Here is a 576716-nt window from a genome sequence, read left to right on the forward strand (position 1 = left end):
GTGGCATCGCAGAATCTTTGGCGTGATGAGCCTTACATTTACGCTTTCCCTGGGGTTTATCTTGCACAGGAGACATGTCCGAATCAGAAGAATCAGAGTCAGAAGGATGCTGACTAGTTTTGATGGAGGGAGTTTTGCGATTTCTGAAAGCCCCATATTCATGATCACTCAGGATCGTGTTAACGGTCTGATTTACAAGGTCATTAGATGACTGACCAGGCTCATTTACTTTGACCTCTACCGGGCTGGGGTTCCCTGAGCCTGCACCAAAACACCTAACAGCAAAATTGAATATAGGTTGTGCAAAAGGACACAGTGCTTTCACCAAAGCTTTATTAACTGAGTCCTGAACGTGGAAGCCTAAGGCATCCACAAGGCACTCTTCCATGTGCTGGTCATAGTGGCCAGCATCATATTCCCCATACTCGTCATCATCCATATATTGTTGGGCCATGATATTCTGTGCACAATAATAATAATATTAGAGGTCCCAGATGCACAGATATCAATATTGGCGAGAAAAACCCAAGTGCCACACATAAAAGGTGAGTTTTTCCGGTAATTTCAAGAGGAGGAAGGCACCAGAAACAATTTTCCCTCGAGAAGGCTCTGTTGTATTATTGCAGCCCCCCCGGGCGTAAATCTGAAGGCACGCTGACTTAATAACTATGCGTGTTGAGCGGGAAAGGTAGAACCGTCTTCACTTGATGAAAAACACGCTCGCACAGAGAAAAACGTCTGTGCGCATGCCCGGGTCCAGCAAGTGAATGCGGACTAACAAAAAGTCGCACGTCCTTCAGAAGCTCCTCACCAGTGGGGCCAAAGCGCAATATGGAACGCGCGCGAGCTTGCCACAAAGTTTTGCTTCACACTAAAATAAATTAATCGTTCCTGCAAGAGTAAGATTAATACCGCTAGAATGTAACCCATTAAAGCGCATGAAGGCACAAGGCTGCGCTGAACTCTATGATCAAAGTTGCATATACCAACACAGATTGTTAGGGAAATGAAAGTACTTAGCTCTGCGATGCAGCAGCAAAGAAAGAGGACAGACTTGGAGGATTATGACACATATATGGGATGGTAGATCCTGATTAGGGGTCATATCGAGGCTGTGGTCTCATGGGAAATGTAGTTAGATTTTTTATTGGCTGCTGTGTGTTGACAGTAAAGAAAGAGATAGCATAATCAGAAGCCTCCGGTCTTGACATAGAATTTTCAATTCTATTAAGGACACAGAGGTGAGGATTATGCTTCTCTTTCTTTACTACTCTTTTTTTACAGCAGCCAATAAAATTAGTTCAAACATATAACATTAACATAAACCATAGTGACTACTTATCCCATCATGCTTTTTCCCCACCCACCAATCCTGTACGAGCTAACCCCTCAAATATCCAATACAATTACATAACTTCCTCTTTCTTTGCAGAGATTCAGGCCATAAATTGCTCAAACAAATGTAAACATTGAATATCCAATGTTGAAATTAGCAAACTTCCGCGGAACAATGGAGATCTTGCTGTAGCGAACGTGAACCAGGACCATCACGTCCATACGAAAACTTGAGGACCCCTTCTCATTCAGATTTTTGGTCAGCACCTAAACCAAAGAAAGGATTTTATTAAGCACGAACAGGCCAAATAACTTCAATCCCATAATCCCATAGGTGGGCAAATTCAGTGATAACAAAATAATCATAAATGTGAAACAGTTCAACGTGATGATACTTAATGTAAACCATCCCAGTTATATCATCTATTATCACTATCAAATCACAGAAAACCTGGGTGGGATAATCATCACCTCTTCTTCCTTAATAGAATTGAAAATTCTTGGCATGTAAGCTTGCAAATTTTTCATTGTGTGTCATGACCGGAGGCTCAGAGTATGCTAGTTTAAAGCTGATTAATTACCACTGATGCTACATCCACCACTGGTTTATAAAAAAACTGTTTAAAAGTTGAATCAGAAGTCCAATTGGCTGTTTTCATTATGACTAAAGAGAAGTACCTAGAGTTAAAAATTTTAAAGCCATCACACCACTTATGGAATGTGCTCCAAACACTTGAATATCAACACCAGTTTCCTTCACAACATCTCTAGACCACCTAGCTATGGTGGCTGATGAAACACGTTTGAAAGGTTTTAGCAAAGCAATCAGTAACTGTCTATCCGGATAATTTCTAACTTATTGAGTACTGGATTCATAAGTTTTTAAACATTTAACCACACATAATTGTTCATTAAATGGAAAAGCAGGATAGTCAATATTCTTGGTAATCATTTTAATATGTCTGGTATTGGAAAAGAAAGCTCCCTCTGGAGTAAATACCATACCTGCAAGATTGAGTACTTTTACATCCGCCATTCTTCTGCAGGACACCAGACAAAGCAACATAGCCAATTTGGCGCAAAGCTGTTTTCTGCTCAACAAATTGTTCTGGGGCTATTTCTCGAAGAGATTTAAAACCATGTTCACATCCCACAAAAAGGTATACTTAGGTTGTGGAGGATTCAAAATTCTGATACCTTTAAGTAATTTACATATCACTGGATGCATACCCACCGAAGTATTACCTAACTGCACATGGCCAGCTGAAATGGCACAACGAAAATTATGTACCAACCTGTAAAATAATCCTTCTGATGCTTTAAGCAACAGGAAATTTACAATATCTGTAATGTCTGCTTCCACAGGATCCACATGCCGTGCCAGGCACCATCGCACCCAGCATCTCCAAGCTGAAGCATATTGTTTCGTGGTGGAGGGGTGCCCATGCTTGCCTAATGAATGTTGCAGCACCCTCTGAAGTTCCTGGCAAGCCTCCAGGCCATCAAGGATGACTGTTCCAATAATACCAGGGGGTGAAGTTCGCCCAGGGGTTCCCGGAGCATGTCCTGACTCCAAGGGAGAAGAAAGGGAGAACAAGAGGGCAATTTCAAGCTAATGCCAACAGAATTGGAACCCAGGGTTGTGCTTTCCAAACTCTTGTGACGAGGACCACTTCTGCTTTCTGACGCTTCACCTGTGTTGCCACCCTTGGAATCATGTCACAGGGGGGAAAGGCGTAAATCAGAACTCCTGACCAATCCTAAAGAAAGTCACCTGTCGCTGTCGCCCACGGATCTGGTCTCCAACTGAAGAAACTCTCCAGTTGACGGTTCAACCGAGACGCAAACAGGTCGATGCTGCAAGGCCCCCCAAGTGTTCTGGATCAGTCTCAACAACCGTGGATGTAACTGGCAATCACTGGGATTACTCAGATACCTGGAATTCCAGTCCCTGATTATGTTAGACTGTCCAGGAATGTATTCAGACATTACAGAGATCCTGCAACCTAGGCAAAAATGCCAAAAGCCCTTGGCCATCTCACCAGGAGTTTGGATTTGGTGTACTCCCAGCTTGTTGATATTGATGTATGAAACTGATGAGATGTTGTCCATCCTCAGCAATATGCAACAAGACACCTTTTTTGGGGACAGAGCTGGAATAGCGAAGGATCCTGCCGGCAGTTCTAGACAATTGATGTGCATATCTAGCGACCATCTGACTCCTGTAGAGACATCTCCACAGCGTGCACCCCAACCCCAGCAGCTGGCATCTGACTCTATGATGACGTCCGGTTGAGATCCGAAAATTGCCTTGCCATTGCACGCATCGACGTGTTCGAGCCATCACTGCAGTTCTGCTTGGACTTCTGCAGATAGAGGAACTTGATCGGTGTAAGCCAAACCTTTCCGTAAATGTTGAATCTTTAGTCTCTGTAAGGCTCTGTAATGCAGACCGGGAAACACTGCTTGAATGGATGGAGCCAGAAGGCCCACCAATCTCACCATCAGACGCAAAGACACTGTCTGATTGGACAGGGCCAGCTTCAATTCCTTCTTGATGTCTTAGAGTTTGGATTTGGGAAGTAAGAGTATCACTCTCTTGGAATCGACTAAGAATCCCAAAAACTATATGGACAGACTGGATTTTTCTTTGTTGATCATGAATCCTAGATCTTACACTTGGTCCACTGTCATTTGGAGGTGGTCGATCACCACCTCGCGAGTCTGCGTCATTATTTAAATGTCATCCAAATAGACAATCATGCATATCCCTTTCTCTCTTAGGTAAGCTGTCACTGGCTTCATGACCTTGGGGAAGCACACCAGGCTGAGGACAGTCCAAAAGGGAGCACTAGATACTCAAACCACTGTTCCCTCCATTAGAACTGTAGGAAGCGTCTGTGTGGAGGGAAGATGGGAATAGTCAGGTAAGTGTCTTTTAGGTCCAAACAAACCATCCAGTCGTCTTCCTGGAGAAGATCCCCCAGAAGATGGATTCCCTCCGTCTGGAAGTGCCTGTAAAAAATTAATAAAATGGAAGTCTCGCATTTTCAACACTAGCCTGTGACCTCCCCCTTTCTTTTGCACTAAGAAAATGTTGCGGCAGAAACCATGAGGATGAGGGTTGCAATGTGCCACTGCACATTTCTGCAGCAACTCTTCTATTTCTGTGTCTACTAAAGTTGCCTCTTGTTGGGGAAAAGCAGTGGATTTGGGGGACACTGTTGGAAAGGAGTCTGATAAAACTCCAGATGACAACCCTGAAGTGTCTGAAGAACCCACACATCAAGTGTCAACAAACTCCAGTTGAGAATAAACAACTTGACTCTGCCCCCCTAAAGGAACTTCTGACAGATCATAGAGTCTTACCTGAGGAGGTGCCAAAATGATAGTTTCCACTCGAACCTCTGCTGGATCTTGGTTTGGTGAATCAGGCTCGACAGGGGAAAAAGGTTCCTACTCTAGTGGAGTCCTGGAATCCTCCCCTTTGACGTCCATATGATCCACTTTGGGTGCTTTGGAAAGATTGGCGGTCTGAGGAGAGGTCCCTACCTAGCCTGGCCCTGAAAAAAAGGTTTGTCTGAAAAAAACTTGTTAAGGGATGTTTGGGCCTTATCCAAGGCCATAAAAGTGTTGACATATTTACCTATGTCCTTTATAAACTTCCCCCCGATGAGGAGACGGTCTGCCAAAGGTCCCAGCTCAGCAGGTGCCAAATCAATGAGTTTTTAAATCTATCCTCATAAGGATGGATTTCCGTCGCTCTGTTGAGATGGCACAGTTGGCATTGCTGAGGAGACAAGTTGCTGCTGGGACCATCCAGCCAGAATATCTGTATCAATAGGTTCTTCTTTTTCTTTGGCGTTTAGGGTCATCTCCAAAATGTTTGCGAGCGGGCCAACTACATCCAGAGGTTTGTCCTGGCATGCTCTCCATGCCCTGTTGATTCCCTTTTTTGGGTCCATGGCATACTTCCTCAAGAAAGTTGTTATGCTGAGTTCAACCTCTAGCGTGAGCGCTCCCTTATCTGGCGAAACCGGGCTGGGGCATTCTGCCCTGAGACGATTGCGTACTTCCTTGTTGACGTCCTTACACAATGTAATGTGAAGATAGTCTGCCACTGCTTGCTCCGTGGCCCAATCTCTGGGTTAAAGATGAATGGGGTGGTAGGAGACCGGGAACGGCTTGAGGAAGTCTGCCTCTTATGTTTATGGCGATGGCAATGTTCTTCTTCGGAACTTCCCAACCTGGCAGAGTCGGAATCAGATTCAGGGCTTGAGGTGTGGTGACTGTGTTTGGACTTGGCCATGCAGTATTCATGAGCCTCTGTGAACCTTTGTGCTAATGAGGCTAAGAACACGTCTTAATGCTGCCAGCCCTTTGATTTATCTTTGTGCTTACAAGGCAATTCCGAAAGCTCTCCTGACGATTTGGAAGAAGAAGGGGTACTGCGGCCATGTCCTTTGGCATATAACTGCAACTGGGAGGTGATGGGTCTCAATGCCACCGCCAAAGCTTTATTTATGGAGTGCTGGAGGGAGGCGTCCCAGGCCTCAAGGACATCCTCTCCTGTATTCCGCTTCTCCTGCGGAAATTCAAGATAAAACTCAGCCTCCTCAAAGGATTCTCTTTGCCATGATACTGGAGGCACAAAGAACCAAGTTGCTCTTGGATTCCGGGGGAAGCTACCCCAAGGTGCAATCAAGAAGGTAGGAAGAGGAATAAATCAGTCTTCAAAAACCAGTGTGATTCTTTATGCTCCTAGGGAGGATCCTGTGGTATGATTATTACAGCCCACACTTACTCTGGGGTCGTGGGCGTCAAGGGGAGCTTGAAAGAGTTCAAATGAGCGTGCATCCTGCTCAAAATATGTAGAATACTGGTCCAATTCCTTCAGCCTCTGCCTAGGCGCCCGTTTCACGCTTCAATGAAATTGACGAGTGCATGTTGCTTAGCGACGGTAACGCTGGCTGTCAAAATTGCTGACGGACTTGCATATAGCCCATTCCTACCACAAAACAAGCCCACGAGGGCTACGAGCATCTTCCTTTGCTTTCAAGCTCGGGCCAGAGCAGAGAAGGCACAGATATGGCCGAAATGGCCAGCATGACCCACAGTCATTGCACGACTGAGTAGGGGAAGAACAGGGTTTGCGTTCTGCACAGTGGCCCAGGGCGCCCGCTCAACGCTCTCGATTTGCACCTGTGAGGAGAGCAGCACTGGTTTCCGGAAAACAGAACAGGGTGACTGCACTCTCTCGCTAACACAAAACATCACCAAAGTCCAAATACAGCGTTATATTCACTAAAACAACATTTCATGTAAACAATAAATCCTACTTATCTCAAAGAAAGAGAAAGTTATGTGATTGCATTGGATATTTGAGGGGTTAACTCATACAGGATTGGTTGGTTGGGGAACAAGAGCATGAAGGGATATGTAGTCATTATGGTTTATGTTAATGTTATATGTTTGAACTAATTTTATTGGCTGCTGTAAAAAAGACTAGTAAAAAAAGAGAAGCATAATCTTAGCCTCCGGTCCTGACATAGAATCTTGCTTGACCCTTCTGCTGAATTCTTACTTCCTCTTGAAGTCCTGCTACAAGCATTCTCTTGGGTCTGTGCTTTGAAGTCACTACATATAGGACAAATTGACCAGTTCACTGCCTTCAAAAGGACTCTTATGACCTTTGTGTTTTGCTAATTTAGTCTAGGCTAGTTCTCGCAGGAGGTATTTAACACTAAGAACCAATTTGGTATATGTGTAGAAGTAACAAAATCATTTCCAATCGCAGACAAATTATATCAGTCTCAAAGTATAAAAATAGACAGAGATAAAAATAGAAAAAGAGGAAAAATTCAAAGCACTAAATTAAGTCGAAGTGTGATTTAACTGGAGGTATAAATTACAGGTTTGAGATGAGCACTGAATTATTTATCCCCCTGTAGTGGACGTTTTCTATTCTATGAGCATAAAAGCATCATGCTGATAGGCTTTTTACGCTGTACAAATTCAGGCCCTTTTCAAGTTTGCTTCTCTGCTAAGACTATTTGTGAGCTCATAGCAGTCAACATGCCTGATGAAATGGAGGTGACTTAAATCTAGACAAAGTAGTGCCTGGATGTAGGCAGCTTGAAACAGTAAGTAAGCGAGGTTCTGTGTGCCCAAACTTAGAGTAGGAAATTGAAACTACAAGGTGCAGCATGGATTTGTTGCTTGGGTTGACAATTACTTAATTGGGGGTATTTATGCAAAAACTAGAAAAGCACGGGGTATGTTAAAAGAGCAATGGGAAGTGTCACAGAATACACTGATGTGTGATGTATTTTGCTGTAGCTGTGTTTCATAGTCAAAGGCCTGGACTATGATTAATAATGTCAAAAATCCAATGATATTTCACAGGCACAGATGAGCCTGTGATGGATAGAACTAGGGATATCTTTAATGGTAGATATTCTATAGCCAACTTCCACATCGGTTGTGCTGTAGTTGGTATCAAATTACCAGGAAACTGCTTTTCAAAGACTAACGGATGCTGTTAAATTGCATGCTTCTTTCGTTGTTAAAGCAGACACCTCTTCCTGTGCAATTGAAGCCATTCTAACTTTAAAAGATCCTGAGACAGGATCAGTGCCTTTTGGGGCTTATTAGGGTTGAGCCTGCAAGAGCACCTGCTAGCCCATGCATCTCACTTGCAAGACTCTGTTGTTAACTAAAAAGGGCTTGGAGCCTGCCTGTTGTTTACCATTTGGTTGCTTGCCTGCACTCTTCTTTACAGCCTTGTAACTAGGAACTGCAGTCCTGGCATAATTTCTGTTCCTGTTTGTGAAGCAGGGACCAAGCACTGATTGATTCAACTTAACCAGTGCTATGAACGTCAGTTCACAGAAATGGCAGGGGTAGTGGAAGTGACATCACATGCCCTGTGACCTTCAGTTTCACTCACCACACATGCTTAAACATACACACACACATGCACACTCTCCCTTTGTCACGTAAAACACACTCACCTGCAAGCACGCACTCAACATACATTTAAAAATAATTTATTTTACTTTCCTTAGCTGCCAGAGAATTTCATACTCCAATTAATTGTTTCCCATTTTTTCATTACACTGTGTAGTGAAAATTCAACCAAAACCGGGATAGCAACCCCGTAATAGAAGGGCTGGGGAGGAAGAAAGGGGCAAATATGAATGGGAAACTGGACAAAGGTCAGGGCATGGACTCCAGTGTTTTCTTGGGTGTGATAGACTCCATGCACAACAAAACCATTATGGCTGGCGACTCTCAAGTGGAGGAAGATATTATTTGACTGATTGCAACAACTGTGAACCTTGCCCGTCTGCAACAAAATCAGGCAGTGGCAGAAAATGTTTTCCTGGTCTTCTGTAAAGTAGGTAAAGCTGCCACAAATGTCAAGCCAGCTGGCTACTTCAGGAAGGATAGTGCAGCAGAAAAGGGTAAGAGTCCAACAGAGGGACCTCAACCAGTCACCATCCACGGTGTCAAGGCTTGGATCTAATGCCTGCTACAATGGAAAGTCCAGAAGGCAGAGAGAACGGTTTAGTAGACCCAAAAATTGAATCCTTATTATTGACTATTTTGGCTGCAATTCAAGAGGTAAAAGCTTGCTAAAACTCTCTGGCTCAAAGCCTCAGTAGAGGAACTGCAGAAATTGAAAAGAAAATAGAGACATTTGGGGTACAGCTGGAAACAATGATTACTAGATTATCGGTTGTCAAGGACAGCCAGAATGAACTATCAAAAAAGAGCTCCATTCTTCAAAAGGAGCATATCTCTGTGAAACAATTGGAGGATCAAGAAAATCGTTCTAGGAAGTCTAACTTCAGATTTGTTGGCATACCAGAAAGGGAGAAGGGAGAAGCTGAGGCGGCTATTGCATATATGGATGATCTGATTCACACTCATCTTTTGAGGGCCATATGGAGCACTTTCTTAGAATATCCGGATAGATCCCAACCTCATATGATGCTAGTGAATTTTGAAGACTACAGGGTGCCTGAGAAGGTGCCAAATAGGTAGGGTGACCAGACGTCCTGGATTTCCCCAGACAGTACAGTTTTTTTAGATGAATGTCCTGGTGTCCCGACGCTTCTCTTAATTTTAAATAAATGTCCCGGTTTTCGGGACAAAGATCAGATCATGAAATAAATGTCCTGGTTTTGGGACTAGGGTCAGATAATTAACGGAAGCATAAGTTAAAGGTATGCTATCCTTTAACAGACGCCTACAAAGTATGAAATAATTAAAATAATTTATCTGTTACTGTCAGGCAACACAGCATAAGTTAAAGATATGCTATCCTTTAACAGATTCCTACAAAGTATGAAATAATTAAAGTAATTTATCTGTTACTGTCAGGCAACACAGCATAAGTTAAAGGTATGCTATCCTTTAACAGATGCCTACAAAGTATGAAATAATTTAAGTAATTTATCTGTTACTGTCAGGCAACACAGTCCCCTGTCTGCTCCCAGCAGAGAGACGGAATGGGGTGCAGAGAGAGGTGGGTGGGGGCAGTTGGGGTGCAGGGTGGGAGGGCAAGCCATCGATAATTTTATATATAGATAGTTGTGTGTGTGTGTGTATATATATAGACATATAGATGTCTATATATATATATATATATATATATACATACATACACACACACACACACACATACACACGTATGGGCACACAGGACAGGCCAGATATGAAAGTGAGAGTAAAGTCCTTCTTATATGTCTGACCTGGCTATAAAACAAATAGGCAACAAATAGAGATGGGTTTGAAATTACAGGTTTTCCCGTATATGTCATATGAGACCTCCAAGTGAAAAAAAGGGGATTTTCCCAAATGTTAACCTTATTCCAAACAAGGATGGACCAGCAAGGATTTTATAACCAGCAAGACTGAGGGCCTCATTTAGAAGCTCTTTGCGCCACTGCTGCGTCATTTTTTTGATGTAGCGGTGGCGCTCTGAGTGCGCTGCACTGCTCCAGATTTACAAGCTGAAGCACTGGGTCCAAAGCGTCAGTTTGTAAAGCCCTGTGTCAGATTATACCTGTGCCAGTTATAATGTATGCAGGGTATGTATTCCCAAGCAAAAAGCCACGCAGAACTGATACAGTGGAATTTACAACATTTCACTGTGTCATTTTGCGAGTTCACTGCATCAGAATTTTACAGCCTGCCGAGAGCAAATGTAAAATTGACACAGGGCTTTTACAATGGGAGCCTTCTCGCATTGCTGGAGTTGCGTCATTTTTACGAGGCTACTCCAGCAATGCGTGAAAACGTACGCCATGGAGCTCTGTATTGTAAATACAGCACATCCATGGCGTCATTAGGGGATCTTAGGGAAGCGCAAGAAATATTACTCATTGATGCCAATGTGTCAGATTCTTGTGAATAAGGCCCCTAGAACTTTGTTTAAGGGAGAGTTTGAAGTGGGAATTGAGAACGTTTTTTAAGGAACAATTTAAACTGCACAGAACTTCTTGCATGGAGTTCAGACTAACAAATTATGATGGGTTATGAAATCTTTTTGTTGAAATAATGAGAATTCCTCTTTTAGTTTGAGTTTTTGATTTAGATCTTTATAAGTACTACGCTCATAAGAAATAAGTATGTATAGGTTTGTTTACTGAAGGGAGAGGTTTGGGCCATTTAGGGTCTCTAGTCAGGTGCAAGCATCACACCCTATGGAGGTCTAGGAGGTGTGATGACTGGGCGACAAGGTCACAATGGGGTTCTTGGTTTTAGGGTTCTGGTTGGGTGGAGGTTTGAATAGAGCAGCTGGGGAGGCAGGAAGGGTAGGAAAGAGGGTGGTGGATGGACATAGGCTTTTTGGGTTGGGGAGGAGGTGGGCTCCAACAGTCCCCAGGTGGGACTGGGGGTTGCATCTATTGGAGCAAAAAATGGTTTCATGCAGGGTTGAGTTAAGTCATCCTAATCAAGCAGCTATAGTGGATTGTGAGGGATTGTTGAAGCATTTTGCTTTAGAACGTGAATACGTCTAGTATGGCACCTGGTTTGAACTGCATGGTTGATTCAGTAAACGTAAATGGGCTGAATAAGCCTGCGGAGGCATCTGGCAATTATCAACTGGCTTGTTGAGCAGAAGGCGACTATTGTATTGTTTAAGGAGACACATTAAAAAATCCAACATATATTTAGTTAATTGGACTCCTTTTCAACTAATGTCACCCTTTAGCTTCTGTCTTTCTGAGAGGTGTAGCAGTTCTTACCAGCAGGAACTTTTTCGGTCGGGTACGACAGGTGGCATTTGACCGGTCTTGGAGATGGGCCATGCAGAAATTCAAATGAAAAGGGAGAGCTATTCAGTAGTTTCTTTCAATGGGTCAACCTTAGATGATTATCAGCCACTATACAACTTATCGCTCCAGCTGGTGAGCCATCCCAAGAAAATAACAATTGGCGGAGATTTCAACTTTGTTAAAAAACAGATGCAGATATATGTAGACAGTCTTCCCCCAAATCAAACCTGAGATTGCAAGGGCAATGCAGAGGATTAAATAGGAGCATAGTTTGTTAGATCCCTGGCGGGGGCCAACCCGATGTAAAGGCAGTACATTTTATTTTCTTACTGTCATTGTTCAGCTTCGAGGATAGATTACTTTCTTACTTCAAAGGATATGCTGATTACCTCCTCTTCATTTATCTCAAATTCCTTATCATATCATGTAGCTATTAGCATAGATGAGTCTGTTCTGACACATTTGTGCTACTAGCAGAAGTGTCTTTTATTGAACAAATGAGGGCTTTGGCTAATTTGTTCTTTGAGGAAAACAAAAATTCCTCATCTATTGAAAAATATTTGGGAAGCATTTAAATTAACCATGCAGGGAGAGATTGTTGCTTATCAAGCCAATTTTAATAAGTTGAGTTCCCTGAAATTTAGTGAGTTGACTAATTATCTCCATTTGGCAGAGTTCAAATTTTCTCAAGCAGCTAATCCCAAATTCTTTAATGAAAGAGAGATTGTTAAACGTAATCTGCAGTATTTTCTGTTAGATAAGCAAGTTATAAATATCAGAACGTATGGGCATCAATTATATGAGGAAGGAGAAGTAAGTGGGAGGCTGTTGGCCTGGAGGTTCACGACAGGCTAACAATGTCATACATAAAATTTGGGACCCATCAACGAGAACTTTCCTGTGTAAATCCTCTCAATTTGAGGAAGTGTTTCAACAGCACTTCACAAGTATTTACACAGCAGATAAACGTCTACGTAAAGATGATATACAGTGTTTCTTGGATGCAATTGGCCTCCTGAAATTGACAAATGAAGCAGTACAAAATCTTGCCCGCCCTATAATACCATTGAAGATAGAGGGTGCGTTAAAGCTTTACTCTGAAGGAAGACTACAGGAGAAGATGGGTTTCCATCAGAGTGGTATCAGATGCTGCTTTTGTAAGTAAACATGTTTATGTTGGCCTTGTTTAATGATACTTTGGGAGGACCCAGCTCCCAATTCATTTTGTTATGGTCTCCTTATCTGCTTTCCTAAGAGAGGTACAATTCTGGAAAACAAACTTATTCCATCCAATACCACTGCTTACCGCAGATTATTGGATTTTTATGAAATGCTTGAACCAAGGGTAGCACAGGTTACACCACTTTTAATAGGGAAAGATCAGACTGGGTTTATTCTAGAGTATCAGATGTATTGCAACACACTTTATCTAACTGAAGCGATTGACTGACGCACCAATCTTGTTTATAGATGCTGAAAAAACTTTTGACCTTGTGAACTGGGATTATTTGTTTCAGGTTGATGAAGGTAATGAGATTTCCAACACAGCTCATGAGATCAGTAGCAATATACGAGGGGTCATCCGCAGCAATAACTCAATTATAAAGTTCTGGGCCCCTTTCAGATTACCAGGGGTACAAGGCAGGGGTGTCCCCTATTACCATCTCTCTTTGCCCTCTTTATTGAGCCCTTGGCTGGTTTTCAGTGGGTTGAAAGCTGCAGTCCTTGTAAGATCAAAACTTAAATTATACACAGATGATGTGGTGTTATTTCTGGCACCTGAGGAGAGGGTGAAATTTGCTTGATATTTTTGATACATTTTCAAAGTTTTCTGAGATCCAGGTAAATATTTCCGAAACAAAGATTCTCTTGTTCAATAAGGATGCAACTATTTTTCTCCAAACTCTGCAGATTACACTTCAATGAAAGACAGTCAGATATCTAGGAATAAGAGTATTCAAGAGATTTGAAGATCTATATGAACTAACATATCCTGTTTTGTTTGTTAAAATTAAAAATATGATGGATAGGTGGTGTAGGGTGTCAATCGCTATAATTGGGAAAGTGGTGCTAGTTAAAATGCATGTTATTTTTTTTTTTTTTACATTAGTCCCTTGTGTATGATACAATAAGTTTTTTCACCGGCTGAATGCATAGATTATCGTTTATCTGAAATAAGAGCAACCTAAGAATAAACATTATGAAGCTGATGTTCCTAGCTGAGCAAGGTGGGCTATTCCTCCCCAGTTGGATAGTGTATTATTTTGCGGCTCATCTAATAAATCATGATAGGAACGGTGACTTTGTCAAATCTAAGGGGGTTATTACAACTTTGGAGGAGGTGTTAATACGTCCCAAAAGTGACGGTAAAGTGACGGATATACCACCAGCCGTATTACGAGTCCATTATATCCTATGGAACTCGTAATACGGCTGGTGGTATATACGTCACATTTGGGACGGATTAACACCTCCTCCAAAGTTGTAATAACCCCCTAAGACTTTTAACAGTTCTTTTTTTTCGTGGCTATATGCACAGAGCTTCTTTTTGCCCTGATCCTATCCTTTCAGAAATGACGAATAAAAAAAAAAGGTTTCGCACAATTTTGGCTCTTAAAACTAAGCAGAGACAATTATCTCAATATCTACGGATTCGAAATATGCATACAGAAACCCCTATTAAAAGTTTACGTCTTGACAAACTGGTAAAAGATGCTATTAGCCTAGAGAAGTGTAAGCTGGGAAAAGTTGAGGACTGGCTGACAAAAGAAGCTCTGATCTCTTGGGAAGCTGCTCAGCCCAGTCTCCCCACACCCTGTGCTCCGAACAAGCTAGTACACATATAAATTACATCCATTTTGCAAAAATACCAACCACTGCAAATTGAACCAACCAGAAGAGCATAGAAGACAGAGACAATGGACAAACTGGTTGTGTTCAGAAGAGACCAATTTTAAGGAACTGTTCCAAACTCATACAAAGTACATGGACACAAGATAAGATGAATTTATACTGAGAGCAGTGGTTGGAAGCTTAATTTTCTTTAGCTCTAAGGCAGCTGGATTCATATTATTTGGGAAGCATTAAAGCATTTTGGGAAGGGTGTTCTGAGATGTTTGTGGGTCTCTCCCTGAATGTATACTCTGCTTATTTAAACACAATTCTTCTAGGTTTCTCTGAACCTCTGAGAATCAGACCAGCTCTGGCACGAAGCTGGCGGTTCATCACAATGTTACTGCCACACTTAGGCCCATATTTATACTTTTTGATGCAAACCAGCGCCTGTGCTGGTTTGCGTACATTTTATTACAGCCGGCTAACACCATTCCTACTCGCCATGCAGGCGCCTTATTTAAGGATCGATGTTAGCCGGCGCTGCGGGCTGGTCAGAGTAAAAGTAAATTACTCAAACCAGGCAGCACCGGCGTAGGGAAAATGGGGGTTGTGCGTCAAAAAATGGTTCAAGTCAAGGTTGAGTCAAAAATCATGGCTCAAGTCGGACTTGCGTCATTTTTTGATGCACAACCCCCATAGAAACGACTCCTGTCTTAGCAAAGACAGGAGTCATGCCCCCCTGCCCAATTGCCATGCCCAGGGGACTTCTGTCCCCTGGGCACAGTGGCATGTAGAGGGGCCCAAATTAGGCCCCCCAATGGCACTTTAAAAAATAAAAAAATATTACTTACTTCAACTTACCTGTACTTACCTGGGATGGGTCCCCCCCATCCATGGGTGTCCTCCTGGGGTGGGCGAGGGTGGCAGGGGGTGTCCCTGGGGGCAGGGAAGGGCACCTCTGGACTGCTTCCATGGTCTGAGACCATGGAAGTGAGCCCACAGGTCCCTTAACGCCTGCCCTCACCCAGGCGTTAAAAAACGGCACCCATCAGGCTGTGCGCCGTTTTTTAAGGCCCGCCCCTTCCTGTGTGTCAAAATGACGCAGGAGTATAAATAAGGAGCACAGGCCTTAAAGTCATTTTTTGGAAGGGAACGCCTACCTTGCATGTCATTAACTCAAGGTGGTTTCCTGCATCCAAAAAATGACACACACAGAGATTTTTTCACGTCCGCGGGGTTGTGCTTCATAGTTTAAATATGGGGCAAGGTTTGCGCCGAATGTGCGTCAACATTTTTGACGCACATTTGGCGCAAACAGAGTATAAATATGCCCCTCAATTACTGTACTTTGGGAAGTCCGCAAAACCATCTAAGCTGCAGTCATGGGTTGAGAAAATCAACAACGTATACTATACGGAGTATGTGTATGCAAAACAAATAGGAAGGGAAGAAGTTTTACTAAAGTCTGGAAGTATGCTGATCCATTCATTAAGAATTGAAATAAAGGGTTAACGAATTAAAATACTCCAGAAGCTAGGAACAGAGGGGAGGGGAAGGATAACTGCCATGCTGTGAGGAATCAGATTTTTATCTCATTATCCGCACTTTAGAATGCACTTCTATGAAATTGTTGTAGGAATTAATTTATAGCACGGTCATTTTTGGTAGTTTATGTAACGTATTTAGAAATGAATTAGGAAATGATGAATTGTATCGCATGTTTAAAATATTAACTAAGTTTTATATCATAAAGAAATTGATGCTGCTTTGTTATATAATTAACGTATACCACTTGGCATTCCAGAACTACACTGTTAGCACTTCGACAGTACATTTATGAACTGAATGTTGGAGTAAGTCTTTTTTTTAAAGATAGAAAAACGCTGAATCTACTCTCCCATTTTTATGGTTGCTTCTGATGTACTACGTTTTTGCAGCAAGAAACCAAAATAAAAAGATTAAAAAAAAGTTCACCCTGTCTCAACCCTCCATTAGCCCAAATCCCCAAGCATGTATGCCAGAACCTATGACAAACATGTAGAGTCAGAAGAATGAGTGTCATACTCACTCAGCTTGAGCAAGTGAATCCTAGGCTTGAATGTTTCATATATTTGTGAGATATGGGTCCTTTTTTTGGGTGAGGGAGGATAAAAAACACAAGTTAGTCTTTCTCTTGAATAATGGGGCGTTTACTGGACAAAATAAAATGCTGCAACAAACCCAACTGTGAGTCGCAAAATGTCACTTTTACTGTTGCAAAATTAGCTAATCCATGCCGTCCCTGCCATCCTGGGGAGTCTGTCTGGGACACTGGAAGCAGTAATTGGAAAGAGCTCATCACCATATCACAATTGAATGGGTTAAGAACTTCTGGCATATTTGAAGTCAATGAAGTGTATAAAACTCAGGTACTCAAAATGTTCTATTTCCATTTCCATGTTTCACCATCAGATCACCTGTAGTCCGGGAAACAGACATGGTAAGGTTGATGCCTTATCTCGGCATGGAGGAGAATTAAAGTTTTTAATTCATGTATATCCCAGGTTGGTTAGCAAAAGACCTTGTACAACAAAATCAAACAAAGAACCTGTTGTGGCACAAACAGAAACTAGTAATTCTAGATAGAGATTTATAGAGAAAAATCATGAAGTAGGGACATGATTCTTCGATAGGTGGTCAGCCTAGCACATGACTCTAATAAACTAGTAGCCACGTATGAGACAAGAAACTGAGAAATATGGTTAGCAGTGTGTCATTTGTGTTTAAGCTAAATTACCTTGCAAGAAAGCTGTAGGATTGTTGCAGCCATTGCCCACCCCACAGCAACAATGGTTGCAAATGCCCATGGATTTCATCTCCCGTGAGGTTAGTAGTTACAGATTACTTTACTAAGACTGCCCATTGTATACCCTTTGGGAAGATTCATGCAGGCCCGGTTTTAACTCCAACCTTTCTAAAATAAATGATCTGCCTTGATAGGTTACCATCTGTAATTATCGTGGATAGGTTTTCACGGTTATAAAGTAAATGTTGGAAATCCTTATTACAACTATGAGGGAGTCAGTCACTATTTATCCACTAATTATCACCCTTAGATGGACATACATACAGAAAAATCAGTCAGGCATTAGCACCCTTTCTAGCTACTTCCTCATGCATCACTTTGATCAGTGAGTCAGACTCGTCCATACAGCTGAGTTTTCATATAACAACACTGTGCCTTTCTCCTTCCAATACCCCTCTTTCTTTTTTTCATGTGTTCACCCTCACATTTCGGTTCCTGTCTTGCCTTGTGCTGTTCCCTCTGAACAATCACTTCTCCAAGAAACTAGTAAAATCCACAATTTCGTCCTTACTGGGTGCCAACATCCTTTGTTCAAAGCTCAAGGCTAATCTCCCTTTCATAAGAAGCATAAGAAGTTTCCATGTAAACCAAAACCCAAAAGGAGAAGGGGTCTTTGGAGAGGCAGGACAGGTACTGTCACGTCACCAGATGTATGAACCCAGAAGAGACCTAAATGACATCATACCTGGAAAACAAGGCAATGTAATCAACAAACATGCACGATGAACACTTCCAGGACATTATACTTCATTATGCTACATCAGCCACAATAAGGCCGGCCATAGCAAAGAGGTTTTCAGGATCACTCAAGGCAGAGCTTTATAAAGGCCTCCCATGCACATAAGCAGATGTGTTTGGCACTAGTGGTTGTTACGACTCCTTTACTTTCACTTGAGTTTCCACCTGGCTTTACACTCCTGCACTTTTGTTGTTTTTCTCCCTCCTCGGTGTGAATCCCTTTGGACCTTTACATTTACTTGCATTGTTGACGCTTTGCTTCCCTACATTGTGACTTCACCCTACTGATGCTATAGAGCCCTTCCATTCTACCTTGGTTCTTAGGCAAGATTCCTCCTTTGCCAGGAGATAGTTACAGTCTGCCTGCACTCTGCACTGGTTAAGTCTGATTTCTGAGTTGTTTGATTTATTCAATGTGCACCTATATTAGATTCTTCTTCTTTATTTTTTGGCAGGGAAGTTGCAGTTCTTCAACCTCTGTTCAGAGTGCTGTGCCATTACCGTTGGTTTTTCTACTCCAGTTCAGATTTTCCAACCCCCTACTACCTGGGATAAATGTTCTTTTCTATCTCTTTCTCCCTCCAAGCCCCTTTTTCTCCTTGCCCATGGGTTCCGGTCACAATCCTGATGTATCAAATTGAAGGCAGGCCAACATATATGGGGAGAAGAAATCATTGTCCTCAATAGCCTGCACTTGATTGTAAATAGATCTTGGGAATTGTTGGACTGCAGGTACGCCTGGAGGCCAGCAGAAAGGCATGATAAGGGCCCCACAAGTAGATTTTGACCCTGACTGATGGCTTCTAAAGGACAACTGGTTTTGGTTGTGTCTAAATGTAAGTTGGAAGGTCTCTTATGACATACTGGGGGATGTTTAGGAACCCATTAAGGGAGCATGAAGGCTATCTGAGGCCACTTGGCTATGGGTTTCTGATAGCAAGCTGTCAGCATCTGAAGGCAAGCCAGGGTCTCTGAGGGCCACTTGGGGTATTTATGTACCAGCTCAGAGTATCTGGAGGATAAATTAGGTCCACTGAAGACCAGAAGGAGCATCTGAAGGTGAGCTGAGGGTAACCAATGGCACACAAATCTTTGCTTAGATTCACTACTAATTTTGGTGTCACAATTACTTCTTCTGGCTTCACAGGGGATATTGTCTTTTTTCTGCCTCTTTTGGCTCTCCTTGTTTTTCTCTTGTTGATCCTAATTGGTTTCGCCTGAAACCAGAACCACGACCCCTGCTCCTGCCCCTTCCTCTTGATAACTTTTGGTCCAAATAAAGCACCTGCATTTCCTCTAAAAAAGTATTACCATTCACCGAGCCTTCTCCCTCACTTGATTCTACTTCTGATTCCATTGAAGTTTCTTCACCATTACGATTCTGTTGTAATTTATTGTGTCTCGACTCTTGTTTCAAATGTTCAAATCTTTTAGCAAACGTATACACTCTGGCAAATTTGTAATCTCTTTCATCCCTTAAATATTTATTTCTTTTTCTCTCTTGAATTTCATCCTCATAATTATTGAGTCGTTTCTCCATAGTTTGTTGTAAAGGGATCTGTTCACTTTTATCCTCATAACTAGTCAGTCTATCTTCTAGTTCTTTAATTTTAGTTTGAACATACTCCACATCCAATTTAGCATGCTTTATAAGAATCCTCATCATGTTTAATGAACATTGTGTGTTATTTTCTGCCCATTCCGTGTATAGTTCAGGTTTCATACCTGAATATGTTGGGATTATGAAAATTCGTGGGCCTCTTGGAATTCTTATATATATATATATATTTATGTTAAATGTATATGTAGATATAAAATTGTACTTTTAACACATATATACTTATACATGTGTCTACATATCTATGCAGCCAATGTTAAAAGCTAAAAAAGGCTCAATTTTCAATAAGTGTTTCTTTAATAAATATCAAACTAGTCTCTAGTATTTCTGTACGTCATAAAAAGAGAGGCATACAGTGCAAAATCTTTCTTAATTGATGAGAAACTGCAATGAAATGCAAAGGCATTGTTAGCCAATAAGCTGCATTTAAACCATAGCAAAGCAAAAACAAGTACCGTGCCTTTAAGACCTCCAGTATTGATGATGCCTGTCACACAAACATGCACTCTGCAACTGTATGCATAGCTAATGCAATGCACCCGACATGCAGGTGAACACATCTCAACACAGTTGTGCATACATTGCATGATGTAAAGGTACACAGCCATGCATTGCAGACAGGAAACCTGCTCTACAGCCTTGTGTGCAAGGGAGGTGTACCAGCTACACTGGAGGGTGCTCACATGCAACACAAATAGGACATCAGCAGTGTTGTGGCTCATACATCAGGGTTTAGGAGCCTCAGTTACCAGGCTCTTGCACCATTTTGTGCCACCAGAGCCACATTTGTATGATGCAATGCTGGCACAGTGTGCCAGGCCATATTTACAAGGCCATGCAAAGCCATCTTGCGTGGCTTATCATGGCCTTCCTAATGTGCACATCACTGTGTGAAAGAGCCGTTCCCATTGGTGTTGTTTGGGTTATACCCATGCAACACACATGGAAGACAAACCTAACTGACATAATCACAGATTTACAAGTCTGGAAATCTATCACAATTTCATGCCATCCCAGAAGCCGCGTAACAGTGATGCAATGGGGAGAAATATCTACATCACTCCACGTATCTTCCTCTTCATATGTCTGCGGCATTATGCAGCACACGTAGAAAAAGGTAAACACCTTGTGTGATATTTTATGTGAGGAAGGTGTCCCTTCCTGCACAAAAACAATCATTCACACAACAGAGGCACCCTTGCACCATGGAGTAAAGACGCCTGTCTTGTGGCAAAGGCAACAATTTGTGCATCAGTGCATGGTAAGAAAGGTGCCACATCTGTAGATATGGTACATGCCTGGCCTTTCCTAGAAATGCATGGCAGTACAGCAACGCACTTGCAGCACTACCCTGTGCCATGAGCTTCATAAATGAGGCCCTAGCTGCTAGATGAAAAGTCAACGCCTATTGCCAGATGACATGTAGCTGTAAAAATGTCTAATGTAATGTTAAATAACTCACATATCACATGTGTGAAGTGTAGTGCTACACACAGACATCAATCGCCACACGACTGAGGCAGCAACCTTGACTGGAAGGTGCACCTGCACACACAAATTCCATCTTGAAAGCTAGGAAGTACACCTATGACCCCTGATGCAAGTGTGAATGTGTATTTGTGAGGCAACATCTGTGTAAGTCCAGTCCTAAGGACCCCAAATTGCCAAGTAATGTGTAAAAGTTCCCCTTCTAAGAGATGTAGTACATCGCAGGAAGTTGTGTAGTTGTCCTACACATGGCGAGACACAAATCTGCTAGATACATGTCACGTGTGTAAAATTGGGTAAAAATCTGTCTCACATGTACACAATGTTACAACACTGTGACATACAAACATAGATTGGGAAATGGCAGATGTCACATCATCTCACTCAGTTGGGATGTGTGAGGGCATACTGTGTTGTTAACTATCATGGACAATGCAGGACAATCAAAGGCATGGGAAAACGTAATGTAGGGCAACAACAACATCTGGTGAGGAGACTGGACCTACACGTGTCTGTGTCAGCCATCTCTGGCAATATCACCACCAACCTGGGCTGGTCATACAAAAACAATTCACAGCCACATTCTGTCCCACCACACATGTAGTGGCAACATAAACTATTGAGTGGACAAGTGTGACAGGAATCAGACACCATGCAACCCTGCTGCACAAATATGCCTGTCAGGAAGTTGATTTGTACGATGTAGCTGCCCAGGCACTGCATTTGACCTCACATGCAGTCAGTGAACAGGTAATACACTGCCATGATGTACATATCATGTGTTTATAATTGGGAGACGTGCAGGACAATACAAATACATATGACACACATGTGCAGGATGAATGCAAATGCAGTAAACCATAGCAATGACATTTCTTTCTGTAACAGGACTGCTGACCAAGGTTATGGCATCCGGCCATGGGTAATGACACCTTTTGCCAATCCAGATACCAACGCAGAGAGGGCCTATGACCAGTAACATTGTGGAGCAGACCTTTGGCTTGCTAAAAGCCCGCTTTAGCTGCTTGGATGCATCTGGTGGGCGACTGTTGTATACCCCAGCCATGGTCTGCACAATGATCCTGGCAGGTGACATTTTGCACAATATCTGTGTCAAAACAAATTTCCCCTGGGATGAGGAGCAGGGGCCCCTTGGGAAAGAGGAGGAGGGTGACATGCCAAATCATCCAGACATTCAGAACACTGCTGCTGGCGCACGGCAACGTGCTCACATTGTTCAGCATTTCTTCAACTAACTACATGTGGAGTTAGGAATGACTGCCAAAGTGAATAAATGTTCATATATAACATATGTTTTGGAGTGTTTGGTATAGTCCTATTTCCTATAACATCTAAGTTCAGGAAACCATGAGTAGGCCCCAAGAGTTGTCAATCTAGTGTGAGCACCGTTGTCATCCCCTAAGTACCAGACATGATGCACTGAGCTCTGAAAAGTGTGTTGCGTAATGTTTGCTTTGCCTGCCAAACAAACAGGTTAAAATGAAATAAGTAATTACTGCCATTGAACTGTAGTTTCTAATGGAAAACAGATAGTTAAGTATCAGTATGTAATGCATCAGCGCAGCACTATATGCCAATGTCTGTAAACAGTAGTCAGGAACTACAACAATTGTTCAGTGGGAGATATGTGTCAAATCAATGGGTGAAAGATTTGTAACACTGATGAAAACTCACAACAATAACATCTTTTGCACTCCCATGTATGACAAATAGTAAGTCTATCACAGAGGTCAGTACATCTGTATGTGTAGCTCAGTGTTCATCTTGCATGTATGCCAATCAGTGTCATAACATGCCCCATACTGTTGGCAACAGGTCTGAGTACATCAGGACATAGAATGACTTGTATATGTATGTTGGAACATTAACTGAAAAAAAAAACATTACCCAGAACCACCTCTACTCACTGTGCAGCTGACAAAGTATAGAGTCTGCTTCATTGTGCAGGGGACTCCCTTTGTATCCCAGTATCACTCCTGGAGTCAGGATAGGATTTGGCACCATTTACCTTACTTCCCAACAATAGCCATTGAACCTATACTACTGTGCTGCATATTGGCAAACACATGTGCAGAACACAATCTCCCATTGCCCATTGACAATGAGGAGAAGGAACAGCTGTACAATGAATATGTGGAAGATGGGGAGCAAGCCCAACATGTAACATCAATAGCAGCAACCTTGCTGCGTCATGGGTATGGGGCATGTGTGAGTGATTCACACAATGTCAGAAGAGCGAGATAAGAAGAAAGAGTGTACCTATGTAAGTTTACACATAGCACCACAACCAGTGTGTGCCCAAATTACCTGCCCAGTCACAGTTTGTGAAAGTCATCCAGTTTCCATATACTACAATTTTCAGTCATTGAAATGGTGTGGACTGACTTTGGCTATACCCTAGGTCTGCCTACCAGGCCTATGGGGCCTGCCTGTGCTTTGCTGGACTAGCTCCACATTTTTTGCGCTAGTCCAGAAAAGCGCAAAAATACCGTACAAAATGTTGACGCTATTGTTCTAACGTACGCCATGGTGCCCTGTATTGTAAATACAGCACTACTGTGATGATGTTAGGGGGAGTCAGGGTAATGCAAGGTAACTGGTGCATCGGAGCCGATGCACCAGTTCCTTGTAAATATGCCCCTAAGTATCACAACACTTGCATGTACCTCACACTGCAGATCCCCCCCCCCCCCTTGCGTGACTGCCTGCTGTCTGCACTTTGGGGTGCAGCACATATTTTGGATATGTGTGCAGTCCTACATGTGGGTGTACGGGTCACATTCTATGGCTAGTAGGGGTAAACTAAGCAATGGACTGAGTTGCCAATACATAGTTGGCACATAAGGTAACCCTCTGAAGGTGTCCATGCATCATCGGAAATGTGGCCTATGCATTGTCTGATCCTTGTTAGGCTTATACTCTAACCCATGTACTCTTACAATATAAACATTGGAAAGAGAGGAGTATGTGGAACACAACTATTCACAGGCAACACAACAATCCACATGACTGTACAAATAATTTCCACATGACATCGTACATGTTTACACATATTACAGTCATTGTGTCAAAAAAATCAACACATTGTCCAAATGCGTGTTTTTAACACATTGCACCTGTCAAAAATGCTGCATCTCATGCCATGTATCGGAACAGCCTCATGGTGCATCGTCATGCAAAGTGAAAAATCCACGCATTGGCGCCTACTGTCAAAAGAAACAATGCATTGACAAAAAAGTGCTGCATCACCACAGGAAGTGAGGTAACAGATCTGCCATGTTGCAAACCAGGAGCTGCAATGTTATTTTCACTGTCTCTTACAGTCACAGTCTTTTTGTCTGTGTTGGAGAGAGGTTGTGTGCGGTTGGAGCTGTGTTGAGGAGTGCTGGTAGAAGTTTCTTTTGTACTGTCTTCTGTTCCTGCAGTGACCCTGACATCTCTGTTGTCCTATTTTTGTATTGTTTATTTTTTGGTAATTGTATTGTTGGGTGTTTTTCTTTGGGGTAGTTTCATCTGTTTGGGTTAGTTAGTTATTTTTCTTTGTTAAGGGTACTGTGGGTTTGGTTTGGGATATGTCGGGGAAGGGCCCGTAAGCTCAGTGTCAATGAGTTGGAAAGATTCATCTGGCTCATCAAACACTACCTCCCTAATATGGTGGCCATGGGGGGAAGAGTCATCCATGGATACCAGACGGAGGCACGCAAGCTGTGGTGGGGGCAGGTCCTGTTCCATATGACCCGTGTCTTTGAGCTCGAGTGCACAGCACACCAATTAAAACATTGATGGCCAGATATCATCACCAGGGAACGGGACCTTCTGGACCACCTGGGAATCGAAGTCAGTGGAACTGTGGGTGAGTACACTATCTGTGTGGCTGACTCCTGGTTGCAATTGCAAGTACATGCCTGTTGGCCTTAGGGCCTTCTTTACCAAGCTAGGACAAACTGCAGGGCTGCGAGTAGTGGTCTTGCGTCAAACAGCATCCATGACAAGGGCAGCAATCAACATTAATTAAACAAATAGCATATTTCTATCCTTCTCCCCTATGTTTAGCCACTAAGTCTGAAGTGCACTAATGCTGACACACCTGTATCATGGTGCAAGGGTACATGGTTACCAGGGACAAGTGTCCATGTCCACTAAGGGCCTGACGACTGTTGTATGTTGCATATTCATGTACATGTGATGATAAAAGTGACACAGGAGAGAAGGGAGTCATGGCTGTTTGTGTCCTGTGAGTCATGTATGTGCAGAGTGCCATTCAATTAGCTATGCTTGAAAAGTGTTGCAGTAGGAAGTCATCTGCAAAATGTGAACAGTGTAACTCAGACATGTATGTATGGTTCCAGCACATATGTGTACATGTCTGCCTGGCCTACCAATGTATGTCACTGAGACATGTCTAATGGCCTAATTGGGAATTCACTAACCTAAGTCTTCTATGTCCATTGTCAAATCATGTGTAATGTGGAATAGTTGTCCATACTGTTCATTGTTCAACATTCACAGTTCTATGCCTCATGTTAGTTCTTGCAGGTAGACCTCAGCCCTTTACCACTGGAGAGGTGGCAAGCTTTGAGGACCGCAGTGCTACCGGTCAGTGTCAATCTGTATGTGTAGTGCAAGTATTGTGTGTAATCTTGTGTGTTGTGTGCAATGCCATGTACCAAGTGCATGTATGCTACTACAGACATCGTATGCAATACACAGATATGGACTGTATGGTTGATGTGTGTAGGATGTGCATCCCAAGAAAACAATTAAATGGTGGAAACGTGCTGCAAAGACCTTGTAAATGTTGGACATTGTGTATGAGTCTAAACACAGTGATGACAGTAAGGACATGTGTCAGAAATACAAGGCCCTACACATATATGCAGGGTGGCAAGATGTTGTTCACTAAACATGTTACTGCTCTGTGTGCCACATGTAGCACACAGTAACTCATGGGGGGTTATGGTGGGATTAATTACCATGTGAGTAGGTCCCTGAGATTAACAGAACAGTGGTTAGCATACCACACTTGAAAATGACGTAGGTTTTCTTTCCCACCCATGTGGTGTAATGTCCCTTACTCTGTGTTGTATGTTCGAACATTTAAAACCCATGACATCCTCACAGATCTTGACGTGAGTTTGACCTAAAGGATGTCTGTACAACACTGTCATATGACATTACATCACTCACAACATCGTCAGATAGTGGTGTTCTTGGTAGTGCCCATGATGTAATGCAAACAGCTTTCCTTCACACAATGTATAGCATTAGCCAGTGCTTTTCCAGTATCCCTGTGCAGACAAGGTGTAGGGCATGCACGCACCCACATATGAGATGGTGGTGCTAAGTGCTGTTGTGCAACACGCTGATCAGATTTTTGGACACATATACAGGCAATGGCAGCATAGTGGGACACCTCAAGTAACTCTCGGACTATGCATGAAGTCATGACATAGCTTACCAGGTAGTGACCGGAATGGATATGAAAGTAGAATAATGCTCCTCTGTGTGACATGGGTGAGTGCTCCACCCTCCATTTTCACATGATAACTGTCACATCCATTTTCCATGTAGCATGGTGTCTTTTCATCTGTCCTTGCCATATCAGGCAGAAACTGTTTGGAGACTACATTTAACCTGCAGTCCTTGCTCAGATGATTTTTGTACATGCCAATGGACCTAAGGGCAATGGTGCATGCAGGAGGGACATTGATGAGAAATCCAACATGATGAGTTTTACCTACTATGGTCACATAACTGATGTGTATGATGAGCATAGTCAAAGGTGACATGGTCTTTTGAAGTTGTTCCAAGATGGTTCAGTGGTATTGTGTGACATTAGCTAGTCTTGATACCTTGGACATAAGCAATATGTAGGTGAAAATCAGTGTGCAGAAGTGTATTAACCTTGCCCTTCAAGATGTCATGGTGATTTCTGCTGGCCAACGTGTGATGACAGCAGATGGTGTTTCCATGTAATGCCTATTGTTCATTTGCCTAATATACATGTGGCTGACATGCCCCTTTCATGATTCAGCTGCCAACATTACCCCATCCCAGAAGCAAGAGTTTGACAAGCGGGTGGAATGCTACTGCTACATCTGTCTGGTGCAGAAGGGCTCCTGGAGGATGGGTTGGCTCTACGAAAGGGAGCGAGCATCAGGCTGCTGGAAGGCATTTCTTCAAGGGGGACCACCCAAGGAACCAGCCGCCTCCACCACCCACACAGCAGGCAGGTCTCAGGCCGCAAACAGGGCAGGGTCTACAGAGGCTGGGCGATCACCTTCAGCTGTAACTATGAGTACCCCAACTACTTCCAGGGCTGTTCCTCCCTTTGTTGAGCCACTCTAAGTGCAGGAATTTCGTACTGAGCTTGCTGATGAAAATACCGGATTGCAAGGCTGGAACATAAAACTGAGCAAATGATGCAGATGCTGAGGGTGATCAAAGCTGCAGTGACAAGGCACCGAAGAGGACAATGGTCCAGATAAACACTACTTCCTTTCCCCTTATACATAGTTTTAAACACAGTTAGAGTATCTAGATAGTTAGAGTTAGATTAGTTAGTGAAGTGTAGATTATTGTTAGTACATAGTGGGTCTTCATGTGGGGGAGGCTTTTTGGCTTTCTCTTTTTCTTCGTTGTTTCTAGGGGGTAGGTATTGTTTTGGGCATGGGTTCTTAATAAAAAAACAAATAAAAATATGTATATTTGTTTAGGCTAAATGTTTAGTAAGTTAATGTTTAGCTGTAATTCTTGTTGTCCTTGTTACAGATATGTTTTCAGTGTGGTGAGGGGTTGATGTTTGTCATGTGGCGATAAATGTATAGAATAGGTTAAGATAAGATAAGTTAGTTGTAGGTATAAATTAGGATAAAATAGTGAGCTTAGGATAGTTTAGGAGGCTTACTTAGTTTAGGTCATTTTAGGCCGATAGTAATAGTTTCCAATAAATCTTGTTACTTACTGTATGGTCTCCATCATGATTCATTGTCCAGGTAGTAGCATGTCTGCACATGTCATGACAGGCATATGCCTTGGGCTCTGCAAGCAGTACTTTGAGGCATGTGTGACTATGTGTTTCCCCTATAGTACCTGTCAGGTAGGCAATGATGTCACATCACCTATCTCCAGACATCATTCAGCAATGTACGTGACAATCTGGATGTGCATTGATACACTTCCCAAAACACGTATTTATACGCAGTTGCTCTGTGTTGGTAAGCCATGGACATGCATTGTTGAAATGTTATTGTTATTGCACTCACCCTAAATCAACGATTTGTTCCTAACAAACTTATGGCTGTCCCTCACAGTTTTGGACATGCATCATTTGTTTGTCACATGATTGTAGACCTATTGCTACTATCCTTGCTTCACCTAGCCACTTGTGTTGTGATTTTAGAACCTGTCACAATTCAGGCATGCTACTTGTAGCATGACATGATTAGAAGCCTCAGGAACTGCTTGCTAGTTAACATAGAAATCAGTCACTTCACTTATGTATCAGTCTGTGTGTGTGTGGCTCTGTGTCTGTCACAAATCCACACATATCCTTTGGTAAACAGTCAGTGTGTTAGCTTCACACAGTGCAATAAGTTCATGTTCTTCATGCTTCTGACACACATGCAATACCAAGGTTGTGTAACATGAATTTATTTACAACTGTGATTTTGCATTCAGAAATTCTGTATATCGCATTTGATAACAACCCCAGCGGGTGTACTTAGCCATTGGATGTCCAGAGAGAGTCCTTGAGGGTGAACATGTCCTGGGACATGTGTAAGAGAGGAGTGCTTCAGTAAGGAGGAGGAGCACATTGCCATTAGGAAAGATTGGGCAGAATGGTAGCCCACATATGTGAGAGGTCAACAGGGGGAGAGTTCAATTGAGGACAGTGCCAGATGTTATGACACTGGCATGATCTTAAGCACAGAGCAAAGGAGAAAGGGGCCATGTGCCACAGAGAAAAGCTACTGGACAGTTTTCCTTGTGAAAGATGTTCCTTTTACGTCTTCATCCTCTGATGTTTGTGATGCCTCCTGTAATAGGGTGTTGTAGGTGCTGCAGTAGAGGGAGGCACACACACACATCAGGGGCTGATGATGTGGGGGCTGTGTCCTTTGCAGCTTTCATCTGTGAGAACACATGAGGCAGCACAGCAACAAGGAGGGCCTGCAGGGTCTGCAACATTGCAGCAACGTCACGGTGGTAGGCACCCAAGTTGGCAATGAGGGAGTCCTGCTTCTGCTCCGTTGACTCCGAGACCTGTTGCATTGCCCCCAGCCTCTTGGCAATCCTGCTGGTGCCTCTTTAGCAGGGCGTTTGCTCCTGCCTCATGACATCAGTGATGTCAGCCAGGGACTGCTGGATCCCATGAAGCGGAGAATAGGTGCCTCGTATGGTCGCCCAATTGTCCTTATTCAGGCGGAGGCACCTCTGGACTGTCTCTAGGATACCCACCACAATCTCCATCCCAACCTGCACTGTATCTGCCAGCTCCCACTGGACTACTACCACAGTTTGTTGGAATGTGACTGTTTTGTCCTGGGAGTCCAGGGCTGGGGTTGAGCTGGCAGGTGGTGTCTGTTGCATTTCGGGGGATCATCTGGAAACCCCACAACGCCGCTTAACCTCCCAGCGACCGGAGATGGTGTCTGTATGGCACCAAGGATTTCCTGGAGGGACTTGTCATTGATGGTTTGCAGCTTATCATCCACATCATCGGAGAAGTCCAGGACAGGCGGCTGGCCAGGAGATATGTTGTCATCCTCTGCAATGAAATTGAGGTAAGTAAATGTTGAGCTCTGCCAGATGTTGACATAAGTGATCATCTTTCCAATCAAGGTTTCCAAGTGAGCGTTGTAGAAGCCTCATTTCCAAGGCCCTAGCACCATACTGCACAACTGAAGTCTCAGTGACTTTGATGCTCCAGTGGCACAGTGTACAGACCGCTACTTTACCAGGCCACATCACAGCAACTTGTGTTATTTGTGATGGCCCTGTAAATGTGTACCCCTTTCACACCTTACACTGCATAACAGTTGTTACCCATGGATGTTTGTGTGCGTGTTCCCCAACAATACCCATGGATTACCTAAGGAATGTTACACATTCACAGATTTAGATATCAAGACATGCATCAGATTCCTAAACCACATCAGGGGTGGCGCTGAAGTGGTGCAACAGTGAGATCTGACATTGTAGCCCACAATTATCCTGTTTCAATGTGTGTTCCATTCAAAGTGGAAGAGGATAAACATGATTGTGCAAGTTGAGGAAAGTGTCCCTTTCAGCACACTGGCAATCATCTCTGCAACGCAGGCACCCCTACACCATGGTGCAAGTGTGCCTGTATTGGTGCTAGGAAGCAGTGAGTAAACCATCACGGAGGGAAGTACAGATATGTGTTGCATTTTGGTATGTGCAACAAATGCCTGCACTTTCTAAATGACACAGTGTAACACAGCAAGCTGAATGTGTGGGCTGCACTGCGTCATTTCCTCATACATGAGGCACTAAGAACATCAATTACATGGCCAGTGGTGCAACAAGTACCTTGCTATGCTGCCCTGTGCCGCCAGGAAAGGGCAGAGGTGCACCATATTTACAAGACCGGGTGCATTTCTATTCTCTCCACCTGCAGTAGAACACAAAATGCTGGTTAGTGCCAACGCAGACACTCATGGACCATGGTGCGAGGATGCCTGCATTGTGGGGTTGTTATTTTAGGTGCATGAAGGGAGACCTTCCTGCACAGGAACTACCCCAAGGGGTGTTATCATCATTTTATGTGTGCTGCATTCTGCAGCACACATAGGAATGGTACCCCTAGAGGAGTATTGAAGACATTTCTCCCCGTATAGTCATTCTTGGTCCACCCCTGGGGTGGCGTAGGAATGTGACACATTCCTTGCCTTGTAGATCTGTGTATGTGTCAGGTTTCTTTGGGTTCCATGGGTGTTGCATGGGTGCACCCCAAGCAACACCCATGGAATGCCCCTTTCACACAGTGTTATGCATGACAGGTGTCCATATTTCCAAGGCCATGACAAGCCATGCAAGGTGACTTTGTGTGACCTTGTAGGTATGGATTGGCACACTGAATCACCAAAGTGTCAATGTGAATAATGCCCCCATGGCACAGTGTGCCTGTAGTGCCCTATACATGAGGCCCAAAGTGGGATACACCTGCAATGATGCTTCTCTTCACACAATGTGGTAAGTGAGGTGCTGGTCCTGGACTGGGATGTGGTACTTGTGGTAGGTCAGTGCACATCACAGAGCTTCTTTCCAAGCTCCTTGCGCCGCCCGTGCCTCCTTTTTCAATGTGAAGAAGTGAGACACCAGCAGCTCAAGAGACTTGTAAGTGAGCCCCTATATCTGTTTGCTGTTTGACCATAAGCATGCCAGCATCTACACTCTAGCCTGCAGACAGTACATTGTTGTGCAGGGACACTGCTGCCTCCCTCTTTTGACCTAACATATTTTCCACATTGCCCCCAGTGCGACTTACCCTGTGATTGTTGTGGATTGTCATATGCTGCACTGTTGTGTCCTTGGACTCCTGTGACTGACTCCCATGGGATGGCAGCTGCCACCATCTCTTCCAGATCATCAAGCTCCTCCTGGGGTGCTGGTCCACAGTGCTGCCTTGCAGTTGCAGGGCAGTTTCTCCTTTGTTCTATGCTTGCAATCGTACCAGCGCTTCTTGCAGTCGACAACTGTGCTCTTGACCTCTGCCACAGTGTTGACTTTGTCAACTGAGGATTGCCATATTGCCTTCTTCTTCCCTAATGGCAATTTGGAGGTGACAAATAGCTGTTTCTGATGCTGCGTCACCTCCCTGATCAAAATGCTGTTCTCCTCCCCACTGAACCTGCATTTCCTCTTCACTTTCTTCTGGGTGTCGGCCTGGAGATTTTGGCTGGTACCTGAGTTGTTGTGGTTGTCCTGGAGACTATTTGGTCCTGGGTTCTCCATTTCCGGGTCTCCTCTGTTTTTTTTTAATAGAATAATGTCTCGCTGCAGTTCTTAAAAAAGTTTTTGGCGCTAAAGTAAAAATATGTGCCACTAATCAGGCTAACGTCACTTTTGCAGCACTAGTGTCATTTTGCTTTACTATACGGCGAAAAGGTTAGCATCATTTTTTATGCTAACCAAATCCAAACGCCATGGTGTGCAGTTTTGTAGATATGGTACACACATATCATTAGGGTCTGACGTTAGCTGGCGTTAAAAAGTTTAACTCACATGTGCATCATTTCGTGTAAATGAGGCCCTAAGTGTTGAAATAAAGAAATATTGAAAACAAGTAGGAACATACAGCCAATTGTGACAATGTTTTGATCTGCAACTTTTTGTCACGATGGCCGATGTACAAAAGCAGTGTACCATTATGTTCGCTAGACCCTCTTGTTTGTGAGGATATACAGAATCAAATCAAGATCAATGCGAGCCCTTGTGCAGGGATTCCTATTGACCTTGGTTTAATCAGTTCCTGTCCCTGGCACTAGGCCCAACCACTCAAGTGGTGCAGTATTTTTATCGGCACAAGGGGGGCAATGTTGGGTTGTAGGAATTTTGCTGATTCTTCCGGATTTCAGAAGTTTCCATCACAGAAATGTAGGGAAATGTGTGATTTCAGGCTGAGATTGAGGTTTGCAGAGAATTGTGGGTATGAAAACCTCATGGAATTCACACAAGGCAAATCACCCTGAACCCCTGGTTGTATACTTTTCAAAATTGTCTGTGGTTGGTAGGTTTCCATGGTTGGCAGCCGAGCATGGCCCCAAATCCCAGAGCTACCCCTATTGCTGATCTCTCCATGTAGCACTTTAGGGCCTTTTGTGTCAAGGTCTCTTGGCCAACCCACACAATTGAGGTACAATTTTTAACTGGAGAGTTGGGGGAATGTTTTGAGTTAGGACATTTGTGGCTTCCTGCAGATTCCAGAAGTTTTCCTCACAGAAATGTGAGGTATGTGTGCTTTTAGTCAACGTTTAAGGTTTGCAGGGCATTTTGGGCAAGAAAATGGTGTCAGATGCTAGCGCAGCACACCGCCCTTGACTCCCAAGTGTTTAGTTTTCAGAATTGTGTGGATCTGGCAGGTTTTTCCAGGTGGCAGCCTACCCAAGCCCAAAAAAGTGCACTGGCTCAACAATGAGAGTGGGATGATACTGGTAGTTAGCCAAACTCTCCTGGCCCATATGTGAGAATAACACCCAAGCAAATCAAATTTCATCTTGCTTGCCATTAGGATGGGATGCTTTATCCTGCAGGGGAGCAAAAAGACTGTTGAGGTTTTGGGGGTGGGGCATGATGTTATGATGAGAAAAACCCACCCCATTATTTTATTAAAAATATATGTTCTGCCGTACAGTAGTCTTTTTGCCCCTGCTGGGAGGCAGATCAGAGGTAATTATCCAGTCTGCTAAGGATGGGGGGTGGGGGAGAGAAACACTGTTGTCTCATTTACTTTAGAGGGCATGGCCATGCTAGGCAGCCCGCCTTCTACATTTCAATAAACAAATCCCTGGCATCTAGGGGCTTTCTGCCCCCTCACCCTGGGTAGGCTGATTGTGGGTAATTATCCCAATCTTCTCTGGGAGAAACAGAAACAGTGTTGCACCGTTTGTTAGGGTGGGGGCATAACCATGCCCATGATGGGCAGCATTCACCCCTATATTTGAAAAAAACTTCCCCTGGAGTATAATAGGGTTTGTGCCCCTCAGGGGGCAGATAAGGAGTAAATACCTCCCTCTGCGCCCTGGGGAGACAGGAACACTATTGTCCCATTTGCCTGGGGTAGGGGCATATGCATGCTGGGCACCCCCACCCCTACATTAAAAATATCCCTTGCTTCTAGTGGGATTTCTGCCCCCCAGGGGGACAAGTCATGGGTAATTACCCCACCCTGTCTCCCAGGAGGGGCAGAAAGACTATTGCCCAGTTTAGTTGTTGGGGTGAGGGCATGGCCATGCCCATGTGGGCAGTCCCTCCCCTATATTTAAAGAAAAAATAGGTATCTAGTGGACTTTTTGCTCCCGGGGCAGATCAGGAGTAATTTCCCAAGGGGGGCAGAGGGACTGACTGTCTTCTTGTTAGGGGTGGGGGAATGGTCATGCCCATGGTGGGCAGCTCTCCTATATTTTTTTTAAAGGACATTCCCTGGGGTCAGGTGAGCTTTCTGCCCTCTGGAGGTAGACTGGGGGCAGTCACCCCCATCTGCCCTCCAGAGGGGGCAGAAAGACTGTCACCTTATTTGTTTTGGGTGGGGACAAAGCCATGCCCATAGTGGGCAGCCCCCACCCCTATATTTATTTTTGTTAATTGACCCTGCTGTCTAGTGGCTTTTCTGGCAGATCAGGTATAATTACCCCATCTGTCTCCTGATGAGGCAGAAAGACTGTCTGTCCACCTGTTGGGATTGGGGACATGGTCATGCTCATGGTCGGCAACCCCCACCCTTATATATATATATATATATATATATATATATATATATATATATATATATATATTTTACAACATTCCCAGGTGTCAAGTAGGCTTTCTGCCACCCGCCTGGGGGGACAGTTTGGGGGTAACTTCCACAATTCCACCCTTCCCCACCCCCTGGGGGCAGAAAGACTAATATTATATCATTTTCCCAAGGTGAGCACGAGCCCTTGCCTAAGTGGCCGCTCCACCATCCCTGGTGCTAGTGGGTGAATCCTTGCTTGGGAATCACTCTCTTATGGCGATCTCCAAGCAGGGATCAACTAGGCAGAAGTACCATTAGAAAGAGGAAATTCTTCAAATGCACCTCAAGGAAATAAAACTGTATTAGATATTTTCAGCATAGGTTGTGTCCAGCACTGTGAGAAAAGGTTGAGTCCTGTGTACTCTTGACCTACAAAACCAAAGCTCACATACTGGAAGATAGATTTACATACAATGTCACTAAAGGCTGAACCTTACAGAATCCCTTATTGGTTTCACACCCACTAATAACAAACACTACATGCTATTTTCATTTGGTGTGCGCTATAATTTTGAATCCAAGACAGGATTGGTTATAGTAAGAATTGGGTGTTTGAAGGTAGCCCTTTTTTTTGTTTTGAGAACTAGAACACTTTATGCTTGCTTCCTTCTATAGCACACTTTCATGCAATCCCTTAATAATCTAGCTCTAATCATAAGCGCTACATTTTATCCTATTATGTGGTTAAACGTCTGTGTATTAGGCATTAAATTAGACCATTATTTGTTTAGTCAATGTATAGTGCCTACATCTATGCTGTTTTCACTACATTTCAGCAAACTCTTCCTGTTTATGCCCCCCAAGAATCATGACCAATCATCCACTTTACAGCAGCAGGACATTTTATACTATTCCCCTTCCTCTCCTCGTGACTCTATTAATGCTGGCTGCACACCAGACTGCAGTGCTGGTCAAGACTGTCATTGGTATAGCTCTCCCAGTCTATTTATGTGCCCTAACACCCAGCCCTTAGGAATCCTTCATAACTGTGAAGAGATGGTCCTGTAACCCTTCACTCTCGAGAGAGTAAAAATACATGAAGACACGGAAAGAGAAAATGCAGACAGAAGACTGGGTTTTGGTGAAATATTTGAGGATGATCAAGACTTGGACAGTGGGGGAAAAGTAAGGTCACCGCTCTGCCTTCCGCGCTCCACCCCGTTTCCCTGCTGCCACCTCCTGATTTTGCCTTTTGCTTTTCCCTGCCGCTGCGTCCCCTGCGGCCCCTCCCGCCTCCCCCCTCCTTCTCACCGCTTTGTTTTTGCTTTTTCCCGCCGCTGCGTCCCCTGCAGCCCCTCCCACCTCCCCTCTCATTGGTCAGGCCCTCCTGCCTCCCAGCTGCCACTCCCACCCTCCCCTCCTCTTATGACAGCCACGGCGCAGCCGCTCCACTTGCGCGCCGAAGGCGCACCAAAGGCAAGCCCGTCTGCGCCTGGACCGTGCCCAGCGCCAGAACCCCTGGCCCCAGCAACAGCCACCCCGCCAGCATCCGCTACGATGCCAACAGCCTCCGCGCACTCAACACCAGCCGAAACACCACCTGTTCCATGCTACTGCAGGCAGGTCGCTCCCCGCTCCGCCTTCCGCGCTCCACCCCGTTTCCCTGCTGCCACCTCCTGATTTTGCCTTTTGCTTTTCCCTGCCGCTGCATCCCCTGCAGCCCCTCCCGCCTCCCCCCTCCTTCTCACCGCTTCGTTTTTGCTCTTTCTAGCCACTGCGTCCCCTGCGGCCCCTCCCGCCTCCCCCCCTCCTTCTCACCGCTTCGTTTTTGTTTTTTCCCGCCACTGCGTCCCCTGCGGCCCCTCCCGACTCTCCCCTCCTTCTCACCGCTTTGTTTTTGCTTTTTCCCGCCGCAGCGTCCCCTGCGGCCCCTCCCGCCTCCCCCCTCCTTCTCAACGCTTTGTTTTTGCTTTTTCCCGCCGCTGCGTCCCCTGTGGCCCCTCCCACCACCCCTCTCATTGGTCAGGCACTCCCAGCTGCTACTCCCACCCTCCCCTCCTCTTATGGCAGCCGTGGCGTGGCCGCGCCGCTGGCGCGCCAAAGGCGCACCAAAGGCAAGCCCGTCTGCGCCCGTCCATGCCGGGACCGCGCCCAGCGCCAGAGCCCCTGGCCCCAGCAATAGCCACCCCGCCAGCATCCGCTACGATGCCAACACCCTCCGCGCACTCAACACCAGCCGAAACACCACCTGCTTCCAGGCCTCTCCAAAGAGCACGCATGGATCCTTCTCCTGCCACAACTGTAGCTTCACTTGCAACAGAGCCCACATATCTCCTAGGATCGAGACCAACCACCTCCGTTGCATACTCCTCAACACCCACTCAGCACGCAAGCACGCCATCGAAGTCTGGGACCTGCTCGACTCCACCTCCCCGGACGTGGCCTTTCTAACCGAAACTTGGTGGAACGACTCCTCAGCACCCGACATCGCCATAGCCATCCCGAACAGATACAAAGTCGCTCGCCGAGACTGCACCAACAAAACCGGAGGAGGCATAGCCATCGTCCACAAAGCCACCCTCGAAGTCAAAACCACCCTGGACGACTCCTTCAACGCCGCCGAACTCCTTCACTTCCAAGTCCGCACAGACCCCAACACCACGCTCAGAGGAACACTCATCTATAGACCCCCAGCACCCAGGGCACCTTTCAGCAAAGCCATCGCCGACTTGGCCAGCAACCACGCACTCGCCTCCACAGACTGCATCCTCCTTGGGGACCTGAACTTCCACCTCAAAAACAACAATGACACCAACTGCACCACCCTCACCGAAAACCTTGCCAATCTCGGCTTCACACAGCTCGTCAACACACCCACCCACACAGCCGGTCACACCCTTGACCCCATCTTCTCCACAAGCAACCACGTCACCTTCAACCATACCACCGAACTCTACTGGACCGACCACCACTGCGTCCACTTCACCTTCAAGAAGCAGACAGAACACCACCTCAACGAACAACCACCCCGCCGACGATGGGATAAAGTCACCGAACTCCAACTGTCCAACGCCCTAGACCAGAAACTGCCCGTCGACCCAACCGACCCTGACATCGCCGCATACAACCTCAATCTATGGATCAACGACTGCACTGACCGCCTTGCTCCGCTCAGAAAACCCTCCAACAACCACATCAACAAAAAAGCCACCTGGTTCACCGACGACCTCCTAGCCTCCAAACGCCTCTGCCGAAAACTCAAGCAAATATGGCTACTCGAACGCACTCCAGACAACCACACGGCACTGAAAGATGCCACACGCAAACACCACCAACTCATCAGGCTAGCAAAAAGATCCTCCTTCAAGACCCGCCTAGAAAACAACGCCCACGACTACAAAGAACTTTCCAGCATCGTAAAAGAACTCTCTAGCCCAAACGCCACCGTCAACGACATCACCCCCTCCCAAGAACTATGCGATGCCCTAGCAACCGCCTTCCACCGAAAAATCACGGACATCCACGACAGCTTCAACTCACCTCACACTCCGGACACTCCCACCCCACCCACCACGAACTCGACCCGCTCCACCCGACTGACCTCCTGGACCATCATCAGTGACGACGAAACCCGCAAGACCATGAACTCCATCCACTCCGGATCGCCATCAGACCCCTGCCCACACCACATCTTTAACAAAGCAGACACAGCCATCGCACCACACCTACGGAAAGCCATCGACATCTCCTTCGAAACTGCAAGATTCCCAGAAAGTTGGAAACACGCCGAAATCAACGCCCTTCTCAAGAAACCAAAGGCGGACCCCAAGGACCTGAAAAACTTCCGGCCCATCTCTCTGCTCCCTTTCCCGGCAAAGGTCATCGAGAAAATCGTCAACATTCAGCTCACCCGGTACCTCGAAGACAACAACATCCTCGACCCCTCCCAGTCCAGCTTCAGACGCAACCACAGCACCGAAACCGCCCTCAGCGACGCCACAGACGACATCAGAAGCCACCTCGACAATGGAGAAACAGCTCTCATCCTCCTGGACCTATCAGCCGCCTTCGACACCGTCTGTCACCACACCCTAAAATCCCACCTCCACGCAGCAGGAATCCAGGACCAGGCCCTCGAATGGACTGCTTCCTTCCTCGCCGGCAGAACCCAAAGTGACCGCCTCCCCCTGTACCAATCCAAAGCCTTCAACATCATCTGCGGCGTACCCCAGGGATCTTCCCTCAGCCCAACGCTGTTCAACATCTACATGGCGCCCCTCGCACAAGTGGCCCATCAGCACAACCTCAACATCATCATCGCCGACGACACCCAACTCATCCTCTCCCTCACCAAGGACCCGCACACCGCTAAAACCAACCTCCACGAGGGACTAAAAGTCATCGCTGACTGGATGAGAGACAGACGGCTAAAACTAAACTCGGACAAAACAGAGGTCCTCATCCTTGGGCGCACCCCCTCCGCCTGGTACAACACATGGTGGCCGACCACACTGGGTCCCCCACCGACAGCGCACGAAACCTCGGCTTCACCCTCGACTCCTCACTCTCCATGACAAAGCAGGTCAGCGCCATCTCCTCCTCCTGCTACAACACCCTCCGCATGCTCCGCAGAGTCTACAAATGGATCCCAACAGAAACAAGAAAAACAGTAACCCAGGCCCTCGTCAGCAGCAGACTCGACTACGGCAACGCCCTCTACACCGGTATCTCAGCCAAACTCCTACAACGCCTCCAACGCATCCAAAACGCCTCCGCCTGACTCATCCTCAACATCCCTCGCCACTGCCACATCACCCCCCACCTAAGAGACCTTCACTGGCTCCCCGTCAACAAGAGGATCACCTTCAAGCTCCTCGCCCACGCACACAAGGCACTCCACAACACCGGACCAACATACCTGAACAACAGACTCAGCTTCTACACCCCCACCCGGCAACTCCGCTCCGCCAACCTCGCCCTTGCCTCCATCCCCCGCATCCGGCACAAATCCTCCGGCGGCAGATCATTCTCGTACCTCACTGCCAAGAGCTGGAACACCCTCCCGTCGGATCTACGACAGACCCAGGACCTTCTTTCCTTCAGAAAACTCCTCAAGACCTGGCTCTTCAAGCAGTACCAGCACCATCCTCCCCTCCCCCCACCCAAGCGCCTTGAAACCCTCAGGGGTATGTAGCGCGCTTTACAAATTGATTGATTGATTGATTATGAATGCATCACTTTGATGCCTGCCCTCAGCAGTCATTAAAAATGACGGAAAACAGGGTGCAGTGAAATCCTGTAAATTTCACAACAACAATTTTTCAGGCCTTCCTGTGTGGGAATGCCCCCCCAGCATACATTATGCCTGATGCAGGCATAATGTGGCACAAGGGGGTGCAAAGTGGGGCAATGCAGGTATTGTGCCACTTTGTAAATATGGCGCAGGGGACTGGCCACCTTAACTCCGGCTTAGTGTCTTAAAAATTACTCTAAGGCGGCGTTAAGGCAACACTAGGGGATTGTAATTCTACCCCTTTGTTTTTCAGAATGCATTTCAGCTGTTTCTAAGTGCTCTCAATGGTACTCTTTTAATGACTTTTACTTACTAATTTGGGGTGTTATATAAAGCTTTCACCCTGAATAGGCCTCTTGGAGCTAAATACATCCAGAGCTTTAGGTGGGATGCGGAAGCCGAGGGGGTTCCTAAAACGGTATTAGCCAAAGAAACATACATATGAATCCTTTCCAAGAGGTGTGTGTCCTGTAGAAGGGTCTGACTAGAATCCTGTGGTACAAACAGTGTGTCACATAATTGGTAAGGGAGCACCCGTCTGTGAGCTTTCTGCATCCAGGCACAACACACAATAAGAGCCATCTGCCTACAACAACCCAGACCTATTGGTTTGCCACTGCTTGTTAGAACTATAAAATAAATGATATTCTAATAAGCACTTAGAATTGAAAGTGGTGAGAGTGAGACTTAAGCATTACTGAGGTCTGTGGAATGTGTGGTGGTCTTCCCTTACTCTACCCTTTACATCACTTTCCTCTGCAGCCTCTCCATGAGACCCCTAACAATCTTTTTCTTCCCACATCTTTCTGAAATCCTCCATCTGCATATTCCACACCTCACCTCTTCACTCTTCTGCACTCTTTTTTACTCTCTCCTTCTGCATGTACTTCCTTGCATCACACCATCCCCACACTCATTCAACTGTAAGCAGTTCAGATGTGTTTACTTTTGCAGTGTAAATACTTCGTCAGCTTTGTTCCCTGTTCACACTCTTTCACATGTATTCACAATTTCAAACGACACGTCACCTTTGCTTTGTGCGCTCTACAGAAGGCCCAAGGATTCGATGGGCATTTATTCTGGAAATCGTTATGACCCACTAAAAGCCACTGTAAGAACCTTGCAGTGACTTCAGTTCCAACTCCAGAGCACTTAACCGTGACCCGTTATAGCCGACCACCTACAATCTGAGCTCGGCAGACACCTGACCCCTGGAGTCATCTTAATTGACAGTATGCATAATAGAGTATTATTGTTCAACATGCAAAAGCTACAGAAAAACAGCATCCTGGAAAAAGCAAATACTCTTAGGGAAGCAATTTAGGTAAAAGTGGAATGTAAACAGGGGCTACCTCACTAACGTGGATATTCTTTGCAGTTTTTACAGTCCTTGATTAGAAATCGACCAGTACTTGTCCCCTGTATAAGGCCATAAACATAGAGCCCAACAGGTATAAGTTTCAGTATCTTTATAGGGTCGAGCGTGAAAAGTGCTCTGTCCCTGGTGTAATCTCTCTATGGTCTTTTAACCATGCCCATGACACACCCATCAGTTTGGTTGGTTTGTAAACTTAAGTTTTAAAATTTGCTTGATTTCATTAGTGAAAGGCATGCATACGTAATGCCTTTTCTTGTGTTTAGCCCTCCACGAGCGCACGGGCCAACTACTGAAAAATATGAGGCTCTATGTTTTCCGTGTGGTTTCTGGACTACTTTTTCTTTTTAATTCGTAGGCAGCACTATCTCGCTGGGCAGTAATCAAGCGCTTTGCATGACATCAACCCTGTTACATGGATAATTGCATTTTTGCTGGTTACGTGGATAATTGCACTTTTGCCGATACGTTTCACTGCGAGCAAACTTCTGTTTCCTTTTGTGTGTCTGCTTCGCGCTCATGGCAGCCGTTGGCTCGCTTATGTGAAACTGTTTTACTTTTCAGTTTATGTGGCAAAAAAAATCTGGTTAGGAGTTTAAAACGCTCAAAGCTTTAACTTGAGCGGTGCTTAATTTGGGCTTGTTGTTTCCAGTGCGGAGCACCGGCACTTATTCTTCTGCCCCAAGCATTTGCTGCGAGCAAAAAACACATATGGGAAAGACGGAGGAAGAGAAAACGGAAAAGCTTCACAATGGGAGAAAGCAGAAATCTGCAAAAGTGATCTGAAGGGGCAGGGAGTGGCTTTAAATGGATTGAAGAGGCCCGAGATGGCTTCACAATCAGTCTGCCTCAGTATTCCGTGTCCCCACATTTATCTGCAGCTTCCGCGTGTTTAAGAGGAGGGCTTTCAGCACCAGCAAGTTTTTATTTACAAATTAAGCACTGAACTCGAGCAAACCCGAGACCCATTGCATTGCAAATGCTTGTTTAATTCCTGCCGGGTCTGAGTACAGGCGGGATCGGTCCCACATAAAGCCCTGTGCACTACTGCCGCCGTAGATTGCACGTGCGTGTGGCGTAATCACTGATACTGGCTAAACACTGTTCAGAATGCTTGACATGTTTGTCAATAACCAGACGTCAAAACGATTTTTCATTGCCTGTTTGTTAAGCTACAGACTTTGGTAGAGGCGGCTCCGAATGGAGCATATACCAGAACCAGGAAGTACAAAAATACTGCACCTCCTGATTATCATTAATTAGTCTCACCAGACTTTGTCCCTTCCCACTTTAAAGAAGCCTGCCTTCCACTATGACGCCCTATTTATTACACGGTGACATATTAACTAGAGCAGCCCTTGTGATGTCTGGGACATAGAAATTCATGTACAGTCCTGTGACTCACTTGTTATTGCAGCACGTGCCCGTCAGGACTGACACATCTACCCTTTCGGGAAAGGCCAACTGTTTTTCAGTCACCAAATATTCTTGTTATTATTTCTGCTTACTACGAAAAGCCGGCCCTGGCTCCTCCGTCTGTGTACCCTTTCAGGTTAGTACAGTCTTGTCAAGAGAAGGCGAAATTAGGCCATCTGACCTCCTGGACGACGTACAGGAAGCTATTATAAGCGCTGACTCACTACAGTGCTTTAAGTGACACAGCCAATACGCACCCGAAAAGAGGAAGAGGCCAGAAAATGACTCAAGTGCGATCCGGTTTTACGTCCATGCCTGTGATGTGGTTGCTGAGGCCTGCTTGGGAATCTCATTGAGGCGCGCCAGGTACAATGTGTGAGGAAGTGTTCTTATTGCGAAATGCGTCACACAGAACTCCTGCAAGGGAAACAGGTCACTGAAGTTATTTTAAATGGCACTATTGTAGCATGTGGTGTTTTTACTGTGAGGAAGATAGCTGTAGTGTATGCCCTTTCAGCCGGTGTGCAACGAGTACACTCGCATTTATTCACACAGCGAAAACAGCTGTTAGATAAGTGCCTGACAGCCATACGTTTGAAGGCATCATGGCACCCCCATTTACCAAGGGGACTAGAAATATTTTCCTGTGTAAGGCTGACTTGGTCGTGTTGCCGTCTAACTAGAATATCAGAACAGGTACGTTTTATGGGGATATTTACTATGTTTCACGCAACGCAGGGTAGCAAGCAAAGTTGCTGCCCTGCGTAAAACGGAGAGCACAGAAATGCTCCATATCACCGAAGATACGGCGCACTTCAGCTCTCTCCTATCGCTGGCGAACTATGGGCCTCGTTTACAATGTTTTGGGGAAGGGCATTGCCGCAAGCCTTCTTGCTGCACTGCCCTGCGCCAAAAGAGAAGGACAGGAATGCACTTTATCTATAAGATAAGGCGCATTTGTGACCTCTTCCACAGCGCTTGCGCACAATTGGCTGCAATGCGCCAATGCAGGCACCCTTGCACCATGGTTCAAGGGTGTCTGCGTTGTAGGAATGATTGTTTTTGTGCAGGAAGGGACACTTTCCTGTACAAAAACAATCAAAGGAGGTGACTTCCTCGTACTATGTGTGCTGCAGGATGCAGCACACATAGTAAGAGGAAGAAATGAGGAGAAATAACCTCATAGTTGCGCATACCTTATGCCTCCCGTGGGGAGACGAAGGTGTTTGACGCATTCTTGGGTTTACAGCATGTTGTAAATCTGGGAATGTGTCTGATGCCATGGGTGCTATGTGGGAACACCCACTGTAACGCCCATGGTATGTCTCCCTATTGCAGTGTGAGGCAACGCAACAACTTGCACTGCGTTGCCTCACACCATATCTACAAGGCAATGAACCAGCATTGCAGGGTGGCTTTATGTGGCCTTGTAGATATGGCTCTGCAGTGTGCGCTGCAAGGCCATCATTAAAAGTGACGTTTCAGTAGCGCACAGGCGCTTGATAATAAGCCCCTATGTGCTGCACAAGATCCTCTAATGGTGTCCCATTTGTTTTATAGTGCCACCCATACCAGTGTAGGATATCAGAGTACATTACATCACTCACACACTACACAGAGACAATAAGTATGTAAATCAGTGTAGAGGAAATGTTGACGTATGTCAAAGAGGACAAAAAAGTGTAGGAGTCTCATGTCATCCATACTGGGAGGCAGTATATTTTTAGGGTGCTTGGTCAGGAGAAGCACAAATTCAGGATTTCAAATGTAACACAGTGACTGAGATTAGTTTTACTAATAAGAATGTATTTCTAACCAAACAAACCCTTTTTAAGCAACATTAGGATAATGAAAGATTGGGGAAAAAATAACATTCTGACCTATACCCTGCATGCAGCTGTTTGATGCCGGTTCATATCTCATTGTGCTATATTGGGATTGTAACTTATGAACTGCTAGTAACAAAATTATCTCTGTGACAAAAACAGTAACCCACTGAGCTATCTACATAAGATACAATTCTGGGATCTACATGGTACACGTTTTTGCAGCAGGAACATTAGCTCTGCGCTATTTTCTGGTGAGTCAAAACTGCCACTAGACAAAAGTCCAATCTCTCTCCTGCAAGTACATAATCTTCAGAGTTAATTGCCGGACACAGATGGAACTCTGCAAAATGTGCTTTTAAACTCAAAAGATATATCATAACACAGAGCTGTAAGAGCTTGGCCCCCAGTGCTGTGGCACCAGTCACCCCTCCCTAAAGTGGGCCCTGAAAAAGTAAATAACAAGGAGAAAAACGTTTTTTTCTCTTTGTGTTACACCATCCACTTGGAGGCAGCAATCACAGGTTTACAAACTTTAATTGTGTCACATCCATGGGTGGATGCTCAGGAACACCCATGCTCCACCCACGGAACACCTACCAGCTCAAAAAGCACTGCAACGCAAGCAGCTGAGCTGCGTTATATTTCTTTTCAACTTGATGCAAGGATGTGCAAATTGCCCTTTGTGTAGCTTTTTAAATCTTACTGAAGCCTTTGTGTTGTCTTTGCATCGCCTGGGGTGGCACAAGTACAACTCAAAGGATTGGTAAGCTTGATCCTAAACTATTTTGTGACTCTGAAATATTTTAGTTGCCAGCTTTCAGGGTCTTGTGCAGCGAACCTTACTTTAAGTACAAACACGCTTTTAATGACTTGGAAGTAGCATGTCAGACAGCATTTGTTAGATAGCTTCAAATTCTGCCTGTGATCGAAAGAGAGAATTAAGTCACAGAGGCCCACATTCATCAAGTTTTAACATGGAGTCCCACTCTTTCAAACACTAGCATTGAATAACTTTCTTGTGCAAAAAGACTTTTGCACCTAAATTTAACACATGCACAGCACTAACTATCCTTGTGTTGGGCAGCGCCTAACCCCAGATAATTTGCTTGAAGTGGTTGTAACTAGGCATGAAAAACCCCTTAAGATTCAATGAAAATTTAGATCAACGAATGACACACAAAGTATTGCACCCTGGGTTTGCTTGGCAAAGTAGCACCAAAACAAAACAAGTGCAAATTGCGGACTCAGAAAATTGTGTGATTTTTTTCAAGCATAATATGTACAATTTGTGTGTTTGTTGCAAAATGTACTTTTGAACAAATGTCTGTTGCCTGAGAGTTGACCTTGAGGTTGAGCCTCCGGTACAGTCCAATACACATCTGAAAAACACCACTGGCTTGCCTTTGCATATTAGTATGGTGCTAAATCATGTTTAGCATCACACAAGCACAGTACTTCTAGCATAGCTTAGTTGATGACATTACTAACGTTTAACACTTAAAATATTATGGCACTGCACAATAATTCCCAGTTCACGCAAAGCAAAGCATCAGATTTCAGCATTCCATGTTGCATCTATGTGAATCTTGGTAAAGCTTGTCTACGGTTTTTGCAGACAGTTTCTCGAACCTAGGAAGTTTGCAGCACAGGGAGATCGCGGGCCGTATTTATACTCTGGTTGCGCCGAATTTGCGTCGTTTTTTTCGACGCAAATTCGACGCTAAACTAACGCCAACTAACGCCATATTTATACTATGGCGTTAGACGCTTCGGGCGCCAAAGTGCCCGGAGTGTGCGTCATTTTTTAGCGTGAACCCCTTCCTTGCGTTAATGATATGCAAGGGAGGCGTTCCCGTCTTAAAAAATGACTCCCAGGCCTTTACGTGGTATTTATACTCCCGGGCAAAAATGACGCCCGGGAGTGGGCGTGGCCAAAAACGGCGCATTTGCGCCGCTTTTTAACGCCTGGGTCAGGCATGGCGTTAAGGGACAAGTGGGCTCAAAATGAGCCCAGAGTGCCCTCCCCTGCCCCCAGGGACCCCCCCTGCCACCCTTGGCCACCCCAGGAGGACACCCAAGGACGGAGGGACCCATCCCATGGACATTAAGGTAAGTTCAGGTAAGTTTTTTTTTTTTTTTTTTTGTGGCATAGGGGGGCCTGATTTGTGCCCCCCTACATGCCACTATGCCCAATGACCATGCCCAGGGGACAGAAGTCCCCTGGGCATGGCCATTGGGCAAGGGGGCATGACTCCTATCTTTACAATGATAGGAGTCATGTTGATGGGGGATGGGCGTCGAAAAAAAATGGCGCAAGTCGGGTTACGACGATTTTTTCGACGTAACCTGACTTGCCCCATTTTAAGACGCCCATACGCCATTTTCCCCCTACGGCGGCGCTGTCTGGTGTACGTGGTTTTTTTCCACGCAAACCAGGCAGCGCCGGTCTGCTTGCGCCGGCTAACGCCATTCCATAAATACGGCGCCCGCATGGCGCTTCAGAATGGCGTTAGACGGCGCTAAATTTTTTGACGCTAAACTGCGTTAGCGCAGTTTAGCGTCAAAAAGTATAAATATGGGCCCGCATGTCTAGCAACATATGCGGATCATCAGCAGAGTCTTTGACTTTGCTTTAATCCTAACTCTAAGCATACATTTCATTTGGTTTCCTTTGCTGCATGCCCTCTTTTCGCCACCATGGCTCCCTTTAAGGACTGACTACTAAGGTACCCACGTGAGCCTTAAGAAGTGGGATCAAACAACATCCCTTCCTGGTGCCTTGGCTTTCGTCAGGAGTTCAGAGTACTTCCCCAGCAGAGGAGGCTATTTGAAGTATTTCCCTCTTATGTTGCGGGTTTGGTGAGCCGTGTGTGGATGTAATTTGGTGCTTCTGCCCCTCGGCCTCGCTCCATCTGCAGAGGCTATTTTTTTGCATCCTGATGCAGAGGTAGAAGGGCTGCTTTCTTGCTCGGGTCTTTTCCTGCAGTCTGGCAGCTTTCATTCCACACTACATAGAGGTGAGGTCATTTCACTCCGCAGCATGGGGCAGATGAGGAGTTCTTCCTTTCTGTGCTGCTCCTGTTGGCAGTTTAATGCTAGCTGCACCTTGAACTGAGGTCAAGTAGGTATTCGTTGGTTTCTTGAGAGGGTTCCGAAGGCCCATACCATCGCTCAGATTGTGTTCTCCTTCTGCTTGAGCTTTTCACTATTAGCAGAGGGTGGATCTTTGAGCTGATTCTCCAGTGTTTCGGGGTACCTGTCACCCCGGTCTTCTCTATGGTTGAGAGGGGGAGCAGAGGTTTTGTTCACTGAGCCCCCTCTTTTTATTTATTTTGGTGCTGTTTCCTATTGGGGTTTGTTGCTGTTGTGTGGTGGGTCTACTCTTCTTTATTATGGGGCACATTCTCACAAGTGGAAGTACATAGCTCCTCAAACTGGGACTGGCACAATCTGTCCTTTGCAAACACTTGCCAAGTCCACCCATAGTCACCAATATAAATGGTGCTGCAACTGGACTACTAGGCCTGATGGAGCTCAGGGGCCTCAGGAAGGAAACCATGAAGTGCCCCTTTTATTCATCTGTCAGAAGACAGAAGGATCAAAAAGTTGCAAGGATTGTCATTCTTCATCTTCATTTTCTTCCTCAGATGAGTAGGCTTTGAATGACTCAAATGGCAAATATTTTGTAAAAAGGAGGACTTGAGCAAAAGTTCTGGCAACCTCAGGGAAAACCCCTAGTTAACTGAGAAAACAGCTATACCCAGCACCGGTGAGGAGCTTTTGAGCATTTCATAAGCATTCAGTTCCTTGCCAGCTGATTAGGGATCTTATAAAGAACTTGGATAGGGTGGAAACCCAGTAATTTCTTTCCTGCCTTAATGAACTGGAGGGTGTTTATGAGGATGTGCCACAGACAAAGTAGATTCTCTTGTGATCAGTCAGCCAGGCAAGTCTTCTACCTTGGGAAAAAATGCTACCCCTTCCTGACCAGTGTGATGCAAGTTGGATGGGATTCTGAAGGAGACCTATGCAGGTTTAAATCCAACCACTGGGGCTTGGACATATGACATTTCCATGTCCCAAACAATTGTCAAGGACTTCCAGAAATGTACTTTGGCCATTCAGAATGGCTCAGACTTTGCTGGTTCCATGGCTGCCATAAAGATACAGCAACGTTTCTATCAGATGCATCATTTGACCTTCTCTAGGCTTCAACTATAACTTCTAGGGATAGAGTTACTGGTTATTGGCTGGTTATAATGAGGAATTGGAAGGTAGAATCGGTTGATAAATCCTCCTTTTCAAGTTTCCTATCTCTGAAAAGCACCCCTTTTGCCCTTGGTTGGAGGAAATAGTGTCAAACGTATTCAGTGTTAGTAATCATCTTCAAGTTACTTCATGTTACTTGCAAGCCAAAAACTGACTCCAGGTGGTTTCCTTCTTTTCATTCTTCAAACAGGGCTTCCGGGTTCTCCAGCTACTCTTAAAAAGGTCCTTAGTAGAACAAACAACAGTTATGTAAAGGGGCCTACATACTTCTGTCTGCTTTCCCCCTCTCTCAAATGCTCCCAGGTCCTGACTGACCAGGGTATAAAGTTATCTGCCTCTGCCAGTGGGGGTAAAACTGACCAGCTTCTATGGCACTTGGGATCGTTCTATCTCCTATCTCTGGGTGCTGAACATCATTACACATAAGCATAAAGTTCTCCACAACACCTGACTTAGGGGTTGAGACTAGATATAATTTGTGTAGGGTGCTGGAACTAGGGATTCATTGTTTGAATTAACAAAGTGGAGGTCATCCCATCTTCCCTTTTCCCCTCTCAGGTCCTCTTTTTGGGAACAGACAGGGATTTGCACCAACAATTTATACCTTCTCGTGGCAGGCATAATGGTGGAGCAAGTTTTAAAACTCTCCACATTTTTCCTATATTACATGTGTGTAGCACTGTACAGCAAACACACAAAATCGGAAAGTGTTAAAGCATATGTTTTGTACTGGAAGGGTGCTCTTCCAGCACAAAAGCTATACTTGACAGAAGGCATACACCTTTGCATTACAGTGCGTGGGTCTGTGTGTTTGTGCAAGGCAGTCAAATACTGTGTGACAGGGAAAGGGCAGGATTGTGCCGTATTTATCATTATATGGTGCATTCCTGTCTCTTCCAAGTGCTGGCGCACAATGTGCTGCCTTGCGCCCACGCAGACAGAAGACCATGGTGCAAGGGTGCCTGCATTGTAAGTAGGATAGTTTTAGTGCAGAAAGAGGCAAGGTCCTGCACAATAACAACCCTCTGAGGCATTTTCCTCTTTCTTTGTCTACTGCACAATGCAGCACACATAGAAAGAGGAAAATAAACAGGTGAAATAACATATTTCTCCCCATTATGCCTCACCTAGGGAGGTATAGCAGTTTTGGCGCATTCCCAGGGCTACCACTTATGGTAAATCAGGGAATGCATCAAAATCCATGGGTGTTGCATGGGAACGCCCACGCACCACCCATGGAATGCCTCCCTGGGGCAGGGTAACGCAACATAGCGATTTGCCCTGAGTTGACTTACTCCAGATTTATCAAGCCACTCAGGACCATGCAATGTGGCTTTGCGTGACTTGATAAATCGCAGTAGTAGTTGAGTTGTACTTGCTTGGTGCAAGTACAACTCAACTACATGATAAATATGGCCTGAAACCTTTAACCTGTTCACTGAGTTCATATCGTTGAATTACTGAACTGCAAAATCAACAATGTTAGAGAAGAGTAAGTAACCATGGGCCAGATGTAGCAAAGGTTTTTCCCCATTCTGTGCCTATGGGAAAAAGTGTTTGTACATATGGCCCCATATACTAAAAAATTGGAATGCGAAAATCACTCTCAACCCAGACTACCACACAAGGACTCTTAGGTTGGGGGAAGTACTGAAACCCCAAAGGTAAGTAGATAGGATTCCCCAGTCACCCATATGCGAGTTGTAACCCTGAGTCAGTGTCCATAGGATAACATGGGGAAGTCACGGCTGGAGTTTTCCTGTTTTAGGACCCTTCCCAGAAGACCCTGAGGAAACCCATTGGGACAAGGAAGGCTGGATAGTGCCCCCACCTGTGGATACCCAGAATAGTTGAGTACCTAAACCAAGGAGCCCAGGTGCATAGGGGTGAAGTCATGTTGGAACCTCCTTTTGAAGTCATTGTGGACCTCGGTTATCCAGCTGCTGTTGTGACCCGTGGACCAGGTCGGTGGAACCCAGGATTGGATTCCTGAAGAAGAGGACCTAAGGAAAGAGGGGGCAGAGTCAAGACTACCTGGAGGTGCCTAGGCGGTGCAGGAGGGCAATGTCCACCCTCCTCAGAAATGCTTTCCTGTTGGACAGTGGACGAAGAAGTGCAGATGTGGAGTACAGGCGATCCAGGAGGATCCCAGAAGTCATCCATAACTGTCCTACGCCGGTTGAATTACAGAGGGGTCAGTGGGACCACCAACAAGCCTTTGCAAATGCAGGGAAGCATTGTAGAGTTTGCAGGTTTTGTGGGGACCAGCAAGGTCCAGGTGACCCAGCCTTGGCAGCTAGGTCAGAGCCAGTCCTCACCAAGCAGGAGAGCCAGAAGGAATCTTTGGTGCCCCAGGTGGCCCTTCTGGCAGCCAGCACTGAGAGTCACAGGGAGGCCTCAGCAGCACAGCAATGAGGAATGCCCACATCGCAGGAGTTGCAGAGAAGATGTTGCTCTTGGACCTGTGTAGTGCTTGAGGCTGGGGCTTCTTAGAGCTAGGAGGTCTCTGGACTGGAGAGCCAACAAGCCTTGACAACAACAAACAGACACAGTGCACAGGGGTTCTGGCCAAGCAGCTCCAGCGAGAGACCACAGACTTCCCACTAAGCAAGGAAGATAGATCAGACCTCTGGAGAGCCATATAACCACCACCTGTGTTGTAGAGCCTTGAAGAGTCCATGGGACAGCAGGATCCACAAACCAGTTGTCGTTGGTGAGGTGCCTGCTGATGCAGGGGAGTGACTCCTTCACTCTAAGGGAGATTCTTTCTTGTTTTCCTAAGTTCAGGAGGAATTCCTGTGACTCTGGAGGATGCACAGCCCTGGGGGTTGCAGAAGACTGTGCAGAAGGTCTTGGTTAATAAGACTACAACACAAAAAGGGCCAAAGGAGATTTTGGAGACCAGTGGGTATCGGCTTACTGCATCAGTGATCAAAAACACAACAGTATACACAGGCCTATAGTATTACATGTGTCCAGTTATTGGATGCAAGAGGCTTTGAAAATTTCCATTGTAAAGATGTAACCCCTCACCCACCAAAGGTGGCATGCTTCATTATCGGGTTCCTCCTCATACCATAGTAAAATAAAACTGTGTAGTGTGGGCTACAACTCTCGACCAAATTAGGAAGGGCTCTTTGGATGTTTTAATACAGGGCCACATGTCACAATGTAGTGTAGGTGAATGCTGAAGTGTGTGTGAAAGGAAAAAAATGCATGAATTAAAACTGACTCCCTCACAGGTGTATTGCTTTATTTTTGCCCATCAGTTACTCTAAACCTTAGGTGTAGGGGCATTGACCTCTAAAAATCAAACACTGAATCTGAATTATGGTAGCCTTCTGCTTCGATCTTTCTGTGTGCTTGGTGTTCCTGAGTCTGCGATCGGGCATACACAGGCTGACCCTGCCCCATGGTCAGAGCAGGAGTCTGCACACTGAGTGTGGCACCATCCGCTACACAGGTAATCTGTTATTCTTCTGCTCTTGCCTTTCAGACACGTAGGATCATCTTCACTTGATCTGCTATCCTGATTCACAACTGACCCCAGGTAATACCATCTTTGCTGACAATTGAGCCTATTCTACAGTTCTCATGGCTGGTCAAATCTAGTTCTTTGATGCATCTTGAAGGGTCAGTATGTAATGGAGATCTGGTATTGCGAACATTTAATTTGTGTTGCACAATTGGTCTGGGCTGTTGGTGAATTTTGCCTCTACCCTAGAGGCCTCATTGGAGCTGAATTTGACAATGTCCTGTCATCTATCTTGCCAGATCATGCCAGTCGCAATGTTATTTTTGAAGAAAGTAAGACGTCAGTACTTTCAGATTGAGTTCCTCATACATCTTAGTAGGAGAAGAAATATTCAGGGGCAATTTAAAGAAAGGACAGGGTAACTAGAGCTAGTGGATATACAAATGGAATGGTTTGGCAAGTCTAACCCAAGGCTCTCCAAGCCCACCAACAACCCTCCAGCTCGGATCCTCTGAACCTTTATAGATCCCGCACTGATGGACCTCCCTCACCACAGACGAGACCCTCTCCATCATGACCAGTATCCATTCCGGAGCCCCTACTGATGCCTGTCCCCACCACATTTTCAACAAAGCCAAAACCTCCATCGCACCGAGCTCCACCACACTCAACTGCTCCATAGAGATGGCTACCTTCCCCGAGGACTAGAAGCATGCCAAAATCCGCCCACTCCTGAAGAAACCCACAGCCGACCCCCAGGATCTCAAGAACTACTGCCCAATCTCTGCTCCACGCAGCTGGCCCTAAAGTGGATATGCTTCTTCCTGACCCGCAGAGTCAGACACCGACCATACTTGTCGGAACCTACTGAAATCAGCTGTGGAATGCCCCAGGGCTCATCCCTGAGCCCCACACTCTTCAACATCTACATGGCCCGCTTGCACCTATCATCAGACTGAACATTGTCTCCTATATCGATGAGACTAAGCTGATCAACTCACTGACCGAAAACCCTACAGCTGCCAAGAAGAACTTCCATCGCCGTCTTGATGCAGGAAAGCTGCCTCAAACTCAATTCAGGCAAGACCGAGGTCCTCATACTGGGACCCTCCACATCTGCCAGGGACTACTCCTGGTGCCTGGGACACTCCACACCCCACCCCAATGAACCATGCACGAAACCTCGGCTTCCTCCTAGATTAATCTCTCGCCAATACCTGCCAGGACAACTCTGTCGCATCCTCCTGTTTCCACACATTTTGGCTTCTCCGGAAAATCTTCAAATGGATCCCAAACGACTGCTGCAAGACTGTAACCCACACCCTGGTCATCCAGAACACCTCTACCAGACTCATCCTGAGCATCACCTGTCGCGAACACATCACCAAACACCTGAACGACCTCCACTGGCTCCCCGTCAAGAAAAGGATCAACTTCAAACTCCTCGTCCACGCATACAAGGCTCTCCATGACCGGGGACCTACCTACCTCAACCAATGCATCACCTTTCACTTCCCTGCCAGACCTCTCCGCTCAGCAGGCACAAGCCACCATACTCCGCCTACGGAAGACCTCGGCTCGAGGTAGATCTTTCACCTACTGCACGGCAAAGAGATGGAAAACCCTGCCTCTTCACCACAGGCAGTCACCTTTGTTACCTCAATTCAGGAAGGACCTTAAGACCTGGCTCTTCGACTAAAGCACAGAGGACTGATGCCCCACAGCGCCTTGAGACCCTTAAGGGTGAGTAGTGCGCTTTATAAATTCTGATTGCCTGATTGAAGTCTTACAGAACTTGGAAACAAAGTTGCTATAGGAGCCCTCCTGCTGGTTACAGCCTTGCCCTGAGTTCCAGCGAAGAACAGCAGTGTTTCGGTGTTCAGGTTGCAGAAGTGTTTTGCAGAGGAGACTTGCAGATGGTCCGTGAAGTCTTGCAGATGAATCTACGGTCCCACCCTCAGGGGAGCCCTTAAGTAACCCAGGATCAAGGTTGGACACTTACTGCAGTGACCCACCTATCGGGGGAGTCAGGGACGTCATCCAGCTGGACTAACTAGTCAGATGCTCCCAGGGGCCTCGGCCCATCTTATTTTCAAGATAGCAGAATCAAGTGGCCACATGGCAGAGCTCTGTGCACCCCCATAGGGGAGGAGCTGAACAGGGGGTGGTCACTCCCCTGTTTGTGCGGTTTTGTGCCAGAGTGGGAGCTAGGGGCTCCCGCACTGGAGTAAACCAGCTTATGCAAGGAGGGCACCAAATGTGACCTTCAAAGCAATCTGGTGGCACTCAGAGGCACCACCACCCTGGCTCAGTGACACCTATTTCTAAAGGAGACGTGGTCACACCTCTCTCTTACAGGAAATCCTTTGTTCTGCCTTCCCCTGCCCGAGTTAAGCTCAGCATCAGAGGGAAGAACAGTGTCGGGTCGGCAACTACACAGGCTGGTATGCAGACCCTGCAAGACTGTACAGGCAGATTTGGGGGACCCCGTAGCGAACCCATGGAGCACATGGGAAAATGCAACTAACACCGGAATTGGTGTAGTTGCATGATTCCAACATGTTTGCTACAAAACATGCCTATGCTTGGAAAAAACATTATGTAGTTAGACATCTTGTGTTGACCAGTGTCCACTACATACCTTAAGATGGCTTCACCACACTTACAAACACCAGAAATTGGAGTCTGGTATTTATAGGGGCACTTCTTCTCATGCAGGGGTGCCCTCATACTGAGAACCATGCACCCTGCTCTTGGGATGAAGTGCCTCCCTTAGGGGTGGCTTAGATGGTCAGAGTGCAGTGACCATGATATAAGGCAAACCTTATATCTGGGGAGAAAAGTGCATGCACAATTTCACACAGGCTGCAGTGGCAGGCCTGTAGTCACAGGTTGCATGGGTCCCCATGGCACAATACATGGGGAGACCCCTGTTGTGCCAATGCCATGGGTACGTAAGACCCGTACACTAGGGACTTACATGGGTGCACCAGTGTGTCACTTAGGTGTACCAGTATGCCAATTATGGGGTGTAAAAGTTACTTACCAACTCAATTTAGGGGAGAGAGCACTGACACTGGGGTCCTGGTTAGCAGGATCCCAGTGTACTACAGTCTAAACATACTGACACCGGGCCAAAAAGTGAGGGTAACTATGCCAGAGAGGTGTGACTTTCCTACAAACGCCACTAACTTTTAGTCATGCAGAACAGAAGCCACGTTACTGTACAACACGGCTAAAAACATTGGCAAAGCCAATAGCTCTCACATAGGTGATACCTATTGGCTTTGCAGTGCTTGTATTGAGAATGCTGTGGACTGGCTTTCAAGGTGCCTTGAAAATATGCAGATCACATTCAAAGCTAACAACCATAAACGTTTGTGTTTGGTTTTAGAATTAAATGGTATAAGCAATATGTGGTAAAAATGAACGACTTGCTCTCCGGTGCTGGTTAAGTATCTTTTAATCGACCTGCTAATCCTGACCTTTTAAACCCTTGCCAGTCTAACTCCAACTGGTCACAGGGATTCAAATCCAACATTATTTTTCGTAGCTTGAAATGCAAGCGCTTCTTAATGTGAAAGTTCCTCCCTTTCATATCAAAACAAGTGCATATTTAAATACAGTGAAAATCCACCTATACTGGAATGTAACTAACTTGGAAGCATGAATAAGAAAAAGACAATAAAATGCAAAATAAAATAAAATAGGATTCAATGGAGGAAAAATGTAAACCTAGATACTTTATGTTAAACACTTGCTATAGTTCACATATTAAGTGAAAATAAACTGGATGGAACTAGCTCACTCTGAAATAATCAAGCTAATTTTCCTTATGAAATATTCAAGCTGGTTCTCTTATGTAATTCTACAAATATGTAGGTGGTCTTCTTTCTCTCATTATCCTGCCTTCCCTTCTACCACCACTGTCTCACGAGACATACTCATCAATCTCACATCTTCTTACATCACTCCCAAGAGGCGAGAAACTTTGTGAGCTATCTATAGGTTCACCTACATCATTCCCAACCAACATGAAACCACTACACCCCTCTTCAACATTATTAGTATTCTTTCTAGACTCACTACATGACCCTCCCTTCTGATACAATGCTACTCTGCTTTTATTTCATTTGGTTCCATTGGTCAACACTACATATAGATCACATACTTGTTTGACCTCAAATGGACCACAGAATGTAAACCATCCACGACCTACACGTCCATCCTTAACCCAATCGCCAATATGTATATTGGAACGTTTGCGCACCTGTGAAGTCTTCCCATAACTACCGACCTTTATCAAATCATCCGTCAACCAGCTTGGAACTAATTTCGTTCTAGCTTTATGCCCTCTCATGATCTCAAAAGGTGTTTTTTCTTTATCCCTAAGCATAGTGGTACAATCAGCCCAAACAGCTTCTTGCACAGCTACATTTATATCCTTATTCCTCCTTATAGTTCCTTTAAATTAAATTCAGCGATTCATACTCTCTGCAACACCACTGGCTTGAGGGTTATATAGTGGTGTACGGTTGTGTTTGAGCCCATGCGCAATCAACAATTCCCTCATTTCAACAGAAGTTATTTGCGTGCCATTGTCTGTAATAATGGTATGGGGACAACCTTCCCTTCTGAAAACATCTTTCAAAATATTAATGGTGTTCCTTGTTGTCACCTCTCTTATAAACACCACCTCCATCCATTTAGAATACACATCTACCAAGACCAAAGCAAATCTTAAGTTGTAACCAACGTCTGGCAGCGGCCCAATAAAGTCCATTCAAACTGTGTGCCATGCTTGCCCTGGGTCCTCAATATGTCCCATTTCGGACTGTGTCCCAAGTTTTAATCTTTTTTCACTCTCCTTACAGTCAATACCCTCTTCCACTCACTGACCAGTTTGCACATCAATACCAGGCCACCAAAAAATGTATTTCACTCTCCTTTGAGTCAACATTTGGCCCAAATGTCCTTCATGTGTCAATTGTATGATTTTCCTTCTTAAGTTCTCTGGCAGCACAAATCTGTCTCCTCTCATCACCACACCTCCGTCACTGACCGACAATTCACCCAACATTTTTACATAAGGTCTTTCAGACAAAGCAACTACACTCTCTCTCCTTCCACCCTCAACAATCATCCTACTCACACTCTGTAGAACAGTGCCCTCTGCCATTTCTCAAACCCACCCTGTTTTAGAAAATACTCCCAAGCCATGTAGCACTATGCCCTCCAGCCATGCCACTGACTCTTCTTTTTCTCTGAGTAAAACTGCCTTTCCATCAACAACCTTCCAATCCACTGCAAGTCGAGAAAGAGCATCAGCTTGGACATTTCGCCACCTTTGAATGTGTTCAACACAATATATGAAATCCTGTGAGAGAGCCGCCAACCTAGCCAATCTTGCGGATCCCTTACCAGCTCCTCCTGCAGATAAAACTTTTACCAATGGCTTGTAATCCATTCTCAATTTGAAATGTATGCCCCACAAAAATGTTCTAAAGTACTCTGCTGACCATGCAGCAGCCAATGCTTCTAGTTCGATAACTGAGTAATTCCTTTCGGTTTCAGTTAGCAAGTGCGAGGTAAAAGCCACCGTCCTTTCAACCCCTTTGTGAAGTTGTGATAACACAGCACCCACACCAGATGCACTGGCAGAATAGTTGGAAATGAGGTACTGAATGGTACCAAAACTTTTGCTGCACACACATCTTGCTTTATGTTATCAAAACATGCCTGTTGAACCTCTGACCATTCACAAATACGTCCTTTGCGCAATAACATTTTCAGCTCTTCTGTTTTGGCTGCAAAGTTCTCAACCAATTTTGAATAGTACTCTATAAGTCCCATAAAAGATATTAGTTCATCTTTGTTCTTTGGACACTGAGACAATTTTATGGCTTCTAAAAGATCTCTCTTTGGCTTGACTCCTTCATCAGAAATTGTGTGGCCCAAGTACTCAATCTCTTTACTTAAAAAGACACACTTCTCTTTATGCATTTACGCAATGTAAGACCATCCTTTAGTAGTTTCCTAAGCACCTTCCTCAAAATCTGATTGTGTTCTACAACAGTAGGTGCAAAAAACAAAATATCGTCTTGAAAGAATATCACGTTGCTAAAGCCCTCGAAAACTTGCGACATCATGTGCTGGAAAACACTTTCTGCAAAAGAGGGGCCAAAAGGCATCCTAATAAAGCAGAATGTGCCATCCATTTTGATGAATGCTGTGACATCTCGTGAACTGTGATGCAATTGGATGTGGTAGTAAGCACTCTTCAGGTCCAACTTCGAAAAGTACTTGCCACCGTTAAACAGCAAGATAAGTTCATAGATGTTTGGCACTGGAAAGTTATCTGTTATTATGCTCTGATTGACACTGCGAAGATCCACACAAAATCTTAGTTGACCATTAGATTTATTTGTTATAACCACAGGTGAAACCCACTTAGAAGCCTCTATGAGTTCAATTATTCCTTCTCTTATCATATGTTTCAATATCCCACTGACTTCTTCTCTGACTAATATAGGAACTTTCCTGCTTTGTGTTTCACAGCAACTGCGCCTGGCTTCATGCGAATCTTGTGCACATACCCTTTTAACTCACCAATCTCCTCTCGAAACACCTCTTTCACTTCCTCAAGAATTTAATTCACATCACAATCTTCTACAATCAATATCTGTTCTTACCCCCTTGGATTCACAATTAAATTAAGATTGTATTAATGAATCCATCCCAAGATTGGTGGCCCACTTTCAGCTACATAGACTTTGCCATGAGTCTCCCTCATTTTGAATCGTATAGAAGTTGTGAAAATCCCCAAAATATCAATCTCCTCTCCTTGATACCCACCAGGACAAATGTCCTTTGCCCTCAAAACTACTTGTGGCCACTTCTAGTAAAACACATCTATGATGATATATCTTGAACCAGTGTCAACCATTAGTTCAACATCTTTGTTCCCACTGCTGAACCAAGTTTTTGGCCTAGTTTTTCTTCCATCACTGTCTCTTTTTCATCACCTAAGCTCAAAATGTGATCAAGAGTTTCACCTCCATCCTCACAGGCCACAGCAACCTTTGACTTAGGTCATTCACAGCACATACATGCAAAGTACCCCGTGTCCACACTTCCTACATTCTCTATTTATAGCATAACATGCCGTGGACTCACTGATGTAAATTGCTCCCACATCTGTTACACTTCTTCCTATTAAACTTACTTTTAGAATTTTACTGTGTTTTCTGTAAATTTGGTATACACTTTCCAACGGCTCCCACACTATCACCACTACTCTCAATTCCTCCTGTTACTTCAGTCACATGTTCTACTCTAATACTAGTATGTTTTCCCATTTCTCTCATGCACAATTCAGATTCCTCCACTACTTTACCATATCAATTGCATCCTTTAAACTGGGATTCTTGGCAGCCCACAGTCTTTCTTGAATCTTCCTACTTTTGCATTGAACCATCAATTGGTCTCTAATAATTTCCTCTCACATCCCACCAAAGTAGCACTTCACCAACATGTCTCTCAACCTTGACATAAACTCATCAACAGACTCACCCACTCTCTGTGGTTGAGTATAAAACTTGTATATCACCATCACCACATTAGACTCCTTTGCAAACCTATTGCTTAATCTCATTTTGGCTTCCCTGTATTCTTCTGTGAGTTGCACTCCATTATCTGTAGCTAGAGGCATACATTTAAACCATCTATGCGCCTCTGATCCTAAGCAATTCAATAAAATTGTTTTTTTCATGCAGAACTGAAATCCCCAGTGTCTAGAGCCAAGAGATAATTATCAAAAATATCTAGTCTGTCCTCCCACTAAATTACCGGCACTCCTTGGTGAGGCAAAAAGAGTGGTGGTGCTGCGATTGATAACTCTTCCATCTTGTATTAGCAAATGGCTAGAATGTATCACATACTTCTAGTGTGGTGTGTATACACAAAATGATGTCTTGGTGTGCGATCACCACGCTCTGAACAGTGATTAATGCTCTCACAAAGTTTTTAAGTGTTCCTTGTTGGTGTGGCGTCACCAAGCCTTTAAACGAGAACCCTAAACGTTGACTTCTTGGTGTGCGCGTCACTGTGCTTTTAAAGGAGATCCCCAAATAGATTTCTTGGTGTGCGCCTCACCACGCTTTTAAAGGAGATCCCCAGATTGATTTCTTGGTGTGCGCATCACATCTCTCTGAACAGGAATAGATGCTGGGCTTTAAAAGTTTGAAATAATTAATCCAGTAAATATCATGTGCTGCCCCTTTAAGAAAAGACTCTCGGTTCCTGCTTCAGTACTCTCCTCTGAATTCCCTGTGACACAGTAAAGCTCAAGTACAGCCGCGCAAAGGATGCATGCAACAAGTCAGTCAGTTGCGCACACACACCAAATCTGCACGGAAAAAGAAAGCCTCTAAACGCACACAGATCTCAATGGGAAAACCCCTCTGCGCTCCAATTGCAACTTAGGCTTCAGTTATGTTACTTGTCGTTTCTTTGTTAGCGCAAGAGGTTGGCCCTCCAAGTCTGATAAGGCGCTGTAACTCACATACCATGCAGGAAAACGTCACAAACCACAGTACCTTCAGTACACTTAGGCCCATATTTATACTTTTTGACGCTAAACTGCGCTAACGCAGTTTAGCGTCAAAAAGTTTTGCGCCGTCTAACGCCATTCTGAAGCGCCATGCGGGCGCCGTATTTATGGAATGGCGTTAGACGGCGCAATCAGACCGGCGCTGCCTGGTTTGCGTGGGAAAAAACCACGTAGACCAGACAGCGCCGGCGTAGGGGGAAAATGGCGCATGGGCGTCTTAAAATGGGGCAAGTCAGGTTACGTCGAAAAAATCGTCTTAACCCGACTTGCGCCATTTTTTAACGACGCCCATCCCCCATCAACATGACTCCTATCATTGTAAAGATAGGAGTCATGCCCCCTTGCCCAATGGCCATGCCCAGGGGACTTCTGTCCCCTGGGCATGGTCATTGGGCATAGTGGCATGTAGGGGGGCACAAATAAGGCCCCCTATGCCACCAAAAAAATATATAAAAAATAAAAAATTATACTTACCTGAACTTACCTGAATGTCCCTGGGGTGGGTCCCTCCATCCTTGGGGGTCCTCCTGGGGTGGGCAAGGGTGGCAGGGGGGGTCCCTGGGGGCATGGGAGGGCACCTGTGGGCTCATTTTGAGCCCACAGGCCCCTTAACGCCTGCCCTGAGCAGGCGTTAAAAAGTGGCGCAAATGCGCCGTTTTTTGCCACGCCAACTCCCGGGCGTCTCTTTTGCCCGGGAGTATAAATACCACGTAAAGGCCTGGGAGTCATTTTTTAGACGGGAACGCCTCCCTTGCATATCATTAACGCAAGGAAGGGGTTCACGCTAAAAAATGACGCACATTCCGGGAACTTTGGCGCTATTCGCCTCTAACGCCATAGTATAAATATGGCGTTAGTTGGCGTTAGTTTTGCGTCGAAATTGCGTCAAAAAAAACGACGCAATTTCGGCGCAAACGGAGTATAAATATGGCCCTTAAATACTTAAGTGTTCGCAGACCTCTGCTCTCACGCGTCAAAGCCTTGAAATGCTGGGTCTTCTCTTGGAGTTGTACACTATATAAACTCCTCCTCACTTAGCAGGCCGACAATTAGACTGGCACGCTTGTCCCAGGAAAAATGTGTAGAAATGTATGACTCGTTCTCCAGTGCTGGTTAAGTATCTTTTAATCGACCTGCTAATCATGACCTTTTCCCTTGCCAGTCTAACTCCAACTGGTCCCTGGGATTCAAATCACAACATTCTTTTTCATTGCTTGGAAAGCGAGCGCTTCTTAATGTGTACGTTCCAAGTATGACACAAAGCTTTGCTTGGTAAGTGATTGGAGAACTGAAAGAGGTATTTACAACCTTGTTGCCAAATATCTAGAGAAGACACACATGAAGTGTTCTTGACAGCTCTTACGGAAACTACAACAGCTATTGCACAGTAATTCTACTGTGATTGGTTTATAATAAGGAAACTAGGCCGGCAATTAATCCATGCAATACGGACAACCACGGAGACGTTTTTGGTGATGACTAAAAAAACACCAGTCTACAATTAAAGATTTGCACATTTTAATTAAAATAATTTAGAAAATAAAATATATTTTCAAAATTCAAACAAAACAATTTTAGGGCTTCAACTTCAGGAGACAATCGAAAAAAGACAGTTCAAATTAAGGCAACCAATATTCTGAGGCCTCCTTCCGAAAAACAAGCTTTGATGCAAAATTGTTTCTTTCAAAACAAAACATCCTCCGCTAAACAAGTTGTATGATCCAAAGTAAAGGACTGCTTTTCCTGTTAGAGACCCAAATCTTATCAGATCAAAGAAGTGCACATTGGTAGTAAGGCACTACATTTTTAAAATACAACCTCCACACAAAAAAAAGAAGTGATTATGTAGTGACGATGGCTCTGGATACCATGCTGTTGGTATCTCTATGACAGTGGTCTCCAAACTTTTTAATGCCACGCCCCCCCAGTTGAAAAAAAAAAAAAATTGGCACCCCTCAGAATTTTTCACAATAATTTAATAAAAATAGCAATGTTTAAATATGTCTAGACGTATGTAAACATTGCAGTTTAGTACTGTTGCCTTTTTAAAAATGCAATAACATGTTTCTGCTTAAAACAAAACACACATCTGTGTAATTATTCTTTTGGACAGAGCCTGGCGCCCCCCCCCCCTGGGATCATTTGAGGCCCCCCTAGGGGATCCCGCCCCCAGTTTGAAGACCTCTGCTCCATGAGAATTCTGCCTATTGTGCCCTTGGGTGCAGAAAAGAAATTCCTGACACTTGTTCAAAAACCTCTAACAAACAAGGATGTGCAAAACCCTCCAGCACGGCATTTATGTGGCAAAGGTAAGAATATTTACCACAAAAGATGTGAAGAAGCAGATTTGAAGGGTTCAGGTATTGTGACTGCTACACAGTATGGTTTAAGGTTAAGTGAGATCTGCTTCTTGAATTTGGTGAAATGGAAAGTTGCTGGTCTGCATGTATGCGTTGCAGCTCCTTGTAGAGGGCTTTATATTGCAGAAAGCATTGCTGGATTTGTCGGTGATGTGAAGCCCAGGAGCTGAGAGCGTTGGGTGAGGGGGTTACAAGAAGAGTGATTTCCAAGGGCTAAAGGGCTTGGAGAAGGCAGGTGGTATCTAGTCCTGAGCAGGAGATACTTGCCCTAATTGGAGGGGTTTGAGACTCGCAGCCAATATGAAGGTCGGTGAGAGTGTCCCATGAAGTGTTCAGCCCAAAGACAAGGAGATGTCTGCCTTTGAGGCCTAGAGTGATTTAGGATGCTAGAATCTGTAATGTTCAATTTACCATCCTTCAAGGGACTCTGTTGAAATAATCATACAGTGCGGTGCAATAGTCCACGCTGTGAGGGTGGACCGCTAAAGCTGATGTAAGCCTGAAATACTTAGGATGGTAAAGATTACCTATCCTCCTCAATATTACTAATATTAAAGGTTCAGGCTTTGGGTGATGGAGTTATCAGACTCCCAGATACTGCCGGGATGCCACTTTCCACACTGCCTGACTGCTCCAGAATACCTATATTACACCACAACCTCTACCTATCCAGGTGCCAAATTGCAATCAAGAGCAGGCTAATCTTTCCAACAGAAACCCATCATTCTAAAATAGGATGTTCGTAGCGTTTTATTAAAGCATCTTAAATCATCTGTCATTTGAGTTCCATAGAACATGTGACCCACAACCAAGCCCCCTTCACCAGGAGCGTCTTGCTGTCGAGAGTACACTTACTCAAGTAGAGCACCACAAGAATGTTTTCGGATGAGGAGCTCAAGATTTTATCAGGAAACTACCCTTTAACCTAAGCCTCCAGCTTTCTGTGCACTCTTGCCGAGTGGATTTGTCGACACCAGTCTGAACTTGTCTCTTTTCATGATAGAAAGACATATGGATTTTTCAAAGTCAGCAATATATGGTCACAGTGACCTACGACTACCTCGCTGTATGATTCTGAATTCTTTGCAGGCACTCCTGGATCTTTTTGGGCACACTCACAAACAACGCCTTGCAGTAATGGGTTTCTATAATGGCAGCTGGTATGGTAGCTCTGTCTTGCTGTCCTTCTGCTGGAACTTGTTGATAGGAAACAAACCACAGAGACATAAACTTCGATAACAGCTCTATGGGGTTTCCCCAATGCACATAAACTCCTAGTAGACCCCCAATTTCCTGACTGGAGGCCCTGAGCTGACCAACATCAGCTCGGTATTACTGGCGTTCATTGATAGCCAACTACCCCTCAACTGAAGCTGGATAGTGATTTTATTGAAATTGTGTCCCAGACATTTGTAAAGCAAATGTGAAAAGGACAAAATACCACATCAGCATCAACTCTGCCAAACTATGAACACACTCTGCCATGCTGGTAACCAAATCACACTGAGTACATACAACATACATTGCTTCACTCAGGGTTTTAATTACAGTTTCAACGCTGCCTCCATAAGGTAAACGACTATCTTCATGCCCATGAGCACATTTTTCCTAATATCTGAAGTACAAACTGCCATGTTAGAATCCACAATTGACCACAATATGTGAATCACCGTTGCCTGTTTGCCAGTGTACACATTGCATTCAGTAGGTAAAGCACTATTACTACAGTATTTCCAGGTAAAACGACCCACGTCTGCAAAGCACGGCTGCCGTGCCTAGGTCCCTTTCCCATGCTAGTGTTCACATTGCCACCAATATGTAAAACTCACACAGATTCTCATTCGTTCTCAGTAAAAGCACCATTGTCATGCAATGTATATATCACCCCCACTGTGAAACAAACCATGCTGACTGCTCACTTACAGATACCTAACAAGACAGATTACAGGCTATTGCACAGGCATGCCTGACCAACTATAGCTTGCTGGGCCCACAAAGTGTGGCCTGGCTTCAGCAACATGTGATTCCTAGGGCTAGGGATTAGAGGTGCCCTGAGTTCCGACAGATGCAGTGGTAGTTCCTTCATGCACTGGCCAAAAGAAACAGAACAAGCCAATCAAAATAAAGGCACGTCATGTGTAGGCATGGTCATGTGCTGCAAAAGGAGTCACATTTTACAAAAAGATTGTTATCCCTGATCACTGGTGATTGATAAGAGATGGCACAATACTTGTGACACCCCGTTGCTCCGTGGAGTGGTAGATAGGAAAAGAGCAGAGCGGGACTGGTATTTAGAAAATGTGCCTGCACCATCCTGTCATGGTATGTAGTGGAGTGTCTCACACAGGGACCTGACGCCACAACATTACTTGGAAAATCCCTTTGCCTCATATGGCCAGTCTACTAGTCAATTTGGGGGCTAGGTGTAGAGTGGGCATATGCTGCCCGCAGCCAGGCTCCTGAGGAGCAACCAGAACAATTAAAAAATGTGCCACCTTTTTATTTCCATGCTGGAAAAACAGAAGTAAGCGCCTCGCACCAAATCAGGTTCTCAGTGACTTGTGAGTTACCTACAAATCCTAGCATTAGAAATCTACCTATTTGTTGAGGCTAAGCATGCAACAGCCTCGACTATATGAAATACACTTCAAACATAAGTATCTGGCACACTTACGTCAGAGAAGAGGCCAATGGTAGAATAGATGTTGAATCAGAACTACCCTCTCAGGCAGGTTGGACTTTCAAAAGTTGGCAGATTCATCTGAATCATGCAGTAGCCTCTTCCATGTGCGTGTAACATGAACCACCAGTCCTCTGTCTTGTAAAACGTGGCAAGGCCCCTCCGGCATTCCTACTACTTTGTCTCTGTCAAATTACCAGCATTCAGCAATCAATGAGGCCACCTCATGGATACACCAAGCTCTTGGCCTGAGATGGGCCCTAACTGAATGGTTGGATCCCATCTGCACCCAAGAACTGCAGGGGGGCCAATATTACACTGCTGTTTTTGGTTCCCGCTACTGATATCTTTTAACCATTCAGGTGCCCTAGATTTTAAGCACAGTTTTAAAAACACCACACTACCACAGTGTATACTCATATGACCAAGTTTTTTCGCTCCAGGCTGCTGCAAAATACCTCAGTGCTTATGTTTGACAGAAACAGTGTGTTCTATTAATTTACGTGATCAGAACAACAAAAACAATGTTTTGTAGAAAGATGAATGCGCCACGTTTCTGGCTTTCACCCCTCAGTGCCTATGTATGGTAATATTGAATACAACATTTTATTTCCCATTGAAGACAATCTACTAAATTCCCATGTAATAAGCACAAAGCTGCATTCGGTTTTAATGCACAGATACAAAAATTCATGGTCCTCTCAATGAGGAAGGCACCGTAAGACAGGCAAATGTAAAACCCAGTAGTTTACATTCATGGTCAAATGTTCCGTTTGCCCGCTCAGTGCAATGCCCAAAATCAGTACTGATTCAAACAAGACAATTTTGTGCACTGCTAAACTTTCACGCCTCCCGCTGTACCTGCTGGCTACCATAGTTTGCACTCTAGCCAATGTATTTGACAATTTTTCGTTACAGTCCTACTTTTACACCTTGTCCACAGTCCTAGTTTTAGACCCCCCTTCTTCAATGGGATGATCTGAGCAAGGCAAGGTGTGTATGTTTCTGCACAGTCCTAATTTCACACATTCCCTTCGCAGTTACAAGCCCTATGCTAGGTTGGTTGTAATAAAAACCGATTTTATTAATTGAATTCATATCACGCTTCCTTCCACAATGAAAGCCCTAGGCCGTGCATTGATTGTGAGTGGAAACTTTGTGCACAGTCCTAATTTTTTTGCCTCACCTCATCTCATGCTTGATGCTCTAGGCTGGGCATGGATGTAAAAGGACAACTTTTCCACACAGCCCTGCTTTCACTCCACCTTCAGGCAGCACATAAGTCTTCCCATCACTGGCTCGCTTCGGATCCAAGTCGAGCAGCTGTAGGTTACTTCCACACACCTGCGTGTAGTTCCAGAGTTGAGACCTTTGACTCTTCCCCTGCTTGGCCAATAAGAAAACCTCTTTCACTTCATGGTCTGGCGGACATGGCGAGTCTGGATAAGGGTGGAAAAATCCTGGCATGTCTGGGTCTTCAAGGAAGAGTTTGCTACCAGTATTGCACAGAAGACCAAGCACTACACCTGCACAGTTGAAAGAGGGAGGAAAACCTAATTAGATGTTGCTTAAAAAAACAAAGACCTGGCTTTTTTCCACAACAATATTGCATGAACTGCTTCTGATCCCTCCTCACATTCCTTTGCTAAGACCTACATTTGTAAGGTGAACGGAGACTCCACCACCACATGTCTGGAGCATACTACTGGGCCTCAAACACTAGTAAAAGTCACTTCGGCCAACACTTTTCTCCTGTCCATGCACTCCCGAAGTAGTAACTACTCAGACCATCTGGAAGGTGCTAGGGTGCCTTGACAAGCGGTATGAAAGCTCTATAGTAATGCTACCACTGATTCAGTAGAAACCTTTACTCATGAGTTTCACTTACAGCATTATAATTCAAGATTTAGGCTGTGGGCTTTAGTGACACTTTACCAACAGGCAAATTAAACAAAATGTTTCAATTTTAACTTTAAAAAAGAGGTGTTAAGCAAAAAAACTGCTCAGCAAAGTGAACACACTTTTATGGTATTTTAGCATGGTCTTGTATAGCGCCTGCTGCTGTCTTTCAGAGGGTTAAGGACACTCTCTGTCATCAACAGTGTAAATCCACTGATGCCATGTACGAAGGCCTAGATGTAAGAGTGACAACCGCTGACGTTAATGGCTTTAGGGAATATGAAGTCAGATATAGCTGACTGTAAATTTCAGGTGCCATTTCATAGTCAGGACCACTGGAATTATGTGGCAGCGGAGTACTAAATCATGCAGCAGGGATGGATAAATTATATGGCAAGAAATAGAATTATGCGGCATACTATGGAACATTTCTTGATATTATTACTTCATCACTCTGTATTTTTTTTTACACATGTTAATACTGTCTGGGAATAGGTTTCATCTCATTAATATCAGTTTAACAATCAAATATGGAAATAAGCATCCAAAAGATGACCAGTTAACTTTTGCAATGGGACTTCTGCTGTGCACAAACATGTTGCCACATTTTTTAGTAACCTTTGAATAGTCTGAGCTAGAAACTTTTTTTTTTAATCTGCAGATTTTGCAGTGCGTAATGGATTATGTGGCAAATCAATAATTATGTGAAAAAAGCTGCAGTACTGCATACATTCAGGTCATAGTTTAGACTTAATATAAAAATATATGCAGAGTATGCAGAGCCTTTGCCCTTATTTGATGGTCTCACCTTTACTTGCCTTTCCCTCTACAGTAATAGCAATGCATTTGCCCAGGTAAGCTTGCTGTGGAACCAACCTAGCGCAAGTGACATGTGAGAATCTGTCAACAAGTCATTTTTAGGTTTGAAATGTACTGTGGATATACCCTTCATGGCAAACATATAGTAATCTATATTTCCTTTAGGGGGGTTTGCGCTAGCCTCCTTCAGCTATTGTCTTTTTCTGCACTTGAGTCTTTAGCCATTGGCTTGAGACATTGACAATCACATCCTGGCTCAGTCTAACCATTTTTCTACTGATTAATTGGGTGTATCTTTTCACATCCATTTTAATGCATTAGGGATTATTTTACAGTAGACGAACAGTCCGGTAGCACTTGGAAGGAAGCACTGACAAAATCATCTGACAACAAACATTGGCAATGTCAATAAATTTGTTCTTGGCAAGCCTGGAATGTTTTTTATTTCTTTTTTTGTAAGCACATGCAACCAAACAAAGTTTAAAAGTAACAAAAGGTAAAAAGCTATTGTCTAAAGTGGGGGCATTTGTTTGGACAGACAAATAAGTGAAAAATGATGCCAAGAAAATATTGCATATAAAAGACAGATTGGCCCATCACCAATAAAAATGAACTGCACTGTTTCGTGTAATGTGCACATGTGATAAGGGAAATGCGATCAGTCACAGTGCAAGAGAGCCAATGGCTGAGTGTATGCTGTGGTGGGAAGATACAAAATATGAATGACAATTTAAGAGACCGATGAATGGAGAGGGCTGAATTAAAGCCCCTCTATGTCTATATACATGCATGTATTATTAATTCTGATTTTATTTACTACACGAGGCTGGTGTGACTGCTAAAGTCTAGACCTAAAATGTGTGTAACAGAAAAAATGGTTGCTTACTTTTCTGTAGCATCAATCTTTCTGATTTTAGAATTGGCAAGGCTGATAGCATGGCGATCGCATGGCGTAAACATCAAACCTACTGGCTGACTCATAAAGTGGTAGGTGTTTGAAAACCTCTCATAGTTTGTCATCGACATACATCTTGTTTCCTTTTAGTTGTATTGTACACAAACACATTTTCAAATCATAAGTTGCTTCAATATAGCCCCCTATCTAAATAGCCAGGCATGTATGCATACAAGAGTTTCTGCAGCAAGCTGTTAACTTACTAAGATCTTACTGGTTGTCTGGAAGTTAGAATTTTGTCTCAAAGAACCTTATTTAAATGTTTTTTTTTAAAGGAAAACGAAGGACAGGAAACAAACGGGTATATTTACAAGCTTCTAGTGCCACCAGAGTGTCACTTTTTGTGATGTTCCATTGGCGCTCTACACTGCGCCGTATTTACACGGCGGCATTAAGCCACTTTTTATGGCTTAACGCCCCCTTGTACATACGACCTCTTAACATGCAGCACGTGTAAGGGCCACAGCAAAACACACTGCATTTTGACTCTGCCCCAGATTTACGAGAGTATGTAAACCTGAGGCGGCGCTAAAATCTAACACCCCCCCCAGGGGTGGTGTTGGCATGGCGCAAAGAGGAGAAATGCTTTCATTTCTCCTCATTTTTTGCTCTTTCTATGTGTGCTGCAGAGTGCAGCACACAGAGAAGGTGCAAATCACCATTAAAGATTATTTTTTGTGCAGGAAGGTGTTCCTTCCTACACAAAACAATCTCGCCTGCAACGCAGCCATCCTTGCACCATGGTGCAAGGGTGGCTGCTTTGGCGCTCAGCAGCTAATTTAGCACTGGTACAGGAAGAAACACAGCGATGCACCATATTCTTTTAAATATGGAGCATCCCTGCGTTATAAAAGTGACGCAGTGTGCCGCTGCCAATTTTGGCCCAGCAGCTGCGCTGCGCACTTCTAGTAAATACGCTCCAAAGTACTTTACGACATGGAGATGTGCCCACTTCAATACTTTATATAGGGTTTAAAATTGAGAGGAGCCAATGCCCTAATTTTTCATGCACTAAACATTGGTAGCTTAATGTCACACAATCAATGGAGTAGCTTTTTTTTTATCTTAAACATGGACACTGTGTAAAAAACATAAACAGTCCACTATGTGAGCTGAGGGCTTGCTGACGACAGAGTTGAAAAAACATAACAAATAAAATGATTAAAAAACACACTGATGCTGTCCCACCCTCACTGATAACCACTGAGCCTAAAAAACAAAATAACAAAACATGAAAGAACAAAACATTCCATACATTCAAAGAAAAAAACAGGCTAGGCTGGCCCTTAAACTTCCCAGCTGCAGGGCTCGGGGTGACTAAATGGAAACCACCCAAGTGTTTCACAAGAAGCAAAACGCAGTCAAGTGTTTGTCTGACAAGACACATACCTCCAAAGCTGCCAAGAGGGCCCATGTCAGGTGTTACTTCTTCAACCAGTTCTGACTTTTTTAAACAAAGGCACTTTGCTTGCTCAGACTTGTAGGCCAATTCTTACAAATGGAAAAACTACACATCCCAAAGTGCAAACTGTTGCAGATTAAAAGGCAAAGACTGGTGAAAATTACCACACATTGGGATTAGCAACGCTGCACTCTGGTGTTTACACAACAGGGCGTGCATACTTGACAGGAGATGTATAAAAGGAAGAGAGCAGTGTTTGTCCAAGGGGGAGATGCAAATACCAGGCCTGAATTGTACCAACTAGAATGCACAAACCAACAGACCCAGATTACTAATTAGGCATATGGCTCAATTGGCTGTTAAAAAATAAAATACAACGCGTCGGGAAGCCCAAAGTCTAAAGTAAATCTAGTGCTAGTGCTCACTGTGCCACTGGATTCAAGCTAGCCTGCCTGATGAAGGGTGATACCCTGAAACCGGTCCCAGGATGCTTGTTTCCAGTCCACGGAGAACCTGGCTTGGCAGTTCGGGCTGGACTGTTCCCATGAGGAACAGGGTCAAGACTGATTGGCATATGGCTGTGTCCAAACTGGGATGGCATGGTGAGCAAAAGAACAATGGATTAAACCCAGATCTGTGACTGGGGGTGAGTGTTTGCATTGTTCAGCAATCCGTTCATCATCCTTTTGTGTTGCATTCAGATGCATTTCAATACACGAAGGGAGCAGTGGTATGTTGGGGTTCGAATTAAGCATGCATGTGCTGTCTAATACATCAATATAGTGCTCTCCTACATAGGAAAATGCTGGATCATGCTTAACTGCCCGTAGTCATTGCTCATTGTGACTGAATGATAGCCATCTCAGGAAGCACGACATTTTGTACTGTCTGCATTATTCTCAAAGGACACTTTAGTGCTCAGCTTAACATATTAAACACAACATAAGAACCACAAGTAACATAGCGCAGGTATACTATATGCCTATCCCTTAGCTCGCAACAGTACTAACCGTTAACAAACAATACACACAAAATGGTGAGATGGACTGACTATGAAAATGTCACTTCACTGGAATGGAAAAAGAGATTACGTGGAAAACCTATTGCCAGTTTGAGAGACAAAGCGACATCTTCATTAGTCTTTGAGCTGGGGTGCAAGGTCTAGCTCCTTTGATAACCTGAGTGGGCATTGAATGAACAATGATGGTTTGGCGGTGTGGAGTCAACACAGTCTCCCCCTCTGCATGTATCCTGTTGCTGCATCGCTCAAGAATATCAGTTGTTTCCACAAATATCTTTACATCGTGGTACTTTAAAACGTGTTTTTTTTTTTTTTTACCAAAAATGTCTCAGACGAAGGATGTATGCCATATAATTGGAAATAACTGAGGGTCTGATTCAGGTGAGGTAAGGTAGACTTACACTTTTGTGTTAGTTTACGGTTGTTTGGTATTCACACAGGGATTTATGAGTAGTATATTTACCACTGCGGCGTCTCCGCACATAATAAGATAGGACGGTCCTCTCTTTTTATGTGCGGAGACTGCACTCTAAAATCTACTACTCGTAAATCCCTTTGTGAATACCAAACAATCCTAAGCTTACACAAAGTGTATGTTAACTTTTGTGAATCAGGCCCACAATATACATCTTGAAGCTAGTGCTGGGGATAGCAGCAGGCCAGCACGGAATGGCAGGTGAAAATGTTGCTCTGTCTTTTGTACCAAGAAGCCTCCCTCAACTCTTAATGAGTGTGGGGGCTGCCACAAACTGCACTCTCCAGTGCTGGCGTCTCCAGGGCCTGTTCAGAGGCTAAAGTAGAGGGTGAGTCTGCAGAAACACTGACAGCGTGGACTGTTTTTTTTTTTGTTTGTTTTGCAAACACACTTTGCCATCCTTTGGAAGGAGTCCAGGAATCACTCTCAGGGAGGTGCCAGGAGTCCCTGAGGCTCTTCAAGCCCTCTATCCAATGAACTCGGGTTGTGTTCTAACCGCAATAAGACCAGTTATTGTGTGCATGTTCTATAACAATTCCGTACTATTTCAACCGTACATTTTAGAAAATACATCCAATTTATGTTTCATGGGCCCTTTTATCTTCTTTAAGGTTCTGTAATTTATGATAATACATTCATATAACAACACATTTTGGGTATATCAGTTATCATTGTTCAGAACTACAAGTGAGAAACTTATTCTGAAATGGATAAAATACTGATGTATAGAAAATCTCACTTGAACACAACCACAATTCATGGGCTTCATTGCAAACAAAAAAAAAACAAAAAAAAACATTTTAAGAGTCATTATTACCTGTAAAAATCCTTTCAAGACCTCAACTTTTTGTTGCGTCTCAGACCACACAAATTCTTCTGCAATTGTCTTCATTTCCTATGCCTACATAATATCAAGCCATCAATTCAAGTTCTTTCACAGTCAGCTCTTGCCAAAGGGTGCCGTCGAGAAGTGCCACACAGCATGTCACTGATAGCCTTTTTGTGCATTAGCCTGCACAGGTAATACTGTGAAAGCACCTGGGCAACGGCACTGCCTCATTTATATGGGGCCATCCTAAAAAGGCACTTCCTACTCACTTTACATAGGTGAAAATGTTCCCAGGCATAAAGCCCATTACAGAAGGAGTCACACAAGCATCTACAGTCCCTTCACCAATGCAGAATTGTCCCGGATGCAAGAAATTAAGGCACCTACACCCACTGCAAACCTGAGGCACTTCAATAATTGGGGCCGGATGGTAACCTGACAACAGGATGCTCTTATAGGCTACCCTTTGTGTTTAGGAGACAGAACACTTAAAGCAGGCTCTGTGTTTATCTGACAAAACACTGACATGCATACACCACACACACACAAATGCACGACACACACAAAGAGGAGAGAGGCCGGAAGAGATACAGTGAGAAAGAGAGAGGGAACGTGCCCTGGTGTTTATTTAGCAACACTTGAGAAGGCGGTTTTTACCTGACAGGCGTGCACAAAGACTTTACCTGAGAGGACAGCCCAATGAGCTCTGTGGCCTCCCCTGGAACAGGGCTCATGATTGCAGTCTTCATCGTATCTGCAGGAGCAGTTGGTTAAAGAAACAACACGTTATTACTTTACTAATTATTACAATGTATATCTCACTTTATAGAGCCAATCTATTGTGCGTGGTCTTATGCAGCTCAGGTTGTGAAATAAAACATAAAATAACTACCACATTCATTGATCGCTGCATTCTGATTGGACAATTACCTGGCTCGATCTGGTTACGAAGGAAAACAAAAACAAATACTCGGTTTTTACAATGATAAAAAAGTCACTTAAAAAGTATGGGCTCAATTGACAAAGTCGCAAATCTACAAACACGACATTGCACGGGCTTAAATGTTTGTTTTCAGTGCAGATGCCCTTACCCCCTCATGCTCACGAAGTGTGGGCATTCTGTTTCCTGTCCCACCCTAGAAAGGGATCTACTCCAGAGTCCAGCCCTTGACTGAAGTTTTAATCCCTGGACCACTACGGAGTGTGGAAGGGGCAGAGAGGATTTTGTGAACGGCCATATACACGAACCTGTGCGTGTTCACCCACTGAAGGCTGACTGTGCCCTGAAACTCCCATGCCCCTCGCCTTACATAGGAATTACTCCTGCATAATATTACTCAAATGTGTGGTATATTATGTAGGAGTGAAATGTTTTGTGAATGCAGGGTCACCTTTTGTGAATTATTTCCTATTGCAAATCAGACTGGCGCGCGTGTAAATGGCTTTGTGAATCGTGGCCAAACTCTTCATATTAGCAACGGTGCCCTTCTTTGAGATCATAATTTCAAATAAGGACACCAGAGTCATCAGTAATTACCTTGTACACTGCCTCCCGCACTAAAGTATACCTGCCTGTCCTTAATGACCCCGTGGGGTGCACTTACTGACTCGCCGCTTAATTATAAGCACGTGACGTTTTCTCAGAAACCGATGCCATTAAAATTGTTAACATGTACACTCCTTAACAGAGTAAACACAGAGATTTGCTATGTTCGGAAGACTTTTTCTCTGCAAGAGCATAACCGCTTCCTGTCCTTCTATGACGTTCATGCCACCCCCCACCCCCCCCCAAATAGACTAAGGGATGAAACGCTGCAGACCTGGAGGTAACAAGACGAATCGAGCAACCGGAAGTAGTCAAAGTCAAGCAGGAAGGACTAAGCGAGGCTGCCGTACCTTCCAACATCTCAGCAGGCCTTACAGTTCACGAAAGACAAACAAGCACTTCTCTTTTTTTTTTAGACCCACTCGCATGCTAGGGCCCTAGAGCTGCAAGAAACTCTGACACCCAGGCAACAACACTGTTATGGTTCGGATTACATTTTGCATCAGAACAGCTGTATCTGATACGGTGACTGTTGGCATTTCTAGCGCACACAGTGGTGCCCCAGTGTCCTTCGATTCCCTAAATTATGACTTTCCAAATGATTCTCTTCAATACAAGGTCTGATTAGGTTTTATGAAGAGGTGTGGTCAGTAGTTTGTAATTTTTAATGAGTTCTGAATGTGTGGTGACTATACCAATCTAGTATACCCAGTCGGTGCTTAATTTGTGCTTGTTGTTTCCGGCGCTTATTTTTGAGGGTCGGGGCTTATTCTTCGGCCTCAAGCATTTGCTGCGTGCAAAAGACAGGTATGGGAAAGACGGAGGAAGGGAAAAACGAAAAAGCGTCTCAAAGGGAGAAAGTAGAAAGTTGCTAGAGTGAGCTGAAGGGGCAGGAAGTGGTTTTAAATGGATTGAAGAGGATCGAGGTGTCTTCAGGATTACGCCGCCTCAGTATTCCCTGCTCGCATAATTAATTGCAGCAGCCGCTGGTTTACGAGGAGGGCTTTGGGCACCGGCACGTCTTTATTTACAAATTAAGCATTGCACCCAGTCCTCCCGACCGTCCCGCCATAGTCCCCTTCCTACCTATCACTGGATCAACAGCGTCTTCCCTCTAAACCATTCTAACTCACTCATCCCTTGCTGTAACCAGGGGCATATCTACCAATTTTTTTGTTTTTGCGGTTTTATATAGCGCAAACTCCACCCAAAGGTATTGGAAACTTTGCATTAGAGCCAGTTACGCTACACAAGGACACATTCATTTTTTTTTTTGGTAGCCACTGGGATGTTGAGCAGACGTTGAGATTTGAACATGGTTCCCCAGCTCCAAAGTTGGCATCTCTAGCATTACACCACATCTTGTCCCCATTGGTGCAGTGGCTCTGGGGCCCATTAGCCCTGACAATGTTGTATTTTACTTCCCCAACAGCTTTAGAAGGGGCCCTTTTTCTTGTTTGCACCAGGATCCATTGTATCCTTGCTGGCTGTAACATACCATGCTGCATCGACCTCCTCTACTGACGCTGAGTGCTATGGCACAGTGCTGCTTTGCAGTTAGATTTGCCCTAAATAAGTCGAATACATACAAATATAACCAACACAGCACCAGACAGTTGCAAATCTGCCTTTAGTCCTTCAAGTTAGCTCTGTGGCTTGTTTATTACAAGTTGCGTGCCAGGGTGTTTCTATACTCATTGTTATTCAGCCCTGCCACACATTCCTTGTACATGGAGGTGCAAAACCACTGTATTGAACACAGTGGTGGCTGCTGCAAATCTCAAGGGGGAGGGGTGGGCAGGGGGGAATAAAATAATGTAAAAAATTTACCTGTTTCTGCCGCAACCGGCGGCTGCCTAGCTCCTCTCCCAATGGTGTTAGTGTCCTAGTAGTCCCTGGGACCCAAGCACAGGCACCCCCACACAATCCTGGCACTGCTCTCATGCTATACTTAGCATGAGAGCAGCACCAAGATTGGTCTGAGCGGCTTGGTCTGCCGCTCAGACAGTTCAATGGAGTCTGTGCAGTTTCTCCAACCTGGCTGTGCAACATAGCCGGGTTGAAGAAACCTAAGTCCGCTTGTCAGTTTGGCCAGCCTAAGACGAACGGTCAAACTGACATGTACACTTGGGCCCATATTTATACTTTTTGTAGCATCGCATTTGCGTCGTTTTTTTTATGCAAAAGCAGCGCAAACTTAAAAAATACAATTGTATTTTGTAAGTTTGCGCTGCTTTTGCGTCAAAAAGCGGCGCAAATTACAGCACTATAAAAATATAAATATGGGCCTTAGTGCCCTCACTCGACTCCACCTCCAACCCCCTCCCATGGCCCAGCCCCGACCCTCCCACCAAACAAAATATTGTTTTATTTTTCAGCTGTTGGCTCTTAGCAGGTGGGGTGACACTCCTTTGCCATTGCGAGCCGGCTTCAGTGTTGCAGGCCCCTTTCCCGCTGGGCCGGCGGGCGCTAACTTGGCTAGCGCCTGCCGGCCCAGCGGGAAAGTTGAAATGGCCCCAGCGGTCTTTTGACCACGGAGCGGCCATATGGCGGTTACCGCATGGTGGGCGGCTACCGCCGCCCGCCGCGGTTAGAATGAGGGCCTTAGTGATGTACGGTCTTGCCTCTCAAGTCTTGTCACAATGAACTCAATTGACCTTCCATCTTTAGTTTATATCCCCTTTGGCGATATTAGCTTTAGATGCAATTGATGCCTTATTTCAGAGGTTGTCTAAAATTGGGAAATAGCTGACTGTAAAATCAATTACTAAACCCTTACTTAGGGAGATATTTTTCATAATTAGTATTAACTTCAAATGCAGAATTGCTGCAGACCTAAAAATATCTCTGTAAGTCATTTACATTTGTTCCAATCCAACACTATTCCATCAACAGTTAAATGTGGGACAGGTGTGCATTCATCATGTCAGTGTATCCTGGGACTTGTTATCTTTGTTTGGTTATATTATACCCACAGAACTATCACACAGGTAAGCACTGATTTGGAAAAGGAAATTCCAGGACTAGAAACATTTTCCTGACGTGGATTGCAACATCTGGAGAGAGAAACTGTGATGATCAAAAAGAACTAAGGGCCAGATGTAGCAACAAAGCAAATTGCGACTTGCAATTTGCGAGTCCGTGCGACTCGCAAATTGCAAGTCGCAATTTGCTATGCAGAAAGGTGTCTCAGACACCTTCTGCAATTCGCAATGGGGTCGCAAAGACCCACCTCATTAATATTAATGAGGTGGGTCGCAGTTTGCGACCCCATTGCGAGCATGGGCACTCACGGGGATGGTGGCCTGCTGGAGTCAGCAGACCACCATGTCCGTGACTGCTTTTTAATAAAGCATTTTTTTTTTCCATCTGCAGCCCATTTTCATTAAAGGAAAACGAGCTGCACTTGGAAAAAAAAACCGAAACCTTTAGTTTCGGTTTTTTTCCATTCACAAAGGGGAAGAGGTCCCATGGGGATCCCTTCCCGTTTGCGACTGGGTTACCATCCACTTCAAGTGGATGGTAACTGCGATTTCATTTGTGACCGCTTTCGCGGTCGCAAATGAAATTGAATAGCATTGCGAGTCGCAAATAGGAAAGGAACACCCCTTCCTATTTGCGAGTCGGAAATGCATTTTGCGAGTCGGATCCGACTCGCAAAATGCATTTCTGCATAGCAGAGAGGCTTTTGCGCCTCGCAAACGGCGTTTTTCGCTGTTTGCAAGGCACAAACCCTTTGCTACATCTGTCCCTTAATGTGGAGATGATCCATTCCCATTCGCACCCTGAAAGGGTGCTGAACTCAACATCTTCACTGAAGTACAAAGCCTACCCTTTGAAGGATGGGAAAGTGTCAGATCGTTGTTCGTGAATGTCCACTAGCTTTCATTTTTGTAGGTGTTCGCAAACTTAGAAGCCTATCCCTGCTTATTTTACCTACTTTCCACCCCCTGTGTAGTATTAACTACTGCAGATTTCTCCTCTGTCGTGATAGAGAAATCTGCAGTAGTAAGTCCATTTACCTCTATCCCAAATTATTTTGTTATTTCCTGACAGGCATAAATGAGGTATTCTTGGGTGTAAGCGTAGGTTTATGGTCAATCATATCTTTGTAAATCAGAATTGAAGAGTTACATTTCAGTTTGATAAAGAAGAGCTACGTGCCCGGCAGCTGATACCACATTGTGAAGGTGCAAGATTGTATACTTCCTGTGGCCCTGTCTGTATTGTAATGGGTGCATCAGACCCCTCAGGAACGAAATATGATATTCCACCTGGTCAATGTCCAACTTACAGCTCGCTGTCTGGAGCCCCAAAACTGAAGCGGGGCATTGTGAAATTAGAGCCTGCTGCTCATGCAGGCTTGCAGTTAATGTGTACATTGGTACAATGGAAGAAGTCTGTGTCCATGTTATATATCGCCTCCTTAGATATCTCTAAATGCTCCCTGAAGGAACCTGGGGCCAGATGTAGGAAAGCTGTAGCGACTCGCAAATGGCGAAAAACGCCGTTTGCGAGTCGCTAAAGCCCATCTGGTATGTAGAAATGCATTTTGCGAGTCGGAACCGACTCGCAAAATGCATTTCAGAGTCGCAAATAGGAAGGGGGTGTTCCCTTCCTATTTGCGAGACGCACTGGTATGCAATTCCATTTGCGACCACGAAAGCGGTCGCAAATGGACTCGCAGTTACCATCCACTTGAAGTGGATGGTAACCCAGTCGCAAACGGGAAGGGGTCCCAATGGGACCCCTTCCCCTTTGTGACTGGACCTAAAAATAATTTTTCAGAGCAGGCAGTGGTCCAATGAACCACTACCTGCCCTGAAAAATACAGAAACAAAAGGTTTCGGTTTATTTTTCAAAGTGCAGCTCGTTTTCCTTTAAGGAAAACGGGTTGCACTTTGAAAAAAAAAAAACAGCTTTATTTAAAGTCAGTCACGGACATGGAGGTCTGCTGTTCCCAGCAGGCCTCCATCCCTGTGAGTGCCCTGAATCGCTATGGGGTCGCAAATTGCGACCCACCTCATTAATATTAATGAGGTGGGTCTTTGTGACCCCATAGCGACTCGCAGAAGGTGTCTGAGACACCTTTCTGCATCCCAAATTGCGACTTGCAATTTGCGAGTCACAGGGACTCGCAAATTGCAAGTCGCAATTTGGGAAGTTGCTACATCTGGCCCCTGGTGTTAAATGGGCTAGCAACCTAGAGAAGAAATCAACAGGTCAGATTAGAATCTTGTACAATGAGGCCTTCCTAAGGGGTCTAGGCTCACGTTAGGGAAGGGGGCAGCAAATGTGGTGGATGTGATACTTTGACAATGTAGCACCACATCAGCATGGCACTTCCAGACCTGGGAACCCACTAGGAAGGTACTGGCTGTATGACACCCCTCCCCCCTTTACGTAGCAGCTAAACTCACACTTTGTACCCTAAAACTGGTGACAGCATCGCAAGTCAAGACTGAGACCCTATGAAGAATACTATCACAGGAGCTAATATAATGTAAACAGTCTCAGCTCAACGAAACCAAACTATAGATGGTGGCTAAGCCACTCATTCTCAACAGGCGCCATGAAATCGTATTATTGACCTTGTGTTTTACGGTTAGGTTATTGTATTGTGAAACTGTGTTAGAGGACAGGGATACAAATTTACATAATTTTAAATTGTTGACTGCTCTTCCAAGACAACTAATGCCTTCCTTTTAAACTAATAAAAATGTTTTTAAAAAATTAATCTTCCTATTTATCCATAAGGTAAATTGTGATTGAAATTTAGCACACTTTTCATTATCAGCACTTTGCTTGTAGCTGTGAGATCTGTGGAGTTTCCAGTGATTGCTTGGTCACGAGAGGGTGATTAGTCATTGAAATGCATTGAAATCCATAGTCAAATCACCACCATACTGTTGCACAAAAAGCATTGATGAAAGGATAAAAGTACCTGACAACTTTGCAGTGTGGCAGTGCATAACACTAACGCCTTGCATCTATCATTCAAGAATGCATTTTCGACAGCTTTAGGGTCAATGCGGAAATAGCAATCAAATAACTCTCAGAACACTAAATATGGATTGTGCAGGTGGCACCAGTGCTAGAATCAAAACATGTACAGTAGTGTAGAAAGAGAGGGATCATGCGCCTCTATGGGTTAGTGCAGATGATCTTAAAAAGATAGCCAGTCCCAGAAGTTGTGCGGATGGACATATAGATACTGCAAGAGCTTCAAAGCAGGTACTACAGGTAGACTAGCATTACTTAAAATATGAATATTAATGAAGTCACCACCAGGAGTGGCGTTTGATATAAAAAGTGGCTGAAGGTGGCACATGCCCTATTCTGTAGCAGACACAATGGGGTCCTTCACAACGAGAGCAGCTGGAGTGCAAAAACCCGAATTTGTAAACTATGGGTTTCTAATTGTGGGGGAGGGGTTTCTCTGGGAGACCTCGATGGGAGAATGTGGCTTTCGGGGACTCAACTTACTCTCCTAGAACATTTTAAAATACTTGATGAAACAGTATAATGTTATAAAGTCCCCTTAGGGAGATTGAAGCATCTATTAGCTTTCACTCTTCAGTGCTCCTTTTTTCTGATTACCGAATAAACAGTACACACCATCTTTCTGCTGTGTGGAAAACCCAGTGCACTTTCCCTTATCTCTCGGTAGCAAAATAGTGCTCATTGTGGGCCAGATGTAGGAAAATTGTAAATTGCGACTTGCAATTTGCAAGTCCTTACGACTCGCAAATTGCAAGTTGCAATTTGCAATGCAGAACGGTGTCTCAGACACCGTCTGCGAGTCGGTATGGGGTCGCAAAGATCCACCTCATTAATATTAATGAGGTGGGTCGCAAATTGCGGCCCCATACCGACTATGGGCACTCGCAAACATGGAGGCCTGCTGTAGTCAGCAGACCTCCATGTTCGTGACTGCTTTTAAATAAAGCAGTTTTTTTTTTTAAGTGTAGCCCGTTTTCCTTAAAGGAAAACGAGCTGCACTTAAAAAAAAATCCGAAACCTTTAGTTTCGGTATTTTTTCAGGGCAGGTAGTGGTCCCTTGGACCACTACCTACCCTGAAAAAATTATTTGTGGTCCATTCACAAAGGGGAACGGGTCCCATTGGGACCCCTTCCAATTTGCGAGTGGGTTACCATCCACTTCAAGTGGATGGTAACTGCGACACCATTTGCGACCACATATGCGGTCGCAAATGGTATTGCATACCACTGCGAATCGCAAATAGGAAGGGAACACCCCTTCCTAATTGCGATTCGGAAATGCATTTTGCGAGTCGGTCCCGACTCGCAAAATGCATTTCTGCATAGGAAAATGCGATTTGCGACTCGCAAACGGCAATTTTTGCTGTTTGCGACTCGCAAATCCTTTCCTACATCTGGCCCTAAGGTGCTAAGTACTCTACACACCGTCTGCATGAAATTCATGACTGAAGCAAAGCCCCCAAACTACACCAATAGCATCGAAATAGCAACCAAAAGAAGCTGAGATCTCTTCAAGACAATGAAGCACTGCATCAACTGCACAACCAGACCCTATCAGAGACCATGCTACAGAGAAGTGGTATATCTTCCACACTCTCTTCTATGAGAAAATGGACACGATCAGGAAGCGTATCAACGATCCTGAAACTTAAGGTATCATGAATTAAATATAACCTCACAGCCTATCAGTCTAGAGTTGCTTCAACATTGTGATCTTTGAAGACCAGATAGTCTCCCATTGTCTAAAGTGAAGTCCATCAACGAAGAGGCACACAGTTGCATACTTAGCACCATCAACGCTTTCTTCACTACAGGCACCCTCCCCAACTTGTTCAAGGCAGGACACGTTCTTGTACTGTTGAAGGACAAACTTGCCTCCAAAGACCTCACAAATTTCCACCCAATCACCTTTCTGGCGTACGCCAGGGAAGTCTGCTGCCATCCAGTTACACGTGGAAATTAAGCCAAATGCTGTCCTTCAGGCTCAGCTCACGATGAAATGCAGACAACAACCATTCACGAGGTTACAGCATCCTTCACATTACCACAAATGGTGACCTGCTGCCCTCTCTTTTTCCTAGGCTTCTCAACAGTGTGTGACAAAATTGACCATCGAGTGTTGCTGCACACCCTATACGTACACTTGGGCTTTACTGTCTTTAAATGATTTACCACCTAACTGAGCACCATGTATTAATTAATGCTAATAAGTTCCTCATGGTCTGAGGACTTGTAAATAACTGTACAAGTATGTTTGACTATTCTGTTTTCTTATCAGACCAATGGAAAACTTATATTTTGTTAAAGGTCTCTATTAAAGTTTTGAAAAGGCAGAAAAGACACAAGGCAACATCATATGCCATCTATCTACAATCCGAAAGGTCTTAACAACCCCAAAATACACTCTGTCTCCCATACCCACAGGCACCGATCTATGTACATTTAGGCACGCAGGCACCTATTCTCAGCAGTGGAGTTGACTCTGACGAGTTCTTAGTGTACCAACTCCGCCTTCAGACATGCATGCTCTAAAATAACTGAAGGGCTGTTAAGAATGTTCGTGCAAAGCAAATTTTCCATTCCCGAAAAATAGTGAGTAACCGGTTTCATAATTTTCCAAATTTGGGCGCTGAGTCTGTAATATTGTGTTTCAGATTCTCAAGGGCCGTCGCATGCAAGTTTGTGAAACCATAGTGCTACGCCTGGCATTGTCTTTCATTACCAGTAATTTGCCAATAGCATTTTTTTCATTTAATAAAATCTGTAACAGAAGCAGTGCTTAATTTGTGCTTGTTGTTTCCGGTGCGGAGCACCTGCACTTATTTCTGAGGGCCGGCGCTTAGTTTTCTGTCTCAAGCATTTGCTGCGAGCAAAAGACACGTGGGAAAGACGGAGGAAGAGAAGAACGAAAAAGCGTCAGGAAGGGGAAAAGCAGGAAGCCACAAGAGTGAGTTGAAGGGGCAGGGAGTGGCTATAAATGGACTGAAGAGGCCCGAGGTGGCTTCAGGATTACGCTGCCTCAGTATTATGTGCTCACACTTTTAATTGCAGCAGCTCGTGTTTAAGAGGAGGGCTTTGAGCACCGGCACCTTTTTATTTACAAATTAAGCACTGAATAGAAGTGCTCTGTGGGTGCTAGGCATACGCTCCAAATGAGCTGAAATGACCCCAAAAATATCAGACTTGGATTGTTGAGAACAGGAGAGTCTACCAGGTCCCCTCTGATATGTCCCAGTACTTTCTTCCAGAATACGTGTGTTAGGTCGCTTATATTCTGATTCAGAGAGACTCTGGCTTGGCAGCTCGGCTGGACTGGTGGGCAGGACCAAGGCTGATTTGCGTTTAGCTGGACCTAATATGAGCTGGAATGGTGAGCAAAAAATCACAATGGGTTAGAATGCTGTCTGAGCAATTGCCAATGGTTGGATTATTTACAAGCATTCATTTTGAAGGTTTGTCATGGCACTCATCTTCAGCTGTAATTAGTATAATTGTGATCGTGTTAATGTTTGTCACATTTTATATGACTTACAAAACATCACACACCTCAATATTGCCCTGATTAAACTTTAAATAACTTATTGATTTGGAAAAACAGAGGATGTAGGCGTAATTCCTTATAGAACTCCTTTAAAAGGTTACTTGAAAATTGCTGCATTTAAACTAAGTCATGAAGCCAATTTAAATTATTGCATGTGTTGCGCCTTAAATAAATAGTTTGGCTGAGTAAATTAGGTCCTTTCATTTTTATTTTTTGGCTAATTTAGTTGTCCACGTGGAACGCTTATTTCAAAATCAAATCAGGAGGCCAGCCTTTAGCGTAGGATAGCACCCCTTAAGGTGCGATTGTGTTAACTTCTGTCAAATGTTCTCATGAGAATATCAACGCTGTTGCCGTGTTAGGTAATTTTTTAGGGAAAGCCTCCATCTAAGCTTCAAATGTTTTCATATAAGGATATACGGCTAAATCGCCTGTGTGTTTTTTTTCTCAATATGTTCTTTAAAATGTTAAATCTATTGTAATTTTATATTTTAAAACAGGCATACAAATAACCAAATATCTGTAGACAGGCAAGTACATTTCTTAAAATTAATAAATAATAAATGAAAAGTTATAACTGTCAACACATTGCCGGAAATTCTAAACATTCTATGTCTTTCTACTTGAAATTATTTTGAGTGTTCGTCCAACATAACCAGCTGCCTTCACCACCTTCAACATTAAATCTGAGAAAGCTTCTTGGGCATAAGTGGGGAAAATTACGCTCTGGGAGGACACCACTCCAATTCTTTACCCTAAGTGGACTGCTGGCATTGGACGTGCACTATCCACTACCCTAAAATAAAAAAATAAAAACATGAAATGATCTTTTAAAGTAACCGTTCTTTCATCCCCAAATCAACACTTTTGTTAAGCTTGTAAACTTGTAAATATTTATTAAACAAAAACAAAATATCTTTATTGGCTTTTTATTCAAGAGAAATGCTAAAGGAGCAATACAAGGCATAAAAACAGAAACAGCATGGGAGAATGCATATCAGTGACTGCAACCGATTCCCAAGCAGAATTCTGGGCAGGATCCAAAAGTCTAGGTATATTTCTGGGAACAGTAATACCAAGGGGTAGCTAAGTAACAGTGTGTGTAATGAAACATAGGATATGCCAATAAAGGAAATAGTAAGCAATATAATGCATCATAACAACAGTACAACACTACAACACTTCTGCAGCTTTCTGGTTGAGTCAGCAAGGCAGCAATGTCTTACCCCTGTATTAATCCAGAGGGGAGGGGAATAAAAGTATTCCTGAGTGTGAGGTGTTGGAAATGGCCCTTTTTGCAGGGTCATCCCCAGTCTTTTTGCCTCCTTCCTCCTATTTTTTCTGACCTGTTTTTGTTGGCTTTAGGACTCTGGGCACTTTACTACTGCTAACCAGTGCTAAAGTGCATATGCTCTCTGTGTAAAGTGTACTGTTGGTTGGTTTATCCATGATTGGCATGCACTGGTTGTGCCACCCACATTAGTAGCCCTGTAAACATGGCTCAGACCTGCCACTGCAGTGTCTGTGTGTGCAGTTTTAAACTGCCAATGCGATTTGGCAAGTGTACCCACTTGCAGGGCCTAAACCTTCCCTTCTACTACATGTCAGGCACCCCTAAGGTAGGCCCTAGGTAGCCCCAGGGTCAGGGTGCAGTGCATGTTTAAGGTAGGACATATACTAGTGTGTTTTATATGTCTTAACAGTGAATACTGCTAAATTCGGTTTTCACTGTGCAAGACCTATCTCCCTCATGAGTTAACATGGGGGCTGCCTTTAAATATCCTTAAAGCACAGATTCCCTTTGAGAGCATATGAAAATGTGGAGCTTAGGGTCTCTGAACTCACAATTTAAAAATACATATTTTAGTAAAGTTGGTTCTTAAACTGTCTGTTTGAAAATGCCACTTTTATAAAGTAGGCATTTTCTTGCTTATACCATTCTGTGACTCTACCTGTTTGTGGATTGTCTGTCTGGGTCAGTTTGACAGTTGCGCTGTTTTGCACCTTTCTAGACAGTGACACAAAAGGAGGTGGGGGTGTAGCCTGCATATCTTGATGAGCCATCTGAGCTAGAGAGGAGGGAGGAGTGGTCGTTCACACCTGAAAGGACTGTGCCTACCCTCGCACAATGCAGTCTCCGACCCCCTGGTGTGCACAGGGGCCTGGCATGGACAATGAAGGATATTGCAAACACTCAAGACTTTGCTTTGAAGTTTGCCAACTTCAAAGGCAGAACTGGGTATAAGAAGAAGCCCCTAAACCCCAGACTTTTAAAATCTTTCTGGAATCAAGAGGAACCTCTGCCCAGGAGAAGAGCTGAAGAACTGAAGGAGGAGTACTGTCCCTTTGCTGTGTTGCTTTGCTGGACTGGCCTGCAATTGCTGCTTCTGCCTGAAAAGAGTACAAAGGGTGAACTTTGCTGTGTGTCCTGCTTGAGAAAGTTCTCCAAGAGCTTGGAGTAGAGCTTGCCTCCTGTTGGAAGTGTCAGGGACACCAAAGACTTCAGTTTCCTCGACCTACAGCACTGGGAACTGGTGTGTTTTGTGCTGCTAAAGAGGAGAAACCACTGCGACGCCGGCAATGACGCCACTGGCCTGCAAGTGACCTGCCTCTGCCGCACGGAGTCGCATTGCCCCGCTTCGCACCGCGACCCTGGTCTCACCGATGCCGTCATCAGATGACTTCACTGAGCCGCTGCTAGCACCGCGACCTGTGGGCCCTGCACTCCTTCATCACATACTCACACCGCAGCCTGGGCATTCCTGACGCTGCCGCTCCTGCTGACATCGGCGCCGCTGCCTGCACCGTGGCCTGTGGACACCGCTCGTGAGGTACACGAAGCACAGTCCCGTCCCACATCGCAGCCCCAGTCCACCGGCGCCAGCATCATCAACTCCTGTGTTGTCACCAGGCATCCTGCCTGCACTGTGGCCTGTGGACACTGCTCGTAAGGGTCACAAAGCACCGTCTCGTCCCGCACTGCTGGCCTGGGCCTACCGACGACAGCGCTTCAGCAACAACGCCGCCACTGCCTGCACCGTGACTTGTGGACACCGCACATCGCAGCCCTGGTCTCACCGACACCACTGGACGCCGTCGCCGAGCAGCTGCCTGCACCGTGACCTGTGGGCACAGCACATCGCATCGTCCTGCTTCGCACTGCAGCCCCGACGCCATCCACGCCTGCGCACCTGACTTCATCAGCCTGGAGTTCGATCTGCAACGCGTGTTAACTTCAAGGGCCCAACAACTCCTGCACCAACTCTGCGACGTCAGTGACGCCGCTCTCCGGAGCTCACTACGAGGATCACGACACCCTGCAAATCCAAGGTACTGTTTGGGGGTCTTCCCGACACCGTAGCTGGCCTGCGACGCCGCAGCCAACCTGAACTGTTGGTTTTGTTGCTCACGACGCCGTGATAGCCCCAGGTGGAGCAATTGACTTCAAGGAACTGTATTTTTGAGTAAACCTTGTAGAATTCAAATTTTTGTTACTGTATGTTGGGTTTTTATCGTATTTGGTCTTGTTTAAAATATATAAATAGTGGCTATTTTTCTAAAACTGGTGTGGTGTCCTTTTGTAGTGTTTTCACTGTGTTACTGTGTGTTATATGCAAATGCTTTACACATTACTTCTGAGATAAGCCTGTCAGCTCGTGCCAAGCTACCAAGGTGGTGAGCAGGGGTTATCTGAGCGGGCACCTCCCTTATCCTGACTAGAGTGAGGGTCCCCACTTGGACAGGGTGCAAACCGACTGCCAACTAGAGACCCCATTTGTAACATTGGTTGTCAGTGGTGAGGATAGGACTTGCATTTGCATTTGACCCACAGTGATTGGTGTACATTACTACCATATCGCAGACCACTACGTACCACATGCTGTGTTTTCCATTTTGTTCTCTGGCGTCCTCCTAGAGATATTGTGATATTTTTGGACTCTGGTTTTTGGTTGTGAGGCCTGTTCAGAATGGAAATCAACTTCTGGGCACCTGGAGTAGTACACATTGAGGGAGCTAAAGGTTTTCTGCAAGAAAAGGGGGGTGGTTGTCGCGAAGTGGGACTTTGAGACAGCCCTGGTTCAGCATGAGATGAAACGCTGGGAAGCAGCCATACCAGATCATTCCGAGGAGGAGGACTATTCTGATGAGGAAAGGGAACCAGAGAGAGAAGATGGCTCCTAGCTCAAGAGCAGTGGATGAGAGCGCTGGACAAACAGCTCGAGAGAGCTGAGGCTAAGAGAGCCTTAGCCAAGGAAAAATAAATGTTGGTAGCTCAAGAGCTGAGCTGTGAAGAGCTGAAGCTGGAAGCCATGAGGGCTGAGTCCAGTTCAGATGGTGGTAGGAAAAATCTTGTATCCAGTGCAGATGAAGAAGTGCACATGCCCAGAGACTTGGTGCCCTGTTTCAAGGAGGCGGTTAACACACATCAGGAGGTTCAGTGATGCTCCAGAGATGCACAGGGTCCCTGAGGTGGATTAGGGAACTGGCACGGGGAGTCATATTCCTAGTGATGGGAGTGTCACTCTACTGGCTCGAGGTGAGAGTGACAGGAAGACGGGTTCCCCCCAGGTAGAAGTCCTGGTTATGGAGTGTGGAGACATCCCAGAAGAGTGTGAGTTGAGTGTCATGGACAGTCAGGTATTGTCTCACCAGTCTCAGGAGGGTGATGTGGGATACTGTTTCAAGGCTGAGTCACTGGATGGTTGGGTGAAGGGTAGTTTGGTCAATTCATGTGAGTGGCTGAGTGATGCAATTGCTGGAGAGCATGTCTAGTCCTTATTTTCCAGAGCTACGCCAACACCAGGAGGAGTGTGAGTTCTCTGACCCCAGGGAACTTACACTGGAGGCAGACCTCTGGTGAGTACCAGAGCGTCTGAAGAGGCATTTGGGGGTGCTCCTGAGGGGAGTGGTCTAGGTATTTCCCAACCAGGTAAGGTGGGAAAGGATTGTAGTGTCCCAGGTAGGTCCCAGTGTAGAGGGATGGGTGAGGGATCCCATGCGCAGTCTCTGAGGAAAGGGAATGGGGTTGGGCTGAGGCCCAGGGTGCCTGAGATCCAGTCCAAGGTCCTGGAGGGTTCCATGAGGGAACACCAGGAGGGGAGCCTAGCCTGTGCCATAGGGTCATCTGCTGAAGGAGACCCCGCAGTGTCAGGAGAATTTCTGTAGCCGGAGACTCACCAGTTCTGGTGTCTGGCAGTACCACTCCCAGTGAGGGGGTGCAGAAATCCAGACAGAGGATTGAGAGGGGGTTGCGGACCCCAGTGGAGAACCTGGAGGGTCAGGGATTGGCTCTAAGGTCAGAGCACCCCAGGAATGACCTTGTGAGACCATTTTTCGGTTGGGGGGAATCCAGACTCTGCCGGATGGCCAGAGGTCAGGAGACCTGCGCCAGCCAGACTCTTGTGTGGCCCTTGGGGAAGGTGTTTCCCTTGTGGGGGATAGGTGTGCCCCCCAGGAAGTCCTGGTGCGGCAGGCAATGGTTCAACCACAGGGTGGTGACTCTGGGTTGGATGACCAGGTTCAGGGGGTAAACCCTGACCTGTTGGGGAGTAGGTGTGCTCCCCAGTAGTACTGGGTTGCCAAACAGTGGTCCAGTCTGAGGGTACAGACCCTAGACTGGTGTATCAGGTACAGGGGGTAAACCCTGACCTGAAGGGGGGGTTTGCCCAATCACCCCCCCCCCCCCCTGGTGTGACCTCCAGGTGTACTCTCCATGGTGGGGGGTGCAGAACCCTGGGAGTAGGGGCAGGGGAGGGAGAGATACACTCCTGACCCCAGTTCAACCTAAGGGTACAGACCCTGGATTGAAAGGCCAGGTTCAGGGTGTCCCCCGTGACCTGGAGGGAGGGGCTACTGCTAACAGTGCCCTTACCGTGTTGTCTTCTGGGGAGGACACTCCTAGTTAAGGGGTGCAGGACCCCAGAAGAGGGGGCGGGGGAGGGAAGCCTCGCCTCTGGCCCTGGTCCAACCTGAAGGTACAGACCCCAGGTTGGAAGACCAGTTGCAGGTTAACATCCCTACACTGGTGGGAGAATTGTGCAGGACTGCTTCTACAAGCACCCTGACAATTGTGGACTCTGGGGGTGCCGCTCCTAAGGGGAGAGTACAGAGCCCCAGAGGGGATGACCAGGGTCAGACTGTCATCCCTGACCTGGTGGAAGGAAGAGTGGTCACAGGGTGCCAGGCACCTGGGGCTACCGCCCCCCACTCTCCACAGTCACAGTGGTTGGAGAGCCTTGAGAGGCCTGGGGCCTGGCTCTCATCCCTGACAGCTGTCAGTGGCCACTGTGGCTTGCTGTCCTGGTGGACACAGTTGCCCCTGAGGGGGGGGGACAAGAGTCACACCCCGGGGGTGTAGTGGGCAACACCATTGTGTTGGCCCTGGTGGTGCTATCTGGCCCCTGAGATACATCTGTGAGCAAAGTAAGGTTAGGTGCTGCACAGATAGTATCTGCAGGTGAGGAGAAAGGTTCCCCATGGGTTAGCTTAGTGGGCCCTGAGAGTATGGACAGAGGGATCCAACTGGAGTCAGGAAGGCGTAGAACTGGAACATGCCCCTGCTGTTGTGGGCCTGGGTCCCTGTTCTATCACCCCAATCAGGGAAGTACATCAAGGTATTGATTGTTCTCCCCTGGCTTTAGGCTGGTGGGGGTTGTGTTGGAAATGTCCCTTTTTGCAGGGTCATCCCCATTCTTTTTGCCTCCTTCCTCCTATTTTTTCTGACCTGTTTTTGTTGGCTTTAGGATCCTGGGCACTTTACTGCTAACCAGTGCTAAATTGCATATGCTCTCTGTGTAAAGTGTACTGTTGATTGGTTTATCCACGATTGGCATATTTGATTTACTGGTAAGTCCCTTGTAAAGTGCACTAGAGGTGCCCAGGGCCTGTAAATCAAATACTACTAGTGGGCCTGCAGCACTGGTTGTGCCACCCACATTAGTAGCCCTGTAAACATGGCTCAGACCTGCCACTGCAGTGTCTGTGTGTACAGTTTTAAAATGCCAATTCGACTTGGCAAGAGTACCCACTTGCCAGGCCTAAACCTTCACTTCTACTGCACGTCAGGCGCCCCTAAGGTAGGCCCTAGGTCGCCCCAGGGGAAGGGTGCAGTGTATGTTTAAGGTAGGACATATACTAGTGTGTTTTATATGTCTTAACAGTGAAATACTGGCAAATTCGGTTTTCACTGTGCAAGGCCTATCTCTCTCATAGGTTAACATGGAGGCTGCCTTCAAATATCCTTAAAGCGCAGATTTCCTTTGAGAACAGATAAAAATGTGGAGTTTAGGGTCTCTGAACTCACAATTTAAAAATACATCTTTTAGTGAAGTTGTTTTTTAAATTGTCTGTTTGAAAATGCCACTTTTAGAAAGTAGGCATTTTCTTGCTTAAACTATTCTGTGACACCGCCTGTTTGTGGATTGTCTGTCTGGGTCAGTTTGACAGTTGGGCTGTTTTGCACCTCTCTAGACAGTGACACAAAAGGGGGCTGGATGTAGCCTGCATATCCTGATGAGCCATCTGAGCTACAGTGGAGGAAGGAGTGGTCGTTCACACCTGAAAGGACTGTGCCTGCCCTCACACAATGCAGTCTCCGACCCCCTGGTGTGCGTCTGGGGCTGGCCTGGACAAGGAAGGATCTTGCAAACACTTGAGACTTTGCTTTGAAGTTTGCTAACTTCAAAGGCAGAACTGGGTATAAGAAGAAGCCCCAAAACCCCAGAATTTTAGAATCCTGGAATCAAGAGGAACCTCTGCCCAGCAGAAGAGCTGAAGGAGGAGTACTGTCCCTTTGCTGTGTTGCTTTGCTGGACTGGCCTGCAGTTGCTGCTTCTGCCTGAAAAGAGTGCAAAGGGTGAACTTTGCTGTGTGTCCTGCTTGAGAAAGTTCTCCAAAGGCTTGGAGTAGAGCTTGCCTCCTGTTGGAAGTCTCAGGGACACTAACGACTTCAGTTTCCTCGACCTGCAGCACTGGGAAATGTGTGTTTTGTGATAGTCAAGAGGAGAAGCCACGCCGCCAACGACGCCGCTGGCCTGCACCGTGACCTGCCGACGCTGCATGGAGTCACATTGCCCCACTTCGCTCCGTGACCCTGGTCTCACCGACGACGTCATCAGAAGACTTCACTGAGCTGCTGCTTGCATCGCTACCTGTGGGCCCGCACTCCGGCTTCACCTGCTCACACCGCAGCCTGGGCATCCCCGAAGATGACGCTCCTGCTGACGCTGGCGCCGCTGCCTGCACCGTGGCATGTGGACACCGCTCGTGTGGTACATGAAGCACTGTCCCGTCCCACACCTTAGCCCCAGTCCACCGGCACCAGCATCATCGACTCCTGTGACGTCACCAGGCATCCTGCCTGCACCGTGGCCTGTGGACACCGCTCGTGTGGGTCACGAAGCACCGTCCCGTCCCACAACGCTGGCCCGGGCCTACCGACGACAGCGCTTCAGCAATGACAACGCCGCTGCCTGCACCGTGACCTGTGGACACCGCACTTCGCATTGTCCCGCTTCGCACCGCAGCCCCGACGCCATCCAGGCCGGCGCACCTGACTTCATCAGCCTGGAGTTCGATCTGCAACGTGTGTGAACTTCAAGGGCCCGACGACTCCCACACCAACTCCGGAATTGAGACCGCGACGTCAGCGACGTCAGCGACGCCGCTCTCCAGAGCTCACGCGAGGATCACAACGCCCTGCAAATCCAAGGCACTGTTTCTGGGTCTTCCCGAAACCGTAGCTGGCCTGCGACGCCGCGGCCAGCCTGAACTGTTGGTTTTGTTGCTCAAAACGCCGTGATAGCCCCAGGTGGAGCTATTGACTTCAAGGAACTGTATTTTTGAGTAAATCTTGTAGAATTCCTATTTTTGTTATTTTTATCGTATTTGGTCTTGTTTTAAATAGATAAATATTGTCTATTTTTCTAAAACTGGTGTGGTGTCCTTTTGTAGTGTTTTCACTGTGTTACTGTGCGTTATGTGCAAAGCTTTACACATTGCTTCTGAGATAAGCCTGACTGCTCGTGTCAAGCCACCAAGGGGGTGAGCAGGGGTTATCTGAGCAGGTATCTTCCTTATCCTGACTAGACTGAGGGTCCCTACTTGGACAGGGTTCAAGCTGACTGCCAACTAGAGACCCTATTTCTAACATGAGGCATCCTCTTCAATAATGGAACAGAGCCTAAGATACATGAGATCATACTTGTCAAAGAGGGGGGTACATAACCAATCAGAATTTCGAGGTATGTCGGGGCAAACATCAGGGGTGGTTGAGACATGTATGGATTTGTCTTCCTGGAGCATCATTCCGTAGGGGGATGCAATTTATTAAACATTTGGAGGACGTATCCGTCCCAGGTCATTATGGAGGTAGTACCCCCACAGGATCTTGCGGTCGTGAGTCAAGGCCTCAGCTTCAGCTAAAGCTTATTTGTGGGTCGTCCGGACAAGTTATTGTGGGGTGATGAGGTGCTTTCCATTGCATAGCAATAAGGCATCTGTACAGAACAGTCGCCAGATCGACAAACTTCAAATAATGTTTATTATGTTTTGTGCATGGGAAAATGCCTAGGAGACAAGCCAGCGGGGTCGGAGAGATCAGGACCTCCACAATTTTGGATATCAGTTCAATTTCTTGGGTCCAGGCATGCAGTAGTGGGGGGGCATTCCCAGACCATATGGACAAAATCTGCGTGCTCCAGGGAGCATCTAGGACAGTGGTTCCCAACCTGTGGGCCGGGGACCCCTGAGAGTCCGCGAAGCCTCCTCAGGGGGTCCGCGAATGCTTAGAAAATTTAATAATATTAGGTTCCAACTATCAGTAATGACTCAGTGGGGGTCCCCGGATTCCAATAATGAGTCAGTGGGGGTCCCCGGGCTCCAGTATTGATAAAATGGGGGTCCACAGAAGTAAAAAGGTTGGGAACCACTGATCTAGGACATCGGGTACGCTTTTCGGAACAAAATTAGATATAGTGTAAGATAAGTCTGGTGTACATACTTAATTTGTGTGTACTTCAGGCGTGCGTTTCAGGAGACTCGGTGTACTTGGTCAAGGGCCATGGACCATTTTCGAAGGGTTAGTTTCATAGAGAGGGATTCATCTCAACGTATTTTGCTCTGAAGTGGAGGGTTACCTTTGCTATGATGTAGCGCTGTGTATAGGATCCATATAGCTCTGCGGCCTATACTATGGGTCAATATACACTGGAGTCCTAAGTGTGTCAGGGGTTTTAAAGGGCCCTTGGGGCCAAGTATCGACGATCCCTGCTCTAATGGCACAGTAAGATAGAAAGAAGCCTCCCTCAATGCTATAGGTCCTGGAAGGAAAGTAAGACACCTTATCTATACAGTTCACCTATATGGGTCAACTTAGCATCACTGCATCGGGCCGGATCATGAAAGTCCAGGAGCTTACTCATGGCCGGTATGCTCCATAAGAGTAGCTGGGGTGTGTAAGGGAGCGGTGTTCTCCTAATGTGTATATAGCGAGTCTATGTGAGCTTGGTTTCCCGCAAGAGCATCCCCGGTTTACAATCCAGTTTATCAGGGGAAATTAGCCCGTACCAAATTGTCTTCTGCTTCTGTGCCTGATTGCCAGAAAGTACAGCTCCAGATCGGGAAACCCTAGACTCCCCTCCAAGTTAGGGCGCTGCAGGATTGATAAGGATGCTCTCTTACGCGCCGGTCCCCATATCAGAGCCGACATCAAATCACGTAAGGTGTGAAAGAAGGATTTGCGCAGAAGTACTGGTAAGGCAGCAAAGAAATAAGTAAGCGCGGCAGGACCAACATGTTAGCTATCGATGCTATGCCCATTTCTGATAAGGGCAGTTGCATCCAGAGTTGCATGGACTGGCGTATAGAGGACAGTGCTTTCCCATGATTGCCATCTAGCAGATCTCTAGGTGAGTGGTAAACCTTTATCCCAAGATACTGAAAGGTATCAAAGGCCCTGGGTAGGTGGCCGCCGTCAAGGAGAACACGTTTCTCACATTCCACCCTCTTTAGTGCATGTATGCAGGATTTGCCCCAGTTTATCCGAAGGCTAGTTAAATCCATAAAATGTGCATGAAGATCATATAGTGGTGATAATGTAGAAGCATAGTCACGTAGGTTGACAAGGACATCATCCGAATGAGACCACGTGCCACACAGGTCCTACCTTGATTCCCCATTCCAGTCCTCTCAATGCAAACAGTATTGATGACAGGGAACATCCCTGGCGGATGCCTCGCTCTACAGCGAAGGCACATTGGCTGGTTGGCCCAAGTGCACTTGGGGCTGTATACAGGGGCTTGATCCACCACAGGAAAACAGGGTCCACCCCAAAGGCTTGTAGAGCTTGGAGTATGTAGGTCCAACTAAGAGTATCAAACTCCTTCTCAAAGACTAACGAGACCACTACCGAAAGCTCTATCTCCATCGCTAGAGCTTCGATGTATGACAGAGGCGCCTTATATTAAAGTGAGTAGCCCTGTCCGCTACGAAGCCATTTTGATCGGAGTGGATAAGGGTATCTAAAATCGGGAGCAGTCTATTGGCCAGGATTTTGCTTAAGATCTTATACTCAATGTTAAGCATTGACAACGACCTGTAGGAGCTGACCTCCATGGTGTCCCTACGGGGCTTGGGTAATACAATGATCAGAGCCTACCAGAGCGAGTCAGGGAGTGTAATGTGCTCATGCGCCTCAGAGTAAACCTCAAGGAGGCGGGGAGCAAGGGCGTCCTTAAAGACTGCATAATATTCAATCGGAAACCCATCTGCACCTGGTGTGTTGCCTCGTGCTATCTGTTGTATTGCTAAAGCAATTTCCTCTATCTGGAGGGGCAGTTCCAATTCCTGTCTTTGCAGCTGGTATAAGGTGGGGAGCACTCTTGTCTGCAAGTAGGTTTGTATTTGATTTAGAGGGGATTCTCCTGGAGAGGAGTATAACTGCTCATAATACCTGGTGAATACCTTGTTGTCTGTCTGGGTGTTGCTAACAATTCCTGTATGATCTCATATGGCCCCTATCAGGGTCTTGGAAAGCTCTGTGTGCAGTAACCATGCTAATAAGTGTCCAGGTTTGTCCCCATCTACATGTTGGTTGGCCACATAGGCTTAATAATCAAAATTTTCCATCCGATGGAGCTCGTCCCAGTTTTGGCCTGTCAGGGCAGCCAACTTCAGGCACGCCGGCAGATGTGTGACCGCCTCAAGCTCTAGTGAGTGAAGGCGCGCCTCCATCTCCAGTAAAGTTTGAGTTAGAGTAGATTAGACAACCGACATCGTAGAGATACAGAGCTCCCGCACAGCAACCTTCATAGCCTCCAATTCTGCCCTCCTGGTGGTCCCAGTGCCTGCATTCTCTGCAAAGTAACTGAAGATATGTGAAGCCAACGTGGCACGGTAGACTGTGTCTTGCAAGGCCTCAGTGCGCAAACACCATGTAAGAATAACTGGTCATGGTCTTCCCCACTGAAATGTGACTTTAAGCGGATTATGATCTGAAAGAGTTCTGCTGAGATATTCAGAGTTACCTATTAACGTCCAGCATTCAGAATTGCGGTGGTGTGCCAGGTGGTGGGGGTTGCCCTGGAGTGCGGTGTGCTAGCTCAATTGAAAAGAACTTAGGAACCCTGCCCTCTAGTACTGTCTCAGTAAGCCAGTTTTTAATAATTAGTTCCACTCTAGGACCTTCAGAATGTTTCTAAAAGCCTAGGAAGCAGACATTGTTACGACTGGAGCGCCCTTATGAATCTTTTGCTGTGAGATGTAGTATGCCAATCTCGGTGTCAACCTGCTTTCGGCGATCTTGTAAGTCCTGCACAGTTGGACGCTCCATTGCGATAGTGGATTCTACATCCTCAACCCAGTCTGCCAGTTTGCGATGATCAGCTCACAGGAGATTAACTTTCAAGGAAATTGTGTCGATCTGAGTCTCAAGGGAGGATTTCATGTCCAAGATAGCCTGGAGGTCCTTATCAAATTGTACTGAATGTGTTTGGAGAGTTGTCTTAAGCTAATGAAGGCTAACAAGTTTCATCTGGAGGACTGGAGGAAGCCGGCCCATTATTTGCACCAGCAGTCAAAGATTTGAGGGATCTTGTCTTCCCCTTATATTCAGGGGTTCTCAAGCAGCGCAAGGATGTCAGAGGAAGATCAAAACTGCAAGGTGCTGCACACTCAGAATGTTTTTAGGACGAATTTTTTAGGGTTGAGGTGCTTTTCCTGTGCATGTATCAGCGCCAGTCACACTGCGATACATGGGGCGGAAGGTTGTGTGGGGCTATTTGTACATTCTTCTGATGAGCATAAATGATTGCCTTCCACCAATGCGCAGTTCTCTGGCACTCCTTGTACATAAGGCCATTGTGACACAATGTAGAGCACCCCTACACAGTGGGCAATACGGCAGTAAGTTGGTGCGAGTCACCTGATTGTAGGGGGGGGACCTGGGCCATCAACCATAGCCGTGTGAATAGGATGCTTCACTTCATATGCAGGCTCAATATGTGGCTCCGAAAAGATCCTGTAATACCAGGCACAGTACTATCTTTCAAGGGGGTGGGTGGGCAGACATACCTATAGTTAAAATTCACAGCAGTAGCCTGGAATCCTGCCAGGACGCGTTGCGACCAGCAGCTGGGGCAGCGATGATTCCCCGCCCACACTGTCAGGTCAAATCCAGCCGGGTCAGGCCAGTACAGCTACCGCAGGTCATTTGCGCCGAAGGGCAGCTCAAAATATAGAAAAAGAAAAGAAAAGAGAGAGCCCAACCTGCCGCTCCCAGTGGCACTGCAGCACTTCCCTTCCGTGACGTGTTCTGCAGCGTCGCTGCTGGCAGGCCACACCTTGGTTCTGGGGTAGGCTGCTGGCAGCAAGAAGGCTTTTCAGCACCAATGTCCAGGACGCACAATTGCACCAGCTCCCCGGATTGGGAAGCGCAGGCGAGAGACAGACGCAGGTCGGCCCAGGCTGATTGCCTTCACACCGGGGGCTGCCCTCTGCTCAGCCCTTCCGTCCATCTCCGCTCATTCGTAGCAGGTCTTTGGTAATGGGTGCGGCCAGGTGTGCTGCAGCGTCAGGGTGTCAAATGTGAGTAGATGTCGCCGATTAATGTAGGATAAATGCAGGGCTCACACAGAGCTTCGGATTCAAATGTCCAGGGTGGTCGCCATCTTGGCCACCCCCCCAACTTGTAAATCTTTATACTGCTGAAAATTCTCTTCAAACCGCCCATGGAATAAATCAAACTAGACCTGGTCATGGGGTGCATGTATTTCTGTAACTGTATCCGTGGAGGCCACCCAAAGAAGCTGATCAAGTCTTCAAAGATTCCAAACCCAAGGTGAGAAGACGTTCCTGAACATAACTAGGTTTCACCAGTCCAAACCAGCCATAAAAGCACTCCACTAGCTCCTAGTTCAAATAAGGATCAAATTCAAGTCATTCAACATTACTCACATGGCATACTAGAGCAGAGGCTCAACATGCCTACTAAAACTGGCCCCACATACATTCCCACCAGGGAACTTCATTCAGGATCTTCACTACACTTGATCCGACATGCCCATTCAAGGCTTTAAAGCATAGCACAAGATCCTTGGAAGCTCTAGGCCCTACATTGAGGGACACTTGGGAACCCCAAGTTGAAGCTGAATCAAACTATCCTCGATTCAGAAAATGTCTTAAAACTGAGAGGCATATTTATACTCTGTTTGAGCCGAATTTGCGTCAAAAATTTTGACAAAAGCTAACACCATATTTATACTATGACGCCCCACCCTGCGAATGTCAAAATTCCTCCGGGTGCGTCATTTTCTGGATGCGGGAAATCGCCTTGCGTTAATGACATGCAAGGTAGGCGCCCCGTCCAAAACATTACTTTAAGGCCTGTGCGCCTTATTTGTACTCCAGCGTCATTTTGACGCACAGGAGGGGGCGGGCCTTAAAAAACGGTGCCCAGCCTGATGTGCGCCGTTTTTTAACGTCTGGGTGATGGCAGGCGTTAAGGGACCTGTGGGCTCATTTCCAGGGTCTCTGACCGTGGCAGCAGTCCACCGGTGCCCTTCCCTGCCCCCAGGGACACCCCCTGCCACCCCCACCCACCCCTGGAGGACACTCATGGATGGAGGGACCCATCCCAGGTAAGTACAGGTAAGTTGAGGTAAGTATTTAAAAAAATAAAAATAATTAGTGGCATAGGGGGGCCTAATTTGGGCCCCCCTACATGCCACTGCGCCCAATGGCCATGCCCAGGGGACAGAAGTCCCCTGGGCATGGCCATTGGGCAGGAGGGCATGCCTCCTGTCTTTGCTAAGACAGGAGTTATTTCCATGGGGGTTGTGCATAAAAAAATGGTGCAAGTCCGGTTAGAGCCATGATTTTTTACTCTAACCCGACTTGCACCATTTTTTGATGCACAACCCCCATCTTCCCCTACACCGGCACTGCCTGGTTAGAGTCATTTTTTTTTTTACTCTGACCAGCCCACAGCGCTGGATAACATCGATCCATAAATAAGGCACCCACCTGGTTTGTTCAAATGGCGTTAGCTGGCGGTAAGTTTTTTGACGCAAACCAGCGCCGGCGCTGGTTTACGTCAAAAAGTATAAATATGGGCCTGAACTTTTCAAGAAATAATCTGGTTGGATAGACTCTGTTGTTGCAAATTCACCCAGAATGCTGGATGAGGATGGTCCCCTTATCTCACTTGAGAGTAACAATCTTCTGTCAACTCTGTATTGCGTTTCAGTATTTGACTCATGTATAAAAGTGCTTTGATGTTATTGCACGATAACAACCAAAGATTTAGAGAATGCCTAGAAAAATAAACAAGTTTTATAGGTTTGTGGGGAACAAACTAAACCTAGACCAAGATTCTCCCAAATTAAACAACTGTACTCATATAGATAAAAAAAATCCAAACAAATGTCTTCATTTCATTTTTTACGGGATCAATTGTAATTGTTCTTCAGAAGCGTATAATTTCCAGTCACATGTTATAATAACCACCAACACAAGTTTTGCATTACACTTTGCTTTGCCAAGGCTGTAAAGTAACATACAAACAATATCATATTTTCACGCAAGGTGAATGAAGTAAGTTATACCCTATGATATTTATTTACAACCTTTAAAACATGAATCTAAACGTTAGGCTACTGTACAAAATATTCTATCAACATTAGTCTTTGGAAACAAGCATGTAATTGGAATGCAGAAAGTGTCTCATAGCAATTACAGCTGAGCTAGCCTAACAAATAATTGAGAATGAGCTGCCCATGCTGTTGTAACACATCTCATACACAGGCCTACAAGACTATGGGGTGAAAGGGGACAATTATGTGACCAGCTACCTATGGACTTCCAAGCAGAGACAGAACTAGGATCCTATCCAAAGTGATAAGATGACTATCCTTTGTGAGGTTATCCACTCTGGTGGATGCAGCTGTGTGACTCAGACAACATTATTTAGACCTGCCTGATCCACAATCCTGAAATTCCAGGCACGCTCAAGCACCCCGAGTCCAAAACAATGACACCTCTCTGAAATATCCTAATTTTCTCTTTCTAGACCTGGAAGAATTGACGGAAAGAAGTCAGTCAAGTTGTATACTGAATTAACTATCAGTAGGTTTCTCACAATCGGAGGACAGGCTGGTTGTGAAGTAATGAGATATGTAACCACCGAATGCGAGGAAACATTTTGGTCTTCATAAAAGGGTAAATTATGTGTGTACTGGGGTGCACAGAAAGTGTGTTGTAAAAGAACATTTGCTCAGTAAGCCAAGTATGTACCTGGTGTATGGCGTACTCTGCACTTTAATGGTGGTCAACATGTTTCCTTATTGATGGTGGCCCGCAGATCCCTTGGCATCTGCATGACCTGAGTAATAGCCCAAGTCTTTCGGTTTTTAAGTGGCCCCCACTAGCAGCACTTATTAACTTTAATGAGTCAGAAAACTATTTGTGGGTTCTCAAAAAGATCCCACAAATATTTTTCCCAAGCATATTCTGACTATTTCATTAGCAGAGTCCCAATCATGCTAACTAAAGGCTGACCACAGATTAAATCTTAGTACTGCAGTCATATTGGGTTAACGAAGAGCTCTTTTTACATAGGTTTTCTCTGGCCCTCCTTTTCTCTTCTCTAAGCCAGGTTCTGCCTACAATACCTAGGTTGTATATTGTCCAATCATTTTAGGCCCTATGACCTTTGATAGGTGTTTGTGTTTAAAGGTATTCATCAGTGGATCGTGTTGCTGTTAGACTAAATTTGCTGCGTGCAGCAGAGGTTCAGAAGTCCAGAACACAATAGACCCAGGGGTCTGGTTTAGAGTTTAGCGAACTGTTTCTTTGTTACAAGCATGATGGATATCCCATCCACCTTCTTATAAGTACACTACAATATAATGCACTTGTAACAAGGTGGACAGGATATCTGTCATGTTTGTGACGGAGTACTCATCCACCAATCTCTAAATCAGGCCTTGGTTCTCTAAACTCAAACATCTCAAGAACTAAGCCAAAAAGACCACCAGCAGAATAATGCATGGCTTCTGCCACAGGGTGCTGAAAAACTGCCATGTCTAGGTTGTGTTCTGATAAGTTAGGAGCTCAATAGATGCTCCCCATTGTGCTTCATGGCATGCTGGATTCTGTTCACAATACTCCCAACACAACAGAAGAGTAACACCTACAACAATAAAATTTCCCTTACTCTCACTGGAGATTTTGAACTCAACCTCCGCAAGAGTCCACTCACACCCTGAATCCACTGATTTGGAAATTGGGTTCCCAGGATGTGGGCAGCTGGGTTAACTATTAACTTCAGACGCCTCTTATGCACAGATTTATACAAGGTGTTAAGTTATCAGCAGTGCCTTCAGAAAGGCACTATTATAATGCCCATTATGGCAGGTGATCTTCAAGGCTGATCAATGTGGCATGCACATGTAATCAATCAAATGGTAAAAGGAGCTTTTTGATGGAATGGATAGAGACACAGAGCAAGTGTTCAGCTGGTGAAGTGCCTTTCAGCTAAGACAGTCATGAGATGTTCCAAATCTGTCTGCCGGCTATGAGATTCTTGGAAATACCAGATGACCAACAGGTGGGACTGGCAGTAGAATCAATGGGCTGGAAGTGGTTTGGCTGATGGAACAAATCTACTGTATGCGTTTACCTCACAATTACACTGTGGCATCAGCAGTCAGGGATGATAAAGAATCCAATACTAAAGCAGAATATGCCTTAAAAAAGTTTCTTAAGGAAGTGTACTCAAAGTAGATTGAGATTGTCAATGGTATCAAGTTAATTTTATTGAGTATTAGGAAGCATCCGAGGAGGTACATATAAATAGTTCAAACTACATTACACCAGCCATGCAGTAATGGGCAGACAAAGTTTCTTACAAGAATGCATGAACTTGGCTATTTCACCTGAAGTGGTAAAGGTGTGAGTGGGTTTAACATGAAAACATATGGCTGTGTCAGACAACCATGAATAATGTGATTTGTTGGCATTGTCCTTTTTGAGATGTTGGCTTTCCACATAGTATCTACTGATGGGTTACAGAGGCACACTTCACTGTAATACAATGAAAGTCATGTGGGTTAAGAATTATCTTCCATTGTGGAAAGAAGATTGTGTTTCAGATATACTGTACACTGGTTCTTTTCTCAGGGAGTGTGAGCCGGCTGTTCATTGCACTGATTTGGACCGGAGATTGCTACTCAGTGAGAGCTCCTCATTTCTTTTACTGCAAGTCTCTCAACTCATCCAGCCTGTGAGACATGTTTCTTGTCTACGGCAGTTGTTTATTCTGTTTCACTCTGCCTTTCCAGATAGTTTTCTGATGTCTCTGGTGAATTGTCCTTCCAGTTACATACTTGAACTCTGACACACTTGCCTCCTGCTTGTTCTACTGCTTGCCTATGACAATCTGCCCCAGCTCTAATGTACTTTCAGGGGTGTCGATGTGCCAGGACATTTCCTAATCTGTCTATCTCCCAGTAAACCTATGGTATGTAGAGACGAGAAATAGGACACAGAACAATTCTCTGGGTGGAAAGCCCATGAGATCCGTAACATGTTAAAAACAGAGCAGCAATAAGTTGTATAATTCTTAGAAACCATAAAAACAATAGTACTGGATTGTCTTACTCACTGTAGTGCTGCGATAGTGCCCATTGTTGTCAGGCTGCTACACTTGCAGGTATTAAGGATATGAACCACAGAACAACACATTCGCATGACAGGTAAACCATCAGGCTCATTCACTACACCCATAGACCCTATACTTGTCTCCCAATTAGCCATGCTTATTACCCATTTTAGATTTCAACAAGCATTGGCAAAGTCAGTAGTTCTGGACTTGGTAAGGTGGCGCAATGGAAGTTAAATTTCCAGATGGGTGCATAATTTTAAGCCATACCTGAAAAGGTGGGGTACTGTTTTTGGGGGGTGAAGAAGGAAGAATACAATTTATTAGGATTCAACTTCAGTGAGAAGGTAGTTTTCCATTCAATTAAGTAGTGTAAGAATTCTTCTAGATTGGTTATATTTGAAGGGTTGACAACTCTGTGGTACAGCAACATAACGTCAGCAGAATAGTGTAGTGTTATGTTCTTGCCTTGTGACATTTCTGTTCCTGGCACCACGTACATGTTAAAGAGTAGAGGAGAGAAGGAGGGACCTTGAAGTACACCAGTTTAGAGAGTGTGTTGACGACTTGAAGGAGTCCGTCATTACGAATTAGAATCTGTTTGTTGGGAAGTACGCAGTTTAAGACAAATCTATAGATGCCCATTTGGGCTGACAGAATATTAGCAATGATGAGTGGTCGATGGTGTCAAATGCTGCTGACTGAAAAGTCCAACAGTACATCAGGTAAGAGTCTCCTTATTTTGATTATGTAATTTATAATACGTGGTGTGGCTGGTTCCATACTATGGCTCGGTGTGATGCCTGATTGTGTTTGAAAATTAACCAGTGCTTATGATTTTAATAGAATAGTACAGATTCTTCCTAGTACACTATTGTACTTAGAAGATGCATCAGAATCCTTTCTAGTTTTAAAATACGTTACAGGAAAATATGATTCTTATTGGGAAAAAGAAAAATTGCTGTTGGATTTGAATAACTGTAACCTGAAGACATGGTTTATACACATACGTATGACCAAGAAAAATAAAAAAGGATAAAGAAGGGAAAGAAATAACCATTAGCAAAGTAATGTTTTGGCCTACTAGCCTTTTCTTTTAGGTGGATGAGCAAATGAGATCAAGCAAAATGCCCTTACTCATAGTGTAAGAGAGCCAATGGGTGAAGTGGGCCTACACAGAGCCCATGTGTATATCGATGTACGCATCTGTTATTTGTGATTTTCTTTTATTGCGTTAGACTGGTGAGAGAGCAGACCTAAAACACACAGTCCACTTCTTTGACCTGCATGTAGCATTTCTACTGTCTTACAGTTGCACACCTTCATTTGTCTCTCTTTGATAACATTTTTCAATATTCAATGTTTTGTGCTCAATGGTGAACACTGTTTTGGAAGCAAATTTGGTCTCTAAATCACTCTTTCATTAATTACATGAAAGCTCTAATAATGTAAATTAATCTAGGCCTCCCTAAAAGTACACATTACACAAGGGAGAGCGGATGGGAGCAAGGGGAAAAAACCAAACCGTACTCGACTCCCACAAGAACACAATCACAAAAAAGGGGAGTACGGGGTTGTTTATAAAGTAGGGGGGTCAGTAGTGTACTAATTGTGACGCTAGACCACTCGTAGTCCTCAACTAGAGGTGAAAATTGGGTGGGCTGTGTAGTGGTGTTCGGTCTGGGGGGAAGGAGAGGAGCTGGGGAAAAAACAAGGAAAGGAAAGTTTCCTTTACGGACTAGGTGGTCTCACACACTATATAGTGTCATGCTTCATCATATGACCACCTAGCCCCACCCAGGTAGGACAGTGCCACCTGGGCGGACTCGACCTCACTGTTAAAAGAACAGGAGGGAGTGCGTAAATTAATCTTATTCCTGGAACTAGGGATCCAGCTATACTAGGGAAATAAAAACACCTACTCAGGTACCCGGGTAACTTTAATGGGGGTCCTGTGTGGTGTGGTTAAAAAGGATGGGGAACCAGTGTGAGAGCAATGACTCACAAGGTCACCTGTCTAAAATGGGGTAGCCGACATGTTTCTGCCCTTATGGTGGAGCTATGGAGAGTCTGTGGGCATTCATCAGGGCATTGGATCCCTGTAGTGATTCCTACTTAAACACTGCGAAAATAATCACATAGGAAAGGGAGGGCCTACCTTAACCAAGAAAATATCTGGGGAGGACCTAAAGAAAAAGGGATGAAAACAGACCAAAACATAGTGAATAATAAAACACAGCAAACCACTCCACACGTGTCAAAATTCATGCATGCCGCAGAAGTGCTGGTTGCAAAATTTAAATCGCAATAGCATCGAGGTAGGTAATGCACGGTACGCATTAGGAGGGGAAGACAATTTCTTACCCTCACAGTTGAGGCTACTAGCCTCTGGTATCCTGGAGAGGGAGCGTCCCCTTATAGTCAGACTCTAAGGTTCCAGGGGAAAAAAAGGGGGAAAGAGCAGAGGAAAAACCGATAATCATAAAGGTAGTTAAAGGAATGCAGGGGAGGGGAAGAGAGGAAAAGAGGAGAGTGAGAAGAAGGGAAAAAAAAGAGGGGGAAGGAGTAGAGAGAGAGGGGATCCAATGACAGAGGAAAAGAGAGAAAAAAATGGAAAATAGAGGCAAAGATTATAGGTCAAGATGGAGAGGAGGAGATAAAAAGGAGAAAGAACAAGAAGAAAAAAGAAAAAAGAAAAAGAAAAAAAGGAAAATAGGAAAAAGGAAGAGAGGAAAAAGGGAAGAGAAAGGGAAGTGGGAAGATAAAATAAGAAAAATAAATTAAAAAATTAAAAAGGGAACAGAGATGTCTTATCTGTGTCTCCCACGCTGACTGACTCACTGCATCAAAGGTGGGCGCTCTCTGTGCGCCTATACCGACCTCTCGTTCAGGACCGCTTGGATACAATGGTCTGGTGGTGAGGGGTAGATATAGTGGCCTTAATTAGGACAAATGGCAGCTGATGTGAATCACCGTCGCGGCCCAGGGGGGCGGGGCCGGAAGTCCGGAGTGATCCCTCCAAATATGGTCATAGCCCGAAGAGGCCCTTAATGGCTTTTAGAGTGCCGGGGGCCGGAACTTATCAAAATCCACTAGGACGTGCGCCGGGGGGAAAAACATTGTCCCCGTAGAAGGAAATGCCGGTATGGGGGCGAGGACGCGTCAGCCAGAACTCTGTTACTGGCGGTGACGCTCGCCCCGCGAGTGCTGTAGGGAAATGTGGTTTCCCGGCAGCACCTGCGGCTGACCAGCGGTGGGAGCCGCCGGGAAACAGAGCTTTCGGGCGGCTCAGTGCGCTTAGGGAGCGCAAACTGAAAAGAGGGGGGGGGGGAAGAGGAAAGGGGTGGAGGGGGGAGAAAAAGAGGGAAGGGGAATGGAGGAAGGGGAGGGGGAACGGGGAGGGAACAAGGGCAGGGGGGGGAGAATGGAAATGAAAAAAGAATTAAGAATGAAGATGAAAAAATAAAATAAAAAAAAAAATAATAATAAAAAAAAAAAAAAAAAGGATAAAAAATATGTAATTTTTTTTTTTATATATAATAAAATAACAAAAATGCAACTGAAAATAAGAAGGGGAGGGAGGTGGGGAACAGAAGAAAGGATGGGGGAGGGAACAGAAAAAGGGGAGGAGAAAGGAACACACAAGAGATGAGAAAGAGAAAGAGAGAAAGAAGAGAGAAGAGAAGAGAAAGTCCGTGGGCAGAAAATTCTAGGCAGAAAAAATTCAAGTGGGTTCTAGGGTTGCAGAGAGAACCACGGTATCTCATCATTTAATCCAACCGTGTCTGTGTGCAACCTCCAAATCCAGCGTTGCTCAGCCCTAAAAAGTTTTTCAGACATGTTGGTGGTCGAGGGGGAAAATTGTTCCAGGACTGTCCATGACATGTCGTCTGGGGAATGATTTTTTTGTAAGAAATGGCTGGTAAGTTTAGTAGCATCTCGTTTGCACCTGATCGTGCTCCTGTGCTCACAGATTCTGATGCTAACTTTTCTTGTGGTCATCCCCACGTACTGAAGTGGGCAAGGGCATTTGATTAAGTAGATTACGTTTTTGCTGTTACAATTGGTAAATGATTTTTGCACCCAAGGGGTTCTAAGGTTGAGGTTGATGGTGGTGGATTTTTGGGTAAAGGGGCAAACACTGCAGTTGCCGCATGGGTGGTGACCAGCAGGGGGGGCCAATTGCCAGAGTGTGGTCTGTGCGGGTCGCCGTTTCTCCTTTGGTCTGGTATGGACCACCATATCACGTATATTACTTGCTCTCTTATACGCGTGTAGTGGTGGATCAAAGGGTAAGCCACCTGAAGTCAGGATTTTCCAATTGTCTTTTATGATCTTTTGAATTTCATTAGATAAAGGATTAAATGTGGTCACACAAACGATCTTGTCCAAATTTGACTTCGGTGCGTGGGGCTGTAGCAGCTGGTCTCTATTATTATTGCGCGCTCTTTTTAAAGCCCTGCTCACTAGGTGTGGGGGATAGTCTTTGGTGTGTAACTTCACAGTTAATTTGTCTGCATGTTTGCGATAGTCAATCACTGAAGAGCAGTTTCGTCTTAACCGTAGGAACTGCCCAACCGGGAGGTTATCTCTTAGAGCTCGAGGGTGGAAGCTCTGATATTGTAACAGATTATTACAGTCCGTTGGTTTGTAGTATACCTCAGTGGCTAACCCTCCATCATGCCCATAGATAAGTAAATCTAGGAAAGGTAACTTGTTGTCGCCTATGTTCATTGTGAATGTGAGGAAAGGGTTTGCTCCGTTAAGCCAAACTGCAAACGCCTGGGCTTCTACCCTACTTCCCGTCCATATTAGCAGTACATCGTCGATGTATCGCTTCCAGAGTTTGATCTGGTCACGGTAGGGGTTCTCCTCATTCAAGACAATTTGTCTTTCAAAATGGTCAACGTATAGACATGCTAGACTAGGGGCGAATGTGCTGCCCATTGATGTACCCTGTGTCTGTAAAAAGAAACTATCCTCAAATTTAAAGTAGTTTCTGGTGAGAGCGAGATGTGCTAAGTCCAGGATAAAACCCGGAGGGGTTTGGGATTCATTCATGTGAGTTTCCAGCAGATCACTTATCACTTCCAAGGTCGCCTCTTGCGGAATATTGGTGTATAGTGACTCCACGTCGAGGGTAATCAGGAGCTCCTTGGTTTTGTCAAAGGTTATAGAATCCAGTAAATGGAGGACATGGGTGGTGTCCTTCAGATAGGTCGGGATTCTTTTAACTAGTGGTTGTAGAAAGAAATCCACGAATTTTGACAAAGGCTCTAGTGCTGAGCCTAGACCGGAAACTATGGGTCGTCCGGGGGGGGGGGAATCTTTTCTTTGTGTACTTTTGGTAAAATATAAAAGTACGGGATTTTCGGATTGGTCTGTATCAGGAATGATGCCTCATGATCTGTAATCCAGTTGTTTTCTTTCCCTTTAGATACTAGGAAAGCGATTTCTTCTTGGACATCAGTAGTAGGATCACGTGCCAAACGTTTATAGTGTCTGGTATTCCCTAGTAGTCGCTCACACTCGTCTCTGTACATTTGTTGTGGGAGAATCACTGTAGCCCCACCCTTATCTGCTGGTTTTATAATGATGGTGGGGTCAGCTGTGAGGCCCTTCAGTGACTCTATTTCGATTTGGCTCATATTGTGGAATATTTTGTTGGGTGCTTCAGTGAGACCATTTATTTTTAGGGATACTGATTTTTCGAAAGCCAGTACCTCCGGGGGCATTTGCCCTGCCGGGGGACAGAAAGTAGACTTGGGACGTAGTCCCGTGTTCTGTGTGGGAGTGTCATATTCCTTCCCAAGGAAGAAGGTCTTTAGGCGGATCTTACGGAACAGGCCCGCTAGTTCTGTTCTAGTTCTGAATAAATCAACCTTCGGGGTAGGTACAAAGTTCAAACCTTTGTTTAATGCTAGAGTTTCGGTATGGCTCAAACTCCGGTTGCTTAGATTGATGATGTTGCTTGTCTTTTCAGGGGCCAGTTTCACTTTGTCTTGCTGGTCCCTGGGACGGAATCCCTGTGTAGTGGATTTTCCAAGGCATCCTCTTTTGGGCGCCACTGTACCTCTTTTCTCCTCCCCTGTCCCTCCCGTGACCTCTGTCTAAAAAAGGCGGCGGGGGTTCGGAAAAGGACCATTGGGCTGGGTGTTGCAGGTAGGGTGCTTGATATTGTTGAGGAGGGCCATATTGATTTGGCCAACCCCATTGTTGGTTAAAATAAGGCGGGTAAACGGGAGGTGCCGGTGGAAAGTTCCATCCTCCTCGACGTTGCCCACGCCGCCCACGGCGATGTCGTATGTTTCCTGAAGAGTTACTGTCACTGTCTGAGCTGATATTGCCCCCGGATGAGGTGTCAGAAGTGTTGGTGGAATTCTTTGCTACATAATCAGGTTTAGTGTAGGGATATATCCTTTCCAGGGAAAAACGATTCAGATCTTTTTGGAATTTGGCTATTTTTTGCTGGGTTAGGTATTCTTTATATTCATTCATGTTTTTGTTTACCTCCTCCAGTTTCTTTTTGAAGGAGAGAATACTCACACCTGACTTCAGGTTGTTCTCACTGGTTTTTATCTGGACCAGTAGGGTTTCAGAAAGCCTAGTGGCTGTTTTTATAATTAATATCAGCCAATCTTGAGTGCATTTCCATGCTATAAGTGACCAATCTTTACGAAACTCAAAGTCGTCAAGGAATATGCGGGGCTCATTAGTGACGAGTAGTCCGTTTGGTGCAGAGTTACTACGGAGGTATTCCGTGAGAACAGCTCCATGTAGTATAGTCTTAACTTGGGAGTGTTTTAATTCCACTAGGGTGTCCCAGTCCCCCAGTTGGGACAAACTTTTTGACAAAGCCGTGTCCCCAAGAAGTGAAGGGGCTGCGAGGATAGCTGATACTTCCTCGTCATTGAAGGAGAGTCCATCTGCCATGGTGTGGGTGGGGGGAAAAGAAGGGAGGAGGTAAAAAGGATCTGATTGTAGAAGACAGACGCGGGAACCGAAGTTCTAAGGGACGCAGACGAGGTAAGGGTGCTCACTGGGAGACAGCAAGCTACGACTCTCACAATCGAGAGATAAGGATAAGAAAGCTCTCGCAGCCGGGCGGCTGCTCTACTATCACATTACACAAGGGAGAGCGGATGGGAGCAAGGGGAAAAAACCAAACCGTACTCGACTCCCACAAGAACACAATCACAAAAAAGGGGAGTACGGGGTTGTTTATAAAGTAGGGGGGTCAGTAGTGTACTAATTGTGACGCTAGACCACTCGTAGTCCTCAACTAGAGGTGAAAATTGGGTGGGCTGTGTAGTGGTGTTCGGTCTGGGTCCCAGGAATAAGATTAATTTACGCACTCCCTCCTGTTCTTTTAACAGTGAGGTCGAGTCCGCCCAGGTGGCACTGTCCTACCTGGGTGGGGCTAGGTGGTCATATGATGAAGCATGACACTATATAGTGTGTGAGACCACCTAGTCCGTAAAGGAAACTTTCCTTTCCTTGTTTTTTCCCCAGCTCCTCTCCTTCCCCCCAGACCGAACACCACTACACAGCCCACCCAATTTTCACCTCTAGTTGAGGACTACGAGTGGTCTAGCGTCACAATTAGTACACTACTGACCCCCCTACTTTATAAACAACCCCGTACTCCCCTTTTTTGTGATTGTCTCCCTAAAAGTACACCAAACATTCCTGCATTACATATTTGACCCTAGCACTGTGAAATGAAAATAAATACAAATATGAGTGAAAAATGTAACGGATTCTGGGTCAAAGAAATTATACTAATTAATAAAAAATAATAAATAATTATAATAAATAAAAAATATTTTGCTTTACAACAGACTGTGAAGTACAATTGTCCAAATCTCTGTTCTCTGTATATATGGATTTTCTTTCTTGAACCCCTCGGGTGCCCAGGATGAGCTGGTCTTGCCCTGGGCTACAGTTGCCCGGTGCCGAGGACAAGACCACCTCGTCCTGCTATGGGCCCTCGAGGGGGAGCGCTAGCGCTCCCCCCTAGGGCCAAGCAACTCCCTCCCCTGGGTAGGGATGGAAGAGAAATTGCTTCCTCTTCCACCTCCGCCCCACCTGTGGCGTCTGATGATGTCAGCGCGAGCATTTCTCCTCTGATCACGTGGAGGGGGCGAGAGAGGCATAAAAGGAGAGGAAAGGCCTTTCATGTCTCTCTCAGCATTTCTGCTGCCCGATCGCAATGCCAGGGAATTTCTTTGTTTTTTTTGTTTATGCATAAGGGGAGCGGACCCGTGGGCAAGGGCTGCTCCCCGGAGGGGAACTGATTTTACGGCTATTTCTGCACCGGGTGGGGGGCAGAAACCCCTAGACACACAGGATCTTTTTTTTTTTTTTTTTATATGTGGGGAGCGACCCCTTAGGCAAACCTAAACATTTCTGAAAAGTAGACAAAATTCTGAATTCAGCAAGGGGTCATTTGTGTAGATCCTACAAGGGTTTCCTACAGAAAATAACAACTGAAAAAGAAAAATATGGAAATTGAGGTGAAAAAAACAGCAATTTTTCTCTAAGTTTTACTCAGTAACTTTTTCCTGCAATGTCAGATTTTCGAAAGCAATATACCGTTACGTCTGCTGGACTCCTCTGGTTGCGGGGATATATAGGGCTTGTAGGTTCATCAAGAACCCTAGGTACCCAGAGCCAATAAATGAGCTGCACCCTGCAGTGCGTTTTCATTCTATACCGGGTATACAGCAATTAATTTGCTGAAATATAAAGAGTGAAAAATAGCTATCAAGAAAACCTTTGTATTTCCAAAATGGGCACAAGATAAGGCGTTGAGGAGCAGTGGTTATTTGCACATCTCTGAATTCCGGGGTGACCATACTAGCATGTGAATTACAGGGTATTTCTCAAATAGACGTCTTCTTTACACACTCTCAAAAATGTAGGGAAAGACAAGGGGCAATAACTTCTATGTTCCCCCAAGTCTCCCGATAAAAATGATACCTCACTTGTGTGGGTAGGCCTAGCGCCCGCGACAGGAAATGCCCCAAAACACAACGTGGACACATCACATTTTTTGAAAGAAAACAGAGGTGTTTTTGGCAAAAAGCCTACCTGTAGATTTTGGCCTCCAGCTCAGCCTGCACCTGGGGAAACCTACCAAACCTGTGCATTTTTTAAAACTAGAGACCTAGGGGAATCCAAGATGGGGTGACTTGTGGGGCTCTGACCAGGTTCTGTTACACAGAATCCTTTGCAAACCTCAAAATTTGGCTAAAAAAACACATTTTCCTCACATTTCGATGACATAAAGTTCTGGAATCTGAGAGGAGCCACAAATTTCCTTCCACCCAGCGTTCCCCCAAGTCTCCCAATAAAAATTATACCTCACTTGTGTGGGTAGGCCTAGCGCCCGTCACAGGAAATGCCCCAAAACACAACATGGACACATCACATTTTTTAAAAGAAAACAGAGGTGTTTTCTGCAAAGTGCCTACCTGTAGCTTTTGGCCTCTAGCTCAGCCGGCACCTAGGGAAACCTACCAAACCTGTGCATTTTTGAAAACTAGAAACCCAGAGGAATCCAAGATGGGGTGACTTGTGGGGCGCTGACCAGGTTCTTTTACCCAGAATCCTTTGCAAACATCAAAATTTGGCCAAAAAAACACTTTTTCCTCTCATTTCGGTGACAGAAAGTTCTGGAATCTGAGAGGAGCCACAAATTTCCTTCCACCCAGCGTTCCCCCAAGTCTACCGATAGAAATGGTACCTCACTTGTGTGGGTAGGCCTAGCGCCCACAAAAGGAAATGGCCCAAAACACAACGTGGACACATCACATTTTTTCACAGAAAACAGAGGTGTTTTTTGCAAAGTGCCTACCTGTGGATTTTGGCCTCTAGCTCAGCCGGCCCCAGGGGGGGCAGAAATGGCCTAAAATAAATTTGCCCCCCAACCCCCTTCCCGGGAACGACCCTTGCTTACGTGGCATTGGCGCAAAAAAAAATAATCCCTGGTGCCTAGTGGTTTCTGCCCCCTTGGGGGCAGATTGACCGAAAATCGCCCAATCTACCCCACAAGGAGGGCAGAAATGGTCTAAATACAATTTGCTCCACAGGGGAGCGACCCTTGCCTAATGGGCCGCTCCCCATCTCTAAAAAAACAAACAAACAAAAAAAAAGCAAAAAAATAAAATTTGCCCTGGTGCCTAGAGGTTTCTGCCCCCCCGCCCCCACCCAGGGCCAGCTCGGCCTAAAAATAGGCCGATCTGCCCCTAGGGGGGGCCGAAATGGCCTAAAATAAATTTGCCCCCCCTCCCAAAGCGACCCTTGCCTACGGGATCGCTCCCCCAGCGTGACATAGGCGCCAAAAAAAATCCCCAGTGTCTAGTGGTTTCTGCTCCCTTGGAGGCAGATTGACCTAAAATCGGCCGATCTGCCTCCAAGGGGGGCAGAAATGGTCTAAATACAATTTGCCCCCCCCAGGGGAGCGACCCTTGCCTAATGGGTCGCTCCCCATCTCTAAAAAAAAAAAAAAAAAAAAAAACACACAAAGCAAATTTGCCCTGGCGTCTAGAGGTTTCTGGCCCCCCGGGGGCAGATCGGCCTAATAATAGGCCGATCCCCACCTAGGGGCAGAAATGGCCTAAAATAAATGTGTCCCCCCCCACGGGAGCGACCCTTGCCTACGGGGTCGCTCCCCCTGCGTGACATTGGCGCAAAAAAAAAAAAATCCCCGGTGCCTAGTGGTTTCTGCCCCCCTTGGGGGCAGATCGGCCTAATCAAAATAGGCTGATCTGCCCCCCACGGGGGGCAGAAATGGCCTAAAATAAATTCCCCCCCCAGGGGAGCGACCCTTGCCTAAGGGGTCGCTCCCCTTGCATTAAATTCACGTAAAAAAAAAAAAACTCCCTGGTGTCTAGTGGTTTCTGTCCCCCTTAGGGGCAGATTGGCCTCATAAAAATAGGCCAATCTGCCCCCAAGGGGCAGAAATGGCCTAAATGTAATTTGTCCCCTAGGGGGGCGACCCTTGCCTAAGGGGTCGCTCCCCACCTCCAAAAAAACAAAACAAAACAAAAAGAAAAAATGATCCCTGGTGCCTAGAGGTTTCTGCCCCCATAGGCCGATCTGCTCCCAGGGGGGGCAGAAAATGCCTTCCAAAAAAATGCCCTTGCCCAAGGGGTCGCTCCCCTATGTCCATTTAAAAAAGAAAAAATCCCTGGTGTCTAGTGGGCGTTTCAAAAGCTGGATTGCAAGCAATCCGGCTTTTGAAACGCTCAGAGAGACTTCAAAGGGAAGGAAATTCCTTTCCTTCCCTTTGAAGCTTCTCTGGGCCTCCCCCACGTGATCGAAAGAGAAATGCTTTGCATTTCTCTGCTATGGTAGGAGGCCCTCTGTGATTGTCATCGCGCTGACGTCACAGGGGGGTGGGGGTGGAAGGGGAAGGGCTTCCCCTTCCATCCCTGCCTTGGGGCGGTGGGTGGGGAGCACGAGTGGGAGCGCTTGCGCTCCCCCCAGTTCCCGGGTGTAGGACGAGGTGACCTCTTCCAAGGCACCCGGGAAATGGTGCCTTGGACGAGGTGACCTCGTCCAAGGCACCCAAGGGGTTAAAGGGGAAGGGCCACACGGTTAACGAGCAGTGAGGAGTGCTCAGCACTCCCCCTCAAAGCGCATGTATGTTTGGCCGGCCGTCTTGGGCCGACCAAACACACATGCGCACAGGGCTCTCTCCAGCTCGGCAATACAGTTGCTGGGCTGGAGAGAGCTTGCACAGGCTCCCAGTCCTGATGCTGCTCTGAGCCTGTAGTCTGCTGCAGCAGAGATGGAGGAGAGGTGCGGCCTGCGTTCAGGTAAGTTTTTTTTTGTTTTTTTAAATTGTATCAAAACCCTCCCGCCACCCATCTTGCTGCCCCCCGCACCCTACGTAAGACCTGTGAGCTGCGACTACCTTCTGCTGTGTTTCCACATACTATCTACGTGTCCATTTAAGGAAGTGCAGATTCTAGTCACAAGTGATGCCCGGCATCATTTCTTGGTCCACTGTTATTTACCCTCTGATATCTCTTCATTCTCACTAGTTTCCTTTATAATTTCAGCCTTTATTTGTATTGCCCCTGCCCCCTGACCTCCTTGAATAGGTGATTTTCTACATCCATGATGCATGCCGCTTCAGTAGGTGTTATTTAAGTACAGGGGTGTAGAATTTATTAAAGTCTCTACTTGTCTATGTGACAGGTTGCTTCATAAATCTACTTGACCTGTAAAAAAATCCACTAGTCCCTTTGGTGCCACGTAGTGCAGCCACCAATTATGGAAGCAATGTTATTATATACACGTGCCCATATTAGCCTTTCTGATCATGCCAACGCTCATACTATAGTAGGGTTTGAATTCTAGCAATGTTCTCATTTTGCCACCTTTCACAGATCTACAGACTGGGGCTGGAAGTAGAGTTAAGCAATAGTTCCTGGGCTGGAATGAACTTTTGAGTCTTTGCAAACCTACCGACTTGCATGTTTTAGGGGTTTTCACCAGCTCTTCTCTAATCTTTTTTCAGATACTAAGAAAGGTTGCAAATTTACTCCTGACAAGAGAAGAAATAAAACTTCTTCCAGGGTTGGGAAAAAAGTGGCTGGTGAGAAACTGAACTTGTAAGACTCAACAGACTTTCGTATGAGCAAATCTATACTAGCTTATTTGCTCATGCTAAAAAAGCAGTTGACAACTATTTTCTAGGAGTGCGATTTCCTGGCCTGCTTCTGGTAATTCTTCTCAATTTATGAAGGCCGTAAAAATGCACTAATGCAAGGACATGTGCCAAGGGTGCAGTTTTGTGACTTTCTTCAAGAATTGGGCTCCTAATTATGTCTGTATTTAACTAAGACCTTTGGTTTTTATTAAAATGTTATCTCTATCTAACCATCAACTGGCTTCTGCACTTTCACAAGGAGCATATCAGCGCAGAAAGTAGTTATGTTCAGTGCCAGGGACTTCTGTGGCAATAAATGCTCTTTGAGACCAAGAATACTATCACTTGGGGTGTGGCCTGGATGGCCAAGATTGTAGGCTGACGTTTATGACTCTGCTTCTGGCCTTTCTGTGAGTGCAGCTGTGCACCAAGAGGATATCCGGCAGGCCTGACTGCCGTGCATGGCGGTGGGAGAAGGCCACACCTCCCTCATTGATCCTGGGCGACCCCCATCAGACGCAACACTGAGCCCCAGTAGACGGACTGCACACCCACTGGGGTCAGCAATTTACTCTGGAGCTGATGAGCCTGCACCACAGTGGTGAATCCCTACTGTAAGAGTGGTGGTAACCAGCCCGGGAGTCAATTTGGAGGCAATGATGGTACCAGGGGATTTCAGCTTCCTGAACCATGAGGCATGCCACAGGCGGGCGAGCGTGTGAAGGTGGCTGGCACAGGGGCCTTGATTCGTGGGGGTGACCGGGTGGACTCTTTAAACCAAGATACCGGGGGTGGTGCTAACTGGACCCAAGGACACATTTCTAGAACGGCACTGGTGGGGCCCATGGACCTGAGATTCCTTCCCTGTGTGCTTGTGGGCCCAGCCCCAAGCCAGGGGCACAGCTTTGTGACACATTGGCATGACGCCTCTCTCCCCCTGAGACACACTACAGCCAGGGAAGCCCTGAATGGGGGGGATCCACCCTTTAATGTGCTTTAACTATTTCCCCATTGAGTTCCGAGGACAGAGGTCCCCACTGATTTACTCCACTTGACCTTACTTATGAAGGACACAGAGGGGGCGACTCCTGGACCAATTCCACATATTTCCACCTCTGCCAGTGTCTACAGGTCCACTCAATAACTGACCATCTCTGCATTTGCCAACTCTTCCAAACATCTGGGGTCCTTTTGACGTGAACTGTGCATGCTGTTGGAGGCCAAAATTGGAGTTGCAGCAGTGAATATTGGTGGATCCGGAATGCAGGGGGGTGGGGTAGGGGGAGCTGACTGCTAATGCTGTTTGGGGGACCCTCCCTATTGACTGACCTAATAATCCGGGGGAGTCACCGCTTTGTCTGCACCATATTGTTTGCACAGGGATAACTGGATGCTCAAAGACTGCACCATTTCAGCCTCAAGAATGGCCATGGTCCACAATAGAGGTCCACGGGGGCAAATCAAAATGGATAAGTACACGGCCCCAGTTGTGGGAGCGCAATGACCCTCAGAAGGTGCCACTGAGGGCGACACCTGGCCCTCATTTTGCAAGCATTGTGCAAGCTATTCACGAGTCCAAGATGGTACTGGAGACCAAAAAAGGGGAAGTGGGGACGGATATAACCCTACTGCACAAAGATTTCAAACAAACAGTGGAATGGGTCGCTGAAGCGGGGGATCGGATATCTACCCTCGAAGTTAAGTTAAAACACCTCTCATCGAAAGTAGCCTGGCTGAATAAAGACACAAAGAGCCCCCAGGACTGTGCAGAAAATGCCAAAAACAGGACCCGGTGCAATAACCTATGTTTTGTTGGATTACCGGAGGGTGTGGAAGGCCTCTCAGCCAAACACTTACTGGAGCTGTGGCTCCGATCCTGGATAGACCTTTCTAACCTTTCCAACTGCTTTGCCATAGAGCGCCCACACTCCTCCCTGGCCCAAAAACCTCCTACTGGGGTGCCTTTGAGACCCCCTAGCACAATTTTTGAATTATAAAGACAGGGATGACATTTTAAAGGGTGCATGCTTTGCCAAAGAACTTCCCTTTCAATTGGAGCGTATCTTGATCTTCCCGGACTATACTTGTATGGTACAAAGCCAGCATAAATCCTTTGACCAAGTTAAAATCAAACTAGGTGCTATGCGGATCCCCTACATGCTCTTGTACCCCACCAAACTATGAGTGGTGCATCAGTCCAAAACTTTGTTTTTGGACCTGACTCACCGAGCAACAACCACTCACTCTTAATTCCCTTGCTCCTTGTGGAAACTTGATTCTCCTACAGGACTCTACCCGGGACACCAAAAGGCCAAAGAATAAGCACCAACGGAGGAACTCGAGATGGCGCCCAGGTGACCTGTGCAATCTTGATCGGACTTCGGACTCGAAGGAGACCTGGATTGCTGACCGATGGAAGATGGCATACAGCCCCGGCCTGACCCAGCAAGCTCATGTACTGACTTTGGGTCAAATTAGCTCTTATACGTTTTTGACACTGTTTGCATGCCAGCACCTCAGTATTCTGATATGATAATGCTCCACTGTATGTAGGAGCGGCAGGGAAGGACCACTGGTCCTGCACTGTAACATTGTCCCCCACCCATTAGTTAGATAGTTTGTTCTACACTATGTTGTTAAAGGGCAACAGATGCCTATTCTAGGTGGTAAGTATAAGGTGGGGATAGCTGGGAGGCCTGTGGATTGTTTTACATGTTTACATTATGTTGATTTTGTTTTGTTGTGCCTTGCTGTATGTGAGATAGGGGCAGGACGGGACGACCTATCTGACATGGGTTTCTTCTGTAAATGCCCTCCTTTTCAACACTGTCCTCCTGCATAATTCAAAACTCCACAGCCTGCCAATTGCCCACTATAGTGCTACCATGACCTCATCTATCCTGGTCCTTCCCTGGAATGTTAACGGTCTGTTAGACCGTATCAAGAGAGGAGCCTTATTCCATTTCCTCCAACGGCTCTCCCCAAAATTAGTATTCCTACAGGAATCACATCTTCAGGACACCAATTTTCACTCCCTCGACCACAAGGGTTATGACCGGGTTTTTCATGCAGGGTACACTAAAGGATCTAGAGGGTGGCCATCCTCCTTCACAAATCCCTACCCATGGCTAAGGTCATGAGTGATACCAACGGCAGATATAGCATTACACAAGGCCTCATAGAAGGTTCTCTATATATTTGTCTAAGTGTTTACATCCCCCCAACACAACATCAGACTACGCTTTGGGACTAGGTGGCCATGCTCCCAAAGGGTGTGATGATTCTGGGGGGCGACTTTAATGACATAATGGGGCAATCCGACTGGCATGGACCCCAGGAACATCTCCGACCATGGTTGAGGGTTGGGGGACTGGGTGGAGGGGCTGCGACTTGGTGATGCGCGGCGAGGGTGACATCCAGGGGATCTCGGCTTTACTCATGCATCAGCTTCACACAGCTCACTCTCCCTCATTCATTACCTGTTCCGGACAGCCACTGACCTCCTCCAGAGAATGAGATCCCAGATTCTAGGGGGCTATCGGCTCATGCACCTATTCTGCTTCGGTTCGATGTGACCCTAGGAGGAGGTCACCCGATTTGGCGCCTAAATGCCTGGTTCCTGCAGGACCACAAGTTCGTAGACAACCTGCAGGGGAAATTCAAAGCCTTTCGAGGGGTATATGAGGGTTCGGTCAACTCTCCTGGGACCCTGTGGGAAACGACAAAGCTTATATTAGGGGCATAGTTCACTCCTATCTCAAGGGAGCAGAACGTGATAAACAAAGCCAGGTGGTAGGGCTTGATCAATCGATAGCACTGCATGATCGCAGGAACCGGGGTCACTTAGCGTGTCAGAAACAAGTTAGCTAGAGACAGATCGCACATCATTACGCCAATTAAGCTTGGATGAAACCCGAAAATGTTGGATGGCGACCACTTGAAAGGTTTATAAATGGAGTGACAAATCTAGTAAATTATTGCAATGGCTGGCCACCAGTCAACGGAAAATAGAGTGATACCCGCCTTCTGGGGTACTCCGCGGAACAGGTGGAGGATTCTCAGGGGATAGCCGCCACCTTCGCCCAATACTATACAGATCTTTATGCAGGGCGTAAGCGCCCGGTCATTGGGTGATAATGCCCGTTGGTGAGGGAGCTCCCTCCAGCCCATATATCTCCCCAGGAAAGGGAGTCCGTCATCCCCAGGGAGGAAATAGGGGATTCCCTGTCGGAGCTTAATCCAGGTAAAATGCTGGGAGCCGATGGAATCCCTTTGGACATATAGCATAAGCCCCGCCCTGACATCATTCTGCCCCTACTTAAATCATATACGGAGGCCGTGGCTAAGGGCCACTTTCCCCCTGAGATATATCAAGCCACAATAGTAGTACTTCCCAAGCCGGGCTTCAGCAACCTACCTGCGCATCGTTCAGACCCATTACCCTCATTAAAAGTAAAGTTAAGCTTTACATCAAGCTACTGGTGAACCGTCTGCTGACAGTTATTTCTAAGCTAGTCCACCGCACCCAATGTGGATTCATCCATCAAAGCAGTACTAGATATTGCATCCACCGAGTACATATAGCACTGTCCCATGCTTGGGCCCTGGGTGGTCTGCAGCCCTTATAATTAATTGACTTTGAAAAAGCATTCGATACAATCAACTTGACTTACCTCGGCGAAGTGTTTGAGGGAGTAACCCCTGGGCCTCAATTTCAGACTTATGTCAGGATACTTTACGCAGGCACCCGAGCCCAGGTGAGGGTTAATGGAGTACTTTTGTAGGCCTTACTGGTGATATAGGGGCACCAGACAGGGGTGCCCACTGTCCCCTCTCCTATTTGCATTTGCCATCGAGCCGCTGGCGGTGTGGGTCCTGTGCGATGCTCATGTTTGGGGCTTGGCTGTGGAGGACAGTACATCGCTTTACGCTAATGACGTCCTTTTATTCCTGTCCAGCCCTGTAGATACAGGGCCCCGTCTTCTTCAGATCCTAGGCATTTTTGGGAAAGCTTTGGGTTAACTGGGGCAAGTCCCTCCTGGTTCCTCTGAGGGGTGTCCGTCAGTATGAGATCTGGCAATCCCAAATTCTGGTGTGGCGGGTTGGCTTTCAACATCACATTTCCTGGGGGCCGGATTTGACATGAAACCTGAATTTGGCTACTGTTCTACGCAGAGCTAGGGAAGATCTTTCGCAATAGACTAATTTATCTCTAAACTCTATAGGTAGAATTGCTTTGTACAAAATTATGATCCTTCCTAAATTCCTGTGTATCCTCAAAATTATTTGTCAGGTATCCCACAGGCCTAGTTTGACTCCATGGAGGCTTTGAGATGCATGTTTATCTGGGCTGGCGGCCCTTCCATGGTATCCTTCAGCAAGTGCACACGGGCTGTGTATGATGGGATCTCACTATGGCAGATGTGCGCCTTTACTTCTGGGCCTCCCAATTACTCCTCATTAATGAATGGTTGCATGGAGGGTGGGAGAATCCTGCCTATAGAGGAGAGCTAGCTATACTGGCTTTAGATAACATTCTGCACATTTTCTATGGTGCTCCCATTCCCTCCGAAATACCAGAGGTCATCCAAAAGGCACCTGGGGTATGGAGGGCTGCCATGCGGTGCCTTGGATGGAGCCGCAGTTGACTGCGGGAACCCCGTTGTGGGTGGGCAAGTGGCTGGAGCAGGAAGGGTTTGGGGATGAGACTCCATTGGAATATCAAGGCTTGGCGACGTATGGAGTGGTAGCACATGAAGGCATTTCAGGAGTTCTAAGCTGAATTTCTTACGCCCACTTCCCAATTTTATCATTATTTATAGCTATGACATGCACTATATACATACCACGATACACTTCAACACATTCCTGAATATACAGCCCCTTGGAAAATAAGATTCTCTTTGGTCACTTAGGTAAAGGTTTTTTTCTCCAAATGTACAAGTCCCTGGTAGTGCACACACCCACATCACTGACCCCTCTGAGGAAGAGGTGGGAGGGTCACATGGGGGCACTGGACGAATCATGTGGGTGACTTTTTACATGCTGTCTGGCAATGTCCTGTACAAATTTACTGGGAAGCTGTTTTTGATGTTATGTCTGCTGTGGTGGGCTCCTAGGGTCATCGTGCTTGGTATACTTGATGACCTAGGAGGACCCAAGGGTGACTGAATTTTGGTAGGGGTGTGCGCATGCTAATAGCTGATAGCTGACAGGGATGTCGCCCGAGGTCGGACCTCCCCAATGGTCCCTTCGATTACAGCATTGTCTTGGGGCATGGACTGGTGCATCAAGATGAAGGAAACCATTTATGAGGCCCGGGTATGCCATAGAGTTTGGAAAAAATGGTCTATCAAACAGATGATACAAGTGGGTCGAAATATAGTAATGTGGGGTTTTTGAGTTTTGGACTTCTTCCACGATTGTGAACTGAACATGATAAATTGCAATGTGGGTGCTGAATTGTGCAAAGCATTTGTTTTCCTGTTGCTATGTAAAATTGCAATAAAATGCTTCTATTAAAAACAGATTATTACTTTTTGGAAGTGCTTGTTATAATGGTGAGTGCCTGGCAAATCCCACAACAATATAGCTTTACAAAAACGATGTCAAAACAAGACATGCATTAACAAAACCAAACGACTGACCACCAATATCAGACCTATTGGCTTTGCCAATGCTTGTTTATTTTTTACTTTTTCCATTATCTTGTTGAAACTGGTTGCATTGATTTTCAATTATGAATATTTTTGGAAATCCTAGCATGCATCAACACATTTTACTAAATGATGCTTCAAAGAAATTGCACCTAAACTTTCAAAGTAGCTTAACAAAATGTGTTTTTCCTAGTTGCATGTTTTGTGAACAATTATTTTGAAAGCAAAGGATCATCAATGTTGCTTTTAAGCTTCTGCAGATATTTTCAATCTAATCGGAGAGCATTCTGGGAACACTGTATGTACCCTCATATTGCTAAACTTTGAAAACATGTGTACATGTTTTTACACTGGAACCACTGCCACAAATGCAGTCCGAGCTTACATTTCCTTAGAGAGCTCATCCCACTAAGAAAGGCTTTGCATTAATGAACCATAAATACAAGAATGAATGGCATTAACGTATGGACACAAATATTACCTTAACTGCAAACAATGACCTTCCCTGATCCATAATGTGGCACTGTAAATTGGTAGCCAAAGGGTTTGTGCTGCAGGGTTTGGGGCCTACAAGTCCCAAGGACAAAATAAACATGCAAACCTGTTGTCCTTGACCTCAAACAATATGTCCTGGGAGTTAGGCTATAGGACTTACACACTCCTGTAATTATTTGTATTTATTTGTGACATATAATTGTAGAACACAGGATCCGTTCAGGAGAGATATTTATACCCACACAAATTCTGTGTCTTATTTCAGCAGTATTGAAATAGTTTTTATCTAAGTGTTTTAATGTATGCATTTTTTGTATAATATTGTCCGCTAGCTAGTTTGGAAGCATGAATATTTGCCTTGTGCACTCTGTTCCACAGGTTGGTGAATGCAGTGATGTAGAGTACATACTGTCTGACTATCACAGCTTAAAACAAGTTTAAATATAGTTTCACATCACTGGTCTCTCAAACCCATGTATTTCATTCTACTTTTGGCAAGACATAAAATGATCCTTATACTAACAGGGTGTTTTGTGGAATGGGTGGGCTGACTGAAAATATTGGTACATTGCTTAGACTGACTGAAGGATTTGGTTGTTGCAGTCATGGACCAGACTGCTGTTTCAGATTTGGAATAGATTAGTCCAGGTTGACTGACAGACTGGGTTGATTGCTGGGCATGGTTAGATGATGGACATGGTTAAATGATGGGGCAATGTGCTGATGCATTGGCTTTATTTATCACAGCCAAATGGTGCACGGCCCTGGTTTATAAGTCGGTATGGATGATGGGTTGAGATGGGTGATGGACATTTATTGCTGAATTTACATGGTTTATGGATCAGCTTAGTTGGGGATTTGGTTGATGGATGCAGTGGACTATTTTGGGGATTTGGTTGAAAGATGGCTTAGGCAGTTTCAATGGTTTGTTGGTGGATGAAATGGTTTGTGTTATGGATTTATACAGAATGTTTAATTAACTGATTTAATTCCTACCCTGGTATTCACTGGCTCAAATGCCATCTGTCTTTGTAGGAAATTTAAAGCTACACATAACACCCAAATGCGAGTAGGTCTTGAGCTGGTAGAAATCCATTGCAGACATCATACACTCGGTCTACGGCTTTTTGTCTTACGTGGCTGCTTCCAATTTATGTAGTCTCTTTTTTATTGATATAGAGGCTCAGCAAAGAGAAAAACAATTAGTCACTCTGCGCTTCATTGTCAGGATTAACATTCATGCACTGGAACTCAAAATGAGACAGATCAAGAGATTAAATGAAATTGCCAACATCTACTTTGATCTTCCCCATTAAATGAAGTTTCATGACTCACCATTCAGAAATAATTAGAGGAGAAGCACATTCCAGAAAAACCTTGCTCTGTTAGGAGAATTAGGACGTGTGAATTTCCCTGAGGCTTTAAGTCTTCCATGTCAGGAATGCCCTGCAATAAATCACAGGCCTGCAGATAGTTATTGGTTTGCAGAAGCATGTTTTAACTCAAGGGCATGCATAAAAACAAGCAATGCCTACAGACAATGGCAAGATCACTTATTCTTATCCAAATCCAATGTAATCCTGAACATTTACAACAATATATGTTAGTACATGTCATGAATCCATGTTCTGCACTTTCCTGGAAAAAGTGAAACAAACCTCAAAAACTCTTAAGAAAGCAAAGCAGACAGCGAATAGTGAGAGACGGCACTTAATACCAAGCAAAAGACCAGGATAAGCTTTCAACCTCATTTCAGTAACCCAAAACCTAGTTATATTCTAGGATTACAGCATGGTGTCCTGGCAGACTCCAAAACTTTTATAAAGAGTAAATAAACCAAGTTCCCAATATGTTGTAGTCTACTTTTTGTCTTATTGCCTGTTTTTGTGTACTTATATTATTGGTTGAAATGGCAGACTCCTTGTTGAGTCCATGGTGCAAGACCGCCCCACAATTCTTTAAGTGGATTGAAAAAAGTGGGGGTCTCTAAAAAGGTAGGGTATGTAATTAAGGGCATGGCTTAAGCATGCAAACTAAATTTCCGTGATTTCCATAGTGTGCCACCCGACCAGTATTTTGTTTTCTCTCTGAGCTTTCTGTTATTGCATCCAGATATATAACACAACAACTGACATACATCAAAAACCAGCCATAACTATTGCCTTTGGCAATGGTTGTTAGCTGTTTAAGATAAACGAATAACAACAATGAATTTTGTTGTAAAAAATGTAAATAATCAATATTTGAAAATGTTTCAATTGTGAGACTGAATTAAATATCGCTGAGCTCTGTGGACGGAGTAGTGGTCTTCAGTGTGTCTCAATAATTCCTGTTATGTTCACTCAATGTTAGGTATGTATGCCCTTTTTCTCTCCACATTTCGTTCATCTGCCTATCTTACACCTCATTTCTTTCCTCTTCCGAACACTCTTGTCACTCTCTCTTGAATGCACTTCTTCACATTTCCTTCACTTCACCAAAGACACAATGCACCCGCTCACTTGTAAGCACTGCATTCAATTACTTTTGCCTTGTCAGTAATTTGACAACTGTGTGCCTCTTTCACACATAATTGCATAGTCCAAGTTGTAATAGGAATATAATATAATTCCTTTGTGCACTCTGCAGAGATGCCATGGACAGAATAACCTTGTATTCTGAATACCCTTTTGACCCACTGACAGTCACAGTGAGACACACACACTGCTGTCAGCTTCATCTCCAGAACAGTTATTTGTGGCCTTATAGACAGATGGAGGTGACTAAGTTCAAAGTAAGCATTATACATGAGTAATATGCTACACACACAAATACAGACACACAACATCCTGGAAATAGCTAATACCCTTAGATGAATGCAAGATTAAGTAAAACATAAACGGGAACTAAATATATGTCATGGATTAATTTACTGTTCTTTTAATTAAATTTTTCAGAAATCAACCAGTATTTTTCGCCATTAGGGACCCGTTTCAATGGCCACTTTTAAATACTACCAGGACTGAGATACAGACTGAAAGCTTTGCCTCCACACCTCAGCAACCTTGGAGTCCGTCAAATGGACCATTTACCAAATAATCCATTTAATTTCTTACAAACGCCTCGGCCTATTCTCTTCATGCTGTTCATAAAAAGACCAACAAGTTAAACCCCTGGATGCATGCTTTTGGAGCTGTTACTTTATCACTCTTCAGTTTTATAATTGACCAAGTCCATGGACGGTCAGATATCTACTACGACATCCAAACTCGACCCTTCTGCAAATAGTGTCAACAAGGATGCTATTGCTGATACAGCTCATCGAGAAATGCAGAGATTTTGATTCTGAACTCTCAGAAATCACATATATGCTTCAGAAATAATTGCTTCTTCTGAAAGCAGTTACAGAAATTACTTTTTGTCCAACAGAATGTGGATATTTTACCAATATTAGTCTCCATTAAAATCACTCTGTAAATAAACAGAATGAGTTAACAACCTGGTTCAACTAGAACTTTAAAATGGAGATCGGGAAAAACGAAGCAGGAAAGAAACTCCTTACACCACTCAACGTATGTTTCAGGTTGTTTGTATGGATCTGCATCCACATTCTTGCAGTTGAGTCAACAAGGATTACTCACCCTAGTTTTATTTTGTACCTTCCTACTGACTTATAGGAGATGGCTGATATTTGTAGGAAAACTCCAGCCCATGTTAGTAGACCCTGGACTAGATCTACCAGCAGGTGGAAACATTTGAAGGTGGCTTACATTGCAACCCATTAACTGGATTGTAAAGGTGAATGCCGATCTCGTTCTAGTTTTCCAACAGAATATCGAGGAACACATATCGTGTCGACAAAATATTGAGAACAGAAATATCGTGAAGGGAAGTATATGTTTACTATACTGAGCATCACATGTATATATCTTAATATATGTATCTTCAAGACATGTAGATGTGGAGTCAAGAATAGTAAAGCTATACTTACCTATATGCACTTATCTTGATGATATTCTGGGTTTCAATATTTAGGCCTCGATATTTTGGTCCCTCGTTATTTTGACATAAATCTCTGATCACTACTCACAGTGAAATATGTTATTTGAGACCTCTCCGGCCAGCATTAGGTTGCTGCGTGTTTGCTGCAAAGGGAACCACTATAAATGTCATGCAGACTATTGCCTACTGGCCTCACTGTGTTAGGAACACAAGTGTTCAGGGTTCACATGTGCAACCATTGAAGAGAGATTTCTGGCACTGCGTGCAGTCAAGAAGGTACATGCAGGAATCAAGGGCCAGGGGACAGCACTCATGGCTTCAGTGGTGCCACTGGCGAATGACAATAGTGGACAATGCACCAACACACTTCCCAGACACCTGGACTATGCATAGGGCAGGCAAACCACATGGTGGTCTGAAGCAGTAAAAATTGCTAGATGCTTATTAATCTGTCAGGACAACTATGATTAATCGCTCAATTCTAAACTGAAACTGTTTGAGGCCCTGAAAGGGATGTGCCTGCTCCAAAAAGAAAGACTGATGCTTGCTTCAGTTATCTACAATCACCAGCTTTATATGATGGTTTGACACGTGGCATATTTGCAATCTGGATATTTCTGGTCCAGAACGAGACGACAGATTCCATCTCAGATGATAAGTGCTTTCCATCAAGGTTCTCTAGGTTTTGTTTTACGTTAAATGAATGGCTCATTTTTGGCAAAAAAGCAAGAGCATGGTTATTAGTAATGCAATTCAGTCCATTTTATTTTAGTGAGAACAGAGGTAAAAATGAACTGGCACAGCCTCAATATGCACAGTCCTGTGAGTCAGGAACTGTGGAAACTAGCGAGAAAGGGCTTGCAATATAGGAAATCTGAGGTGATTGTGTGTTACATCATTTTCCATTCTTGTGGCAGTCTTTATAGCTTAAATTTTTCATGGTCGGTTCATTATTTGTGCTGCTACCCACCACTGGTGGGCTTTCTGCAAGTAGTTCTAGCACAAGCTGGAGGATAACAAGTGCTGGACAAAACACTTCGCCAATCACTGTTTTGCAGTCACCACAGATACTAGAGCCTACTGACAGATGAGCTAATCATGGTTATATCTGAGGAAGAAGCAGTCTCTCTATGTGGCTTTGGGAAAGACGATCTAAATTGTGTAAATATTGTGTGCAAATAGCCCTTACTAGGATCATTGCATAGTCTGCTCTTGTAACATACGTTTCTGGGAATCTGCACGTGAAACTGTATTTGTGTTCTTTGTTACAACTTTTCTTGCATTTTTTGTGCTTGGTTTCAACAGTGATGTGCAGCTTGTATAAAACCCAATCACAAAATAAATGTAGGTACATACCCTCCACTTATAATTATGCAACTCTAAAAATTGGTTCAAATAACATTTGTACTAATTTTTAGAGCTACGTCTACCTATAAATGAGGGTTTGGACATAACGTAATTTAAAGGAGCAGTTTTCTTTACACCTCCCTTCTGGAAGGGGCTTTTGAAGAACGGAACTGTTTGGGATGAGCATAATTTACTACTGCAATTGAACAAATTGTTTCCAATTACAAAAATATAAACCCCACAATCAAAGGATACGGCACAAGGACAGGGTACCCGGAAGTCAAGTGGCAGAGAATCTTGCGTCGGTTTAAGCCAGCCATGCCATCAGAAAGGAGTTCAGCTCCGCAGTGGTAGACTTCTCTAGCAAGAAGAGCCATGCTATCCGCTGGAACAACAGCAAAGAACACAACAGATATTTATACCTTATACTTTTTTTTAATTGAGGTGTCACATAAAGGATTTACAATCAAAACCAAATTAAGAAGTGTCAGCTAATTGCATCCTCACTTGTATAGCCAACCAGACTGCTATTTCTCGTCAATGGGTGCTTACCATAAGGTAGAGGGAAAAGCAGCACACCTACAAATTGCCTGATGGCTGGTACAGAGATATGGCTTGTAACATAACATATGTCATTTTCTTCCACTTGCGCACAGGTAGAAGATCCAGGTGATTTTATCCCATATTTTCCTCGACCCTGTTTATAGGGAGGTTTCTTTTCACCTCCTTCATCAAGACATCACTTTATCTACTCAACATTATCATCCAATTCTTTATAACTGTCCGTGATCACATGCGCACTCTTTAAATGCCACCTCTAATAAGTGTTTCAAATTACAAGTTTCTTAGTTTCAGCTTTTTTAATCACCTCTTCTGCAACTTGCTTTCTTCTTTATGTCGCATCTTGTGAGTTTCTTACATAATCCTTACACACAAACACACACTAATGCCCATATGTATCTCAATTGTTCTTCTTGCGCCATGTGGAAGGTCTGCTTGCATTGCTTAAAGGTCAACAGTGAGGGTCAACTTCTGATGTAGTTTCAACAAAGCACCCTCCTTCCCAAGCCTCAAATCTAGATTTGTGTTCATTACTACAGGTGAAGGCTGCAACAGAATCATGAACTTTCCTTGGGCTATTGAAAATATGGTACTTGCAACAGTGGGCCTTGCAGGAATGAGAGGCTGTCCGTGTGCAATGTATGTATCGTGGGCCACTGCACGCGTGATGGTGCCTGCTTTCACTTAACAGAGTATCCAGCTACTCCGCTGTCCCACAGCTCTCAGTGACACTCGGCGGCATCTTATTATTTTTTTGCCTAAACTGGGCAGGCAGCTGCTCGAACTGAACCTTAGCAGATGAATTCAAGCATTCTATCCCTCACCATGTTGTTTGCTGTAGTGTTCTTTAGGAGACAGCAGGACATTTGGGAAATATCCTAATTCCCCTGTAATCCAGTCCTCCTCTTTGTATACCCATAGATCTACTTTTTATTTAAATAATATTGTTCTCTGCTAAGGGCATTAACAGTGGTTAATTCTTCCGACTTAAAATTATAGGCTTGAAGCGAGATCAAGATGATGGACGGAGTGCTGAAACTTTTCAAACACTCACTCCCAGTCACAGACCTGGGTTAAATCCATTGTTTTTTTGCTCACCATGCCAGCCCAGTTTGGAGCCAGCCATATGCAAATCACTCTTAACCTTGCTCCCATGGGAACAATACAGCCCGAACTAGTAGGCCAGGTCCTCCCTAGACCGGAAAAAAGCATCCTGGGACCAGATTCTGAGAATCACCCCTCATCAGCCAGGCTAGCTTGAATCCAGTGGCAGTGAGCAATGGACCCAAATCTGGGCATACCCTGGCCACTTACGGCTAACATAGCAACCCAACAAGATGATGGACAGGTTCAAGGCTGATTTCCATATGGCTAGGTCGAAAGTGGGGTAACATGGCAAGCAAAATAATGATTAATTAAACCCAGCATTGTGACTGGGTGTGAGGTTGTGGAAAAGTTTCAACACTCCGTCCATCATTTTGTTTTGTGATGTTGCTATGTGTGCCCTAAGTGGCTAGGGTATGCCCATACATGGGTCCCTTTCTCGCTGTACCACTGGATTCAACCTAGCCTAGCTGATGAAGGTGATACCCCGAAACCCGTTGCTTGTTTCCAGTCCAGGGAGGACATGGCTTGGCAGTTCGAGCTGGACTGTCCCATGGGGAGCAGGGTCATGACTGATTTGCATATGACTGGGTCCAAACTGGGGTGATGCGGCAATCAATATAACAATAGATTAAACCCAGATTTGTGAATGGGAGTGAGTGTTTGAAATGTTTCAACACTCCCTCCATCATTTTATTTTGTGATGTTTCTTCAAGTGAAAATGCCTAAAGGGCATAAGAGGAGAGATAAAGCCATTTATAGTTGTTAATACCATACAGCATGCTTGAGACACTTACTGTACATAAAATGAGGGCAAAAAACAGCATTTAATGCTGATCTGATTTTAAGCATTTAATTGATTGAGCCAATCTCAGCATTCCATATAACGTGCTAGTAAAAGTATTATTTCCTCTCCATTGCACCGCTAGCTGTAGCTACATTCAGATGCATTGCACAACACAGAGCACACCTTGTGAACATTATCTGAGCTTTAGGATATTATTTGGTTTCCTTCCACATGCTGTGCCTTACACTGTTGGTGACATGCATATGTACAAAAAGAACATATGGAACCTAGTGCAAGATGGCGGTCTAAAACATACTACTCAAGGGTCATGTAATTACTGTTGCCCGAAAAAAGAACCAGGATCCATGATGATGTATTGCAGTATTAATGTTTTGCTTCTTTGCAACTGCTATATTAGTTGTCCCCTTTCCAGTTCCTATATACTAGCTGTAAAGGTATTTTCCTTGTGTCTCTGCTATCCACCAGATAACCAATAAATTGGCCTGTTTTACTAGCAAACAAATAAACAAATTATCCAACTAGTAAAAAGACATGGGGGACTGGCGTCATCGTAATCTGCCCAGGCTTCCATCACCACTAATGTGGTGATATGTCGAGTTCAGTGATGTGCCACAAAAAGGTGCTGTACAGTTGTTGCTGCCAGTTGTAGTCTTTAAAGTAAAAAACACATCTTTTAATATTCACACATTTCTAGCTACAGAGAAAGCATGATTCCAATTAGCAAAAACACAAGTGTTTCAAAATTAAAATATGTTTTTACATTATTTAATCTCCTTAAGAATACTTTTATCAGGAATGCAAGTTTCAATTGTGCGCTTTAGGAAATCACTTTACTCTCCACTCTGCAAAAGAACTCTGACTTCAAAACCTTATGAAGTGCAGTAGACCCTACCATGAAGGCTTGCCTCTGAACATTCACAACGTTTTTGTCTTTGACAGGGGTGGTTTCTCTTTTACAGTTGAGGGGCTGTGCCCTTCTAAAATTCCTACACATTCATATAAAAATATTAAATAGATTGATTTGTTTAGAGATACGATTGTATCTCTAAACATATCGATGCATTCAAGTCTGGACTGTCTATCCCAGGATGTATGCTGCGCCTCGCTTTGAAGCACGAGACAGAAGCCTGGCAGTAAGTCAATATTGTACATTGTGACGCACCACACAGGGCTGACTGCTCTAAAGCCTTCATTTCCATTGTGATCCATGGCAGTATCCCCTATAAGCAAGTGACGCTTTTAGCATCATGATTTTGGGCATCGGAGTCTTCATCCCTGCATGAGGGCAGCCATCTGTCATTAACAGGCATAGTTCCCACCCTTTCCTCATCCGTCATGCAGTAGGAGTGGATGCAAGCACGTGTGATTTAGTGCCTTGTCTTCGGTAACAGTGTTCTAATGCTAATCTTGTGTTATTGTACTGAGACCCATTGTCATGCTAACCTCCCCCATGTGACATCCCAGGTCCTGGCTGTAGATTGCTGGCTCCTTTAGAAGTGGAGCTGCTGTATTTTTTCCTTGTGAAACTGTTCCAAAAGATGAGCAGGGTTCTTGCTCCCTTGCGAAACGGATCCAAATTTCTGAGTCAAGCGCAAGAGGAGAAATACATGCTTACAGTAAATTCAGTGATCTGCTGTATGGCGTTTAAGCTGTCCCTAACTTCATGGCCTTAACATTGGGTAAGCATTATTTACTGAGACAAAAGCATAACATTTTTTCTCATACCTAGAAAAAATGTATGATGTATACATTATCATAGTATGCTTGTTTGAAAACTAACAATACAATTATGGCAACTTCTGATGAGAGGCTGGCAGGTTACATGTTTTACTGAATAGCTCAAAATATCATCATTTATGCGACTTGGAAGGTATTATTGAATTAGGTTGTTTTATTCCAATCACTAGAGACATTATGGTTAGTAGGGCCATCTACAAAAATATTTATCATTAAACATTTTATCGCCAGTTAATTAGATAGAAGCACATTGTCTTGCCTTATGAACCACATGGCACCAGTTGCAGAGCACCACAGAAACCCATGGGCAGCTTCTGGATATGCCGTCCTCCACATCTACCTCACACACAAACCAACACTCACAAACCTACCTCCTTATAGCATCATCTTGAGGTTTGTTCGAGGAGGTTGTTGGAAGGTTTGTCTATAACTGCTCAAAAAGCCAAGTTTTGAGGTGCTTTCTGAAAGTTAGGAGGTCCTGCGTAGGTTGGTGGGGAGGGAGTTCCAGGTCTTGGCGGCGAGGTGGTAGAAGGATCTGCTGCCGGAGGTGGTGCATTGGATGTGGGGGACTGTTACGAGGTCGGTGGAGCGGAGCTGTCGAGCTGGGTTGTGGAAGTTGATGCGTTCATTGAGGTAGGCCGGTCCGGTGTCGTGGAGAGCTTTGTGAGCGTGGATTAGGATTTTGAAGATGATCCCTTTGTTGATGGGCAGCCAGTGTAGGGATCTGATGTGTTCGTGGCGAGGGAGGTTGAGGGTGAGACGTGCGGCTGCGTTCTGGATGCGCTGGAGTTTTCTCTGAAGTTTGGCTGTGGTCCCTGCGTAGAGGGTGTCGCCGTAGTTAGTCTGCTGCTTATGAGGGCGTGGGTGACCGTTCTTCTTGTTTCTAGGGGAATCCATTTGAAAGTGTTACCTAGCATGCGGAGAGTGTTGAAGCAGGAGGATGATATGGCGTTGATTTGCTGAGTCATGGAGAGAGAGAGAGGAGTCCAGTATGATGCCGAGATTGCGTACGTGAGGGGTGGGTGTTGGGGGTGGTCCTAGGATGGTGGGCAACCATGAGTCGTTCCATGCTGTCTTGTTGGGACCGAAGATGTTGATCTCGTTTTTTTCTGAGTTCAGTTTGAGGTGGCTTGCTGTCATCCAGTTGGCGATGGCGAGGAGTCCGACGTGTAGGTTATTCTTGGCTGTAGATGGGTTCCTCGTGAGGGAGATGATGAGTTGGGTGTCATCAGCGTATGAAATGATGTTGAGGCCGTGGGGGCGGAGGATGCTGGCTAGCGGAGCCATGTAGATATTGAAAAGGGTGGGGCTGAGGGAGGATCCTTGGGGGACCCCACAGATGGTCTTGGTGGCAGTAGACTGGAAAGGAGGGAGGCAAACTCTTTTGGTTCTTTCAGAGAGGAAGGAGGTGAGCCAGTCCAGGGCTTTGTGGCGAATTCCGGCATCAAAGAGGCGTGTGTGAAGGGTTTGGTGGCATACGGTGTCGAATGCTGCAGAGAGGTCTAGGAGGATGAGGGCAACGGTTTCGCCCTTGTCCAATCTGGTCCTGATGTCGTCTGTGCAGGCTATGAGGGCGGTCTCGGTGCTGTGATTTTTGCGGAATCCAGACTGGGAGACATTGAGTATGTTGTTGTCCTCCAGGAATTGAGACAGTTGTTTGTTTACTATCTTCTCTATGACCTTCGCGGGGAAGGGGAGTAGAGAGATAGGATGATATTTGTGAGGTCTTCAGGGGCTGCGTTGGGTTTTTTGAGTAGAGCGTTGACTTCGGCGTGTTTCCAAATATACGGGAAGGTTGAGGTCTTGAAGGAGCTGTTGATTTCGGCCCGGAGCTGGGGAGCGATGGTTTTTGGTTTTGTTGGCTTTGTTGAGGATGTGGTAGGGGCAGGGGTCTGTAGGGGAGCCTGAGTGGATGGAGCTCCTGGTTTTGCTGGTTTCTTCATCGTTGGTGGGGGTCCAGGATTTCAGTACGTTGGTGCTGCACGGAGCTGTGTTGTTGGCTGTGTCGGTGGTGGTGATGGTGGGAGACGCCGATGTGAAGCTTTCGTGTATGTCTACGATCTTGTGGTGGAAGTAGTTGGAGAGGGATTTGCAGAGGTCTTGGGAGAGTGGAGGGTCGGTGGCACAGGATTTGGGTTTGGTGAGTTCTTTAATTTTGGCAAAAGGTTCCTTGCTGTTGTGCGCGTTGTCGTCTATGCGTTCTTTGTAGAAGGATCATTTGGTGGTCCGGATGAGGTGGTGATGTTTGCGCATGGCTGATTTGAGGGCAGAGAAGTTGCTCACTGAATGTTCTTGGCACCAGGCTTTCTCGATTTTCCAGCATTCTCGTTTGGAAGATTGAAGTTCTGCGATGAACCAGGGGGCTGCCTTGTTGGTGCGGGTGATGTTGTTTTTTTTTAGTGGGACGAGGGAGTCTGCGCATGCTTCTAGCCATCGAGTGAGGTTGAGGGCGGCAGTGTTGGGGTCGTTGGTACTGGGAGGTGGAGCTTGTGCGAGGTTGGAGATTAGTTGTTCCTTGGAGATCTTGTTCCACTTGCGGTAGGGGATCAGATGTTGTAGGTGGTGGGCTTCAGGAAGGAAAAGTGGATGCAGTGGTGGACAGGTCAGTGGAGTTCTGTGGTGTGAGTGAAGGTGATGTGGTTGGTGGAGGAAAAAATGGCGTCTACCGTGTGACCGGCTGAGTGGGGGTTATACAATTCTTCTATTCCACCCGGTATTCCCCCTGTGGGAGGAACCCTTGGAGGCAGCTTTTGAAAGCCAAGGCATTTCGAGGCTCATAGTGAAATACAAGTGACTTTAATGTCTGAAATATGCATGGTCTCACTATTAATCCTTACAACAGTTTTACAATTAGTTTTTAGTGCTGCCTGTGTGCAATACTTGTTGCTGTGTTTTGTCACAACTTTTCCTGTTTTGTATTATGCAACGTTATGATGAAATTAAGCTTAAAGCTCTCGTTTTACCTTCCAGAAGTTCCATATGAAGCTGAATATCAGCTTAAGATTTATGCTACGGGTGTAAAGCAGTTTCATTGTTATTTTAATACATCGTCTTCCAAGTGGAATAGAGATCCAAAATGTTATATAGAACAAGTGGCCATGGCTAGGTCTAGGTAATTTGATGCATGAAGGAAGATTCATTTGTAAATGTTACTCTGTATGAAAAGTTGTAGTTTTGGTAACTGATCCCACAAACATGAACTAATATGCGAACAATGAATGTTAAAATGTATGTAATGTGTGTCAGCCATTTAGTTCCTCTTATTTCACAAGTTTTATTTAATGTTGCATTCCCCAAGAGAGTTAGCTGTTTCATCATGCTGTGTTTCTGTGCATTGTATTACTCTTGCATAGTGCATACTTTGACTTTATGGTGTTTATGAGGGGCTTTTATTGAGAGCACTGATGTTGAGGCTGAAGGTAAAGCAAAGTGCCTGACAGTGGGTTAGTCTCTCAGCAGAGTCCACATAATAATGGTCATGCATTCCAGTTGCAATTGAAATTCAGTGTAAATATGTGTGAAGGAGTGGTTTAGCAAAAGGCAAAAGCAAAATTAAATAAAGTGCTTAAATGCGAATGAGTGCAGTATATGTTTGGGGTGGTAAAATGAGGGAGTTCATTCAGGGGAGAGGGAAAAGAGATTGCTGAAGAGGGAAGACAGGAGGTTGACAATGTGTAGATGCCTCACATGTGAAGAGAAAAAGGGCATACATATATAATACATATCATAACTGAAGGTCACACTCCTTCCATAGGCATCATTAATATTTAATTCACAGTCTTACTATTTCAGAATTGAAACATTTCCAATGTTAGTTATTTATAACTAATCATTGTTGTTACTCATTTGTCTTAAAAAGCTAACAACCATTGACAAAACCATAGTACTGATAGGGTTTAGGTGTATGTTAGTTGCTGTGTTATATTTCTGGATGCAATTATATCTTAGAGAGAGACCAAAATGCAGGCCAGGTGGCACACTATGGGAATCACAGAAATGTATTTTACATGTTCCCTTTTAGAGGACCCCCAACTTTTTTCATCCCACCTAAAGATCTATCTGCACATATTTCTGTATGATTGATAGCACCCAGCAGCTGTAGGTGCTTCCTGATGCCCGGTTATAGCATTTTCTCCCAAAGTTGATGCTGCATGAAGTACAAGACAATAGGTAAGCACACACTTTTAAAGGGCTTGAAGTTGTCGCATTGTACAATTTGCACCTTAAAGTAACTGTTGAACGTGTTAAATGTAGTAAGATATAGGGCAGTTTTTAATGTGTTTAGTATTTCAAGACTATACGTTACCACTGCTTTATAAACCTTGCTTTCTCACTAAATTCATTTGCTTTCAAATGCACTATTTGTCAATCTTTTTCTTGAGGACTCACCTTGCACCCCACGTTTGTCCATTAAGCTTGCTCACTTCACTCACTACATAAAAGTCATACCCAGCTTTTACGTCCCCCCACTTTCAAATGTCACCAGCCGCCACTGGTCTTTGCATTTTTAATGTGTCACATTTTGACCTATTTGCAATCCAGTTCCAGTGTGAACTCCTACCTTCTATTTGTTTGTGTGCCTTTCTTTCCTAGAAAAAAAAAAGCCAATAGGTTTCACATTTATATGTTGTGTGGCTAGGGCCTTACAGGCAGTGTATATGTTTAACTTATTGGACTGGTCTTTGCTTATTTACCTGGCACTGGAGAGTAAAAAAAATGTTTTTCTGTATCAGTCATTTTTTAGCTACTTTTGTCACTGCAACTGGTTTCAGAAGTAAAACAGTCTCCTGGGCATCCCAGTCCAGGCAGAAAAGCAAACCCTAACAATTAAAAGAAAAATGGAAAGACTAAAATACTCCTAAGAGCTGATCCACAATGTGATTGAGAATGTCTCAAGCCAGTGACTGGAGGCTTTAGGCAAAAGTGACAATAGCTGAATAGTTGAAGGGGGCTGACTCAAAGTCCCTTGTAAGTAAATATAGATTCAATATGCTCACCATGAACAAAGTAAGGGCCATACACACCAAACGTATAAAAACTGAAGAAAAAAATGAAAACAACTTTTCACAGCAGCCAGCCACTGAGACCTAATGCCACGTAGAATTGCAAGCACTCACGTATTCACAAAGTTCTTAATATAAGGCAAAACCGCTTGTTAATGCACCCTAGCTTGGTGATAAATAAACCGTTAAGAAGGGCGATCAAGATAGCACAATTTGGTCAAGTGACAAAAGCGCGATTACAACTCTGATCTACGATTTCGGCAGTACCCACTAGACACATACTCGAATTTCTGACCTAAAAAGTTATCTTGTTTTATTATGGGTGTGTCATTGCTGTTATTTGAACCATGTTGAGTCTTGTGGTTTGCTGCATGCATTAGGCTCCTTGCTGCACTAGATTTCTGACAGGAAACAGTACAGTGGCAAACTCAAGGAAACATAAATGCGAGGTGATTTCATAAGTTGTGAAGTGCCTTTTCACTCCTGGTACACAAGACACAATCTGCTTCTTAGATAAATGGAATGGCATAGTTGTGATTTAATTAATGTGGCAATTTATATAATCTTATTATCCTTACATTTCTGAAAAAGGGTAAATCAAAAACAAGTTGAAAGCATTTTTCATAAACTGAATTCATTACCTGAACCATGAACCAAAAAAAGAAGTATTCATGTCTTTGGACCGACACATACGAAACATTAAACATATTTATTTAGATGCATATTAAACTGAATCTAAATATTCAGCAGCGGTTAGGATGAAATATCAAACAAAAGAATTCTCAAACAAGTCAAATATGTAAAATACAGTTAGTAATATTTTTGAAGTTATATTTATGTATTTGTCAGTAATAACAAATAGGAAAAATGAATTGCGACACTTGTAACATCACAGTATTATACATCATTAACTGTCACAATATGTACATGTGCGTGAACATCGTTCATTCAGATGTGGTAGCTTCAGTCCTTTGTCTGCCACAACATCAATTCACAAAGCTTTGCAAACAATCTTCTAGGTCATAAGAGAGTTTATCATCCGTGCTGACAATTTCCATTCTAAATTCTTTATCAATGGACCATTTCGAGAGGTGTCAGCAGGCCCCCACTGGGCCACACAGCCTGAGCCACCAAATAAAATAACAATTGGTATTTTTGTCAAAATAATACAAATTTACATCTAACTCATTTTCGTAGGTGGAGGTATAACGTTAAGAAGGCAATGTTTAACTGATGACTCTATAGACAAATCAGTGACTGCACAAAATGTGTTAATAACACCTTGCCAGTTCCCTTGCATTTGTTCCACACAATATGTAAACAAGCAGTGGCAAAACCAATAGGTCTTGCCTACGCAACAGCTATTGGCTTTGCCAATGTGTTTTAGCCATGTTGTTCACCAGCGTGGCTGCTGTTCAGCATGGCTTAAAGGTAGCAGCATAGAGGAGAGTTAGGTGGAGTGTCAGAGTGAAATGGCGCAGAGTGTAGTAGTGTGTTGAAGAGTGGAATGGCAGAGAGTGTTGTGTTTTGGAGTGGCTTAGTGTGGAGTCGCGTAGAGTGTCCAACACTGGTGTAGAGCAGCGGTTCCCAACATTTTAACTGAATCGTTATTGGAATCCACAGACACCCCCCACTGAGTCATTACTGAAAGCTGGAGACCTAATCTGTCAATATTATTTAATTTTCTAAGCAGTTACGGACCCGTAGAGGAGGCTTCGCTGACCCCCAGGGGTCCCTGAACCACAGGTTGGGAACCATTAGTGTAGAGTGCACTGGCATTGACTGTTGCAGACTATAGTGGAGTAGACTACAGTGGCACTGAAGTCAGTGGCGTACAATGCAGCATTACAAATGCAATGGTATAGATTAGAGTGGTGCATAGTAGATTGCAGATTGGAGTGACGTTGAGTGGCATAGAGTGGGGCAGAGTAGACTGGCGTAGAGTAGAGTGGCATAGATTGGCGCAGGGTGGAGTGGCATAGAGTTGAGTGATACAGAGGGCAGCAGAGTAGAGTTGAGCGGCATATAGTGCAGTGGCGTAGAGTTGAGTGGCATAGAGTGCAGTGGTATGGAGTGGTGCAGATTAGAGTAGCATAGAGAGGAGCATAGTGGGGGGGCAGAGCATAGTGTCATAGAGTGCAGTGGCACAGAGTGGAGTAGTGCAGAGTATAGTGGCATAGAGTTGAGTGGAGGAGAGTGCAGTGTTGCAGAGTAGAGTGTCAAGTGCAGTGGTGTAAAGTGTAGCAGAGTAGTTTAGAGTAAAGTGTGTTGGTGTAGAGCACATTGGTGTAGAGTGCAGAGTTGCAGACTAGCATAGAGTACAGTAGGGTAGAGTGGAGTTGTGCAGAGTCGACTGGTGCAGCCTAGACTGGAGTGGTGTAGAATGCAGTGGTGAAGAGTGTAGTGGTGTAGAGTAGAGTGGCGGAGAGTACATTGGCACAGAGTAGAGCAGTACAGGGTAGAGAGGTGTAGCAGGAAGTGGCGCAGAGTGCAGTCGTGTGCAGTGATGCAAAGTGCAGTGGAGTGGTATGAAGTGGAGTGTTGTAGAGTAGAGTGCAGTGGTGTGAAGTGGTGTAGAGTAGAGTGGAGTATTCATTATGTGGTAGCACACTGCAATTACAGACAACACATTTTCAATTGAATAGACCATTACATTTGCACAGACATACAGTTTTACTAACATAACTATACAGTGCACAGATGAAAATGTGTGGTAATGCATCACCTAGTTTACTGATTAATTTTGATCATATTAAAGTATTTTTTCCAACATACTTCAGAAATAACAAAAATTGTGCTTCATTTGTGCCTTAATAGTTCTGAAATACACAGTTCATGTAGAGATTGTCATGTGCTAGAAACAAAACTCTTTCCACCGCAGTATCCATCAAGATTGTCACATAAGTAAACACGCGCCCTTGGAAGACAGCACTTGACATTTGACCTCAGTCTTTGAATGCAGAGCAAATGTGATGAGATAAGAGCAAGATTTAAATGGCTGTGAACAGAAAGCAAGTTTGTGGAAGGATACAAGATTTAAATGGCTATTAACAGAAAGCAAGTTTGTGGAAGGATACAAGATTTAAATGGCAATTAACAGAAAGCATGTTTGTGGAAAGATACAGAAAACATGGTTTAGGCAACAGCAGGGACAAACTGACCTTGGAGAGCCTAAAGCAAATAAAGCCAGCAAATGGAAAACCAGAAAGTGTGAATTACAAACCACAAAGCCAATGGTAATCAACGAGCGGAATGCATTCCTAGGTCAACTTTCTGAAAGTCCCCAAGATGCCTATAACAAACCTGTGCTGTCTGTAGGGCTGCGACCTAAAAATCAGCCCAAACCTCCCTAGATCTCGGGCATTCAGAAGATCGGTAAATTCTGGCCAACCTCAGAAGGGTGAGGTATGTTCAGTGTGGGAAACTGAAGTGTGTAAGTTGAAATTAGGCACTGCTTTAACCCCTTCGCTGCCAGGCCTTTTCCCCTCAGGTGCTGAGCCTTTTTTGGCTATTTGGGGAAATTCGCACTTAGGCCCTCATAACGTTTTGTCCACATAACCTACCCACGCCAAAATTGCATCCTTTTTTTCCAACATCCTAGGGATTCTAGCGGTACCCAGGCTTTGTGGGTTCCACTAGAGGAGACCAAGAAATTAGCCAAAATACAGCCACAATGTAGTTTTTTTTAATGGGGAAAAGGGTCTGCAGAAGAAAGCTTGTGCTTTTTCCCTGAAAACGGCATAAACAAAGGGTTTGCAGTGCTAAAATCACCATCTTCCCAGCTTTCAGGCACAGGCAGACCTGAATCAGAAAACCACAGTTTTCAACACAATTTAGGCATTTTACAGGTACATACCCCATTTTTACAATTTTTGTGCTTTCACCCTCCTTCCAGTTAGTGACTGAAATGGGTGTGAAACCAATGCTGGATCCCGTACTGCTAAACATTTCTGAAAATTAGACAAAATTCTGAATTCAGCAAGGGGTCATGTGTATAGATCTGTCAAGGTTTTCCTACAGAAAGTAACAGCTAAAATAAAAAAAATGAAATTGAGGTGAATAAAAGAGCCATTTATGTCCAAGTTTTCTTCTATAACTTTTTCCAGCTATGGCAGATTTTTTAAAGCAATATTCCATTACATCTGCTGGACTTTTCTGGTTGCAGGGATATATAAGGCTTGTAGGTTTATTAAGAACTCTAGGTACCCAGAGCCAATAAAGGAGCTGCACCTTGCATTGGGTTTCCATTGTATACCAGGTATACAGGAATTCATTTGGTGAAATATAAAGAGTGAAAAATAGGTATCAAGGAAACCTTTGTATTTCCACAATGTGCACAAGATAAGGTGTTGAGAAGCAGTGGTTATTTGCACATCTCTGAGTTCCGGGGTCCCCATACTAGCATGTGAATTACAGGGCATTTCTCAAATAGATGTCTTTTTTACACACTGTCTTACGTTTGGAAGGAAAAAATGTAGAGAAAGCCAAGGGGCAATAATACTGCTATTCTGTGTTCCCCCAAGTCTCCCGATAAAAATGGTACCTCACTTGTGTAGGTAGGCCTAATGCTCGGGACAGGAAACGCAACATGGACACATCACATTTTTACATTGAAAACTGATGTGTTTTTTTGGAAAGGGACTGTGTATTTTGTCCTCTGGCTCAGCCGGCACCTAGGGAAACCTAGCAAACCTGTGCACGTTTTAAAACTACATACCTAGGAGAATCCAGGAAGGGGTGACTTGTGGGGCTCTCACCAGGTTCTGTTATCCAGAATCCTTGGCAAACCTCAAAACTTGGCAAGAAAACACCTTTTCCTCACATTTTGGTGATAGAAAGTTCTGAAATCCTAGAGGAGCCACAAATTTCCTTCCAACCAGCATTCCCCCAAGTCTCCAGATACAAATGGTATCTCACTTGTGTGGGTAGGCATACTGCCCGTGACAGGAAATGCCCCAAAAGACAACATGGACACATCACATTTTCTCAAAGAAAACTGACCTGTTTTTTGTAATGTGCCTAGCTGTGTATTTTGGCCTCTAGCTCAGTCGGCACTTAGGGAAACCTAGCAAACCTATACATTTTCTAAAACTAGATGCCTATGGGAATTCAGAAGGGGTGACTTGAGGGGCTCTCACTAGGTTCTGTTACCCAGAATCCTTTGCAAACCTCAAAATTGGACAAAAAACACTTTTTCCTCACATTTCAGTGCTGCAAAGTTCTGGAATCTGAGGGGAGCCACAAACTTCCTTCTACCCAGCATTTTCCCACGTCTCCCGATAAAAATGGTGCCTCACTTGTGTGGGTAGGCCTAGTGCCCACAACAGGAAATGCCCCAAAACACTACGTGGACACATCAAAATGATCAAATACACAATTCTCTGTTTGTGCGGGGGGACTCTGATTTTGGTCCTGGGCTCAGCAGCCATCTAGGGAAACCTACCAAACCCAGACATTTCTGAAAACTACACACCTGAGGGAGTCCAGGGAGGTGTGACATGTGTGGATCCCCCAGTGTTTTCTTACCCAGAATCCTCAGCAAACCTCAAATTTAGCTAAAGAAATCACACTTTCCCCACATTTCTATGTGGGATCACCGCACTGGCACAAATGTCCTACCACTCAACGTTCCCCTCGGCCTCCCGGTAAAAATGATACCTCACTTGTGCAGGTGGGCCAAGTGCCTATGATAGGGAAGAGCCAAAAACATGTCGAAAGTGAGGGGGACCCAATGCAGGTTCAAAAGGTTTTTAAGCTGACAAGTGGGGCAGAATTTTTATCAGTACGGATGAGACAATGCTGGGTGGTAGGAATTTTGTGGATTCCTGCAGATTCCTGCAGATTCCATCACAAAAATAAGGGGAAAATGTGTGATTTCAAGCAAAGTTTGAGGTTTGCAGGGCATTGTGGGTAGGAAAATGGTGCGGGTGCATGTGAAGCACACCACCCGGGACTCACCCAGATGTGTCTAGGTCTCGTAGATTTTCGTACATGGCAGCGTTCCAAAGTTTAAAAAAGTGCAGCCCCCACCATTCCAAATGGGATGATTTTTAAAGTAAGACAAGCTCTCATGGGCCAAATGTAAAACCAAAACCCAAAATAATCAAATGGCCTCTTGCTTGCCGTTGGGACAAGATCTTTTAGTGTGCGAGGGGACATCTGAAAGACTGTTACCCTTTCAGTTGGGGCGGGGCATAACCATGCCCACACTGATTGGTAGCCACCACCCCACTATTTTTTTTAATTCCCTGGCATCTAGTAGGATTTCTGCCACCCCCTTCTCCCCGGGGAGTGGATCGGGGGTAACTGCTCCATCTGCCCACCGGTGGGCAAAACTACTTTGTCTCCATTTATTTGGGGTGGGGATATGGCCATACCCCAAACCTCTTTTTAAAAAAAAAAATATTCCCTGGTCTCTGGTGGGCTTTCTGCCCCTTTGGGGCCAGAAGGGCCTTACACAAATAGGATGATCTGTCCCCTAGGGGGGCAGAAATGGCCTAAAATTAATTTGCCCCCAGGAGAGCATTCCTTGCTTAAGCGGTCACTCCCCATCTGTAAAAAAGAAAAAACAAATCCCTGGTGTCTAGTGATTTGATCTGCCTAATTAAAATAGGCCAATCTGTCCCCAAGGGGGGCAGAAATGGCCTAAGATAAATTCCCCCCCCCTCCCCCGGGTCACTCCCCTGGTGTGAAATTGGTGCAAAAAAAATATCCCTGGTGTCTACTGGATTCTGCTCTCCCTTGGGGGCAGATTGCCCTAAGAAAAATAGGATGATCTGCACCCAGAGTGGGCAGAAATGGCCTTAAATAAAATTGCTCCGCAGGTGAGCGACCCTTGCCTATATTTTTTTTTTAAATCCATTGTGCCTAGTGGTTTCTGCCCCCCTTGGGGGCAAGATCGGCCTAATTAAAATAGGCCAATCTGCCCCCATGGGGGGTAGAAATGGCCTAAAATAATTCCCCCTCGCCAGGGGAGTGACCCTTGCCTAAGGGGTCGCTCTCCACATCTAAAAAAAAAAAAAAGAGAAAAAAAAAAAAGATCCCTGGTATCTAGTGGCTTCTGTCCGCTCCCTTGCCTAGGGGGTTGCTCCCCACGTCGGAAAAAAAAAAGATCCCTGATGTCTAGTGACTTCTGCCCCCCCTTAGGGGCAGATCAGCCTAATTAAAATAGGTCAATCTGGGGCAGAAAAGGCCTAATTAAAAAATGCCACCCCAGGGGAGAGACCCTTGCCAAAGGGGCCGCTCCCTTTCATTATTTATAAAAAAAAACAAAAAACTCCCTGGTGTCTAGTGGGCATTTCTGCACCCCAATCGCTTTACAATCAGGCTGCAGAAATGCTCAGAAAGACATGAAAGGCTCTTGGGTGGAGATGAGGCACTGCTAGTTAGCCGGAACAAACCAAGATTAGGCCGGCAAGTGTCACATGGTGCTGGATCAGACCCAGTCCCCCGCAGTACAAGTGATTCTGCCGCCCAAATTCAGTAGTGTCAGTAGGATCATGAGAACCTATGTGACATGGCACCACCAACGTTTGGTCAGGTCTCTTTCTCACTATATGCAAAAGACACCTCAGTACTATATACAGAGACGTCCGTGGTATTGAGGATTTTTTTCCTCCTCAGATAAGTAGGGAGTACCTAACTAACGCTGTAGGTTGTTCAGGCTTGAACCCTAAAAGGATAATCCTGAGTTGGTGTGCTTATCTCTGAACAAAATGTACTATTTACCATGGCGAACACACAATGGGTAGCAATTGCAGTCAATATGCAACCACCCCATACTGCACATCTATTGGCACATGGCCTAACGGCCCAGGGGAGTCCAGTTACATTTGTTGTTGAAGCTCATGCTGAATACAGAACAGAAATTTTCTATTCTTGGGTCACATTTCCCGCAGTTGATGGGAACACAAATACGTTTCACCACTATACATCTGCAAACATATCTGCTCAATATAGAGCTTTTGCATATTTAGAAATACCTCTATCTTATCAAGACCATAATAATTGGCTTGATGGGGCCCTACCACATACAATCCTACAAGTGAGGTTAGGTCCTCTAAGTAATGATGGTCCTACCTGGCCTTTGTTGGCCAAATATACACTGCACCCTGATGCAGCAACCTTGGCGGTAGCTGAGGTTCACAGCTTATATACTGAGCTTACAGCAATATACGGACTATTAGTACAGTTTGTAATGCAAACATTAAATACGAACCCAGCACCACATGCAGCAACACCAGGCATTAATCCTGCGACTGTACATTCGATTATGGGTAAGGTACCCGCCAAACGTGAAGAGATTCCATTTTGGTTAGCTCGAAAAATAAATGCAATGGAAGCAGTATTTCCCCATACGAGAGCTCAGGATACGCATAGAATATTAATTATGTGCTTGCCATTTGGGATGGTTCCCACAGTAGATAACTGCAATACTTGGGGCACTGTATTTGCCACGCTCTATACTACTGCACACGGTACACCAACACTTGCCAATCTTCTGAAGTGTTGTGTTAAAACAAATTCAAGATGAATATGGGGCTGCCCGGGCCCTGGACTTGGGGATGCAACTTATGGGCAATTTTTCCACTGTATCTTCCATTATATTAAGTAACCTTAAAGGGGAAGCAGTAGCAGTAGCTGTGTGAATGCGGCTCTGGGATGTTCCTGTACAAGATCAAGAACGTGAGAAACCAAAGATTATCGCAGAGACCTATTCCAGTATTGGTCGAGATAGTCTGGGGGCCAGACCCATAAAACCACAGTTTCAGAGTAAATCTAATAAAGATTCTACCAAGCAAGCACCTGAGGGTTCTAAAAAATGCTGGGATAAAAAACAACAAACACCTAAAAAAGAGAGGGGAGAATCTCCGAATTTGGAGACCCCTCAGAATAGATATAATCTCAGATTTAGAGATAATATAAAAACATCTGACAGATATCAATATACTGATACACGCCAATCTCGTTATTTTCAGGACTCACCGGAAAAACGCAGTGAGAGAGGTGGGCGGTCAGAGCGGAGAACTGAGTATGTGAAACCGAGACAGGAATCACAACGCTCTACAGAAGTTTCTGTTAAGAAAGAAGAGAAACTTCTCCAACAAAAACCCCAATTTAAAAACAAAAAAGTGGCAGCAGTTGCGATTCGTCATGCCACTCAAGGAATAGAGCTCTATTAAAGAACAAGACGTGGACCCTAGCTCTACCAGACAGCGCAGCAGAGGTCACAATAGTTCGCCAGAATCTTCAAGAGCATCTGGAGGTGAATACAACTGATGACTTCTTACAAGTTAAAACTGCGGACACGTCTGTCTCCACGCCTGACAGGGTGTACAAAGTAACGATACAGTTAGAAGGAGACATTGAACGCACAATTGACGCAATCTTTTGGGACCGCATCGTCAACACTTATGATATTTTACTGGCTGAAAAGGACTGGCCACCTGAATTTGTCGTACTTGCCCAAATAGGGAAGAGGTTATCAAACCTTCTTTCTCGCTCTTGTTCCAGAGGAGCTCCTACAATCCTAGGCCATTGATTGGGCATTAGCGCAGGCACCTGCATTATACCGCAACCACGTAGGGTGGGATAAAGATACCTCCTATCATGTAATTCCAATTAAGAATCAACCCCAACCCCAATACCCAATAAAACATGATGCTAAACCACCTGTGAGGGAAATCCTCACACAACTAGAGTACCAGGGCGTGATCGAACCCTGTATCTCACCAATGAATAAGGATAAGTTACTTACCTGTAAATCCTAGTTCTCTTCCAGGGGTATCCTCATTAAAGTCATAAACATTGAATATTCCCACCCTTGTGCGGGGACCCCGGAGCATATATAAAATACACACATATAAAGTATGAAATATGCACGAAAAATATATATAGAATTTTTAGTAGACAAATTTTCATACTAAACTCATATATACATGTGTAAAACAGCAATGCAGGCTATAATCATAAACAGGCTAAAATGCTTTATTTCTATGGAGTTTATTTTATTTTTTTTAATTCTTTTCAAAATTACACCAAAGCCACACAACTGGGCCTAGGGAAATAAGCAGTAGTAATCATCAGAGAAAAAAGAGAAAAAACTACATTGAAAAACAATGGAGCATTCTTAGCCAATAGGGTGCATGCAGGTTAACACAGGAGAACCATAAAAACTTTGGCACCGTGCCATTAAGACCCTGAGCACCTCCAGTATCCCACCATGCCTCAGGGGTGAAGGAGAGGTGACAGTTGGTTCACAGTTAGGTCAGTACTTTTTTACGGTGACAAGCTGTGTAGCCGATTCGAAAGATAGTCTGTCCTGCACTTCTAGGAGACGTGCGTCCGGGGAGGAGGGTGGGTTGTTTATGACTTTGATGAGGATACCCCTGGAAGAGAACTAGGACTTACAGGTAAGTAATTTATCCTTCTCTTCCAGGGGATCCTCATCAATAGTCATAAACATTGAATAGATTAGCAAGCCCATCCCTTGACTCTGCGGACTGTCCAATAGAAGTGCAGGAATAGATATGCATCATGCAAACAAATTTCTCAGAGAGGCTTGCCCAACTTGGGCGTCTGCTCTTGCATCTGAGTCCAAACAGTAATGTCTAGTAAATGTATGTACAGACTTCCATGTAGCAGTCTTACAAATTTCAGAGATTGGAACCTTATTAAGGAGGGCAGCAGTAGCCGCCTTTCCTCTTGTGGAATGCGCTTTAGGTCTAGCAAGTAGTTGTTTGTTAGCCAACTGGTATGCATAAACAATACAAGAAACTATCCATCTTGATATGGTTCGTTTAGATGCTGCCTCTCCTGTTCTCAAATGACCATAATTTATAAACAAGTGGTTGGAATGTCTAATCAGCTTGGTTTTATCCAAATAAAATTTTAGCACTCTTTTCAGATCTAGGGAGTGCAACGCTTTCTCCGCCGGAGTCTCTGGATTGGGGAAAAAAGTTGGTAGAGAAATAGTCTGATTGATGTGGAATTCTGACACCACCTTCGGTAGGAATGATGGGTGAGTTCGCAGAACTACTCTATTGTCGTGAAAGACTGTGCATGGTTCTTTGGAGGACAAAGCCTGAATTTCACTGACCCTCCTTGCGGAAGTAATGGCTACCAAAAAAGCAGTCTTCCACGTAAGGTGTTGCAAAGAGGCTTTGTGTATAGGTTCGAAAGGAGGGCCCATAAGTTTTGATAGTACTATGTTCAGCTCCCATGGAGGGGAGGGTTTCCGAATGGGCGGAAAAACTTTTTTCAAACCTTCTAAGAAATCCTTGACTACTGGTTTCGTAAAGAAGGATTCCTGAGAAGGTGACTTACGATAGGCTGTAATGGCAGATAAATGTACCTTACTAGATGATACCTGCAGACCAGATTTTGCCAAATGGAGGAAGTAAGACAGTATGACCTCCTCCTGAGCCCGTATGGGATTCTGACCTTGCTGACAGCACCATATGTAGAACCTCTTCCACTTGAACGCGTAAGAACGCCGCGTGGAAGGTCGTCTGGACTCCCTTAAGATGTTCATGCACTCCTGCGAGAGCCCTAGGTGCCCATACTGCAGGAATTCAGGAGCCATGCTGTCAAGCTCAGAGAGGGTAGGTTGGGGTGAAGTACCCTGCCCTCCATCCTGCACAGAAGATCCGGTCTGCACTGCAGCCTCCTGTGAGGTTGTTCCGATAGGTTGAGGAGATCTGTGTACCAGAACTGACGGGGCCACTGCGGAGCTATGAGAATCATTCTGGTGCTGGATCTGTAAAGTTTGTTGATCACTGCCGGTATGAGGGGGATCGGTGGAAAAGCGTAGAGAAATATCCCTGACCAGTCGATCAACAGGGCATTCCCTCGAGATCCCGGACGGTAGAACCTGGACGCGAAGTCTGGGCATTTCCTGTTTACCTCGTCTGCGAAGAGATCCATTGAGCGAAGATGTCTTCGACGACTTCGTCGTGCAGGACCCAATCGTGGGCGTCCTCTAGGTGTCTGCTCAGGAAATCTGCTTCCACGTTTTGTTGACCTGGTAGGTGAACCGCTGTAAGCGACATTCCTCTCGCCAGGAGCCAATGCCAGATTGTTTGAGACTCCAGAGATAGGGGTAGGGATCTCGTTCCCCCTTGTCTGTTCAAATAATACATTGTGGTCGTATTGTCCGTTTGTATTAGGAGAGATTTCCCCTGAATCGATGGAGCAAAAGACTTGAGAGCCAGATGGACCGCTCTGAGCTCCAGAAGATTGATGTGGTACTTCCTTTCGTTGTCGGACCACAGGCCCTGAGCTTGAAAAGGACCTAGATGAGCCCCCATCCCTGAAGAGACGCATCCGTTACCAGAGTGTCGGATGGAATTACCTGGTGAAACGGAGCTCCTACTGACAGGTGAGGTCTGTGCATCCACCATTGTAATGACTGACGTGCTTCTATCGGCAGCCGCACTATGTCCTCCCAGCGGCCTGTCCTTTGGTTCCAGTTGTTTTCCAACGCCTCTTGGAGGAGCCTCATATGTAGCCTGGCATTCGGGACAATAAAAATGCATGATGCCATGGAGCCCAGCAGAGATGTCACCTGACGGGCCGTAGGTGCGTCAGATTTTAACAGGTCTTGACACTTTTTCTTTATTGATAATAGTCGTTCCTCCGAAGGATACACTCTTTGGAGCTCTGTGTCTAGTATTACTCCCAGGTAGTGGAGGTTCTGCGTTGGAATCAAGGTGGACTTTGGTAATTGACTTGAAGACCTAGAGACTCGAAAACCTTGAGCACAATGTCCCGAAGGGTTCTCGCCTGCTCCGGAGAGGAGGCTTTCAGTAGCCAGTCGTCTAGGTATGGGTAAATGAAGATTTTTTGTTTTCGTAGATGTGCCGCTACCACTGCCACGCATTTCGAGAAAACGCGGGGGCAGATTTCAGGCCGAATGGTAGTACCTTGAACTGATAGTGCTGTGAGGCTATCCGGAAGCGCAGGAATTTCCGATGCTTGGGAACTATCGGGATGTGAAAGTATGCATCCTGCAGGTCGATGGAGCACATCTAGTCTCCCCGATGTAGCTGAGGGAAAATCTGGTGAAGAGCCAGCATCCTGAACTTTTGCTTTTTTATATACTTGTTCAGTAGTCGTAAGTCCAGAATTGGTCTGAAAACACCCTCTCAGCCTTTTTTCGCTACCAGAAAATAACGGGAGTAAACCCCCTTCTCTCTGTGCGCGAGTGGAACTTTTTCTATTGCCTTTTTTCATAAAAGGGCGAGAGCCTCTTTGCGCAATAGGCTGACGTGAGACGGATTGCATTTGGCTGGTGGCAAGTGCGGTGGAGGTTGCCGGAAAAGAAGAGAGTAGCCATTCTTGACAATGTTGAGCACCCATTTGTCTTTTGTTATAGCACGCCACTCGTGAATAAAGTCTGTGATACTTCCCCCCACCGGAGTGGTGCACAGTGTTAAGGGAAGCGAGTCCTCATTATTTGGCCGGCGCTTTGGTTGTGGACTGTTGTGGTCTACTTGACCCTCGTTCCCTTGTGGTCTTACGAGACTGAAAAAACGGGCGTCCTTGCCTCTGCTGTGGCCTCTGGGACCAGTGAGGGGTTTGAACCCTCTGCTGGAAAGGGCGCCTGTCATAAGGCCTATACATTCGCCTGGAGTCCTTCTTCCTCTCCAGGCCTACTGCCCTCCTGGTGTCCACTTCCGTCTTCATGCGCGCCATTTCTTCGTCCGTATGGGTACCAAACAGCGAGTTCCCGTTGAACGGAAGATTTAGGATATGCTGTTGTGCTTCCTGTTTTAATCCAGTCAGTCTCAACCAGGAAGACCTTCTTGCACAAATCCCAGGTGCGTATCCATGTGCAGCTAAGTCTGCCCCATCTGCCGCAGCGCTGATGACCTGGTTGGAGACCAGACATCCCTCTTGAAGGATCTCTTGGAAGTCCTGCCTGTCCTCTCTAGGTAATATTTCTGCGAACCTGTTCAGAGAGTCCCACAGTGAACGGTCATATCTGCCTAGGAGTGCAGACGCGCTGGAGACCTTCATCAAAGATGCCGCTGTGCCGCACATTTTTCTCCCCAGAGAGTCTAGATGTCTGCTCTCCTTGTCCGGTGGAACCGTGGAGGATGATGCTACTGAGTGAGTTTTTCGGGCTGCGGCCAATATGACTGAGTCCGGCGGCAGATCCGTTCTGAGAAATAAAGGATCTTGTTCAGGCGCTTTATATTTTTTCAAAATCCTAGCAGGAGCCGATTTGAGGGTGGCTGGCGCTAAAAAGGTGTCCATGGTTGGCTGCAACAGACCAGGCACTAGCGGCAGTAGCTTTTTCGAAACCGCTCTATGCTGTAGAGTCTCAAAAATGACGGATGAGGAGGTTGATGGTTCTGGAACCTCTATGTTTAGCTTCTGTGCTCCCCTGATAAGCACCTCATTAAAAGTAGTGATGTCGTCCACCGGTGAAACCCTAGCTGGTGGAGAATCCGTTAAGGTGGGGGAGTATCGTCTGACGGATGACCCTAATGATGACCAAGAGGGCGACCTTCTGTGTCTTGATCGTGACCTAGATCGTCGCTGGGAACGTGACCTGCTGCGAGATGCTGTAGCAGAGCGCCCAGGCCTCGTGGTCGGCTGGTGAGAAGCAGAACGAGCCCGTCCTGCCCGCGCTGTCGGTGATGGTGTTCTCGGGAGAGAGGCAGTAGGAGAGTGCATCCTTGAATACTGCGAGTCCGGGGAGGCCGTTGGTCTATTAAGGCTCTCCAACCATCTAGGTGACAAATTGATGGGTGAGACATGCCCCGACGATGCCGCTCTTGACCGAGATGAACCACTTCTTATGGAGACCACTGGAGATGGAGTGGTCTTATCTGCTGGCGGAAGCCGATCCTCTGCCGTAATGACATTGAAGGGAGCGCCGCCGGTTGTTCCTGTCTTGGCGTTGAGTGTCTCGACATTGAGTGTCTTGACGTCGAACGGCAATCTCTGGACCGCGACCTGCTCACCGCTGTGTGCCTCGACGTCGAGCGGTGAGCAGCCGACGGCGGATGTCCTCGCTCTCGCTGCTGGGGCAATTTCGACGTCGCCTTTCTTGACGTCGAGGGGTGCGAGGCCTTCGGCGGCGAATGGGCACGCCGGTGATGGCTCGACGTCGATCGGTGGGTAACCGTCGACGGAGATCTGCCCCTGCGGTGGCCATGTTCTCTCGACGCCGTATCCTTCGACGTCGGTCGGGTCGCCGTCGACGGCGATCTATGGCGGTGAGATGGTGGCAGCGACGACGTCGACGGGGAACAAACAGGTATCTTCCTACCTGCTGACATCGATCTAGCCTGTCTCTCCTAAGAGCAGCTTGTTGGCTGCCTGGGAAGCGAAGAGGATGATGTTTTCTGCCTCTCGTGAAGCCCATGAAGCCGGATCTTTTCCCTGTCCTTCAGAGTCCTCTTTGACATGTTCTTGCAGTGTTTGCAAGTGTCAGGGCAGTGACTCTGAGGCAAGCACACAATGCAGAGAGTGTGTGGATCTGACTGGGCCTTCTTCTTCCCACAGGAAGGGCATTTCACAAAAAGTGAAGGCATTTTTCAGTCAGGAAAAAACTTCCAGACTCAGACAATGATGTTAGATGTCGAGTAAAGTAGGAAAAAACGCTGTTCTAAAGTATTTTTCTGAGAAAAACTCAGAAAAACTGAGAGCTCAATGCTCCAGGATCCTCTCAGAAGAAGCCGGAAAAAAGAACTGACCTAACTGTGAACCAACTGTCACCTCTCCTTCACCCCTGAGGCATGGTGGGATACTCGAGGTGCTCAGGGTCTTAAAGCACGTGCCAAAGTTTTTATGGTTCTCCTGTGTTAACCTGCATGCAGCCTATTGGCTAAGAATGCTCCATTGTTTTTCAATGTAGTTTTTTCTCTTTTTTCTCTGATGATTACTACTGCTTATTTCCCTAGGCCCAGTTGTGGGGCTTTGGTAGATGTTTTTTCTCTTATTGTAATTTTGAAAAGAATTAACAAAAAAAAAAAAAAAAACTCCATAGAAATAAAGCATTTTAGCCTGTTTATGATTATAGCCTGCATTGCTGTTTTACACATGTATATATGAGTTTAGTAGGAAAATTTGTCTACTAAAAATGCTATATATATTTTTCGTGCATATTTCATACTTTATATGTGTGTATTTTATATATGCTCCGGGGTCCCCACACAAGGGCGGGAATATTCAATGTTTATGACTATCGATGAGGATGCCCTGGAAGAGAATCCTTTATTCCCTATAGCTAAACCGGACCATTCATACACAATAATCTTAGACTGTAGTGTGGTCAGTTTTACGTATCCTTTGCGCATTAGCTTCGGGCTTTAGGCCTTTGTGCATTTTGCCCTGGATGTATTTTATTCCTTTGCTCGCAGCCTAGAGCCTCTGTGCACTTTGCTCTAAATGCTTTTATTCGGCTTCGTACTGTTATTTTTCAAATAGCCAGTACTACAGTCTTATTTTATATTTCATATCACACTGTTTAGCCTACTTCAGCACTGAAGTTCTCCATAACACATTCCTGTTCACTCTGTGCTTCAGTCAAGGATACAGTCTGGTACATTGCCGATAGACGTGGTAGGAGTTTAGTCTTTGGCATTCCTGCGTAGGGACATTTTGTGATCACGCTGACATGTTAGTTATAAAAAAACTTCCTTGTCCCATTACACGATAGAGGGAGATTCCGACCAGGGAACCACAACTAGATGCTGACTGCCTCGTTGCAGATGCTGAACCAGATCACAGGCCTTTGCTCAGGTATGAGGGCTGATGTCTCCCCAGGGATTCAGAAAGGCAAGTTAGAAGCTTAACATGCTGTGCTCGAAATAGAACTAGCTAAGGGAGAGTAGAAATTGTTAAACACCATGATAGCGTTGTTCTTATGTTTCACTCTCCTCATGACTATTTCAATCCTACTGTGTTGTATGGTTCTGGTTATTGCGGCTCACGCCTTAATATCTAAAATGCAGTCGTTTTATTAAAACATTATATAATACTTACACTGCCTTTGTCATTTGTATATGAGATCATACTGTAAATGAGAGAGTTGGTTTGGATCTGAGTGACCACGACTTCCCTGAGAAGTTCCAAAGATGTCATGCGCTCGGCTGCCTAATCATCTCTTCCCTTTTGGAGAAATGAGGCACTGCTAGTTAGCCGGAGCAAAACCGGATTTAGGGTGACAGAGTTCCTTCCAAGTGGGTCCGACTCAGTCCCCCACACCGTGAACGAATCTGCTACCTAGAAATCCAGTAGTCTCATTTAGGATAATGAAAGCCCACGTGACATGGCGCCGCCAACGATTGGTCTGGCTCTAATTTTCGGGTCCGGCTGACTCTCTCGGTCTCATATATATATTGACTCCTCGGTTCCGTATACGGAGACGTCCGTGGCACGGAGGACTTCCGCCACCGCAATATAAGTAGATCCTGTTAATAGTGGTTGGTTGTTCAAGCTTGAACTTTGAAAGGAAAACCCCGTTATTGGTGTGCCTTCTCTGCCCTAGTGCTATTTTATAATGGCGAATCCACAAGTCGTAAACATAGCGCTTAATATGTGCCAACTGCTCACGGGACATCTGATAGCACATGGACTGACGGTCCAGGGGGGTCCAGTCACATTTGTGGTGGACGCCCATGCAGCCTATAGGACAGAACGTTTTTATTCTTGGGTCGTATTTCCAGCAGTTGATGGGGGTAACAACACTTTTCACGATTACGCTGTTGCGAATGTCCCTGGTCAGTACAGGGCATATGCATACTTAGAAATACCTTTATCTTATCAAGAACACCATAATTGGCTTGATGGCGCCCTCCCACACACAGTAGCACAAGTTAGGTTAGGTCCACTGAGTAATGATGGTCCTACCTGGCCTTTATTGGCTACATATACACCATATCCTGCGGTTGCTAACTTGGCAGTGGCTGACATTCGTCGTTTATATATAGACTTAGTAACTACATACAGAAGACTGGTTCAGTTTGTAATGCAGACTTTAAATACTAATGCAGCGCGTGCTGCTCCGGCACACCCACAGGCAGTGGTTCCGGGTATCAATCCGGCCACTGTACACTCAGTTATGGGTAAGGTACTGGCTAAACGTGAGGAAACTCCATTTTGGCTGGAGCAAAAAATGTATACGCTGGAAGCAGTATTTCCCCATACGGGACCTCAGGATAAACATAGAATATTGACGATGTATTTGCCGTATGGAATGGTTCCCACAGTGGACCATTGTAATACCTGGGGCACGGTATTTGCCGCGCTCTACACTACAGCACACAGTACACCAACATTGGCTAATCTACCGGAAGTGCTTAAACAAATTCAAGATGAATATGGGGCTGCCCCAGCCTTGGATTTAGGCATGCAGCTGATGGGCAATTTTGCTGCAGTTTCTTCTATTATTTTGAGTAATCTCAAGGGAGAAGCAGTGGCGTTAGCCGTGCGTATGCGTCTTCGAGACGTTCCGCAACTTAATCAAGAGCGGGAACTCCCGAGAATAATAGCAGAAACATATTCCAGTATTGGTCGTGATAGCCTAGGGGCTAGACCTCAAAAACTCCAATTACAGGGTAAAAATAGTAAAGATAATGCTAAAAATCAGCAGCCTGAGGGTAATAAGAAGCGCTGGGAGAAAAAGCAACAGACACCTAAGAAAGATGGGGGGCAGTCTCCGCAGCCGGAGACTGCCCGCAGAATAGGTATAATCTCAGGAATAGGGATAATTTGAAAACGCCTGATAGATATCAAATAGATAGATAGATAGATATCAAAATACTGATACACGCCAATCTCGTTCCTTTCAGGACTCCTCGGACAAAAGAAGTGAGAGAGGTGGGCGGTCAGAGCGGAAAACTGAGTACGTGAAACCGAGACAGGAGTCACAACGCTCAATGGAGGTTTCTGTTAAACAGGAAGAGAAACCGCTCCAACAAAAGCAACAATTTAAAAAGAAGAAAGTGGCAGCAGTCTCAGTTAGACATGCCGCTCAAGAAGAGAGTTCTCTTGACGAACAAGACATGGGCATTAGCACTGTTAGACAGCGCGGCAGAGGTCACAATAGTTCGCCGGAGTCTTCTAGAGCATCTGGAGGTGAAAGCAACTGATGACTTCATACAAGTCGAAACGGCAGATATGCGTGTCTCTGATCCCGATAGAGTATATAAAGTAACTCTGCAATTAGAAGGGGACATTGACCGCATTGTACAGGCCATCTTTTGGGACCATATGGTACAATTGTATGACGTTCTGCTGGCCGAACAAGATTGGCCACCTGACTTTGTTCGCGACTGTCTGGTTGGGGAGGAGGTTATTATATCTTCGTTCTCACCTCTTGTTACGAGAGAACTAGCGGAATCCTATGGTAAATCATGGGCTCTAGCACAGGCCCCCCCCCTATATAGATATAATGTGGGGTGGGATAGACGATCACCTTATCATGTAATTCCAATAAAGGGCAAACCTCAGCCGCAGTATCCTATCAAATTTGAGGCAAGGGCATCGGTTAGGAATATTCTTACACAATTGGAGTACCAGGGTGTAATTGAACCCTGTGTCTCGCCGATGAATAATCCCTTATTTCCAGTTGCTAAACCGGACCATTCATATAGGATAGTGGTGGATTACAGACACTTAAATGGACATACACGCACATATGCAATACAGAATTCACACAGCGCAGCGCTTATGAATAATATTGTGCGTAAAAAATACAAAACAACATTAGATATCTCTAATGGATTTTTCTGCCAAAATATAGCGCCCGAAAGTCGGGACTATACCAGTTTCAGTGCATTTGTCGTTTGCCTCAGGGGTATAAGAATAGCCCAGGACTATTTTCGGCTCGTGTAACTGAAATTCTGCACGAGTTGGACCCTGAAGTGTTATCATATGTTGCTGACATATATTTGACAGACAATGAAATTCTGCAACATCTAAGGCATGTAGCACGTATTGTTGTGGGGTTTGCTGAAATTGGCTATAAGTTTAATTTTAAGAAATCGAAGATTGCCTTCCTCAGCGTCATTTTCCTGGGATATGAGTTGTCGAATGAGGGCAAGAGCTTAGCGCCACATTTTTTGGAGAAATGTGCTCAATTGCAGCCTCCTAATACGGTTCGGAAGCTCCAGTCATTGTTGGGGTTTCTGAATTTTGGCAGAACTTACATTCCTGATTATGCTACGCGTATAAAACCCTTATACGAGTTGATTCGCCCAAATTTTTTGAGTAGGTTTAGGACGATTGAGCATACACATATTCTTCGAGATCTACAAACTGATCTCTTAGCTATTAAACATATACACACTAGGGACAATAAAACGCATCTGGTCATCAGGGTGATACCTGGTGCCATTGGGTTTACATATGTCACCTTTAATGAGGGTGAGACAGTCCCGATAGCATACAAGTCCCACTTGTATTCTGCTGCAGAACAACGATTTGCACAAACTGAGAAAATACTAACTGCTGTACAGATGGCTGTGATTAAAGAAAGACCTCTGGCCCAGGGCCAACGCATCATTGTCGTTTCCCCGATTCCGGCCTTAGAGGCTGTTACTAAAGCGAGTGTTCCTAATTCGAAAGCTTTACACCCGCGATGGATACAATGGGCTACGTCTTTGACAGCCACTGATGTAGATTACATCTTTGACCCTAAACTGCAGACTCAAGAATTTCTTCAATATGAAATGGAGTACCCAGTTCCCGCTGGCACATTGCCTATTGATCAATATCAGGTGGTCATGTACACCGATGGCTCTGCGCAACCAGCGGTTGGGACTAAACAACAGTATTCTGCTGCATGTGCGGTGGTGAGTGGCACTATGGAGGGGGAAGTGTTCTGCCCCGACATACTTATACGCAGACCTTGGGTGATTGTACAGCACAGTTGGCTGAGCTCAAAGCTCTATTGTTAGCCTTGGAACACCCGGATCCGGCGATACTAACCTTGCTGGTCTGTGACTCCTACTACTGTGTTCAGTCTTTCAATGAATATTTACACTACTGGAGGTTGAATGGGATCAGAGATTCTAAAGGCAACACCATTAAACACAAATTGCTGTGGGGGAAGGTTGCGAATCTGAAAGAAACGCTTCCTAAAGTCCATGTTGTACATAAACTTGGACACCAGCGTGTTGGAATACACGTTGCTGGAAATACTTTGGCTGATGAAGCCGCGAAATCGGCAGTGGTGGTTGCCACTGTGGCCGCAGTGACTCGTTCGAGTTCCAAACCAGACACAGAGATTTCGGCTGCCATAAAGGCTACGGCTGATGGCACGCCATTTCCTAAAGGATTCCCTTCTAAATATAGTTACTGCATGGGTGGTATGCTAAACGCTGTAATTAAAATCCCAGGCGTTGGTGTACGTGAAGTGCCCAATAAAGTTGAGAGACCTCGATTAATATCTGCAGCACATGAGGGGGCGGCATCTGCACATGCTGGTGTGGCTGCCACGATTTCGCTCTTACAGGCTCGTTACTGGTGGCCTGGTCTCTATAAAGAGACAAAGCAGTATGTCCTTTGTTGTGACGTCTGTCAACAAATTAAAGTTTAAACTGCTAGACGCCCGCAGCAGACGCCCCTTCTGATTTCAAATAAACCTTTAGTGTGTGTACTTGGATCATTGTGGTCCACTGACGCCAGATAGTGCATACAAATATATATTGGTTGCTGTAGATTCGTGCTCCTGATTTGTGTGGGTCTGGCCACAGCGCTCGGCTGACGCTCGGACTGTTATTAAAGATTTGCGCATCTTTGTCGATACATTTGCAGTTGCGGCTTTTCATTTGGAGCAGGGCCCTGCTTTTGCCTCTAAGGCATTCAGGGACACCATGGCTTCGTTGGGGGTCCAACTCCAATTCTCGTCTCCATTTCATCCTGAGGGAAATTCTGTCGTGGAGCATTTAAATTGTGATTTAAAGCAATCCTTAACAGCCAGAGTTATAGGTACGGGTCGTAGTTGGCTAGCCCACCTGTATGGAGTACAGAGAGCACTTATTAACTTGCCTAGAGGGTCCCTGGGGGGTCGTACTTCATATGAGTGCCTGTTTGGAACACAAATGTATGTTCCTGATCTAGATGGTCCTGGTGTGGAGACGGCAGATACGCCCTTTGACATAAATGATCGTGTCACTGTTTTGCAGGATTTACAACAATTCCGAGAAGATAACTCTTCTGCGAGTGCTGCCTCCACATGAATTAAGGATGAGCCAGTAACGCCTACTGGTTGGATACCCAGGATTGGGGATCTTGTGCGTGAAAAGGTCGCAGTTAAGAAAGAATTTGGTCCTTCTTATCGAGCACCAGTCCCTGTATTAGGGGTTAATGGCACGAGAACTGTAATTTTACCGCCGCTGCACGGGGCCAAAGGAAATCGCTTTGTTTCCATTGATAATGTCAAGTTACAACATGTGGCCAATTCTGCATAGCAGACCAAGAGGGACACCCAGTAGTTCCGGAATCCCTCTCACTACTGGGGAAGAAGTCCCGCTGCAGGTGATTTGCACCGATGCTGTTTCCTCTCCGAGCTTGGGGAGGGTGGAAACTGATCTTGCGATTGTTCCACAGACGACGATTAATTTGGAATCTTTTGATCAAATGGCTGTACGTTCTAATGATATGTCTGAACATGTGGTTTATAGCGTGCCAAGGAGGGAGCCACCATCTGCTTCTTTGTTCACGGTTGCACCTTTTGCACGAACTGCCTCTGGCTGCTTCAACGACACTGATGTTATCGGGTCTGACTCCACGTCCTCTCTATCTTCAGCCCACGGTCCACTTAAGCTGCTGTGTTGGCTTAAACGCACATATTTTGTTTTTCCTTGGAACTATTTGTGGCTTTCTATGACTGTAATGACTATTTTCTTGTGGTTGGGATTTGTGGTTACTTTTTTTTGGTAATACATGGTCATTTTCTTCCTGAACGATCTGACATTGAGCACGTGGAGACGGTGTTGAGACCACATTTTTCGTCTCATATGGTTCGAAGAGACTTGTCCTATGTGAACATTTCTGCAATACCGATTCCAGATGGGATTGTGTGGGATAAAGTGATGTTTGATATATATGGTCCCACTGAATTGATTCAAATACTGTATGTTCTCAAATTATCAATGAATGATATTGTTATACCAGGCATTGTTTCTGATGATTGGGATGTGAAGACAGTAGATTCTATACTGACAGAATTACAATATTATACTGTCTATGACGATGAAGATGCTTACATATTTAGAGATAATCATGGTGACATGTTTTGCTACAATTATTATGGACACCACTTTATTCATAAAGCGAGTAGCCCTAAATCGATACTTGAATATGTGCAATGGGAACATTGCCCGACTCCTCCACAGGGGAGTTCTAAAACGTATTATGATAAATTTACATATTTTTCTGGGCATAATCAACAGAATGCTAAGTCTTACTATTTTAAAGTTACTCCGTATGCTAATAAGCAAATGTTGTTGACCGATACTAAATTACTGTATTCAAATTTGTTTGTATCTAAACTTTCGGTTGAGGGGTATGAATATTGGTCCAAGACTGTTGACTTGAAAAGTGTCTGGGGAACAAAAAATTGGCAAATGCGAGGCAGGGACACTTTATTTAGGGCATGTATTATTCCTGTCCAAATGATTTTCCTTAATGACACTGTGCAACAGACTAGTTGTTTGGGCTTAGCAACGATTGGGAATTTGAATTTGCCTGGTATTCCTGTCCCTTCCAAATTGAACAATTGGCAGCGATATGTTAATGCCACATTTAGTGAGCTTATACACTGGGTCCAGAATGGTACGCTTAACACTTCATTGATACATCCGGGCGGGTGGTTATTATGGCCCATAGACACTAATGGGTGTCATCAGCGTTTTGTGACCTCTTCAGGGGGGTTCAGGACTAGTAGGGCAGACCCTCGCTACATATCACCAGAACATGCTGATATCATTACTACATACAGCGTGGGGAAGCTTTGTCAGCAATGGTTGAAATCATCCACGATGGATGCAGTTAAGTCACATCTCACGTTACTGTCTAATCATACTGACTTACAAGATTTTTTGTCAGGACCACGAATGCCGCGCAAGAAGTGTTTTCTATATTAGGTATATAATGAAATTTGGAAACTTTCACAACAGGAGGCAGCGGCCCGGTTGAGACAAATTGATCAGGAAAATTTGATACAGGCTTTGTCTGTTGTGGATAATGGGATGCATACCCTTTCAGACCGTGTTTATACAATTGACAACATCGTTTCCTCTGCTATAGACATTATTAAATCTGATATGTCTTCTTTATATCATGGGCAGAGTCAGACGCGGTCCATCATGCAGCTGGGTTGGACTCTACAGACCTTGAAGGCAGGTCGCGTTCCATGGCAGCACATTCGTGCCAGGGAGATTTTTATTTCCTTTAATTTGACTCGTCAACAACAGCTGATGGCTAAAAAGGAAGCGACATATGTTATGTTAAATATTGAAAATTGGAGAAACTGCCTTTTACGGTTGCTGAGATTCCGTCAGCTGAGTGGTTGATTCATGGGGTTATTAATCTGCCTATCTCCACTCTGCAATTTACTTCTTGTTTAAAGCACATTCCGGTTGGTAGATATGAACGGTTGGGAGACAGTTACATACACGAGGTGTGGGAGCTTCCCTTTCGATAGACATGTATTAATGGTTTGAGGGAGATTTTTCTTAGCAGTAGCGAATGCGAAACTTCTGTCAGCCATTCCATGGTTTGTAAACAGCTGTCCTTACACGGGGCATGTAATGCCTCGATTGCTAACTTAGTTTGTTATCTGAAGGGAGTTCCAGTCCCAGTAATTAAAAACACTTTCCAGGTGCTTTCAAACGGCAGTTACGTCCTTCTTAACAATGAACCCTGTTGTGGCATGCGTGCCGGAATAGTTTACGTAGTCGTTGTCAGCAAGGCCGTTACGTGCTGCGGGAATGTGTTGTTTCCCCCCACTCAAATTAGGGAGGTAGCAGACATCTGGCCTCATATTGCTACTTCCAAAGTAAATTTCGACAAGTTGAGTCGACTAAAGGCTCTATTGTTTCAAAAGCATGTGGCCCTTACATCTGCTAGCGAGACCTACGCACTTCAGGTGGCAAGGTCATCGGCGGAAATACAGTCCGTTTTGAATACTAACTTTCCGAGTCACTTTGGTGAACTCGTGGGACGTATATTTAATGCGTCCAGTACTGCTGGAATTGCACATTTTTTCAAAGCCGTTGGTGTTGGTTTTGCTCACACCTTCTCTTCCATATTCGGTTTAATACCTTCGGCTATTCACTCTATTTTCAGAAGCATTTTTGGGGGTTTCCCGATTATTTTGGCTTTATTGGCTGGGGTTTTGCTGTTGCTGCTGTTCTTCCGCAATGGCTGTCCCGCCGCGACGAATTCCTATATTGCCGCTCCCGTCAGCGCAGCTGTGTCGTGAACGCATGATGCAGCATTTTGGAGCAACACTCCTGGGACAATTGGAGTGTGACTGGTCTCTGACATTCCGGCCGGTTTTGGATTGTGTGCAACCCGTGTTTCGGTGCCTCTGGTGCTCGTTTGAACATGCACTGGCTCTTTGTCTCTCACAGCAGCGCCCCCCGGTGGTCGATGCTGATCTGTTGATGTTCCCGATTAGGGCTCATTCCCAGACTTGTGCACTGCGGTTGCGTTTGCTTCGTGAGGCAGTTTATGAGATTCCCTTCCCGGAGGAAGATGGTTTTATCTCATTCATAGGCCCTGCACGGGGTGCCGCCCTGAATGATTTTGGGGCTTTGGAACACACCTGCTCCATGGTACTTTTTGGCGTGGATCTTCCGATATTGACATATATCGAAGTGGAGGAACTCCTGCTTTCTGTTGCTTCTGTCTGACTATTGGATTTTATTTATTTTTTTAACATAAAAGAAAAATTGACATTATATTGAATTTGGCTTTATCGTCACATGCTTTGCAAATTTATGACTTTGTTGTCCTCTGACCTTGTCGAAATGTATATTTTATGTCTTGTTATATCTGGGGCATACTTTTATGTTTTTAGAACCACTTGCTACCGACAAGGGGAGGGTGCAGTGTGGTCAGTTTTACATATCCTTTGCGCATTAGCTTCAGGCTTTAGGCCTTTGTGCATTTTGCCCTGGATGTATTTTGTTCCTTTGCTCGCAGCCTAGAGCCTCTGTGCACTTTGCTCTGAATGCTTTTATTCGGCTTCGTACTGTTATTTTTCAAATAGCCAGTTCTAGGGTCTTATTTTATATTTCATATCACACTGTTTAGCCTACTTCAGCACTGAAGTTCTCCATAACACATTCCTGTTCACTCTGTGCTTCAGTCAAGGATACAGTCTGGTACATTGCCGATAGACGTGGTAGGAGTTTAGTCTTTGGCATTCCTGCATAGGGACATTTTGTGATCACGCTGACATGTTAGTTATAAAAACACTTCCTTGTCCCATTACACGATAGAGGGAGATTCCGACCAGGGAACCACAACTAGACGCTGACTGCCTCATTGCAGATGCTGAACCAGATCACAGGCCTTTGCTCAGGTATGAGGGCTGATGTCTCCCCAGGGATTCAGAAAGGCAAGTTAGAAGCTTAACATGCTGTGCTCGAAATAGAACTAGCTAAGGGAGAGTAGAAATTGTTAAACACCATGATAGCGTTGTTCTTATGTTTCACTCTCCTCGTGACTATTTCAATCCTACTGTGTTGTATGGTTCTGGTTATTGCGGCTCACGCCTTAATATCTAAAATGCAGTTGTTTTATTAAAACATTATATAAAACTTACACTGCCTTTGTCATTTGTATATGAGATCACACTGTAAATGAGAGAGTTGGTTTGGATCTGAGTGACCACGACTTCCCTGAGAAGTTCCAAAGATGTCATGCGCTCGGCTGCCTAATCATCTCTTGCCTTTTGGAGAAATGAGGCACTGCTAGTTAGCCGGAGCAAAACCGGATTTAGGGTGACAGAGGTCCTTCCAAGTGGGTCCGACTCAGTCCCCCACACCGTGAACGATCCTGCTACCTAGAAATCCAGTAGTCTCATTTAGGATAATGAGAGCCCACGCGACAAGACTACAGGCACTTAAATAGTTACACACGCACATATGCTATACAAAACTCTCATAGCACAGCACTTATGAACAACATAGTGCACAAAAAATACAAAACAACATTGGATATTAACAATGGCTTCTTCTGCCAAATTATAGCGCCTGAGAGTAGAGACCTAACAAGTTTCAGTGCACTAGGCTCCCAGAAAAATTCAGTTGCTTACCACAGGGGTACAAGAACAGTCCAGGACTGTTTGCGGCTTGTGTAACTTCAATATTGCACGACACTGACCCTGAAGCATCGTCCTATGTAGATGATATCTACCTTACAGACGATGAATTACTGCAACATCTAAGATGGGTAGCCTGCATTGTTGTCGGATTTGCCGAATTTGGCTATAAATTCAACTTTAAAAAAACAAAAATAGCCTTCCTTAGTGTCCTGTTTCTGGGATACGAATTATCAAGTGAAGGAAAGAGCCTAGCACCACAATTCTTAGAAAAATGTGAACAGTTACAACCTTCAAACACCATTAAAAAACTCCAATCACTATTGGGTTTTCTAAATTTTGGCAGAACATACATTCCAGATTAGGCATCACGCATCAAACCCTTATATGACTTGACACGTCCTGATTTTTCTAGTAAATTCTGGACAGTCAACCACACATGTATCCTCAGAGCATTGCAACAAGACATGCTTGCAGCACAACACTTATACACAAGGGTCAATAAAACACATCTGGTCACCAGAGTAATTGCTGGTGCCATTGGTTTCACCTATGTAACATTCAATGAGGGTGAGACAGTCCTGATTGCATACAAATCACATTTGTACTCAACAGCAAAACAACGCTTTGCTCCCACTGAGAACATTCTCACTTCTATTCAGATGGCTGTCATTAAAGAGAGAACACTAGCCCAGGGGAATCGCATTATTGTCGAATCTCCAATCCCAGCCCTTGAGGCTGTAATCAAAGCCAGCATTTCAAACGCTAAAGCTTTACATCCACATTGGATCCAATGTGCAACGTCTCTGACAGCCAATGATGTTGACTATATTTTTGACCCAAAGTTACAAACTCATGAATTTTTGCAATATGAACTAGAATACCCAGTTCCGGCAAATACATTACCTATTGATCAATATCAAAGAGTCATGTACACCGATGGCTCAGCAGAACCTGCTATAGGCACAAAGCATCAATACTCCGCTGCTTGCACAGTTGTAAGCGGCTATATGGAGGGTAGTAAATTCTATCCACAACATACCTTTATGCAAACCCTGGGGGTTTGCACTGCACAACTAGCAGAGCTAAAGGCTGTGGTGATGGCACTGGAACATACAGCTCCTGACCAGCTCACACTGATTGTCTGTGATTCGTACTATTGTGTCCAGTCCTTCAATGAATACCTGCATTACTGGCGTCAGAATGTGTTCAGAGATTCCAAAGGTAACACCATCAAACACAGACTTCTGTGGGGGAAAGTAGCAGATCTGAAGGAAACGTTACCAAATTTCCATGTTGTACATACACTTGGACACCAGCGCGTTGGAATACACGTTGCTGGGAATACACTGGCTGATGAAGCAGCCAAATCAGCAGTAGCTACGGCTTCTGTTGCTGAGGTAACTCGTTCTAGGACGAAACCGGACAATGAAATACTGGCTGCCGTGAAAGCCTCGGCTGACGGCACACCTTTACCTGAAGGATAATCCACTAAATATTCCTACCGGATGGGAGGCATGCTTGATGCAGAAGTAAAAATACCAGGAGTAGGAGTTTTAGTGATTCCCAATAAAGTCCAGAGTTAATCAAAGCAGTGCATGAGGGAGTTGCTTCTGCCGATGCAGGTGTGGCAGCTACAATATCATTGTTGCAGGCTAGTTATTGGTAGCCAGGTCTATACAAACAGACCAAGCAGTATGTCCTCTGTTGTGATATCTGCCAACAAATTAAGGGGTCCACTGTTATACGCCCACTGCAGACACCCCTCCTAATTTCTAACAAACCATTACAATGTGTGTACCTGGACCACTGCGGTCCTTTGACACATGAAAGTGCATACAAATACATCTTAGTCGCTGCTGACTCCTGCTAATGATTTCTATGGGTGTAGCCACAACGCTCGGCTGACGCTCGGACTGTTATTAAAGATTTGCAAGTCTTTATCAGCACATATGCAGTTGCGACTTTCCACTCGGACCAGGGCCCTGCTTTCGCTTCAAGGGCATTAAGGGACGCCATAGCTTCATTAGGGGTCCAACTCCATTACTCATCTCCATTTCACCCTGAGGGAAATAATGTTGTACAGCGACGAAACCGAGATTTAAAGCAATCCTTAACAGCCAGAGTACTAGGTACGGGTCGTAGTGGGCTTAATCACCTGTATGGAGTCCAGAGAGCATTTAATAATCAGCCTAGAAGGTCCCTGGGGGTTCGTACTTCATACAAGTGCCTGTTTGGAACTCAAATGTATGTTCCAGATCTTGATGGTCCTGGCGTGGAGGCGGCAGTAACACCCTTTGACATAAATGAGCGTGTCACTGTCTTGCAGGAATGACAACAGTTCTGTAACAACGCTCCTGCCAGTGCTGCCTACTTAGGAATTAAGGATGTACCAATAACATCTACTGGCTGGATTCCAAAGGTTGGGGATCTAGTATGTGAAAAAGTTGCTGTAAAAAGAAGTTTGGTCCTTCTTATCGTGCACCGGTTCCAGTCCTGGGGATACACGGTACCAGAACTATTATTCTACCACTGCTGCCTGGTTCTAAAGAAAACCGCTTTGTCTCTATCAACAATGTCAAGCTACACTATGGCCCTCATTCTGACCCTGGCGGTCCTAAACCGCCAGGGCCACGGGCAACGGAAGCACCGCCAACAGGCTGGCGGTGCTTCAGTGCCCATTCTGACCGCGGCGGTAAAGCCACGGTCAGAAAAGGGGATCCGGCGGTTTCCCGCCGCATTTCCCCTGGGCCAGAGGGGATTCCGACCCCCTTCCCGCCATCCTGTTCCTGGCGGTAAAACCCACCAGGAACAGGATGGCGGGAACGGGTGTCGTGGGGCCCCTGCACTGCCCATGCCACTGGCATAGGCAGTGCAGGGGCCCCCTAACAGGGCCCCACAAAGATTTTCACTGTCTGCTATGCAGACAGTGAAAATCGCGACGGGTGCTACTGCACCTGTCGCACCCCTGCAACTCCGCCGGCTCCATTCGGAGCCGGCTTCCTCGTTGCAGGGGCTTTCCCGCTGGGCCGGCGGGCGATCTTCTGGCGATCGCCCGCCGGCCCAGCGGGAAAGTCAAAATGACCCCCACGGTCTATTGACCGCGGTGCGGTCTTTCGGCGGTTTCCGCCCTGGCGGGCGCCACCCACCACCCACGGGGCTCAGAATGAGCCCCTATGTGGCCAATTCTGCACAGCAGACGAAGAGGAACAACCAGTAGTACCCGAATCCCTCTCCCTATTGGTCAAGATGTTTCTATGCAAGTTTTGAGCAGCAACGCTGACACCTCTCCGAGCTTGGGGAGGGTGGAAAATTATCTTTGATTAGTTCCACTTGCATCTTTTACAAGTAATACAGAAAATGTTGACTGATCATTCTCAAATTCTACAGAAACGGATGGCATCATCTATTACAAACCACAGCTGGAGACCACTGTTATTTCTCCTCTTCAAAATACGGCTCCAGTTTTTTCACAAACTGCTACTGGATACTTTACCGACATCACTGACACTGTCTCCGACTCATCTGCCTCTTCTGCATCTGAACTGTCAAAAACATGTAAGATGATAATTTGGCTCAAAAGAAATTACGTTATTTTCCCATGGAACTATCTGTGGCTTTCCTTGACTGTATTAGCTTTCCTCCTTTAGATTGGCTTTGTTATTACCTTTTTTCTTACTGATGCATGGTCTTTACCTTCCTGAACGAGCAACAATTGAACTGGTGGATGAGGTCCTGAAACCCCATTTCTCTTCTGACAAGGTCCGCAGAGACTCGTCTTTCGTGTACATTTTCGCTATACCAATTCCCGAATGGGACTGTTTGGGATAAAGTCACATTTTATATATACAGCCCGACGGAGGTCATTCAAATGCCATACTTGTTTAAACTTTCTATGAATGATGTCATATTACCAAGAGTTGTTTCTGATGACTGGGATGTGAAAACAGTTGATTCCATGATGACTGAGTTGCAGTATTTTACTGCATGTGAGAATGCTTATCAATCCAAAGAAAATTATGGAGACATGTTCTGTTATAATTATTATGGACACCATTTCATTCCCAGAGCAAGTACCCCGAAAACTATTTTTAGTTACACACAATAGGAACATTGTCCAACTCCACGACAAGGGAGTTCTAAAACATATTTTGAGAAAGGGCATTATTTTTCTGGGTACAATGTTAAAAATGCTGAGTCATATTATTTCAAATTGGCATTTACGGAAAATGTACATATATTATTGATAGATACAAAATTCATTTATTCTGATTCTCTTGTTTCCCGGTTGGCTATAGAGGGCTATGAATATTGGTTGAAGTCGATTGACTTAAAAAGTGTGTGGGGAACACAAAATTGGCGACTAAGGGGAAAAGAAACTTTATTTAGAGCAAGCCTGATACATGTTCATATGATATTTTTAAATGAAACTGTACAACAGACAAGTTGTTTAGGCTTAGCAAAAATTAAGGATTTGAATGTGCCCAGTTTTCCTGCAAAGGTTTACAAATGGCAAAAATGTATCAATGCAACAGAAGATCAGCTCAATGAATGGGTCCAAAATGGCACATTTAATGCTTCACTTTCACGTCCTGATGGGTGGTTATTGTGGCCAATAGATACCAATGGGTGTCATAAATGCTTTGTAAACTCCACTTTGGTTTTTAGAACAAGTAGGCTTGAACCTCGCTATGTGTCATCTGAACATGCGGGTATAGTGACAACGTACAATGTAAGGAAACTATGCCAGCAATGGTTGAAGAGTTCATCACTAGATGCTGTTAAAGAACACCTCAGTCTCCTGTCTAATAATACTGATTTACAGGATTTCCTCTTGGGCTCCAGTAAACAACGCAGAAAGCGCTTCTTATATGTAGTCTATAATGAAATTTGGAAGCTTTCTCAACAAAAAGCTGCTGGCCGGTTAAGGCAAATAGATCAGGAAAACTTACAGAAGGCATTAGCTGTTGTAGATAATGGGATTAATACCTTGTCCGACCGAATATACACCTTAAACAACATCGTTTCCTCTGCAATAGACATAGTGCAGAGCGACATGTCCTCTTTTCACCACGGACAGAGTCAACTAAGATCCATTATGTAGTTAGATTGGACACTACAAACACTGAAAGTAGGTTGCGTTCCCTGGCAACACGTTAGCGCGAGGGACATATTTTCTATATTTAATTTAACGTGACAACAATAACTAATGGCTAAGAAGGAAGCGACTTATGTCATGTAAAATATTGAGAAATTAGAAAAGTTGCCTTTCACTGTGGCTGAAATACCATCTGCTGAGTTGTTAATACAAGGGATCATCAATCTGCCTATTTCAACACTTCAATTCACATCCTGCTTAAAACACATTCCAGTGGGCAAATATGAAAGGCTAGGATATAGTTACATACAGGGGGTGTGGGAGCTGCTCTTCTAGAACAAATGCCTCAGTGGCATGAAAGAGGTCTTTCTTAACGGTAGGGAATGTGAGACTTCTGTCAGCCATTCAATGGTTTGTAAACAGCTGTCCTTGCATGGGGCGTGTAATGATTCGGCAGTGAACTTGGCTTGTTATCCTAAGGGAGTCCCAGTACCCTTGATTAGACTTGCATTCCAGGTGCTCTCGAATGGCAGCTATGTTCTCCTTAATAGTGAGAGCTGTTTTGGGATGCAAGCCAGAATAGTTTATGTTGTTTCAGTCTCCAAAATTGTTACATGCTGCGAGAATGTACTTTTCCTCCTACACAACAGAGGGAAGTAGCTGAGTTTTGGCCCCATATCGCTACTTCAAAGGTGAATTTTTACAAGTTGACCAGACTCAAGGCTTTATTGTTTCAAAAACATGTGGCGCTTACATCTGCATGCAAGACCTATGCGCTTCAGGTTGCGAGGTCATCCACAGAGATACAGCCCCTTTGAAGTACTAACTTTCTGAGACACTATGGTGAACTCATGGATCAGATATTTAACATGTCCAGTACTGCTGAAATCGCACATTTCTTTTAGGCTGTTGGTTCTGGTTTCGTTCACACCATTTCCTCTATATTTGGCTTAATACTCTTTAGCCATACACTCAATATTTTCCAGTATTTTCGGGGGATTTCCATTAACTTTGGCTATAATAGGTGGCATTTTGCTATTGCTACTTTTTCTGTGCAATGGCTGTCCTTTACAACAAGGAGGACTGAAAGCGCTTCCACCAGCGCAGCTGTGTCGTGAACGCATGATGCAGTACTTTGGAGCACCACTTCTGGAGCAATTGGAGTGTGACTGGTCTCTGTCATTCAGACCGGCTTTGCATTGTGTGCAGCCCATGTTTCGGTGCCTTTGGTGGCCTTTTGAATATACACTGAAAGTTTGTCTTTCTATGCAGCGCTTGCTTTCATTGGACGCTGATCTGTTGATGTTCTCGCTAAGGGCTCATTCCCAGACATGCGCGTTGAGGGTGCGTTTCCTACGGGAAGCTGTTTATGAGTTGCCCTTTGTGGATCAAGCAGCTCACACCACGGAATGCTGCTGTCTCGGCTGGAGCTCAGGCTTTGGAACATGAATGCTCCATGGTTTCTACTTCCTACTTTACCACCTGCAGAAGTGGAAGATTTCTTATCTTCAATTATCTCGGAATCAATTAGCAACTTTAAAACTGACTCTGACTTTTGAAATTCAGCTTTCTCAACGCCACAGTTAATATTTTAAGTTGTCCTTTTCATATATGCTAAAGTGTCTTTTAACTTGTCATCATTGACATTCCCATATATTTATGCTTTAAGATGAATTTTAGTAGCTTTTATATATTAAATTAGGCTTTGAACCACCTTTGAACCGGCAAGGGGAGGGTGTTGTGTAGCCATTTTAGCTATAGTTTTATACACGTTATTTTAGCAAACTAGGTTTACCACTGTGCACTTTAACCTAGATATATTTTATTTAGCTTTGCTATATTATTTTAACATTAGCCACATTTGCAGTCTTGTTTTATGTTCTCTATCTAGCTGTTCTTCACCTAGGTCAGCACTGTGTTCTTAAACAAGACATTTCTTTCACTTTGTGCTTTTCTCAAAGCTGCATTAAGATAGGTTGCCGGAAAAAGTGGTACACTTTGTCTCCAATGTTCACAGAAACATACACACTCTTACGTGGGGATCCTTTCTTGGAACATCAGCTGTTTTATTATAAAAACACTACTTTGACCCATGTACATTGGAGGAAGATCCAAGTCAGATGACCATGACTGTATGCTGATGGCTGATTGCTTCGCTACAGCTGCTTATGTAGACTACAAGCCTATTGCTGAGGCATGAGGGATGATGTCTTCCCAGGGGGAACCTGAAAGGCAGAGTTAGAGCTTAACATGCTGTGCTCCAACATAGCTTAGGTAGGAACCATCCCTACAAACCTCAGTGACAGTATGGTAACGTTATTCTTGTGTTTTACTCTCCTTGTCACAATTTTAATCTTATTGTGCTTCATCGTCCTAGCTATTGCAATACATGCTTTACTATCTAAGATGCAGTTTCTTCGATAAATCCTTATTGAACTATACTCTGCCTCCGATTGTCCTTGCATATGTGACACTAATGTAACTGAGAGAAATGAATGAGATCTGAGTGACCACGATTCCCCTGAGGAGTCATGTATGTCATGCACCCGGTTGCCACAATCATCCCTGCTCTTGGGTGGAGATGAGGCACTGCTAGTTAGCCTGAACAAACCTGGATTAGGCCGACAGGTGTCACATGGTGCGTGATCAGACTCAGTCCCCCGCAGTACAGGTGATTCTGCTGCCTGAATCCAGTAGTCTCATTAGGATAATGAGAACCTATACACCAGGGACTTAATAACTTCATGTGCCTACAGCCATTTGATTTCAACCTTCAGTAGTGCATCTACCTCATGTCCCACTCTGTTTCTCCACATGTTTATGATGTAGGTATGTTTAGTCGGGGGATGGGGGTGCATAAAGTCAGGTATAGTGAGAATACACCTGAGCTTCTGTGGCGTTTGCAATGGACAGGATTTGCAGTTGGTCACGGGAGGGGTTAGCAAGCCAGCAGAGCAGGCGACCGGCCTTGTTGTGCTTGTTATGTGCTTTAGTCATATATTGATGGTACTCATAGCCCGTCAATCTCTCTAACAACTCAAGCAATTTTTCTATAGCCACTGGTAGTTTCTGGCATTTAGCAGAGTGATGGGGGCCCTCTGTATCCAACCGGTCAAGGAGTCGCTGGATGACCTCTCAACAAATGCACGTAGATCCCAGGGGTGTGGAATTTATTAAAATATCTACTTGTCCACGGGACAGGTTGCTTCTCAAATCTACTTGTACTGTAAAAAGATCTACTTGTCCCTTTGGTGCCATGTAGTGTGGCGCCAAATTATAGCAGCAATCTCATTATGTAAGAGCTCTGATAATAGCCTCTCTGATTATGCCAGGGCTACTACCATAGTAGGGCTTGAATACTTGCAGTTTCAATCCCTACTGTAGCAATTTCCTTATTTTTCCACCTTTCTGCAGATCTGCATACTGGGGCTGGAGGAAGCAGTAAGCAATAGTTCCAGGGCTGGAATGCCTTTGAGTCTGCAAACCTACTAACCTGCATGTTTTAAAGATTTAAACCAGCTTCTCTCTAATATTTTCCCATAATAAGAAAGGGTGGACATTTACTCCTGACAATGGCAGGATTAGAACTTCTTCCAGGGTTGGGAAGAAAGTGGCTGGAGGGAAAATGAACTTGCAAATGCTCAATAGATTTTCACATGAGCAAATCTACACATGCGTATTTACCCATGCTAAAATACAGTTCACAAATATTTTATAGGGGTACGACATATACCATGGGTGCACTTCTGTGACTTTCTTTAAGAATTTGGGGCCACATGTAGGTAGGTTCAGATTTTTGACCCGCAAATTGCGAGTCGCAAATCCGAATGTAGGATGGTGTCCCTGACACCATCTGTGATTCGCAAGGGCTTCGCAAATGCACACCTCATGAATAATCATGAGGTGGGTCGCAATTTCCGACCCCCTTGCGAATGGCGGCCTCACAGGGATGGTGGCCTGCTGGAGACAGCAGACCACCATGTCTGTGACTGCTTTTCAATAAAGCAGTTTTTTGTAATGCAGCCCGTTTTCCTTAAAGGAAAACGAGATGCATTACAAAAACGAAAAATGAAACGTTTTCGTTTCATTTTTTCAGAGCAGGCAGTGGTCCGCAGGACCACTGCCTGCTCTGAAAAAATGTTTACAGTGACATTCACAATGGGGAAGGGGTCCCAGGGGGACCCCTTCCCTTTTGTGAAAGTGTTAGCACCCATTTGAAATGGGTGCAAACTGCGATTGGTTTGCGCCCGCATTCGCAAAACAATCCTACGTTGCACTGCGAGTCGCAATTAGGAAGGGAACACCCCTTCCTAATTGCGAGTCGCAAACCCGTTTTGCGATTCGGTAACCAGGTTACCGAATCGCAAAACTGGGTTTGTGCATCGCAATGTGCTTTTTGCACGTCGCAAACAGCGAAAGTCGCTGTTTGCGACATGCAAAAAGCTACCTACATGTGGGTCTTGGTCCCTAATTAGGTCTGGTGTTAACAAAGACATTTTGTTTTTATTAAACTTCTATTTCTCTCTCTTTCGGCTGGCTTTACTGTGAGTGATCGCATTCTTCTCTTCCACAAGGAGCATATTGGCACACAAAGTAGTTTTGTTCAGTGTCAGGAACTTCAGTGACGTAACGAAACTGGAGGGTGCCCCTTTGCAAAGAACATGGAGGAGCCCCCTCTCCAGACTCACTCAGGGCAGGTGCTGTGCTGAAGGGGCCCCCTGGAGGGCGGCTGCGGGGCCTTTGTTATGCCACTGGTGGCAACATGTGCTTTTAGAGTTCAAAAACGTTTTTTTTTTTTTTTGCCAGTGTTTGTTACAATGTTGAGGGCCTGGTAGCTCCCACAACAATAAAGTGTTACAAAAGCCATGTCAAAACAAGACACGCATTGATGAAACTAAAAGACTTATAAAAATATGTCAGATCAGTTGGCTTTGTCAGTGTTTGTTTATTTTTATGCTTCCCATAATCGTGTTGAAAATGGTTACACTGATTTTCCATTAGAAATATTTTTGGGAAATACTAGCATGCATCAAAACATTTTACTAAATGACACTTCATTTGCATATAATCGGAGAGCATTCTGGGAGCATTATACTTAGCCTCATAGCCTAAACTTTTCAAACATGTGTATACACGTTTTTTTTTTTTTATACTGGAACCAACGTCAGTAGTGAAGTGTGACCTTAAAACATTTATTTACAGCACTCACCCTAATAATGAAGGTTTTCAAATAATGAACCATAAATACAAGTTCGAACAGCATTATCTTTTGGAAACACATTACCTCAACTGCAGAGAGTTCCACTCTCTGTAAACAGGCAGCCAAAGGGTTTGTGCTGCAGAGGGTTGGGCCTACTTGTCCCAAGGACAAAGTAAACATAAAATCTTGTTGCCCTTGACCCCAAACAAGATGTCCCGGGCGTCGGGCGATAGGAATTCCACATCCCTGAGATCCCAACCGTTTTCATGAAGCAATGGCCTCTAACAACCACTTCAAATATCTCCCATTCTGTTAGGTCGGAAGAGGTGGTCCCTTCATTTTCCAAAAAGTAATCACAAATCGTAGCTGCCAAGGAGCACCGAAATATCGGGTCCTCAAAGATGTCCATGCTTAATTTCCAGGATGGTACTGGTGATCGAGGGACTCCCAATGGAGCACCAGCAGGAATCGGTTATGGTCTGAATGGGTTTTTGCAAGATATTCTCAGTGTATCACCCTGCCGCTTGTCGAGCCCCCACATAGTAATATGTCCAACTGTACAAATAGTTCATGTATATCTGATTAAGAGGAATATTTCCTGTGCTGTGGGTTTTGTACTAGCCAGACATCCACTAGTCCTCACTCCCATTTCCAGTCTCGGAAGGCTCTGGCCAACGCGTGTGTAGGTGAGGTTGGCAGGGGTGGATGAGACCTGTTGAAGGCGGTATCAGCTATACAGTAAAAGTCCCCCCAAACACCACTAATTCATAGTGCACTAGTATGGAGGGGTGCTGTGACAGGGATTTAAGGAAGGCTGGTTGGTCTGTGTTTGGGGCATAAATGTTCATCAACTCCACATCCTTTCCCACTGGCTTACCTCAAGTACAATATATCGCCCCTCCAGGTCAACTACCCCAAGTTATAGAAGAAGGATCCCCCAGTAGTATCCGGGAAACATCCTAAGCAACGTGTTGTGAGCAAGGTGGACAATTCCCACACAAGTGCAACCCCGCTTGCAGGAACAACCACGGCCTTTTTCTTTGCTCTAACCGCACATGTGTTAAACTACGCATATGCGTGGTTAAGGCACAGAAAAGGCAGAGTGGATTGGGAGAGGATGCGGTGAGGTAAGTGGGGTTGGGGCAGGGTTGGGGAGAGTTTTTAGGGGTGGGGTGGATTAAGGGCTTGGGTTTGGGGGGAGGTATTGGGCTGTTTTTTAAGGTTGGGGGCTGGGTTATTAATTTTTTTTAGGGGTGGGGTGGGGGTTTGTTTTTTTTTTAGGGGTGGAAGAAGGTTTAAAGAAGGGCAGAGGAGGGAGAAGAGAAGAGGAGAAAGGACCGGGAGAGGACGTGGTGAGGTAAGTGGGGTTGGGGCAGGGGTTGTGGGTAGTGGGTGGCAGTGGGGTGGATTTAGGGCATAGGGTAAATGGGGGGTGTAGGGGTACATTCGTTTTTAGGAGCAGGGGTAGTTTTTTTAGGGCTCTGGGTGGGTGGGGGGGTGGGTAAATATGTTTTTAGGAGCAGTGGGGGGTCTGGATAGTTTTGTTTAGGATTTCGGGGCAGTTTACTTATTAGGGGGAAGGTTTTAGGCCTCAGGGTGGGTGGGGGGGGGTTGGGTAAATTTGTTTTTAGGAGCGGGTGGAGTTGGGGTTGTTTTTTTGGGTTCAGGGTGGGTTGGGGGTCGGGGTAGTTTCCTTTTTAGGGGCGGTGGGGGGTCGGGTAGCTTTTTTTTTATGGTTCAGGGCAGGTGGGGGATGTTGGGGTAGTTTCGTTTTGTGGGGTAGGCGTGGCAGGTGAGGGTAGTTTTTTTTAGGGTTCAGGGCGGGCAGGGGGTTGGGGTACTTTAGTTTTTAAGGGCAGGGAGAGGGGAGTTGCGATAGTTTTTTTTTTTAGGGCTCAGGCCAGTGGGGGAGTCAGGGTAGTTTAGGTATTAGGGGTAGGGGTAGTTTTGGGGCACAGGGAGGTTGGGGGGTTGCATGAAAGAACCATGCATGCCGTTTTGTATGTCGTTTCCACATACTAGGCATGCTTTTGCAACAAAATTTGTTATAAAGGTATGCGTGGAAACAACAAGGTCTTTGTTCCGAAGTTGTTGTTAAGTCATGTGTTGTTCCGACATGTGTGGTTCCATCATACAATTGTAGTATCCAAGTAAACACTCCATGGACAAAGTCAGAATAACACATAAAGTAAACCTGACCCCGCCATCTTCTTTGTAATGCTAGCCCCACTGCCTTGGTAATGTGCGTTTCCTGCAACGACGCAGCTTTACCTTGCACAGTTTAATATAGGCCTGGACATTGTGCCTCTTACCAGGAGAAATCAGGCCCCTGACATATCAAGTGAGGAACCAAATAGTAGAACAACCTCTATCCATTAAATTTTGTCCCGCCCCTGCCAAGCCTCCAGCCCTGCTGCCTGCTCAGAGTTGTACCACTAACATACCTCATGCAGCAATGCCTCTCCCAACAGTGGACCCAAATAATAAAGAACAGACAAACACTAACTGTACCCACCCAGAACAATTATGCCGCAGTGCATTGTCCAAACTGTCTTACTCGTTGTACGACTGGGTGTCTTTGCAGAAGCTGGCATTCCGCTAGTCACCTGTGACACCATTGGGGGGAGGGGATAGATAGTTTGTAGTCTTGCCACAAGGTATGGCCTCGACCCCAGACAGAACAGTAACATGCTCAGATCATTATATTCAGTGGTACAATGCCAAAATTGAACATGGACCACAACCTCCAATGTAAAAGTTAGCAAACATTAGGAAAGACCAACCATTAGCAATCAGGTGATTTTGTCTGCAGTGCCTGTGTAATTTTAGGTAAATGGAAACTGGTGTCTGATCCAGTGGCGCTGTCAACAAGCGAGTGCATGGCATCAGTTGTGCTGAGAGGACCCAAAGAGCCATCAAGGGAAAGTATAAGCAATTCCATCGCCACCACAGCCCCCTTTCTGCCCTCCTGGACCTGCTGTTGTGTGGACCATACTCCACTGTGCCTTAAGCTGTGCGAATCCCTGCTCCAATTAAACTGTTTGGAGGAGCTGGGTGAGAGTCTGTGCGAATGCGGTCTCTGGAGTCAAATGCATCCAGCAACTGCTACGCATCCCTGGTGTGACAAAGAAGGTGGTCTTCCCAACCAGGTTGCTCCGCACCCTAGCCGAGAACAATAGTGCACATTTATTCCCATCCCTCTCATCTGTGTCTTTGCCGCAAGAAAGGTGATTCTTTGCCCCTGCTCTGCTGTCGTAAAATCAGGAAAAATGGATACGCACAGGGTATCCACCATGAAGGGACCATTAGTTTGCACTTGCCTAAGTATATATTCACCTTCCTAAGAGTGCAGCAGTGGGGGAATCACACATTGGGGGGGGAGGGGACTCCTGCGGCAGGAGGTCTTGCATGTACTCCATGCGCCCTTTCCAGAGAGTAATGTTTGGAGAGGCTTTCAGTTGTGACCACCTCTTGCAACCAGTCCTCCAAGTAAGTGGTCACCGAAGAGCCCTCTATATGCTCTGGTGGCCCAATCATCCTTATATTGTTCCGCCTAGCCCTGCCCTCCATTCCCAGTGAACACTCACAGTGAGTAGGTGGGCCAGAGTACTCACAGGTGTCTCATATGTTGTGGAGGGGAGATGAACAACAGCCAGCCCTTCAGCACACAGCGATCCCCCAGACCATCTCTCTCTCTGGAACAGGAGCAGTGGTGCATGAGATATAGACCTACCCCATGGCAGCCGCAAGCTGTGAGGAGCCAGCTGCGAGGGAGCAGGGTAGGATCAACACGAAGCTATGTGGATTACCCTGCACCTGGGATAGCGCCTACAGCGATCCGACCAGCTTCGCTACTAGCCCCGCCCCCAAATAACCAATGTTCTTAAACTCAGTATTCTGTGTACATTTTAGAAATACATAGTTTCTTTCATATACATTTTTAATTCCTTATATTTTACCATAAGAATTGCTGTATATTCGGTACACAGTACAAAAAAATCATTGTAAGGTGCAGATCAGTTGTTACTCTTATTGTTACATGTTTTTAGAGAACCTACAAATACTATATGTTGGTTTTGTAAATTGCCCATTGTCACTAAAGATTACAGATCAAAATGCAGTCACAAACTGCTGTTTTTTCTACTCATTTTCATAATTTTATTAAGTTCAGTAGTTTGTTTCTTTGGGAAAACCTTGAGATATCTCCACAAATTACCCCTTGCTGAATTAAGAATGTTGTCTACTTTTCAGTAATGTATAGCTTTCTGGGATCACTCCTGGGTTTCACAGCTATTCCCAATAGAAACTGAAAGTAGGTTGAAACCACAACAATTAGGGAAAATGGACTACCTTTTAGAAAACAAATGCAAAAACAGTGGTAAAAATGTTTTGATACAATTATGCTTGTTCCTAAAAAGCTGGGAGCATGGTGATCCTAGCACAACAAACCTTTAGTTGATACCCTTTTTAGAAAAAAAATATCTTTCTTGCAATTCACTTTTTCCCCAATTTTCCCACAAAAATACAATATTTAGCTATTTTCTCGGTTCCCTTAAAGGGAAACTAAGAACCCTGGGTACCTTTAGAATCCACTGGAAATTGGTAAAAAAAGAACCCGAATTCGGGACAGATACAGTTTGTGAAAAAAAAAATCTGAAGGTTTAATACTCAAGCTCCCCAAACACCCAAAGAAGGGCTTAGCACCATAGTAGTCAAGTGGTTAAATTACCTTGAAAACTACATTTTAATGAGCAGTCCCTATCCTCCCTGTCCCTCCTTCCCTACAGTAGAAAAGCCATATAACTGTACTTTTAGTACTTCCTGCTGACTCCCCATGTTAGCAAGAATACAAATTTATAGGCAAACAAGGAGTTATAAAAGCGCTTTGTGCAGGGAGTCCTAAAACCACGCTGCAATCTATGAAAGGTAAAGTTCAGTCCGAAGATTCACAGATGTAAAATCCAATTTAAATGGTTTTTCGGAAGGTTGGATGTGTCCAACTAGAGGTGAGGCATTTCCAACAACCACACAGGATCCAAGCCCTACAAATACCCAGACTAGTCTCCTGGTGCAAAGACTTTGTTTGTGAAAGCACCATGTCCGCGTAAGCCTCAGTCTACTCAAGAGAAATACAGGGCATCCTTGATCTACTGTCTGAAGTGCTCTGTGCTGGTAGCCCTAAGTAAGTGTCAATAATCATTGAAAGGTAAGGTTCAGTCAAAAGCTTTACAGCAGTAAGACCGAAAGTAAATGGTACTACTGGTGTTAGGGTGTGGACAAGTAGAGGTGAGGCAGTTCCCACAACCCACAACCCATACCAGGTCAAAGCCCTCTGGGCCCCAGTTCTCTGGTTGCAGAGACTGTGTTTATGACGAAGCCTTGTCGGCCTGAGCACAGCCCGGTCAAGAGGAACAGAGGGCAAGCTTGTCCATCTTCTGAAAATGCTTTACATGGGTAGTGCTAAAAACATCAAAGACAGAAAGGTAATGATAGGAATGCTTGCAAACAGTCTAAACCATTGGCAATCACTGGTGTAGCATTACAACACATAGGTGGTCATTTTGACCCTGGCGGTCCGAGACCGCCAGGGCTAATAGGACGGAAGCACCGCCAACAGGCAGGCGGTGCTTCCAGCCCTATTACGACCACGGCGGAAGCGCCACGGTTGCACCGCCGGGGCCGGGGGTTTCCCGCCGTTGATAATCCGCCAGGGCAGCGCTGCAAGCAGCGCTGGCTTGGGGATTATGACACCCCTACCGCCAGCCTGTTTCTGGCAGTTTGCACCGCCAGGAAGAGGCTGGCGGTAAGGGGTGTCCTGGGGCCCCTGCACTGCCCATGCCACTGGCATGGGCAGTGCAGGGGCCCCCTAACAGGGCCCCGGCCATCTTTTCACTGTCTGCATAGCAGACAGTGAAAAGCGCGACGGGTGCAACTGCACCCGTCGCACGGCTGCAACACCGCCGGCTCCATTAGGAGCCGGCTCCTATGTTGCGGCCTCATCCCCGCTGGGCCGGCGGGGATGTCATAATGGGGGCAGCGTGAGTGTGGCTGCATTGGCGGCCGCAAGGCGTTTACCGCCTGGCAGGCGGCGGTAGCCGCCCGCCAAGGTCGTAATGACCCCCATAATTTCTCATCCACTAGACCACTCTAGATTGAGCCCTGCCTTATTCAAATCAGTACTGACCCCCGTCGATTATGGAAGCAGTCTATCCCGATCTGCTATGCAACAAGAAACTCAGACCGGATTTGGCCTTGCTAGGCTTTGTCAGTGAGGTATAGCTTGGAATCTGTGGCACGGGCAGAACAGATCCACGTTTGTGCATAGTCTTGGCCACTTAGGGCATTACACCAAAGACACAAAAGTCCTAGGAAAGTGCCAGCAATCAATGAAAGGAAATGTTTATGTATCATTAATTTAAGGTATGTAGATGAACTAGGGGAGGCAACTCAAACTCTTATCCACTTCCTACTACTGATGCCCATTTGAGGATGATGACCATTTGAGGATTCAGCTGGGAGTATTCCAGAATACTCAACCAAAGCAAACATCCTCATTGAAAACTCACAGATTAAATGCTAAACCGGCGATGCAGTGACTTGTGCAATATAGAAAATGAGCGAACAAAAATCCTAAAATATTGTTTGATGCTAATCTTTGAACAACACCCTTTACACCCGAGTACGATACAGCATAAATCTCTTCAATAGTGACAAATATGCTAGCACTAGTATGCACCAGAGTATGAAACAAAGGCATAGCATGCCTAAGCAGCACATGTTTAGTGCACCATTATTCAACCGTCATCTGACGTGGAAGTTACTGCTCTTTCAAAATGTTTTAGCAGCAACTAAATGACCTCAAACTATTTCTTAACAAATAAACTCTTTCAGTATCAGCTCCTGCGCAATCGTTCACTGTGTGAAATTTGTGTGCCTGAAATTGTCCTCTGGTTGGAGATTTCTCCCTTGTGTGTCACCCAGGAGGCTAAACAATGTTACACATCCACCTGGCCCTTCTAGTTTAACTGCATCCTCCCTGGCCCACGTTCTAAGATATTCATCTCGGGTTCCAAGTAGCTGGGCAGGAATGTGTCTGGATACCCATGTCCACTCTCAGCCGAGCAGCAGATATTATGTTAGGACAAGACTGGGCTCTGCCGTGTTGATTGGTACCAGACCAGGGCGGGCAGAGAGCTCTGCAGGGGTATCTTACCTGAAAACATTTCTCCCTGGGCGGTGTAACCCCTTTCTCGGGCCACGCGGACCATCGTGTCTAGAGGAACTGCTTCTTCAAGCTTTAGCAAGGCTCCAGCCATCCACAGGGCCACCAGACCGCACCTGGGGGACATGAGAAATCACAGAACAGGTAGCGTGAAGGTCACTGTGATCACATTGGCGCCTTTTCTCCGCCTTATAAATAGCAAGCACCTTGAAATGAAGCCCTTGAGTCAATACTGCTCAGAAAGCTGTATACGCCTTACCGCAGCGCAGGCGCATCTTACCTCGGGGAGACCACCTCTAACCCTCTGAGTAAATACCAAAACTACAAAACAGGAGATCGTTTTTATTTTCATTTTGGGTGTGTATATGGGCACGTTCTTAATTAGTACAAAAGGCTAAAACCACCAAGTTCTACCTCATAGCGGAGTGAATATTCTCTAAATGACAGAGACTTTTCTCCACTAACATTTCGAATGTTTTTCAACAAGTGAAGCACTCGTGACACTGTGTCAAACTTGCGCAGTTCGCGGTTAAATGTGGACTAGAGTAAACTCTTCGGGGTAGTGCGGTACATTTGGAAATTCTCGACCTACCCTTCCAAGGCACCACCCGGTCTGTAAATCTGCAAATCTACTTGTAGACCCTCAGCCCCCCTAACAGCCTAGTCCCGACGTAATATTCTAAGGAGCCGTGCCGGTAACAATTGACAGGACCACTAGCGTGGAAAACATAAGAGTAAAACAGCGTGACTTGCACTGTGCAGAGTCAGGAAATAACAATGCCCAAGTCTGAATTAGGCGAAGCGGGAAGCGCAAATATAAAGAAACATTTTTCTATTTATAGCGCCATGGTGTCTTCTTAATAGATAACACTCAAGGACTGCTGATGCTGGGGAAGTCACGTCTTATCCTGTGGAGAAGGGGGGCCCGAAGGCAGGAAGGAAGCGAGACTCCCTGGGTTTGGCATTCCAGAGGCAGGCTCTGACGTCACTCAAAAGCTCTCTCATGTGCGTTGCTGCACGTCGAGTAATCTCCCCGGTCTTTTATTTCATTGCGACCCTTTTTGAATGTGTTGTCCCAAGTTTTGCTCGCCCTCGCATCACTAGCGCAATTACATTGAACACTGGGACAGATGAATGTATGATGGAACAACGAATGCTGGAAGCACGCATGCCTGAACAACGCGGTCGGAACAAATACTGCGTTGTTACCACACATGCCTTTACAACAATTTTTTGTTGTAAAAGCATGCCTAGTAAAGGCATGAGTGGGAACGTCATGCATGGTTCTAGCATGCGACCCATCACCTTCCCTAAGGCCCAGAAGTACCCCATCCCTAATACTAAAACTACCCCGACCCCTAAAACAAAACTACCCCGGATACCTCCCACCCACCCTGAGCCATAAACCCTTCCCCGACCCCCCCCAAACGCCCTAAAAACAACCAACCCCCCACCCTGCCCCTAAAAAACAAACTACCCCGATCCCCCGGCCCCCATAAACCAAACTACCCCGATCCCTCCACCCCCCCAAAACAGAAGTAGCCGCCCTACCCCTAAAAACAAAAGTACCTGACCCCCCACCCCCAAATACCAAACTACCCGACCCCGCCACCCCACAAAACAAAGCTACCCACCCCCCATCCGCAAAAACAAAACTCAGGCGTTAAGAGTTCGTTCCCAATAAGGTCAATGGGGAATGGACAAGTTTTTGGAGGTTTATATAGGTTTAAAAGCGGACGATCAAAGTCTATGGAGTTATTTTGTTTTTATGTGGTGGATAGATGTAGGAAGTTGGCTCTGTATGCACTATTTCAAAGTAAGGAATAATATGCACAGAGTCCCAGGGTTCCCCTTAGAGGTAAGATAGTGGCAAAAAGAGATAATACTAATGCTCTATTTTGTGGTAGTGTGGTCGAGCAGTAGACTTATCAAAGGAGTAGTGTTAAGCATTTGTTGTACATACACAAGCAATAAATGAGGAACACACACTCAAAGACAATTCCAGGCCAATAGGTTTTTGTATCGAAAAATATCTTTTCTTAGTTTATTTTAGGAACCACAGGTTCAAATTTTACATGTAATACTTCAAATGAAAGGTATTGCAGGTAGGTACTTTAGGAACTTTGAATAATCAAAATAGCATATATACTTTTCCCATAAATCACATATAGCTATTTTAAAACTAGACACAGTGCAATTTTCAAAGTTCCTAGGGGGAGTAAGAGTTAGTTAGTTTTTGCAGGTAAGTAAACCACCTACAGGGTTCAAGTTTGGGTCCAAGGTAGCCCACTGTTGGGGGTTCAGAGCAACCCCAAAGTTACCACACCAGCAGCTCAGGGCCGGTCAGGTGCAGAGTTCAAAGTGGTGCCCAAAACGCTTAGGCTTCAATGGAGAAGGGGGTGCCCCGGTTCCAGTCTGCCAGCAGGTAAGTACCCGCGTCTTCGGAGGGCAGACCAGGGGGGTTTTGTAGGGCACCGGGGGGGGGGACACAAGTGAGCACAGAAAGTACACCCTCAGCAGCACGGGGGCGGCCGGGTGCAGTGTGCAAACACACGTCGGGTTTCCAATGGAAATCAATGGGAGACCAAGGGGTCTCTTCAGCGATGCAGGCAGGCAAGGGGGGGGCTTCTCGGGGTAGCCACCACCTGGGCAAGGGAGAGGGCCTCCTGGGGGTCACTCCTGCACTGGAGTTCTGATCTTTCAGGTCCTGGGGGCTGCGGGTGCAGAGTCTTTACCAGGCGTCGGGATCTGGGAAGCAAGCAGTCGTGGTCAGGGGGAGCCTCGGGATTCCCTCTGCAGGCGTCGCTGTGGGGGCCCAGGGGGGGCAACTCTGGTTACTCACAGTCTCGTAGTCGCCGGGGAGTCCTCCCTGAAGTGTCTGTTCTCCACAAGTCGAGCCGGGGGCGTCGGGTGCAGAGTAGCAAGTCTCACGCTTCCGGCGGGAAACGCAGTTGTTTTAAAGTTGCTCCTTTTGAAACAAAGTTTCAGTCTTGGGTGAACAGAGCCGCTGTCCTCGGGAGTTTCTTGGTCCTTCTAGAGCAGGGCAGTCCTCTGAGGATTCAGAGGTCGCTGGTCCCTGGGGAAAGCGTCGCTGGAGCAGTGTCTTCAGAAGGGGGGGAGACAGGCCGGTAGAGCTGGAGCCAAAGAAGTTGGTGTCTCCGTCTTCTCTGCAGGGTTTTTCAGCTAAGCAGTCCTCTTCTTCTTAGGTTGCAGGAATCTGAGTTCCTAGGTTCAGGGGAGCCCCTAAATACAGAATTTAGGGGTGTGTTTAGGTCAGGGAGGGCAGTAGCCAATGGCTACTAGCCCTGAGGGTGGCTACACCCTCTTTGTGCCTCCTCCCAAGGGTAGAGGGTCACATTCCTATCCCTATTGGGGGGATCCTTCATCTGCAAGATGGAGGATTCCTAAAAGTCAGAGTCACTTCAGCTCAGGTTGCCTTAGGGGCTGTCCTGACTGGACAGTGACTCCTCCTTGTTTTTCTCATTATCTCCTCCGGCCTTGCCGCCAAAAGTGGGGCCGTGGCCGGAGGGGGCGGGCAACTCCACTAGCTGAAATGCCCTGTGGTGCTGTAACAAAGGGGGTGAGCCTTTGAGGCTCACCGCCAGGTGTTACAGCTCCTGCAAGGGGGAGGTGATAAGCATCTCCACCCAGTGCAGGCTTTGTTACTAGCCACAGAGTGACAAAGGCACTCTCCCCATGTGGCCAGCAACATGTCTCGAGCAGGGGTGTGGAATTTATTAAAATATCTACTTGTCCACGGGACAGGTTGCTTCTCAAATCTACTTGTCCTGTAAAAAGATCTACTTGTCCCTTTGGTGCCATGTAGTGTGGCGCCAAATTATAGCAGCAATCTCATTATGTAAGAGCTCTGATAATAGCCTCTCTGATTATGCCAGGGCTACTACCATAGTAGGGCTTGAATACTTGCAGTTTCAATCCCTACTGTAGCAATTTCCTTATTTTTCCACCTTTCTGCAGATCTGCATACTGGGGCTGGAGGAAGCAGTAAGCAATAGTTCCAGGGCTGGAATGCCTTTGAGTCTGCAAACCTACTAACCTGCATGTTTTAAAGATTTAAACCAGCTTCTCTCTAATATTTTCCCATAATAAGAAAGGGTGGACATTTACTCCTGACAATGGCAGGATTAGAACTTCTTCCAGGGTTGGGAAGAAAGTGGCTGGAGGGAAAATGAACTTGCAAATGCTCAATAGATTTTCACATGAGCAAATCTACACATGCGTATTTACCCATGCTAAAATACAGTTCACAAATATTTTATAGGGGTACGACATATACCATGGGTGCACTTCTGTGACTTTCTTTAAGAATTTGGGGCCACATGTAGGTAGGTTCAGATTTTTGACCCGCAAATTGCGAGTCGCAAATCCGAATGTAGGATGGTGTCCCTGACACCATCTGTGATTCGCAAGGGCTTCGCAAATGCACACCTCATGAATAATCATGAGGTGGGTCGCAATTTCCGACCCCCTTGCGAATGGCGGCCTCACAGGGATGGTGGCCTGCTGGAGACAGCAGACCACCATGTCTGTGACTGCTTTTCAATAAAGCAGTTTTTTGTAATGCAGCCCGTTTTCCTTAAAGGAAAACGAGATGCATTACAAAAACGAAAAATGAAACGTTTTCGTTTCATTTTTTCAGAGCAGGCAGTGGTCCGCAGGACCACTGCCTGCTCTGAAAAAATGTTTACAGTGACATTCACAATGGGGAAGGGGTCCCAGGGGGACCCCTTCCCTTTTGTGAAAGTGTTAGCACCCATTTGAAATGGGTGCAAACTGCGATTGGTTTGCGCCCGCATTCGCAAAACAATCCTACGTTGCACTGCGAGTCGCAATTAGGAAGGGAACACCCCTTCCTAATTGCGAGTCGCAAACCCGTTTTGCGATTCGGTAACCAGGTTACCGAATCGCAAAACTGGGTTTGTGCATCGCAATGTGCTTTTTGCACGTCGCAAACAGCGAAAGTCGCTGTTTGCGACATGCAAAAAGCTACCTACATGTGGGTCTTGGTCCCTAATTAGGTCTGGTGTTAACAAAGACATTTTGTTTTTATTAAACTTCTATTTCTCTCTCTTTCGGCTGGCTTTACTGTGAGTGATCGCATTCTTCTCTTCCACAAGGAGCATATTGGCACACAAAGTAGTTTTGTTCAGTGTCAGGAACTTCAGTGACGTAACGAAACTGGAGGGTGCCCCTTTGCAAAGAACATGGAGGAGCCCCCTCTCCAGACTCACTCAGGGCTGGTGCTGTGCTGAAGGGGCCCCCTGGAGGGCGGCTGCGGGGCCTTTGTTATGCCACTGGTGGCAACATGTGCTTTTAGAGTTCAAAAACATTTTTTTTTTTTTTTGCCAGTGTTTGTTACAATGTTGAGGGCCTGGTAGTTCCCACAACAATAAAGTGTTACAAAAGCCATGTCAAAACAAGACACGCATTGATGAAACTAAAAGACTTATAAAAATATGTCAGATCAGTTGGCTTTGTCAGTGTTTGTTTATTTTTATGCTTCCCATAATCGTGTTGAAAATGGTTACACTGATTTTCCATTAGAAATATTTTTGGGAAATACTAGCATGCATCAAAACATTTTACTAAATGACACTTCATTTGCATATAATCGGAGAGCATTCTGGGAGCATTATACTTAGCCTCATAGCCTAAACTTTTCAAACATGTGTATACACGTTTTTTTTTTTTTTATACTGGAACCAACGTCAGTAGTGAAGTGTGACCTTAAAACATTTATTTACAGCACTCACCCTAATAATGAAGGTTTTCAAATAATGAACCATAAATACAAGTTCGAACAGCATTATCTTTTGGAAACACATTACCTCAACTGCAGAGAGTTCCACTCTCTGTAAACAGGCAGCCAAAGGGTTTGTGCTGCAGAGGGTTGGGCCTACTTGTCCCAAGGACAAAGTAAAGATAAAATCTTGTTGCCCTTGACCCCAAACAAGATGTCCCGGGCGTCGGGCGATAGTTGGTTAAGATTTCAGGGGGCACATCTAAGGCGCCCTCTGGGGTGTATGTTACAATAAAATGTACACTGGCATCAGTGTGCATTTATTGTGCTGAGGAGTTTGATACCAAACCTCCCAGTTTTCAGTGTAGCCATTATGGTGCTGTGGAGTTCGGGTTTGACAGACTCCCAGACCATATACTCTTATGGCTACCCTGCACCTACAATGTCTAAGGTTTTGCTTAGACACTGTAGGGGCACAGTGCTCATGCACTGGTGCCCTCACCTATGGTATAGTGCACCCTGCCTTAGGGCTGTAAGGCCTGCTAGAGGGGTGACTTATCTATACTGCATAGGCAGTGTGAGGTTGGCATGGCACCCTGAGGGGAGTGCCATGTCGACTTACTCGTTTTGTCCTCACCAGCACACACAAGCTGGCAAGCAGTGTGTCTGTGCTGAGTGAGGGGTCCCCAGGGTTGCATAAGACATGCTGCATTCCTGAGAGACCTTCCCTGGCATCAGAGCCCTTGGTACCAGGGGTACCAGTTACAAGGGACTTACCTGGATGCCAGGGTGTGCCAATTGTGTAAACAAAAGTACAGGTTAGGGAAAGAACAATGGTGCTGGGGCCTGGTTAGCAGGCCTCAGCACACTTTCAAATCAAAACATAGCATCAGCAAAGGCAAAAAGTCAGGGGGTAACCATGCCAAGGAGGCATTTCCTTACATAGACGTAGAATGCGGTGACAAGTGTCTAGTGCAGGTGAGTTCACAGGCACTCCTAAAAATGACAATTCCAAGCCTACACTTTTATCACCCACAGTATCTGGGACACAGTGCTGGTGGAACAATTTTCAGACTAGGGGTGCTGCCACTAATGTTATATCACTAAAGTTATAGGGATTATGCAAAATCCAAGCGTCATACATAAAACACAAGTGTAGCAAATGTGCCATGCCCATTCAGTAAGAGAGTGGTAAGCGTGTGGTCAGTGATTATCTTGCAAATAAAAACGTGCCGTGGCCAAAGCTCTCCTTTGAAACGCAGCTGCTGCAATTAAATGAGAAAAGAATAGGGAGACAGCAGAATCCTAAAGCCTTCTCTGCCATTTACCAGCACTCTCTGCCCCTTCAGCTCACTCTTGCAGATTTCTGCTTTCTCCCTTTGTGACGCTTTTTCATTTTTCTCTTACTCCGTCTTTCCCATATATGCCTTTTTGCTCACAGTAAATGCCTGATGCAGCAAATAAATGCCAGCCCTTAAAAATAAGTGGGCCCCCACTGGAAACCACCAACTCAAATTAAGCACTGAGTGAGGTATGTAGCTGGTGGCCCAGTTTGGAGCACTGTTGAGGTAGGGGAAAGTCATTGACAGACCATACAATTCCCCTGGAACTGGCCACTACATTTTATAGACATGCAGTTTTACTGATAAAACTATGTAGCTCAAAAAAGATCATGTTTGGAAATCGAGTTTCAGAAAATATTTATCATTTGCTCATCACCAAGTAACGTGTCTTGTTTGTTTTGATTCTACTAAAATCTTTGTTTCCATCACACTTCAGAATACAACAAAGTGCTTCATTTGTGCTTTCCTGATTGCTGATATGATTTGAAATATGTATATAGTTCATTTACTGATATTTAAATGTAGTGGAAAACAAACGGCCATCCTACAGTCTTTCCAGTCTCTTTCTGTATCCCAGCAGGATTGTCACCAAGATCACTTTTACAAAATCCTCTCACTTTGCAGTCAGAGAAATAAGAGTACACTGCAGTTTCTTTATAATAAGGAATTTGTCAGAAGACATAGCCTGACATTTGACTTTCCTCTTTGAATAGCAGCAAATGTGACAAAAATAACCCATAATTTAGAGCAGTGATACTCAAAGTATGGCCTGAGGACCGCATGCAGCCCTTCTGACCTTTACATGCGGGAGCCCCCTTGTCAACAGCAGTACTGGGCTGGTGTTCCCTCAACTCAGCACTAACATTGAGAAATAAGTTAAATAAACAGGAAAGTCTTTATTTAAAGATTAATTGAAGTGAAAAAAAGGAGGTAACCAGGTTAACCTGCACCGCCTAACTTTACAAACATCTTTATTTATAAGGACATCTTGCAGCAACAGTGTAAAAATATGGTAAGGTCTCTTCAAAATTCAAAAAGTGTATTTCATTAACATACAGAACAGTTTCACCTTAATACATCACATTATTATATAAATGCATTGAGAATTTTTCTTAAAGCAAAAGTTTTCAAACATGAATTTACAAACATTCATTCTTCCTCTACTCTGACAATAATGTCAATGGTCAACTAAGATGCAAGTCTCTTGTTAAGTGCACTATTTGGGTTGGTTTCCCATCATACATCAAAAACATTATAGTTTATTAAATCAAACACATGAGAAGGTCTAGTAAAATGCACATCAAGAATCGTTTATTTCGACGCCCTTTATATATATATATATATATATATATATATATATATATATATAAGAAAAAGGAGAGAAAGTGAAATTATACAATTGCCTTTCCCAATTTGGGAAAGTGGAAAAAGCCAGGATCATTCCTAGGTTTTCTGGTTTTACATTATGCAATGGATGTATAGGCTTTGCTTCCTCTACACCCACCTTACCGGCACAGCCTCCGGGAACCACCCACCCCGATTGCCACCCTGCTTGCATCAATGCCGCCGTCAGTCACATCACAGACAAATCCTTTTGCCCGAGAAAATGTTTGTGAGTACCTACGAGTTAGAAGAATCTTTATCACTCCTTCACCTTTTGAGCTAGCATGATTATTTCTGGTGGTGCTACAGCACCTCCAGCACCTGTACCTCCAGTGCCTATGCTGGGACAGGACCGAGATAGTCAAGATAGAAAATGCCTGTACCACTCTCTTAGAGTGGGTGTCATGCTGGTTACAGCAGGTTCAGACTGGCCTATACAACATTCTGGCAAAGCCCAAAGGGCTGGTCTGACAGGTCAGCATGTGGGACGTTTTTTTGGTTGTTTGTAGAGCTGCTTTACAGTCTAGTAGGCAGGTTTTTACAGTTGATTTCCCTGATATTACCACAAATATTGCCTGCAGAAAGCACAAATGCATACAAGGTACCATACCTTCCAAAACAACTATATAGTGTGTCTTTACAAGTTTAAAACTGTCCCAATTTGCAAATGGCTTCTTTTTTAGCTATCTGATTCGCTAATCGGTAATTTTGTTTTTGGTGCCCAGGCCTATTTTCTGCCCCACTCTGACCCAATTGCAAGCCCAGTCAGCCTGGTGCAAAGTAATAATCAAATAGCTCCTCCAAAAGTCAGAGATTATCTGCTATAAATCAATGCACATTTCTCTCTGGAGTGAAGGCTGCAGTGTCTGCTGCACACTTCTCTTGAGTAACCTGTGCAAAAAGTAACCAATATGGTAAACCATGAGCATTTTAGTTAACATGGAAACAGGTTTTGCTGTTACCAAGGCGGAACGCAAAAAGGAGGAGCCCCTAAAGTTAAACTGAGAAAAATCACTTCAAAATTGAACAGTGTCTTGGCTGAGCAGGGTCTTTCAAAAAAGCATGGCTTCCCTGCATCACAGAGGTCACTGAGGCCTATGCTAGACCTCTAGGTATTACTAAAGAGGAGAAAGTGGCAATGCCAGTCACTTTGGACTTCAAAAGGAATCTCCCGTCTCATGTACATTTTAGTAGCAGAATTCAAGAAATTTCATTGGAGCAGCTGGTTACCCTATGTTGAGATTGGCCTAAAAGCAGAAAAACACTTCTAGGTAAATACGATCCAAGAAGCTTGCTTCAGAGCCAGGGACATCTTAAGGATTTGTGGGGCCCTGGTCAAGATATATTTTGGGGCCCCTCATTCGGAGCAACATTGAATTTATCAACACTTTTTGACTCATTCAAGCCCTTGTGATTCCAAACAAGGTTGAATTATATGTTAATGCTTCAAAACAACTGAAAACTCAACCTGCCTGATGTCTGTCCTCCAACTAGTACCAAACGAAAGCTTGAACAAGCATTTATAAAGCCATTTCTTTTTGAGTTTGTATCTTTCTTTTACTTGCAACATTATCATCTTACATGGAACTCAGTGTCTAGCTTGTTAGTCTCACTGCTGGAAAACATGCAAATAAAGATGTGTTAGATATTTAGTGGGCTAGTGCATAATATTAAAAAAGCCTATGCAGATAGTGCTTGAGACGGTAGTCTTAATGGCCTGAATAATTTCCCCTAGATTTCTCTTCCTTTGCATTGCCCTCTTTCGCCTATTTTTATGAGAGCACTTTTGCTGGCTAGGTAGTTATCTGTCACCATATAACCAGAGAAATGGGGCCAGGCAAGAACCAAGACATGTACAGGGACATAAAGGGAATAGTATTGCGGAAGACATGAAGTAAAGGGAAAAGGACCTAGAGATTGCAATAATGTAGATAGATATATAACGTAGGGAGTAAAGTAAAGAAAGAAAGATGAGGTGGCCAGAGGGAAAGATAAATAGACGTAGAAAGAAGCTCAAGATAGACAAAGGCATGCAGAGAAATAGGTATGGTTTTAGAGTGTGGCAGAAAGGTAGCTAGAGATGGGGAGAAGATAGTGGAGAGGCAGATAAATACAGTGAGGTTGTCCCCACCACTTCTTGGCTAGTCACGTGGCCCTGATATTGTTCAGGTGAGACTCCTACAAGCAGGCTGCACTGATCTTATGTTCCTTCCAGAAGGAAAGCACTCTGTATCTCTTCGTATATGTGCCTAAGCCCCTGAGGTTCTAGATCAGAAATATTTAGTCATCAAACATTATCCGTAGAGAGATTTTGCGGGAGCTCCCCCACCACCCCAACATGCCATGCTCAGTCTCAACCACTGCTCAAACAAAAACAAAGTGAAACTGTTAGTACCAAACAACTCCCCCCACACCCACGGACAAACAGTGCAACATATCGACTACAGATACCCACCCCATGCTTGTGCCTCGACCTGCACTGCATCCCTGCCCGTCCAACAGGGACCAGTGAACTCAATCAATCAACTACCCGGCCAGCCACTCATCTCTGCTAGCCACTCATCTCTGAACACACCAGCGGAACCCCCACAGTGGAGTTTAACACGGCCTGGCTACTCACTGTCGCTTATCAATAGGTTTCCAGCAGTGCACCAATTGAGGGCCCCTGTCCATTGCAACCCAAACAAGCCAGTTGTGTTGCAGCAAACAGCCTCTCACAGGTTCCATGCCTCACCAACAGTTGGAAACATCCAGTCTCCCCAGTCATTCAATTCACAGACCCTATAATATCTCATTCAATTTCTGGACCCTGTAACATCTTTCCTAAAGGAAAGCAATCTTCAGCAGCCATCCCCATTCCTCACCTCCTGGGCGACCACAGTATCCTGGGAAAAGTCCAAGGCAGGGCCTGACGCCCCAATGTCTGCTCCTGTCTCAGAAGGTATCATCCCATTGTTCATTGCCATCTCCTGTGCCCCCCAGCTGTGCAATTCCATGGTGCCATTCTCCCGAATAGTCACCCTTGGGAGTCCAAGGGGCCAGCATCCGAGTTGTCCTCTGTGGTGCGAATGCATTGGGGAACCTCCGTGAGGTATAGGAGCATGTATTTAAGTTCTAACACCCACAGCTTCTGCTTTACGCTCAGGAAGGATCTCTGTTGCTCCTGCACCTTTTTGCATAGTCCGGGTGTATGGCTATTCTGCAGTTCTCAAAGAGGGGCACAGTCTGTTCACATGCAGCTCAAAGGATGCAGTCAATATCATGATAGTTTAGGATTTTTACAATGATCACTCTAAGTGGGGGCCCCGGACATGGAGGGGGCATCAGGGCTCTGTGTGCATGTTCCACCACAAGGACGTCTGACAGTCCCTGTGTTCTTAGCTCCCCCTGCACCTAGTTTTCAGTTAAAGTCCCCTCCACTGTATCCGGAAACCCCAGCATGCATATTTTACTGCGGCAGGAGCGACCCTTTGCATCCTTAGCTCTATGCTCAGGCTCACCTGTGACCATAGACATTTGGGCCATCTGACTCTTAAGGGATGCAAATTTCTCCTGCAAATCTTCGATGTTGCTCTCGGCGGTTGTGACTTTATCTGCTATCTTCCTCATGTCAGCAGGAAGAAGATTGACATCAATTAAGACAGTTTCTATTTTATGTTTGAGCGAGGTCCGGGAGCCATGTACAGCCACCAACAGCTCAGCCTTGGTAGGTTCCTGATTCCCCTACCGGGATCCCTCCATACTGTCTGCCACTACCTGCCGCATAAGTCTCTGTGTGTGTTGGTGCAGCATTGTAAATTGAGTGATAGTGTTCCCTGCATGAGAGCACGCTGATCTGTCCTTGCCTATGATCTACGCACATGAGTGACAATCCAGTTCCAACAATTTCTGTCAACAGGAGTTGCCACTGCCTGTGCTCCACGTAGCTCCAGCTCACAATTCTGTGTCTCCAGTCCACATCTGCAGCCGTCAGCGGACAGTTCTCCCCATCCAGAAGGCAACAACTACTTCTTCTACTGCTTCAATCGCAGGCATGCAGGAACTGTCTACTCTGGGATGTCCATCAGGTCTTTGGACATTCTCACCCCTATCCCACAACACAGGCAGACATAAGTCCAGCTTTTCAGCCATGGCGTCCTTGGGCCACCACCCCTTCAGGCCCAGATGGATGGAAGGGTGCCAGGGGCAACATCTCACACCAGTGGGTCTCGGTAGTTGGACTGCACCACCTTCTATGAGTGATGGCAGGCACAGGCCGTGCGTGCCCTGATGACGACTACCGCAAACCATAGGTCCCAACGCAGGCGGCAATGTCCTCAGGTGTGGTCTCCCCGGTCCTCCCAACTGAAGACTCCAGGCGTGTCTGGCGATGGAGCCCACTCGGTGCGCCAGAGCTCCCTGACGCCGTCTCGACACTGGTACTCCCGGTCACAAGGCAGACTGTCCTACACTGGGGAACCTTCTACTGCCACTGTGAAGCCCCCCCAAGTAAAGAGCTCAGGCAGAGAGCAAGGAGGGGCCCGGCCTCAGCACCACCCGCTGTCCAGGGCTCCACCTGATTGCACCGCCGAGTCACCAGAAGGCCCGCTGCAGACCACAAATACAGGTCCGGTGAGCGCAGCAGCTGCCCAGTGCTCCAGGAACAGCACCCCATCGGGGAACGCCACAGCCTAGGTGTTCCCCCTCTCTATGCAGTTCTTCCCCAGGGCCCCCCACAGGTCCGACAAGGGCTGCAGGTGAGGACCCTCTCGACTCATGGCGTAGCCCTCTCAGTCTCTCAGTGCTGCTTGGCCGGCACGGGCTGGTCCTGCATAGCTTCGGATAGCCTCAGGTTGCTGAGCCTCAGTCCTCCACCAGTACCTGGAGCCCCTGGCTCCCAGGAGTGACGCCAATCAGCCTCTGAAGGCAAAAGAAGTGCCCCGCAGCTGCACAGCAGGAGTAGCCTGCCCCGATCTACTGTGTAACAGGCTCACTGCCTCACTACAGGGTGACCAGATTTTGAGAAGCAAAAACAGGGACAGGCCAGACATAAAAGTAGGACTAAAGCCTTTTGGCTTACTTCTATATCAGGCCTGTCATGTTTTTTGCATAGCTCTGTAAATGTGCATGTATGTGTGAGTGAGTGAGTGTGTGTGTGTGTTTGTGTATGCGCTGCAGTTGTAAATCTTGCAAATGTGTGTGTATATACATACATACATATACACACACACACACACACTTACATTTAAACGCTACGTTTTAGCAATGGCAGGACTTCCACCCTTTGCCCCCTCCTCCCCATTTTGTCTCTCTGCTGGGAGCAGGTTCCTCCTGTGCTGCCTGGCAAAAACAGATACTTAAATTATTTCAGACTTTAGTGGCATACCTTTCATTTCTCCTTGGCAGGATAACCTGACTTTTCTCCTAAAAACGGGGACATTTATATAAGATTGACAAAAGCGTCAGGACACAGGGACAGTCCACTTAAAACAGCGACTGTCTGTGGAAATCCGGGACGTCTGCTCACTCTACCTCAGTAGGCCACGGCCAGGCCCTTGTGCTCCGATGGTCGCAGGGTGCCCAGAGGCCACGTCAAACATGCCTCTGGCATCTGCGGCGTTCCTGGGGTGATTATTAGAGAAAGGTGCTGATAACTTATATGAGGGTGAATTGAGATGTTTGACTTTTACGACAACAGAAATGCAGCACAGCTCCTCCAGAGCAGCCCCTTAGCTAGGAGAATATGTTGTGTCTACTTAAAAGGACAGTCGAAAACTTTGCAAAAATATTACACTTCACAGCAGATAAGACCGTTACCTTTCTGCACAATTTGATGAGATGTAAAAACACCTCTACAGGGGATTTGGAAGGTATCGGTCAGGGATTTTTACAGTCATTTAGTAGCATATACTTTGCTTTAAGCACGTTAGATCTGATATACTAGTGAAAACGAAACTGAATTTAAATGTCATTTTGCAGGATTAAGAAGCAGCGCTAGAAAAGGCCCATCAATTTATGCTTAAGTAAAGGAGTGGCACTAATCAAACTGCATGTTTCTTTTAACACAGTTCTAAACAATAAAGCATGCCCCGTCATAGCTACAGGCCAGCTGAGCTGAAGTTGCTGTACAAATGGAGACCTTAATTTCCTTAATGTATTGCCTTTACATGCCTCTCTTCTGGTTTACTTCCATTACTCAACCACATTAGACATTTAGGAGACATGGAGGGCACTTGTGAGCAACAAGGTATCCTTAAGTCAAGAGCCTTTTCCACAGCACTATCACAGCTTTCGTAGGCCACTGGCATACCATGTTTGCTGGCCTCCTCTTGTGCCCTTCAGCTCTGTCAGCTTCCTGTGACCTGAGCTTCACACAGGTCTATCTGTCTTCAAGTATCTGTGATCTTTTTAAACCAGTTGCTGCACCCCACCCTTTAAGTCAATGGGTTCCCTTCTCAGCCATGTCAGACAACATCTTATAAAAGCCCTTTCCTCTCAGTTCTGTGCCCCTATATATCCAACTTTATCTTGACCTTCCCCATCCTACCTTTTCCCATATCTCCCCTGAAGTCCTATTCTCACCATCCCAAAGACCACAGTCTATATGCCAATAGCCCCACCCAAGGCAACTATTCAGCATAATCTTCCTAATGCTGCCAGCTTCCTCCAGCTTATGATTTCGCTACACCATTCTTATTGCCCCACCATACAGCATAAACCACAACTGACATGCCCCTTCCGAGAATCTTCCCAATAATGGCTGACGTTTACCTCTCCACCTCTGCTATCTCTGTCGACTGTTTGCAGTTTTCAACTCTCCCTTCTCGACATCAGTTGCCCTGCTACCAGTTCTCTGGTAGTCCCATCCCAGAAGATCAGCCGGCCCCACCCAACAAGGACTGATGTACACTAACTAAATCCTGGAAGGTCTGCTGTCCCCTAGACCATTCTGGATTGCCTGTAGTTCCACTAGCCTTATTCCAGTTGTGCTGATTATTCACTCCTACCCTCATAGCCTGCTGTGTGCTAGCCCGATCCCTGATGGCCAGATGTGGTATTACCCCTCTTTCAATGTATCCCCATCATTGTTCTGACGGATGACTAGAGCTGTGTGCACATGCTGTCCAGTATCCCCACCTCTGACATCCTGGAGTCTTCAGGGTTCCTCCATGAACCCAATAGATGCTTTCAGAAGCCACATTTTAGTACCAAGTCTGTAAATCAATCCCCCGCCGTTTCTCGCCACTGCTAGCCTCAATAATCAGGTCCACTCTTAAGTGTAATCGATTCTGCCTTCGGGGTGTTGATCTAAAAGCCACTCAGCTGTTCATGGGCTCAGTGGCCACGAAGCAGGACAATAGGGCACTTATGACCAGACCATCTTGTGTAGTGGCTACTTCTCCTCAATTGCCTGTTGTCTCTGCTCTTCATAATCACACATTTCCACTTTGCTATTGGTGGTGCTTTTAATCCTTCAATAGAACAGTTCCAGGTCTTCTGATAAGAATCCTATCTTTTACTGGGCAGTTTAAAAGCGTCTTAGCAGAACTACAGTAATTTCGCCAGTCACCACCAGGTTGCAATCATTTAAGTGGAACGGAACTGACACTTTCTAAAATGGACGCAATGTGTTTAATTGGACAGCATCAGAGCTTCTCGGTATGACTGATGTGCTTTCAAAATGGTATGTCAGACTTTTCAGAAGAGAGGATACACTTTTAATGAGGTGGTATCCGAACTTCTCAACAGGTCTGTTATTCTTTTAACTAGTCAATATCAGAACCTCTGAGCATGCTTTCTATAGGGTGGCCAACTACCCTGTTTTCTGTGTGTTTGTCCTATTTCTTGCAGTGAACTGGTGCGGAAAGCCAAATACATTTCGCTACTTCCAGGACAAGCATAACAAAAGCTCAGCAGAAGAATTTCCACCATGAGCTGATCATAACAGTGCTTTTTTTCTCTTCTGTCAGCTCTACGTGAGCGGTTAAGAGGTGTCTCTCTTTAGCACGCGTTTGTTTACTGCGTGTCTGAGAGGGAGGAGCTGCAACACAGAAGGGGTTAGGCACCAACCGACTTTAAGAACACACTTGTCTTTAAAGACGCCAATAGGGAACGCGTTCACCTACAATTCAATTGCCCTGTATGTGTGAATAAAAGCCATTATGGGGGTCTGGCCTGGGAATTTACCCTTGGTATGTATTTCTTAACTTTAATCTGACTCCAGTGTTAAATCTTTGTCAGATTAGGGCTGAGAAGCAAGGAGAGAGTATGATTTGCCTAGCATGTTTGGTAAAGTTGATTACCCAAGAGGAAAAGCAGTACTACTCTGAAGTTTAACAAAAATGAGTGCATGAGAATAAGGCCAAACAGTGAGTGCCTAAGAGCACACAATTTGGCCAAATGGGGAGTTCCTGGATTAAAAACCCTATCCCACTTTTTCCACCTAGCCCATTAGGCCACTACTGGGTGGCAGTGATTCTCATGGCAAAGCTAAGGGGCTACACTTATTAGGGAAACACCACTGTTTGGTGGGACCTATCCAGATTGATAATGCCTTGTATGTCCAGCATAGTTAGGTAAAGTAGTACAGCTGGGATTAGATGTCAGGTCTCCTAGTTCCATGGCTAAATCATACTGAATCAATCACATTAAGAAGTGGTATATGTCCCTTATGTGTCAACTGCCCACCCTGTCAGGGGTCCTATCAAGCTGTCCATTTTTCTCTTCATCAGTCACTATCTGAACTGAGCAGAATTCTAAGTTTCCCCAATAATGTCATATAATAGGGAAAGGGGCAGAGGTAGATTGTGAGACCTTGTCCCTGGGTGCTGGGGCAGCAGGTGGCTCCTGGACCATATCCGTGGTAGATACTGTTGTTTACATTGACTATTTCATTCCATTTGCATAACAGAGTTATTCATTTTGTAAACTTGTTTTGCCAAAGACAGTAATAGCGAAGAGTAAAGGCTCACTCAAGGAGATGGTAAAGGGATTGAGAACGCAAATGCAGTAGGCTACATTATTCACACTCAATAAGCTTAATCACTGGTTAAGTAATATCTTTTCAAAAGCCTCATTTACAGGAGGCGGTTACAAAATGAAAACCCAAACAATACATCCCAGGAGTCATCATCACCCTAACATTACAACAGACATCTTCGGTGTATTCACACAAGCAAAAAGTCTCCACACGTGCAAAGGGTTCTTTGAACTTATAATGGAAAGTTGGCAACCCCAGCTTACTATTTTAATATCGCAATACTGATAGCAGTTTAAAGCCTCAGCAAGGAGACCAATATTTGAGTGACCATGAGTGTAGACTCCTCCTACACAATCCGGAGCATGTTTGACGGATAATTGTATGGTGCACAAAAGGCAGCCATGAGTTCTAGCGTCTCTCATGCAAAGAACAATTACAACACAGACAGAATAGCTGCAAGCCTCTCTCATAAACACTGAATAAAGGCAGCAGTGGTCCAGGCTTCTCTGACTGACTCACGCAAGCCTGAACGCCTACCTATGCATATACAATTTACGGTGTAGGGAGCATCGAAGCTTCCTGCAAACATAGTAGGAAGAATATTGTCAGCAGATGGATATTCTTTTCCCATGACTAACCATACTAGCACTTCCAAAGCTCGGTTTATACAGCGTTCCTTTCACATTCCTTCCTCACCGCGACCTCCATGTTACTTCCACCCCACCAACCCCACTAAGTTGCTTCTGCCTATTATCCGTGTTTCTTCTGCTGCCATCGTGTTGCTTCCCCAGTGCAATCTCTGTGGTTCCAGCCCAGTGCTGCTTCCCCTCCACCTCCCATGCTACCTATTTTTATTTTTGTTTACTGATTTAACTTGGATCGGCAAACAAAAAGAAAAAACAGCGCTAAAGTCATTTTGCAAGCAGCATTATAGGCTTTTCTTCACTTTTATATCCATGGTGCACAGCCTCAGGAAATGCTGTGCAGCATGGCAAAAACAGGTACCAAAGCCAGTAGGTCCTAATGGTGAGACCTATTGGCTTTGCCGATATTTGTTGTGTCAGTGGGGGCAGGCACCGGTTTACCAGCCAGCTGAAAAATGTGGAGCTCTAGCGTTTTAAAGGTAAATTGTTCAGCTATCAGTATTAAAGCAACATGCTAGCTGACGGGGCTAATAATTACTGCCTCAGACCTCTTTCACAAACATTGCTCGCACTACACAAAACAAGGTTAAAAAGTACAAAATGTAATTACATTTCACCTCAACATATTAGAATGAGTTCAACTCTATGCAACCACCACAACTGCAGTCAAACCCCTCAGCCAAAATGTTCCACTTGCCTCCACTTTGGACCGTCGTCAGAGCATAATTGATGCGAGTATGGGTTTGGGAGAAAAAGAGTGTACTAGATAAATTAGCATGGCGATCATTGTTGCCCGCACGGAGTTTTAAGTTAAAATTACGGCACCCCTCTCTCTCTCAGACAGACTTTTATCTACAGCTATGGGTGCCACTCTGTAACGAGGCACCCCAGGCAACTGCTAAACTGACCCACGAGTAGTGCCAGGCTTTGCCTCAAGTTATTTGCTCTCACACAGTACAGATTCCTAAATGATGTTATGTCCTCCGTTGTTGTGTCGCGGTCTCTTTAGGGGAGGGGTCTCCATCCTTTACTGTAACTGGGGCTACTTATGTTTAATGAAAATCATCCTGAGCTTCTAATATTAAAAGAGTTGTAAGAGTGGCCATATTAGATGATTACATCAGTAGTCACCATATGCAAGATCACCATCAGTGATCACTTCAGTGCATCAGGCCCGTTTGGCAGCAGTAATGTTAAAAAATGCTGTCAGTTGAGAATTCCTCTACAAGGGTAGTGCATAACAGCGATGGATGCAATGCTTTTGGCACCATCTTAAAAATATTGGTAAAAAGTCCCCCAAGCCACATGATTTATCACTCAAATGTCAGATTAAAATATATTTTGGAAATTCAACTATTTTTCTACAGACATCAGCTTATGAGTTTTGAAAATATACATATTTTTATTTCGAATACACACTTTTCAGTTTTGGTATGCATTTATTACTTTCAAGCAAGCAAAAGCTTCTAGTTTAGTAGGCCGGGGTGCACACAGGAGTATCTGAACAGCTATCAGTAGCACACAAGATATGCATTAGAGAAACCTGGTTTAGGGCACATGTGCATACAGGACTCAGTCACAGGGCAAGCAGTGTCTCAAGAAACTTCAGTCAATGAGGAAATATGCTGCTGCAACTGGGGGGAAAACAAGGAAAGGGAGCCCTGGAGTAAAATTCAGTGAAAGACTTTAAAAAGTTAACCAAATCAAGCTTCTCACAGATACATAATGAACCCACGCTGATTCCACAACAGCTGCAAATGCCTATGTTCTCTTTTTGGCGATTACTGAAGGTGAATGGGAGAGGCAGTGTCTGTAACCTTGGACTTCAAAGGTAATCATATCCCTGATGTGACTTTCTCTTAGCAGCATTTACCTGCAGGCAGCGGGTCATCAGCCACCTGCAGTGAAAAAAACAGAGGCTGGTTAACCTGTTTCAGGCTTGGCTTAGAGCCAGAACAACCAAATACTTATTTGTAAAACGGTGCCCGAATTCCACCCCTCAACCACAAACACTTGTGTGCCCTTTTAAAATGTAATGAATCACAGTCTTCCTCTGATGGTTAGTCTTACTTTGGGGTTAATTTACAACCAGAATGACAGTTCTTGCCAAAACAAGGCATGAATGTCACCCCACGCCTACCCCACTTTAAGATATAATAATGAAAGGTAGGACAGCTTAACTCTACCTCAGGATTGTAGCCAAGAATATGTTAGGGGAATGATGAGTAATAAGGTCATAATTAGGAGGAGAGGGTCCTCTCCTAAACTCTGCAGGACCGAATAGCACAATACGTTAAGGTTTAAAAGCAGAGAATACATACCAATTGTTTAAACCAGAATGGATTTATTTTAGTTTGTTCTCACTTAAAAATCATCCAAACCAATGCAAGTGAATGGGAGAGTTAAGGTTCCACATTTTTCTCCTAAATATCTCCCTTATCTGATTCAGAATGTTGGCATACCTGGGATATGATGCAGTGGGGCACCAGCACTTATTTTTGGGGAGTGACTCTTATTTCCCCACATCAGACATTTAATAGAGGACAACAGAGGGAAACAAAAACAACGCGAAGGAGAGACACAAAAGGAAAAAGAAGTTCCCTCACAGTCAAATGTATTAGCAAAATGTGCAATTATCCATGTAACAGGGTTGATGTCCAAGACGGTAACCAAACCGCCCCAATGAGGGACAAACGAAAAAGCATTTACCAATGATAACAAAGGATTTTTGAAAGACGAGCCCATGAACGAGTGATAGAGATGGGCCATTCCGGTGGGCATGGTTAAAATCCCACAAATAGATCACAATAGATAATTGCGTGCTCGACCTAAAAAAGCTGAGAAAAAGAAATGTAAAAATTCTGTCATCAAAGGAGGAAACAGACACCTGTAAGAGTGAGATAAGGAGGCAGGGAATGCCTGGTAGAGAATTAAAGAGGCCCGAGGTGGATTTGGGACTGCGCACCCTTTATATTTGTGTTCCGACATTTTATAGCGCCTGCAGTGGTGGTCTCAACAGCACATTGGCCACCAGCACTTCTTATTTTACAAATAAAGCGCTGATGTGATGTTATATGTGATGTTTTACCCTACCCAAAGGAAGGGGTGCAAACCTGAAAACGGTGAACTTTAACGCACACCTGACCAATACGTTTGTATACAACAAGATGGCACTTAAAGACAATTTTCCTGGGGCTTGGAGGGTTTTTAAATAGGACAGAAAGTTAGACACAGATACTCTGTTTGAAGAACAGTAGGTCTTTAATTATAGTGAAATCTAACTGGAGTTTAAACACAACTTTTTCAGAGGGGCGAAAAAGGAGTTTGAGATGGCCTGTCACACAATGTTGAATGAAGATGTGACAACCTGTAGATATTTTATTTACATTTGACAAAAAGCAATACTCAAACTGCATGGATATTAAACACAATTCTAAACAAACAGCACACGGGCACAGATAGAAGAACACCTCTTTATGGTTCCAGGTAGGCAGTGCTGCCAGTGCTGTTCGAAGTAAATCTTTCTGGGACAGCAAGGCAGGTGGATACTGTTGGGGGAGGAGGGGGCAGGTATGGGCTTTCTGTGTTTATTTTTTAAATGCCAGTGGGTAATTTCCAGTACTTTAACAACTTCTGTAAATCAGCTGTCATATTATATCATAAATCCCAATGCTGTCGCTGCCGCGCACGCTCTCTGATGGTGCATGCGTCAGATGTTGACCAAACTCCACTACATATCATATACCAAAGAAAAAAAGCGCTGCACTCCGGGGGTCTTGAATTTACTTCAATTTATCCCACCACACACCAACGCATTTCGACAAACAATTTCTTGTTCACTGTAAGCAAGTCCTACTTAATTTTCCTCTTAAATACTGTTAACCCATTGGAGCCCTCATGTATTATAATGGGAGCAGTAGTTCAACAAAACATACATATACACACATAAAATAAGCCTTACATTAAAGCAATAAGCATAAAATGTTATCAAAATGCTAATATTACAAGTCATCAGCAGTTGCTCATGTCTTCTAGATTTCTCTCTACAGGTCTCATTACCAGGGCATCATCATATTCACTATTCTTCGATCGCGTCACATTAATTTGTTTGTTGTGTACAAATGTATCCTCTTAATTCTCAACTTAGTGTTATTACAGTTACTAGCTCTGTGACAGTCAGATATATATTGTATATCAAACTTTGAATACACTCACAATGTTAATGGTGTAATCAATTTGTCTTATCAATATTCACCACAGGAATCTATAAGTCAGAAAAGGTAAATTACTCTTGTGCCATTCATTTAGCTATTTGCACAATACAGCCATTATGTATCTATCTGGAGTCTTTAATTGTTTATGTTTATTCCTGCTCAGTTCCCGACAGTTTCAGCTGACCATGCATCAATAATTGTTTATTGTCGCAAATCCACGATCATCCAAAAAAAAAGGAGGGTTTAACCTGTTTAAAATCATAATTCATCCCTCCCAAACTCATACATTATCTCCATGGGGTCAGAATACCTCTACCCGGACCCCTGCGACCCATTTCTCAAAGAAAATCCATACCCCAGAGCTGATGCTGGTCGATACAATGGCAGCGGCAACTTTCTGAACAGCCTGCACCCAGCCAATCACACTCCTCTGTGTGGCTCATGGATTTGTGGCGGTCTGCGCCGGATGCGCGAAGGATCCGCTTGCCTATATATACACACATTTTTCCCCCGTTAATTACCAAAAAAAGCACTGAAAAAATTCACAGCAAATCACTTTAGGTCGCTTTCTGGACCAGGATCTCCCTTACTGCCAAATTTGATGTAATTCCATCCAGTAGTTTTCGTGGTATTGCTGTTCAAAATCCCTACGCAAACACAAATGGGGAAAAAGTGTTTTGAGACCTCCCCTTATTCTTGGTCCCCCTGGATGGATCACCCTGAAACTTTAAAGACAGCAGCTGACGTGACAGGCAAATATTTCTGGGAAAGTTTCATGATGATTTGTCAAAGATATAGGCAAGCAAAAAAATGCTTTTTATATAGAAAATAGGTCCTAACTATAACTACCTACTGGTAACTACCACTAGGTTATATATATATATATATATATATATATATATATATATATATATATATATATATATATATGATATTTTATGTAGTTTATATGTAAAGTAACAACTTTGATGCAGAGGTCCTTGTATAACCTTTAGATCGCAAGTTAATTGTGCACCCGCTAAAAATCTGCATGTAACCTGCAAGGTAGGTGTGTGGGTCTTTGGACATTTTAAATCATTCTTTTGTTCTAAAAGTGCAAATGTGTTCTGTTGAGTAGTAGTGTGCCAAAAGCATTCAGTGTGCATTGTGTGCTATACAAATTGAGTCAGTATGAAAACATCCAAAACACTTTCAAATCTCACTTTCTCTCTTCGCACTTTGTAAAGTGACATGGACATTGTATATCTTTGTTTCCTTGATCAGTTGTGCAGTCTGACATCAAGGTATTAATGGCCAGTTGGACTCTCTTCCTCCAGGCTAGATCATAACCTCCACTCTAGACTGCTCCATCTTATAGAGATGGAGAGCTGGAACAAGCAAAGTTATGCTACAATGTCCCATCTCAGGGATTCCACCACTAAATACTGATGCAGCTTGCTGGAGAAGAAAAACTGCACAAACCCTCATCCCCCAACAAGCATCACTAAAGCAAAAATATTAACGCCTTTAAAAGCTCTACATTGTGCAATATGGTTTTATTCTGTACTGTAAAATTCAGTGTATTTAGCACATTGGGTTAATATTCCATCAGAAATCTACATAATATCTTCATTCAGGTGGCATAAAGTAAAATGATCACAATCCTTAGAATCCTGGAGTATAGTCCATTATCCTCTCATCTACACGAGACATAAACAATGTTTTCTTTTTCCATCTGTGAAGAATGAGGACCTTAATTATAGTTTGCCAAAGCACTCTGCCTTCAATGTCTTAGTCTGCCTGCCTTATTTAGAGTTGGGTCAACTGTCATGTTTCCACCAGTGGACTCTCTAGTGGCTATGCTGAAGGAAACCATTAATCAAGGACCTGTTGGATAGTGGGCTGTAGGTTAATGGATGTCACATTGTCCACCCTATTTAGGAGAGATGTTCCAACATCATTTGTTCCTATTTGGGACTATTAAGTAAAGCCTCCCAGACCTGAACAGCAAAAAAAAATGCATTGGCAAAGCCAATAGGTCTCGCTTATACAAGAGTTATTGGCATTGGCAATTTATTTTGCCATGTTGTACACAAGTGAGGCTGTTGCTCAGCATGACTAAAAGTTAGTGTCATGGAGTGTCGGTGTTGAGTGGGGGAGCAGAGTTTTGAAAAGTGGATTTGTTGGAATGTGGCAAAGTTGAGTAGGAGGAGTAGAATGTCGTAGAGGGGAGTAGAGCAGTGGTTCAGTGACAGAGCGTTGTGGTGTGGAGTGGATAGGATTGGATTGAGGTGGTGAGATTGGAAGGGAGTAGAGTAGGGTTCAGTGGGTGGATTGGGGTGGGGGTGTAGGGTGGATTGAGTGGAGTGGGTGGATTGCTGTGAGGTGGATTAGAGTGGGGTGGATGGGAAGGTGGTGGATTAAATTGGGATGGGTGGGTGGTTTGGATTGGAGTGATAGGGCTGGGGTGGGTGGATTGGACTGGAGTGAGGTGAATTGGATTGAAATGAGGTGGATTAGATTCCCTGGAGTGGGGTGTATAGGATTGGAGTGGGGTGGATTAGATTGGGCGGAGTAAGGTGGATTGGAGTGCACTGTGTTTGAATAGGGTGGGTTGGACTGGATTGGGGAGAGGTGGATTGGATTGGGGTGCGCTGAATGGATTGGTGTGGGCTGGATTGGATTGGGATAGAGTGGGTGGATCAGAGTAGTGTGTGATGGATTGGAGTGAGTGGGGTAGATTGGAATGGGGTGGGCAGACTGGAGTGGGGTGGATTGGATTGGAGTGGGCAGATTGAAATGTGGTGAGTGGACTGGATTGAGGTGTGGTGAGCTGCAGTGGGATGGACTGAATTGGAGATGGGTTGGATACACTTGGGCGGGGTGGATTGGATTGGATTGGGGTGGACTGGAGCAGGGTGGATTGTATTGTAGTGGGGTGGACTGGAGAGCTGTGGGGTGGATGCATTGGATTGGAGTAGGGTGGGTGGATTGTAGTGGAGTGTACTGGAGTGGGGTGGATTAAGGTAGAGTGGGTGGGTTGGATTGGGGTGGATTGGACTGAAATGGGGTGGGGTGGGGTGGACTGGAGGGGTTGGGGTAGATGGCAGTCATGGAGATTGGACTGGGGTGGATTGCACTGTGGGGAGGTGGATTGGACTGGGGTGGGGTGAATTGGACTGGGGTGGGGTGGAATGGAGCGAGGTGGACTGGAGCGGAGTGTACTGGAAGAGGCTGTATCTGATTGCGGTGGAGTGGATTTGAGTGAGGTGGATTGGACTAAGTAGGGTGGACTGGATTCAGTGGGGTGGATTAGAGTGGGTTGTATTGAAATGAGTGTGGTGGATTGGGTGGGGTGGATTGATGTGGGGTTCAGTGGGGTGGATTGACTGGAATGGACTGGTGTGAGGTGGACTGGAGTGGGTTGGACAGGACTAGGGGGATTTGAGTGGGGTGGCTGGGGTGGATTGGACTGGGGTGGATGGTTTGGACTGGAGTGATAGGGCTAAGGTGGGGTGGATTGGGCTGGATTGGATTTGAGTGGGGTGGATTAGACTGGACGGGAGTGGGGGTGGACTAGACTGAAATGGGGTGGATATGATTCACTGGACTAGAGAGGGGTGGATAGGAATGGAGTGGATAGGATTGGAATGGGGTGGATTGAATTGGGGTGAGATGGAGTGGATTGGATTGGGGTGCGCTGGATGGTGTAGAGCAGCCTGCATGGATTGTAGTGGGGTGGACTGAACTGGGATTGAGTGGGTGTATCGGATTAGAGTGTGATGGATTAGAGTGAGGGGGTGGGGTGGATTGAATTGGGGTGAGGTGGATTGGGTTGGGGTGAATTGGAGCGGGGTGGACTGGAGTGGAGTGTGATGGATTGGAGTGGGTGGATTTGATTGGAATGGGGTGGGGTGGATTGGAGTGGGGTGAATTAGATTGCAGTGGGTGGACTGGTGTAGGGTGGATTGGGTTGGTGTGAGGTGGATTGATGGAAAGGGGTGGATTTGACTGAAGTGGGGTAGATTATGGTGGTTTGGAGTGGGGTGGACTGGAGTAGGGTGGATTAATGCTGAATGGAGTGTGGTGGATTAAAGTGTATTGTATTGGATTGTTGGATTGAGATTGGCTGGGTTGGTGTGGGTGGATTGGATTGGAGTGAAGTGGATTGGGTAGCGGAGGACTTGATTGGAGTGGCTTGGACTGGATTAGCGAGGGGTCCGTTGTACTTCAGTAGAGTGAGTTTGATTGGTGTGGGATGGGATGGACTGGAATAAGGTGGGTTGAACTGGAGTGGGTTGGATTGGACTAGAGTGGGGTGGGAGGGACTGGAGTGGGGTGGATTGGACTAGAGTGGATTGGGGGTGGACTGAATTGGGGTGAGGCGTATTGGACTGGAGTGGGGTAGATTGGACTGAGCTGAATTAGGGTAGATTGGATTAGTGTAGGTGGACTGGTGTGGTGGGGTGGATTGGAGTGGGTGAATTGGGACTGAGTGCAGCGGATTGGACTTTGGTGATGTAAGGTAGATTGGATTGGAGTGGGGCAGCTTGTTTTGGATTGGAGTTGTTTGCTTGGGATTGGAGTGGGGCATGGCGGAGTAGGGCATGCTGTTTTGAATTAAAGTACAGCAGATTGGAGTGGGGCAGGTTGTTTTGGCTTGAAGTGGGGCAGAATGTTTTGGAATGGAGTGGGGCTGACTGGAGTGGGGCACATTTTCCTGGGTAGGAGTGGGACAGCTTGGGGTTGGGCAGACTGTATGAGGGTGGACTGGGGTGGGGTGGTTTGGGGGTGGGTTGGATTGGAGTGGGGTGAATTAGAATGGAGTGGGGTGAACTGGATTGTGGGGAGGTGGGTTGGAGTCAGGCATATTGTTTTGGATTGGAGTGGAGCAGATTGTTTGGATTGGACTGCATCAAATTGCAGTGGGGCAGATTGTTTTTGATTGGGGCAGATTGTAGTGAGATAGATTTTTATACTGGAGTGGGGCACATTGTTTTGGACTGGAGTGGGGCAGATTGGAGTGGGATAGATGGGAGTGGGGCATAATGTTTGGGATTGGAGTCAGGCATATTGTTTTCAATTGGAGTGGGACACATTGTTTTGGAGTGGTACAGTTTTTTTTGGATTAGAGTGGGGTGAATTGGAGTGGGGCAGATTAGACTGAAGTGAGTTGGGGGGCTTGGAGTAGGGTGGGTTGGACTAGATTGGGGTGAGTGGTTGGGACTGGAGTGGGGTGAATTTGTGTGGGGTAAGGTGGGGTGGACTGGATTGTAGTGCGGTGAATTGGGGTCTACATCCCATTTATGTGTTAAAGCATCATTTCATAAATTACACATAATAAAGAAATAATATTGCACTGCAATATTTCAAACAAGATAATCATTAAACTTTTGAGAAGAGCGCCCACAAGCAAAAACAAAAGAAAACTTGAGTGGAAAATGTGAAAAGACGACTTGGCAAAATAAAAGAAAGTTAGCTATAAAAAAAATAGTACTTTGCAATTTTGTTTGTCTTGCTGGGCACGTTTTCACCAGTCACATGCCGTCAGTTTTCAGGGCACTACAAGTAAAAAAGAACAAAATAGTACCTCGATCACGTTGGAATCAGCTTACGGGCACTCACTAAGTTTAATCAATCAATGCTTGGTCTCTGCACCACAGAGAGAAATGGAAATTATGCTAGCATGGGCATACGAAGTGTGGGGGACGCAGGGGATGTATTCCCCCCAGATTTTGGTGGGTGGGGGCACGGGGGACGAGGGTGGGGGGGACAAGAGGACAAAATAATTTCCCCTCTCACATCTATTATTCAGAGGGCCATTAGCGTACAAAAGCGATACTTACCGACTATCCTCCAATCTCATGGTAACAGAATGAAGGTGAGTCAGGAGGCCCCCTGCGCCCTCTGCCCTTTTGTTTGTCCTGTTTACATCTGTGGGCATCAAGGGTGCACATAAGAATAAAGGGCACGAGGAGGAGAAAAGAGTTTTTGATGATTACTATCTGCATCACCTGCTGCCTTGAAGAGGAGCGCTGCAGGACGCCTTCCAGAGGAGCTGCAAGACAATGAGGAAGATCTAAAGAGGAAACAGAGTCCCAATCACCCTGGTGCCTGCAGGCTAGAATGGAGACTCTGTGAGACACAATATTTGTATTTGCCTAAGATCACACCAGTTGGTGAAACACTGAAGTCGAGATTGAGCTCAGATTTTACCTTTTCACACAACAATTTAGCTATTAGAAGGGTATATTTTTCTAACATTCATGTTTAATGTTTTTTTTATCTATGTAATGAAGGGCTTGATTACAGCGAGGCTAACAGGGAGAAGCCATATTTCATTTTGGGCCGCTATGCTTAGCGTTATTTATGTTGTTGTTATCGTTACATACTTAAGCATATTGAAGTATATTATCTTTTCTCTATCTTTTCTTCACTCTACTCTGAAACAATTCACCCTAAGCCACTGCACCCTACACCACTTTTCTCCACTCTGTGCTAATCTACTCCACTGCAACCTATGCTGTACCACTCCACTCTACACCACTCTACAATGCAGCACTCAACACCACGCCACTGCAATCTATGTTATTCTACTCTAACCAATGTACACTATACCCCTGCACTCTGCCAGTGCACTCTTAACCACTTCACTCAAAACCAATGCACTCTATGCCACTGCACTCTACGGCAATCTACTCTGCACCACAGCACTCTATTCCACTGCTTTCAATGCCACTGTACTCCGCGCCACAGCACTCTATGCCACTCTACAATACACCACTGTACTCTACGACCCTCTAATGTGCAACATTGCACTCTCTGCCACTGAACTCCACGCCACTCTACTCTGCACCACTGCACTCAATGCCACTGTACTCTGTCCACTGCACTCTTTTCTGCACCTCTGCACTCTAATCTACTCTACACCACTCCACTCTAGGGCACTTCACTCTACTTTGAAATCATCTCCTCTATACCACTGCAATTTTCGCAACTCCACTCTATGCTATGCTAGTCCAATCTACCCTGCAACACTCCAATGTACCCTGGGCCACTCCAATCTGCTCTGCACCGCTCTATGCTACTGCACTCTATATCACTATGCTCTACTCTTCAACAATCTACTCTTGACCACTATACTGTACTCTGCAGCAATCTACTCTATACCACGGCACTCTATGCAACTCTATTCTACTCTGCACCACTGTACTCTATGCCACTCTTCTCTACTCTGCATCACTCTGGGTCACTGCACTCTACACCAATGCATTCTATGCCACTCTACTGTACACCACTGCCCTTTATGACACTCTACTCTGCAACACTGCACTCTGCCACTGAACTATACTCCTCTCTACTCTGCACCACAGCACTTTACTCTGCACCTCTCAACTATATGCCACTCTACTGCACTCTGCACCAATGTACTATATGCCACTACACTCTACGCCACTCTACTCTGCATCACTGCACTCTGCACCAGCCTACTCTACCTTGCACCACTCCACTCTACCATGCACCGCATCACTCTATGACACAACACTCTGCACCACTGCAATCTATGTTGTGCCACTCCACTCTGCTCCCCACTACTCTTCACCACTCTACGCTACTGCACTGTACCATAAACCAGTGCACTCTATGCCAATGCACTCTACATCACTGTACTCAAAACCAATGCACTCTATACCACTACACTCTACGCCAATCTACTTTGCACCACTGTACTCTATGCCACTTGACTCTAGACCACCCAACTCCAGTCTATGGCACTTCACTGTGACATTACACTCCATGATACTAGACTCTGACACTCTATTCCGTTAAACTCTAACACTTTCTCCACTCTGTAACTCCCTACACAACTCCCTATACGCCACTCAATTCCACTTTACTCCACTCTATGCCACTCCACCCCACTCTATGCCACTTCAATCTACGATACTCTACTCAACGACACTGCACAACCCTCTATGCCACTCCACTATACAACAATGTACTATGCTCAACAACACTCTACCCAACTTTCTCTATGCCACTTCATGTTACTTTACTTCACTCTACGCCACTTAACTCTACTTTATGCCTTTCCACTCTATAACACTCTGCCACTCCACTCTACGACACTCTATTACACTGTGACACTACTCCACTCTACTACTACTTCATGGCATTGGCGCTTGATTAGAAATTCAGATCTCCATTGATTGCCTTCTCACTCATATGAGACATGAGTCAGATTTATCTCGGCCTTTTTGGGTACAAGCACTCTGTAACCCTTTTAACTCAAGCTTAACGAAGGCTTAGGATGATCCTGATACTTGTCTAGGTGATGGAAACATCGTCGGCCAAAGTACCTTGACTTGAATTTGTGATATTGTGCATAAGTTGGCATAAGCATAGGTACTATGAGTTAATGACTTCTTGATTCGCTATTTGAGTCATTCATGTAAAAGTTGGTGTATAAAAGCTTGTAAATCATTATTGTGGATGCTAACCTTGTAGTTTCTAGTTTGGTTACCCCCCACTTTTGGCCTGTTTGCCAGTGTGTTTGACTGTGTCTACTGGGATCTTGCTAATCAGGACCCCAGTAGTTATGCTCTCTCCCTTAAATTATGGTTGTTGCATACTGGTAACCCAGTATTTCACCCAAAATTGGCATACTGGTGCTCCCTTATAAGTCCCAGGTATATGGTACTTAGGTACCCAGGGCATTGGGGTTCCAGGGCATCCCTATAGGCTGCAGCATTTCTTTTGCCACTCATTGGGAGCCCATGCAAAGGCTTCTGCAGGACTGCTATTGCAACCTGCGTGAAAAGGTGCATGCACCCTTTCACTGCCAGTTACACTGCACCAGGTCACTTATAAGTCACCCCTATAACAGGCCCTCCAGCCCTGAGGGCAGGGTGCAGAGTAACTGTGTGAGAGGGCACCCCTGCACTAGCAGAGGTGCCCCCAAGACCTCCAGGACCATTTTCCCGGACTTCGTGAGTGCAGGGACGCCATTTTACACGTGTACTGGAAATAGGTCACTAGCTATGTCCAGCTACATAATGGTAACTCCGAACATAGGTATGTTTGGTATCAAACATGTTGGAATCATACCCCAAGGCTCTTGCAGGCATTGGTTGTATGATTCCATGCACTCTGGGGGCTCCTTGGAGGAACTCCAGTATTGCCATTCCAGCCTTCTAAGGTTTTCCAGGCAACCCCTGCTCCTCCCACCTCTCAGGCAGGTTTCTGCCCTCCTGTTGCTTGAGAAGCTCAAGCCCAGGGAGGCAGAACAAAGGATTTCCTTTGGGAGAGGGGTGTTACACCCTCTCCCTTTGGAAATAAGTGTTACAGGCTTGGGAGGGGTAGCTTCCTTCCCCCGGCCACTGGAAATGCTTTAAAGGGCACAAAAGTGGACAAAGGAAAGGGGAGTGACCACTCACCTGTCCATCACCACTTCAGGGATGGTGCTCAGAGCTGCTCCTCCATACGGTTCCCTTGGTTTTGCCATCTTGGATTTCAAGTTTGCTGCGAACTCTGGGAGCATATGAGTGGCCAGTGCCAGCAGATGACGTCAGAGCCGTTCCCTGATAACTGCTTACCTGTTTAGCTGACCAATCCCCCTTTTAGGGCTATTTAGGGTCTCTCCTTTGGGAGGTTCTTCAGATTCAGATTGCAAGACTCCAGCAGGAATCCTCTTCATCCTTTACTCCACCTTCTCACTGAAGAAACTGCATCTGGACCCTCCAGGAACTCCACAAACTGCAACAAAGAAGCAAAGATGACTTCTGCAAAATTGTATCTTCAGCTCTTGCCAGCAATTGCAACTGTTTCCCGGTCGTGCATCCTCAGAGGACAGCCTGTCTTCAGCCTGCACCAGAAGAATGAAAGAATCTCCTTTGGAGTGAAGGAGTCAAGCCCCTGCATCAGCAGGCACCTCTCTGCAACAACGACCATCTGCGTGGGTCCCCTCTCCTGATGAGTTGCGTGGATCCTCCATCACAGGTGGTGGACTGAAGTGGTCCAGATGGTCCTGATGTCCTACTGTCCAACTTGGTGGAGGAAAGGGCTTGCCTTCCCACGCAAGACAGTACACACGTGCACCACATGTTTTTCAATTGCCAAGGCTTGTTGGCATCCTTCAACAAAATTCTTTGTGCACCATGTAGCTCCGGCACCCAGCACTCCTTCCTGCGATGCACAGCTTTCTGAGTGGTTCTCTGGCGGCGTGGGATCCTTTGTTTTTGTGCTGCACGGGCCTCCTTTTGTAACTCCTTTGTTCCCGTGCTGTGGGACTCATGTGTGTCTGCCTGGTCTTCTGTGGGCTCTCTGAGTTGCTGAGAGCCCCCTCTGACTCCCCCTCCTGGGTAAAGTCCACCAGGTCCCTCCTGGTACCGGGCAGTGCCATTTTCCGCTAACCGTGAGCTTTGCGTGTGCCAAGGCTTGTTGGCGGAATCCAGTGGCGCAAACCAGACTGCAATCATCCATCCGGCGTGGGATATCATCTGCACCAACCAGGAACCCCCATCCGTCTTCTTGGGTGCAGTACGGACTGTTGTTCTTCACCAGTGGTTCTTCTTTTGCACCTTGATTCAGGTTAGCAGGGGCTCCTATCCTCCGTGGACTCTTCTGTGCTTCTTGGACTTAGTCCCCTCTTCCACAGGTCTTTAGGTCCAGGAATCCACCCTTTGGGTCTTGAAGTCTCATCTGGTTCTTACATTATCTTCTTTCTCGTGTTCTTGTGGGTTCTAGGAAAGTTACTGTGATTTTCCTGCTTTCCTGGGCTCTGAGGTGGGTTCTATTACTTACCTCCCAGCGCCCCTCTACACACCAGACTTGCCTAGGTGAAAAACTGAAATTCGCATTCCACTTTCTTAGTATATGGTTTGTGTTCCCCCTAGGCCCATTTCTAACCATAGTGATTTTCCCTAATTGCACTGTTTTCTAACTGTTTTATTGCTATTTCTGCATACTAGTGTATATAATTGGTGTATTACTTACCTCCTAAGGGAATATAGGCCCTCATTAAAACCCTGTCGGCGGTAATAAGGCAAACAGGCTGGCGGAAAAAAAAAATGGGATTACAACCGTGGCGGAAACCGCCAACATAGACAGCCACTTTAACACTCCGACTGGCACGGCGGTAGAAACAAACAGCGCAGCGGTCACCGCCAACAGACAGGCGGGAGACAAAGTACCGGCCACCCTATTACAAGAGGCCTATCCGCCACCTTTTCCGGGGCGGAACAAATGCTATCAAAAGCACGACGGAAACAGAACACAGAAGGGAAAACACTCACCTCTCGACACCCAACGAGGAACCAGGACGCCATGGAGCCCGAACTCCACATACTGCCCATGCTGGTGTACCTCCTCTTCTATGAGGAGTACGAACGGCGGCGGCGGCGACCACGGTGAGTACTGCGCCTACAACACAAGGGAGGGGGGGGGAAACAGAGTGACACAAACACGTAACACCCCCACCCTCACCACCACACACAACAACAGACTCACAAATACAAGCAGCAACATTACATATACAACCCCCCACCCCCTGGAAGAACGCAAGGACAAAAGGAAATGATTGTAACCATTGTAATCATGAAAAATCCAGTATTCAAAAGTCAAAATTCAGTATATACAAATATGTACACCAACTACACTAAGGCCCTCATTCTGACCCTGGCGGTCGGTGATAAAGCGGCGGCCAACCCGCCAACAGGCCGGCGGTCCAAAATATGCAATTCTGACCCTGGCGGGAACCGCCAACACAGCCCGCCGCATTAACACTCCGCCCGCCACGGCGGAACAAACAAACAGCGCGGCGGTCCCCGCCAACAGCCAGGCGGCAGACAATGTACCGCCCACCCTATCACGACCCACCAATCCGCCAGCTTTTCCGGGGCGGGAGCACCGCCGATAAAAACACGGCGGAAACAGACTACGAACGGGAAAACGCTCACCTCCACATACTCCACGCGAGATTCCGGCAGTATGGAACCCGAGTTGCAGGTCATCCGCGCACTCCTATACCTGCTCCTGTACCAGGAGCACGCCCGGCGGCGCGGAAGACATCGGTGAGTACTGCACCTACGACACAGGGGAGGGAAAAGATTACCGGCACACACCCACCCACCCACACCCACTACAACACACACATCAATGCATTCCCACAGATCACTGTCACAACCCACAAACCCCACCCCTCCGAAATAATGCAAAGACCAAAAGAAGAGATCTTAAACGGGCAGATATATTGAAAAATGGACAGCAGTAATCCCAATAAATAAATAAACTATGTACAAAATATATACAGCTACTAAATGTAGTCCAACCACTGTCCGTGGACCACAGGGGTCCTGAGCAAAGGGGCAAGGCCCAGTCCCACGACAAGAACTCCACGGAGAGAACACTGCAGGGGCATCAGAAAGAAAAAAGGACAGGCACCTCAGGGGGAAGGGAAGGGGGGGCACCTCAGCCACTTGAGTACACGACGCCAGATCCACGAGGGGACTCCATGACCACTGGCCCATCCTGGGGAGAGCAAAGCCACAGTCCATACAGTCCATACAGTGGGTGGCCTGCCCACTGGGCCATCCTGGGGAGAGCAAAGCCACAGTCCAAACAGTCCATACAGTGGGTGGCCTGCCCACTGGGCCATCCTGGGGAGAGCAAAGCCACAGTCCATACAGTCCATACAGTGGGTGGCCTGCCCACTGGGCCATCCTGGGGAGAGCAAAGCCACAGTCCAAACAGTCCATACAGTGGGTGGCCTGCCCACTGGGCCATCCTGGGGAGAGCAAAGCCACAGTCCATACAGTCCATACAGTGGGTGGCCTGCCCACTGGGCCATCCTGGGGAGAGCAAAGCCACAGTCCAAACAGTCCATACAGTGGGTGGCCTGCCCACTGGGCCATCCTGGGGAGAGCAAAGCCACAGTCCATACAGTCCATACAGTGGGTGGCCTGCCCACTGGGCCATCCTGGGGAGTGCAAAGCCACAGTCCAAACAGTCCATAACAGACTCCACTGCCACTGGAGGAGGCATGTTGGCCAGAGGACATCCTGCATCCCTGCCTGAGACAGATCCTGCCCTGCCACGTCTGCCAAAGGGCCAGCGGTTCCTGCCTGGAAGGGCCCAGTTGAGCGGTTCTTGCCTTGAAGGGCCCAGTTCAGCGGTTCTTGAGACGGCGGTCCCCAGCGGAGCAGTGCTGGAGACGGCGGGGCCCAGTTCAGCGGTTCTTGCCTTGAAGGGCCCAGTTCAGCGGTTCTTGCCTTGAAGGGCCCAGTTCAGCGGTTCTTGCCTTGAAGGGCCCAGTTCAGCGGTTCTTGAGACGGCGGTCCCCAGCGGAGCGGTGCTGTAGACGGCGGGGCCCAGTTCAGCGGTTCTTGCCTTGAAGGGCCCAGTTCAGCGGTTCTTGAGACGGCGGTCCCCAGCGGAGCGGTGCTGGAGACGGCGGGGCCCAGTTCAGCGGTTCTTGCCTTGAAGGGCCCAGTTCAGCGGTTCTTGCCTTGAAGGGCCCAGTTCAGCGGTTCTTGAGACGGCGGTCCCCAGCGGAGCGGTGCTGGAGACGGCGGACATTCTATGGCCAACTGCTCATTGCCTGGTGGTGCCCTCCTGGGCAGCGGGGATGGTGCTCCTTCAATGCCCACCTGGGCTGTGGGTGGTGGGGCCCTCCTGGCCAGCTGGGCTGGGTCCTCCCTGGGCAGCGGCTATGGGGGTGGTGGGCTCTCCCGGGGCAGCTGTGCCGGTTCCTCCCGGGGCAGCGGCTATGGGGGTTGCGGGCTCCTCCTGGGCAGCTGTGACGGGTCCTCCATGGGCAGCAGGCCTGCTGCCTGACTTCTCCGCCTTGCTGCCCTTGCCCTCCTTAGTCGGGAGTCTGTGGCCCTTTCCTCCCTTTGGAGCTGTGGCTGTTGACGGTGGCTGGCTAGTGTCCTGGGGGGATATCGAATCCGGGCTCCGGCGGCGGCCCTTCCGCCTTCTGCTCCTCTTCCCAGGGGGTGGGCTGGCTGTCCCCTTGCTGCTGGGCGAAGATCCAGACCTGCGGGCTGGTGGGCTCCAATACCCCTGCACCCTTGTCAAGGGGGCTGCAGGGCTGGTGGTGGCTGAGGTGCTCTTTTTACCCCGACGAGAAGGAGGGGGGGGCTCAGGGTCAGGAAAGAAGGTAGCAGTAGAGAGATAGATTTTCTTGGGACAATGGATAGTGGTAGGTACAGTGGGTATGGGAGTGGAGGGAGAGGATGTGGTTGTAGGCGAGACAAGTTTGCTGTCTTTGGGTGCAGGTGCAGGAGCAGGAGCGGGAGGCTGTCGTGAGGTGGATGGCTGTTGGGTGGGTGGGTGGCTGCGTTTGTGTGGTGTGGAAGAGGGGGTGACAGACACAGTGGGAGAGGACACAGGGGACGTGTAAATGGCAGTGGGGGTGGTGACTGCACGTGTGCGGACTGTAGTGGAGGGTATGCTGGTGATGGAAACACTGGCTGATGGTGAGGTGAATGAAGGTGTGAGTGTAGACGTCACAGGGAGGGAGGAGGGAGACGAGGAGGTGGGGGTCACAGAGGTGGTAGTGACTGTTGGCATGTCTGCATCGGAATGTTGCTTGTGTGAATGTCTGCGTGATCTGTGGTGCTTATGTTTGGATGAGCTGCTCTTGGGTGTTGAGGTGTGTGCAGGCTGGTCTGATGGTGTGGGTGGGACAGGCAGAGGAACAGGAGACTGGGAGGAGGGAGTTAGTAGAGGGAGGCAGGAGACAGGGACAATGGCTGCCGTCAGTGCTGAGGCCAGAGCCTGGAACGATCGCTGATGGGCAGCCTGACCCGAATGAATGCCCTCCAGGTACGCATTGCTGCGATGAACCTCCCTCTCCACCCCCTGGATGGCATTCAAAAGGGTAGTCTGCCCAACAATGAGCGTTCGGAGGAGGTCAATGACCTCCTCACTGAGGGCAGCGGGGGTAACAGGGGCAGGGCCTGAGGTGCCTGGGGCGAAGGAGATGCCCGGCTTCCTGGCAGAGCGGGCACGGGGCGAACGCTGAGGGGCTGCTGGGAGGGCGGAGATGGTGCGCTGGGTGGCGGCTGTACCTGTAATGGCGGGGGCACGGATGGTGCCACCCCCGCAAGGGAGCTCCCTTCCGAGGACGTGTCCGTGTCGCTGCAGGGTCCAGTCGTCCCCGTTGTGGAGCTCCCCTCGCCCTCCGTCTCACTGGTCCAGTCAGACTCTGTGGCATGGCCCTCCTGGGCCATGTGAGATGCAGCTCCCTCCTGCCCCGATGCCACTTCTCCTCCGCCTGATGATGCTGATGCACACAAGCACAGAAAGACAAACAAAAAGGGGGGGGGGAGAGAGAAATAAAGAGATTTTGAGTACATGGATCACCGGTACAGTTAGCGGACATGACAGACACAGATGCCCCCTGCACTAAGTTGCGCACTTGGGGTCTGCTACGCATTCCGTGGAACATGCCCTACACGCCTAGAGTTGACAACTGCACCCATGGATGACACGGCCCAGGCATGGCTGTACTGACACACTACTGAGGGTGGTGGCTGGGGACACAGGGGCTTACGGGGGTGCCCAGCCTACAGATATCGCCCTGGCCTAGGGGGACCCCCAGCCCTCCTCCCCCACCCAGACACCTCCACTGCGCGACAACAGAGTAGATAATGCTTGTACTCACCCCCTTGTGTCTGCTGTGCTGCCCTCACGCGCCCATCCAAATCAGGGTAGGCCACCGCCAGGATCCGGAACATCAGGGGGGTCAGTTGACAGCAGGCACCCCGCCTACGTTGGGAGGCCATCCCCAGCAGAGACTCGGCGGTCTTCTTGGTCCCGCGGCAGATGTCCTCCCACCTCTTGCGGCAGTGGGTGCCCCGTCGATGGTGGACCCCCAGGGTCCGGACTTCCTTGGCGATGGCACGCCAAATCCCGATCTTCTCATGGGCGCGGACCTATGTGACACGTACAGGGAGGGAGAAATACCACGTTCAAGTTTGTCTGCATTTTCGTTGCCAGTGGCCCGACGCCCCCCATCCCCGCCAGGCCCCCCGCCAGGCCCAACATGCCCCCCATCCCCACCAGGCCCCCCTCCAGGCCCCCCGCCAGCCCCAACATGCCCCCCATCCCCGCCAGGCCCCCCTCCAGGCCCCCCGCCAGGCCCAACATGCCCCCCATCCCCGCCAGGCCCCCCGCCAGGCCCCCAAGCCAGCCAGTGGCCCCAAATCCATATTGAATTAAACTCACTTGTTGGTCTGGAGGACCGTAGAGTAGCGCATACTGGGGGAGGACCCCATCCACAAGTTTCTCCAACTCCTCTCCAGTGAAGGCAGGGGCCCTTTCCCCAGTCGCAGCAGCCATTGTCCCTTCCAGACCGAGGTCACAGCAACACTTGCAGTATAGGTCCTCTCCTGTGAAAGTTCAAGTCGCAAGTGGATAAGTAGATAGAAAATGGCGGTCACGTCCGCGGCGGTGCGTACCGCGGCGGTGCGTACCGCCACCGCCGGCGCCCTTCGCCATTGGCTCCTGAAACCCATAGGCTTCAATGTTAACCAATGCGGCTTCGCGCCGCGGTCTTCGACCGCCGACCGCCGCGGTGTGCCACGCCAGCGCATTGACCTCACATCCCATTGTCACACTTCACAGGTCAGGCAGCCGCCATTTCGAGGGTCCACATGGCTCAATTTCAACTGCGTCACACAGGCCTAGGCCTTGCATAGACACTCAGACACGCCATTCACTGCATAGAGAATCGTTTACTGTGCAAGCTGTGAGTACGTACCTGTGGGTTGCTTGACTGTGTGCTCCATGTTGTCCTTCTTAGGCACCGTCCGCTGGGTTTGGCGAGGAGACGGATGAATCCTCGCGTGTACCGACCGCTGGTGGACCTGTCGACAATGGAAGAACGCCACATTATCCTGACCTACCGGCTTGACCGTGCCACTATACATGAACTGTGTGCCCAGCTGGAGCCCGACCTGATGTCCCCCATCCGCCAACCCACAGGGATTCCCCCTCTGGTGCAGGTCCTGTCAGTACTCCATTTCTTGGCAAGTGGGTCATTTCAGACAACAGTGGGAATTGCTTCTGGGATGTCTCAGCCCATGTTTTCGAAGGTGTTATCCAGAGTGTTGTCTGCCCTGATGAAATACGTGAGGAGCTACATCATTTTCCCTGAGGTGGGCGAATTGGCTACAGTGAAGGGTGATTTCTACGCCCTTGGACATATTCCCAACGTCATTGGTGCCATTGATGGGACCCATGTGGCTTTGGTTCCCCCAAGAGACAGGGAGCAGGTGTACAGGAACAGAAAAAGTTACCATTCCATGAACATCCAGGTGGTGTGTTTGGCTGACCAGTACATCTCGCATGTAAATGCCAAATTCCCAGGGTCAGTGCATGACGCCTACATCCTGAGGAATAGCAGCATCCCTTACGTGATGGAACAGCTAGAGAGACACCGTGTATGGCTATTGGGGGACTCTGGGTACCCCAACCTGTCGTGGCTACTGACCCCAGTAAGGAATCCCCGGACCAGAGCAGAGGAACGGTACAATGAGGCCCATGGGCGTACTAGGAGGGTGATCGAACGCACCTTTGGCCTCCTAAAGGCCAGGTTTAGGTGCCTGCATATGACAGGTGGATCCCTAATGTACTCACCTAAGAAGGTGTGTCACATCATCGTGGCCTGCTGCATGCTTCACAACCTGGCTTTGCGCCGCCAGGTGCCTTTCCTGCAGGAGGATGGTCGAGACGGTGGTGTTGTGGCAGCTGTGGAACCTGTGGAGAGTGACGAGGAGGAAGACGACGGGGCTGAAACAGACAACAGGGACAGAATCATTGAACAGTACTTCCAATAGGACACAGGTAACAATTCAAACATAATTTAGTAAATGTGAACTACTCTCCTGCATCTCTGCTGCCTGTCTATTTGCCCCAGTGTATGATGACTGAGTTGTGGCTTTTCCCTCCCTATTTCAGATCTGGGGTCGCCACTACGAGTCCTGTGCTTCGTTTCCCCATGGACTACAGCTTTGTGGCAGCTGTTTGTTGACTTCACTATGTACAAGGACATATTTGCACTGTCATGTCAATTACAATATTTTGAAATCACAGCCAGACTCCAGATAGTTTTGTGCAAAATAGGTGTTTATTTCAGTGCTCAAAATGGGATGGGTGGTTTCAAGTGGGTGGGGGCTATGGTGAAGGAATGTCCATGGCAGAGTCCAGAGTAACAGTCACACAGGTGCATTGTCCATAGGCCTGTGGAGAGATGGAGCATGGGCAGTTCAAGGATGGACAGGGTGACAATGTGGGACAGTGGGATGACATCAGGTGGTATCCTTTGCTGGCGGGGGTCTTGACATCCTACTCTGTCTTCTTGCGAGATCTCAGGGCCCTCTTGCGGGGTGGTTCTTCTCCTGCAGGAGGTGGGGGTCTGGTGGGCTGCTGTTGTGCGGGGGCCTCCTGTCCACTAGCGCCGGCGGAGGTGGTTGGCTGTTCTTGGTCCAGGCTAGTGGCAGGGGCCCTTTGTTGTTGTTGAGTGTCCGTCCTGGTGTTGATGAGGTCCTGCAGCAGCCCTACCATGGTAACCAGGGTGGAGGTGAGGGCTCTGATGTCCTCCCTGTACCCCCGATAGTGTTCCTCCTGCAGTACCTGGATCTCCTGGAACCGGGCCAGTACCGTCGCCATCGTCTCCTGGGAGCGGTTGTATGCTCCCATGATGGTGGTGAGGGCCTCGTGGAGAGTGGGTTCCCTGGGCCCGTCCCCCCCCTGTCGCACAGCTGCCCTCCGAGTTGCCCTGTTTCCCTGGGCCTCTGCCCCCTGGCCGGTGTGCCCACTACCACTGCCCCCAGGTCCCTGTTGTTGTTGGGGTGGTGGGCTATCCTGGGTGCCCTGTAGTGGTAGACACACCGCAGATTGACGCGCCCTGGAGACAGAGGCATGGGCCCGCTGGGTGGGAGCTGTGCTGGTGTTCCCAGAGGGGTTTGGGTCTGTAGTGGCCTGTGCCTGTGTGAGGGGAACCGACTGTCCAGAGGTCCCCGATGGTCCGGGCTGGTCATCAGTGTCCAGGTCGACAGAGCTGCTGTCATCGCTGACGGCCTCTTGGGTGGGGGGTGTGGAGAATTCTGGGCCCTCCGTGGCGGTGTGTTGACGGTCGGGTCCTGCAGGGGTATAGAGGTATGGTTATAGTTTCAATGTGTGGCATATGGGTGTATCTGTGGGTTCCCGTGTCCCCAAGTGCTGGCATTCGTGTGTGGGGGCTTTGGTGAGGGTGGCTTGTGGGGGGGATGTGTATATGCATTGGGCATGCTTTGGTGATGGGTGTCCATGCTTAGTGGACGCATGCAGGCCTAGGTTTTGGGATGTGTGGGTTGTGATGGTGAGACATTGGCAGGGAATAGGTGTGCTGGGGGTGGGGGTGAGGATGGTGGTGGGGGTGAGGATGGTGGTGGGGGTGAGGGTGGGGGTGAGGATGGGGGTGGGGGTGAGGGTGGGGTTCGAGGATGGGGGTGAGGGTTGGGGTATGATTTGGCATGCAGGTGGGGGGGAAGCAGTAGTGAAGCTTCAACTTACCAGTATCCATTCCTCCGCCGACTCCTGCGAGGCCGTCAGGATGCAGGATGTTCAAGACTTCCTCCTCCCATGTTGTAAATTGTGGGGGTTGAGGTGGGGGTCCTCCGCCAGTCTTCTGCACGGCGATGTTGTGCCTGGATACCATGGAACGCACCTTCCCCCGTAGGTCGTTCCATCGCTTCCTGATGTCTTCCCGATTTCTGGGGTGCTGTCCCACAGCGTTGACCCTGTCGACAATCCTCTGCCATAGCTCCGTCCTCCGGGCAATGCTGGTGTATTGGACCTGTGTGCCGAAGAGCTGGGGCTCTACCCGAACAATTTCCTCCACCATGACCCTGAGTTCTTCGTCTGAGAAGCGGGGGTGTCTTTGGGGTGCCATGGAGTGGTGTGTATGATGTGTGGGGTGGAGTATGTGTAGTTAAGTGTGTTGAGTGTGGTGGTGTGTGTTGTTTTGTGTGTGGATATTGTGTGGGTGATGGTGTAGTGTGCCTCTGTGTGATGGTATTCTGTGATCGCTGATGTGTCTCTCAGTGCTTCTTTCTGAATTTTTGGTCGTAGGGGTTTGTGGGTGATGTGGGTGTGTGTTTTATATTGTATTGTGTGTGTGGGAGTGGTGTGTGTATGTGTATCAGGTGTGTGGAATTCAAATCGTCCAATGTGGCTGAGTTTTGTTCGTTTGTGTGTATTCTGACTGCGGCGGTGTGTACCGCCAATGGAAAACCGCGTTTGAAAGACCGCCGCGTGGATTCGTGGGTCGTAATGGCATGGGCGTATTTCTGTTGGCGTGACGGTGGAGGTTTGGTCACCTCCACTTTTCCGCCGACCGCTGGTCTGGCGGTCTGTTGTGGCTGTCGGATTTTCGGAGGTTTGGCTGCTGCGGGTCAGAATGACCGTGGCGGGTTACCGCGACCGCGGCGGAATTATGGAGGATTTCTGACCGGCGGTAGGCGCCTTTTACCGCCGAGGTCAGAATGACCACCTAAGTCCGGATAGTGTACTAATCATTGTCCGTGGACCACTGTTCCCAAAATGCATGTGTGAGGCCCACACATGATACCTGACTCTAAACAGAGAGAACATTGCAGGGGCATCAGACTGAAAATATACAGGCACCTCAGGGGGAGGGGGGCACCTCAGCCTGATGAACGCACAACGCCACTGCTGCACGAGGGGGCTCCATGCCCATTGATGTATCCTGGGGAGTGCAAAGCCACAGTCTCTCAAGTCTCTCCAGTGGGTGGTTTGCCCACTGCTTTATCCTGGGGAGTGCAAAGCCACAGTCTCTCAAGTCTCTCCAGTGGGTGGTTTGCCCACTGCTTTATCCTGGGGAGTGAGAAGCCACAGTCTCTCAAGTGGGTGGTTTGCCCACTGCTTTATCCTGGGGAGTGTGAAGCCACAGTCTCTCAAGTATATCCAGTGGGTGGGTTGCCCACTGCTTTATCCTGGCGAGTGCAAAGCCACAGTCTCTCAAGTCTCTCCAGTGGGTGAGTTGCCCACTGCTTTATACTGGGGAGTGCAAAGCCACAGCCTCTCAAGTCTCTCCAGTGGGTGGTTTGCCCACTGCTTTATCCTGGGGAGTGCAAAGCCACAGTCTCTCAAGTGGATGTCATTCTCCACTGGTTCTGGAGGGGACCTTGTGCCCAGAGTGCTTCATCCTGCCAAGGACTGAGGTAGTGGATGTATCTCTCCACTAGTTCTGGAGGGGGTCTTGTGCCCAGAGTGCTTCATCCTGCCAAGGACAGAGGTAGTGGATGTCAATCTCCACTGGTTCTGGAGGGGGCCTTGTGCCCAGAGTGCTTCATCCTGCCAAGGACTGAGGTAGTGGATGTCAATCTTCACTGGTTCTGGAGGGGGCCTGGTGCCCAGAGTGCTCCACGTACAATGTGGCTGGTACAATTCCCTCACCTGGGTGTGCGTGCCACGAGATTTGCGAGGTTCAGGTAGCATGATACGCCATGGAGGCAGCGACATACCCCACACTGATGCGGCTGTGCCTTCCACCTGCAGGTGAAACAGTGATGGAAGAAATGCCTCATGGAAGCTGCTCTGGGTCCAGGAACTCTCCTCCAGCCTCAGACGACTGACCACTGGGGAAGGTAACCATGTCAGCGGTGGTGCCTGTGTCCGAGGACGCAGCGGGCCGGTGGCGGTGCTTTCAGCGGTGTCTGTTGCGGCGTGCTTGCGGCAGTGCATGGGTCAGCACCTGCAGAGCGACACAGCAGGACGTTTCCTGCAGCCTCGGACGGCTGCCCACTGGGGAAGATGCTGGGGACTGTCGCTGAGGCTGTAGACTTGCCGGGGCAGTGCAGGTGGTGGTGCTTGCGGCGGTGTCTATCGCGGCGGTGTCTGTTGAGGCGGTGCTTGCGGCGGTGCATGGGTCAGCACCTACAGAGGGACACAGCAGGACATTTTCTGCAGCCTCGGATGGCTGCTCACTGGGGAAGATGCTGGGGACTGTCGCTGAGGCTGTAGACGTGCTGGGGGCGGTGCAGGTGATGGAGCAGGTGGCGGTTGTGGTGGCGGGGCAGCTAGCGAAGTTCGCTGCCGTACAGGTTGGCGTGGTCGTGGACACAAAGTGTGACACCGGTCCCTCAGTCAGTGCCACCATGCCCTCTCCTGACCTGCTCCTCAGCTTTTGGCCCTTCCCCAGCTTTGATGTTGCCGCAGTTGTCTTGCCACTATCCACTTTGGTTTTTGCTGAGCCCTTGGTGGCTGGTACTTTAGGCTTCTCCCTCTGGATGTTGGCACCTTTTTCACCTTGGCAGGTGGTGGAATGTCCTTGCCCTCGCTACGTGGCACACTGGCAGCCATGATGGGTGGCGCACTCCATGACCCCACAGTTGCTGCCACCACTGTGCCTGGGGATTTGGTGGCTGAGGTGCTGGGCCTGTGGGGAAAGTCTTGCCCTAGGGGAAGGACGTGGGGGGGAGGTGTAGGGAAGAGGTCAATGTTAGCAAGGAAGAGTTTCTTAGACACACTAGGACGAGAAGATGGAGGGGGTTTGAGAGTGGACGTAGAGGTAGTGGTTGTAGGAAGTGTACGTCTGCTGAATTTGGGTGAAGGTGCATGGGCCGGAGGCTTTTGTGAGGTGGATGGCTGTTGGGTGGGTGTGTGCCTGCGTTTGTGTACTTTGGGAGGAGGGCTCACAGACACACTAGTAGAGGACACTGGGGATGTGTGCATGGTAGTGGGGGTGGCGAGTGCACGTGAGCGGTGTGTGGTGATAGGCGTGCTGGTGATGGAGGCAGTGGCTGAGGATGATGTGCATGCAGGTGTGAGTGGAGATGAGACAGGGAGGGAGGAGGAGGGCGTGGAGGAGGGGCACACAGTGAAGGCAGTGGATGTTGCTGTGTCTGCATGGGGATGGTGCTTGTGTGAGTTCCTTTGGGATGTGTGGTGCTTATGTTTGCCTGAGCCACTCCTGTGTGTTGATGAGTATGCATGCTGGTCTGATGGTGTGCTTGGGATAGGCTGAGGTACAGGGGATTGGGTCTGGGTAGAGGAAGTTGGAAGGGGAAGGCTGGACACAGTTACAATGGCTGCCATCAGTGATGAGGCCAGAGCCTGAAATGCTATCTGTTGGGCTACCTGCCCAGAATGAATGCCGTCCAGGTATGCGTTTGTTTGTTGCAAATGCCTCTCGACACCCTGGATGGCATTCACAATGGTAGATTGCCCAGCAATGAGGGATCTCAGGAGGTCAATAGCCTCACTGAGGGCAGCAGGGCTGACTGGGGCAGGGCCTGAGGTGCCTGGGGCGAAGGAGATGCCCACCCTCCTGGGTGAGCGGGCACGGGACACACGCTGAGGGGCTGCTGGAAGGGCAGTGCTGGTAGGGGGAGTGGTGGCTGTACCTGTTGATGTGGTGGGCACAGAGGTGCCCGCCACCGCAAGGGAGCTCCCATCAGAGGAGGAGTCGATGTCACGGCTGTCTGCTCCTGTCCCCGCTGTGGAGCTCCCCTCGCCCTCCGTCCCACTGGTGGCTTCAGACTCCAGGGCCAAGTGGGTTGCAGCTCCCTCCTGCTCCAGTGCCAATGCTTCTCCGCCTGATGATGCTACTGCACACAAGAACAGGGAGACCACAAAAAAGGGGGGGGAAGAAAGACATGTTCAGTGCATGCAACACCACTACCGTTGGCGGACAAAACACACATGGAGCAACCCTCTGCACTACGCCATGCACTAACAGTTCCTAGAAATTTCACCTGACCATGGGGTACGAGGCCTAACACCAATTGCTGCACGCATGGAAGTCACGGGAGCCTGACTAGATGTAGATGGCTCTTACTACTGTTGGGGTTGGGGTGCCACATAGCCTGCCTCACAGGGGACCTTGCCTACAAACTTCGCCCTGGCCTAGGGGAACCCACTGCCCACCTCCCCCACCCAGACACCTTGTAATGCGCGCAGAGGAAGCTGAATGAGAGTGTACTCACCCCCTTGTGGCTGCTGTGATGCCCTCAAGCGCCCATCCAACTCCGGATACGCCACGCCAGGATCCGGAACATCAGGGGGGTCATGGTACGACGGGCACCACTCCCATGCTGGGAGGCCATTCCCAGCTGGGTCTTCTTGCTCCAGCGGCGCAGGCCCTCCCATCTTTTATGGCAGTGGGTGCTCCGTCTGTGGTAGACCCCCAGGTTCCGGACGTCCTTGGCGATGGAACGCCAAATATCATTCTTCTGGTGGGCGCTGACCTAGAGGAATGGTACTGGGGAAAATGGAAATTACTTACCCGTCCGGACCGTCATAATCATTGCCCCCCCGTTCCCACCCTTTCCCTGACGCACATACACTCCCCATCCGCACATGCAGGCCTCAGCACCCCCCCATGTATCTTCCATCCATACCACTCAAAACAGGCATTGCCCATGCTCAGTGTACTCACCTGTTTGTCTTGAGGACCGTACAGTTGCGTGTACTGGGGGAGGACCTCATCCACTAGTTTCTCCAACTCCTCCGAAGTGAAGGCAGGGGCCCTTTCCCCAGACACATGAGCCATTGTCGCTTCCAGACTGAGGTCACAGCAGTACTTGCAGTGTAGGTCCTCTCCTGTTGAAGGTCAGTATCAACTGAGTGAACAGACAGAAAATGGCGGTCACATCCGCAGCGGTGCGTACCGTCACCGCCGGCGTACATCGTTATTGGCTCCTGGGACCCATAGGGCCCAATGTTAACCAATGCGCCCACCGCAACGGTGTAGAACGCAGGCGCAGTTACCTCATATCCCCTTGTCCCACCTTACAGGCCAGGCAGCCGCCATTTCAGAGAGCCACATGCCATGGAAAAAAACTGTGTCACACCTATCTAGGCCGGGAATGTAGACAGATGCCGGCACATTGCGGATTAATTACGTTTCTGAAATAAAACATTGTGATACCTCAGTGTTGGATGACTCTCTGCTCGCTATTCTCCTCCATAGGGCATGTCCGCTGGGGCAGGTGATGAGATGGCGGCATCCTCCGGTGTACAGACCCCTGGTGGACCTATCGACAATGGAAGAGAGATACATCCTGGTCACATACAGACTTGATTGTGCAACAATCCAGGAACTGTGTGCCCAGTTGGAGCCGGACCTGATGTCAGCTATCCGCCATCCCACAGGAATCCCCCCTCTAGTGCAGGTCCTGTCTGTACTCCCTTTCCTGGCCAGTGGGTCTTTTCAAACAACAGTGACCATGGCATCAGGGATGTCCCAGCCAATGTTCTCAAACGTATTGTCCAGAGTGTTATCTGCTCTGCTGAAACACATGCACAGCTACATCGTTTTCCCTCAAGTGGAGGATTTGCCCACAGTGAAAGGTGACTTCTATGCCCTGGGACATATCCCCAACATCATTGGTGCCATTGATGGGACACATGTGGCGTTTGTCCCCCCCCCGCAGAAATGAACAGGTGTACAGAAACCGCAAGAGCTACCATTCGATGAATGTGCAGATTGTGTGTTTGGCAGACCAGTAATCTCCCATGTGAATGCCAAGTATCCTGGCTCTGTGCATGACGCTTACATTTTGAGGAATAGCAGCATCCCTTATGTGATGGGCCAACTCCAGAGGCACCGTGTGTGGCTAATAGGTGAGGCCAAGGTCCCAATACAGTTGACATAGGTGTCTGGGTATGGGGTTGTCCCTAAGGGTTAGTTTGTGTCTAACAGTTGTCCCTCGACATTTGCAGGTGACTCTGGTTACCCCAACCTGTCATGGCTACTGACCCCAGTGACGAATCCCAGGACAAGGGCAGAGTAACACTACAATGAGGCACATGGGCGAACTAGGAGGGTGATCGAGTGCACCTTCGGCCTCCTGAAGGCCAGATTCCGGTGCCGCCATCTGACAGGGGGATCCCTCTACTACTCACCGAAGAAGGTGTGCCAGATCATCGTGGCCTGCTGTATGCTGCACAACCTGGCTTTGCCACGCCAGGTGCCTTTTTCTCCAGGAGGATGGGTCAGATGGTGGTCTTGTGGCAGCTGTGGAGCCCGTGGACAGTGAAGAAGAGGAGGGAGAAGAAGAGGATATCGACAACCGAAACAACATCATCAGGCAATACTTCCAGTGAGACACAGGTAAGAAGATGCCACTGCTTCCCACATATCATTCTATTGTTGGAACTAGCATAAGTGTGTCATTTTCATTTAGTGTATGGACCCTGACTTGTCACTTTGACTTTCCATTTCACAGATGTGGGTCCCACTTTGTGCCCTCTGCTATGTTTACTGCTGGCCTACAGCTGTGGTACATTGGTATGTGAACAAGTAAATTGACATTGCTATATTCCATAGTTGTTGCAATTACACATTTGTGAAAGCACAGGGTGACTCCAGATTTTTTGTGATTGAAGTATGTTTATTCCTGTGCAAATCAGTGGAGGGGTTTGTAAAATGGGCTGGGGGGATGGTGGAGGAATGTCCATGGTAGAGTCCAGTCTATTTGTTTCACAGGTGTATGGTCCATAGGGGCATAGGAAGTGGAGCAATGGCAGTTTACAGATAGTGGGACAGAAGAGTGACATTTAGGGGGGTCTCATTTCCTGGCGGGGGTCTTGACATTGTTCTCTGTCTTGTTCCTGGATCTCAGGGATCGTTTGCGGGGTGGTTCTCCATCTGCAGGGGGTGGGGTGCTAGTGTCCCGTTGTTCCTGTGGCGGTGCCTCCTGTCCACTAGCGCCGGCGGACGTGGACGGCTGTTAATTGTCCAGGCTAGTGTCAGGGGCCCCTTGTTGTGCCACTGTGTCTCTCCTGGTGTTGGCAAGGTCTGCCAGCACCCCTGCAATGGTGACCAGGGTGGTGTTAATGGACTTCAAGTCCTCCCTGATCCCAAGGTAGTGTTCCTCCTGCAGCCGCTGGGTCTCCTGAAACTTGGCCAGTACCGTTGCCATCGTGTCCTGGGAATGATGGTAAGCTCCCATGATGTTGGAGAGTGCCTCGTAGAGAGTGGGTTCCCGGGGCCTGTCCTCCCCCTGTCGCACAGCAGTCCTCACAGTTTCCCTGTTATCCTGTGCCTCTGTCCCCTGAACCGTTTGACCACTGCCACTGCCCCCAGGTCCCTGATGTTCATGGGTTGGTGGGTTTGCCTGGGTTCCCTGTAGTGGTGGACACACTGCTGATTGACGTGTCCTGGGGACAGAGGGATGGGCCCGCTGAGTGGGTGCTGTGCTGGTGTTTCCTGAGGGAGGAGGCTCTGTGGTGGCTTGTGCCAGTGTCAGGGGAACCGACTGTCCCGAGGTCCCAGATGGGCCGGGCTGGTCATCTTGATCCAGTGGTGTAGAGCTGCTGTCACCAATGTGGGCCTTGTCTGTGGGGGGACTGGATATGTCTGGCACCTCCTGTCCGGTGACGTTGGGTAGGGGGCCTGTTGGGGTGTAGATGCGAAATTATTGTATGTGTGTCATCGAGTGCAATGGGTGGTTGACCCTGTACTCCAGTGCTTGCATTATTGGCTTGGTCCTTGTGTGATTGGTGATTTTGGGGCATGAGTGAGTCTCTGTAGTGGACATGCTTGGGTGATGGGTGTCCATGCATTGGTGTTACATGCAGGGCTTGGTTTTGGGATGTGTGGGTTGTGTTGGTGGGGTATCTGTGGGATGTTGGGGTGATGGGTGTGAGAGTAAGGGCAGGAGTATGTGATGGCATGCAGGTAGGGTGGGGGGGATATAGTAGTAAAGATTTGCCTTACCAGAGTCCAGTCCTCCTGCTACTCCTGCGAGGCCCTCAGGATGCAGTATAGCCAAGACTTGCTCCTCCCATTTTGTTAGTTGTGGGGGGGGGGAGATGGGGGTCCACCGCCAGTCCTCTGTACAGCAATCTGGTGTCTGGAGACCACGGAACACACCTTCCCCCGTAGGTCGTTCCACCTCTTTCTGATGTCATCCCTAGTTCCTGGATGCTGTCCCACTGCGTTGACCCTGTCGACGATTCTGCACCATAGCTCCATCTTCCTTGCAATGGATGTCTGCTGCACCTGTGATCCGAATAGCTGTGGCTCTCCCGGACGATTTCCTCCACCATGACCCTGAGTTCCTCCTCAGAGAACCTTGGGTGTCGTTGAGGTGCCATGATGTGTGAGGTGGTGTCTGTTGTGATGTGTGAGGGGTTGTGTTGGTGTGTGTTGTTTGAGGTGCGTGGATGTTGTGTAAGTGATGGTGTTGTGTGTCTGTGGATGCTGGTGTTGTTTTTGGTAGTGTCTCTCTCTGGCGTGGTTTCAAATTTTTGGTTGTAAGGGTCTGTGGGTGATGTGGGTGTGTGCTTTATATTGGATTGGGTGTGTGGGTGTGTGTATGTGTATCAGGTGTGTGTATTTTGAATTATCCAATGTGGTTGTGTTTTGTATATGTGTGTGTATTTTGAGCGTGGTGGTGTGTACCGCCAATGGTTTACCGCGGTTGACTGACCGCTGCGTTGATTCGTGGGTCGTGATAGTGTGGGCGTATTCCTGTTGGCGTGACGGTGTCGGTTTTGTTATCGCCAGTTTATCACTGACCTTTGGTGTGGCGGACTTGTGTGGGTGTCTGTATTGTGGCGGATTCCGGGCTGTGGGTCGTAATACCTGTAGTGGAATTCCACGGCTGCAGCAGTATGTTGGTGGACTTCTGCATGGCGGTAAGCGGGATTTACCGCCAGGGTTGTAATGAGGGCCATAGTCTCTATGGTATTTTTGATATTTGTGTCACTAAAATAAAGTACCTTTATTTTTGTAACACTGACTATTTTCTTTCATGTGTGTGAGTACTGTGTGACTACAGTGGTATTGTCTGAGCTTTGCATGTCTCCTAGATAAGCCTTGGTTGCTCAGCTACAGCTACCCCTAGAGAGCCTCGCTTCTAGACACTGCCTACATTTCACTAATAAGGGATAACTGGACTTGGTATAAGGTGTAAGTACCATAGGTACCCACTACAAACCAGGCCAGCCTCCTACAAACCACTGTACTGTATGGGTTACTTTTTTTTACATTTTTCTTGTAATTGGTGACATTTGGTCATCCAGATAACTTGTATAATGTCCGAATACCAGTCTTTCTCGATTTTCCCTCATGATGTTTTCCCACTACATTTGATCATTTATATTTTGATTGAATAAATGCATGAAACATTCCATTTGGATACTACTTTAATATCATTGTTAATGGGAGTAGTGTTGCATTTTATTCAAGGGACCCCTGTTCCTTTAAAGTTAGTTTACTGCTCCATTCTAAGACACTCTACTTACTCCATGACACTACGCCACACCTGTCAATGACACATCATTCTCCTTTATGTCATTAACTTTTACCTATACTGAATACTAGTCTTACTAGTGTACAGCATGGCTAAAACACATTGGCAAATGCAATAGAACTTGCATAGGCGAGACCTATTGGATTTGCCAATGCTTGTTTATAAGGTATGAAGTTCAAGGTGACTTGCAATATCCTTATGTACGCTGGTGTATTTTACCCCATATAATACATGGTCACACCACCAACTTTCCCACACACCACTTAAAACCTTAGTGCATAGCTTCTGTCATCCCAAGCTATTAAAATAGAGCAGCAGAATGAAAGGCAACCTTCCATTTTTTGCTTTAAACAGCTGCATTAGTTAAGCTATGTGACCTGATCTGCCTTTCACCTTGGCTGCTGGCTCTGCCAGAAGGCACTGTAATGTCAGAACTCGACTGCAATAACCATATCATAGACATTTTCTGATGTCTTTTTATAATCAGTGAATGTCTTTTCTTTATACTCAGTGACTTGATGCATCACAAATAGCTGATTCTGAAGAAATTAGTGACTGCAGTTTATACAGGGATTAAAGAATCCATATTTATATAGCCTGTAACTCCAAGATCTTCTTCAGCTGAAATGCTTCTAGATATGACTGATGTGGAACTCAGCTGCCCAAGATCACAAGTGTTATTAAAACTATGGTTTCCGAGCACAGTTTACAACTGTTGTACCTAATCACTTTTGATATCTCCAGTGTGGTTCCAATTGGCAAGATGGGTGTGAGGCGCAAAGGGTATGTTCTTCCTTTTTATCCTCCTACCTTTATTTGCTTTGTGCATAAAGATGAAAGGTTAATTAACATGTTATTTTCACATTTGAACTAATTACTTTGTGAATGTAAATAACAATAAAAGATACTTTCATGCCTTCCTTTCTCCCTATTTCACTTCCAATATATATGATTGTGTATATTTATCGGAGCCTGTAGTTCGCAAACAACGAGCGATTTGATTGAAAGTCCCCAAGGCTGCCCGTGTTCCCCCAAATAAATGTATTGTCTCCTACGCCCCTGGATGCCAGGCCTGAAACGATGAATTACGAGGCTGTAAAGAAAAGAGTGAGCGACAAGTGGGATCCAAGCCCTTTACTGTACACAAGAGAGCCTCGCAAGCGTGGCAGGGTCATCGTTTTTCAGACAAATCATATTTTGAAATTAAAATTCATTTTAAAACAACTTTTCTGAGAAGCTGCACTAAATATGGTGGCTTCTCAACAAAGTTACATTGCTTTTAGAGCAGCGGCCATGGTGAGGACATGCGGCCCCACTGAAAGCACAGAGATTCCTTCCGGGCATGCGAGATCTCAAAGTGTGGTGAACGGCGTACCACTGGCAAAATTCTAGTCAAGGCTGTTTGTCATCTTTGCCAACACCCCGCACCCAGGGACAATAGCATTTAAGAACTCCGTGTTCAACAAATGTGACTGATGGCTACACATACTAACTGCCGGGTTTAATAAGAAATGCAGCTCACTTGAAAGGAAAGTCCTCAGCCTACACTTCTGAAAATAAAATTAGCATTGTGAGCAGCCAAGAGAGCATTAAAATACTGCCATAATCTATTCCCTCCAAGCTAATACAGAGGACAACTTATAGCCCTCAAAATCTATTGCCAATGCAGTCAGAGGAATGGTGGCTAAAGACGACTGCTTTTCATACCTGTTTTTTCAGCATATCTAAAATGTTGTGTTTTTTTCCTTTCTATTTTCAGCACTGAAGGAAAATCTGATTAAGTATAGGTTTGATGTTGGGTGTGAGAAGCGTCTGATTGAGACGGGTATGCCACCCTTGCACAAGAATAAGGTGGTGTCTCTGACACAAGCAAGATCTATTAAGCCACCAAGGTAGTTTGGGCAGCAAGGGAGTAGCCAGAACATTAAAATAACCCTTGCTTGAACCATACCGCTAATAAAACAGCAAGCAAACCTGATAGTCCTTCTAAGAGTTTCCTTTACCCTTTCATCCTTCTTCCATCCATTCATCAATCTATTCATTCATATATATATATATATTGTTACCATCTGCCGCACTCTCCATCTCTTTACTTTTTCGTCCACCTACCCAGCCAACCAGACTTTCTTACAACCAACCATCCACCCTTCCACCAATCCACCCAAAATATATTCAGGAACTCAATTGATCCATCTTTTCACCGATCCACACTTTCACTTTTCCTACCTCCACCTCTTCATCCGTCTGCCCATTCTTCCATCCTTCCTTTCATTCACCCTTTCAACTATCTTTCCTTTCACTCATTCATCCATCCATTTTTCACCCTTTCTTCTACTCTTGTATTCACACTTCCATTCCTTCACCCATACATTTTTCACCTTCCCAACCACTCATTATTCCACCCTTCCTTCCTTTCACCTTTCCTTCATGGCTTTCCCCTTTCTTCTTTTGTTCCTTCCTTTCAGACCTTCCCTCTCTTGTTCTTACGTTCCTCTATCTGCCCATTTTTTCTTTCATCCATACCATTTTCAACTTTTGCCCTTTTCTCTTTTCCTTATTTTCATTGCCTTTCTTTCTTTTTCTATCGTGTTTTCCCTTTTTCTTTCTGTCCTTCTTTAACTTTCCTTCTTTCTTTCTCTTTCTCTTTCTCTCTTTCCTTCATTCTTAACAGTGATATTTATAGGCTTTTGTCTGTAAGCGGGCAGCAACAAGAAGCCTATAAACAACAACAAATGTTATCGAGAGACCAAGTTTACCAGCACATTGGACCCAGGCTTCTCCTCCGCTAAAGTTTATAGAGAGAGACTGATGGGGGAGATGGGGGGGGGGGTTCAACGGGGTTGTTCACTATGCCTCTGAGCTGTGCAATCATGTGTTCAACTTCACAGTACTACCCAGTGCAGTTTTGAGGCAACATGAAGCCTTATCAGAGAAAGGTGAGTGTAATTTTCCTACATTCCCCTGGGATGAACCCCAGCAACCATGAAAGGGCAAGGCCCGACAGTCAGTTTGAAGCCATCTCTGGGAGTATGATGCACAGTCTAGTGCCAAGCCTATGAATATGTCTCTATTGTCTAATGACACATCTATGACTGCTTCATGCTGACAAACAGCATAAAGCCACATCTGTGCTGGACAGCATGGGGCAAATCTCTGAACATGAGAATCCTGAGGCAGTAGCAGACACAAATGCATGTTGCCAGTAACATCTTAAGGATTTGTAGGGCCCTGAGCGAGATATGTTTTGGGACCCCCTTGTTTGGAGCCACTTTGAATGTATTACTTACTTCCAACTGATTAGATAGTTTGTGATGCCAAACAATATTGAATTACATGTGAAACCATCAGAAACAGGGCATGCTAAAGCAGCCAAATGCCCAAACTGCCTCATGTCCAGCATCCCAATAGCACCAAAAGAAAGCTTGAATAAGCATTCCTAAAGCAATTTTGTGTTGGTTTTGTATCTAGATTTCTTTTACTTGCAAGAACAACATTTTATGTGGAATTTGATGTCTAATTAGCATAATACTCCCACTGTTGGAAAGAATGTCAGTGGTGACCTGATGTTTAGTGGACTAGTGCATAATATTAAAATAAGACCTATGCACAAAGCTCTTGAAATTTTAGCTTTAGTTACTGAATATCTATAATGGCAAACATACCCGCTTCATCTGTAGTGTTCTTGCTGCAACTATAAACATCAAAGCTCTGAGGATTGTCACCATTCCACTGGGTAAACTCTGAGAACGTTCTACTAATTTATTTTCCCTTGCTATATCCCTCTTCTTCTCCTCTTTATGTATGTGCACTTCTGTGGCTAGAAGGTTTCCTGTGGCACAGAGTAAAAGATATGAAACGAGGCAGGATACAAGAGATGGACGGAGACATAAAGAGAACAGTATAGCGAAAGACATGAAGTTTAGGGAGAAGGGAGTAGAGGATGTGAAAATATATGTGATGTACGGGGAATAGTAAAATAAATAGAGGAAGGAGAGATAGCCAAAAGCAAAGATAAGGACAGGTAGAACAAGGAAGATGTAGGCAGAGAAACGGAGACAGAAAAATAGGTAAGGCTTTAGAGTGTGGTAGAGAGAGAGATAGGGGGAAGGAAATGTAGAGACATGCAAAGAAGTACAGTCCTCCAAGAGATGAGGGAAAGATTGAGGTAATGTAAAATAAAAGATGTGGCTTAGACAGAGGCAAAGGCAGCAAGAGGCAGACATAAACAGAGAAACTTGTGGAAAAACAAAGAGATGGGAGGTCGGGAGAGCAAAACGAGAAGAGGTATAGAAAATGGATCCCGTAAAGAGTGTGGTGGGGAAAAGAGAAAGGTAGCAAGAGGGATGAAGGATAGAAATGCGATGGAGGGCAAAAAAGAGGAAGCTGAGAAACAAACATGAAAGCGAGAGGTATGGTTTATAAAGAATTAGAAAGTTGTGAGATAGAATTAGAGGAAGAGATGGTGAGGTAGGGAGCTCTATAAAGAAAGCAGGTAGGTGAGATAGTTTAGCTAGAAACAGTGAGTTGAAATGGAGAAGGGGTTCAGAGAGAGAGAGATGTGTTTACGTGTGTGAGAGAGAGGCATGATAGCTGATAGAAACAAAGGGGTAGAGGTAGAGAAATAGAGACTGTCAGAAATGAGTAAGATATTTAGAGGGAACACAAGTAGAACGAGAGAAAGAGGAGATGGTGAGGTAGTGAACTAATTTTACGGTAAATTGGGCGGTTAGGTAGTGACAGAGAGTGGTGAGGTAGTGAGTGAGATTTGAGGTAGAGAATAAGAAGGTAAGAGGTAAGGGGGACTGGTGAGTGATGAGGTGAAGATAGGACTAGATGAGAGTTAGAGAGAGGCAAGTGTAAACATATGGAAAGAGCAATAGAGTGGTAAGATAAAGATAGAAATGAGGTTGTATGATAAGTGAAGTAGATGGACCAGAGATATACAGAAGTAAGATGGAAAAGTGGATTGAAGTATAGAGAGAGAGATGAGGTAGAGAGAGTTGAGGTAGAGACAGGGGATCTAGAGCGACAGATATAAACATAGGCAATAACGATCAGAATGACAGAGAAATGGGCAAGGTAATGAGAGTGCGGTAGAGAGAGGTGAAGTTGAGTGGGGTATACTGAGAGTGGTGAGGTAGACAGGTGTGAGGTAGAGAGAGCTGAGGCAGAAAAGATGAAGGTACATACATAAGCAGTGATAGAGAGGTTAATAGGGAATGTTAAAGTGGAAGACATGAGATAAAGCAAGGTAAGTGAATGGACATAGAAAGATTATTTTTCAATTTATCACCAACTACCTGGTTGTGACGGTTAAGTTTACGCAAGCCAGGCATGCATACTAAAAGACAGATTAACTCTGTAGCACAAGGGTGAGAGAGCAGCACAACTATATTTATTAACAAAAATGCCTCTGCAGCTCACTTCCACTGGCGCACAAACAGGTTGCATAGTACTACGCAACCTTTGCACCAGAGTGCAGAGGTATGTGTCTGTTGCATTACATATGATTTGTACTGGAAGCATACCCTTCCAGTACAAGAACCTATTCCTAAACACATTCTTAAACATTACACACATTGTACGCGTGCTGTACAATGCAGTACATATGCAATGGGTAGAACATGAGCAGAAATGTAAAAAATTCTCCATGTTGGTGCCTGCTCAAGGAGGCGTTATGTTTCGATTCAAAGCCATCTCTGGCTATCTTAGTAGATCTGGCTTTGATTAAAAAGAATGGGCGCTTGCACTATTCCACCCAAGATACACCCAAATAAAGAAGGCTCTGTTGATGCAAAGCGGCTCAAAGCAGCCTTTCCAGCGTAAAACAACGTGTGCGCTAGAATGTGAATACCTTTACGAGAGTTTTTTCTACTTTTTGTCACTGGCCTTACGTTTCTGTTAAGCACGCTCCGCCATCAGATTAGAAGATCCGTTTTTTAGAAGTACCATTATGAGGCAAGAATTTCGACCGTCCCATTTATTTCACTGGTGGGGCAGGAGGGGCTTGGAACTAGGAAGTCCTGGGCAATTGCTCACTTTGGCCATGCCTTAAAACGTAAAACTGGTGGTATGAGTTCGAGGAATGAAAGATAATTGGAGCATGTTACATCTGGGACGATATATGGCATTGCCACTTTAAGATTCTGGATGGTGCTTACTAGCAATCGAGGTTGCAAGCAAAGACGAAATAAGGAAAGCTAGCATTTACTACAGATGCTGGATGTTATAAATGATGCTCTGCTGCCATCTGCTGGGAATATTCAGTGGTTTTCCCTTTCAGTAGAAAATCTTGCTGTAATCGGGGGAATATGGTCGCCCCCACAAGTAGATCTTTGTAGGACAATGGCATGGGACCTGTTTAGCAATGTTACCGATGAGTTACATTACGCGAGTCTAAAGTAACAGGAGCCAATGCAGGCATGGGAAGAGTCCCAACCCTAGTCTCCGCCAGTTAGTTGTGTTTTCATGGATTGGATCTGGTAGTTTCTCTCCCTTTGCCGTGGCTTGCTCATAATTTCAATTTGGCTGCTGCAAGTGGCCCAACCACTCAAGCAAAACAGACACCATCCTCTCGTTCGCATGCAGCAGGCTTGCCTACACCATTATATGACACCTGATAGGCTGGCAAACTTGCATGCAAGTCTTCCAAAGGCCGGGCTTGATTAGAGTATTTCTTTGCACTGTAAATGGGGGGCCTGCAGCCTGTACTGGGAAAGGAAACGATTTGTTTGCAGAGGATTTGGTGGCTGTTATAGACCCCAAATTACCGAAAGATTTTAAACAAACTAGATGCATCCTGTAGGTGGCGAAATACTAGTATGGGGGAGTATCTTGGGACGAGGGTGAAATGAAGGCCCCACAGTCCCTTGCACATTACATCTCTGAACCAGCATCCTGGAGCAGGCAGACACCTTCCTTGAGCCAGACTTGAGCCTCAGACAGAGGATTGGGAGGATTGCCAGGGACAATGAAGCACCACCTGAAGGACTGACCCAAGGTCGAGGCACTGACGCGAGTGAATGTTCCCCTGACAAAGAACCATGTTTCGCATCCTCTGTGCTTCTGCTCAGTGCAGACTATGTCATACAACCGACTGCAGGAAAGACGAGATTGGGAGGAACGACAAACGGAGAAGGGGGCGAGAGGAGAAATGAACTGACATAAGTAACGATTTGTTAGAGACAGCGGGGCCGTTACCCAGCACATATATGCTACTATACTTCTTTATACTAATCCACAGGCTCTTAAGAGCCAGGAGAGGTGGAGGTGTTATTCCTTATCGAAAAATGGATTGTCTGTTGTATGCGAGCTTACACCCTAAACAGTTTTTACACTGGTTTTAACGTGCAATATCCAATACAGATATATTGTCGAAAAAAAGAGTGAGGAGGCACTTATCTATAGTAGCAGATCGTTCCACAATTTTAGAGCAATGAAGAAGAAGGCTTGACCGGTGGATCTGTTTTTCTGTATGCGTGTGATGTGTGCAATTAGAAGTTGGGACAAGTGGAGGTGTCCGGAAGGTTTGTGAAAAATGATTAGATAGCTGAGGTGTACTGGGCCAGTGTTATGCAATGCCCTGAAAGTGTAGGTGAGGAGTCTGAAATGTGCTCCTTTGTGCACGGATAGCTAATGGAGCTTCTTCAGGTGTGGTGTGGTGTGAGTGCGGCATGGGAGGTTGAGAGTGATTCTGGCTGCTGAGTTCTGAATGAACTGCAGCCTTCTGATGAGCTTTTGTTGATTCAGGCATACAGTGTGTTTGTGTGGTTCAGCTTTCTTGTGACATGGATTTGTGATGGTTTCTGAGGGCTGATTGGAAACCATTTGAAACTTCTCCTTAACATATTAAGGGTATAGAAGCATGAGGGAGTGAAGGCGTTCTCATGGTTGGTCATGGCGAGTGTGCTGTTGATGACGATCCCGAGGTTCTTGGCATGGGTTTTGTGGGTGGGAGTCAGTCCTAGTTCAGTTAGCCACCAGGTAGACTGCCAGAGTGAAGTGCTCTTCCGAAGATCACCAGTTCAGTCTTGTCAGTGTTCAGCTTCAGAGAGTTGATCTTCATCCAGCACGCGATTTCAGTCATGCAGGCATTGAACTCGATCCTGGTACTGGGCACCTTGTCTGTGAGGGAGAGAATGTGTTGCCTGTTGTCAGCATAGGAGAGAACGTTGATGTTGTGAGAGTGGATGATGCTAGCTAGAGGGATCATATGTGCATTGAAAAGAGTCAGGCTCAGGGTGGATCCTTTCTGAAATCTGCATGCGATATTGCAGGCGTCCAAGTACATAGTGCAGGCTGACTGACTGGGTACTTCCAGCAGGAAGGAGCAGACCCATTGGAGTGCATGTCCTTGATTTCAATTTTGTGTAGGTGTTGGATGTGGATGGGGTGGGAGACCATATTAGATGCTGTGGAGAGGTATAGGAGGATAAGAGTTGCTGTGTCTCCCCCGGCCAGAGTCATCCAGATCCTATCCATGGCAATGATGAGGGCAGTTTTGGAGATGTAGTTGAGTCTGAAACCAGACTTAGTGGTGATAATGCATTGGTGCTCATTTGGTATTCAGGGAGGCATTTGTTAATAATTTTCTCTAAGACCTTGCTGGGAATAGAAGTAGTGAGAAAGATCTCTAGTTGGCGAGCTGTGAGGAGTCCGTGGAGGGGCTCTTCAGCAATAGGAGGACAGTTGCATGTTTCCAAGCAACCAGAAAGGTGGCGAAAGAGGCAGAAGCTTTATGAATGGTTGTGACCATGGTGCTGATAAGCTGCAGTCCTCTGGAGTGGGTGTGGTGGGGACAGTGTCCTATGGGGCTCCTGAGTGGATGAAATGAAGGTGGATGTGGTATCTTCTGGGTTGATTCAGGCCATACGGTTAGCATTGGTTCTCTGGAAAAAATAGGCAGGTGTTTCGCGAGGTCTGTCGGGCCTGGTTGAGGGTTGAAGTGGCTGTAAATAGCAGATATATTGTTGATGAAAATTGAGATTGTTGCAGAAGTCCTGTGAGAGGGTGGTTGAGTTGTAGGCAGCTGCTGGTGAGGTGCAATTTTTCACAATGGCGAAGGCTTCTTTGCTTCTTTTGGTGATGGCATCAATGCTTTCTGCCAGAGTGACACGTTTGGTGGCCCTGATCATTTTGTGGTAGCTTCTAAGAACAGATTTGAACATGCTCCCGTCTGCATTGTCCTAGCTCATTCTCCATTTGTGCTCCAGTTGTTTGCAGTTGTGTTTTAGTCTCAGTTCCTACAGGTACCAAATGGCCTGGGATCTATATCTTGTTGTATTGGTTTGTTTGAAGAGAAACCAGGGAGCTGGTGCAGGAGGTGATCCAACTGTTGAAATTACTGATAGCTTTGGGGAGCAGTTTGCTGTGTTTGGTCGGTGGATGTTGAGAGCGGTGTTCCAGTCCTAGTCCTAGTCCATTTTCGACAGGCTGGTCTGGCGGTGGTGCATGTGCAATGGACTGGGATGGGGATGCTGAACTTGACAAGACCATGTTTTATCCAGGAGACTGGTGTGGGTTTGTTGATTAGGTCTACATATTTGTAAATATTTTTATCCTGGAATCTTTTCCTAATGAACAAATTTTATTTAGGAACAATGATTTTTGCAAAGGCCTATTCACCATATATGGAGCAAATTCTATATGTAAGAAGTTTGAAATATAGGATTGTATTCTCTGTAATATCCTGCAAGAATATACATTACTAATGAGAATTGTACAGTAGCTGCCTTTTTTTGCTATCGGAACTTGTGTGCTACATGTTTATCCCCTTGCACTGTCACTACCACAAAGTATCCAGTTCAATCTTTACTAGACAAATAAAAAAGAATATATACCTGAAACGTGGCTGACCTCCAGGGATCACGATCTGGCCAGCTGATAAGCTCTCAACGTGAAATGTTCATTAGGAACCTGTGATATCACCATCATAATAGAATCAGTACTCTCAACACGTCTGATGTACTTTACAGCGATAATACAGCCACTTATGAGCTCGTGCTCTTAAGGGGGCAGTCACACCTTTCATTTATGGGCCTATCTTGACCAAGTGGTGGAATACCACTGTTCAGATAACGCCAAAAACAATACTAGACCACCAACATTGAACAGACACTAATAGGACTTTAAAGACCAGATTATAGTAGGATTTCTGGACTTGAGGAGTATTGTAGATAGTGAGTGCAAAGTTTTAATATGAAAGCACATGGGGCAGGTAAATTGTGGTTCAAACTTTGTAAACTTTAACAATCACTTTATATTTTCTGGTTGTACACCCACTCGAGAAAGTGTTTTGAAAATAAGTACATAATGCACAATAAAAGCACAATGCACCCACAACAATGGGTATAACTTGATATGCTGTAAAGATGACTGAAAGACGCCATGATCCACTTTCAGGTTACTGCTTTAACCTCTCTATCATCTCCCTAACTCTTACAATCTCTTTCATCTCTACCTTTATTGAACATTGCCCCCTACTCTGTCCTTCTGTGCATCTGTCCTACTTCGCTTTCTTATTTCTCCTCTTCCAAAGTGACTCCTTTTCCCTTTTTCCTATTTTGTTTCTGTCTCCTTTGTCTTTCTCCCTTTTCCTCATCTCTCTACCTCACAACTCTACAACTCCATTCTTCCCCTTCAACTTTCTCATTTCCTCTTCCCACTACCCCCATGTACACTGTTTCTGTCTTTACTTCTCTGTACATATCCATGTTCTCCTGCCTCATTAGCAGTGGGGGATTCAACAGGTTTCAAACAGCAGGCCCTAGCTTCATTGTTGGAAGCCATTGGCTCTGTGTCACCTCTGACACACCGCCGCTGGGTCATAGTGGCTGATGCCCAGCCCTTCCTAACATATGGCACCTGTCATTGATTTCTTCTGTCCGGGACTAGTATACTAGGATCCAGGTAGAAAAATAGAAATAAATCCAATGTGCAATAAGAGAAGACTCTGACCCTCATTACAACCCTGGCGGTAAATCCCACTTTCTGCCGTGCAGAAGACTGCCAACATACCACTGCGGCCACAGAATTCCGCTACAGGTATTACGACCCATAGCTCGGAATCCGCCACAATACAGACACCTACATAAGTCCGCCACACCAAAGGTCAGTGATAAACTGGCAATACCAAAACCGACACCGTCACACCAACAAAAATACGCCCACACTATGACCCACGAATCAATGCGGCGGTCTTTCAACCACGGTATTCCATTGGCAGTACACACTGCCGCGCTCAAAATTCCCACACATTCACAAAACACAACCACATTGGACAATTCGAAATACACACACCTGATACACATACACACACCACTCCTACACACCCAATCCAATATAAAGCACACACCCACATCACCCACAAACCCTAACAACCAAAATTTTGAAAGAAGGCCAGAGAGAGAGACTACCTAAAACAACACCAGCATCCACAGACACACAACACCATCACTTACACAACATCCACGCACCTCAAACAACACATACTAACACATCCCCTCACACATCACAACAGACACCACCTCACACATCACCCACACCACATCATAGCACCTCAAAGACACCCTAGGTTCTCTGAGGAGGAGCTCAGGGTCATGGTGGAGGAAATCGTCTGGGTAGAGCCACAGCTATTCGGATCACAGGTGCAGCAGACATCCATTGCAAGGAAGATGGAACTATGGCGCAGAACTGTCGACAGGGTTAACGCAGTGGGACAGCATCCAAGAACACGGGATGACATGAGGAAGAGGTGGAACGACCTACAGGGGAAGGTGCGTTCCGTGGTATCCAGACACCAGATTGCTGTACAGAGGACTGGCGGTGGACCCCCACCTCCTCCCTCACAACTAACAACATGGGAGGAGCAAGTCTTGGCAATTATGCATCCTGAGGGCCTCGTAGGAGTAGCAGGAGGACTGGACTCTGGCAAGTCAAATCTTTACTACCTAATCCCCGACACCCCACCTGCATGCCATCACATACCGCCACCCTTACCCTCACACCCATCACCCCAACAACCCAGAGATACCCCACTAACACAACCCACACATCCCAAAATCAAGCCCTGCATGTAATACCAATGCATGGACACCCATCACCAAACCATTTCCAGTACAGAGACTCACTCATGCCCCAAAATCACCAATCACACAAGGAACAAGCCAATAATGCAAGCACAGGAGTAGAGGGCCACTCACCCATTGCACAAGATGGCACACACAGATACAATAACTATGCATTTACACCCCAACAGGACCCATACCCAACGTCACCGGACAGGAGATGCCAGACATTTCCAGTCCCCCCACAGAAGAGACCCACAGTGATGACAGCAGCTCTGCACGCCTGGATCGAGATGACCAGCCCGGCCCATCAGGGACCTCGGGACAGTCGGTTCCCCTGACACAGTCACAAACCACCACTGAACCTCCCCACTCAGGAAACACCACCACAGCACCCACCCAGTGGGCCCATCCCTCTGTCCCCAGGATACGTCAATCAGCAGTGTGTCCACCACTACAGGGAACCCAGGCAACCCCACTAACACAGGATGATCAGGGACCTGGGGGCAGTGGGCACACAGTTCAGGGGACAGAGGCACAGGATAACAGGGAAGCTGGGAGGACTGCTGTGCGACAGGGGGAGGACAGGCCCAGGGAACCCACTCTCCACGAGGCACTTTCCAATATCATGGGAGCATACCACCATTCCCAGGAGACCATGGGCACGGTACTGGCCAAGTTTCAGGAGACCCAGCGGCTGCAGGAGGAACACTACCTGGGAATCAGGGAGGACTTGAAGTCCATCAACACCACCCTGGTCACCATTGCAGGGGTGCTGGCAGACCTACTCAACACCAGGAGGGACACAGTGGCACACCAACGGGCCCCTGACACTATCCTGGACAATGAACAGCCCTCCACCTCCTTCGGCGTTAGTGGGCAGGAGGCACCGCCACAGGAACAACAGACACCAGCCCCCCCACCCCCTTCAGATGGAGAACCACCCCACAAACGGTCCCCTGAGATCCAGGAACAAGACAGAGAACATTGCCAAGACCCCTGCCAGGAAATAAGAACTCCCTGAATGTCACCCTTCTGTTCCACTGTGTCACCCTGTCCATCCTTAAACTGCCACTGCTCCACTTCCTATGCCCCTTTGGACAATGCACATGTGAAACACATAGACTGGACTCTGCCATGGACATACCTCCACCATCACCCCAGCCCATTTTACAACCCCCTCCACTTATTTGCACAGGAATAAACACACTTCAATCACAAAATAATCTGGAGTCAGTCTGTGCTTTCACAGATGTGTAATTGCAATATCTATAGAATATAGCAATGCCAATGTACTTGTTCACATACCAATGTAACACAGCTGTAGGCCAGGAGTAAACATAGCAGAGGGCACAAAGTGGGACCAAGATCTGTGAAATGGAAAGCCAAAGTGTCAAGTCAGTGTCCATACACTGAGTGACAAATACAGACGTATGCTAGCTCCAACAATAGTATGAGATATGGGAAGCAGTTACATCTTCTTACTTGTGTCTCACTGGAAATATTGCATGATGATGTTGTTTCGGTTGTCGATATCCTCTTCTTCTGCCTCCTCTTCTTCACTGTCCACAGGCTCCACAGCTGCCACAAGACCAACATCAGCCCCATCCTCCTGCAGAAAAGGCACCTGGCGTCGCAAAGCCAGGTTGTGCAGCATACAGCAGGCCACGATGATCTGGCACACCCTCTTCGGTGAGTAGTATAGGGAACCACCTGTCATATGGAGGCACCAGAATCTGGCCTTCAGGAGGCCGAAAGTGCGTTCGATGATCCTCCTAGTTCGCCCATGTGCCTCATTGTAGCATTCCTCTGCCCTTGTCCTGGGATTCCTCACTGGGGTCAATAGCCATGTCAAGTTGGGGTAACCAGAGTCACCTGCAAATGTCGAGGGACAACTGTTAGACACACACTGACCCTTAGGGACAGCCCCATACCCTGAAACCTATGTCAACTCTATTGGGACCTTGGCCTCACCTATTAGCCAAACACAGTGCCTCAGGAGTTGCCTCATCACATAAGGGATGCTGCTATTTCTCAAAATGTAAGCGTCATGCACCGAGCCAGGATACTTGGCATTGACATGGGAGATGTACTGGTCTGCCAAATACACCATCTGCACATTCATCGAATGGTAGCTCTTCTGGTTTCTGTACACCTGTGTGCAAGTGCCACATGTGTACCATCAGTGGCACCAATGATGTTGGGGATATGTCCCAGGGCATAGAAGTCACCTTTCACTGTGAGCAAATCCTCTACTTGAGGGAAAACGATGTAGCTGCGCATGTGTTTCAGCAGGGCAGACAACACTCTGGACAACACGTTAGAGAACATTGGCCGGGACATCCCTTATGCCATGGCCACTGTTGTTTGAAAGGACCCACTGGCCAGGCAATGGAGTACAGACAGGACCTGCACTAGAGGGGGTATCCCTGTGGGATGGCGGATAGCTGACATCAGGTCTGGCTCCAACTGGGCACACAGTTCCAGGATTGTTGCACGATCAAGTCTGTATGTGATTATGATGTGTCTCTCTTCCATTGTCGACAGGTCCACCAGGGGTCTGTACACCGGAGGATGCCGCCATCTCATCACCTGCCCCAGAGGACATGCCCTATGGAGGAGAACAGCGAGCAGAGAGTCATCCAACACTGAGGTATCACAATGTGTTATTTGCAGAAACGTTATTAATCCACAGTGTGCTGGTATCTGTCTGTATTCCCAGCCTAGATAGGTGTGACGCAGTTTTTATCCATCCCATGTGGGCCCCTGAATTGGCGGCTGCCTGACCTGTAAGGTGGGACAAGGGGATATAAGGTAACTGCTCTGGCGTTGTACACTGTCGCGGGGGGCGGCCGAAGACCGCGTCGCAATTATGCATTGGTTAACATTGGGCCCTCTGGGTCCCAGGAGCCAATGACGATGTACGCCGGCAGTGACGGTATGCACCGCCGCGGACGTGACCGCCATTTTCTGTCTGTTCACTCACTTGATACCTGACCTTCAACAGGAGAGGACCTACACTGAAAGTGTTGCTGTGACCTGTGTCTGGAAACGACTATGGCTACAGTGTCTGGGGAAAGGGCCTCTGCCTTCACTTCGGAGGAGCTGGAGAAACTAGTGGATGGGGTCCTCCTCCAGTACCTGAAACTGTATGGTCCTCCAGACAAACAGGTGAGTACACTGTGAGCATGCTGCATGGACAATGCCTGCTTTGAGTGGTGTGGATGGAAGATACATGAGGGGGAGGGGGGGGGGGGCTGAGGCCTGCATGTGCGGATGGTGAGTGTATGTGCGTCAGGGCATGGGTGGGAACTGGTGGGCAATGACTATGACGGTCCGGACGGGTGAGTAATTTCCTTTCCCCCTGTACCAATTCCTCTAGGTCAGCGCCAACCAGGGTATTTGGCGTGCCATCGCCAAGGACGTCCGGACCCTCGGGGTCTATCACAGACGGAGCACCCACTGCTGTAAAAGATGGGAGGACTAGCGCCGCTGGAGCAAGAAGACGGCGGAGGCCCAGCTGGGTATGGCCTCCCAACGTGGAAGGGGTGCCTGTCGCACCATGACCCACCTGATGTCCCGGATCCTGGCGGTGGTGTATCCGGAGTTGGATGGGCGCTTGAGGGCATCACAGCAGCCACAAGGGGGTGAGTACACTCTCATTCAGCTGACTCTGCACGCGTAACCAGGTGTCTGGGTGGGGAAGGTGGGCAGTGGGTTCCCCTATGCCAGGGCGAAGTTGGTAGGCAAGGTCCCTTGTGAGGCAGCCTATGTGACACCCCAACCTCACTAGTGTTAAGAGCCATCTATACCTAGTCAGGCTCCTGTGACTTCCAGGTGTGCAGCAATTGGGCTTAGGCCTCATACCCGAGGCTGCGGGAGACCTCCTGCTGTGTCCCTCAGCAGGTGCTGCCCCATGCACCGCCGCCAGCACCGCCATCGGCTCCGCGACGTACTCGGACAGTGGCACCACTGCTGACATGTCTACCATCCCCAGTGGTCAGTCGTCCGAGGCTGGAGGAGAGTTCCTGGACCCTAGGCAGCTTCCATGAGGCATGACTTCCATCACTGTTTGCACCTGCAGGTGGAAGGCAAAGCCGCAGCAGTGTGGTGTATGTCGCTGCCTCCATGGTGTATCATGCTACCTGTACCTCGCCAATCTCGTGGCACATACACCCAGGTGAGGGAATTGTACCGGCCACACTGCATGTGGAGCACTCTGGGCACAAAGCCCCCTCCAGAACCAGTGGCGAGATACATCCACTACCCCAGTACTTGGCAGGATGAAGCACTCTGGGCGCAATGCCCCCTCCAGAACCAGTGGAGAGATACCTCCACTACCTCAGTCCTTGGTGAGGATGAAGCACTCTTGGCACAAAGCCCCCTCCAGAACCACTGGAGAATCACATCCACTACCTCAGTCCTTGGCAGGATGAAGCACTCTGGGCACAAAGCCCCCTCCAGAACCAGTGGAGAAAGCATCCACTTGAGAGACTGTGGCTTTGCACTCCCCAGGATACAGCAGCGGGCAAACCACCCACTGGAATGACTTGAAAGACTGTGGCTTTGCACTCCCCAGGATACATGAGTGGGCAAACCACCCACTGGAAAGACTTGAGAGACTGTGGCTTTGCACTCCCCAGGATACAGCAGTGGGAAAACAACAAAGACTTGAGAGACTGTGGCTTTGCACTCCCCAGGATAGAGCAGTGGGCAAACCACCCACTGGAAAGACTTGAGAAACTGTGGCTTTGCACTCCCCAGGATGGAGCAGTGGGCAAACCAACCACTTGAAAGACTTGAGAGACTGTGGCTTTGCACTCCCCAGGATAGAGCAGCGGGCAAACCACCCACTGGAAAGACTTGAGAGACTGTGACTTTGCACTCCCCAGGATACAGCAATGGGCATGGAGCCCCCTCGTGCAGCAGTGGCGTTGTGCGTTCATCAGGCTGAGGTGCCTGTATATTTTCGATCTGATGCCCCTGCAATGGTCTCTCTGTTTAGAGTCAGGTATCATGTGTGGGCCTCGCCCATGCATTTTGGGCCCAGTGGTCCACGGACAATGATTGGTACACTATCCGGACTTGTGTAGTTGGTGTACATATTTGTATATACTGATTTTTTATATTTGACAATCGGCTTTTTCATGATTACACTGGTTACAATAATTTCCTTTTGTCCTTGCGTTCTTCCAGGGGTGAGGGGTTGTATATGTAATGTTGCTGCATTTATTTGTGTGTATGTTGTTGTGGGTGAGGGTGTTGCGTGTTGCGTGTGTGCGTCACTCTCTCCCCCGTGTTGTAGGTGCAGTACTCACCGTGGTTGTCGCCGCCACCGTTCGTACTCCTGATAGATGAGAAGATACACCAGCATGGGCAGGACGTGTCGTTTGGGCTCCATGGCGTCCTGGTTCCTCGTTGGGTGTCGAGAGATGAGTGTTTTCCCTTCTGTGTACTGTTTCTGCCGTACTTTTCATCGCATTGGTTCCGCCCCAGAAAAGGTGGCGGACAGGCGTCTTGAAATACAGCGGGCGGTACTTTGTCTTCCGCCTGTCTGTTGGTGGTGACAGCTGCAGTGTTTGTTTCTACCGCCGTGGCGGTCGGAGTGTTAAAGTGGCTGTCTATGTTGGCTGTTTCCACCATGGTCGTGATTCCAATTTTTTTCCACCGGCCTGTTGGCGGTATTACCGCTGCTTTAACACCGACCGCCAGGGTTGTAATGAGGGCCTCTGTGTGTGTCACTGATTTTCTTCTGTTCATTATGTCCGTCGCAGCAACAAATCTAGAATTTGCGGGACACAAAAAAAGAAAGCTAAGGGAGCCACATCAAGACGGTCAGCTCTGGAATCAGCTGGGCAAAAATTGCATCCACCGAACAGTGAATGCATTTTCGGCATAGAGGTCATCAGAAAGAGCTGGGAGAGGTGAGTCACAAGACAGACTTGGAGGACTTTTGCACGGGGGCAAAGGAGATGGCTTCTGCTGCCCAAGGTGGCTGCTACAAGTAACCTAAGGAGGATCTAAATCTATGGGCTGCATAACACAGATTGGTTACCTTTCATCCAGTGGACATGGATGTTTAAATGTTCACCAGTTCCTAGACATTTGGTACATGAATTACAAAGGACGACTGAAGAGCAATTCCTTTTTTTACAGATATACAAAATATACTGACTTAAAAAAGACAGACTGAACTTAGCTCAAGGAACAGAAAATAGGTGTATTGGCTCTTGAAGAATTTACGTATTAGTTTTAAAACAAAATTACATACCACGGTGGAGATGCCATTCTAAGAAATGGAATGTTACATTGACCCTGCTCCCACTGGAGCAGAGACAAGACTGATTTGCACATAGCTGAGTCCAAACTGAGGTGGCATGGTGCGCACATTATCAATGGAATGGGATGAAGCCAGAGTAATTACCAGTGGCTGAGATTAATTCAAGCATTCCATCCATCACTTTAAATGTTGCTTACAGCAGTTTGGAACTGAAAACTAGCATCTGTAACGCAGGTCTGATAAGCGAGAGAGAAGATCTGACAGTACATACTCAATTGTTGCTTCAGAGCCTAAACTTCCAAGTGATGGAACAGTGGGCCAGATGTAGCAAAAATAAAAATTGCGACTCGCATTTTGCGAGTTGATGCGACTCGCAAAATGCGAGTCGCAAATTGGAATGCCAGAAAAAAAAGCGATCCGATTTTGCGACTCGCAGCCGGACTCGCAACGCTGTGTGCGAGTCCGCAGTTTGCGAGGTCGCTGTTTGCGAGTGTGCAAAAACGAACTCGCAATTAGCGAGTGGGTGTCGCAAATTGCGAATACCTTCAAAATTGCTTGCAGATGCAGCAGAACACTCCAGAAAGCATACCAGAACACCCTGGAAACACTTCCTGGCACATGATGATGACATCACAGCCAGGAAGTTAACAAATACACCTGGGAGGAGGGCTCAACAGTGAGCAGTGTCTCTGCCACTCACAGTAGGGTGCTGAGGAGTGGTAGGCACAGCACCATGGACGCAGCAGGGACCAGCCAGGCTGGCAGGAGGGGCAGGAGATCATAGATAACAGCCAGGACAGATTCATGTGGCACATGGCGTTAATGTGCCACATGACTGGTTGGCATTTTCCTGCCCATGGACAATTTCAACTTGTATATAGTTTCTTCATGACATTAATAAAACAGTTATTTTTGTTCCACTTAACAAATGGTTAATAGGTGAGTATGGTGGGAGTTGACACGTACCGTCCAGAATATTGCGTTGCAATGTGGTCCCGTCTCAGTCTGCCTTGATTAGCTAGACTCCAATCCCCATGATGGCGATGTGGTTGTTCTTGCTCTTCATCATCAGGATCTGGGTCTGCAGGGGTGAGAGGTAGCCCACGTCGGGTGGCTATGTTGTGGAGGATGGCGCATGCGACCACAATTTTGAAAGCGGTAATGGGGGTGTATTGGAGGGCGCCTCCGCTGCGGTGGAGGCATCGGAATCTTGCCTTCAGGAGTCCGAAGGTGCGCTCTATGAGGTTCCTGGTCCTCTTATGCGAAATGTTGTATTGCCTCTCTGAATCATTGCTGGGTGTTAAAAATGGAGTCATGATCCATGGCCTTAGAGCATATGCACTGTCACCTGTTGGGCACAAAAGTACACTGTTAGTAAGTCCAGATAGTCGTGCACAGTGACCTGTGTGTATGTCTGCAAGGTGTATCCAGCTCTACAAAGGAGGTATCCTTCTCCAAACTCCCCACGTTCCAGGCGTTGATGTATCCCACTATGTCTAAAAATGTATGAGTCATGGGTACTGCCTGGAAACTTAGCTACGATGTCCGTGATGACGTAATGGGCATCACAAACAACCTGTATGTTGAGTGAGTGGGTACACTTACTGTTGCGGAAAATATGTTCCAGATTAGCGGGGGGCATATTTGAATGTGTGTCCCATCTACACATCCAATGACATGGGGGAAGTGGGCAATGCGGTAAAAGTCCAGCTTCGTGCTGTTAATTTCTGCCTCATTCCTTGGTAAGTATATGAACTGAGACCTGTGCGCTACCAAGGCATCTAGGAATGCCCTGAGGAACCCTGACACTGCACTTTGGGATACCCCACCTGCCACGGCAATGACCCCCTGATAGCTCCCTGAGGCCAAGAGGTGCAGTGCGCATAGTACTTGCACATGCGTAGGGATGGCGCAGCCACGCAGAGTCTTGTGTTCTAGCTGTGGTTTTAGTAAATCTATTAATTCTAGAATGGCAGCGCTGCTAAGGCGGTATTTATCATAGATCTCCTCTTCAGTTTGCTGGAAAAGGGTCTGCCTTGTTCTATATATCTTCTCCTGTCTGTGGCCCCTCCTCCTCCTCTGCTGGGCTGCGTAGACTCTCCTCCTCACTGCTATCAGGTATATGTCCGCCATCTTGAGTGACCCAGATGCCTTCTGGGTCTCCTTTTATACTTTGGTAATGGTTACCACCTGCTCTGAGTTAGTGGTAAATGCGACTTGCAAACTGGGCTTTTTGCGACTAGTCGCAATTTGCGAGTTGCAATTGCATAAGGTTTGCGACTCGCAAATTGCGACTTGCAATTTGCGGGTCGCAAAATGGGGTCGCAACGGATGCGACTCGCAAACGGGTCCCATCGCTTTTTGCGAGTCGGAAATGGGCTTTTTGCATCCCATTTCCGATTTTGCACTGTCGCAAATTGCGAATCGGCCCGTTTGCAAGTCGCAAACGTTTGCTACATCTGGCCCAGTGTCATTAAAAGTACAGATGCCCTTATGAGAAGAGCTAGTAATGGCATGGAAGCCCTGAAAGAAAGTCGTCGCTTGAGAAATTGTGTTACTGTCCCTGCCTAAAAGTCTTGGTACTGCACTATTACTTCGGATAATGAACCACTAGTTGGATGTTATAAGCCCTTTGGAACACAAATGATGTACTGAAGCAGAAGGTCACAGGCTGAGCGCCTTTAAAAGGACATGGTACTCAGAAGTGACTTTGAATATCCCTTTTTATGTTTACTTGAGGTATGTTATTCCTTACAAACGTGCCCCTACATCTCAGTCTGAGTGTTGGCTTATCTGTACGCTTTGTTTTATTGTGTAGGCAGAGGGACAGAGAGTGTGGGCTGGCATGAGTATAGCATGGGTGTTGTACTTTCTAGCTTCATGCTGCAGCCACCTTCTGTCACTGCCAAAGGGCAAGGGATGTTAGCTGGGCACAGGCCAGTATGCACAACTATATCACTCCATCGAGGCAAATGGTTTTACAGGGTTCCCTACTCATGCAAGTGAGGAGGAGGAAGGGTATGAGGTGAGACCTTAAATTGAATCACTACTTGTTTGTAGTAAGTTATTGTGAAAGCCAGAAGTGGCATACTTTTGCTACATATTCATTATTGTTCTTCTCTCCTCTACACAGAATTTGAACCGTTCCACTAATTTGCCTAGAGGTTTTCTAAGCTTTCCCCACTGGCAGTCAAAGTACTTCATAACCGTTCAAGTAAAAACAGGCGGTGGAGACAAGACTTCCATGCAAAATCTGTCCTTTTAAACTGAGAATCACACCAAGTAATTTACAGATAAATGTTCATGTATGCATATATGGTGCATCATACCATCCTGATTTTAACAACTCTTTATATTTTCAGATAATTTGAAACACATTAAGTACATCTTCATAGTATCATAAAGGTAGATCATTATGTTAAAAAAATTGACAGCTTTGTCAGTTAAAACTGTTTATTACTATAACACCTGCCTGTTTTGTAGAGTAATTGTAGTCTTCTACCTCAGCAGGTAATAGGCCGGCCTGTCAAGTCATCTCACCTGTACCCTGGAATATTGTCCCAACACAGGGACACTCAATGGCAAGTGCTGGCCACGCACTCTCAGCGTGAGTATTGTGAGATGCAGAGCAGCAGCCTGTAGAAGTCTTGGATATTTCAATACTCTTTACCCTGTCAGAGCACCCAGATGCAACTGCCTCCCTTCAAGAACAATCTGCAAGTCATTTTGTGTTTTGGCAGCGCAGATTTTGGAAGTCAAAGGCAGCACAGCTTGACATTGACACATCTTGCTCCCAAGATGTGGCAATAGATGTGACGTAAAATGTATGTCACGGAGTAGAGCAGATCCCCTTTAAAGAGAGCTCCCAGTTATTTCTGAAACAGACATGTCTGCCCCAGTGGTGATGTCTAAATACATTGCTCCTTGCCCCACACCATAAGCTCTCATTCTGTTCTCAGGCTTAACAAGCATTATCGAAGCCATTAGGTTTTGCCTTAGAGACCTACTGGCTCTGTCAATCCTTTATGCTGCACAACATCAAAGCAGATTCTGTCCAGCCTAAAGGAAGACAAAAAGAAAATAATTTAAAAAAACAGGATGATAACGTGGGTGCTGGACTGTGTCATTTTCTAGTGGCATGCATGGGTTAAACCGGCATACATGCATCTACAAAATGCCGCAGCCCAGCGGGGAGGGACAGAAGCATGCGGACAAACATAAGCCAACATGGGGGTGTGGCACAGAAGCACACGGATGAATGAGTACAACATGGGGTGCACAGAAGCACACAATCAATCAATCAATCACAATATTTATAAAGCACGCTTGGTACCCGTTAGGGTTTCAAGGCGCTGAGGGGTGGGGGGGGGGATTGGCTGCTAGTGGTCGAAGAGCCAGGTTTTGAGGAGTCTCCTGAAGGTGAGGAGGTCCTGGGTTTGCCGCAGGGGGGTCGGTAGGGTGTTCCAGGTCTTGGCGGCGAGGTAGGAGAAGGATCTGTCGCCGGAGGTCTTGCGTTGGAAGCGGGGAACGATGGCGAGGGAGAGGTTGGCAGAGCGAAGTTGGCAGGAGGGGACGTAGAAGTTGAGTCTGCTGTTTAGGTAGGCGGGTCCGGCGTTGTAGAGTGCCTTGTGAGCGTGGGTGAGGAGCTTGAAGGTGATCCTCTTGTCCACGGGGAGCCAGTGGAGGTCTTTCAGGTGGTGGGAGATGTGGCATCGGCGGGGTACGTCGAGGACCAGTCGGGCGGAGGTGTTTTGGATGCGTTGGAGTCGTCGGATGTCTTTTGCTGGGATGCCTGTGTAGAGTGCGTTGCCGTAGTCTAGTCTACTGCTGACGAGGGCCTGGGTCACCGTTTTTCTGGTTTCCGTCGGGATCCATTTGTAGATTTTACGGAGCATGCGGAGGGTGTTGTAGCAGGAGGAGGACACTGCGTTGACTTGCTTGGACATGGTGAGGGCGGAGTCGAGGACGAAACCAAGGTTGCTGGCGTGGTTGGCTGGCGTTGGAGGGGGTCCCAGCACGGTGGGCCACCAGGAGTTGTCCCAGGCCGAGGGGGTGCGTCCGAGGATGAGTACTTCCGTCTTGTCGGAGTTCAGCTTCAGGCGGCTATTTCTCATCCACTCGGCAATGGACTTCAATCCCTCGTGGAGATTGGCTTTGGCGGTGTGTGGGTCTTTAGTAAGGGAGAGGATGAGCTGGGTGTCGTCGGCGTAGGAGAGAATGCTGAGGTTGTGCTGGCGGGCCAGTTGTGCGAGGGGGCCATGTAGACGTTGAACAGCGTCGGGCTTAGAGAGGAGCCTTGGGGTACGCCGCAGATGATGTTGGTGGCTTCGGAGCGGAAGGGTGAGAGTCGGACTTTCTGGGTTCTGCCGGAGAGAAAAGAGGAGATCCAGTTGAGGGCTTTTTCTCATATTCCGGCTTCATGGAGGCGTGTTAGTAGCGTGCGGTGGCAGAACGCGTCGAAGGCTGCGGAAAGGTCCAGGAGGATGAGGGCAGATGTATCGCCGTTGTCTGATGTTGTCTGTGGTGGCGAGGAGAGCAGTCTCGGTGCTGTGGTTGCGTCTGAAACCGGACTGGGAGGGGTCCAGAATGGAGTTGTCTTCGAGGTGGTGGGTGAGCTGAGCGTTGACGATCTTCTCGATGACCTTCGCCGGGAAGGGGAGGAGGGAGATCGGGCGGAAGTTTTTGAGGTTGTTGGGGTCTGCTTGGGTTTCTTGAGGAGGGCGTGGATTTCGGCGTGCTTCCAGCTGTCCGGGAAAGTTGCGGTTTCGAAGGATACGTTGATGACCTTTTGAAGTTGGGGGGCGATGGTGGAGTCGGCTTTGTTGTAGACGTGGTGTGGGCATGGGTCTAAAGGGGATCCTGAGTGGATGGAGTTCATGATCTTGCGAGTTTCGGTGTCGTCTACGTGGGTCCAGGCGGTAAGGCGGTTGGTGCAGGGGGAGTTGTCGGGGGTAGGGTCTGGCGGAGGCGTGGTGTTGAAGCTGTCGTGGATGTCGGTGATCTTCTGATAGAAGAAGGTGGACAGGGCGTCGCAGAGTTCTTGGGATGGTGGGATGTCGTGGACTTTGGCGCTGGGGTTGGAGAGCTCTTTCACGATGCAGAAGAGTTCTTTGCTGTCGTGTGCGTTGTATTTTAGGCGTTCTGTGAAGTGCGAACGTTTGGCGAGTCGGATTAGTTGGTGGTGCTTGCGGGTGGCTTCACAAAGGAGACAGGTCAAAGTTAGTGTGGATTGGAGCAGAAATGCACAGGTGAGCGACAGCGATGGGTGGCTACTCTGACTCTCACAGGCAAGGCAGAGTAGCAGAAGCATGGGTGGGGGACAGAAGCACATGGCTGAGAGAGAGCAACAAGTAGCACAGGGACATGGAAGCACATAAGAAAGCATCTCAAAAAACATGCACTTTCATGGAGTGTGTTAGAAATGGGTTTCTGGTTGGCTAGGGTATGCACCTAAGCCAGGCAGAACCCACCCATTCTAGTCCAGGCAAAGGAGTTACACACCCACAATAACCCCTGCTAAGCCCTTTGGTAGCTTGACACGAGCAGTCAGGCTTATCCCAGAGGCAAAGTGTAAAGCGTTTGCACCACACACATAACACGTGACACAATAGATATACGACAGAGGAAACACAACAACTAGTTATACAAAAATAAACTGTATTGCATAAAACATAATTAGACCAAACCTAACACATATCCACAATACCCTGCTCCATAAGCAGTTATCAGAACATCACATAGGTTACTAATACTCTGCAAAACCAAGCATTAGTGATATAAATATATAGGTTAAAAGTATTCTACAACATAAACAGTAGTCAGGTTGTCATTACCAGAAATAATGCACATGTCAGAATAAACATATCACCAGAGATGCTAAGACACCATCATGAATGCACATAGCACGAAAAAATTCCTATTAGGCACATTTCAGAATAAACATACTAGACATCATCATGATTGTACATAAGGGGAAACATTCCCATCTGGCCCATGTCATATACCCCAAAAATGCACACGTCATTGTGAACAAATTATCATGAATGCTTAGACACCATCGTGGGTGCACAGAAAAGTGAAACATTCCCATTAGGCTCTGAAAATATAGCCATCGCCAATGAAGGCAAAAACAAGGTATCAGAGGAAAACCCTGAAGGAAGCATCTGCACTTCCTTTAAGTAGAATGGGGTGACTGGGGCACACTTCGTCCGAACAGGAGCTCCTGCACTCCAATTAGAGGGAATTCAGTACTCTGACGGGCGTCTGTCCACAAGGGAGCTTGCACACTCCTACTACAAGGAATGTGGTTGGATGGAGCTAGGCAGGTGCGGGGCCTCCGTTGAGGGATCCCTCCCACCCTGCAAGCTGTGATGTGAGTGCCCCCGTGCTCGGCAGGCACCTGGGTAAGGCAGAGCGTCATCACGATGCCTCTGTTACAGCGGTGAGCCTTTACCGTGCTGCCCACACCTCGGGCTCGGCGAACAGCCCCCTGCGTCCGTGGATACCGGCGTTTCTCCTCCAGCAATGCAGCATGGGGGGGAGAGGGGGTGCCTCCTGGCTCGGGACTCTGCTCTCCAGTCTCCTTGGGGTCGGGTTGTTCCCCAAGAGCACCATAGAGCGTGCGCGTCTTGTGGAGCAAAAGCACCTACCAATGTAAAAAACCGTGCTTCCTCTTTCCTGGCTCTCTCAGTGGTGTCACAGGAAGAAAATAAATGTAGCGCTCACCAGGTGCTATGTGCAAACAATTGGCAGCACTCCCCGCGGGCTCAGCTAGGACAAGGGGCACGCCACTCATACCCAGCAGAGGAAATCCAGCCCCAAGATCACACTAAGGTGAGGGCAAACCAATCAGCCCCTGGAGACAGCCGAGGAGGCGCAAGGCTGCAGGGCCCAGGCAAGCCAGCCAGCACAAGGGTCCAGGTGAAAAACAGTGGCTGTTCTTCTAGTGACCTAGGTCACAGGTCAGTCCCACAGCGGAGCAGTCCCAAGGTTGTTCCTGGCGAGCCCTTCCAAAATCTAGTGCCCACTTCCAGTAGTGTCCATCAGTGTCTCTGAATGTTGGGGGGGGGATATCCTCTGTGCTTATACTCATTTTGCACAGCCTCCACAAAAGGGGGAGGAGTTCCAACCATTGCTAACTGGTCCCAGGAGTGTCCCCTCTCTCCTCCAGCACTGGCTCCAGACATCAGTGGGGTAAACAAGGCCTTTGTGTGATGCCAGGGGCCAGCCTTTACAATGCAGGTGTGTCCTGCCTCTCCTTCTTCCAGCCCAGGAAGACCTTTCAGTATGCAGATGCACTCTTGTGACACCTCCACCCTTCCTGTGTACAGGCTGTCTGAAAAGTATGCACAAAGCCCAGCTGTCACTCTGCCACAGACGTGGATTGGAGGTATGCTTCAAAACACCAGAGACAAAAGCACAGCAAAATGCCTACTTTCTAAAAGTGGCATTTCTATAATGGTAATAAAATATCCATCTACACCAGTAAGCAGCATTTCTCACTACCATTACAACCATACCAAACATGCCTACGCTACCCCTCATATACTAGACAATTCCACTTAGACATATGTTAGGGCATTCCCAATGCAAACCTTAGAGAGCGGCAGCACTCACAGTAGTCAAAAACTACACAGGCTGTTTGTCACTACTAGGACATGTAGTACATAGACACATATGTCCTACCTTTCACATATACAGCACCCTGCCCATTGGGCTACCTAGGGCCTACCATAGAGGTGACTTTTATGTAGTAAAAGGAGAGTTCCAGGCCTGGCAAGGGAATTCTGATGCCACGTCCCTGTGGCAGTTGCCTGAGTATGCAGGCTCTGCAGTAGTACGCCTGAGACAGGTTTGAAAGGTTACTTCTGTGGGTTGTGCAAGTGCGCTGCAGGACCACTAGTAGCATTTAATTTACAGGCCCTGGGTATAGGGATACCCATGTATAAAAGACTTCCAGGTAAATTAAATGTGCCAAATAGGTGTAAGCCTCTAATTTCAAGTGTAGAAGGAAGACCACAAACACTTTAGCACTGATCAGCAGTGGTAAAGTGCTCAGAGTCCTAAAGTCAACAAAAAGGGTCAGAAAAAATAGGAGGAGGAAGGCAAACAGTTTGGGGATCACCCTGTAAAAATGGCCAGGTCCAACTGAGGGCTTAAACAAAAAGAACAATTAGCTCCCAAAACACGAAAATTGGAAGAAGACAAGACCACTGTAAACTAACAAAACGTCTTGCAAGAAGTGTGTGTACTGTTTTAAGGAAACCTAAAAATGTTAAGCACGAAAACATCTGGTAAAGCTTATCAATAACTGTCATTCCTACATTTTGCCTTTAAGCACTAACAGTGCTCATCCTAGCAACGTTTTTAGTATTACACAATAAAAGATATTACATTTCATACTTTTCTTTCTAACTCTTAGCTTGTTTCCCCTGGATCACCATCTTAATGGCTACAAACTCCTGGTGCATCCTGAGAATGAGGCACCAGAGAATCATCAGTACAGAGTTCTTGTCTTCATGGCTGAACCATGTGAAGGCTCTTGGTGAATTTAGGGTTTGTTGTAGTAGCGAGGTTATTCTGCTAATTCCCCGGGAGTGCATAAACATGATCTCTAGGGCTGTCACAAACAAAGAGCATCATTCAGCCAACTCAAGATCCCATCACCATGCAGCCCTTTACTTACTGTGGCCCCTCCTGAATTAGGGAAGGAACAGGGGAATGGAAAAACAGCCACTGAAGTTCAGTGCGGAAGCTGAAAGAAAGAAACATTCCATGGTGACTGTCTTCCAGATAACAGTCTTTACATAGGACTTGCAGTACTGGTCTATTATAGCTTGATTTCTGGTATTTTTCTTGATTGTGCTACAATAATTTAATGTGTTAAGAAAATACAACTGTTTTCAGTATTTACTGTGTAAAAAACATCAACTTGTAGAAGACAGCACAAAATGTACATACAAAGCCCACTAAACCCACCTGCTGTGGTGTTATTGAAAATGACAGTGCCCCTGCAAAAGGTGATGAGGTGAGTTTAAAAATGTGCTGAATCTAGATACTTCACAGATCTACAAAAGGCCAAGACCTGAGCAGAAGCTAGAGAGGGTGTTTATTTCCAGCACTTTCACTGCAACTGCCTGCAGTATTCCCCTGCCCACTGCACTATTGTAGAACTGACTCTGGTCTGATTTAGAACTGGGCATAGGAGAATACTCCATCACAAACATGACCAATATCCTGTCCGCTGTATTATGATCCTGTTATAGCCTATGGGGATCATAATACGGCGGACAGGATATCTGTCATCCTTGTGATGGAGTATTCCCTCTGCTCAGATCTAAACCAGGCCCTTAGTCACAGAATATATACACATAAAGATACACACACACACACTACTCTCAACACTCTACAATCAAATGGGTTTTCATCAATTGGCTACCTGTCTTGATTAACCTTTTATTCATTGCAAAGCTGAGAATTAGAGAGAGCCCTGTTAAGTTATTCTCTGTTACATGACAGTCCTGCACCCGGTTGTACATTCCTGGGAAGTCAGAACAGACCCCCAACAACACCTTAAATGGCCAAGATATATTTTCTCAACATCTGGATCAACTCTGAGACCCTAGTGTCCCCTCAATTTCTGCCACCTTCCTAAATCTGCACTCAAGGAATCATAAGACAACAGTGAGTAAAGAAGCTGACCTCTGATTTTTGTTTCATTCAAAACTATGCTATCATGAACAGTGTTATATGAAGTCTTCCAAAGGACAAAACATGTGGTTGAAGAGTGAGCCCTGCTAGTGGTTTATGTGTAATTTAGTAGAGATCAGGGGCGGTTTCTCCTTTAGAGCTGAGGGGCTGCACCCTACTGAAATGCCTACACATTTATAGCAAAAAATAATAAATAGATCGATTTGTTCAGAGATGCGATTGTAACTGTAAACAAATCGATGCATTTAAGTCTGGTCTGTCTGTCCCAGGCTGCCTGCCCCATCTCACTTTGAAGCAGAAGCCGGAAGCCAGGCAGTAAATCATTTTTTTAGACTGTGACGCACAACACAGGGCTGACTGCTTTAAAGCCCTTCATTTCCATTGTGGTCTATGGCAGTCTGCACTCTAGGCCAGTGATGCGTTTAGCATCATGGTTTCGGGTGTCAGAGTCTTCATCCATGCATGAGGGCTGCCATCTGTTATTGACAGGCACAAATCACACCCTTTCCCCATTTGTCACACAGTAGGAGTGGATGCAAGCATGTGTAACTTGGTGCCTTGTCTTCGGTAATGGTAATTGTTATAATGCTAATCCTGGGTTATTTTTATTGTACTGAAACCCCCTTGTCACACTAAACTCCCCCACTGTGACACCTCAGGCCCTTGCTGCAAATCCCTGGCTCCTTTAGAAGCAGAGATGCTGTATTTGTTCCCTCACAAAACTGATCCAAAAGACAAGCACGGTTCCTGTTCCCTTGCAAAATTGATCCAACTATCAGAGTCACGCGCAAAGGGAGAAATATGTGCTTACAGTAAAGGCACTTATCTACTGTATAGCTTTAAAACTGGCCCTATCGTCACGCCCTTAGCATTCATGCCAAAAACATGGATTGATATGCAAACAATGGAAGTTAAAAAACAATTTAGTTCCTCCCTTATTTCACGTTTTACTTAATGTTGCATTCACCAAGAGATGTAGCTGTTTCATCAAGCTCTGTTTCTGTATTTCTTTTCATGCATTTTATTACTTTTGCATAGTGCACACTCTGACTTGTGCCAGGTGTTTATGAGGTGCTTTGATTGAGAGCGTTGGTGCTGAGGCTGAAGGTGAAGCAAAGTGCCCGTCAATGGGTTGGGGTCTCTGCAGAGCACACAGAACAATGGTCACCTATTCCAGTACTACTAAAATTCAGTGTAAATGGGTGTGAAGGGGATGCACAGAGGTCAAAATATTTAGAAGGCAAAAGCAAATGGAAATAAAGGCCCTCATTACAACCTCGGCGGTCTTTTAAAAAGACCGCCGAGGCTGCGGGAGCCAGAATACCGCCAGTGCCGGCAGTATTCCTGGCTCTCTATTATGACTTTGCCACTGGGCCAGCGGACGGTAACAATGTTACCGTCCGCTGGCCCAGTGAAAAAGTCACATCAACATTGCTGCCGGCTCCTAATAGAGGCGGCGGCAATGCTGATGTGCAGCGGGTGCAGAAGCACCCGTCACGCATTTCACTGCCCGAAATTCGGCCAGTGAAATGTGCGACGGGGCTATGCCGGGGGGCCCCTACACTGCCCATGCCAAGTGCAGGGGCCCCCAGGGGCACCCCAAGTCCCCCTTACCGCCAGCCTTTCCATGGCGGTGTATACCGCCGTGACCAGGTTGGCGGTCGGGGACCCATAATCCCCAGGGCAGCGGTGCTTGCACCGCTGCCCTGGTGATTATGACCACCAGGCAGAAGCCTGGCGGTATGTTGGAGGGGCTGGCGGTATGGCCGTGGCTATTGCGCCACGGTCATAATAGCTGGCGGAACACCGCCAGCTTGTGGCGGTGTTACCGCCAGATTACCGCCGGCTTCCAGGGTCGTAATGAGGCCTAAAGTGCTTAAATGTGAAAGGGTGCAAAGTATGTTTGGGGTGGTAAAATGAGGGAAATGCTAGGAAGTGCATTTGGGTGAGAGTGAAAAGAGGGTGCTGAAGAGGAGAGAGGAGGTTGGAAATGTTCAGATGGATGAGATGTGAAGAGAAAAAGGGCTAACATATCTAACATAAGGCACACATAACTGAAGGTCACACTCCTTCCACAGTCCTCAATAATATTTAATTCACAGTCTCACAATTTCAGAATTGAAATATTTCCAATGTTAATTATAACTAATCATTGTTGTTACTCATTTATCCTAAACAGCTAACAACTATTGACAAAGCCAGCAGTACTGGCAGGTTTCAGGTGTACGTCAGTTGTGTTATATTTCTGGATGCAATAACATCTCAGAGAGAAACCAAAATACAGGCCAGGTGGCACACTATGGGAATCACATAAATGTATTTTGCATGTTCCCTTTGAGAGAGCGCCACTTTTTTCATCCCACTTAAAGACCTGTCTGCACAAACGTCTGTGTGACTGATTGCAGCCAGCAGCTGTCGGTGCTTCCTGATGCCTGGTTAGAGCATTTCATTCCAAAGTTGATGCCACATGCAATGCAAGGCACTGGGTAAGCAAACACTTTAAAGGGCTTGTAGCTGTTTCAGTGTATAATTTGCACATTAGAGTAAAGGGTTAACATAATAATGCAGTAAGGTATGGGGCAGTTTTTAATGTGTTTAATATTTCAAGACTATTCATTCCCACTGCTTTATAAACCTTTCTTTCTCAATAAATGTATTTACTTTCAAATGCACCATTCGTCAATCTTTTATCAATGTTTTCTTGGGAGGAGGACCCACCCTGTACCCCACTTTGTCCAGTGAGGTTGCTCGCTTCACTCGCTACATAAAGGTTGTACCCAGACTTTTTACTCCCTACCACTTTCCAATGTCACCAGCCACCACTGCTAGAGACTCAACAGCAAATGAAAATATTGGTTTATAGTCGAAACAAAAAGAAAGGCATCAGCTATATGAGGGAGGAGGATAAACTAAGGATTAAAGGGCAGTTAAATAAAATGCTACGAACAACTGCAGACATTAGGGGGGTCATTATGACCCTGGCGGAAGGCGGAGAAGCGGCGGTAAGACCACCAACAGGCTGGCGGTCTTTTTTTGAGTATTATGACCATGGCGGTTACCGCCATGGTCATCCGCCGGTTCTCCGTTCTGCCCGCCAGGGTGGAGACGACTGCCGGGCTGGAGACCTGGGTCTCCAGCCCAGCGGCCGTCACTATACCGCTGGCGGTATTTTGACTCGGCTTACCGCCGTGGATTTCCTGCGGTTGGAACCGCCATGAAATCCATGGCGGTAAGCACTATCAGTGCCAGGGAATTCCTTCCCTGGAACTGATAGGGGTCACCTCCACCCCGACTCCCTCCCCTACACCCCCCACCACCCCCCAATGGTGGCAGGGCCCCCCTCCCCACCCCGACCCCCAACATCCCAGAACTCACACACACACGACACGCACGCAGGCACCACCAACACACACACGCACACACACCAACATACATGCCTACATCCACACACACAGTTAGACACGCACACCCACATACAAACATACACGCACACATCCATACAGACATACCCACAGGCATACACGCACTCATTCCCAGAATACGCAACACCCCGGCAATCATACACGCACTCACACACCCCCTCTACATACACAGACGCACACCCCCATGCACCCACACAACACCCCCCCACCCCCCTTCCCTAACAGACGATCGACTTACCTGTTCCGTCGATCCTCCGGGAGGGGACGGGAGCCATGGGGGCTGCTCCGCCGACACCACACCGCCAACAGAACACCGCCACGCCGAATCACAGGACGTGATTCGGTGGGCGGTGTTCTGTTGGCGTGGCGGTGAAGGTGGAGCAACCTCCACTTCCCTGCCGCCCGCCAGAATGGCTGTTGGCGGCTCTCTGTCGGAAAAAGGACGGAGAGCAGCCAACAGTCATAATACGCCAAGCGGCAAATCGCCACTACTGGCAGTCTTCCGCACGGCGGTCTTGTAAAAAGACCGCCGAGGTTGTAATGACCACCTAGGTTTCTTAATGATCAATACATGTACTACTGACTCTGATCATGCTGGGAACTGCAGTTGTTTATTTCCTTGACAAAGAAGATTCAGTGTAGAAACAGCAATGCTGGAGGAGGGACCAAAAACATCCCTCAAGATTTCACAATACTAACCCAATACTGCACCAAGAAAGTATAGTGAGTGACAAAGAAACACTGCATGGTTGTTTGGATGGTGTGAGTGAAGGAGTGCCTAGTAGAAGGAAAGGGTGTTCTCCCACAAACAGAATATAAAAACTCGGGTCAAACGCTGTGTTTTGATTTCAACATCAGCAAAAGTACATTTCATCTGTGCTCTGCAGCAGCACAACCAGACTAGACTGTAGCACCCCACTGAAAAATCTCCAACATTCCTTTAGCTTAACCCAGCCCACAATAGGACCAGCATTAGCTTTCTTCACTTTCCATTATTGTGCCAATGCACCTACACCCATCCTTTGCATGAGCTCCTCAATCTAATGTTTGTTTTGGTACCCTGGAGGATTGCTTGGCGTTTCTGCTGGCACCACCAATTTGAGTGTCTACCAAAATGCACAGTTATAAAAGTTCACTTGTGAGCTGGGCATATAGAGATAGAACTGTATATACCCTCTGCTCCGTATACAGTGATTGCCTAACACTCAATGCGATAATAATACACAAGCTTTTACATTTGATCTGCTAATGAATTAATTCACAAATCTATAAACATACCTGTCTTTTCTGTTTTTCAGAAGCTTTTTAATGTCTTCAGGTCCTTCTAGTGTAGGAGAGTCCCGCTCCGCTATCATCTTAAAGAACTTGCTTTTCTCTACATCAAACACTGGAAGGTGAAGCGGAGGTGGAGGCAGTGGAGGTGGAGGGGGAATGGACAGTGGTGGAAGCAGGAAAGGTGGTGGTGGCACACAAAAGTCTCCGTTATTGGCAGCTGACATCATGTGCGTCACTCCGTTCTCTGAAGGTGTCTACAAAGGACCTTGGAATGTGCAGAGGACAATAAAACAAATTTTAAATGATGAATATCATATTCTCCACAGAAGAGCATCTATAACAAATGAACAAGGTCTGCTTGCACGGCAGATAAAAACTGAAGAGTTCTGGATCCACTTTTTCACAAACAATTTAGAATTCAAAACGTATGTTTTAATTAAGACTACAATTTTGCTTCAGTACTATTATTTTTGGAATTTCCACAACACCATGTAAACAAAGCTTCAAAGAACTTGATTTTTATCAAATCATTTTGGTTGATTTTGGTGAGAATGTAACAAAATATATTTTGTTCATCAGGTGTTAAAACGTTGTACAGTGTCATAGAAACAATGAGTAGCAACTATACAGTCAGAATAGAAATGAAACACCTGTCTTGATGTCTTACAGCTCACAGCCATTTCATGATTTAATAGGATTTGGGTTAAATTCCTAAAATATAGTTGGAAATTTCCTCCAGTAGGATTAAGTCTACATTTGGAGTAAATTTCCAACTATCATGTAATTCACAAAGGACTCTGGGACCTCTCTAAGACATGAGGGCTATTAGTTGCTTTCCAATAGTGCTGGAAATATTTTTTTTCTTCATGTCACTTCCTGGAATATCCATTTAAGCATATGTGAATGCAATAATTTTATGCATGCGTGAAACATAACGCACAAGTGAATTTGGAGTTTTAACAATTTTTAGGACGAGCGACCAAGCGCTATGAAGAGTTGTGATCTATCTGTGACCTTTTAACCATGCCCACCGCATGCCGATCACCATCACTCGTTCATGGGCTTGCCTTTCAAAAATACTTTGTTATCTTTGGTAAATGCTTTACGTTTGTCCCTCTTTGGGGCAGTTTTGTTACCGTCTTGGCCATCAACCATGTTACATGGACAACTGCACGTCTGCCAATACGTTTCACTGCGAGTGAACTTATTTTTCCTATTGTCTCTCCCCTTCGCGCTCATGGCGACCATGGTGCTTTGAATTGACTTGCTTATGTCAACTGTTTAACTTTTCATTTTCAATTTATGTGGAAAGAAAAGTCCAGTTAAGAATTTACAATGCTAATAGCTCTAACTCAAGCAAACGCAAGACGTAACTGCATGTTTTTTCACTTACACCTCCCAATACAAATTTTTAGGTTCTTCCCCCATCATTTAACACTGCCATTGTATAAATAAGAGTGACCAGAAACACGTTTTTAAATGCCAATTTAAACCATAAAATCAGGACCATCTTTTCATAAATAGTGGTGATTGTATATTATGGTGTTTGAAGAACTTTATAACTTTGTTAGGCATTAATTCCTGCGGTAAGGTCTATTAAGGCTACACTTTTCTTCATGTTAATTTCAGTGGAAATCACCGGGCTCATGCTGAGGTTAGTAAACTACTACAATCATTCTAGCCTGAATTGAAGTTTCCTAAGTCAGACAGCTGATTGCCAAGTCTGTGTAAAGACCACAGATAACTTACCGAATGGAAATATCTCCTTAGGATTAATGTTTGACCTGTTTAGAATAAAAAAAAAGGGGTACCGCTACTACAGATAAAGTATATTTAGTGTGTCTGCTAGTGTATTCTAGCAGACTAGAACAGCTAACTTCAGCCTCTAGTGACACAAATGAATCGGCCACCACTGCATGGAGAACAATGGGCAATCCTGACTGGAAAATGATATGCAAACCGGAAAACCAATATATAATATGACTTTTATAGAACATTTTATGTCAAATAAACACTGCCAAAACTAGAGTTTGAACCACAGTAGGGAATACATGGAGAGGAGCACACTAACTTTGACACACGCCATCTTGGATGAAAGTGTTTTTCGGGTTCAGCTCGGCGTACGCCTCACAGGTTCAAAACACTACTTCTGTTATGTGACTCAACAGTGCTCCTTTCATGACTATCATGATTTGTATCTGCGACTTGTAAGTTGTGCAGACCTCTTTGCAGCAGGTGCATTAATGGAATCCGCCTAACTTGTAACAGGATATCAAAAGGTAATCTATAGTGTTTTGCCAAACAATGTGCTGCAATGCATTAGGCCTATTGGGCAGCATACACAAATCGGTCATCTCAAAAAGGGATACTACATAGACCTGAAAGCTAATGAACAATAATGATATTCAATTCTAGTAAAACACACTAAAGTAGTGTCATATTGCATCCAATATGTTTGTTCCACTAACACTACCTAATGCAGAACAATGGATCGATCTTAGAGCAGAGCCAACCACAATAGAAGCAGAAATAAGTAAATAGGGGTGGACTTCTACGGTTGGGTACAGAAAGAAACAGCCTTGGAGACAGATATAGAAAGAAACAGCACTTGATATAGCACACTAAACTGCTTTGATGTCTCTCGGTTATTTGAAAGATTGACTAGGAGGACAAGCTGAGTAGTTCTTAGTATTCTTTGTTGTTACAATAAATATGGATAGCGACGTTATAACATAAAACATCAATACAAACACTGCTTATTGTGTGAACCACAAAACAATGCTCTTTTGTTCAGAATGTTTTTTCCAGTTTCATATTTTTTCCTGGTAAAAAACACACGTCTCTCATATCAAGTAAGAGAACAAATCATCTTGGAAAGAAAGGAGTGGCTAGGCAATCTCCGAGGGATTACAAACAGATGGAAATGACTTTAAGCTTTATAGACCACGGATGTGGTTTGGTAACCATAAACAATGAGTTGCCTAATCATTCTCGCAAATTCTTTGCTATTGCAAAAGACCCACAAATATGTACTTATTTGAGCTCAAATGTTATTTGCCTTGTTTAATTTTACATGATAAAATCCCCATGCCTCTGTCTAATAATAGTTTCTCAAACTGCGGGTTGGGGCTCACTGGTGGGTCACAAGCTGATTCTTGGTGGATTGTGAAAGTCAGAGCAACAAATAAAGATGCCTTTAAATTCTGTTTTTAAATTGTCACATTTGCCAGTGATTTAAAGACAGAGGTCAAATGTCGGGCTGATTTATTCTTTTAACCCCTTAGCTGCCAGGCCTTTCCCCCCTCCTGTGCCGAGCCTTTTTTTGGCTATTTGGGGTAGTTTGCGCTTAGGCCCTCATAACTTTTTGTTCACATAAGCTACTCACGCCAAAGTTGCTTCCTTTTTTTCCAACATCCTAGGGATTCTAGAGGTACCCAGACTTTGTGGGTTCCCCAGAAGGAGGCCAAGAAATTAGCCAAAATACATTGAAAATTGCGTTTTTTTAAAAAGAAATGGGAAAAAGGGACTGCAGAAGAAGGCTTGTGTTTTTTTCCCTGAAACTGGCATCAACAAAGGGTTTGCGGTGCTAAAATCACCAGCTTCCCAGCTTTCAGGAACAGGCAGACTTGAATCAGAAAACCCAATTTTTCAACACAATATTGCCATTTTACTGGGACATACCCCATTTTTACGATTTTTTGTGCTTTTAGCCTCCTTCCAGTCAGTGACAGAAATGGGCATGAACCAATGCTGGATCCCAGAAACCGAAACATTTCTGAAAAGTAGACAAAATTCTGAATTCAGCAAGGGGAAATTTGTGTAGATCCTACAAGGGTTTCCTACAGAAAATAATAACTGAAAAATAAATTGAAATTGAGGTGAAAAAAACTGCAATTTTTCTCTACATTTTACTCTGTAACTTTTTCCTGCAAGGTCAGATTTTTTAAAGCAATATACCGTTACGTCTGCTGGACTCTTCTGGTTGCGGGATATATTGGGCTTGTAGGTTCATCAAGAACTCTACGTACCAGGAGCCAATAAAGGACCTGCACCCTGCCTTGGGTTTTCATTCTATACCAGGTATACAGCAATTAATTTGCTGAAATATTAAGAGTAAAAAATAGCTATCAAGAAAACCTTTGTATTTCCAAAATGGGCACAAGATAAGGTGTTGAGGAGCAGTGGTTATTTGCACATCTCTGAATTCCGGGGTGCCCATACTAGCATGTGAATTACAGGGCATTTCTCAAATGGACGTCTTTTTTACACACTATCTTATATTTGGAAGGAAAAAATGTAGAGAAAGGCAAGGGGCAATAACACTTGTTTTGCTATTCTATGTTCCCCCAAGTCTCCCGATAAAAATGATACCTCACTTATGTAGGTAGGCCTAGCGCCCGCGACAGGAAATGCCCCAAAACACAACGTGGACACATCCCATTTTTTGACAGAAAACAGAGGTGTTTTTTGCAAAGTGCCTACCTGTAGATTTTGGCCTCTAGCTCAGCCGGCACCTAGGGAAACCTACCAAACCTGTGCATTTTTTAAAACTAGAGACCTAGGGGAATCCAAGATGGGGTGACTTGTGGGGCTCTGACCAGGTTCTGTTACCCAGAATCCTTTGCAAACCTCAAAATGTGGCTAAAAAAACACATTTTCCTCACATTTCGGTGACAGAAAGTTCTGGAATCTGAGAGGAGCCACAAATGTCCTTCCACCCAGCATTCCCCCAAGTCTCCAGATAAAAATGGTACCTCACTTGTGTGGGTAGGCCTAGCGCCCACAAAAGGAAATGGCCCAAAACACAACGTGGACACATCCCAATTTTTTTACAGAAAACAGATGTGTTTTTTGCAAAGTGCCTACCTGTAGATTTTGGCCCCTAGCTCAGCCGGCACCTAGGGAAACCTACCAAACCTGTGCATTTTTTAAAACTAGAGACCTAGGGCAATCCAAGATGGGGTGACTTGTGGGGCTCTGACCAGGTTCTGTTACCCAGAATCCTTTGCAAACCTCAAAATTTGGCTAAAAAAACAAATTTTCCTCACATTTCGGTGACAGAAAGTTCTGCAATCTGAGAGGAGCCACAAATTTCCTTCCACCCAGTGTTCCCCCAAGTCTCCCGATAAAAATTATACCTCACTTGTGTGGGTAGGCCTAGCGCCCGCAACAGGAAATGCCCCAAAACACAACGTGGACACATCCCATTTTTTCACAGAAAACAGAGGTGTTTTTTGCAAAGTGCCTACCTGTAGACTTTGGCCTCTAGCTCAGCTGGCACCTAGGGAAACCTACCAAACCTGTGCATGTTTTAAAACTAGAGACCTAGGGGAATCCAAGATGGGTTGACTTGTGGGGCTCTGACCAGGTTCTGTTACCCAGAATCCTTTGCAAACCTCAAAATATGGCTAAAAAAACAAATTTTCCTCACATTTCGGTGACAGAAAGTTCTGGAATCTGAGAGGAGCCACAAATTTCCTTCCACCCGCGTTCCCCCAAGTCTCCCGATAAAAATGATACCTCACTTGTGTGGGTAGGCCTAGCGCCCGTGACAGGAAATGCCCCAAAACACAACGTGGACACATCACATTTTCTGATAGAAAACAGAGGTGTTTTTTGCCAAGTGCCTACCTGTAGATTTTGGCCTCTAGCTCAGCCGGCACCTAGGGAAACCTACCAAACCTGTGCATTTTTTAAAACTAGAGACCTAGGGGAATCCAAGATGGGGTGACTTGTGGGTGGGGCTCTGACCAGGTTCTGTTACCCAGAATCCTTTGCAAACCTCAAAATTTGGCTAAAAAAACACATTTTCCTCACATTTCGGTGACAGAAAGTTCTGGAATCTGAGAGAAGCTACAAATTTCCTTCCACCCAGCATTCCCCCAAGTCTCCAGATAAAAATGGTACCTCACTTGTGTGGGTAGGCCTAGCGCCCACGAAAGGAAATGGCCCAAAACACAACGTGGACACATCCCATTTTTTTTTACAGAAAACAGAGGTGTTTTTAGCAAAGTGTCTACCTGTGGATTTTGGCCTCTAGCTCAGCCGGCCCCAGGGGGGCAGAAATTGCCTAAAATTAATTTGCCCCCCCACCACCCCCTCGGGGAGCGACCCTTGCCTACGGGGTTGCTCCCCTTGCGTGACGGCGCAAAAAAGACGGCGCAAAAAAACCGATCCCTGGTGCCTATTGGTTTCTGCCCATTGGGGTAGATTGACCTAAAATCGGCCGATTTGCCCCCACGGGGGGCAGAAATGGTGTAAATACAATTTGCCCCCCCTGGGAGCGACCCTTGCCCAAGGGGTCGCTCCCTTATGCCAATTTCCTTTTCAAAAAAAGACATCCCTGGTGTCTAGTGGGCGTTTTGACAGCCGGATTGCTTTCAATCCGGCTGCCAAAACGCAGAGAGAGACTTCAAACGGAAGGAAATAACTTTCCCTCCCTTTGAAGCCTCTCTCGGCCTCCCCCACGTGATCGGAAGAGAAATGCAAAGCATTTCTCTTCCGATCGCATGGGGGAGGCTCTGTGACAATCAGCACGCACTCGCGCGCTGACGTCATAGGGGGGTGGGGGGGGAACCCCATAGAGGTAGCGCTAGCGCTCCCTCTGGGCTGTGTGCCCAGGACGTAATGGTTACGTCCTGGGCACAGCAGCACTGTGCCGCAGGACGTAACCATTACGTCCGCGGCACAGAAGGGGTTAACATGGGGATCAGTATTTACATTTCTTTTTCTGACTTCAAAAGTGAGAGGAGTTTTTAAACGGAATTATGTGACAATGGAGGATGTTCTTTTTTGCAATACACAACAACATAAAAGTACCTCTAAATGTTTGCATCCAGCAGTTAGGAGAGTAAAAATTAATCACTTTTTTAAAAAATGTTGAAGTGTTCTGGAAATGAAGGATTAATAGGATCAAATAAATCTTGTTGCATTCAAAAAATCGCCACCTCATGTCCATTAAATGTAGGTGGGTCACAAATATTTGTTGTTCTAAAAAGAGGGTTGTGGTGCTAAAACGTTTGGGAACCACTGTTTTAGAGGGATAGAAATATTTTCGCTGGTTACTGCTAATCCCCTGATTATACTGTTATATTGTGAGAGAGGTTCTGAAGAATACTGTCTTTGTATTAATATATGTATGGTGGGCAGGGAAAGAAACCACAGATCATCCACTGATGAGAGCAAAAAAAGCATGAGAATACAAGTGAAAAAAGAGAGGGACACCAACGTTTGTGCAAAAATTGCAGTCATCTTAGTTATGAACATTTGTGTTTAAAATGTTTTTTTAAATAAGAGCTTAATTTTGTATTTTTGAATAAACAATGATAAATGAACTGTCACTTAGTTAATATCATCAAGTCCTGCTTAATCTTAAGTCATTTGTCTTGGAATGTGTAGCCAGTACAAACTCTATTCTCAAAAAGTGCACTTTTGGTGGGTTGTGCTCTGCGACTCGAGTGGCTTCTGGGCTTTATAAATAACAATAAATACGTGTACAGATGTGTTTGTTGAGTATCTTACCAACATAGTTAGAAAGTTCTCTTTTGAGAGTTCACACGCACACTTGCTAGGCACCTAAAATACTGTTGTTTGCAAGATACATGTTCTTTGCAGCAGGCATATTAACCAACTGCACTACCTTAGATGAGTCAAAACTGCCACTAGACAAAACTCTCATCTCTCTCCAGCAGGTAGATTAATCATTAGAGTTATCTTGACACTTTTATTTTTCCCCGAAAGCTGCTTGATGTACATGGAACTTTGCCTTTCGAACTGCGGCACAAATGAAGAAATAAATGTAAAAGCCGTCAGTGAGAGGCCCCAGCTGGAGAAATGTATTCCTGCTGGCCCAGGCCCACGGTCCGCATACCACAGGTTGGGAACCCCTGTGATAGAGTATCCAGGTGCTTGCAGGACCCAGGGGTTTAACCAAACAGCTAAGTCATGAAGACCATTGGGAATTCTAGAAGTGAGATGATGGTCCGGAGGTGTGTAGGGAGGCTGTTCCAGGTTTTTGCTGCGATGTGAGAGAAGAAGCATCCTCCACTCCTGCTTCGGAAGATGCAGGGATTATGGGCAAGTGAAAGGGAGGCGGAGGGTAGTCTTCTTGATGATTGGTGGAAGTACAGACGGTGGTTAATATGTGCAGGCCCTTGGTTGTGTAGAGCCTTGTGTGTGGGGGTCAGCAGCTTGAATTGGCATCCTTTGTGTACCAGTGGATTTGATGGGGAAGGCAGAGGTTGACTCTGGCTGCAGCGTTCTGTCTGGTTTGAAAATCTCTGTTGGAGGTGTGCGGCGATTCCTAAATAGAGGTTATTGCTGTAATCCAGTGGCTGCAGGGGCGTAGCTTTGGGGGCGTTTGGAGTAGTTACACCCCCCTTACTAAATGTACTTTCTGGAAAATAGTTGGGTACAAAGGCTTTTGTTCAGGTATGGTGTGGTGTCTGTCGGATTTCACAATATTTTTTTTTACATTACCACAGATGAAAATGCACACACACTCCCTCCTCTCTGTTTTGTAAGTCTTCACAAATGTTGGTTATTTTGCAAAATACTATATTTTCTTCATGTAGTACCCATGCTAATGTGAATTTGTCCCCTTTAGTCCCTCTCATGTGCCCTGCTTGTCGTCTAATGTATTTTGACATTGTGCGCCAATGGCCTGTGTAACTGTGCGACTCGTGAATAGGGGTAACCACTTGAAGATCTTATGTAGCATGCGCAAAGTGAGGAAGCAGGCGGGGGAGATGGCATTGATCTGTGATTTCATTGTGAGATTTTTGTCATTGATGGTTCTGAGGTTTCTGGCATGGCTGGAGGGAGTGGGTGCAGGACGTAGGACTAATGACCACCACAAGTTGTTCCGTGTGTTGCTGCTGTTGCCAAAGATCAGTACTTCTGTCTTGTCTCTGTTCAGCTGCAGGCAGTTGTTCTTCATCCAGTCAGGGACACCTGTCATGGTTTTGATGAAGTTAGTTCTGGTGGAAGAGTCGTCGGTGAGTGAGAGGATGAGTTGGGTGTCATCTGCGTAGGAAATTATATTGAGACCGTGGGCTCCGACAATGTTGGCCAGTTGGGTCATATATGCTTTGAAGAGCGTGGGGCTAAGGTATGAGCCCTGGAGGACAGATGATCCCCTTGGATTTGGAGGTGAAAGGAGAGAGGTGGATCCTCTGGATTCTTCTGGTGAGGAAGGAGATTATCCATCTGCGTGCATCCCCTTTGATGCTGTTGTGGTGGAGTCTTTCTATCAGCATGTGATGGGATATGGTGGCAAAGGCTGCCAAAAGGGTGGAGGAGGACCGAAGCTACTGCTTCTCTATGATCGAGGACGGTTCAGATGTTGTTGGTGGCTGCAATCAGGGCAGTTTTGGTTCTGTGATTGCTGCGCAAGCTGGATTGGAAGGTGTTGAGTAGCTGCTCCAGGTATGTCATGATTTGCTTGCTAAAAATCTTTTCTAGTACCTTCTCTGGGAATGGAAGTAGGGAGATTGGCCAGTAGTTTGGGGGCTTGCTGGGGTTGGAGGGTTTTTTGAGTAGTGGTCTGACTTTGGCATATTTGCAGGCAGTGGGAATTGTTACAGTAGTGATAGAAGTGTTGAGCAGAGTGGTGAGTGCCTAACAAAATCCTCTGATTTCCAATGTTGAAGATGTGATGCGGGCATGTACCTGTGGGAGCTCCCGAGTGGATGGATTTCATGGTGGAGGTAATGTCTTGGGGGAAAGCAGGCCTCGAAAAATCATAAATTTTTTACTAGACCTGCAGGTCAAGTAACTTGAATAATCTACTCAACCACAACTGTAATGTACTTGACCCGTAAATGGGTCTTATTTGTATGACCATAGGCAAATATTTTACTTTACAGAGTTGCCTTTTTCTTCATTCTCACATACGAATGTACCTTCAAATATGTGAGCTCAGCATATCTGTTGTACAAAAAAAAGTATTTGTTTGATTAAATGGACTAAACGTTTCCTCCATGTATAAAAAGAATATAGCCCACATATAGGGGACATGTGACCCATTACTTGCCTCTTAGTTTACTAATAGCATTGCTATCACGGCAGGAGTGTTTCTAGGTTTATGTTTAAACACTCATTTTTAATAATTGTATGACTAAAACAGGGGGTGGTTGCACACTGTCAATAACAGAGAGAAAAATTCCATGAAATGTCCTAAAACCTCCCACTAACTTGCAGCTTTACAAATAAAACTATATAAAGTATTAACAAATCTGTGAAAATTGGGTTTCAGAAAACACTTATTCTTTGCACATCATTAAGTAAAGTGTTCTGATTTGTTTTCATCATATTAAAATATGTTTTATATCACACAAAAGTACAAACAATGGGCTTTCACAACTATTTAAATATATTTTGAAGTGTTTCTACAGTTGACTTAGCTATTTAAATGTTGTGTGTTAGGAAAAAACTGACAAAACCCTGGAGCTCTGTAGTCAGAAAGAAAAGTAATTGAAAGACAAACTGACTTTTGACCACTCTCTCTCTCTCAACACAGAACAAATGTTACAAGAATAAGATTTAAAGGCCTCCTTCACTTTCTGACTGAACAGAACACCTGTTCTTTGTCAGCTCTCCAGAAGGGTCGAGTAGGTCCTGAAAATAGCTTTAACTCATAAAATATGACTTGCCATAGCGAGTGGGCAAGAAGAATTTTCGAGGCCTGGAGAAAATGTTACTGGTGGGCAGTGTGTGGTTCGTGTCAGTTACGTTGGTGGCGTTTTTGTCAAGGGAGTCCGAAGGTGTGGGTTTGAAGTTTCTGTATATGGTTGCGATATTGTCATGGAAGAAGTGGCTGAGGTTGTCGCACAGCTCCGGCGAGGGTGTGATGTTGCTTTCTCTGGCAGCCGGTTTGGAGAATTCCTTAACGATGTTGAAATACCCCTTGATGTTGTTGGTACTGGTTTTGATGCGTGCAACAAGGGCTGTCTTCTTTGTTGCCCTCAGCAGACAATGGTAGAGGTTGTGGGGGGGTCTTGAAGGCTGCACTGTCAGAGGTGTCCTTGCTGGAGCGCCATCTCCTCTCCAGCTGTTTGCTATCTTGTTTAGCTTGCTTCTTGGGTGTACCAACCAGCTTTTTGCAGGATTTTCTTTGGATGTTGCTTTTGATTGGGACGATGCTGTTGGTGCAATTGGTGATCCAGGCATTGAAGGTTTTCCCTCCTTGTTTGAGTCTGGTGGCGGTAGTGGGTTGGGGTTACTGAAGGAGTCCACCCAGCTGGTTTCTGAGATTTTGTTCCTCCTCCAGTGGAGACGCTGCTCATCTTGGGTGTGGAGGTGCGGGGGCTGGAGATGCTGAAATGCTGACGTGGAGGATGGAGTGATCTCTCAATGTGAGTTCTGTGACTTGGCTGTATTTGAAGCGGTTTCTGGAGATGAAAATGGGTTTCAAAAGTGCAAATCAACATTCAAGTCAATGTAAGACACAAACACCCAGTCCAAAAGCAAGCCAACCCAGCCTCTGATTTCCTTCAAACAAATATCACAAAGTGAATTTATGGATCTGGTCAATGCAAGCAGGCCTTCGGGCTGCCATTCTGACTCTTCTCTGATTCTGACTCTACATTTTCAAGAACATTCTTTATCTACCTCTGCTGCCACACCAGTAAGAAGAATCCTCAATAATTCTTTAACTACGGGAATCTTTCCAGAAGACCTAAAAAAGGCATACATCCATTATTAAAGAAAACAAACCTGGACCTGCATGACCCCAACAACTACAGACCAATTACAAATGGACCTTTCCCAGGGAAACTGATAGTAAAAGCATAATTCGGCCAGATGTCACCATTCATTGAAAATAACTATTTTCTTTCACTCCCTCAAACTGGATTCTGCCCAGAAGGAGGCACAAAATCTGCCCTAATTGCCATCTAGGATGACCTTAAAATCACAGTAGACCCCAATGGAGTTGCTGCACTACTTTCTCGGACCTCTCAGCTATCTTTGACACAGATGACCATGACACCCTAAGACAAAGACTCTATGAAGCAGCATAGAGGGGATTGCTTTTCACTGGATCACATTCTACCTTCAAAACAGAACAAATGTCATCCATAACCCCACTTTCTCATCCATACCCTACTATACAAAAGCAAGGGTCCCTCAAAGCTCAATCATCTCAACCATGCTTTTCGACATCTACATAAAGTAACTACCTGCAATGATCAATGAATTTCAGCTGACATTCTACAACTATGAGGCTGACACTCCAATACTCCTTAAACTGCGAAACTCCAAAGACACTGGAAACTCAAAAATCTTCAGTTGCCTCACAGCTGTTGATAAGTGGATGACATGGAGCCACCTCACACTGAATGCTTCCAAAACGGAAATATTCACATTTGGCAACCGGAAAAATTATGACCCATTCTGCACCTTGCCTGGCGATCTGGGACCACCTACCAAAAGTATCTAAGAATGTACGAAACCTTGGAATTACCATGGACTCTCAAGTTAACAATGAATGCCCAAGTGGACAAATTAGCAAAATCAAGTTTCATCACCATGAAAACTCTGCAACGCATCTTCCCCCACCTAGGATTTCCACACAAGGTCCAAGCTACTCTCTCTCTTGTACTGTCTAAACTGGATTACGCCAATGACCACTACCATGAATCATCTCTATCAACTATGAAAACACTACAATAGATTCAGGACTCTGCTGCCAGACTACTTCTACATGTAAAGCCACAATCCCTCATTCCCCCTGCTTTGAAGGCCATACACTGGTTAGCGGATGCCTGAAGATCCACCTTCAAGCTGCTTTGTATTACCCACAAAGCAACAGATGGAAAGGACTGCTTTTCATCAGGAATAAAATCACCAAATATTTTCAGCAAAGGAACATCCAGTCAAGATTGGCACCTCGCCTCAAAACCCCACCATACAAGAAAAAGACAATAGGTGGTACATCTTTCTCTGTTAAACTAGCCAAACTATGGAATTCAGTACCCCCAAATATATTATCCATGGATAACTATCTTATCTTCAGAAGACTACTAAAGAGTTGGCTCTTTCCTACATAACCACCATACTCAAACAGCAATGTACAGCATATCTATGTGATTGTAAACATTTATAATTTGATTATATGCATATATTTAAATGTGTATTTCTTGGTACAATTGTGTATAATAACTTTTATTTTAATATATAGATACTCTGTAGGCCTGCTTAACAAATGTATATGTTTCTTACAGTTAAATATCTATATATTATTCTATGATTAACACGTTCATAGATCATTGCATAGTTTCTATAAAATTTGTTTTATTAGTTGCTTATGAGTCTCTGTTTTATTTAGCTATCACAATAGGTAAATATTATCATAACTATTCATCTACAAGCACTTCACTTTTGAAATACTGAGGAAAAGGTTAAAAAATTGAGTTATAAAAAAATACACAAATAAATTACCTTCAAGTGCTGCAACGCTTGAAAGTCTGTGTTTATACAACTTTAAATCTCAATATATTATCCTCCTTGTACATTTATTCCCTTTCTATCTAATCATGTATCTATTACTTTACTCCAACTGTACAAGAGAAAAAACAATAACAGAAAATTAACTCTCTGCAATGCACAACTTTGCCTCACCCTATACCTCTCTCAATTTATCCTCTGTCTCCACTCTGACTCATCCCAAACCTCATACTACTACTGCAATCTCCAAAATAACCCTTTCTAGACTCTTCCCTCCTCTTGCTCCTGGCTCACCCCAAACCTCAGTTTACTACTATGATCTTCCAAACAAAGCTACTAAATTCTTCCCATGTGTATCTCTTCTTTGACTCATCCCAAAACTTGTGTTAATACTGTGATCTCCCTAATCCCTCTCTACAGACTCTTACCTCCCCCAGCTCTCCTATTACTCAAACCAGGCCTCGAAAAATTATAAAAATGTTACTAGACCTGCAGGTCGAGTACCTTGACTAATCTACTCAATCAAACTGTAATGTACTTGACCCAAATAAATCATTAATAGCAGCTGTCTGTCAAGTAGTAGGAGATCCTCATCCTTGCACAAACTTTCTGAAATGCTGCCCGCTCACGTGGCGGGCGGCAGCAGGACGGAGTCTGACTCTCCCACCACCTAATAAACTGTGTCTCAGAATTTCACTCACTCTTAATTGCTACTAGTGAAGCCATTGGGCACTGACTCTGTGGTGTGCTATGCGGATGCATGTAGGTTGGGATGAGGGTGTGTTTGGTATTACACTAAAATATACACTGTAGCAGAGTACTCGCAGAGCTGCGACTCGAGCAGATTGAGCCAGCCCTGTCCTTTAGCCTGCTGGAAGGAGCATGCACCGCCCTCTGCCACTGCAGGCAGCTCAACAATCATGGTGCATTATGGCAGCACTCCGGCTTCCTTGACACATGAGGAGACACTATAATGCATGATTTTGCATTTCAGTGGGGTGATGCGGACCACCACACTGAAATGTGTTGGTGTAACGCCTGTTGCGATGTACTTGGCATGGCTACATTATTCCATTCAATACAACGAACAGACTTACATCTCCACCGCTCAAATGAACTCATATTTCCCTATACTAGTTCTTTATAGAGCGCTGTGCATCAAAAAACGCTTTGACTCCTCGCCAGGGGTAGTAAGCACTATTTTCAATTACATAAATATATTCGTAATCTTTTCTTACTTTGTATTCTGAGGCAGTGGTGTAACAAAGGCCCCCACAGCCCCTGCGGTTACGGGGTTAGGGGGGTGAGCCCCAGGAGGTACCCTCAGTACAGCACTTGGCCTGAGGGAGTCTGGAGGTGCCCCCCCTCCATGTTCTTCGCAAGTGGGCCTCTCTCCAGTTTCTTAACGTCACTGGTCTGAGGCCGCGAATTCTATGAGTAGCACGCGCAATAAATTCACTTATTAACAAGTATATTCAAGTGTATAATTGGTCATACAACCACATACAGGGATACCTGGCGTATTCGTGTTTTACCGAGGGACCGGTGCTGTGTTAAACGTTACTGGACGACATACCCTAAAATAACTAACCATTTCGCCAGTTATCTGTGAATCTTTAGCGCTTCTATTAGAGACTTCCACTGGGTGGCCACGTTAACACTGTATATTTGAAGGGCCCGATAGGATATAAAACTATTTTTTTATAACGGGGTTAGATATAGTACTCCTCAACATTGTACCTAAACGTTAGAAATGTATAAATGTAACAAAATAAGAAAGGCCGGCCTGGTGTAAAAAATAGTAGTAATTTCACATATCAAAATAGACGATTATTCAAATAAGTCTTACGAACCTATATAACTAGTTTGCTAACTAGTTCATAAAAAGGGAACGAAACCCTTCCAAGATGGTTGTCATATTCGCCACTCACGTGTCTTTTATTTTCAGCTACGTCTTTCTTCTCTGCGTGCTACTGGTTGGAAAGAGAGCTTCCGGCGTTTGGCACACGCATATCCGGTGGTTAGACGTTGCGCTTGCGCATGAGAAGAATAGATTTCTTATTCGAGCTTGTGGTTCAGTCGAATTGAAGGAGATCTAAATTCGCCATTGGAGCTCCGGTAAGTGAGTCAGGCTCCGTTGTTAGTACATCCTTTAGTTTGTTTCACAGGGCAAGCAACAACGAGGGAGGTGATTTTGGTTCTTCATCGGTGCTGGTGTTGTAGGCAGACGTAGATGAGGTGGTTACCGCGTGATGGGTGGTGGTTACCGCGTGATGGGTGTAGGCATGGCGCGGTCTTGGAGGAAGTAGGGTGGAGGAAACCATATTCAATAAACTGGCCAAACACATGGTTTAACGTTATATGTAATGACCTAGAATAGAAGTAAGCAAAACCGTGGCCACTGAAGCGAATAGTGGAGGAGGGCGTAGTGAAAGTGTCTTAAACTAATGCGCGCGAGTCTGGATGTGGTTGTCGGGACCTCGAGTAAAAGGAAAGAGTCGTAAATATGGATGTGGAAGAGATTCGAAAGTGCAGAATGTGCGGTGTAATGCATCTGATTGTATGTGGGTGGGGGTCCTTGTAACGACTAGGCTACTTTAATTAGAAATGAAACCAAAACGTTGTGGGCCTTTTTCCCCTTTCCACCAATCATTCGGAAGGCGAAGCGATAACTCGCTTATTGTAGTAGAACTCAAACCGCGCTTGTCCTGGATAGTTTAAATCTGTTTTTTTTTCGGTACAAAGGATTCTTAGAATGAAACTTTCTACAAATAAATGTCAAACTCCTCAGTATCCTTTGTAACGGACTTACGTAAGACAATTAGCTGACTAGAGTTCCTACCGCGTTCTGTGGCTGACCATAATGCTAGTTTTTTCCAGCTCATTTTCACTGCAAAAGAAACCGTTCAGAGTATAGATGTTTCTGTGTTTTTGTCGTATCAGTAATTGTCGATTGATCTAGTCATCTGTCCTGTAGGTAGCAGTGTCTGCTAATGTTTTCTTCAGGTGCAGTCTGTAGTTCTATTCTTTGCGTTGAGAACTTCGCTAAAAGACGTATGTGAATGTTTTATTCAATAACATTTTATATCCGCATGGCAAGAGTGTTTAACTCCTAGACGCCACACATAATTTGACAAACAAGCTTGTTTCGATAAGAGACTGAACATTTTGAATTCGTCTTTTTTCCCTCAAAAGCGTATATCCTTAAGCCATGGCTGTGCCAGAAGCTCGTCCCAATCATACGATCTACATCAACAACCTCAATGAGAAGATCAAGAAAGATGGTAAGCTGGGTTTGGGTCCTGACATAGAGGGGAAACCAGCCTTCCTAGCATATTGTCATAATAGTTTAGGTCTTATATGTTGACTGGGTTTTCCCAAGCGTTTTACGCTGAGCTTTTACAGGGTTAATGAAATTAGCATAACGATCCAAACTAAAATTCCAGAAGGAATGACATAGATATGATTGAGTAAACGTTGAAAGCGGTGTCATAGACATGGTGCATACAGCTCGTTATTTTTTATTGCGCATTGACAATTGCTTGAACGTGGACGCGACGAGGATTTTTCGTTTGCCAAAGAGCATCTCTGTTCACTTTATTTTGTTGTTGTTGTAAAGAATACATTGAAATGCCCATCTTTCGGTTGCCTTATCTCATGGTTATTAAGCTAATTCGTAGCTATTTATTGAGACATCTCGCCCCTTAATTAAGGTACTTGTTGTTCATACTTTGGCTTTAATTATGCTTTTTAACTATCTTGTTTGTACATTATAAACGTAGTACCCACGGAAATATGCTATATTAGTTTTCAGTTTTTCAAGTCTAGGCATTTTGAATTAAATAATTTCATCATGATTTCACTTGCACCCTCATTATATCCAGTTCTTTTGCTCTACATACACGTATAGTTTCAGAAGCTTTATACACATAGATCTACTTCCATTGCTTTGTAGAGTGGTTCTGGTGAAATAGTGCGAAAACCTAATTGTGTAACAGACTTTTTTTTCTCTCCTGTGGATCATATCTGAATAAATGGATTCGGTGCGGGTTGAAGTACTGCCTTTGAATGTACATTTTGAGTGTGTCTGATTAAATCATAACTGCGATACTTACATCAATCGCTTTGCGTTGTGCATTAAATAGTTACTTGTATTTTTGTTTATTACCTACCTCCTTTCTGTTTTCTAGTCTTCGTACAATATTATATTTATAGAGCACAGTTGTGCTGTGTGAATATAAGGGCATTAAAGTGATCGAAAGAATGCAGATGCAAACGCAGTACCACAACCCATTCATGCCTTCCAACCTTGCTTTGTGTTACTAGTTAACATGCTGACCTACAAAGAGCCGGTCCTTAAAATCAGAAAGTTCTACCTTACCCAATTAAAGGGGATGTGCTTTGTCATACTTTATAATGTTATTTCTAAGGCGGCAGTGGAGTTAGCAGTATATTGATAATATGGTGATTGATAAGGAATACAAAATGTTTCTTCTTGTGTGCCGCTTATATCTGACATTGCTTTTTTTGGGATAAAACCGTGAACTCAAGCATTCTAACCATGTTATTGTTTTTTATTCTTTTGCTAGAGCTGAAGAAATCGCTGTATGCTATTTTTTCTCAGTTTGGTCAAATCTTGGATATTTTGGTATCTCGGAGTTTAAAGATGAGGGGCCAAGCATTTGTTATATTTAAAGAAGTCAGCAGCGCCACCAATGCTTTGCGTTCCATGCAGGGCTTTCCGTTCTATGACAAGCCAATGGTAAGTACTTCCCCGTCAATGAGTGAATTTCTGGCAAGTGGACGACAGTGAATGAAGATCTTTACTAACATCTCACATTGTTTAGCGCCTCACGCTGATCGTTAGTCATCTCATTTACCAATTAAAACCACACACTATTTGCTTATTGCATTAGTGCTACATATTTGCGCTGGATGTAAACCGCGACACCAAACTCGTTCTGCAGACATTTTCATCGTTAATGGCAACTTGTGAATCAGTATTTCAGTGTCTTATATAAATGTAAATGAACATTAGTGCATCAAAGGCAATTGCCGATATGGCGGTTGGCCTTCCCAACACAAGTAACCGGTTGTCGAAGGGGAAGGGAGAAGCACTTTGCTAAGGGTTAGTTTGCAGTGAAATAAGAGCTCTAAAAATGGAAAGTATTTGATACAATAACATTTGAGATTTGATTAACCTGGCGTTGATCTGTCAGTAACCCAATCGATTTCCAAGTGCAAGTGGCGAGTCTCGTTTATATTGTCTCCGGGCGTTATATATCCGGGGTCATACTCTTTATGAAGATTCTGCGCACTCCACCCTCTTCCAACCACTTTCCCAATTGCCCACAAAGGTCACATACTAACTATGCTAAAATTCTGGTTATTCATCACGTGTAGAAAAGTCTACAATCCAGTTAACTAAAACAGCGGGAAAACTGAAAATACTAGATCCTCCCACTTGCTTTTTACCACTCCCTTAACTGGCAATCCTGCATTTTCAGTTCACCAGTTGTACAACTGGCCTGCATCTGTTCTCACCATCCTAACGATGCCCGACATAATCTCATTGCATGACTAATACCAGAGATGCAATTGCTTAAATCTAGCAGAAGATCTTTTAAAAGGTACTGGGATTAGACTCACGCTGTGAAATCTTTATAAGACTGCAGTCAGAAAGACTAAGTCATTGATCACAAAGCACCTATGAAACTCTTTGGCCAAGTGGGGGACCTTTCGAGATAAATGCACACTTTTCAAACACTCTGGATTCACCTAGTCTGGAAATACAGAACATTTGATACAAAAACTAATCAAGACTTAAGCTCCACGCAAATATTTCTTCCATCAGTACTTTAAGAGTTGGATAAGAGTAGCCTTTCTAATGATAGTTCTGGGAATGTCGCAAGGATTTCTATGTCCTACAAACATTTTTAAGGACCTCCCCATAAATAGTAACGGGTACGCAGGTACCACAGACTTACAGGGGTACACCAGTATGTCAATTTTGGGGTGCAAAGAGTAGCAAGGTAACCAAATTTAGTGGAGAGAGCACATCCAGTGGAAGAATGGTTACCAGGATCCAGTCTAAGCAAAAAGTGGGGATAACCGTTCCCAAAAATGGACCTTCCAAAATGACTGACTCCTGCACCATGCATAAAGGGGACGTTGACCATTTGTTTCTGGGTTGTGAAAATTCAAGTTAAGTACTGAAAGATTCAGGTAAATTTTGAAAGGGCAGAGGGCTGGCGCAAGCTGCCAGACTTAGTTTTCTGAGGTCTAGTGTGAGCAGGCTCTTCGGTTTGACACATTCTGGATTGCCGGCACTCTGTCGTCTCTGTGGGCTTGTATGTCACACATGGTGATCCAGGCATTGAAGGTTTTCACTCCTTGTTTGAGGCTGGTGGCGGTAGTGGGTTGGGGTTACTGAAGGAGTCCACCCAGCTGGTTTCTCAGATTTTGTTCCACCTCCAGTGGGGACGCTGCTCATCTTGGGAGTGGAGGTACGGGGGCTGGAGATGCTGAAATGCTGATGTGGAGGGCGGAGTGATCTGTCCATGTGAGTTCTGTGACATGGCTGTATTTGAAGCGGTTTCTGGAGATGAAAATGGGTTTCAAAAGTGCAAATCAACATTCAAGTGAATGTAAGACACAAACACCCAGTCCAAAAGCAAGCCAACCCAGCCACAAAGTGAATAAAGTTACATGATGAGTTGCCTTTGTTGAACCTTCCCACAGATGGTTCTCTGTAAAGACAGAAGCCACTATTGGCCAAGCGCTCGTCCGTCTAGATTCTACCAACAGAATACATCTGGGGGCGCCCCTTCAGTTTAGAAGCTACAAAGCTTCCAGAACTCTGTTGTAAGGTCACTTAACCTTAACATCTGGACTTCTTTCACCTGCTTTTTAGTCTTGACACTAGCTTCCTGTGGCTCGACTTATCGCTTTCAGACATTGGGCATTGATTGCCCAGACCTCCACACATTGCACATCTTTTCCTTCAGCACAGACTCTGCACTTGGCTCCAATGAACCTCGTTGGTCCAGGTTGGTTATGAACATAACTCCTTCCTTTGAGAACTCCTCTCTGTTCATATAGGTATATGAAATTCCCTACCTCTTAAAGATAATTTGGGCTCCCGGATTTATGGTACTTACTTTTTTAAGTATTCCTGTCTGTTCATCCATTATTTATTTTGGCCATCTTTTTGGTGTTTATCCATGTTTATATTGTGTTTTGAGAATAGAGTTGTAAAATGGTATATTTCTACATTTATTTAACTTAGATATGTACTCATGTGGATGCCAGTCATATTTTAGCACATTAAACAGCTGGATATGGCAAAACACTACCTACAGAGATTAGTGTAATACTACAAAATGATAATATATACTTGTATTTAAGGAAATCTCATATTTTTATTATTTATTTTTTTTACCTTTTTTAAACTCCCCATGCTGTCTGCTTAGCTTTTGCCTGGAGTTCATGCTATACGGCATAGTTTCACAAGATGGAACATTTTCAGCATTTTTTTTCCCTGCTTTTTAAAAATGCATACCGACAGAAAACACTTTTCTATCTGTATTTCTCTATAATAATCGATAAAAACGGAAAACTGTGATCCTCCATGTACCACCACCTCTATTTATGAAGCGCTTTCAAAACCAGTTTGTGCGCACACAACTTATTCTAGCTGCTGGTCGGTATTCTCCTACATAGATGCTTTTATTGTCAAAGCACCCATGTGCACCTTGTAGTTATGAGCACTCGGCGTAGGCGAATCACTCTTGCACATAAACACCACAGTATGGCTGCCCCATACTTGGTCATGGTACCGCAACTGTTCCTGTATCATGTGGCCCAGCAAAAACCTCCAATAAAGCTTCTACTTCGTGCTTGCCGTGGCTCAGTTCAAGGTCAAAAGATGATTTGGGAATATGGCTAGAGTTGAAAAGGAAATAGAACATTTTACTCTGGCATAGATTGGAAGTGCCTTGCAACGTTTGCAGAAAAATGTCCAAAAGCTGCAAATATAAAGACTGTTACATGCCAGTTTAAAAGTATCTAACCCAGCCTCTCATATCTCTCCTCTCCTAATAACTATGTATTTGGTAGTTTGCTGTCTAGGTCTAAGCGTCTAAGATATTACCATGACAAATGGGAGTGTTCCTAATAAAACCAGTCTCTGCCTCTGTGCCGAAACACTTTGCCTTTTCACCAGTCCCGAGTGCATGTTTTGCACTTGAGAATGGTTGTATAATGTGCCTCGTGAACAACTGCACCACGCAGAGTACTGCATGTTGTTGATCGACCACAGTGCAGGGCCGATTTGAATGCATTTAATTTAGTGATCTCATTCCAGTTGGTGTTAATTTGCTTTGATTTCAGTAGTTTTACTTCCCATGAGCAACTCAAATGAACCCATATACTATTAACTAGTGATATTTGTACAAACTATCTTCTGAAAAAGTATTCGGAATTTATCGGATCTGCAAAAACTAGCACAAGTTAATTGTTGACCTTGAGCATAGCAGAATCTTAACTCAATCAGAAGATATATTTTGTGTGCTTTAACAACGTAGGCTATTGTTTTGAGTTTTATACTTGTGGGAAATGTGTGTGGCTCTTGCATGGATCCTACCATGCTCTAAAGAACTAATTATCTGAGCTAAGCCTTTTTTCGTTTTTTTCTTTCTGTTGGGTAGATAGATGTGTGTGTTATATAGTTGTATCCCACCTTCAAGGCCAATTTCCATTAAAATAAAAATATCTAGCCATTACTAGCGAAGTTTACATTCTGAAATATGCCACCTCTTTTGCCTTTTCAGAGAATCCAATATGCAAAGATTGACTCTGATATAATAGCCAAGATGAAAGGAACCTTCGTGGAACGAGTGAAGAAAGAAAAGAAAAAACCCAAAGCTCCAGAGCCAGTTCCAATGAAAAAGGCTGTCCAAATGATGCAAACGGTTGTTGGACCAGTGCCTGTGAGTACCTCCTTTTCTAGGTTCTGTTTCTGTTAATAAAACAATTTGGTGAAAATCAATAACTGTTGTAATGGCGTAGATCAACTGGATGTATATTTAAAAAAAAAAAAGGGAAACAAACAGGTGATGTCTAATGTCATATTGAAGTTATGAGAGATGTTGCAAAGGTCAACATCCGCTTTTTGTTTTTAGTGATTTATAAAACCTGACCCCCCCCCCCCCCCCCCCCATAGATCACCTTATAAATTGTTGCTGTTTAGCCATTGATTTTAGGAAAATCTGCCAAAGTTTGTTATTTTCTAGTTAACAAAGAAGGGTATTCTCTTGGCAATCCTGAAACTGAAAACTGCAGATGATGTTCTGCTTTTACGAAAGGGACTTGTACAGCGCATAGATCATAGTATCTCTTGACTTTTTGGCACCTTTCGTTCTCCTGTGTAGACTCGTTCTGCAGTTATGGGTTTCCCTGACTGTATGTCTCAGTTCGGCGATAGGAGCAACTGTCAACCTCATTTGGGCGAGAGGAGGAATAAACTGCCTTTTCCCCAGCCCCTGTCCCCGCACCCAAGTGTGGGTGGTGGGTTATCACATGACTGTTTTGCATAGGATGGTATTATAGAATTGTACAGATTATACCTAACCTATAGGAGAACTTAAAATTCTGAAGTAGTTTTGTCCAAGTCCTGGCACCTTTATACCAGGTCCAGGCAACCCATACTAGTAAGTGTTACAGTATCTAGTCGAGCAGCCAAGACTTATCTAGGAGGAGTGTGGAGCACTTGCAAGAGCACTGTAGTTACACAGTAACTTATCACACATGAAAGGAACCACTCAGTGTTGCAAAAAATAATGCTCCTTTGTTGTAGTAACACTGAATTAGAATACTGTAGGCTACCCCCCCCCCCCCTCCTCCTCCTCCTCCTGGATGTAAGTATACACAGACCAGTAAGGAGGAGTGAGCATAGAAACATTAGAAATAGCAAGTGTCCTATTTTTGTCGGGCAGGGGAGGAGTGGAGGCCAACCATATATTAAAGAAAGTGGAATTCGAAAATGGTCCCCCCACCGGAGGATATGTAGTAGTTAGCCAAGGGCTGGGATAGTATGGAACCCCAAGAGGGAAAAACAATATGAGGCACCCCACATTTTAACAAATATACATAAGAAGCATTAAATAGACAGTTAATTGAGGTCGAGTCAGAAATATTAGACATACTAGACCCTCTGGGAACCGAGCCAGCATGAATTAAATGATCATATTTAAGATATACCCGTCAGGTAGTCTCTCTCATCACGCTTCAGTTTGCGTGCTTTCCTCTGCGTAATTTCTTCCTGAAATTTAAGTAATACTTCCTCCAAAATTTTATAGTTTTTTATCAGTGGCTTCTTTGAGATTCAAACCCTCAATTTCTTTTTCTAATATGCCAATCTCAACCTGTAATTGATTTACTTTCCTCTCAGCATTTGTGATTAAAATATCCATAAGTTTCATAGAGCTAGCAGTTAACTCCTTATCCCATAGTACCAACAAGACAGCATCCAAATCATCGTAAGTAGGAAAAATCTGAGATCTCTGGCCACGGGGGATACGGTTGAGTTTCTTATATTGTTTTAAAGTTGCCCCGTCCCACCATTTCGATAGTTCACTCTTTTTCAATTTCTTCAATCTTATGAATTTGTTCTTTAAACCCTCCTTCTGTACATGTAGATTGCCACAGGCTGTATTATGAAATGTGCCCCACTCCCCCCCCTGGCTAGGCTGTCAAACAATTCTTCTGCTAATTTAGCCATTACCACGATAGAGTAATTCAATATTAGGGTCAAAACCGAGCAGCCCCCTCACAACTAATAATTTCCACTAATGGGGTGTATTAACGAGGAAAGCAGGCGCTCAGGATTCTAGTCAGCCCTTATATACTACTAAATGGGACACCTACATAAGGGAAACACCCAACCCTTAAAGGTTTAAATAAACCCCACAATTCAAGAAAAACAACCCCAAGGGGTGTGTATCTAGAAGAACCCCGGTGCCCAGGAGGGCAGAGGTAAGTTACCTGGTCGTCCCATAGGCTAACCTGGGGGCTTGAAATTGGGACAATGCAACAATAGGACCAGGCCGGTGGAACCCAACAGTGGATTCCAGATGAAGAGGACCTGTAAGAGAGAACTTTGTCCAGTCCAGGAGGCAATGCCCACCATTCTGTCGGTGAAGGTCTTGGTCGATGATAGTGAATGAAGTCCAGCTGCACAGTCCAGGAGCTGCCCCTTGACAGTTCCTGGATTGCAGACTGGTCAGGAGGCCCACCAACAAGCAAGCTAACTGAAAATTTGCAGGACTGAAGAGGACCAGCAAAGTCCTCTGGACTCGACCCTTGGAGGGAAGTCCTAGCTGGCCCTAAAAAGACAGCCAGCAGAAGCAGTCTGAGCCCCTACAAGCAACCCACTGGCAGTAGGCACAATAAGTCTGTGTTGCCCAGGCAGCACCCCTTAAGAGGAGTCCTACATCGTTGGAGCAGCTGAGAGGAGACTGTTCCTGCAGAGGTAGAGTGGGGGCCCAGCACCATTTGGAGGTGGACGATCCCTTGGAGTATGAGTCAACAAGCCATGGTTGCTGCAACAGTTGTGGTGTACAGGGATTCCGTCTTGGAGGAGGAGACAAGCGCTCTGTCTCCCAAGTAGGACAGAAGGCAAAGAGGACCCAGTGGACCACTCTGAACCACCACTTGTTTTGGAGGTCTGCAGACATTTTGCAGGGGCTCCCTTGGGTGGCATAATACATACTGCAGCCCATGGGTGGGGTCCCCCTGGTGTACCAGTACCCTGGGTACGCAAGTGCCACAGGCTCACAGTGGTACACCTGTATGGCAATTTTGGGGTGTAAAGAGTAGCAAGGTGACCAAATGTAGTGGAGAGAGCACAGCCAGTGGAAGAATGGTTACCAGGATCCCAGTGTAAAGTCTAAGCACACTGATAACAGACAAAAAGTGGGGATAAATGGCAAAAAAGGGACCTTCCTACACAATTGATTTTTATTTTTTTTATTTTTACAGATGTACTGCTTTCTTGATGTATATGAACTTCTTGTCCTCAGTTGCTCCAATTTTATAGTATCTTAGCAGTTGTTCAGCATTACCTCTTCATCGCCTCAGTATTGTTTGGGTGCACTTTCTTACATGGTATTGGGTGGGGTTTTGACCTGGACAATGTAGATCCAGTGAAGGGTCTGAACTTCTGGTCTCATGATTTTAATTGGGTCTGGCCTCTGATCTTGAGAGCAGTGGGTGGTGCTTCGGACCTTTGCTCCTTGGTTTGATTATTTGGAACAGCTGGTATCACAGCTCTTAAGTTCCTGCTCTTTGAAGAGACTTAGACCTATAGCGACAGCCCCTTCATGGGACTTACATTGGGGTTAAAAGCCCTGCAAGAAGAGCCTGTGGGCCTTAAATTCTTGATCCTCAAAGTTGTCTTTTTGGTGGCAGTTTCTTCAGCTAGGTGGACTAGTGATCTGGTTACCTATTTAAACTCAACCTTTTTTGGGAATTTTGGCAGATATGGTGATTTTGAGGGCTCGCGCTACTTTCATCCCCAAGGTCTTATTTCCACGAGTAGGTGGAGGTGGTCCTCATCCCCACTCCCAATGCGGATTCCTGCATCGGAGTCTTTGTTACACGTCTTGGGTGTTTTTTGGACCGGTGACCAGCTGTCTGAAGCCCTCTATTTCCACAGTTTCAGTGGATCAAGCAAGCAGTTAAGTTAGCTTTTAAGTCTCGGGCAGGTGCTGAAGTGTAGTGTTCAGGGAAGATAGGGGCGTGTCCACTTCCTGGGCTGCTTTTAATGTGGTCTCTATGGAGAAGATTTGCAATACGCCACATGCACTGCTACTCTTACTTTTATGGAGCACTAGAGGTTGGAGGTTGGGGTGGTTTCTCTTTTGCCACGTCTGTACGAAACTCTAGTATGATTTGATGTGTTATTCTACATGTTGTTTCTGATGTCTTTATATTAAGGCATCCTTTTTGTGATTCTGGTAGGTTGGCCCTTGTTTGTCTGTCAATGCAGCTGATTCTGACTTTGGTATTTGCTCCTGATCTAAATACTGGGGTGAGGAAGCCGGATGATAAGGTAATGCCCTGGTTACTGACCAGTAATGTTAATTTCTCAGAGTCCTGGTCTTCCTTGTCCCAGTATGGCTTCCCATCACTCCCTGCCCTGTGAGAACTGCCATCATTGTGTTGTGGCTGTGTGATGCAGGATGTGAAATGGGTCGACCTACTCTGGGGAAGGGGAAGTCGGCCAAGATGGAAGGATGGGAAACTAGTTTTCTACCTCCTTTTGACCTCATCATTTAAGTATGGGGGTGAGGAAGACCAGGACTCAGAGTAACGAAGATTACTAGTAAGTAACAAAGGGCATTAACCTTTTCCATAAGATGTGACAAATCATCTTCATACTGTTAGTGGTTTTTTCAATGTGTTTCTGTGGCCAAGGTCTGGATCTGACCTGTCAATACAGTATATGAACTGTCGTAGCCGAAAGCCTGCAGAGTGCCAAATCTTATGTGGTATTTATTTTTTCCTTCAGGGCATGCAACCAGGCATGCAGCAGGGAATGCAGTCGATGAACCAAAATCCACGGATGATGCACATGCAAGGACAGCCTGCTTACATGCACCCTTCTGGTATGATGGCAGGAATGGGCCCTGGTCAGATGGGTCCTGGAGGCATGCCTCCCTCTCAAATGATGCCTGGTCAGATGCCGCTTATGCAGCCGGTGAGTGCTTCTTTGGGTGCTAAGTATATTTATTTTTCTCTCCCCTTCCTTCCTACTGTTTATAAAATGTCATGTACTTGGCAGCCTAGTTCTAGTTCGCTGGTTTTGTCCGCAGGTTCTGTCTACTTTTTGTATACCCTATAGAATTTCTTTTAGCATTAACTGGTTTTGTAGTAGGATAGTTGAACCCTTTGTGTGGGGTCAGGCCACTACATAGTCGGATGTCAGCCTGAGAAAAGTTGATTGTTTCATCCAAAAAGTCAAAATGTCCCATTCTGACGTGGGAGCCAGCAAACATGTCAACTTTGACAAAAGTTGATTTCTTTTCTAAGTCCCATCTCAAAATGATGCTATAGCAGCTCCAGCGTTGACATGCATTCTTCACTGCATGTGCGTATGAGTACTGATGCAGCAGCCATTTTCTCCATCCAAGCAAAAGCTATCAAGGTCCTCATGCCCACAGGAAGCAGAGTTTTGATCGCGTTCTCTGCTCAGACATGCCCAGCGTGCTCAACTTGCGGGTGGAATTCTGCGAAGCTCAGGAAGTGTCCCACTCTTGAGGGCATGAAGCAACAGGCCTCAGCCCATGCAGCAGGTGAAGCCTCAAATCAAATAAAAATCAAATCAGGATTTATAGAGAAATAAATGATCAACATAGTGTTTTTAGCTGTAGCCCAAAACACTTCATGTTGAATAATTACTTCTATGCTATTTATGTTGCTGTGATGCTTGCTGCAGTATTCAGCTAATAATGGTTCAGCTGTATCATTTTAAACGTTTACAAGCTTGATCATAGAGCTGAACAGTCTGGTTTGCGTGAAATGCACTGCACTAGTTTTAAATCTGTACTGCAGTGGGATTGACTGAAATCTTGCAAACGGTATGATTGACTCAAATCCAGCAGTTATCCAAATGATGTTTGCCTTTTAAAGTACGATGGGTTGTGTGAAGCAGAAAGTGCTCATGTTTTCTAGCTAGGGGCCTGTTAGAATGTATGTCATAATGTGACTGGTAACCGTGGGTGGATGTGAAGATAAATGCTTATTTTAAACGCTTCAAATAAGAAATGTATTGATGTAGTAAGTTAGGAACAAATGATATAGCTGTTCATTTTTGGGTTTGAGCTGTTGACAGAATTGACTGAGCTTTCCTGTCTCTCAGTTCATGCTGTATAATCTACCTGCTGACTAATTTGCACTGTTTTTCTTTTGTTTTTTTCCTAGCTTGAGAATCCACCAAACCACATTCTATTCCTTACCAACCTGCCTGAAGAAACAAACGAGCTAATGCTTTCTATGCTTTTCAACCAGTAGGTTTTTTGCTTTGTTTTCTTAAAACTTTGAATAGCCATGATCCAGGTGTTGCATGTTCATGTTGGCATAGAAAATACTCCAGTCCTCAAGCCTTGGAGTTAAAATATTGATTGTTTTCATCACCCTGGCTAGCATGTTCATGTTTAGTCTCTGGCACATTCTACATCCCTTCTTCAGTAGTCACCGGCCCAGTCTTTTCCTTGGCAGTTATATAATTAACCCCAATGTTGTCTTGTGTTTTTATCTTGCACATTCTCCATTCACTTTATGCTGTGACCCATGCTTAATTTGTGAAACAATAACTGCCGGGGCCCAAAGTGTTATTCTGAAGCCTGAGGCTGGCGATTCTGAATGTCAGCATGCCAAATACAAAGAATCCATAGTCTTTCATCTGTAATCCACCATCAGACGCGCCCTGACCCCGACGCTGTGTGCCTCTTGTCCTCGCCTTTCCTGTAAACATGGGGTCTTGCTTCTCTTCTTTGCCTTGCCTGAAAAATGGTTGAACAGCAATATGGGTGGACTTTTCACTGCAGAGGGGCCTGCGTGTCTGTTGGGTGTATGGGGAAAAATTACATCATGCTGTGCAAAACCATGTGATGATGGTGTACAGTTGTATTGTGTTGCCTCCAGTGGGGTGTTCTGGGGTTCCATAACCACCTTTTTGCGAACCTTCATACAGGGTCGGGAAGTGGTTGTTCCCAGGTCTAAACACCCACCTGTTTAATAGTGTAAACTAACTTCTCTCCATTCAATACCCACCCTGGAAAAGATTGGACTTTTACCCCTAGAAAGTACAGAAGTAAAAAGGATTTTAATTTGCAAACAGCAACGGATTTTACCATGAGCCTGTACAATTTATCACAGTTAAATGGATTTCACAAGTTTTCCATGAGTTCGGTTTTCCTGTCTCCTCCTGTAAATTCTTGTGACTTCCTTGACTTGTTAAATCTCCACCAGTGCAAGGACATATACCTATGTGGGCGCGTTAAGAATATCACTTGGGGCCCTCACTGGACCACTTCTACATGAGATGGTTACAACTTTTCCTTAGATGCCAAATTGTTGTGGTGCATTGAATGGGAATCCTCAAGGGGTTCCACATTCTATAAAGTACGTGGGCACAGTCAACATGAAAATGTTTGTTCTGCCTAGTTAAGTGCAGCTGTTTTCATTAAGAAACATGGAGTCCCTTAGATCTTCGTGGCATACAAAAGTGTGAAGACAGTCTGCGACTATAATGAAAAGTTATGGAAGCTAAATCCTTTTTCTGTTGCAGGTTTCCTGGATTCAAGGAAGTACGTTTGGTACCAGGCAGGCACGACATCGCCTTTGTGGAGTTCGATAATGAAGTACAGTCCGGAGCGGCCCGTGATGCACTGCAGGGCTTCAAAATCACCCAGAGTAACGCCATGAAGATTTCATTTGCTAAGAAATAAAGTTCTTGACTACTCCCCAATGTCGCTGTGGGGGGTAGGGGTGAAGAAGGCTCCAAGTTGGCTTAATTGTCCAAGCCGCTAATGACTTGTTTTTTTTTGTTTTTTTCAAAGCTGTTACTCGTGCACCTACTGTTAGATACGATTTGTTTTGTCAGGTAAGTTTAGTTTGTTTCCCTAGATTTACGTTCAGAGAATAATGTTAGCACCCATTCCCCCACACGTTAAAATTCCAAACCACCTAGATTCAGACACAAGTCAAATGTTTCTGTCGAATATGTTCCTCATGCTGAAGATTAATTCCAGGTAAACCATTGTGTAATCGTTCCTGTCCTGTGTACTCAGCGGTATTTGTACGAGTGTATAGCGTGGTTGAAAGCAGCTGTAAATTATTTTTTAAAACTGTGCTTAAGCATTGCACCCAGAGTCTGCCAACCAGACACTACACCTGGAGCTTCTCTTGAATAAACGTTTTTATTTACAAATTGCATTTGATTCTTATTGGGTTGGGCTTCCCTGGACGTCGAGGTCGGTAATCGTCAGCACACTACTTTTTAAATTGTGAGTTCTGCCGAATGTATGTTGGAACAACATCTGCCGGAACAACGAGGTTGGAACAACGACCTCGTTGTAACCACTAATGCCTTTACCACGTATGCCTTAACAACGATTTTTCGTTGTAAAGGCATTCCTGGTAAAGGCATTAGTGATAGGCATGCAGTGTTCCTGCATACGTTCCCCCCTCGCCCCCCCACCCCACCCCTAAAAATTACCGCGACCCCCCTAAAACTGCCCCAACCCCCACTTCCTCCCTAAAATTACCGCAACCCCCACCCGTCCCTGAAACTTAAAGTACCCCAACCCTCTGCCCCTAAAACTGAAAATACCCCGACCCACCCCCGCCCCAGAAAACTAAAACCCCGCCCCACTTACCTGAGTTGTCGTCGCGTCAGCCTCCTCAGCCGACTTTGTGCCTTAACCACGCATGTGCGTTGTTCAGCACATGCTTGGGTAAGGCACAAAACAAAGTCGTGGTTAAGGAAAGCGTAGTTCCGCTTTCGTGGCCCACGACTTCGTTGTTCCGGAGTCGGCCTTAAGGGCGTCTCCCGATGAGTAGGATTACAATGGAAGGAGAAGAACGCTGCTATGATGTGACGTTCTGCAGGGAAAAAAAACGTATTTTCAGATTGTTTTGGACCATTCTTTTTCACGTTGATGATTAGACTTCCAGCGGTTTGAGAATATACAGCTAGGCCAGTGGCAGCTTTATGTACATGGTCTTTCGGGATCATAGTCGAAGGGCATCATGGTTGTAAGTCCATTCTAGCTATTGCTTTAATACTCGGGTGGAGCATATGTATTGATACTGTAGTGTGGTATGTTCTAGGCTTGTTAAATATGTGAATTTATTTGGATATTTTACCATCCGCAGTGTGACTAATTGGCTTTAAATAACGGTAGACGTGTAAACTCCACAGTACCACAGATATCGACATTGTATTCGGTCAGAAGTCGTGAGTCAATGGCTCAACTATAGCTATTGTTATTTTGGGGTCTCATTTTAATCAAAGGACTCGGCTATTTTCATTCTAGGGTTGTGATTGTCACGGTTGACCATAGTTAAGTTGAGCCGTAACGCCACACCGCACTTTTTTTTTTTTTTTTTTTTTTAATTTCATGTTCTGAACGTTCTGCAGTTAAATATCGCTGTGACAGGACTTTTCTTCAAACCGTACCTCAGAGCTCATCCAGGTTTATCAACCTGCAATTCTCTAGCTTCCATTCTTCAAATACACATGTAGCGCTGTTTGCAGTTAAGTGGCAAGCCCACATCTTTTAAAAGTGCTTTAAAAAAAAAATAAGGTCCAAAATGAACTTCCAGCTGTATATTTTCTTTAAATGAATGCTTTGCTTTCAAATAACCTATCGGTTTGAGGATTCTACCGAGTTACAGTGAGATGCTTAGGACCATAGTGCTCCCAATTCTTACAGACCCTTTTGACAAAACTTTGACATGGTTATTCACTCCTTCTACACCCAAATCCCATTTCCCACCTGCCCATGAGAACTTCAATACAGACAATGCCCCTACACCAGACCTTCGTCCGGGTGTATTGTTTGCGTCTATTTTTTTTAAAGTATACTTGACAGTCCACCTTATCTGCTATGGTGGGGGCTAATTTTGATATTAGTTTTCTACAGATTTCCCTTCTCTCCAACATAATTAGATAAAACGACAGCTTACTGATAACCTTACTCGGCTTTGTGAGCCCGTCTGTGTTCCCAAGTGTCAGTTTCTATGCTTAACTTCAAGTTTACCAGTAGGATGTCACTCCTAATCTTGCCTACTTCTTCCCATTTTTGAATCCCGGGTAATCCACGAACATGTGGATATCATCCACCATTTTTTGTCAACACTTCAGAAACAAAGCTGAATAGCCTTTCACAGTTTCAAGATCTTTTTTTGGTGTCCAGTACACTCTGTTGAGTGAGAACAGATGGTTCCTTCTTAAAATTGCAGGTTCAGGTTTTACTGTGCTATAAACAGTACACATTGATGCTTGCCAAAAATCTTGGGCCTGCAGCCTCTGCAGGCATTCTCGGCAGATCAGTATTGGTCCATACACTCCAGCATCAGGTAGTACTGTAATTAAACCTTTATTCTATGGCTGACCTTACATCAAATGTTCTTCTAACGCCTTGTTGTTCCCATCCTTTATCTTCACAGTTCTTGACCAGATGTCAAGTTATATATTTAAAAACTAGAGATGTTCCCCCGGGTTTCCCTCTGCAGGCTGTCCCAGCAATCCCAAACCAGAGAAAATCTACGACCCTGTGAGAGCCTTGTTTACCTGCCTTATCTGTGCCCAGGTGAAAGCCATATCCCGTAGAACCTTTAGCCTCATCTTTTTGTGGAACTTGGATTTTCCTTGTCACCGTCCAACAGTGCCTTAAGCAAGGGGCTAACTCTCGGGCCTTCTTTCGAAATTAAACACCTGCTGTTTCAGCTGGTATGCCCGTTCATACAGCTTGAAGTCTGGCAGTGATAATCCACTCTTTTGCCTCCAGCAAAACTTGTTCCAGAAGATCTTTAAAACTTCCACCCTCCCTGATGTCCAAATAAAGGGATTTACTATTCCAGGCATGTGTGGCTGTAGATACTCATGCTTAGTATAATCCCGCCATCTAGTGTTGGTCTAGAAAGTGTGCAAGTGAAAGTGTCTTTTGAGCCACAAGGTAGAGTGACACCTCCTGCGGTTAATGGGCATTGGCTCCATTATTAGATTGCTTTCTTCTGCTGTCTGTTTTGTACATGTCCTGTGCTCCCCTGATCCCCTGCGGCTATGACATTGGTTACTTTCCTAATACAGTCTGTGTAGTTTTGCTTGCTCATCTTTCTCTTTATGGTACTGCATCAGTGTCCGATTTGCCCCGGTGCCTTGAGTCGACTGCTGCACTGTTGTACCTTTTAACCCTTGGAGCAAGATTCATTTTCAACATTTCCCCTGAGTATGAGTAGGCAAACTGTAAAGCCTACACATCATTCTGTTCAAAGGAGATGCTTAGAGATGTCTTGACGCAACACTGAAGAAACACCAGGCCTCTTTGGCTTGGAGGATCCAGAATAGGTGGTACCAGCACATCTATCTGCTGCTGATGAGGGAACCTTCTCTCCTGAAGACAAACTGCTCTGGTTCTGACATGGAGATTAAAGACATCCCTCCTTGGCAATCGGAGTACCGTGCCCCGCCCCCCCCCCCCCCCCCCCCCCCCCCCCCTTTCCCTCCAAGCACAGCATCCTCCACTTAGAATCACCTGCTTTCCCTTGATTGACCAGGGTGGAACTGACTGGCCATTTTGGATGCGCCAAGTGTTGATGCCAAAGAAACAGATTCAACAATGTCCCTGACTCAAACCAGCAGACCCATAGAGCTGAAAGCTGTGGTGTCTACAAAGTTGGCCTTGAGCCAAAACCATTGGTGATGAAAAACTTGGTGTTAGGTTTGAAGTCTGAGCTCGGTGTGCTCATGCCACCTTGTACTGGGGGTGCGTGTTGGATTGGCAGTAACATGGGTGTAGGGGGGGAGAGATTGGCAGTAACATGGGTGTAGGGGAAGCGAAGATTATACATCTAGAGGCTGAGTTGCAGCCAGAACAGAATATCACTTAAGAAAATACTTCTCAATGCATTGATATCTGATGTACTTCGGTTCTGCATGTTAATGATACAAACATTTTGACCAGACTATCTTTTTACAATTTTGCTTTAGGATGTCTTACATTTTTTTTTTTTTTTTTTTAATATTTATGCTTGCAGGACACCCTAACTACCTCATTTTGTTCACTTGAATGAACCTTTAAATAAATGCTTGCTTGTGTGTTTAATAATGTTTGTGTTGAGTCCAGTGCTACTCTTGACCAGGGGGGCACATGTAAAGGTCAGGAGGCTGCATTTTGAATATCACTGCCTTAGAGGACGATTTTTATTTTAAACTCTTCTCAGAATCTGTTGCAATATCGGTCAATGTTAAAAGGAATGATCTGACATACAAGATATTTTCAATGATACTGTTAGCTCTAGGTCGTCACACCCAGGGTAAATTCAAAAAGTACACACCATCCCCTGTTGAACCTCCTACATGTGTCAAGGGGCAGCTTCCACTGGATTCTCCAGTTCCACATACCGTAAGAGGGCTAACTTGAACATTTGGCGACACGCCCCAGATAGAGAGCAAGTAAATACGTGGAGCAGGGAGAAGGGTTGCTCTACAATCTGCTAAACCAGTAGTTCCCCACGCAGTGTACTGCCAAAGCCAGCTGGGAGTGCTGTGGTTGATGAGCAGAGTCCATAATCTCCGTATCAAGTTGGCGTGTTCTACAAAACTGCCAATGCTGCACACTTTATAATAGCTGCTAGATACCAGTATGAGCACATGCGTAAAGAATGGGGAGCAGAAGTATCGGGATACAAAAGACTAGCATTGACCAAGATAATAGGTCCTGCAGTGTGGCTAGTGGGAAAAAGGTGTAAATGGGTGGCTGGGGGTGTGACACTGGTGGCACACACACGGTGAGAAATGAGCAGAAAACTCATGCACGAACAGGGCAAGAAATGGGCTGAGGCACAAAGAGCAAGAAATGGGCAGAGGCAGAAACTGGACAAGAAACAAGTAGAAAACTGGGCAAGAAACAACTAGAAAACTGAGAGGTAGAAACTGGGCAAGAAATGAGCAGAAAGGCACAAACTGAGGGCAATAAATTTACAGAGGCAGAATTAGAGGACAAGAAACCAGCAGAAAGGCTCAGAGAGCAAGAAACTAGCAGAAAATGGGCAGGAAGACACAGGGCAGACTCAGTGGTGCAGCTCATAAAACACAAACATCCAAGCTCTTGAGGAGGCCTAACTGCTCTGCAGCCAAGGACGTAATGGTTATGTCCTTGGACTGGCTTACCTGGGGGTGCGCTAGCACTCCTCCTACACCCCCTCCACCCTTTGAGCCTTGCCTCGGTGCCCCCAGGGCAAGGATTGAAGAGAGATTGCTTCCCCTTACACCCCTCTCTCCCCCCCCCCCCAGTATCTGATGTCAGTGTCAGCACACCGACCTAATCGGAGACCTACACCTCTGCGCTGGACAAAATATTTTAGGGTTTTTCTGCCCCTAGGGTGGGAAGAAACCACTTGGGCACCAGGGATTTGTGTGTATGTTTTCTTTGGGGAGTGGGGGGCAGCCCCTTGGGCAAGGGTCGTTCCCCATGGGGGCACATTACTGTTGCCCATTTCTGCACCTCTTGGGGGCAGATTGGCCTATTTTTGGAAGGTTCATCAGCCCCCCCAGAGACCAGGGAAGATTTTTCTGCAAAATAAGAGGGTGTGGGTATGGCCATACCCCGACCCCAAATAAATGGGGCCACAGTTGTTCTGCCCACCGGTGGGCAGATGGGGCAATTACCCAACTCCCTGGAGAGGGTGGGGGTCAGAAAGCCTACTAGAAGCCAGGGAATTAAGAAGAAAAAAAATAGTGGGCTCGTGGCTACCAATCAGTTTGGGCATGGTTGTACCCCCACCCCAGCTGAAAAGGGTGACAGTCTTTCAGCTCTCCCCCGCACACTAAAACATCGTATCCCACGGCAAGCAAGGAGACATTTGATTATTTTGGGTTTTGGTTTCGCATTTGGGCCATGAGAGCTTGTCAAACTCTCAAAATCGTCCCACTTGGAATGGTGAGGGCTCCACTTTTTTGGATGCTGCCATGTAGAAAAATCCACAAGACCTAGACACATCAGAAAACTAAAGATCTGGGTGAGTCCAGGGTGGCGTGCTTCACATGCACCCCGCACCATTTTCTTACCCACAAATGCAAACCTCCAACTTTGCTGGAAATCACACATTTTTCCCACATTTTTCTCATGGAACCTTCCGGAATCTACAAAATTCCTACCACCCAGATTGTCGCATCTATACCAATAAAAATTCTGCCCTACTTGTCAGCCTAAATTTTTCTTTTTTTTATTATTATTATAAAACTGCCCTTATGGACTCTCTTTTGTTCCCCCCTCAATTTCGACGTGTTTTTGGCTCTTCCCTGTCACAGGCACTTGGCACATCTACACAAGTGAGGTGCCATTTTACCGGTAGCCTGAGGGGAACGTAGGGTGGTATGAAATGTGCACGTCACACCTCCCTGGATTCCCTGGGGTATATCTTGGTTTCAGAAATGTTTGGGTTTGGTAGGTTTCCCTAGATAGCTGCTGAGCCCGGGACCAAAAATGCAGGTTCCCACCACCCACAAAAACAGGTAGTTTTGTATTTAATAATTTTGATGTGTCCACATAGTGTTTTGAGGCATTTCCCTGTCGCTGGCACTAGGACTACGCCGATCAAGTGAGGTTCCATTTTTATCGGGAGACTTGAGGGAATGCTGGGTGGGAGGAAATTTGGGGCTCCTCTCAGATTGCAGAACTTTCTGTCACTGAAATGTGAGGAAAAAGTGAAAAATTGAGGGTTGCAAAGGATTCTGGGTAGCAGAACCTGGTGAGAGTCCCACAGTCACCCCATCTTGGATTCCCCTAGGTGTCTAGTTTTAAAAAAATGCACAGGTTTGGTAGGTTTCTCTAGGTGCCGGCTGAGCTAGAGGCCAAAATCCACAGCTAGGCACTTTGCAAAAAAACAAAAAAAAAAAACCTCTGTTTTCTTTGGGAAAATGTGATGTGCCCACGTTGTGTTTTGGGGCATTTCCTGTCGTGGGCAGTAGGCCTACCCACACAAGAGAGATACCTTTTTTTATCAGGAGATTTGGGGGAATGCTGGTTGGAAGGAAATTTGTGGCTCCCCTCAGATTCCAGAACTTTGTCACTGAAATGTGAGGAAAAAGTATTTTTTTGTTTTGGCTAAATTTTGAGGGTTGCAAAGGATTCTGGGTAACAGAGCCTGGTGAGAGCCTGACAAGTCTCCCCATCCTGGATTCCCCTAGGTGTCTAGTTTTCACAAAAGCACAGGTTTGGTAGGTTTTCCTAGGTGCTGCCTGAGCTAGAGATCAAAATCCACAGCTAGGCACTTTCAAAAGAAAACATCAGTTTTCAATGTAAAAATATGTCTCCATGTTGCATTTCGTGTCGCAGGCATGACGGCCTACGCATGCAAGTGAGGTACCATTTTTATCGGGAGACTTGGGGGAACACAGAATAGCAGAACAAGTGTTATTGTCCCTTGTCTTTCTCCATATTTTGGCTAATTTCTTGGTCTTCTCCAGGGGAACCACAAACTCTGGGTACTTATCGAATCCCTAGGATGTTGGGGAAAAAAGACGCAAATTTGGCGTGGGTAGCTTATATGGGCAATAAGTTATGAGGCCCTAAGCGCAAACCTCTCCAAATAGCCAAAAAAAGGCCTGGCACCTGAGGGGGAAAAGGCCTGGCAGCGAAGGGGCTAAACAGCAGAAAAGGCATGATGCATGCTGTTGATCAATGGAGTAAGAATGGTGCCAGCAAATAGTAAGGCTGTGGGTTGGCTGAAGCCCATGATGAGATACAGCGTGTCTCGGTTTGAGGCAGCGCAGGCGTGCCATCCTAGAGTTAAGACCTAAAAAACTACTTTCAGCGTGTTTTCATTCAGCTCTGAACAGCTGGACATCCTTGCAGCAGCATATCACAGTTTTGGGAACCATTTTTGAGCAAGCAGGAACTGAAATAATGTTCAACCCCAGTGACCGGAAGAGAAAATGCTGAATGCTGCAGTGTTGTGCAGTATACTGAGAATAACTTGGTTCAGGCTGGATGTGAGGCAGGCAATGCTAATTAGTTGGGCAGCTCCTGCTGCCAGTGTAAGACTGGTGTCACTTTTTCAAATAACAAATATGGTACATTAAAACAATGCAGTATTTTCTTTTTTATAGATTGTCCTATATCATCCCTTTTTAAGTATGAAAGTACAGAGATTGAGCCTATACTCACCTTGCCTAGAAATAGATAAGTAAAGCTAAATAACTAATCAAGGTGTGTTCACCTCCGGTCATTGCATGATAAATGCAGGTCACATAGGAATATGGTTAATTTCATTGCTGTTTTGAACAAAGCAAGGCTGTGCAATTTCCTGTAATCTGTCAGTCTCTCCCTCTGAAACAAACACTTAAAGGGGTGGCGGCTTGGTGACATTAGTGGAGGCAGCATAGTGTGTCCTGCTCGCTCAGCCTCAGGGATCAGCTGGTAGTGCATGAACTAATACAATCACAAACCCCCCTAAATGAGATGGACTTCTTTAAAGTGTGCATAGCGGTTGAGATTCTGCTGCTCCAGTTTAAGGAGGAAGTCAATCGTGAGGAAGTGGGAACTATTTGAGCTAACTGCATGCACCTACATTGCGTACCAGCTCCTAGGCAAGAAGACACATGTAAGAAATGACTGCTCTGGGAAAAAGGAAATGAACATATTATAGTGGCAACTTAGAAGCAAAATATTTTTATGTAAAAGGACCCAATACAGCCGTAGTCCTGACACTGAAGGGGGCTGCTTAATATTCGGTACTGTAATCCTGTTACACACAGGTAAGTCAGTGGTTGAAGTGGCCTACTGCCCTACCCTGTGCCCCATTCTTTGTTGTGATGGGCAGAAGCAAAATGTGAATGACATCACAGTACTCTAATGATGAACAGGGCTCACAGAGAGCCCCTGAAAGTAAGTATATTACATATTTTTTGTTTATTATAAACAAAAGGTTTTGGTTCACGTCCTACCTAAAACGTTCCTGGCAGTGACAAACTATGCAGTTTCTCTATATCCAGGAGAGCTGTTCAGTGCACTTTAAGACACTTCTTGATCGAGAATATGGTCTCAAGACTAAGACCCATCTAGCCATGCAACATCTCTTTTGTTTTTTATATCATGCAAATTTGACCCCTCTTCCTCCAGCCAAAAAAAGTAATGAAAAGGGGAGCCACAAGTCAAAAAAGTTTGGAGATCACGATGCTAACCTTTGGAGAATTGTAAACTCCATTTGACTTTTATCACATTATGACAGCCCACTGGGACGAGATCCTCCAACATCTCCCAGAAGAACACAAAAAGATAGCTAAAAATATTGCCTCTGAGGGAAAGCTCATAGCCAATATTACTAATTGCTGTGCCCTGGATGCTGCTGACACCGCAGCTCGAAGCATAAATACCAGTACCCTCCTAAGACGATAGCTAATAGTGTCAGGTTTTCAACCTGAGGTTCAACGGAATCTCCTGGTTCTTCCCTTTGATGAGGAATACCTTTTTTGATCCCCAGGTCGATACCCTCTGGAAAATATAAAAAATGATAAGACATCTAAGGCCATGGGGGCAATGTAGACTCCATCTCAAAATGGCTCCTTTTGTCGTTCCTCTTATTGTGGAGGATCCAAAAACACATCCCCGGAAACCTCCACCTCCTACTATCGTCCGTAAGCACAGACCACCTCAACTAAGGGATTATACAGAGGCTCACTAATTCCAAGGGAAGAGGCAAGTGCAGTTTCACCAAATCCTCTGCCACCACCACCACTAGACCTCGACTTGCCAATTATTCTCCCTGACCATGCAACACTTGTTGGGGGATGATTACAAGGGTTCTTCCCCGCATGGCGAAACATCACCTCCTACCAGTGAATGTTTGAAATTATCCAAGAGGGTTATTGTTTGGAGCTCACTTCCAAACCCTGCAAACATTCCACCTCGCGCACACAAACTTTTGCTAGTACATCAACAGTTGCTCAAGGAGGAAGGTCAGGCACTTAAAAAAAACGGCTATAGAACCACTGGCAACACACCAGCAAGGCACAGGAGTCTATTCACTATACTTCCTTAATACCAAAAAGGACGGGCCCCTCAAGATCAACCTTGGACATCAGACCCCTAAACCAATACATCCTCTCAGAACACTGTCACATGGTCACCCTTCAAGATGTCAGCCCATTAATACAAGAAGGCGACTTCATAACAGCACTCGACCTAAAGGACACCTATTTCTATATTCCTATTCACCCGGCGCATCGCCAATACCTCATGTTCGTATTAATCACCATTTTCAATTCAAGGTGCTTCCATTCGGGTCACAACTATCCCTAGGGCTTTCACCAAATGTTTTTCAATAGTAACACCGCACTTTTGCAAGCAAAACATATGTTTTTTCCATATTTAGACAATTGGCTCATCAAAAGTGCTATTCATCAACAGTGCTTCCAACACACTCAGGCCACCTTAAACCTACTTCACCAACTACAATTTACTGTGGATGTAGGCAAGTCCCATCTGTAGCCTCTCCAAATACAACACTATGTAGGAGTGATCCTCAGTTTACAAAGAGATGCTTACTCCAGTGCCACCAGGATTCAATCCTTCCAGATACTTATTTCTCTGTTTCATTATCAGCAAGTAACAGTGAGGACAGTTGTGCATCTCCGCGGTATGATGGCTTTGTGCATAGCCATAGTTTCTCATGCTAGACTCAACATGAGTGTGTTGCAGGAGTGCTTAGCACGCCAATGGTCTCAAGCGGAGGGACAATTGTTATTTGGCCATCAAGTTTACCACTGTCTGCAATGGTGGAACACTAACAATCTCCTAAAAGGATGGATTTTCTTAGACCCAGTTCCACAGGGAACCACAACAATGGATGCCTCCCACAGGCTTGGAAGCACATTCACATGATCTCACTGTCCGGGGTCACTGGACACTCAGTCAGAAACATCTCCATATCAATCACCGGGAGTTGCTAACTGTTCATCTACGCTCAAAACTTTCCATCCACATCTGATTGTTAAAGTAATTTTGATCAAAACGGACAACATGTCTGAGATGTACTATCTCCAAAGGCAAGGGGGCACCAGCCCCCCTCAGCTCTCTCACCTAGCCCAGACCATTTGGAAATGGGCTCTTGAATACAACATTCACCTGTTAGTGGAGTACCTGCTGGGAGTGGACAGTGATTTCGCAGATGAACTCAGAAGGAGGCGCCAACAAGTCCACGAAAGGGAGCTTCATCCGCAAGTCCTCCTTTCACATTTCTGCCATTGGGGTCACCCAGAAATAGACCTTTTCGCCACAGCACAAAATGCAAAACGCCCAAACTCCGCCTCCAGGTTCCCACACATCCACAGTAAAAGGGCAACACACTATGGATATGTTGATCAGGGATATTTACTTATGCTTTTCCACCTCTCCCACTGCTTCCATTTGTGGTTTGCAAATTTCGGCAGACATATCTCACCCTCATCCTAGCAGATCCTTCATCGGCACAGCAACCATGGTTCACCGCACTCCTAGAACTAATATTAGAACATTGGAATGCTGGGGGCTCCATTGAAAACAATGGAGTGCTGCAGGCTTTTACAGGCCGGTAAAAGCCCGCAGCGCCAACATTCCAATGTTCGCTTTGTTCACAGCAACAGCTGTGAACAAAGCCTCACGGAGCCCGAGGGGATTTTAATCACCTCAGGCTCCGTGAACTTTTTTTTTTTTAATAGAACATTCTGCCCTGAGTGGCAGAATGTTCTAATAGCCTTAGAACCCGCCGTAGCGGGCTCTACCGGCTATTAAAGTCCCTCTCCCTTGTTAAATGCCCTCGCCTTCGGCTCGGGCATTTAACGCAGGGAGCGGGCCTTTAATAGCCGGTAGAGCCCGCTACGGCGGGTTCTAAGGCTATAATAGTTCCCCTGAGGTACTTCCAAACAGGGAGAGGCTTCAATTGCAGAACTAAGGAGAAATCAGGCACTGAGACCCGGATCTGTCAACCTTGCAATCTGGCTCCTGAAGGCCTAGAGTTAGGTTATTTGAACCTACCACAGCCCTGTATGGATACCCTTAAAGAAGCATGTAGCCCACTTGTGCTTGTTATGCTGCAAAGTGGAAATTATTTGTCCATTACTGTCATTCTAAATAAATTGATCCTTTAAAATCCAATGTTCAAGACATTGTTACTATTCTATTTACATACTGCAGGTCTACTAACACCTAGCAGCAGTGTCTGCATTTCTACATTACAGACAACACATAACTCTATTCAGAATTCCTGTTGTTGTTATTAAAGCCATCTTAGAAGGTCTTAAAAAAGTCATTCCTCCTTGGTTGCCACCTGCTCCTACTTGGAATCTCGGTGTTGATTTAACAAGATGAATGGGCCCCTCCATTTGAACACCTCCACTCCTGCCTCCTCCAAGTTATGTCCTAGAAAGTATCATTTCTGGATGCCATCACTTCAATCAGATGGTCAGTGAGCTTCAAGCATTAACTTAAAAAAAAACTTTATTCCAACTACAGAGAGATAGGGTGGTGCTATATACCAATCCCAAATTTCTTCCAAAGGTGCTGTCTCAATTCCATCCTAATCAATTTTTTGAATTGCCAGTATTTTTCCCTAGCCTGAATCAGTTGCGGAAAGAGCTCTACACACCCTAGATGTAAAACGAGCCCTCATGTATTTTATTGATAGAACCAAATCATTTAGAAAAACACAACTTTCTGTTGCTTTTTCAAAACCACACAAAGGACAGAACATTTTTAAATGAGGCATTGCATGTGGATTGTCAAATGTATTCAAATATGTCATGCTAAAGCTGAAAGAACTTTACCTGTCCCTCCTAGAGCTCACTCCACTTGTAACCAAGCATTTGCACTGCAATAGGTCTCGAAATTGCCTGTGTTAGAGCTATTGGCATTGTAAATGCATAACTGAACTTTTCTTGTCACATAAATTGGTCAACCCTTCCGCATAATTTGGTCCTCTGCACCACATAACTCCAGTGGCCCTACATATAACTTAATCACTTTTATTTACTTTCTTCCTCTGCCTGCGGCAAAAAAAGAAAATATTGCCATTATTTATTATATTTTTTATATTCTTATTTTGGGGTCCCCCAGTATCTTGACTGTAATGCCCAGTACAGCCCCTAGAGGGCACCACTGTAACTATAAAATTTGTAAGAAACATGGTCATGTAAACTTATAGTCAGCCCCTAGAGAGCATAACCACATGAGAACAGAATGGCAGAAAGTAATGCAGTATAACCATATATGTAACACCTAGAGAGCATAGTGCCTTACACATGTTTAGGCCTAGAAAGTCTACTGCAATACTAATACAAACAAGACCCCTAAAACAAAAACTAATCCCAGCTGTAAAACAAAAGTTCCAGCCATGTGACAGCTTAAAAAGGAATTGAATGGTGGGAGAGGTTACTATTTTGGAGTCCCACCAACCTAATGTGGGGACCCACAAATGACCTAGACAGAAGGAGCACTCTGTGCTGAAACAGTTTGGGGTGGTCCCATTGTCGTAGGACCCCCACACGCTGAGTTATGGGCAAAAATGTTTTGAAAAAGTAATGCCCCACACAGCATTCTGGGACGAGTTTCCTGAGTGCAGTTAATATTGTAGTATCGGCTCTCCGGCTGTGCCTGGAGAGCCGCATTGAGGAATTCTGTGTTTTTTTCTCTGTTAAATTCTCCAGTTTGTATATTTTTCAACTCCTAAATCTGTTAAGTGGTACTCATATAAAGTGTTCCTCAGATCGAGGTTGTGCTATATGAAATTTCACTTAGTCATGTAAAGCGCTTTTCGAGTTTTCGCTTTATGAAACTTTACACCCTCTCGTCTGACCGAGTGCTCTATGAACCTTTTTTACCAAAAAAATTAAATACATTAAAAAGAATCCCCCTCCAGCTTGCAGCCTTTGTGCGCAGAAACCACAAACAAACAGCTGCATCCCAAAATAAGGAAGAGGAAGAAACAAAATATGGCCACACAGCGCAAAGCGGCGAGGCAAAAGAAAAAAATTGTGCGCCACACTAAGGTATATGGCTGATCGTGCAATAATACATGTAACAGGGTTAGTCTCCAAGGCAGTAACAAAGCAGCCTCAAGGCGGGTCAAACATAAAGCATTTACCTATGAAATCAAGGAATTTTGAAGGGCAGGCCAAGGAACGAATGAAAGTGATGGCTGTGAGATGGGCATGTTGCAAGTCCACAGATATAGATTGCAACATTTCAAGAGACAGCACCTGCGGACTGCCTAGGCTTGACCTAAAAAGGAGCCCCAAAAGCCTTGTTAGGAAATATTCCTGCAGCTGACAAATATAAGGTAACTACATGGTCTACACCACATCCATTTACCAAACATTACTCTGCAGATGTGCTGGCCTGTCAACAAGCCAACGTCGGCCAGGCAGTTTAACGTACACTGTGCCAAACAACTGTACCCCCTACAGGCTAGCCACCGCTTATGGAGGAGGACTGCTTTTCAGTGTATGAAAGCAAAACAGAACCAGGGCACTCCGAGTAATGAGTCCACAGTGAAGAAAGATGCAGATTTCTTTATTTCCTTATGTTGAGAAACATCAAAACATCAATGTTCAGAGACAGCCAACACGTGTTTCGTCCACACGGACTTTTTCAAGGCTGAAATAAGGGAAAGATGGTATCTCTTACAAATAACAAAAACCACCATCTGGTTTTAAAATATACGTCAAAACACAAACTGGTTGGTTAACAGTGAAAACAGAAGGAATGTATTCCAAAGGTGTATAACCATTGAGAGTGCTGAGAAGTCTGAAAACGAGATACTCTCATGCTGGGTTGTGCTACAAGACTATTGTGGATAACCACCAAAAAGTGCAGGTGAAAGATAAAAGAAAAAAATGAGAAAAATATATAAAAACTGGTTGGTGAGAGTCTAAGGATCACCATGTGAATACTAAGTTAAACTAGGGAATGGTAAAGAGTGAATCTAGAATGTATTAGCGCCGAAAAGACGCCTTGCCATAATGCCCAAAAAGGCATTGAAAGCCACCATGCACAGAGCATGTGTGCTATGACAGAATCCAAAGATGGTCCCCCAAAGATATTCAAACAAACACAAATGCCCACAGTGTGTATACGGTATGTTGTAAAAGACAGTGTATGCTAAGCTAGTGTATTTACAGCCACACCTGCCTTGAACGGAAAATGTTACTTATCCAGTAAGCATCTGTTTGAAGCAGGTAGTGTTGTAGATTCACATATGCTCACCCTTTTCCCCGGACACCTGTGTGTGCTACAGTTACTTCTATAAGTTATCACACACCCATTTAGCATGGACATCTTTCTATACTACGCTATGCCTCATGTTCCATCATCACCTGCCTTGCAGGAAAACAATCTAACAATGGAGTCAATATCCATGACATTACCAGCAAGAGGAGGAGTCACTCTACCTTGTGACTCGAAAGACTTTATTCAAAGAAAAACAACTTACAAACTTCTGAGCCCAAGACTAGATGGCTGGATTATGCTAAGCATGTGAATCTACAGCACTACGTGCCAAGAATAGATGCTTACTTGGTAAATAACATTTTCCTTCCCTTGCATCTTCTCCATCTACTCTTGTTTGAAATTCAAGGGAATAGTGTTGAAAAGAAAGGTGAATTTTGGCAAGATGATCATTTTTATCAAGTTTTTTCTTCCATATATTGTTAACAAAAGATATGACCTGCTCTTTAGCAGTTCACTTGTTTTTTCCAATACCCTGATGCAGTTGGATTCTGCAATCTTATTTAAATTTTGAGTAATTTTAATTCCTACATATTTTATGTCCTTTTGCGTGGGCTGGATGCCCTTGTCTCAACATTCAAAGCCATTTTCTCTGTCTTTAGGTGATTCACCGTATAACCTGACACTTTACAAAAATCGTCTGTCATCCGTTCAATAATCAGGAGTGATAATCTTGTTGTGTAGATCATCAATTTATCAGCGTAACAAAAAGGTATTATTTCGCTGTCCATCCTGAGCTTGCATGCCAAAGATTCTATATGTAGGTTAAATAGCAAAGGGTATAATCGACAGACCTGTCTTGTGCCCCTAGAATGAAAACACTGTGAGAGAGAACTAATGAGAACTAAAAATCATCCCCATGTGGCAACACCATGACAGGACATATCATTTGCAACCTTTTCCCAGTGTGAATCTTGGAAATCTACACAGACTAAAACAGTCTTGATTCCAAATTCCTGTGAGAGGTCTGGCATGATACACAAGACGCAATGGTTATATCAACATGTCTATCAAGGCTATTCCACCGATGATACATTTATATATGTTTTTGTGGCTGTCAATCCTGCATGTCCGTCATAAGCTAATCTTGTCAAGTTCCCCCTGATGCTCAGGTGTGAATTGCCCATTGATATTTATCAATGGCACTTCCAGTTACACAAAGCTCATCTTGAAGAGTAGAGTACCCTTTCGTTCCTTCAGGTAATAGAATTCTTCACATATAGCCATCTTTTAGTAATGTATGACTTCACTACAATCTGTTTAGCATCTTCTTTACTAGAAGTCTTCCATTGTTCCTTAGTGTCTTTTCCACAGTGTACCTGTATTTCGATTCTGACTCAAACCATATCTATTTTCATACAACTATGTTTCTATGTAGTCTCTAAAGAAATCAAAATATAATCTTGCTATGCCAGGCAACCTCAAATACAATACAAAAAAGTTGAACTTTTTAAAAAAATCTTCAGTTGTGGACACCAAGAAAAGTGAAACATTGATAAGTAACAAACAGCAGAGCAAACGTTTTTAAAGCCTTGAATTCTACCACTGATGGCAATTGGGCATAGGATTGAAGTCTATGGTTGACAAATATTTTACCACACAAACAGTATAAGACTGCCTGGATGTTAGTAAGCCATAAGCAGTCCGCCTACATATGTATTCATTGTTCTTGGATCAGTTAAACACTCTTTTCGCATGACCTCCTCCCCGCCCCCTGCATCCCTGTTTTTTTTAACATCTCTGTGTACCTATAGGCAAAACCCATTCAGCTTGGCTTAAATCGGGTAACATCCTGTTTTACCAACATGGCTATTTGGTCCTTTATTTTTTCCTTTTACTCCCAACGAAGCATCTCTTAGTTCGTGAACCATGAGTATAGAACTGAATATCAATTTTATGTTCAAGGTCAGAATTACATCCTAATTTCTTGCCTAAGACCTTCATATTGCTATAATATATCCTCTGAAGATACAGGGATTGTTTAAACAAGTGCCATGAGAATCATTGTTTGTAGCTTGTGTGGCTGTAGATACATATGGTCTGCATACTTGTACCATCTAGGAGTGAGTTTGGACATTTCAACGTGTTTTTCTTTGAATAGCATTTGAGTCACTGGGTGAGCAGTGGTTCCTCTACTAGCCCACGGTGCACATGGATACCATTATCTTTTTTCCGCCATCTAGTTTGGACATGTCCAGCAATATCTCTGACAAGGGAAATCATTATGGGGGTCATTCTGACCCTGGCGGTCATGGACCGCCAGGGCCAACGACCGCTGAAGCACCGCCAACAGGCTGGCGGCGCTTCTGGGGCCATTCTGACCGCGGCGGTACAGCCGCGGTCAGAAAAGGGAAACCGGCGGTTTCCCGCCGGTTTCCCGCCGGTTTCCCGCGGCCCCAGGGAATCCTCCACGGTGGCGCTGCAAGCAGCGCGCCATGGGGATTCTGACCCCCTTCCGCCATCCTGTTGCTGGCGGTTTTCACCGGCAGAAACAGGATAGCGGGAACGGGTGTCATGGGGCCCCTGGGGGCCCCTGCAGTGCCCATGCCACTGGCATGGGCACTGCAGGGGCCCCCTAACAGGGCCCCATTGAGATTTTCAGTGTCTGCTTGTCAGACACTGAAAATCGCGACGGGTGAAATTGCACCCGTCACACACCGTCCACTCGGAGCCAGCATCCTCGTTGCTGGGGCTTTCCCGCTGGGCGGGCGGGTGGCCTTTTGGCGGTCGCCCGCCAGCCCAGCGGGAAAGTCAGAATGACCGCCGACCGCGGTACGGTCTTCTGGCGGTTCCCGCCAGGCGGGCGGCTTCCGCCACCCGCGGGGGTCAGAATGACCCCCTGTGTCTTTTTCAGGTCTCCTTGCTTTACTCTTGCAGACAGATGAGTCTCTTAAGTCACCATGCGTCAGTTTCTGTTTAGTGGTTCTTGGAAGACCAGTCTCCCTCTACTAACCATCTCACTACATTACAAACCATGAACAGATGCTTACAGGGAAAGCATCACTTTCGTTCCTGGCTGTGACATAATTCCTAAACTAACTTGATTTGTACTCCAAAATGTTGTAAACCATCTCTGCAACATAGGCATCTGTGTTATTCGGGCTGAAAAGATTACGTTAACCAGTGGCGGCCGCAGCTTTAGGAGGGAGGGGGGCAGACGGGGCATCCACACACACACACTCATTCTTTCACACACAGACACGCACGCACGCACATCCATCAACAACACTCATACCAGTCAAACATGCACGCAGGCACCAAACATTCATTTTAAAACATCACACACACTCATTCTTTCACACACGCATGCACGCACATCCATTAACAACATTCATACCATTCAAACATGCACGCACGCACCAAACATTCAATTTGAAACATCACACACACACTTACCTTCGGCCTCCAGGTCCCAGGATGGTTGGGACTGCTGCCTTCCCTCATGGGGGAAGGCAGCAGTCCCAGCCTCGTAACAGAGTGGGATGGGGTCAGTGAGACTGCTGACCCCACCCCCACTCTGTGACGAAGTGTCTCTGATTGACACTCGCCCTGGGCACTTCAGGGCTTAAACTGAAGCACCCATGGAGAGTGTCAATTGGTGACGCTTTCCTCGTCACCCAGGGGAGGGCCTCGAGGCACCTTTGCTGGGCTGAGGAGGTCACGCCCATAGGAGCTGTGATCTCCTCAGCCCAGCAAAGTTCAGCTCAGGCAGCCAGGAGTCTGCGCAAATCGTGCATGTCTGCTCCTGGCTGCCTGACCTGAACATGAAGAGTGTCTGTCAGGCTGACCTTTGTTCAGCCTAATAGACACTCTTCATGGGGGGCAAAAGTTGGGGGGGTGTGGCCCCTCCGCCCTAAAGGATGGGCCGCCACTGACGTTAACCTATGAGAATCCTAACCTCATGCTTTTGTTTGGCCAAAGCAAGTAAATGCATATAAGAAGGTGTCAATTGAGTAGTTGACCATTTTGCTTAGAAAACATCCTTGTTGATAATGGTGATTGGTCATCAGAAACTACAGTTAGGGCCAGATGTAGGTAAAACAGTCATTGCGACTTGCAATTTGTGAATCGCAATGCCGGATGCAGGATGGTGTCCCTGACACCATCTGCGAATCGCAAGGGGGTCGCAAAGACCCACCTCATTAATATTAGTATCAATGAGGTGGGTCGCAATTTGCGACCTCCTTGCGATTCGCAGCACTCACAGGGATGGTGGCCTGCTGGAGACAGCAGACCACCATGTCTGTGACTGCTTTTTAATAAAGCAGTTTTTTTTTTGTATTTGCAGCCCGTTTTCCTTAGACTGTTCCCAATGGCCATTCCCAGGAGACATTTGTCCCCTGGGCATGGCCATTGGGCTGGGGGACATGAATCCTGTCTTCTCTAAGACAGGAGTCATGTCTATGGGAGCTGTGCGTAGACAGAATGGCGCTAATCAGGTTAGCGTCAGTTTTCTGACTCTAACCTGTCTAACGCCATTCTGTCACGCACAATCTCTATTTTCCCCTACAACTACCCCACCTGGTGAACATCAGAAATGTTGATGCTAACCAGGCCTTAGTGCCGGCTAGCGACAATCCATAAATATGACGCCCGGCAGGCGCCCAGAATCGGAGCTAGTCGGTGCTATACTTTTTTACGTAATCCTGCGCTAGCGCACGCTTGCGTCAAAAAAGTATAAATATGGGTCTTAGCATTGAGCAGTCTCTGATCTGAGTTGAAACAGATAATAAGGCAGATGTTGGGAAAAGGGAGCCATAAATCTTTAGTTAGATAAACAAGCCAGCTGAGAGAGAAGGGACTGTGAAGGTAATTTTCTGACAGCATGTTCGCTGCCAAACCGGTTCCTATGAATGTGACAGAAAGCATTTTGGTCTGAATTGTCAGTGTAAGGCCACACAGTGATGGGAAAAGAGATAGTAAATCAAACTCATCTCTATGGTTTGTGATTGTCTATGTAGCGATGGAGGCCCTGAACATATAAAATGGACCAGCTTCCATTCATACAGCATAACCGTTCCTTGTTCAAGAGACACACAGTTCTGTTCACTGGGCAGTAGACGACTGACGAAACACAGTGAATGCGCCTTCCCACGTTCTAATAAAGCATCCATCTATTCCAGATGTCTTCAAACCTGGAGGTGCGAGGTGTTATTTTCAGGGTGCGCACATCGTTCTGCAGTTAGAGGAGCTACACGCTGTGGGATTGGCTGGTTTTAGGGCAATTCACACAAGGTTGAAGGTTGTAGGTAGCCTGGAACCTGACCTTTGTTTGCCTGATACATTTTCAGCCTTTCACCCCTGGGTACAGTGATGGGAGCGAAGTGGATGAGCCTGCGGGCACCGATGTAGAGCAGTGCCACCCTCGGGCGCATGGGAGCAGAGCAAGGTGTAAGGGGCGAGGGCAACGCACTCTCTCAATGTGATGTTTTACAAGTAGGGAGAGGCACGGATTGCTGGGGCCTCGGACCAATTGCCCCTGGTACAGAGCGAGGAGGGGACCTCATTGGTTTCTTTTGCAAATAAAAAGAGGACGCTGCCTGCTGGGGCCTCGGACCAGTGGCACAGGAGACGGGAGCTACGCCTGTCTGTTGCGGCATATCGCCCCACCTTATTGCGATGGGGAGAGAGCTACCCGACTGAGGTAAATGTTATCATAAAATACTGTACCAACAGATCTCAGATCTCAGACCTGTTGCTCTAAAAAACGCAGACAAGAAGCACGCCTCAAAGCGGATGCAGCATGAGTGCACAGGGGCAGCAGATCTGAGCTGCTTCTTTACCAAGGGCTGTGTTGACAATACTTCGTTAAAACAGTGTTGTAAACACAATGAGAAATGTTTCAGATTAGAATAAACTTTGTAAAGAAAAGCAGCGTTGGGGTCTGCTTTTTGTGTTCTCCGAGAGATTCTTTCTTCGTTGCAACGTCACCAAGAGCATCATACCTGCATCCCATTTCACCCTGTTTTGGAGGGTTTCTTCTTCCTTGGACTCACCACCGTCCAAACCAGGGACACTCCTCCGATAAACCTTTTTGCTTTGCGTTTATAGTTCAAAGTTGAAAAACATGGACATTTACAGACTATCGCCATTTTTTGCCAGTCTTAGGGCCAGACTAAAGGAAAAGTGTTGCAGCACGGTGCTGCGCCAAAATTAGCAGCGGCGCGCTGCATCACTTTAGAAACACAGGGATGCGCCGTATTTAAAGGAATATGACACACCCCTGTGTTGTCCCTGCGCTGATGCTAAATTTAGCTGCCAGCACCAACGCAGACATCCTTGCACGTCTGCGTTGAGGGGTGTGATTGTTTATGGGCGGGAAGGTGTCCCTTACTGCACATAAACAATCACTAATGGTGCTTTGGCACTTCTGTGTGTGCTGCACAATGCAGCACACACGGAAGTGCCAAAGCGTAATTTTCAATTGATTGTTTATGTGCAAAAAGGGACACCTTCCCGCCCATAAACAATAATTTCTGGCATTTTGCTCTTTCTATGCGTGCTGCAGAATGCAGCACGCATAGAAAAAGCAAAAAACGAGGAGGAAAACAATTATTCCTCCTTGTTGCGCCTCACTAACGCCACCCCTGGGGGTGGTTTTAGATTTTGGCGCTCCCTCAGGTTTACGAAATTTCATAAATCTGAGGCACCGTCAAAATGCAATGAGTGTTGCTGTGGCACGCCCACAGCAACACCCATTGCACGCCCCTTCCACGCACAGTGTTGCACCTTGTAAATACGGTGCGGTGCTTAGCGCCACAGGAGCGTCACAAAAAGTGACGCTCCTGTGGCAGTAGGGGCCTATAAATACAGCCCTTAGTGCTATTGATTAAGCCACAGTCCCTCCTTCCCCACTAACTTTCTGGCCCTAAAACTTTCAAGAGTGGGTCGGCATGAAAGCATTTGATTCAAGAGGGGGTTATTAAAAAATGAAAGGTCAAAAGGCCTCCGGTCTGTTCCATTAATTACTGGCTGTGTATTGAGAGCTTGTAGGCCTTGCTTGACGTTTCTGGCCTTTTTTGAGGCCTCTTGACATTCCACAGTGCAAATGACCTGCTTATGTTGCTTCTTTGAGTTCAACGGAGAAAAAGTTGTCTCATAGTTCTTTATAAAGTTTATGTTACTCTATTTGATCTAGAAAGTAGGGATGTGTGAAATACGCATGATGTTGAGGTGTGTTATATCAGGAAAACTAGGTGAAATGCAAATCTGGTATTTAGCGCTATATTTTAGTGTGAAAATAGCACAAAATCACAGTTGCTGAAATAGTTCGGCTCATTGCAGTTGTTCAGGTGCTCCAGGGATGGGAATTTTACCCAGGCCGAATTGAAATTATGTGATGGTGACAAAATGGCTTAATTTCATGTAATACAAAATGTTGGAAATTATAGAAAATTACTCTGGTGTAATGAAAATTTTGACCAGAACTACCGCAGCTTGTATTTTAAGAAGATCCCAGTCTAGCATTACTGGGACCTTTATGCCTACATGCTGGATGTAGCCTCCACCTACATGGTGCCTGATGTAGACCACTGAGCCTTGCTCACACTGGTATATATCTTGTTCATCAGCTCAGCTCTTTGCACGCACTATAGCAAAAACATTATTCAGATGGCTCAGGTGATCTAAGTAGAACTAATAGATGCTAGGACAGTGACAGCTGCTAGCTTGTTCAAGGTGCCCTTTTCATCACATTAAGTTGTAACTCTGGAAAAGCCCAACACTGCATTTTCCTTAGCACCATAGAGTTGATATCCCAGCAGCTTTTGATGGGATCAAAGGTGTGCTGAATATTTTTCACAAGCTCATCCACACTATCTTAATATGATGGATAATATTTTTGTGACTATGATTATCCAAAATCTCAAGTCTGTTGCCCCTCTTTGGAAACCAATGCAACCGGACCTTCCCATGGACTTGGACTTCGATCATCCCAAGGGCAAGTATTTTAGATTACTCTTTTTAAATGCAGACACAGACCAGAACAGGTTTGTCCTTACAGACAGGTGTACATGGTATTGTCTTCCAACACAGCTGAGTACTATAATGGGAGAAACATGACCGGGAAAACATACCTGGCCTGTCTTGAACCAAAGAATGAAAGAGGGTAGCAGGGTGGCATAAGGTTACCAATCCAGTGATTTTAATCCCTGTGGCTTTAATAAGAAATTCAGATTTTGTCACCTAATGAGGTATCCGCACCCAAGCAAAATCCTTGTAGCTAATTCAATCGTAAGAAGTGAAAAGGAAGCCAATAATACAGATGTCACCTGGAAGGCTCATGATCATTTCCCTTTTAATGCTTGCCTCTTACTTACTAAATTATGCATACTACCCATCCTGGGGTGTAAGACATCAACCAGGACTCTCCAGCCACCTCTGTCCTGGGCTTTGGTTTCAGTTTGACTCCAGGTGTAAACCATCCCCTTGCAGTCAGCCTGGAGGCCTCGAGCCAAGTGTTTCTTGCCCTTTCTCTTTTCCTTTTCCCTTGAGGGTTCTAGGTCAGGGCTTTCCTGGTAAGGTTTGATGCGGACTTGCAGAGGATGTGATTTATCCAGCCCCAGTGTCTTTTTATGAATTCTTCATGAGCAGGGAGTTGGTAAGTCTGATCCCATAGGTTGCTGTTGCTGATGGCGTTTGGCCAGCAGATTTGGAAGATTTTCCTCAGACAGGTGTTGATGAAGGTCTGGAGTTTGTAGGTGGTTGTCACTATTGTTCTCCAAGTTTCTACTCCATACAGAAGGTCCGATTTGACGCTGGTGTTAAAAAGCTTGATTTTTTTTGTGCAGCGTTAGGTCCTTGGAGCTCCACATCTTTAGCTGAATGAAAGCAGCCTTTAATTTTCAGATTCTTACCTTGACATCGATGTCTGTGCTGCCCTGCTTGCCTGTGACACTGACCAGGTAGGTGAAGACCTCAACCTCCTCCAGTGCATTGCCTGCAAGAGTGACCACGGTTGTGCTGACTGTATTAGTCTTCAGGATCTTGGCTTTTCTTCTGTGGTTGTTGAGGCCAATTTGAGCTGATGTGACGGTCTTCCCTTGCATCTGCAGATGAGTATGAGAGATTAGAGCCAGGTCGTTGAGCTGCAACCAAGGTGTCCACTGGATCCCATTTCTTCTCCTAGCTGTGGATGTCTTCATGATCTAGTCTATTGCCAGCAGGAAGAGAAAAGGGGACAGCAAACAACTCTGGCAGACTCTTGTCCTTAATTGGAAGGATTTAGTGAGTCGTCCTCCATGGACTATCTTGCAGGGCATTCTCTCCTAAGAGTTCCTGATGATTGTTACAACTTTATCTGGCACACCATAGTGGCGGAGGTGTTCCCAAATGGTCTCTCTGTCCACATTGCTGAATGCCTTCCCATAGTCGATGAGGTTGACATAGCCGGGGAAGGTCTGTTCCACGGACTGCTCAATGATGATGTGCACTGTTGCAATCTTCTCTGTGCAGGATCTATCTTTGCGGAAGCCAGCTTGCTGATCTCACCACTGAGTGTCAACCTGTTCTTGCATTCTGTTCAGGATGACTTTGTTGAACACTTTGCTTGGTGTTTATAGAAGAGTTATCCCTCTGTAGTTTCCATAGCTGCTCAGATCACCTTTCTTGGAAATCTTGTTGAGCTATCCCTCATTCCAGTCTGATGGCACCTTTTCCTCTTTCCCGATCCTTCCAAACACATGGTAGAGCATGTCTAGTGATGTTTTAATGTCTGCCTTTAGTGCCTCTGGGGGAAGGTAATCAGGTTCTGCCACCTTCCCTTTTCTCAGATGTTTGATGGCTTGCCATATTTCTTCCTCAGTTGTCTACTGCAGTTGATTGGTAAGTCTTTGTCACTTGGCAGTAATGCTGGGCTGCAGCAGGGCTGGTTCAGCAGCTCTTCAAAGTGCTCCATCCATCTTAGTTGTTGGCCTTCACAAACCATGATTATCATCCCAGCTTTGTATTTAACAGGTCTTTCTGGCTTGCTGTATCTGCTGGAGAGTTTCCTTGTTATGTTGTAGATTTCTTTCAGGAGTCCATGGATTGCTGCTTCCTTGATGGTTTTGGTGTAATTAACTTGAGCTTTTGCTTTTTCTGCTCTTGTTCTGCTGTTGTTGACTGCAGCTTTCTTTTCCTTTCTTGGATTTTGCAGAAAGTCTCAGTGGAGAGCTATTCTTTATGCTTGTGTTTCTTGGGACCCCTTACCTTCTGTCAGGTCGATGTCACTGTTTCTTTGATCTTCTCCCACTGATGTTGTACTAGATCTCTGTTGATTTCAAGTTCCTGCAGTAATTAAACCTTTTTACAGAGGGTGGCTGAGTATTCACTCTGTTTTTTGTGCATTTTTTAGGAGGGTGGTGTTATATTGCTGGTATTGGTTTGTCGGTTCTAAGAAAGCTTTCTTCAGCTTTAGATTTAGCATGGTCATGACAAGGTGATCAGCTGATGAATGCCCACTCCTCTCATCACTCTTACATCCTGCATGGACCTTTGGAGCTTCTTGTCAATGCAGACATGGTCGATTTGAATCTCTGTTGAATGGTCTGGCGACACCCATGTTGCCTTGTGTATTCTTTGTGAGAAAATACATTGCTCCCTATCACCAGACTGTTCAGGGCACAGAGATCTGTGAGCCTGTTACCATTCTTATGTCTCCAAGACCATGGTTGCCCTTTACTTTTTCGTACGTAGTGTTGTTACTTCCAGTCTTAGCATTGAGGTCCCCTATAAGTATAGTGATGTGCCTCTCAAGGAATTCCTCCAGGGCGGACTGCAGTCTGTTGTAAAACTGTTCTTTTTCCTCTTGTTTGCTGTCATTTGTAGGTCCATAGCCCTGTATAACATTCATGTTGATCCTATTTTCTTTGTGCAGAAGGTTGCTGTGATGATTCTGGGCCCGTGGGTTTCCCATCCAATCAGAGCTCTGGTGTCTGCTGGCATTAACATCAGTGCTATTCCCTGAATGTGAGGAGCATTCTCTTCCTTGTGTCTAGAATACAGCAGCATTCCTCTTGGAGCCAGTCTTTTCTGTCAGACTGTGGGCCATATTTACAAGTGGCTTGTGCCGCTGGCGCATCATTTTTTTTGATGCACCAACGGCAGAGGCCCATATCTACAAGGCCACTCAAAGCCACTTTGTGTGGCTTTTCATGGCCTTGTACATATGGAGTAAGGCAATGCAGTGCAAGTCGCTGCGTTGCCTTACTCTGCATCAAAGAGGCGTTCCATCAGTGTTGCTGTGGGTGTTCCCACACAACACTCCAGATTTTAATGCATTCCTGGATTTACAAAGATTTCTAAACCTGGGAGTGCGTCAAAAGCCTATGCCTCCCCAGGGGAGGCGTAAGGGAGGCACAATGAGAAATACCTTTATTTCTCCTCCTTTTTGCTCCTTTATGGGTGCTGCATTCTGCGGCACACATAGAAAGAGGGAAACAACTCTCTGGATTGTTTTTGTGCAGGAAGGTGTCCCTTCCTGCCCCAAAACTATCATCCCCGCAATCAGACACCCTTGCACCTTGGTGCAAGGGTTCCTCCGTTGGCACATGACAGCCCATAGTGCACCAGCGCAGGGAAAAGGACAGGAATGTGATGTATTTTGTTGATATGGCATATTCCTGCCTTTTGTTTTGACAAAAGATTGTAAATATGCCCCTGTGTCCATCTGGTCTCACTGATGTCGAGCAATGCAGGGTTGTATTTTTCCATCTCTGCTGTCACTTGGGCTATCTTGCCTGTCTCATACATGGTCCTCACGTTCCATGTCCTGATGGTGATGTTCTTGGTGAAAACCGTGCGGATCGCCTGTGTGGATTCCCAGGATCTCTGGATTTCACTATAGGCGTCATTGCTCTCCATGAAGGAGTTTCCTCTCTCCCCAAGGCCAGGAACTCTTTTGGTTCTCATTTTATGTTTCTGTAGCTAGGATTTTTGTGATATGGGGATAAATAGCCCCACGCATACCCCTCCCCCTTAGCAGCTGGGCTTGGAACTGACCATGGTGGAGGAAGCTAACCCCTGAACTCTTTGATTTCAGAAACTCTTTAAGCCCTTTTTCTTTAATATCTGTTTTATGGTGGGGCTGGAATAAACAGCTGAAGTAGACTGTTGTGGGCTTGGTCTTTGCATGGTCGCATTCAGGAATTCAATGGTCTGTACTCCCAGGAAACCTGAGCATCAAGAAAGGAAATCCTAGTGTGTGATAAATGGTCTAAACCCCAGCTATGTGCCCTGTTGCCCAAAGGATCAAAAGCAAATCCTGCTAGAAAGTTCAATACATTTATTGTGGATCTTGAGCTCTTACTAACACTGCTGATAAATCAGTTACCAGTCTTTATTCCCCCACATGCTCAGGACTCTGAGTTTTTGTCAAGGCACACCTAAAAATGTAGATTAGTGAAACCTTGGTTAACACATACTACCTCAAACACAAAACGGCAATCTGAGGTCTAAAGTTAATGATGGATGGGCATGGTGCTGAGACTGCAATACATTCTTCATGACTGCGCTCCTCCCATCTGTCCGGCTGCCAGTGGAAAATATATACCTTTAATGATCTAGTTATCTAAGAAACTTTATCAAGATTACAGTGATGCGTGTGCCCCTGAAAGTGCAAGCTCGGGCAGCCTGGATAAATATAATAGTGCGACCAGTGTGAAAGAGTAGCACTTGTTTTGTGGAAGACTCAACTTCTGGTCACTCATAACATGCACTCCTAGATAGGAACATGTCAGTGAATGCAAAGCACTGCTGTGTAGTACTCCTTAAAACTCTTTTTTTTATGTTGATTTGGTCACATTATTTATGATGACAGCTCCGTCAAACCAGACCTAACAAGCATTTCCAATGCAACCGGTCTCGCGTTTGCTCATCTTAGAGCTGATCGCGTTGTAAACTCCTAAGCCGACTTTTCACCTATCGGGCAAAAGTGCATCATGTAGATAACCCGAAAAAGTTAAATTAATTATGTAAAGCGCTCGACTTCTGCCAAGCGGGATCACGCTCGTAAATGAGAGAAAAAGAAGTCCATGAGCCCGATGGAAAACAGCGAGCCTCGCATGTTTTCTGTACTTGGTCGCTGCGCTGGAGGAGGGCTAGCCACCGGAAAAGGCATGACATATGCGTACCTTCCACTAATGAAAGCAAGCAGATTTTATTAGGAAAGCCCATGAACCAATAAAAAACACTGACGTGACGTTGACAGGGCTCCGAGCCCTTTTCTAAACACTAAAGTGTCTCGCTGCAATACGCAGGCGCGAGCGCATGCAACGCAGACTCGACCCTAAAAATGGCGAATGAGTCGGACCCAAAGCCACTCCGTGGTGACTGGTGAGGAATAGGAGTGTTTTTACCCAGACCTAAAATGAAAATACGGAATGACATGTATTCTGAAAAATAACCACAAGATGGCGGCAGCTGTTCGTTTAATGGTTACTCGGCTTTATTTCGGGAACACGTAATAAAAGTTAATCGATTGGAAAAGTTCCTTGGCATTTTTCTGGTCAGGAACAAGGTACAAAAGGTCCATTGAGCTGCACACTCGATGCAGTGTTTTGTAGTGCACGAGTTCCATTCTCTGCAAGTTACATTCAAACTTTCAATGTTCAGGGGTGGGGAAGTTGAATACAATACATTGAGTCAAATTAACATGTGTTATTCACACACTTACAAACTGACCAAAGTGCGGCATTTAGTGCTACACGAAAAGAGGTTCAGAGTCTGAATTCAAATATATTCACTGACGGGAGTAGCCAGAAAATTAAAATACCCCCACTTTGAACCCAAGATCTGATGGCATCAAGCAAGTGACACAGGTGAGGTCCAATTTCCCTAGAAGAGCTCCTTTGACCCTTCCATCCAAAAATATATTTATTGATCGTTTCACTCTCCCATTCACCCGCTGATATCCACCATTTCACCTTTATATTTTCTCATCAATTCATTATTTTATCCATCATTAAATGTTTCACCACTCCATCCATCCTTCCATCCATTGGCCATTCCATCCATCCATCCATTCGTACAGGCATCTATCATCTATGTTTGCATTCACTTATACATCCATTCACCAACACATCCATCATTTGACTTACCCATCCATCCATTAATTAAGCCTTTCATACATCAGTTTTGCTCAACCGTTCACCCATTCATTATCCATCCTCTCCAATTTCCTTTTACTTTGCCATCCATTCTCTCAGAATTCCATTTACTCTGCCATCCATCCATCCTCTCAAATGATCAATTACTCTTCCATTCTTTCACTCACGCATCAACCCATCTACTCATTCTCTCAGATTTCCATTTTCTCTGCCATCCTTTCACCCATCCATCCATCCATCCTATCAGATTTCCATTATTGTGCCATCCATCCATCCATCCGTCCTCTCAGATCTCCATTTACTCATGCTATCCGTTCAGTCTACCCAACATCCTTAGATTTTAATTTACTCTGCCATCCATCCATCCATTCACCCATTTCAGATTTCCAGTTACTCAGCCATCATTGCATCCAACATCCTCTCAGATTTCCATCTTTTTATCCTCCCAACCATCTTCTGAGATTTCCATTATTCTGCCATCCATCCATCCATCCATCCATCTCTCCATCCATCCATCTTCTCAGATCTCCATTTACTCATGCTATCCGTTCAGTCTACCCACCATCCTCAGATTTTAATTTACTCTGCCATCCATCCATCTATTCACCCACTTCAGATTTCCAGTTACTCAGCCATCATTGCATCCAACATCCTCTCAGATTTCCATCTTTTCATCCTCCCAACCATCTTCTGAGATTTCCGTTTACTCTCCCATCCTTTCATCCACCCATCTACCCATCATCTCACCCACTCATCCACTCATCCTTTCACCCACTCATCCATCCATCCTTTCACTCTTCTATACTTTCTCCCACCCATCATTACAGCCATTCAATCATCCAGCCTTTCTCCCACCCATCCCTTCATTCACCCATCCATCCTTTTATCCGCTCACCCTTTCACCCACACACTCATTCTTTTACCCACCCATTCTTCCATTCTTTTATCCATCCATCAATTTGGCCACACATCCTTTCATTCTTTCATACACCCATTCTTGCTCTAACTCATCCATCTATACTTTCAACCACCCTTCCTTTCACCCTTCCCCAGCTGTAGCTGGTAAAGCGGGGGTTCACTATTCCCCTGTTCAGTGATATACTCACTGAAAAATGAATGTTTAACAAGTTCACCTATCCCACGCTACTTCAATTCACCTGATGTACCCTGGGACCAGATCTCTAATTCTGGGGTCCAATAAATCTTTTATTCTCAGTTCCGAGGGGTATAGAGAGACTGTTATTAAATTATTTCAGTCGATTTATGTGCAACCCAAATGTTACACAAAAATAACCAGAGATTCATAGCCAATGTTACATAAATGAGTCTCAAAACCATAGTATAGACATAAAAAACCACCAATGAAGAGTTAAAACGTTGTACAATATTAAACTACTCAATATATACAAGACCAAGACTTCGCTCGCCACAGTACAGAAAATCAGAAAAGGCATGTGGTTCTTGGGTACCAGAACCAAGTTCTCCTGACTAACCTTTTAAAGTAAAACCTAACTATTCTAATTCTAAAAGAGTATTTGATTAAGGTCTGTCAACAGAAATTCAAGAGAACATTCTGTTAAGAGTGGTGTGGTGGCATAAAGCCTAATTGAAAATATGAGGTCTGTACCTCAGAAGGGTCCCTTCAGCTCAAAGAGTGAAATGAATCTGTGTTCTCTCACTAACTGAACCTTCTTAAAATCAAAGTTTCCCAAGAAGATGACATCACAGAAGAAGCTTCTCTATTGAAGCCCCAATTAATTTTAGTTAGAAGTTACAACCTTCAGAGACCTCGTACTTTCAATCTTGATACTCTTTGGTCTTAGCAATCTCAAAAAAGGTACGGCTGCCAACTTCCAGAATACTCCTTTTCGTCCTTGATTAGCTCATCTCAGGCTTTCTTATCTCTTGCACACAATAAGCTTCTTGTTAACTCTGTCTCAGCTCAGAGAGAAAACATTTAAGAAAAACAAATTCCACATTGAAAGTTAACTGTGAAAAGGAAATATACATGTGTAGGCCTACACTCCAGCCATGTTAATAAAACACAAATATACTTTTCAGATTAAATGAATTCTAAGCATTACATATGAGAATGTACAAAATAATTATGCAGACTCATAATTTCAAAGCATTAATTTCAAATAGGTCTACATGAAACGTTATTTAAATGTTATATGCATGGGTGCACTCCACTCATATGCTTTGCAGTGTAGTAATTATATAAAAGCACCTCATCATGTTATACAAAATACGACCACCAAATTGTGACCACAAGAAAATGATCACCCTTTCACGTTCTTATTTCAGTGATGTAGTAGCCCAGCCAAGCTATGCTCTTTCAACCCTCTCTTTGATGATTTTTAGAGTCATCACAAATCCCTATTCATTCTTGAATGAGACTCTCTAAAACTTACTTGTTTTAAACAACTTTCGCCTGGGTTCCTCCAAACGCTTCATATCATTGTAATATATACATTGACTATCTTCAAATTCAACCTCTGCTCTCTTTCTCTTTTTGAATTGTTGAACTTTTGTTCTCTGGAAAATTTGGTAGCCTACAAACAAAACTACGGCCAGGGTCGAAAGAATCAGCAATGTTTTTAACAAACACTAATATTCCACTTACCAGGTTGCCAAACCATCTGCCTATAGCAGAAAATCTATTCCCAGGGTTAAGTTGTGTCTATGTGCAAATACAGTATCTATGGTGGAAAAAGGTTTGTAAAATCTTGCAATGATTTTTTTTTTTTAAAGGGGCCGGACATCTGTTCAAATGTTCAATTATAGGAATTTCAGAAAGAACCATGTCATAGGTGGAAAAATAATACTGGTAATGTCCTGTCCCATGAAATAGAGTCAATAACAGACTATATGAAATCCCATAAGTCACAGGGATGTGATGATAAGTAATACATTCTGAAACAGATGCAGGCAACTGAGTACATATATAACAGTCTCTTGCCTTCATGGTCTCTACTTATTCATATATCATGCGTAAATATACATTTGCAGAATAATCTCCTCTAGATGTATCTACGTGTAATGCTTTCTCATTTAACTCATTACTTTTCCTAGAATTAATAGTTTGGGAAAGAATATCAGAACACATCCATCCCTCTACAGGATTAGTGGGGGGAAAACACTCCTACTGGTAATATTATTGATATTGTAAGTAAAACAAGCAATAAAGCACCTATTATATACCTATGTCTGTTTCTTCTATTTGACTCCATTATGTCTTTTAAATCAGATTGATTATCAAGCAAAGTATAGCAGCAATAAATGTCTCTTTGTTGGCTATATCAATACAATCAGGAAATAAAGCAGTTCATTTAGCAATAATGCCTATAAATCTTCATGAGACTTCCTTACCGTACTCCATGTTCTTCTAAGTGACAATCCTCTTTCTTCTACTGGGGCCCAGGTGTTTTTCTTAATCCTTGATCTTGCTCAATATAAATGTATTTAATTTGTGCACAAACTCTGTTTCCAGATGACAATGAAAGTTCCAAATACAGCTCAATCACAATGTCCAGTTCACAGAGGCTCACTTGAACCAGTATGCTGATGCCAACATTTGCAAAATTCTTGGTCTGCGTCAGTTGCAAAGTAAGTCCATTCAGGTGAAGATTACCTACGACTGGGTACTCTTATTTTTTTAAACTTTTTCCCATTTACACCTTCGTCTTCGCTTTCACTCAGATCAGAATTCTCTGTTTTCTCAGCAGTCATTGATGGCACACACTCTTTAGGCAGGTTCACTCTTTCACACTCCTGTCGTCTAGGCCAACGGTCTCCAGCTTCCACTCGCCTTCCACTAGCACTCGTCCCTTCTTCAGGGTCTGATTCTATGTCTGACTCCTGCACCTCAGAACAAACTTAGGGGCATATTTAAGAGCCCCGAGCGACATCGGAGCATGACTTTACGTGACGCTCCGGTGGCACTATGCCCTGCACTATGTTTACAAGGTGGCATTAAGCTACAAAAATACGGCCCCTTCACACGCAGCCCTTTGCGTGGAAGGGAGTGCAATGGATGTTGCATTGCATTTTGATGCTGCCCCAGATTTATGAGTTTTCGTAAACCTGAGGCAGTGCCAAAATCTAACGCCACCCCAGGGGTGGCATTAGCATGGTGCAACAAGGAGAAATGCTTTCATTTCTCTTTGTTCTTTGCTCTTTCTATGTGTGCTGCGTTCTACAGCACACATAGAAAGAGCAAATCAACATTTACGATTGTTTTTGTGTAGGAAGGTGTCCCTTCCTGCACAAAAACAATCTCCCCCTCAACGCAGCCATCCTCGCACCATTGCACAGGGATGGCTGTGTTGGGGCTCTGTTGCCAATTTAGCGCCGGGGCAAGGGACAACAGAGGGGTGCGCCGTATTCAATTAAATACAATGCATCCCTGCATTGTGAAAATGACGGAGTCCAGCGCTGCCAATTTTGGTGCAGCGTCGTACTCTGTCATTTTCTGTTAAATATGGGCCTAAGATTGGTTCCCAGAGAGCTGGAAACCAGCCGAGATCAACCTCCTCCTCAAGAAACCCAAGGCGGACCCAAAGGACCTCAAGAACTTCCGGCCCATCTTCCTGCTCCCCTTTCCGTCAAAAGTCATGGAGAACAGTGTCAACAAACAACTGACCCGTTTCCTTGAGGAGAACAACACTCTGGACCCATCCCAATCCATATTCAGCAGCAACCACAGAACCGAAACCGCCCTCATTGCCGCCACTGATGACATCAGGACCATACTTGACAAAGGCAAAACAGCGGCCCTCATCCTCCTGGACCTCTCAGCCGTGTTGATTACCGTCTGCCACCACACCCTATGCACACGCCTCAACGAGGCAGGAATCCTTGACAGAGCCCTGGACTGGATCATCTTCTTCAGCAGTTGTCAACAAGGAGTTAAAGTTACTTTCATCCATTCCCTCGTTCGTGAATTCCACATTAAATGTACAGACATGGTGTGTGCAGTACTTTGCAATCTCATCAGCGTACCTATTGCCCAATGTCACATGGTCCTCTCCAGAGCGGTGTGCAGGATACTTGACCACTGCAACCTATTCAGGCAATCGTAGAGCGTCAAGGAGATTCTTCACTTGTTCGCTATTTCGGACCGGTGGTCCAGAAGACGTCATGAAACCACAGTTGCCTGAAGTCACGAAGAACAGTAAAGCTGTGCTGACTATCGGTAATGATCGTCACTTTCAATTGATCAGAGACACAACATTCTTTTGTAAGGGTAATCAGTTCTGCTACTTGGGCAGAAAATAGTCCAGACAGCAGAAGCTTCTCTCAGATTTCCTCTGCTGTCTCTCAAACACGAACCATCAACATAAAGGACATACTCAGATTCAAGCAATGGTTCGTCCTGTATGTCTAGTCTGGCTTTTGTACATAGTTCAGTGACATCAAGGCAATTGTGGTCTCCTTCACAATCATCAATTGATCCTTGGCCCACTATTGGCAATCAGGTAGCAGGATTCAAGATTCCACATCACTTGACTGTTACATTCTCTGCAGCCAGGATCGCCTGCTCGTACTTTGTGAGTGTACTGCTGGTAAGATATTGAGTGCGTGTCCTCGTCAATAAAAGCTTGACTGAATGAGGCATGCACGCACTTAATGGATGACCCATAACAATATTTTCGCACCTCTCAATTGCAGTACTAACTTCAGCTACCGCTTTAAGGCAGTCAGGCAAAGCAGGCGCAACAGGATCTAACATAGCAGAAAAATATGCCACTGGTCTCTTTGCATTTGCATGCTTTTGTGTCAGCACTGAGCGAGCACATCCCTGCCTCTCACTGCAGAAAAGTACACAAGATTTGTTATAATCATGCATTACCAGGACCAGGGCATGACTTGAGGGACATTCTCTCAGCTCAAGGAATGCAACAAGGCACTCGTCCCCTGGTACGGGATCATGCTAATCCTTGTAAACCAGCCTCTGTAAAGGCTTGGTCACTAGGGGAAAGTTGGGTATCCACTGTCTACAGTAGCTCACCATTCCCAAAAACATTCTGACTTCTCTCTGTGTAGCTGATGGACACATATTTTCAAGGTAGCTGAAATCCTCTCTTGCAACACCTTTCTCACTCCTTTTTCAATCTGATTTCCAAGGTATTGAATCTGTTTTTGACAATACTGCAACTTTCCAGGGGACACTTGGGGGTCATTACGAGTCTGGCTGTCTCAGGACCGCCATCTTGGTGGTGGCGGTCATACCGCCAACAGGCCGGTGGAGAAGACCGCCAAATTATAACCATGGCAGTATTCACTACAGAACACAGCCAAACAACCGCCGTAATCGCCAATGCGGTCAGCTCGCCACTGACAGCGGTAGCCACCTTCAGGCCGGCGGACACCATGTACCCGATGGACACATTATGAGGGCTGCACACCGCCAATGTTTCTGCCGCGGACACATCACCATGGAACCCCTGGCGGAAACCAATTCACCTTGGAAACCAAGGTGATGGAAACCAAGGAGACACTCACCTTCAGGAAGCCATACTCGTCCGGAGCCTCCATTGAACTAGAGCTACACGTCTTCCCACTGCTCCTGCTTGCCCAACGACTCTGGAACCAGCAACGACGACAACAACTGTGAGTACACACACCCAGCTGACACTGTGGGGAAAAGGCAAAGTATCCACGCACACACAACATACACATCCGTGACGGGCACTGAGGGTGACACACACATGTTACCCCACAATGATATGCACATTCACACACAGTGACATACAAACACACACACACCAACCTGCAGACATACAGCCCCGGCACAGTCGAACACAACAATACACAACAGCACAAAATCACACAAATATATCACAACAGCAACATCTCAAACACATCAGCAAGCAACCACAATACAAACTCCACCTGACACTACATACATACAACACATAACAACACCTGACAACGAATACACGCAATCACACAGTCACAGAATGAAGCATACGCCATATCACGTAAACACACCACACATCGGTCCTGATATACTAATCACCACACACACACACACACAGTACAACCACACAAGGGCACACAATACTACCAATAACACATGTGAACACAAACAATACATGTATTTACCATACACAAACAAATCCAACACACAATATACAGACATTACAGCAGGACAAGTGCAAGGCCCACAACCACACATGCTGCCCAAACACAACTGCCATCACAACCAACACACAGACAATAGTCACCCAGACACAAACTAAAGCAGGAAGACCAAAACAGCCACGTGGAAAGTACAGCAGGACAAATGTGTGACCATGGAACCAACAACTGGTTGGCCCAGATATATTGCAAATAAATATACAAATAAATTAATCCTATGTACAATATAAAAGGCCATAGGCCAGTCCAAAGAACAATGTGCACAATGCACAAATGGCAGATATGAGTGCCCCAACATGACTCCTGACTGCTGAATGACCTCCATAGGGTATGGAAATCAAGGTGGCAGGCAATCGTGTACTTTCCATTTGGTTTCTGAAGACCCATGATGGGAGAGTTACAAGGACTTCCTATTATCTCTTTGGGAACTCAACATTTGGTTTATCAGTGATTGGGACAGGTTCTATGCCTTTTGTTAGTCCGATTTCTTTTCCTGAAAACTCCCACACTTTATGCTTAACAGTTCCACTCAAATCCAAGGGCAGATCATCTGTTAACAGAGTCAGTAACGTGCAATATGCTTCACTTTTCATCAACTTAAAGGCACCTTCTTCATCTTGAGAATGAACCTCTATTCCTGCTGGGGTACAATAAATGACCCAATTTAATTTCACCAACAAATCTCTTCCTAAGAGATTTACTGGACTGCAGTCACATAATATAAACTTGTGCTTGTCTTCAAAATATATTCAGTAGGACTGGGGCAGTTTCCTTAACCGTTATCTGTTTATTTTCCACACCTACAACTTGAACTGTTTTTCCTGAGAGGGGTAGGTTAGAGACTTCTTCTGTTCTCAGAGGGAAATGGATAGCATCAGTGTCAACCAAATATGACACTGGTAGCCATCCATTTCACTATATATGAAGGGTCCACTCCTGTCTACCTCTAAGGCTGCGCCACGTACACAGTCTATCTATCCTCTCAGGCACCGTCAGGCTGACTGATCAGAGTCATTTCCCTCAGCTGTATCAAACAAAGGATATCCAGTTGGAACTAATTTCCATTTCATGTACCATTTGCATTTATTGTCAGACTTTGAATTGTATGTTGGCGCATGCCAGTAGCATTTTGCAGTGGTATCGGAGGTTGAGGGACTTGCATTGTTAGTGCTTGGGACACATTGAAATTTTGACTCCTTAGCCTTTGTACTCCCTGCGTCTGGTTGAAATTGGTATTCTGAGAGGGTACAAACCCTCCATTTTGAGCTTGATTAGCAGGATATAAACAACATTTCTGCTTCCCGTTTCACAGGTTGTTGCATAGATGACAAGGAGTTGACAATTTTAGACTATTTACATCCATTCCTGTACTAGGATCTATTGAGACACCTCGACCTCTACATTGTGTAGGATTCTGTGGCTGTTGATATACCCCTTGCATTGCACCTGCATTATTTACTGCTACAGGGATTTGTCTAGTTCTCTGAGCTGCTTTTATTTCTGCATGCATCAATTTTTCCTTAAGCTTCTTCTGTTTCATTTTTATTTTGTTGTGATAGTATTTTGCATAACACAAAATCTCATCAATAGACTTATTCTGCCAACAGATTAAATGCTGTTGAATCATCAAACTAATCTCTGGCCCCAAACTTGTCACAAACCTTGACGGAAAATGTGCCATATCTCTTGACTGCAATGCCATGTCGACGCCGCATATTGAAGAGAGGCTACATTCTAGGAGGCGTGCTCTCCGTCTCTTAGAGGAGCAGGAATACCAACGGGTCTTGGAGGAAGGAGAGATAGAGGATTCTGGCGAGGGTCTTCATGGACTGGATACAGCTAGTGGGCTGGATACTTCCCCTGAGTGGGACTTGTCATCTTCCAGGGGAGTATACTGAGGAGGCAGCCACTTTTCACGCTGTGGTAAGAAAGGCAGCTAACTTTCTTGAATTGCCTTTGCCGGTAGCGGAGGCGAAGCAGAATTTGTTGACTGAGATCCTGCATCTGGCCTCTACTGCAGCAGACCGGTATACTGTTACTAGGCATGTATTAACTCCTTTGGTTCTTGAGTGGTCTTGTCAATTTTGACCCAATCAGCATCGTGGGGAGGCACTTTCCCTTTTAGGAATGCTATGTCCTCCTGATATTTCTTCATAACCAATGGTGAGGGACCCTTAGTTGCTGTATTTCTAGGTGGTTCCTTTTCAGGCCAGTGAACAGCTATCTTACATTCCTCCCATAAATCACTCTGAACGACAATGCCAAACAACGTGTTCAAATCAACCCACTACACCTGTGAAATTTTCACAAACATTTCAGCCTCTTTGTAGCATTTAACTGGCTTCCCTTGCAGTTTTGATAAATTATTGGTAAATTATGCAAAACCACTCCTGCTCCATGGCACATGAATGTAACCTCCACCCTGCACTTCTCGCAAAGGGAAAGCTTCAACAATTTCCTCTGATCCAATGGGAGACAGTTAACCTAAATGTATCTTCACCTCTTTCTTATTCGCCCATTTGGTCTCTCACTTACCCAATTGATTCAATTTCCTAATGTTATAAATCAGTTCTTTAATCTGAGCTTTTAATCTCGGTATTCTCATTTCAGAAATATATTTGTCACTAAAGAACGAGTTACTTATCTTCGGTAACGACTTTTCTGGTGGATACATTAGCTACCTGTGGATTCCTCACCTAATGAATACTCCCATGGCGCCAGCATTCAACGGAAATCTTCTTCCTAGTCTCTGCACGTCGACGAGGACGTCACTCTAGCCCACGCGACGCCGTCTGACGTCATACAGACAATAAGAGGTCCTCGCCGACGTCAGTACCAACATTTTTTACGTGCATGAGAACAACAACCCAATGCAATGAAAGAGCAAGGCAACATCCCATAACACTGTAAAATACACAACATTGCAATAAAATGGCTGTAGATTTAATATAACTCTCTTTTTTTTTTTTTTTTTTTAAACCAACAAATATATGCAAATCATGTATATACACAAAGATATATACATATATATACAGTATACATATAATTATATACAAGTATCCATATATACAACATCTATTGCAACCTTGAAGACCAAGAGGAGCGCACTCAAGGATTACTTGGTAAGACCAGAAAGGCAACGGGGAGGCGGGTGGGACCGTGAGGAATCCACAGGTAGCTAATGTATCCACCAGAAAAGTCGTTACCGAAGGTAAGTAACTCGTTCTTCTGATGGATACAACTACCTGTGGATTCCTCACCTAATGAATAGAGTCCCAAAGCAGTACCACTCCCGGTGGTGGGTGCCGAAATGGTCAAACCAAGAAATCCTGCAGCACTGACCGTGCAAAATGGCCGTCCCTTCTGACCTCAGAGTCCAAACAGTAATGTTTTGCAAAAGTGTGAAGGGACGACCAAGTTGCGGCCTTGCAGATGTCGACCACAGGAACACCCCTGGCCAAGGCCGTAGTGGCCGACTTAGCTCTGGTGGAATGAGCTCTAATGCCATCAGGAGGATCCTTCTTTGCCAAAGAGTAACAGATTTTAATGCAAAGAACAACCCACCTGGAAAGTGTTCTCTTGTGGACTGCCTTTCCTCTCCTCTTGCCCACGTATCCGATGAACAGCTGATCCTCCAGCCTGAAGTCCTTCGTTCTATCAATGTAGAAGCTTAACGCCCTCTTTGGGTCCAATCGATGTAGTCTCTCTTCCTCCTTTGAAGGATGAGGCGGAGGATAGAACGTGGACAAAGTAATTGTCTGGGCCAAATGGAAGGGTGAAACAACCTTCGGGAGGAAAGCAGCCTTGGTCCTCAACACCACCTTATCCCCATAAAAAGTTGTATAAGGGGGTTTTACCGATAAGGCTTGCAACTCACTCACTCTCCTTGCAGATGTTATAGCCACCAGGAAGACTGTTTTAATAACCAAATACCTTAAGGGGCAAGAATGCATAGGCTCAAAAGGGGACCCCATAAGGAAAGTGAGGACCAAGGACAAATCCCATTGAGGCATAACAAATGGTTTTGGAGGATATTTATTTAGAAGACCTTTCAAGAATCTGAGAACAATAGGGGATTTAAATAACGATGGTTGATCTGGAAGACAAATGAAGGCTGACAGGGCAGACAAATAACCTTTAATGGTAGCCACTGCACAACCTTTCTGCGCTAGAGACAGAGCAAAAGACAAAACATCTGACAGATGAGCATGTAAGGGATCAATCTGTCTCTCTCCACACCACATAACAAATTTAGACCACCTATTAGCGTAGATAGATTTAGTGGAGTGTCGCCTGGCCGCTAATATAACATCCACTACATCAGGCGGGAGAGAGAAGGAACTCAGGTTGCCCCGTTCAATCTCCAGGCATGTAGGTGTAGACTCTGGAGGTTGGGGTGTAAAACCTGCCCCTGCGACTGCGAGAGGAGGTCTGCCCTGAGAGGGAGACGGAGCGGAGGGCACAGCGAGAGTTGGAGAAGGTCGGAGTACCACACCCTCCTTGGCCAATCCGGAGCTATTAAGATGACTTGGGCCCGGTCTTGGCGAATCTTCCTCAACACTCGAGGAATCAAGGGTATGGGGGGAAACGCGTAAAGCAACTGGTCGCACCAGGTTATCAGAAACGCATCCCCCAATGCTCCCTGCACCGGATAATGGAGGCTGCAGAATAACGGACAATGCGCGTTCTCCCGAGTGGCAAACAGATCTATCCGAGGAAACCCCCACATCTGGAAGGTTAAACTGACTTGATCTGGATGGAGACGCCACTCGTGGTCGGCCGAGAATTGGCGATTGAGACTGTCCGCACGTACATTCAAGACCCCGGCCAAATGATTTGCTACCAAGCAAATCTGATGGTCCTTTGCCCAGGACCATAGTCGAAGAGCTTCTCTGCAGAGAAGGTACGACCCTACTCCTCCCTGTTTGTTTATGTACCACATCGTGGTAGTATTGTCCGTCAGGACCTGTACCGACTGACCACGAAGGGAAGGGAGGAAGGCCTTGAGATCCAGACGTACAGCCCGTAACTCTAACAGATTGATATGAAACATCTGTTCCTCTGGAGACCAAAGTCCTTTGATCTCCAGATCCCCCAGATGAGCTCCCCACCCTAGAGTGGAAGCATCCGTTATGACCGTGGCCACTGGTGGCGACTGCGCGAACGGCTTTCCTTGCGAAAGATTGTTGCTCGCAATCCACCACTTCAAGTCCACAGCAGCATCTCTGGAGATCTTGACTGCACCTTCTAGATCTCCCTTGTGTTGAGACTACTGCCTTCGAAGGCACCACTGAAGAGCCCTCATGTGCCAGCGAGCATGCGTGACCAACAGTATGCAGGAGGCAAACAGACCGAGCAGACGAAGGACCTTGAGGACTGGAACTATCGCTCCATTTCGAAACATTGGAACAAATTCCTGAATATCTTGAACCCGCTGAGGCGGAGGAAAGGCTTGATTCAATGTTGTATCCAGTACTGCCCCTATGAACAGGAGGCGCTGAGAGGGCTCCAGGTGAGATTTGGGCACGTTCACCGAAAAGCCCAGGTCGAACAACAACTGGGTTGTTGACTGCAGATGATACGACACAAGCTCCGGGGACTTGGCTTTGATCAACCAGTCGTCCAAGTAAGGGAATACTGCTATCCCCTCCCTTCTGAGCTCTGCCGCAACCACTGACATCACCTTCGTGAAGACTCGAGGTGCTGAAGTAAGACCAAACGGAAGGACCGCAAACTGATAGTGCTGCGACCCTACCACAAACCGGAGATACTTCCTGTGCGACTTGAGTATGATATGAAAATAAGCATCCTGCAAGTCGACAGACACCATCCAATCTTCTTTGTTCAACGCCAAAAGCACCTGTGCTAGGGTCAGCATCTTGAACTTTTCCTGATTAAGGAACCAATTCAAGATCCTCAGATCCAGGATCGGTCTCAACTGACCATCTTTCTTGGGAATCAGGAAGTACCTTGAGTAACAACCTCGACCCATTTCCTGCTCTGGAACCAACTCCACCGCGCCCTTTGAAAGGAGGACTTGAACCTCCTATTCTAGCAACAGGAGGTGTTCTTCTGAACAATAAGATGGGCGGGGCGGGAGGGGGGGCGGAAACTCCCGAAAGGGAAGGGTGTAGCATTTCCCCACAATACTGATAACCCAAGTGTCCGTTGTAATAGTCTCCCACTTGTGGAGAAAATGCCGTAATCTTCCCCCTACAGGAGAGGAGTGAGTGGGAAATGGTGGAAGCCTAAGGCTGCTTTCCCTGCTGCACCCCTCCAGAGGACGAGGAAGAGGCAGAGTGCTGCTGAGAGGCTCCTCTGGTGGGGGCCCTACCTCTCCCTCTAAATGATCTATAGGGGTGAGAAGAGGCGGGATGCTGGAATTTCCCCCGATAGGAAGAGGAGGAAGAGCCACGTCCAAATCCACGAAACCTCCTGAAAAATCTGGAGGAGGTAGAAGAAGAAGCTTGTAGTCCTAATGATTTGGCTGTGGCCCTGCTTTCTTTTAACCTCTCCAGGGCCGAATCCGCCTTGGCCCCAAACAGTTTATCCCCATCAAAACGGGAGGTCCAACAGGGTCGACTGCACGTCCGCAGAGAACCCTGAGTTGCGAAGCCAAGCCTGTCTCCTCGCAACCACAGCCGTGCCCATCGCCCTAGCCACTGAGTCAGTCGTATCCAACCCAGATTGGATAACCTGGGTTGCAGCAGCCTGGGCATCGGAGACGATATTCAAAAGCCCTTGGGGAAGCTCCGTATGTGAAGATGTTATTTCGTCCATAAGAGCATAGATGTACCTCCCCAAGATACATGACGCGTTGGTGGACTTCAACGCCATGCTGCAGGATGAGAATATTTTCTTGGACTGTGAGTCCAACTTCTTGGAGTCTCTATCCCCCGGCACTGTTGGAAAAGATCCAGGCGCAGATCTAGAAGAACAGGAGGCCTGGACCACCAAGCTCTCCGGTGTAGGGTGTCTGGACAGAAAGCCAGGGTCAGATGGTGCAGCCCGATACCTCCTGGCCACAGCCCTATGAACAGCCGAGGAAGATACCGGCTTCTTCCACACTTCCAACACCGGATCAAGCAAAGCCTCATTGAATGGTAAAAGAGGCTCTGCTGCAGTAGAGGCCAGATGCATGATCTCAGTCAACAAATTCTGCTTCGCCTCCGCTACCGGCAAAGGCAATTCAAGAAAGTTAGCTGCCTTTCTTACCACAGCGTGAAAAGTGGCTGCCTCCTCAGTATACTCCCCTGGAAGATGACAAGTCCCACTCAGGGGAAGTATCCAGCCCACTAGCTGTATCCAGTCCATGAAGACCCTCGCCAGAATCCTCTATCTCTCCTTCCTCCAAGACCCGTTGGTATTCCTGCTCCTCTAAGAGACGGAGAGCACGCCTCCTAGAATGTAGCCTCTCTTCAATATGCGGCGTCGACATGGCATCCGCCGAATTCGAGGAACGACGCCGATCGCCGGATCCATCCGACGCTATGTCCGGCGCCACAGGCAGCTTCGACGCCGAGGTAGGAGCCGGATGCAGAGAGGCGTGTCTCGGAGCCTCCGATGGTCCTGTCGGAGTCACTGGTCGAAACTCCGAAGTCGACTGGATGGAAACCTCCGGGGCCAAAACCTCTGGGGCCACCGGAACGGACACCGGAGTCGACACCGGCGCCGAGCCCACATTCCCTAAGGGGAGAAAGGGCATGAAGGGTGCTGGCCGTAGCGGCGCCGGAGCACCCAAGGTGAAAGCCAACGGCCCGAAGGACCAGTTGGAGCACCTCCTGGAGCCATCTGCTGAAAGATGGTATACATCGCATTCAAAAATGCGGTATTATCGGCTCCAGGGTCAGGAAAAGCCGGATACTGGGGTGCCTGGATCGAAGGCGACCCCGACGCCAGCCTCGACGTCTGCGACGCCGGAGAGAACACCTGAGGCTGCGGCACTTCAATCACTGAAGATGTCTGCCCAGGTGAAGTCGGCGAAGCCGGAGAAGGCAACGGCGTCGATGGATGTGGAGTGACTGTGGGACTGACCTCCCAAGTCTTACGACGCCGAGCCGAAGGCGACCTCGATCGAGACCTCTGGCTGGAATGGCGCTGTGAATCCCTACGGCGCCGGGAATCTCGATGGCGCCGATGAGTCTTCGGCGAGGAGGACTTCCTATGATGCTTCTTCTCCTTCCTCTTCGACTTTGCCATGAAGAGTTTAGCCTCTCGCTCTTTTAGGGCCTTGGGATTCATGTGTTGGCATGAATCACATGTTGCGACGTCGTGGTCGGAGCTTAAGCACCATAAACTGTCCGAGTGCTGGTCCGTAACGGACATCTTGCCCCCACACTCCCGACAGGGCTTAAAAACAGACTTCCTCTGAGACATAGTAACTCTCAGATAAATCACGCAGAAAAACACACTGTAACTTCGAAAGCAACAGTAGCTCCCTCGAAGATAACCGTTTCGAATGCACGGAAAAAAGGGAACTGACGTCGGCACGTCGGCGAGGACCTCTTATTGCCGGTATGACGTCAGACGGCGTCGCGTGGGCTAGAGTGACGTCCTCGTCGACGTGCAGAGACTAGGAAGAAGATTTCCGTCGAATGCTGGCGCCATGGGAGTATTCATTAGGTGAGGAATCCACAGGTAGTTGTATCCATCAGAAACACATCCAACAGCTTCTCTGCAAGTTTTTTTTTTTGTGTGCAGGTCTACCTCATATCTTCGTACCAATTCTGCTACTTATCATGAGCTTGGCCCGCTCTTTTAAGCGCGCTCATCTTCCAGATATTTATCTAACTTCTCCAAACCAAGATTTCGAACTATCATCACGTCCAGATCTGCCATTAATTTTGTCACATCTAAAGTCCTCCCCCTTGGGGGTGATGGTAGCGTTCCCTCACTCACCTCTGTATTTGTACTCCCCTTAGATGGGGTATTTTCATTAAAGAATTGTACCCATTCATATATCCCCTTGGCACTGATAGATAATGTAACCACAGGAATGTTTAGGGTGGAATCATTTCCTTGGACACAATTTATCAGATTCAAAGCACATCCTGACATGTTCATCGTTGTATCTGCACTTGCCCCATGTGGAGTGCTAGTATGAGTTGGAATTAAAGGGAAAAAGTCCCTGGCACTTGAAACATTTGGAACTTCGCTCTTTCTTTCCGAATTACCAGATACATTCAGTTTGTACGTAGTCCTCCCAGGACCTTCTGTCTTGTGCACAGGAACTACTGGACCAATAATAACTGGGACTGTAAGGGCATCCACAGTACTCAATGTAGGATCAATGGAGGCACATTCTCCTTGTCCTTCTCTCCGAAACTCACAAGGCACATTAGTGGAAGGAACTCCTACCAGACTAGGAGTCATTTTTGTTGAGGCAGTCACAATAGAAACTGAGTCACTACCACCAACATTCTGATTTCCACTTCCATCTCTATTTTCTTTATAAGGGAGTGGACGTTCGGAAAGTAACACATCTAAAAGGCTATCTCCAGATTCCAAATCACTATCCATACTCTTGTCATCAGGTTCCCTTGGTTTCTTTTCTTTCGGTTTTCATGTTGTTTTCCTTTACCCCTCTCACTCAGTTGCATCAGTAGCCAGAGCTGGATACAGCTTGACACCCCCTATCATGTCTGTTCTCCACCTCTTCTGCTCAGAATCCCATCTAGCATCTGCATAACTTCGCACAGCTTTCTTTACCCTACCTTGGTATCTCTCTCTTTCTTTTGCATGAGCAGCATGTTCCCAAGCATTAAGTGCTTCACATTCTGCGGGTCTAGGAAGTGGCTTCATTTCATATGGCACTCTCCTCAAATTCTCAATGATGCATAAATTAAATATGCTATTTTGCGGGAATCTTAATGGACCATCCTTTTCTGTGATCTTGTACCATTGACCAAGCCAAACACATGAATGGAGCCCTACATTTGTCGCCTTATAATGGCATGGAATACCTTTGGTTGGGGCCACTTCTTCCTCCCTACTGGGGATATAAACATCTCCTCTAAATATGTCTTGTATTACTTTAAAACATTTAATTTTTTCAAACTTTTTGCAATAATTCAATTCAATTCAAAATAGCACCTATCCACAATCCTTTGCTCCGCCGTCCACCAATAGAAGCCCAATACCACGCCAACTGACCTATACCAGCACGGCACACTGTGATGTAGACCTCGCTCCTCGCAGCAGTTCCCCCTCCTTTACAATCTTCACACACACTTGCTGCAAAGCATCACACAAATACAAAATACAATACAATAAACCTTTGTCTGCTTTACTAAAGAATGAGCATTTTCAATCACACAAGAAAGTTTACAACCACTTCAGATGGAACTTCGACTTGCTGGGTAACATCTAACTCAGTACGGTTTCTCCCTGTGCAATAAGATCCACAATACCAATTTTCTCACATATGCACAAAGTGAACCTCAAGTTTAACCTGGCCATTGTTGACGTCCCACAATGACCAGAAATATTCAGCAGACAATATGATATGGTGTCTTCTGCACCTTTCAAACTATCCCAGGATCTCAGGCCATGTCGGACCCGATAACTATTTCAACTTCTCTATCTTTCACCACATTCACACAACATTCAAAACATCTACGCAAAACACCATCCAACTTCACAATCACCACAATCTAAACACAAACTGCTGCACTTCGCATCCCTGTTAATGCTTACTGGTCTGCCGCCAGACCGACTCTTTTCTAGTCTTGTGCGACTCTTTCTGATTTTTGCCTCTGGGCACGGACACTAGGAATTGGGCTCTGGGGACCACCTACTCTAAAACACGGTTCCATTTCTCTCCACTTTCAAAAGAGAATTATCCATTTCTGCTACCATCTGATGGAGCCTGGGGCACTATCTCTAATCCTGGGGCCTGATGAATCTTTTATTCTCAGTTCTGAGGGGTAGAGAAAGACAGTTATTAAATGATTTAATTCAATCTCTGTGCAACCCAAATGTCACACAATAATATATGGAGTCAAATTAGAGATTCATAAGGGCTTTATTACAGAAGCGAGGTCAATGTTACATAAATGAGTCTCAAAGCCGTAGTATAGATATTTAAAATCACCAATGGAGAGTTAAAGCATTGTACAATATTAAACTTAGTCATCATATAAAAGACCAAGAATTCGATTGCCACAATACAGGAAATCAGAAAAAGTATGTGATTCTTGGGCACCAGAACCAAGTTCTCCTGCCTAACCATTTAAACTAAAACTTAACTATTCTAGTTCTAAAAGAGTATTCGAGAAAGGTCTGCAAACAGAAATTCAGTAGAATATTCTATTAAGAGCGGTGTGGTGTCATAAAGCCATATAGAAAATATGAGGTCTGTACCCCAGAAGGGTCCGTTCAGCTAAAAGGGTGAAAAGAATCTGTGTTCTTTCACTAACTAAACCTTCTTTAAAACAAAGTTTCCCAAGATTATGGCATTACAGTAGAAGCTTCCCGATTGAAGACCCAGTTAATTTTAATTAGAAGTTACAACTTTCAGAGACATCATACTTCCAATCTTGATACTCTATGGTCTTAGCAATTTCAAAACATTTACAGCTGCCAACTTCTAGAATACTCCTCTTCCTCCTTGCATTGCTCGTCTCAGGCTTTCTTATCTCTCACACAATAAGCTTCTTGTTAACTCTGTCTCACCTCCATCTTGGAGAGAAAACATAAAAGAAAAACAAACTCCACATTGAAAGTTAACTGTGAAAAGGAAAAATATATGTGTGGGCTTTCAATCCACCCACGTTAATAAAACACAAATATACTTTTCAGATTAAGTGAATTCTAAGCATTACATATGAGAATATACAAAATGATTAGGCAGAATAATACTTTCAAAGCATTAATTTCAAATAGCTACACATGAAACGTCACTGAAATGTTATATGCAAGGGTCCACTCCAATCATATGCTTTGCAGTGCTGTAATTATATAAAAGCACTTCCTCGTGTTATACAAAATATGACGACCAAATTGTGACCACCAGAAAGTGACCACCCTTTCACTTTCTTATTTCAGTGATGTAGTGGCACAGCCAAGCTACGCTCTTTCACACGTAAATTGTCTAAATTGTCTCCCTGAAACACTGGAATGTTCCTCAGGCATTCTAAAATATATGCTGCTGACACCAATGCACACTATCTACCCACGTATCAATTATGTGGCTTCATTAACATCATCTGGCCTGACTTCCTCCATTCTATCTTTATGTAATACGAATCCATGTAACCATAAATCCCCTAGCACATGACTCTGATTTATTGTGAAATGCATAGGTATTCCTCCGCTCTGCACAACCATCAATTCCTCCTGTACTTCCTCTGCTTTTTCTGCTTTTCTCAGAGAGAACGCACTGCAAACCAGGATTAATGGTATTTTTTGTTCAGCGAGCCTGTCCCTGTCGTCAACCCATGCTCCATCGTAGTCAGCCTGAACATGTGACTTTGTCCTGGTCAGGCGCCACCAGATATCCACAGTTGGTGCTTTACGTCTTTTGGAGCTAGTTTCACTACAAACTTCCAATATCTCGGGTTCTACTGATTGGATGTTTGTCTTTGTGGTTTTGTTTTATTTATTAAATTAAAGTCTATATTTATAACCTGGTGTGAGGTCATATTGTGTGGTGTTTTCATTGTGTTACTGTTTGAAGTGTTGCACAAGTACTTTACACATTCACTCTAAGTTAAGCCTGACTTCTCTCTGCCAAGCTACCAGTGGGTGAGCACAGGTTAATTTGGGGTTTGCATGTGCCTTACCCTGAATAGGATTGTGGTTGCTGCTTGACCAGGGATCACACCTCAGTCAACCAGGAACGCAATTTCTAACACAAGGGGAGCTGAATATTACTTTTATGAGGAGCACCCTGGTCGAGAAGACAGATTCTCCCCATCAGGTTTCTTTAGTCCATCTTCCCATCTCCTGCATCACGTACACTACACCTCCTAACACCTACAACAATTACTACCAACTACCAAGTAGAGAGTTGGATGAACATGTTGCACAGACTACATCACAGACACAAGGAGGATTGAGTAGTAAGGCCTTTTGGATGCCATGGACTTTGAAAGAAACTGAATATCAGAGTCAGCGAAAGACAAGAGTGACAGAACGTCTTGGGGAACTGAGCCAAACAGACATACACACACACACAGGAAGGACATGTGATTGACAGTAGTAGACTGTGTATCTATTTTAACTCAATGTGCACTTTATTACTGTACTAGATTATAAAGTGGACCGAAGCAAATATAACTGCAACTTTAAATTTTGATTAATTCGCTGAAAAGTTCCTAAAAATACTATGTGGTCATAGCACACCTGTCCTCACAAAAATACTGTTTGTACTGTTCTGCCAGGTTTTACCAACACTATGAAGCCCCTCATTGTGTGGGTTAAACACACAAATGCACGTTTATGATAATTAGAAATAATTGAATATGACTGAGAATATAATATAAATCGTAAACATTGTCAATCACACATCCCTAATCAAATATTCTAAAACTCTCTGTCTGCCTTGCATTATTGCATCACTATTATGCAGTCTGTTGGCAAGCTATATCACACCCTTGCATGCATATATACCAGATACCCTTCACCTCAACATGCCCCTTAGCAACCGGGTTCTCTCTCTGTTCCTTCAAAATCAATGTGAGTTTAAATGCTTTTTCTTCCTTAGTATTTCTATGGGGCAGGCAGGGCTCAATCGCTAACTTGCTTGCACCCCCTTGATGCAAAACAGGCTGAAGACAAGGGGGCATATTTAAGAAAAGTGGCACTGCACACAGTGCAGCACAACTTTCCTTGCACCCTTTAGCAGCCCCCTACTGCCACCATGTGTGTGCCGTATTTCAAATACGGCCACCTTGGTGCAGGGTAGGGGCAATAGCGTCATTTTTATTGACGCTATTCATGTATTCTGTAGGGGTAGTGCCAAAATATTGGTGCTACTCCTGCAGAGAACATAGGGGCCCATTGTATTCAATGGTGTGCCCTCTTTTAAATGCCTACTCTGAGCGGGCGTTGAAAGTACTGAAAATAATGATGCAAGGAAATCTGTTAGATTTCCTTGTGCCATTTTGTTGCCCCCCCCCCCCCAATGGGGAATGCCTGGCGCAGGCATAATGTAGCGCAAAAGGTTACAAAGTGCCGCAATGCATGCATGCGCCACTTTGTAAATATTGCGCAGGGATTTTGGCCATTGAACACCACATTAGCGACAGAAAAAATGATTGGGGCTCTTAAATATGCCACAATGTTTTTATTTGAAACATCTCAGAAATAATAGCAGGTACACAAGGTCATCCTGTGGAGCCCAGAGTTACAACCGCTATGGATATTCACAAACAAATGTAATTTCTCATTAGCTGAAGCAAAGTAGATCAGAAAAACTGGTAAGTTTCTACACACAAATCACTATGTCAGCTTGCTCAAAATAAATGCAAGAAATTGGCTTTATTTCGTGGCCCAAGTTACTGGCCTTTTCTACCTACTCACAAAAATACCGCTTGGGTAATTACACTAAGTGAACACACACAAATATTCATGCATAATTATCTAACTAGTTTGACATTTTTAACACACATTATAGCAAAAGAGATTCCATTAAAAGAATGCTTAGGCTTTGCAAGAAAGATATATGCGTTTAGTGAGTCCTGTTCAGAAAGATACTCACCAACAATTATTGATCGAATTTGCTTAACCATGTTTTCTGGTTTGATGGGCAGTCGGGTTACACCTGACCTCAGGGGTATGCTAATGTCTTAAGGGCATATTTATGAGCCCCTAGCGCCAATTTACGTGGCACTCCAGTGGTGCAAACCTGTGCTCCATATTTACAAGGAGGTGTAATGCCACTTCCTTGTAAATATGGGCCCCTCCAATGCAGTTATCTGCGTCGGAGGGGCGTGCAATGGGTGTTGCTGTGGGCATGCCACAGCAACACCCATTGCATTTGGACACTGCCTCATATTTCAAGATTTCGTAAACCTGAGGCAGCGCCAAAATCCAACGCCACCCCAATGGGTGGCGTTAGCAAGGCACAACGAGGGGGAAAACTTTTATTCCTCCTTGTTTTTTGCTTTTTCTATGAGTGCTGCATTCTGCCGCACGCATGATTGTTTATGTGCGGGAAGGTGTCCCTTCCTACACATAAACAATCATTTGACAATTGCACAATGCAGCCCACACAGAAGTGCCAAAGCGCCATTAGTGATTGTTTATGCATGGGAAGGGACATCTTCCCACACATAAACAATCACACCCCTCAATGCAGACATCCTTGCATGATCGCGCAAGGATGCCTGTGTTGTCACTGACAGCTAAATTTAGCACAGGCGACAACACAAAGGGGCGCTGTATTCACTTAAATATGGCGCACCCCTGCGTTGTGAAAAGGACGGAGCGCGGCGCTGACAACTGTGGCGCAGCATCGCGCTCTGTCATTTTCCCATAAATATGGGCCTTAATTTGTTAATTTGCACACAAATCTCTCATTTGAAAGCTGGGAGCGAGTAAAGAACATATAGATGCCATCAGTAATATAAGGTTTCTGGTCGGCATGTACCAAACATCATCTGGACACCAATCAGATCTTAAGAACAGGCAGCCACATTACGGATAAGGCACACTGCCCACTTTGCAGAGCAGGAGCATCCATACAGACCAGTAGAATGTGCACTAGTACATTGAATATGATGCTTGGTGCAAAGGGGCGAGCTCGCATCTGAACTGCGGAAAGTGCCCTAGTGAAAAGCAGATTGTCTGTTTGAAGCCGCTGGACTGTATTTCAATGCTGGTGTCCACCTAGACTGACTTTTAAAGGAGAGCAGACATCCATCCCCCTTTAGATGGGTGGAGTGAGTGACTGCACCTACATACAAGTGATGCCTGGGGCACCCCATGGAAGCCATGACTACCTCTGGAGAGGGCACCCTTACCAAGCGCAATTGGTTGGGCACCACTTCAGTTGGTTCAGTCAGTGCACCTCCTAATGGCCCCTTTGCCCCGCTCCTGTGTGTGTAATATGGGCTCCTGGAAATGTGAAGTATTCCCTCATTTGCACAGAGTCACAAGCAACTGCTGCCCCTTCTGTAATGCTAAAGTTCTCTGGGGTTCAAAAAGCGGAGGCCCTTCTGTGCCCCCAGGGCACTTTGTATAATAACGCCACAGATATGTAAAGCAGTGGAGTGCTCCACACATTCATAGCACAATTAGATCACACTTTGTGTAGATCACAAGGTGCTCACTGTGATGGTGATGATTATTGTAGGCTCCAGTTATCTTCCTAAAGTGCTTTTGGCGCTAACACCCTTTGTAACTGTGTATGTTTGCAACATTATTTGTTAGCTGAGCTACCAACATTAAGTATGGTCTGCAAACAGTGTGTGTAGTATGTTGACTACGTTATTGGCGTCATGGTTGGGTTCTGAAGTAGTCCAGATGCCAATTTTGTGGGTGTCATTTAGAGGTTGGAAGATACCCTGACCCCACATTTACCCAAAAATACACATATGCCAACGTCACAATCCTCTCACTTGACTTAAAGGTGGGGACCACTACCAACGAAAGCCCTTGACTTGATAGCTCATCGGCCACTTGGTTGCGGGTCACAGTGACAGTTGGTGGCTAGACATTCACTAATTATCTTTTCCCAGGTTCATTATGTGTTGCATGGCACACCCAAGCAGGTAAACAAGCAAGTCCACTGTCTTTGTTTTACTGAAACAAACTCACGCGTTTTGGTGTTTATTTCAGTAAAAGAAAACAGGTTTGTGGAACAACACCAAAAAAATATGGCACCCGCTTAGCAAACTGCTCTGCCCACAATACATTCACCTCACCAGCGGATGCCCTTTTGGGAGTGAGGATTCCACTAGGAACCCCATGCTATGCCACGCCATGCCATCTGGTCCTCCACCAGGGTAGGCAGAGACCATGACCTTCGCAGACCTGGCAGACTGTCGAATGAGCCCCTTTGTGAGTGTGTGTTGCAGTAGTGCAGATTTGCACCTGTGAGGGACATTTTTTCTCTCCTCTCAAAGTCTGTGCCGTGGACTGCTTCATTGATGTGTGGTTGCATGGAGCTGGTGAGCAAATGAACACACTAAGGGACAGATTTAAGAATGCCTTGAGTCAGCTAACGACACATTAGCATCATTTTTTTGATGCTAATATGGCAGATGGCCCAAAATACTGCATCATATTTACTAAGTAGAGCATGCATGCATTGCGCCACATTGTAACCCTTTGTGCTACATCATGCGTGTGCCATGCATAATATATGCAAAGGGGGCGTTCCCATGTTAGGGGCTGAAAAAATGGCGCAAAGAAGTCTAAGAGATTTCTTTGCATCATTTTTTTCAGTACTTTTAATGCCTGATCAGAGCAGGCGTTAAAAGGAGGCACACCATTATTCATAATGGGCCTAAATGGGCTTTACAGGATTAGCGTCAACATTTTTTACGGTAATAATGCAAAGAGTCGAACTAGCATCAAAAATGTTAATGCTAGTTTCCTGACTACCGCTAAAGTGTGCCGTAACTTAGGTACGGCACACACATATTGGTGTGAGGGGGTGATAAGGGGCGCATGAAAAGTGGCGCTGCACCCAGTGCAGTGCCACTTTTCTTAAATCGGGCTCCAAGCATTTTAAATATGGGTGCAGTGTGTAAAAAATGGTTCTGAAAGATGGAAGAAGAAGTGACACTAGTGTAAGGTCTTTGTGATGGGTAACAGAGAGAGCCCGTTTTGTGGGTTTTCATTCCGACACATCCGATCCTATTGTTTTTGCAGTGTAAACGTGAGTGAACATTATTTCACATATCCTCTGGAGTTAGCTATGAACTGTGTCTTGAGCTTATTGGCGTTTATTTTGACCAAGGGTCTCAAGCCACCTCTACCTAAGACGAATTCATTGTACCCGAGGGGGGTCAGTTTTTTTTATTCCCAACTCTCATGGGCTGCTTTTCAGTTTCAACCAAGATCATCTTCTACCCCAATAAAGTGCCCAAATTATCAGTGAAATCCATAATTTTAGGGTGGTCTGTATCCATGCTCTCTGTGCACAGGCTCTTCCAGACCATCATTGACAATGAGATCAATAAAAGCTGTATTTCATCAGCATAGGTCCAGAATACCACACCTTGCTGGCGGAATAGATACTCTAGTGAAGAATAGACAAATGAAAAGAGATATCTGATAATTCATAGCAACCATTGCACCCAGCATTGAGGTCAAGTCTTCGTCACCTGCACAAACATTCTGTGTGAACCATCCTAATGGGTGTTCACCAAATGTAGGGTTCTATTCCCCTAGGCATCTATGCACCCAGTACAAGGAGGATACTGTACGTACTGTGTACCAAGCAGTGTGTGACAAAATTAAGGTGATATGGTTTCCGTATCTATGCCCCAAATGTAATGTAAAAATCCTAAACACGGACACATGGAGCCATGGATATTAGGAGACTCAGTCACCTGTGGAAGTACAAACAGATAGTGACTGTGGGAGACATGGACATACGGAGACCCCCGGAGACATGGGCAGGGGTAGACGGACTCTGGAAGACCTGGACAGATACATCTTCAAATATAGCCATACTTATACTTTTTTTTGCGCCGCATTTGCGGCTTTTTTGACGCAACAGCGGCGCAAACTTGCAAAATACAATTGTATTTTGTAAGTTTGCGCCGTTTTGCGTCAAAAAGCGCGGCAAATGCGCCGCTAACAAAGTATAAATATGGGCCATAATGTCACATCGAGTTATGCACTCTGGGAGTCGCGTAAAGAGAGACATACTGAACATTGACACACGGAGACAGAGACACAGGGGGGCAAAAATTGTGGGAGGCAATGGGAGACAGACACGGGGAGGGAGACAGAGAGACGGAAACAGAAAGGCACACTGCATCTTGCAAAAGGCTGTTGTCTTAGAGAAACACCACATCCGAGAGGACATGCACCTCCAAAAATTCTGCAGTGCCACAAGGATGTATGTACACTGGCTCAAGTATGATAGCCAAACACAAAGTAACATAATATAAAGTGTTCGAGGCATCTCACAATAAATTTTAAGCACAGCACACAGTGTCGAACTAAAGACTCAAGGGCATAAAACTGACTACAAATCCAACTTGTGTAGTGTAATAAAGTTAGTGTACCAAATGCCATGTAATGACCGGCCAAAGGCCCAGATTTAAGAGGGCCTAGTGCCATTCTAACAAAACATTAGTGTCATTTTTTTACATTAATGTGGCGTTAGATGGACAAAAACGCCATGCCATATCTACAAAGTGGCACAATGCATGCATTGCGCCACTTTGTAACCCTTTGCGCTACATTATGCCTGCGCCAGACATAATGTATGCAAAGGGGAGATTCCCACTTAAGGGGTGCTGAAAAAATGGTGCAAAGAAATCTAAGAGATTTTATTTGCGTAATTTTTTTCAGCACTTTTAACTCCTGCTCTGAACAGGTTTTTAAAAAGAGGCTTCCATTGGTTATTTGGTTATGGGTGCTTTGCAGGATTAGCATCAACATTTTCGATGCTAATCTTGCAAAGCACCAAACTAGCGTAAAAAATTCTGAAGCTAGTTCCCTAACTAGCGCCATGGTGTACCGTATATTAAATACTGTGCACACATGGTGGCATTAGGGGGGCGCAAAGGGGTGCAAGAAAAGTGGTGCTGACTAGGTGCACTGCCTCTTTTCATAAATATGCCCCAAAAGGTACTGTAGGTATTGTCGGGATTGTTGTGTGCACTGATGCCAGGTAGGCGTAATAGCTAAAAACGCTAGGTTTCCATTTTGGAAGCCGCTTCGGATCCAGTATCTAATCTCTGTGCATGTCTTTTTTTTTATTGAGGCCTAACACTACTTTGATGAGCACCAGTGGGAAATGATTGCCAATTACGTAATGCCACCATGCCGCAGGAAAACAGTGCACTGCCCCAGGGACTCAAGCATGCACACTGGTATGTATGGATGGCTGGGCAGCCCTAAAGCCTCTGACCAGGCAGTTATATTTGAAGAGGCTTGTGGTTGGAGTCCTGCATTGAAGGGATCCACCACCAAATGCTGTATATTGAATAGGAGGCTTTGGGTTGTCAGGCTTGATAGTTCTGCCTGTTTTTATCAGATTCATTAATTACTTTAAGATTAATCTTAGTTGCTTAATAGCAGAGTAGTTAATATCACAATTCTACATTTAATGACCTTTTGAACTAATTTCAGATTAATAATTTTGTTTTATCCAGGTATTGTTTTATTCTTAACACAGTAAAGTTTTTTAAGTCGAAGCATACCAGATACCGGACTGACTGGGTTGCTAAAGACTTCTTAGGGATATTCAGAAATCTTCCCTGAGAATACATTCCATCCGTTGCTTGCCATTGGCTTTGTGGTTTGTAACTCACATTATCTGGTTTTCTATTTGTTGGGTTTATGTTTTTTATGCTGTCCAACTTGAGTTTGTCCCTCCCAAAAAGCAAACCTTTCCACACTACCTCTCCTTGTATTCTTCCAAGAGTGCTCTTTTCTGTAAACAGACCTGTAAATCTTGTTCTTATCTTGTAACATTTACTGTGCATTCAAAGCCAGAGATCAAATGACAAGCTCTGTCTTCCCAGGGAGCATAGTGTTAACTTTTTTCTCTGACTTCAAAGTGAGAGGGTTTAAGTGACAATCTTGCCTGATACTTAGGGCAGGAAAGTTTTGTTTTCTAGCACATAACAACATTTAAATGAACTGTGCAACTATTTCAGAATATATCCGAATTAAAAAAGCAAAAAAATGAAGCACATTTTCTTGTTAATTCTGAAGAGTATTAGAAACAAATACTTCAGTATGATCGAAACAAATCAATGCACTAGGTGATACAATTTCCACACATTATCATTTTTGCACTATTATAATGTTTTTTTTGTGGTCATTTCAGTTAAAATTTCAGTTAAAATGCCACTTCATTCTATGCCACTGCACTCTATGTCACTAGACACTATTCCACTGTGCTGTAGCCTACACCACTGTACTCTACACCAATGGTTTCTATGCCACTCCACACCAATGCACTCTAAGCCACTATACACCACTGCACTCCATGACACTCTAGTCTGCAGAACTGCATTCTCCACCACTGAACTCACCACCACTCTACTCTGCACTACTGCACTCTGTGCCGATGCACTCTATGCCACTCTACATCACCACATTCTATGCCACTGCACTTTGCAGCAATCCACCGAATCCACTCTATGCAACTTTACGCCTCTCCATTATGTACTATTCTATGCCACTGCACTCTATGCCATTTTACTCTGCACCACTACACTCTATGCAACTGTATTGAATACCACTGCACTCTTTGCTGCTCTACACTGCACCTCTGCTGTGCACCACTGCACTCTATGCCACTGCACTCTACTATGCTCGACTCCGATCTACTCCTCTGCATGCTATGACGCCCCATTGTACACCACTGAATTCTATGGTGCTACACTCTGTGCTACTGCACTCTACACCACTGCACTCTGTGCCACTGTACTCAACACTTCTGCACTCTATGCCACTCTACTCTGCACTACTACACTCTGCACCATTGCACTCTACACCACTACACTCTTCTATGCACCACTCTAATCTATGCCACTGCATTCCATAATGCTGCTGTGTACACCGCTGAATTGCATGGCTTTGCTATATACACCACTATATTCTGCAACACTCTATGCCAATACACTCTAGACCAGTCTACTATATGCCACTACATGCCACTCTATGCCACTGCACACTACTCTGCACCACTCTACACCAATGCACTCTACTCTATGCCCCTGCATTTTACGTCACTCTACTCTAAACCACTAAACTACTAAACTCTAAAGGCCTCATTTACTTAAAAGTGGCACAGCCCAGCACTGCGCCAAAACTGAGAGCACTATGCTGCATCAATCAGAAATGCAGGGGTGCGCTGTATTTCAAACAATACGGTGCACCCCTCTGTTTTCCCTAGTACTGACGCTAAAATTAGCTGCCTAGCGCCAACGCAGCCACTCTTCACCATAGTGTAAGGGTGCCTGCATTACAGGGAATGATTGTTTATGTACAAGAAGGTGTCCCTTCCTGCTCATAAAAAATAAATAATGGCGATTTGCTGGTCGTATATGTGCTGCACAATGCAGCACGCATTGGGGTATTAAATCGTCATTATTTAATGATTGTTTATGTGCAGGAAGAAACACCATCCTGCACATAAACAATCATTCTGCAGCACACATAGGAAAAACAAAAATGAGGATAAACAAAAGTATTTATCCTCGTAGTGCCATGCTAATGCCATTCCTGGAGTGGCGTTAGTTTTTGGCACTGCTTCAGGTTTACGAATCCTTGTTAATCTGGGGCAGCATCAAAATGCAATGGGTGTTGAAGTGGAAAGCCCACAGTAACACCCATTGTGTGCCCCACTGTTGCAGAAAACTGCGTCAGGGCCATATTTACAAGGTGGCATTAAGCCACGCAAAGTGGCATAGCACCGCCTTGCAAATATGGAAAATGGCACAGCAACACTGGAGCGTCACTAAAAGTGACACTCCGTTGGCACTAGGGTCTTGTAAATTGTGCCCTAAATGACTCCCCTCCAAATCACTCCACTATACTCCATTTCACTCTATGCCACCTCACTCTACATCTCTGCACTCTGCTCTGCACCACTATACTCTACACCATAGGTTTCTAAGTCACTCCACTCTAAATAAATGCACTCTATGCCACTCTACTGCACTCTATGACACTGTACTCTGCAACACTGTACTCTGCAACACTGCACTCTCCACCACTGAACTCTTCACCATTCTACTCTGCACTACTGCACTCTTTGCCAATGCACTCTACACCATTCTACATCACTGCACTCTACACCACTGCACGCTGCAGCAATCCACTCAATCCATTTATGCCACTGTACTCTTCGCCTCTACACCCTGCACCACTCTATGCCATGACACTCTATGCCACTCTACTCTGCAAAACTGCATTCTCTGCCACTGTATTCTATACCACTACACTGTATGCCACTCTAATCTGCACCTCTACACCCTGCACCACTGCACTTTATGCCTCTATACTCCATAATGCACCACTCAGATCTATTCAACTGCAGACTACGGCGCTACCTTGTATGCCGCTGAATTCTACGCGCTGCACTCAATGCCACTGAACTCTTTGCCGTTATACTCTGCAGCACTCTATGTCAATGTCCTCTACAGCAGTCCACTCTATTGTACGAAACTCCACACCACTGTACACCACTCTATGTCACTGCACTCTACTCTGCACCTTTCTACTTTATGCCGCTGCACTCTATGCCACTGCTCTCTATGCTACTGCACTCTACTCTGCCCCAAAGTACTCAACACAATTGCGCTCTATGCTTCTCTACTCTGCACCACTCTACTCTACTCCACTGCATTCTATTCCAATGCACTCTACACCACTGCACTCTACAACACTCTACTATGCAACACTGCACTTTCTACGCCACTCCACTCTGCACTATTGCATTCTATGCTAAGGCATTCTACACCACTCTAGTCTACATCATGCCACTCTATGCAAATGCACTCTGTAGCACTCCACTCTAAGCCACTGCACTCTACTGCACTGCACTCTATTCTATGCCACTCTACTCTGCACCACTTCACTGTGCGCCACTGTACTCTATGCCACTCCCCTCTGTACCACTCCACTTTAAACCACAGCACTTTACACCACTGCACTCTACTATGCAACACTCTAATCTATGACACTGCATTCTACAAAGCTGCATTGTTTGTCCCTGTATTCTGTGCTGCTTCACTCTACACGACTATACTCTGCAGCACTCTATGCTACTGCACTCTACACCAGTCCAGTCTACTCTACTCTACTCCACTGATTGCCACTCTATGCAACTCCACTCTATGCCACTCTAATACACAACACTATGGGCCTGATTACAACTTTGGAGGAGGTGTTAATCCGTCCCAAAAGTGACTGTAATGTGACGGATATACCACCAGCCGTATTACGAGTCCATTATATCCTATGGAACTCGTAATACGGCTGGTGGTATATCTGTCACATTCGGGACGGATTAACACCTCCTCCAAAGTTGTAATCAGGACCAGTATGCCACTCAACTGTATGACCCTCTACTCCACTCTTTGCTATTCCACTCTATGACACTCCAAGCCACTCTTCTCTATGCTACGAACTTTTAGCCATGCTGAACAGCAGCCACCCGGATGTAATACATGGCTAAAGCACAATGGCTAGGCCAATAGCACTTGCATAGGCTCGACCTATTGACTTTGCCAATGCTTGTTTTACATTAATGCTTTATAGGTACAGGTCATGTTCCCCCTTCTGTTTTTTATTGTCTCTTTGCAATTATGAGGGGAGAAACCTGCCGCACCCTGTTTCTAACTGTTCCCACCACTTTTCCCTTTGTGTCTTTCCTTAACTTAGTTCTTACCCTTTTCAATTACCTCATCCCCTCCCATTTTTTAGCGATTTCGATTTGTTTGTGTCCTGTTCTTCTCCTAAATTATATGGCATTCAAAATTTAATTTCCGAATTAATTACATGTCACCATGTTCATGAAAGATGTTGCTGGTAGACTTTGAAGAGCTTTTTGGGGTGAAGCCTTCAATTTCCTTGTGAGAAAGGCACATACCTTTCTCTTTCTTTGAAGATCAGTCACCGTAAACTTTTTAACATAAATGTATGGGTGATAAACCTGAAGTTGGAAGTCCTCATGAGCCCACCATCTTTATACACCGGCAACGCTAGGCCACAGACCAGCCGCTCAACAGTAACCTAAAGAACATCTCCAGTCTTGTGAATGTTGCTGTTCAATATTCTTGTCTTTCGTTATCCCCCAGATGGACAAGTATTATTTGGTTTAGTGGAGGAAGGTATGAAGTACAGGATGTTTGTGAATCAGAGGAGGCACAGTAGATCAGCAGGTAAGTTAAAGGACAGAGTCGGAATGTGACTGTAGGAATTCACAAGCTCACAACAGAGTGAATCTGTGTCTATTTAGGGCGACCCTACTAGACAGCACCTGCTCTCTGTTGAGAGACATATTTTGGCTTAATTAGAACACACAAGAGCTTGGGGTCTGTCCATTGCCTACCATTAGTTGCCTTTTCTGTCACTCTCATTTGCTTTCTTCTTGTTCATGTCCTGACTTGTCAGTATTGTTTTCGTCCCTCCCATGGAGCATTGCCTCTTTCTCATATCTTTAATCGGCTTGCATTTATGCTTTTACTTTCTGCTTTTCAGGCGCTGCTTTTTTATTTTTAAAACTTCACCCATTTTTCACAGGATCAGGCATGTTGTGCAGCAAGGCTAAAAATCATTGGCAAAGCCAATTTGTCCCAAAGTTGAGTCCACTTGGTTTTGCCAATGCTTCCCAGGTCATTGCTATTTATTGCAGGTGGTGGGATTGGAACTTATTTTTCATCAGAAGACTTTGACTCAGAGCATGAGAGAGAAAGGGAGAAAGAAGGAGGAAGTTAGGCATAGAAAAACAGTGGCAAAGGGAGAAAGCAGTGACGAAAAATAACCCCCAAGAGAGGTAAACAGGAATTTTGGGGTGGTGGAATAATGAGGCAAGAAGTACAATCAAGGCCAGGATACCTTGGTCCCCACCTGGCTTAAGGGAGGTGGGCCAGGTCCCTCCAGGTGCACCCCTCTCCCACCCAAGACCTATTCAGAACTGGATGAATAGTGTTGGTTATTTTCCCTATTTGCTTCACAATAGCCTGCTTCCCCATAGCCCTGCCTAATCTTTAGCTTTAATGATTCACACTAATGACCTGGGATACGTTTAAGTACCTGGGGATTGGTATGAACTCAGGAGGGATTGTGCTGCTGTTATGATGCACAAATGACAGCAAGGGTAGCCCCCAGCACTCTCAGTATAACAAAAAACACTTCCAGCTCCCACATAAGATACTTAAAAGACGAAAACATGCATATGACATAAAAAACAATCTGAAAAGGATTGTGCTGTCCCAATATTAAAATAAGTGAAGAAATAGAATGTTTACCTCAGTGGTAGTAGTTTGTATTATTTTCTTTCCAGTGAAGCCATTCCTAACATGCAGTACTATTAAAAATAAATTGAAGAAAAAGTGAACAAAATAGATTTTGCTTCCCGACATCCCGTTAAACAGGGATCATGCTACGAACCATTTTACTTAATTCATATGATCTCCATGTGATGTAAATGGGTACATGCTCCATCATTGCGCTTTCTTTTTATAGGGTTTACGTTTAGCATGCAGGGCTTGATTGAATCCTAGCAAGTGCCTCTCAGTATTTCATTCTTCCGAGATTTATGAAATGGGTACCAATTAGTTGATTAATAATAACAATTGTAATTTATAGTGCTATAAAATGGCAAATTTTGCTGTAACAAATACCACTTAAAAACGTGTACTATATTTACATAATAAAACACGAACATTTTGGTTAAAGTTAAATTTATCACTTCTCCATGCTGCAAAACAAAAAAAAAACACAAAAGTACTGAAACACATTGTGAGCAAAAGCGGTTTATTACGTGATGTGGTCGTACAACCTCACAGTATTATAAACTCACAAATCCACCTTGGATCCGGTCAGATTTGTTTAAAACCCTTAGCTCTATACAGGTAGCTCAGGCTTCGAGTAGTTAGGCTTTAACAAGGTAAAAAGTGCAAAGCATTTAGAAGTATCAAAACAATTTAACAAGAAAGATACCCAGCACAAAGGAAATTGACACCATTTAAAAAAAAATAGATCTTACTTTTTATGATTTTTTAGACACCAAAATGAACAAACTCCACTGGGGATTTCTAGAGTTATAAATTATTAAGCACATCGTAAATCACTGCTCTTAAATCCATTTGAAAACAAACGTTGGCAACTTACACAGTTAGTGGTTACCTTGAAAACTTTTAAAGTCTTTTGTAAAGTTGTATTCAGTTACTTTGTCTCAATCTGGGTGGCCAGCTGCGGCAGGGAGCAATTCACATGGGCCAGTAAGGTTTAGCAGGACAGTTACATTGCAGACAAAGCAGACTCCAGTCCAATTCCAGGCACTATGTGCAAGTCGCAATAGACATCTACGGAGTAGTCCTGATACAAGGGATACAGGATGTTGAAGATGCTGAAGGATGCTGTGGATGATGATCCAGTTGATGGGGTTCTTCCAGGGGCTACCCCTCCATCCACAAACATTGTGGGGCGACTTTAGCAACATGGTTCGATATCCATTGTAGTCCAGGTGTGGTCCAGCCACAAACCTGTTGACACTGGTCTGCTGGTCTCCTAGAACAGTGGAACCAGTGGTTCCCATTAGCTTAGGCTAGTGTCCATGTTGGGTGACCAAAAGGCACTCTGACGACTTTCCCGGTTTAGTAGACTCAGGTGCAACTTTTGAGCATCAGGACTAAGGGCCAGATGTAGCAAAGTATGTGCACCTCGCAAACGGCGAAAATCGCCGTTTGCGAGGTGCAAATGCCTCTTTGCTATGCAGAAATGCATATTGCGAGTCGGTACCGACTCGCAATATGCATTTCAGAATCGCAAATAGGAAGGGGTGTTCCCTTCCTATTTGCGATTCGGAGTGGAATGCAATACCATTTGCGACCGCAAATGCGGTCGCAAAGGGTATCGTAGTTACCATCCACTTCAAGTGGATGGTAACCCACTCGCAAATTGGAAGGGGTCCCCACGGGACCCCTTCCAGTTTGTGAATGGACCCAAAACATTTTTTTCAGGGCAGGTAGTGGTCCAAGGGACCACTGCCTGCCCTGAAAAAAAACCGAAACTAAAGGTTTCGTTTTTTTTTTTTAAGTGCAGCTCGTTTTCCTTTAAGGAAAACGGGCTACACTTAAAAAAAAAAAAAACTGCTTTATTGAAAGCAGTCACGAACATGGAGGTCTGCTGACTACAGCAGGCCTCCATGTTTGCGAGTGCCTAGACTCGCTATGGGGCCGCAATTAGCGACCCACCTCATTAATATTAATGAGGTGGGTCATTGCGACCCCATAGCGAGTTGCAGACGGTGTCTGAGACACCGTTCTGCATACCAATTTGCGAGTTGCAAATTGCGAGTCGGAATGACTCGCAATTTGCAACTCGCAAATTGGATTTTTCCTACATCTGGCCCTTAGTCTCTCAATCTGCACTTCAGCAGTCAGTGCCTATCCAGTAATTGTGGCTACCAATTTACCAAGTGAGGCTTCTCCAGCTTTTGGGGCCCTGGAGCTGTAACAGGTAGTTAGCCAACTGGCTCTTGAAGCTCACCTCTTCTGTCTGGGGCTCAAGGATGGCTTTACAAGATCAGGGTACCACAGGCACAGTCCTCTCTTTGCTAGGTCAAGGATCAGCAGGTGCAGTCCAGTCTTTGGTGCAGCCTCTCTTTGCCAGGTCCAGGGTTCTTTCCTGTTTCTAATGCAGATATGATCCAAGGTCTGGGTGCTAGGGGTGACAATTCTATGTCTACAAATTGCCTTTGGGGGGATGCAGTGACTACTAGCCATGGGCTACCAGATCCTCTCCTGCCTAGTAATGACTTCCTGCAATGTGTAACATCTAGTTACCCAGAGAGCAATATTCTGCCCATCCCCAAGATGGCAGAACCTTCTTTGATGTTGGAGCTTGGTAGCCCACCCTAGAGGCATGGCTACCTGAGGGCTACACCCCATTAGAAAACTAGTTTGGCAACTGTTTTCCCTCTGTGTCTCCAAAGCCAACTTGTCTATCCGTGCAAAAGATTAGCCCCTCTTGTGTGATATTTTTTGGAGCTCACATTTTTGGCTCAAACCCTGTTTGGGCTTCTACCCGGAGAGAGGTCATACCTCTCCAACTTCAGGCTACGATTGTGTCCTTTCCTGGGAATCGTTCACAACTCTCCCACAAGAGGGCAGAAGGCTGTCTTGTGGCCAGCAACTGTGAATGGCCACTGGAATACTTGGGCAACAGGGACAACTTTCTAAAGTTGCCTTTTACTCAAAAGTTACAATAAATTCAACTTAAGCTTCAAGCTGTGTTTAATGTAACGATAATTTTGATACCTTGAAGTACCAGCTTTAGTGCCCCCTTCAAAAGTTAGCACAGCTGAGTTGTCAGCATGTAACCCTGTACTTGCCAACTGGGCTACTAGCTTTTCCACAGTAAAAATGATAATTTTGAGTTTTTCCTGAGAAGACATATAAAAACACATGTCCTTCTTTTTAATTCATAGCATCCTGCTTTAGGGCTAGACAGGCCTACCTTAGGGGTGACTTATATATATTAATAAGGAAGGTCTCGACTTTGTCACTAGTTTAATTGCAAAGTCGAGTTAGCAGTTTAAAACTGCTCTATCAGTCTGCAGTGGCAGTCTGGAAAACATGTTTTCCTTTTCTGCACTCATTTTGGCACAATAAGTGAGCTTTCCGCAGGGTACACTTTAACTTACAGGCCCAGGGTACCCATTGTACCATATACCCAGTGTAAAGAAATGGCTCCCTGTTGCAGTTACCCCCCACTTTTTGCCTGATACTGATGCTGACTTGACTGAGAAGAGTGCTGGGACCCTGCTAACCAGGCCCCAGCACCAGTGTTCCTTCACCTAAAATGTACCATTGTATCCACAATTGGCACACCCTGGCATTCAGATAAGTCCCTTGTAACTGGTACTTCTAGTACCAAGGGCCCTGATGCCAAGGAAGGTCTCTAAGGGCTGCAGCATGTCTTATGCCACCCTAGAGACCCCTCACTCAGCACAGACACACTGCTTACAAGCCTGTGTGTGCTAGTGAGAACAAAATGAGTAAGTCGACATGGCACTCCCCTCAGGGTGCCATGCCAGCCTCTCACTGCCTATGCAGTATAGGTAAGACACCCCTCTAGCAGGCCTTACAGCCCTAAGGCAGGGTGCACTATACCATAGGTGAGGGTACCAGTGCATGAGCATGGTACCCCTACAGTGTCTAAACAAAACCTTAGACATTGTAAGTGCAGGGTAGCCATAAGAGTATATGGTCTGGGAGTCTGTCAAACACGAACTCCACAGCACCATAATGGCTACACTGAAAACTGGGAAGTTTGGTATCAAACTTCTCAGCACAATAAATGCACACTGATGCCAGTGTACATTTTATTGCAAAATACACCACAGAGGGCACCTTAGAGGTGCCCCCTGAAACTTAACCGACTGTCTGTGTAGGCTGACTAGTTCCAGCAGCCTGCCACACCAGAGACATGTTGCTGGCCCCATGGGGAGCGTGCCTTTGTCACTCTGAGGCCAGTAACAAAGCCTGCACTGGGTGGAGATGCTAACACCTCCCCCAGGCAGGAGCTGTGACACCTGGCGGTGAGCCTCAAAGGCTCACCCCTTTGTCACAGCCCAGCAGGGCACTCCAGCTTAGTGGAGTTGCCCGCCCCCTCCGGCCACGGCCCCCACTTTTGGCGGCAAGGCTGGAGGGAACAAAGAAAGCAACAAGGAGGAGTCACTGGCCAGTCAGGACAGCCCCTAAGGTGTCCTGAGCTGAGGTGACTCTAACTTTTAGAAATCCTCCATCTTGCAGATGGAGGATTCCCCCAATAGGATTAGGATTGTGACCCCCTCCCCTTGGGAGGAGGCACAAAGAGGGTGTACCCACCCTCAGGGCTAGTAGCCATTGGCTACTAACCCCCCAGACCTAAACACGCCCTTAAATTTAGTATTTAAGGGCTACCCTGAACCCTAGAAAATTAGATTCCTGCAACTACAAGAAGAAGGACTGCCCAGCTGAAAACCCCTGCAGCGGAAGACCAGAAGACGACAACTGCCTTGGCTCCAGAAACTCACCGGCCTGTCTCCTGCCTTCCAAAGATCCTGCTCCAGCGACGCCTTCCGAAGGGACCAGCGACCTCGACATCCTCTGAGGACTGCCCCTGCTTCGAAAAGACAAGAAACTCCCGAGGACAGCGGACCTGCTCCAAGAAAAGCTGCAACTTTGTTTCCAGCAGCTTTAAAGAACCCTGCAAGCTCCCCGCAAGAAGCGTGAGACTTGCAACACTGCACCCGGCGACCCCGACTCGGCTGGTGGCGATCCAACACCTCAGGAGGGACCCCAGGACTACTCTAAGACTGTGAGTACAAAAACCTGTCCCCCCTGAGCCCCCACAGCGCCGCCTGCAGAGAGAATCCCGAGGCTTCCCCTGACCGCGACTCTTTGAATCCAAAGTCCCGACACCTGGGAGAGACCCTGCACCCGCAGCCCCCAGGACCTGAAGGACCGGACTTTCACTGGAGGAGTGACCCCCAGGAGTCCCTCTCCCTTGATCAAGTGGAGGTTTCCCCGAGGAACCCCCCCCTTGCCTGCCTGCAGCGCTGAAGAGATCCCGAGATCTCTCATAGACTAACATTGCAAACCCGACGCTTGTTTCTACACTGCACCCGGCCGCCCCCGCGCCGCTGAGGGTGAAATTTCTGTGTGGGCTTGTGTCCCCCCCGGTGCCCTACAAAACCCCCCTGGTCTGCCCTCCGAAGACGCGGGTACTTACCTGCAAGCAGACCGGAACCGGGGCACCCCCTTCTCTCCATTCTAGCCTATGTGTTTTGGGCACCACTTTGAACTCTGCACCTGACCGGCCCTGAGCTGCTGGTGTGGTGACTTTGGGGTTGCTCTAAACCCCCAACGGTGGGCTACCTTGGACCAAGAACTGAACCCTGTAAGTGTCTTACTTACCTGGTAAAACTAACAAAAACTTACCTCCCCTAGGAACTGTGAAAATTGCACTGTGTCCACTTTTAAAACAGCTATTTGTCAATAACTTGAAAAGTATACATGCAATTTTGATGATTTGAAGTTCCTAAAGTACTTACCTGCAATACCTTTCGAATGAGATATTACATGTAGAATTTGAACCTGTGGTTCTTAAAATAAACTAAGAAAAGATATTTTTCTATATAAAGACCTAGTGGCTGGATTTGTCTCTGAGTGTGTGTACCTCATTTATTGTCTGTGTGTATGTACAACAAATGCTCAACACTACTCCTTGGATAAGCCTACTGCTCGACCACACTACCACAAAATAGAGCATTAGTATTATCTATTTTTACCACTATTTTACCTCTAAGGGGAACCCTTGGACTCTGTGCATGCTATTCCTTACTTTGAAATAGCACATACAGAGCCAACTTCCTACATTGGTGGATCAGCGGTGGGGTACAAGACTTTGCATTTGCTGGACTACTCAGCCAATACCTGATCACACGACAAATTCCAAAATTGTCATTAGAAATTGATTTTTGCAATTTGAAATTTTTCTAAATTCTTAAAAGTCCTGCTAGGGCCTTGTGTGTTAAGTCCCTGTTTAGCATTGTCTTTTAGAGTTTAAAAGTTTGTTAAAGGTTTGAAATTAGATTCTAGAAACAGTTTTAGATTCTTTAAAAAGTCTTCCAACTTTTAGCAAAATAATGTCTGATACAGAGATGAATGTGGTGGAACTCGACACCACACCTTACCTCCATCTTAAGATGAGGGAGCTAAGGTCTCTCTGTAATATAAAGAAAATAACCATTGGCTCCAGACCTACCAAAATTCAGCTCCAGGAGCTGTTGGCAGAGTTTGAAAAAGCCAACCCCTCTGAGGATGACTTCACAGAGGAAGAAATTAGTGACTTGGAGGGCAATTCCCCCCTTCCAGTCCTAAATAGGGAGACCAGGGCCTCTCAAGCCCTGTCTCCAAAAATGATAGTCAGAAATGTTGCTTCCCTCACAGGAGGGTCCAGCATTTCTGAAATCACTGAGGATGCTCTCAGTGAGGATGACCCCCTGTTAGCCAGGATGGTCAAAAGATTGGCTTTGGAAAAGCAGCTCCTAGCCATAGAAAGGGAAAGAAAAGAGATGGGCCTAGGTCCCATCAATGGTGGCAGCAACTTAAATAGGGTCAGAGATTCTCCTGACATCCTAAAAATCCCCAAAGGGATTGTAACAAAATATGAAGATGGTGATGACATCACCAAATGGTTCACAGCTTTTGAGAGGGCTTGTGTAACCAGAAAAGTGAACAGATCTCACTGGGGTGCTCTCCTTTGGGAAATGTTCACTGGAAAGTGTAGGGATAGACTCCTCACACTCTCTGGAAAAGATGCAGAATCTTATGACCTCATGAAGGGTACCCTGATTGAGGGCTTTGGATTCTCCACTGAGGAGTATAGAATTAGGTTCAGGGGGGCTCAAAAATCCTCGAGCCAGACCTGGGTTGATTTTGTAGACTACTCAGTAAAAACACTAGATGGTTGGTTAACTGGAAATGAAGTGTGTGACTATGTTGGGCTTTATAATTTGTTTATGAAAGAACACATTTTAAGTAACTGCTTCAATGAAAAGTTGCATCAGTATCTGGTAGACCTAGGTCCAATTTCTCCCCAAGAATTGGGAAAGAAGGCAGACCACTGGGTCAAGACTAGGGTAACCAAAACTTCCACTGGGGGTGACCAAAAGAAAGGGGTTACAAAAACTCCCCAGGAGAAAGTGGGTAACACTAGAAACAAAGAAAAAGAGTCCTCTGTAGGCCCCCAAAAACCAGAACAGGTGGGTGGGCCCCAAGACACAACCCAAAACAAAGGTGGGTACCAGGGTAAGAACTGGGATGCCACTAAGGCATGGTGCCACAACTGTAAACAGTCTGGGCACCACACCAAGGACACTTCTTGTCCCAAAAACAAACCCCAGAACAAAATTCCTGGGGTAACCAGTGTAGCCATGGGAGATGACTCCTCAGATGAGGAGGTCTTCCTAGCCTTCAACTGGAAACAGGGCCCAACAGGTGAGTTGGAGATTCCAGAGGGAAGTAGACACTTCCACCACCTACTGGTGAATGGAATCCCAACCACTGCCCTGAGAGACACTTGTGCCAGTCACACTATTGTGCATGACAGGCTGGTGCTCTCAAACCAGTACATCCCAGGTGAGACTGCCAGGGTAAGAGTTAGCCTAGACAGGGTCACTAAGAGGCCTGTGGCTTTAGTGCCCATAGAAGTGGGTGGCACTCTTAGCTGGAGAAGGGTAGTAGTCAGTACAGACCTCCCCCTTGATTGTCTCCTTGGAAATGACTACCCAGAGGTTAGTCAGAGCTCAAGAGAGGAACTGGTCCAGTGCCAGTCCTCTCCCAAGGATTCTGGAAGTCCTGCCTCTGCAGTAAATGCAAGCAGGCCCCAGAAGAAGAAGAAAAGAAAACAGAGTAGGAGGGGTGGACAACCTTTAGCCAAGGTTACAGCAAGCCAAGAAGATTCTGCTCCAGTAGGGGAGAACTCCAAAAATGGCCCTGATAAAGTCCAACCTGACCCACAAGAAGTCCTGGCTAGTCAGGCAACTGTTAAACCTGAGTGGGTGGCTCCTCAGCTAACAGAAGAAAGAGTGGAAGAAGGGTGTTTACTACAAGATGTGGTAACCCCCCACTCCAATACAGCAGACAGGCAACCTGAACCCAAAGAAGCCTGTAACTTAGCCCCTTCCCTTTTAGGTGAAGAGCTAAAGGTGTGGTTCTGGGCACTGACAGCTGTCAGTGGCCTCTGCTGGGTGTTAGCCTTTATGGCTGCACTATCCTTAGCATGGTGGTCTGACCCCATGCCAAATAGCAAGTTAGGCCCCCTGACCCTATTGGTCATGGTGGGGTTACTCCAGCTCTGGGTAACCTCTCTGGGTAAGCTAGGGGTAACCCTGGCCAAGATAAGGTTAGCAGAGGTGGGTACCTCTAAGACCAAAATGGAAAGAATGGGTGGAGACATTGAAGAGGCAGACAAGAGGAAATTCAGACTAGGTCCTATCACTGTGGAAGTAGGTCAGTTCCCCAAAGGGAATGACCTGAACAGAAGGATGTAAGGCAGAGTAGGCCCTGCAACTATCCAGCCTATTTCTCCTACTCTTCCTCGCCTGACAGACTAGGAAGACTCTCCCAGCTTGGGCTGAGTCTCCTGGCCTGTGGGCTGGGGGGGGCTTGTGTAAAGAAATGGCTCCCTGTTGCAGTTACCCCCCACTTTTTGCCTGATACTGATGCTGACTTGACTGAGAAGAGTGCTGGGACCCTGCTAACCAGGCCCCAGCACCAGTGTTCCTTCACCTAAAATGTACCATTGTATCCACAATTGGCACACCCTGGCATTCAGATAAGTCCCTTGTAACTGGTACTTCTAGTACCAAGGGCCCTGATGCCAAGGAAGGTCTCTAAGGGCTGCAGCATGTCTTATGCCACCCTAGAGACCCCTCACTCAGCACAGACACACTGCTTACAAGCCTGTGTGTGCTAGTGAGAACAAAATGAGTAAGTCGACATGGCACTCCCCTCAGGGTGCCATGCCAGCCTCTCACTGCCTATGCAGTATAGGTAAGACACCCCTCTAGCAGGCCTTACAGCCCTAAGGCAGGGTGCACTATACCATAGGTGAGGGTACCAGTGCATGAGCATGGTACCCCTACAGTGTCTAAACAAAACCTTAGACATTGTAAGTGCAGGGTAGCCATAAGAGTATATGGTCTGGGAGTCTGTCAAACACGAACTCCACAGCACCATAATGGCTACACTGAAAACTGGGAAGTTTGGTATCAAACTTCTCAGCACAATAAATGCACACTGATGCCAGTGTACATTTTATTGCAAAATACACCACAGAGGGCACCTTAGAGGTGCCCCCTGAAACTTAACCGACTGTCTGTGTAGGCTGACTAGTTCCAGCAGCCTGCCACACCAGAGACATGTTGCTGGCCCCATGGGGAGAGTGCCTTTGTCACTCTGAGGCCAGTAACAAAGCCTGCACTGGGTGGAGATGCTAACACCTCCCCCAGGCAGGAGCTGTGACACCTGGCGGTGAGCCTCAAAGGCTCACCCCTTTGTCACAGCCCAGCAGGGCACTCCAGCTTAGTGGAGTTGCCCGCCCCCTCCGGCCACGGCCCCCACTTTTGGCGGCAAGGCTGGAGGGAACAAAGAAAGCAACAAGGAGGAGTCACTGGCCAGTCAGGACAGCCCCTAAGGTGTCCTGAGCTGAGGTGACTCTAACTTTTAGAAATCCTCCATCTTGCAGATGGAGGATTCCCCCAATAGGGTTAGGATTGTGACCCCCTCCCCTTGGGAGGAGGCACAAAGAGGGTGTACCCACCCTCAGGGCTAGTAGCCATTGGCTACTAACCCCCCAGACCTAAACACGCCCTTAAATTTAGTATTTAAGGGCTACCCTGAACCCTAGAAAATTAGATTCCTGCAACTACAAGAAGAAGGACTGCCCAGCTGAAAACCCCTGCAGCGGAAGACCAGAAGACGACAACTGCCTTGGCTCCAGAAACTCACCGGCCTGTCTCCTGCCTTCCAAAGATCCTGCTCCAGCGACGCCTTCCGAAGGGACCAGCGACCTCGACATCCTCTGAGGACTGCCCCTGCTTCGAAAAGACAAGAAACTCCCGAGGACAGCGGACCTGCTCCAAGAAAAGCTGCAACTTTGTTTCCAGCAGCTTTAAAGAACCCTGCAAGCTCCCCGCAAGAAGCGTGAGACTTGCAACACTGCACCCGGCGACCCCGACTCGGCTGGTGGCGATCCAACACCTCAGGAGGGACCCCAGGACTACTCTAAGACTGTGAGTACAAAAACCTGTCCCCCCTGAGCCCCCACAGCGCCGCCTGCAGAGGGAATCCCGAGGCTTCCCCTGACCGCGACTCTTTGAATCCAAAGTCCCGACACCTGGGAGAGACCCTGCACCCGCAGCCCCCAGGACCTGAAGGACCGGACTTTCACTGGAGGAGTGACCCCCAGGAGTCCCTCTCCCTTGATCAAGTGGAGGTTTCCCCGAGGAACCCCCCCCTTGCCTGCCTGCAGCGCTGAAGAGATCCCGAGATCTCTCATAGACTAACATTGCGAACCCGACGCTTGTTTCTACACTGCACCCGGCCGCCCCCGCGCCGCTGAGGGTGAAATTTCTGTGTGGGCTTGTGTCCCCCCCGGTGCCCTACAAAACCCCCCTGGTCTGCCCTCCGAAGACGCGGGTACTTACCTGCAAGCAGACCGGAACCGGGGCACCCCCTTCTCTCCATTCTAGCCTATGTGTTTTGGGCACCACTTTGAACTCTGCACCTGACCGGCCCTGAGCTGCTGGTGTGGTGACTTTGGGGTTGCTCTAAACCCCCAACGGTGGGCTACCTTGGACCAAGAACTGAACCCTGTAAGTGTCTTACTTACCTGGTAAAACTAACAAAAACTTACCTCCCCTAGGAACTGTGAAAATTGCACTAAGTGTCCACTTTTAAAACAGCTATTTGTCAATAACTTGAAAAGTATACATGCAATTTTGATGATTTGAAGTTCCTAAAGTACTTACCTGCAATACCTTTCGAATGAGATATTACATGTAGAATTTGAACCTGTGGTTCTTAAAATAAACTAAGAAAAGATATTTTTCTATATAAAGACCTAGTGGCTGGATTTGTCTCTGAGTGTGTGTACCTCATTTATTGTCTGTGTGTATGTACAACAAATGCTCAACACTACTCCTTGGATAAGCCTACTGCTCGACCACACTACCACAAAATAGAGCATTAGTATTATCTATTTTTACCACTATTTTACCTCTAAGGGGAACCCTTGGACTCTGTGCATGCTATTCCTTACTTTGAAATAGCACATACAGAGCCAACTTCCTACACCCAGTAAGTTAACTTATGCCAGTGGGGTCTAAGCCAATGAAATATACTCCTTTTACGGGTCAGAGCACTGGCACTGAGGTCTGGTTAGCTGGCCCCAGTGCACACTCATAGTCGAAAAACCAGCAGCATCCATCCAAACTTAGGAGGTGATCCTAAAGAAAGAGGCATTTACTCATACGCATAGGTTGAGGAATTTCTTTAAATAAAAATGCCCTAGCACTGTACCAATACATTAACTATTGCTGAGTAACAAAACAAGTTATGGAACATTCAGAATTACATATGGATTTTGTAAAGTACTATCATGTTTTTTTTTCTTACCAATCAAACCTTAACCAATTTATTTCAGAACATTTAGACATATGTTTCATAGGGCAGTCTTAGCCAGTTGTAATCTTAAAATCTGTTGAAATCTTTGTATTAAATGACAGTAACTAGACACAGCTTAGTAACACATCTTGACGTTCCTTACAGTCAATCAATTGAACTCTGTGCCATCTTCTTTAAAAAATGTCCTCTTCATTTTGATCATTTAGTAACTGTTGGAACCCCTTTCAGAGGCTGCGAGGCAAGCAGGAGTTACAGGTCCCAACTGTTGGGGTTGAGGCCTTTTACTCCTGATGTCTGCACCCTGACCTACTATAGGTCTTGATTGACCGATCCAAGTACTACCCCTTTCTGCACTTGGCTTTCAGGGGTAGTGTGGGTCGAGCAATGCAAAGCTCTTCGAGCTGGAGGTAGTTGTGAGGCATACACAGGCTCAAGACTCATAGTACACAGAGTAACAGCAATAAGATGATTGTTCAGCCAAATACTTGCATGTAAGAAAAAGGAGTACTTAAATGTGATTGCACAAAGCATGGAATTGACACACTAAATAATCACCACAGCCTCTTAAGATCAGCGAGCAAGTACCGCCCCATGTAGAATACACAATTCCCTCTGTCTCATTTACTAAGGTTGGTTATTCCTCATTCTATACTGGATGCAACTGCCTGAAGCAGCCCACGCTATTCCCTAACAATAGCTATGTCTTGCCTTAGAAGTCAATGCTAGCAGTGTTTAAGTGCTATGTCTGTGCAAGTCCACAGCTGGCTGAGCACCTGGAACAATCTTACTTGACAGGATGGCAGGTGGCCGCTTAGGAGGACCATGGTGCTCCTTCACATACGCTGGTCTCCTGATGCAGAGGTCCCACGACCTCTTGTGGGCTTTCCCCAATGATGAGTGGCCTCCTCTGTCCTCAGATGGCCTGACATTTTATTCTGGCTCCTGTGGCGATTGATGCATGTATCTCCTGACCTCTTCAGCATGACAAACCAGGGCAACAGCCCTGACTCACAATGGCTTTCTCGTCCAGGTCTCACAAGGAGGCCTCTGACCTCAGCCCACATATAGGCATCAGCATTGTCTTCACTGTTACCCCCTTTGTCACATCAAGGTCGCTGACTTTAGCGCAAATGGTGATCGCATGCCCCCATGGTGGCCCCCCACACATGCCACCAACTTTGGAACTCACACAGCGACACCGTCCACTTCACGGTGTCCCACCTCCTGCTCACACAGGGTAGCATACTTTGGCGCTTACATGGATGATGGCCTGCGCTTCACAATGGCCCCCTCCCTGGTGACGTGGATGGGGGGTCGCTGACTTGGGCAAAATTGGGAGGGCAGGCTGCACTCCTGCAACTGTACCCATTGGGATCTACTCACCGGGATCCCTGGTGGGTCCCATTCCCTCCCAGCGCTCTCCTACTACTCACAGGTTCCACTGGTCTTGTCATGCAGGCAGTATGCCTGTGCTCCAGGCTTGGGCAAGTGGTCTTGACTTCTTGGGCAATGACCCCTCAACCAGCAGGGAGACTAGCAGACTTTGGGCTCTAGTCCTGGTTTCATCAGTAGAGCTGGAACAATTTTCAGCATGGGAGTGCTGCCATCAATGTTACATTCCTGAAGTCATTGGGACTTTTGTAGGAATGCTTCTTAATGAGGTATGTGTATTTAAATTATGGAGTGTTTTTAGCTCGTATTTAACATCCGATTGCAAATGTATTACAGATTGTTCTTTTTTTGTTTTAATTGTAAGGGATTTTATTATCTGTACAATAAACTATTCATTCATTCAAAGTCATAGAGACTGTGAAAAAATCTAAGAGTCAAACAAAGAACAAATTTAGTCCATGAATTATGTCCATTCAGCAGGAGAGTAGTAAGGGTGTGAAATGCAGACAGTGGTGCATTTAGGAACACACTGTTGTGAATATGTTAGTAAAGCATTGTATGCTAGCACAGTGTCATTTACATATATCGTATTTTCCATTGAAATGGCCACAATATTCATACTGGCATGCAATTTTACTGATAAAACTACATAGCTCACAAACAATGTGTTGAAATCGATTTCAGCGAATATGTACTATTTGCAAATCACTAAATAAATTGTCTTGATTTGTTTTGATTGTATTAGAATTTTTGTTTTCATTACATAATTTGTATCTGATTCTTTTTTATGGGTGCCAGCTCCTTTGAAGTGCTTTGACCTCTGAATGGCCCTTTGTCAAAAGGGTAGGCCTTCATACACATGCACACACACCAATGCACATATCATAAGCTGTCTGGCGCTACACACAATCTATGCAGGCCAAATGTCAGTAAGGTACAAAAGCCACTGAAGTTTACTTGAATGGGCCAGTTGGCACCACTCCCGGGATAAAAAGGCAGGTTTACAGTACTGATCACTATGAAACACTAAACAGGTATGCTGCCACCACCATGGTCGTGTCATTTAATTTCTGGGAAGGGCAGTAGCCTTCTACCATCACAAGGGTAGCACTTGATGCATGCTCTCCCCAGTCCAACAAGAACACATTACTAATGGACAGGCCTCAGTCATGGTGCACACACATGATTCTTGTCCACCCACCACCAAAAATGATTACCAGGAGTCCAGACAGCCACGCATCTTGGGCACTCAGGGCAGGGATGCACGTCCATTTCCATGCAGGGGACTTTTCGATCCCAACAGTAACAAAATGTACATTCAATGCAGGAGGAAGGTTTTGCCGTTTGTAATGTATACATGGGTGAAGAATATTGTATATATGTACCAAATCTTGAGACATTTTAAGCAAATGGTTCAGAAAAATCAGTGCTTTAAGGAGATATCAGGAGAAACCCATCAATGGGCTTAAAAAAATACGTTTATCCCATAATTTACAAAATAATCTTCGCTTAAGATTCACCAAACTGTGTATGTGTAACCAAATGTTTATGTCATGATGACCTCTGAATATTTGTGGACATTACTCAAAGATTTCAACGGTTTAGCCAAAAATAACTTTTAAATGTAACTTAACATTACCTTTATTTGCGCTAATACATTATTGTGTCATATATCAAAGGCCCATATTGATACTTTTTTAGCACCACATTTGCATACGTTTTTGATGCAAAACCTACAAAATATAATTGTATTTTCTAAGTTTGCGCCTCTTTTGGGTAAAAAAATGACGCAAATGCAGTGCTATAAAAGTATAAATTTGGGCCTATGTGTCTGTCTGACAGAGAGAGAGAGAGAGAACAAGCGAGAGAGTGAGTGTGTGAAAGTTTGCAGAGCTCAGTGCTTTGCATATTTTGTAAGCTTTACAGCTTGATGAAGTGTAAAGTCTGTATTTTTTTAATTAAAAGAAGCAAAAAAAGGATTTCTGTTCGTGCCAGCTGAATCTTAACTGTACTGATAAGCATTACATCACACGACCCTTCCCTAATTCAGGAAGTCCCAGGGCAGAAGCTTTCAAGTTGCAAGGAAAGCAAAGCACATACCTCATTTATGGCCATGTGAACAAATAATTTTTTCTTGTCTGAGATGGCCAGAATTGCAAAATATGGCCTATTTCAGATTGCAAAAATGCTTTTGCGTATGTACAAATCACAAATTGCGATTTGACAACATGTTACTGAATCACAATTTGTATTTGTGATTCGGTATTTGGAAGAGACGTGTTAAGGATGGGCCTCCCATATCCAGAATCGCAGAGGTATGTATGAATGTTCTGTTACTGCATTACAGTCACAAAAGATCAATTTTTTCACTGACACCTGAAAGGAGGTGGTAACCATTTGCAAATGGGAAGGGGCCTCCTAGGACAGAGCCGGACTGGGAACCCAAAGCAGCCCTAGCACATTTTGTCAGACCAGCCCCCATAGGGTACATAGAGAGTGAGCCTGACCACTAAAATAGGGCTTGGGCAGATGGGTATCCCCCCCAACCCAAGAACATTTGAAAAAAATATTGCAAAAACAGTGCTTTCTACAACACATCTTTCATTACATATTCAATTGTATTTTTTTTTAAAGCTTAGTAACTGATACCCTACAGGGCACCAGGATACAGCAATCTTTACTGCGGCTGTTCAATGATTCCCTCACTACCACCCTCCACCAGTGCCTCTTTTCTCTCCATAGTTCCTCTCTCACATGTATTTCATTTGTTTTATAGCTCCTGTCTTACCAATGTAGGGTGTTGGAGCACTTTACATCACACACACACATAAGAGACAGTGGAGTTTATAGAAAATGTTGTATAAAACAAAGGGGACTGCAAGGTGTAGGATTCACATGTCATCCATACTGGTAGGCATTTTTAAGAGTGCTTGGTCTGGAGATGCATGAAATCAGGATTCAGAACGTAACACAGTGGTTAGGGTTGACTTTACTACTAACAATTTATTTCTACCCACACCCTTTTTAGCAAAATTAGGATAATCAAAGACTATGAAAAACATAACTTTCTAACCTGTACCATGTAGCTTGCATGAAGGTCTTTGATAGCAGTTCATAGCTCACTGTGCTAGGTTATGATTGTAGCTTATGAATTGCACAGTAACAAAATGATCTCCATGGCAAAAGCAATATCCCACTGAGCTATGCACTTAAACTACTGTTCTGTAATCTGCATAATACACATTCTTTGCTGCAGACATATTAACTTCTACACTACCTTAGATGAGTCAAAACTGCCACTAGACAAAGCACCGATCTCTTTCCAGCAGGCACATTAATCACCAGGGTTCTATTGGCACTTTTATTGTTGCCTGTAAGCTGCTGGATATACAAAGAGCTCTGCAGTGTTTTTAAAACTGCTTTGCTGCTACAAAAGCGGCCCCCAGTAACAAAAGCAGCCCCCACCCTTCCCCTTTGTGATTGCTGAAACACATATCTTTTAATAGAAGGCAGTGGTCCCACGGACCACCGCCTACTCTTAAAAAATGAAACTTAAAAGTTGAATTTTCTTTTTTTAGATGCATCTCTTTTTCCTTTAATCAAAACAGCTGCATTGTAAATAAAAGAGATTGCTTTCTTGAAAAGCAATCACAAGTATGGGGTCTGCTGACTTCGGCAGACCACCATCCCTGGATGGCCGCGATCAATCAATCAATCAAGAAATTTGTATAGCGCGCTACTCACCCGGAGGGTCTCAAGGCGCTGGGGGAGGGGAGACCGCTACTACTCGAACAGCCAGGTCTTGAGTTGCTTCCTGAAGGAGAGGTGGTCTTGGGTCAGGCGGAGGTGGATGGGGAGGGAGTTCCAAGTCTTGGCTGCCAGGTAGGAAAAGGATCTTCCTCCCATGGTGGCTTTTCTAATGCGTGGCACGGCGGCGAGGGCGTGGCTGGTCGATCGTAGCTGGCGGGTGGGAGTGTAGAAGGTCAGGCGGTTGTTGAGGTACCTGGGGCCCAGGTCGTGGAGGGCCTTGTGTGCGTGGGTGAGGAGACGGAACGTGATTCTCTTGCTGACGGGGAGCCAGTGCAAGTCTCTCAGGTGTCCAGAGATGTGGCTGTGACGGGGGATGTCAAGGATGAGGCGTGCGGAGGCGTTCTGGATGCGTTGGAGTCTTTTCTGTAGTTTGGCCGTGGTTCCGGTGTAGAGGGTGTTACTGTAGTCCAGTCGGCTGGTGACGAGTGCCTGGGTGACCGTCTTCCTGGTTTCGGTGGGGATCCATCGGAAGATCTTTCGGAGCATGCGTAGGATGTTGAAGCATGATGATGAGACGGCGTTGACTTGTCTGGTCATCGAGAGGGAGGAGTCCAGGATGAAGCCCAGGTTGCGTGCGTGGTCCGTTGGTTTGGGTGCGCTGCCCAGGGCAGGGGGCCACCAGGAGTCGTCCCAGGCAGAGGGTGATGATCCAAGGATGAGGACTTCGGTCTTGTCTGAGTTCAGTTTCAGGCGGCTGTTCATCATCCACTCGGCTACGTCTTTCATCCCTTCGTGCAGGTTGGTTCTGGCGGTGGCTGGGTCGTTGGTGAGGGAGAGGATCAGCTGGGTGTTGTCGGCGTAGGAGATGATGTTGAGGTTGTGTTGGCGTGCGATGGCTGCGAAGGGGCTCATGTAGACGTTGAAGAGGGTGGGTCTGAGTGATGATCCTTGTGGTACGCCGCAGCTGACTTCGGTGGCCTCGGATCTGAATGGGGGGAGGCGGACTCTCTGGGTTCTTCCGGCGAGGAACGAGATGATCCACTCTAGTGCCTTCTCTTGGATTCCGATGTTGCTGAGGCGCTGCACTAGGGTGCAGTGGCAGACAGTGTCGAACGCTGCGGAGAGGTCCAGGAGGATGAGGGCCGCTGTCTCCCCGTTGTCGAGCAGGGCTCGGATGTCGTCGGTGGCTGCGATGAGGGCGGTCTCGGTGCTGTGGTTGGCTCGGAAGCCGGACTGCGAGTGGTCGAGGGATCCATTAGTCTCGAGGAAGGCGGCTAGCTGTCTGTTGACGGTCTTCTCGATGACTTTGGCAGGAAACGGGAGGAGCGAGATGGGGCGGTAGTTCTTGAGGTCGGTGGGGTCTGCTGATGGTTTCTTCAGGAGGGCGCTGAGTTCGGCATGTTTCCAGCTCTCCGGGAAGGTGGCGGTGTTGAAGGAGCAGTTGATGATGTCCCGGAGATGGGGTGCGATGACTGAGTCGGCTTTGTTGAAGACGTGGTGGGGGCATGGGTCGGTTGGAGAGCCGGAATGAATGGTGTTCATCATCTGGATGGTGTCTTCGGTGCTGACCGGGGTCCAGGCGCGGAGGGTGGTGTTGGGGGGGCGTCAGTTTGGTGGTTGGGTGCGTGGTCTGTGCGCCAAAGCTGTTGTGTATGTCGGCGATCTTGCGGTGAAAGAACGAGGCGAGTGAGTCGCAGAGGTCTTGTGAGGGAGTGATGTCGTTGTTTCCGGCGCTGGGGTTGGAGAGCTCTTTGACGATGCTGAAGAGTTCCTTGCTGTTGTGTGCGTTGTTGTCTAGTCGTTCTTTGAATGCTGTCTTCTTGGTGGTGTGGATCAGCTGGTGGTGTTTGCGGGAGGCGTGCTTGAGGGCGGTCATGTTGTCTGCGGTCGGGTTTTTTCGACAGGCTTTCTCGAGGGTGCGGCAGTTCTTCTTGGAGTTCTTGAGGTCGTTGTTGAACCAGGAGGCTTTCTTGCTGTTGGGCCTGGTGGGATGGGTTTTCAGAGGTGCGAGGTTGTCAGTGCAGTTGGTGATCCACTGTGTGAGGTTGTTGGCTGCTTGGTTGGGGTCCGCTGAGCTGGCGGGAGGGTTCTGGCTCAGTGATGTGGAGAGCTGGTCGGTGGTGATCTTGTTCCAGCTCCTGCAGGGAGCCTGTTGTGGGTGGTGGTGAGTCGTGGTTCTTCTGAAGCTGAAGTGGACGCAACTGTGGTCTGTCCAGTGGAGTCCGGTGGAGTGGCTGAAGGAGATGTACTTGCTGGAGGAGAAGACTGGGTCAAGCGTGTGTCCGGCGTAGTGGGTGGGGGTGTTCACCAGTTGCTTGAGTCCGAGGTTGGCGAGGTTGTCCAGCAGGGTGGTGGTGTTGTTGTCGTTGTTGTTCTCCAGGTGGAAGTTGAGGTCCCCTAGGAGGATGTAGTCACCGGAGGGGAGGGCGTGTTGGCTGATGAAGTCTGCGATGTCTTTGCTGAATTGTGTGCGGGGTCCTGGGGGTCTGTAGATGAGGGTGCCTCTGAGTGTGGTCTTGGAGTCGGTGTGTATCTGGAAGTGGAGATGTTCGGCGGCTGTGAGGGTGTCGTCGGAGTTGGTCGTGATGCGGATGGTGTTCTTGTGGACGATGGCGATGCCTCCTCCTGTCTGGTTGACGCGGTCCCTCCGGGTGATCTTGTATCCGTCCGGGATGGCGATGGCGATGTCGGGCGCTGAGGAGGCGTTCATCCAGGTTTCTGTGAGGAAGGCGACGTCTGGAGATGTGGTGTTGAGCAGGTTCCAGAGTTCCACGGCGTGTCTGTGGATAGAGCGGTTGTTGAGCAGGATGCACTTCAGGTGGTTGCTGCTGGTGCTTGGCTTGGCGGGTGCGGTCCGTGTCTGAATGCAGGAGAACTTGCAGGATTGGCAGGTGAAGGGCCCGTGGGTGCGTCTAGGGGTGGCTCTGCAGCAGCCGGGGATCCGGCCGGTGTTGATTGCGATGAGAGTGGCAGCGTTGTAGGTCTTGCGGGTGGGCTGGCCTCTGCGGGGGCCAGGGGGTCTGGCGCTGGGCGCGGGCCAGGTGCGGACGGATTAGATACCTAATGGGTTGCAAATTGAGACCCACCTTTTTAATATTCATGAGGTAGGTCTATTTGTGAAACCATTAGGAATTGCTATTTTTCAAATCTATAGTTTGTACATTAGGAATTATGATTTCCTAATTGCAATTCTTACTGAATCGCAATTGGGAAGTAGCACTTCCTATTTTCTCTAGATATGGCCCATACTTGTGATTATTGGGTCTAAAATGGGCAGATGTCAGCGTTTAAAATAGCAGTACTTCTGAATTTTTTTGCTGTCTTTTTTGGGCTGCTCCCCACTCCCCCTTCATGACCTGCCCCCTCTTCTTAATGGTCTGTCCAAATCATCCATCCTGAAGCCAGGCCTATCTTAGAACTTGACAAACAGGGCATTCCACAGCATTCGCGCCGGGCCAAAGTGAAACCCATTTAGGGACATAGTGCAGCAGGTGCAGTGGCCCTGGGAGCCAGAGCTTTGAGGGACCCACTGAACCCACATTTGTGCTGTATTTCACAGTTCAAAATCAACGGCCAAGTGACCCATTTTGACCCACGTCCTTCCTTGTACTAGGGCCCAATACACACTGGCTATGCCACTGTGGGCATTTGCATTCATTTTTTTATTTTTACAAATTAAGCACTGATGGCGGTGAAACTATGACTTTAAATTAAATGATAGTTCAACACTAAGCCGTCTTTTGAAATTTGATTTTAAAATTTGCTGTCAGGGTTATTCTTTGTAGGTGCAGAGTTCACCCACATCAAGTTATTGCAGAGTGTAGTTTATAGGCTTCCTCCATGACCTCCCAGAATCCCTGCCTGTGTTTATCTAAAATGTTGTTTATTCGCCCCACTGAAACAGATCCCAGTTTAAAGTATAACTAGCATCCTTTCCAGTACAACTTCCAAAAGCTCATGGAATGTTTTTACATCCACATTTTTGCATTTCAATTAAGCAATGGTAAATTCTGTGTACAGTGGGCGATCTGTGCTTTCAAATCCCTGAGTACCTTTGGATATTTGAGAACTGGAAATCTGAAATAGTTCAAACAGCAAACAACAAAATCTCAATGTTGTATGAAATCAAGGTAAATCAGATACGGTTCGTGAGAGGACTTTTTGACAGAACCTTATAATAAGTTATATTTGGCGTCCTACTTTGTTATTTAATTCTTTTGGATTAATAGTCCGCGTAGCATGTTTCTTTCATTGCACTTCTAGCTCCAGCCCATCACACCGCTGATCTTCAAACAGCGCGAAAAATTGCTTTGGTTCTACTCTGACTTTGAAATGTTAGTGATGCGCTACCAACCATTGTTAAACCGACAATATTTTGAGCATCTGTCGGAGTCATGCTCCAGTTTTAGGCAAAATATATTTCCATGGTTTAGACATCAGAGGACAAATGTGCCCACCCTGCTGGAGTCGTGATTGAAGAGACACTGGGGCAGTTTTAAGAAAAGTGTTGCTGCACCTGGTGCAGGGACACTTTTCTTGTGCCCCCTTAGCACCCCCTACCGTCAACATGTGTGCGCCATATTTAAAATCCGGTGCACCATGGCACAGGGTAGGGGGCAATAGCGTCAAAATGTTTGACAGTATTCATGTACTGTTCAGGGTTATCGCGAAACTTTTGGCGCTATCCCTGAACAGTACATAGGAGCCCATTGTAATCAATTGTGTCCCCCCTTTTAATGCCTGTTCTGAGCAGGCGTTTAAAGTAGCTGCAAAAAATGACGTCCACTGCGTCATTTTTCCAGTACCCCTAACAGAGGAATGGCCGCTTTGCATACATTATGCATGGTGCATACATAATGTGGCACAAAGTGTTACAAAGTGGCTCAATGCATGCATTGCCCACGCCATGTTTACAAAGATTTTTGAAGCGAGACACCTCATTAGCATTACAAATGTGGCACAAGTGCTTCTTATATCGGGGCCACTGTGTCAGTGGGTTTTCATTAGCAAGTGGATGTGAAGTCTGAATGAAAGTATTCATGAATGTTCCCGTGGTAAAATTTCATGGGTCTGTTCTAAACATTTGCTAATATGTATGTTTGTTTTCCTGAAATCATTGAATCACTGGCAAAGCCAAAATGCCTGGCTTTGGAAGCTGGTGTAATGGTTATTTTTTTAAACTTTTTTATTGCAAGCATTTGCCACAAAATAAAAATAAGACAGCAGTGTTGCAGGCTAAACATGGCAGTCTCATGCTTACAATAAAAAGTTGAAATTAAAAACTAAATAACCATTGTTAGAAATGGGGTCTTTGGTTGGCAGTCAGGTTACCCCCCTGTCCAAGCAAGGACCCTCGCTCTAGTCAGGGTAAGTCACACACAATCCAAATTATCCTGTGCCCACCCTCTGGTAGCTTGGCACTGAGCAGCCAGGCTTAACTTAGAAGGCAATATGTAAAGTATGTGTCCAATAAATCACACAATAACACAATATAGCACCACAAAAATACACCACACAGTGTTTAGAAAAATATGTAATATTTATCTGGATATTTGCAGGTCAAAACGATCAAAGATGCAATAAGAAAATGTAAGGATACCACTGAAAAGTGATATAAAGGGGGTCATTCTGAGCTTGGCGGGCGGCGGGAGCCGCCCGCCAAGCGGGAACCGTCAGAATACCGCTGCGCGGTCAAAAGACCGCCGCGGTAATTCTGAGTTTCCCGCTGGGCTGGCGGGCGACCGCCAGACGGTCACCCGCCAGCCCAGCGGGAAACCCCCTTCCATGAGGATGCCGGCTCCGAATGGAGCCGGCGGAGTGGAAGGGGTGCGACGGGTGCAGTTGCACCCGTCGCGATTTTCAGTGTCTGCTTGGCAGACACTGAAAATCTTGGTGGGGCCCTGTTAGGGGGCCCCTGCAGTGCCCATGCCATTGGCATGGGCACTGCAGGGGCCCCCAGGGGCCCCACAACACCCGTTACCGCCAGCCAGGTTCTGGCAGTCAAAACCGCCAGAACCAGGCCGGCGGTAAGGGGGTCGGAATCCCCATGGCGGCGCTGCCTGCAGCGCCGCCATGGAGGATTCCCCAGGGCAGCGGGAAACCGGCGGGGCACCGCCGGTTTCCCGTTTCTGACCGCGGCTGTACCGCCACGGTCAGAATGCCCATGGGAGCACCGCCAGCCTGTTGGCGGTGCTCCCGCGGTCGTTGGCCCTGGCGGTCCATGACCGCCAGGGTCAGAATGACCCCCAAAGTGTCTTAAGTCTTTTAAAAGCAAACAAAGTCTCTTTGAAGCACAAAGTACTTGGTTTGCGTGAAAAATCTCAACAAAGGGCTGCAGAGGAGGAGAAGCGGGGAAACAAAGGGGTGTGCGTCGATTTCTCGGGCCACACACAGTCGATGCGTCGCTTAGTTTCCACGCAGGGACGTCTGTGCGTCAATTTCCGGCGCTCGGTTGTGGATCCTCTTCAGGTTGCGGGGTTTTCAGATGCCCAGGGGTCTGTGTGTGGAATCCTGGGCTTGTGATAAGCTCTGCGTCATTCCGGTGGGCGGTGCAGGGAAATTTCTCCCTCACGGCAGGCGCTGCGTCGTCATCCCAGGTCGGCTGTGCGTCGCTCTGGTGGGCTGTGCGTCGAAGGTCCGGTCACACCGCAGGCGCCGCGTTGATCTTTTCCTTGCGAAGTCGAGTGGCGTTGTCCCGGTTCGGCGTGCGGTGAATTTTTCACTGCGGGACAGGCTTTGCATCGTTTTTAGCAAGCTGTGCGTCAAATTTTTGCTGCAGAAGGAGTCCAGTTGCAAGAGAGAAGTCTTTTTGGTCCTGAGACTTCAGGAAACAGGGGGCAAGCTCAATCCAAGCCCTTGGAGAGCACTTCTCCACCACAGCCAGGGAGCAGCAAGGCAGCAGGGCAACAGCAAGGCAGCAGTCCTTCACAGAAAGCAGTCAGGTGAGTCCTTTGGGCAGCCAGGCAGTTCTTCTTGGCAGGATGCAAGTTCTGGTTGCAAGTTTCTTCTCCAGGAAGTGTCTGAGGGGGTAAGGCAGAGGCCCTGATTTTATACCCAAATGTGTCTTTGAAGTGGGGGAGACTTCAAAGAGTGGCTTAGAAGTGCACCAGTCCCCTTTCAGCTCAATCCTGTCTGCCATGGTCCCAGTAGGGGGTGTGGCAGTCCTTTGTGTGAGGGCAGGCCCTCCATTCTCCCAGCCAAGGAAGACCCATTCAAAATGCAGATGTATGCCAGTGAGGCTGAGTATCCTGTGTTTAGGGTGTGTCTGAGTGAATGCACAAGGAGCTGTCAACTAAACCCATACAGACGTGGATTGTAAGGCACAGAAAGATTTAAGTGCAGAGAAATGCTCACATTCTAAAAGTGGCATTTCTAAAATAGTAATATTAAATCCAACTTCACCAGTCAGCAGGATTTTGAACTACCATTCTTGGCAAACTAAATATGACCTTCCTACTCCTTTCAGATCAGCAGCTATCACTCCAACAATGTATGAGGGCAGCCTAATGTTAGCCTATGAAGGGAGCAGGCCTCACAGTACTGTAAAACGAATTTAGGAGTTTTACACTACCAGGACATGTAAACTACACAGGTACATGTCCTGCCTTTTACCCACACCGCACCCTGCCCTAGGGGTTACCTAGGGCATACATTAGGGGTGACATATGTAGAAAAAGGGGAGTTTTAGGCTTGGCAAGTACTTTTAAATGCCAAGTCGAATTGGCAGTGAAACTGCACACACAGGCCTTGCAATGGCAGGCCTAAGACAAGGTTAAGGGGCTACTTAAGTGGGTGGCAGAACCAGTGCTGCAGGCCCACTAGTAGCATTTAATCTACAGGCCCTGGGCGCATACAGTGCACATTACTAGGGACTTATAAGTAAATTAAATAGTCCAATTGGGTATGATCCAATGTTACCATGTTTAAAGGGAGAGAGCATATGCACTTTAGCACTGGTTAGCAGTGGTAAAGTGTGCAGAGTCTAAAAACCAGCAAAAACAGTGTCCAAAAAGTGAATGGAGTGCAAAAAGTTAGGGGTGAGCACCCTAAGGCTGTCAGGTCTAACAACCATCACACATAATTTTAGTAGAGCAGTACAGGGGCTTCATAACAGGCAGATGTAGTTAGAACAGATATAGAAACTACTGATGTGCATCACAAGAAAATATGACTTTTATTGGCACAAGGAAAGGGAACTATTGGCTTTGAATTACTGTAATCTGGAATTTAAGTTAAAGACACAAGGATGACTAAAAGTAATAAATGATAAAGAATGGAAACAAAACAAATGACACAGGAAAGTGTTGGTCTGCCTGCCCTGGCACTGACGCGCACCACTTTTTAGGGTCGAGCCTGCGTTGCATGCGCTCGCGCATGGGTATCGCAGCGAGACGCTTTAGTGTTTAAAAAAGGTCTCGGAGCCCTGTCGACGTCAGGTCAGTGTTTTTCATTGGTTCGTGGGCTTGCCTAAAAAAATCTGCTTGCTTTCATTAGTCGAAGGCATGCATACGTCATGCCTTTTCCGGTGGCTAGCCCTCCTCGAGCGCATCGACCAAGTACAGAAAACACGCGAAGCTCGCTGTTTTTTGTCCGGCTCGTGGACTACTTTTTCTCTAATTTACTAGCGCAATTTCGCTTGGCAGAAGTCGAGCGCTTTACATAGTTAATTGCACTTTTTCGGGTTACGTACATAAATGCACTTTTGCCGATAGGTGAAAAGTCGGGTTAGGAGTTTACAAAGCTATCAGCTCTAACATGAGAAAACGCGAGACCCGTTGCATTGCAAATGCTTGTTAAGAGGATGTGCACACTTAAGCAGGAACAAAACACCATCATGCACAGTGCAAGAGAGACAAAGGATGAAGCAAGCTGACCCCTGTGCCTCAAGCTGTATGCTGTGGTATGTAGATGCAAAATGTGAAAGATAATTGAGCAGGCGGATGAAAAGCTTTGACCCTCAGCCCTTCTGTACCTGTAAATATGTATGCATATTTATTTATGATTTTTTCAGATTGCTTGATGGTGGGAGCCAGCTAAACCTGTAACTAGGTCAGGCCTATGAAAAAGTGGATATGTCCCAGTAAGAATTCTAATTCTCATAGTTATGTGGTTTTTGTAGTGCAGCGTGTGCCAATTCCTTGGCTTTGTTGCGCTGTTGGTGGGATTGTGGCGTGGACTAAAGTCTCAGTGTTTCTGGTTGTCAAGTAGGGGTGACTTATGGGGGACAGGTGGAGAAGGTTATTTTGCCTTTTCTGGGTCCTGGTGATAAATACTCCAGATAAGGTGCTGCACTTACAGTGGGTGTTTTCCCGTTGTATTTCACTTTCTGGGCAATTCTTCTACATTGTTATTGTTAATTATCATGCATTTGCATCGAGCCCAGTCTGCCAGGGGATTGGCATTGTAGCGCGTTTGATAGACTGTGAAAGAATTTTCAGATGATTAAATGGTCTCTGGAGCAGGCTGCCGTCCAATTCTTTTCGCATCTTATAAGTGCTTACTTGCTAAAACCTCTTGTGGACCATGCCAAAATCTTACAGTGGGGCCAGACCATTTCTCACCACTGGTTGTCTTTCTTGTTACTCTTCTTAGCTTGCTCCTTATTAATGGCCTTCCTTCCGCTTCTTGTGTTTTCCCTGGGGCCTGGCTTATTTACCATGTTTTTGTTTGGGTTACTTGTATCCTTCCAATGGTCCCATTTAGTGAAATACTTTCTTTCTTTTTCTTTAAGCGCTCCATGAGAGCACGTTTTCTTGCTGTCTCTCGTGTTCTGCTTTCCTCCTCCTCAGTACCTACTGCCAAGCAGTCTCTGTAGTGTCTCTGTCCATTCCTCCCGCCCTGATTTTTTGTAATCCCAGCTGAAATGTTGTCAATTGCTCCACTGTCCAGTCCCCATTGTTTCCCTCCCCGCCCCCTATTCTCTGTTGCCCCCCCCCCATCCCTTGCATTCCGAAAAGCAAAATATTTTAATTTGCTTCCACTTGCTTCTGGACTTTTTTTTTAGTTCACTGCTCCAGATGGCATCCACCATCTTAGATCTGTAAAACACAAATAATAAAATATTGTTATGTGATTCCATAGGCATGTGCATGTCATCACACTTGTGAGCACCTATGTAATGACACAGCTGTCAGTGGCAGCATGATGCGTAGGCACTCATGTCCGTGTTTGCATATCACGCCTTTTTCTTTTCTGTTTTTTTTTTTTGCCAGCGCTGCACGACATCAGCAGAAAGCAATGGCAAAGCCAATAAATCAAAAATGCAAGACATATTGGCCATCATTACGACCCTGGCGGTTGGTGGAGAAGTGGCCGTTTTACCGCCAACAGGCTGGCGGTAAAAAATTTGGAATTATGACCATGGCTGTTACCGCCATGGTCATCCGCCACTTCTCCGATCAGACCACCAGGACGGAGACGACCGCTGGGCTGGAGACTTGGGTCTCCAGCCCGGCGGCCGTCACAATACCACCGGCGGTATCATGATCCGGCTCACCACCATGGATTTCATGGGGTTGGGAACTGCCATGAACTCCATGGCGGTGAGCACTATCAGTGCCAGGGAATTCCTTCCCTGGCACTGATAGGGGTCTCGACCCCCCCCACCCCCACCCCGAGTCCTTCCCCGACACCCCCCACCCCCCTGCCACCCTCAAAGGTGGCAAGACCCCCCTCCCCACCCCCACCCCCAACATCACATTACTGATTCACACCCGACACGCACGCAGACACCAGCAACACACATACCCGCACACACACCAACAAACATGCCAACAGCCACACACACAGTGATACACACACACCCACATTCAGACATACATGCACACATCCATACAGACATACATACAGCCACGCACACATTTCCAAACACACAACACCCCTGCATGCATACATGCACTCACACACCCCCTCTACATACTCACACGCACACCCCCATGCACACACACAACACACAACATCCCCCCACTCCCCTCCCTAACGGACGATCAACTTCCCTGGTCTGTTGATCATCCGGGAGGGGGCGGGATCCATGGGGACTGCTCCGCCGCCAGCACCCCTTCAACAGAACACCGCCACGTCGAATCACAGAATGTGATTCAGTGAGGAGTGTTCTGTTGACGTGGCGGGGGAGGTGGAGCAACCTCCACTTCCCCGCCGACCGCCAGTATGGCTGCTGGCGGCTCTCGGTCCGGAAAAGGACAGAGGGCTGCCAGCAGTCATAATGTGCCGAGCGGAAAACCACCTGCACTGACGGTCTTCAGCACGGCAGTCCCTCAGCGGTCTTGTAAAAAGACCGCCGAGGTTGTAATGACCCCCCCTAGGCTTTACCAATGCATGTGTAAATCTAAGGATAAGTAAATAAATGGGAAGGTACCTCTGTGGAGTCCATGTGTCCGCATTAATGATTTAGATTTGGAGGTGAGATCAGAGGGCCGTACTTGCCATCTCATGAATCGTCTTGGTGCACATCAGTGAAAAGCATATGGTGTGTTGCGGGTGCCCCAAGGAGCCAACTAATTGCACAATCAGGTTGCATTGGATGGATGGTTAGAGCTTTGTCTTAATGTGATCTGCTGAAAGATGTTTTGTGTTATATATTGATAAATACAATGCGGTTGTGAGCACGGTGCTACCGCATTTCCGAGGTGCCGGATGTGCGCTTTATGTTATGGCTCATGCGTCATGCCCAGTGGCGGCGGGCAGCTTTAGGTGGGAGGGGGCCGGCGGGAAGCACACACACATACACACTCATTCTTTCATACACAGACCCGCACGCACATTTATTAACAACACTCATACCATTCAAACATGCACGCACGCACGCACCAAACATTCATTTTAAAACATCACACATACACTCATTCTTTCACACACGCACGTAGGCACATCCACTAACACTCATAGCATTCTAACATCCATGCACGCACCAAACATTCATTTTAAAAGATCACACACACTCATTCTTTCACACACACATACGCACGCACGCACGCACGCAGGCACATCCATTAACAACACTCATGACATTCAAACATGCACGCGCGCATCAAACATTCAATTTAAAACATCATACACTTACCTTCAGCCTCCAGGTCCCAGGAGGGTTGGGACTGCTGCCTTCCCTCATTTAATGACCCTAGGTCAGCCAATGAGGGAAGGCAGCAGTCCAAGCCTCGTCACAGAGTGGGATGGGGTCAGTGAGACTGCTGACCTCACCCCACTCTGTGACGAAGTGTCACTGATTGACGCTCGCCCTGGGCGCTTCAGGGCTTAAACCTGAAGTGCCCAGGTCGAAGTCAATGGGTAACGCTTTCCTCGTCACCCAGGGGAGGGCTTCGAGGCACCTTTGCTGAGCCGCGGAGGTCACGCCCATAGGAGCTGTGACTTCCTCAGCCCAGAAAAGTTCAGCTCAGGCAGCCAGGAGTCTGTGCAAATCGCACATGTCTGCTCCTGGATGTCTGAGCTGAAAATGAAGAGTGTCTGTCAGGCTGACCTTTGTTCAGCCTGACCGGCACTCTTCATGAGGGGCAAAAGGTGGGGGGCCGTGGCCCCTCTGCCCTTAAGGACGGGCGCCACTGGTTATGCCAGACGTGGACTGCTATGCGATCTGGCGGAGCCTGCTTCTGCGCACGCGCTGATGTTCGATCACAATGGGACAGCAGCTAATTTGTGATACTACGGTGTGCGCAGATTATCGTTTGTGCAATTTGTGCCTGATTATGAGTTGTGTACTTCAGAATGGAGTAGTTATGATAGTGCATGGGATAATTTACGTTGTTTGCTTCGGAAATTTGCAACCAAACTGTAAAGCTATTTGGGACGCAAACACTAATTTGTGTTCAAAACAGGGTTATCGGACTAATGATGATCACGGCCTTTGTGTAGTGTGTATAGTGTGTTTGATGTGTGTACAGTATTCTACTTAATGTGTACATTTGGAAGTTATGTATATGTGCGTACGGTGTGATTTGACATGGATACTGTGTTGCATGTGTACAATGTTCAGTTTAACGAGTCCTGGGTACAAGACCATAATGTTTTCTTTTGAAGCCTTTGAAGCAGTGCCGTAGCCAGCATGTCATGGGCCCTAGTGCAAGGAAGGAAATGGGCCACTTACATGTTGTTTGAAATATAGAATACGGCCATAGTCAGGGTTCAGTGCCCCCTAAGGACCCTGGTTCCACTGCATCTGGTGCACCAACGGAAGCTATGCCTCTGCTTTGAAGTAAAGCTGTGCTGCTTGTGTATCACACACACACACGTGCACGCATATACCTCATTGCTTAATGGCACACACACGCGCAAACACTCGAACACACACACATCATTGCTTTAATCCGAATACACAATATTTTTTCTCAATTACACTTTTAGCAGGAACCAAGTTTTATGACAACACTTTTCCAGCATGAGAACCAAAACATTCCAAAAGAAGCGTAGGAGGCGACCGAAAACAGAGAAATATTTTACTGAGGCACTGGTGTTGTCCAGGAGGGTTTCCCTTCAGCAAACATTCACAGCGCCCTCTGACAGAGAGCAAACCATCCGTGCCCGCATCGGCTTTGGCTGCTCGTAGAGGATCTGCATTAGGTTTTTCCTAAATTATTTTATCAGATAGATTTAAAAAAACAACCCGAGGAGGCTCTTCTGAGGATGTGCGCCACACCACGGTTTCTTGTTGTGGCGGGCTTTTTAGCTCTGATTGTGGGTGCACATGGGGGAAGAAAGATGGCCAAACTAGCAGACAAGAAACTTTGCGCAGACGAGGAATGCAGCCGTGAGTATTGTATTTTCTATAACTTCACTCTCAAAAGCTGTACTATAAGGGAGGGGAGACGTTGTGCTATGGAATACTGTTGCACGGCTTTTGTGTAGTGCTGTGTACACCATTTGGGTTGTACCAGCGGAGGGCACTCCCATGTAGGTTCTGGCCGTAATAACCTTCCACCATACCGATGTGGACATGCTTTTGCCTCCCATGCTAGGACATTTCCCAAGGTTTTGTGTGTTTATAGAGGAGTATCCTCTTTGAAGCACCATCACTTCCAAAAGACGAGGTAAGGCCAGCTGGTGGAGGCACCAAATTAGTGCGAACTACCTGGAAAAAACACACTTTTTCAGTTCATGGTGCTAGCTTAATATTACAAAGTTATTTTTTTAATATATATTTGACTTCCTGTGAGTTTGCTTATGCACAGGGCTGATGCATTCCAGTCATTCTCAACCCCTGACCTCTGTCAGTTATACGCCTATTCGTGGAATTCACCATAGAGGTCCCCTGAAAGGGTTGGCTACAGGTATTCAGAACAGATGTATAAATTTAGAATTTCACTTGTTAATTGAACAAAATCAGCATTAACTTCAAACACTCATTTGTTAAAAATGTGAAGAAACACAGGGGCAGATTTAAGAAAATTGGCGCTGCACATAGTGCAGCGCCACTTGCCTTGCACACCTTAGCGCCCCCCTACTGTCACCATGTGTGCGCTGTACTTAAAATACAGTGCACTATGGCACAGGTTAGGGGGGCAATAGCATCAGAATTATTGACGCTATTGCTATACTGTTCAGGGTTAGCTCCAAAATGTTGGCGCTAACCCTGAACAGTACATAGGGGCCCATTATAAATAATGGTGTGCCCCCTTTTAACACCTGCTCCTAGCATGCATTAAATATGCCGAAAAAAATGACACAAAGAAATCTTTTAGATTTCTTTGCACCATTTTTTCAGCTTCCCTTATGGGGGAACGCCCCCTTGCATACATTTTGCTTGGCGCAGGCATAATGTGGTGCAAGGGGTTGCTAAGTGGAGCAATGCATTCATTGCACCACTTTGTAAATCTGGCACAGCGTTTTTGCCATATAATCGCCACATTAGCGTAAAAAAATGACGCTAATGTGGCAATATTATGGCGCCAGGGGCTCTTAAATCTGCCCCAGAGTGTTTCAATGTAGCCTTTTTTAGAAGAATGTCCCTGCATTTGAAACAGCTTACTAGAGACCGGAGCTGTCTGGTTTGCTAAAGACATCTTAGGACATTCAGAAAGTTGACACAAGAATGCATGCTGCTTCTTGAATACCATTGGCTTTGTGGTTTGTAACTCACATTTTTCTTCTTTCCATTTGCTGGCTTTATTTTTTTTGGGCTGCCCATATTGAATTAAGTCCTTCCCTTGCCAAAACCTAATTTAAGGTATCCTTTCGAGTCCTCCCTTTTTGTAAACAGGCCTGGTAATCTTGTTATTGTTTTGTAACATTTGCTGCGCATTCAAAGACCAAGGTCTGGCCAGTCCAGGCGCTGTCTTCACAAAGGAACTTGTTTACTTTCCTTTCTCTGACTTCAAAGTCAGAGGATTTATGTGACAATCTTGCTGGGTACTGGGAGTACGAAGGAAAGAGTTTTTTTTCTAGCACATGACAACATTTAAATCAACTGTGTATTTCAGATTATATCAGAATTATGAACGACAAATGAAGTACATTTTTTGTTATTTCTGAAGTGTATTGGAAACATATACTTTAATATGATCAAAACGAATCAATTAATGTAAGTGATTTTCACACATTTTTGTCTGTGCACTGCATAGTTTTATTAGTACAACTGTATTTCTGTGCAAATGTAATTGTCATTTCTATTGAAAATGTGTTGTGTGTAAAGGCAGTGTGCTACCGTACCATGAATACTCCACTCTATGCCACTCCACTCTACTCTGCACTACTTCACACCACTGCACTCTCCTCTGCACCACTCTACTTTACACCACTCCATGGCACTGCACTATCCACCCTATGCCTCTTCACTCTATGCCACTTCACTCATTGCCTCTCTATTCTGTACCACTCTACTCTATGTCAATGCACTATTCACCACTCTACACCACTGCACTTTTTACCACTGCACTCTACACCACTCCAGTCTAGGCCACACCAATCTACTCTGCACATCTCCACTCTATGCCATTGTACTCCATGACATTCTGCAACACTTCTCTCTATGCCACTGCACTCTGTGCCAATTCACTATAAGCCAATGCACTTTACTTTGTAACACTCAACTTTATGTCCCTTCACTCTATGCCAGTCCACTCTATGCCACTTCTAATTTGCCCTGCACCACTGCACTCTATGACACTACACTCTACATCACTTTACTGTACACCATTACACTCTATGCCACTCTATGCAACTGCACTCTACCCTGCACTACTCCACTCCACACCACTTCACTCTACTCTGAAACAATTTATTCCATGCCAATGCACTCTACTTCACTCTTCTCCACTCTGCACCAACTTCACTCTAACCACTGAACTCTATGCATCTCTTCTCTTAACCACTGTACTCCACACCAATGCACTCTCCACAAATGCACTCTATGTGACTGCACTCTATGCCACTGCACTATACTCTGCATCACTGTACTCTATGTAACTGCTCTGAATGCCACTCTACTCCACTGCACTCTAACTCTCTACCCTGCAACACTGCACTTTCTGCCATTGAACTCTACGCCATTCTACTCTGCACTTCTCCACTCTACACCACTGCATTATACAGCACTATGCTCTACTCTGCACCCCTCTATGCTACCCTACTTTACACCACTCTACGCCCCCACACTCTACGCCACTCTACTCTACTCTGCACCACTTATTTCTTTGCCACTTTACTCTGCGCCAGTCCACTCTTCACCACCCTACTTTTCACCACCCTCCTCAGTGCCACTCTACTCTGTGCTACTTTACTCTGCACCACTCCACTCTGCACACATTGCACTCTACTTTGCACCGCTCTAATCTCTGCTACTGCATTCTTTGATTCTGCATTATAAGCCACTTAATTCAATGTCACTACACTCTATGCCACCCCAGTTTATGCCACTCTAGGCTACTCCACATTATGTAACCCCAATGAATGACACTCTTTTCCACTCCACTCTACAACACTCTACTCTGCTCTTTGCCATTCTAATCTACGACACTCAAGGTCACTAACTTTTAGCCATGCTGAACAACAGCCATGCTGATGTACAACATGGCTAAAACACATTGCCAAAGCCAATAGCTCTTGCATAGGTGAGGCCTATTGGCTTTGTCAATGCTTGTCTTTGTATGGTAAAGGAGTTTGCATTAAATATGTGCAGATGCTGTATTGTATAGCTTTGCAGCTACAACCTGCAACAAAATGTCTAGTAGAGGATGACAGTTTAGTTAAGATGTTGACAGAGCTACTTGTGAGTGCAGCTCTATAAGAAGTCTTTAGACACCTTGCACGGCACACAGGGGAGGTATGGGATGGAGCGGTGAATCCTTCGATGGCCTCCAATTGGTTTGTCGCTGAAAACAGGCTCCCTGGAGCACCGAAGCTTGGGTATGTGGTGGTGAGAGGGTGCCTGCAGTACTCTGAGGGATCAGCAGCGTAGGTTCAGTGGGGTGTTTGGGGTGTTGCACCCCAGAATAAATCTATTCTATAGTAAATAGTTGCTCATAGGTGTTTTCAGTTTGGTATTCGGATTTCACCTGGGATTTTTACACACAGACAAAAACACATACACTCACTCGCTGTCATCCCCGCCAATCCCCACATACCACCAGAGAACCTTCCTTCTGCAGACACTGCTGCCTCACCTTCTGTCCCGAAGCAATCAATGCACCTGACACATCAACCAAGACCACCACATCACATCTTCAATGCATTCTACTCAATAGAGGTTCACTAGTTAAACGCGCCACCGAGGTCTGAGAAACAATCTCCTCCCTCACCCTGGACATCATCTTCCTCACAGAAACCTGGCTCAACCGCGCCTTTGCACCAAACATCGCCACCACGATCCCTGAAGGTTTCAAGATAACACACCAGGACCCAGCCAACAAGCAAAGGGGAAATCACAATCATCTACAGGAGCACCATCTGCTCCACGACATCCCCTGACGACCCGACACTGGTAATGAAACACCTCAACTTCCATCTCCACACAGTCAGAAAAAGCACCATCAGAGGCACCCTTGCCTACAGACCACCAGGACCACGCCGCAACTTCTGCAATACCATCCCAGAACTCATCGTCCCACAAGCAATCATCCCCAAGCACCACATATTTCTGGGGGACCTCAACTTCCACCTCGACGATCCCAGCGAAGCCAACTCCACTAACCTCCTAGAAAGCTCGAGCAACATCAGCCTCAAGCAGCTCGTCATTGACCCTACCCACATCGCAGGACACACGCCCGACCCCATTTTCACCGCAAGTGACAGAGTGAGGTACATCCACACCCCACCACTCACCTGGTCCGACCACCAAAGCATACACTTTACCATCTCCGGACCCAAATACCCTGGCACCGTGCCCCCAGATCCATGCTAAGAAACTAGAAAAAGGTAACAAAAGATCAGTGGAATGACACTCTCCGCCCCCACTACCGACACTCTACAGACAACCCTAAACAAGCAACAAAGAGCTTCTCCCAGTGGATCACAGAATGCACCAACGCCATCGCCCCTGCCTAGACAGCCAAGGTCAAAGAACAAAGCAAAAGAGCAAGCTGGTTCACCGTGGAACTGCACTCCTGCAAATGCAACTGCCGGCAACTTGAAAGGAAGGGGTGCATCAGAAAAATAAACAGACCGCACCACCTTCAGCATGTCCCTCAATTAGTACCACCGCCTCCTTAAATAAACCAAGAAGAACGCACTAGCAGAGCACATCAAAGCCAGCACAAAATCACAGCAAAGAACTCTTCGACATTGTGAAGGCGTTCACCAATCCGGTAGCCACCGAAAATGACATCACTTCCTTCCAGGAACTGTGCGACAACCTTGCAGACTTCTTCCACAACAAAATCTCAGCTATCTATGAAAACTTTAATTGCCAACACCTCTGCTGCAGACAGCATCAACCAGCTCACATGCACAAATATGGATCCCAAACACCTTCTCACCCATTGGGAACTCCTCACCACACAAGACACTATTTCCATCATGAACTCCGTACACTCAGGAGCACCCACGGACCCTTTCCCTCACCATGTCTTCAACCTCAGAAGCAAGAAAATTTGCGACAAGCTCAGGAAGGTCCTGAATAACTCCATCACCGCGTCATCCTTCCTGGAGGTCTGGAAACACGCTGAAGTGAGGCCCCTGCTGAAAGAAACATCCACCGACCCTGCCAAATTGAAGAACTACCGGCAAATCTCTCAACTCCCCTATCGAGCAAAAGTCCTTTAAAAAGCCATCAACCAGCAGCTCACCCAACACTTAGAAGACCACAACCTACAGGACCCCTCCCAATCTAGCTAACCACAGCACTTAGACAGCCCTGACTGCAGCCACAGATAGCATCAGAATCCTCCTGGACCATGGGAAAACAGCAGTCCTTATCCCCCTGGACCTGTCTGCTGCATTTTACAACGTCTCCCACCACATCCTAATCAACAGACTCCACCACTTTGGAATTCAAGGAAATGCCCTCAAATGAATCACCTTGTACCTCACCAGCAGAACTCAAAATATCAGTCTCCCATCTTTCACCTCGGAGCCCAAGAAGATAATCTGTGGAGTCCCCCTAGGATCGTCCATCTGCCTGACCCTCTTCAACACCTACATAACCTCCCTGGCCATCATCATCAGATCACACAGACTCAAACATCATCTCTGTTGCCAATGACACATAGCTCATCCTCTCACAGTCGGAAGATCCTTTCTCCACAAAAGCTAACTTCCACAGAAGCATGATGAACATAGCGGACTGAATGAAAGACAACTGTTTCAAACTCAACACCGAAAAAACGGAAGTCCTTATCTTTGAGAACAACACCGCACCATGGACTGACACATGGTGGCCCGTAGAGCTCGCCTCACCTCCCGCCCCAACCGGCCACACCCGCAACCTCAGCATCATCTTGGATAGCAAGCTATCTATGAAGAAACAAGTTGACGCAGTCTCATTGGCCTGCTTCCACTCCCTTCGCATGCGCCGCATGATCTTCAGGTGGTTCTCAGCAGACACCAGAAGGACCGTCATGCAGGCCCTCATCACCAGCAGACTGGAATACGGAAACGTGCGCTATGTAGGAATCACAGATCGCCTTCTGAAAAGAGGACTCTGCTGCAAGACTTGTACTTGACCACACCAGAAGGACACATATCACACCCCATCTCAAAAAACTACACTGGCTCCTGATTCAGACGAGATGCCAGTTCAAGATGCTGACCCATGCCTACAAGGCCCTGCAGCACAAAGGACTAGCGTAAATCAACAAATGCCTGACCTTCCACCAACCCACCAGTCACCTCCAATCAGCTTCCTTCTCCCTCGCAGACACCGCACGGAGCCGTCGAACCAACAGTGGAGGCCCCTGCTTCTTGCACTTGGCAGCCAGGGTTTGGAACAACCTCCCCTGGACCTCAGCACCGCACCGTCACTCTAGCGATTCAAAAGACAACTAAAGACCTGGATGTTCGAACGATTGTTCCTCCATGTGGCAGCATACAGCTCCAGCACTTCGAGACCCTCACGGGTGATTTGCCGTGCTCTATACATGTTTGATTGATTGATCTCTGTTATAAACGTCTTTAAAAATGTTGGTTATTTTACAAAATATTCTGTTTTAAGTACCCCTTACAATCTCCTGTCTGGTACTTTTCCACTGCCCCATAAACTTTGATTTTGCACTGCTTCTCCTATAACATATTTGAACATGATTTGCCCTTATAGTTGTTGGAAAACGTGAAACTTCCACCCCCCTAATATTAATGACCATGCTGCGCCCCTGTGAGGGATTTATTCAGTTTGTAAAAGCACACAAGGCATTTGGGGTAAAGCCGGGCAGTTTTATTGGTGAGAATCATGTCTTTTGTGTTTTTTTGTGATCTGCTATGAAATCAGAAGTCTATTGCTTTCTCCATGCTTGCTAGCACAACATTGTATGACGTGTTTGACTTTCCTGACTCTAAGGCTCAATCTTTTTATTTGACTGATTTTATTAAAGTGGGGTGGAAGTATTAATAATATTAAAAGATGTTTGTACATAAAAGTAAGGTCATGCTTAAAGTTGTTTGTACATAATGGTAGGGTATGGTACCACTGGAGACACTGCGATCATTGTCAATGCAGAGGAGATTTTTCCAAGAAAAACGTTATTGCAATATCGCATAAGAAGTTTAGAGTCTATTGGCAGTCTTCTGGTTGACAGGCCGGGTGGTTCCATTGCAACAGGTTGGTGGTCAGATGAAAAAGATTATGTAGCAGCTTCAAAGGAGATGGTGACAATCAGCTCAATCATTTGGCCTGCAGTGTAACCTTTGCTGAATAGATAGTCACAGTTTGTTGTCTTTCGTCACTGATGTCGTGGAACTCTTGTTGAAATTCCAAGGGATTCTTAAGACTTGAAAATAAGATATTGGCAAAGTATTATAATTCTGTAGAATTTATAAGGTCATTTCACTGCTCCAAGAAGGAATAGTTGTGGTGGAAAGGGTGAAACGTGTGTTTGAAGCATATTGGTTTGTGATAGGACTATTTGATTCTTGTTGACAGGAGTACAAATATTGAGGGGGAAGGCACCTCAGTTGGAGATTTCCGAAAACACTTCTGGGATTCCTTGTGAATCTTTAACATTTGTAAATCTGCTACAAATTAGGGAATAAGCCCAAGTGGAGAGAGTTTCAATTTAGCAGACCAAGAGCTTTGAAATTGGCATCTTGGTTGTATTGGAAGTCGACTCCCGCTTCTTCATGATCATCTTTTAAAATCTCTCTTTCAGATCCTATCTCAATTGGCGTCGCTCTGGAGGACTACATTGCTCAAGACTGCAGGTTTATCAGCGTTTCTAGAGGTCAAGTCCTCTATGTGTTCTCCAAGCTGAAAGGGAAGGGGCGTCTCTTTTGGTATGGCAGTGTAAGTGAGCTTGGGTGATTATAGACTTGTCATATCTACAGAGTATGGTAGGGGGGCACTGCATTTTGGTCAATCCTACCACTTACTAATTGCTTTGTGGCAGAAGAACCCGTTTTTTCTTTCTGTAATTAATCCGTCATCTAGTAATTTAGGTGTGTGAATAGTAGTTCAACACCAAGAAACAATGTTGAAGGCTATCAGTTCACACACCCAGCAGGGGTTTGTCACCCAGTCAGACTCCCTGATGTTCATGGACAACCCCATGGTTATTTCTGTGTTAATTAATACTAAAGTACATGGTTTAACTGTGGTTTTAACTACAAATCCCATCAAGAAGGAAAAAGAAAACAATTTGGTTGTGTTCCGAGAAACACTTACAATTCGAAAAACGTAATGGCTGAAATGCTTGAATTAATATCACTCATTACTTGGGCAAAATAGCACTTCATCGTATATTTTGCATACTTTGACACTCTAGACACTAGCCTGATGCAAACCAGTCTTCATTCTGCCAAAATATAAACAGTTCAGCCAAACCAGCAGGCTAGTTCCCCTCTACACTGGCACATGCTCAACCCACACTGCTTTTGGCCTTGTGGGGGCGCATTATTGAGATGCAGTTTGAGTCTTGGTGCGCAGTGAGCACAGGAGCCATGTCTGAGCATTCGCTCGCACTTAGATTGCCTCACTGGTTAGGCGGGACCTTCAATGCGCAGATTGAGGTGGTACACCATTGTTCCAATGTCATATTATCAGTGAAGGTAATGGCGCTGAGGAAAGATTAAGTTGCATAGACAGAAAGTTTCTAATGTTTACAAAAGCAGACTAAGCTTTAGATCAAGTCTTTAAGGGCCTCGAAATATGGTTATGTGAACTATATCAGCCTACATGAAGCTTCTGTCTGTATCCTGCTACATGTACATTGGTTTTTGCTGACTGTTGCATCTTCACAGGTTCAGGGGGAATACTATGGTGAACAGGCAGCTCGACTGGGGTACTTCCCGAGCAGCATCGTTCGCGAGGATCAGTACCTGATGCCTGGGAAGGTGGAGGTCAAAACTGATGTAAGTACGTAGGCCTGAGCCAAGGAATTATTTCTTAACTCCGAAAGCCAAAGCTGAAGGAAGGGTACCGTGCAGGGCTGATGGTGGAGGGAGCAGGTCTCTCAGGTGAAGGGAAGGGATGCTTGAACCAAGCATCTAAGGCAGTTTATTATGCTGCATTTAGCTTCCTCTGAGGGAGCATAGCAGCACTGACGGTTGAAGGTTTGAGACTGCAGGTGTGTCCCGGTCCATGTTACTATGTTGTCCTTACCTCAGTTCTTGCTTTTCTCATGAAGCCCAAGGGGCGGCTCCTTCTCATTGGCGAAGGAGCGTTGCCCCACTGGCTGAGCCAACAGCTGAAAAATAAAATTATATTTTTCTATTGTTTTATTTTTCAGTTGCTGGCTCAGCCAACATGTGCAGGGCGGGCGGGATGGGCCATGGGAGGAAGAAGAGTGGAGTGGGTGCACTAAGTGCGCCTGATAGTTTGGCCGGCAGGCTTAGGCCTACCAAACTGACATGTGCACTTAGGTTTCTCCAACCCAGCTGTGTTGCACAACTGGATTAGAGAAACTGCACAGATTCCAGTGCACTGTTTGAGCTGCAACCCAAGCTGCTCTGACGAATCCTGCTGCTGCTCTCATGCTAGGTATGGCACGAGAGCAGCAGCAGGATTGCATGAGCAGTCTGTGCTGGTGTCCCAGGGACTGCTGGGACACCAACATTATCGGAAGAGGTGTAAGGAGACAGGAACTGGCAAGTTTTTTTTATTATTATTATTTTATTTCCCCCCTCCACCACCAGCTCGCCCTTCCCCTTGAGATTTGTGGCAGCCGCCGCTGTAAAGCTCATTGCCTTCATTCTAGAGCCTAAAACATTCTTAAATTTAGGTTCCAGGTGTGGCAATATGAACCTATTTGATTGCATTTAAAGGAAATATGAGCATTCATGTTGCACTACCATTCAAAATTAGGTCATTAGACATTTGCACGGTCCTAGTCTTGCTGTTTGCACTGGAACATTTTTGTTCATGTTTCTGGATGTAGATTGTTCAATTAATTTCACAAATATTTTCTTTTTCTCACTTCACCCAGGCATTGTTCTCAAAATGTATTCTTTGAAATACCAATTTATTAAGAACATCTGCGAATCTTTATATTTTGTAAATCATGATGCTGGAATAAAATAAAAAATGATAGTGGAATCGACTTTTTTCATGTCCCGCACTAATGTGATGTGATCAGGTGATATTTGCCATCCATCAAAAAATATAAATCTTTAGATCACTGCTGTCAATGTTGCTTCTATGCTCTGCTTTTGGTGGATTCCTGGTTAGCACAGTTGGCTGAGATTTCATGTTTATGTTATTTACCTGGCTTAAGCCTCACTACCTGGGTAGTGAAGACCTTTTCACTAACAACCTAAAATATCATACAACACTAGTTAGAAAGGTTAGAGATGTAGTAAAAGGATAAAGTAAAGGTAAGTTAGCCACAGTCGAGTTAATTGTCCAAAAGGTCAAAGGGTAATTACTGTTTGTCCAATCAAATAAAATGTTCTATTGTTGGGTAGAGATTTTCGCTGTTTGCGACCTAAAATATAGGAGCTATAGGTGCCTGCCTGGATAGCTCCTTGTGTATGTGGCTTGGACGGGCCGGGCTTTATGCCCAGAGATACCTGAGGGCAGTGCTTTAGATGGGGAAATATAGGTGCAGGTACTCACTAAACTGAGCTGTGGATGAGGGTGGGTTTGGGGCGGAGCTATGGGCGCTGCTAAGAGGCGGGGCAAGGGTGACCAATTAATGGGAACGCGTTTTTTTTTTGGTGTAGCTGTGCATGAAGATAAGGAGGCTTTGCTGTACTCTTTTTGTCCTTATATATAGAAAAGTGTAAACTTAATATTGTCTATCAGATTGTGCATGTGTACAGACTATCTCAGCACATGGCACATAAAAGACTATTTGCATTTTATGTCTTGCACAGTTTCGAAAAGTGTGGGCACTTTAAGGAGGACAATTTGGAAATTATGTACCATAATCTCATTCTAAAACTATGGGGGTCATTACGATCCCGGCGGTCGGCGATAATGTGGCTGTAGTACTGCCAACAGGCTGGCGGTACTTACTGTCACGCTGAAGCCAACCCGTCAATGTACCACTCAGATCGCCATGGCAGTGGCGGTATCCATCGCCAGCCAGACGGCCGTCATTGTGCCGCATGCGGGATTATGACCCCGCCTATCACCATGGTTTTCGCGGTGCTTGAAATGAAAACCATGGCAGTAGGTCATATCAGTGACAGGTAATTCCTTCCCTGTCACTGAAAGGGTGCCCCCCACCTCTCCAGATACCCACCTTCTCCCCTTACATTTCCAACCCCTCCACCCCTCTACATCCATGCCCCCCTTCACACGCACACACACATACACAGACTCATTCACACATACATACTCTCTTGCATACATCCAATCACACACACATCCGCACACACTTCCAAACATACACGCAGACATGCATTCACATTGCACAACATACACGCACTCACACGTCCGTACATGCACACACGCATTCAACACTCAAAACTCACCTGCATTCACGCACGCACATACATTCACCCCCCCCCACACACCCAACACCCCGCACCCTCCTCCGCTGCCGGAGACCCGTCTTATCTGGATCCAGGGGGTCCTCCGGCAGGAGACGGGGCGAGGCGCTGCTACCGCCAGCAGCACCCTCCAACAGAACACTGGCAGGCCTTATCTTGTGTCATGATACGGCTGGCGGCGATCTACTGGCGTGGCACTGCTGGTGGTAGCAGCGCCACCTTACCGCCAGTATGGCCACAGCCGGATTTCCGCCCTTCTTGTGGCGGAGATCTGACAGTGGTCATAATATGGCGGACGGCTGGTAGCCGCGGCATCGGTCTTTTCTCGTTCCTAAAATGAGGGCCTATTTTTTTTTTAAGTTTCATGTGTTATCACTATGGTGACCAAAAACTTTAAAACATCTTAGACTGCCCACACTGTCTTTACGCAGTTTACTGTACGCAATAGTCTGCATATTGGGGATAATAAACCATAGCAAAAAGTAGGGGAATACCACTACTGGCCTTGTCCCTAGAATTAAACAAGGCTCTTTGAAATCAATGATCTACAGCGACTCATTACTATACCGCAGTTGCACCATCAAGAACTACCTGAGCTACTTTTTTCATTAAGATGAAATGCAAATACATTTACAAAATAATCAGCATGGGAATGACGTCTTCGCGCCAAGGTACATTTGTGTTAAGACAGTGCAGTCTTCCCGCAGGGAAAGGCAGACACGCTGGTGAGATCGGATGCCCTGAGCTGGCACAATCTAACCCTGGCAGCTGAGATTCAGAGACAGGACAGGCTTTTCTGATACAGGGGCTATTTGCCAGCTAGGATGACTGGAAACAACAGCACCCATTCATGCAAACACGTACAGGAACATACTGCAACCACGCACGCTTACCTAGCAGTCAGTACATTTGTTTTAACAAGTGCTTACCCATCCTGATGTCCGACCTGCTATGGCTCGATTGCCACCTGCTCTGCATCACTGTAACTATTTCACTCCCTTACACCTCAGCCTGATTACAGAGCTGTGCCGGAGTGCTCTGCTGTAACACCATGGTGTCATAACTTAGATTTATAGCGAGTCACGGAAGGCGGCAGATTCTGCCTACAAGAATGACTAACTGCTGCACAAAACACTACTCAGAGAGCTCCGTCATCAGCTGTTCATCGGCACCTTTACATTCCACTGAGCTTGCTGTGCTACCCGCGAGTACCAGTACTCTTCTTAGGCAAGCAGAAGTGGTGGTACTCAAAGGGTGAACACTCAGAAGTGCCGATACTCAGTACCAGTCCATTTAAATCACTGCCTGAAAGCCCCAGCTGTCTCCGTCTCCTGCCCCCATCAACCTCCTCCCCTCCAGCAAAAGCCAAAAACAAAAGTTTGTTGAGGCTGCTGCCGACATCCTTGGGTGTTTTACATCTCTCAATGGGCATCGGCTGCTTAAAGCCTCCAAAGACGAGTAGGAAATCCGGTCTTAGCAGTGGTTTCTAGCTTGTCTTCCCTGCCACCATCGGATATCGGCTCCTCACCGGGTGACCTTGTGTAGGAGCCGATATTGTGCTGACACACTGCGGCACTGTGTGGGTTGGCAGGCCTGCGACTATGATAGACCTCTAACTACTCACATTCTCCTAGCCTCAGATATAGCTACTCAGAGATGTTTTAGAGCCCCTATATAAATTCACAGAAATACTAGTTATTCATAGACCTCGAATACTAAACAAATACAACAGGCAACAGATGACATTTTAGGAGCCCTTCTGAAAGGTTGTTGGTACTTGTCCTGTTCAGCCAGAAATAATCATATGTGACATTAAGGACCTCATTATGAGTGTCCTGGAAACCTTCCAGGTATGTTGTTTCTTTATTGTATTGATAAAAAAACATTCGCAATAAGACAAATCAACTTAAGAGCACATCTGCTGGGATCGAAGTAAAAATGCAACAAACTATTATCTGAAATATTACTACACATATAATATCAATCATCACTAACCAATTCATGCTCAAATTTCGCTTGTCCAGAAAAGAACATAAGGCACCTAAGGTATATGTTGATTTCAGAGCTAAGAAAACAATTATGTGGTGTCAAGTATTGACCTACTTCTAGATTCATTAAATATCAGACTGAGCAGCTTTCTTCTGAAATTAAGTAAAGCCGGACATATACAAGTGACATGTTCGAAGGATTCTACATGGGCCTTGCACAAGCAACACAGGCTAGTCTCAGGGGTGGCTCCTCCGCTATAGCAAAGGAGCGTCAACCACCCTCCCCCACCCCCTGGCCAGCAGCTGCAAAACATTTACAACAAAATCATAATAAACTATGTGTATTATGATTTTGTGGTAAAAGGGGCGGGGCCATGGGGCATTACATTGACCTTGGGGGAGTGCACAGCACTCCCCTCAGTGTGCATGTGTGTTTGGCCAGCTATCTCGGGACGGCCAAAAACACATGAGCACTAGGGTCTTTCCAACCCAGCACTGTGTTGCAAGGTTGGAGACAGCAGGCAGAGACTTCCACTCTGCCTCGAGCACCCAGCCAGGGCTCTTCGTCCAATCCTAACACTGCTTTCATGCATAAAAGCAGCGTTAGGATTGGCCACAGGGTAGGCTGGGAGCCTGTGCTTGCAACTTCTGGCAGGCAGGGGAGCATCGAAACGGTGCAGCGCAGTGTGAAAGCTAAGTTAAAAAAATTATTATTTTTTCATTCCCCCGCCACGCACCGTACTGCCACTTCCTTTTTCCCTCCCTTGAACCGCAACTTGCTAGTGTGGTTCTGAGTCACTCTTCAAGAGCTGTCAAATTGGAGACAAGTGTAAAGTATAAAACATATTTTTTTACTTTAAAAGTCAAGTTAGGCTCAAGCTAAAGCTGCCTTTTCCTCGTGTAAGTATGTTGGATATATTTAGGCTACTCTAGCATAAAGGTAGATCTAAGGGCCTCATATAGAGTTTGGCGGATGAGATACTTCAAATCACAAACGTGCTGAATATTTCCCCGCCGTATTACAAATGCATTATATTCAATGCTACTTGTAATATGGCTAATGGGATATCTCTCACATTTGTGAAAGAGTAACCCATCCGTCAAGCCCTAAGTCATGTTGATACACCTGTTTTTTGATGATGCTTTAAAAAAATTACTTTTGGGTGGACAATGACAAGTTAGAAATAAAAACAAAAAATGGTAATTGATATTGACTAATTATGGAGTTAATTATGTTTTTCACAAGCAAGCAGTTATCACAAATTGATAGGAAAACTTCTTTATAAATTAATGATCTTAGAATGTCATGATTTTCTCCAGTACAGTTACAAAAGTAATTCATTAGCTGAAGTCTATGTACGAACAGTAATTTTAGGGGCAGGAACAGAGTTACCAAAGGATTACGTGAGATACAGGAAGGGTCCTCTTAGAAGGGTCCTCTCAGAAATTAGGAATTACCAGGATAATCAATCGTTTTGGATCTGATTCTCCAAGTAATTCTGAACTTTTCCACAGAGCTTCACAACTTGATTTTGGTTGCTTTCAGCTGCCGAAATATGTGAGTGAAAAGAACACAGATCTGAGGGGTTCCTATAAAGCTGTACGCAGATATAATGACAAATTGAAATTTGTTTGTGCTATTTGTTAAAAGCAGGGGCACTTGAATTATGCTGCAGGAAAGGGCCAAATTATGTGGCAGGACTGAGCAAAGTATGCAGCTAGAAAAGGCAAATTATGTGGCATAAAGCAGCACATTTTCTAATAGTATTACTTCATTATTTCATCATCTTTAAACTTGGTAAGACTCTGTGGGCACTGGATGTGCCCCAGTAGTACCAGTTTAACATCCAAACATAACAATATACAATGTTACCAGTCCAGCTTTGTAAAGGGCCTTACACTTGGCAGCAACATGTGTTGTCACATTTTTAGTAACTTTTGAACTGCTTCAGCTTGAAACAATTGTTTTGTCAACATCTGCATATTATACAGCAGACGATGAATTATGTGGCAAATCTATAATTATGCTAAAATCGCTGCGGCTTCACAATGGCATCATTTCAGTGTCCCTGGTTAAAAGATGTCGGGTTTACCTACTGTTAGGACTTAGGGCCAGATGTATCAAAGTGTTTTGCGATCGCAAACGGCGGTCGCAAAAACTGCATTTTGGTATGTAACAAATCCAATTAACAATTCGGCAACTTGTTACAGAATTGCAAATTGGATTTGCATCTACATACCGATTTGGTATTAGGAAGGGGCGTGTCAAGGGTGTCCCTTCCTAATACCGAATCGCAAAGGTATGTATGGTCGTAAAACAATCGTAGTTACCACCAATTTCAAATTGGTAGTAACCCATTCGCAAATTCCCCTCTGTGAATGCTTGCAAAAACATTTACTTGTGTACGATGGGGAACATGGCGGCCCACTGAGATGCGCAGACAGTGGTCTCAGCCCTCTGCTTGCTGCATCGCCAGTTACCCGCTGCGGGGAGGAGCCTCGGTTCACATTTTTTTTTTTTTTATGTTTTCACCTACCTGGTACCCCAGGCGGATGGGTGCTCCGTGTTTAGGTGCCCCCTTCGAGCCACCGCTCCCCCCACGCTGGATCCAAGCAGCCTGGTCGCTTCGCCGACATAGAGGGGCGGCGGCCAGGCTTTACCTTCAGGGCAGCAGGGACAGAGTCAGCACAGGCTTGTACTTGGCTCTGCCTGGGCTGAATCAGGATCTTCAGGGGGAGCAGGCCTTGGAGCTCCCTCGCAACTAGGATGTTTGCCAACACCATTTTACGCCCCAGGTCTTCCACCACCTGCCCTCCTGCATGACCCCCAGGCGTCCATCTGGTCTGGGGGCCAGAACATGGTTACGGGGGCAGAAGCTGCTATCTTCAAAGCCTGGGTTGGACCCCCCAGCTTCTCTTCCAGCTTCATCAGCGCTGTCTCTACCGGGTCCTGGGGTAAGGAGCAAGTGCGCTAACAAAGGTAAAGCCTCTTTACTATTTTTGCCTCCTCATCCACGAACTGAGGGAGGGGTTTCTCCTCTAGAGTATCAAGCCCCACCAGCTAAAATCACCGCAAGCTTTACCACTGGGCGACTCTAAAGTTACTCCATCTCTTAGGTCCTTCTTTAAAGTACTAGACCAGTCCAGTGCTCTACAAACTGCGCCCACTTCCTTGGCAGATACGGCTGTGAATTTGGCTAATATGGCGGCAGTTCCCCTCCTCGTCTGTTTTATCACCTAGCCCATCTATGCAGGAGGCAGAACAAGACAGGGGGGTGTCTGGGTTTCTGCACGAGGTAGAGTCTGAACAAACTAGTGCATCCCACATGGACTCCCTTCTTCAGTCATTACTACATGAGATGAGAGACAAATTTGCTGTCTCTGAATCCAATCAAGTTAAAATCCAGGGGCTTTGTGATGGTCTCGATAAGAAAATCACTAATTTAACGGAGAGGCTAGGGGTTATGGAGTCCTCTATCTGTACACTACAGGCAGATGTGAAGTCGAACACCCATGAGGTCCAAACGCTGAAGCGAAATGAGAAGGAGCTGAGAGAGAAACTAGAATCCTTTGAAAATCATTGCAGGAGGAACAACCTCAGATTCTTGAATATTCCAGAACGGGCAGAAGGAGACAACATTAAAGACTTTATAATATCATTGATTAATGACCATATCCCAACGGTGACCTCCCTAGATTTGGCTTTGGAAATTCAGAGAGTCCACCGGGACCCTTTCAAGAAAAACTCTAACAAGGAGAAACCTTGAAAGGTTCTGGTTAATTTCGCCTCATATTGAGTAAAATAACTGATTCTTGCAGAAGCTCTCAAAGTCCAGGGCTTTCAGCATGAGCGTTGGTCATCCCTAATAAGATCTGATATGTCCAGGGCAACACTAGATCGACGCTGGGAGCTGGGGAAGGTTATGCAGGATTTTAAGTCTCTGGGTGCCACCCCACAATTAAGGTTCCCTCCCACCTTGCGGGTAATGTGGAAAAACAAAATGTATAATTTCCACAATCCCCAAGAAGCTAGGGTTTTGATTGATCAGATAAAAAGGGAGAGCCAGTGAGCTGCGGAGGGCTGAGGCCCAATGGGTAGTATGAGCCACCCAATATGGTTTCAAGGAGGGTTCCAAAGGGAGGATATTGGGAAGGGTAGTGTGTCACATGTTTTAATGACTCAACTAAGGTCACACTGGGTGGGGAGCAGATGGGGAAAAATGATTTTTTTTTAGTTCTGGCACGGTTGTACAACTGTTGCTGTTAGACAAGAGTTCTCCATCTGGATAAAGACATGAGTATGGGACCCGGCGATACTTTCAAATAAAAAATTCTGACTTGGAATGTAAATGGCCTTAGAGTGAACTGCAGAAGGAGTAGAATTCTTGCGATCCTAAGACTATCTGATAGCCAGATTATTTTCCTGCAGGAGACTCATCTAAGACATGAGGAGTGGATGGGTATTCTTAAGTCACAAAAGTGGATCACCCACTTTGCTTGTACTAATCAATCCTGCAACGTGAAAGGGGTAGCAATTATTGTTAAGAGTAAAGTTTGAAGTCAGCTGACAGATGTCAGTGATGATCCCAGGGGGAGAGGAGTTTTGGCAAATACCAAGTTAGGAGGAGTTCAACACACCCTGGTTCCTATTATTGCCCCAAAGTGGACGACTTGGGCCCACTCAGAGATCTATACGAGCAACTAATTGGAAGAGCTCAGAACTTGATAATAGTCGGCGGGGACCTTAATGTTTTGCTTAATCCCTCCTTAGATTGGTCTACCCCCAGACCGACCATCAGTACACCTAATATGAGAACCTGCCTGTATAACTTAATGGAAAATTTTGGTCTGATTGACCCTTGGCGCAACAGAATGGGTCAGACTAAGGAGTTCACTTTTTGGAATAAGATTTTGGGCATGCTTCCAGAATTGACTTTTTTCTGATAGATGCAAAACTTTGAAATAATTTAATAGGAATTTACCACCAGCCTAGTCATCTCTCAGACCATTCAGCTGTTTAGCTGGTTATAAACTTTGCTGACTCTCGTACACGCACTAGATGGACACTGGATCGTTCTCTTTTGGGGGAAGAAGAGATTTTCTTAAAGTTGAAAGGGGACTCTAAGGAATTCTTTGAGATTAATTTGGGTTCCGGGTCAATAGCCACGGTCTGAGAAGCATATAAGGCTTTTATTTGCAGAAAATTGATTAGCTATGCTGCTTTCAGAGCTAAGAGAACCAGAACCAGAATAGAGTCTCTTGAGGATAAACTCCGTACTCTGCAAACCCAAAGTCAATCTTCCCAGCATCCAACAATGCACACAGACTTACAGCACCAAATCCAGGAAGTGTAAAATTCACTCGAGGTCTTTTTAGAAACAATTTGTGAAGAGCAAATGGGAAACTAGTAAACTGGCGCATTTTGAGTATAGCGAAGGCTGTGGCAAGTTATTAGCATGGAAGACGAGGTCCGAGAAGGTCAGGAATAAGGTTAAAGGAATAATACAAGCCGAAGCGGGCAGAACCTCCTCAGAAGATTACAATATCGCAGGAGAATTTGTCAGGTTTTTTTCTACACTATACAGAGATGACTTGGAGACCTCAGCGAAGGTAATTGAAAATTGGCTAAAGGGGGATACACTCCCTAGATTAGAACCAGCTAAGAATTTGAGCCTTTATCAATGCTTTCTCCTTAGTGAGGTAGATAGTGTTATTGCTGGCCTGAAAAATAGGAAGGCACCTGGTCCAGATGGGATACCGGCAGAAGTATATAAACTCTTGAGAGAAGAGCTTTCGCCAGTTCTGACGCAGTTGATGAATTCTATCTTTATAGATTCCCTTCCGGTTCCACCCTCTTGGAATGAAGCTACCATAACCTTAATATTAAAGCCCCAGAAAGACGCGAGAAGATGTGAGTCTTATAGACCCATCTCACTGCTCAATAATGATTATAACATTTTTGCCCAAAAACTTGCTAGGAGGTTGGACAAGGTGAGTGGTGACTTAGTGCATATTAATCAGAAAGGATGCATGAGAAATCGATATTTAGGAGACTTGACTCATGACTTAATTGCTGCAATCGATTTGGCAACTACTATGAATATGCCTCTAACCATATTAACAATTGACGCTGCCAAGGCATTCGATAGAGTGAGTTGGCACTTTCTGAAGGCGGTAATGGACCGCAACAATTTGGGAGATAACTTTATTAATGCAATTAAAGCTATCTATAAGGTTCCCTCTGCCCGGGTTCTGGATAACAACATTCTATCCTCACAGGTTAAGATGGAACGGGGCACTCAACAGGGCTGTCCTCTCTCTCCTCTTGAATCTTTATATTGAACCACTGGCTAGGAGAATCAGGGCAGATCAGAGAATTACACCTTTTCAGTATCATGATTGGGTCCTGAAGGAAGCCCTTTATGCAGATGACCTCCTGATATATACACAGAGCCCCCAATGTGCTTTCCCGGCACTCTGGGAAATTATTGCTAGCTTTGGAGGGATCTCTGGATATTCAGTTAATATAGATACATTTGAACTAATGACTTGGAATGGCCCTCAAGATAACCCATTAGAAAAAAGATGAAATTTGATATCTAGGGGTTAAAGTGGTTAAGAAACTGGCAGAGATGGCCCAAGTGAATTTTGTGCAGCGCCTTAGGGAAACTAAGAAGCTACTCGTTCAATGGTCACATTTACGTCTTTCTATATTAGGCAGAACAAATCAAACAAACATTTTCAATGCAACGGGTCTCGCATTTGTTCGAATTAGCGTTGTAAAGCAAAAAACCCACAGCGCGATCGCGCTGCATGGAAAATTAACAGATAAAGTAGTCTGGACTCCCGGCTGAAAACATCGAACCTCTTATGCTTTTGGTATTTTACCGGTGCTGAGTAGGTGGGCTAAACACCGGAAAAGGCATGATGTATGCATGCCTTTCACAAATGAAAGCAAGCAGATTTTAAAAGGCAAGCCCACAAACCAATGTAAGTGACTGACATGGCATGGGCATGGTTTCAAACCCAAAGAGAGATTACAGAATGGATGGAGCACTTTGTGCTCACCCATAATAAAAATGGTGGTACTGCCAAAATTCTCATTTATATTTAATGCTATGCCACTATCTTTTAAAACTGAAAGGCTAAGGAAACTGCAGGGGGAGCTAGTTAGTTTTATCTGGTCTGATAAAAACCATAGAATAGCTTGGAAAAAATTCAGGAAGAAAAAGCTAGATGGGGAAATTGCACTTCTGGATTTTCAGCTTTACTATTGGGCATTCCAGCTGAAAAATATCAGATCACTCCTCTCTAAGGAACTTTTAGCCCCTCGGCCTCAGGTACTGACAGGGTGTTTCCGGGACAAGGGTACACAGTTTCTTTATAAATTTGGCCACCCCAAATACTACAAAAAAGTTAGGCTAAAAGTTCTCTATAATGCTTGCAGCATCTGGTATACAATGAGAATGAGATTGGGCATTCTGTATTATAGTGAGTTGGCCCCACTCTGGAACTCTCCCGGTACCCTGATATGTCTCCAGGATGTATTAGTTAAGCCACTGATAGAAGGAGGAATCATGCATTGGGGACATCTAGTTAGTGGGGGTTCCGTTACCTCCTGGGAATCTCTATCTGAAGTAACTAATGCTAAATTGTCCAGATTTAAATATGTTCAGATTAAAGGCTGGGTGCATGGGATACCGGAGGCCGGGTGTTCCACCGCTTGGGAGAGGGAAGTCTCTGGTCCACAGAGCCACAACAAAGAGATCTCAAAGTGGTACTGGGTACTCATACAAGCTGAAGATGCATCTTCTCCCCCCTCTATAGAGGGATTGGATCTCGTTTTTCCTGCCCTAGACCTTCTTTATTACTGGCGGGCCTCTATGAAGATTCTTTGGTCTGTGGTTAAACCTGCCCCCTTGCGGTGGAACCACTTGTTTACTGTATACCGGGCATACTGGACCCCCCAAAAGTTTACTAAAATATCTATCAAAGGGAAGAGCAACTGCCCAAAGTATGATCTAGAGGGAGCTGATGATATTCATCTTTGGTGGCTGTGCTCAGGGATACATATTTTTTGGAAACAAGTGGGCAAGTTGATTTTGTCTATTATAAATAGGCGTCATGAGATAACTCTACCAATGGTTGTATTTGGGCTATATGAGGCTGCCGAGTGGAATTTGCTTGACAGATTGGAGAGACCTCTGAGGCATCTCTTTTTTTATTTGGTTTTGATAGCCCGGCGGGAAAAATGCATTAAGTGGATCTCTAGCTTCCCCCCTACCCACAACGATTGGCTGTTGGCAGCTAAGAAAATAAATAAATGACTTAGATTGTAGTAATGGTTCGGATAGGTGTCTTAGAATGTGGGAACCCTTTTTGGCTTTCTATAGAACCATCTCCTCCAGGCATTAGGATAGTGTGAATTAATTAAATCCCACCCAATTTTTCTCTTGAGATCTGATTCTGGTAAGAGTCCAATGATTAAGTCTTAAGACCGAACAGCTAGGAGGATGGGGTGGACAAGTTCTGCCCCCTCCCCAAAGGCTGATGGGGGTCGTTCGTTCCTTTAGTGTCGCTGGAGCACCAGAGCAATGACCAAGGCTGGGGTATGCTGCGGCCTCTTGCCTGTCTTTTACTACATATGAGGACTCAAACACCCCCCCCCAAAAAAAAAAATTTTAGGAACAGGTAGTGGTTCTACGGACAACTGCCTACTCTTAAAAAATGAAAAGAAACATTTTCATTTTTCTTATTTAAACACATCCTGTTTCCCTAAGGAAAACAGGCTGCATTTAAAAACAAAAGATTGCTTTATTGAGCAATCACAGACATGGTGGCCTGCTGAGCCCAACAGGCCACCATTCCTGTGATTGTAGCCATTCGCAATTGGTCACAAATTGCGACCTACCTCATGAATATTAATGAGGTAGGTCCATTTTCTAGCCCTTCCAAATCGCAATATGAAACTCCTGGAGTTTCATACATTCCAATACTGATTACTTAATTGCAATTCGCAAAAAATCGCAAAAAATCGCAATTAGGTAATCGCTATTGGAAATAATGATACATCTGGCCCTTAGTGAGGATTTAGCAATGGTCAGATATGTCTTTAATATGTAAACCAATACCCTAAGACAGCACACTTTCTTTTTCACACCTTCAAAACACATATTCCAATCCAAACTATAACTTAACATTAAATAATATTAATGCATACACGTATTGCTTAATTTATGCTGGTGGGCTCCTCAGCAGTTTCATCAGGGCACCTGGACACTTTGCCTCCTCATAAAGTATCCCAGCCCCGTTGTGCAGCAGATTCCTTCTAATTCCATAACAGTCTGTAGAAATAGAAGAACAGACAATATATTGATCTTTCAGCATTCAGTGTATCTGGCAGCCCTTCTTCTATTTTCACAAACAGCAATGGAAATAAAAAGAGTCTTGTTCACCTCCCAGTCGGTGCACAGGTTGCTCACCAGCCGGACTGACTGGACAGTCTGCAGGTGGATTGCTGGCAGTTTAAGTGGATGGGATCTATTGAGAAAGACATTTCCAAGTTTTTTTTATTTTATCAAAACAGTTCCCATACCTTCTCTTAAAGAATAACCATTCATGCAGGTTAATGATGACCTTGAGCTGCCTGAGGTTGCCTCAGGTTGAAAGGATGAATAATGCCTCCAGCACTGTGGAGATTATTATCTTGCTTTTGTTTTTCATTTAATGTGTGTGCGTTATATTCTATATGCATTTATCTATAGGTTAAAGTCTAAGAATACAGTTTAGAATATTTCATTCTTTCATAGATATGCCTCTGACCCCACCCCCACTCATTGACCCTACCCCCTCTGTGCTCAAGATCACAGTTCCCATAATTCTTTTATACAGTTAGACCTCTGTTTACTGGCATAGGTAGGAGGAGACTCTGAACAGCAGTGGATTAGCAGCGGCTCGCATCATTCCTAAAAATAATAATGTTGGGACGGGCAGTTATTTTACAAATTAATCACTGCTAGCATCCTACACCTGCCATCATAAACATTCATCAGTCAACCCGAGCAGGGTCCTAGCTGATGCGTTTATACAGGAATAACTTTACAGTGTTGCAAAGCACTTACTTTAAAAGGAGGATCATAATTCATGCAAACCTGTTTCGCTTTGTCTTGAAGACCTCTTGTTTAGGTTAAATGGGTATGTGACCATCTGCACTACTTTTCCGGGGAACAAATGTGGGCAACTGTTGCATGCAGTACAAGAAAATAAGAGCTACATGAGCTCCGGCACATCTTTAGCTAAAGCTCACACAGGCCTTGGTAGAATGACTCAATACTGCCACAAACAAGCTTTATGGTAAAGGATAAAGAAAGAATGGGGTCACCATGCTTTATGTCTGTGAAATTGTCAATGAACTCCCAGAACACACACACACACACACACACAAAGTAGTTGTAGAGAACAGAAAAACTAGGGGGCAAGGAGATCACTAGCAACTGAGAATACTTAGTGAGTGCTGTTAACTGGGCCATATGTAAAAAAAATAGCACTGAAAGGCATTCCTGGTGTGTTACAAGTTGCTACATTAATGGCTGATCTGAAGGATTGGCTTTTTAATGATGGGGTGAGCCATTATCCTCACAGTAGCCGTCAACATATTTTTAACCATACCCACAGACACCCTTCTAAAAGATAGAATTTACCGGTAGTCTGCTAGGTATTTTTAGCTCATCTGGATCCCCTATCTATCCAGTAATATTTATGTAAGAACTCTCTCCAGTGTAGACCTTCTGAGAGGTTGAGTCCGACCTGGCGGCACTGTCCTACCGCAGTGGGTAGAGATGGTCAATGATGAAGCATGACATTATTAAGTGTGTGAGACCACCTGTTTCATAAAAGGGGATCCCCCTAGCTAGCTAATCCAACTCAAATATCCATAGGCGGGGTTACGTTTGGAACATACGCGTATCTTTTCCTTTTTTCCCCCCAACACATCTTGTGTTCGATATATGAGCTCAAGGATAAACATTCAGAGACACACACACACACACAGCTCTATACACAGGGATAAAAACACTCCACTTCCAAACACAATCTTACATCCATCTTCACACCCTCTTAAAGTTTCAAGTTTATTTTTATTTATGTTAAAGAACTCTCAAAGAGATCCACATAAAAGAATAAATAGATAAGTAGCCCCCTACATACAATACACACACAGATAAGCTTAGAAATCACAATAATCAGATAGATTACACTTATTACAAATTTAAAAAACACTTTAAAAAGTAAAAAATCCTGTAACAGAACATTTCATTAGGAGGTGCATACAATGACTGTAGTAACTTAGAGGCAGAGAGAATAGACAACTGGAGGCAAATGGGTCTCTACCATTTGCCATTTGCACCGAAATGGTGAAAGTGCAGCACAGATAAATAATACGTGATTTAGATCTTGAACTTTAGATCAACAATGGTGACAATCGGCTGCAGTACCATACCATTTTTTCACAAGAGCATTCAGTGGAAGCAAACCCTGCGGCAGTAGGATCCAAAACTGTCTAACCCCATGTGGCAAATTCCATTGGATATAAGGTTTCAAATTCTTTTTAACTAAGATGAGTTCTGTTAAATTCTGAAAGACTCTTTTTTCAGGCATTCTTCCTTTCCGATTGAAAACTTAAGGACCACGTAGCCTGTTTTACATTGGCTTCTAGTTGCTGCAGTGTTAGAGCAAATACCAAGTTATGATCTAACGCTAGCATCTCTAAGAGGAATGAGAAATTTCTACAGATAATAGTCCTTCTGTTATTATTATCCGTCCATATTTCTTTCTCCAACAGGGACCTTAATGTATCTTCCTCGCTCCTTGCAAGACAGGCAATCAAGCGTTCCATCCCTGCCAGACCCTGTGGAAACGCACTTCTCAGGCCCATCTCCAACCTTAGGGCTGCCACTGAGTTAGCAGTGTTATTAGAGATTAACTTTCTAAGGATTCTACCCTCCATCAAGTTCAGAGAGCCCAATTTAGATATGTCAATCAATGACAGACCATAAAGGAGCGGCGCTGGAATTTTTGCACGATAGACCTTGAGGAGATGCAAAAAGTGTGTCCTCCCAGTCACTCTGTACAAAGCCCCTAAACCTTTTCCTTCTGAACTGGCTTTACACATATTATTTTCCATATGGGCCTTATCCCTGAGATTCCCATACATTATCTTCCCCAGGAAGGTAGATGGCCTCACAATTTCTAACTTTTGTGCCCCCAAGGACCATTGAAAATTACTTTATTTCGATTTCTTTTTCCCATGGGTGCACATAATTTTACTTTTTGAGATGTTAATCTTGAGAAAATGGACATCTGTGTACTGTTTCAATGTCTGGAGATGATTATTTAATCCTTTCTGGGTAAGGTCCAGGATTATTACATAGTCTGCATATAACAGACAAACTACAGGTTTACCACCAATTATCAGGCAAAGCTCTCACTCTTAGATAAATAAGTAGGAAGATCTGAAATATATAATGAAAAGAGGAGTGGAGCTAAAAGACACCCTTGTTTTAATCAATTCAGAGCAGATATTTCTTTAGACAGATCTCTATCACTTATTCTGCACAGGTGGAAGAGTGTAGTGCGATAACTAGATCTGATAGAGTGCTTGGCATACCCAGGTTGGCAAGCTTTTCCCACAGCAAGGCCTGATCTACTTTATCAAATGCAGTTGTGAAGTCTATGAAGGCCTCATAAACTACTCCACCTCTTGCTTTTACGTATTTCTCATTAATCACTTGAAGGGCTGCTATGTTATCCGTAGTGCTATATTTGCTCTTAACCCTGTTTGCTCCAAGGGAATGATTTTATTTTATTTCACCTCCTCACTTGACCAGGACAGTAGACATTTGATAAAACCTTTACCCACCACATCTAGGAGAGCAATATAACAATAATTACCTGGACAGTTTCGAATGCCCTTCTTGAACAGTGGTTCTATAAAACTTTCCATTCAATATGGGGGATTTTTTTTGTTTTTGTAACAAACTTTAAAATCCAAGAATAATATCTTGCTCCAGGATAGAATGTCTTGTTTTATCACAGAAATTGGTAATTTATCTGGACCCATCACGGCAGTGGAATGCATTCTCTGAATAGCCAACTCTATCTCTTTTTCAGAAGCAAAATCATAAGGAAGTAATTCCCATTTTACAATGGGCCATTTCACCTCATCCCCATCAGGGGTATAGAGACCAGAAATAAACTCAATCCAGCAGACCTCATCAATAGGTATGAGAGATGAACGCACTCTTGAACTGCATCCTTCTGCAACCAAGGACCAAAAATACCTTGCCTGCCTTTTTACTGCAGCTTCCCTTTGGTTGACCAAAAGCGTGTCTCATGTTTCCCTTTAAGAACGGGCCTTCAACTGCATTTTTTCCTCCTTGATAGATACAGCCTTGTATTCCTTTCAGAAGAATATACTACTTATTGATTCCTAACTAAGGCATTTACTTCCCTATTCAAAAGGAGTAATGGACAGGGAATCGCCTTGAACTTACTCTTAGAAGATTTTCGAGTGGCCCCTGCTAACAGCTTCTTCATAAACCTACCAAAGTTTTCCACTTCATCCCCCACCCAGGCTTCGAGCTTTGGAAGAGTAGTTTCTATTATACGTATTGAACCTGTAACCATCCTATGATCTCACTGTGGCCTCCCTGATTTGTTATCAAATTTAGATAGCGACCCATCAAACTTCCTTGCCCCTGTGGGTAACATATTCAAGCCCAGGGAGAATACAAGCAGGCTATGATCACTAAGGGGGATGTTTATGACCTTAAAGTCACCTAACAAAAAGAACGAGGTACAACCTATCACCACATAATCTAGAATTGCCTCTTCCCTGGGAGAAATATTCATGTATGACGCTGGAGAGTCCGAGGAGAACCTCCCATTGGCTATGATACAATCATTACTCTTCAAATTATTGAGTAGGAGTCTCCCTCTCTTGTCTGTTCTTATCATTGGCTAAAAGGTGCTCTGGGGATTTACAAGGCTTCTTCTTTTTCAACCTTGCAAAATTGAAGCAGAGCATGATTAGACACTTTCCAATTTAAACCCCCCACTAATACTACATGGGGAGCTTGCTCACTGTAAAGAGCTTTATTGATGAAGGAGAAGACCCTATGCAAAAGAACATCATAGGCTACTTCAGGAGGAATGTAAGCATTAACCAATAAGAAGGGAACCAAATTCTGGACCGCAAAGGAAGCATACAAGGTTAGGGCCATAAACAAATTACTAGGATCTATATAACAGTCGTACTTTCATTTAAGCCTATTAGACAACAGACATGGCCCTCCCCACTTTGCATGCCCCTCCCCACTTTTCATGCCCCTTTATAGATGGCCTAGCATTACAATTTAGGGTGTAGTAATCCTCACACAACAAATCCCTGTTGCATCAGGTCTTCTGGAGGCAAATCACATCTGGCCTTTATATATTATAAAAAATCAGTTTCTCCCTGACATTCTTTACACCCGCAGCATTCCAGGAGACAACTTTAAGCTAATTGCTAGTTGTGGAGTTGTGGCAATTGCCTAGACCCCAATAACATTATTTAGAATACTAAATTTAAGCCAACCCTACCCGTCTAAGCTGTCATTTATGTTTTGGATGGGGGAATTTATCGGTTCCCTAAGTGTCACCTGCCTGCCATTTCCTCTGAGGAAGACTTTCAACCTATGGAAGTCTACAAGGGACCTGCTATTATAGGGGGGGCAGAAAAGGGGGTACCACCTTCTATCCCCCTCGGGACTCTGAGCTTGGAACCCCCCCACCCACCAATGAGTCTTCCCTTCTCTCCTAGAAAAGTTACAACATCAATGCCCCTACATTGCATACAATCAGCGTTTTGTAAAATCATATTAACCATAAGCTTGGAATAAAAAGTCACCCTTGACTTGAAACCCACCCTAGAATATAACAAGGAAACCAAATCAATATTACTGCTTTGGATTATCCTCAAAGAATCAGACTCATAAAAACATTTGAGCAAAGTTGATCTGTCCCAAAATTATGCCTGCATCAAAGATGGGTGTAAAGTCTAATGTGCACATGTCCACATTGCACCAAAGAGGGATGTTTCCTTCGGATTTAGGTAAATTAGTGAAGCCTTTCTTCAAGCCAGGGTCTTCAAAGGACTAGCAAACGAATTCAATGCAGGTGGTACCCAAGGAGGTTGTTCAGCAGAAGTTTCTATTGCTGAAGCCTCATCTAACTCCCCGTTAGATAGCCTTGTGGACCCAGACTCGCTACCTACTACCAGGGGGTAAGGCAGACAGATTGCGATAACCCCTCTGACCTTTGAAGGGGGTCTGCCTCTTTTCTAAATTTCATTTTCCGTCTGAATTTCCATGTAATTCTACAGTCTCTTCATCCCTCTCCATTTTTTTACTTTAAAAAAAAATTATTTTTAGTATTCGGGGGAAGACAGCGTAACACCTCAGCACCTTTTGCTTGCTTGGTCAGTGTTTTAAAGATTGAAAACACTTTCTGTTCTGTGGAAGTCATTTTTACCTGCCGCTCCCTCCGAACGGGGGAAGAGTTGAAAATAAAGCGTATTGAATCCACTGGACTTTCGACCAAATCAGTTTTGATGGATAGCTCTTTACACTGTGGTTTACCTGCCTGAGTGCTAACGTCTGCGTAAGGCCGAACAGCTATAATTTCAGATGCTCTAGCTGTCAATGGAAAAACTTTTAGTGGAGCAAACAGTTCTTAGTTTGAGTCCCTGGTGTTGTCATCCTTGGTCAGTTCTTGCAGGATTGTTGTCACTGTGTCATAAATACAGTAGGACCCTGCTATAAATTTCTCCAGCAATTTTAAAATCGAAGAAATAAGTCTTTCTAAGCTAAGTAATGAGGGAGAGACCTTTACTCCCTGGTCAGGAGGTTGACTTGGGAAGTTATCACTTAGTTCCAGAGTAGGCATCACAGATAAGTGGGAATACAACGATGCATGGGATGTGGGCATTCTTCTAAAAATGTGCAGCCCTGTAGACAAAGGTAGGGATGTAGTCCCCACAAGAAGCAGAATATGATCCTTATCCTGTTGCCAATATCTCCTGCATAAGTCTAAATCCAAATCTGACAGTCTAAAGTCCTCATTCCAGGACTCTGCATCCAGCGACCCCCTCGGCACTGATTTGGGGAAAGCCCTCCTCAATGGATGAAGAGGGCATAACCACCACCACGGGGCTAAAGGAAGGGGCGCTTACTTGGACCATATCAGGAAAGAAAGCATAGAAGGAGAGCTGGAGGGCCCCCCAAGCGAGACCTGGTCTTCTTTTTGCGAACTGTGCTTTTGAGATGATATGTTTGCTGTGCCCCATCCCTGGGAAATTGTTGGTCGGAAGACCCCTTTGGTGCAAGATCCCCTTGGGACCACCAGCTTCGGGACTCTCTTTGTCTCTCACTAGGGGTCATAGCATATTTCAGAACCTCTTGGAGAGTCTTCTCTTTTACCCACAGGGTGAAAATGTGGTTCTTACCCTTCAATATCGAAGCAGGATTAACTTTGCTCCGTAAAGAGTTCGATTTAGTTTTCATACATGTACTCCCTGTGAGCAAACACCCAGATCTTAGCTTTTTTGCAGTCATTGTATTCCTTAGATGTAAATAAGATGAGCCAGTTCCTTGTTACCCTTTTGTACCTTTTATATCTATGAGCGCCGCCAGACCCTATCAAGCTGTTCTAAAATTGCACAACACAGAGGGGCACAAGCACGCTGTACTTGATATCTTTAAAGATTTTGCTGTTTAGGGTTGCAAAAAAGAACCAGCGGACAGAGAATAGCCCATATTTCCTTGTGTGATACTCAACTGGCTTCCAGTGCATCCAGTCCGGCTCTGCGCATAGTGCAGAACAAAAAGACTGCAATACAGGCGGAGTGTTGGGCCTGTGGCAAAATAGGTGGGCTTTGCAGAAATTGCTGCATGGCCGAGTTGGGTGGGGGGACAGTTCAGGTAAGTGGACCCGCTGCGGGAGCAAGCTGCAGTGGCCTAATGCCGACCGCTTTTGCCCCACGCGGTGGGGGCCTGCAGTCCTTGGCCTTTTTACCTTCCCCTCCCTGGCTCCCCTTTCCCCCATTCTACTTTTTTCAGGGCATCCCACCTTTAGGCCTTCTTGACAGATTCAATGCCCCAAGTGTTCCAAGAGTTGACCAGACTGGTGGGCCCTCAGAGTTATCAGGGGAGACCTCTGTAATATCGGGGTTAGCCACATTTTATTACAGCTAACATCCGCCCGTTTTATAAATATGGGGCTCTTGGCTCGCAGTCACAGTGCCTCAAGGACTCACTAAAACAGTGACAGTGGCCGAGGACTCCCTACTTCCGCTGTTGGGACCACTTCCGATGTTAGAACCGTGGGCAGAAAAGATTGCCGCCAAGAGACTCCTTTGGGTGCCTGTTGTTCCAGTCCTCCCAGTGGGGGCCAGCAGTTTTAGGAGGGAGAGGTCAGGTGGGAAGCACACTCACACTCATTCTTTCACACTCACATGCACGCACCCACATCCATTAACAACACTCATCAACATTCAAACATGCACGCACGCACCAAACATTCATTTAAAAAGATCACACACACACTTACCTTCAGCCTCGGAGGTCCCAGGAGGGTTGGAACTGCTGCCTTCCCTCGCTGGCTGATCTTAGGTCAGCCAATGAGGGAAGGCAGCAGTCCCAACTTCATCACAAAGTGGTATGGGGTCAGTCAGACTGCTGATCCCACCCCACTCTGTGATGAGGTGTCACTGATTGACACTCGCCCTGGGCGCTTCAGGGCTTAAACCTGAAGCGCTCAGGTTGAAGTCAATGGGTGACACTTCCCTCGCAACCCCGGGGAGGGCCTCGAGGCACCTTTGCTGAGCCGAGGAGGTCATGCCCACAGGAGATGTGACCTCTTCAACCCAGCAAACATCAGCTCAGGCAGCCAGGAGTCTTCACAAATCGCCCATGTCTCGCTCCTGGCTGCCTGACCTGAACATGAAGAGTGTCTGTCAGGCTGACCTCTGTTCAACCTGACCGGCACTCTTCATGAGGGGCAAAAGGTGGGGGGGCGTGGCCCCTCCGCCGTAAAGGACGGGCCGCACCTGTATCCTCCTGGCACCTTTCAGTTGCACCTCACCCTTAAAGCCCTAAAACTTAAACGATTGGAGCGGCCCAGGCCATGCCCCGTCTCCCTGAGGTGGACTTCTTTCAACTGCCACACCACTGCTGCACTGTTGCGGTGCGTTGCTTCACCGGGTCTCCTGGTGGGTCTCTGCTCCCGGCCCCCGGCTTCCACACTGCTGCACTACCGCTCCCGGCTTCCAACACAGCACCCCCGCCACCCAACTCCAACCTCCACCTTAGACTTACGATATGTCACTTCCCTCTAAAATTAGGCCCTCACATACAAATATTAGTAAACAAACATAACACACACACCTACCTCTACATGCTCACAAATAACAGCAGTTGTACAGACTTTGCTAAACACACATGCTCTGCCGTACACTTCTCCCCAAAGTCCTAGCTGTAAACACACCCCAACACACCCGATATATAGACTGGCACAACTACCTTTACTAACATACAAACCTATCTCTACACATTGCTATTGTTCCCACCCACGTTTACAAACCAGCATCTGCACACTTCTCCTCACTCCGTCTTTTATAATCTGACAAACACTTCAACAAAAATCTTTAAGCCCATCTACACTCACCGGCCCATGCATCTATACACTTAGACACACAGACACGCACAGTAAATGTAATATGTACACACACATATATATTAGCGTTGCATTATTTGTATTTTGCAAATCTTGTTGAGAAGAACGACGAACGATTTAATTGGCAAAGGCCTGGGGGAATGATTCATACAGACACACCTCTATTTACAGGTTTTCCCACATCTCTCTTTCTTTGCTCACACACTTCTACATACCCTCAGTCAATTGGCCGTATACATAGACGTTGCGGCACACATAATACTTTATACACCTCTGCACACATTTCTAGCTCTAACTCAGAAACGCACATGCACACACACAAATACATACAACTTTACTAAGATACTCGCTTACCTGTACGCATTACTATTAATCCACATGTGCAGTCACATACAATACAACACGTATAAACCTACTCTGCATCACAAACAGACACATTTACAAAAAACACAACTCTGTATTGACCACTGCGCACACACACACATGACAATGCACACATATACACCCAAAACACACAGCCCTTCACATGTACACCTGTGCCCGTACTCTACACTCACACATATAAAACACGAAATCTGCAAACCCACACACCCAGTAAGACACATACAGACATACACACAGCTAGGTATGCCTGTTTATCAGAACTCAGCATCCACACCGAAACACCTACATCCACACCTAACGGACACACACCCTTTAACTACTGCCACCCACACACCTATAGCACACATCTACACCTACATACCTTCACCCACACAACTACACACATTTCCATTCACACATACACACTTGCACACACAGTAAACGCATGGTGGGGACTGAGGATTATCCTATTTTATGGTTTTATTCACTATTCATGTGTATTAGCCTCTGGTGGCATGGCAATATTGTCAACCCATTCTACTGTAACTCTCATCATGGCTGGAATTACACACTGCACACGCCCTGCAAGTCATCAAAGAGGGCTCCCCTAGCACATCAAGCCCTACTTAGAAGATGGTGCTAGAGGATGAAATACAAAGTCTCAAAAACATACATAATAATATCACTATTTGGAGTCTGCAGTTTTAATTTTTCTTTCTTTTCCGTTTGCAGCAGTGGGACTTCTACTGTCAGTAGGTACTGCTTCACCGGCGTGGTCATCTGAAGAGACAGGCACCGAGGCTCTCTCCATCTAGAACCACCAGGGATGACTCCTCGGCAAACCGCCTGCCATCCAGCGGCCACCGAAGCTAGACAGAACACCCATCTGCTCGGCGTCAGTCACGAGATCCGCTATTAGTGTAGGAGCCTCGGTTCTCGTGGCATTGCCTGTCCTCATTATATCTGCCTTGCCTGTTTAGTAGGCTGATTCTTACTCCTAGCACAGAACTGCACACCAATCGTAAGAGCACCTGTTGGAGATACAAGTGACAAAATCATAAACATAAGTGCTGAGGGTTCCTCGAAAACCGCTTTACAGAGAATGTTTCAATGAAATCACATTTATTTCTTCAAATAAGTGAAACTAATTTTTTTAAAATAATTTTTACTTTGCTAACAAGAACCAGCATGACTGGAGGTCTCAAAGATACAGAATGCCTTACTTTTGTACTTACTTTATTAATTAAACGCATCATTAAAAATAGCATACATATGTTTATTTGTTTTTTTATTCTCCCGGAAGGAAAGTGGTCTGAGTAGAAAATGTCTCCTGGTAGACAGGTCGGCACGAAACTTTGGCAAAACAAAAAACGCTCTTCAAATTAAGTACATTTAAAATATGTATTGCATTTAGAATAATTTAGATAAAGAAGTAATAAAAAGTAAGTTTAAAAATACAACTTTTTAAAATCTAATAATATTAGACAAATCATTAAAATACAAGTGCATATTAATAATATTGTTGAAGACAATTTTACGTTAAAAATAAAACTAGGGATGAGGTAAAATAATAGGGACTTGAAGGAGGATATGTAGCTACTTCTAGCTGTAGCTGTATACATCTATGAATATATGTGTTTGTATATCTACATATATATGTACATATATGTTTTAATGGTTTAAGACATCATCTATACAATTCATATTATAAAAGAGCATACAGAAGTTATAAATATATGTTCATATGTTTAATATTAATGTTATACAAAAAATAAACAAATATATGCTTGCACAAAAATAAACCTTTGCATATATATATATATATATATATATATATATATATATATATATATATAATACTAGTTATAAAACTTATCTGCAACGTTGTGATGTAAGGGAACTCCTGATGTAGTGATTGTAGATACACTGGCTGTGAATTAATTACTCCCGATGTACTTACCTGCAAGGTAATGAATATTGACCAAGCGATCTCTCATATTTTCCTGAGAAGGAATCTCCATGAGGGTCAGTTGGGATGAGATCTCTGCAAGGGATGCAATCCTAGTGAACAGCCTTTGGAGCTAGCTTGGCAGGGTGTGCTTGACTAAGGGACCCAGGAACAGAGCTCGCTGGCATAAAGTGATATTAGTACCAAGGGTTGTATGTCACAGTATTGACAGTCACATCCAATTGCAACCACAGTGACTGCAAAATAGCCACTTGCACAATGTTGTCAACATAAGCGTACTTAGGAGTCTATAGATTTACCATTTTTAACACCACGTCTACTTATCTCAATTATATTGTATAATTCATTATCTTGCATGTGATATTATTGCAGGTTGATATTTTAGAATTGTTTTTGTGGTACCACAAATCAGTGCTTAATTTGTGCCAGTGATTGCCAGTTCTCGACACCCACACTTATTTCTCAACACTGGCACTTTTTTGTGACAGCCCAAATATGGCGAGGAAGTCTGTACATTTTGAAGAAAAGCAAATCAACAGAGTGTCTTAAAATTCAATCTAAATTAAAACAACAACAGCTCCCCAAGGTCATTTTTATAGCTTGGGTGAGATGGAGTAATTCATTGTTGGAGTGCGATGGTTAGAGGGTAACGGTGGCACCCACTCTTGGCAGCGCTGGTACTGTGTGCAGTCTACAGTGGCCTCTTGCGAAGTACCTTTACCTTGGGACTTAGGGGCATATTTATACTCTGTTTGCACCAAATGTGCGTCAAAAATTTTGACGCACAATCGGCGCAAACCCATATTTTTACTTTGACGTTCGACCCCGCGGGCGTCAAAATCCCACCATGTGCGTCATTTTTTGGAAGGGGGAACCAGCCTTGCGTTAATCATATGCAAGGTAGGCGTTCCCTTCCAAAAATAGACTTTAAGGCCTGTACCCCATATTTATACTCTGACGTCATTTTGACACACAGGAGGGGGTGGGCCTTAAAAAACGACGCACAGCCTGATGGGTGCCGTTTTTTAACGCCTGGGTCAGGGCAGGCGTTAAGGGACCTGTGGGCTCGGAAGGAGACCAGAGGTGCCCTCCCCTGCCTCCAGGGACACCCCCTGCCACCCTTGCCTACGCCAGGAGGACACCCAAGGATGGAGGGACCCATCCCAGGGAAGTAAAGGTAATTTCGGGTAAGTGTTTTTTTCAGATTTTTTTTGTGGCATAGGGGGGCCTGATTTGGGCCCCCCTACATGCCACTATGCCAAATGACCATGCCCAGGGGACATAAGTCCCCTGGGCATTGCCATTGGGCAAGGGGGCATGACTCCTGTCTTTGCTAAGACAGGAGTCATGTCACTGGAGGTTGGGTGCCCAAAAAAATGGCGCAAATCCGGTTTGAGGCCTGAAGTTTGCCTCAGACCTGACTTGCCCAATTTTTTGACGCACAACCCCCATTTTCCCATACGCCGGTGCTGCCTGGTGTGAGTCATTTTTTTTTACGCACACCAGTCCGCAGCGCCGGCTAACGTCATGCCATAAATATGGCGCCCGCATGGCGCGTTGGAATGGCGTTAGCCGGCGGTAAAATTTTTGACGCACAACTGCGTTGGCGCAGTTGTGCGTCAAAAAGTATAAATATGGGCCTTACTTTTTTCCAAATTAAGCGCTCTACTACACTTACCCAACTCAATGGTATTTCATTTGTCGACCTTTGAAGGAGGAGGAGGGACTGAATCATCCCTGCTAGGAGTGATTTCGGTGAGTGCATGTTACACACAGAGCTCTCAATCCACTGAGGTGTTTTACATGGTACTCACATGTGAGTGGAAGACCACAATTTTCGAGATACTGTGTTGTGCGGACACTCACATTAAAAATGTGAGTTGTTATTTGGCACTGAACAATATTTGGTTCTTATTTGTCCGTGTTTGCCTTGTGGCTGAAAAGAAAGTTTTGTGATCTAGGCCATCGCAAGTCTAAATTACGTAAACAAGAAATGCAGACTACACACACCACCACAGCCCAAAAACGTTAAAAGAGAGTCTCCTCTGAGGGATATGGTGGGAAAGGAGAAAATCAGAAAGACGATCCAGCCAAATCTCTTACAATTTTCATAGAGAGTATTTAAAAGTGGAAAGTGTTTTGCCGTGAGGAGTTTTCTTTACTCAGGCACTAGTTACCTAAATAGTAATAATTAATTAATGAAATGCTAATTAATGCACTGCTTTACCTCACTGTAGGGATTAGAGTCAGCATATTAAAGCAAGATTTAGAGTTCAGTGGATGGATTACTCCATCACAACTGTGATGGATCTCCCACCTGTCTTATTACAAGGTCTATTGGATGCAATGCACTTGTATTACAAGGGACGGGATATCCATCACATTTGTGATGGAGTAACCTGCACACTGAACTCTGAATCCGGCCCTATGTATGCTGATGAGTTTTGTATATGTAATGTAGGTTTGATCTTACTATGGTCAGTACAAGCTAAAATAATATAATTATGAGGGAGATTGGCCTTAATAATATATTAATATAATGTGGATGAATGCCTCGTTCGTTTTCGTTTGTACTTGTGCATCACATATTGAATTAAATCCTATGGCTTTACATAGTCATAGGATCCTGAAAACCTTCAAATGTGTGAAATATTTATAACTTTTCTGAAAATAAAAAGGGAACATCTGGAGGAACAAAGTTGTAGGTTGATTAGATACTGCCAACATTTTTTCCAAAAATACATCAAACAATAATTACAATTATTTATTGTCAACAAGCTGACTGAAATAGTTAATGTCTTAGCAGTGCCCCCAAAACAAGCCAGGCCTGTTGGCTAATGCTTGTTAGTGGTATCAAATAGTTGAGTAACAATAATACATTTGTTGTGAATAAACAGAGCTGAAAATGTTTCAATTTTGAAAATATGAGACTGTAATTTAAACATAACTAATGACGTCTGTAGAAGGGGTAGTGGTTTTCGGTGTGTCTCAGACACTCCAGTTCTTCCCTTCACAACATTTTGCTCTGCAGTCTCACACTCAGGTAAACACTTAGGGCCTGATTTAAGAAAAGTGGTGCTGCATCCTATGCAGAGCCACTTTTTTGCGCCCCTTAGCGCCCCTCCCTTACCGCCACAATGTGTGCGCCGTATTTATTATACAGCACACCATGGCAGTAGATAGGGTGCGAGCGGCAAAAATGTTTACGCTAGTTTGGCGCTTTGCAGGATTAGCGCCAAAAAATTTGAGGCTAATCCTGCAAAGCATATTGAGGCCCATTGAAAACAATGTTGTGCCTCCTTTAACACCTGCTCTGTGCAGGCATTAAAAATGCTGCTAAAAATGGTGCAAAGAAATCTTTTTGATTTCATTGCGCCATTTTTTCGCCCCTCCTAACAGGGGAACGCCACCCTTGCATACATTATGCCTGGCGCAGGCATAATGTGGTGCAAGGGGTTACAAATATGTTGTAAATATGGTGTGATGTTTTTGTCATAATATCGCCACATTAATGTAGAAAAAAGTTCACTTATGTGGCGATATATGGCGCTAGGCCCTTCTTAAATTGGGGCCTTCCTTTCTCGCCACAGATCATATTTTTCTTCTCTGGCACTGCCTTTTCACTTTCTCTAGCACCTACTTCCTTTTATCTACTACACTTCACCATCTCCTGACATACACAACCCACCCACACACATGTAGGCACTGCATTTGTCTTTTTCTTTGCTGCTGCTGTTACCCGTACATCTTTCACACACTTTTCCATAGGAAAACAATTACAAACAGCGTGTAAGTGACCATTGCTCTGTGTTCTCTGCAGAGAAGCCAAGGGTTGTATGTGTATGCAGACTGAATACCTCCCTGATCCACTGTGAACCTCTTCAATATACTCACCCTGCCTTCTGCATCACCTCCAGAGCTCTCAATTCTGAACTGTCATAAACACCCAGGAGCTTATTTACAAGAGGTTTGGGCCGCCGCTGTATCTATACCCATATCTACAAGGCCACGCAAAGCAACTTTGTGTGACTTTTCAAGGCCTTGTAGATATGGAGTAATCCAAAGCACTGCAAGTTTCTGCGTTGCCTTACTCTGTGTCAAAAGGGTGTTCAATGGGCGTTGTGGTGGTTGTTGCCACGCAACACCTGTGGATTTTGATGCATTCCCAGGTTTACAAGCATTTGTAAACCTGGGAATGCGCCATAAACCTACGCCTCCCCAGGGGAGGTGTAAAGTGGAGAAATAACTTTATTTCTCCTTGTTTGTTTCTCTTTCTATGTGTGCTTAATTCTGCAGCACACATAGGAGGAAAATGCCTCCATTGTTTGTTTTTGTGCAGGAGGGTGTCCATTCCTGCACAAAAACAATAATTCCTACAACCATGGTGCAAGGGTGCCTGTACAGGCGCATGACAGCCAATTATGCGCCTGCGCAGTAGAAGAGGACAGGAGTGCGCTGTGTCTGATAGATATGGTGCATTCCTGCCCTTTTCTTCTGACCCGGGACAGTGCAGCAAGAAGGCTTGGGGCACTGCCCTGCCCCAAAATATTGTAAATGAGACCCTTAATCAATGTGAATTCACTCAAACACCTGGAGATAACTTGATTCACTGTTTGGACTATGCAAGTCTCATAATTAGCATCAGAAAACTACAGAAACACACCTGGCAAAAACAAATATTCTTAGGGAATTGAAGACGAAGTAAAACCTGTGAACTGTAAACAGGGACTAATCACTGACATGATTAACAGACATTGATCTCTTAAGAATCTGGACAATAGTTTTCTCTGTAAAGTTAAGGCCATGAATATAGGCCCTGATTTCAAAGTTAATTTTTAGCCTTTGATGGCTCTGAGCAGTTTGAACACACATTACCCAGCTCAACTGCTATTAAAATAAATTAATATATATGTGCAGTGTTCCTAGGTTGTGAACAGATGCCCCTGTGACACCCTCTCCGTGGCCTCGGTTGCGCCTCCTTCCATTGTGGATCTTCTTAAGCTTTCTCTCTGGCTGGAAGTACAAGTATGATGTCCAGACTGCGGAATGAAGTACATAATCTGGAAACCATGAAGTCCGCATTTGCCACAGAAAATCTGCTGCACCGATTTAGACTATTCTTACTCATGAGTTGTAAAGATGTCGAATTTCCTGAGCAACTTCCATATACCATTGTGTAATGTTGTTTGCCAGGCCTTGCCTGAGCCACATGTTGGTGCAGTTCAACCTTCATAGAATAGCACTAGTTTGTGAGGCAGGCTGCTTTGTCAGGGGCGGCTCCTCCCACCAGCAGCAGCTGATGCAAAAGTTTTATACTAAGGACATAATAAACTCTGTGTATTATGTTTTTACTATAAAAGGGGTGGGGACACAGGCATGACAGGGACAGAGAGGGAGTGCACAAACTCAGGCCGGCCGGCCAAACATACATGTGCACTAGGCTGTCTCCAACCCAGCACTGCATTGCTGGGTTGGAGAGTTGGCAGAGGCTCCCACTCTGCCTCGGAGCGCCCAGGACGCAGGGCAGGCTGGGAGCCTGGGTCTGCAATGCAAGATGGAGCACAGCAGAACGGATGGAGCGGCGGAGGAAAAGGTACGTTTTATTATATTCTTATTTTAGTTGTCCCTGCCACGCGCCACGCCTCCTTGCCCCTTTTTGCTCCTGCGAGCCGAGCCTGTCCTTTGTTGACTTTCAGGTTATATTCTTATTAGGAAAGTGGAAGCATAGATAGCAACTTTGCGCTGGACAGGTATCTTGGGGAATAAGGTGGACATCACTGCACACACTCTGAACCGTTATCTGCAGAGGCCCCATATGGAAATTCCAAATAACAAAGGCCATCTGTCAACAACTGAAGATGAGCATTTATCATACTTTTTAGGTCTGGCCTAGAGACAGTATTTGCAGTTTTGCGTGCTTCATGTAATAAAAAATTTATAAATAAAACACACATATATACAAAAAATTGAGCGTCTTTGGGTAAGCATTTCTCGTCCATTGATCTGCTCAGCTGCCATTGATTGTTTACTTCCACCCAACGCAGCACACAGCGCGGGCCAGTCTCAGCCTCCCTCAGCCATTGGCTCATTGTCACTGTGACAGAGGGCATTATTCCTAATCACGTGCACATCTGTTTGAAGAGAAGTGCGCTTCATCAATTAGGCTGGTGGTAGAAATCTGACTTTGCCAGTGCCTTTTTCTTATCTTTATTTATCCTTTGTTTATTTTTTAATCATCATTGTATGTTTAAACTATGGGACATGTTTACAAGCCCCTAGAGCCTCCTTGCGCCACCATAGTGTTATTTTTTTACGCTAAGGCAGCATCAAGGAGAAATTTTCCCCACAACAGATTTACAAAGTGGGGCAATGCAAGCATTGTGCCACTTTGTAACCCCGTGCGCCAGGCATAATGTATGCACAGGGGGCGTTGCCCAGTTAGGAGGCCAAGAAAAATGGCGCAGTGAACGTTATAAGATTTCACTGCACCATTCCCGTCATTTCTAATGCCTGCCCAAAGCAGGTGTTAAAGTGACGCTCCCATTGTTTCCAATGGGCCTCCCCACGCATTGCTGGACTAGCATCATCATTTTTTGCGCAAGTCGACCAATGCACCACAATAGCATTAAAAATGTTGATGCTATTGTGCTAAAATGCGCCATGGCGCACCGTATTGTAAATACGGAGCTATCATGGTGACATTAGGAGGGTACTGGGGGACACAAGAAAGGTGGCGCTTCATACCTGATGCGCACTTTTCTTGTAAACATGCCCCTATGTTTTCAGTTTATAGGAACTGAAATCATCTAGTAATGTTTCTTTCCACCAACAAGGATTATATTTTCGTCTGTTGTGCATTTAAAGTAAAAAGAGATTCGACCTAGTTCTATTTGTACCTGCCTACTAGGAAGAAGCATTAGTGTTTATTAATTTAATTAATATGTGAAAGTTACTCTTATTTATTAAACAATGTAACACCGCCCCTACAGGATTTCTCAGTATATGTTACTGTAGCGGTTCCAACCAAGGTTTTATTTTATGTTCTTTAGTGCAAGGATTTATATGTATAAGAAATTATTACTTTGAAAAGAGCACAAAACCAATAAGGTTGAAAGAACAGGTAAGATATTTCATTGAGATAATTTATCTGTTCCAAGATTTGAGTGTAAAATGAAGGTCACAGGTTAACATCCTGGCGGGTCCCGTCCGCCTGTCATCCTTCAAGAGTCAGCATGCAACACACTGTGAGCATAATAATTTTTTAGAGCTTCAGCTTATTTAGGTGAACTCAAAGATGATAGCTTGAGCACTGGAAGATGATGCCCTCTAAGGCAGTGTGAGCTTCTCAGAATGTCTCTCCTGGCTCTGCAGGATGCTAACTCAATTTCCCCATATGCCCCCTACAGTCTGTGTTATTGTGTTGTAATTTCTTCTCATCATACATGTATCCCTCAGAGTCCTTATACAGCATGTGGTTGCCCGGCTAGCTCTAAAATGCAGTACATTCATGTGCCCACTGCCCATGTCACGAAAAGGCCATCAAGCTTTCTGCTCATATCCTCCAGGCACCCCACACAGTCTACTTAGGTGGCCCAATCTTCTCACTCTCTGCCCACTTTCTTGAAGGCCCTCACACTGTCTTCTCATGTAAGTGATTCTTGTTGGTGCTCTGCTCAATGCTCCTCACATTGATTGTCCATGTATTCCAGGCTTCATGTTGGGTCTTTGTGCCCCTATGTTGTCTGTCCCTATAGTGCAAGCTTTAACACTGTCTAGGTACCTTAAATTCCTCACAGTTTCTGTGCATGAGCCTGACTTGCCTCGAGGGGCATGTGTGTGTGCCACAAGCTTATCGCAGTATCCCTGCGACCTATACAGTCAGTTGATGTCACTGTGTCTGCTGATGTGCCAGATGTTCCTCATAGTGCTCGCCTGCATGCTCAAATCACTCACATTGCACCTATGTGTCTCACGGTCTGTCTTCATGACCCAAGTTACCCCACACAGTCTGGCCGTGTACCCCAGCCTTATCATGTTTACGCTAGCTCGCAGTCTTTCCGTGACCCCAAGCTTTCTCATAGACTGTCCCTATTTTGCAAGCTGCTTTACATAATGTGCCCATTCAACCAAAGTTACCTCATTCAGGTTGTGCCTGTGCTCTTAGCTCCTCAATGTCTGCCCTCGTTCTCCTAGATAGCTCAGCCTGTCTATGCACTGCAATATACCTTAGTCACCTGATCCAGACAACCACCTATAGTCTGCTCTGGGGCTCTGTGATCCTCACTCTGATGGTTCATGTGCCCCATGTCGTGCGCCCCCCCCCCAAATGCATGGTTTGTACACGTGCACTAAGCTATTCACACTGCGTACGGGGTGACCTGATCTTGGTATGGTATGCAGTAGAAGTTGTGAAAGGCATACAGTGATCAGCAGAGATGCCATCGCTGCAGAGAGTATCAGATGTCAGCCTAATCTGTCATTGCCTCTCAGGCCTAAGCAGGTTGTGGCCCCCATCAATGTTTCGCATTGAACCACAGTGTAAACGGATACACATGCATCAATAGATTCTCCTGTAACAAGAGGAAATCGTTGGCCTTGAAGAGCAGGAATCTGGCCATTTTCTACCACCACCGAAAGAAAGTTATTCCAAGTTGCATTAATAATAAAGAATAACATACCCTGGCTTTCTTTGTTGTGAATAGGGTTGTTTTGTTTAAATTTCAACCCAGACCTTGGAGTTGTTGCGACCACCCAGAGTTATTAACATCAGAAAGCTTGTGTTCCATGCTGACCATATGCTGACCGCTTGACTTGAGATAAGAAGTTGATGATCAAAAGTCACCTTAAACCCCCCATGTTACTTGTTCGAATGGTGAAGGCCTAGCTTGTGAAATGTGGTATGAGGTTTGGAGCAGATAAAAAAATTATATTTTTCGCTCACTATCTTTCTTTTATTCTCTCAATCTGGCTCCTTCTCTCCGCCTAGCCAGGATTAGAATGTTATAAATACATTACAATACCAGTGAAATAAGAATTAAGAATAACAGTAAAAATGTGTTCACTAGCCCTTACTCAAGACGTTTACAAAACATTGACTAATCCAATAGGTTTCACCTCTTGACTTTGCAAATGCAGACCAGTTGACTTTGCCAATGCTTTTTGGCAATGCTCTTCAACATTATTAAATAAATAAGGTGTCCAGGCAACAAAGTAGGGTTGGAGGTGGAATGGCGGAGAGGATGGTGGTTAAGGGTGGGCGTGGAGGAGCTGGGTGTGTGTGTAAAAATCACAAAGAAAGCTGTGGAGGGCTGGAAGATGTCACGGATGAACTTGGGGACAGAGCAGTAAGTAGAGTGCTGGAGGGCCATGATGTGAGGGAGAAACAGCACACATGCAACACACACTTGTAGGAAGGTAGCCTCTTTCTAGCCTTGTTGCCCCCACTTTTGGCCTGTTTGTGAGTATATGTCAGGGTCTTTTTACAGTCTCACTGGGATGCTGCTAGCCAGGGCCCAGTGCTCATAGTGAAAACCCTATGTTGTCAGTGTGTTTGATATGTGTCACTGGGATCCTGCTAGCCAGGACCCCAGAGCTCATAAGCTGGTGGCCTATATGTGTTCCCTGTGTGGTGCCTAACTGTATCACTGAGGCTCTGCTAACCAGAAAATCAGTGTTTATGCTCTCTCTGCTTTTCACAATTGTCACTGCAGGCTAGTGACTATCTTCACCAATTCTCATTGAAACACTGGAACACCCTTATAATTCCCTTGTATATGGTACCTAGGTACCCAGGGTATTGGGGTTCCAGGAGATCCCTATGGGCTGCAGCATTTCTTTTGCCACCCATAGGGAGCTCAGACAATTCTAACACAGGACTGCCACTGCAGCCTGAGTGAAATAATGTCCACGTTATTTCACAGCCATTCTTCACTGCACATAAGTAACATATAAATCTCCTATATGTCTAACCCTCACTTGGTGAAGGTTAGGTGCCAAGTTACTTAGTGTGTGAGCACTCTGGCACTAGCCAAGGTGCCCCCACATTGTTCAGGGCAAATTCCACGGACTTTGTGAGTGCGGGGACACCATTACATGCGTGCTCTACATATAGGTCATTACCTATATGTAGCGTCACAATGGTAACTCCAAACATGGCCATGTAACATGTCTAGGATCATGGAATTGTCACCCCAATACCATTCTGGTATTGGGGTGACAATTCCATGCATCCCTGGGTCTCTAGCACAGAACCCGGGTACTGCCAAACTGCCTTTCCAGGGTCCCCACTGCAGCTGCTGCTGCTGCCAACCCCTCAGACTGTTTCTGCCCCCCTGGGGTCTGGGCAGCCCAATCCCAGGAAGGCAGAACAAAGGATTTCCTCTGAGAGACGGTGTTACACCCTCTCCCTTTGGAAATAGGTGTGAAGGGCTGGGGAGGAGTAGCCTCCTCCAGCCTCTGGAAATGTTTTGATGGGCACAGATGGTGCCCATCTCTGCATAAGCCAGTCTACACCGGTTCAGGGATCCCCCAGCCCTGCTCTGGCACGAAACTGGACAAAGGAAAGGGGAGTGACCACTCCCCTGACCAGTACCTCCCAGGGGAGGTGACCAGAGCTCCTCCAGTGTGTCCCAGACCTCTGCCATCTTGGATTCAGAGGTGTTGGGGCACAATGGATGGCTCTGAGTGGCCAGTGCCAGCAGGTGACGTCAGAGACCCCTCCTGATAGGTGCTTACCTCTTTCAGTAGCCAAGCCTCCTTTCTTAGTAGCCAAGCCTCCTTTTCTGGCTATTTAGGGTCTCTCCTCTGTGCTATTCCTCAGATAACGAATGCAAGAGCTCACCAGAGTTCCTCTGCACTTACCTCTTTGACTTCTGCCAAGGATCGACCGCTGACTGCTCCAGGACGCCTGCAAAACCTCATCAAAGTAGCAAGACGACTACCAGCAACATTGTAGCGCCTCATCCTGCCAGCTTTCTTGACTGTTTCCTGGTGGTGCATGCTCTGAGGGCTGTCTGCCTTCACGCTGCACTGGAAGCCAAGAAGAAATCTCCTGTGGGTCGACGGAATCTTCCCCCTGCTAACGCAGGCACAAAACTTCTGCATCACTGGTCCTCTGGGTCCCCTCTCATCCTGACGAGCGTGGTCCCGGGAGCACACTGGGTCCTAGTGTCTCCCACAGTCCAGTGGCCCCTCTGTCCAAAGTTGGTGGAGGTAAGTCCTTGCCTCCCCACGCCAGACAGCAAACCAGTCTACTGCGTGATTTGCAGCTGCTCCGGCTTCTGTGCACTTTTTCAGGACTTCCTTGGTGCACAGCCTAGCCTGGGTCCCCAGCACTCCGTCCTGCATTGCCCAACTTGCTGAGTTGAAATCCGATGTCGTGGGACCCTCCTTTGTGACTCTGAGTTGACTGCTGTCCTCAGATCTTCTAAGTGCCTGCTCTGGTACTTCTGCGGGTGCTGCCTGCTTCTGCAGGGGCTCTCTGCATTGCTGAGTGCCCCCCCTGTCTCCTCCTCCAAGGGGCAACATCATGGTCTTTCCTGGTCTCCAGCAGCATCCAAAATCCTCAACCGCAACTCTTGCAGCTAGCAAGGCTTGTTTGCTGTATTTCTGCCTGAAAAGACTTCTGCAACCTCCAGCACACCGTGGGAAATCTTCCATCCAAAGGAGAAGTTCCTAGCCCTTTTCGTTGTTGCAGAATCTTCAGCTTCTTCCACCTGGAGGCAGCCCTTTTGCACCTTCATCCGGGGTTTTGTGGGCTCCTGACCCCCCCCTGGACACTTTTGTGACACTTGGACTTGGTCCCCTTCCTTTACAGGTCCTCAGGTCCAGGAATCCATCTTTAGTGTTTTGCTGGTGCTTGTGGTTCTTGAAGAATCCCCTATCACGACTATTCTGTCTTTCTGGGGTAGTAGGGTAACTTTACTCCTACTTTTCAGGGTCTTGGGGTGGGGTACCTTGGACACCCTTACTGTTTTCTTACAGTCCCAGTGACCCTCTACAACCTCCCATAGGTCTGGGGTCCATTCGTGATTTGCATTCCACTTTTGGAGTAGATGGTTTGTGTTGCCCCTAGACCTATGTCTACCTATTGCATCCTATTGTGATTCTACATTGTTTGCACTACTTTTCTTACTGTTACTTACCTGTTTTGGGTTTGTGTACATATAATTTGTGTATATTTCTTACCTCCTAAGTGAGGTATCCTCTGAGATACTTTTGGCATATTGTCACTAAAATAAAGTACCTTTATTTTTAGTAACTCTGAGTACTGTGTTTTCTTATGATATTGTGCTATATGATATAAGTGGTATAGTAGGAGCTTTGCAAGTCTCATAGTTCAGCCTAAGCTGCTTTGCCATAGCTACCTTCTATCAGCCTAAGCTGCTAGAAACACCTCTATTCTACTAATAAGGGATAATTGGACCTGACACAGGGTGTAAGTACCACAAGGTACCCACTATAAGCCAGGCCAGCCTCCTACATTGGTGGTGCAGGGGTGGGATAAGCGCTTGTAACTGCTTTACCACTTTGTCATTTGGTGCTTTTCAGTATATGTACATTTAACCAAAACAGTTTACTTTTCTGCTCTAAAACGTTTTACTGAGTTTCTGAAAAGTTCTGAAAACTTTTAAAAGTTTGCCAAAAGTTTGAAAAAGTTTTTTCTCTGTACTTTCAAAAGTTCTAAAACGTTTTCTCTCTTTGTCTGAAACCTTTTTCTATCATGTCTTCAGTAGAGGCTACTTCCAGAGTTGTTCAGGCAACTTATGAGAGTTTAATCTACAAAGTGTGAGGGGTCTCTGCCTGGATAGAGGTTTAAGCATAGGTAAGAATCCAACAAAAGAGTTTCTCTTTAACCTGCTCTTACAGGATGGCCAGAACTAGTCTGGCCCATCTCAGGAAAGAGAGGAAACCGGGGAAGCTTCCCAGTCAGACTCAGAGGAGGTCCCTGAAGATGATGGGGAGGGTTCTTTCAAAGTCCTGCCCCCTAGCAGGCCACCTAGTGACATTGGTAGTGTTAGAGGGTCACACATTAGTATGGCACCTTTCACTCCTAGAGGCCAGGTTACTAGGGTCCAGCCAGTTAGGGACAGGTCTCTCTCTGCCAATTCCCAAATCTCCTCTGTGTCCAAACATTCCCAAGCCTCCCACACTGGGGATAACTTAATGGAAAGGGAACTTAGAAAGCTGAGGTTTGAAGAGACCAGACTAAAGCTTAAACAGCAGCAGCTGGCCATAGACAGGGAATCCCTAGACATAGAGAGGGAAAGACAGAGACTGGGGTTAGTTCCCCATGGTGGCAGCAGCAGTGTTTCAGATAGTAATCCTGTTAGAGAGCAAGATTCCAGAAACCTGCATAAGATAGTCCTCCTTACAAGGAGGGGGATGACATTAATAAGTGGTTTGCTACACTTGAGAGGGCATGTATGGTACAGTTGGTCCCTCAAAGGCAGTGGGCTGCTATCTTGTGGCTATCTTTCACTGAAAAGGGTAGGGATAGGCTCTTTACTTCAGAGAAAGTGATGCCAATAACTGCAGAGTTTTGAAGGATGCACTCTTGGATGGATTTGGCTTAATCACTGAAAAATGCAGGATTAAGTTCAGAGACCCCAGAAAAGATTCCTCTCAAGACTGGACAGATTTTGTTGACTGTTCAATGAAGGCCTTGGAGAGTTGGTTACATGGCAGTAACGTTTCTGACTATGAAAGCCTGTATAATCTGATCCTGAGAGAGCATATTCTTAACAATTGTGTGTCTGATTTGGTACACCAATACTTGGTAGACTCAGATCTGACCTCTCCCACGAAATGGGATAGAAGGCAGACAAATGGGTCAGAACAAGAGTGAACAGAAAAGTTCATACAGGGGGTGACAAGGATGGCAAGAAGAAAGATGGTGAGAAATCTCAGGATAAGCATGGGGATAAAGGTAAAACTAAAGATCCTTCTTCTGATCCTAAACACTCTTCAGGGGGAGGGGATAAATCAACTTCTTCCTCTTCTTCACAACCCACACACATTAAAAAGCCTTGGTGCTATGTGTGTAAAAAGAAAGGCCATAGGCCAGGGGATAAGTCCTGCCGAGGTAAACCCCCTGAGCCTACCACCACGAATACATCAAACTCTAGTGCCCCTAGCAGTAGTGGTAATAGTGGTGGGACTGCTGGCAACAGTCAAAATAAGGGAGCAGTTGGGTTCACTTATGGGTCCATCATAGAAACTGGGGTAGTCAGTCCCAAGACAGTTTCTGTCACACCTAGTGGCATTGGCCTTGCCACACTGGCTGCTTGTTCCCTTACAATGGATAAGTACAGGCAGACAGTTTCAATAAATGGTGCTGAGGCTCAGGCCTACAGAGACACAGGTGCCAGTATCACTTTGGTGACTGAAAACCTAGTGTCTCCTGCACAACACATCATTGGGCAACAATACAAGATTATTGATGTCCATAACTCCACTCAGTTCCTTCCCTTGGCTATAATTCAGTTTAGTTGGGGTGGAGTTACAGGCCCTAAGCAGGTGGTAGTATTACCTAGCTTACCTGTAGACTGTCTCTTAGGTAATGGCCTAGAGGCCTCAGGTTGGGTTTAGGTAGAGTTTAATACCCATGCAGCCATGCTGGGTATCCCTGAGGAACTGCTTCCTCTCATTTTAGCTGAAATGAAAAAGCAAAGGAGAATAAAAGGCCTGAAAACTCAGGATCCTTCTCCAACAACAGGTAAAAAAGGGAATCAAAGTATCCCCTACCCTTTCTGCCATTCAGGATACCATTCCTGTAGTGGGAGAAACCTCCCCTGGGGTGGCATCTGTACCATGGGAATCATCAGCTAACACAGCTGTACTCCCTGAGGTAGAAGTACCTCTCAGTGGGATAACTAATATTGGTGAGAAAAAGTGCACCATTTTAGTTAACATGGAGCATCCCTCCAACCTTCCCAGAGAAACATTAGTGCAGCAACCCTGCACTGCCTCACAACACTTAGGACAGCAGTCCTGCCCTGCTCCAACTCAAGAGAAACAGCATCCCTGTTCTCTCTTAAAGCCATATGGACAACGTTTTTGCCCAGCTATGGCTTTACTGCGACAGAATCCCTGTCTGGCATTCTCATCACCTGATATAGGTCCATTGGACAATTCCCACTGCTCTAAACTAAAACATACTAATAGGAACTCTGAAAATAAAACTGCACATTGCTGGCTAGCTACAAAACTTCAAACAGGGTGGTTTACATCCCCACAAGGAAGTAACCATTTAGTGGATGATAAAGGGAGTAACCAATCTATTGTAGAGCTACTCTCCACGTATCACCACTTAGACAATAAAGACTCAGCTGGCCAAGGTTAGCCTTATTGTCCTTCGTTTCGGGGGGTTGTGTAGGAAGGTAGTCTCTTTCTAGCCTTGTTACCCCCACTTTTGGCCTGTTTGTGAGTATATGTCAAGGTGTTTTTACTGTCTCACTGGGATCCTGCTAGCCAGGGCCCGGTGCTCATAGTGAAAACTCTATGTTGTCAGTGTGTTTGATATGTGTCACTGGGATCCTGCTAGCCAGGACCCCAGTGCTCATAAGTTTGTGGCCTATATGTGTTCCCTGTGTGGTGCCTAACTGTATCACTGAGGCTCGCTAACCAGAACCTCAGTATTTATGCTCTCTCTGCTTTTCACAATTGTCGCTGCAGGCTAGTGACTATCTTCACCAATTCTCATTGGCACACTGGAACACCCTTATAATCCCCTTGTATATGGTACCTAGGTACCCAGGGTATTGGGGTTCCAGGAGATCCCTATGGGCTGCAGAATTTCTTTTGCCACCTATAGGGAGCTCTGACAATTCTTACACAGGACTGCCACTGCAGCCTGAGTGAAATAACGTCCACATTATTTCACAGCCATTTTTCAATACACATAAGTAACTTATAAGTCACCTATATGTCTAACCCTCACTTGGTGAAGGTTAGGCGCCAAGTTACTTAGGGCCATATTTATACTCCGTTTGCGCCGAAATTGCGTCGTTTTTTTTGACGCAATTTCGACGCAAAACTAACGCCAACTAAGGCCATATTTATACTATGGCGTTAGAGGCGAATAGCGCCAAAGTTCCCGGAATGTGCGTCATTTTTTAGCGTGAACCCCTTCCTTGCGTTAATGATATGCAAGGGAGGCGTTCCCGTCTAAAAAATGACTCCCAGGCCTTTACGTGGTATTTATACTCCCGGGCAAAAGTGACGCCCGGGAGTGGGCGTGGCTAAAAACGGCGCATTTGCGCCGCTTTTTAACGCCTGGGTCAGGCATGGCGTTAAGGGACAAGTGGGCTCAAAATGAGCCCAGAGTGCCCTCCCCTGCCCCCAGGGACCCCCCCTGCCACCCTTGCCCACCCCAGGAGGACACCCAAGGCTGGAGGGACCCACCCCAGGGACATTCAGGTAAGTTCAGGTAAGTTTTTTTTTTTTTTTTTTTAATAATATTTTGTGGCATAGGGGGGCCTGATTTGTGCCCCCCTACATGCCACTATGCCCAATGACCATGCCCAGGGGACAGAAGTCCCCTGGGCATGGCCATTGGGCAAGGGGGCATGACTCCTATCTTTACAATGATAGGAGTCATGTTGATGGGGGATGGGCGTCGTTAAAAAATGGCGCAAGTCGGGTTAAGACGATTTTTTCGACGTAACCTGACTTGCCCCATTTTAAGACGCCCATGCGCCATTTTCCCCCTACGCCGGCGCTGTCTGGTCTACGTGGTTTTTTCCCACGCAAACCAGGCAGCGCCGGTCTGCTTGCGCCGGCTAACGCCATTCCATAAATACGGCGCCCGCATGGCGCTTCAGAATGGCGTTAGACGGCGCAAAACTTTTTGACGCTAAACTGCGTTAGCGCAGTTTAGCGTCAAAAAGTATAAATATGGGCCTTAGTGTGTAGGTACCCTGGCACTAGCCAAGGTGCCCCCACATTGTTCAGGGCAAATTCCACGAACTTTGTGAGTGCGGGGACACCATTACACGAGTGCACTACATATAGGTCACTACCTATATGTAGCGTCACAATGGTAACTCCGAACATGGCCATGTAACATGTCTATGATAATGGAATTGTCCCCCCAATACCAAAATTCCATGCATCCCCGGGTCTCTAGCACAGAACCCGGGCACTGCCAAACTGCCTTTCCGGGGTCTCCACTGCAGCTGCTGCCAACCCCTCAGACAGGTTTCTGCCCCCCTGGGATCTGGGCAGCCCAGTCCCAGGAAGGCAGTCCCAGGAAGGCAGAACAAAGGATTTCCTCTGGAAATAGGTGTGAAGGGCTGGGGAGGACTAGCCTCCCCCAGCCTCTGGAAATGCTTTGATGGGCACAGATGGTGCCCATCTCTGCATAAGCCAGTCTACACCAGTTCAGGGATCGCCCCGCCCTGGTCTGGCGCGAAACTGGACAAAGGAATGGGGAGTGACCACTCCCCTGACCTGCACCTCCCAGGGGAGGCGCCCAGAGCTCCTCCAGTGTGTCCCAGACCTCTGCCATCTTGGATTCAGAGGTGTTGGGGCACAATGGATGGCTCTGAGTGGCCAGTGCCAGCAGGTGACGTCAGAGACCCCTCCTGATAGGTGCTTACCTCTTTCAGAAGCCAAGCCTCCTTTCTTAGTAGCCGGACCTCCTTTTCTGGCTATTTAGGGTCTCTCCTCTGGGCTATTCCTCAGATAATGAATGCAAGAGCTCACCAGAGTTCCTCTGCACTTACCTCTTCGACTTCTGCCAAGGATCGACGGCTGACTGCTCCAGGACGCCTGCAAAATAGCAACAAAGTAGCAAGACGACTACCAGCAACATTGTAGTGCCTCATCCTGCTGGCTTTCTCGACTGTTTCCTGGTGGTGCATGCTCTGAGGGCTGTCTGCCGTCACCCTGCACTGGAAGCCAAGAAGAAATCTCCTGTGGGTCAACAGAATCTTCCCCCTGCTAACGCAGGCACCAAACGTTTGCATCACTGGTCCTCTGGGTCCCCTCTCATCCTGACGAGCATGGTTCCTGGAACACAGGAGCTAGGTCCAAGTGTCTCCCACAGTCCAGTGGCCCCTCTGTCCAAAGTTGGTGGAGGCAAGTCCTTGCCTCCCCACGCCAGACAGCAAACCTGTGTACTGCGTGATTTGCAGCTGCTCCGGCTTCTGTGCACTTTTCCAGGACTTCCTTGGTGCATAGCCTAGCCTGGGTCCCCAGCACTCCCTCCTGCATTTCCCAAAGTGCTGAGTTGAAATCCGATGTGGTGGGACCCTCCTTTGTGACTCTGAGTCGACTGCTGTCCTCAGATCTTCTAAGTGCCTGCTCCGGTACTTCTGCGGGTGCTGCCTGCATCTGCGGGGGTTCTCTGAGTTGCTGAGTGTCCCCACTGTCTCCTCCTCCTAGGGGCGACATCCTGGTCCTTCCTGGTCCCCAGCAGCACCCAAAATCCTCAACCACAACTCTTGCAACTAGCAAGGCTTGTTTGTGGTATTTCTGCCTGGAAACACTTCTGCATCCTCCAGCATGCCGTGGGACATCTTCCATCCAAAGGAGAAGTTCCTAGCCCTTTTCGTTGGTGCAGAATCTTTGGCTTCTTCCACCCAGAGGCAGCCCTTTTGCACCTTCATCTGGGGTTTTGTGGGCTCCTGCCCCCCTGGACACTTTCGTGACTCTTGGACTTGGTCCCCTTCCTTTACAGGTCCTCAGGTCCAGGAATCCGTTTTTAGTGTTTTGCTGGTGCTTGTGGTTCTTGAAGAATCCCCTATCACGACTATTCTGTCTTTCTGGGGTAGTAGGGTAACTTTACTCCTACTTTTCAGGGTCTTGGGGTGGGGTACCTTGGACACCCTTACTGTTTTGTTACAGTCCCAGCGACCCTCTACAACCTCCCATAGGTCTGGGGTCCATTCGTGATTCGCATTCCACTTTTGGAGTATATGGTTTGTGTTACCCCTAGACCTATGTTTACCTATTGCATCCTATTGTGATTCTACATTGTTTGCACTACTTTTCTTACTGTTACTTACCTGTTTTGGGTTTGTATACATATAGTTTGTGTATATTACTTACCTCCTAAGTGAGGGTATCCTCTGAGATACTTTTGGCATATTGTCACTAAAATAAAGTACCTTTATTTTTAGTAACTCTGAGTATTGTGTTTTCTTATGATGTTGTGCTATATGATATAAGTGGTATAGTAGGATCTTTGCATGTCTTCTAGTTCAGCCTAAGCTGCTTTGCCATAGCTGCCTTCTATCAGCCTAAGCTGCTAGAAACACCTCTATTCTACTAATAAGGGATATCTGGACCTGGCACAGGGTGTAAGTACCACAAGGTACCCACTATAAGCCAGGCCAGCCTCCTACAACACTTCCATGGAGTGCTGAACGAAAAAGAAAAAAGTATTTACCTGACATGGAGCGTTGAATGAAACAAGTCATCCAATCGAAAGGATTTGTCCCTGTATGGGAGGGACAATTACAGGGAGTTGAAGGAAACCACCAAATAAGATACAATCAATGAGATTAGCACGAAAGTCAATCAATTCTAAGGAATGGGCTGACCCTAAGCCCAATGTAAGTATTGGTACTGTTAGCAATTAGGGGCAGATTTAAGAAAGGTGGGTGCAGCGCCACTTTCGTTGCACCCCTTAGAGCCCCCCTACCGCCACCATGTGTGCACCGTATTTAAAATATGGTGCACCATGGCACGGGGTAGGAGGCAATAGCGTAAATTTTTTTTACGCTATTCATATACTGTGCAGGAGTACCTCCAACATTATGGCACTACTCCTGCAGAGTACATAGGGGCCCATTATAAATAATAGAAGCCCCCTTTTAACACCTTCTCTGAGCAGGCATTAAAAGTGCCAAAAATAATGGTGCAAGGAAATCCTTTAGATTTCCTTGCACCATTTTTTTGGCACCCTTAACGGGAGGAACACCCCCCATGCATACATTATGCCTGCCGCAGGTATAATGTGGGACAAATGTTCACAAAGTGGTGCAATGCATGCCTTGCAGTACTTTGTAAATATGGTGTCGGGAAAATGCCACTTTGGTGCCACCTTAGTTTTAAAAAAATGATGCAATGACGGTGCTAAGGTGGCGATAGGGACTCCTCAATCTGCGCATAAGTCTTTAACAACAGGCATCAAAAGCTGAATGTTAAGGCTGACCTCTGTTCCAAGGTCTGTGCTATTTTCGCATTTTGTTTGGCTGCAACAAACCTTATGTAGTTTATCGCTGTCCATGATATTTCAGACCCCTGCAGAGCTACTGAGCTATTATTGATGGTGAAAATGTTTACATGGGAGTCTACTGAGGTGCAGCGGGGAAACATTAGAATGGGGAGGCAGACTCAGATGGCTACCATGGTCTGTTTTTCATAGTCCTTTGGTATTTTAGGCTACTTTCTTTGCATTTATTAATTAAATATGCCATAGTCGATATAGAATCTGAAAAAAGCATGCCTAATTTCATTTCTCAATGGACACACCTAAAAATGAAGTCCCCCCTCAGGTAAAAAGAGCCACCAAAGAGCTGTCAGTTTTGGTCAGGGGTCACCTTCTGATACAGGGACATTATTCTATGATCTACCTACAAGTCATGGTTTAAAAAGTCCAACCTCCCAAAGGTGCCAGAGGTCTTGCCTACATTACAGATATTATCATACAAAACCAAAACTTGATATGTTTCATAAACCAGTGGTGAGATTAGGACAATTCTAACACCAGTGGTCTCTTAGAAGGCCTGTCAATGCCTGGGTTAGTGTTAGGGAGGACCCTGGACACTGGAAGGCTGAATCCCAGTAAGGGTGAGCAGGAGAAGTGGCCTAGTAGCTAGAACTGCTGACTTTGAAACCCAGGGAACCAGGTCCGAATCCCAGCTTCGGTTCAACGTCCTAGCATTCTGGGCAAATCACGTAATCTTCTGATACCTAAAGTGAAAAAACATGTGTGGCATGATCTAGCTCTGTTATAAAGTGCTCCAATGCCCGTGGGCCAGGCCCACGCAATCAATAAAAGCATAAACGTGACCCAACAACCTTACTTCAGGAAGGGCTCATTAAAACCCCTTAAGTGATCTCTGTTTCAGGGGACAGATGCCTTGGGCTTTTACTGTACCTTTGGACAGCTCAGTTAAGTTAAGGAAAGACCCAAAGGGGGATATTTACCTGCCCCTAGCACCACCAGAGCATCACTTTTAGAGATGCTCCAGTGGTGCTGTGCACTGCGCGATATTTACACAGTGGCGCTAAGCCACTTTTTGTGGCTTAATACCGCCTTGTAAATATGGCCCCCTCCAACTCAGTTTTCTGCTGCAGAGGGGCATGCAATGGGTGTTGCTGTCGGCATTCCACCGCAACACACATTGTTTTTTATGCTGCCCCAGACTTAAAAGGAATCATAAATCTGACGCAGTGCCAAAAACTAATGGCAACCAGGGGTGACGTTAGCATGGTGCATCGAGGAGAAATACTTTTTTTTCTCCTCATTTTTGCTTTTTCTATAAGTGCTGCATTCTGCAGCACGCATAGAAAGAGCAAAAGGCCACTAATGATTGTTTACGTGCAGAAACGGACACCTTCCTGCACATAAATCATAATTCCCTCCAACACAGACATTCTTGCACTATGGTGCAAGGGTGCTTGTGTTGGCGCTGGCAGCTAAATTTAGTGCCAAAGCTAGGGGAAAACACAGGGGTGCGCTGTATTTCCGTAAATACTGCGAATACCTGCATTTCAGAACTGACGCAGCGCTGCCAGTTTTGGTGCCATGCTGCACCAGTTCCATGTAATTATGCCCCATAGTCTGGCTAGTCGATACTTTCCCCTTTGCCTCGCCAAGGCTACAGGTATAGCCCAAGCTTAATTCCAAACTTAGCTGAGGGTGTTGTGTAAAGAAATTACTTGGTGGTAGAGAGGCAGTGCCCACTCTCATTTGCTCATCTGCATGTTTGGCCTAATTCCTTCCTGTCCTGCAGTCTCCACTATAGTGTCTTGGACCAGTCACAGAATGGTGACTAGGCAGATGTAGGTGTTTATAAGAAAATCAGCCTTTGGTTCTCCTACTATTTAGCATATATAGCATGCACCAGACCAGTGCAGGTGGCAGAGTGTTTCACAAAAAGGGTTTATGTGTAAAAAGCAGCTACGACAAAAGTGACAAGAATATCACAAATGCCATTGAGGGCGGGCACAAAGTGAAACATCATCAATAACCAATAACTACTGGATTAACCTCTAACCTTAGGTTCCGGAGTAGCGTGTGACTTGGCTTAAAGTGCTTCCACATCTTGTCAATTGTAGTAAGCGCTTTATAAGTGCTTTTACCATGAATACAATAGTGTGCCAAGTGCAGTATGATTTGAAATCAGTGCAGACGAGTTAGCAGGGTACTGACAGCTCTGTTTGGTGGACAACGCAGTGTAAAACAGATATAAACTGTTACCCACATTAAGGTAAAATGAATTTGAAAAAAAAGAAAAGAAAAATGTATGAACTAAGGCCCTGATTTATATTTTTTTACCAAACCTGCATTAGCGCAGGTCTGTGTCAAAAAGTATACCGCCGGCTAGCGTCATTCCTGGACGCCAGCCAGGCGTCATATTTAAGCTATGACGCTAGCCGGTGGAAAGGCCCAGTTAGCGTCAAAATTATTGACGCTAACCAGGTGGGGGAGGCGAAGGGGAAACAGGAGGTTGTGTGTGAAAGAATTGCGCCAGTCAGGTTAGGGTAAAAAAAAATGACTCTAACATGATTGGCGTCATTATTTCCATGCACAACACCCATGGACATGACTCCTGTCTAAGTAAAGACAGAAGTCATGCCCCCCAGCCCAATGTCCATGCCCAGGGGACTTGTGTCCCCTGGGCTTGGCCATTGGTCACAGTGCCATGTAGGTGGGCCCAAGTTATGCCCCCCCTATGGCGCTTTGCAATAAAAATAGAAATACTTACTTGGACTTACCTGGGATGGGTCCCCCCATTCTTAGGTGTCCTCCAGGTGTGGGTGCGGGTGGGTGGGGGTGTTCCTTGGTGCAGGGAAGGGCACCTGTGGGCTGTTTGCATGGTCTCTGACCATGGAAAAGGGCCCACAGGTCCCCTAACGCTTGCCCTGACCCAGGAGTTAACTAATGGTGCTAAGCAGGATTAGCGCCATTATTTAAGACCCTCCTCCTTCCGTGCGTGATTTTTGAATATTTAAAATACGGCGCACTATGGCACAGGGTAGGGGGCAATAGTGTCAGAATTTCTAATGCTATTGATGTACTGTTCAGGGTTAGTGCCAAAATGTTGGCGCTAACACTCAACAGTACATAGGGCCCATTGTAGACAATGGCATGCCCCCTTTTAATGCTTGCTCTGAGCAGGAGTTAAAAGTGCCGAAACAAAATGACACAAAGAAATCGCGTAGATTTCTTTGTGCAATTTTTTCGGCATCCCTAATGGGGTAAGCCCCCTTTGCATACATTATGCATGGCGCAAGGGTTACAAAGTGGCTCAATGCATGCATTGCGCCACTTTGTAAATTTGGCGTGAGGAAAAGGCCACCTTAACGCCGTCTTAGAGTATAAAATATGATGCTATGGCGGTGCTAAAGTGGCGCTAGGCCCTCTTAAATCTGGGCCCCATTTTGGTAAGTGATATATTGTGCTGTCCTTTTTCAGTCCCCTTGAACATTTCTCAGTGTTTGATGTTTGCTAAATTTCAACTAATTTGTGGATAACTGACCCTGTAGGGGTCTTCTTTCACTGCCCCTGTGTTTAGACAAGAACTATTGTACAGCAGACAGGCAGATCTTCAGGACTGGGGTAACCTAGTGGAGACAGGCAACTCACCGTTTCAGCTTTCAGGAATTATTTGAATACTTGTAGCACTGGCCCAAATTCTAGATTTTAGGATTATCTATGCTGTGTCAAAAGGGCGAGTATATATTTGGTTTCTGGAAATGCTAATTAGGGTTTTAGCTCCAAGCTGGTTTGGAGCATCATTCACATTTAGGTGCTCAGCCAATTAGCGTGTAGAGCTTATTTGCAAGCCTTTTTCCTGTGTTAAGTAAGCTTCATGGAGAGCTTAGATGAAAAGGATGTAGCTATCAATAGTTTAGCATGTCCAGAGGCACTAATTCAGGCCTCTTAGAGGCCCTCTCAACTCACATTATTGCTGTAGTTTGAACACAACCATTGTGAACGCTGGATTTATGACTAATGATTTTTATATGTTATGGGTTAAGAATTTGCATAGAATTAAACTAATGCAGAAAATAATGTGTGACTTGGAAAATGTGCCCACTTGAGTGGCTGCCATAAATACGTAATACTTTTAGTGAATGCATATTAAACATTATTCAAAGTGTATGTGTACAGAAATTGTAGTAGTATGTTACATTAATGATTTCATATTATGTATTTGTTTATTAACCTTAGGCCTTAAGTTAGCAAGGTTTAGGCCTAGTTTGCACAACCCTCATATTAAGCTGCAATGTCTGAATACAATTTGTGGGAATGTATGTCCAGAGAAATAGTGATGTATTGTTCAAACTGTGTTGGCCAAAGCTTAGCAGATGTCTTCAACTTTCTCATGAGAACTGCTTGCTAGACTATCTTGTACTATAAGTTGCAACTTTGTAAAGTTTGATGCGTGAGACAGCGATGTTTCCAGGAACCAACAATGGATGCATGTACTGGAGTATGGATTGTTACAAGAAAGTTACCTGACGAGCCTGACAATGGGAACAGGAGAAGAGGAGCCAATCATTGATATGTGAAAGAAAGTCTAGTTATATCTTAGATTTGGGGTTTAATTTCTATTAGATTGACTGTAAACGTACGATTTTCTGACCAATTACAACAAGGGAAGGTCTTTGGGAGATGTTAAATTAGCCCAACTACACAGAGGAGAAGGGGCTTTTTCCTATTTTGATTTTCTCTGTAGGGGTACTGTTTGAGGAGCTGAATAGTTTCCGATTACTTAATTTACCCAGATCTACTTATTGTAGGTGCTGCAACAAACTTAGGGGCATATTTATACTTTTTGGTTCAACACTGCAGTAACGCAGTTTTGCACCTAAAAGTTTAGCAATGGCTTGCGCCATTCCTGAGCACCAGCCGGGTGCCATATTTATGGAATGCCGCAGGCCAGTGCAAAGGGTGGGCTAGCGTAAAGAAAAATGACGTTAGCCTGGTGGGGCTGGCGGTATGGGAGAAGGGGGTTTTGCACCAAAAAATGACGTTAGGCTGGTTAGAGTAAAATAAGATGACTCTAACCAGCCTAGCGTCATTTTCTGATGCAAAACCATCCATACCACATGACTCCAGTCTTAGAAAAGACAGGAGTAATGTGCACCACCCCAATGGCCTGCACAGGGGACCAGTGTCGCCTGGGCATGGCCATTGCACCCTGTGTCATGCAGGGGATCCCAAGTTGGGCCCACAATGGCACTTTAATTAAAAATAAAAAATGACTTACCTATACTTACCCTACTTATCCCTACTTACCTGGGATAGGGTCCCCATCCTCCGGTGTCCCTCTGGTGTGGGTGGGGGTGTTCCTGGGGCTTGAGGAGGGTACCTGTGGACCCATTCCATGGTGTTTAACCATGGGTGTTTAACCATGGAAATGGGTGCACAGGTCCCTTAACGCCTGGTCTGACCCAGGCATGAAATAATGGTGCAAAGCACGCTTTGTACCATTATTTATCCCCTCCTCCCATCCGTGCGTCATTTTAGCATGTTAGGATAAATATGGGGCTATGGGGTTAGCACAATTTTTTAGATAGGAACGCCTACCTTGCATCTCATTGACGCAAGGTAGATTCACGCATCTAAAAAATTGTGCAAACTCCAATATTTTGATGTTAGACGGGTCTAAAGTCAAAATATAAATATGGAGTTCGTTTTGCACCAGATTTGCGTAAAAAAAATGACGCAAATTCAGTGCAAAGGGGGTATAAATATGCCCCTTAGTAGTGTCGACAGGACAAGTTTATCAGAAGCCGACTTTGATCCAGATAGAGTCTATACCGAATTTGATGTCCCCAGTGCAATCACAGACAATCCCAAGATACACCCCCATAACAGGATCACAGAAAGAGATGTGTGCATTGATCAGCCAGAATACGGGGTAATGTACTTGATAGATTCAAATGTCCGATCAAATCCAGATACAGTGTCAGTACTGGTTACCATAGGTCCAGTCATACCATTGTTTGCCCAGGAAAATAATAAGAGCAGAGAGCAGATAGTCCTGAATCTGAGTGTAGAAAGGGAGAGATTTACTGAAAACGCCAGAATGATGACTCCCATGAGACCGACTGTTGATGGAACAGGTCCGTTAATCGATTTGGGTTCTTTTAGGACTCCTCCAAATAATCATGAGAGATTCGATATAGGTTCCAATCCAAGAACGGTTACACCAGAGACCCCAAGCTTAACGTTACAGCAAGTGCCCGGTGTAAGCAATAACAACCTTTCATTACAAGGTTTAACAGCTGAGCAGTTAACTGAATGGTTAGAGAAGCTGAGTAGCACCAAGGTGATTCCAGCGGAGGAAGTGCCCTGAATTTGATCAGGCTAAAACTAGATGCAGAAGACTTGATTGAAGGAACGATGGGGTTATACAGAATTGACTCTTACAGAGAAGACGAGTTATGTTACTTGTGTAAACTGATTACCAGCAAAGCAGGAACAGTACATCAGAAATTAGCAGACTTGGCAGGAAAATATGACATAGAAATTGAGAAAACAAAGCACTCACAGAGGAGTTACTGGTTAGAGTTTGACTCAAAGGACTTTGGGAACATGAGGATACTGGGAATGAAAATTCACAGTAGTGAATTAATTTTGAGCATGCAAACATGGGGAGCCTTAGTTAAGTTGGAAGTCAGATGGGTGAAAAAAAGAGACAAGAGGAAAGGGGATTCTGGGAATCGTACTGCTAATGTGCAGTAGGCTGAGGACCCAGTGAATATATTACCAATGAGAGAAATTCCGGGAGCAAATTTTGTTCATGTCCCTTGGAGCAGGAGTGACATATTGTCGTTTACAAATGATTATTCCAGGCTGAGAGAGAAACCAGTGGAGTGGTACCAGCAAACAGATAGGTTTGTGAAACTCGCGAAATGCCTGTGGGAAGATTTGAACACCCTGCTAGAAATAGTGGTTCTAGCAGTCTTATGTGTTGAGTGCAAATGGAGTGTTGATTGGCGGACAAGAGAACCGCAGAGAGAACTAATGACAGGTGCACCATCTCCTGATGTAATGTAATATTACTATAAGGTGATTGAATTTTTGAAAATGAGAATTTTGCCCAAGAATATCAATTGGCAGAGAATAGACAGGACAGCTCCGGAAGGAAAAGAGTCAATACATGCATACTGTGGGAGACTGTTCCAGGCATTCAAACATTACAGTGGTACAAAAACAATTGAGCCGAAAGACATGATTCATTTTGTGTTCAGATTTGTTGAAGGAATAAGACCTGAAATTAGCCAGATGATTACGATTCATCTGATTTGTTGGCAAGCGAAACCGATTGATGAAGTATTGCAGTATGAAAAGTACTGTAGTGACGAGATTGAGTTGAAGCAGAGAAAGTTGAAAGAAAAGGCAATGGTGATGCAGATTAAAGCGGCACAATCAGGAACGCAGGGAAGTTTTCCGCAGTAGCAGCAGCAAGGAAACATGTGGTTGCAGAACCAGGCGAAAGGTAGAGGTTGTGGTGGAATTGGAAACGTGAACCGTGGCACAGATTTGAATACAGTAGTTGTTCACAATGATGTGCAAGGAATGAAAAGAATGTTACCATGTCACACTTGCAGAGGCCTTGGACATTGGAAATGGGAGTTTCCCATGTTAGGTCAGGAAGGTGTTGTTTAGCAGACAAATGAAATTAATTTTTTCTCAAATAAGAGAGGACTGAGAATGAAAGGTCAAAATCCAAATTTCCAAAGTAATGTGAACCCACTGCAAAGTTTTCAGCCCATGCAACAAGTGCAAATGCCATGTTTGCAGATGCCCCAGTTGCAGCAAATGCAACTTCAAGTGCAAATGGTACCTAGGCAACAAATTCAAATACCTCAAGCGCCAATGGAACATCAGCAGGTGATGCTTCCACAGCAGGTCACAGGTTAAAGGTTTAACCAGAGTAATAACCCAGTATACCAATCCCCACTGCACAGTGAGGATGAAGTGAATGATAATTGGGTGAGTGAGAGTTCAGATGAAAAAGAATGCTTGCTAGCAGCTTTATTAGAAGTAGATCAGAAAGGTTTGTATTTGAAGGGAATACTGATGGGTCACACAGTCTCATTTTTAGTCGACACAGGAGCTACACGCTCTACAGTGAGAACTGCAGAAGTTCCAAACTTACCACTTTCCGGGAAGACAGTGCAGATTGTTGGAGTTGCCAATCAGTATTTGACAAATCCGACCACAGAACCGGTTCAGGTTAAAATTGGGAATTTTAAAGGATTACACAAATTCGTAGTTTGTAATTACAGTCCAATATCCTTACAAGGGAGAAATTTGCTATGCAAAACAAGATGTTCGATTACTTGTTCAAATGATGGAATTGCCATCCAGACGAACAGTGATGATGAAGATGACTTTCCTGCCGAAACAGATTGTGATACAGTGAATGAGGAGTACCGTTTGATCAGTTTCTTTCCAGTCTTTACAACAGTCTTTACAATACGAGGTCTTCCTTCTGACTTACAGGGAACAGTTAAAATGAAAGTGTGGAATTTTACAGGAAAAGACATTGGTCTAATCAAAGGAGTTGTGCCAGTTAAGGTCCCAGTCAAGCCAGAAGTGATTTTTCCTCAGATGTCCCAATCCCACATGGCACAGGACACAGTTGAGGGGATTGCTCCCATAATTGCATTATTTGTAAACCAAGGAGTTTTAAAAGAAGTGCTGAGCAGCCCATGTAACTCACCAATGATGGGATTGCGAAAGCCATGCAGGAAATTTCAGATAATTCAGGATTTGAGGAAAGTAAATGATATTGGGGGTGATTCTAACCCTGACGGGTGGCGGAGGCCGCCCGCCAGAGTTCCCCCCTCCAGAACACCGCTCCGCGGTCATAAGACCGCTGTGGTGATTCTGGGTTTTCCACTGGGCTGGCGGGCGACCGCCAAAAGGCCGCCCGCCAGCCCAGTGGAAAACAACCTTCCCACGAGGACGCCGGCTCAGAATTGAGCCGGCGGAGTGGGAAGGTGCGACGGGTGTAGTTGCACCCGTCGCGAATTTCACTGTCTGCAATGCAGACAGTGAAATTCCTTGTGGGGCCCTCTTACGGGGGCCCCTGCAGTGCCCATGCCATTGGCATGGGCACTGCAGGGGCCCCCAGGGGCCCCACGACAACCCATACCGCCATCCTGTTCCTGGCGGGAGAACCGCCAGGAACAGGATGGCGGTATGGGCTGTCAGAATCCCCATGGCGGCGCAGCTCGGATTCTAATGGGCAGCGGAAAACTGGCGGGAGACTGCCGGTTTTCCACTTCTGACCGCGGCAAAACCGCCGCGGTCAGAATGCCCTGCGGGGCACCGCCAGCCTGTTGGCGGTGCTCCCGCCAACCCTGGCCCCGGCGGTCCATGACCGCCGGGGTCAGAATGACCCCCTAAATGTTGTCCCGTAGTGCCAAATCCAGCAGTGATATTGTTTCAGATCCCGTGAGATGCTGAATGGGTATTCGGAGTGGACCTGTCACAAGCATTCTTTTCTGTACCTCTTCATGGGGATAGTCAATTTATTTTCCATTTTAAATTTTTGGATCAAGTCTACTGTTGGTGCAGAATTCCTCAAGGATTTTCAGAGTGACCATCCATTTTCAACGAGATCCTGAAAAAGAATCTGGAAAATGCCTTTCCAATTGACGTTAATCCAGTACATTGATGATCTGTTGGTTGCATCAAAGACAAGAGAAGCATGCAAGTATGATACTGTTACCTTGTTGAATCACTTGGGGAAGAGTAGACATAAAGTGTCCCCAGCGAAATTACAGTACTGCCAGAAAGAGGTGAATTACTTGGGACACCAAATTGAAAAAGGAGCTAGAAGGATTTCCAGGGTGAAGGGTACAGCCATATCGCAGGTGAATCCCCCAGCTGCACAGAGATATGTCAGAATGTTTCTGGGACTGGCGAGCTATTGTAGCCAGTGGATTCTCAACTTTTCCATCATTTCAAAGCCATTGCAGAAGCTGACTCACAAAGAAGTTACTGATCCTTAGTGTTAGTGTTATATGAAAGCCTTTACTGAATTGAGAGAGTGCCTGTGTAAAACCCCGGCTTTGGGAATGCCCAACTACACAAAACCCTGTTGTTTTGTCATGAGCTTGCTGCATGTTATTTGTCTGTTTTGACACAGGTCTATGGTGGTGTAAACCACCCAGTAGCATATTTTTCAGCTACTTTGGACCCAGTCGCAGCAGCTTTACGTGGCTTTCTATGAACAGTAGCCACGGTTGGATTGCGCCTCACTCAGAGTGAGAGCATTGTGATGGGACATTCTTTAACTGTTATGGTCCCTCACTCTATAGAAGAAGTTTTGCTTACCCAAACCAAGACTCAACACTTGACGAATGCCAGGTTGACACGATATGAAACTGTCAACCTAGGTTCGCCGAATGTAACATTGAAAAGGTGTACAGTGTTTAACCCAGCAACTTTGCTTTCAAAGGAAAATATTGAAGTTGACAAGTTGAAGGAAATTGAACATGACTGTCTGGAGGTTACTGATTTGTGCACAAAACCATGACCTGACATTAAAGATACCTGATTGGACGAAAATGACCAAATTATTTCTGTTGATGATTCCTGTTTAAGAGATAACATGGGAACATTGAGAGCAGTATATGCCTTGTGCACAATTTCTGGTATACTCAAAGCTTCATGGCTTTGGGGAGTGTTTTCTGCACGAGTAGCTGAGTTGGTACAAGAGCATGCCATGTTTCTGCACAGCTTAAAGTTACCATATATACTGATAGCCAGTATGGATTTGGAATCGTCCACGATTTTGGTCAGCTATGGTCACAGAGAGGTTTCCTGACCTCTTCTGGTTCACCAGTTAGAAATGGGGAAACAATCCATGACTTGTTACAAGCTATACAAAGGCCTGAAAAGATTGCTGTGGTGAAATGAAGTACACACCTGAAATCACAAGATTTTGTGTCAATGGGAAATGGAGATGTGGATCAAGTCGCAGGTTTTGTGCATTGAACTGTATATCTTTCAAAGAAAAATGGGAATTGTTACCTGAGGAATAAAATAGTACCAGTTATGCTTTACAGGTGATTGACACTTAGGAGGTACTGAAAGAGCTTCAGGATAATGTTGACAGGGAGGAAAATAAAAATTGGCTTAAATTAAAATGTGCTTAGCATGAGTACGACAAATGGGTGTCCGGGGAGGGACAAGTAGTTTTACCAAACTGTTTGTTGACCCAAAAAGCTAGATATTATCATGGTCAAGCACATGTTGGAAGGAATGCCATGATTCACACGTTTAAGCAGTTTTGGTTTAATCCAAAATTTAGACAGGTTGCTGAAGCAATTTGCCATTGCTGCATCATATGTCAGCAGATGAGAGTGGGAAAAGGGACTGTGGTCAATGTGAGCCACATTGGAAGAGCGGGAGGTCCATTTAACAGAATGCAGACGGATATTATTGAGATGCCTGTGTGTGGAGGATTGAGATATGTGCTGGTGATTGTTTGTATCTTTAGTCACTGGATTGAAGCTTATCCTACATGAAGAAATGACAGCCTCACAGTGGCAAAGTTATTGCTTAGAGAACTGATAACTCGTTTTGGTTTTCCGATCTCTTTAGAATCAGATAGGGGAGGTCACTTCAGCAATTAAGTAATTAAATTGCTATGTTCGGCTTTTAACATTAAGCAGAAGTTGCATTGTGGCTACCGCCCAGAAGCCTCAGGACTTGTTGAGCAAATTAATGGTACCCTTAAGTCAAGAATTGCCAAAATGTGTTTGTTCACGAATCTGAAATGGCCAGACGTGCTACTGTTAGTTCTGATGAGTATGAGAAACACACCCAACAGAAAAACTACGCCGCATTAAATCCTCTTGGGCAGAGCAATGAGATTGCCAGCGGTTCCTGTGAATTCTCTTTTGAACATAACAGATGATATAGTATTGGACTACGCAAAGGTCTGTCTGATGTGGTTTGCTCTTTCTCTCATCAGGTGGAAGCCACCACACTGCCACTGTCTCCAGATCAAAGCAACAACCTGAGAGTGGGAGATTGGGTTGTGATCAGAAAACACGTGAGGAAGACTTACTTGGAGCCTCGGAGGAAAGGCCCTTACCAAGTAGTACTTGTTACTACTACAGCTGTGAAGTGCACTGGAGTTCTAAACTGGATCCATGCCAGCCATACACGGAAAGTACCATGTCCTTTGGACGAAGAAGAAGAGTTGTTGAGAGTACCAACAACTTCCAGACCAACTCGAGAATTGTAAAGAAGAGGAGGAGAATCAGATTCTGAACCTGAGCAAACCGCAAGTGGTTCGAACACTCCTGTGAGAGACGAAGTGGAAGACATTCAGGAGAGTGACAGTGAACCATCCTCAACTGAGGTAGCAGGAGAGTCTAGTCAGAGAAGGGCTCTCCCAGAAGCAGATGGTACGGAAAGACAAACAGAGCAAACGACAGACCCTGAGTTGGATCAAAGCCAAAAGGATCTGACTCCTCTTGACCAGACGCAGGTACATCAAGAGAAAATCCTGCAGAGCAAAGAGAAGTTACAAGTCCAACACTGAAAAGAGCATTAACAAACGGTCCACTGAAAGGAGATAAGAGGCCGAAATCACAAGCCAAGAGGAAAGAAACAATTACAGTGACAACAATTGAAGAAGAAATAGACACAACAAGAAGAGAAGATTTGAGGGATGGAGAAATAAGCGGAGATCGAAGATTGAAAAGAAAGTGAATTGCAAATAGTAGGTACGCAGGTCCTGATGAACGTATGAAACGACAAATGAGTGGCAGAGTGAATTTTTGTCTTTTTGTTTTGATCGATATATCCCAGGTCAATAATTTGGAACTTGAAGAAGATTAATGAACTGAACTTTGTAAGGTTGTGAAACTAAGAAAAGATAAAATAAACCATTGAAGGTAACTGGAAGAGACTTTTGAAATAACCTGATTTGTCAAGCTGCCAAACCGATTTTGACAAGCTGCCTATTTTTGACAAAGGGTCCTCGAAGAAAGACTGAAAGCTGTAAATAACAGCTAAAGAAGATTGAAGATTTTTGTTTTGCTTTTTGCTGCATAGCTATAAAATTCTTCTTCTTCTACTTTCTGATTCTTTACAGATCATGAGTAACCAAACCCAGCAGGTTAGGAACAATAGGTGCTGTAAATACATAGGTATTAGTTTGGCGATTGTGTACATGATAGGGTGCTTGGTACTGACTGTAAGTATGACTTTTCTTGACAAAATTGTGTCCAACCATACCTCTGCTTTAGAGACAACTACTACACTTAGAGAATTAGTTTAGGATAGATGAGAAAAACTTCCATGGAGATTTTTCTTCTAAAGTTTTCTATAGCTTGTTGCGTGAGTATGTTGGGATCATGAATGCGAGGGAATGTTATGTGTGCACGCAGATTCCTTCATCATTTGAGGAAGGAATTACTTACCATTGTTTGCCTCTTACTTATGGAATTAATTGTAGTCTTTTATTAAGAAGATTCTATAACCAGAAATACATTCAGTATTTTTATTCAAATAATGACATAGTGTTCTCATTTGTTTCTATTATTAAGTACCTGAGTAGAGTAGTTAAGGAAAATAAAATAGAATTAGTGAAAGGATTCTTTGAACCTACATTAACTTTTGACACCGCTTACGCCCACAGTAACAACCTCACATGCTTGCTTACACCTATAGAAAAGAGTTTCTTAGATCAGGCTGATGACAGGAGAAAGGCATTAAAGAAGTTAGAGAAGGGCTTAGGGAAAAGGACATTTAGAAATGATCATGCATTTAGTAAAATAAAGATGCAAGGGAAATTAGCTCCAGATGCACAGCATGTAGGGAACTTTGTGTATATAGGTCTAAATCTAGAACTGACACACTGTTTGTGGGAACGAGTGAACGTAGACATGTGCTTTTGTTTCAGAGTAGATGGATTTTTTTTTTAAATGGACAAGACCCAGCAATTTCAGGAGTTTATTAAATCTGTGGACCAAATGCGTATTACTGTCTTCCAAGAGGATGGTATGGCACATGTTACTTGGGGATAGTTTTCCCAAAGATCTATCAGCTTGAGAACCTGCATAACGTACCTAAAATGACTGAATTACACCATGATAGACAAAAGCAAGAATCTTATTCTGGCATAGTGGGAGATATATTTGGAGCAGTGATTCCTTCAGTGGGAGTTATTCCGAATTCGGTGAAAATTTGAAAGTTGTCTACTATTGTAGATAACATGCTGACCAAGGGACATATTTATACTCCGCGCTGAATTAGCGTCAATTTTTTTACGCTAATTCAGTGCAATCTCAACTCCATTTTTATATTTTGGTGCGAGACCTGTGTAGCGCCAAAATATTGGAGTTAAAGTCATTTTTTGCCAGCGGAAAAATTCCTTGCATCAATGAGATGCAAGGTAGGCGTTCCTGGGCAAAAACTGACGATATCGCCGTAGTGCCATATTTATCCCCCTGTGCTAAAATCAAGCACGGGGATGGGGCCTTAAATAAAGGTGCTAAGCTTGCTTAGTGCAGTTATTTAACGCCTGGGTGAGGGCAGGCATTAGGGGACCTGTGGACCTTTTTCCATGGTCTGAGACCATGGAAAGAGCCCACAGGTGCCCTTCCCTAGCCCCAGGGACACCCACACCAGAGGGACAGCGGAGGAAGGGGTACCCCAAGGGGGACCCCATCCCAGGTGTGTATAGGTAAGTAGAGGGAAGTAAGATTATTATTTTCAGTAGTGCCATAGTTGGGCCTTACTAGGGCCGCCCTACATGGCACTGGGTCCAATGGCCATGCCCAAGGGACATATGTCCCCTAGGCATGGCCATTGGGATGGTGGGCATGACTCCTGTCTTAACTAAGACAGGAGTCATGTCCATGGGGTTTTAATGTCAGAAAATGATGCTAGTCTGGTTAGAGGCATGTTTATGCCTCTGCCCGTTCTAGCGTCATCCTTTGACGCTTAACCACCTGTCCCCCTACGCCTTCCCCATCCAGCTAGCGTCCTTTTTTATGACGCTAGCCGGGCCTTACCGCTGGTTACCGTCATACCATAAATATGACGCCTGGCCAGCATCTTGGGATGGTGTTAGCCGGCGGTATACTTTTTGACGCTAAACTGTGTTAGCACAGTTTAGCGTCAAAAAGTATACATCAGGGCATAAGTTTTCAGGAGCCATGATCCTTATGGATACAGAGATGGCTGCTGTACGATCTTTAACTCTTCAGAACCTCCTTGCGTTAGACATCCTTTTAGCAAACGAGGGCAGAGTTTGTAACATGCTAAACTCGCAACATTTTTGCACATTTATACCTAACAATAGTGAAGAAATTAGAGGCCTTATTAACAATCTAACTAATGACAGCACTGATTTGAATGAGCTGAAAGAACCTGGAGTTTGGGAAAAGGTTGGCAAAGGTTTTGCTTCTGTGGGATATTGGCAACATGGGAAAAGGGATAATTTTGAGAATAATACAGATAATATTGATTATTGTGATTTGTATAATTGGAACAAGGGGGATTTATAAATTGTATAATGTGATTAAAATGAAAAAATAGAAAAATGATCCTCGGACGGAAAAAATCAAAATGGATAAATTCTTTAGGGAACATACGAAAAGGGTAGAAGAAATCAAAGTTATAGGGAAAGCAAATTTTAGGTGAACAAAAAAGTGTATGGAATGATGTAAACTGTGATGACAAATTTAGTCATCAAAGAATGAATTGTGAACGCTTAATTTATTTCTAATGAATTTGATATATTATGAGTTAAGAATGTGCTTAGAATTAGGCTAATAGAGAAAATAATGTGCGACTTGGACAAAGTGCCCACTTGAGTGGCCGCCATCAACACGTAATGCTTTTAGTAGATGCATAGTAAAAATTATTCAGTATGTATGTGCAGAGAAATTGTAGTAGTATGTTACATTAATGATTTCCTATTACGTATTTGTTTATTAATCCTAGGCCTTAAATTAGGAAGGGTTGGGCCTAGTCTGCACAACCTCATATTAAGCTGTAATTTCTGAATACAATTTGTGGTAATGTCTATCCAGAGAGATAGTGATGTATTGTTCACACTGTGTTGACCAAAAGTTTAGCAGATGTCTTTAACTTTCCCATGAGAACTGCTTGCTAGAATGTCTTGTACTATAGGTTGCAACTTTGTAAAGTTTGATGTGTGAGACAGCAATGTTCCCAGGAGCCAACAATGGATGCCCTGCTGGGGTATGGATTGTTACAAGAAAGTTACCTGACAAATCTGATAATGGGAACAGGAGAATAGGAGTCAGTCATCAAAGTGTGAAAGACAGTCTAGTTATATCATAGGGTTGGGGTTTAATTTTTTTTGGATTGACTGTAAACGTACGATTTTATGACCAGTTACAATGTGGGAAGTTCCTTAGGAGATTTTAACTTAGTCCGACTACACAGAGGAAAAGGGGCTCTTTCCTATTTTGATTTTCCCCATAGAGGTTCTGTTTGAGGAGCTGAACAGTTCCTGATGACTTTATTTTCTAACTTTAACTGTATAGCTTAATGTTTAATGGTGGATGCTGATCCCTTAGAGATTACTTCTCAAATGGTCAGATTGCTTAGAGTCCCCTGTGTCTGAGCCATTCCCTTTCATTGCTCTTTTGCTGAAGATGACCAGACAGATGTCCAACTGACAAAGAGAATCGCTGCATGCCGATCCATATTGAGGAGAGGTATAACAAAATGTTATTGTCTTGGTTGTAGATGTTTGTTCTTTGGTTCTAAGTACCATTCGCTATTTTGTTAGAGCCATAGTTAGATGTTTTTCCAAATTAACTTTGGCTAAATTGTTTTGCATGAAGTCCAAACATGCTATTCTAATCAGGTTAGTTAGGGAGATCCAGAAATTTTAACAAATTGTTTTTAATGAAGAGTTGATATTGTTCATTTGCTGAATCTAGATGTATATCATTTCCATTTCGCAATTGCTTATGTTATTAATCTGCACTGTGAATCTTGAAAGCTTAACAGTGAATGCTCTAGCTAAATTGAGATTCTTTAGAAGATTTGGTCAACCAGTGTTGTCCATGTATGTTTATCATTTGGTTTTGAGACTAATTTAGGTGATACTAGCATTGCTAATCTAGCGAAATAAACATTTTAATTTTACTAAAAGGTGTGTTTATTCATGGCCAAATGGGTCATGGTGTGTAAAGGGTATTGATTCCAGATATATTTGATGACGTTTATTGATTATGATGTTGTATTTGCATTGAATTTAGGACTTATGGTGGAATCCCTTTAAGCGCAGTCAAAAGGTCCCTTATAAATTAAACTATTAAAAACCAAATAAGGACAGATGCGCTAACACCATCAGACGGGGGCAATACGGGGCATTTTCCCTTGCTTCCACAAGGGTGTTACCCATTTGCTATGCTTCTGTTAGACCTGCATGGCTGTGGATTTCACCTACTAGCCAGAATTACGACAAAATGTCCTTTTTTAGGACTCACCCACAAGACAGTGCAAACTGTCAGATTGTGAAAGACCTTTTGTGGGCTAACGAAAAACGTACATTGGGCTTACAGCACGCCTATAGCTTGCCATTGACTGGCTTTCTTGTCTCACTCATTTGCATCCTTCTTATTCAAAGGCTTTCCTTCCTCTTCTTGAGATTGTCTCTGACCTAATGCATAGCCTTGATATTATCCTTTTGATTGGCTGACGTGTACTCTTCCACTACCCTCTTTTTGGGAATTACTTTTTTTCTTTTTGGTTAAACAGTTATTGAGAGTGCATGTGCTTCTCAGTATTTTCCCTTGTGTGCTTCTCCTCCCCACCAAAAACCAATCCCCCACGCTCCATGTTTCTCTTGCCCCATGTGTTGCTCGCTCTCTCTCATGTACTTCTCCCACCACCAAACATCCCTGCCATTGAACTTCATGTTGCTGCTTCCTGTGTGTGCATCTCCTCCGCTCTGTGTTGCTCTATGCCTTGTGTGCTGCTTCTTCTCTCTTGTATGCTTCACACTCTGCAAACTGCCCTGTGCTCTGTCTTTCTCTCTCCCTCATGTAGTCCTTCCTGCTCTTGTGTTGTTCTCTCCATTGTCTGATGCTTTTCCCCTCCTCCCTCAGCAGCTGCTTTTGTCTTACCCTACCTGCCCCATCATCAGTTCCTGTGTTGACCCATCACTCCTGTGGTCCTATTTTTTTTAAGTGTTTTTTTTTTTGGAGTGGCAGTCAGCACGTTGCTGCCAGTTCCTCCACTTTCCTAAAAGTGCTTTTATGCTATAAAATTTCATTTTTTTAAAAAATGTACAGATGCATCTCGGATCCGTAAATAAAAAAAATACTGCCTGCGTCTTTCATCGGTATGTGCATGCACGGCCACACATGCTCACTGTTTATGATGTCGCTTGCATGCACCTATGCAATGTTGCTGCCAGCAGCCATGTCTGCACACTTTTCTTCTTTTGGTTGATGCTGTACAGTATGAGGAAAAATGATTTTTGACAATGCTGCACAGCATCTGCAGAGAGTACTAGCAAATAGTTGCAAAAAGAAAGGGCTATGACAATACTTGTATGAAGTTTCTCAATTATAGTATTGCAGGCTTCTTCTTGTACTTTTGGGAAAGGGCTGGATGGGTAGGAAGCTATGTGGAGTTTACAAGCCCTGTCACACAAGTAGTGAAAGCAAGATTCTCCAGATCGAAAAAGTGGTAGACAGTCACGTCCATACTCACCCAACTCTCACACTTTCTCACAAAGGTACACAATACCTTTTAAATGGCAAATGCATTTACGGCAGAGACTTACCTGTACACTCCAAGAAATACCTAGGGGGATCAGGAGGCATTGCCCTTCCAGTATAGCAAAAAGGGCTGTTTCCATACTGATAATATTTGCAGCTACCAACCATACAGGATCACCTGAGGGTACTTTATAGAGGACTAGTAAGCCAATGCTTTTAGGGTCATCTTTCTCCTGGCAGCAGCCTAGCCGTATGTAGGGCAGAACTGACACTGATGTTAATGCCTGCCAAATTTCCTAGATGCATGCATGACTAGATGCCCCAAACAAGATTCTTTTGCATCCTGTTACTTGTAGTACTGGTTTTATAACAGGTTACAAATGACTACAATTCCCAGAATGCAAAGAAAAGAAGACCTGACCTGGAGCAACTAGGCACCCATGGATCTGGGAAACTTTGCAAGGCTGGGTATTCTGCGAGTCTATTGGATTATAGGCAGGGCCACTGGAATTATGAGATTGTACGATTGTGATTTTTCACATAATTATAGATTTGCTGCATTTGCCACTTAATCTATCATTTGCTGTATAATCTGCAGATTTTACCCCCAAAAAAAGAAATGTTGTTTCTAGCTCAAATGGTTCAAATGTTACTATAAACGCATGTGGTGTCGCGCAGTGGAAAGACCTTTGCAAAACTGGACTGATCACATTTCTGTTGCTTATTGCTATATTTTGGTGTTAAAATGGGACTGCTGAGGTGCGGTCAATGCCAGGCAGTGTTACCAAGTTTAAAAATAACAAAATAATGAAGCAATACTATTACAAAATATTCTACATTATGCCACATAATTTGCCTTTTTTGCTGCTTAATTTACTCAACCCTTACGCATTATTTGGCCCTCTCCTGTCGCATCACCCTGCCTCTCATATTCATATCTCCTAAAAGTATTGCATACAGTAGGAAATTTTTGTTTGCTACTTTTGCCCAAGTATTTGCAAAGTCAACAGGACAGTACACGCTGCAATGGGGTCAGCTGCATTTGTGTCTGCAATGCATGTAAACACCATTTGTGAATGCCTGTGTTTACATGTTTGGCACATTAAGGCCAGAACAGCTGGCTTTGCCAATGCTTGGTTTTGATTTTACATACATATATCTGTGAGGCTAACTTTAAAAATGGGATGAACATAGCCACAAGTACCAGAATGCAAACCCAAACAAAGTGTGGTTAATGAGCTGAGATAGAACCTCAGCTCTCAGTCGACACTGTCTTAACATTGATGAGTGGAAAATGTTCAGGAGGTTTTGTTTCACAAGTGTCTTCAAAGTAATTTCCAGCTTACAGGATGTTTGTTTCATAATTTATACCTTCCAAGACTATCCTGTTTTAGACACTGTGAGCTGGCTGCCACATGGTCACAAAGGGGCATATTTATACTCTGTTTGCACCGAACTAGCGTAATATTTATACTTTAGCTGTAGACCCATCTAGCGCCAGATTTATGGAGTTAAAGTCTTTTGTTGGACATGGAAACCCACCTTGCCTTAATGAGATGCAAGGTAGGTGTTCCCGTGCAAACAATGACTCTACGGCCTTAACGACATAGTTATTCTCCCGTGCAAAAAATGGTGCACGGGATGGAGGAGAGGTCAAAAAATGGTGCAAAGCTTGCTTTGCCCCAATTTTTAACGCCTGGGTCAGGGCAGGCGTTAGGGGACCTGTGGGCCTATTTCCATGGTGGAACACCATGGAATAAGCCCACAGTTGCCCTCCCAATGCCCCAGGGACACCCACACCAGAGGGACAGCGGAGGATGTGGGACCCCATCCCAGGTAAGTACAGGTAAGTAATTAATTTTATTTTTTAAAGTGCCATAGGGGGCCCTGAAATGTCCCCTGTGCTGGCCATTGGGGTGGTGGTCATGACTCCTGTCTTTTCTAAGACAGGAGTCATGTGGTATGGATGGTTTTGCGTCAGAAAATGACTCTAGGCAGGTTAGAGTCATTTTTATTTTACTCTAACCTGCCTAACGTAATTTTTTGGTGAAAACCCCCTTCTTCCATACCGCCAGCCCCACCCGACTAACGTCACTTTTTTTTACACTAGCCTACCCTTTGCACCGGCTTGCACCATTCCATAAATATGGTGCCTGGATGGTGCACTGAAATGGTGAAAGCCAGTGCTAAACATTTTGGTGCAAAACTGCATTAGTGCAGTTTTGCACCAAAAAGTATAAATCATGGCCAAAATGCGTAAATCAGATTTGTAATTAGGTGCATGTTGGATAGAGCAATTATTTGATCCTCCTGAGAGGTATCGCAAATGTAAAGCTGGTAGGGCCTGGTGGGAATGGAATGTGGGGGTGGGGTTGAGGGAGTGGGTGAGAGGGTTTGGCTGAATCCATAAATATTATTATTTTATTTGTGTTGTAATATTTATATGTCACACTTTATTAATTAAAGTATGGTTTCTAAAATCGGAACAGAACAATCACTCGTTAAGACACCCCAGCAGGTTTGTTCCTTCAACTGAGATTTGTGTGTAGCATGCAGTTTACATATTTGAATCCTGAAGCGCTGGCTCAATGTTTTATCCTCCATGTATCTCGGTAAGAACACTTCACTGCACTGTCCGTCAAACACATCATCAAAATAATTCACACTTGGGCCACACTATAGATCCACACTCGATCAAACAACATGTTATATGTTTCATATGCAGCTTTAGCACGTTGTCAGGCTATGAAGCACTATATAAATGCATCTAAAATACAATATACTTCTTCCAAGATGTAACAAGTATTTACAATGCAATAGGTCTTGCATTTACGACAGTTAAAGCTATTGGAGTTGTAAATGACAACGTCTTTTACCTACGCGTTTTGGTTTGGAGTGTAATGGATCGCTGTGGAGTGGAAGTACGTGGGTTGGGTTGGAATTGTTATTTGTGGAATTGTGTGGGGTGGAAATGTTTGGCGCTGCCTAGGCTTGACATAAAAATGAATACGATACTCAGGGCCGTATTTATACTTTTTGGCGCACAACTGCGCCAACGCAGTTGTGCGTCAAAAAATTTAACGCCGGCTAACGCCATTCCAAAGCACCATGCAGGCGCCTTATTTATGGAATGACGTTAGCCGGCGGAGCTGACTTGTGTGCGTCAAAAAAAATGACTTACACCAGGCAGCGCCGGCGTAGGGGAAAATGGAGCTTGGGCGTCAAAAAATGTGGCAAGTCAGGCTGAGGCAAAATATTGGCCTCAACCCGATTTGCGCCATTTTTTTTTACTCCCAACCCCCATTGAAATGACTCCTGTCTTAGCACAGACAGGAGTCATGCCCCCTTGCCCAATGGCCATGCCCAGGGGACCTATGTCCCCTGGGCATGGTCATTGGGCATAGTGGCATGTAGGGGGGCACAAATCAGGCCCACCTATGCCACAAAAAAAAAAATTATAATACTTACCTGAACTCACCTTAAGTTCCCTGGGATGGGTCCCTCCATCCTTGGGCGTCCTCCTGGGGTGGGCAAGGGTGGCAGGGGGTGTCCCTTGGGCATGTGAGGGCACCTCTGGGCTCCTTCTGATCCCACAGGTCCCTTAACGCCTGCCCTGACCAGGCGTTAAGAAATGACGCAAAAGCGGCTGGATGTCATTTTTTTTGACCCGCCCACTCCCGGGCGTCATTTTTGCCCGGGAGTGTAAATACGGCGCACATGCCTCGGAGTCATTTTTTAGAAGGGAACGCCTACCTTGCATATCATTAACGCAAGGAAGGTGTCCACGCTAAAAAATGACGCAAACTCCAAGATCTTTGGCACTAGACGGGTCTAACGCCAAAGTATAAATATGGAGTTAGTTTTGCGTCAGATTTGCGTAAAAAAAAACGACGCAAATCCGGCGCGAACAGAGTATAAATATGCCCCTCAGTAACTCAACTTTTTGCAGCTTGTATGTGCTGTAAATAACTGATGCGACTCCATTTTTGTCTCAGAAGGATGAAAGGCTTTCTTGGCCCTGCTAATCTGTTCTTTATGAATACAGAGACGAGCCTGTGAATATCGCGCTATTTCTTTTTTAATAACGGTATTCAAAAATGTAATTTGTAGTCTATTGATGGCTCCCCCTGCAAACGACGCAATGCTGTTTTGACAGTAAAATGGCTGTGTAGTCAAAAAGTGTACTCGGAGTCATTTATGAGGTAAGGTTTGTTAATTGATTTAATTCACATAGAAATGTGTCATCTAAAGCAAAGGTGCTTGGTATTACTTTAAATTTGCACGAAAATGTAGTCTCTTTATTTGTAGTCCCAGACATGCCCATGCTACAGACTAGAAACATCAAAAAGCAACACTAAACATTTGAAACAGCTTAATGCAGTTCACAAGCCCTGTTGTACTTTCTGAACTTTTTCCTTATCTGGTGGATATGGAAATGTATTCTTTAAACTGCCTGCGCGTTTTGATTCGTGAAATGATTGAAGAGAGCACGAGGGCTCAGTGACTCCCTGAAGTGCTCGTGTGAATTTTTGTTATATCAGTCAGTTTAAGAACAGATAACGAGCTAAGGGGACCTGGCCAGCTTGCTGTAATTACATTCCGTCTCGTTTCCCGTTCACATATCAGAAGGCTTAAATTGAGGGCCCCCGATTGGTGCCTCTGACAGGCGTAAAAGCAATTCTGTCAACAATAAGGGACAACTAACAGAAAGTTATTACTACAGTAATTATTAGGGCTATCATTAATGTTAGTTCTCGTAGCAGTAGTACTAATACTTTTATTACAATTCCTGCTGGTGATTTTATGACTAAAAAATAGTGTAATAAAGGGCAATAATGCTTATGGCAACGGTAATAATAACAATAATATCATATTCAGAACAAACTAAGAATAAAAAAGAAAAAGAAAGGGGTGCTTCAAATGAACATAACCGTTGCCAAAAATCATGGGGATAAAAATATCAATAAAGAAAACAACAATAATAATGACAATATCCCTAACAGTACCTACATTGAAGGCAAAACAATTTAAAAAATAAAAGCCACCGAATCCTTAACATCAATATGGAAAATGAGGCGTCTGTTAAAACAAATTTAAAGGGTGACACCTTCTCAATGGGACATTATTAACATGCGTAAAGCGCCCCCCCAACATGGGGGAGCGCAGCCCATTAGGGGACGGGGCCTCCGAGGCCCAACGCTCCCCTTACGCACCGGAGGTTCGCAGGGCCGGCCTTGACTTCGTCCCCCACGCCTCGGGAGGCGTGGGAGCGGAAGTATAGACGGGTAAGATCGTAGCTGCTGCGTTGGCCGCTAGCCGGATACAACCGCCGTGAACCGGTGGGGAGCTATTTAAGAGCCCCCCCAAGATGGCTCGTCCTTCTTTTCCGTTTACGGCGGCTGGAGTCGCGCTGGGCCCGCAGTTGTTCCCCCTTCCGCGTGGAGACTCTCTCGACCCGGGTTGTTCTCATTGGGATTTCGAGGACCGGAAGAAAAGTCTTGGTGGACCATATGTAAGTATTGCCGTAAAGGAGGAAGTGTTTGGGGGCACGTGCTAGAGCGCTTGTTGGTAGTTTTCATGCCTTAACGCTTGTAAATTTTAATGCGCGGCGTTGTAGCACCTGAATTTTTGTGGTTGCGTGTTGTCATGGTTTTCACTGCCCACGTGTGAAGACTGCTAAAGCGCTCTTTTTTGCGCACTAGAGCGCCCGATGTTAAATTTCATTCTGGGGCTTTCACTGATTCAATTGAAATGCGTGTCAGTGGAGCGTTTGATGTGTAGTCGGTGCGCTCGCTTCATACCAAGATTGTCTTAAATTAAGCCGCGTGCCCAGCGTCAGCCTTTGGGGCCTTCCGTTTGTAAGTACGGGCGAGGCACGGGTGTCACGGCTTTCAGGGCCGCTTATTGTACACTAAAAAATGCTGAGGTCAGCGCGCCTTCAGTGATTGGAATTTGGGTTTTCAAAGGGGTCAAGCGTGTTGCCGGCTAATGTCCTATGCCCTTTATTGACTGTGCTGTGAGCATGCTGTGTTTTGAACTGGCATTTGTTTCTTCTGGGAGATATTAGTTGTTGTTTTATTACATGTTGTGGCTGTTATTTTGTAGCGCTTGCTTTTAGTGTCATGCTCTGCGCTTAATAACAATTGTTTAATGTTGGCACCTTGCATTTCCGCTTAAGGTGGGGGGTTTCATTTACAAAAAATTCTGGCTCAAAGTCTGGCATTTTTGGGATACCGTTTTTGTTTCCACTGTTTATTTGCCGCTTCATTGGCTGCTCTCCATTTTCCTTGGCCTAGGCTGACATTCCAGTGTTCTAAATAGTATGTGTATTGCAATTGTTGCTGAAGGTCATAGGCGCTTCTTCTAGTGCCAGGTTTGGTGGCCACCACTGGAGCGAAGCCTAAGAGTTTGAGCTTTATTGGCCTATTTTACTGCCCTTCTAATGTTAGGACTGGTTGGGTTTTATGTCCTTTTTGAGTAACTGTGTAATGCCATTTTGTTTGCAGGGTCATCTCTAACGCCTTTCATTCCATATAAAAAAAAAAAAGAAAAAAAAGAAAAGAAAAAGGGGTAGCCACTATAATTGCGTTTCATCATGCCATCTTGGAAGGCAAGCGCTGGGAAGAGAAAAGGGAGGGACCCAGAGTTATCCCAGTTATTGAAGATGGTTTTGGAAAAGTTAGGGAATGATGACACTGATAGTAGTGACGTGTTATCAGAAAACGAAGATAATGGGGCAAACAGCAGCCGCCCAAGACGGTCCCATGTAGCCCCTCGCGCTGCATTCCCCCCTGTCAAGCGGAGGAAAAAAGGGAAGGCTCCTGCTTCCGCCCCTCCTAAGGAGGCTTCTACCTTAGCGGTTAGCCCCCCGGAGCAGGTCGTCCTTCCAGAAAATCCAGTTCCTGCTGTGTGAGCGCAACCCGAGCCTCAGGGTACAAGTCAGGGTGCTTCCACGACACCGGGTCTAGGTATGGTGGAAGTCTAAGCTAGTATTCGCAAATTATTGGCCTCCTTGACTCCCGTAGCGGTGCCAGGGGTCCCACCAACCCCTGTGCCAGGGGTTCCAATGCCAGCAGCACTGCCCTTGGCCCCCACTAAACCCCAGGTACCCAAGCAGCAGATGCAGGTCCAAGATCCATCCAGGCAAGCCTTACTAGAAGTGTCTAGACTACTAGCCAGTATTAATGGCCCAGCCAGTAACCCCCCCGCCCACAGCTCCTTGGAATCCTAATGACTCTCTGCAAAATTCATTGACGGAGCTGAAACGCCAGGTAGATGAGTTGGCGGCAGCACATACCACAATTCCATCTCAGGCGGCATCAAACAGCCCGAGTGTCACCCCGACACCGAGCACTTTAAATACTGCAACTCCTTTAGTTTCAAATGTGGTGCCCGAGATCATCAAAGTTCCAGGCAAGGATAATTCTGCAAAGGAAGGGACATCCGATGCATCACTATCAAGACCAGGTAAGCTGGCAGCACACGTTAGCGCAGAAGTAAAAGAGAAGATTTGGAAGGGGGAATTTGTGGATATATTTTCATTAATTAGGGCAAAAAGGAGGGAAGTAGATATTAAAGATAAAGAGGCTAAGTCATCCTCCTCTGGGGACAAGAAACCAAAAGTGGAGGAGAACATTACGAACTGGTTGTTTGGTTTTAATGTATTCATGTCTGTGTTGATGGAAAAGAAACCGGATTTGTGTATTTCATTGATTTACTATGCAAACAAGATACTGAAGGCACAGCACACTTATGGAGGGTCTGCCTGGTTGGAATATGATAGGGATTTTCACTGGGAAAAAGTGGAAGATCCATCTATTGTTTGGGATCAAACAGAGATGAACGTTTGGTTGGAATGTGTTAATAACAAAGTACCAGGGAGGCAGCCCTTTCGGACGCAATTCTCAGCTGAGAAGAAAGGATCCTGTTGGGCGTTCAATAGGAAGTAATGTTCGCTCCCAGCTGGGTCCTGCAAGTTCAGGCACAACTGTTCCTTTTGTGGACACCCTTCCCACCCAGAATTTAAATGTATCAAGAAATCTAAGGAAAAAGGGAGAGATGCGAGTAAGCCCTCTAACTGACTCCCCCTTGCCGTCCCCCATTAAGTTAGACACCCTGCGGCCATGGTTACAGGCTTACCCTGCGTCTGGTTCTGCAAAGATACTTGTGCAAGGTTTTTCCTCTGGTTTTAGGATCCCAGCCCTTAATGTCTCTCCAGTGAATTATTGTAAAAACATTCTCTTTGCCCTACGGAATCCGACAGTGGTGGCTAAGAAGTTAGCGAAAGAATGTGCACTGGGCAGGTTAGCGGGCCCCTTCCTGGGCCCGCCTCTGGAAGGCTTTGTTTGTTCTCCTTTGAGGGTGGATCCTAAAAGGGAGCCGGGTCAGTTCAGGCTGATTCATAATTTGTCTGCCCCTAAGGGGGCATCAGTAAATGAAGCCATCGATCCTCAGCTGTGCTCGGTCCGCTATGCGTCTGTTGACCACACATTAGAGAAGGTGAGGGCCTTAGGCCATGGGGCTTTGTTAGCAAAAACCAACATTGAGTCAGCCTTCAGACTTCTTCCTGTTCACCCGACGATTTCCACCTACTGGGTTTTCAATTCCAGGGGGAGTATTTCTATGATAAATGCATGCCCATGGATTGTAGTATATCATGCAGCCATTTTGAGCAGTTCAGCACATTCCTTCAGTGGGCCTTTTCACTTTGCACTGGTCACCACAATGTCATTCATTACTTGGATGATTTCTTAGTTCTAGGCCCTCCTAGGTCAACGAAATGCGAATGGGTGCTCCCGGCGTTGATCGCAATGTTTGAAGAATTTGGGGTACCTTTGGCCCCAGACAAGACTGCCGGACCCTCTACTTGCATTACCTTCCTCGGGATTGAGATTGATTCTGTGGCCGGGGAGTGCCGCCAGCCTCAGGATAAGCTACAGATTTAGTAGCAACATCTCTAGCAGCGCGTACTAGGAGGGCATATGAGAACGATTTTTACTAGTACAGGCGGTTTTTGCAGGCACAACAAATTTCTGAGTTATTCTCTGAGTCAGCGATATACGCATTTCTACAGCATTTAAAAGACAAGGGACGCCCAGTTTCTTGCGCGAAAGCTTACCAGGCTGCGATACGGGTTTTCGCTAGAATTAAAAACATGGAGGCACCTCTGAACACTTTCGTTATTAAACGGGCTCTAGCAGGTTGGGCCAGGGCAGTCCAGGTTAGCACAGACTCTAGGCACCCTGTAACAGCACCCCTGCTGGAGAATCTTCTGCACGCACTTCCAACAGTCTGCTCCTCGCAGGCAGAGTCAGCCTTATTTTCAGCAGCGTTTTTGTTAGCTTTCTACGGGGCCTTCCGCATCAGCGAATTGGTGGGCTCCTCCAGGGGTGACCACGCAGGAGGGCTGCAGTGGGGAGACGTGGCAGTCACTCCTGAGTTATTATCAATAGTACTGCGCAAGTCAAAAACGGATCAACTTAAAAGAGGAGTGCGCATTACACTCAGTGCCGCGATTGGCTCCCCCGTCTGCCCTGTGAAACTGACGAGAGCTTACCTCTCGGTCCGCCCTCTATCAGGCTCTTCTGCCTTGTTCATCCATAGTAATGGGGACTGCCTCTCCCGCTACCAGTTCTCAGACGTTTTCAAGTTAGTGCTGAAGGCATTAGGGATTGACCAAAAAGGGTACTCCTCCCATTCCTTTTGAATTGGGGCAGCTACATTAGCAGGTGCCGCAGGCCTGTCGGTGTCCACAGTGAAGAGTATCGGTCGTTAGTCATCGGATTGCTATGGGCGATACATTAGGCCTGAACTGGTATAGTGGCGGCAATGGTTTCTGGTATGTGATCTCCTCACGCTCTTTTCTTTTCATTTCAGTGCAATGTCTCAGCATGTAGTTTGGGTCTTGGGGCATTCATTAGTTCGACGGGCGGCGTACCGGGTGCAACAGCTCCGTGGGTCGAATCCGGTGATGGTGCAAGGCGTGGCTTTCCGTTGGTGTGGAATTGGCGGAGTGGGAATCGCCCAACTCCAGCAATTGGTCAATTTAGCAAAGAGTTTTGGGGGGCTCCAGTCCCCGGATCTCATCATCATTCACCTAGGAGGCAACGACTTGGTGCGGTTGGGTCGCAAGGCACTAAGAGGAACTATATTTTTGGAGATCACAAAGTTGGCAAAACAATTCCCTAATGAAGCAATTGCTTGGTCCCACATGGTGCCTCGATGCAAATGGGGCACGGGAATCAAATCAAGGACAATCAACGTCTCAGTACGCCGACATAACGCCGAAATGGCCAAACTTTGCCCGGGCCCAGGGGGGTTATGGAACATCCCCCACATACTTTTAAAGGGCTCCCGCATGTTTCACAAGGACTTGGTGCATCTATCGAATGCAGGTACCGATCAATTCATTTATGACATGTGTTTTTTTGCTCGCAGTCTTTTCGTGGGTGGGGAGGGCGAAGGACCTTTGGGGCCCTGGTCGCCCTTGTGGCGGAAATTGAGATATAAAAGTGGCTAGAAATAACAGGGGGGTCTCCAGGGTTGGGGCCCCGGAGGACACCAGGGATAGGATCCTGAAGTTCTGAGCCAACCTGCGGATGTACACTCCAGATCAAGGGGTAAGGGAGCACATGGGGGGGCCATGGGGCTTCAGCTCTTGGCCGCCTCGTTACACCCCGAGACAGATTGGTGTTTGGGGGGGGCGGAACCCTGAGCGTGTGGGCAAGGAACGGTGTAGTCAGGGTAACCGCCCCTCCTAAGGATACAAGTGAGATATAGGTCACTTGTGTGGTCCAATGGTGGTTCAGGACAGGAAGGGATCCTCTCAGAAAAGATTTATGGTCATTAATTTCTCATGACTTGTAAGTATTTGTGTAATGTTCTTTATAAATGATTTATGACTTTATGCTATAAAGATAAAAAGGTGTGTTAATAAAAACCTCCTCCAACAAATAAGATTGTTGGTCTGTGTATAGCTAGTGGGGGGAGTGTGGGCTGTCTGGAGGCCTCCGGATCCTAGGGTAAAGCGCCCCCCCCAGCATGGGGGAGCGCTGCCCGTTAGGGGACGGGGCCTCCGAGGCCCAACGCTCCCCTTACGCACCGGAGGTGCGCAGGGCTGGCCTTGACTTCCGCCCCCACGCCTCATGAGGCGTGGGGGCGAAAGTATAGACGGGTAAGATCGTAGCGGATGCGTTGGCCAATAGCCGGATCCAGCCGCTGTGAACCGGTGGGGGGCTATTTAAGAGCCCCCCCAAGAAGGCTCGTCCTTCTTTTCCGTTTGCGGCGGCTGGAGTCGTGCTGGGCCCGCCGTTGTCCCACCCACCCTCTCCTTAGTTTAGGTTGTGAAGTAAGGTTTTATGCAGAAATTGAGATATAAAAGTGGCTAGAAACAACAGGGGGGTCCCCAAGGTTGGGGCCCCAGGAGGACACCAGGGATAGGATCCTGAAGTTCTGAGCCAACCTGAGGATGTACACACCAGATCCAGGGGTAAGGGAGCACAGATCGCTGGGGGGGCCATGGGGCTTCAGCTCTTGGCCCTCCCTGTTACACCCCGAGACTGATTGGTGTTTGGGGGGGGGCGGAACCCTGATCGTGTGGGCAAGGAACTTTGTAGTCAGGGTAACCGCCCTTCCTAAGGTTACAGGTGAGATATAGGTCACTTGTGTGGTCCAATGGTGGTTCAGGACAGGAAGGGATCCTGTCAGAAAAGATTTATGGTCACTAATTTATCATGACTTGTAAATATTTGTGTAATGCTCTTTATAAATGATTTATGACTTTATGCTATAAAAATAAAAAGGTGTGTTAATAAAAACCTCTTCCAACAAATAAGATTGTCGGTCTGTGTATAGCTGGTGGGGGGAGTGTGGGCTGTCTGGAGGCCTCCGGATCCTAACGGAACTGAAATCCCTGCAGGTCAGCTCAGTGTTGGCAGCCTGTATCTGGGGGTCAAGAGTGAGCTGCTCCTTCTACAGCCAAAGGGATGACCCCTTCCAGGATCTCCGGGGCTGGGCCTGTCGTGAGAGACGGGGGTCCCAAGATGTGCTTCGGCCTGTGCTGCGGAAGGCTTCTGCATGGTCTGAGGTTACTGTTCCAGGGGGTATCACTGTCTTTAAAAGGACTCTGGGGCAGATTTATACTTTTTGTGACGCAAACCTGCGTTAGCACAGGTTTGCGTCAAAAAGTATAGCGCCGGCTAGCGCCATTCCGTGACACCCGCCGGGTGCCATATTTATGGAATGGTCCTAGCCGGCACTAAGGCCCTATTAGCGTCCTTGGAAAGGATGCTAACAGGGCCGGGGAGGTGTAGGAGGACTCAGGGCTTGTGCGCCAAATTATGGCGCTACACAGTTTATAGGCAAAATATTTGCCTCTAAGCAGTATAACGTCATTTTCTGGCGCACAACCCCCATGGACATGGCTCCTGTCTTAATAAAGACAGGATCCATGCTCACTGCCCCAATGGCCATGCCCAGGGGACAAATGTCCCCTGGGCATGGCCATTGGGGCCAGTGTCGTGCAGGTGGCCCCAAATCAGGGCCCCTGAGTGGTGCTGGGAAAAAAAAACATACTCACCCGGAAGTGTCCCTGAGGCCAGGGAAGAGCACCTGTGGGCAATTTTCATGGTCTCCAACCATGGAAATATGCATACAGGTCCCCTTACGCCTGCCCAGACCTAGGCGTTTAATAATGGCGCTAAGCAAGCTTAGCGCCATTATTTATTGGCCCCTATCCCCTTGTGCTGGATTTTAGCACGGGGGATAAATATGGCGCAAAGGCCATATTGTCCTTTTCTGGACAGGAACGCCTACCTTGCATCTCCATAACTAGACGGGTCTAGAGCCAAAGTATAAACATAGAGTTAGGTTTGCGCTGAATTAGCGTTAAAAAATAAATGACGCTAATTCAGTGCAAACCGAGTATAAATATGGGCCTCTGTGTGTGTTTCTGACAATGATTACGGCACTTGTGTGTTAAGAGCCATATAAACAACCCATTACCAATAACAAAAGCCACATAGCTCTGGTAAAGCTGCACACCACAGAGGTACCCCAAGCATGTATTTCAGGAATTCACTACACTGTCGAGGCAAGATGAGAGGTGAAGGTCGCACTTGGCACAAGGAATACCTCGTGTAAAACTTCAAAGTTCGCAACAAAACTACATAATAGCACAATAGCTGCTCAGCGATGTCTCTTTAAACACAACTTTATCAAGCAAAGTGGATCTCTCTCAGAAATGCTCACTAATAGAAACATTTCTAGCTATTGCTTCAAGCATTTTCAATTCTATTAAGGACATGGAGGCGACGATTATGCGTTCTCTTTCTGTACTGAGAAACAAACAGCAGCTAGTCAAACTTTTTAATCACAGAAACTACTTTTCCCAATATCCCCGGTAGTCTATACTCTGTCCAATCATAAGTCTTCTCCAGGGATATATGTCTCTGTGACCTCAGTCCTCCCTCTTTCTTTGCAACACCTAGAACATAACAACCTGAATCCCAACAAAACTGGAATCTCCATGAAGTCCCACAACTCTGAACTCTGAACCGCAACCTCTTGACGAATGACAAGATGACCTCCTTCTCTGAACCTCAGGATCAATCATGTTCCATTATTGCCCAATCCTAAGAGCAAAAGAAACACATGAATAATACAGGTCTTGACACAAAATTAATTGGGTGGGTATTTCAAACCATTTCATAACCACATTATGCATATATGTCAACATTTGAAATCAACATTTTTAATCAACAACATCATAACTGTATTTAGAAGTCTTCATACTGGTGGGATAATCCTCGCTTCTGTGTGATTAATAGAATTGAAAATTATTGACACAATAGCTAGAATTTTTTTTTTATTGTATTACAGGACCAGATACTTTGGATTATGCTACTTTAAAGCTGATCCACCACCGGAGACACCACACCAACAATGGGTTTATGATAGAATACTTTGAAAGTAGAGTCTGAAGACCAATCTGCGGTGGCCACGATGTCCTCCAATCGAGAACCTGCCCCAAAGGCTTTACACGCCATTTCCCCACAAACAGAGTGTACACCAAACCTAGTAGTATCTATTCCAGCCTCCCCTAACAGCCACTTGACCCATCTAGCCAAGGTGGCTAGAAACACCAGTCCAAATGGACTCTGAAGGGAAATGAGCAACTGTCAATGGGCATCACAACGAATCTCATGAGTACCATCCTCATACACCTTTCAACATTTAACAACACATAACTTGTGATTATGGGGAAAGTCTGGGTATGAAATGCACGAGATGCAGTCTTTGCACATGTGGAAATGGTGAAAGAAGCTCCTAAAGAAGTAAATACTCTACCTGTTAGATCCAGAGCATGTACTTCAGATTCACGTCAACATGATATCAGACAAAGGAGAACATTGAGTTTTACTGACAATTGTTTGTGAGAAAGGTCCTTGTTACAAGGTCAAGCTCTTAAAAAACGTAACACAACATCCACATCCCACATCCCACAAAGTAGAATATTTGGGCTGAGGGGGTCAGACCATTCTGATGCCACATAGGAGTTTACAAATCAGAGGGTATTCTCCTACTGGCTCGCCCTCCAGATGAGGGTGACCCACCAAAACAACAGACATGAAATTATTAATGGTCCTGTATACTAAACCTTGGGATGCCATATCGTAAAGAAAATTGACAATCACACTGATGCTTGCTGCCCTGGGATCAACACATCACTCATCACACCAACCCATCCATCTCCTCCAGGAAGCCTCGTAGCATTTATGTGTGGAGAGAGCCCAAGATTGGTATAAGAAGAACATTGTGTCCTCTGAAACTCCCAGCACTTGCCAACATCACTAGAGAGACTCCAGGCCCTGAGTGACAAGTCTCCCTCTATTATCAATGGGTGTCGAAGACTCAACAGCTCCAGAAGCAGGTATGGAAAGGATGGGATGGGGATCGGAGGAGCACACATCAGTGACATTGCTAGTACAAACCACGACTGAGCTTTCCAGAGAGGGGTCACCAAAATAATCTCCACTACCTGTCTCCTCACCTGAGAGAGCACTCTCTGAATCATGAAAAATAAAGGAAAGGCACAAAGAAGACCCATGGTCCATTCTTGAAGGAAAGCACCTGACCCAGTTGCTAAGGGGTCCGGTCTCCAACTGTACAATAGTGGAAGCTGAGCATTCAGTTGTGAGGCGAAAAGGTCTATAAAGCACTTGCCCACCATCCTTCCAGACTGTGAAACACTGACTGATTGAGTTTTCAATCGCTGTCATCCTTCAAGAAATGAGAGTTCCAGTCCTCCACTATATTGGAAGGTTCCGGAAGGAATTCTGCTGTCACCAATGTTTGATGTTAGAGACAAAAATGCCAAAACTCCTTGGCAATCTTCACCAGGACTCACAATCTGGTCCCGCCTAGGCGATTTATGTATCAAACTGCCGCTATGTTGTCCATGCTTAACAGAATGCAATAACTTGCCTTGCGGGGAGACAGAGAAAAAATTACAAACGCCCCTGCAAGTAGCTCCAGGCAATTGATATGGAGACTCAATTCTTCTGAGGACCACTAGCCCCGTCTCCATTGATCGGCACAACGAGGCCCCAGTCCCACTGGCTGGCACCCGATTCTATTACTTTCTCCAGAGAGGACATGAAAATGGCCTTGCTGTTCCAAGCATCCATATTATCCATCCACCAGGTTATCCCTGACCTGGCCCCGTCTGACAATACTACCTGTTAGGAATAAGACAGCCCTTTACAAAGGTGCAGGATCTTCAAAAAAATTGAAGGGCCTGGATCGAGGAGGCTAAAATCCTCACCAGACAAGTGAGTGTCTTCAATGATGTAGTTGGAGAGGCAAGGACTTTCTTAATCGAATTCCGTTTTGTTAGAGGCAACTTCAACTGCGCTCTTATCAGGTCTACTTGAAAACCTAAGAATTCTATGAATAGTGCTACCAATCCATTTGCCTGAGTTTATCAGAAAATCCAGTTCATGTAGAATTTGGATAGTCCAGGACAGATGCAACAGAACTGACCTCTTGCTTTGAGCCATGATCAGAATATCATTGAGATAGATAATGAGGCGCATGCCTCTTTCCCTACCAAAGGCTGCAACAGTTTGGTGAAGCACCAAGAGGCTGAAGAAAGGCCAAAGGGAAAGACAGTGAATGTGTACCATAGGCTTCGCCAGAAAAATTGAAGAAAACAATGGTGAGGAGCGTAAATGGGGACCATTAGATAAGTGTCTTTGAGATCTAGATGTACAAGCCAATCGCCTTCTTGCAAGAGATCTCTTAAAAGGTGGATACCTTCCATTTTGAAATGGCAGTACACTATCCAAGAGTTTAAATTCTTTAGATTGAGGACCAATCAGGATCCCCTGCCTTTTTTCTGTACCAAAAATATTGTAGTGACAAAACCCGTGGGGTGTGGATTTGTTTTGATTATTGCTTGTTTATTGAGGAGTGAACCAATTTTGTCATCTATAAACTGCTCTCTGTTTGGGAAAAATGAAGGGGATGGGGAAGAAACTCCTGTTGTGGCATGGAGTAGAATTCCGCCCTGTAAACCTGGACCAGGTAGGATAGAATCCAGCTGTGGCATAGTAATTGCACCTACCCCATTGTGGGTATCCTGCTGAGGCCTGATAGAGATCACGGCCTGGCGCTTGGCCTCGGTAGCATCTGGCTTTGATAAAAAGGCCCCTTCTGAACATCTTCTTTGTGGATGTCTGGGCCTGGTCTAAAGAGGAGAAGGTGGCCATGTGCTTTCACAGATCCTTCACAAATGTGTCCCTGAATAACAATCTGTTCGCCAGGGTACCTGCCTCTGTTGGGGCCAATTCCGTCAGCTTTGGATCAATATGCATCAGGAAGGACTTCTGACACTCAGTGGGCATAGCACTGTTGGCATTGCCCAAAAGACATATGGCCCTCTGTGCTCATTCTAAAATTGACTTGGGTCCAATTAGGAGTTGGAGTCTTTTGCCTGTACAGCTAAGTCTAGGATCTCTGTAATAGGACCTGAGATGTTGAAACATTTGTCCCGACATCCTCTCCATGCTTGATAGAGGCACTTTTTTGGGTCTTTAGCATTTTTTTTTTTAAAGTGGTCATCATGGGTTCCAATTCTGGATTTGTCAGCCACTTTGCTAGTAGAGAGGGGGAGAGACACTCTGAACGCAAGGCATTGCGTACATCTCTGTCAAAGCTCTTTGTCAACCTCTCTTGCACATAGTGTGTCATTTCCACACATGGCACCCACATTGTGGAGAGGGGGTATAATATTCTCTGGGTCGAAAAACAGTCTTTTCTGATCCACGGTTTCTTCAGTCAGATGGTGGTTTTTTTGTTTGTGTTTGGTTGGTTTCTTGGCTCATCATGCTTCTGATCAAAATCAGAATGAGAGGAGGTGTACTGGAGCACTTCTGTCGCTTGCGCAGAAGGGACTGAAAAGGTTCCAGAGGAGTCTAGGGAAACCAGGGATCCATATTTGTGGTCCTTAAGGACCGATGCTGCCAACTGTGCCGGAATTTCAGGTGAGGAGGAAGGCCCCGCTGAGGCTCTCTGGGCAATGCGCACTTCAGAAGTCTGGCCTTCTCTGGTCAGCCTCTCGGAGGGGGATCTCCTCATCAATTCATGATGTCCAAATCTCATAAGGGGTTGTGTGAATGTGTTTAAGGCTATACGAAGAGCCTGGTTAACAGAGTCCTAAACATGGTTCCCCAGGGCCTGCACTAATCTCTCCTCCATCTGGTGTCCATAAGGCACATCTGCCATTTCCTTATAATATTCGTCCTCTTCGGCGTAGTACGTCATGGCTAGTTCAGCAAGAGGATATGTGGGAATTCAGAGTGGGGGAATAAACCTAGCAGGTCAACTGAGGAAGAAAACATCCTTGTAAAGTTCGAAACAAAATGCCTCCGTCAGCCCAATATAATAAGTGGAGGGAGCACCTGCCAAAGTTCCCCTAGGGCAAACCTCTTTAATGTGTATGCACCCCGTTGGGCTGTCTAGGGAATGCAAATGAAATGTTGACAGTCAGCGCTGCACGCAGGCCATTGGCCGATAATGTTTTACATTGAAGACCGCCCTGCGCGCATGCACGACCACAGACATAGAGAAAGGACTGGGTCCTCTAAAATGAAGCGCTTGCTCGTAACTCGGCCCACACGAGCAGTAAAGGAGTCGTTCAAGGGCAGTGGCCCAACGTTTAAGCACCCCATCGGGCATTCTTGTAGTAAATCAGTCAGTGCTTATCGCAGTCAATGCCGATGCAGGCCGATCGAAGGAAACATCGACAATCCATCCTGCGCACATGCATGACATTCAGCAGAAAGAGGACATGGTTCTCCGGTTGCAAATCGCTGATGCAATCCCCGCCACTGCCCCGCTGCTGGCGATCATATTGGGGTAAATTTTAGATAATTAAAGAAACCCCTAAGATATAAACATATGAAAACACAAATACCAATACATAATAAGCAATATAGTATATAAGGGAATCGATTTATCTCTGGCTGCAAGCAGCAAAGAAACAGGAAGGACTGAGGTCACAGGGACATATATACTGGGAGCAGACCAATGATTAGACAGAGTATTGACTACTGGGGCTATTGGGACAAGTAGATTTTTGTAATTAAAAAGTTTGATTGTCTGCTGTTTGTTTCTCAGTAAGGAAAGAGAAAGCATAATCCGAAACTGCCGGTCCTGACATAGAATCACAGACGCACTTTGCCCTGTCTGTCTGTGAGAAGATCGCCACATAATCTCATGTTAAGAGAATGTTTATTTTGTGCAACGTTTCATTAATAAACAATGTTTTACAGTTTCTGGGATACGATGACCCACCTGCTTGCTTGTTAATACAGACCAGACACTTCTGAGCACACCCTCTTTGGTAAAATACAGGAGAGGTTTGTGTGTGGTTTGTGTATGCAGCACCATGTGGGAAAAGCAGCATTGTATGAAAAGATCGGCACCTTTGGATGGATTAATTTGCGGCGTCCAGTGTAGAAACAACAAGTGCCATGAAATGTAGCAAGGTCTTCTATGCTCACTGCTTTGTAACAGTGAGCAATATAACTTCAAGGCACGCTTCTCATGAATGTGTTATTTGTTCTTCAAAGGAAGAAACAGACACAGTAGCAGCATGACGTGTCGAAGATCAATAGTGTGGATTGTGTTAGAAACAAGTGCCCATGTGTGCAGCGTTTTAAAAACACACGATACTCTTGAAAAAAGCTGACACTGCTTTATGAATGATATGTTTTTGTTCAGCATGCATTATTGGTGGGGCTCTTTGCACGACGTTGAGCACTTCTTTTCTGCTCCATTTTGCAGGGCTTCACTACCATTTGGTGATATTAGTAATCCGTTTGCACTTAGTTCACAAAGTTATGTTTATGTCATGATAAAGGCTTTACCTTGCTGACTGTGCACCAATGGGGACGCCTACAGAGCTGCTTTAATATGCCTGCAAACGAACTTCAGTCAGGTGAACATGTAGAGGAAATAAAGTGACATTTTGAAAACAGTAGAAGAAACACCAACATCAGAACAGAGCTGAGGTAGGAAGCAATAAAAAAAGAGTTCTCCCAAACAACAGATAAGCAATTCAAAGCGTAAGGAAACTGTACTTGGCTGGTGCTCCTCATCCAAGAGTGGAAGTAAGGTATCGGCTGCGCAAACCGGTTAGGAGTCAGTAAAGAAGAGCGACACTGTAGTCAACCTATGGTAAGCAGCAGGCAGGATCAAAGTCCTTTTACTGAATACAGGAGGTCTTGCAGTCAGCGCATGCACACTGCCTAGGCTTGACCTAAAAAAGCAGTGTCACTGAGATGGATAATAATTACACTTATCACTAAAGCAGAAATAGATAATTTTGTTGGTGATAGGTAGTATGTGAACAACCAATATACATTCAGATCACCCATCAGAGGTAAGCATGGCCTAGCTGGGCAATCTGTGTATCTAGTTTAAGTGAACGACTAGCAGAGCTCTTACATTTTGCGTTTCCGACTTCCAGGTGTGGTTGTCCATCGAGTCTGTGTCATTTCTTTGCATTCTAGGATTTGTAGTCCTGTTGGGCTCATAAAATCTGGACTACAATTCCCAGAAGACAAAGCTTAATCTGAACTGTATAAGCTTCTCATGCATCGACCTAGGAACCCGAGAGCTCAGCAATGAATAAGTAGGCTATTCCATGGGAAACCAGTGAAATGTTTTGAGTTTAAAAAAAAAAAAATGTCATTTTAGTATATCTTTGCATCTTTGCATCTTGCATTTCTTTCCTCTGACTTGGTCATATTTTGTCAAAACTTTTAGTAGTGGGCTCCCTGTACCTGGGAATGAGATTATGACCGCTTCTAAAAATGGTTTCATTATCTTTCTCATTATTTTTAGGGTCGAGTCTGCGAGTGCATGCACTAGCGCATGCATCTCACTTGCGAGACTCTGTTGTGTACAGTAAAGGGCTTGGAGCTCACATATCATTCACTATTTGCTGGTCTGCATGGCACTGTTCTTTGCAGCCTCGTAATTCAGTAAGGCAGGCCTGGCGTCATTTCCATTCCTCTGAGTGGAGCAGGGACCAAACACTGATTGATTCATCTTAACTGGTGCCCCTCTGCTGCTCCCGACGTGATCGAGGTACTATTTTGTTCTTTTTAGCTTTTAGTGCCCTGCAAACAGAAGGCTTGTGAATGGCAAAAACATGCCCAGCAGGACAAACAAAATTGCAAAGATTTATTTATTTAAGATAACTTTCTTTTATTTTGTCAAGTAGTCTTTTCTCACTTTTCACTCATGTTTTCTTTTGTTTTTGCTCGGTGGCGCTCTTCTCAAAAGATGACAATTAACTTGTTTGAAATATTGCAAAGCAACACTGTTTATTATGTGTACTTTTTGAAATGATGCTTTAACACATAAACCACAATCCACCTCACTTAACCACACACCAATCCACCCCACTCCAATCCAAACCTTTCACACCAATCCAATCCACTCTGCCCACCTCACTCCAATCCTCCCAACACACCCCAATCTAATCTACCCCACTCCAATTTGCCCCACTCTATCCAAAAGAATCTGCACCACTACAAAACAATCTTCTCCAATCCAAAACAATCTGCCCCACTGCAATCCAAAACAATCTGCCCCACTCCAATCCAAAACAATCTACCCCACTCCAGTCTACTTCTATCCAAAGTAATCTGCACCACTCCAATCCAAAACAATCTTCCCCACTCCAGTCCAACTCACTCCAATCTGCCCCACTTTAATCCAATACAATCTGCCCCACTCCAATCAGCCCCACTCCCATCTGCCCCACTTCAACCCAAAACAATCTGCCCTACTTGAATCCGCCCCACTCTAATCCAAAACAATCCGCCTCAATCTGCCTCACTCCAATCCAAAACAATATGCTCCACTCCAATACAATCCACCTCGTCCCAATCTAATCCACCCCACTCCATCCCAATTCACCCCACTCCATCCCAATTCACCCACTACTATCCAATCCACTGCACACCAACCAAATCCACCCAACTCCAGTCCACCCCACTCCAATCCACGCTGATAAAATCTGCCCTACTCCAATTCTGCACACTCCAATCCAAACAATGTGTCCCACACCAATCTGCCCAGTCCAATCTGCCACAGCAAAATAATCTGCCCCTCTCTAATCTGCCCCACTTCAATCCAAAACAATCTGCCCCACTCCAATCCAGAACAATCTTCCCCAGTCCAGTCTGTCCCACTTCCCTTTAAAACAATCTGCCCCACTCCAATCCATTTCAATCTGCCTCATTTCAATCTGCCCACATTAATCCAACAACCTGCCACACTCCAATTTCAAACAACCCACTCCAAACTGAAACAATATGCCCAACTCCAATCCAATTCAACTCACCTCACCCCAATCCAATCCACTCCACCCTCTATCAATCAGTCAATCAGGAATTTGTAAAGCGCACTACTCACCTGTGACGGTCTCATGGCGCTGAGGTGGGGGGTACCCCCCAATTCATTCCATTACAATCCACCACATTCCACCCCACTACAATCCAGTCTACTCCACACCAATCAAATATAATCCACCCCACACCAGTCCAATCCACCACAATCCAGACCAGTCCAATCTACTACACTCCAATCTAATACACCTCGCCCCAATCCAATACACCCCACCCCACGCCACCTGAACCCACTCCAGTCAAATCCACCTCACTCCAATCCAATCCACATCACTCCAGTCTAATCCACCCCACTAAAGTCCAATCCACCTCATCCTACCCCAATCCATCCCACCCGCTCCAAACCAACCCATCCCACCCCACTCCAATCCAATCCACCCTATCCCACTCCAGTACAACCCAATCCACCCCACTCCAATCAAGTCCACCACTACCCAATCCATCTCACTCCGATCCAATCTACCGGACTTCAGTACAATCCTCTTTAATCCACCCCAAGCTCGTCTGCATTAATCCACCCTACTCTAGTCCAATCCACCAACTCCAAAACACCTTAATCTACCCCACCTCAATCCAGTACACCCCTCTCCAATCAATAAACCCCACACCAATCCAAACCACGCAACACCAATCCAATCCACCCCTCTCCAATCCATTCCACCTCTCTCCAATCCAATCCAAACCACCCAATCCACCACAATTAACTGCACTCCAATCCGACCCATTCCGACCCATTCCGACCCAATCCAATCCACCTCGCCCCAATCCAATCCACCCGCCCTAATCCAACCCACCACACCTCTATCCAATCCACTCTGATTAAATCTACCACGCTCATCCAATCCACCCCACTCCACCCTAATCCACCCCACTCAATCCAAACCACCCCACTCAGTCCAATCCACCTTACTCTAACCAACTCAACTTCACCCAAACCAAAACCAATATCCCTCAATCTGATACACCCCACTTCAGTCCATCCCACTCCAGTCCAATTCACCCCATGCCAATCCAATCCACCTCACCTCAGTGTAATCCACACCAGTCCAATCCACCTCACTCCAATCCATCCCACCCAATCCAACCCAACCCACCCAATCCAATCCACTGCACCCCACCCCAGTCCAATCCACCCCCTCGGACCACCACACCCCTAGCCACCCACCCCTATTTCAATTCAATCCAATCCACCCCACACCCTTCCACTCCACTCTACCCTCAATCCACCCCACCAAATCCCAGTTCAGTCCGCCACACTCCAATCCAATCATCCAGCCTACCCCACTTCAATACACCCCACTCCAGTCCAATTCACTCCACTCCAATCCACCCCACTACAAGCCATCCCGCCCCAATTCAGTTCACCCCAACCCTCCCGATCCCAGTCCACCCCACTCTAATCCAATCTATCTAACTCACCACACTCCAATCCAACCCACCTCAATTCAATTCACCCCACTCCAAACACCTCAGTCCATCCAACACACCCCACCCACCCCACCCCAATCCAATCCACCCCACTCAAATCCATCCCACTGCAGCCCACCACACCCTAATCCAATCCACTCCACCACATGTCAATCCACCCCACCCACTCCAATCCATCACACTTTACTCCAATCCACCCACTCTATCCCAAGCAAATATGCCCCAAACATCCCAGTACAGTCCACCTCACTCCAATCTATCCAGCCCGCCCCAATCCACCCACTCAATCCACCCCACTCTACCCCAATCCCATCCACCCCACTACCTCAACCCACTCCAACCCACTCCAACCCATTCCACAACACTCTCTGCCACTATAATTCCCCTCTCAGCTCTACAACACTCTACTCCACTCTACGACATTCCAACAAATCCACTCCATGACACTCCACTCCCCCACTCCACTCACGTTTACCCAAGTTGAACAGCAACCACACCGGTGTACATCATGGCAAACACATTTCCAAAGTCAAAAGCTTTCGTATGGGCAAGTCTACTTGACTTTGCCAATGCTTGTTTTTCTTTGTTGGTTCTATCCTGAGTGTCAGACGCAGCTGGAGAGGATGGGAGGCCTGTGTTGTTGGAAGTCTGCGTGGGATTCTAATGCCGCTGCTGCACACAGCTCACAGAGAGCAAAGGCACCAGGGAAGGTGTGAGATTTCTCGCCTCGCCATCTTGGCAAGGAAGCCCCCGCATTCCAATAAAGGGGCTTGGATGTCTTTTGCACATGGCAGGCGCCCCTCACTGGCAAGACTGGCAAAGTTCCCAGTGTTAAATGTCTCACTTCCAAGAAAGCGGCCAGTCCCTGGTAAGTACTTCTCCATGGGTTCGGCTTTGGAAGCAGCACCTGTTGTTTTTATCACTTACTTGGAGGTTCTTGGCTGCTATTCGTGCTAAAAGTGCGCTACTTTTGACGGATTATTCTCCCATCCATGTATCCTTACGTCCCACACTTCGGGGATTTTCAAAATCATCAACGTGTTGTGTTAAGAAAAACTGAAGGTAGCTGTAGAGGCGAGAACGTTGCAAGAAATATGTTTTAGAGGCTCGTTTTACTTTTAAACCTGTATCACTAAGGACTACTTCATAGTCAGAGCCACTGGAACTTTACGATTCAGCTGCTACGGCCTTTTCAGCATAATTATGGATTGGCTTTATTTGCCACATAATCCAACTCCTGCATAAATTGCAGGTTTTACCCCAAAATAATTGTTTCTAGCTCAAAGAGATCAAAAATGACTAAAAAAAGCGGCGACGTGTTGCTGCCCAGTCAAAGACCATTCTCAAAGGTTGACTGGTCACCTTTCAATTGCCTATTGCTAGATTTGAGTGTTAAATTGTTCCTAATGGGGTGGAACCTTCGCCCAGGCAGAGTTAAAACAGGCAAATAATGCAGTAATACGTCACAAAATGAGTCGCAATACGCTCCATAATTTGCCTTTTCTTGCCGCACAAGTCAGTCCTCACGCATAATTTGGTCTTCTCTGGCACATAATTTCAGTGTCCCTGCACATAGTGTATGAAAAGTTAGTTGAAGGTTCCATATAATTAGGGACACTGTGTTCTAGTCCTGGCATTTTTTTTACCGTTCCTTGTTATCAGGCATGATAGTCCGATTGGCTTCGTTTAATTGATCAAGGCCACAACTTCCAGTATGCATTGGGTTTTTAGGAAAAATCCAGGACTGTAATCATCTCGTAATATTAACGGCAGGACTCTTTCCCCCTGAAACAGGGTCGCTACTCAGTACTGCAGTAATTTGTGAGTCGCGTGTATTGCTGAAGCCAGCACAGTTGAGGTGGACCATACCAGACATCGTAAGCTGGCTAGTTGCAAGGCCTAATGTGGACATACCAAGAACTTAACGGAGGCTCAGAGTCCACCCGTTGCTTACTATTAGTTGGCTTTATTGTCACTCTCATTTACTTGCTTCTTATTCAATTACTTTCTTGTTCTACTTTGTCAATCCTGTGTGTACCCCTGCCCTGGAGTGCCTCCTTACCACCTCTTAAACTGATTGGCTTATGTTCAATACCAGACCCAAACCATGCCCCTTGTGCTGTACACTTAGGCCCGTATTTATACTTTTTTAGCGCTGCATTTGCGTCACTTTTTGACGCAAAAGCGGCGCAAACTTGCAAAATACAATTGTATTTTGTAAGTTTGCGCCGTTTTTGCGTCAAAAAACTGTGCAAATGCGGCGCTAAAAAAGTATAAATATGGGCCTTAGTGTTGCTCCAAACTCTCTCTCGTGTGCTTTACCCACTGAACTCTGTCCCTCCACACACTGTGTTGCTTTCTCACTCATGTGCTTTTCCTCCCACCCCAGTGTTGCTCTCCCTCATGTGCTCCTTTTCCTATTTCTACTCTCTCCCTGTTGCTTACTCACACTTGTTCCTTTGTTGTCTTCTGCACCCAACTTTTTTCTGTTTTTTTTCTATTTACTTATTTTTGGTGGGAGAGGGGCAGGTTGCAATTTGCTGCTGGCCCCTCCTTTTAAAAAAATGATGTGGATGTGTGCTAGTTCTTTTTTTTCAACAACCATGTTGGGTGAGAAATTTTAAAGAAAATGGTGCTGGTGTTATTTTGTAGGCATGCATGCATAGTGGCACATGTGTGTGCCTACAAACTGACACAGCCGCTGCAGCTGCATCATTGCACCTATTTTGCATATTTTTTAATTTACCTGTGGCCACCAAAAGACATTGTCCAAGCCCAATAGCTCCTAAAGGCAAGACCATTAGGCTTTTCCACTGCTTATTTGCCATGTTGTGCAGTTTCTGGGTGTGGGTTTTGACAGCATAGCTAACAAACAGACATATTGCTTACAATATAACTAGACTGGACTTTTGGTCTGCACCTTTCAACCACAGTTTTTTTGGACCAGCCTCCTTCAGTCATTTCCTTATGACTTTGTCAACAACTGATTGGTTCAGCCCAGTGGAATATTCATCCCTCATCGATTCATTTTTCCCCTAATGCTATTGGCTGGTTGGATATCTCCTTGCCTCTACTCAAGTGTTTGTATGATCTACTTCAGGGACTACTTTACAACTATAGGCTTCAAATACAAACAAAAAATGGCTGTATTGAAGGCAAGGAAGCCTTCAGCACAGTTGACCTGTCACTTCTTGTCTTGCTTTAATGTGCTCACACTGAAAGTGTGACCACATTAAACCTAGACCTATTGGCCTTGCGAATGCTTATTTACATTATGCAGCTGCCTCCTTGCACATAATCTGGCAGAATGTAGGCCCTGCTTTATACTTTTTTACACTAAACTGCGCTAACGCAGTTTAGCGTCAAAAAGTATACCGCCGGCTAGCGCCATTCCAAGGCACCTGCTGGGCGTCTTATTTATGGAATGGCGCAATCCGGCGCAAAGGGTGGGCTAATGTCATGGAGAGTGACGTTAGCCGGGTGGGGTGGCGGTATGGGAGTAGTGGGTTTAGTGTTAAAAAAGCACATTAGGTTGGTTAGAGTAAAAAAAGATGACTCTAACCAGCCTAGCGTCATTTATTGATGCTAAACCTACCATACCACATGACTCTTGTCTTATAAAAGACAGGAGTCATGCCCACCAACCCAATGGCCAGCACACGGGACAAGGGTCTCCTGGGCATAGTCATTGCTTCCAGTGCTATGTGTGGGGGCCCATTTCCGGGCCCCCTATGGCACTTTATGAAAAAAAGGTAAATACTTACCTTTACTTACCTGTACTTACCTGGGATGGGGTCCCCCATCCTCTGCTGTCCCTTTGGTGTGGGTGTCCCTGGGGCCTGGAGAGGGCACCTGTAGAATTATTCCATGGTGTTTCACCATGGAAATGGGCCCACAGGTCCCCTAACGCAAGCCCTGACCCAGACGTTAAATAATGGCGCTAAGCTTGCTTATCACTAATGAAGCTGTCGAGCAGCCCTAAGTCGTATGTGATATGTTTAGCCAGCAGAAAAGTGAAACTTCAACCCCCATAATGCAACCCAATATTGGCTAAAAACTACAGCTAAATGAAAATGCTACAAGGTTCATCTGCCAGCAGTGCATAAGTCTTACATATTTAGGTCCTGTGACCCTCAATTTTGCTAAAATGTGTAGCTGTTATTGGATGCTTTGTCACAGCTCAGGACATCAAGCAAAGTGATATGAAAAACCCTTTGACAGACATTAGCATACAATTTTCAAGAATTCTTTTGAACTTTCTTGAAATATCAAAATTATTGAATAATAGGTCATATTCAATTTGGGGCACCATTCCTAAGTTAGCCTTCTGTGGTCACCAGGCATCGTGTGACACTGATTTCTAAAAATGGATCTTTATTTATATTTCATATAAGTTAAGATTGAGGTTTTATGCCCCATCAGGAGGAGTAAACAGTCTTCACAGCCTCCTCTGCCAACGTATTACCCTCCTGTGTAAGAATTTTCAGAGCCCCAGACAAAATGATATTCTGACAAGCAGGTACTTCACTTCCCCCAACAGCAAGGCCATTTTTATGTCATTCTTTGTTGTATGGCGCCCTCTTATGGTGGTGGGAAGTGGGGGCATAAGGTTGGTGCCCTTATTCCTCTTCATGAAGTGCCGTCACTTTCCACATCACTTCTGCATAGAACACTCACAGACAAAATATTCGGTTGCATTGCCTGCAGCAGTACTAGCATTACATGCACCAACATTTCTGCAGAGACACCACACATTAAATCAGGCAGGCCCATCAGAAAACTTGGCTAGGTTGTACTTTGTGACAAATAGGTTTGGATTCCAGGAACCTATTATATCTCCCTCGGCGCCAGTGCAGTCTTCATGAATTGAGATTGGCAGGCACTGTTCCCAAATATCATTTATGTATATGTTACTCTGTTTAAAAGGGACTGAGTGGAGAGCCTGCTGTGTCATTTTAATTCCAGTGAGAATCATTATCCAATATTAAATTTCTATTTACCACTGCAGACTTTCAATATACTTGGCATGAGGCAATCAAAATTAAAGAGTGAATATTTGAGCACCCACCATTAAGTGTGTATGTAGAGTCCTACATCCTGTGCTCCGCAGCTATTGGCTGTGACACTGGTTAAATTACCATTATTAGAGATTTTACTCCATCGAACAAGGTGCACAGAACTTTCCACTGGGAATACCAATTTAGCACTTCTATCTGACCATGCATTGAAGTATTGTTTGTGGGATCTTTACAACCACGCTTTACTGTGAATGTTTAATTTTGACTTGTGCCTTGAAAAAGTCCTTAACAAGGGGCAAAACATTTGTTATCTGGATACTGCTAATTACCTGTTGGACACACTTGTGAATTTTGGATATGCTGTACGGAAGACTGTCTTACTAATTTTCTATCACACCTGGTGTATGCTAGGAATAAAAGGGAAGATATGAAGGCACCATCATACAATTAGGGACTTTTAATGTCTTTGGTTGTGCAGCTGTTGCTTTTATTATAATGGTTATGGTCCAAACTGGGATTCTGATTGGATGGCTTGAGCCAGTTTGAGGTTTTTGATTTTTATCCGAGAGTCTACAAGATTACATATTCCTGTGATAGGGGCGAGAGACAAATGCCAAAAACTGGTGAGCAGCTCTTTTGCCTGAAGTGTACAAAAGAAGGACCTTTCACTCAAAACTGAGGTGGAAAAAGGCAGATATGACAATGTTGATTCAAGTTTTTCAAGAGTGGGATAGCCTGGAAGGGTAATTTTGCTTCCTATAGATTGCAGGTGAATGGTATGGAAGAATCTCTAGAGCTATGGGACCTATGGGTGAACATTTCTGGTTGAGTTGAATCATGTCACAGCCAGTTGACCCAAACTTATACCCAAAGAAGGTATTCAGAAATCCTCTCTTTTGAGCTTGGTCATTCCTGATTCCAGGACACTGAGGCTTTGAAGTTCACAGTTTCAACAACTATGTTTGTGACATCTCGGAGTGGAATTCCATGCTCTACCTACTACTTTTTGTACTTTTCATCACGGGGTGCCAGCATACCCTAACTTAGTGTTGCCGCCTCACTCCATGTCATCACTAACATTATTGCGAGTCCTGGAATTTTCCTTCAAATAATAGTTCCCAGGTGTATTAGTCTACTTGGTTCAACAGAAACATACCAAAACTACAACACCCAGAATGCATTATTCCTTTCACCCACTTTGATCATCATTCTCCTGCTATATCCTTATTCATTCGTCTCTAACATATCTTAATCACATTCTCTACCTTATGCCAAACATCAGTCTTCTTCTCATCTCTAATCATTCCTTTTGCCATATTTTCTCTCTTCCCTTCAACTCACTTTACTCTTCTTTTATCCACCTCTTTTCTTCCCATTCTTTTTTGCTATTATTCCTTTTTCCTTACCCTAATTTTTTCTATCCTCACACTCTCCTCTAATTAATCCCCATTTATCGTCTGCGCATCACTCCCATCACCATTTCCTCTTCTCAAGAACCTAGATTATTTTATTAATTTCACTACCCTATAGAGCCACAGCCGTGGAAGCTGTGGACCTCGGTTTTTCAGGAATTCTGAAAAAAGGACACCACCACATCCATAGCTGCGAGCTAATTGATAGTCAATACCTTAGTGGTCTAAGCGAGATATGTGCTCAGCCTTACAAAATGCGACAAAACACCATTATTTGCAGTTCAAATATGTGTTGTTTATCAGGGATCATGGACGCTAGAAGCTCAGAATTTTTAAATTGATGGCAGGGCATTCCATTTTTTTACAGGTCTACTGTACCAACCTTTAGTCAAAAATGAAAAAGCGGAATAGCAATATTTGAACTCCACAGATTGTAGGAACATCTTAGCAGCAAGTGCATTCGCCACTGTACTATCTTATTAGTTTAGGACCGAGGGGTCAGAGTAGCCCTATAATACATTTCTATCCATGTGACATAAAGAGAGAATTTGTTGGGAGAGAATAAATACACAGTTCCCTGCGCCCTGTGGGATTCTGTCTCTGCCATAAGGTCCTTCTACTCATGTTAGACTCGGCTATCACCCCTGGAGATTTGGAGTACCCACAGAATAACTGCCAACAGTGTCGTTTGTATAACAGGAACCTGCACTGCTCCTTGTCATTCTGGGTTTTGTTAGTGACACGTGGCATTGGCAGTGATTTGTTTCAAATAGCACAAGTTAAGAATACACACACAGCTGGAAGAAATTAAAACCACTACTAAGACGTAAATTGATTGTATGCATATTTTTAATTGCTTTTCTTAGGATGACAAAATCCTTTCAGATTGTTTCTGCCATATTCAGGGCCAACAATAATTACCTGGCAAGGGAGGACCAAATAATGTGGCAAGGTGTACTAAATCATGTAATAAGAAAAGGCAAATTTTGTGGCGTAACGCATATTTTCAAGCAGTATGCACAATGTTCTCATTTTTGCACGTTAACTCTGTGTGAACAAAGATTTCCCCTCACTAACATCAGTTTAACATCTAAATAGAGCAATCTGCAAGAGAAGTGACGTGCCTGTTCGTGACAAAAAGCCTGATACTACATAGCAAAACGTGTGGTAGTGTTTTTAGTTACTTTTGATCTGTTTGAACTAGAAACATTTTTGGTTAAACTCTGCAAATTATTCGCACCAGGTGGCAAATGCAGGTAATCCATAATTATGCGGAAATCACCACAAAATCCCAGTTGCTCTGGCCACACGTCATCTCTTAACTAATGTGTAATTGGAGCTTGCAGGCCTCTTTTGATATAATAGGCATGTCACAGGCACCCCTGCTTTCCACATGTGGATTTAAACAGCCACCATCCCACGAACTTCACACCTATCCCAAGCACTTCAGGTAGCCACCGCATTGATGTTTGTCAGGAAGTTTACCAATTAGGTTCATAAAGCGAGTCTGTCGGAAAAGAAACAAAATATATTTGTCTACCTCTATATGGACTTGGGGAGGGCCAGGGGGCTACTACCTTAGGTGGGCCTGCCCACCTTACACCCCCCACCCCCTGAAATGCCAAGAATTAATAAAACACATGTCTAGGAGTATGTACATATGGCCTTATTTTTCCTAAGTGCAGTGCTGCGTGATCTGTAGAAATAATGTTACCCTTGGAACTGGAAGGACTGTAATAATAAAATGTGTCCTTGTGCTTCCATGCAAAGCAAAATCGTTACTTGTGGGGTAATAACAATTTAAACTATTTAAAATGTTTTTCTGTCTCAAACAGATGAAAAAGTTACTCAAAGAAAAGTGCCACAAATAGTGGAACACAGTCTCAATACCTTTGCAAAGGTCAGCTGACACCTTTCATTTGCTGATTGCTGACCTCAGATGATGGTACTAAGGGTGACACTTTTGCCCACGCTGTTTTAATGTGCATTAAAATACCAAAATAGGAAAATAACGCGGCCTGTTTGTGCCACCAAATGTGCTTCGTCGTGCCACATCATTTGCCTCTCCCTGAGGCTTAATTGAGTAAATCCTGGCGCGTTGCCACACAATTCCAGTGGCTTTGCTCTGTATTGACAGATACTGCGTGGCTCCCAGTTTTGCCCTTGCACATTGGGTACTCTTGATCCTGTTTCTCCCCCAAGAAGTGCACCTTGGCCCTCAGGGCTGCAATAGTCATCGGTGTCCCACAAGGTGGCGCTGCCTGCCCCTCTGGTCAACATTACTTCTTGAGGTGTGTTTTGCCGCTTTAGGAAGTGCACAATAACACCAGAGGTGACAAATTCCCAGGAGGTTTTTACCACTTGGAAGCTGAGTCTTTGATTAGTTTGAGGTTAGCAATCTGCGGGGTTTGTCACAGTGCCCCCCAGTATACTTTTAAGACAACAATGAAGTGTCACCTTTTGGCCGAGGGCACAAGGCCTCCGCTGCTTGGGGAGGGCGGGGGAGGACCCCCAGCAGTGGGGATCGGTTAGCCTCAGGGCAGACGGGGCCGTGGTGATTGAAACGTCTTGTTGTGGGTATTCAATATTGCCTTGATTGCGTAAATCTACCCCCCTCTCACTGTTGGTGGCTGCCAATGATGCTGTCAACATTTAAACACTTTCGGAACTGGCTGCAAAGCATTAAATGCAGTTTATTGTTCATATGTACTTATTTTATATTTCGATGTACGAAATGCAATTTGTGTACCTATTTTTTTATTTTTTTTTATTTCAATCTTTTAAATGTAATTTGATTGACAGTTATAATCTAAGGACACGTGATATCTTCAGGTTACCAAGAGTCTCGTCCTTGGCCTTTTTTTGCAAAACATTATAACTCAGTAATGTAGCTCAGTTCGTTCAATTAAAGTGAGCCAAGACTTCAACTCCCAGACTGCATCTATTCTTAAAAGAAGGGGCAGAACTTGACGCATAGTTTCTTGTATAAAGAGACAAACATGACTATAAACTTTTGGATAGTATGAGAGACTGTGTAAGGTACATTTATGGGCACTGGGAACACAGAATGGCCATACCTGACCATCCTGTGCTTGAAATTTTTAGGACTATTTATCCATATTAGAATTGATGTTTGTGGAGTGTATCTCAGCACAACTGGGCTCATATTTATACTTTTTTAGCGCCGCTTTTTGACGCAAAAACGGTGCAAACTTACAAATTACAATTGTATTTTGCAAGTTTGCGCTGCTTTGCGTAAAAAAAAATGACGCAAATGCGGCGCTAAAAAAGTATAAATATGGGCCTTGGTTTGCATGGCACATCTATATATGACATACATTGTGGAAAACATTGATCAAGAGAAAGAGAAAAAAAAATTGAAATTGGCGTTACCACACACGGATTCCAAACATTTGTCCTTGATCTGACCTTTTCCCTGAGCAGGTTTACCAAGATGTTACCTACCGAGGTGCACAGGAGGAAACATCTCAGATGTGACTTCATCATGCAGGGAGAGAGCAGATGCGTAGCTTTTATCTATGCAGAAGGGGCAGCTACACCGGGCTCCATTTAACTCTGATTATTGCTGTATTTCGCAGCTCAAACAGTGGTGGTGGGGGCATTTCCTGCTGTGCACTAGGGCCCATGACACCCTGGCAACACCTGTAGGGTTGTGGGTCACATAGAAGAGCACACCACACTGATGTAGAGCTTGTAATGCCTTTTTATGACAAAATAGACTGTTTAACACACTCGCTTCCACAGTCTATGTTATTCACGGATACTAGGAACATGTTCCACTTCAGTCCTCAAGGATCACCGTTTCAGAGACTTGAGAGCTGCGGAGTTTTATGTTCTGGACACCACTGTTATTTCTACAATATCCCAGCGTGTATTGACAAGGTGATGGGGTAGATTAAAAAGTATTAGCTCCTGATGTAATTAAATCCACATTTTGCTTTGAAGTCAAAACTGTGGCAACGTGACCACCCGTTCCAAATGCTTCCTCCTTATTTTTAATTTGTAAAAGGAATTACATTATTTTTTAAATTTTTAGTGCATAATAACTCTTCTTAGGGTGCGTTGGTTCTAATAGCTAGCTGACATAGCTGCCAAGGTTTCAGACTGCTATGTGTGACATTGTCATAATTTCAGTATAATGAGTGACATTTCAACGACTATGAGTGACACTTTCTTGAGAGCAAAATCAAGCAATGAAGACAGGGGAAACTTATGAATATCAGAAATTACACCCATTGGGAGGGCACTAAACCCTGTCACACACAACAGTCAAATCCAGACAGGCTGTGTTATTTCAAAAAGACACAGCTCAGTACAAAAATAATTAAGTGAGTGGCTCCAGGTTCTGGCCCACCGCCCGCTATGACTGCAGTTCAGTTGCACCAGTTGTTATTTCAAAAATAAAATAATTTTAGTTAGCTCACAATAACAGCAAGTCAGGCTGCATCACAGCTCAGTATAGAAATAATTAAGTGAGCCCCCAGGGGTCCAGTGTGCCACCTGCTACTATGGCGGAAGATCAAATTCTGTTACTTATAAAAAAAGACTTTTTAGTCACTCATAGCATCCAGTTATCACAGTTGGGCACGGCAGCAGGCAGCTCAGATCTCCAGATTGTTCATGATCTCAGACTCATTCATGACCATGTGCCAGAGCAAAGCAACTTTCACATGGTAAGTCAGTGCAGATGATACAGAGTTGCACTTACTTCTGTGAGCGGGGCCAGCGCTGTGCAAACATCAGAGCCCCAGACTGTGTCGGCCAGCCTCTCACAACTGGACAGTAACTCATGACTCTCAGCAGCAGGTTGCGGCGGGCCGGCTGCCACCGCCGCTGGTGGGTGTCAGGTCTGAGTCAGTCAGCCTGCGGGATGATTACCATCCACAGCAGCTGAGAAAGCCAGCGGCAAGCAGCTCCCTCTTTTCAGGTTGTTTGCCAGGCAGCAGGCTCACGAAGGTGAGTCTGAGTCAGCCGGCGCTGGTGGAGGTCGAGTGAACATCAGAGAGTCTGGCCTGCCGGCACGAAAGAGCAAAGGCCTGCGGGGGCTCGATGGGCCAGCACCATAATGGGTGCCTAAGACCTGAAAGAACCGGTTACGCCGGTTTTGCCCCCTCCCCCCCTCCAGGACCAGAAGTTCGGGGGAGAGGGCGTGAAAAAGTGGGCCAATGGGGGGAGTTTGAATCCTTCAAACTACCCAATGGCTTGCCAGAACGGGCCCCCCACCTAAGGTGGTAGGGGCAAAGGGGAGACATTTAGGGAGCGCAAGGTCGGCCAGGTGGGCAAATAGATGACCCACGGCGACGCGCTACCACGAACAGAAGAAACACAACAGGAGCACCCCGACTTCGTCAGGAAGCATCCCATCGCAGCAGTAACCCATTCACTAACCTGCTGCACAGGGGACCGCCCGTCAGGGCGAAGCGACCCTGCTCAGCATGCAAGAAAAGCAGACACAGGGCAGACAATAAAGATAAAAGAAAGAAACAATAGTTCCAGATGAACAACAACCCAAATGGCTAAACAAAGGACGTGGAACCTAGCCAGTTCTCCAATCAATGCCAAATTGTTGAGGAAGTTAGCCAATGAGTACTACAATAAGAGGGACGCAGAAACATTAGTCAAGGGTTTTGAGGAAGGTTTCAAAATCCCTGTGTAAGGAAAGATAGTGGGGGGCACTGTAAAGAATTTTAAATCAGCCTCGGTACACCCACAGGTATTTTCCCAAAAAATCGATAAGGAATTGAGGCTTGGGCGCATCGAAGGCCCCTTAGCTCCCCCCATCCCCCTAGATCTGATCATTTCCCCTATGGGCGTGGTGCCCAAGAAGGAAGCCGGTCAGTTCAGATTAATTCACCATTTGTCATTCCCAGAGGGGACATCGGTAAATGACAACATCCCAGTAGAAGCCTGCTCAGTAGGTTATCCCACAGTACTTGACGCCATCGACATAATCAAAGCGGCAGGCAGAGGGGCACTGTTAGCAAAAGCAGACATAGAGTCGGCTTTTCGGCTACTGCCGGTACACCCCGACAGTTTTTACCTATTGAGTTTCCAGCACAATGGACAAGTGTATATTGACAAAGCCATGCCCATGGGCTGCTCCATCGCATGCGCATATTTTGAACAATTCAGCACATTCCTAGAATGGGCCCTACATAAGAAACACCCAGCAGGAGGGAAGATGCATTATCTAGATGATTTCTTATTTGTGGGGAAAGGTGGCTCAGGTGAATGTGCCAGTTTACTGAAATCTTTGCAGAATCTGGCAAAAGACATGGGTGTCCCCCTAGCTGCAGAAAAGACAGTCATTCCTACAACGTCCCTAGTTTTCCTGGGGATTGAGCTAGATTCGGCCACTGGAACTTCAAGGATACCAGAGGCTAAAGTGAAGGAACTAAGGGAAGAGATAAAAGCCTTGCAGGGAAAACAGAAAGCCACCCTCAGGGAACTACAGAGCATGATTGGTAAACTCAACTTTGTGACCAGGGTAATCCCAGAAGAGCAGGTTTTTGCCAGGCAGTTAAGCAAACTTACATCAGGCTTGCGCGAGAAACACCACCGTGTCAGACTCGGGTCAGCGGTAAAAAGGGACCTTACCATGTGGGACGTTTTTCTAAAAGAATTCAACGGCCGGCTCATCTGGCGAGAGGGCTGGATATCAGCCAAAGAGATTGCACTGTACACTGACGCCGCAGGGGGTTGCGGTTTTGGGGCCATACTAGGCAGCGAATGGTGCAATGGTAAATGGCCAGACAGGTGGTACAACTTGGGAATCACCAGGAACATCACATTTCTTGAGCTATTCCCCATAGTGATAGCAATGACAGTTTGGAAGGGACATTTGCAGAATATGAAGATAACACTGTGGTCAGACAACCTAGGCGTGGTCATGGCCATTAACAAGGGGTCCGCATCCTGCCCGGACACTTTAAGACTGTTGAGACGTTTAGTGAGCCTTCAGCTCAAGGGCAACCTGGACATCAGGGCTAGACATGTCCAAGGGGTAAAAAATTCACGAGCAGATGCTCTCTCTCGTTCCCAGCTGGTCAGATTCAGGAAGCTAGCCCCGGAAGCCAGCCAAGTGATGACACCCTTTCCAGAAAGCCTATGGGATCTGGCCGAGCCGACCTGTCAATACTAGTGCATAACGCACTCAAACCAGAGACACATAGGAGGTACACCAAATATACCAGAGCTCTCATGAAAATAGGGGGGCTGGAATCCCTCAGTGACCCTGTCGCAACCAGAGCGGCAGTAGAGCAGTTCATCAAGTGGGCCTACCAGCAAGGAAAAGCAAAGTCCTGGGCACAGGCACACCTCGCAGCGGTAGCACACTTCTCCAAACTACAGACAGGCTCAGACCCCACAGCATCACACTACATCAGAACCGCAATGAAAGGTTGGAAATGGCTCGAAGGCCCCAAATTAGACAACAGGCACCCCATAGATTTCAGCAAGTTAACCTGGCTAATAGACGCTTTGGAGACGGTGACAGACAACCCTTACAAACTGGTTTTATTCAAAACAGCCTTTTCCACAGCATTCTTCAGGGCTTTCCGCCTAAGCGAGTTAGTTGCCTCAGCAAAAAGTTTAGGGAGCGACAACTGCCTCCAGGCAGACGACTGCAAGTTTGAGCCCGACAAGGTACACATCTTATTGAGGCGTTCAAAAACGGATCAGCAGGGCAAGGGCGCACGGGTAGAAATCAACTGCATAAGTCAAGCAAAGTACTGCCCAGTCTGCATCCTCAAAGAATACATAGCTGTGCGCCCCGGGTTGTCTGGCCCCCCTGTTCGGGCACTACAATGGGGAATACTTGAGCAAATACCAGTTCAAGGCAGTCATGAGAAAAAACACTGAAGGAAGGAGGCCTGGCCCCAGCAGAGTTTGGTTCCCACTCATTTCGAATAGGGGCTGCGACAACAGCAGCTGCTTCAGGCTTAGATGAAAGCACCATCAAAGCAGTAGGCAGGTAGCGATGCAACGTTTATAAAAGGTATATACGCCCGCATTTGATGTAGTGGGAATTGTTTGGGATTATATTGACAGGTACACCCAGGTCGATATGGGTGATTAGGCACTCTTTCATATCCAGGCTTCAAACATGGTGGAAGCAGAACATCCACAACAAAGGGAGAGAAAGATCAACCAAGGCAATCGGATGGTGGGTTTCCCGGGTATGAAGTGGGCACAGCTCGAGCAAACAATACATAGCTTATAAGAAGTTGCGCTAAGACCCCCCGACATGATAATTATACACCTTGGCGGTAACGACCTAACCACGATGGGCGAAAGGTCCTACTGAGTGAAATCAGAAAATCTTTATTATTCATTTCAAGACGGTGCGGGAGCACCCCTATTGTCTGGTCAGAAATTATCCCCAGAATCATGTGGTGAGGGGCCACATCAAACAAGGCAATTGAGAACTCCAGACGAATACTGAATATAGCAGTCGCCAAGTATTGCAAGGTAAACGGGCTGGAGAGCATACGCCACGGTTTGATTCACCCCAGACGACCAGAGCTTTATGCACCAGACAGCGTACATCTATCAGAGGAAGGGATGGGCATCTTCTGGTCCAACCTGGTGGCAATAAGGGAATAGTAAAAAAAAAAAAGAAATTCTTGGGTGGAGCTGCCCGGAGACGTGAGCCTCTCAGACAGCATGGCGGTAATTAAGGAAAGTTTTACCAAAATGGATCGTAAGCACACCTAGTAAGGCGATGTGCAAATAAAGGCCACTCACCTGGGGATGCCTTACGGCAGGGTGAAGGGAGGCCAACCAAGGGGAGGAACACGGCACTCGCAGCCCAGACCCGCCAGGTCGAATGGCAGGGCACAGGTACACGACAGGTAGCGAGGTGGGCCTAATACAAAGAACTTGAACCTACCCCCTTCGGGAAACATGGTAAAACGAACACTATGGAGTGAGCCCCCTCCAAGAAACAATATGTGGGACTGCCTACAAACCAAAGGGCGAGAAGAGACATGACAAACGGAGGCCAGGACTCGAAGGTCGATCCGTCAATGCTATTCGTGCAAATGTGATTGATTATTGAACTCACTTTAGATATATTGATCTCGATTTATGATTAAGCGCGTTGATAGCATTGTCTGAAGTGTGAATTAAAAGTGCAGTTAATTGAATCCTCGCCGAACCAAAGATTTGAAAATGTAATTTCTTACAGGTGGTTACCCAGTGGTGAAATCAATAAAAGCGGCCATTTTATATCCACTGCTAAAACAGTGCCATGTTGTGTGTTTTGTGAGCATGCCACTATGATTAAATATTTTCCAAAGGCAATAATTCTGGAGTGGGAGAAGTGCGACCGGTAGAGCAAAGGCCGCCCCCGCAGGGGGCTCGATGGGCCGGTGCCATAACGGCCGCCTAAGACTCGAAAGAACCGGTTATGCTGGTTTTGCCCCCTACCCCCCTCCAGGACCAGCAGTTCGGGGGAGAGGGAGCAAAAAAGTGGGCCAATTGGGGGAGTTTGAGTCCTTCAAACTATCCAATGGCTTGCCAGAACGGGCCCCCCTCCTAAGGTGGCAGGGGCAAAGGGGAGACATTTAAGGAGCGTAAGGTCGGCCAGGTGGGCAAACAGATGACCCACAGCGACGCGCAACCACGAACAGAGGAAACACCACCCGCCCACCCCAACGATAGAGCATCCAGTCGCAATGCCAGAATAAAGCGGAAGGGGCAAGCGGTAATTAAGGAAAGTTTTACCAAAATGGATCGTAAGCACACCTAGTAAGGCAGTGCGCAAATAAAGGCCACTCACCTGGGGATGCCTTACGGCAGGGTGAAGGGAGGCCAACCAAGAGGAGGAACACGGCACTTGCAGCCCAGACCCGCCAGGTCAAATGGCAGGGCACAGGTACACGACAGGTAGCGAGTTGGGCCTAATACAAAGAACTTGAACCTACCCCCTTCGGGAAACATGGTAAAACGAACACTATGGAGCGAGCCCCCTCCAAGAAACAATATGTGGGACTGCCTACAAACCAAAGGGCGATAAGAGACATGACAAACGGAAGCCAGGACTCGAAGGTCGATCCGTCAATGCTATTCGTGCAAATGTGATTGATTATTGAACTCACTTTAGATATATTGATGTATTGATCTCGATTTATGATTACGCGCGTTGATAGCATTGTCTGAAGTGCAAATTAAAAGTTCAGTAAATTGAATCCTCGCCGAACCAAAGATTTGAAAATGTAATTTCTCACAGGCGGTTACCCAGTGGTGAAATCAATAAAAGCGGCCATTTTATATCCACTGCTAAAACAGCGCCTCGTTGTGTGTTTTGTGAGCATGACGCTATGATTAAATATTTTCCAAAGGCAATAATTCTGGAGTTGGAGAAGTACGACCGTTATCCGTTATACCGCCACTGTGGTGGTGCAAGGGGCAAGCTCACTCAGCTGCACTACCTATAGGAATCCCACACACACTGCAGCTGTGGCAACCTATCCAATTACTAAACTTGAAATGCCGCCGGCTACTGCTCCTTTAAGGTGAGTCTGACAACTGAGAGACTCTGTCTCCATAGCCATTAGGCATTGACAGTGACTCCTCTCCTGATGTCACAGTTAAACCCCTACATGCGGCCTATTCCTGAACAAAACAATACAAGAAGCCTTTGCATAGTTTGGAAGATATTGGCTCCAGCTTATTAACATTGATTTTATAGCAATACCGCACTTGTTAGCTTTTATTAGGGCCATAAATCATTTAGGCCTGTCACAACTCGATCGCAGCCCAGCCATCCACCCACCCCACTGCAAGAAGGGGTCCCGGCCGCGGCAGCCCCTTTTTAAGCCCCTCACTACCTTCAAGGTGTGAAGGGGAGAATTAAAAGTTAAACAAGGCCTCCCATAGGCCCTTTCCTTTCGTGCCCTTTTGGCCATTTGGCTTTCTTGTCCTCAACCCTTTCTTCTGCTCAGCAACAGGAAAGAGGGTGTCACTTCCTGTCGGCACCGTTATCTTGCGCGCCCTTTTCTCATCCAACGTGCCTTCTCCCGGGCCTTAGGCAGAGTTTCTGCTCCAGCCCCTCTAGCCCCCTCTAGGTGCGGTCCTTCGCCCTATTCCAGCAGCGTGTGTCGGGTTCTGTTGTACATTGTAGAACACTAAACTAGCGAGCAGAATTACCAGCCCCCGCAGCTTGCAGGAAGCACTGCGCACAATGTGCTGCCACTGCAGCTTTTAGTTGGTGCATTATAGGCGCTCCGACTTGACATCTGAAAGGTGCTATAATGCATGATTTTTGCATTTCAGTGCGGTGATGCAGACCCCCACACTGAAATGCGTTAGTCTAACTTCTGATGCGTGATAATTGGCCAGGGCTGAATAAAATCCAGTACCCTCAGAACGCTTGTTTGAAATTGCTATTTTTCTTTAAATTCTGAGTTTTCAGGGTGCGATTGCCTGACCTTGGAACTGAGATGGTACCCTACGATAGAGTCAGCTTGTGTCAGGTTTTAGGGAGGAGGGTGGGGGCAGAAATCATGAGGTTGGTTGAGGTGATTTCGTTACTGCAACTAAAAGTATCGCAGTACAAGTACAGTTGTAATGTCTGTGTTAATATGGGGACAACAAATGAATTGACAGAGCGAGTTTTATATCATTTACAAATTCAATAAACTCATTTTTTCTCATTATTTTACTACTAATCCTTCCCTAATAGTTTGTGTTTATTCATCGTGTTTACCCGCATGAGATCACTTGAATAATAAACAATAGGGCAGTGGCGGCTGGCAGCTTTAGGCGGGCGGGGGGGCGGGAGGGAAGCACACACACATACACACTCATTCTTTCACACACAGACACGCACGCACGCACATCCATTAACAACACTCATAAAATTCAAACATGCACGCAAGCACCAAACATTTATTTTAAAAGTTCACACACACTAATTCTTTCACACACACACACACATCCATTAACAACACTCATAACATTTAAACATGTATGCACGCACCAAACAATCGTTTTAAAACATCACACACACTCATTCTTTCACACACAGACTCACGCACATCCATTAACAACATTCATAACATTCAAACATGCACGCACCAAACATTCTTTTTAAAACATCACACACACATGCACACACACACTTACCTTCAGCCTCAAAGCCCCAGGAGGGTTGGGACTGCTGCCTTCCCTCATTGGCTGAAGGCAGCAGTCCCAGCCTCATCACAGAGTGGGATGGGGTCAGTGAGACTGCTGACCCTACCCCACTCTGTGACAAAGTATCACTGATTGACACTCGCCCTGGGCTTTCTCAGGGCTTAAACGTGAAGCGCCCAGGTCCAAGTCAATGGGTGACACTTTCCTCCCAGGGGAGGGCCTCGAGGCATCTTTGCTGAGCCGAGGAGGTCACGCCCATAGGAGCAGTGACCTCCTCAGCCCAGTAAAGTTCAGCTCAGGCAGCCAGGAGTCTGCGCAAAATCGCGCATGTTTTACTCCTGGCTGTTTGAGCTGAAAATGAAGAGTGTCTGTCAGGCTGACTTTTGTTCAGCCTGATAGACACTCTTCATGAGGTGCAAAAGGTGGGGGTGCGTGGCCCCTCCACCCTGAAGGACGGGCCGCACCTGCAATAGGGACTGTTTTTAGGAACTGCACCGCATTTAAGGATTATTTTTGTTCATGTGGAGCCGCTTTCACCTTTACTCGTACTTTAGACTTTGTCCACCAGAGTGCGCCAAATACTTGCAGACAAGCAGCATCAGCTTATTTCCGTTTTAATACGCGCTGCGCTTCTGACCGGTTTCAATGATTGAATCGAATTTGCATCACAGATCGGAGAAAGATTTTCAACGTACATCACTCTACCCTGTGTGTAGCTGACGGTATTAGCCGTCCCTTTTATGAAGATTGGAATAATTGTAGCCTTGATCAGGGAACCTGGAAAGAAGTACATACATTTCAGGGCAATACGGGTTCAGAGTCACCATCACGGTGATTGCTGACCATTGTGACCAATCACAGAGAGCAGTCACTTGATTCACCCGTAGATTCAAACACAAACTATGTCAACATCACTGGAAAGAGGATAAATAAGGCACCCCGCACTTTTTACAGTGCATTCTGAGCGGTGTGTTGCTCCAGTGCACTTTATTGGAATCAACTGGACTAACAGTCCAGATTATGGGGGTCGTAGGAAAAACTGGACTGGGATATGGTGCTGCTGTTGAAAAAGAGTGATACATCACTTCACTTAACTACGAGGAATACCTAAACAGTAATCACTTTGAAATATCTATTTTTATAAGTTATTTCATGTTCGATTTGGTACCATTCTTTTATCTTAAATTATTCGTAAACCATTTGTAAACATCACTGGCATAAAATTTGAGCATCTTTCTGCCCTGTCTTGTTTCACAGGTCCAGGTGTGTGTAGTTGCTCCAGTTCAGTTGTTTCTTTTCATTCTGGGACTTGCAGTTGTGTTTATAGCATTATAAAACCAACACTAAACCTCACAGAACGCAAAGAAAAAAACACGGGACTGAAAGAGCTGAACAGTCATCGACCTGGGAAACTTTGCATATATTTTCTTTTTGTTTCTGATCTGCCTCACTACACAAACCCGCTTTCCTCCAGTGAGTGTACAGTGGAGAGCACATTACTTTGGGATTTGTGTTCGTCACACATGTTCCTGTTATTTTAGATCCTGTAGGACAGGGGTGACTTTCCAAACAGTTCAGTGGTTTCCATCGCAGATGAGAGTCTGAGTAGGTTTCTGTGACCACATTATTGCCAAAATCAATGTGTCACTTCTGCGTTTAACAAAACTATTGCAAGTTTCAGATGGATGGGATTTGAAACACTTAGGGGCATATTTATACTCTGTTTGCACCGAATTAGTGTCATTTTTAAAAACTCTAATTAGTTGCAAAACTAACTCCATATTTATACTTTGGCGCTAGACCCGTCTAGCGCCAAATTTATGGAGTTAAAGTCATTTTTTGGAAGTGGAAACCTACCTTGCCTTAATGAGATGCAAGGTAGGCGTTCCCGTGCAAAAAATGACTCTAAGCCTTAACGCCATATTTGCACGGGAGGGAGGAGTGGTAAAAAAATGGTGCAAAGCTTGCTTTGTCCCATTTTTTAATGCCTGGGTCAGGGTAGCCGTTAGGGGACCTGTGGGCCTATTTCCATGGTGCAACACCATGGAATAAGGCCACCGATTGCCCTCCCCAGGCCCCAGGGACATCCCCTCCCACATCGGAGGGACTGCAGAGGACAATCATATTATCTTTCTCATCTGCAGTTCGCCAGGAGCTAGCTTAAAATTTCATCTTCTCAAAATGATTTCCTAAACTAGGGCATGTTTTCTTAAATATTATGGCGTCCACCAAATTTAATTTGGCCTATGAAAAATTCTTATCATGCTAGTGTAATCGCTCACAATCCCCACATTTCACTGACAGATATTTTCACCTTTAATGAGACATTTTGCAATTCAGCCAATCTCCAGCTGGTATTTTCATTACTTTTTTGTGAGAAGTATACTCGTGAGGAAAAATCCCGGCAACATGTATTTCAGGTAGTATGTGTCATTTCACACAAAAAATGTATTTCGTGAAAAAAACTCACACGCCACTCATTTTCATAACACCATTAAATAGATGCTGCATAACTTCTGAAAGCTGAGAAGAAGTGAAGCTGAGGTGTCGGTATAGAGATAGAAACAAGCATTTGCTATGCAATAGGTCTCACATTTGTGAGACTTAGAGCTGTTGGCGTTTTTAAATGACAATGGCCCTCATTTCGACCTCAGCGGTCTTTTTTAAAGACCGCTGAGGTACCGCCGTACTGAAGACTGCCAGTTCAGGTGGTTTTCCGCGCAGCGTATTATGACTGCTGGAAGCCCTCCGTCTTTTTTCGGACGGAGAGCCGCCAGCAGCCATACTGGCGGTCGGCGGGGAAGTGGAGGCAGCTCCACCTCCACCGCCCGTCATCAGAACACCGCCCACCGAATCACTTCCCATGATTCGGTGTGGCGGTGTTCTGGTGACGGGGTGCTGGCGGCGGAGCAGCCCCCAGGGAGGTGGTGTAGACCCCTATCAGTGCCAGGGAAGGAATTTCCTGGCACTGATAGTGCCTACTGCCATGGATTTCGTGGAGGTTCCAAACCACCCAAAATCCATGGTGGTATGCATGGTCCTGATACCGCTGGCGGTCTGGTGACGGCCACCGGGCTGGAGACCTGATATCACTGGCGGTCTGGTGACGGCCGCCAGGGCTGTTGGCATTTAGACTGATTAAGTCGACTGTCTAACTAAGTTCAGACCTTCCCCTGGGTAAGCTATGTAGCTTTCCTTTTGGGCTAAAACTGCTTCAGGATCACGTGGTTCTGGAAAATATATACACGCTTTGGGTAGGGTACCCCACACTTGCTCATAATATTCAGGATGTCGCCCTCCTCACGCAAAGAACTTGCACCATGGAATGTGCTGGGGACAGGGGTCCTAACCAGATTCCCGAGCCTGTAAACAGGGTATGGAGGGTTTGGGACTACGGTGATATGTGAAGCATTACTACGCAGCTGTCCCCTTTATTGCCACCATTATCACTGCAGCCATTTTGAACTGAGAGGAACAGTTATTTCTCTCACTTGATCTTACTGATAGCCGACCTACAAAAGGGAGCATTCTCTATGGTGCTTAACAAGATTCTACTCTGGCCTCTTGTTGCCTAACTTTAAGAAAAATAATGTTGATTTCAATTATTTCAAACAGTATTAGCTTAGTTGTTTTTGTTTGCACCACATTTCTAACGTTCATATGAGTAAAGTGACTTCATTTTGTGTTGATTTATCAGTGTTCTCTTTCAATTTTTTGGATTGTCCCAAACGACATTTACTTTCCCTCCATTAAGGAAGTCCTCGTGCCTACTATGTTTATTTGTTAGTTCAACAATTTACTGGTTTAGTTTCACTTTGCAATCTGCCTTTTCATTTCTGTACGTTTTCCCTACACACTTCATAGCGGCCTTCTTAGTTTGGGTGGTCGAGTTTTTTTTCCTGAAGATATCTCCCGCTCTAGTCAGTAACCCCTATTGGGGGCTACAAAATGGTGACCGCATCATAGCTAAGACATTTAGACGGGAGTGCAGCCTGACTGTCATATTGACGTCTGTTTGTTTCTTTTTCAAAGTAATGTCGGTTTAATTTGTTAAATACTTGTACTTAGTTATTTCTGCTGTTATCGCATTTCTTATGCTCTTTAGAAGTAGGGAGCAACTTCAATCACATACCTGTTGAGTGACATTTGTTGAGATTCACTTTTAGGTTGCCTGCTGTTGGGTAGTTGTGACAGTTTCCGATTCATTAAAATACACATACCTCGCAGTATGTATGACGTGGTTGGCACTCGTCAAATCCGATGCGATGCTTGGTATTCCCTCACAGATGAGCACTCTGCAGAGGGGGAAGAGGTAATACTCTGATTACACTGAGCTCTAATGTACTCTTTCAGAGCCCTACTTTGCTCCATACATCTGTGGTTGTTGAATTTGCTTTTGGTATAGGACTTCCAAAAGAAGGGCATGCCGCATTATACCTAGGGCTCCTGGTTTTATGGCATTTATTGAAAATCTTTAGTTTACGGTTTTCACAAAAAGGTGCAACATTTCAGATCGTCAAGCAGAATGACAGGTACAGTACTTTGTCCCAGACCCAATACAAACACGAACCACCACTGATCCCACACCTCCCCCCATGGTGTTCCCAGCTGATATACCTGCTCAATAATAACGAATATTCAAAGGACAGGAGGGGCGTCGGGAGGAGGGATGGGGGGATAGATATATTTTTTTAAACGTACCTTTTGCCGCCACGTTGCTCCTCTTCCCTCAATGTGGTGTCCCAGCATTTACTGGGGCACCAGCACAGGCTTCCATCAATTCTGGCGCTGCTTCCATGCTACACATAGCATGAAAGCAGCCTCAGGATTGGTCTGAGTGGCTTGGGCTGCTGCTCAGACACAACCCTGGGATCTGTGCAGTTTCTACAGCCTGGTCCTTCAACACAGCCGGGCTAGAGAAACCCCAGACCCCGATTAATACTTTTTGACACTAAACTGAGCTAACGCAGTTTAGCGTAAAAAAGTATACCGCTGGCTAGCGCCATCCCGAGATGTCATATTTATGGGATGACGGTAGCCAGCAGTAAGGCCCGGCTAGCGTCATAAAAAAGGATGCTAGCCAGGTGGAGGAGGCGTAGGGGGAACAGGAGGGTTTAGCGTCAAAGGATGACGCTAGTATGGGCAGAGGCATACATTATGCCTCCAACCAGACTAGTGTCATTTTCTGATGTTAATACCCCATGAACATGCCCACCACCCCAATGGCCATGCCCAGGGGACATTTGTCCCCTGGGCATGGCCAATGGGCCCAGTGCCTTGTAGGGGGGCCCAAGTTAGGCCCCACTATGGCACTACAAAAAATAAAATAAAATACTTACCTCTACTCACCTATGCATACCTGGGATGGGGTCCCCCATCCTCCACTGTCCCTCTGGAGTGGGTGGGGGTGTCCGTGGGGCTAGTAAAGGGCACCCGTGGGCTCTTTCCATGGTCTCTGACCATGGAAAAAGGCCCACAGGTCCCCTAACGCCTACCCTGACCCAGGCGTTAAATAATGGCGCTAAGCAAGCTTAGCGCCATCCTTTATGGCCCCAATCCCCTCATGCTTGATTTTAGCTTGGGGGGGATAAATATGGTGCTGAGGCCATATCGTAATTTTTTGCCCAGTTACGCCTACCTTGCATCTCATTGACGCAAGGTAGTTTTCCACAGGCAAAAAATTACTTTTTCTTCTCTAAAACATAAATATGGAGTTAAGTTTGTGCTGAATTAGTGTAAAAAAAAATGACACTAATTTAGTGCAGACATAGTATAAATATGCCCCTAAGGCCACATATGTGTTTGGCCGGCCTAAGATGGCTGGCCAAACACACATGCATACTGAGGTGCACTCTCTTGTCTTTCCCCCTCTCACCTCCTGTGGCCCAGCCAGCCCCTCCCTTCCCCCTCCCGCCAGCAGCTGATAGATAAAACGATAATGAAATATTGTTTTATCTTTCAGCTCTTGGCTTAGCCAGGGGGGCGATGCTCCTTTGCCATTGCGAAGGAGCTACCCAATGCTGACAAGTCCGCTGTTACTGTAAGCCGCTATCCGAGCCTGTATCCGAGCTCCCCTCAGTGACCGAATCCATCAATTCCTGCAGCATGCCTGCCCACTAAAAGCAGCCCTCTTCTGCCTTACCATTGTCTGGACAGCACCCATCCAGCATTAATCATCCAGAGCCCAGTCACGCATGTCCCTACACCACTGCACATATGTAGGCATCCTTGGAGCCATCCATCTAATGGCTATTCTACGATTAGCCGGCACAAGGCCAAACAACGCAAATTTATAATATACTTTGCTCCCACTCAGGCTCAGTATGAGATGTAACAGGCCGTGGCAGATTGTGTGGTCTATGTGTATGTTGGTCACCACCCATAGTCTGTGTGTGACCATATTCCAGTACTCTACCAAATCTAAACCAGAAGCCTGCCTCATCCACCACACACCTGGGGAAGGCACCGGACACGTATAGATACCCTGCAACCTTTTCAGCGAAAGATAAGCGCAATGTGAGACATAGAAGGGTGATAGTTTAAACCACGCATTGCTGAAAAACTCCTTGACCAAAAAACAAGCCTTAGTCCAGTCCTGGTCTGTCAAGGCCTCCTCCAAGTCTGCATCCCAACCCCATCTAGTGACCATCAAAGTGGCTGGTCTATCCCGCTTTAGTGCGCCATATAGTTGTGAGACCAGTCCCTGAGCAGAGCCGCCATCTAACAGGACATCCAACATAAGAGACACCACTAGGGTCTGCGGGAAACCTGTCCAGATGTCTCCAGTTGTCTTGGTAATTTTGGCAAATTGTACAAATTGACCAGGGCCCACCCCAAATGCCTCCCGAGCCTTCTCAAATGTTATACACCTCTCCATGGGATACAGATCCCTCAAAGTTTCACAACCTCCTGCAATCCATGCCTCCAGTGACATTACCCATTTGATATGCAAAAAAGGCTTCAACCACCCTAATGGCAGCCTCGCAGAATAAAGTGGCCAGTTTAGCAACTGTCTTATTGCCAGCTCCCAGTCCGTGCTGTCTACCTCACAATATAGGGGCAATTTTGGTGTAATCTAGCCCCTTCCATAAGAGATAGGCAGCTGATCCATGACCCTTGTGCCGGCCAATAACCTCTTCTCACCATTAGAGCCTTTTGAACACCACTGTGCGGCATGCTGTAACTATGCTGTCATATAATGCAATTCCAGATCTGGCAAGCCCAACCCTACTTCCTCCATGTCAAGATTCAGGATCCGAAGACCCACTCGGCTACACTTACTTGCCCAGACTAGGGCAATCAGGAGACTGTCCAGCCTCTGAAATGTCGAACAGCCTAAGGGACACGCCATGTTCTGCAAAACGTATAGCCAACAGAGCAGGAACACCATCTTGGCAACCGCCACCCTGCCAGCAACTAACAGCAGTAATTTGCTCCAAAAGACCCCCAAACCCTCCAGACCCACCAGAACTCTCATCATCCGATATACAAATCTATTTTCAGTCTTGTGAGTCACCTGTACTTCCAGATAGCGGAAGTTATCCAACTCACACTGTAGGCCAAGGTCAGGAAGGGGTCTGCAACATCGCTGGCCCACCCTGCAATATGAAATATTAGTCACCTTACCACATTCACCTGGAGGCCAGATAACCTCCCAAATTCACTCAGCGCATTCAACAAGAGTGGGTTCATGCATATCGGTATACTTATGTACACTACGGCGTCATCAGCAGACAAGAATACTATATGCTCAGTGTCTCCCACGAGAATCCCTAGGTCCTTTAGTGTGACCCTTGGACATGCTGAAAGTAGCTCTATGGCCAGCGCGAACAGGTTTGGCGACAGTGGACAACCCCGCTTGGTCCTTCTCTGCATATGCAGGCTACCAGAGACATATTTCCCAGACTTCACTCTGGCCAAGGGTCCCGAGTATACTAGAGCTATCCATTTCAATAGGTTTGTACTAAAGCCCATATACATCAAGACTGCCCATAGGTATTCCCATCCGACCATGTCAAAAGCTTTTTCTATGTCCGGTGCCACCACTGCCATATCCATCTCCATATCCTGCACATGAGTGCATAATATGCATGAGTCTTCAGATATTCATGAGGGTGCTCCTCTGTTGTATAAACTTGCATTGATCTTGGTGTACCAGCTGTCCGACTACCCCCGCAACCTATTAGTCAGTATCTTAGAATGGATTTTCAAGTCCACATTGACCAAGGACAATAGGAGATACAAAACAAGCTTTTCTGGATCTCTGTATGATTTGGGAATCATAACTATAAGAGCCTCCCTCATGGTCTGGGGGAGAACACCTCTCTCTCCTGCCTCATTATAGAGCCCGAGCAGTTTTTCGGAGAGCACATCAGAGTAAGTCACATAAGATTCTATGGGGAACCCACCCAGACCCGGGATCTTATCTTGCAGCATGGCCTTTATCACCTCCTGTATCTGCTCCTTGGTCAATTTCAAGTCCAGGGCTTCTCGTTGCAAAGCCCCAGTTTGGTAAATCTAAGCTGACCAAGAACTTCCACACCCTGGAGGCAGCGCAACCCATGCATCGTTGGCATAGGCACACCAAAAACTGTCTGAGTTCCCTATTGATTGCGGCTTTTATTGTGACTAGTCTACCCTCCGTTGATGCAAGGACATTATCAAAGTGGACCACCTCTCCCTGTGGAGGAGCCTTATCAGGATGCGGCCAGACTGAGCACCCTCCCTATACAGCAACTTCCTGTATTCCCTCAGTGGGAAGGTATCTAACCGGTTCCAAGTCTCACCCACTGCCAGCTTAGCTTCCATTATCTTGACCTACAATAGGAGGTCCCTCTGTACCGCCTGCTGGAGGCAGGCTCAGCTTGCTGAGCCCTTAACCCCACCTCAAGTTGACGTTCAATGCCAAGCACTTTAGAAAGGCAGTCTCCCGGTAGAACGTCTTTAAGTGTGTCCCACTCATTAGCCCTAGTGTCCACTGACCCCCAATTACCATCCAAGAAGCACACCAGGGCCTCCCAAACATTAAATCTAAGTCAGCCATTGTGTAGCTCCTCAGGGTGCAGACTCCACATAGAGATACTTAGAAGCAAACATCGCCACACATATGTCATGAGTAGTGGAGCAAGATCTGACATAATCTGCCCTAAGTGTTCCAACGCAAGCACCTGAACAGTCAATTTTCACGCTACCAGGATCCTGTCCAGGCTGCATTACATATAATGCATTTCTGAATGGAAAGTGTACTCCCTACTCGCCAGGTACATGGCTCACCGTGCATCAATGCAATCCACCCTTGCCATTGCCCCCGCTAGCTCCTTACTCATGCCTGGTTTAGTATTACTCTTGGGGGCAGGGGATCTGTCCACATCTCCATCCAAAATGCAATTAAAGTTGCCCGCCCGCTTAAAGGGCGTCTCCAAACAAGGTGAAAACATGTCCAACACCTTTCTTTAAAACGTCCCTATCGCCACAGTTGGCGGAGTATACATTTGGGAAGCTAATGTCCCTTCTAACCAGAGCTCCAAACAGGAACAAATAATGACCCTCCACATCTGCACACATCTCATTAAGGTGGAAGGGTACACCCAGGGAAATCCATATAGCTACCCCCCATGAATGGGAGGAGTATGTTGACGTATACCGCTGCCGCATCTATTTCTTCTGCAGTTTATCAGCCTCGGAATCAGTGAGGTGTGTCTCTTGGGGGAGAGGTACTATCACCAGATGACATCGAAGGTGGATGTGGACCCTGAAAGCTTTGTGTACTGGTACAAAGTTTCACTTCCCCTGCCATAGGATCTCAGGTCACCCTCTGTCTCCCCGCAGGACCCCCGGCCACTCCAGCACTCATATTATTCCCGAATTCTATGTGGGGAATCTCAGACACACAAAAACAAGCCTGTAAATGTCCAGCACAAAATTTATAATAAAAGCACAAGCCGATAAATGTAGAACTCCTGAACCTAAATATAAGAAAGGAGACATGGTGTGGTTATCTAGTAGCAACATCAAACTTGAGGGCCCAAGGAAACGTCAACCATGATTCATAGATCTTTTTCTGAATATCGATATTCTGACACCTTTCACAGTACGTTTACACTTATAGATGAATATGCTATACATCCAGTGTTTCACGTTTCTCTTATCAAACCAAGTCATCCACAAACAAAAGAATATACCTCCTTGCCCCAGTGGTAGGAGAAGATCATAAAGAATCTGAACTACAGCGTATCCTAGATGCAAAACGCACTCAAGGAATAATGTATTTTTTGATTGGTTGGAATGGTTCCCCCGTCAGAACCCTCTTGGAAACCAGACTCCTTTTTCCATGCCCTTCGTCTGATCCAACGTTTCTATGTTCTGAACCCCAGTACAACGTATACCACTAAACCTCAGTCTGTTGGTCGGCCTTTGGGAGGGGCAACTGTCATGGCCCCAGCTGTGAGCAGGGCTAGTCATGCCTTAGTCATGCCTTATTTCCCCCTTTATGAGTGATAACAAAGATGTTGTTTGCTACACGTCACAGTACCAGTTTGAATCATGTTATGCCTTTGAAACCTTGTGCAACTTGGCAACTCATTTATTAATATAATGGCAATGTTTATAGCAGATATAGAGCAATGCTTAGCTTCACACAGGTAATCCAGGAAGCACATCAACTGTCAACAACTTCTGGTTATTTAATTGATCCTCCTAATGAAAAAAGACGGTTGAGAAGCATGTGTAATTACAATAATGATTAACAAGTTTATCTGTTTTCCCCATGTGTTTCCTTGCACCTGGTTTGGGCCGGCTTTTAGTTTCAGACTAAGGGGGTTATTACGACCCCGGCGGTAACATGGCGGTAAGTACTTTCAACAGACTGGCGGTACTTACCACCATATTGTGACATTGGCGGGTTGGCTGAAGCCAACCCACCAATGTACCACTCCGACCGCCACGGCAGTAACAGCCGCCGGACTGGAGATATACATCTCCAGCCCAGCAGCTGTCACTGTTCCGCCTGCAGGAATATGACCCTGCTTACCTTCATGGTTTCCGTGGCTTACTTACCGCCACGAAAACCATGGAGGTAGGCACTATCAGTGAGAGGGAATCCCTTCCCTGTCACTGATAGGGGTCTTCCCCCCTCCCTCTCCAGTTACCCCCCCGCCACCCCCTGCCTCTCCAAAGGCCCCCAATCCATCCCCCTACATACACGCCCCCCCTTGCCACACACACACACACGCTTTTCCCACAAACATCCACGCATGCATACACCCACTCACACACACCCGAACACACTTTCAAACATACACGCACACATGCATTCACAAAACATAACATACACACACTCACACCTCCATACATGCACACTTGCATTCAACACGCAACACACACCCGCATACACGCACACACAACCCTACACATACACACAACACCCCCCTCCCCTGTCAGAGCACTCACTTACCTGTGTTCAGGGGGTCTTCTGGCAGGAGACGGGACGTGGCGCCGCTGCCAACAGCAGCGCCCACCAGCAGAACACTGGCAGGCCATATTATGGGTCATAATACGGCTGGCAGTGATCTACTGGCGTGGCGCTGCTGGTGGCAGCAGCACCACCTTTCCACGATCCACCGGCATGGCCACAGCCGGATTTCCGCCAGAAGGAAGGCAGAAATCTGGCTCTGGTCATAATACGGCGGATGGCTGGTAGCCGCAGCGATGGCCTTTTGGCCACCGTTGCTGCGGCGGTAGGCGTTTTTTACCGCCAGTATCATAATGAGGACCTAAATCCTGCCCAGCCTTGTTTAACTTGGAAGGAATGCTTATCTGTCTCCAGTCTTCGGCAGCCTTCCCTTCACAGCGGCAGTCCTCTCTTCGCAGCGGCATCCATATCTTCACAGTGTCAGGCTTCTTCTCGCAGCGACGTGCTTCCTGAGTTCTGCCATAGTATTTTTGATCTTCTCCACAGTTACCATACTACCTGTAAAAGGCTGGCAGCTTGCAATTTATCTCTAGCATTGTACTTTCTTGCACTGACAAAAAGACACGAGTCATCCCAAATAAGGTAACACAAGTTTTTCTGTTTAATTTGGGATCTTGATCAACACTGATTAATCAAACTTATCCAAAGCCAGCAATAATATTCAGACCAATCTTGTGACTGAAAAGACATGAAAGAAAAAATGTATTTCTTGTAATAGCTGGGCCTGCCTGGATCTTGTGCTCATAGTTGATTTTCAATCCATGTTTTCGCGATCTAAAGACTTTTGTGACAATTGAGAAATATAATCTGATTGCCATTGCATATTTGTATATGAACCTGGATCTCTTGAGACTCTTGAACTACTGAAGACATTGAAGTAGTTTTGTTGTGACCCAGTTATTTTCTCTCAATAAAATACTTGTACATGATAATTCCAGTTCATGATAATTCCTGGATAATTCTTGATTCACACTGGGGAATATTTCTAGTGTGAATTATTGGTATGTTGATTTAACGTTAGTCAATGCCGAAGATCTGTTGAGTTTTTCCTGTTTTAAGGTGTGGTTTCATTACAGGAAAATCTGAGGCCAAACCCTTGTATTTGAATAATCCTGATTGCCAGTATCTTGAAACCAGAACCAGAATCCAGATATCCTTGAGCCTAGCAGTGCCTGGGGTAGAGAAATCAGAATACTCAGAAGTCCTAATATTTCTCTCTTTCTTTCTGATTCCACCATCCCTTCCATTTGGAAATTCCTAGGATTGCAGTATGTCCTTCATTGTTGTCCTTTAGTTCTCAGTGGGATTCAGAGATTATTGTCGCCCCATCAGAACCACCTGGAGTTCAGGTGAGCGGCTCGCAACAGCCAGATAGTTTGTTACCCCCTTTAGCGAGACATTACTATGCGTCAGCTCATGTAGGAAGGGATACAATGGTGAAATTGTTAACGCAGACATAGTTCAATACCATGTTCAGACTGATGGCTAGCACAAGGGGATAAATATGGGGCTAGCACCATTGTTTAGATGGGAACTCCTATCTTGCATCTCATTGACACAAGGTAGGGTCACACATCTAAAAAATGGTGCAAACTCCAATATTTTGACGTTAGATGGGTCTAACATCAAAATATAAATATGGAGTTACTTTTGCGCCGAATTTTCGTAAAAAACAATGATGCAAATTCGACACAAATGGGGTATAAATATGCTCCTAGATACGGCCTATGCCCGTAGACACAATCTAACATGCATATTAACAGATGTGGAAAAGAAATTCATAGATTCAGTAGAAAATAGGAGGGGAAACATAATGCAAATCACATACGTACACCAATTTGGACTATGGGTGAGCTTGAGCATAAGGTAGCAGGAGATATAAGGGCTTTAGGATTAGATTGGCAACATAATGGGAGATTATGTGTATACTCTGGAAAATTCAAATTGGACACATTTTGTAGGTAGGAGTGAATGCAATCATACCTTTGAACTTTGAGCGAGTCAGGGATTATATATAGATGGTGATGATCCTGTAATTCCTGGGTATGCTTATTACAGGTTACCCAGAAGATGGTATGGAACATGCTACATGGGAGTAGTTTTTCTAAAGATTTATTATGTGGAACATGTTGATAATCCCACTTGGAGAGAACATGTAGGGACAAAAAGAGATGCTAGTGAAATTGTTGGAGACAGATTTGGTGCACTTATTCCGTCTGTAGCAGTGACACTGATTTCCTACAGGATTAGAAAGCTGCCCACTGTAGCTTATAAGCTGTCTACAAATACAGCTATAGCATTTTTAGTTATAAATACTGAGATGGAAACAATTAGATCAATGGTTTTGTAAAACAGACTTGCGTTGGATGGTCTCCTCGCAAAGAAGTGTGGCGTCTGAGGGATGTTAAAAGTTAAACAATGCTGTACTTACATCCCTGATAGAAGTAAGGACTTAAGAACATCACTGATTTGAAGAAGGATGTGAAGGAGTTAGAAGCAACAGGTGCATGGGAAGCAATAGGGAATGGATTGTCTGGCCTGGGTAGTTTGGAAATTTAGGGAGTGGAATTGTTGGACGCATCTTGAGTCCTCTGTTGATAATTGTTCTTGTGGAATAATTATGTTTGGACTCTATGAGGGATACAAAAGGGTACAGATAAAGAAGGGAGTAAAAAGAAGTATAGCAGATATAGCACTTCAAGCTAATTGGAGCAAATAATATGATGACATGAAGTATCTGGACCAATCCAGATAATCCTTTCTGGACCAACCTCTGATAATGTGAATGGTCTATCTGATAAGAGATTTTATCGTAGTGTGATGGCTTGATTCACCATCAGAGAGGGGATTGGTGCAGTGTAATTTTGGCTCTACCCCTGTTGTCACAACGTCAGCCTCTATATTTACATAACGTTTCATATAATGTGTATTATAACATTATTAATGTAAAGTGTTGCACTGGGGTTCGATAATGAAAGGCATACACTGTAAAGCTAGGGAATCATATACACTGTGTGATTTAACCTTGTTGAATAAAATGTAACCATGAACCATCCTAACATTAAGGAAGTGTATTTGCACTAAAAACAAGAAAGATTTATATAAACATGTGCACTAATGCTTAACAGCTCAATGCTAAATGTAATTCTCAGTTACATTTACGTTCATGTATTCAATTGTATTGCATGTAATTTAGCTATAACATGAAGCTTTATTTGAGAATGTGTAACTGACATTTACATTTATTTGAAATTAAAATGTGCACAAATAACACAAATTAAATGTGCATTAGTCAATGATACTCTAAGTTGACATGGCTATGCCTGTATTTCTTTCAAAGTGAGAAACTGTTTCCCATGTCTGCTTGCTTGTCTTTTCTTCGCAGGTTAATTCATATGAATTATTGGTTTGGAAATAGGTGTACTGTTGTGTTAGTAATAGAGAGTCTGAGAAAGAGTCCTTGATTGAAGAATGTGGAGAAACCGAGTGTGAGCTGACAGTCCCCTATTCAATTTGGCTACAAGTGATGTCCAGATGACCAAGGATAGTATTGCTCTCAGAACTGGTTTGAGAAAATCTGTGAATGTTACAGTTTAGAACGTGCGACCGGAGCGCATCAATTAATTTCAGACACAATCCCTTTAGACTTTGAGAGGTACAGACCTCTAACTTTCCTCTTGTCCCAATGGTTCGCTGAGAGTGACTTAGGCTAACACTTATCTCTTTCTAGAAGACTCTTGACTGAGCTTCTGAATTGCTGACACTTTCTTCCCTATATGCCTATGTCTATATTAATTTTCCTTTTGCCATAGATTCTCGACTTTTGAGATTTTTCCTTACCATTTTATAGATTAATTTAGGTAGATGATCTTAAATTTTACACATGTATAGGAGAGAAGACCTGTTGGAAGTGGCCCTTTCTGCTGGGTTATCCCCAAATGTTTTGCCTTTCTCCTCCTATTTTTTTTTTACCCTTTTTTTGTTGGCTTTAGGACTCTGGGCACTTTACCACGCTAATCAGTACTAAAGTGCATGTGCTCTCACCCCAAGAACTTGGTATAATTGGCTTACACCTGTTTGGCCTATTTAATTTACCTGTAAAGTGGTATACCATATACCCATGGCCTGTAAATTAAATGCTACTAATGAGCCTGAAGCGCAGATTGCGCCATTCACAGAAGTAGCCTTTCACACTTGTCTCATGCCTGCCACAGCAGTGCCTGTGTGCACAGTTTACTGCCACACTGACTTGGCAAGTCCAACTACTTGCCAAAGCCTAAATTCCCTTTTTACTACACCCAGGTCACCCCTGAGATAGGCCCAGTTAGTGTATGGGCAGTGTGCTGTGTATGTAAAAGGTAGGACACATATTTTATGTATTACATGTCCTAGTAGTGACAAACAACCTAGTAAGTGCTGCTCCTCTCATAGGTTGGGCATGTTTGGTATGTATGAAATGGTACTGAGAAATCCTGCTTACTAGTGTAATTGGATTTTACATTACTATTTTAGAAATGTCACTTGTAGAAAGTGGGCATTTATCTGTGTTTATAACTCTAGTGCTTTGCATCCTAACTCCAGTCTATGTCTGGGGTAGAGTGACAGCCCCACTTGGTGCATACCTTCCAGACAGCCATCATGCAGGAGGGGCTGGGCATGACAGAAAAAGCATCTGCATACTCATAGTCTTCCTGGGCTGGGGAGACGGAGGGTCATTCACACCTTACATGTGAATAGGCTATGCCCTGCCCCTGCACAATGTACTGGTTACCCCCTAGACAAAGGCATTTTTGGAGTATAAGTACAAGGGACCTCATCCCATCATTTTCCGAGCACTTTTGGGAGCTGGGACTGAACCTCTGCCAGAAGGACAGCTGGACTGCACAAAGGACTCTTCTGGACTGCTATCCTGTTGTTGCCCTACTCTCTGGTATCTTCTGGATGGCATAAAGGACTCATCTGGATTGCTTTTCTGCTTGCTGCCCTGCTGCCAGCTGCACCTTGACTAAGGGGTCCCCAGGCACTGTTGGACTATTAGAAGGAACTGCCACCTACCTAGCTGTGCTGGCCTGCCTTGTGTTTTCCCTACCCTGTATTCTCCCAGGGGAAGGTGCAGAATTAATGTTGTCTTGCAACTCCCTGGTTCAATGTGTGCCCCTGCAATCTGCATATTGACAGCGCCTGTTTTTGTTATTTCTGCAACATGTGCATGGAGAGCATAGCCTCTGGCACTTTACTGTATTCTAGGTTGTAGTGAGTGCTGTTGTGAGGCCCGTGGGAGTGATTGGTTGTTCCCCAGTGCATGCTAAGAGCCTTCTACAGGTCTTGCCGCCTGCCTCCCAGGTCCTAGGGACTATGCAAGCTACAGCTGAAACAGGTGCCTGATCTCTGGAGAACTTCCCTGGCGGTATGACTGCTTTGCCCCGGCTTGGGGCAAACTCCTGCTGTGGGGTTTCCTGAATAACAAGGATGGTGCCCATGACCTCTGCACCCTCCTTTGGGAAGAGGAAGACAGCACTGCGTGTTACGGAGCTAAGGACCCGGAGAGAGATTGGTGCTCAACGTCTGCAGTCCAGAGCTGGGTGGCCGAACAGCCTGTGAGGGGGATTGCAGCAACGTGCACAAGGCAGCGACCAACATCAGACACCTTCAGACTGATACCGGGACCAAGTGAGCACAGCATTAGTCGGCAGCACCATCCCTAGTGACGCTGGCTCTGCCTACCTGGCTTCAGGGAGTCCGCCACGACACCTTGGGAGAAAAGGCTCAACGTGTCCCCTACAGGAAGACTGTGTCCCCAACAGCCCCAGCACTTGCCACTCCCTTGTTGGTAGACCCACAAAAGGTACTGTGCCTGCTACTTGAGCCGTGCACTTGCAACAAAGTTCTGGCAGGATCCCTGAACACAACCACAAGCATTCCCTTGTTAGTGAGCCATAGTGTTCATGTATTTTGTTTGAGAGCAGGGCTCTGGCGCCCTGTGATTGTATACCGGGATTTGAATGCTTTACGTTTTATTGCCTCATTTTACCCCGGACGTATGATGACAACTGGTGCTTAATGTGCTCTTGTGTTTCATTTCATGCTTTGATGCCCTCAGAAAAACAGCAACACCTACTATATTGCTTGTAATAAACTTGGGAGCTTTTGTGCCCCATATTTTCTGTGCTTGTGTACCATATAATGCATAGTAAAAACATAGGAGCTCTGTTCCCTACACTTTTATGGTGATATTTGGGGTGATTTATGTCCATAACCTGATGTGTTTCATGGCCTAAGTAATTGCTGATCTTCTGCTTATCATATTAATACCTGCATTTATCAGGACCCTGAGTACTATTTCCATGTAGGTTTAGTATGCACAATAATAATGGTTCATGTTGTGTTTGGACTAAGATATGTATGCACATTATAAGAAGTTTATTTTTGCATAATCCTGTGTGGGTCTTTTTTGTTGTGTACTTGTGTCACTGGTGTGAGTGTGTTGCACAAACGCTTTGCACATGACCTCTGGAGCTAAGCCTGACTCCTAGATGCCAAGCTACCAGGGGGTGAGCACAGGCTTTCTTTGGTTTGTAACTGCCTCCCCCTGATTAGAGTGTTTTGCATGGCTGAAGTGCAAACCCTAGCCAACCAGAAACCCCTTTTCTCACAAGACTGAAGACTCTTCTCCGAGCATCAGATTCTACTGCTGATATTCTGTATTGCTGTAACTGAACTCTTAGTAAGCCCAATGCTGATTCGCCTAAACTTTTTCTGGTGGTTTGGTTATCCTGCATCTCTACAGTATTTTTTTTAGATTTGTTCATATTAACTTGACTGTTGTTTTGTAATAAAATTCTTAACTTTATTTCCGATTTTGGTCCTTATTGTGTGACAAAATTGGTTACACTGTAAATGAATGCTGATTTGGTGGAGAGCTAACTCCTTACATCTTTCCTTTTGGCGAAAAAAGACCCATTCCCAAGGATTTATGGAAAACGGGCCAATGCTCCATGAAATGTAACCCTCAGTGATGCTCAGCTATAAATGCACCCCTTCCACACACACAACCCCCCCCCCCCCCCCCCAGCATGACAGCATCCCAACATGGGGTGTTCTGATACTTGCAATTACTTTTCAGTCTCGTAGCGTTGGAGGGCCTCTTTGCTGGGCTTCAGAAGATTAATAGGAATTAAATTAACATTACCCCTTCGATTATCCAGACATGGAACTGGCGCTGGACCGGGGCCTCTAGTTAGTGGGGAGATTAGCAATTCCTGGGAGAAAGGCTCCGTGTAGAGTTTACCAGGGCTATGCTAGACTCAAGGGTGCCTCTCCTGAACAGCATGGGACAGATTCAGTGACGATGTAGGCCTTCAGAGCTAGAGAGGAGTCCGCCACATAGAAAGGAAACAAGACTGTGACAGAGTGGATGACGTGGTTTGTATTTTGGGGAGGATTCAATCGCATGCAAAGACTCGAAAATCTGAGGCAGAGATAGGAACATGAAAGTGTCAGTGCTTGAAAGATTCAGTCACGTGTACATACCTCATGGCGGACCCTGCCCCAGCCATACCTACGTTTCTCTAGGAACCTCTCACGCTCCTGCTTGAAGCACCCCTTTCGCCAATTGGAGGCGTTTCAATTACATTTTAAACTACTAAGAAGTATAAATTACACACTGTGTCGCTTTATGACGAAAAGGTCAAGAAGGACAGCTTTTGAACAAGAAAGGCCCAGAATTCGCCCAAAGTAACACAGCAATTTTTAACTTTTAAATTGCTCTTTAATATAAAACGCCAGAACAATAAAAAGTTAAATGTTTTAGGACCTGCCAAATACTTTATATAATGATCCCTGCACGAGCCTAAGCCCTTCCAAAAGCACAGACACTTTTGACAATGGTCTCCCTAGAACTAAACCCCTCTCGCTGTAGCTCTACAAGATACTGGTATTATGTATATTAATAAAACCCTACGTGTCCTCCGCCTCCAGTCACAACCCCTTCACTCCTGGCCTAAGCAGCACGCCCACCCCCACAGCGTGGGATCCACATAGAAAGGGTAGGCAAACAGCTGACCTCCATCACGAACCAGTGTCGAGTCAGCTGCTGCCTGTCTGCCCCCACGTCCCCCTCCGACTCTCACAGGCGGGTGTCTGCGTGTAACAACAAACACACGGCATTATTCTCCCCTGCCTTCATTAAAAGCAGATACAGGGGGTAAATCTCACAGGGGCCTGATAATCTCTGGTATTACCAGCAGCGTCTGCTGAAGGCCGAGGCTAGGCGGCATTGAGGGGAATTTACGCCCCTTCCCTTAAAAATGTTGACTTCCGGTTCAAGACAGTGACTTGGGAGGCGGTAGCTTTCTACCATCAAGAGCGCGCTGTCAGCTGACGGTAGAGTAACCAAAGAAAGTAGATACCCCTGCATGCTGTTTGAACCGAAAAAAACAACATTAATCAGGGTCCAACGGGCCCTCTGGCCTCCTGTGCTACTGCACATGCTGCACCAATGGAAGCTGTGCCACTGCCTGCTCAGTAAACGTTGCTGCACAGATGCCACTGTGTTTGTGCATTTTTCTACTGCCAATTGGGCAGTTGCCGTTTTTTCATGCTCGCAGTGTGGGCAAAACTTGTTTTTGCAGTTTTTTAAGCATGAACCTGAAGCAGTGACAATAGATTGCCTTACAACAGAACCTAAATTACATATTTTTCCAGGGATTGGGAGATTAAGTGACTTGGCCAGAATCACAGGATGTTAGCCGCGGCCCGGACGCACACCCGGCTCCCCATGGGTCTGAGTTTCAAAGTTGTACTTTTTTGTGGGAATGTATTACAGGCCGACCGCTGTTCTTGCATTTTCATTAGTTACGAAATGAAACAAGAGTGGAGAGAGATGCCGGTCTGTTCTTATTTTCCAGTAAAACACTGGTTTCGGGGAGGGAGGGAAGTTTGACGATTCAACTCTATTTACGTATCACAAGAGATGGGTCAGTGAACTACAGCGTCAAATGCAGCAATCGTTTCTTCATTCCCCCCCCCCCGCTCACATTGAAATCTCCCACGTTTAGAAAAATGGGCAGCGTTGAATTCGGTAACTTTAAACATCTACACAGGTGCAAGAAATCCCCGAGTTAACGCTCACTTTACAACACTATGTTACATGTCTGTGTGTACACTAAACTCGTGCCTGTTCTGCTGAGGGGATTACCGCTTCCAAGTGCTCCACTCCAATGTGACAAATTCAGTCACTCTTGGCTTTTCAGCCAACAGAACATTGCATTCTGGGGCTTTTGTTTCTTATTATTGTAAGGTTGGGTTACACTGTACAGCGTGCAAAGTAGTGCTGGCAGGGGTGGCTCCTTCGCTATGGCGGTGGTTCGCCCCCCCGCCCAAAAGCCAGGACATGAAAAATGAAACAATAGTTTTCTATTATTTCATTTTTCATCTGCTGGCTCAGGTAGCAGTACAGGGGAGGGGCAGGGCTGGGCCAAGGGAGGTGGGAGGAGGGAAGGGTGCACTAAGTGCGCATGAGTGTTTGGCCGGCTGTCTGAGGCCTGCCAAACACACATGCGCACTTAGGTTTCTTCAGCCCGGCTGTGTACACAGCCGGGCTGGAGAAACTGCACAGACCCCAGGCTTGTGTCTGAGATGCAGTGACTGCCGCTCAGACCAATCCTGATGCTGCTTCCATGCTATGTTTAGCATGTCAGCAGCACCAGGATTGCTGGGGAGCCTGTGTTGGTGTCCCAGCAAATGCTTGGACACCACAAGAAAGGAAGAGGAGCGTGAGGCGGCAGGAGACGGAAACGGAGACGGCAGTAAGGTACATTTTTTAAATTATTTATTCCCCCCCTCCTTCTCCGTCCCCTCCCCTTGAGATTTGTGGATGCCGCTACTGAGTGCTGGATCTAAAGCCGGGACTGGTAGTATGTGTCACATTTATCATGAGGCAACCAGACAGTTATGGAAGAGGAGCCATGGAATGGGTGTGACAAATGCTTACTTAAAGCCATGTTTTGGTCTTACGTCTCAGGCAAATGGCAGCCCTCATCTTAAAGGTCTTTACTTGCTTGCCAGATCTGTTATTCATAATATGTATTTATTTGTATAACACAGCTGGCATGAAGCCACATTAGATTTACCATCCCACCGAGGGTTCTATGTTTGGACATTAGCGATGCTTAAGGCCACATTTCAGAGAGACCTTGACAACATGGGTTTGTTTTTAAAAAGAATATTCTTTCTGTGTCACAATGCTCCTTTTACTTCTAGTTATTTTTAGGTCTCGCTTACGAGACAGCTTTTAGCTGGCTGTAGGCGAAAGCCTCTTGTGACCATGTCAAAAACTTACAGTTAGTTGAGAGCCTGCCAGTTGCTTACCATTGGTTGGCTTTACTGTCACTCTCATTTGCTTGTGTCTTATTCTATGACTTGCCTTCCTCTTCTTGAGTTTGTCCCTCCCCTGGAACATTGCCTATTTACCATCCAAAATACGGCTGGGGGTTTACGGCCCCTAACCGAAAACATCGAGTTTCATTCTCTGATGGTAGTTGAGGGCTGGACGGGAGGGGGGAACTTCAGGGTTTGGCGGGAGCCTCAGTCGTACTTGGCTATGCGGTTAGTACTCTCTACAATCCGTTCAGGTTCGTCGATGCATGTACTCTATGGTTACACTTAGGAAGGAAAGTAGAGCAGGTCCAGATGTACATAATAATTTGATTTACCAGCCACTAGGATATTTCTGGTCCATTCACCAGTGACCAAGTAGGGGCACACAGTATGTGCTAGTTATAGAGTGCCAAAATATTTATAGAGTAATACAATGTCAGCCCCTAGTGACCTACACTGACTGCCTCTGGTGTGGGTAGTTGTTCCCTGTGGTTACTCAGAGATTCTTTCTCTATATAAGTTGAAGGAGTGAGGTGCTTTAGGCAGTGTTCTAATGGGCAGGAACTGACAGGTACTGAATGCCCGCAGGTTTTTTTTAAATGGAGGGTACCTGCACTTCTCAGCCCTGGAGCAGTACATTAAATGAGAGAGTACTGGCACTTCTGAGTAGCAATGAGATACTCTTGGACAGTGAGTACCTGATCTTCTACCTTTTAATTCAAAGCGCTGTTCTGTGAGTAAGAATATTGGATGGCCGTCAAGAGCAGGGCTTTGGGCCCTATAGCATTTCCGGCACATGGGTGTTCGATCAGGCATCCTGGGAAGGAAGGTCGAGCGGAACTGGTGTAAGATGGCAAAACAAAGTTGCCTGAGGCAGGTCATCCAGTGTAGACCCTATGGTACCTATGGCCATGCGACTGTAAACATAGCTTTGCAATCCACAGGCATTCATGCCTCAAGACGTTCAGCAATAACAGACACTTTTTTTGGTGAAGGCAAAGCTGTTTATTTATGCCTTTCAGAAAAACAAAAGTACCCTCAGCAGACTTCAGTCTTTGGATAACTTCACTCTGAGTGATGGGGTCTTCCCTTTCACAAGGAGCACATAAACACACAAAGTAGTTCCTTTAATTGATAGAGGCTACTATAGAAATATTTGCTTTTTGTGAACAAAAACTATTTTGCTTATAGACCTTTCTTGTATTGGCAAGGGCACAGCATCTACCCCAAGAAAAAAGCTTTGCAAAGCAATCAGGAAACAAAACAAGCACTAGAAAAGTCAAAAGACTGGACACCATTGCCAGGCCTGTTTGCTTTGCCAATGCTTGTGTTTGTTGAAGGCTGACGCAGAAGTTCATATATTCAAACTAGTGCCCTCTTTCATCAGTCTGTTGGTTTGCCTACCTGTATGTCTCTTGCTCTCCTTTGTCTTGAGGTGCCTGTTTATTTGTGTCTCATTAAAACTCTCTGTCTTTTTCTGTCTTAAGGGTCTCCCCCTGTCTTTTTGCCTCTTTCTTTCATCGTCCCTCTCTCTCTCTCTCTGTCTCTATCTCACCGCTTTCCTCTCTTCCTCTTTCTCTTCTTGTCCCTCTCTCTCTCTTTTGTTTCTCCTTGTCCCTCTCTCTTTCTCTGTCCTTGTTTGTTCTCTTACTTCCTCTTTCTGTTTCTCTTTGGTGCTTTTTGTTCTCTCGCTGTCTCTTTTTACGTCTATCTCTCTCTTCCCATCTCATTTCCACCTTCTGCCTGTGTCCCCTCTCCCTCTTTCAAACCCTAATTCTAAAAGAATACAAAAGGTGTCATGACATAGCATTCTGGCCTGGACATGGGATACTCAGCAATGCACCCAACATAAACTAATCCAAGTCATAAATCATAACACATAACTACAAATGTTTGTGTTGTAGTTGTGTACTTCCAATCTGGCAATGGCCACAATTTGTTTGTAATATATAAGTGCACAGGCCCAACCTTTTTAGGGTGGAGTGCAAAGCGCTCTGTCCCTGGTGTAATCTCTCTGTGGGCTTTTAACCACGCCCATGTTATGCCCATCAGTTTGGTTGGTTCGTGGGCTTGCCTTTTAAAATTCGGTTGATTTAATTTGTGAAAGACATGCATACGTTATGCCTTTTACAGTGTTTAACCCTCCTCGAGCGCACCGGCCAACTACTGAAAACATATGAGGCTCCATGTTTTCGGTATGGTTTCTGGACTACTTTTTCTTTTCATTTCGTAGGCAGCGCGATCTCGCTGGGCAGTAGTCGAGCGCTTTGCATGACCTCGACCCTGTTACATGGATATTTGCACTTTTGCCGGTTACATGGATAATTGCACTTTTGCCAATACATTTCTCTGTGAGCGAACTTCTGTTACCTTTTGTGGGTCTGCTTTGTGCTCATGGCAGCCGTCTGCTCGCTTATGTGAAGCTGTTTTACTTTTCATTTTCAGTTTATGTGGCAAGAAAAGTCTAGTTAGTTATGTGAAACCTTTTTACTTTTCATTTTCAGTTGATGTGGCAAGAAAAGTCCGGTTAGGAGTTTACAACGCTAATAGCTGTAACTCAAGCAAATGCGAGACCCATTGCATTGAAAATGCTTGTTTCTAATGAACCTGCCACCTTCACTGTCAAATGCTGGGATTGCTGAATACCACAACTCCCTAGTCTTGATTCTAACTCATACCGCTTTCTTCCAGCATCCTACATTTCCTCTCTCTTCACCCTAAGCACCGGGGCTCAAGGTACTTCATGGGATGCCACCCCAGCGTGCACCCCTTGCCATTGCTGCCAAATGCAGTGCACTCTTACTAGTAATCACCACAATCTAACAAACACGTCATCAACGCCGTAAGAATGGCCTGGACTAGGTGTCTTATTTTAATGTATATTTCATTTTTAAACAATCTTATGATGTGTTCTTCTGAAAAACAGAAAGAGCCACAATGTGGTGGACTGTCAAATAAGTGCCAGTGTTAAGACATAAGTGACAAGCCCCGGAAACTACTGACATAAATTAAGCACTGTCTTTCTGTCACTGTTGAAGGTTCTTTGTCACCCCTGCTTCCTTCATTCTTGCCTTTCTGTCCCTCCTTCATTCTTTTCTCTGCCTTTCTGGTCTCTGTTAACGTCTGATCCTTTGAATGCTTCTGGATAAAGGCGTGCACCAGTAGAAAATTGTAATTGGGCTGAGGAGTGGGCGGAGCTTGCATTCTCGCCAGTTTCCATAATTGTTATTTAATATTTGTTTGCTCCCAATAGTCCCTTTGATGCCATCTTGCCTCTGTGCCCTGTGGTGTAATGAAACTGGAGGGGCCCCCCTTGCAAAGAACATGGAGCACCCCCACCCCCTCGGCACTCACTCATGGGCTCTCAGGCTAGGGTGCTGTGTTGAGTAGGCCCACTGGAGCTCAAAGCAACACCCACCTCCCCCTCCCCTGGCTCCGCGGGGGCTTCAGGGCCTTTGTTACACCACTGACTGTGTCCTGTTTCACTTAATTTCTCTTATGATCTGGGTCAAAGTCTGAAGTTGAAAAATATGTGGCAATCTTCAAAAATGAGTGCTGCTGATCACTACCAACATACTAAGCACTGATGGAGGCTTTTCTTCAGCAGTCTGGATCTGTGTTGCTCAGTGCCTGATATCTGATCGACTTCCTTGTTTGGACGAGCGAGACAGGTATGCCAGACAGCCAGAGATGGTTCAGGCATTGGGGATACATGTAGGGGGAGCTAGGATCCTTCGCTTTTGCAGGAACAATAGTCTGCAGTAGTTTTTGCAGCCTCCCATCCTGCAGTTTCCGATTTTTCCAGTGTAGTGAATAGGCAGTTACTCTCTTGCACGAAGTACCTTTACTGCTTAAGTGTGAAAGAGTACTAGCAGAGCACTTCTTAGCAGCCATTCAATACTTCTAAGCAGGGATTGCCGGCATTTCTAAGCAGAGGAGGAACACTCTTAATGAGCGAATACCGCACTTGTGATTATAGGCGGAGTTCTTTTAATGAACGTTGACCAGTCCATTTCACCCGTGGGGCACAAGTTGTAATGAGTGAGTGCCAGAGTCGAGTGCCTAAAGCGCAATAAGGCAGTGCCTGACGGGCTGGTCTGACAGGCCAACGTGCGAGAGTTTTTTGGCTGTTTCGTGGGACTGTTTTGTGATGTGCTGTGCCGTTTTTATTGTTAATTTCTCTACACCAAAAATGCCTCAGGCATTGGTTAATTTGTAAAGGAATGACTGCTGGTGCCCTCAGCTCTCTGCTCAGAAGCCCGCGGCGGTGCCATCAAATGTCAGTGCTCCGAAGCGGCGTAGGGTTTATTCAACCTCACGCATCCTTAACCTTCCTGCTTTCTCTCTTTGTGACGTTTTTTCCGTCTTCCTTTTCCTCCGTCTTTCCGATTTGTGTTTTCACCCTCTTGCTCTCTGGAAATATATGGTATGGAAATATGAGTGCTGGTCGCCAGAATTAAGTGTTGGTGGCCCTCACAGGCAACCACGGGCTCAAATAAAGCACACACCTGCAGAAAGCTCTAATCCATGCACTCTTCCATACCTCACAGAACACTTACACGTCTTTACAAATTCAGAACTACCCACATTTGCAAACATGAGTCATTTTTTAGCTTTCTACTTCACTAATGCGCCCACTTTTAATTTGCTGTCCGGGCCTGTTTACGTCCAAGCCTGACTCTGGAGAGTACCAGCGTTTCTCAGCAGCAGCCACTACTTTTTATGGGAACTGGACTGCACCAGCACTCCCAAGCAGAGGTGTAACATTTTTATTGGGGAGTAGCAACACTTCTCAGTGGTGGTTCAATAGTTTAGTCAGGGACCACCCGCTCATACTGTAGATTATATAGCAGGCGCGGTAAATCCACAGTTATGTGGAAAATGCAGGGACAACAGAATTACATCATTGCAGTGACCTCACTCAAAATCTGAAGTTCACATCATGGCAACATGGCCAGATATCATCTTTGCCCGTCGTCCATTGCAACTCAAGCTGTTTTCACAAGCAAATGTGTTCCCCGATTTACGTGTGAAACTCCTCGGACGTGAGAGGACCGTACCCGGCCTGCCATAACTTGGTAATAACGAGGTGTGAGATCTATTGCAGCGAGGTGCCCTGAACAACGGAGGGCTGTCCTAAAAACCTTTCATTAACGAAAAGCAAGTTAATGGGCAGTCAGAATAAAAGAAAAATATAGCTTTGTGATACTAAGAATCTATTTTTCACCACTAAAGGGATGTGTTGGAAATGTCATATTTCTACACAATTTATTGTTATCTTACAGTCAGAGCACAGACAGGATCTGAGACTTGGCGCCAGGTTTACAAGGCCCTAGCGCCTCCTTGCGCCACACTAACGTCTTTTTTTTTGTGCTAATGTGGTTCGAGGAGGCAATTTTCACCCGCGCCATATTTACAAAGTGGCAGAATGCATGCATTGCGCCACTTTGCGACCCCTTGCACCACATTATGCCTGCGTCAGACATAATGTATGCAGGGGGGCGTTACGGCGTTAGGAGGCCTGCAAAAATGGTGCAGTAAAATCTACAAGATTTCCCTGAAACATTTTTGGCATCATTTTTAACACCTGCTCAAAGCAGGCGTTAAAGTGAAGCGCCCATTTTAATCAATGGCCTCCTTGCACTTTGCAGCACTAGCGTCAAAACTTTTGATGCGAGTGCAGCAAAGCGCCACGATAGCATAAAAATGTTATTGGCTATTGGCCTAATGTGCGCCATGGTGCACCGTATTGTGAATATGGCGCACCCATGGTGTTGTTAGGCGGGCATGGGCGACGCAAGAATACTGGCGCATCAGCACTGATGCACCAGTTTCTTGTAAAAATGCCCCTAAGTGATAATAATAATGTTTTATATAATGCTTACGAATGCATTTCTTCAGGCTTCTAACCATTAGAGATAAAAGTTGCCGCAACTACATTTAAGGTACTCTGTAAGATGAATGACTCTGCCTCTCGTAAGGATTCAAACTTGTAACATTCAGAGCGTCACATTTGGCAATCGCAAGCGTTTAACACACTGAGCCATACAGTGAGCTACATTGTATTGTATTGTATTGTAATCGTATTTATATAGCGCTTACTACCCCTGACGAGGCGTCGAAGCGCTTTTCGCTGAGTAGCACGCTACTCCGGAACCCAACAAGAATTAGTGATGGATTAGTATTGTTAAATAATGAGTACAGTTTTAGTATTATTATGAGTTAATTTGAGCCGCAGATATTGTATTATGGCATTTTATTTTTCAGTGACTGGGGAATAGACCAGGTGGTCCTTACCTGTCAACTATCCACTGTCTAGGAAGCTATGATTATATGGATGAAAGCGGAGTAGGGGCTTTCATGGGAAGTTGTTCTTTGTGCCGGTTTCCTTTACTGAGCCTTTTTCAAAAGTGTTAAGTAATGCTGATGGGTAGCAAATGCGGAATGAGAACATGATATACTGAAGATCAAATAATTTGGTCAAGTAGGAGCTCGAGGAACGCAGAGCAGGACTGATTGTTTCAAGTCTTAACTTTTCCACTAGGCCAGATTTTAGTGAGGGGGTTTTGTGGGCTAGGGTATAGTTTTGATATGTGTGGGGGTGCTTGTGGTGTTACACCCCCTAATTTATTTTCTGATAAATAGTTGGGTACAGGTGCTTTCAGTCCGGTATGGGGATGTGTCTTTCGAATTTCACCAGGAATCTTTACATACACACAAACAAAAACATGCACACACACACTCTGTTTTGAAAGTCCTCGAAAATGTTGGGAATTTTTCAAAATATTGCGTTTTTTTTCACTTAATAGTCATCTTTATCCTCTCCCTTTCCACTGGCCCCCTGGCCCTTCTGAAGCACCCTGCTTGTGGTGCAAATGTATATTAGCATAATTCGCCAGCGTGATTGTTGGAAAATCTGAAGTACCCCCCCTCCGCCCCAATCTTACTGACCAAGCTAGCCCCATGTTAGTGTTCGCTGGTATTATCCAGTGATTTGCTGGTTCCAGTTCAGTTTTCTTGCCACCATGTGTTACCAGCACTTAGCTTTAGTCTAAATTCGTCTAATCTTTGCTAATAAAATAAAAATAAAAAAATCGAACAGCGAAATATATTCATATCTGTGATTGCCCAAGAGCACACAATTTGATCAGAAGAGGACGCTGGGGTTTAAGCCATGCCTTCCTGTTCCACCTTCAAGACCTCCAGGAGACCGGAAAGGAATGGGAACTTGGATTCTGTAATGACATTTGATAAACTTAATGTCTGATCAGAGGTATATTTTTTAAAGGTAAAAGGGGCCTAATATTGAGGAGGGTAATGTTGAATGATTCCCCTAAAATGTCATATGTGAGTAGCAACCCCCCCCCCCCCGCATAATTTTAATTCCAAAGCCACTTACCACCCTCCTTCCTGCCCAGAATCAATGAGCGCCTTTATCACACTCCAAACTGCATGTTTTTGCCCCAGAGAAAATGTTTGTGAATATCTATGCTCTAAATGTATTTTCTTGCCTTATGTCAGTGTCACCACTAAAGGCCACTTCTTGTCATGTTATCTCTACATTTAGTTTTTAGTTTAGCTTTAGTATTATATGGTTTGCAAAAAAATTCTAAAACTTTGTTTACACTGCATAATTAAAACAATAAACGAATAAAATAATTTAGAATTCGCATACAAAAACGTTTCCCTCGTAAACTACCAAAATCATAAAATAATGATTTAAGGAAAAATATTTCTGTTGATCGAAAAATAATTGCACAGAATATCACTAAGCAGCCTCCATAAAATTCCCCAATGCGCCCATCCCCACCTCTCCCCTTATGCACTGTAATATCATATTATTCGTATCTGTATAGTCAGTGCTTAATTCTAAGCCGGTGGTTGCTGTGGGGCCAACTTGCTCTCTTTTTGTGAGAACAACACACAGAGTGGAAAGATGGAAAAAACATCACAAAGGGAGAGAGCAGGAAACAGAAAGGGTGAGATAAAGGGACAGAGATTGTTTCAAGACTACGCAGCCTTCGTATTAACACCACCAGCCGTGGGCTTCTGAGCAGAGCTTAGGGCGCCGGCGCTCGTTCTCATACAAACTAAGCACTGTGCATAGCGCACACCTTCCATTTGCATATGTCATATCACAGTGGGGGTCTGAAATGCCCGTTCCAACAGCCTGTGGGCTGCCCCTGTAATCTGAGTCATCGCATATGATGTGATTCGGTATTCAGAACCGGCCCAATATTAAGATTGTGTTGTGTCAGTTGGGTGTTGGCCAACTGGGCTCAAATGAAGAGAACTGACAGGAATAATGTTAGATGCTTGGGTGGCAGTGTCTTTTCTCATTGAGAGTATGATTGTATGTTGAGTGTATGATTGTATGATTTAAGTGTGTGGCACGTGGCCGCAGGGCTACACGTGGCCCTTGTGTCGGTGTGAAGCCCAGGGTTAGAAGTAGTCTGTGTTGTGTCAGCACTTTTTCAGGATGGATACAGATGGAATCAGCACTGCATTAGTTGGGGCTGCAGATATGGGGCACAGTCACTGGGTCAAGACTGGTCACTGGCAGTACCCCCTCCCACCCCCAAAACAATGTGGCGGGACGGGTGCTCCTAGGTTTGGCTGGAGCATTGCTACTCATTCACAAATCAGTGGTGGCTAATTTAACAAAGGCCAGGACTCAATCTGCCCAAAATGTATTTATTTTAAGAGCTTCGATCAGTGCTGAAACAAGTCGACGCTCAGCTACTTCAGAGCAGTAGGTGGTGGAGCCCATGTAAGACTCCGTTCAGACCAAGACTTCCAGGGAAACTGAAAATTGAGGCTGACTTCCTGGAAGCAATATCATAGAAATGGTGCCTTAAAGAGACCAAATATGTGGATTACGGCAGTGCTTAATGTGTACTTATTGTTTCCGGGCGGAGCACAGGCACTTATTTTTTAGGGCCGGTCCTTATTTTTCTGCCTCAAGCATTTACTGTCAGCAAAAGTCACAAATGGGAAAAAGGAGGAAGAGAAAAATGAAAAAGCGTCACAGTGGGAGAAAGGAGAAAGTTGCCAGAGTCACCTGAAGGGGCAGGGAGTGGCTTTAAATGGATTGAAGAGGCCCAAGATGGCTTCGGGATTAAGCTGCGCAGTATTCGGGATTAAGCTGCGCAGTATTCCGTGCTCGCATATTTAATTGCAGCAGCCACGTGTTTAGGGGGAGGGCTTTGGGCACCGGCACATTTGTATTTACACTTTAAGCACTGAGTTATGGATATCTGTTTAAAGAATGCAACAACTGGGCGTTGTGCCAGCATTAATTCTAGAACTGTTTCAGATATTACTGTATCTGGTATATCCGTCTTGTTGTACTACATTAAAAAAAAGAAACTCGTTCACTGGGCCAGTCCCATTTTGGTATGTGGCCTGACCAGGATGTGGCACCAGGTTTAAAGGAATCTCCACCAGGGGTCAGTGTTTCCTTCAGTGTTTACGTGGGAAGTGAAAAGACTCCCATGTTAAGAGGTTGTCACGCATCTAAACTTCGAATTCAGGCACATATTTATACTTTTTTAGCTCCGCATTTGCGCACCTTTTTGAAAAAAACAGCGAAAAGTTACACAATACAAATAAACTTACAATTGTATTTTGTAAGTTTGTGCCGTTTTTGCGTCAAAAAGCGGCGCAAATGCGGCGCTAAAAAAGTATAAATATGGGCCTCAGTATTTTGTACAGCCAGGTCCTGTCACAGATGCTTCGCCATCCTGATAATATTGAACGTACAAACCACTACCTGGTATCTTATTTATATTTTAGAATCAAGTATCAGCGTAAGATTGTACTGTCAATAAAGGAGACTCCATCAATTATGTTTTTTGGCAGTTTTAGGTAGCGCGAACTCCACCAGAAGGTATGCAGTGATTTACATGATTATACCATAGCCTAATATTAAACCTGTTAGGGATATACCTAGAATTAAAAGATCGTGTCTCCAGTGGTTCAATTTGATTTGCAAACAATAAAATGAAACCCAGACAGAAGGGTACAGGGGCAAACTGATAAAATTGCAGTTTCTAGTATACTTTTTCAACTAGCTGAATTCCCTCTAAACGCCTGGGTTTTAGTGTCTATGAATAATTTGGATTGTGTAAAACTTTAAGGGCCTGATATATGAAAAGTTTATATTTTGTAAGTTTATGCCACTTTTGCGTCAAAAAATGACGCAAATGTGGGGCCAACTTTTCATAAATCAGGGCCTAATTTTTTTGCATTTTCTGTCTTCTGCAGTATTTTTGCAGGTGTGTGTGTTTTAAGCAACACATAAGTGCACATTTTGAAGACGACTGGCATAAAAAAATGTACTATCACCCCTAAGGTAAGAAATAGAAATGGTCCCTTAGTAAAAAAAAGAAGAAAAAAATAAATAAATAAATATATATATACATATATAAAAAAAAGGTTACAGCGACGTTAGATGTTATTAGGTTAACATTCTGTACACACAAAACCGTCGAAATTAAGCAGTTATAATTATACTTATGTTAAAAAACTATAACTCCTGGCTTAAGTTGCTTTATATAAAATTGAAAAGCAGCTGTACTTATAATGTAGTGGCCCCTTCAGATTAAAAGTCCTGGTGCCACTGTACCAGCCGCACTCATAATATCAACATCTCCTGCGAAATGGCGGTATGCGTGAATCACCGACATAAATAAATAAATTACTCTCCTTCGTCTGAGAGTGTTACTTCGATACGAGTAGTCAGACCTTTGGCGCTTCCACGAGCGGCCATCGGAGGGCGCCTTTGATCAGCCGCTACATTTCCAAAGGCGGATTAAAGTTCCCTGTTGCTCCTTTCCCAGCCTCCAGCCCTGGGAGGGCCAAGGAGGAAAGGGTAGGGGGTGGACTGAGCTGAGATAGATTATGGGAGGAGTTAAGGATAGAAGGGAAGAGTTTAAATCGTCTCGCCGGCACACCCCCAGCAGAAAGCAGTTGAACTTTTGTTAGGGAGGTACACACTGCAGCAGGGAACTGTCTGAATGAACACTTCACTTCCCTTGAAATCTCCGGCGCCCAACAGGGAAAGGGAACTGCGTGCAAAGCATTACTCTTGGGGCCTTGGTGGACAAGTGTTGACCGGTTTACAACCCCATGTGCAGCATCGGCTGAAACTATTAGAGCCCTCTGTGGACTAAGTGACCACCCAGCGACCCGCAGTGACTGGACTGAGGTCTCTGCGGCTCTCAGTGATCTCCTTGCAGCGCGCGGCTTCAGGGTACCCGGCTCGTAGTGTGCCCACCCGGGAGCCTGCTCAACCCGAGGTGACTTCCGTTCCCTTGAGGGGCATCGAGCTGGGCCTTGCCATGCCCCCTCAGGAGCTGAGCCTTCCAATGGACTACCAACGGACCTTCGCGCCTCCCGTGCCTCCTCACCAGCCCAGGCCGCTGCCAGGCCCGGGGAGCCCCCTGGAGAGGCGCCTCAAGTGCGTGCTGCTGGGGGACGGGGCGGTGGGCAAGACGAGCCTGCTGGTCAGCTACACCACCAACGGCTACCCCACCCGCTACATCCCCACCGCCTTCGACGACTTCTCAGGTAAGGGGGGGGTGGCTTCTGCACTTTGGGGGATACGTTTGGGGGAAGGACATTCGGGGCAGATGGGCCAGGAGGAAAACTATACAGACCTATGCACCTGAAAAGGCTGGAGGGGTGGGACGGAGTCAGTCACAGTATAGGAATAGGTAACCAGCCTGTGTGGAAACTAAGAGGGTGCGCCATGACAGGTCTGGGAGGCCGAAGAAGACGCAGTCTTGTGGTATTTTTAAGAACTGGAGTTTATGAAATGGCAAACGCTCCTAGTGTAAATTTTCTATGACGTTTACTTTTAGATATACTGTCTGGATTCCGCTGCGGAGATTTATAAATTTACAATATAGGGAACTATTATTTGTGTCGATTTCAGTTGCAGTTTTTTTAATTAATCTGTGGAGCCATGATTGTTTTTTTTCTATGCGATGTGCAAAAACTGTTTGTTGAAAATTGATCCAATGTAAACTAGTAGCAACTGGTTAACTTTAATTTCTACCAAGGATTATGGACACATGAGCAACTGTCAGTTTACGTTCGAGGTTTAGCAAGATCAGTTCTGCTTTTTCCACCTTCTGCGGCCAAACAACTGGGTACCATTATGTAATAGGGACATCTGTAACATAAAGTGCTTTGAAGCACCAGCCATGTGGCAAGAGGCACAAGCTAAAAGGCACCATTCTCAGTTTATGCTGAAATTGTGAAGGGTGGTGCGGTGCCCTTTTTGGGACTCTTTAGTTTTGCGGTGAGCAGAGGCTCTTGCTCGGACATGTGTCCAACCTTTGACCTCACCCCCAGGACAGGAAAGAGCCTTTCAAACATGTGCCACCCGTTGGCTCAGTGGCTTCCAGTGCTACAGGGAGGTCACGTCAGCCAACCGCCCCTTCCCCCCCCCCCCCCCCCCCCCCCCCTTGGGTCCAGTGCCTTGGGTGGATTTGAGGACTCAAGCTTCCCAACCCGCTGAGCCCACCACTCCCACGCAGCACAGCGTGAACTCGCAAGTCAGTGTGTGCGTGTGTTTTTTTTTTGGTGGGGGGGGGGGTCACCCTTCTAAGGCTGGATTGCTAGCTCATTTCCTCTGAATGTGACTGTTTTATGGGCCTCATTTAACTCTGTAAAACCTGACACCACCTGCGGGCACAACTGCAACAAGACCTGGCTGGTGAGGGCAAGGCAAGATCACACCACCACCAACAACCTACCAACGCAAGTGAAACTAAGTAAAACAAAAGCTCGGCCTTACCAAAAACGCATGGTGTGTGTGTGTTTGGGGGGGTTCTCAAGTCGTGTAACCAGTTCATCAGCTACCAAGCACAAATAATAGCTTGTTTCGAGTTTTAAAAGTAATGAAACTTAAAGAGCTGTTGGGGGATGGCCCTTATTTTTGTGTTTTGAAATAATCTTCCTATACAAAATCAGATTTGTGTAGTAATCGAATTAATCCTGGCTGGCGATGCCTTAAGTGATAAACAACACTCTGTAATGTGGGTGGCATTGCGGAATTGCCAAAGAAGGGAGAAGTACAGCACGGGAAAGGCCAACAGGTATAATTACCAGTTTCAATTTGAACAGCATAAACCACTGGCATTATCAGAAAAGTTTCACCCGAGCAGAAGCGCCTAGCTGCCTCTTTGAGGCACACTGTGCCTTGTAGAGCACCACGCCTCTTGCAGAGACCCATTGACGTAGCGGGTGCAGTGGCACCGGGACACAGAAGCCTGAAGGCGGGTGGCTGAAATCTCATTATTACTGTATCGAAGTCAAACAGCGGACGGGCGGTCGCATTTCCTTCCTTGCTCTATAGCGCATGACACACCGGCCTCTTGGTGCATCTGGGCTCCTCAGCCGTGCCCGGTTTTACAGGCTGGACTGCCTACTAGAGCGCCACTCGTTTTGTAAGATCACACGGTATTGTAACGCAAAGAGGGGACTCAGAGACGGTGAAATTAACGGGAGATAATGTGCTCCGGATCGCAGTGCGTTAGTGGCGCAGCTGGGATTAGGAGCTCGCCAATGTACGGAACTACAACGCGAAGAGAGCGTGCTCGAAGGACGGGCTGCACGGCGCTGTGGAACAACCTTCCCTCCCCCTTTTAAGGTAGAAACAATTGTGAGGTAAACAAACACACGCTAGAAACCGTGGAACCGGATATTTGTTTTATTAGCTCTGGAAATTTTTCTGGGGCAGGTTAAACTGCCCAGTGGCCTTTAAAATATATTTTTAAAAAACAGATTGGTGGTTTTTACATAATGTAGTGTTGTTGGGAAAGGCCGTCAACCTCTTGGGTGGGAGTCGTTAAACTGTAGAGCACTCTCACCCACTCCCTCCCTGTCAGCTGGCGTTTTAACCTTGTGAACGCAGTGTTATTTCACAAAAGCAACCCGCCTTCAAGTTCAGTCTCCTCCTTAGTAAAAATGCTGTTTTTGCAGTTTATTCGAAAAAAGTGACTTAGTGGCACTTGAGTTACTTTAGGTTGCTCATTGCTTCACAGCGTTGGCCTCGATGGGGAGGGTTTTGACTGTACACGCACCCTCCCCAGCACACAAACTACCCCCCGGGGGACTCTCCGTAACCAATACCTGTGATGCGTTTCGCAGACCCGGAGTTTGAGACGCGTTCCTGGGAAGGAATCTGTGCCAAGGGCAGCGTCTAGCTCCGACATGTGCACGAGGGTCTCTGAGCAGCAGCACGTAACGCTGTGGAAAAGGACGCCGAAGGGCAGGCACGAGCTCACATCATTACCTGTTTTTTTTCCTAAATGGTGTGCTGGAGAGGGATTATGTAAACTCTTCATAGGAATACTTCATGTTGGCCGCCAGCCTAGTTGTGGGCCTACTACAGCGAGCATTGGTTCCATGGCCTAATACCACAGTGTTCCGGTCTGCGGTTAACATTAAATGCACACCTGTGCCGTGTAACAAGCTGAGTATCAATTCTATCGCCCTTTGATGAATGATGGGCATTGAATTCTTTAATGGAAGTTACACAAATATGTATAATAAGCATGCAGCCCACCGAGCTGCCTTGCTCCACTTGACGTTGATAACTGGAGTCTGTTGGGTCCAAGTTTCCTGTTATCTCCGGCTTTATAATCTTCACTAGTACAAGTGTTAAATAAGCCTTTCCTCGCTGCTGGTTGGAGGTAGGGGGTGTGCGGGGGGGGGGTGTTTGTCGGGTTGTGTCGGGGTTATTTGGGCGGTACCATTCATTGCTACCAAAAAGATGTTATAGCGCGGCTGTAAATGATAGGACAGTGCACTGCTTTCATCGTTTTACGTTTTTGCTGGATTGTGTCCTGAAACGGATGGATGGGTTGGAAACTTGTGTTTGTATTTAAATGCGCAGGGTCGGGGTCCTGTGCTATGCCTAGGTTTGTGGGCATCCTACAACTGGGAAGGCACATGTACACAAGAGCCAACCCGTGCCTAATAAGACGTATATGAATGTACCCGAGCAGACCTCCTCCCTCCCTATAATATATGCGCGGAACTCTGCCCTGGAAGCATTAGTGTAACTAGATTGACCTCTGTCCCGGAAGGCTTTGACATGCCTGATAACCTGCGTTGACGTTTTGCCCATGCTTATTCATCCGGTCTGGTTTACCTTGGAAGACTTTATTTCACCAAAGTTGATCATTGCCATGAAGTATTTCAGTTGAGCTGCCTGTTAAGGCCTATGACCCCATGGGTTGACCTATGACTCGGAAGGGCTTGGTATAGTTGGGTTTACCAGGGACTGGAGAGGCTTTGGTACTCATGAGTCTACCTCTGCCACTCTATGGTCAATGTATTGCGATCTTGTACCTGCCCTAGTATCAACATGTTGTTATGGGTGTTTGATGCCTACAACTTTCTAAATGTATTTTTTTTTATTGTTTCAGCTGTCGTCCAAGTGGATAACACGCCCGTCCGGTTGCAGCTCTGTGACACTGCGGGGCAGGTAAGCTGAGATCCCTGCCTTTTTCTTTTAAAATGATAGCTGCTTTGCTCTTACCTTTCAATGTCCTTGTTTGGTTGGAACTTTGTTCCTTGCTGAACAAATCTCAAATGATTTCGATTAACTTACACCAACATGCACACTGGCCGTTTTCGAACACTGGGGCCAGGAACACAAGATGCTGGGGCCAAGCAGAACACGGTGAAGCATTTTAACATGGATCTCGATAGATTACTTTAAAAGGCAACAACTTAATAATGTTCTTACTCGGCTGTCTTTTTGCTGCCTGTACTGCAGTGTGATTTGCTGGGTGGGTTCTTTAGCTGGTAGGTGGTCAAAGCCCTTTGAGTGATCCGTGACTTGCGTGACCAGAGGGGCCCAAAGTGTTCCCTCGGAATCTTTCACGATAATAGAAGATGCCCTCTTAACCCCTATAAAGCAACTCAGCATCAACCGATGAGGCTATTGGTTTAAAAGCTTTATATAGTGCAAACAAGACTTAGTGGGTGGCACAGTCCTTTACCCAAGGACAGTTTCATTCATAAGAACATTTTATTTGAAATTATCCATTCATATTTTACAGAATATAAATCTTATTTCGTCTAGTAATTAATCTGGAGGGCTCACACCCGGGATGGCCGCCTGTGTAGCACTAGATGTATGGCAGGGGTGCTCGGGGGTTTGTTGTGTTTTTCATTGGTGCAGCCGGTGCAGTGCACCAGGACCGAGAGGTGGGAGGAGGCCCAGTCTGGCCTGCACCGCCTGATGTTATTCCAGAGGCTGGCTGGTCTGGGTTTTTTAAGACACTCCATGGCAAGGGCATGGCTGTGTACTTTTCAGTGGTGTTGGTACCGATGGAGTAGAGAATAAGGGATCTATAAAGAGAGGGAAAGAGGTAAAAGGAAAGGAGAGAGTGAAACGACAGAAAGGAGGGCATGAAGAGGTGACCGAATGTTAGAAGGAAATATTTTGAGCGCTAAAGGAGTTAAGGATGGGGCAAGTAAAGGGAGAAAAATGAACTAGAAATAAGTGAAGGGAGAATCGAGATAAGGATGATCGAGGGGCAGAAGGGGGAAGCGAGAGACTGAGAAAGGGGATAGAGTAGAGTGTTACATGGGTGAAGGAGGAGAGCAGGGTCGAGGTCGGGCGACGAGAAGGAAAGACCAGTAGAATGAAGGAACATGCTACTAAACGCCCCGGAAGAGAGTAGAAATTCAACTTTAGGATATGGACATGCACCAGCTAATGTAAAAATCTCTCAAAACCTGACAGAGTTTTGAAAAACATTGAATGAGAAAATCGCCTGCCGCCAGGATCCGGCTCGATCCGGCGTCGGTGGTGAGGAACACTGGAGATGAGGTCATTTCTCGGAACTTGAGGCAGGCAGCGAACTTGGAGTTACCTTGCCGTGTTGGCACACGGGGCGGGCTGGCGCGATGCCTGCCGGTGCGGAACTCCTTGTGACAGAGGCGTGTCCATAACCCGAAGCTGGAGAGCTCCCGGGACCTTGCGACCAGTTCCTCGCTTGTTGAGGTGAGCTCATGCTCGCACTGAAATCCCCTCTGCTGCTTAACCAGCTGCTTTAGCATGTAGGGATGCGCACCGCCTTAAGTTGTCCTATCTGTTCATGGGCATCTTTCTGTCTGGTGAAGTGGGCACGCCCCCCCACCTACACCTGTTAGCAAGACCTGCTGGAATATAATCAGTGTTCCCCGTGAGAACCCCATCCACTCACTTAGTTCATGCAGGAAGTGGTTATTGGGCGTTTTCTGTTTCGATCGCCCAAAGGGCAATATGTGACAAGTGGTGGCTTTGGAAAATTACCTTTTTATCTCTCCACCCTGAAACTGTATCCGGGGTCAGAGTGACCTGTTATAGATTCGGGGTTGGTCGGGCGACTTGAGTCACATGACCCCGAGGTGAGGTCGACTTTTTTTTTCTTTTCTTTTTTTTCTGGTGAGTGTCTTTTAAGTTTAACTTTGTGACTAGCTGCATCTGTTTTTTTAAATTAAAACGCCACAAGAAAAATAACAGAACTTGAAGGGCCAACTTCCAGTGTAGCTTGAGGCTACAACACGTGGTGGGTGGATTGATAAACTGTCAGTATACCCATACAATTCCAGTTAGTGCCTGGCCATTACCCAACAGGTATTGGGTAACACCCACAGTTGAAAACTATGTCCTACTTTTTCTTGTCCTCGTTTGGTTGGACAATACTATTGGACTATACCACCACGTATTAAAAAGGCCGACCCAGCAAATTGCATTCACAGTCTTTTGGTCGCTGTAGAACACTGTTGCCAATGAAATCGACTTTTGCCAATTTTACTACCTAGCCATTGTCACTTCCAATATGAAATCGTTCCTACAATGTCTTTACCTTAAATCTTTGTATTTAAAAGATGGCTGGATGCACCCAACATTAAAGCAACTGTTGATGTGTGGACATACTTTCCCTGAAGTGTTGTAAGATATTTTTGACTTATGCATCGTATTCAAAATGCTTTGCTATTTTGTCACATTAAATCTGATGTGTTAAATTATGTTGCTGTGATGCTTGTGAAAAAAGACATACCTTTAATTAAAAAAATAGTCTATTCTGGCAAAAATAAGACATGTGCTAGTAGACTTTTTAATATCACAATTCGCCTAACAGTAAGGAGCGGAATACTTCTCTTAGCTACCTTTTGTTATGACACCATTGGGCAGTAAAGGAACTACATTCCAGTGGTAACAGGTGCACATATGCTTTGACTGTAGTAATATTGCTTTGAAGCTGATCTTTAAACAAGGTTCTGTACAATGATGTAGCGGAGGAGTTATTGAAATTTGACGGCATCAGTAACCTTACCCTTTTGCATTTTTTTAGGATGAGTTTGACAAGTTAAGATACTTCTGCTATCCCAAGGCCGATGTCTTCATCCTGTGCTTCAGTGTGGTGAGCCCGTCGTCCTTCCAGAATGTGTCTGAAAAGTGGATCCCTGAGATCCGGCAGCACTGCCCCACAGCCCCTATCGTCCTGGTGGGCACCCAGTGCGACCTCCGCGAGGATGTCAAGGTCCTGATCGAGCTGGATCGATACAAGGAGAAGCCTGTGCCGCCCATGGCTGCCACCAGTCTGGCTGAGAAGGTCGGTGCCGTCGGCTACGTGGAGTGCTCGGCACTCACACAGAAGAACCTCAAGGAGGTGTTTGACACCACCATCCTCAATGGCCTCAAGTACTCTGACATAAAGGCCAGCAAGGACCGCAAAAACAAGGCCACTGCAGCCAACAAAATGAGGACACTCTCAAAGTCCTGGTGGAAAAAATATGTTTGCGTCCACTAGACAATTGTACCCCAGTGGAAAGACTGTGGCACAGAATTTGAGCCATTGTGGGGCTTTTGCAGGCAGACACAGTACCTCAACTAAGACAACGACTCCGCAAGGGGAACTTGGACATTTATGAATTGACTGCATTCCTCGCAGCTGGTGGGATTAGAGAAAACCTTGCCTTAATTATTTTTTATTTTCAACAAAAAACATTACATTTGCTCTTTATATTCAAGGTGATTTCAGTGGTGGGGCAAGTCAGGTTCTTCTTAGATCGTGTAGATTTCAGGTGGGTTGATTAAAAACGTATTCCCAGTGTCCACCCTATATAAACACCTCATTCACCTACTGATTGTCTTCCAGCTCTAAATACATAGCTCTACTTTGTCTTCCATATCTAGCTCCATTCTTGCACCGTACAGTACCCGTGGGGCATGTGTTTTCATAGGGAGCACCCCTTTCTTCTATACGGCCTACACCAAGATTATCTATGGTAACCTCCAGCATTAGATCGAATATTAATCTGTGTTTCTGGATTCAGAACTTTGCTAACTGCACTTAAGGATCGACACCTTTTTGTGTAGGAAATGGCCTGTAAAGCTCCTGATAGGTTGGTTGATTTTAGGCGCATGTGATCATTGTAAAGTTGCAGAACTGTGAGTGGAAATTCATCTGCACTGTTGTACTGACGTTTGCAGAGGACTGAAAGATTTTAGAACGCTCATGGATTTGTTCCCAGTTTCTTGATATTTATATTCTTAAGTGTATTGGATGGTCTTGAATCTACTCTGACAAGAAACAGCGTACACACACACACAGTGGTCAATCATTTATATCCCTTCCCTCTTGAAGGGCTCTTTGAAGACAATATGTCCATACATATATTGTTTTCTGGTACAGCTGCTTAAGAAATCGAAAATGCAAATATTTATCCCATTCTGTAATCTGAGGCGAACTGAACGTCTTGTTGGGTGGTCCCGGAGATGTGTATATTTTGATGTTTAAGTACGTTTTGCTGCAGGGCAGGCCGAATTTCTTGGAAGCCACTGTGGGCTGGGCCTGCAGCTGTGCTTTGCCATAACACAATGATTAGGGGTGGCCCAGAGAGCCCCGGAGGTACCCCTGAAAGTACTGACAGTTTTCCTGGCCTTTTTTTTTTACTTCCATCATTTTTCTGTTTCTCGGATTTCCTTTTGCTGCTCCTTTCTCAAGCTCCTTTCCCCCCACCACTACCTTTGCACTTTCCACATAAACCTAATCTGCGCTCTGAAGGTGAGGCAGGTATTTTTGGATTTTGTGAAATCTTTATGCAGCTTCTATTTTACGAAGCGGAATACATTCCTGTGCGTGTAAGAATCAATATGCAGAACAGGCAGCGCTGGACTTTCGCAAATGAATAAGCTTAGTTCAGTATCCGAGCTCCTGTGACTCCTTTTGTGTAAGACTTGGTGATCCTGGGTGAAGGACGCAACAGTACCTTAATGATGTCAGTGCCTTTCCACAAAGTGGACGCCATTTTGTTCTCACTTGCCAGGTTTCTTATGTATGTAAGACTGCAGGAGGTCGCTGCGTTTTATGCAATGGCATTTCTCCTCCACCAATGTGATGTGATTTGTTTTATGGAAATAAAATCAGTTGACATAAAATACTCTAAGATAAATGTCTAAATTGTTTTCTTAACGGGAATGGTGTTTGCGAATGTGGTCACAGAGTGCCAAATGGAAGAAAGTTCAGAAAATCAATCACTCTTAAAGAATTCTGCTTAGTGCAATCGACGAAACGGGGAGGAGCGACGGAGCACAGCAGGTAAGGGCCATTTGAAGAAGTAAAGCAGGGCGGGATGATGAGGTGTGGAGTAAGCCAAGGACACGGAGGGGTGGGAAAGCAACAAGGGGAATTCCCGGTGCATGTATGGAGGGACACACGGGGCGGGGAAGCTCCAAGAAAACATATATATTCCCATTGTTTGTTGAAAGGAAAAGAAACAAGCATTGGTAAAGCCACCAGGTCCGTCTATGCAAAATCTATTGGCCGTTCCATTTTTTTTAGCTGTGTTGTAGAGCAGCAAGATCGATGTACAGCATGGATGAAAGTAAAGAAAAGCAATATGGTGTGTTCACAACAGCTTCGTAGCACCTGTTAAAAAAAATGTCAGCCATGTTGCAGAAAAACATGGCAAAAAAAACTGACAATGAGAAATAGCTCTGGTGTTTAGCTTTGTCACATTTTTAAGCCATGTACAGAAGCATGGTTGAATGTAAAACAAATAAAACTGCATTGATTCAGCTAGTTGTGACTGTGCAGTAGCACTTTCCCCCAGCCATGCTGTACAGTGTAAAACATAATTTAAAAAACATTTACACCAAGATGTCTTGCATAGGTCAGAACTCTTGGCTTTGCTAATGCTTGTTTTCTGTAACTCGCTTGTGCAGCTCCCTCTCCCCATTTACCACGGTCTTAATCTGTGAACACAGCGCCCAGCCAAAAACAAAGGGGGCTTAATTGCTCCAGGTAGCTCATTTCCCCCTCCCACTATCCATTTAGCAGTTAAGGTCTTGCAGGTGCTATATCAACCTACTCAAAGCATCGTGATCGTGCAAATTTGATTTTGCAACATCATTCATCATTGAACGACACCCACAACTGGTTGGAATTAGGCCGATTTAAAGCTTGTGTGCAGATACAGAGATTGGGTGGCTGATTCGAAAGATATTGTGTTAGTGGCGGGCCTGCTTTTGGTGGTGTGTTTCTTCTCTGCTTTAGATGTCAGAACTCATAATTGCAGACCCAGATTACTTTATAAGCCCCAGGGCGGGCTGTAAAGGCACCTAAGCTCGCAATGCCAGAATAATGAAACACCCCCACCAAGTCAAAGGGCAGCTAACCAAAGGGGAAAAAATGTGGTACAGTCATATCACTTTTTAGGGGTGAGCGCAAAACACCGCGTTCGCTAATGTAATCTCTCTTTGGACTTCTAACCACGCCTATGTCACGTCAGTCCCTTACATTGGCTCATGGGCTTGCCTTTTAAAATCCACTTGCTTTCATTTGTGGAAGGCATGCATATGCCATGCCTTTTCCGGTGTTTAGCCCTCCTTGAGCACACTGACCAACTATCTGGACTATTTTTTCTCTTTATTTTGCAGCGCGATCGCGCTCGTTTTTTTTCATTTAATGTGGCAAGAAAAGCCAAGTTAGGAGTTTACAATGCTAATAGCTCTAACTCGGAGAAATGGAAAGTCCCATTGCATGGCAAATGCTTGTTTATTTATTGCTAAAGGAGGGGGGGGGATCTTGACAATGGTGAATGGGTGGGAGGGCCTGGGGCAACACCGAAAAAAGAGGGCAAGATGGAGGGCAGGGGGTAAGAAACCTCAAGGACATCAACGGAGGGAGGGTGCCAACAGGGAACACGGGGAGGGAGGGACACAGAGTGGAAAGAAGTACTAGAGTGGAAAAAAGTAGTGCCTACAAAATTGGGCAATGTAGCCATGCTCCAAGGGGGGTAAAACACACATAGAGTAATGGATACTTCGCCGGCTGATCTATAAGATGCAAGAAAATGAGAATGACAATGAGGCCAAATGATGGGAAGTATTGTGGTCTTCAAGCTCTCTGATAGAAAACAAAGGCCCATATTTATATTTTTTCACGCAAAACTTTTGCTTGAAAAAGTTTACCACCGGCTAGCGCCATTCCAAGACGCCGGAGCAATCTGGTGCAATGGGTGGGCTAACGTCTGGGAAAATGCTGTTAGCGGGTGGAGTGGCGGTATGGGAGAAGGGAGTTTTGCACTAAAAAATAACTTTAGGCTGGTTAGAGTAAAAAAAAGATGGCTCTAACCAGCCTAACATCATTTCTTCACGCAAAACCTACCATACCACATGACTCCTGTCTTATGAAAGACAGGAGTCATGCCCACCACGCCAATGACAGCACAGGGAACAAGGGTCCCCTGGGCATGGCAATTGCACCCAGTGCCATGTAGGGGGACCCATTTCAGGGCCCTCAATGGCATTTCATTTTTTTTTTTAAATACTTACCTCTACTTACCTATACTTACTTGGGATGGGGTCCCCCATCCTCCGCTCTATCTCTGGTGTGGGTGGGGGTGTCCCTGGGGCCTGGGGAGGGCACCTGTGCTCTTATTCCATAGTGTTCCACCATAAAAACAGGCCCACAGGTCCCCTAACGCCTGCCCTGACCATGGCGTTAAATAATGGCGCTAAGCAAGCTTAGCACAATTTTTTAGGCCCGCCTTTCTCCCGTGCACCATTTTAGAACTGGAGGATAAATAAGGCGCTAGGGCCTTAGAGTAATTTTTTGCCCGGGAATGCCTACCTTGCATCTCATTGACGCAAGGTAGGTTCATGCTAGCAAAAAATTACTTTAATTCCAACACTTTGGCGCTAGACGGGTCTAGTGCCAAAGTATACATTTGGAGTTAGGTTTGCACTGAATTAGTGTAAAAAAATGATGGTGAAAATGACGCTAATTCGGTGGGAAGCAAGTATAAATATCTGGATGTAAGCAGTGGAAGGATACAAGACATCCAGTCAAAAGGATGGTAAGGGATCTGTACTTCAAGAGATGGACAAGCACAAGAAGAGAATGGAAAATCATCAAATTAAATGTAAGCAAACGAGATTGACGAGAAAGCCAACCAATGAAATGCCATGGTTTGACCCAAAGCCCAAAGTATTGGTAGTGTCCATGGTAGGTCTTTTGATAACAGACAGTTCAAGCTTTATGTGGAGGTGAGACCTAAAACGAAGTAAGCATCCCTAGTTTACTGTCACCAGCCGTTCAATTTATAGAATTAATGTTAAAACCTTGGAGCCTCCTTGCTGACAACTATTGGATGAACGGGAAGCTTTCTAAAATGTATCGTGCTTGTCCTTCCTTCCCACCCCTAAAAGCAAAGCAAAGTGGCGGCCAGGTGGGCTATACATCGCTTCAGATCGGTACTCGACGAGTCGTGCTGGAGCCCCTGACGGTATATCACAGTTGGTTAAGGATTGGACTCACTATGCTCAGAAGAGTGAGGGGTCTTTAGGTGTTTGTCGTTGTGGGAAGCCCGGATTGGAGCTTGCCTGTTCTCACCTATGTGGGTTATATTTTGTTTTGGGTTCATTTAGTTTTCGTTGTCTTTCTTTGACCGACAATATGCACACGGAAGTGTCAGCACTCCTCATTCAGGTTACTAGTGGAAGTGATGTAAACCAGGATTCCGAAATAAGACAATGTGACATGCTTACTGTGACACGTAGTAAGTAAGGGTTTGAAAAAAACACATAAAGACGTATTGAAAGGAAAAATATGGATATACATCGCCGATCCGAATTTCACAGACCACGCAAGGTGAGAAGAAGGACCCACGCAGTTGGGTGGGACCAGAGAAAGCGCTGAGATGATGCGCTAGAGAGGGCTGGCATACCTGTCCTCCCTCCTGAGGGGTGGCACTGGGCAGAGTCGTGAAGGATGGGAGTGAGATAAGCGCTTAGCGTTCGCAGGGCATCTCCCGGAGTGGTTAGAAATAGTACAAGACTTCACGGTTTGTAGTGGAATTAGACTCCCAGATGGCTGGAGTTAAAGGTATATCTTTTTGCCAGGGTGAAAGTATTTTAATAAATAAACTTAGGAAATACTTTTGAATGTACCGGTGTCTCATTAATGTTTGTTGGACACACTGATGTCGGAAACCTAAGCTTTTCATTTTTCGTATATTTTGTAAGTTTCTGCCAAAAAATATCTACTTAATTTTATTTGAAAATATACTAATTTTGTCCACATGGTATTGGTTTTCATTTTATTTTTTGTAAATATACTTTTTGTTCTTTAAAAAAAAAACACTATTTAATTTTTTGAAAATAGTGTCTCCAAACATCAGTATGTCATGTTCAGTGAATATAGTCACATCCTAATGTTTGGCTATCAGCCACACTGCTCGCATTAGCTATTTCATTTCAATGCTATACAGCAGTCCCAAGGAGGTGCAGGCCTCATCCTTCTCCTATGTACAGAGGAAGCAGCCTTTGCATCGTGGGCATGGTAAAGGCTTGTTTTGTAAAGGCATTGCATGGTAATGGATACATGGTAAAAGCATGCATTGTAAATACATACCACCACGGTGCAGATGTAGGACTCACAAAGGCTGCTGAACATTCTGTAGAAGTGAAGGTTGCTCATACTCACTGCTTTAAATGGGACTATAGAAGTGCAGGTACTCACTATTTAGAGAACCCGTTTGCTTCAAAGAATTAATGATACTTTCCTATTTAATGCTGAAGCAGTGCTGAGAAGTACTGGTACTCTCCCTCTAAAATTAAGGAAGTGCAGATACTCGGTACCAGACAGTACCCTCCTGTATAAGGCATTGCTCACACTCTCCTCGTCGCATAAGCACAGAGGTCCGTCTTGGACCATAATCATGGCCGGAAGCACGGCAAGCTTCACTCACGGAAACTATAGTGCACAGACAGCATTAGTAGAAGCATCACTCACTGAACAGGTCTTCCAAGTGAATTATTTTAAGGAAGTGCATGGCAGCAGTACAAACATATCTTACCCTTACAGGTATTACGCAGGCACCAGCGGGGAAAAGCTCTCTCAGTCTGAGAAAATGCCTAGGACATATGGACAGCAGCATTCCACGACTAAAAGTGTTGGGGATACACCATGGTGTCCTTTGTAAGTCCTCCTCTGACACACACTCAGACAAAGTGAGTTCTTTGGGCTCCTACACACAGCCAATCACCATCTGACTGCTGAGTGGCTTATATGTTGCCTCCCTGTGCCCACTAGGCCAGCCACATTATTGTTTAGTTGTGTCATGAGCATCACTTGTGTTGTGAAGACTGGCTACAAGACCTAACTGCTGGTGTCTGATTCTATGACAATATCCGGTCGGCGGCCAAAAGGGCTCTACCAATGTATACATCTACATATCCCCATATAAGCCCCAGATCAGCTACTCCATAGAAGCATGATCCAGTGAAACTGTCCCAGAGATAGCTTATCAGAATAAGCTGTTGATGGATGCAAGTAGTGGCTGTCATCTCAAGATGGCCCAGTAAAATAAGGGAACCAGATTCATTGCTTGAATTGAAGGAGCTAATGGCTAGCTATCCGGGCATAGTTTCTCAACGGGCGAATGCCTCGATAGAGGGCAATATGCATTTTACGTATAAAGTGATACAGCTTTTGAAGAAGTGGTTTTATGACCCATCACTGGGATCAGTAAGTAACTTGATTTGCCAATTACTGACTGGTCTAGCATGTCTATGAGATTATGTAGGCGACTCACCTTGAGGATGAGAAGTTTGAAGCCACAAAAGGTATTAAGTGATAACAAAAATGTTTCTGAGATCAATCATTGCTGTAACTGTTCTAGACATTGTCTACAACTGACTTGGAGTAGTTTTGTGAAGCATCTCAGACTGGCGAGAGGCCAAAATTGGTCACTCCACCAAAAACTAGGCATTTCATATGTGGAGGAAAAACTGGAATCAATAAGTTGGAATATTCAGGTCCAGGTAGGCAATTGAATCTTGGGCTATTTGCAGGGGCACCACAATTATACCACAATTATATGCCAGGAGAAGGCCAAATTGTGTTGCAGGTTTGATTAAATCATACGGCAAGAAAAGGACAATTAGGCTGCATACATAGGGCACATTTTGTGAGAGTATTATTTCATGATTTTATAATTTTTCCACTTGTTAACACTGTCTAGGCTTATAGTGTACCTCTTAAGTACCAGTTTAACACCCACAAATAGCAATAAGCAACATAAAGATGACCAATGCACCCTTGCAAATGGCCTACCACTGCGCTGCAATGCATCGCTACGTGTTTTGTAACATGTGAACCGCTTCAGTTAGAAAATCCACTGATACAGCAGGTAATGGATTAAATGGCAAATAATACAAGTCCATAATTATGTTAAAAATGCCACAGCCACACAATCATAATTCCGTTGGCCCTGGCCATAAGCATTTCTCATCTGTGTAGCCCTGAAATTGTTCAGAATGACCTATGAAAGCATATAGATGCTGCATCCAAAACCAAAAGCATAAAATCAAGGAAACCTAGAGAGCCGTAAGGGCCTTAAAAGCAAGACCACCAGATAACTGGGGCTGCATAGTAGCAGTCATTTCTGTACATAATATTTTTACACCCTACTGTCTTTCTTTGAGAGTTTGATGGATCTCCAATTAAATCTATTTCTACAATAATCAAATTCACATATCTTCCAATCTTTACATACCCCCGTTTAATACAAAGTCTTCCAATGCATGGAAGAGTCTGGCTGTTTGCATATTTCTGCAACACGTGATTCTCAGGATTCGTGGCATTTCATCGCTAGATCACGGGACACATGAGACTAGAGGCCTGATGAGGGACATTTTAATCCATCACAAATATGATGGATATCCCGCCTGCCTTTCTAGAAGTGCCTGATGCCCAAAGCACTTGTAGTAAGGCGGACAGGCTAGCCGTCATGTCCATGACAGAGTAACCCATTAGCCACACCCAAGGTATGGCCCTATATGTCAGATGTCTCAGTTTTCTGCCTTCTGTACACAATTCATGGCAAGTTAGAACCTCTTTTTGGGTGACAACTTTTCTTAACTTCGCTGTTGTCAGATACCCTTCCTATGCACATGAGTCACAGTAGCCTTTGGGCTGATTTCATGGCATCAGTGGGTTATGACTAATGTGCCAGAAAATTAGTCATGGTTGCCAAGAGCTGCTGACTGGTACTACAAAGTGTGAGGTGACACACTTGCATGAATCCCAATGATTTAACTTTCCCAAAATTGAGGACTTTTACAGTCTCCTTTTGAGATCATGGGGCAGTCTGAAAATAAACATTCATGCAAGTATACTTGTTTTGCTGGTTTCTGCTTTTTGCAAAGGAGAAGTAAAAAAGGGTAATTTAAAAGGGTTGTATGATATTACAATGAATGTCATTATAACATGTGCCTTTCCCACACGTGCATGGCCACATATTGCCTTTACATGCATGTCTTTACCACACATGCCTTTACAATGAAATAGTAAGGGGCATATTATACTCTATTTGCGCTGAATTTGCGTCATTTTTTACGTAAATTCGGCCCAAACTTAACTCCATATTTATATTTTGATGCTAGACACATCTAGATAATTGGAAATTTGCACAATTTTTTTGAAGCGTGAACCTACCTTGCGCCAATGAGATGCAAGGTAGGCGTTCCCATCTAAAAAATGGTGCTAGCCCCATATTTATACCTCCATGCTAAAATGACGCACGGGTGGGAGGAGGAGCTAAATAATAGTGCAAAGCTTGCTTTGCACCATTATTTAACGCCTGGGTCAGACCAGGCATTAGGGGACCTGTGGACCCATTTCCATGGCTAAATGCCATGGAATGGGCCCACAGGTGCCCACCCCAAGCCCCAGGAACACCCCCACTAGAGGGACACCAGAGGATGGGGAACCCCAGCCCAGGTAAGAAGGGTAAGTAATTTTTTTTTTGCCATCAGGGGCCCTAACTTGGGGGCCCCTGCCTGGAACAGGGTGCAATGGCCATGCCGTGTGACACTTGTCCCCTGTGCTGGCCATTGGGGTGGTGGGCATGACACTTGTCTTTCCTAAGACAGGAGTCTTGTTTTTAGTGGATGTGTTCCAGGAAATGGCTCTAGTCTAGTTAGAGGCATTTTTTGCCTCTAACCAGGCTAGCCTCATTTTTTGACACGCAACCCCCTCCTTCCCTACTGCCACCCCCACCCGGCCTAAGTTTAGCGCCGGCTTGTGCCATTCTTTTAATATGGCGCCCTGCTGGCAATATGGAATGGCATAAGTCGGTGCTACACTTTTTGCCACAAAACTGCGCTTGCATGGTTTTGTAGCAAAAAGAATAAATACTCCCCTAAGTATATATATCAGGTAAGTAAAACACCTATTTTATCTATCTGCCTATCTATCTATCTATCTATCTATCTATCTATCTATCTATCTATCTATCTATCTATCTATATATCTATCTATATATCCCCTTATCAACCCCTAAACTCACCTACCTCTAAACCTTAAAAACACCCTTAACACCCAAATACCCTTACTCACCCTAAAACTACCCTTGCCACCCAAATGCCCGTACCCACACTAAACCCTAAAAATACCTTAACACCCAAATGCTCTTACCCACCATAAAAATACCCTTACCACTCAAATGCTCTTATTCACCCAAAACCTTAAAAATACCTTTACTACTTAAATGCCCTTACCCACCCTAAACACAAAAATACCCATAATACCCAAATACCCTTACCCATCATAAACCCTAAAAATACCTTTGTCACCCAAATACCCTTACCCACCCTAAAACACACTTACTACCCAATACCAATCATATATCTATATCTATAGCTATATATGTATATCTCAATCTCTCTCTCTCTCTCTCTCTCTCTCTCTCTCTCTCTCTCTCTCTCTCTCTATATATATATATATATATATATATATACAAAACAAAAGAGAAATTCTGGGTAGTTTTCCCAAGTTTAGGTGGAGAGCAGCTCCAGTAACGAGCACCCTGCAACACCCTAGATTCACTCACCTCAAATGTATGTTTTTCTAGCATTGTTTTTTTTTGCAGAGGATTGGCACAGTGTCATCCATGCAGAGCTAGAAAGCGACAAAGTCTTTTGCCATTTATACAGTGAAATCTTTAATCTCTACAGTGCAGGCGTCGGCCACTCTGACGCCCACACTACCTCCCTGGTGCGGGTCACGACCAGTGGGCGACAACAGGGAGAGGGTTAAAAAAATCCTCCAATTCCTTGCAGCAGAGGGTTTTTTTTAAATTAAAAAACCCTCTGGAGACAGAAAATCTTTCTGACGTCAGTATATATATATATATATATATATATATATGGCTTTTGTCATTTTACAGCTCGGCAAGGATGACACTATGTCAATCCTATGCTTAAAGATTTTGCTGTACAAATGGCAAAAGACTTTGTCACTATCTAGCTTGGCGAGGATAGCACTGTGCTAATCCTATGCTTAAAGACTTTGCTAGATAAGCAGACATTTGAGGTGAGCAAATCTAGAGTGTCGCTGGTGTTGCAGGGTGCTCCTTACTAGAGCAGCCCTCCACCTAAAATTGGGAACTTCCCGGAGTTCTCCTTTGTTTTTTGCATAATATATGCGTCGCTCTATCCCTGAAAGGGTTTAGGTTTGATATATATATATATATATATATATACATATATATATATATATTTTAAACAAAAGCGTCCTCTCTGTGAAAGCGCACTCCCACCAGGTTAATTTAGGAAAATCGAAATTCAGCAACTCACAGCGAATTCCTTTCAGTCTTTTCAAAATTCAGGCCTATATCGAAAAAAACATCTCTGGACACGTGTTTCGGGGTTGATCCCCTCATCAGCAGAGAAACTAAAAAATATATCACCCTCGTAGGTGCAGCCATTGCTGGATGTGTTCCAGACTCTCATTCCTTTTAAAGACCACATACCTGGCTCGTTCAGCAAATTCAATTGCAAGCACCTGATTAATATATTCAAGTACCAGCCCAAGTGCATGCTGGTTACGGTAGTCCTGCGCATTTGTAGTTACACCCAAAGTGGGTTGCTGGAGCCAGACAAAATCATGAAAAGAATACAATTCCTTAGTAGGCGAATTCGACGTGAATTTTCAAATTAGCTGCATATATTCCAACCTGCTTGATTTTTTGTCTGTGCTTGCAATTGAATTTGCTGAACGAGCCAGGTATGTGGTCTTTAAAAGGAATGAGAGTCTGGAACACATCCAGCAATGGCTGCACCTACGAGGGTGATATATTTTTTAGTTTCTCTGCTGATGAGGGGATCAACCCCGAAACACGTGTCCAGAGATGTTTTTTCGATATAGGCCTGAATTTTGAAAAGACTGAAAGGAATTCGCTGTGAGTTGCTGAATTTCGATTTTCCTAAATTAACCTGGTGGGAGTGCGCTTTCACAGAGAGGACGCTTTTGTTTAAAATATATATAAATATATATATATATATATATATATATATATATGTATATCTATGTAGATATTTCTATCTATATATAGATATATCTATCTATATAGATAGATATGTCTATATCTATCTATATATATATATATATATATATATACACATATATATCTCTCAATCACTTTTGTCAACGTGTGTGGTTTCCCTGGCGGCTACAACCGGCCCCCAGGAAAACTGCACCCACATATAAAAGTGATCTCTTTACATATATAACATATATATATATGTGTAAATGCCACTCCTCACAGGCATTGAAAAGACTGCACTCCAAAGTTTCAGATGAAAAGCAATTTGCCATTACAATCTGCTTTGCATCTGAAACTTTGGAGTGCAGTCTTTTCAATTGCCTGTGAGGAGTGGCATTTTCTTTGTTATAAAATAACAGCTGCCAGTGACTTGACCTGCACCGACCCCGAGAGGTGGAAGTAGCTGGGCAGACACCGGGAGCAGTTGCAGCTCGCGTCTTCAAAGCAATGCACATACTTCAACTGACGCGTTTCAACTGTAGCTTTTAGGCAGCAATAAAAAAGTCAAGTAAGTCTTGTGATTATGCGTCTGCTAGAAAAGAATCTGCCCTCTGTCTAGTGGCAGTTTTGATGCCATAAACTGAACAGAAGATTTCTATGCCTACTGCAAGGATCAAAACTGTATTATATGTGAATAGCTGAGTGGATTAGTAAAGCCAGCCATTACCTGCGCTCTAATACAAATGAAATGTATCTGCAAGGGGGGCTATGGAGAGATGAAATGCACTTTTGCTGGGTGGTAGTGAGGGAATCGGAGGAGGAGGTAATGGGAGTGGGAGAACCAATAATGATTGTTGGACTGGGCGCTAGATGCGCTAAAGTCTTTGACGATTGGTATGCGACAAGGTGATGTAATAAATAGTGTGCCTTTTTTGTTTTGTGGTTTTGTGATTCAAGTCTGCCTGTTCCCGAAAGCTGGTAAGATTGTAATTTTAGCACCACAAACCCTTTGTTGATGCCATTTTCAGGGGAAAAAACACATGATTTCTTCTGCAGCCCTTTTTTCTAATTTTTCAGAAAGAAACGAAATTGTTGCTGTGTTTTGGCTAATTTCTTGGTTTTTGTCCAGAAAACAGAAACAGCCCTTTCAGGGTTAGAGTGACAGATACATTACACAAACCACAAGAGAGAACTCTGGGTAGTTCCCAAGTTTAGATTGAGAGCAGCTCCAGTTAGGAGCATCCTGCAGAACCAGCAACATTCTAGATATGCTCACCTCAAATGTTTGTTTTTCTAGCAAAGTTTTTAAGCATAGGATTGGCACAGTGCCACCCACGCTGAACTAGAAAACGACAACGTCTTTTGCCAATTATACAGCAAAATCTTTAAGGATAGGATTGGCCCAGTGCCATCCTTGCCGAGCTGTAAAATGACAAAAGCTTTTCACCACTCCAGTTGCAATATTACAGCTTTGGACTTGTAAAATACCCCCTCAACCAACCTGGAATGAGCAAAAACAGCCCAAGACACATGTTTTGATTTTTTTACATCTTTTCAGAGAGGTTTAGCTTTGTCCAGCCACAAGGGAGCACCCAGTATAAGTCAAAACAAAACCCTTTCAGGGTTAGAGTGATGCATAAATTATGCAAAACACAAGAAAGAACTCTGGGTAGTTCCCAATTTTAGATGGAGCGCAGCTCCAGTAAGGAGCACCCTGCAACGTCAGCAACACTTTAGATTCACTCACCTCAAATGTCTGTTTTCCTAGCAACGTTTTTAAGCATAGAATTGACACTGGGCCATCCTCACCGAGATAGAAAACAAAAGTCTTTTCCCATTTATACAGCAACATTTTTAAGGATAAAATTGGCCCAGTGCCATCCTTGCTGAGCTGTAAAATGACAAAAGCTTTTCACCACTCCAGGCACAATATTACAGCTTTGGACTGGTAAAATACCACCTAAACCAACCTGGAATGAGTTAAAGCAACCTAAGCCACTTGTTTTGATTTTATTACATCTCTTCACAGAGGTTTAGCTTTGTCCAGATACAAGGGAGCACACAGTATAAGTCAAAACAAAACCCTTTCAGGGTTAGAGTAATGCATAAATTATCCAAAATACAAAAGGGAACACTGGGTAGATCCCAAGTTTAGGTGAAGAGCAGCTCCAGTAAAGAACACTCTGCAACACTAGCAACGCTCTAGATTTGCTCAACTCAATTGTCTGTTTTTCTAGCAAAGTTTTCAAGCATAGAATTGGCACAAAGCCATCCATGCCGAGCTAGAAAACAAAAGTTGTTTGCCATTTATACAGCAAAATGTTTAGGCATAGAATTGGCACAGTGCCATCCTTGCTGAGCTGTAAATTGGCAAAAGCCATTCACCACTCCAGGCACTGTATTACAGCTCTGGACTGGTAAAATACCACCCAAGCCAACATGGAATAAGCAAAAGCAGCCCCTTATATATGTTAATATATATTCACATAAAAAATAAAGGTTACAGGGACGTTATAGTCACATTTCAAACGTACAAAACCATAGAACTTCACCAGTTATAGTTAGAGTTACCTCAAGTGACTATAACTTGTGGCCTAGGATAACTATAACTCGCGCCCCTGCCATGCACACATATGTGATCAATAATTTTACTGCAGATCTTACAGTGACTTTATCAATGATGTTATCAAAGATGTCATGAGTGCTGTAATTTGTTGAGTAATTAGCAGTACATGGAAAGATGAATTCTAGAAGTGAATTTATATGGGTTTTTTAAAATTCTATTTCCTAACTATGACGTCCCTGTAACCTTTGTTGTTTTCAATGAATTTCTATGTTTTTTTTTCAACATATAGTAATTTTCATTACTATATGTTAATCTTACCGCCACGCACAGCCTTTGGCGTTGTTGCAGTTGGACACAGGGCCTGGCCTGCACCCAGGCCCTGAGGCCAACCCCCTAAAGGCACCCAACCTTGCACCATACATGGCCTTTGCCTGTGCACAGCGGAGGATGCCTGCTAGACCTGGCCTGCAGCCAATCCCCCCTAACTACCCTAACCATGCTGTGCACAGCCCTTTGGCCTTGTGCATCGGAAGTCTGGGTGTGAGAGGGTGTATCTGGGATGTGAGAGTGGCTGTCAGGATGTGAGGAGGCACACATCTGTGTTAGTGGATGTGTCAGTGTGGACTCAGGTCTGTGAGTGGGTGCATGAGGCTGTCAGTGGGTCTGAGAGTGTGTGTGTGAGAGTCTGAGTGGGTCTGTGAATGGGCGTGTAACTGTCTGATTGGGTCTGTGAGTGGGTGCATGAGGGTCTGACTCGAGCTGTGAGTGGGTGTAAAAGTGAATGTGTGGGACTATGAGTGGGTGCATGAGTGTCTGAGTGGGTCTGTGAGTGGGTGCATTTGTATCTGAGAGGATGTGTGGGTGGGAGAAATTGATTGAAAGAGAGTCAGAGAGAAAAAAGTGAGAGGGAAAAAGAGACAGAGATTTTTAGCCTTTGATGTATGATTTACTTAGAATTTGATATTTATCTTCAATGTCAAATAAAAAATGTATTTGTCCTTTAAAAAAATAAAACAAATTTGTCCTTTTTTTTTTCAAAAGAAGAAAGTGAGACTGGTTGGACTCGAACGCTGACTACTCAGTGTGATGGTCTAGCGACATTCTCACTGATCTATACATTTTAAAATATTTTTTCATAGCCCTTTATGTGCTATCTGGGACCATGGGGGGGCCCTCCATATTTATTTATTTAAAAAAATACTTTTTATACAAATGCCCTTACAGGCTGTCTGGCACCGCGAGGGAAGCCTTAAGGCTTTGACCGCAACTTTGTGCTTGCTGAAGCATTTCATGTCTGCCCCCTGTACGTGTGCAGGGGACAGAAATGAAAGGTTCTGTTTTTGACAGCGGGACCTGCTTTACAGGTACCACTGTCAAAAACTGAAGTGTTTGCTGTGTGTTAGCTGCAGCTTCACAGCTGAAGCCAAGCCACAGCAAACAGCTATGTCCTTGAGTGGGCACCCCAGTAGATATTGCTGGACCCGGCCCTGGGGGATGGTGGTCCCAGGGCCATGGCTGGATCCAGGAGGGGGGGCTGCGTGGCCCCCCTCCAACATGGACACAATCCCGGGGAGGTGGTGGTTTCCGGGGCACAGGGGTCCCTTTCTTTTTTAAAATATTTGCCCTGTGGGGGTGGGAGTCCCCAGGGCGGGGGGGGTAGACACAGCTTCAGGGAATACAGAAAAATTCCTGACCCTTCACTTATTGAGAAATGGCAGGTACTTAAAACAATCAACTATAAAAAGATGATGTGGGAAAAACGACCAAATTCCATCGAACGTCAAAGGCTTACAATCTACGCTCACCTAAGCAATAAAGATCATAGTCGTGTTTGGACATTGGTCAATGACTTTGATGGGGAGGACGTACTGCCATAAGAAAAAAAATAACATCTGATATTTTGGGAGGATTATATCTTGCAACTCTATTAGGACGACCAGCTCCCTCTTAGAGGGATACTCATCGTCATAGTAGTGGAAAGAATATCAAAGAATCTAATGATAACAACCTTAACTCAAAAAGAGTTTCTAAAGTACTAAATAGGCAAAGGCTCAGCGAGGCACTAGGGGTAAATGGCTGAAACCCCTTTTTCGGGCCTCTTTTCAAGAAAGTTCAGTTGTGGACACCTGGTGGGTGTCAATCCTACACCCACTCTACAAGGATAAGGGTAGCGGATCAGACCTTCCAATCGCAAAATTCCACCATCAGATGTAGAAGGCAAAGCCTATGTAAAGATTTTATGAAAATAACTTGAAACTCTAGCAACTAGCAAGAATATCTGCCCCTTCTTCCAAACTGAATTTAGACCAAACTGTAGCACCATTGATAACACTGTAATAACCTCTAACTTAGTCCATCAAGCCACAAGTTTTCAGGACCCTCCACTATCTGCCTGTCATAATGATTACAATGCCGCGTTTTACAAGGTTGATCGGTTCATATTGTGGAGGAAGTTGGCAGCTTGGGGTATTTCATTGACTCTCCTTCAAGCTACAATGTCCCTTTACTCTTATACCTTGGTTTGGGCTAAGGTTGGAAAGACCTTAGTGTCTCAAAAGGATCTATACCATCTGGGCCTAAAGCTGGGTTGTGTCCTTGCCCCTGTATTGTTCAGCATTTACACTGCAGACGTTGGGGAAACTCTTGGGAAGGCAAGATCATTTCCTCCAGAGATCATGAACGCACATTTACAAATTCTACAGTGTGGAGATGACATTGTCCTCCTCGATCATACACAACTTAGGGCTACAAAGGGCACTGAATAAATTACATGTTCACAATTGTGAAATTAAGCTAGAACTGAATTAATCTAAGTCCAGGATAGTGATATTTGGAAAACACCAGAAGAAAAGTGAGAAAATATGTTTTTCAGGTACATGCCAGCTAAAGTATTCCTCATGAATATCTGGGAATATGGCTTATGGAGCAAGGGTCACACAGTATGACTTATTGAAGCCTCTACGCAGCTAAGTTAGGCTGTCTGTTATCCACATGCAGTTCTTGTTATTTTCCATCAAAAAAACTGAGATGATCTTGGAAGTGTCAGCAGTCACAAGATTATAGGTGTTGATTATGTGATTATGAACAGGAATCGCTGACACATATCACCTGTTGTTGTGCAGAAATGCACCGGGAAAGATATATTTTATCGAAACAGATGTTTTAAAAAATAATATTAGACATTGCAATGATGCTCTTAGGTACTTTTTCAACAGTCAGCACATTAATGACCTACACCTAGAGAAGTTTCCATGAAACCTGCCTAGTATTAATGCTTTTTCCCTCTTTATATATTGCAATACAGTGTTGTTGTTTAGGTTATAGTAAAATAATCTTATGGCCGCTGAAGATATGACGCTATCGAGCAACAGGATTATAGTATCGGATTTTAGAGATTCTTAAATTGGTTATTTATTTTATTGTTGTCTTATTATTTGAATAGAATAGTGCTTTTTTAACGTTTCCTTTATGTAAGATTTTAATTAATCAAACATAGTGAATTACTTACATACGAGTTCTACGCCCACTTTAAGGTCCCTCCCTCGATACCTCTACCTCAAAATTAACACCTTAGAAGTTGGAAAAGCTTTGAACATGTATTTGTTCCACAAGGTCTTTAGGATCATCTCAAAATTCAATGTCAAGATACAGTAAACATGCATAGGTCGTATGATTTCAGAAGCTACTTTGATCCTAACAGAGACATTTTAAATGCAGGATCTTCCTCCTATCACCTAAAGTGCTTAGAAGTGGTGCCTAAACAAAACAAGTGCGATATAAAACATAACATAAAAGAAAAGCATTTTTTTGTATGGTCTTACTTTTGAAGTGTAGGTGTGGACTATTGCGTGGCAACTAGGCAATTTAACTAATGAGAAGATCTCTACCATAGCACAGTTTAAGAATTCCTGCTCTTGAGCTCTATGTTCCGTCGCATAATGTCAAAGAGCTTTCGAGAGCCCCCATACTGCAAATTTGAATGGCTGAATTAGGAACCCTCCCGTTTGAGAGCAAGTCATTGAGAAATCTAGAGTTCCTGAATACAATACAATATCCTTATTCAATAAAGGAATTACTTGGTTCTGTCAGTCACTGGGGTTGTACCTACTTACATCAGTGTGAGAAATTAGTCCCACGTTTATGAAGTCTGTGGTGCTTGGCCTTGACATTATTTCCAGGTCATTCCACTGCTGTCAGCCAGACCAATGACACAGGGTGTAGGTTGAGGGACATTTCCATGGAGATTCTTGGGAAAGTAAGTAAAGGAGATCTGCAGATGGGCTGACATGGCCCTTATATAACTGGCACAAAGGAACTGAGAATAAATGAGTGAATTAATGAACAAACGCACCACTGAATGATTACTTGTGTGGTGCATCTCTGGTTCAAGAGGCTTATTGGCTCAAGAAGTGGATTCACAATGTTTTAACGCAGGTGGATTCTGAGTAGTGTCATTGGAGGAGATAGGATTTGACTCTGAGCATGTTTACCTTGAGCTCATTTTGAACTACATGTCATTCTAGGGATGGTGTACAGGCTTTGCTTAAATAAAAGCAAGGAATATCTCTTGTATGATGTTGTATTTTTGGGGTTACCCTTTATCTACACCCAGGTCTGACAGAAAGAGTTGCGGTGACAGATGAAGGAAACAACTGCCACATCTGTCAAAAGAACATGTCCAAAGTTGGTCCATAACAGCTGAAGCTATGCCAGACACAGGACAGACATGTGATAAAATTTACATACAATTAATTTTAAATGGGAATTATTTACATATTCATTGGTTACCTTGAAAATCTGGCATGGTTCTGACCTACCTAGACTAACAATGGAAGTCCAACGAGAGCAAGGCATAGTTAACAGATATAGCCATATCTCAGTACACACCATCTACCAGTCATAGACTTTCATTTAGTGACCTAATGAGTTCTGAGACTTTTACCTTTGCTTCCTCCAATTTAAATAAAGTCAAAACTTCAGTTAGTTTTTTGGGAGAGAAAGTAATCCAATTGCATGCGTAAACACATGATATAGATCTCTGGCTTCAGTTCACTGATGAGGTTCAATGAAGACGAATCCTGCTTGGGGTTGCTTGTGTTCTCTTGCAGAGGAGGCCTGGTCGACCAGTTAGGCAGACTCTAGAATGATTTGCATGTGGCTGGTCCTTGGTGGGGCTTTAAGTGGGCCAGATCCCTCTAGATCTCAGACCTGTTAGTAATTAAAAACAGACACTCATACGGGTCCCTTTCGGGCCATATATTTGTGTCTTTAACTTTACTGGCAAATAGCACTGATCAACTTCTGAACAGTTAATGTAAAAAACTTCAATAAGTAATCCATGTCAGTTATTTAATTCCTGTTTGTATTTCACATGTTTACTTAATCTTGCACCAAATTACCAGTCAGGTGTTACACTCTAGGGATCACAAAAATGTAGGTTACACATTTAACCATGTCCTTATTTACATTGGTCGCACCCCTTTTGTACATACACAACACACTTTTTACATTCCACTTAAAGACATGATTTTTGGGTGTAATGGCACAGCCGAGCTTAATAACATGGACTGGAATGAGGCCAAGGTTAATTATACGTGACTGACATTAACTCAAGCATTCCATATATCATTTTTAGTGAAGTCTAACATTTTGGACTCATTCCAATATACCTGGAAGTCTAATTACGCTCATGACTAAAAGGAGCCCTCTTGATTTACATATTTCTACCCTAAGAGCAAGAACAACCAATGAGATGTATAAGACTCCTGATCTGGACACAGGGTGTGGAGAGTGTGACTAAGGGAGGTAGCAAGGGGAAGAAAAGTCATAGTTTGTACACTTAAGAATAAAAAAAAATAAAAAAATTAAACACCCTGCTTTTTAACGACTACTTTGCCTTTCTTGTTCATATTATTCAAGAGTTGGTGTTGCCTTTCTGAATGTACAAAATAGCTTAACTGAAGAACTGACTAAACAGTCAGATGACATATGTTTATGAAAGAAAAAGCCTGGAACCTGATAAGCAGCTGACATGGTAACACTAGATTGAGCTCTTAAGTTTCCCACAACACTGCCTAAGTAGCCAAACCAGTCCAACTTTGTGTTTGTTATTCTGGAACGTGTAGTCCTGATTGTATAATATGATTAACTAGAACTACAGAACCCAGGATGCAAAGTAAGAACTAGGACTGGATGAGCTGCTCATGCAGGAACCTAGGAAATTTGAGCGGTATGGATATACTGGCGACATCGTAACCCAAGATAGTCAGAGCTCTTGAATTTCCCAGTTCCATACATGTGTAGTCGAAACAATCCTTTACTTGCTTTCTGGAACTCATAGTGTTGTTTGTATAATGGCACCAGGATTACACATCCTGGAATGAAAAAGTGAAACCTGGACTAGACGAGCCACTTACTTGTTGACCTGAGAAACAAGAGAGGCCTGGTATGATCGAGGGCAGTGGTTCCCAACCTGTGGTCTGGGCACCCTTGGGGGTCCACGAAGCCTCCCCAGAGGGCCCGTGGCTGCTTAGAAAATTAAATAACAATACCAGATTAGTAAAGTCTATACATAAAGTGGGTAAATGTACAATTGAAAAATGTAAAACGTACTGTGTCAAAGAATTTGAAATTGGAGTCTAAAAATTAAATTACTATCCTCAGATAGATTTGTGGGAGCAGGGCAGGTGCATCAAACACAATTTAACATGGACAATGTGTGGCTTTAATTACATTTAGAAAACTTCCAACCTTCCTTTTAAAATTAGATTTTTTATATATATATATATATATATATATATATATATATATATATATATATGCAAAAAACAAAGGGGAACTCTGGGTCTGGGAAGTTCCCAATTTTAGGTGGAGAGCTGCTCTAGTAAGGAGCACCCTGCAACACCAGCGACACTCTAGATTTGCTCACCTCAAATGTCTCACTGTGCTGATCCTATGCTTAAAAACTTTGCTAGATAAGCAGACATTTGAGGTGAGCAAATCTAGAGTGTCGCTGGTGTTGCAGGGTGCTCCTTACTAGAGCAGCTCTCCACCTAAAATTGGGAACTTCCCAGAGTTCTCCTTTGTTTTGCATAATTTATGCGTCACTCTAACCCTGAAAGGGCCTTGGTTTGACTTATACTGGGTGCTCCCTTTTGTCTGGACAAAGCTATACCCCTATGAAGAGCTCTAATGAGAGCGAAACACGTGTCAGGGGTTGCTTTACTCATTCCAGGTTGGCTTGGACTGTATTTGACCAGTCCAAAGCTGTAATATTGTGCCTGGAATGGTAATGGCTTTTGTCATTTTACATCTCGGTGAGGATGACACTGTGTCAATCCTATGCCTAAAGATTTTGCTGTACAAATGGCAAAAGACTTTGTCACTATCTAGCTCGGCGAGGATAGCACTGTGCTGATCCTATGCTTAAAAAAATTTGCTAGATAAGCAGACATTTGAGGTGAGCAAATCTAGAGTGTCGCTGGTGTTGCAGGGTGCTCCTTACTAGAGCAGCTCTCCACCTAAAATTGGGAAAGTCCCAGAGTTCTCCTTTGTTTTTTGCATAATTTACGCGTCACTCTATCCCTGAAAGGGCCTGGGTTTGATATATATATTTGTTTGCAAATTAAATAAAATGTGTTATCCTTTGTGTGTATTTCGATGAATGCTTGTGTCTGTATTTTTCGTGTATTTATTTTGCGGTTCAAACCATCCACAGTGTTTAGTCTGAGGTCCCCGGCTTCCAGTAATGACTCAGTGGGGGGTCCCTGGCTTCCAATAACAATTCAGTGGGGGTCCACAGAAGTCAAAAGGTTGGGAATCACTGATCTAGGGATCAGTACTGATAATCTACGCCCTTATGGGAAGACATCCCTCACTGGCATCCCCTTCCCCATCCTCTTTTCCAATTTGGAGGAGTGAGCCTTACTTGTTAACATTACCTGCACATGTATCCATGAATGAGGCACCTGCACCTCATTCATGAAAAGGGGGCATATGGTGCCCTAAACACGGAGCTTTCCTCTTTCTTAGACCCATTCCTGAGTAGCTCATCCCTGTCCAGACGAGGTTTGTTCCTTACATTCTGGGAATTGCAGTTGTGATTTTGTAAGCGGATCAATAAAACTACAAATCACAGAATCAAATAATAAACCGGGGCCCATATTTACTAATCTATCACTCAACGCAACACAACACTACACAACAGAGCAAGAGAGTGTGCTCTACTGTGTTGTGTGAAGAGGAGAGATCATAAATGTGCCATATTTATTAAGATTTAGATAGCTTCTGCTCTCTACCTACAGTGGCGCACTGGTGGCATCCATGGTGCAAGGATGCCTGTGTTGTGATCAAGGTTGTTTTTGTGCAGGAATGGATACCTTCTTACACAGAAACAATCCTCAGAGGCATAGTTCTTTTTGTATGTGCCTTGCAGAATGCAGCACACATGCAAAGAGGAAGTAACAAGGAGAAATAAAGACATTTCTCCTTGTTACTTCTCCTTGTTACACCAAACTCACGTAGACGCAACATTTTGGCCTAAACCCAGGTTAGTAAATCTCAGTTTGCGTCAAAATACACGGGTTGATGCGTGGGAATGTCCATGCTTCACCCATATAACGCCTCTCAAACTCAAGCTAACACAAATCGTTAGTTTTTGTGGGAAAGGTGACACAAAGTCACACAAATTAAGATTTTTGCGCCTTTATAAATCCCTACTAACATTTTGCGCTGGGCTGCGCCAAACACGTGGAGCAACCATGATGCAAAATCTTAATTAATCTGGGTCCCAGTATGCAAGAGCTACTCCTGCATGGACCTGAGAAACTCGAGTGGCCTGAGACTGTGTATATGTCAACAATACAGAAGCCTCAATTTTTCAGATATATTACATGGAGAATCGCCCTACTGCGCATTTCAGAGGGAAGCGTGGGGTAAACACAGGTCAGCTCTTGCTTTTTCATTTGTGTTGATGACTGTACGAGCCCAGACTTGGCCGGCTGAGAGAGGGGGTGAACGAACTGGGAATATGGGGGAGGAGCAGAGGCCAATCTGCAATACAGTGGAAAACAGCTTTAAAGTTCCACATCACCTGCACCGATTCCGACCACGTCACCTGCTCTATCCACGATGGAAGGTCAAACGGGGCCGCGCATTCCTTTTAAAGTGGCAGTGCGTGTGCGCTTCTCAAGACTTTAGAAAGCAGGCCGTAAAACCAGAATTTCATTTCTGCAGACATATGGTGGGCACCCACTGTAATTTTTGGCATCCTGGACTTATTTTCCACCATCCAGCGTTGGCTCAAAGTAGGAGAGAGAAAGGCAGACAAGACAGATAGAAGGAACAGAAGCTACGAAAACAACGTCAGTGTTTCCCAGGTCCATGGTCCACGTGTCACCAGAAGCTCCAACCCAAGTTTTATTCTTCGAATTCTGGGACCTGTAGTCTGGTTTATTGAACTAGAACTACAAGTCCCACAATTCAACGAAAACACCCAGACCGAGCAGCGTATCACACATGGTCCTATGAAACTTGGCAGCTATGCCAATGGTAGAACGCAGAGAGGAAAAATAATCTAGAATAGTATGATTAAGAGATAGGGTGTGTTTCAGGCAAGAGGTAGAATCATCCGGTTCCGGTTGTGCTGTGACATAACATGTAAAGCAAACAGGTAGAGGTGCCATGTTACAAAGAAATACAGAGGATTTCACAAGTATGTTTTTCCGAGGTTGAAGCCCCCTCCAGGATCTAAAAACCTGAACAAATGTCTAGCAGTTTTCTGTGAAAAAGGTACAAACCTTAACTGTCCAGCACCAACATGGGCCAGGTGAACAGTAAAACTCAATCCATACATCAGCCAACACAAAAAGTATGCCATCTTTTGGGATAGGATAATATCTCCTACATGGAACTGGATAGCTTGTGCTCCTTCCTCAAGTTCCACATTACAAGCTGTCATGAGTTTGACCACACTTAAGCACACAGTATAACCATGTATGTGAAATTAGGCCATTCCGTCATATGGAGAAAGACTCAGTCAGGCTCTATGGTCAGAGAAGCACACCATGTGCACCTTCTTTTTGAAAATACTAGATACTGTCATCTCACTGGGTCGTAGGGGGGCAATATTAGTGTGTCAGCGCGCCTGGTCCTTAATACGTAAACATACAAGGGGACGCTCATAGGTCGATGAACCTTTTGATTCGCATGGAGTATCATAGCTACGGTGTGACCAATGTTTCTCAATAATCAATACGCAAAATCAATAACCATTAGGCTAGTCATTATTCGGCAGTTAATGAACATCACACCTTGACCCTTCATTCATGAATAACCACAACTCAAGATACGTTTAGTAGTTTTTATTCCCCATTAGTTACAAAACTAATCATTAGTTCAAACTTTATTCAAATCAAATCAATTCATATTAATTCATTATAAAACACCAAAAACATAATCTAATCCAGATTTCCATCAGAATATATTATAAAGCATTAGCATAAATCAACAATTAAATCAAAGATGAATAAGTCAACATAAGTAACAGAGTTCAGCAAATCAGTCTGTCAATCAATTGTCTCTGTGGTTGTCAATATCATAGGGTAGAAAACTCAGATTAGCATTAGCATGTGGGACATCATGTGAAAACAATTTAGGACATCAATTTGAAAAAACATCTAGCTAAGAGAAAACTATTAGAGAGCGCAGTTGGTACCTAGAAAGAAAAGGCACAAAAGGTAATTCCGTCACATTGTCATATTTACCTATCCTCGGTATGGAGCAGCAACAAAGTCAGTCTTCGTCTTCAGGTCGATCACCATCACATCAGGCTCTCAATAGCATGAACCCAATGACAGAATCTGTTGATTGGTTCACTGTACGATCTTCTCATCATCCGGCTCATCAGGTATCGAAAATGTTGCATCTTCTTCCCCAGTCAGTGTCTCTATTGTACAAGTCCTGGGAAAGTACACTCAGAGTGCTTTACACACTTTTTTGCTACAATTCTAATTCCATCATCTCCTGTCCATCAGTTCATGCAAAGGTTTTTAGCTAAGCAAATTTTATAAAACAATGAGCAGTTCACTGTTAGTTCAGCCGTCAGCATCCTACATTGAGCGTTAATAGTCAGCTTCTGCACGAGGCCCGGAGAAACTAGGCCACGACTTTGGCTGAGTTAAGCTCTACAATATAATGCAAATCATAAATTATATCTCTCAATATGACATACTACTACATTATTTTAATATATTTTCAATATTTCCCATGTGTTAATTACTCTTTTAATGTTATACATGTAATGTGATGGACACTCCTCGAGGTCACAAATATAAAATGTGCACATTATTTTTCTACGATAATCATTTTCAAAAAATTTCATTATTCAGAATACATAAACATTCACTAATAATTTCTAATCAAAACATTTGCATTAACAGTGTCAGATAAGTGATTACACAGGCTACATCTTTTTACCTCTTTCCTGCTAGGGAGAACAGTCTACCAGCCTCTGCCATGTTTTTAAATTTGCCTACCAGTGCAAGGTAACTGGGTCCTTTGCCCATCAGTGTGGGACATGCTATCGCTTGAGTGAACTTGTCTACATGAGTGGAAGAAGTGCGTGGAGTGTGTGTAGTGCATGTGGCCATATTCTATGTTACACATTCCCAGAGGAACCTAGGATGAGGGTTCAGAGAAAGCCCTGCCCGCTGATGTGAATTGGAGGACTATTTCAGACATTCCAGGGATCTTTGTAGTTGGCCAGACTGGTGAGTGTTTTGGAGTGGACAATGGGTCCTATGAAGCTAGTGTGATTTTACTGCCCCTTTCCGGCCCTTTTTTCTCTGGAAGGGCTACCACCCAGAGGTTAACAGGTAGCAGAGTGTGACAGCACTTACATCTTTTGTGCCCATTTTTGGGTTTCTCCTGACAGGTGAATGCCAGCTTCACCCTACCTTCATGCTCACACTCTGGACAAGGACCCTAACTTCATGCTCACCCTCTGGACAAAGACTTTGGCTGTACCAGTCTAATAGAAAATAGGAAAAGAGCAGAACTGACTTGCTGGAATACAAAACATCTGTCTGGAACTTGAGTATATTGTTGGGCAGAAACGTCCAGTCAGAGTGTCCTTGCACGAGGAAGACCCTCTGGTGATTGTAAGGGGCTGTGAAGGAGCCTATGCGAGATTATTGTGCACTGACACTATGACATCGGGAGAGACCTGTGCTGTCGTAGGTGAGGCTTGATGCCCCTGAACTGTTCCCAGCAGAGATGAATGCACTGAATGCTTAACCGAAAGGAGCTATGGAGCCCTCAATATGGGCCCTCAATAGAGACAGTTCTCATGCCAAGGTTCTATCGCTGACAGGCGCTGCTTGATGGTTAAAGAGTGCTGACTATCTAACCTCAAACCACCTTCCTGAGTAACCTTGGATGACTCGACTTCGCTACCCTGAAAGTCAAGTGTCTTCGGGGTGAACTTAGTGATCTATTATAGGTCCAATTGCAGGGTTGAATCCCAGGACACCGGTGGTAAACGGCTATAAATTACCATAAGCAGAGCCCAGTAACCCTTTGATTGCCCAGGACTCCTAAAAATGTTCCCACATCAACTAACTCATTTTCTAGTGTGGACTGCCTGTCCAAACACAGATGAACATTGAAACGTTCTTTTATTTGCCTGCTCTTTTGCACAGCATTCCGAATGCCTGTGTTTACCGAACACACGTAAAGCGGCACTACCTATTTTCATGTGGCTTAAACTATGAAATGAGAAAATAGGTCCACCGTTGATTTTGGGCCCTAGATGTCACTCAGATTTGGAGTTTGTGACCATATTGTTACCCCATGTAGTAAACCCATTATAGGAATTTGTAAAGTTTTACAGATTTCTAATATGGATTTGTGACTGGATACCAAATCGTAATTTGGAAGGGCCTGTTGTGGACTTTCATTCCAAAAAAAGAGTCGTTATTAGCTGTCTCAACTGTGAGTGAACCGCTGGAAACTACTGAAAAGTTACCAACTCTCAAGTTGGGGTGGTAACTTATTCCAGGGCTTGCTTTGAACCACTTTGCCTTACTGAACTGGGTGCTAAAAGTTAGGGGAGGAAGTCCATGGCCCCAGGGACCACCACCTACTCTCACTGAAAGTTTTTTTTAAATTGAAAATCTTTTCTTTTAAAGCTCTTCTGTTTCCCTTAAGGAAATTGAGCTGAGTAAAAAAAGTAAGTTTTCTTTATTTAAAAGTAGTCACAGGAAGGGTAGTCTTCTGACCTTTGCAGTCCATCATTATTGTGATTGTAAGCAATCAGAGCTGCAGTCTTCAACCTACCTAATGAATATTAATTAAGTCAGATTATGGCCCAATCTGATTCAGAATTTAGCGAATTAACCTATTAGTACATAGAGCGGTTCACAAAACTAGGTACCAAAAAAACTGATTCTAAATCTCAACCACTTTTTGTGACCATTATCTTCATACATTTTGCCCTCTAAGCCTTGCCATAACTCCAGGTCTGGCTGCTCTAAGACCCCAACTATTTTCTCACATTGTGAAAATCTGTTCAAATTTGGCAGGCCTGGACTATTTTAAAAAAGACAATACAAATGTCTTTGTCAAACAATTGTTCCAGGGAGCCCTTTACACTTTAATAAGCATGTACGACTTTTGTTTGACCTACTTTGACAACAGGGTATTTGACATGCTTGGAGCTGGCAGGTGATGTGGAACTACAAAACTATTTTCCACTGCTTGGACTGCTGTACATCACCTCACCTTCTAGTTCAATACAGCTGCACCTGAAGGTAGCAGAGTGGGAATTCAAATGCCAAGTCTAGGACTTAATTGTGCACAAAACCACTTCCTCTCAGATGTAGTGTAAATAAAACATTTC

General features: G+C 45.4%; 4 protein-coding genes across 10 annotated transcripts; 3 read left to right on the plus strand and 1 right to left on the minus strand.

Moving 5' to 3' along the window:
- Positions 1-1248: 1248 nt before the first annotated feature.
- Positions 1249-283503, minus strand: ACTMAP (actin maturation protease). Of its 6 annotated transcripts, XM_069208103.1 has the most exons (8): positions 283364-283503; positions 268068-268329; positions 262343-262411; positions 182748-182872; positions 128984-129113; positions 74023-74093; positions 67126-67465; positions 1249-1602 (listed from the first exon to the last, which is right to left on the minus strand). In XM_069208103.1, the coding sequence occupies exons 2-7, from the start codon at positions 268289-268291 to the stop codon at positions 67146-67148; spliced, it is 939 nt and encodes a 312-aa protein (XP_069064204.1). In that variant the 5' UTR covers positions 268292-268329; positions 283364-283503; the 3' UTR covers positions 1249-1602; positions 67126-67145. The 6 variants fall into 6 exon arrangements, with proteins under 6 accessions (XP_069064204.1, XP_069064202.1, XP_069064200.1 ...); XM_069208101.1 differs by lacking the exon at positions 1249-1602 and having other exon boundaries at positions 62408-67465; positions 283442-283503; XM_069208099.1 differs by lacking the exons at positions 1249-1602; positions 283364-283503 and adding an exon at positions 283026-283082 and having other exon boundaries at positions 62408-67465.
- A 10-nt stretch (positions 283504-283513) lies between these two features.
- On the plus strand, positions 283514-298506 carry SNRPA (small nuclear ribonucleoprotein polypeptide A). Of its 2 annotated transcripts, none has more exons than XM_069208105.1 (7): positions 283514-283628; positions 284706-284794; positions 286100-286272; positions 290342-290500; positions 295081-295269; positions 296493-296578; positions 297862-298506. In XM_069208105.1, exons 2-7 carry the CDS (start codon positions 284722-284724, stop codon positions 298019-298021), a joined length of 840 nt encoding a protein of 279 aa, XP_069064206.1. In that variant the 5' UTR covers positions 283514-283628; positions 284706-284721; the 3' UTR covers positions 298022-298506. The 2 variants fall into 2 exon arrangements, with proteins under 2 accessions (XP_069064206.1, XP_069064207.1); XM_069208106.1 differs by lacking the exon at positions 283514-283628 and adding an exon at positions 283730-283748.
- Positions 298507-391468: 92962 nt separating this feature from the next.
- MIA (MIA SH3 domain containing) lies at positions 391469-425912 on the plus strand. The gene is made up of 4 exons (XM_069208107.1): positions 391469-391761; positions 399746-399879; positions 400833-400943; positions 425378-425912. Exons 1-4 carry the CDS (start codon positions 391638-391640, stop codon positions 425399-425401), a joined length of 393 nt encoding a protein of 130 aa, XP_069064208.1. The 5' UTR covers positions 391469-391637; the 3' UTR covers positions 425402-425912.
- Positions 425913-540339: 114427 nt separating this feature from the next.
- On the plus strand, positions 540340-549873 carry LOC138260030 (rho-related GTP-binding protein RhoU-like). Its single transcript, XM_069208108.1, has 3 exons — positions 540340-540972; positions 544845-544903; positions 547770-549873. Exons 1-3 carry the CDS (start codon positions 540744-540746, stop codon positions 548226-548228), a joined length of 747 nt encoding a protein of 248 aa, XP_069064209.1. The 5' UTR covers positions 540340-540743; the 3' UTR covers positions 548229-549873.
- Positions 549874-576716: the final 26843 nt, after the last annotated feature.

This window comes from Pleurodeles waltl, chromosome 9 (assembly GCF_031143425.1).
Source record: "Pleurodeles waltl isolate 20211129_DDA chromosome 9, aPleWal1.hap1.20221129, whole genome shotgun sequence".
Lineage (NCBI taxonomy): Eukaryota > Metazoa > Chordata > Amphibia > Caudata > Salamandridae > Pleurodeles > Pleurodeles waltl.

Coding starts and splice junctions, on each gene's coding strand:
- ACTMAP (XM_069208103.1), bottom strand. CDS start 268,291: ATGATGTCAGCTGCCAATAACGGAGACTTTTGTGTGCCACCACCACCT. Junction 182,873..262,342: donor CTAATTCAGGAGGGGCCACA/GTAAGTAAAGGG, acceptor CATGTCCCCCAG/GTGCGGTCTGGTGGCCCTGT. Junction 129,114..182,747: donor CCAGGGAGAAATGTTTTCAG/GTAAGATACCCC, acceptor CTGTTGTTCCAG/CGGATAGCATGGCTCTTCTT.
- SNRPA (XM_069208105.1), top strand. CDS start 284,722: ATGGCTGTGCCAGAAGCTCGTCCCAATCATACGATCTACATCAACAAC. Junction 284,795..286,099: donor TGAGAAGATCAAGAAAGATG/GTAAGCTGGGTT, acceptor TTCTTTTGCTAG/AGCTGAAGAAATCGCTGTAT. Junction 290,501..295,080: donor CGGTTGTTGGACCAGTGCCT/GTGAGTACCTCC, acceptor TTTTTCCTTCAG/GGCATGCAACCAGGCATGCA.
- MIA (XM_069208107.1), top strand. CDS start 391,638: ATGTGCGCCACACCACGGTTTCTTGTTGTGGCGGGCTTTTTAGCTCTG. Junction 391,762..399,745: donor CGCAGACGAGGAATGCAGCC/GTGAGTATTGTA, acceptor TCTCTCTTTCAG/ATCCTATCTCAATTGGCGTC. Junction 400,944..425,377: donor AGGTGGAGGTCAAAACTGAT/GTAAGTACGTAG, acceptor TTCCGTTTGCAG/CAGTGGGACTTCTACTGTCA.
- LOC138260030 (XM_069208108.1), top strand. CDS start 540,744: ATGCCCCCTCAGGAGCTGAGCCTTCCAATGGACTACCAACGGACCTTC. Junction 540,973..544,844: donor CGCCTTCGACGACTTCTCAG/GTAAGGGGGGGG, acceptor TTATTGTTTCAG/CTGTCGTCCAAGTGGATAAC. Junction 544,904..547,769: donor TCTGTGACACTGCGGGGCAG/GTAAGCTGAGAT, acceptor GCATTTTTTTAG/GATGAGTTTGACAAGTTAAG.